The 495,812-nt window shown below is 39.3% G+C and overlaps 3 protein-coding genes across 8 annotated transcripts; 1 reads left to right on the top strand and 2 right to left on the bottom strand.

Annotated features, from left to right (window-relative positions):
* Window positions 1–36,808: 36,808 nt before the first annotated feature.
* On the bottom strand, window positions 36,809–111,652 carry RPGRIP1L (RPGRIP1 like). Of its 6 annotated transcripts, XM_037409346.1 has the most exons (26): window positions 111,572–111,652; window positions 107,259–107,350; window positions 106,329–106,473; window positions 103,727–104,025; window positions 100,772–100,871; window positions 98,655–98,798; window positions 92,504–92,609; window positions 88,682–88,828; window positions 87,446–87,519; window positions 83,273–83,412; window positions 78,096–78,202; window positions 77,818–77,868; window positions 76,552–76,731; window positions 75,801–75,918; window positions 74,284–74,736; window positions 73,321–73,472; window positions 70,697–71,063; window positions 68,156–68,370; window positions 67,805–67,888; window positions 66,491–66,553; window positions 64,763–64,937; window positions 63,543–63,640; window positions 53,758–53,941; window positions 47,769–47,853; window positions 40,733–40,866; window positions 36,809–37,402 (listed from the first exon to the last, which is right to left on the bottom strand). In XM_037409346.1, exons 2-26 carry the CDS (start codon window positions 107,341–107,343, stop codon window positions 37,299–37,301), a joined length of 3,810 nt encoding a protein of 1,269 aa, XP_037265243.1. In that variant the 5' UTR covers window positions 107,344–107,350; window positions 111,572–111,652; the 3' UTR covers window positions 36,809–37,298. The 6 variants fall into 6 exon arrangements, with proteins under 6 accessions (XP_037265243.1, XP_037265244.1, XP_037265245.1 ...); XM_037409347.1 differs by lacking the exons at window positions 103,727–104,025; window positions 111,572–111,652; XM_037409348.1 differs by lacking the exons at window positions 36,809–37,402; window positions 40,733–40,866; window positions 47,769–47,853; ... (13 more) ...; window positions 83,273–83,412; window positions 87,446–87,519 and having other exon boundaries at window positions 88,751–88,828; window positions 92,490–92,609.
* A 132-nt stretch (window positions 111,653–111,784) lies between these two features.
* FTO (FTO alpha-ketoglutarate dependent dioxygenase) lies at window positions 111,785–372,200 on the top strand. The gene is made up of 9 exons (XM_037409167.1): window positions 111,785–111,901; window positions 158,536–158,613; window positions 164,014–164,674; window positions 172,986–173,129; window positions 182,418–182,497; window positions 184,314–184,457; window positions 191,514–191,633; window positions 226,336–226,460; window positions 365,211–372,200. Exons 1-9 carry the CDS (start codon window positions 111,863–111,865, stop codon window positions 365,359–365,361), a joined length of 1,542 nt encoding a protein of 513 aa, XP_037265064.1. The 5' UTR covers window positions 111,785–111,862; the 3' UTR covers window positions 365,362–372,200.
* Window positions 372,201–482,602: 110,402 nt separating this feature from the next.
* IRX3 (iroquois homeobox 3) lies at window positions 482,603–486,619 on the bottom strand. Its single transcript, XM_037408625.1, has 4 exons — window positions 485,979–486,619; window positions 484,326–485,451; window positions 483,696–483,762; window positions 482,603–482,954 (listed from the first exon to the last, which is right to left on the bottom strand). Exons 1-4 carry the CDS (start codon window positions 486,198–486,200, stop codon window positions 482,900–482,902), a joined length of 1,470 nt encoding a protein of 489 aa, XP_037264522.1. The 5' UTR covers window positions 486,201–486,619; the 3' UTR covers window positions 482,603–482,899.
* Between the last annotated feature and the right edge of the window lie 9,193 nt (window positions 486,620–495,812).

Below are 495,812 nucleotides of genomic sequence, written 5' to 3' on the forward strand. Positions count from 1 at the left end.
AAACTGTAACAGCCATGCAGACTGGTGAAAATATCTGCAGTGGTCTCAAACTTAAGAGAAAAACCTCACATTCCTACTCACTACATCTCCATCTGTGGATGTTTAATTACCTGAAGGAAATGCATATGCTTTTACCCATTTACTTTGATGAATATTTTGTTATTCAGGAAGAATAATGCAAGTTCGGAGTTAGAATAAATGTGCACTGCCACACGTAATGTAGAAGAGGAGCATCCAACATCATTCATGAAGTAGAAGCAGCCTTGGCAAGTAACGTTCTGGCATTTGGCTAGAGTGTGCTTCTGATACCTACACCCCGCACGGCGTGATCGGGTACCTCTGTATCACTGCAGCACACGGTCCGGCTGAACTCTGTGGCACAGGCTGTCAGATTTAGAATGTTTTATATCATAACCTGTCTTAGTGCGAGAGATCCCAGTGCCGGGTTGCTAACACTTTTCCTTAGGAAACAGAAGTTGCGAGCATAATTAGATATTAAAATGTTCCATCCATTCCACAGTGGTAAATAACGAACAAGATTATTGATCATTGGTAAGATCAAGTGGTAAATAAAGATCAACATAGTCAAAGGGCGATCACAAGTGCTTCATAGCTATGGTCATTCAAACAAAAAAAGAAAACTAAATGTTACAGCAAAGAAAAAAAGAAATGCAGTCCTTTCTTATATCAAAAAAAAATACAGAACTAAAAAAACTCCATATTAGCTGCCTGTTACAACTGCTATGCCTCCCTGCCCCCCCAAATAAAGATTAATGTTATACCAAGCACTGCTCAGATATCTGATGTCATTACTTACATTTGATAAAAACAGAGAGCCACGTATGCATAAAAAGCTGGTGAAGTGCCATATTAAAGGATATGTTAATTTTGCTAAAAACTACTGTGAAAGAACTCAATTACAAGACAAAAGGAAACAGAGAGAAAATGCTGGGAGATAAATATCTTTTTAATCTAGTGTGGAAAGCCGTAACAGGAAGCAATTTCAAACAAGACATTCAGCGAGTATTTTAAGAGTGAGAGTGATCAACCACTGTAACTACTGAAAGGGGTTATTTTCTATCTCTTGATTTCTTCAAAGGGAGTTTGAAAATCTCACAGTCTAAACTTGTTTTATCTCGCAACTGGGTTCAGTATCGCGCTGACCAGGTCAATCGTGATGGCCCGCCGCCCTACCGCCAAGGCTGGAGGTGGCTTATTAGGCCTTTTTTGGTCTTCTGTGAGTTAACAGGCTCTTCTGTTTAAATGTGGACTTTCTGAATTCAGGCAGCTAAAGAAACACTCCCCATGTTAATATTATAACTAATCACTGTCTCTTTCAATATCTGAATACTATTAGACAGGGCTTATACAAATAGAAAATATGTCCCCAAGTTCAGCTGCCTTAACATATTAGTACTTCCTCTGACCTACCCACAGAGTCATGGTTAAGCTCAGTGCAGGACTTTGATAAAAAGGAAGCTGAACACAGACATATTCTCTCATAGAATTTTACAGTATTTATTTATGGAAAAATAGATTTTACAACTGTAGTCTGGTTTTTCATTTTCCCATTAAGTACTTGCTGTTTGGAATACAATTGAAAACACCAGTATTGTAGGCTCCTAATGAGTATGCCACTGAGATGGAATCACCCAAACCCCCAGGACTATTATTATCGTTATCACATGGCAGTGACCGCTGTATTAACTGTGCAGCGAAGGTGCTAAGGTTTGTGCTACACGGACAGATTCCTCATTTTTACTTCCGCCATCCATCGTAGTAGAATCTGCTGGAAAATGGAGTACAAATCACTCACAAATTTACAGCAGTAAGTTGAGCTAGTTCTGTGCTATATCATTTCTGGAAGTGAATGCCTTTGTTTTGCGCCCTAAGGGCTGCTCATATGCATAAATAGACCCCTTTTTTCTGTTTCTGAATCACAGTGTCCAGCCAATACAAAACAGACTATGAAGTATGAAAACTGCACATATCTCCACCACAGAACAATAACAAGATCTATACTTTGATTTCCTGGGAAATAAAAATTGTAGCTATACTTCCTGTCAGCCCATTCCTTTGAACATGTTCTCTTCATAATTTGGATTTTGAATCGAGTTTAAATGGCAGTTAAAAATTGTATGTGGCAGTACACAATGAAATTTAGCTTGACAGCTTGGACATCAAAACTAAAAATAAATGACTTCACATCCAAATAATAAGTAATAACAATGTTAGCCTGCATAAGAATAGCAGGACTGGATTCAAATACAATATTAATTTTAGGGATATGAGTGACTAGGGAGAGACAGAGGCAAAGAAACAAATCCTTCATATAGCAATAGTCTCTTCTTATCCCCCAGGCAACTGGCTGCCTTTCACCTCAGCGGCAGAGCAATTATGTGGCATAATGACTGCAGTGCAAATAAGCAGAGAGATTTTATTAAACCAAATGAGCAAATCATCTGCGTATTATTGCGATTTGATTGACAGTGACAAGTGTCGAGCAGACACGGATGTGAATATGATAAAGAAGCTTGCAGGAAAGCTCTTGATAATGTTACTCTTGATAAAGTTGCTCGGCAAACCTCTCTAAGTAAATAAAGGGGAAAGCGTATGATGCATATTAATTCACATAGTTTGCAACCTGCCACAGGACTAGAGGAAAAGTTGCAATAGGTTTAGCACATGGCATTTCATATGAATTCTAAAATTGCATTTATGAGTCTCATAGACTTTACAATAATATATTAATATTAAAAGTAAAGGTCATTCCACGTAACGGTTAAGCTGCCTGAGCTTCAACCTTTATATCAATAACAGGCTCCAGGCTGGGGGCACGAGGAAGAGGAAAAACAAGCGGAATGATCTGAATAATGTTACTTTGAAAGATTGCTGCCTTTTGCTGGGATGTCCATTTACACATTTGCACTTTCAGCGGACAATTAGGTTTCTGACAGGCCTGCCATCGCAATGATTAAATCAATACCTTCCATATTAATTGGCATGGGCCTTCAGGCCTCCATCTAAGCCACCCTTACATTAATGACTCCCTTATGACATCACAGCGGCACAGATTCCAAAGTTTCACATCGTTGCAGTCAGTGTGGAACTTAGGATAATTACTTTTGGCACATGGAATGAATTAACCAAGGTGACTGGGAAGCTTTGACAGCAACACCCGTGGAAGAAAATTCGCAGCGGGGATAAAATCACCTGTGCTGGAATGGTACTAACATCATGAATAAATTTGGGTTTACAAGTTGAAATTGTTTTAGTGGATAAACCATGTGATAAATAGCTTGCTTTCCTCCACTCCTTTTTTTTTTTTTTATTTTAAATTTGAATGTGAACAAGCAACAGCATTATGCCACACTTCAGTTAACATTCTTTTGCCATCAAGTACCATCAAGCTGAAGATTTTCACTCTTTGAAAAAGAATTATATCTGAGAGGAAATGTTCTTGTCATATGAAGTGCACTGTAAAGTGTGGAAAGCATTTCTGATTTATGCTGTAATACTGATCTGAATATCTATTTGGACGTATTTCAAAGAGACCGGCTCTGCAAGGGTCTGCATACTCTGAGCCGATTCCTACAAATTTTGTGCTTGATTTTAACTATGCAAGTAGACTTCAGCAGAGGCATTCAAGAGCTGACATGCTCAGAATAACTGAGGCTTGATAAAAAAAACACTGAATTCCTCTATAACTAACTTACATGAAAGATATCACAGGTACCTTTTCCATTGTGTAAGCCCTCAATATTCTAATGAGCAGTCCAAAAGGTATGAACTAAGAAAAAAAGTGACAATACAATAAAATATTTAGTACAAAATCATATAATTTGTTGTATAATCCATTTGTTACAATAGAAATTGTGCTCACACAAATATTGCAATTTATTATTTACAAGCATGAGATGACATTAATTCCACAAAAAAAGAACTAAAGCATTCAGTAAAATAAGTCACTGTACTAACCTGGTCCAGTTGTTGGAAATTAATTAGCAATTTGTTGTTCCCATGAAGATCAGAATGAAATTTCATACAGTTGCAGTTTTGGGGCAAAGTGTAGCAAAAATATAGACAGCACTATCTACACAGCAGGAAAAAAACTGTCAGTGTAATAATTACCTATGCTCTAACATTGCTGTTTGTGGGTTTGGGGTTTTTAGTATTTTGAATATACTTTTAAACTTTTTTTTTTTTTGTAAATAGGTTTAAGAAATAACACAATATAGACAATTTTTGAGTGTTCTTCAATGTTCTTCAAAGTGTATCCAAGTTGATGCACCCTAGTCATTAAATATAAAAGTAAATACTCTGGCTACCAGTTTTTGATCATCTTCAAAACAAAATTACTGATATGCAGCATTTTTAACCACAAAGCAGTTAAACAAATATCTAAATAAGTCAATTGAATATCCAAACCATCTCATTCAAAAAAATAATTTTCGTCTAGGAGAAAGTCTGATATTTTACAATTACATGATTTTTTAGATATTACGATTTAAATTTGAAGTAAACTATTTGATAGGTAAACTAAATCTCAACTACTTAAAACAGTTCTATGATTTTTCTTAAAGTGCTTGTGAGCCTTCTGGTGTAAATTATAATCACATCATTACTGTTGCTTCCAAAATAGTGCAAATGCAAATCTAAAATGCAGAATTTCTTTTTAAGAGACAATTTAGAACCTCTAAGCATTAGAAACAAAAATATTAAATGCATTTTCAAAGTTAGCTGACACAGTGATGTTTTCTGAGGCTACAGAGAGTGGATTTGAGAAGAGTGTTAACCTCTATTCATTTTACTGAGACTTAAAGTTTTTATAGGAAAGTCAAGTAGTACAGAAATTTATTACAAAAATCATAGTAATATGTTGTCCTGTTGCCCTGACAATGCGGAAAAGTATTAATCTGGAGTACTGAACAATTTCAAGACTTTGCCAACCACTGGAAAAAAATATCTTTTGTATTAAAATTATTGTCACTTCTGTCACACTTAAAAAAAAAAAAAAAGAAAATAAATAACTCTTCTTAAAAGAACTGAATTTGTTGAGTGGTGAAGCACTACCTTCCACTTCCAGTGGACAGCTAGAACTTCCCATGTCCCTCCTTAACCTGTTAGAGTATGTCTAGAACTTCACATGTTCCTCCTCAACCTTTAGGCTCCTTTAACAGTGTCAATGAAATGGCAGGTGTGCACATCTTCAATTTAAATTTAAGTAATCCTCACACACAAAGCTATTATTTTTCTGAAAATTTAGTAAAGGAAAAAAAATCCTGAACTTTTTACAGTTGGGGAAACAAGACTGAGAGGATGAATGAATTCTCTATGGTCTTACTTCTTTGTAAAATTATCATGATCCCCTTTAGAAAAGTAAGAAGAATGTCTGTGCTTATAGTGGAAACCTGAAAATTTTGGAGAAGACAACATGCAGCTGTTCACTGTGAGGAAACAATTCAATTATATTTTAAAAAATCATGTCTGTATTTTCTATGCAAAATGAGTATTGATATGCAAGTGTGTAAGTTGAGCAAAACCAGGCATTAACTTAGCCATGATTGCAGAGCAGATCAAAACATTGACTCACTTTGTAACCCCACTTTTCAGGGTATGCAAATATTAGGTAGCCCTTTGGGGATACAGTCTTCATTCCTTGCTTTTGTGGAATCAGAATTGATTCTAATGCGTAGTAAGGCTGGCTCTCCTGCAAGGAAAGAAAAGGAAAAAAAATGAATCAAACAAAGAGAGGACAGATTTTAAATCCTAATCCAAGAGTCTCAAGTTCTTGAAATGAAGTGTGGAGCAAGTAGCATTCACTGACAATACATTTTTTTCTATCATTAAAATCTTACCTATCTGACTATTTTAATACAATATTTATGAGGATCAAAAATTTGCTAGTAGTCCAGTACTGGAAAAGAAATATTTCCAGAGCTAAAATATGAATTGAAAATATCTTACATTTATTTTCTAAAAATATTACTTCTTAATTATTTTCAGGGATCACTTTCAGGGAGTTAACGAGATGTTACAATAACCACTATCATAATGTTTCTCTAAAATAATACTTCAAAGCAGAATTGCAACCTAAGCGATGTTTAAACATCATGCCAAGCCTAATGAATTTTTTATTAAATGTCAAACAGCAAGCATCTTCCAATGCTCCATTTTTTTTTCTGAAAAATTAAACTGCTTTCCTTAAAAAGTAATAGTAATTAAGGACTTACAAAAACACTAACATTACTGTTAACTTTCACATTCAGTATTCCCACCTTTATTTAATGAATTGTTTAAGCACACATTGAAGAGTAAGCATGTGCTAAGTGTTACTTTAAACTTGTACTGTTCTGGAAAACCCGGAGGATATAAGCTATTGAAGGACAAACCAAAACATATTGTGGGCTACCTGTTTGTATAACCTAACCGATGGCTATAGAGATGAAAAGGCTATGGCAAGCAGGAAAAAGCACCCACAATGCCAATGCATCTGGCCCTAGATTCTTAATCTTTTAATTAGGCAAAAGCTTTCATCCTTCTGGAGTTCTCACAAAGCTTATTGGAGAATCCCTTGCAATCAATGCACTGCTGGTAATATAACTGACTATGCTAGATATGGGTCTTAACCACACTTCTAAATTGTTATCTTTACAAACCGGAAGATGATGATGTGATGTGAACTAATAACAGCAAGTTTACTCTTAAAACCAAAAATATGAAAGTTACCTATTAAGATTGTTCTGGTATACCACACAATTTGTTTTGATGTTAGATTTTTAACTTGGGATGAACATGTTATGAGAAGAAGTGTACCTTTAAGATTAAAAAATACCTTTTCTTCCATCATGGAGATAGCATTGCATCAGATAACTTCGTTACAACAAGCCAAATTTTCTTGGTTATTAAATCCAGGTATCAAGTGCCTGTTCAGCTAAATAGGTTGCATCCAAAATAACTTATTTTTAATCAAAAAACCTGAAAGAAAATGTAGTTGGAAAAGAAGCACTCAATCGTTAGAGAAAACTACATGTTGAAATGGACCTGGCCACTAAATCCTGGCCTGGATTAAGTAATATATATATTACTTAATATATAATGTATTTCTAACTGTAGACAGAAGAACTTGACTACTGTTAAGTAGGTAAGACAGTTAGATACCAAAGTAATTTTTGAATGGGCTTTTCTTACCATACAGGCTGAGGCTGTTGAAACTCACAGTTTGAGGAAAAATCTCAAGGTCACAAGAAGATGAAAATATAAACACATTTCAAGTCATTTTTGCATCATACTATCCAAGCTTGGGATCACATGCTATCAGTCCTAATCTGCATTGTATGTGACAGTCACCTCACTATATTCATTATAAGAACTAAGTATTATGTCCATAATAACTAGTGCCAAGCAAAAATTCGCCATTTAAAAAAATAACAGAGAAGCGTGCAAACCAAATAGTTCCATTGCACTTCAGAAATAATGAGATACTACAGACAGAAGAGGCACTGACATGAAACCCTCTTTGGGAAGGATCACAGTATTTGTTAAACTGTGCAACATTTTAGAATTAAAAAAAAATATGTGATCGGCTAAATTACCCTTCAGGCAGATAGTTTATCTGTTCTGTGAACTGTAGCTCCACCTCAGCTCCAGATAGTCCAATAATATCTTTAGTGATGGGAAGTAATTATTAGTTTCTGTTTTACGTGAAAAACTGAAAATCTAAAAGTGAAATGCTAGGTCAGGGGTTGCCTGCTAGCTCAGAGGGTAAAGTGGTGCCTCCTTGCAGGTATCCAGTTCATAACTCATCTCACATGACCTGTTAGTTTATGAGCTCTGACAAGATCACTGCCCGAGGTAAGGTGGTATGGCTGGAGGCCATAACAAAGTGTGTGAGCAGTACAGGCGTTCCAGCTAGGCTACAAAATTCTCAATGACGTCTGTAAGAAACAGCACCTTTCTGAAACAGCTAATGCAGAGGTCACAGGCAATTTGTAAACTTAATCAAATTGGAATACATCCTGCACAATGCAGAATAGTTTGTGAAAACCAAAGGCAATCATAAAACAGACCATCAGATTTTGTCTCAACCCTTTCATCTTTTCCAATTAAAAGCACCTTTAATTTTAAAAAGAAGTGAACCATACTCAAACACATTAGTTGCTCTACTAGCACCTGTCATTTATATTGGTACATTCTGCGATACTGACACTAATGAAATTTAATAAAGATGCGTTGGGGTTTTTTAATTTTTTTAAAAAAATGAAGTTATGACACAGAACTTTTGAGAAAGTAGGAAAGCTAAGAACTCACACTACACAAAATATAAAGCACAACTACAACTTTTAAATTGTTTTAAACATTTGGGGAAAAGCTAGTGAAACAAAGGGATGACTATTTGGCTCAAAGTGGCGTTAAAAAATATGTAGAATCATAGAATGGACATTCATTATTAATATTCTACCTCCAACAAAAAAAAAGAGGAAAGAATCTGAGTTAGGAGAAAGCAAAATAGGTAAGACAATTGTGTCTAAATCTCAGCATTGCCTTTGTATTCAACTGGGACACAGGTGGGGTCTCTCAGCCCCAGTCATACCACCCGCCCCACCCATTGCCCTCCTTCCCAAGTTGTACAGATTGCGGAATGACGACTTAGACAAGTTAATCCTATTTAAATAATTTAATGTTACACGTTAAAGTTGTGTTCTATACCAAACCCCCTAACTATTACCAGTAATATCTCAAAAGAACTGAAGTAGGTGGTTGACAATAACAGTCAAAGGGATTTTTTTTTTTTCTTCCTTTAATTCAGACACTCAGAGGGAGAAAAACATGCCTCCAACCCAATGAACATGCAATTCTACTAAATCCAGCATATGCTTAACCGGTGGATGCATTTCTGTTGCTCAGGGTGGCACCAGAAGTTACATGTTATATTTTTCATTCTTTCCAGCGGTAATTTCTTCGTCATTTACCTCCTCGATAATAATGTTTAGCGGAGTAAAACAGTGCTTTAGGCTCTAAGTCTTAAAGGTTCTTCCCCCTTTGCCCCCCTCAGTAGGATGACTGATTTCAGCCCTTTAGAAAAATAAGCTTACTTATGAGACATTAGTGGCATTATTGCCTCCTTTAATATTCGCGACAGTCTCCAGCAAATGTATCACAAGTTGGCATTTATTAGTGCTAGGCACAAGTAAGGGGCATGTTATTTGATTTGAATAACAGCTTGGAGCTACAGTTTGAGTCCAGAAATATATTAGTCAGAAACAATCTCATTTAATAACACAGAAACTAATAAAAGAAAAGTATTCCAACTGATTCAAAATTGAATTTATGAATATTGCTTAGCAGGATTAATGATCAAAAACTGAACCTGTTTGTCATGTTACAACAGACTTTTCGATTTAAATGCAAAACTAGCAGTGAATGAGTCCAATGGATTGTATATTGCTTTGAAGAAAACCAGTTCATTTTACACATAAGCTTTGAAATTGGCAATAAACTTTAATTACAGGGTCAGATAATCAAATTATAATCAAATAGCCTCACATAAAATCTATGTTTGAAATTAATGAGATACAATTCTACTAGTCTGTAATATTGTACCTCTGAAACTTACTAAAAGACATTTCATTTTCATTTAAAAGTCACCTTAAGGACTTTTCGCTCAATTTCTTCTGCATAGCTCAATTTTATTTGGAAATGTCTCATTTTTAGACCACACAGTTCTAAAGATTTTTGCATATGGAAAAATCATTTGTTATTCTGCAGGATTTTTTTATTGATAATAAGAATTTTAATACAGCAATATTAGAAATCTTTCAAGTAGATGCATATTTATGCATTTTTAGAGAAAGGCACAGTTCAGATAATAAAACTGTATAGTTGTTCAAATGCACATACTTATTAAAATTTTCATTTAATATGAAGTTTTGATGACTAATCTTAACTTGCAAGTGCAAACATATATGCTAATATACACTACTGCACAATACATTTATTTTCTGGGGTATGCAACCATGATAATTTTTTCCTACGTGTCTTAACTTATTTGGAAGAAGAAATATATCTTATATTTAAAACAAAAGATAGAAAGAATATATCTGGACCCACACTGGCTTTTTTAGAGTTGCTGTGTGGCTTCAGGCAAGTCACGTTACATTTTATAGCTAAGCTTTCTCAAGTGAAATGGCAGTTACACAATGGTACAACTTTAGTACAACTTCATTGTGTTTATCATAGGACCTTACTAATTCTACTATGATTACAAAAATGAAGATGCAACATTGTTAGATAGATATTGTTAGACCTCATTAAACATGCAACCATAAAAGTACAGAAAATGTCAAATAGTTATCATTCTACCTAATAGCAAGATAACTGCTTGATAGCGCACAATGTGTTTTTAAAAAAACTATGCCAAAATTAAACTTTATACAAGTACAGAAGTACAATTGAAAAAATCTTACTACTAAGCAAAATATTTGTACTTTTAAAAATCAGGTTGTTCAGAGTTAAAAAATAACAATTGACAAAAAATAACTATTTAACACAACTAATCATTTACTGAGATCGACTACAATAAGGAAAATTAGATCTGTTGCACAAGAAAATCACTACTCAGTAAACTAGCGTATGAACTTACAAAGGAGTAGTTAAGTTGCCACATCTCAGTTAGGCCCCAGGAGGGTGCTGTAGTCTCCCTAAGCTAGAAAATCCGTGGAGAGACTGGCTCCTCCAGGTGAACTAGGTCTGGACCTGGCTCCCTATGCAAATCCTTGTACTACATACCAAACACGATGGACTGAGCGGCATTAATTAGCAACTATGATGCACATGCTTGTAAAGGACTCCTCTGAACAGGCGCCTTGCTGCATGATGCACTTCCCAGCTGCAGACCCATACCTGCAACCCCTCGCAGGCCACGGCCCCACGCCGGACTGCTCTCCCATAGCAGGGGAGGGCAAGTGACCTTCTGTGTCTCACACGTGGTCTTTAAAGCAGAAAGACAGCACTGCTGCTATGCAATAATACCAACTGCAAAGGAAGCTGACTGACAGATCTATAGGTGTAGGGTATCTTAAATGTCTTTTGGTAAGCCGCAAATTTGGTACATTCCATTTACCAAGAACTAAGACCATAAGCACAGCTTCTGGGTGTAGAGCAGCATCTCTTCACATGCCCTAAAACTCTCTTAATACTGGCATTTTTTCAGAGAACACAAATGAAGCTTTAGAAAGTTAAAGGAATAACACAACAATTCCTGTTGATTATTCTAGTGAAGAATCAACAAAGTCATATTCAAATCACAACAGAGATTTTAAAGAAGTAATTGTTACTTCTTTAGCGTACAGTTGCTCAAAATTGTTAATATCCCTGATTATTACAGGTCATAGTGTGAAATGCTAAGTACTGAGGTGGAGTAGGAGCCTTTGTCATTCATAGTGCAGCCTTTTAGTCTGTCCCAGATTATGCCTGAGAACATGCATCATACTTGGAATAGTTTTAAAAACACCTAACCCCTTTTGTGAAACTTTACACATCTCATCGTTAGCTTCTTGTCTTTCTTGAGTGTCATCTACTTTCTGTCAGTCTCATCACTTCATGGCAACGTAAGCAAACATCATCTGTGACGTTTACACAATTCAAATATTAGCTCCTTTCTCTCCACCACATACATCTATCATTGAGCCGTGTTATGCTGGCTAATACATTCAAACCAACCAAAATCCAACCACAAAACTAAGCAGATTGAATATGTATTGTTTAAAGCAGAACTTTCTTCTGTTTGCTGATAAGAAAGCTGTTGAAAATGTTCACAGTTATTTACATGGTATCTCTGCTTGCCACAGGTACAAATGTCTCATGGTTTCAGTCCTAACAAACCCGTGTTTTGTCCCCTGTATTTTCTGTATACATATTTAAGCAGAAAAAATAAATGACAATTAAACTTCTGTCTGTAAAACATTTGACTGGAAAAGAGCAATAAGCACACATGCATGCTAGATTTATGCTCCCACTACAGTATCAATATAAATTCAAAGTAAAACTATCAAGGCCAACCATACAACTGCTTTAATTCTGACTGAAGTCTGTACATCATAATGGTCTTTCCTGCCTCTCCCCTGTAATGTTTGAAAGCCATATATGTTCCTCCCATCTCCATCAGTTTCTGAGTGCTTTACTTCCTTGCACAGGACAAAAGCCAGTAAGGACAAATACAACTTACCTTGTAAACATCTAGAAAGCTGCAAACAACTTCAATTGAGCTTGACACATTAGCACTTTAAGGCAACAGGTCATGATAGCAGACGAAAGAGGAGACAAAGTCGAGACCTTGCTCAAGAGACTTTTATGAATCCAATTATACAGCAGCAGTTTGCTGGATGCTTTGCAGAGCAGAGAGAAAGACCAGTCAGACACCTTACGTGTCAAAGCTTTAAGCATTCTTTTTAGATGGATGCTCTGCACTCTAATGGTAACAAGGCAGATTGATTTGAATCATGCTGGTTAAAGCGTGAATTTTGATGTTAAGATCAGCAAGATACGTCAAGGAATAGAAGTTTTCCTACTTTTTCAACTCTTCTCAGTTTTCAGTGAGCACTAAAATTAATTTGATAGCACAGTTTAGCATTAAGATCGAGTTACTGCAAGCAGAATATGAGCAATGGTTTAGGGCATGTAGAATTTTCACAGAAATAAAGCTGGAGAACGGAATTGTAAAGATCTCGCTTGTATCATAGTGATGAGGTGATACTGCAGCTCTATGCAGTGACTGTCACACAGCGTAAGAACAGCGCAGAGTTCACAGGCAACTCACTGTTCACCAGTTGAAGCATCCTGACATGTTTGTTTTGTACAAAATTTCTTTAGCTTCATAGTTTTGTGTGGGGTCCCCCCCCGACTTTTACAGGAAAACATATGTTTCACATAGGAATCCAGATTCTTTATGCATGCAACACCAAGTTGTTACTATTGGACTTATTATTACTCCATTCTTTTACCTGAGTTTTGAAAAAAACAAACAAGGAAAGAAAAAAAAAAAACAACAAACCCACCAAAAGCACTCCCAACAGCCAGAAGCTTACTAACCTTCATTTGTTTCCAGTTGAAAAGAAACAGATGCCAAAATCAGGTGGTTTTTCCCTTTAATCCTGTGTATTTATAAAGAATGTGCAACATTTTTGAACAGATGGAAATTGTTTCTTTGCTTCTTGCTTCAAAGTCTTTGTTAGTCAGCACATCATACAGTTATTATATTGAGGCAATTTTACTGAAATCAGTGTTATCACATCATCTACTCCGTATGAACAATTCTGAATAAAGTCTTGGGACCTAATGTATCCTATTCAATACTTCTTATATATGTATCAGTATTTTATTGGATGCCTCAAAGGAATCCTGCTTTTCTTTCTCCTAGGATTGTAAAGTCTTTTGGAGACTTGGAGACATTATAAAAAGTACAACTACATGTTCTTACCTGCTAGAGTGGTTTAATTTTTGCAGAAAGAAACATGACTTTCATCTACAGTTCTCTACATCATCCAAGTGTTTTTGTGTGGGTTTTTTTTTTTTTCCTTTTTAGGAACTCCATCCATGAGAACAATATTTTTTTCAGTTCACTAGCAGACACTGTATTTAATCTCTTGAAGGTAAAGGGTATGCTTAACCTAGTGGTCCAAGCCCTCTTGATTTCTTCTCCCTGGTATGAAATGATTCCACCCAAAAGGTGGTCTGTCAAGCTCCAGTTAAATTCCTGATCTAAGTCACTTAGCAAACAACCTGCCTTTCTCTACAGACTAAAGAGCTTGACAAACTTACTAAAACAATTTAGGTCTTGCATTCAGCCCAAGTGCAACCAACTTCTCCATGGCTTCTTAAAGGCCGTTTTGTGAAAATGTCCAGTGTTGCTAGACCCTGAGAACCTCGCTTGGGTCCAAGCATAATGTGACAAAATGCCAAGGGTTCCTGCAGTCCCACAGTTTAGAAATCATGACATTATCTCCTTTTTATCAAAAAATTATGTACAGTTTAATGTGACAAGTACCCATCACTGGAGAGGCCCAAGCAGCATAATTAAAATGAGCCCATGCTTAGAGGGGGCAGATTCTATCATCTTTCTGTATGTCCTGTGATCTGACATACCAACAATTACCTTTGCACACCAACGCCCCCCATCCTTGCTATCATCAACTGTTCTTCATCTGTGCAATACTTCATATTTCAAATTGTGAACAATAAGCTTTCATTGCGATAGCTCAAAAAGATAACTTTCTCAAGTAAGCAGTTTACCAACTGTTTGTTCATATACAGCACAAATTTCAAGATTCTACTGTCAGTTTCAGCAACTCATGGGTCTAGAATCAAAAGGCTTTTTTTTTTTTTTTTAAACCAAGTTCCCTCATTCCTGTTTATGGAAATACTTGCAACTAGCAATCAAAATGCCATATAAGTGCAACAGCAGCATTGCCATGACTGTGTTCAAGTCTGCAGCACAGTACGGTAGATCTGTAACTGCTTGGCAAGTTTCCCTCAGAATACCTGAACCTACAAAATCATTGAATGAGATGCATACTCTATCTTGACCATAAATTTCCAACTAAGAGAATAGTCTTTAACTATAGTTATGAGTTACTTTTGCAATAATTTGTCTTTGGAAAACTCCTACCTCTACACATCCGCCCCGTGACCTCCCCCACCCTGGTAATAAGCTAGCAATATCTCAACCCCTTTGTATTCCTGTGTCAACACTATCCCCAAACTGTAAGTGTTAGCAGCTGGGCACAATATGAAAGGGTTTCTGAAAAGCAGGGAGACTAAAACAGGAGCAATCACAAGAGCCTCTTTGACTCTCAAAATGCTAAATCACACCCTGCTGATCCCTGAAATGGTTTCCTTTCTTTACCCGACTTATGTAGTGGTTTTGCTGTTCTGACCAACCTACAAATGAACTTTTTGTAACAGGAGGCCTAAAAACCCTTAACATCTGTGAGCATCCAAAGAGTTGGCAAGTTTTGGACAGCCTCTGCCTACTTTTCATTGTCAAAATTTCTGCTTGTTGATTATATACTCAAAATATTTCACTTGTTTTAAGAACTATTCACATGTCTTTGGATTAAGTTTTAAGTTCATACTGTAGGATTACTGTGTTTATAAATATATTGGTTCCTGCTCATCAAAATTTTGCATGCATCAAAATATAATTTAGGGAGGTTGAAATACAAGGAGTGCTTCAATGTTCTGTAAGCTTGTAAACATGGGGACACTTACAACACCACAAGACAAAAAGCCATTGCTTGAAATGACCACAGACCTTGTCCTTCTCTGTAAGCAGGTTCTTTCTTGTCATCCACATTTTCTTCTAACTGCTGGTATCTTTTTCATAATCTACTCTAGAAGAACAACAGAAACCTGCCACAGTGTTAAGGATATGATCTAATCATCATTAAAAAAGAAAACACAACCAAACAACAAAACCCAAACCCAACACACAAACCCTTCAAAATTATTTTACTGAACTTCCTATAGTTCACCAAAGACCTAATACTGAAGCTTTTTCTTTAGTTGATCTGCGGGCACTTTTTGTGCCTCTCTAAGAACTGTAAAGAAATTTCCCTTCCCCCTACTGGCAAATAGCGACATAACTGCACTGACAACTGTTTTTCCCATATTTTCAAATGTACATTTGCTCAGTCTTGTTTATCTGGAGCACTACTCCTGATTTTTAAGCAGGGAGTTTCTTTAATGATTTTGCTGTTCCTCATGTAAGTGGGGAACACTGCAACAAGACTAGTCTAGAGAGATTTTCTGGGAGGCTCACATCCAACTCTCTTTTATTTACAATATTTTCCTATAGCAGCATCTGCTAGAGCTGCTTCACAGCTCTTGTTTCGTTCTTTTCTTACTTTTCACAAACATTCAGAAAACATCCATTCCAGTTTCAGATTCACAGGGACATTAGCAAATAATAGTTTTGACACACAGGTTACCAGAAGGTACCATCACCTGCTCCAGAGTAATCCTGTGTGCACTCTCCTACTGTGCTAAGCCTGCAGTAAATAGGAAGTTAGTGTACCTTGCTGCTCTTGCTTGCTGGAATTAAGCGACTTAAATTCATCCTCAATAGACAGCGATTGCTACAACTTTTGCAACTGCATGGAGGACTGCTGCAAATGGATGCAGAGGAAGCATTTGCTTTGTGTGAGCTTTATTTTAGAAGAAAGTTGAGAACTGGATCTTTTTCTGTGCTATTTATTTGAAAAACTATCGACTGTTTTACAAAAAAAACCCTAAATAATTATTTGCTTCTCCATTATTTCAATTACTCAGTTTTTCTTTTCTAATTAGGAAGATCACCGTTCAACCTTAGTTACTAGACAGTTGTCACGTTCTTTAACAACACTCTGTTTAGACTCTTACAACTTTTTAACATGCTTGGTCATGCCCAAGCAAATGGTCACTGTTCCACCCATTTCTTAGCTACTATTAGGCAGTCAGGAGATGAACTCTCACTCGTACAGATTAACTGTTTATATACAAAATCTGTGAGACTGATCTTTGTACCGCTAAGCTGTGTCCTATCAACTTCATGTGTCTATTTGCTTAAGTGTGAGACTTTCAGTAAGCCACGGCAATGCTCTCTATTGTCCCACGTTTAGCCTTCCTTTTTATTGCCATTTTTTATATTTAACTATTTCCCCTAATCTACTACCTACTTCCACCTGTTTCATAAGTACATGATTTCGGTATTTTTTTGTTTGCTTGTTTTTACTTATATAAGATTAATTATTCAGTAAATTAGCATACAGACAGTAGTAGAAAAATAAACATTCTTGCACTTATATATTTGCACTTATATATTGTTCAGCTTCCGTTTACCTCACAAGTGGCTCTTCTGGTTGCCTTTTCCGAAGAAATGGAAGACCTAAGGCAAATTCCAATTCATATGTTGCTGGCAAAATGTACCACATAAAAGAGCACTATTTCAGTTATTTAGTTATGTTAAGTACTATAACTGCTTCTATATGTTATCTTAAATCAAGGATGAGGATTACAGTCAATCTATTTTAACTCAAAGTCAATAGTGGCTTAAAATCAAAAGAGAAGCCCATTAATACATTTAGCTTGAAAGTACTGGAATGGTGCTCAACATCTGAGGAATGACGTTCTTGAAGAGCTCCTCAAACTGAAATAGTGCGGGGGAAAAATCCTAACAATGTTAAAAGTGGAACTCAACAAATTTGTGAGTGAGATCATACGGTAAGATTCCCTGTGCCTGCTAGCCTTTTGATAATAAAACTACTTGAAATTTAAGCCAACCCTACCAGAACACTGGCATATAAAGAAATAGTTAATATAAACTTATTTGCTGCTTTACTAATTAGAGATCAGATACGTTAACTGTGGCTGCAAATCAGCTTGAAGTATGCTGACCCAAACAAAAGGAGAGAGTTTATTATGTTAAGCGTGGTGAATCAGTGAAGCCCCAGAAGCAGATAGCTGCCATCAGCGGTAAGATTTTCTTCCTCATAACTGTAGATGGAGCCCTAACATAAGTAAATACCCTCTCAGCAATCCAAGTTTGGAATTCTACAGAATCTGTTCAGAGGCTTTCAAATATTTTTACGTTATTGAGGTTTTCATTTCGGACAAACAATGTGAGGAGCCCGCTGTTTTCCTGGTTTCTCAATATTCCAAACTGATCCAGTTCTCTGCAGAAATCCAGAACAAAAGAAAAACAGTTGTTCAACTTTTATTCTGTCCTGCAATTATCACCTAATCTAACCTTCTCTAACAAATTCTCTACTTAAGGGCACCTCTAAGGGCTGTCAGTCCAGCTGAATTGATTTAGGAAATGAAACCCAAACCCAGCTATTCTGATTCATCCCCTATACCCATTAGTCCTTTCATAATTTTTATGCTACTGTACTAAAATGCAAGGCAACAGCATATTTTGTGGATTCTATTGTATTACATATAAAACATGCTGCTGAAATATGAGATGTAGGAATCTTAGTGAGGAAGGAGGGATCTTAGCACCATCTGACTGAAAGATGTTAGATAAAAGAGGAGTTATTTATAGAAGTAAAATATGTCTACAGTTATCACCGTGGCTAACAATACAGGCTTCATGAGTATAATTAATCTTTTCCTTCCTATAACTCACTTCTTCAAAAAACAAAGTATTTCTTCATTCCTTGTAGCAAAACAAACTTAAACCTCCACAAAACAAATAAGCAGAAATATCAAAACAATGCATTCTTTCATACTTCAAGGTATTTGGTCTGTTTCAAGCTCTAAGAAACAACTGGTATCACTAATGTTCTGGAAGTCAAAATATATACGTAGGGGCTGTTGGTATCGGACTGGTATGTGGAAGCGGGGTCTGTACATGGAGAGCTGTAATTACTAAAACACTTTGAGAATACTATTACTAGTAGTTATCATTACAATTATTATTTTACCAAGTTAATGAAAACCCTGAATTTAGGTCATGGTTGGCAAATCTCTCTGGTTCTAAAAGCTGCATACCAAAAAGTTCACACGACCGAAGGTCACTCGAGAGCCAGAGCGATAAAAGGGCAGGAACAGCACAGCTTCCAGGTAGAGTAGAAATAGGGACCCTGTACTGCACTGTGGGATGGGATTCATTCACTTACTACCTCTTGAAGTCCACAGTTTAAGGTAATCCCAAGCCCATATATTGCCTTCTCTATTGACATTGACATAGCTTCTTGACCAACGCTTAAATACATATGAGCCACAGGTGATGTAAAAGATAGCAATGGATCGCAAATACTTTATATCCCTTAATTTATGTGAAATGAACAGGTACATGAGTTCATTTTGAGACAGAGGTTAACTTTGGGTACACATCTGTGAAATTCACAGTTTTACCATGCACTAATTGTCAAAAAACATTATTTTTTAGTATGTGTTCATGAAAGTGAATTTCTGATTGTATGGTAAAGTTGTACAACTATCAGTTCATGTTACACTACTTAATAATGGGACAGATACCTCAGTTTGAACAAGCCAGTGCTTCCAGGTTCACTACATTTACATTGAATATAGACAAATAAGTTGAATATAAACTAGAATTCAAACTACAGTTTAGTTGGGTCAATTACACAGCCTATGTATTTCATATAAATTGTATATTTAATATCAGTAGTTGCCGTGAAGATGATTTTCAGAGTGAAAATTATTTGCTGATTCAATTAACATGTTACGTTAATAATAAAAGCACTTGGGAATACCTAGGTTTATTGCATGATAATGGATTCTCAGAAGAGGAATACAATATATCCTATTCATTATAAATTGCTTCTTTCAGTTAGATTTGGACTATAAATGTACTTAAGGTTAAGAATACACTATACTGATTTGCAGATTGATTTTGTTAATTTACCTCATTTTAGAATCAATTATTTAGTAGCCATTTACAAAATACAAAATTGTCTGTAGGGAGGTGAATTTTTTTAAGCCAATGAGCTAACAGTTACCTTCTCATCACTCAGAAAATTTCCCTAAATGACTGATAATAACCCTCTTCAGCTACTTTAATTTCTTTATTCAGTCATGAGACAAGGATATCTGGTAATTTTTACATACGATTTTTTTTAACTCAAGGAAAAGCAGTCAGTGCAGATGAATGACATTAAATTTAGTCTTGTCCAGATGCTGAAATATGCTCCAAGTTACCTTGTACGCAATATCATAGATGTTTCTGTGTTCTATTTAAATACAATTTTTCAGATTCTCATGGATTAAAGTTACGTTGCTTTTAAAAGCTAACCTGTCCAAAAGACAGCCAATAAATTCCTAGGTGAGCTATTTATCAGTTTAATCTGTAATCACTTATACAATACTGTCCAATAGATGTAGATGCTCTATAACATCAAGACCTATTTAACTCTCTCTCTTTATAAAGATAAAAAAAGAAACGAGCAGAGAGAAAATGAAGAAAAAAGGTCAGTTCTGTCCTATGGTGGCAGAATCAATATATTTAAACCAGCACAACATAGTTCGGAGAACTCCCCTTAGAGCTCCAGTGTTTGAAAGCACTTATCTGAGCTTCTACTTTGTGACTTGGATCACATAAGCAAAGTGAGGAAACAGGATTTAAATGAAGCATCTTTGGGTACCTGTTGACCCACAGACTGAATTGTGTTATCTGTGGCTTCTAAACCCTGGAGCAAATACGTTACATAATTAGGTGTAACAAAATAATCTCATATTTCAAAAAATTCATTAGCCAAATAAAAGAATCCTTTAAAACAGTTATAGCAATTTATTTTATTAAGGTCAACATGTTATTTATTTATTTCATAACTCTGTTAAGGCCTTTTTAAATATATGGCAGTAGAATTTGTTTTCTGGTGTTCTGGCTTACATTAGATAGCCATTTTTTGATTTTATGCAAGACATATGGAAAAATTCATCACTGATTTACTGCACATTTCCACACACAGTCAAACTAATATCTGATCACTATTGAAGAAGCTAAACCCTGCTTGGCAGTGAATACACAAGCAAATTTCCAAACACATGGATGTGTGCAGCCTTGTGCAAGAAGGCCTCTGATAGTCAAAATACAAACCAATACACTGCAGCATTTACTGGGAAAAAATAATGGAAAATTTAAATTGGGATTTATTTTTACTTCAAAAAATACAACTGGAACATCTGCAATAAAATCAAACCAAAACATTGCATTATCTATCTCCAATATTTTGTATAACACATTTTGAGTTTTACAGCTTATCTAATCTATATGATAACACTTGCGGAACTTTTTCTTAATTTTACTAACTGTAGAAGATGACAGTTCTGAATGATAGTCATGAAAATGAATCTTCGGTTATCAATTAAATGTTTTTAATTCCATTTATGCTTTTGGATAACAGCTTGCAGTTATCCATACTTCTGTTTCCAAGAATAAAAGGTATATAATCTACCTCACTATTGTTCTCAGATTTCTGTCCTACCCTGCTTTTTTTGTGAATTTCAGTTAGGCCGACAAAGCCAGTTTTCGTATTGCCGCAGCAGGTGGAATGACCTTTACCCTTCCTATTTTACAATGTGTTTTTTGAGGCTCTTGTCAAGTTATTTCAGAGACTTTTAAGAACAATATACTGCAGAAGTCAATGTCTTCTGAAAGTAAGATTTAATTATTTTCACATTTTATTACCAGAAACCTAATAATTAGAAGGTGTCATTTCAGTTAATCAGAAGTCCTTCCTCTGTTTAAGGACTCATGCAATTTTTTTCCTTGGGGGAAAAAACCCAACCAAAACCAACCAACTAAAGAAAACAGTGACTGCTAATACTGATTTGGGAAGTATTTAACTGCAGGGCATGGTTCACAGATGTTTTTGCATCCTCAATAGCTTTATGAGCAAGATAGTGAACTTTGATGATATGAAAATGTCAAGAAGAATTATCAGGGAGAAAAAAAATCTCAAAAAGTTTTCTGAGGTTAAATGGCAATAAGGAGCCATCTTTCTTCAAGAAATAGAAGCAAGTATAACCCAGTTGTGATGAGCAGATAGATGGTCCCCTTGAACAAAAGGAGAAGTCCACTGGAAAAAAGTATTTGAAAAGCAAAATCATGACTCTTGCTAGATATTTTCTGTCATGTGTACATCGTAGTTAATCCATTTTTTAGCAAGATTAGCTGTCAGATTAACACGTTATCCATGTGAGTCACACTCCAGACCAAGGATGTGCCTGAAGAATGATGTGCACCCACATGAAGGAAGGTTTACAGAGGCTGACTTACAACAGCACTGTGGAATGCAAGCCCTGCTTGCTTTTTTTTTTTTTTTTGCCTTTTTTTTTTCCCTCTAATGCTGACCAGAGCTCTACAGACAGCCATTCTCAATTGCTGTATCATGCTGAGTTGATACAAGCCTTGATGTGGATTTGAACATCCATATGCAGGCCTTGCATCTGCCACACACATCCGTGTATTAACTCCAGGGCATATATGCCTCTATTGTTCTGGACAATATATTAAGACGTTAAAGAATTTACTTACTCAATATGCTCTTTAAATACAGTGGTTTTATCCATTCAAGAGCATTTGACCTCTTCTGGAAAGCCGAGTTTAAGTAAATTCCATTTCGTAATAGAACAACAGGATATGATCTGTGAACAGCATATTTTCTTATCAATCAAGGGAACACAGATGGAAGTTTTCACAAGCATCCAATAGGTGTCAATACCCCATTTGAAAACATACCCTGAGTACCTGCTGTTACATCTCTCAGGCACTGGGTAAAGAAATATAATAGGAGTAATTTCATCTCAGTTCAATGATGGTCCATTTGGAATAACTCGCTTCTGGAGACATCTTATAAAATGCACAGACTGCAGTGACTGCAGCTCAGAGTTAAAGGCCTTTCCTCCCTCACCAACATTTCATTTCACAGCACTATTTTTACTCTCCATTCTTATTCAAACAGTGGCTTTAATTTTCACCCTTCAAGCAGGCCAACAAAGCCCCTTTTTTTGCACAGCCTGTATCTGTATCTTTTTATAATCTTCCAAAGTTAATAATCAAGCTAAATGAAGGCAAAGCCTGCTCTGAAACAAGCTTTGTTCCAATACATGAAGATTTGGCAAGAAAAGGAAGCCTTCCTACAGAAGCTTCTTAGAAGACAAGTCACAGCCAAACATTCCAAGTGGTGTCTGAAGGATCTGAAGCTTTCATGCATAGTCAGTGTTTGCTATCTATAGGAGCAGCTAAAAGTAAAGAAATAAGCTTTCATTTTCTTGCCCTTGGCTCTCTGTATTTGGTCATGAACTATCTAAACAGTCCTGCCTTATCTTGCAGGCACACGGGCCAGCTGGTCTCTACGGGCAACCCCACATAAGCACTAGAGCACAGGTCAGAATATGAACATTGTATGTTTATAATCTAAGGACACTCGACTGCCATTTGAGTATAGTTCACAGCTACTTGTAACTAGAAAATCTGTAGAAGTCAGCAGAGCGAACTCTAAAACAAAACAACCCAAAACTTTGTGTGTACAACTGTATTAAGGAACAGAATTCACTCAGAAATGAGTGAGCATCAGATTTTAAACCAAAGGCATTAGACACGGAACAGATTATTTCATGCAGCCTTTTGTATCACAACAAGGTTGTTGAAGACAATTCAGGTCAGAAAAGATTCTAAAATTAGATTTAAAAAATCTGAGGCAAAGTGCATCTTAAATAGGAATTTGGAGAAGACAAAAGTATTTAAGTGGTACATCTAGTCTTGCTTTTAAAGCCAAGTACAGAATATGAACGCAACATGACATACCCTTTGTCAAAGCAATGCAATTTCTGATGGCGTGAGAGTTAGCTTGTAGTCCTAAGTCTCTTCAACGTCATTAAAAAACAAAGAAAGAAGCAAGTGAAATTCCAATCAAGTATTATTCCAATCATCCACACACAGTGCGCTGTGATAAGGAAACAGTGATGTACTTACAGTCTTACTAATAATAGGAACACTCAATATATTCAGCTAATTAATACAGATGTCCCACCTATTTCACATTCTCTCCAACTCCAAGTAACAACATCCTTAGGTCAATAAACTCAAAAGCAGTAACAGAAACGGCAAACAGAGACACAACTTATGTTTGAAGATTTCCTGAATTCACCAGGAAACTAGAATCCATGTTAAGATCAACTGAGATTTGGTATTGCCCTGTAACTTAAGGTGTTCAACTAAACTGGTAGCTACTGCATCGAGCATTTATCTCCACAGATAGAAACAATAACTACTAATTCTCTTCATCCTTTGTTCTAAAAATGAGTTATTGACATAAATAGTATCCCAGTACAAAAGCTGATGTTATTTCATGTTGATAAATGAAGGTAGTTCCTGCCCCTTTATTTTATCTCCAAAGCGCCAGTGTAGAGGTGGGGAATCATCTGATTTGATGTAGATGATAATGAAATAGTAGGACAACAGATGAGTAATGAAAACCGACAGGTTTTGTATGTGTTTGAGGTAAGGGATTTTTTTTCTTTCCTTTTTTTTTTTTTGTCCAGTAGAAATGTTGTTTGAATTGTTTCCCCTTATTTCGTTTTACATTTCAAAACAACATTCTTTTCTAAGTAGACAATAGGAACCAAGGCAAGAAACTGCATTAAATAAATCTCTAAAAATCTTTCTAACAGGCTTCAGGCTACGCTGTACTTTTTCTTTCAAATATTTCCATGTAAAATCAGATGTTAACTCTCTGAGTGAACCCATGTGCAAACTCTTTATTCATCAGATTAATGGCTGTGGAGCAACAGGCAACTGAACGCATTTCCACTCACATAAGGTATTCATGACTTTCCAGAAAACTTCACATTATTGCAACTATTCTTCAGTCAAATACGTTGCATCTAGTGAATAAGGAAATAAATTGCACAAGGTTTAATGGGAAACTACAGTAAATGTATTGACACAAGTAGGAATTTGTTTCTTTAAACAGGACCTTGTTATTACTTTGACAGACAGATTTTTGCCTTGCTATACATTTGATAACAAAACAAAAACCAGCCTTTGCCCTGGGATACTTCAGATTGCCCGGTGTAATATCTCTCTTTGTTGCTGCTTTTATGCTGATCCAAGGCACAATCGATAGAAGAATTTACCCAACGTCTGTGCTATAGCAGCTCAGGAATATGTTAAGATTGATAATCTATAAGGTGAAAATAGACAGGAAAATACAAAAAGTCAATAGTCTAGATCACATTTGCATTTATACTGCATATTAGTACATGCTTTTAAATTTATACAACATATTGTCTCAACTGTACACGGCTACATACACAACTAATGGTAGGGTTTCACTTCTGGTCACTTTTATCAGCAGGAACATGGTAGATATAGGCAAGATAAAACACACTGGCGATGATGCTTGTGCCACAACAGCAATGCACTCAATAACATTTGATTTAAAAGGTGACAATATAAAAGTGAAATTAAGGAGTGACTCAACATTCATACATATGATAAAATCTGAATTACAATAGTAAATGTCAAAAAGCTAAACCCTGGAACTTTGGAAACATCTCTTCTTCAAATATCTGGTCAACCTTTAAGGCTCTAGGATTAATATACTTCTTTTTCCCCCCCCTTCTTTTTCTGAGAAAGACATCTGTAATATTGCCAGATGCCCGCTTTTCAGGTGGTTCATTCTACATCCTTTCAGAAATACTGAATCAGATCTAGTTCCTTGGACTGACCCTGTTTGTGAATGCTCACAAATATGATTGCTATGTTCTTTTTGGTTTTAATTTAATGCAGATAAATTTACAATGTATGTTTGGGTTATAATGAAACCTTGTTAAACTGAACATTTTGGGACCACATCACAGTTCAAATGAGAGGAAGTTCAAACTTGCGCAACAGTGGCTGCTTGTTGAAGTATGTATTTTCACATATACTAATGACTTCAAAGCATATGTTCTAAACCCTAAATTCTTGAAACCGTAGTAGTGGCTTGAAGAACAGAGATAGTGGCAAATCAGCAAACCACAGAGTGATAATTTGATTACTGGGTTACAGAATAGTTAAGTTCCACTGTGACCCCAAACTTAAACTGTGTACAGTTCACGACCTCTGGCATGCAAGGAATTCAAGAAGAAAAAAAGAACTTGAGCAATTAGAATACATGACCTGTATTGTGCCTCAGTTTTCATAGTGTCAGTTCCTGATTGCTTTTTCTTTTTCCAGTTTAAAAGCATCTGCTATACTGTTGTCCCAAGGGGGACTGTGCTGAATGCTGTATAGTATTGAAAAGCTCTTCTGAGCAACAAAGTAGAAAGCCTAACAATCTACTAACATATAAGGCTTAATTTTATGTTCCAATCTAAATGACTTAAAATTTATATTGTGGAGTCAGATCAAAGGTTCGTCTAGCTGATTATCCTGATTGCTGCAATGTCTAAGAGTGCCTAAATAATAACAACAGGAAAAAAATAGATAACACATCCTCCTAATGTTCTCTCACTCTCTGCCTATTTTCAGCTCAGGGCACTTCTGAGCCACAAGTGGTTTTAAAGTATTTAGGAAGTTTCCGTGGATTTCTGTTCCTTAAACTTGTCCTGTTGTCCCCTATAGGCATGCAAAGCTTAATATTTAGAGGGACATCAAGGAGAAGCTGCCACTCCTTGTTGATATATTTCCGAGAGTGCCAATGAATCCTCAAAAAGGGAAACGGGTCTTCCACAGAAATTAAGTAGTACAGACGGGAGCAACAGGTACTAGGACTGAGAGGAAAAGAATATGCGTTGCCTTCAAAAATATACCATTATCCTGCAATCTCAGTCCTTGTACAGTTGTGTTGCCACTTCGTCATTGACATATCTTCAATTCCCACCAACTGCCTCCAGGCATATTTTTTTTTCTACTTTTTGTCTTTTCAAAATAATTTCCATGTGCTATACAGTTTGTAAAATGCTTTAAGGATTCTTTGTTGGAAACTGCAAATCAAAGACCGGATTTGAAAAAAATGTTATTTCATAAAAGTATCCAACAAAAATGGTACCTAAAACTTAATAACAATGTAATAAATATTAATAAGATCAATATGATTCCAGTTGTCATCTGCTGCAATTTTATGTTTGGCATTTATTACTGAATCATTTAAGATCCTTACACACAAATTGTTCTGACAGACATAATTTGGAAGCATAAACATTGGCAATTGCTTTGTTACCACTGTAGCTGTTTTCAAGTACCATTTGTGCAGTGTAAGTAAGAACACACACTCATATTGTGACTAGCACAATGCTTTACAGGCTTCCCAGAGGTTTGCTATTTGTGATTAATTTCTTCTCAGTCTTTAAATCATTTAACGCATGCAATGCTTGTGAACAGTTAACTTCCTTTGCTGAAAAATTCTCAGTAAGCATCCATAGGTAGTTATGCTGAACTAACTACTACTATTTAAGGGATAAACAAAAAGTTAATTTACAGTATTCTGAAAACGGTTGTTTAAAAACCCTAAGAGCTTGTATATTTCCTTCTTTCTTAATGTCCACAACGATTTCACCAAAGACAATCACTCAAATTAACCATATGTGGTTGGTATATCACAGAAGGATACTCTATGATTACTGTATAATTGAAATAAGAGGTCAGAAAGGGGTAGTCTACAGGAACTACCTAGACACTGAAAATGAGTATTTTAAACAAAATCCATTTAAAGGTTCATAACACCAGCATTGATATAGATTCCCTAAGAATTACACATATTTTTTTAACTCCAAGTCTTATATATACGGAATAAACCACCAATCAGTATCTCAATAATGTTTTTGTTAAGTACACATTTATTTCCTTGTGTCTGTAATCTCTGTTTTCCTCTCCTAAACTGGTTTTTCACCTTTTATCTAACATTGTATGCATTGAATGGTAGAGTCACACTGTGCAGAAATACATGAAATTCCCACTGCAATAAACAAGTAGGAAAAACAATACGGTCATTTCAATTTAATTCCTCCAATTTTATATCTATCTATCTATCTGTCTCTAAAAATTGAATGCCAGATCTGCTTTACACGCATCTACAGGCTTAAATAAAACTGAACAGATCATTTAATTGTAATACTTAATCTGCTCAGTGCTACCTGTTAGCTTTCACTGGTGCACACTTCGAGCTCATTTTCTTCCTGTAACACCTGATCTTGCATGTACCATATATCCATATGATAATCTGAAATTCAGAGTTAAATTACGTTCTTTAAAGAAACAATAGACAAATTAATTTCAAACTTTGTGAATTACTATTCTGTATGCAAATGGCACATCAGACAGTAGGGGGCAACTTTCACCCACAAGTCATACTTTATGCATCCTTATATATAACACAATGACATGAAGCCGGTACTTACCTAAGTATAAGTACTTACCTAAGTATATTGTGTGGTCTATACCAATTTTCTAAAGTGGAAGGTTTCATTTTTAAACTCCCATTTTGTTCTCCAGGCAGTGCACTGAAGAAATATCTGGTTTACATACTAGAAAAATGCTGCAAGATAAAATAGCAAACTAAAATCTCAAAGCTGTTGAGAAATGAAAGAGAAGGACAATTATCTTCCTCTAGTTTTCTGTCACAGGATTTGTGATACACCAATCTCAAAACCATTATTTTTCCACACTTACATTTTGATAAATAATTCTTCCTGGAATAAGCAAATTATAAAAGCAGTAATTTAATACCCTAAAAACCAGAGCGCAGACTAATATGAAAGTTGGTATCAAAAGCAAAATATTCATTAATGATATTAACATGCATAATTAGAGTATGTTTAACAATAAATCCATATTTAAGAATTAATTGATGTTCTATATTGTTTGTCAAATTTTGTATCACTTGAGAAATGAACGTTTTGCCATGAATTTCCCCTGACAGCAAATGCGAAAAGTAGGCATGCCATCAAAGGAAAAAAACAGTCACACAAAGTAGTATTTTTTTCCACTCGTGCTTAACTATATTGTATAACTATTATTTGTGGATTAAAAGTTGATAGAATTTATATAATATGCAACTAATCATTTCCCTTTAACGTTTATATTTAATTTTTAAAATGATCAGATTGGTGAAAGTAAAGAAGTAGGGTAGCACTGAAAGTATTTTCACACCAAACATAGTCAAGTAGAACAACAATACTTGTAATAAACCCACAAAACTAGAGCTAGTCTTGCTATAGGGTTCACAGAATGAAGTGGTTGGGCCTAGGGTGAGCTTTTAGCAAATCTGGGCAGAAACATGATTTCAAGTGAAGGATGTCATATACTGGGAACCAAATCATACAAAATTTCCTGCTCCATTTAAGCTTCAGACTTGAGAATAAAATACAAACTGCCGTAGCAAAGTGAGAAACTGGCTGCAGACCTTTCTCCTGAAGTGTCCTGAGATCCTTCATCAATTCAGGTCGGTAAGTAAATGCAACAGCCTTTGTTAAAGGGTCAGAATAAGTTACTAAGAAAGCCTCGTCTGACTTTAAATCCAAAGAAAACACTCTATGTATTTGTTTTTCTCAGTGATATGGCCAACAGTGATTTCTTTAAACATAACCCCACCTTAAAATATAAATCTCCTGTTTCAGTTAGTGCACTTAAACTACATTTTACTTATTAGACAGAGCATAACATAAACAAAGATTACAAGATGTAAAAAACATCCACCCTCCAGCAGTTCCTGAAATGAACTTACATTTTCATGTTAATACTCAGACAGCATGTGTGTGACTGGTATCAACAGTACGACTTTACAAGCAAAATTAATCATAAAAAGCATAGTAAAAAAAGCGGAGTAGACGTTTTACCACAAGAGATTACTGGAGATTACCTCATGATCCCATAATTTGTGCTGTTCTACAAATTACTGGGTGGGGTTTTTTTTTCTTGATTGGTTGGGTTTTTTTGGTCTTCTGACCTATGGCTCAGAAACATCACGCTGTTGTAACACTGTGTTTTGACAGGACTGAACTTCAGGTGAAACCCAAGAGTTGATATCCACACCCTTTTCCTTGCCCTGACTATTTTCTCTCTGAGGGCCCTCTCCGGAGCTGTGTGCCAGGAATCAACATCCCGTCCATTTGCCTCCTCACTTGTATCCAGGGTCTGACTCCAAATGGACAGTAGGAAACATGGTTCCTGAGATGGCCCTGAAAAAGGTCATGCTGGGGGGACAGCCAAACGGACTGTGAAGCGCAGTTGTGGCCCTTCTCTTCCCTCAGCACAAAACAACTTATACATGAAAGACTTATTTCTGTTAAAACCCTGACAAGTGTGCCCCAAAGGCAAAAATGCCACAGAGGTTTATAGAAACCTCCTTTTTCCTGACGTAAAAGCTCCAAGAAAACAGGCTCGGCACTGAAGCAGGCCAACAGGCAAAGCCCAAAGCAGGCTGGCATGGCGGCCTGCCCGCTGCCCCGCCAGGGCTCCTGTGGAGCCCCCCGCTCCGCGCCTGCAGCCACCCGGGTTGCACCAGCTGAGGAGCAGCTCAGTCTGAAAGCTCACTTTGTACTGGACACCGACATGTTTACTTCCCTCTCCATTTCCTCATCCTATTTTTTTCTCCTTCCTTGTCTCCCAGGATACCTTCTGTATGACTTGCCCACCTCAGACCCACCTTTTCCCTCTATTTCCTCACCGATGTATAGCAATCCCAAGGAGCCCGATTTCCTCAGGCATTCAAAAATCACCACAGCCTTTGCAGCCACCTAACTTCTCTAGGTAGACATTAACTTTTAAACCTCACAGGTCCTACCCTCCACTTTCTTCTTCACCAGCTGGTACCGCGGCGCAGGTGGGCCGGCTGGTGAGGGCAGAGCGTGGCCGTGCCGCCCATGCCCAGTGTGCCATGGCTGGAGGACGGCACTCACCGGGCTGCTCCTCCAACGGCCCCAGCAGAAGTGGAAAGCTTGGGACAGATCGCTAGTCCCTTCTGCTTTCTCCCAGATGACTGGTGCAGAGGTGTACGATTGTCTTAACTACAACAGACAGTCGCAAGTCGCTATGTTTCTTCACTCATTAATTAGAAAGCCTCTTTTTCTCACATGGTAAGCATAAAGATAGAAGGGAAGCTTCCAGAAACTGACTATTTTCACCTCTCATTTGAATAAAGGCCTCTAGTTCACTAACACCTCACATGCTTTTATTTGGTACCTTTTCAAGGATTCTTCTTGTTGGGAGGAAAGGAACCTTTTGGGGAAATGGTGGGGTTGGATGAAGTAACTCCAGAGGTCCTCTCCAGCCTCAACCTGTCTGCCATCCTGTGATTTTTGAGGCAGTGCGCTCTGGTTAAAAAGAAAATATCTGAAGTCATTGAAAGTGCAACAGGAAAGAAATTCTAACAGATAATATTGACAATATAGAAATACCCCAATCTGTTGCCCTCTGAACTATTAAACTAATTCTATATCCCAAGAACTTAATCTTTTTGCTCTGTATCTTTCTGAGCTCTATTTTTTTCTGTCACCATTGCAACTTGCCAAAAGTTCATCAAAACTGATGATCAACCAATTGCAAGAACTAAGGTTATGGGCCTGACAGGGTGTGGACTTGCCACTTACTAGAATGCAAGTCAAATGCAAAAAGTATTTTGATTTATAGCAGCTAAGGATTTCTTGTCCATTTTTCCCAAAGCCTTTCTATACGTTGATTTAAAAAACTCACCTTTAGTAGAAAAGTCTTCCTTCCACTTACCTGCTGTAGGGAAACTGTCCCCCAGAGAACGATGAAAATGGAGAAGCAGCGTGCCTCATAGCCTACAAACCTCCTAACAGTCAACTTTTGTGCTCCCCCTGAACAGGCCAACTCAAAAAGAGAAGATGCTGATGAGAGATTTAAGGACGCTGCAGTAATCAGCGCTTTCCACAACATGTAGGATCCATTAACAGCTGTAGAGGAGCCATGTTACAGGCCCCTATCCTATTTGCCTGATGTTGTGGGTGGAAACGTAATCCCTTTTTACTCTCACAAACTTCTGTGAAAAGCTCTGTTACTAAAGACTGAGTAGATAACTGTAAACTCCGCTCTAAAATAAATTACAAGTTACGCTAACTTGTTTGACTCAAATATAGATAGGCTACAAAAAGCCCACATGCATTCTTGCTCAGGTTATATTTACCATATGCTGACACACAGCTGATACTGCTTTACAAATAGTTCCGTTTTTGTGCATTTCGTTGAAGATGTAAATTATACTATTGGCATTACCAATCTATTAGAAAGTTTCCAAATGGCTCTGGTTTTGGTGTACTGTAATGACTGCTTAATGCAGAGGAATGAAGGTTAAAGAATGCTTTCAAAATGTAGAAAGATTTTCTGTATGTTCTCAAGTTTACTGTGTTTTATATACTATTCATGTACTGTGTGTTTGGAATCAGAAGTTGATTGCTGTTTCCACCTTTCATTTCTCTAGGAAAATTGTCCTAGATATAGTAAAACACCTTTGTTCTTTCATTATCACTGAAATCAAAACCTATCAGCTATTGTAGCTATTTATAAGTGGGTAATCAGAATAATCACTGGTTGCATGACAGTTCTTCAAGAAAAAAAACCCTTCACTTAAAATAAAATTTTTTAAAAAATCAATTATCTTTTTTGTAGTAGAAGGACCACATTTTCCCAATGATTTTTTAAGGAAAGTTCAGTTCCTGCAGATTTAATGTGTAAGGAAATAATTTCGCATTCAACAAGAATGACAGTTTGTCTAAATAGAAAATAGAGTCCTTTCCAAATCCACAAAAATGTTAAACAAATCACTGGTAGATCATGTGCAAGACCTGTCTTGCACTGTTGCAGCTATTGATGTAGGACTACTGAAGTAAGATATATTTTGATACAGAGGGTGGGCGTGGACAGAGGTTCCAGGTTTATATCCCTGTTTCTCACAGCTCAGGAAACACAGTTTCTTAGTAAATCTACCATGTGTTAAGAATTAATGAATCAGGGTCACAAACAGTGTAATTTCAATGTAAGCCTAGTCTTGTTTGATTTATCTGTTTGTTTTCTTACTCTTAAAATAACGTAAGCTTAATGTAACAAAACTAGGACTAAACCACGGTAAATTGGTTACTACTGGAATCTACCAAAACATTACCTGAACAAACCACACTGTTAACAACAACACAGCTATTTTTTAGTCAACTGCTTCACAAAACTGGATAGAAATTTGATGGCATGCAAGGCAATAGGCATAAACCCCAACACTAAAACACCTAGTTATTTGTATTTCTGTGCAAAACGTCACGTGACTGAAACAAACGACAAACTAAGTCACGTTTATGCCATCCATAGAATGAAAAAGAATAAAGTCATTAGGTGGTATATTAAGTGCAAAAGCTGTTTTCATGTGCTTAGTTCTATATTTGGCTTCAAACTAGACTGAAGTAACGTACAGAAATGTATCTCCTTTTCTCACCCTGGGGACAGTCAGGCATTGGAACAGGCTCTCAGGGAGGTTACGGAGTGTCTACCTTTGGAGGTTTTCAATGCCAGATTAGATACAGCCCTGAGCAACATGGAATAACCTTACAGCTAATCCTGCAGCAGGTTGGACTGGAGACTGCCTGAGGTCCCACCTATCCTGAGCCAGTATTGTGGTAGAACTACTACTACTAAGAACCTATAAGCATTTATTTGAAGGTTCATGATTGCTTGTTCTATTCAGACAAAATATCCTCAACTGATATTTGGTAATTTACCATCAGGTTTCATTCAAAATGAGACTTTGTTAGGACTCAGTTAGACCTTGATCCTGTGAAGCATTCAGAGCTTGAAGCATGATTCAGCAAGAACCTTAGAAATAAGAAAAGCTTTCATATACCTCAAAAACACACAGGCGCATGATTTAGGAGTTTAGTGCTCATGAATTAAGATCAAAGTTTCTATGTGAATTTCAGGGTCATGTCCTGTGAGTGCCAATATTATAGTATTATAAGGAACAGGATAAAGGTCAAATTCTTCTCTCGAGAATTTTGATAAAATCAAGTTCTTCAAAAGTTATTTCATCCCATTTTGAAAGATACAAAGAGAATTAAAAATTGTCAGCAACACTAAAAAGGAACTAATGAAAGGTACAGAGCAGTACACCTGTAGCATACTGTGCCAAAAGCAAATTTTTGTCACATGCATACAAAGGTATCAAATTGAATTTCTATTCAGCAATCATTTCATACAGGCAACATAACACATTCAATGCGGTATAAGTTCAGGATTGCGATCTAGTCCTATTAACAGTAATGTTAAGGACGTCTTATAACAGGTATTCTGTTGTGGAATATCTCAAAAACCTGATGGATAAATATCATCACCTGCAAAAAGACCTGTCTATCTAACTGCAACATAAAATATTTCTTTGGCTCTGAAACATGCAATAAGGTTTGTTGCACAATTTTAAGTTTGTATTTGAATTTATTTCTCAGTTCTAATACAAAACAAATTTAAATTTAACAGCTAATATTTAGTCTATCTTCAGTGACTTCTCGAGTTATTGTAATGATTTACTATGCCTTGAAATAGTAAAAACTATTTTAAAACAATATTAACTTAAATACTGACCTTCAGTTGCAGAAATTTTGTGAGGCAAGTTATTATAATTTTTTATCCTGTTTTATCTACTTTTATAAGCATATATCATAATAAACTGCAACTTACTGTACAGCAAAATTGGTTGAGTTCACCTTGGTTCATGATGTATTTGCTTTTATAACTTCCATCCCTAGGTTAAGGTTAAGAACGGTTAGAACGTTAACAGGAAAAAAGAAAAAAACTAAACTCAAATTTCCATCTTGATAAACATACCCGGGACACCTGGAGAACAGCAGCTATTTTATCACATAAGAAGATATCACAGCAAAGCTATAAGCTGTAACAATTAACAGGGAAAGATATTAAATAACAACAGTGATCATCTGACCCTGCCCAATTCATCTGATGCAGGACCACTGCTGAACACAAATTACACCATAGAAAAAATTTATCTATTCTACAAAGATCAGTTTTAATTAAGTAACATTTTAATGCTGGGTGTGATAGTACCCAGCATTAATAAGGATTCTGTTTTCAAATGCTAAAAGGGTTGGGCTTACATACTGCACACAAAAAAAGGGTACTTTCTGCCTTAGGCTAAAGAGTATGTAGATGGAAGTTTTCTTCAAAGTATTCATAGCTAAAATCCAGACAAAGTAGTACTAGATTATATTTTCCACTTTCCCTGTACAGTGTAGCATTTAGACTTATGATTTAAGAGCACGTTGGAAATACAGACTACTTAATGCAACAACAAAACTTTCTAATATGTTTGTATGTTTATGTTGCATAAGATAATATAATACATCCGTCGGAAAAATCCTCATGGAATATTCTATCTGTCTTAGTAATAAACATGAATAGAAATCAAGATTTTTTAAAAATCCAAAACTGAGTAATAGTGAACCCTACAAAGAAATATGTTTAGGAACCTGAGGCAAATTATACATGTTAATGTTGGAGTCACTGAGAACAGTTAACACAATGTAACCAAATGTCAACTGGAGTATTTTGCAGTAACTTACTGAAGAGGTCTGTGTTTAATGAATATATGAACGCTTGGTTTCTAAGTTTTCAACTTCAGATGGAGAAGATTAAGTGCTAAGGGTGTTACTGTAAACGTTTAAGTGAGATGAACATCACTGATTTTCTAATTTTACCACATGGTTTATTTCAGAAGAAAACAAGCACCAGTTACATAGTTCTCCTGCAAGTCAGTAAACAGTCACACAGGAAAACTCAATACAATTTGCTTCTTTGTTTATGTGCACGATATTTAGTTTGGTTTGCAAAGTATTAAAAGAATAATAAGAACCTCCTGACACAATACCGCAACTAAATTTCTAAAAAGCCACTCAGTTAATCTCAGTGTTGAATCTAGCTGTTTCAAATTATTGTAATGTATAATAACAGTCTTATTGACAATATAGATGCACAGAGCCAAAAAAAGCTAGAAATAGTGGCCAAAATGATGAACTAAGCGCCAGCCCAAATGACAACAAACACATGGCCATTAACTGAAGAATGGAGGGGTTTAGGAATGCAGCTGTCTGTGGTCTCGTACAAGTTCCAGAGGAATGAAACACTGCGAGGACTGGCAAAGTCTGGATGAGAAGTGCTGCTGAAGATGGTAGGTCCTAAAATGGAGTCAACCATCGGTTCACATTGGAATTCAGAGATTTCTGTGGTCAGAATATATTCATTCCATTGGCCTCATAATGTACATCAACAAATTAATATTGTATGGATGTCATTTCAAAGCCTACTGAAGACGAAGAGCTATTATTGAAGCCATTAGAGCCCAGATGGTTCAAACTATATGCAGATATTCATACTTGCATTTCTGCATTATAGCTGGGGTTTTTTTTTCTGTTGAACTGTAATGAATTGTCTCATAATCTATTCCATCTTCTTGCCATTAGCAGGCTTTGAATGTTCACAAATAGGAGCAAAGAACTCATTTTCCAGAGCTTTAATCACACAAAGAGGGAATACCTAATTCTCTAAATGAAATGGTCTGTGATCACTGAAGCAGAGATTTAATATATCACGGCAAATTAGGTAGATTTTAATAAATTACTTATCTCTCTGAATACTTTACATATGCTTATGAAGAAACATAGCCTGTTTGCAAACAGTGGAAATCCACAGCCTATAAAATCCTTTGAAGAAAATGACAAATAAAAAAGTAAATTAAAAAATGAAATGTATTATATCCTCGTTCTCAAGAGACAATCCTTTTGCAGCATTGATTCACAGCTCCATTAAAAATATCAATTAAATCCTTCACTGAGATTGGTTAAAAGCTGGAAAATTAACTTTCCAAGCCAGACACTGGTTATTCAGATACAACAATTCATTGTATATGTTTGATGTAAGTTCTAAGAGTGACAAAAACCAAATGAAAACACAGTTGCCTGTCCCTACAGCTCAAACTAGGTGAAGCAAAACCTCATACTCTATGGCTTCTTTTTGTGCTTTGACAGATGTTGGCTGAAAGTAAATCTTTTACTGTACAGAAAAATGATTGTGCCTGCCCTTCCCCTACTTCAAATCATGGTAATCATAAACAGCTGATTATAATGTTCGTAGAAGGGTAAAAGTTATTTAAAAAAAGGTTGCAGTAATTTAATAAGTCCTGCAACTAGCTTCATTTTTTATATTTAATTGATAGGAACTGCATGCATCAAAGAAAACACATACTGAGATTTAATGTGCATAAAATGGATATTAGCATTTTAAAGAGGCAGATTAACACATTAATCCAAGTAATTTTCATATATTGCTTTTAATAAAATCTTCACAGTGTAAAATTCTTAATGAGGCTAATCACAGGCATTCCATTTAGTGGGGTGATTAGGGATAACATAAAAGTATTTTTAATCAGTTTTCTAAGGCTTATGGTTTTTTTATTAAAAATTAAAAATTTTACTTGCATTTTTATTACTGTTTTAAGTAGGAAAAAACTTGAAAATGCAAATAAAGCACAACATTCAATCATGTAGGTATTAATTATTTACAAGACGTTGTCCATTGTGGAGAGACTCGGAGAGACTCTTAGCCTTAGGGGGGAAATATAAAAACAAACAGACTGAAAAGTATACAAAACTTTACAACTACAAATCAAGCATCCTTTCCATATAAATTATACATTAAATATACTGTAAGAATTACAAAGATCTCATCTTTGAAGCACTATCAAGCATGTATTTACACTGGGAGACGGAGCTTCTGTAGGCAAACTTCCCTTTCATGCCTCCTAGTCATCTTTGCATTCCTCATAGATTGAGCGCAGCGTATGGAGGGCTTCCACTGTTACTTTGAGCTTTCCAATTACTGCACTATCATCTTGTGAATCGAAAACTAGAAAGGAAACATCAGAAAACAGCATTAGCAATTTCATTTATGGTTTTGCTTTTGTTCTGATAATTTTCCTTAGCATTTGGACAGATCAAAAGGCTCCTAGCGTATGCTTAAAAAAGAGAAAAATAAATAAATAAGAAATCTTCCAGTTCAGGCACTCAGCCTACCAGAAGCAGAGCACTCCAAGAACTAGAAAGTACATCAATAAAAGTATAGTGTTGGAATTATCCTTAAAATAAACAATATTACCTGCATGATAATTGCCTATATAAATTCACCATTTTTCACAATATGTAAATATAGAGGTTCCATTTTCTGCTAAAGACATATACAGCATACTTATAAATAGTTATAAGCAAAAAAAACCCCAACCCCCAACCCCAAAAATACCTGATTAGTGAATTTTCTACACTGTGTGTATGACTGGTCCAAATCAGCTTGGACAGTTACTACTATGTAAATTTTTACAGTTGGTGCAATGCAAAATTATTCTTATTCCAGGCCTCTATGTGTTGTAAAATCGTGAAGTGTAGATGAAGACGGTACTTCGCCTAGACAGAACCATTTAACTACCTTCATCTTTGTGTATGTGGGTTTTAAAGGACTATTTAAAATTTCTGTTTTACAGAAATTAGCGAAGATGATTTTAAACTGCACTCTTACAACATCTAAGCCCAGAGAGCCACAATCTCTGCTGCTGTCATTAAAAGCACACTGATAACAATCAAAAATGGGGGTCTTTCCCAGTCCTGCATAAAAAACAATGAGGCTGCCTAACATGACTCTAAAAGGAATTTGAATGAAAACAAATAATCTTGACAGCACATCTTTTCAAAGCAAATTATACAGCTGACAAATGGCAAGGTTATGCATTTACTGTGTAAACTGGGGTAAGTACTCTGGGACATGCAATGATACTGCATGCTACTACTACTTCTAGGCCGCTGGGACAGCTCAGAAGAGGTTTGGAAAAAGAAAAACATGGGATAAACCTTCCATCGTTTACGTTGTTAATGGAGCTATTACAGGACAGACTGGAGGCTATTCTGAGAGGTCCAAACCGTTTTGTATATTCTTGGACAAATCACTCTGTGAACTGTCAACGTGAAGAGCAGACTTCAGGGGACAGGCTTCTATATTCTTTTTCATCCAGCCTCTTGCTGACCCATTCACTTAATTGCTTCAGATTTCACACAGGCCACTTTCACACCACCGGCAATGAAAGGAAAAAGATATGAAAGGGATATATGCTTGCGGCCCTCAAAAAGAATGAAGTTTATGGTATCTAACTTAAGTATGATTAGATCGTCATGTGGTAGCCTCATATGAATTTCCCTGTGTCTAGGTTTATTCTTTTTCCCTCAAACCAACATCTACCTCAGAGAAAGTGTGCAATATTGTTTAGGAATTATATTTATTGTGCTATTACATGTAATTGAAGTCTGTGTCCAGATCTTACGAGCACATCATTTTACAATGACTTCATCCAAGAAAATATACTGATTTATTCTACCTTTGCCATGATCTGACATATATTATGGTGAAATGCATTTCAGTTCTCTGAAAGTTCTACATTTTCAGAAAATATGGTTACAGATGCAATAAAAATACCTTAACTGTACAACACCTACAGGGAAGGGAAGAAGCGTGGACAGGAATAAGAATAAAAATATATCTATGAAGGTGATAGTAATGATAGGAATAATGTACATAAGTAAAAAATAGTTCAAATGTTTTATAACTAGGGGAAGAAACTCCCCTCACAGTGTTGAAGTAGTTGTCGTTACATAATAATGATTACCTTTTGATGGAACAACAAGTAGTAACAAAAACTGTCCCTGTTATTATAATTATCACAGCGGTGACAATCAGTTCTAAGTTTTGTGATAGGCGACTTTCAAGGGTAAAAAATTATATTTATATCACTAATCAATCTTATCAAATGGGAATTATGTCATTAGGAATTATGGCCATAGAATCCAAAACAAAACCTATTTTCCAGTGAGACACTATGAAATACCTTTTTGGAGATGGGCTTTCATAGAACTACTTAGGGAAAAGTTATTGGTGGATAAAAGATTAAGTGGTTCAGCCACAGTAAGAAGTGCATCAAATCTGTATATTATTTTTCCAGGGTATGGAAATTTGATTCTTCTTAGAATTTTCCTTATCGTGTTCCTGGAATTTTGATACATACTTTGAGTATTTTAGCTACAGCATGGATGCAAATCATGCATGATAATGCAAATGGATAAGAAAGCCTGTTTCTTTTCCTCACTACTCAGTTCCCTGTCACTCAAGGTATGGTAATTAGACACAGCAGTAGAAGTCGCAAAGTCACAGCGTTCTACTAGGGCTAACCAGAATGCTCGCTATCACAGAGTACCTTGTCAACATGGGTGCACTGCATCTAGTAATCATGTGCGTTCACTTGCTGTTATAGGAGACGAATGGTTTTGTAAGTTACACTCACAGCTTCTTCACTGAGCTTTACCACAATGGGGAAGGAGGATGGAGAGGAGCTGATAAGGAGAAAAATGTACCATTGATAACCATGTCCCTGCTACCACGGGGAACAGGAAGGTCTAAGCAAGCAGAATATTTTCCTTCACTGTCTATGAAAGGACTGAGTAGCCTTCTCAAGGCTTCCTATCAGCGTTATAAAAATGCTGCCGTAAGACCCAGGAAATGGAAGATTCCACAGCTCCTACCCACCTTACCTTGCTTTCATGAGTCACTGTGAAAGTTCGGTCACAGTCTGTTACAGAAGGATGCTCACTCTAAATTGATTCCTAACCAAAGCCACGAGTATTTCACATTGCCTCAGATATAGGTTTCATATAGAGGACACAAGCTTGAGGTACTTTGGGGGTTATAACATAACTTCAGATAAGATACAGACATTAGCAGTACATAATTACTGACATAAATTTTAATAAGAAAATATATGTTTATAGTCCTACTAGCATGAAGTATGTTGTACAAAATAAAGAACTATAGTTAAGTGGACATGTCCTGAAAATTCTTAGGTTTTAGAAACTAATTACTATGAGCTGGGAGTGTTGTTCAGTTTTGGGGTGGGGTGAGGTGGTAGTGTGTTGTTGTTGTTGGGTGGGTTTTTTTAACCAGGTTTTAAGGAATAACAATAGTACACAGTTTTTGCTGACTATTGCAAACAAATGGAGGAGCCACTAGCAAATACTGAAGAATTTCTTATTGAAACAATGTCAAACAACTACTTACATAGCAAAGCTTGCAGAGTAAAGCAGAAATTCAACAAATAGTTTTCAGGGTACAAAAGGTTTCAAGAAATTAATCTCTAAAGCATACCATCAATATCTTGCTCAAGGATATCTCTTTGCTTCTGGAATATCTCTCTCAAACTGACATAAGCGAAACCAATATCTTCACATTCAAGATCCTGTTCATCTTCTGGAGGATCACTGACCACTGTAAATCGTAGACTAAGTGTAAAAACAAAAAGGAAAAAAAAAAAGTAAAGAAATTTTACCTTCAAAAAGGGTTGAAAATTAACTCAAAACAAGAAAAAAAAGGCAAAAATCACACTCTATTTTACCAGTTAAACATAAAACAGAACTCTTTATCAATTATATTCAACATTTACCATGACAAGAATCGCCTGAGAACCTTTCTTTTAAATATTCCTGCCTTCATTAGCATTATTTAGCAGTACTAGAAGGGCAGAGAGGTTGTAACCGCAGATCTGCAGGCTTACAGAATTTTTTGATTTTTCTCCACCCTCCACACCACCCTGTGGCACAATCCTTGTTCATGTGGCAGGGACAGGCAGAATAGTCTAAGGATTAAAGACTTTTTCACATTTGAAACTCATAAGTTTGTTTAGCTAAGCTGCTGAATCCAACTGTTCTGTCACAATTTCTTCATATCTACTTCCCCATAGGTAAAACCAAGATTATATCCATGTACTTTGATATTTTTATAGAAAAAACTCATTTATATAAAGTAACTAAAAATATAGTTAGGGATTTTTTAGTGGGTTTATTTTTGAGTGATTTGTTGGGGCTTTTTGATATTATTTTTTTTAGATTTTTACTGTGTTGACTATACCACGCAAATTAGTCAATGTGAAGAAATAAAAACAATTCATAAGCAATAATGGAACATTTAGGTTCAATGTAATTATGTTTTGTTGGTTAAAACCTTAAATATCAGAGGCTTGTTAAAAACATTCAACTACTTCAATTCAGTCAGGCCACATAAGATGAACCTGTACGAAAATTTCAGCTTTGATGTGGAGCTTGCTTATGATGTAGAGCTTTCCAGTTGTCCCCAGTTATGGTGCTTTGTTTGCATAGTAGTTTTGGAACACGTTAATTGGATTCCCATTGGACTAGACTAAAGTAAACTGAAGATGTGCGCCAGGAGTACCTACACCTAATGCACTTCACTGCAATAGACATTCAGTCAGTAGGATCAATTTAATTCTCAAAATCATCCTAAACATATATGAAATGCAAATAACAGACTATTAGCAACAATTGCTTTGCACTAGAGATTCTCTGGTCTGTACCACTTCATAATTTAGATCTAGCCTTAGTAAATTTTAAGTCATGCGTTTTCTTGGCTTTACATTGAGTGGTGTGGGAGACGTGAGAAAAACAATTCAGAAAGACAAACCATATCAAATGTTTTCCTGATATCAGAAATACTAGCCATATTCAATGAAGCAATTCTTTCCAAACACCAAGTGTAAAATATTTAGCTGAAAGTCTTTGAGAATTTTCACACCCCATTTAGATACTTGGAGAGCATATCCTAGCCAAGAACACATTCCACAAAACCAACAAGAACCTAAAGGCAGTTCTCTCAAAATAGTATCTTTCTAATGTTGTCTTGTGTATTCATTATTTGAAAGTTGGACCTTACACAGCAATTTCTCCTGCACTTGTTCCCTCTCACGCTTTATCTTCATTATTCTGTTCCTGTTTTACACATAAAAAACTACCCGTGAGCACAGACTGGATACAAAGTCTCTGAGTATTTACTGTGCTGTCTAAACAGCCTGTTTGTCCACGCCAAACATCTAAGCCCAACAACTATGCTAAATATTTGCATTTTTCCTGTGAACTTAAATTACACACATTGCATCCAAGTATGGCTTTTCTTTTAAACACAATTCCAGTACTGTGCTGGAGCTGACTTGATTTGAGTGGCTTGTGTTGGGGCCAAAAACACAGAGACTGACAAAATGACAGGAATTCAGAGCTAACTAATTTTTTGGTATGTCTTGGCAATGTTGTTTAAACTGTGAGCTTTACAGACTAAAGATGTTACAATAAACATAATTCCAAATAAGTAACAATCAAGTTGCATAAAATCAAGTCTACAGGAAACAATATCTTAGACAAAGTATAATCAAATCTTACTAAAAGACTTCAAACATAACTGCAATATGTGCTTATAGTGGTTTATTTTTGTGCTTGGCTCTTACTGACAAATATTTATTATAGAAAATATATACATAAATATATGTTACTAAAAGCAGACACCTATTAAAAATCTGTGTTTTAAAAAAAAATTCTGAAGGCAAAAAAAGGAAAAATCACAGCTATTTCCCACAGCAGGTGGCTTTCCTGAGTATAATGGATCTAACTTCATGATTTTGGCACAAAGCTAAGCAGCAGCAAAACTGCCAAAACTCAGTGAAAAAGAAAAATATTTAGGTATTGAAAATAAATCTTAAATCAAATAAAAAGAAATAAAGAATTGTAAGAATAACTGATAAAACTGTTGGGTATTGGGAAAAGATCTGTTTTGTTATGATTCAGTGTCCATATTAAATCGAATAAATTGGAGAAACCAGCCAAGCAGTTAAGATAGTGATAGAAGAGGAGGAGATTAGTGCTGGATTGTTATCCCTTAAAGGTGCCAATTGCTACTAAAATTTTCACTGAAACACAAGCTAAAAGCAAGCCTAGTAACATTTGGGAAAGTACCTTATAGCCAAGTCAGGACAGTCTATAGGACAGTCATTCATACTGGTCCACTTTCTGGTTTGGTTCATATGCAAGCATTTTACAGGCATACAGCGAGCTTCAATAGAACAGATCAAAAGAACTGCATCTCTAACACCTTACAGTTCCAATATGCCTAAAAGATCATTGGATTAAATCTTTGCTGCTAATCAGGAAGGGGCGATTTGAATTCTGGATCCCACGCGAATATTCCAACTGGTAGACCACAAAAATGGTACACAATCACTTGGACTTTTGCATTTTTAAAAAACATTACAAATGCTTTAGGCTTAGAAAATATTTAAATATGATATTCACCATGCTTTAACTTGTTTGATTCATTTACCAAAAACTGCAAGAGTTTTGTTTTCAGGTTAAGCTGGACAAAAAGACAGAGGCTGCACTGCCTTGGAACGTACTGCACACTAACAGGCTCCTCGCCCTGCATCAGCACAGAATGCACAACATGCAGCTAGTACCCAGTGTTACCTTAACCCTGCCTCACTTATGCAAGAAACTTTGAAGGAAGTTGGAATACCAAATTCTACTACAATTTCTTACATAAAGCTATGCATAGTATTCCTCTCCCATACTTCGCTCTAGAATCCTAGACTTTCTTTCTAGCTCATTTCTACATTTCCATCATACCAGGTAACAGTACTCACTTCCTTGCAGGAACCCCATGCCTACAGGCAGCATTAGAAGTAGCTTTGACAACCTGTTTAAACATACTGTGTGAGAACATATTTGCTAGCCACTATAAGAAAGACTAGAGAACTAAATGAAACTTGTCTACTAATTAAGGGTCAAAATAAAAGTAAAAAAAAAAATAATTGCCTTAAGCTTAAAATGTGGTATACAATGAAGCAGGAAAACCTGGACAAATATTTATTGTTGTTGTTATGATTGCACTTAAAGGTAATTCACCAGCAGGTAATTTGGAGTGCCTGGAAAAAAGCTTGTGATGCAGGTGATTTTGATTCTAATTCTTTATTCATAGAGATCAGTCATTTTTAAGCAGCAAGGAGAAAACCTCATGTGTTATATAGTTAGTATATTTATGTGAAGCTAACACTGTACACATGCTCTATACTCCTATAACATGGATGCATAGATTTTGTTACTTTGGAAAACAATGATTTCATATAGTCAGTTTCTTAGAGTAACAATCATTTCCTACCAAGAAATGATGCACCTGTCAGGATCAGCCTGGAAACCTCTTGCATAAACCTGTTCACTCTTGTTATCACAGCAGGGTTACTGTTAGAAGAATGGATTCCTCCATTCTTCTCATATGTCTCTTTTGACACTTGTCAGCAGAGCATATACTCTACTGCCAGGTCTGCAAGCACTGCGAGTACAATCTGGCATGAGCCATCAGGTAAGTCTCCTAAGACCCAAATTTCTACACACTTAAAATGCTGACAGTGGAATACAAACAGGATAAAGAATAAAAGATAACTATAACACAGTTACAGTAAGCTAAATGGACTGCCAGAAATGCTTCCTGTTATTAACTGATCTACAGACTTCAACGTGTAAGTAAACTATGGGGTTCAGATGATAAAAGTAAAATGATTTTGTCTTTTTTTGTTGTTTGACAAATATTAATAAGTATAGCTTCCTAACATAAATAAGGAATGCAATTTGAACCCTTATTATATAGAAAAAGAAACAAAAAAAGGGCTACCCTGTCATACGATACAGCTATAAGAAAAAGCAAGTGTTCTGGCAAAATTTCCATATCAATGATAGAGACATTGTCTGTCTGAAAACATAAAGACAAAGATGCTTGTCAAAAGAAAAGAACCATCATTGTGGTGTGCAACAATTAATAATCTAAATGGGACTTTAAACAATTTTCCTAGTTTTTTCCTACATCATGCTTATACATATTAGACTTTGTATCATTCTATTTAGGGATATATTTTCTTTACTTCCTTGAATGCTAAATATTCTTGCATTTTCTGCCACTAAAGCCATTTATTCGAATGTGGAACCAAAAATCAACATTTCTAATAAACTCTTAAAATGATTCCATATCAAGAAATGAAACTGAAAGAAGAGAAAAATAACCTTGTTTTGAAACCTTTTAATGAACAGTAAACCCCACTCCCAACAAATTTTAGCTTGGATGTTAGGAAAAAATTCGTCACTGAAAGGGCTGGTCAAGCATTGGAACAGGCTGCCCAGAGAAATGGTTGTGTCACCATCCCTGAAGGTATGTAAAAGACATGTAGATGAGGCACTTAGGGACACAGTTAAGGGATGGACTTGACAGTGCTGGGTTAACGGTTGGACTTGATGATCTTAAAGGTCTTTTCCAACCTTAACAATTACATGATTCTATGAAATAAACTTTCCCACTTAAACGTTATGTGAAGCTACATTTATTTGTACGCATTAACTAAAAGAGTATAAAGCTGTGAAATACATTATTTTCAGGGCCAAGTTGGCTCCTGTTTCAACTACAGGATTAGGCTGTAGTTGCAACTTTGGCTTTGCAGTAATTTTACGTATTGTATTAGTATCTCTTTTAACACCTTCATTAATGTGACTCTCCTTTGTGAAGACAAAATAAGCACGTGATGTATCTATTTATTTATATTCTAACAGAGACCAAATCATTATGAGTATCATTACTAACAACATTTATTGTGGCAGGGAGAAAATTCACCTGAAATCTTAATACACCGCTTAATATACATAATACACTATTCTATGCTCCTGTAAGTAGGCATAGCACATACACCAATAAAGTGTCAGGCTAAACCATGTGCAGGCAATTTTCAATGATATTTATATCCTTGATAATTTGGTTTCCTGAGCTTTAAAGCATTAGTTTAGTTCAGTTCCTGTTTCAGCTGAAAAAACTCTGATATTAGTTTGTAAGGCTTGTGATAGAAAACATGTGTTGAAGATATAACCAGGCCAGGTTTAAAATGCATAGAGTTGAAAACATTTGGTGTATAGGCAGAATCTCCATAAATTTTGTTTCTTGGTGGTCCTCTTGCTGGGATAAAGTGGGGAAGAACTGGACTAGCGATGAACTTCCTGCCTTGCTATTTAGTCACCGCAGGCACCAATAAATGCAGAAAACAACCTACCTAGTAACAAAGAGGACAGTACCTTGATGGCACACGCAAAAAAGAAATGCTGTTTGTGGGCAAAAAAAGCTCACTGCTGTTATTTTACCTTATTCTTGCCTTCGGTTTGGTAAATATTTCGTATAGATGTCTAAGTATTTATAGGTGAAATTGCAGCTCACAGACTAGCTATTTTCCTTAGCTGAATTATCCCTCAGGAAAAAGAGTATTTTGTCCTCAGTATTGTGAAAATCTTAGTAGAACATGTTACCCACTTTCCTAATCTGTATGGTAAAATAAGTCTTCTGCTTGCTTATTAAGTGAAGACTTTTTTTTTAAAAAAAAAACCTCCAAACCTAACAATGTTTTGGTGTGATATTGCCATCCAAACATGTAATCATTTCATGGTGTTCCCTGCTCCATTCCAGCAAAATCTGTTTTCTAGCCAAGATATGTAATGCAGCTTTAGTAGGGAAACAGAACGAAGAGAGACCGCCCTCTTTCTTACTGCAGACTGCTTTTGTGATTTGTGAATAAATACGTATTTAAAAGATTTACAGTAACTCGTACACTTCAACTACAATCAGAAGCTATTCTACTCTTCTGTGAATTAAATAAATCTTTAAATTAATAACTGTTCCATTTTAATGAAGATTGACCTTCAAGAGGAAACAAACAAAGGATGTCATTCGTTCTCTCAAAGTAATGCGCATGCTATCTCAATCAAAAATTTGAATAAGAAAAGTTTTATTACTATAAGCTTGTACAAGATCAATTTATACTCTTTCTCATACGTATCCATATAATAGATGTCTGATTCATCAATATATATGTAGGTTTTTGGAAATTCCAGGGGCCGAGGAACACTTTCGGAAGCTCTTACACTTCTTTTAGTACTACGTATTCAGAAAGCAAAAGCTGTATTACGCTACCATCAGGTAGATAATGTGCCTTTCAAATTCATTATTGATAGAATGCTGCTGATAGAATCTCACTTTTGCAAAATGAGGCTGTTAAAAAACAACACAACCAAAACACAGTATTAAAACAATATTAAGAGAGGTTGCAATATCCCATGCCATGTGAAGCTACTCAGCTAAGAAATGTAGATCAATTGCCACATCAGAATACAGGAATCATTCCTAGCTGAAACTAAATTTTCTTTAGTTAGTGTTTTAGTTGAGTTAACTTCTCAGAAATAACTCCTCAATGAAGTCAAACAAGGCAGACAATAAGCATTATTTACAGAGACCTTTTATACAGTTTTTCAGCACTAATATGTACCTGTCAGTATGTAGATCTGGCTTTAGAAGCATAGACTTGAGGTACTCTCTTCTGGCAAGATTATTCACCTTATCCACATGTATTACTGCAAAGCAAATAGGAATTCATATAATTATTTATCAATTGTTTTTCATCTTTAAGAAGAAAGAGGATGAAGAAAAGAACAAAGAAAAATAAATGGTTTTTTCCCTTGTCTTTCCTAAGGAAAAGCAACAATGTTAGAATCAAATTTGAAAGGTCATGTGATCTAATGGCATGTCACTGGCAGGTTTATGTGCACACTGTCAAAAAAGATACAAGCAGCATCTAAGCATGCCACATAGCTGTCATTTTCTGTTAATGGCAATAGCAGTCATGATTTTAAAAGCCAGTGGTCTTTATTGCTTTGTATTTGAAGTGATTTACTGCATTTTCTTCCACTGAGGAAGCTAGTGATAATGATAACTTATGGCAGAGTGCTTGTCCTTTTTGACAGCCTCAGTAATTTAATCCTCCTTTCCTGCCACAATATTTCAGTAAGAGAAACATCTAGACCAATGGACTGGAGAAAATCCACAGCCTGGGGAGTGTGTGTGAGTGCTCTAAAAGCTTTTTATTGTTTTAATTTAAAATACAAACACAAGGACCAGCTTTTAATTTGTGTACCATTAATATGACCTACAGTGAAAGATAGCCTTGGTTCGGAAAAAACAATAAAATAATGAGAAACAGGGTTTTAGGACATTCTTTAAGAAGTTTTTGAGCATCTTACATTAAGACAGTAGCTGCTTTCTTGCAAATGGTATCAGCCTACAAGTATCAGTAAACTACTGTGAAAGATTATTAAAATTCAGGATGTGAAAACTGAAAAATGGTGTTAAAGGACTTACTTTTTTCCCCCCTTAAAATAAGAAATGAAGCTGAGAAAATGTTGCTAGGACAGACCTAGGATGAATATAAACCTCTGAGAAACACAGCTCTTAGGAATATTTTACATTTGTTTTTGAGAGCAGGAGGAAGAGCTAGAAATTTGCCTGTCTTGAAATTACAACATCTTTAATATTCACTCTCTTCTAGTTACTCTGATGCTGTATTCAAAAAAAGCTCTTTTTTACTCTCCACATCCCATTAAGTTTTCCTTTTCCTATGCGCTGACAGAAGTCTTTAACATATTTCATACTGTCTTCTACTATCCAAAATAATCTTATTTGTATAAGCAGAAATTAGCAATTCTATCAAGCAAAGAGTATTGAAACACAAGAGTATGGAAGAGAGATAAGAAGGCTCAAATTAATTCCTTGCAGAGGGATTTACTGAGAGACATATCTCTATTAAAAGTCCTCTAGGAAGCAAACCTTCCAGAGCTGCTAGTTCTCCAGTTTTCTCCAAAGCAGCTCCTCAGCTGTTACCTGGCCAGCAGAATCGCTATTAGAAACTTCTTTCAGAAAACAGCCAGTAGAACTGGTATCTGAATCATTCAAAGGAATCTGCAATTTAACACCTTTTCCTCTACTAACAGAAAGGAAAATACCGGTGCCCTATCTTGGAATCCTTATTTTCCACCCACAATATTCTTACGTTCGTAGACAGGTTAAAAAGAAGCTGTTACTGCCATCTGCTATTCTTCTGGGCATGTGGGTGACTTTCCACATGTGCTACTCTCATGGCCAAGTGCTCCCGGGGCCACCACAGGAAGTGATGGGGAGGCAGCAGGGAGACAGATGGACAGCCAAAGAACTTCAAAGGAGCTGCCACATCAACAGATTCTTCCCTTTCCCATAAGCATCCCAAATGGAATTTCCTAAGTTTACTAATTCTGTAACTAAAACAATTTTAAATGGAAGTTATTTACAAACCTAAAGAGTTCAAATTCATTTCACTCCATGGAAAAATTCAGACTAGCAAGTAAAACATTCAGCACAAGAACTCTATTCAAGTCTGGGGAAAATGATTAACCATAGTAAAAAAAATATTTTTAGATCCTGATGAGTAACATGTTTTCCTATCACCCCTTAGTACTGCCTGAACTTAGAATTATAACATTGCTCCAAGGCACAAAACACCTCATATGTCTGTCCAATTAGTTGCAAACATAAGTAAAAATTAAATTGTGACAGTTTGCATGTAAAATTATAATTTTAAAGTTTGTCCTAAAAAAGTACTAAAACTTGAAGATTACAATGACCCTGGGACCTCTTTAAAAATCACTGCAATTCCAAACATTAACGTAGCTGGTTCTGCTATAGCATGTCTTTGTCATAGTTCATTTTCTAACAAAATGAACAAGAATTTTATCACGATGAACAAAAAATGCCTGACAGTGTTGAGCTGTAATGGAGAAAAGGAATAAACATTACAAGTGTAACGATGTTTTCTGATGCAAGGCCTTAACATTTTCATTTGAGTTATACTGAGGAATACACCTTTTAGAATATGGATCTTCAGAAGTTTATTTTTAATAAAGAATAAACCCCATCATCTTACCCCACCTCCCCTTCCTTTGGTCTGCTTACACTTGTACTTCAAGTTGTTCAAATAACCACCTGTTGACTCAAGCTTTTGGATTAAATGTCAAATAAAATCTTTGCAGAATTTTGTAAATCTTTCTTCTACTTCTGCTGTCTGTTCTCTAGAACCACTGTAAACAGTGATAACGACACATTTCCCACCTTCTATCAATCTTACTTTCTAGTAACTTTCTTGCCATCTCAGCATTTTCATAGTTAAGTCTTCATATTTAATAAAATATAAATGTTTTCTGTTAACAGTATTTATGAACTATTGCGGCCTTGACAAGAAAAATGTTTATTGTACCGAAATTAAGAGTCAAATATCAGTAGATGCATTTATATGTGAGGGAGACTGATCTTTGTTTGCTTGAAGCAATGTTTCCCTCTTATTCTGACAGCAAAACTGCCATTACGTTCACTTTAAAGCATATGTTGTAAAATGACTGGAAATAAATAATTTCTGGCACACTATTTTAAACTGCATATCAAAAGATAAAAAATTAATTCATGGCTAACTATGATCTGTAACACACCCTAACATCAAACCCAAATCATACTAACACAAACCTCATAAAAAAAATCAGAAACCTTCCTTTTTACCAAATTACAGGACAGAGTTACAGTGGGAGCACAATTTGACAAATTCCACTTTTCTCTGCATTTATGGGACTGTAGTGTTTTTGGAAGCATTCTTGGATATTCTAATAATGCTTTCCACAACTACAAAACCTCCTCTCCTCAGTTAGTATGGCCATCAGATGTAACACTTTAAGGTCATGGGAAATCAAAGAGTTACATGGTGTAACCCTAGAGTGTTTAAACTGCCCATTCAAATTTCTGTTTCAAGACCTTGGAAGAAAGAAAATGACCTGACAATTCCTAGTCAAAAAGTCATCGTCAAAATAATTAATGTCAAGTTACATGCTGTAACCACACGTGAAAAAGGAAATTCATAGCATCCCGTATGTCCACATCAATGGAGTTCTACTGTATTGTTTTTCAACAAGATTCCGTTAATCTTCCATGTCTTACATGTCAAGCAATGACAGAGAAGATGTGCTAAAAGTATGGAAAAACTTAAAAAGTTTTTAAGCAACAGATTTTATGAAGCTTCTGTATCAGTTAACATGTTTTCTAAACAGCCAAGTGGTTCCACTTATAAACAATATAAAATGTTTCATTTATAAGAACCAATGATTTTTAGATTTATGGACTTACCCTGCTTTTCTCCATGCAAAAATAAGACACTTAGTTTTCTTCTAAGCTCAAAGTAAATTTCTTTCTACCCATGCAAATCTCATTTTTATTAAAGAAAATATTCAATTAACCTCAAATATTCAACATACTCAAATCTAATTAGACATGAATAAGAGGTGCAGTAAAGCTATAGTAAACACACATGCAGATTTCATTACTATTATCTTACTGGCTTTCCAACTGACATTATAAAAAGAGACTCATTATTTTTTTTCCCCCCTATACACAAAGCTAATCTTGAGTAGAAATTAGATGACCAATTATCTAAGCAAAACTCTGCAAATAACAACCACATCAGTATTATGCTGCAGAGTACAGTCCTGAAGCAATTTAAGATAAAAAACACCTTTGGATATTGGTTCATTAGGATATTTTAAACAGTTCTGTATTTGGTACATAAGCAGCAAATAGAAAAAACAAAGTTATGAAGCCAGGTTATGATTAGCAGAAATAGTACAATACAGCACTACCAGACTGGAACCCCTTATGTGTTACAGTCTCTAGAAGGCTTGATACTATTTTCAAAGATCACAGCTTGAAATATATTTAACTATCATAACTGTCTTAAGAGTCTGAAATTTCATTCTGTAGTCATTATAACTTTGCTGCACTTTGCTAGTTTTAATTTTGCAGTCAATGCTTAAAAAACTAATATTACACTTAGACCATATAGACTGTACACAGGAAACAGAATAACGTGTAAGAATTTTTACACCCTCTGAATACTTCTTATATTCAAAGCAATAAAAATTGAAGAAGCAAGAGAAACTAGGAGTGTTAAACAGCTTTTATTGACTTATGCTATTATTTCAATTAAGTTTTAAAGAATTTATTTCAATTATTACCTGCCTTTCTGGAATGTTTGGAAAAGTGTTTACAGCAGCTAGCAAAATGAATATTGTACAGCTCAATTAAAAACAAAACAATAAAACCAAACGCGTTCTTTCTTATCTGATGTCTCATGTAGAATATCATGACAGAAATCCCATCTGAATGGAAGTAAGCCTCAGTGAATGAAAGAGGTTGCAGTGCTATCAGTTTTTGTAGTTTTGGGGTGTGGGTTTTTTGTTTGTTTGTTTGTTTGTAGGCTTTTTTCTTTCTTTCTTTTTCCCTAGAGCCTTACAAAGATTACTGCCTTTTTCAGAGTCACGGAAGCCAACAGACTGTGCCCCACCCTCTGTATTTTCTCTAAAATGGGCAATCCCACTATAGCGATGGTTGATGTGACATCTATGAGCGACTTCAGTCTTCAGCTACAGGGTAAACCAATAGTTTGAGTACTAGGAGAATATAAATGGGTAAATTCTTTGGCAAGCCTCCCTCTAAAATCAGGTCTCTAGGTGGTAGCTATTGTAAAGCTCTGACTGTGACACACTTTTGCAAAGCTGCTTTTTACAAAATTATTTTTAAAAGAACACTTAATTTGAATGCCTGTATTAATGGTGTGTCACAAATAGCAAACTGATTCGCCTGGGTCAGGATACTCTCAGCTAAAAATGCAATACTTCAAGTCCAAGCCAACATGGAGCACTCAGACTGAATCTTAAATGAAATAGACTTTAACAGGGAAAACACAAAATTAATGAATAATTGAAATCCTATGACATAGCTAGGAAAATAATTAACAAGAGAATTATCAATTACAGTAGTTCTATGTATGCTATTAGTGTAAATTAAATTGTGTATTGACATAAAGTATTTTCAAACATTCATTTATTAGAGAACAGCATATGGAGCATGTTGGATTAAGTATTATTAAGTAAATAGCCATGTATTAGTATTAAATGTGGCTGAAAAATTTCCTTTTTCAAAAAATTCTTATTCAAGGAACACTGAAAATTCCCAAGTGATGATCCAGTCTTATTACGTATTTCCTCTTTTCAACTCTATTTTAATTGTACAAGGTTACATGGAATGTTTTTCTTTTGCTGTATCATCATGTACCAATAGAGAAATCTGTTCATGTTCTTCTAAGAAGAATACATGAAAAAAATTATGCGCTAGCAGCATATTTAAGTATGTTGAGATGCTACCATCTCATAAACAAGGCTCCTTCAATAATTCATTTTACACTTGATAATTTCAGCCTTAAAAACCACTCCAATATTTCCCAAAATATTTGGAAAATAGACAAATATAATCATAAATGCAACTATAATGCATAGAGGAAGTAGGCTTTATTAGCAGACATTACCGTAAGACAGAATTTAAGAGAAGCCTGCTCAGGAATACGTCATACTTACCACTGCTATAGTTATAGTGAATCCTCTGACCACTTGTTGGCTTTGGAAGTGACAGTGGGGTCTCCTCGCAAAGGAAATTGTATAATGTGCATTCTACAAACAGCTGCTGTATTGTTTCATCTGAAGCAATTTGTGAGTCAGTAAGACTGAGTGACATAATTTCAATATAGATTTTTTCATCTGCCTATTTCAAAACAAAACACAACACAAATTATTTTGTTTCTTGAAGTGTTAACACAAAACAAACAAACACGTACATTATTGGCTATTTTGTATGATTAACACCGATTGATTGATTTTGACTTACAACACAATGAGATTCTAAAGCCCAAAGTTTCTAGTTAAGAATACTGTTGCAACAGATACAGATTTACATGTGGTATTATTTTTGCAATAGTCACAAGGCTGCTGGAGAAGATAGGTTAAGGTTATCTTCATGTACAAATGATATTTGAACAAGGAATTCCAGTTGGCATTATTTGTAGCTGCATAGCAAAGTGATTTGTTTCTTGATCCTATAACTGTCTGAAATGATCTCAGTAATATTACGTACCAAAGTTTTCTAAATGAAAGAGGATTGTTACTCAGTACCTACTACAAACTATACAACAAATAGTTCCATAAAGATCCATCAAGTCACAAAGTAGTTAGGCATGTGAAGTAACAATGCTTATATGGAATTCAACTTCATGTACTGAACTTTTCTAGTTAAATCAAATATACATTTAAAAGTTACAATTAACAAAATGATAATAAAAGTAATATCCCAATTGCTCTTCACTAGAGCCTTTTCTTATTATCTTAAACTAAAATTTCATTTTTCTGTTGCTCATATGAAACAGTTTCATACTCTTCGGCAAAGTCTGTATTATTTGCGTACAGATAAACTGTAATAAGCTTTATGTATTTAAGTGGGAATGTCAGACTCGACAGAAAGTCACAAATATTTCCCTAGGTAACTCTGTAATTCAAAGAATGAAAAGCTACTATGGTTTCAAAATTGGAGTACATAGGTGAGTGTTCAAACATGTGATTCTTCAAAGAGCAAACAGAACATGCTGGAGTTCAGAAATGTCAAAAATATTTTTTTTTACTTCTTTCTTTGCCTTTCAAGTTCATAACCTTATTAAAAGAAATCCCCTTATATGGAAATATTTTGACAATTTCTGATTGTAAACTTAAATCACTTGAAGTCATAAATTATATTCAAAGGATTAGCTTTCTAGATACAGTGTTAGAACTGCAAGTCAATATTCTAATTTATTATGGAGATAGCTTATATTTTCCCAAGCAAATTACATAATTAATCAAACTGGAAAGCAGGTGTATCCTATTGTAAAAATATCCATCATATAGAACAATTTCCATTGCTGTCAAGCCCTTTCAATATTTGATGAAGTAATTTTACCCCCTCCTTTCAAAAGACATTTCCTTTTATTATGTATCCTAAGACACTTTAACTAAAAACTCAAATCTGAATATTTCAATACGGTTGTTTTATTATTCAGTAGATTCATGGAAATTTTACTAGGATGACAGAGAAAATTCCACACCATTCTGTCTCCACTAATACAGGTACACGGCTTCAGCTGGCAATATTACTAGGATTAGCATAGAATGATGAAATATTTAAAGGAATTTTTTTTTTTCTAAAATCTAATAAATCAAATGACTGCCAAATGTCATTAAAGTGATGGTCTTTGACTTGAATATGCTTTTCATATTCAAATTTGAAAAGAAAGAGATGAAAGCCTGGAAAGGTTACTCAGTTTCAACTAATAACCTCAAGCACTCTACATTCACATGCATAAAAAATGAAATTGGCTCTATTGTCTAATTTTACTTCAGAAACAACTCTCTTCTTGCACTGAACAGATGTATTAGCATCTGCATTTAAAGTGATATGCTGAGTGGTTTTGTTCACCCCAAAGTATTTAGCGGTTATGTCAGACTATTTTGTACACAGATAGTAGTTTATGAATCGAGTCCAAACACAATATCCTGTATTATACAGTATTCCTTTTACATACCTTAAAATTTGTTTGACATACTTAACACTTGTAATTGCATACTGTAGGCAAAGAATATTACAGCTTTTTAAGGACAGCAGGGTAAAAACTATTCTGCTTTCTAACTTATAAGGAAACAAATAACTGAGTCATACTGTTAGAAAATTTAAAAATACAATAAATTGCTTTAGAGCTTAACAGTCAAGAACATTTTAATACCTGGTTTATTAAACACAAATACAGCATATACAAAGGAGAACACAAGCTGATTAAAAAAAAAAAGATATTTACAAATAAAAAAAAATAGAACTGCTTAAGAACAGCATAGCTAGCATGTCATATTTCACTACTAATACGAAACCGCTCGTATTATGTAGCCATGCTGAAAATATACGTAGCATCCAACATACAATAGGAATTAATTTTTAAACAATCATTTATATTTCTATGATGCAGGGTGAAGTATATTATTTAAAACCTTTTCTAAGTTGTTGTGGGTTTTTTTGTTGGTTTTTTTTTTTTTTAAGGCTTGGTCTCCTTTATTAGGTACTATTTAAGTGAAAAATGGATAGTTTTCATAACAAATTACTTCCTACAAATCATTCTACTTTGATGGGAATAAAATTAGTCCTTAAATTTGCTATTTGAAATAAAATATGAGATTTCCTCTAACAGAGAGATTGGAGAGACATATTAAAATAAAGAATACTAAATGTTTTCAAAGACTGTCTCTGAGAAACTGGCTCAGTGCTTTCATTTAGAGTGCTGAAAACAAAACATGGGCAACATACTTAGTCTATGTCAATATTCTTTTTTTATCATTTAATATTGACTCTTTGTAATTAACACCACCCAGAGATTTGGAACAATCACTGAACTCCAACAAGTTTTACAATTAGGGCAAATACTAAATACATTGGATATTACGTGAGAATTTGAAAAGTCAACATAACTTTTCTCATCTTTCTGATTTCTATGATTAAAAAAGCTTTTTTAATTCCATAAAAGTCTTGACTGCTGTCTTTAAGAAGCTGTATAGTCCATATTTCAATATCCTTTTTGGTCACAATAACATGCTAAGGCTTTGATGTGAATAATAAAATTCCAATTGATTCAAATGATCTGCAATAGTACCCTGAAGAATTAAGTGTTTTACAAAAAAAGTCTGTGCTTTCCGCATGGAACAGCAACATTGAAAATGCTTTGCTTATAGGAACAATGTAAATAATGTTCTTGTTTTTTACACTCACAGTAATATTGCCCTTGAACAACTCCAAATAAAGGAAACTTCTTAACTGTAAGATCAACTTGAATCCTATCTGTACCAATGCTCCACAATATTTATGCTTTACTCCTTTATATTTTATGTATTTATTTCCACAGTCCACTTACTTGTTCCCTTTTATTTCAAGCAGACAGCCCGTCAGATAAACTATGAGCTATTGTTGAATGAGCTCAAGTAATCACCCATTTGCTTTGCTATCAATACTTCAAACACTATCAATATTACTCGATTGGCAAATATTTATTGAATGAAAAAATCATCCTCTTCCTCTAGCAAGTGCCAAATTCCTGTCATCATCCTATTAACAATGTCAGAACAGAGCTGCAAAGGAATGCTATCACTTCAATGTCAATCTAATTTAACTGCAGAGTGTTAACAAACATTACTCATTAAGTAACTATGATTAATGGGTTATCATCTTACACATACAGAGAAAAATACATATTATAAAAAAATATTCTAGTCCTTAAGTGTATACACTGACTTTTCAGGTTAGGAACAACATCTGTTTTGAGATATTCCTCACAACGGTGTAGACATGAGTATAGAAAGGGAGATATGGAAATGCTTCCTGGTTCTTCTTCAAATGGATGTGACTTGCAAAAGCGCACAGGCTTCAGACTCTCCCTAAGACCTGGGGCAAAGTGTTCTCTCCTTATTCAATAGCTCTTTTGGAGCTGGATTTATTGTGAAGGACAGAAAGACACATATAATCTTGCCCCAGCATTGCTGGTTTTGTCACGTGCTAGGAGGACAACACAATGGCACTAGGTTTGCACTGTCATAAGGTTTGATGCAATCCCTTCAGCTCTGTCTGCAATTTAGAATACACTAACATCTATTGTGACAACGAGTACGTCTCTGGTTGCTGCCATTTTATCTAGCACAGAGTCCAAATTCATCTTTTTCAGAGCATGAATTCATCTTTAGTATCTTCAAAAGCATCAATTACGTGCTACAGCTTGAGACAATTCAATGATTAGTTATTGCCTCCTCTACGCAAATCTCTACTATGCAATTCTATGGTCATCTGAAACATGCCCATCAATGCATTGCTTTTGTGGTTTTTTTTTACAGAAAAGATCATTTCTAATTCAGTATTTCATAAAATGTTTGGTGTTTTATGCTAAGTTCCTAAGGGATGTGAAGCTTTCCAACCACCACCATGGTGACCATACATCTGAACTTAGTCACATTTGCACTTTGCTCATAATACAGCTTTTGATAACTTGAATACTACACTTTCTTCCCCTTAAATGGCTTGCCTCCCCCACCCTTTTGGAAGAATAAACATAAAATTGTTCAGTGTTTCTCCTGAAGTTGAATTTTTTTAAAGATTTGGTTTCACAACTTGCCTGTGGCACTGCCCCAACTAACAGCTTTTAAAGATGAAATGTTTCTAGGGATGAATAAAGATAGAGCTGGAGCTATCTGACTGGTGAGATACAACCTTCCTTAACTTTAAGTTTCATTTTCTCCCCAAGGAGTGGGGAAGGCTACATATTGTTACGGTCCTGATATACGCTATACTCTCTATTACAGATTATCTCAAAGAGGACAGTTAATTTTCTTCTTTTTTTTTTTTTTTTTTTTTTTTTAGTGTTTAAACACTCTCCATTGATTATATCACCAGATAAAATAAAAAAAATACCAACTTTATCAAAATTCAAAGCCAGTTAGCTACATCAGTACCAACCAGTCACACAATTAAGTAATTCAAATGCTCCATAATTACCTTTCATTTCAAGAGGAAGCATGATCCTTAAGTAAATAAGCATGAACTACAAAATTTCTCGATAAAAAATAGGTCTTTCTGTCTACATTTTCCGTATGCTCGTACATGTCAACATTTAAGTTGAAGAAGTAAGATGAAATAAGTAGCAGTATTATGTCAAAAACTATACAAAGACAAATATAATAGGATTTCTGGTTTTGTAAATACCTGTGCATTTTTTTATATGTAGATAATAGACTTCTAGTTTGATTAAAAATAAATTCTTAAAAAGCTGTATTTGAAAGTTAATCCATTTAGAAAAAACCTCTTTGTATAGCAGAAGTATCAGTATAGCATTTTCATTTGTTAAACGTGCATCTGTAGCGAAAAAAAAAATCTATCAAATTGCACATTTTTAATACAGCTGTTCTTTTCATTTAGAGCTTTAATACTTAAAATTTGATACTGTATGTCCACCCCCATCCCCTGCCCCCCAGATAGTTTTATGTGGGGATAATATAGACATGCAAAAATGTCAAAAATGAGAATCCGATTTTCTCTCATATTAACCACAGTGTGAAAAAAACTATGCTTGGTGATATATATCACAGCTAATCAAAACTCAAATTCAGTTTCAAATCCCAACCTTTGCTTTTTTAGACCTCCAGTTAGAAAAATGCTCCTTTCTACTTGTGAAGTCACCATAACTTACTTAGATGTCAATGAGCTCTGATAAATACAGCCTCTCAAGCAAGCAACTGAGGGGCATTCATATTCACAACCACAAAAAAATATTACCAGCTCCGTTAAGAATGGCTCCTGTTAATGTTTTTCCTGTGGGCTTACGCACTTAGCGTTAAATCTTACTTTCTATGTAATTTAATATCCTAACTAGTTTTAGGTGTTACCTAAAAATTAATGGGTTACCTAATGACTTAAGATTCTATTGTTTTGAATAATTTTAAAAGCTGGTGTTTGGGGTCTCCCTCTTCTTTCAGTTCTTTCATCAGGAAGAATGACTTGCAGTACATGCTCCTGCTTATTATTTCAAAGCATATCTGATAAGCACTAGAAGTTGTAAATCCATCATTTCAGCGTACGGCCTATTCAAACTACTGTCATCTCAAACTTTATCAGGGGCAAAAGACAACTTAGGTCTTCCCGGGATTTTTTCAAACTTCCTCTCTTTTACTTTGGTGCCCGTCTAGTAGTGACCACAATAGCAAACAATCACCTTAAAGATGGAGAATGTCAAATGTTCCTTTTTAATCTTAGACCCATCAGTAGTCTTTGAAAATACTGACTATAAAGCTTTAATGTTACTTTTATCTTACTCTTGTAAGATAGTTCTGTTTCATGAATTTTATTTCTTGTTTTATTAAACACGCTGGTGCAGCACTTCCCCAATTTCTTATAGAAGAAAAACACAAAGCAACATAAGGTTAGATCTAGGCAACACTAAGAGAATACAAAGGATTAGTAATTCTGGCACAGTAGAATCAAGCCAACTCAGCAACGCAAGGCAATACTAAAACTTTAAAATTTTAGTTGTCTAAATTTAGAGTAGATATTCACAGAACAAGCCAGTTTAAGAAAAGCATTGAGCAGAAATCTCCCTGAATTACACCAAAGGTACTCAAGTCCTGCAGAAAATAACGGTAAAGACAAATCGAGACAGTCAAAACTGAAAATTGCAATACAATGTCCAAGTAATTTTCTTTTTTTTTCAATGAATGCAATATCTCCTAGGAGAAAATGCACTATTAAAGTATTTGTACAGAAAAGGCATAATAAAAGGAAAAGTCTTTATTGTTTTGCTATAAATAAGCTTTATGCTTTACATCTTCCCACCTTTGCACAAACACATTTCATTGACCAGCAGAAGCCCAAGTGATTGATATTGTTTTTTAATTAATAAGAGATTTTCATGTCAAAATTATTTATACTCAGAGATCTTAATTTACAAGAACTGATAATGACAGTTTTCAATAAACTACTATTAGCACAAGATAACGCACTCACAATATCTGCAACAAAAAAGAAAGATGTAAGCACACCTATAGAAAAAATGGGACCACCACCAAATAAATTCTTTTTGCCAGTAATTGCCTTATGGGCCCATTTTAAGACAACTTGGAAGCTGACAGCAGTAAATTTTATTGTGATAATTGAATGCTATATTATCTCCTGTAAGGATACAGTGTAGACATGGGGGTGAAAGGGAGGAGGAGATGGAAGAGAAAAGATTTTTTTTTTTAATATATTTTTTTTAAAATATAAAGACCATGCCAAAGAAAATGCAAATTCCCAGTTTTGATGTCTATTTTGAGGATCTGAAACAAGGCTTTTAATCAATGTATTATACATCAAATTGATAATGTTAACTTCTGATTATTCAAATGTATGAAATATTCATAGAGAACTGTCCAAACTTTTACATTTCTCAGACTTCTTTTCTCTATTAATTATCATGCCTGGAAGCTTTTTAGTAAAAGCAGCAGCCATCAGCCTGACTGAACCTGACAAGCTAGCAAGGCCCAATTACACTGGCACTCTGTGGCACTTTGATGTACTGGAAACGAAAAGAGATAGGGGCAAATTGTATAGCACATTATGTTAATGACTTGATTTAATCCAGCCACTAAACTTTATGTAGCCTGTTAAAAAAGATGCTAACACTAATTACGCCACTTTGGAAAGGAAAGAAGGGGACAAGCATTTCATACCGACAAAGTGAAGCTCATAAATGTTGTAAATGAAATGAAACAAAATGAAGTAATCTATGATTAATTATACATCACAGACAAGAATAAAAGAGAAAGAAGCAAGTGGTACAGCTAAGTACTGGAAAATCTGTTAGATACCCTTTATGATCAACATATCTAAGAAATAACCATGAACTGTCTAATTTGCAACATGCAAAAAAGGAACAGTACGATCTTAAATGGCTTAAACAGTTTGGCACACAACTCAGTTTTATAGGATAATTAGCATAACAATCTCTAAACATCACAGGTCTTATTTACAGTGTTTGATTACCAGCAGGATATTTATCTTGAAAGATAAAAGACTCTGATTTTTAATCTTAAAAAATAAAAAATTCAATCGCAATTTTTACATGCTCTATTCTATAATTAACCCAAGATTTCAAATACACCAATGCTTATTTTTAAAATCCAATTTGTATCAAACATGTTGCCTTAACAGTTTATAGCTTTTGTTGTCTTATCTACTCTTCCTGAACATGCACTTTGTTATCAGAGGAACAGATCAATAGAGAGGTAGAAATGACTGTACCTGAAATGAATCTACACTCAAAATCCTCTCAGAATTGTTCTTAAATAATTTTGATAAAATAAAATACAGGATGACTAGAAATTTATAGACCAACCATACTATAGTTTGACTTAATGGTGATAGTAGCAGTCATTTTAGTTCTGAAAATTACAGGTGAAGAGTTTTTACCATTTTACACAAACAATGTAATTTTGTATTCATAAGTACCTTTTGTACCCTTCTCTAGCATTTAGGTGATAGCATTTATAAATCCCTTCTACAGCTTTAGAAAAAAAAAAAAAAAGGAGCAATATTTCTCATATGAAGCATTGCTTCTTGTTGCTAGTTACTTTGTAATATGTCACAGTCTTGAAAAAAAGGGTAAAAAATAAAAAAACAATCCTCGAACTACTTCTAGGTTATTACATTTCAGAACATTAAAAAAAGTTAAGACCGACAGGATATAAGAGTACACCTCTGGTTCTTTAAAAGAAGGCTAAGAAAAACCAGAGAGGTATTAACTGTTACAAATATTATTATCAATTTTAACTGATAGCTTTATATTTTTTAAGATTGTTCAATCAATGTTACATCTAAGAGTATGAATTCTTTTTTTTTTTTAGAGAACTATAGTATTGAAATACTGTTCAAAGTAAATTTTCAGAATTTGTATTATGCTATGTTATTTTGTATGTATGACTTTATGTTCATTAATGGCTAGTTTTAAGAACAAGTCAAGAGATTATCATTACTGTAAATGCCCACAAATAATAATAGAAGAAGTAGTAAACTGAACTGATTGGATACCGTATAAGTACAAGCTTTATTGAAAACAGACGTTCAGTTCTAAAACAGTTGGGAAGTCGGGAACAAAAACAAATCTGTGAATGAACTAGAAAATCTATGCATGATTTGCGTGTTTTTAACAGCCTCAAGCTAACACAATTGCCATTTCAACAACATTCAATCAAGTCAACATACTGGGATAAACACAGTGGGTAGCTAAGCATTGTAGATTTACTACAAGCCTTACAAGTGAAATTATCCTCCACCTTCTCAGAAAGCACTGGAAGAGGCAGAAAAGCACATTTTCCCACATAAAGGCAACAGGTAGGACTGAACAACAAGACTTAAGTTCTTCAGACATTCACATTATTTTAGGTAACTTTTGTTTGGGAGATTCTGTGCAGGACTGAAATTTTAGTTCAGATTGAAACTGATTAGAAATGTCTACTTGTAAGTGTGTATGCCAATAATGGAAAAGATGACAACAAATTTCCCCATTTAAAAAAAACGCCTATAAATCAGATGCACAATACAGTCAGGTGAATTGTTTTTTTTCTGTGAAAAGGTGTCTTTTTGAACAGGAAATGGGAAAATATATATTCATTGAAGATGCCTTAGAATCTGCTACATATAGCAAAGCTAGTCTTAGAGAACATTAGGCTGAAAATATTTTTCTTAGACTTACCAAATAATTGCCATATATACTACGACTCACCTGTTTAACATCCTTGGATATTGGACTTGAAACAATACAGTCATCGCTGTCAGTTGTTACTGATTCAATGGCATCATCCTCTTGTCTATCACCTTGATCTGAAACAAAATAATTAAAACCAATCAGTGCAGTTAAATACCCCTTGTATTTGTAGTCCATCTGAGACTTGCTTAGAAACCTGATAGCAATATATTTGCTTTTCTAATAAATAAAGTCAAAATGCCAAGTAAATCTTCTCTTCCTTGCAGAAGATTAACAGTGGCAAATCAAGTCATCTAAACTCCATTTTTTTTTGATTTGCTAAAAAAATTTGTAATGTTTCCCAGATGAAAGTGGATGAGTAAAACTATTTAAGTCCTGTGATGAACCGAAGCATGAACAAGTTAGCTTTATACAAGAATATGGCCTGAATTTGTGGATTTCCTCTGACTACATTTAACACCATGCACAGGTAAAGCAGAATGTACTAATTTTTCTTTTTTTATTTAAAAAAAAAAAAAAAAAGTAGTTCTGTATGCAGGGGGATTATTTTCTAAAGTGTTCAGGTCTTTTTTTCTCTGGAGCAAATTACAACAGCAACAGGGATTCAGCATCACGCTTTTCCAATTTTTCTAATGACTTCTTATGCAGAAGCTGCAAACAACTGAACATAAAATTTTAGCATCTTGCTTCTACTTTTAAACTTGGTAATGTGGACTTAGTTTATTTCAATGATAAACAGTTTTAAGCTCAGAGGTGGAACTGGATGACCCAGCTTTTACAATCTTTAAATAAATCTGCCTCTAACAACTTTATGTCACAGATGTGATAAGACGTACTACCCCTCTCACTGTCTGAAAGGATTTCCGATATCAGCATTGGCTGTTATCTGCAGACAAAAGGAGCATATTCATTAAAATAGTCTTTAGAACAGCACAGTTCTAAGGGAGAATATAAAGACATTTAAAATAGAAGCCAGGTTTCCTTTAATATTTTATGAATCTAGGTCAGATACCGGATTTTTGCATTCAATTACAATACAGTTTCCATTTGGGAAGAAAATAACACCACCATACCCACCACCCAGCTTCAGCTATAAAGTACACCAGAATATCATTCCTGTCATGAAGCTTCTCGTAATGAGGCAGCTCCCACTGCTAGTAAGAAGCACTTAAGGAAGTGTAAAGAGACATAGTTTTATTAAGAAAATACAGGTGCTTATTCATAAAAATGAATTCTACCTTCTGATTCCAATTCTTCAGTTATTTTTGTCTCATCTCCAGAAGTAACTGAGCTTTGGTCAGTCAACTGTCCTTCCGATGGATGTGAGAGGTCTTTTTCCTGTTGAATTTCTTCTGCCACCTCCTTCACCTTATCATCTGCTAGCCTTTCTTGTTTAAATTCACGTACCACATGCTATATAAAAATAGATAAACATACAGTCTTTATAACACTCCTTGAATAGTAAAACTTACTGAATTTCAAAACTTGAAGAGTTATGGCTCACATTCATTATACATAGCCTTTAAACAATTACATTGTTTATGCAGTGCAGGAAACAATAATAAGTTGTCAACTGCGGTAACAAATAATTGGTACAGTAAAAAGACAATTCTCTAACGATGTATATTTGTGAAAATGTAACTATTATAATCATTTGGTACCTGTCAACATATATACAGCCTGTGAGATTTCCAGATTCATTTATATTTCAGCTCTTTCCGTTCTACAAGACTCAGTTTCAAAATGAATCCAAACAAAACCACAAACCCCACCACCACCACCTTACTCAGTTGGCAATTTTATAAGAAATTATACAAGATTTTCTCTTTCAAAAGCAAACTAAAATCATATAAAAAAGACTCTGTTTTGCTACAAAATACAAACATGTTACCTAAGGTAAAATATCTTTAGTGCATAACTTACCTTGAAGTAATGTTATTCCCTTCTTCCTCTTTGAGTACAATTACATAGAATAAAACCTCATCAATGAATATAACATTAAAGACATGGCATCTTCCATGGAAATTTGCTGGAGACCTATGCATTATTTATTATCCAACAATTCTCCTCTAGGACTGAATTTTCTACAGAGACACTGATGCCTCACCTCCCACCCTCGGAATCCATAAGATTCTTTCCATGATAAAACTTTCAGCTGTCCACAGAATAGGTTTGCCAAAACTGGACCTGAAGAGTTATTTCTATTCTAACACATTTGGAGCCACACACTGCAAAACAATGTTAACAAACACTTCAGTGTCTTATTCTAAAAATAAAAGTTCTTGTAGTTTTCAAGTGGTAGAAAACTGTCTTTATACTTCTTATGCTCCTCCTTGGCATAGATGATGTGTTATAATTACTGTGTTTTAGGCAACGTTTGGCTGTTCTTTTTCATTCCCTTCAGTGACAGAGTTGCATTTTGTGGATAAAGTTTTCAGACTGAGAATACTTTTTGATTGTTCTACTTGACCACATGATCTGGTGGGAGACTTAACTTCTCTTTAAAGTAGAACAGTGAAAGGAAAATAAAAGCCAGTGATTAAATGTTGTTACACTACTAGAAACTACAGTTTGCCAATCTGCCACAACTTACTTTCACAACCAATTGGACCATTACAAGTTACAATATTTAACGCTTTTCTTCTCCTTGGAATGTTACATATTTAGTAATATTCTATAGTTACTCCATTTCTTCTTCATTTGCCCCCACTATATAATGGTAATTTTTAGGGGGAACACAAAATGAACTTCATTCAAACATAGAAGTAAGTAGAGATATTCCTCCCTTTCTTATGGCCAAAAAAAGATGGTCATCACAAGGAATTACTTTTTCTTGTACTTCAGAGAAGTCTGAGATCTTACTTTACTGTAGTTTGATTTTTGATGCGTGACTCTGAAGAAGTAACATACACATGGAATGCAAATGCAATGTCATATAAAACCACAAAACCCGAATAAACTCATACCTCTGCAAATCTTGAAGCCTTCACCTTCTGTGCAAGTCCCATGTTATTTTCAACATCAGAGCCCTAAGTTATGGGTAAAATGAGGGAAAGCCTTTAATATATGGTAGATATTTGACACACAAAAGTCGGTAAAATTTTACTGGTGGAGAAGCATTTGGAGAGGTAATTATGTCCTCCTTTGCTTCCCTGCATTAGCATTCCTGCTTGTATCTTCTGCTATCGCTTCTACTTAAGAGGCTTACAAATGGTTTGGGTGAGTGAAACTATTCATTTTCCCTATCTAAGCTCTCAAAGGATTTGATTTCACCAACATTCAACCTGGTGGGTTTTCATTTTGTGTTTTTTTTGGTTTTGTTTTGTTTCTTATTAGGGTTTTTTTAAGTTAATAAATAGAAGTGACTGACTTAATTCTTATTTCCAGTCTATACTGTATGGCTCATAATAAAGTTCTAGTGAGGGTAAACTAAACAATAGCAAGACCACCTGTGAACGGAAAACTGATGTTAACATTTCAGGAAATAAATCCAATCAAGGCATTTACAAATGGAAAAAAAATGATCACAACTAGTTTTTAATTAATTAATGCAACTTATATTATTAACTAACAATAATACTCATAATCTTTTATAGTTAGCTGTTAATGAATCTACCTTAACTTACTGGATTTAATTAAGAGTAAATACAGACTATTCTTAGTTCTCTGAAGGCAGATACTTAAGGTCAAATGAAAATTTACACCATACAGCAGATATGTTTGAGTTTGTTCTATGAAGACTCTCCTAGAGTCTGGAAGGATGTACACATGATAATGCATCCCAGGCTCAGAAGTACAACTTTGCTCACAGTGTATGTAGTCTCAGCTGATAAACCTTGTTTCAGAGGTGACTCGGTGACTCTGAAATGTGTTGAATTACGTATCTCATTGGCACAACACTCAGGATCTGTTTGGATCAAGCTGATTTCTGTAGAGCCATTTATATGTATGCACAAGAGGTACACTGTACAAAGATGCTTTAATTAAGAACCAAGAACGCTGAGAAACACAGTGCAGAGACAGTTAACTGGTCCTGTTAGAATGTGCCCTAAGTCTATGAAAGTTGAAGGTTGTAAACTAGTGAGGATAGCAAGCAATCCTGAAGGAGTCACACAAATATCCTTGTATTGGTTCCCCCACATATATGCAGTACTATGCTATCATTCACTGCCTGGGAAATCTTTGAATGTTCTCAATTATTAGTTCAACAAATTGTCCATACTGAGACATAAGTAGCCTTTCTTGCTTCAACACGCACGAGCAAAATTCTTAAAACTTACGGCTGTCTGTATTGTACAAGGATCCAGAAAAGTCACCTTCTTGTCTGCCTTGGCTGCATGTTGCCTTGGTTTGGGTATTGGTTTCTGTAATAAAATAAATTAGTTGAAGGACATGTATTGCCATATTCTAACCATCTTGTTTTATAGAAATTTTGAGGGAGCCTAAGTTTTCTCAAAGCCAAATCTAACTGCGCTAAACTCAATTCTAAACAGGCAAGATGATGTAGATGTTGTTTGAATGAGAAACACCCTCTGCCCCCAAATGGAGATACCTTTTGGAATTCAGACACAAGCAGGTATAAAACTCTACAGAACATCTTTTCATTTCTTTGTGTTTGTTAAATTACTTACTATCACTGATGAAGTAAGAGAAGGAGAAAGAGATGGAGTTTTCATTTTTTCCTCTACTACCAATTTAGTTGCTATTGATTCCTCATCTTGAATGTAATTTGTTAAGTCTGCAGCCTGTGTCAATCCACTTGGTGGTAGGTAGACAAATTTCCATTTTAATTCAACTGTGATGGTGCCAGCAGCACGTCTTTCAGAATCTGTTAGTTCAAAAGTACCTGAAAGCAAAATGCAAATCTTGTCGGATTATCTTATTTATACATATACAAGAAAATGCAATGCAAAACTGAATGGGATTCAGAAATTAAGTAAATAGCCTTCACTTCAGAAGCTAGTAAGTTCAAAATATTGTGTTCTGTAGATCCAGCTGTATCCACTATAACACCGTGGACATTCAAAAACACAGGATGTAAAAGAGATTGGATTACTGTGTTCATTTGAGATGTCCTGCAGGTTTCTCAGCTAATTCAATACCAGGTAACTAATTCCTATGACATCTTTCAAAAGAACTAACTAAAACATTTACATGTTTTACTAATACTAAACTTCTGTTAAATATAAGAGTTTTACAAATCTGTGAGTTGCTAAATCTTTACTGAAGAAGAAACATGCTAAATTAACTTGCAAATTTTCTATTACCCATTCTAGTTCTATTATCCTTTTACATGGAATAATTATTGAATCATATTTTTAAATTTTCATAAATGTTGAAATGTTCAAATAGTTGACAATAAATAATCAGTAAGGCACTTTTATATTAAAACCACCATATTAAATTCATAACTGGTATCAACGTGCAGGGAGCAGTTGATGCACTGAAGGCAGGGCTGATATTCACACAGTAGAAAAATAGGCTGAGGGAAACCTCGTGAAGCTCAACAAAAGCACTTGCAGTCCTGCACTGGCCCAGGAATAGCCTCGAGTAGCAGTCCAGGCTGGGGGTTGACTGGCCACAAGCAGCCTCGCAGAAAAAGAGCTGTTCCTGTTAAATAACATAAGCCAGCCATACTACATCTTTGCAGCAAAGAATGCCAACTGCACCCAGCCTGCAGTCAAGCAGGTCCAGGGAAGTTTCATACTTTCTCTGTTCGACAGCTATCGGATGGCATCTGAAATACTGTGCCCAGTTTTGGCCTCTCCAGGACAAGACAGACATTGACATTCTGGAGCAGGTCCAGTGGAGGGCCACAAAGAGCTTCAGAGCATTGGAGGTACATAACAAGGAAGAGGCTGAAAGAAGTGAAAGAAAGAAACTTCAGGAGACGAGGCTGAGGGGATCTTATTGCCACCTCATGGGAGGCTGTGGAAAAGACAGAACCAGAGGCGCACCGCAAAAGGAGGACAGCCAACAGACACAAAACCAAGGACCACCTTAAAAATTGAGTTAAAATGCAATAATGCTGGAACATTCTATTAGTACTATCTTATTAAAGAAAAGATAGATTCAAAACTTTTTCTCTCCCTCAGGTCTTTTCTTTCTGTAATATTTAAAGTTTAATACTTATATTTAAAAAAATAAATCATTCACCAGTTTCAAAACTCTGACACAGAGTTTTCACTAGCTATGGCTTAAATAACACTGAGACACAAAACTTCTTTCCAGGATTTCACTGGAGTTTAAAATTATGTCAGACAAGAACGGCAGATGAATGACATAGGGACACGGGGTAGTGGTCGACTTGGCATTGTTGGGGTAGCGGTTGGACTCAACGATCTTAAAGGTCTTTCCCAATGCAAATTATTCTGATTCTAAAACCCTAAGTGCCACATCTACACATCCTTTAAACACTTCCAGGGATGGTGACACAACCACCTCCCTGGGCAGCCTGTTCCAATGCCTGACCATCCTTTCAGTGAAGAAATTTTTCCTAATACCCAATCTAAATCTCCCCTGGCACAACTTGAGGCCATTTCCTCTCATCCTATCACTTGTTACTTGGGGGAAGAAACCGACATCCATCTCGCTACAACCTCCTTTCAGGCAGTTGTAGAGAGCAATAAGGTCTCCTCAGAGCCTCCTTTTCTCCAGACTGAACTACTCCAGCTCCCTCAGCTGCTCCTCATAAGACTTGTGCTCTAGATCCTTCACCAGCTTCATTGCTGTTCTTTGGATGCACTCCAGTGTGCTTCTGGTAGTGAGGGGCCCAAAACTGAACCCAGGGTTTGAGCTGCGGCCTCCCTAGTGCCGAGTGCAGGGGGACAATCACTTCCCTTGTCCCGCTGGCCACAGTTTCGGACACAAGAGAGGATGCTGTCAGCCTTCTTGGCCACTTGGCCACACTGCTGGCTCAGGTTGAGCCCCCAGGTCCTTTTCCACTCGACAGCTTTCCAGCCACTCTCTCCCAAGCCTGTAGTGTTGTATGGGGCTGTTGTGACCTGGCAACTTTGCCCTGTTCCATCTCATACAATTGGCCTCAGCCCATCAATCCAGCCCGTCCAGATCCCTCTGAAGAGCCCTTCTTTAGTTTGGTTCTTAAAGATATTAAAAAAGATACAAAACAGGAAGTTAAGATTTTGTTAAGTTTAAAGAGGTCTAATTCTTACCTGAGATAGATTTGTCATGTGCTAAAGAAATAAGAGGCACACTGGCTTTCCCTACATAAGCACCTTCTTCCGTTTCACCATCATCAAATACATAAAAGGTTAAGTATTCTGATTTTAGGTATCGGTCTAAATCTGCATTCATTGGCACTTTGAAACACATATGGTCATCTATTTGTGGGTTGTTCTTGCTAGGAATGATGGGAGTATCATGGTCTGCAAAATCAAAGAACTTGTAGATAACATAAGGACTTGGCTGAAGATGTTTTTTTCGGGATGGTAGATTGTTACAACATTTTATTGTAATGTGGAGTTCATTTAAATTGCCATCTGTTGAAGTGCTGACTTGGGCAGTTCTGAGTATCTGTTCCTTTAAATGAAAAAGAAGTTAAATTAAAAACATTAGAATTCTTATGCTGGTGAACTCTAAGACCTATATAAATAGAACAAATAACTGATTATTTCAATGACACTCAAACTACTGTTTAAATTTGTATGTCAAAATATTACTTGCTCTATAAATTCAATGACATCTCTCTTGGGTTGTTGGTATAAGGAAATAAGAGGTTAATCCTTTCAGATCTGTGATCGTTTGCTTTATTCTTCTAAAGTTTTATGATCTACTTGTCATTTGATTATCTACAAAGCAGTGAAGATCACAGTTTTAAGAGTGATTCATATCTAGTGCCACTAAGGATTCTCATCTTGACAGCTATTATGTGTCAAGAAATTTTTATAACTGTAGTCCCTTTATATATGTACTTTTTAGTAATTAAAATTGCACTGCAGATGCCTCTGATTTTTTTTTCCTTCCTCCAAAACTTTTACTTAGATCATTTGCAAAAATTAGAAATTTGCATGTGAAGAGAAATAATAAATGCATGAAGTAAACCGAAGAGATCAATGATATCACACATATTTTTGAATTACCTATCAGCACGGCTTGTAGATACTGTGAAACCCATAGCTGGCAAAGCGGGAAACTCAATTTAATAAAAATTAAAGAAGAAAACAAATAACATGACTCTTAAATGAATAATCCCCATCTATATTGATCTCAAAAGGCTCTCCTTTATTGTAATATGTCACAGCTATTTTCATGAATTGTATATAATTATCTTGCTTGTCAAAGTCCGAGTTCTGTCTTCTGGTATACGGGGAAACATGTATCAATTTGATTTTGTGTGATAAAATGTTAACATATTTTGATTAAATAACCCACACTAAAATAGTTAATGAGAAAACCAAACATGACAGTTTTCAACTTCAAGGCTACTATTTCTGGCTACACACAGAACTAGAAAAAAAATAATTTACAGCAGTTTATGTGCAGTTCATGTTTCCGTTATTTCTGCCACTATACAGGACTGAAAATTTTATATGTATGTTTAACTAGTGAAAACTTAAAATTTGGAATGCACAACTGAAGCTACTTTTGCAGATGCAGATTGACAGAAGCCTTAACATAATGTAACCATCTGCTATTAGCTATATGACTTTCAGTTTTTGCTATCAAACATTTCTGAAAACTGCAGTGTTTCAAACACTCTGTAGAAGCTGTTCTTCATTTCTGCCATTTTTTTCTATTTTATTTTGTCCTGCATAATCAGTATGTTTTGGTTGCCATGTTTGAATTTGCAATTTTACAATAATTACAACAAAATGCTCTCTTCCACATGCCTTACCTTTCAACTGTATTTAGATTGCTAACACAGCTAGAAATAATATAATCAAAAATAGAGAAAACTAAATAACATATTATGGCATTTAACAACGGCCAGATTTCATGACTTAGTTAAAAATATCTTTGCTTATTTTAAAAATCAGATTTAAAGCAAATGTGACAATGTTATCAAACATGAAGTTACTCTGAAAATGCCTATGCTGGCCTTTAATAGAATTCATACAGTAAACATACTTCTCAGATTACATCTTGGAATCCATTGAGATTCAATTATAATATGAAATTTACATTATGGAACAAAATAAAACATTAAAGTTACTCCAGACTTACAGTAATTTAAACAGCTACAGATTAAAGAAATTGCTCATTAGCAACTCTAAAGTATTTATTTTTATATTTATATTATTTATACATTTCAACCTGATTGTTTTTATTTCTTAAACAATTGTTAAAGACATTTGAAAGTCCCTCCTTTTTCTGTGACCCTTATTTAAATGTGATTATTTCACTGCATTACATTAGCAAAATTATCTTATTTATCCAGCTAAAAATAAGAAAGAAAATGTGAAATATCTCAATCTTGTATTACTCAAATATTAACAAATTTTGAGACTTTTCTGAGCAACCACTTCACCTGTTCTACTGATCTGACACCCAGTTGGTTTAACATTTGTGAATACTGTAATAGAACAAAATGTTAACAAAATCTGGCACTCACAGGTTAAGGAACGTAAATATATTCATTTCAAATATTCTAACAAATATTAGTTTCAGTAAAAATAAGTGACTGAAGATTAAGACTTTGTTTCTTCAGGAAAGCAGTAATTCAACTGGTTCTTTGTTAACCTTAAACATATCAAGACTTGAAGTAAACCATTTGAACCAGAAAGTAACTTTGAACATTTTACTCTATCAAAACTATGAAGTACAAACCCAAACATACCTGGAATGGTTGTTCATGTTCTCTAAAACTGGGTGTCATATACCCCAGAGCCTTTGACTTTTCCTTGTAGAGACTAATAGCTTGATCCATAGGAACTCGTAACCTGATCCAGTATTCTAAGGTACCATAATTTTGTGTGTTTCTTTTGATTCCTAAGGAATAAATACATATGGGATTGCATTAATTTTCTTACTCAAAGTACTTACGTCAAAAGCAGGGAAATGCCACAAATTAAAGTTAAGTTATCTTGTGACTATGCCGTATGACAATGTTTATTACATGAGATATGTAGCTCATGTTAGAAACAGAAACAACTCCTCTGGCTCTACATGTATGACCCGAAACAGAAACATGACCATTTTTTCATGTTGTACTCTGCAAAATTGAGCGTCCAAGCTATGGAGTCAAGTCAAATTCTTTATTTTAATCTCTCTAAGGCAAATAAAGCTTAGGACATTTTTGTATGTCAACAGTTGGAAGTGTCCCACAAAGTGGTATGCAGTTTAAATTACTGGCAAAAATACCACTTTATAATACTTATTAAACCAGATTTTTGACAAAAGCGGGCAGTTAGAGGTCTCTGAATATACTGATCTGACAAAATGCTTCTTAAAGAAGCAGTAAGAAGCACAGAATATCGAGTGCTTCTTAGAGAAGGCTTTTCCAAGTTATCTTAAAATTATTTTAAACCAAAATTTAAAGGAAAGAAATGCACAAAACCTAAACAAACTCCTCCCACACATTATGCTACTATATAAAGTATCATTAACTGTAATCATTATTTACACTTTTGATGTCCTATGACTATTATATGAAGACCCATGCAATAGGAAACAGCATGTTGTGTAAACCTTTTTTCCCCCCTCTTTTTAAATATTAATGCATACATTCATTGTTGGCCAAATACCCATTACTTAATTGTCACAACACCACAAATAGAATACTTTTTTGTATGTTAATTACCAATTAAATTTGCTGTGCTGTAGATCTTCCCATTCTTTTCCAAGATTTCATGCAACTTCAGTTGACATGTAGCAACTGTTTCATAATCTATGCCATATGCACGATGAACCTCAAGTGTGATATTGTTTTGCTGTATATAGTGGAAGAAGCAGTCATCAGCCTGCACAAGATACTGAGAAGTGAAGTCATATGATGGGGTACACCCGTAAACTACTGGGGTTATCTGAAGTTCGAAGTCATAGAATGCATAAGTACAAAAAGTTGCAAGGTTATGGTCACCAAAAGCTTGTATAGCTCCAGAAGAGAAGGTCACTTTGCTGATATGAATTTCAAAAAGGTTCTCTCCTCTTTCTAAGTGTACAGTTTCATCAAATTCATCCATTGGACCATCTGGCAGTTTTTCTGGTCTGGATTTATGTGGTTTTGTACTGTAGACAATCTCTCTTAGTTGGGCTGCAACAAAATAAAATAAGCTACAATATGATCATCATCTTTAAAAATCAAGTATAATTTAATGAATGGAGAGGAAAAAACAGTATTTCAGTTATATTAAGAATGTTACTTTCTTAAACACATTACCAAAAAAGCAATCACACATTTAGAATCATGCATCTATGGCTCATTTAGCACACTGACAATGTTCAAGAATACCTCCAAAACAAAGCTGCTTCAAGATACATAAAAATAGACACAGGCCCCTAACAATAATAGATTACAAGAGAGTTAACAAGAAAAAATTCAGAAACCTTATGCAATGATCAAAATAAGTATCACTGTGCAAATGTAGCAGAGACTTAGGATACACCTTTTTGTAGGGTTGAACTAAATTTGCCAGGGAAAGAAAGAATACAACTGACTTTTAACCTCTGTAATATTTTGAACGGACAGAACTAACAGCAAAGACCTTTACCCATTGCCCGGCTTCACAGGTGGTATATGGTGAACAAATCAAAATGCATGCTTACAGAATCAGGACACAAATAATCACACAGTAATCATTTAGTACATGGGATGCAACTTGGAGACAAAACGTGAAAACTGTTATGGGGTTTGTAAGGTATTCTATTTCAGGCTTTCTATGCACCTTTTACACACTGCAGCGATTAAAACAGCATTTTCAATACATCATATTGAAATATCCCATCAGTAAATGACACCATGACTTTGGGATTTTTAGCAATACATAAATTCATTATGTCATGATAGGACAGGAGAATAAAAGGCTGACCATAAATTTATGATTTCTTTAAAAAAAACAACAAACAAACCTATCTATGTTTAGTAGTTTTATTCTTACTCAGCAACAGCTGCAGCATAAGCTGTTTTTTTAATTTTGTTTGATTAATAACTTCATAATTTAAGTCAACGAAACACCACACAGATAATTTTCCATGAAAGGAATGACCTTTCTACTACTTTCAGGAATGGAAAAGTGTTTCAAATGAAGAACAAATTTACAACAATAATTTTCAAGAGATAAAATATGAAAATCAGAGAATAATATGTTTTAAAGATACCTTCTAGTTTTCTGATGCGTGCAGCTCTAATATCAAGAAGATGGACATACTGTTGCAGTTTTAACTCATAGTCTTTCTGTAGACTTTCCATCTTTTCTGTTACTACTTCTAATTCAGTCTGAAAAAAATTTGCACTTAAAAATTACTTTTGAGGCTTGTATGCACTGATGCTGCACATGCGTTTGACTACAAATTAAAATACAGTTAGATGTGAGGAAAGAACATTTAAAGTACACAAAAATAGCAGCAATTTTTTATTCAACAATACAGCAGTCAGTTCGAATTTCACCAAAAAACATTATTAAGCAGACTAGCTACTCTTTCAGTACAATGTTCCTAATAGTGTCTGTAATGATTTTGTTATTTTAAATTTAGACTAATTGAATGAAAAGTCAAAATATGATCTGTAATAATCCAGCTGAGGAGAGTAAAAGCAGAGTGTTGTGGAAAAGGAGGCTTATTTGATAAGTACACTCAATATTTTTCCTGTGAGGACCTGATAAGAGCTCAGAGATAATCCCAAGAAGGCACAGCTTGAGGGATCTGATCAGGGTGAGTTAAAAGTTAGAGGCATTTGAATCTCACGCTTTATAAACAATACTTTTAACAACAGCAAATCTTATGTTAGGTTACCTGTAAACAGACTGGCTTTGCTGCTGAATTTGTGTTGCTTAATTACAACAATTTCCAGTGCTACAAATGTTAAAATGTTATTGTCAGATTACTTTCCACTGTAAGTAGAGTTTTGTACCTGGTAATCTTTGTTAATTTTGTGCTGCAGGATTAACATACTCCTCGTCTTTTCAAGTTCTTGCACTGTTTCTGCATGTGTTATTTGCAGCTCCTGCATAGAGCGTTCTAAATCTTTATTGATATCATCTTCTACTTTCTCCAAAAACATAAGGTCCCCATTCGTCTGCTGTTTTTGAACCTGGAACAAATTTGAAAAATTACTAGAAAAACTTTTGCAAAATATCTGGATGTATTTGTGCCTGGTTAAATGTAACACTGGGATATAATTCTGGAATAACAACAAGACAGTAAGCATAACTTTACATTTTGAGCATGTGGTAATGCAAAAAATAGGAATGAGGTAGACCAGTAAGTGTCAGGATTGTATTCAGTAATGTAATCTCATGATTATCAGGAACCAATTAAAATTTATGAGATATTCAGAAGCAATCATTCCTCTCCAATGAAAATAGAAACCCCTTAATATGTTTGCTTTTTATATAATTAATAATCCTGCTTCAGTAAATGTACAAAACCTGAATTATTATTTTCAAATCTACATTGTTTGTGTTACTAATACTGGGCTTTTAAATTTCATCTGGGGTAGGTTTTATTATTCTATTTACAGTAAACACTTCCTCAAGAAAATAAAACCTTAGTCACTGGAACAGTGCAAACAATGCAAACCTGTTTTTTCACTGATGCCTTCTCCCCACCCCCACTTCATTTGCAATTTGTGCAAGATTAAAAACCCCAAAATTTTCTGGGTATTTTGGACTTTGTGCTTTAATAAACACAGAGAATTGCTAAGCATCACCGTATTGCATTTTTGAATTTCCATGCTTATAGCATGTTCCCATAAATTACAGAATTTATAAAAAAACATTATCATGCCATCTTGTTCTTAATTGAGAAAAAGTAAGTTTTTTTAAAAAAATGCTTGTAAACCTGGTTTAATTCACTTTTGATGTTATAACAAATTATCTACATAAATCTAGATTTCATCCTGGCAATTTTTTGTCTTCCCTTCTGCTTCACAGTAACTGAAAAATGACAAAAGCATAGAAGCTTAAAACGTTAATTACTAAAAGATGCACAAATAATTCAGCCCTTGAAAATTCCATGCATTGTGAAGAAAACATAAAATGGTCAAGTAAAGGTTGAAAAGAAGAAAAGAAAAAAGAAAAAATGCAAAATATATAAACATACAGAATGGTTTGGGTTGGAAGGAACCTTAAAAATTATCTAGTTCCAACACCCCACGTGGTCATTCTTTCTAAGTTACCTTTATAAGCAGAAGGGCTTCACTGAGTTCTGCCGCATCAATATCACCTTCCTGAAACAGAAATATTTAATGAAAAGGTGTTATTAGATGTGAATGAATATCGAAGAAATACATTCAGAATAACAAGATGCATTCCCACTAGACATGACATCTTGCTTGATTTCATGAATAAACAAACAGTTATATTTTTCTATTTTTTGCTTTCAAGAAGTATTTGCACTATGCATAAAACATAGAATGAGGTTTTTTTGCTCATATTCTAACCAAAAAGAGTTCACCTTGGTCAAACAATTAACGTGATTTTTCAGTTCATCTAGTTGTTTCTTATGTTCCAGGTAGCATAACTGCAGGTCCTTGTTCTCTTGCATCAGCTTTTCCTTTTGGTCTTAACATAGAAAAAGAACAAAACATTCTACTTAATTGAACATGATTATAAAACCTATAAACTTTCTTTTTCGCATTAACTTATGCATGAAAATTTCATTTTCAAATCTAGAAACTGATTTATTTTGTATTGGGAAATCTGGTATTAACAAACAGAAACGGACGTGTTTGGTTTAAATCCATACACATGTATAGGTGTATGGATTACAAAAAAGCAAAACATTCTTCTTTCATTAGAAGTCAGCATCAAAAATTTATATTTTGTGTGTTTCTAAATAGAAAGATATGCCCAAGTAAGTACAACTTTCTGTTTTGGGGGGTCAATCTGAATGACTAAACACCATTAAACTTATCAATTGAACGTTTCACAGATTTTACACAAATACCCACTTAGGCGTAGCTAAATCCTCAATGATTTCTCAAATAAGATGTAAGAAAAAGCTTAAGCAAACTAGTTTAGTTATAACAACATACTTTCCTTCACACAGAAAAGTTTTAAAAGCAAGCTTTTCTTGAAATCATTGAGGTTTCAAAGGAAGAAAACTACTCTCTCACTCTTCTTCCCTGGCCAAACTCTTTATTATCTTGATAGCAATATTTTTTCTCCTTCCCTTTTTTCCCCCTTGTGTTTTTTGAAAGTCCTGAAGTAATATTTTCATATTAAGTACTGAAATATTATAAATTCATATTTTCGGTTAGAATTATATAAATGTTAACTGTCAACCTGACGTGCAAGTATTAGCCTTTTAATTCCCATCTGCACTTCTGGGAGTTGATTGGTAAAACATTAAATACTTAGTTGAGAATATATTCTACCACTTTCAGCAAGTCCACAGTATCTGGTGGAATCTTTTTATGCTGGTATCTTTCCTGTTGACCCTCAGGGCATGATGCACAACTTCACTGTTTTTAAAGAATAGCTTTTTAGTTTAGAGGCTTGAACTTCACAGGAAACAGGTGGCTGACATGCTAGTCTCAAGGGTTTTGAAATGTTTCAAAAACTAACATCAGGTTAGTTTTAATTTTGCAGTTTATATGTTAAATGACATCTTCACTAAAAATGAATCATCTGTAATGCCATTGCTCCTATACACAGTAGCCTGCCTCATACATGTGTTGGGACTCCACAAAAGTCACCTTCAATTCAAAAACATAATCACCAGTAAGGTTTTAATTCTCTGTAGTGATGAGGAAAATGCAATGCATTTGTGCAATTGAGAAGAAAATATAATTAGAAACACTAAGGGCTAAAAATTAGAACGCTAATATGAAAACAATTAAAATAATCCTTGTGAATGAGCAGAGAAGGCAGGCCTTCATAAAAGATGGTTAAACACTTATCAGCAATTGCATCTTCTGGACCCTTCCAAATAATATACCCAAAAGACCTGTGTCTGTTGGGAGGCCTCCCACAGCGGAAAAGAGGCCATCATGCCGATGTCTCTTTTTCCTACGACATAAACTGACATCTGAACTGGCACTTTTTCCAGGATTAAGGAGACAAGATATCCCTCCTCAGGTACTTCTATCTTGCAGTCCTGAATTTTCTGACAAGAGCAGCAAGCTCCGTCCACTCTTTTTCTAACATGAACCCCAGTGAATTTTTTGTACACATTATTAATACTCATTCACATTTGATGCTTTAAAAGTTAACTTTAAAACTGTAAATGCTACATAGAAAGGGAACTAGCTTTTGTTCAAATTGAGGCAACTTCAACAGCTTGCTGAAACAAAATGGGCCAATATTCCAATAGTGCAGCTCAGTCTGTCTTAGCACTGTCCATGCTGCCTCTCCAGATTCTCAACAGGCTGTGTCTCCATGACTGCAACCAAAGAAAAAGTGCAAGACATGCAAGGAAAGAGGCAGGAGGAAACTGAACACTTCTGCAATAGCCTTGGTCCTGCCACTCAGCTTTCCCATATAACTGCACTGTTTTTCATCAGCAGCCACTCAAACTCTCTATGTTTTTTTTCCACTTCTAGCACTATCAGCATTGATTGGAGCATACTTGGATCAGGGTTGGTCCTGCATGCTGCCTGCTGCTTAGTTTGCTTCCACTAGTTTAACCCAAAAGCTGCAACTGAAGGGGAAGAAGAAGGGGGAGAGCAGAGGTGATTTCACACACCACTGGTGAGCACATCCCACAAGAACACATCATTCCAACGCTATCAGGGTTTTCATCAGCAAAGCTATGACAGTAACAGCACAAGGAAAAGAGGAAAAAATACTGCCCCAGATGCTTTGGAAAACATTGGTGCAGCAGCTTGCAAGAAAAGCTGCAAAGCCACAACTGGAAGCAGACTACAGAATTGCAGATAGCCCTCTGTGTTGATAAAGGCCTAACAAGACACTTCAGGGACTGTGCAATAGTACTGTTCTCAGCTGTAATAAAAAATTGTGCCAATATATGTAATCCCATCCAAAATCAGAATTTGAATACCCTCGCGTGGGTGTCTTCCACATTAAATATTTGTACATATCGCCAAAACAAGAAAATTTGAATCTTAATCAGCAAAAGGCTCCACATTTGTTGACCTCCTACATAAATTGATAGAAAGTATTCTCACAGACCAACCAGTACCAACCAGGTAGCAGGGCAGAAGAAAATAAAATAGTCACTGTCTTTTCCTGTAAATAAAAAGCACACACCTGCATGACTAAGACCTATTTTGCTCACTATCCCATAATCCACCTACTACATGTATAAGAGCATCTAACCTCCCCTTCTTCCTTGCCAAACCCTCTCTTTGTCTTCTAGGTCCAGTTTAGGGCAACAGGATTGCCTTCTTTGCTAGCCCATGGAATAAAACCAGAACTGCATTTGTGCAGAGGTTTTGGTAGTTTTATGGACAGAGGAACCATATTTAGGGAGTGAAATAATATTTTTTAGTTATATATTTCACATGTCAGCTTTTATTGACACAGAAAAAATATTTTCCCTTTAAGAAAACTGTAAAAAACTTCAGTGAGTAAATAGTGTACTCTGTGTCAAACAGTACTGTAACTATGAACAACAAATGCAGCAAGGCATGAGATTCTAATAACGAAAAATAAAAATTATTTAGACATAAAAATTACCAAGTAGAGACATACACTGTATGAATTCATGACAAGTGACACCAATCCTTGGCATAGTAACTGTTAGTTTATCTCAGCCTTTTGAGGCTTGCGTGAGACAACATTGTCAGGAAAGTATAATGAACATGAACCAAACAGCTACTTATGGCTGAGAATCTGGGAGATATAAAAAATAGACAAGAAACACAAGAATAAATGACGAAGGGAAACATGGTGGCCAAAGCGTGATAAAGCATCAGCAAACACCACATTAAAAAAAAAGCAATCACAATTTGAAGTTATATAAAATAAGTTATTAGTTACTCTGTTTTCTGTCTAAATGTATTTCTTAAGTATTATGAAACACATTATGAAGTTATGGACAGAAAAATACTACTAAAAAATTTAGATCCAAATTACATAATCACTCTGAAAGAGAAATACTGAAGGAGGAGGACATGGAATTAAGCCAGCAATGTTAGTCTTTTTCAAGACTTCCATTTATTTTAACATCTATCTTACTCCTGTAAAAGAACTTCTGAGGAAAGATTCGTATGCTAAACTACAAAGGGTAGACGAGACACTATTTCTACACTAGTTCCTGGCAGCAGGTTAAGACAAACAGTACTTCAGTTCTCCTGCTGAACTTAAAAAAAGGATGTTACTCTGAAGTATGATTGAAGAAACTTATACTGCCTAAGTCTGGTCAAAGACAAGAAGCTGTACTCAAATCCTAGATATATAGATCTTGAAGGGTATTGCAACATCTACTGAAACTGCAGCAAGTTCAGTTCAACAGAAATGGAGAGTGTAGTAACTTGGTGATCCAGTTTAAGGGTAGATGTCATTCAGTGCCAGTCTAGGGAAGGGGTGGTAAAGACTTGCCACTTAAACATAATGCTCATAGGAAGGATAAAAATGGAATGTGTTCCCTGATTTTCCATGTTCAACTTAACCAAATAATAATATGGCCTATAACGTTTTCATGCTCTTAATATCACTTTAAAGCTTGCATTCCATAATCAAACCATCTTAACAACCGTCTCTGTCAGTGTCATAACTTTGTATTATTTCAGCTTAAGGCATCTTATTTATTTTAGTATCACTTAAGCCTAATTCTGCAAACAGTTGCTGTGGAAACTATGTGTTTAAATATTTTATCCGGTATTTGAAGTCAGTAGAGCTACTCAGAATCTTAATGGTAAGCACATGCTGAACTTGAGCCACAACCACAAGAAGAATTATTCACAAGTTGGCCCACTTCATTCCATTAGATTGTTCACAGAAATACACCTTCTAAAACTACACATTTGAAGACTCAATTCTAAAAATATTTATTTTACTTCCTGGCTATGCTCTTGTTTTGTAAACTTTTAAGTTGCCACAGCATATCACAGTATTGAGATAAAAACCAGAAAAGATTGCAAGGTCTTAAAGATTCACTGAGAAGTTGTCCTACAGCACGGGAAGAAAACCACACTTGAACTAATCTGGTTTTAGATTAGTTTAGTAGAAAACTGCATTGCTGTAAATGTACAAAACTGTAAAACAAAAAGAAGTGTATACCGAAAACATTTAAAAATTCTGAATTCACAAACATGAAAGGCAACCATCTTCAAGGGTCTATATAGGCTGCATGCAACTTTGTACAGTAAACAGAATTAGAATACTGATTTATAATTTAAGAGGGGCTGTCAGATGGTCCTCTTTTCCATAATAATTTTCAATGCAGAGGAGAGGGCAAATGCAGAATAAAGGTCAAGTATTAACCAAACAGATGAAAAATGAATATACCTGGAGTTATACGATCCTTATACAGCATGTAACCCGCACTGGGTCAATTTTTGTACTTAATAGCTGGTCATAACATAAGTGCATTGGTCAAATGTATGCTTAAAAGGCAGCTCTGAAATCACTAAGAATATAATCTACACTTTTCTGGGCAATATACCTGAACTCCAACACAGAAGAATCTCAAATCACAAGAAAATGATAGTTATTTTAGAAATATACCTCTTTCTACTTTGATCTTGTCAAGGATTTCATTTTTGTCTGCTAAATCAGATTTAATAACAGCCTCCAGTTTAGCAATCTGCAGTTTCAGTTGCTGTTCCTTTAATTTCCATTCCTGTTCATGGGTCATACTGAAGACACTGCAATACAACATGTGGCATGTGAAAAACTTTTAGAAATCAACTTCAACAGAAAATAATAAAGAAAGAAGGTTTTAGTGGCACTGACACTACTGTCATCATGTCTTAGGAATTAAGTAAACATATGCTGGTCTGCTGCTGTTGAAACCAAGGCGCCTTTCTCAGGCTGCGGTTAAAAAACATGAAAGAGCTTGTGGGATGAGCAAAGGAACTGGCCTTAATTTAGAGCTCCAAAGTCAGAAAAGTTGGCAGCATGCAACATTTGTGGGACGAGAAAAGGAATTCTGATGCATATCCCAGAGTAATCCACAACTCCAAACTTCAGCAACTGACAACTGACAAAACCATTCTTTCCGCATACAAAACCTCTTAATGTAGAGGACTGGGATCACCCACCTGATTTCTTTTAAATCTGTGAAACATACAGAGCCTGAAGTCAGTTGCCTGTTCAAAGAAATGTTGACCACAAAGTGACAACAGTTTTCTCATACTGTAAAACAACAATTCTGATACTGATTAAGAAGCGCATATAAAGTAATCTTTCTCCTACTTTAAGAAATAAAAACCAGAGGTGGGCAAAGAAATTAGAATAACTATTTTGCCTGTAACACATTATTTACTTGTAAACTACCAATCCATGTGCAATAAGGATTGCACGGACACAGAATCAGAACTGCTGAAACCACAACAAAATGTGTTAGTCAAACTGAAACAAAATTGAGCACATCACATAATTTACAGTATAACTCCCAGTAGGTAAAAAACCAAAGCAATGCAACGTGCTTGCATATAATTTGGACACTAAGTATTATGGTCTTCATACTATTATTCAATCCTTGCATTTTTATGGACTGGAAAAGTGTCCTTCATCTTAACCAAGCACAAATCAGCTTATTCACTTTTGTATCCTGTTAAAAATGAGAAATTGTAGGTTTTTGGGGGTTTTTGTTTGTTTGTTTGTTTGTTTTTAAATGGAAGAGTCAGTTCCTCAACTCTTCACTTTGGTGAAGCTCAATAGTTTTAAAAGGTTATTTTTTACATATATAAATGTGCAAAAAACCCCCTTCTGATATCTGTTTATCGATCTCTCCCAGAGATCTATGTAACAAAAGCCTCAAGGAAAAAAGCAAAAGGAGAAGAAATAAAAATTGTAGAAGGGACAGCCCACATAGCTTTGCAGACTATACATGCTGACTGAAAGAGAACTGCCTGTTTTGATGGCTATGACTACATAAAGTGGTTCTGAGTACATAAGCGCATTTGTATCTAGTATATTTGAAGAATGACCTTAAGATTAAAGAAAAAACAATTATAGCATGAATGTAGACTTTAAAGTGTATAGTAAGTTTATATTTTTGATTTGTGATCTTCACAAAAACAGTCCTACCTCTCTGTCTGTTGTCTTTTTCTCATACTGTATCTATCTCACCTATTTATACAGTCCTCTAGGCATACACCATCTTACAGTGTGTCTTTTACAGCATGCATGAACTTAAACAATGCTTCTAAGTCCTACTGTAATACATACTTCACTCATAATTTTGAAGATAATTTGCAGATATAACGCACTGAACCCACAATTATTTCCATAATACTGCACAGGTACAGACACAGTGTGTTCTGTAATTGCCTAGACTTACCACTCTTCAAAGTTTGAGTGGCGCCCATAAGGAAAGAATAAATCATTGCAAGAAGGGATATCAAATACCCTTAGTTTTCACACTTTTCAAAATGTTTCCAAGTTTTAATGACCACAATACCTAGTTATACATGCATTTGTTAGCTTTAGGTACAATTACTTCACATGAAGATGTAGCTACACATTATTGCAATTTGTCAAAAGACTATGCTAGCAGAAAAATCATTAACATTTACTATGATATTAATTCAGAATTTAGATGTTTAAATGAAGAAAATTTTAGAAGACAGGTTTTAACCAAGCCAATGTTTATGTCACTTTGAATTGAGTCCACTTCTGTCGCTTTCTTCCTTTGAATGTTAAGATTACTTTTACTTGAATTCATGTTGAATTTCTTTCACAATTACTGTATTTCACTGGAGTTGGAGCCATCTGGGTAACTATAATTGGTCAACCACATCTGGCAACGTTTCCTTTGGAGAGAGTTTAAGCATTGCTAGATTTGCATTACAAGGTCATATGAAAACAATTCATCCAAACCTTTTATCCAAATGAATTGTTTTCTTGGATACTGACTAAATAATAAGAGTCAACTGACAAACTTATATTTGTTCTTTGTAAAATTTTCAGATCCAGTTCTGCAGTCTTGGCTTTTACAAAATCCCCTTCAACTTCAAATGAATTTCCAAAAAAATAACATTAGCAAAGAATGAGTTCATGCTTCTTTTCCTCCATTAAAAAAAGAGAAATATTTATTAATTATCTGGCACCTGCAGACACTGGCCTATCCACTGGTAAGAAAAGGCAAGGGGTAGCAAAGCTGCACTGTTCAAATGGGCAACAGAAAAATCTGGCCATGAAAGAGCAGTTATAATGAAATGATGCATTTCTCTCCCTGATTTCTTCTTATCTTTGTATAACATGGAATGATGAAACATGAATCTCAGTTTAAATGTGAGTGTATGAAATGAGACCATTTTAGGTAAAAAAACCCACATATTTTAGATTACTGCATTATGATAGAATCATATTTAAATTTAGGTAGCTAAACATCTTTTCAAGTTACCTGACTATGAATTAAATAGAACAGAAAATTTCAAGGCAAGACTGTAAGTTGATTTTTTAGTAAGAGTCATTTCTCTGCATAATGATAGAGAAGAAAAAAAAAAAACATAATCAGAAATATTTGTAACACGATCAGGCTTTGGAGGAATCTACAACAATGAACTTAAGTAAGAGACCACTGACCAACTGCCCCTGTACAAATCTCTAAATATTGTGATTATACAACTATTACATCTCATATGTAAAAAAAAAAAAAAGTTTTAATCTATTTGTAACGAGTTTTTTACTACTGTAATTTTTAATTTCACCACAAAAAGTACAAAAAGTATAATAAAAATTGTAAGAATACTATAAATGACATTTGATACCACTAACATCGTGTTTAGTCATTGGTATTTTTGACAGACATCACACTGACAAACCAGCTTTAAGAGGGGAAATAATTTTGATATGAGGAAAGACTTCAAGCATTTTAACTACTTCGAGGCAATCACTAGCTCTAGGATGTTGGGTTTTTTTTCTAGCCCTCATCAGTGTAGAAGACCACATGGAATCCACACTAAAGGCAAAGTTCATTTGAAGGTCATTTTGCTTCTGGCAATTGACTATAATTACTTTTCTGTACCAGAGAATTTCTGAATCATATCTCGCAATGTATTTTCATTGTAAGCACTACTGATACAATGTATACAACTTATGTTTTTAAGTATAGGAACCTTTGTGAAAACTCGTATAAGGCCATAAAAAATTTCAAGCAGAACCAGTACAAGTGAAATGGTAGCTATTAGTGAAACAAACAAACCACCCCTCAGAAATAAACATTGGAGAAGCTGTCAAATATCAGACTTTATATATATCCACTGAGAAGTGCTGGAAGAGCTTATATAAAAAGTTCAAACACCCCTTTTCCCCAAATAAAACAAACCAAATGGAATAAAGTAAAATAAACCCAAAGGAATGTCTACCTAGATGTAGTCTTCTTTCAATAGTAACCCCCCAAAAATTATTAGAAATTCAATTAAAAAATTTTTGCATTGATGTTTGAAGTGACTTCTACTTATTTTTTCATTAATTTTTTTTAAAGTAGTAATCTACTATTTTGAGAATATTAGGACAAGCATGGAAGCTGCTCTATTTCAACAGAACAGATGTAATACAGCGAACACCATCAAAGTTTCCATATACACTTACTGATTTGATGAATTGTAGCATGAATATAATTACACGTGTGCATAAACACACGCACATGCACATTCAAGCACACAGTATATGAAAGCCTATTAAACAGGGCAGGAATCAAGTTTTCTATATACAGAAACCGTAACTTACCTGTTATACAGTTTATCATAGTTTTCCCTCATAAGCTCTTTCTCTTTTTCTAGATCATTTATTCTTGCCTGTAACTAATATGAAGAAGGACGTTTCAAGCAATGCACAGCACAAAAGGAAATTACAATGAATGTTTAAAGGCAAATAGTTAATAATTTGTAGGCATTGCCAGGCTTTTATTTGTTCTTTTCATACAAAAGCCTCTTAGAAGCTTCAAAATAACACCTTCTTTACCACATGGGTTTACAATTGGCCCAGTCTTTTTCATGTTATTTATACGAAGCTGAGACAAGCATGTCATAGTTGAACAATAGCTTATAAAATTCTGCCGGGGGGGGGGGGGGGGGGGGGGGAAGAAGGAAAAAAAGCAAAATATCCATAGCATTAAATTTTTTTATTTCCATTCCTGTAAGTGAGTATTGGTATTAGCGAGTTAATAGATCCTGTATCATAAATATTTTCTTATTAACCTTATAGAAACAACAAGTCCTTGCTTTTAAAGTACTCAAAGCAGGATATGGTTTTAAAAATACAAGATGCTTTAACTCAGAAGACATACCCTACATGCACTACAATAGCTTAAAGGTTTGGAGAAAATATCTGAGGTAACTTTTGTAAACTTAGTTCATGTAAAATACATTAAAAACAGGTAAACAACATAGTAAAAACTAAACTTCAGTTGCTACAAAATGTTTGCAGATTCTTACTCCTCACATGTTAAAGAGCAATAAACCACTTGATTTTTAGCCCTGTATCTGTGTGACTGTTAGTGATGACACTAGTCTCTAAGAGTCACTAGACAAAATAAGTGACTGATCTGGACTGCTGAGTAAGATGTAATACTACACTGTACAGTAATTAAATTAGGTTGAAATAATACCAAAACCTGGCAATATGTGATCAATAAATCAAGTAAAAAATTTTTCTGGTTAACAAACCACTTGTATAGTATCAGAATTGATGTGAAATCCTATGCTTTAACCTCAAATATTGTCCAAACATCGGTGCAGTGATTATGTGGTATGGGCATCAGGTATGGTTCATGATTCTGTGAAATGCAAGCAGCAGCCACAGGCTTTTTTTAATGGGATAGAAGTATTTATATTACCAGGCCAGTCTTCTAAGTGTGTTTGAAGGGTCATCTCTGCAATTAAAAGGTATCTCCCATTGTTAACTTTTTCCTTATCTATGTGTACTACCTAAAGCAGGTTCTAGCTCTCTTGAACGCAAACCCACCTCCTCCGTTCTTCTGTTTGAAATAGTTATTGATTGCAACTCTTTGTTAAGACAGAGGCACTTTAACCTCTCCTCTTTAAGCTGTAGATTCAGTTCATCAGCTTTTGCTATTAAAGCATCATGGCTGGTCTTCAAGTTCTTTTGGTTCTGTGAAAAGGAAGGAAGAAAAATTCAGAAAGAAAACAAATCACACTCGGTAGAATGTAACACTGCATATTCAACCTGTGGTCTCTCATGGCAGTATTTAATACATATTCTCAATGTGGTCAACAGGAGACACTCTTGAACTAAGTAACTGAAAGCAATTTTCATTACGCATGGCCAGGACAAGGTGGCATTCTCGCTGCTCTCATGAACATTAAACCCTCAGTTCAGTCATGATGAAAACGACCAAGAAATACATCTGTTAAGCAATTAAAAGATTTTGCTGTGGTTACAGCGGTTCGACATACTGACCAAAAACACTGCAGTAGCAAGCAAAAATGAGTGTTGACCACAGTTATGTTAATCACAGCGCTTGCAACAGCTCTGTTAACCCTTAATTTTAGATGGATAATTGTTTCATATTCCTAATGCACTCGGTTCTATTTCCCTCCTAGCAGTAGCTTAAGGACTCATGATTTCTTTTAGATTTTAATTTACTTCAATGGATTATATTAAGGCACGTTTAACCAATTATAGTATTAAATGGAGGATACTGATAGAACCTCTATTTCCAGAATATCGGTTAATACTACACTGTCTACGTTCCACAATGCTTTAATAAAGCCTCATTCATCAAGAATTTAAATGTAAACCACACTCAAAGTGTAACTTGAAACAAAACGGCCCAAAAGCCAATCTTCCATTTAATAAAGTGATTATATGCAAATTTATGACAAATAAATGTAAGACTGTAGATAATGCTTAATGATTGTAGACAGACAAAAGTTATCCTCATTTTTTCCATATATTATTCCTACAAAGTAGTTAAATGGAGAAGCTGAATGTGAATTCTGTACAAATTGTTTAGGTTCACATGCAGTCTGAATATCCTAGAAACAAACAAAAAACCCACAGAAAACCCAATCACCAACCTGATTCTCAACCTTCCACATGCCATTTCTCAGTAGAGAAAAATATAATGGAGAATAAATAATATTAGCAATCAGCCTTATTTCAGAGATAATTATATTATCAATTTTTAAGTCTTTCTACAGTATTCCTCTTGCTTTGTCTGGAAACTGTATTTCCATACAGTTCACACAATGACACCTTAAAAATAATTTTCACACTGTTTTATTTTTCCTCTCCAAGTATCTTCCCTTTCTCCTAAAAATCAAAATCCTTACGCTCTAACCCTCCCAGCTGTCCAAAGCGAACTAATCTTTTCTTCCCCATCTCTCACCTTCTACTTCTTCCTGAAGTTCTTTTCCATTTCAGTAACTTGTGTCTCTTCGACAGACAATATATGAAGGAAAAAAACCCAACCCCCAAACAAACTACCCTGGCAAAGCTGCCTTTCATAGACCGTTTCACCTTCAGCTCCTTCCTTAATTTCAAAAACAGTTGAAAAATAATTCAACAATCATATTCATCCTACTGAACCATCTCATTAAAAGCACTAAAAGTACCTTCCTGAGAAATCTCCTTGCTTCAACTCCATTCTAATCCTTCAGTGTCTCTGCTGCTCTCCTGACCACTTTGGATAACTTTCCTCATCAACTTTAAGGGGAACCATGACTTCACCATTGCTATTTCCCCTCTCCCCCCCCCAAATGCAAGTCTTTACCTGGATATTGTTCTATATCTGAGCATTCTGTCAGCACTGTTTTTCCATTACGCTCATACTGTTTTCTATCCTGCTCTACCTGAAGTATCTCAAGACTCAAATCATAGCAACAAGTAGGATGATGATTGCAGTTTAATATTTCTAGTCTGGAATTTTATTTCTTTTGGAAACACGCCTCTCTCTCTCTATATATATAAACACCTCCTAGAAATATAGCACAAATGAACATAAACTGCTCTTAATTACAGTTGTGAAACTGTTGTAGCAACTTTCAAGAGAAATAACTCTCTATAGTATTTTAAATGGTAGTTGCACAGGTTAGCACATTTTGTATTAGAAATCATTAAACCCTGAATGGTCAGTGTGTAATTAAAGCAAATAAATATACGAATGGGATGAAATATATAATCCAAACAATTTCAAGGGCCTTTGTTCTTCTAAGCAGATTGCATAATTCCTTCATTCAACTGGCTAATTACAATTCTTTATCAACAAAACTCTCCTGTAAATGTTGGGTAGCAAGCTCAACTTCAATACCATTAGATGGAGCAGAATTATAGGCCTTTATTTTGTGGCTTCACATTTTGGGCTGACCCAAGTTCTAAGATGAACATGGAGGAATTATATGGGTTTCAATTGTTAGAAGTTGAAAGTAAATAATAACAAGCACAATAGGCAGAAAAATCATGAAGGAAAACATAAAAAAATAATACTAAAGCCTGCTCTGTTGATAAGTACTTTACATGCCATCTAAACTAGAAATTTTGGCTTTTCAGATATTCATGTTTAATAGACACGTCTCAAACATTCAAGTGATAGGAAATGGGAAAATCATATCCATTATCTTGTTAAAAAACCCCCAACAACAGAAAACACACTCATCCTTTGCAAAAATGCAACTTTCACTCTGAATATTAGAAACAATATCTTCAAATACCAGTATGAATCTTAGGCATGTGTTTCTATTCAGCTGCTGCCAAGAAAGAGGCACAAGTACTTGACGTTTGCTGTAAAGTACCAAAAAGTTGCATATGATTTAAAATGGAACAATATACTTACTGCTTTCTATTTAAGAGCACAAAAAGCCATGTGAAACCTGTCTCTCCTGGAATTTATATTCTACATAGCTCACCTTGTGAAAAATTAGGAAAAACTGCTTTGGCAGAGAAGATATATGTATTACACTGAAGGCAGGGAGGAAAGCAAAGCAAAATGTGGTGGCAGAAACATGGGGGGGGGAAGGAACAGAACAAAAATCTAATGGCACAAGCGTTATTTAGCATGCTAAAATAACAAGTATCTAGTGCTTCCACCTCCTAATGGTAGGATACTTTATAAGGCTCTATTGTACTCCATTGTGAGAAGGATTGCTACTCACAGGAACTATTGTTTCCAAGTCATTACCATACTACCTCTGCCTGTATGCACATGTGGTTCTCCAAATACATACAGAAAGAAGCAGGAAAATGCTGTATAACTAAATCTTATACAGAACCTACCATGCAGTTTCATGTTCTGGTGATATTTTCATAAAACTGCTCTTTTTATGAAGACAATTTTATTACTTACAGTAGCCCTCTGAAATATGTTCCATGAACTTATGAACACAAGTTAAGCCCTAACATCAGAACTCTAAACAGCCAAACCTCCCCAACTTTACCAAAGACTTATGAAGTGAAGGGGGTCTGGTACCTCTTCTTTGGTAAATCAGTACATTTAAGTCAAAGCCCTCTCTTTACATGATCAGCAATCTCTTTCAATATTCAGACAACTCAGTTCATTATCCACAACCTGCCTGGGATGGCTTTGCAGATAAACTCTTTAAAGACCTGCTAGACCCTTCTGGGGAAGAAAAAAAACAAAAAACAAAAAACCAAAAAACCCCATAAAAATCCCCATGCATTTGGAGTAGCTTGGGTGCAATGTATTATGTGGCTCATTTTCATGTACTCAGCACTGAGTCAGAATCAAGAACTTTGTATATTTATTTTCTGTTTACACATGCTTATGTGACGAGAGTAAAGGAATGTTACTGACCAAATTGCAATTACCTCTTGAAGCTGGAGAAATTTTCCTTCCATTGCTGAAAGAGCGTTGGTTTTCTCAACCAGCTGTTTACGGACTTTGATCATTTCCACATTGTCCCGAATGTTTAACCTTCAAAATTGTATTAAGAAGACATGCATCATGAGCTTAAAGATACAAAATGTATTATTTTTTTTTTTCTTTTGAAAAGTTGAAATCCTTCGCAAATCAGTGTTCTACAACACATTTGGGAGAAGATTTAGTGTGCAATACCCAAATTAATTCCTTCTTCTATAATCCACATTACAGAATTTAGGTAAGTAAATATTGTACCGAAAGATGACATAGTAGCTTTAATCAATACATTAATGTCTTTGTTTATTGTATGAAACCTTATGTGACAGGAAAAGAAAAAAAATCCTATACCTAAATAGATCATTTGTCTTCCATTCACTTTTTTCCACCCTCCAAAGTATTTGTTACCAGTACATCACCATTTTATGGAGTTTCCTCTTATACTTTAAACCTATCAAATGTCGCTAAGAAAAAGTGACTGGCATTCAAACAAGCTGCAGGTGTGTCTTAACTACATGAAAATCACTTAATATCCATGTAGATATTCTATGTTGTCACAATTTTAAGATTAATTTGAGAATGTGCTGTTTAACAGAAAGTTTGTTTAGAATAATTAAAAATTTAAATAAATATTTATTTTGCTCTTTTCTCTTATTTCAAGCAGTGAAACTAAACCCCATTATTTTCACAGCTTCTTCACGTATGGGAAGAGAGACCAATTTTGATTTGTATTAATATAAAATGATAAAACCAGAATAAATATTTAGCATTTGAAAAGGTCATTTATCTTCCAATATTTATCTGTTTTAGACATATTGGACAAATTGTCACAATGCCATTCTGGAGCAAGAAAATGGACTACAAAGCTTACACATCTGTAAACCAGCTGAGTACATGAAATACTTTCCTTTTATTCTGTAAAATATAAAATCCTATTGTATTTTGGCATTGCCCAGTTAATTACACAGAAGATAAACACACTCACAAACCTGAGATCTTCCCTAAGAAACAGCCTTAACTCAATCCTAAAACTATCATGTGTCTAAAACATGTTATCTACATAAATTAAAGTTGTGGCGAGTATAGACAGCAGCAGTGTCTCATGCTAGCTATTTAAAAGCTAATGTAGTGGCATGTTTTTATTAATCTTGTTCCACACATCAAACAAAAGGCTCTGATGCCTTCAAAGGCTTTTTCTTTCTATACCCACCCCCCCCCATCCCCTTCTTTTTTAAGCAGGGGGCTTTTTTCCCTTTTTTTCTTTTTAAGTAGAAAAAGGAGCAGATGATAGTGAAATTTATGATGTACAGATGTAAACTCCATGGCTTCTGACAATCAACATTAACTATTTTTTCAGCAGTGAATGAAACAGCATTTGATTTAAAGATGTTTGGGGTACTGATATTATGAAGTGTATTATTCAAATTCAGAAATCAAAACCTACTTTTATTTGGATCATTTCAGTTCTTACAATTGTAGGAGTATTTATCTCATGAAATTTCTAGCTACAGAAAGCATGTGCAATTAGTTTCTTATTAGTGCATTACATTGACACAATCTCAGCTCTCATTATAAGCTAGAGCAAAAATATTTTTCTACAGTACTTCTATAATATTTTATTTATTTATTGAAATAAAATATGTCTAAGAAATGTCCAATGTATCTAGGTACACGACAAGGAGCTTGCTGTTGAAGAACAAAATCATTTCAGATTTTGCAGGCAAGGCAAAGTGAATTGAGAAAGTTTCTGTCGGGAAGATGACTTTTTCTATAAATGAAGTCACAAAAGAGTGGAATAGAATAGGAATTCATTATCTACACAGCTTTCTCCCTCCCAGGTAGTTGCTGTATTCTGCTCCCAGAACATCTGCCCACGTCTTCTGAAATAACTTGAAAATAGAGGTTATATACAGATTTGATGTAAAAGTCAATGCTACCTTTCACTTAGGTAATATTTTGCTCAAACAATACAAAATAATGCACAAGAATAAATCTGTACTAAGATACCTCATTCAATATTTTCTCTATTGCCAAAAAAAGCTACAAATGCCATAGAAGCCAAAGTCATGGAGGTAGACCTGGAGCAGAAGTTAGAACAAGAAAAGTAACTAACATCCCTTTTGGGGCAGTAACCTGAATTAACACGCATACTCATTTAGCTGTAGCATGCCTTCTACCACAAGTGCAGAAATAAGGAACATGAACACTATCCTCCTTAAAGCTGGATTAAAAGTCTGAAATTGGAAATGAAGTTAGGAGAAAGTGACTCTTTAAAAAGCTAAGAATTACATTTGGGGTTAATGTCTGAAGTACACCAAAAAGACAATCTCTTTTCCAGACCTCTTATCATTTGGATTAAACGCATAGAGAGTGGGGTCCCAATAACAGGCTGGGGACCAGCTGTGTGGGTATGGGGGACTGATAGCAACCTACACCAGAAGGAAATGATTAAAGAAAGGATCTTGACCTGCACTGTACAAATTTATGCCAGTAAATCCCAGATGGCTAAGCTAATAAAATTGAGGTCTAATTAAACCACATCCCTTGCATCTTGTCTTTTCTTCCATATGAGCAGAACATGGATACACTACTGAGACTACTCTTACACAGTCCTGACTATTGTATCCACTGGACCAGTGGCTCACAAACGCTCCCCATTCACATTCAGAACAAGAAAAACAAGGAAGTAAACACATATCACCACCATATTTCTCACAATCCCTTACATTCTGTCTGGCAAAACAAACAAAACGTTTCTAGGCTAGTAGTTCTATATCAGAAATGCCTCAATGGCCAAGATGTACATACACAGACTCCCCAGCAGAGAAGTAAAGAATGGAACATCAACGTAAAGTACTCTTCTCATTCTACTATGCTTAGGAACTAACAGGATTATATGTTGATAGACATTATGTTCTTTCCTTTACCTCTTACTTCTTATAGGAAGTCAAATATACAGGGGAAAAAAACCCCAGCCAACAATGTTTACCTTCTAAAACCACCTTTACGTTGTAATTGATAGTATATTTGCAATAGGCAAAACGCCAACATTGCATCAATAGCTCCATCATCTAAGTTATTAGGATTATTTAAATACCAACATAAAATACTGTATTTGTTTGCCTGGCTATCAACAAATGAAAAAAGAGTAATGATCTTTAGGGAATCTGGTTAAATATAAAAAATCACATATGCAAATGCAAATATAAGGGTTGGTTTTTTTACACTAGACATGATTTAGCAAATTTGTATACATGCTGTAGTCTCTCAAAACCCTTTAGATAATGCATTGTGACTAACATGCTCCACATTTTAATCTAGGTCTGTAATGCTGTAATGCAAACACAGAAGTCACAAGTGTGTCAGATACGATATTCCTGTCCAAAAATCCACACATGTAATAGGGTTAATTCCAAAGTCATGCTGCAGCAAAAAATGCCAAAGGAATTAAAAACTGACTGGCAAATAAGTTTTTTTCATTAAAAATCAACCAAACAAAACACAAAAAGCCCACATAAACATGTGCAAATACCAAATACCTGTTTCACAAATGCATTTTGGGGTGGCTTTAAAAATGTTTTCAGATAGTACCATGAGCAATTAAGTTAGTTGAAGTTAGCTGCTTGCAAAATGTGATTGTTTAGACAATGTTTTAACTTGCACATGGACATCAAACCATGAGGTTATTCTGGTTTTGGCCATCTTGAAATTAAAAACAGTCAAGCTAAATGCAGTCAAATTTTGTACTTAAGAAAATGTGTTTAGTCTAACAACCTACAGGCCAAGTTTCTCCCTTAAGCTGGAATTAAATCAGAATTATATATTCCTGAAAAAATCCCCAAACAATCTCTATTAAATAAATACTGACAAAAACATTTATTGCAGCCATATTACAATAACCATCTCAAGGAGTACACTGCATATGAACTCAGCTCTGTCATGTAGCTCTCATGTTGTTACACAGGAACTGGAGTGAAGCTGCAATGGTGGCTTTAAAATATTAGTGGATTTCTTGTGGGTATAGGACTCATGATAAATAGTACCTCCCTCCCTTACCGCTGATGGATCAGTGAGTATTAACTGTGGCTGCTTCACTACTTGGAAGCTACAGTTATTTCAATCACAAGACTTTCTTAATCATGTAGCAGAATAAAGAATGTTTTCCTAAAGGGTGGAAGTAACCTAATTTTGTTAACACCAGGCTAAGATCAAATGGTACTACAACATGAAGATTGATGGAAGCACATTAATTATGTCCTTTTGGCACCATACAGTTCCTAAAGAGTTTTAACAAATTAACTGGGTTTGGGTAGTAATGCAACTACATGACAGCCAAGTGTATTCTTAAACAAGAAAAAGCTGCCAATTGCACCAAAATTCAAAGACAAAAGCTACAAAGATGAAATAAGATGACCTCATCAGTCACCCAGATTTCCAATTTTTCCTCCAATATTCCAGTACTGACAGTTTCTTCTCTGCTAATACAAAGAATAAAATAAGAATTACACAGAACCTATAAATCTATCTGTGTAATAAAACAACTAACACAGACTGTTCTAGATAGCAGTTACAAGACTTCCAAGAAAGCAAGCCAATGAAAATCTCCTAAAGATATTATGTATAGGTACCATGGTTACAGTTAAACCTGGAGAGAATAGTATCCCTCTTCAGTTCTGGCTCTAGTTCATTCAGCATAAAACCACCCCAAAACTCAAAAAACATGGGGATTATCAGTCCTCCATAAAGTATTCTAGTGGCAAAATCATAGAATGCACACACCATTCTAAACATGCACTAGTGGATGTTTTTCAATTTCTCTCCCAGTGTCTTCAGCCAAACACAGGAACTCTTAATGTATCTTTTATCAGGTTTCAGACAAGAAATAGACTACAAAGGAAATACTTCCAGAACTTCAACCATGAATTCCCAGATAGTAACTTAGGTCAGGTATCATGGATTGCATATATGCAATCTGATAAATGTAAATAAAAAAGGATCTGCACCACTTTTTCTAACCTGTATGCTTTAAAACCTCTTAAAAGTTTCACAGAAATATGGTAGTTGACATCAAATTTAGATGTTACATTCAGTTTCTGACTTAAAGAACAGTGTTTATCTATAGAAAAGTGAGCACAGAAATTCTTTCAGATTTGTATCAGATTCTTTTCAAATAATGAAAACATCTTAAATATGTTCTGATTTCATTGTAGGCACAGACTAAGAAATTATTTATGATAACAACTTCTTCAACCTATTTAAACTATATAAAGGAAATTCTGAATAGGGGAAGCTTATGACTTTGTGAATAATTTAATAGCAAACACTATGATGTATTATATACGTAGCACCACTGATGCACAAAAGAATGCTCACACATAATAACGGGGTCCCTCCTTCAAAGGCAATTGTATTTCTCATCCAAGTAAAACTTGCATTAAAATCAAATGAGTAAGGAATGGAGGATCATGCAGTACTACATCCTTAATCCAAATAAAAGTAACAGACTGAAAATGAAACAGTCAAAAGAGGGAAAATATATGCTAAATTATATAATCTCGTATATATTTTTTTAAAAATGATAGAACAGAAGAGATTAATAGAAGCTTTATTGCGAAACACATTCCACACGTTGACTTTGTTTCACTGCACAGCTATACTACATTCCTTCAAAAATTCGCTAATTTACCCTTACAATGCCATTATGTTTCTACTATTTGTAGACTCCAAATTATCAATGAGTTTTAATAAACATTAAATAACCCACTATGAACCTATATCTGAATTTTTTAAAGAACTATATTGAAGAAACAATAGATGATTAAAATTTAATGAGTCAAACTTCAACTGAATCTGAATCAGCTGGAAATGAATTCTCTAAAATGGTAATTATAAACTCCTTTGTTTATTTATGAAAAAATATTGTAACATTATCATAACAATCTCCTTGCTTAGAATTACCCATGGCTAATGGTAAATCATTTTATGACTTCAGTTTGACCAAAGGAAAAAAAACGAAGAAAGCACATATTTCTTAATAGAACAAGCAATTTTCACAGCTATATATAATGTTTCCACCATGGAGGTTTTCATTTTTCACAATACCTTTGGCTTGTTGCTTCTTGCTCTTTCAGCCGTAGGATGGATTCTTCAATTTCCTTGTCCTTTCTTCTTAGCTGACTCACAAGTACCTCTCTGGCGTGTTCCAGTTCTTCAATGCGTTCCTTTTGGGACTCAATCACAGTCTTCCTGCAAGTACAAGCATCTTACATTCCCAAACCAGCCAAGTATTTAATAAAAGAAAAAAACCTAAATAAATATTCAAGAGAGCAAATATGTTATAAGTGTTCAGCAAAATTTGTATTTCTTAATTACATGCATTACAGCAGAGGTTTAATAGTTCAACTTACTATGAAAATAAATAAAATGTCACCACATGAAAAGATGTGAATAGTATAACAAATAGATAAATAATTCAAACATATTATTAACCAACACTAACTCTTAAAATAAATGTTTATGTGGACCAAATAATGTTTAGCAGAACGCAGCTGAAAACATCGTTCATGGGTTCTTATACTCTGTATTACATGTATCCTCCTCCTAATCTATTAGTACCAAGTGTTTTTTGAACAGGAAAACACTATCACTAGCTATCAAAAGAATATGAAAACTTCAATGGATGGAGCAGTGAAAATAATTTTTAAGTTTTTATTCTTATTTTATATTTTGCAATTTTGATTTTTTTGACAAGTTAATCTCGGCTATCCTTTCTACTAACATTTTTTCTAATAAGAATAAGCAACAACTCATCTACAATTTTTTCCACTCTAAAGCTTTTCATGCATAAGCTAGTTATTCATTACTTCATATACCTATCATAGACTTAAACGTACCTTGAGGTTTTTGGCCTTGTTTGCTTTTGTACCTGAATGTACCATTCTGAGCAACCGTGGTTATTTTTTCTACCTTTGAGAGACCTGAAATCTCTGAAAAAAAATGCTATTTCGATGTTTCTTGCATTATAACGCATGGCAGTTTTAGTCAATAGCTCTTATTTTCCTAGTCTTCAAAAGTGATAGGTATAGGAGAAATAGCCCTTTCTAGGCCCATCACTATAAAATTACTAAGATTTTTCTTCAGTAACAACATTCTATTTTAATGCATATAATTTTTTCTTTTTAAAGAGTATCTGTTCAGCAAGGGTTAAATTCAGACAGGATGCTAGCAAAAGTGCAATTTCAAGATTGTTCAAGAATTCAAATTTATTTATTATAATAATTTATGACCTTTTCTATAAAATGACTTCCTAAGATCCCACTAAATCTTTGTGTTTACAAAACACATAATTGCACATTAATTTATGTATTTGTATATTTAGTTTGCCCATTTATTGGAAATTTAGCATTTATTGATACTGTAGTAAATCTGATTTATGTAAATCATTACAGAAACACACACACACACACACTGAAAGTAGCTTCTACAAAACCAGATGTCTTAAAAGAATAATTGGTTCCGATACACTTTGGAGAAGGAAAATGTCCTAATCAGACCTCAGTACCTTTAAACTAGATGTTAACTACCTTTTCTCCACCCTGTGTAACACCTCTCTGTCTTCACGCAGTCTCTACGTTAAAGATGTTATCAAGAGTTTCCCGAGCTTCAATTTCAGTCAAAATGTGCAACGGGACTATAAACCAACTTTCAAAATGCAGAAGTGCATCAAAATAATTTACATTATAATCCCATACTGTGCATTTACAACTTATCCATAAAGTCTGACCACCACTCATTTCTAGAAGCCTAAACACATCAGCATAACACAATCCATACAGTCCCACTTGCATGGGTTACCCCACACCTTTCAGGACTGTGTTGGCAATAACATTGCAGCTATGGTTCTTTCTCCTTTTGTCAGTTTTGTCTGGTAGTAAGCTAAGCAGCATTGCACACCAGCAAAAAGAGAGGCTCACCATTGAAGATCAATTTTAACTTCCAGCTACATTCTTATGTACCTACGTTTTGCATTCTAAACTCTCGATCCTGTTTTCCTTATAATAAAACACTTCTGCATTGTTACCAGTATTACTGTTCTCAGATCAAACAACTTCACTTCATTTTCTGAAGTGAAAACTTCTGAAAAATGTATTTTTTTCTTCAAGAAAATGGTAAGTTTTAACAATCATAACGACAAAAATTAAGAAATATGAAAATCATACAAATTTCTTATTTCAGCCTTTGGATCATCGAGCAGACTTTGTCCATACGTTGGGGCCACAAGGTTTGGTGATTTCACTTCTAAATCCTGATATCTCATTCCTAAAAACAAAGGAAAGATAAATTTCTGTCATGTTGAATGAAAAAGCCTTTAATAGAACAACAATCTGTATGCAGTACAAACACAAGCCATACACATATCCCATAAAAAGTATTTTTACATCAGATTCACATGGAAAGAGATAATCAGAATATCCAGAACATAGCTGCTGTAAAATTTGAACTATGGGTGATATAGCATGCACTGTTTAAGAGAGGTGTTAAAAACACGTCTTGAAATGTTTTCTTAGAAGATTTTACTTTTAAAAACAGGGAACAGAGATGGTGATGGTGTTTTCAAAGAAGAATTTAAAACAGGAACATGGACTTGTAATCACTTTTTCTCTGATAGCACTTTCTTTACAAAATCACGAGTGTCATTCACCTAGACAAGCAACTACAGCACCATTTTTAGCAGCAGTGCAAATAATTTCCATATGTCCTTTGGAGGCATACTAATTTCCTGGTGAAGAAGAAGGGTGAGAAATTCCTTGAAGAAGACTTTTTAGTCCAGCAGGAAAAGCAATGGTTTCTCCAAATCTCTTTCTCCTCTTCTTCAGCATGAAGAAATTAGTGAAGTTTGAGGTAGGCTCAAACTATGCGTTAAATTTCAAATACAGCATTAAGGCTGCGCTCCCTTAATCCCCAAAACTCAGTCATTTAGGTTCAAGGCACACCACCACCAGCAGGTTCACAAAATGACTTGAAAAACAAACTGCCTACTTTGCATTCATGCTGAGTTAACTTGATTTATTTATATATCTTGAATTTCAATCTGTAAGAATTATTTTAAGGTACTGGTAATTGTGCTATATACATATGTGTATATATAAATGCATAGAGTATATATTTTTTGGGGGTTTTTTTGTTCAAATCATGGTAGATCTTAGATGGTTGTACTCAATAAAGAAAGCAATGTGAGAAACCGGTGAGTAAATTTACTGGACATTCATACTTGACCACACCTTTTGTGTCCACTTTGTATGGTAACTTAAATCAGCCAAATACAAAAGAGATACAGGAAGGTGTATTTATTATTTGTGGGTTCCTCCTACCTCTTCATACCCTGGAGACAGCTAAGGTCTCCTGAATTTTTCCAGGTATCTTAATTTTTGGATAATTGCTCTGAATATTTTCTGATCTGCACTAAATATGTTTTGAAGTTCAGCCTCATGGTTTCACAGAGCAATTTAAGATTCTGGCTGTCTCTAAAGATAGGAGGCACCTACCTGACACCAGACTGCTAGGTTTATCATCATTAATCAAAAGGGTAGGATGAGGAAACACGCAAGAAAAAAACACAAAACACCCTATGCTAACGAATACTATAGAAAATGTTCTCTGACATTCTGGAAGACAACACTACCGAGCTCAGGTTCCGAGTACTGACTACTAGACTTTTAATAATAGCCTTCACCTTAGAAAAGTGTCTTCAGGAAACTACATATTCATAACATTCAAATTATCAGAATCCCTCCTAGTTAGGACATGGTCTTAGAACTGAGATAGGCCCACTAGAACTTATGAACATTCTTATCTGAACTGGATATTCTGTGGACAGTTGGTGGGGTTTTTTTCTTCCTCATGTTGTCTTCAGTTTATGAACCACCGCTTCAATCAACATGGCCCCAGTCCTAGCTCTGCACAGGACATCTCTGATCTGGATTTGTTCTCATGCCAAGATAAGTCCTCACAGCATGCCATGTCAACATACGATCTTTAATCCTTGAACCAAGTTGCCCTTTTCTCTCTTCTAGCACCGGGTCTGAATAAATTTATTATATTTCTACCCTATTTGTGCATTGGTAAAACAAATAAAAAATTGATTTGGGGAATAAACCTGCTTAAGTCATTATGTAAAGTGTTAAAATATACATGTTTTAAAACATCAAAACTTGCACTATACTCAAAGAAGCAACTTGGTAGAGCCAATTACTTTTTATTGCCTGTCTAAAAGCATGAGAATTGTTTCTGTTTTCATATACCTGAATAATCAATGTAACCAAAATAAAGACTAGTGGGAGGGTGAGATAGCGAAAAACCACAATATAACTGGCCATCAGCCTGATCCATAGCTTGTAGAATTTGAAGAGACAATTCTGCTGACTCAGTTTTGAATCAAGGCCACAGCTGGTTTTTTTTTACAAACACCCCACACGTTATCTGCACAGTGTATAAGTTAACTGAGTACAGCTAGTTCTACAAATGTTCATATGAAAATAGAAAGATTTTAAAACGCAATTTCCAAATGTAGGTACCGTAAATAAAGGACTGGGAGTGAGGCTGCCTTAAGCTGTGAGTCTTGACAGCAAAGAACATCATTAAAGATGGCTGCATTGTGGTATTTACTTTCGAAAGTCCACACATGTAACAGATTTTTCAAGTCTGCAGTGTTGTGCACACATGTACCAAGAGACTAGAAAAAAACCTTTAAATTAAAAAAGGAAAAACATGTGCAAACACACTACAGATGTAAAACTTTGTTATAACATGATAATGCAAACTTTTTCATATACTACTTTTATAAGCCTTTAACACGTAGAGAAGTTATACCAGGAAAATCCCATGATTTTTAACTATTGGAAAACTTGTTTGATAACTACCTTTATTTTCAAATCTGTGCTTTTGTTTTATATCTACCACTGCAGATTCTCAAAACAAGGACTTTAAAGGCAAACAAGTTATCATGACTGCTATTATAAATAAATTCAAGAAAAAGGGGGAAGAACAGCCTTTCTGCCTACACCTACAGGTACTATTGCCCACTGATGAACAGAAACGAGCGTGTACTTGTCACTGTGAAGCAACAATTAGTGGTACCTATATAAACTGCTGTATTTAACAAATGTGAATTATACCTTTGTTTGTGAGCTCTGGCAGGCCAGCAGCCTCATTCGCTTTTTTGAGACCCGTGTTAATACGAGATTGAACATAGCTGTACGGATTAGGCCTGTGGCCTTGAATCTGGAGCTGCTGTTTAGTTGAAATGAGTTTGCTGCGGAGGCTCTCGTTTTGTTTCTCAAGCTCACGAACTCTCTCTTGCAAATGTTCAATCATTTCTTCCAGCTCCACAACCTGACCCAGCCGCTTGGGGCCGCCACCAACCTGTTCAGGACTTTTTTTATCATTAGCAAGCCGCATTAACTTGGTGGCCATTCTGGGGAAAATAATAAAAAAAGATGAAAAAGAATGTGAGAAGTCAGCATAAAAAGCATTCTGTTGAAAGGAACATAATCACTGTGAAGACTTCAGCATAGAACCTGAATAATAAATTTCAGGTTTTGATATAACTATTACTGCCTGTGAAGAACTCTTTGAAGATAATTGAAACCACTGTGCAGCAATCTGCTTTATAGCACTGACAAATAACAGTTTCCTAGGGCTTATCATTTAAGGTTAGTAAAGGGAGGACACATATTTACTCCATATGCTGCTTAAATGTAATTTTTAACGCATGACCTTATATAGGAACCTCTGCATGCTGTTAAGTAAAGTTACAGATTCGGGATGCGGTGGGGCAAACTCTAAAAGCTACAATTCCACAAAACATTCAACTATTGAAAGAATGCTAATAATATGCAACATTTCAATGATATATCATTTCTAGTATTTTAGGATTTAAATATATATTTCCATTCTAAAGTGGCTAAAATATATAGGTAGAGATATTTAAGAAGGTAGTCCGGAAAAAGAGACTTAATAGTTCTCATTACCATACTCAATTTTATACTTGGTAAATATTACGCATGTGCTTCAGAGAAGGAACGGTAAGCCAAAGAATATAATTAGATACAGAGAGTATGGTTTTCATCTATCTTTAAAAGGATACAAATTTTGCTTTTGGCATCTCAAGAGTTGTACCTTTGATTTCCTTTAGTTTTGATAAACATTGGTAAGCTAGAACAAAAGGCAGAAAGGGCATATGGGGGTGATGTAATATACGAGAACAGAAAACATACCCAGCAGTGAATGGAAAAAACTTGGCATATAAAGAAAGAAAAGGTGGCTTTGATGAGAGAGACAAGTTCAAGACTTGACAAAATTGGTCGCACATCTTCAAGACCTGTATGTAGTTTACAGGGAATCTATTTTTGCAAGCCCAGAAAGAAAACTGAAAATAAGGACACACTTCATTTGTTTAAAGGGACTTGTTTTATTTTTGTATACTTGTGGACAGAAGCTTCTACTTAAAAGAACAAAAAAAAAAAAACCCAAAAAAATCTGTAATAACTTTAGGATGTCACAAAATGTTACTTGTCTGTAAGCAGGTTTTTTGTTTATTTGGGTTCTTTTCAATGTACTTCTACTGCAAATTCATTCCAAACTTTTAGTTACAAGGGTTTTGGCATGAGGGATGCTGGGAAAGAAATTTAGCTTCAGTAGTTAAGATTTTTCTCTGGCAAGCTAAACAAACACTGTATTTTATATTTTCTGTGCCTCAGAATATTAATTCAAGAATTCCTATTTGTACTTCTGGGTAGTTTTACCTAAGTGGATGATGAATGTGTTTGATAAGTCATCTAACAAAAAAACAGGAAATTACATTTGGAATAAGCAAACAATTCATTTGTTCCACCATTTTGTATTTGACAGTAGCCTGAACAGAAAAGATGGAAATTATGCCGGTCAATTTGATCCTGATTCACTCAATAACGAGTCAAAAGGAAAGAGTTTTGGACTTTAGATAAGCATGAAATGGTCTACCGAGGCAGTATCTTCAGATGCCCTTTCATGAATTGTTTAGCTTCTGACCAGAAGCTAGCTTAGATGCAGTAAGACTTTATTAGCTTGAGTATAGCAAAATGTGAACGTGGAGTCACTGTGCTTTTGGATTAATTAGCCCTCCTGGCATATAGTAATACTACAAACAGTTCTGCTGAGTCCGGACTGGGGTGCCAGCATGGCATTAAGTTTAATAATAAGCTTAGAGTCGCTTGCTTATGTTTGGGTACACTGGGTATACTGTGCTTCCCATGCTACTTGGGACTTCTTCAATTAAGTTATCTATCACCCTGAATAATGGGGAACTGATTGTAATTATAAAGATATTTTACGGTTAACTAAACTATAAAAGGCTAGATGCTATTTACTTTCTTGGAAGACAGAGAAAGACAAAAAAAGGGGCAGAAACTCTCCATATATTTTGATTCTAGGATGAAATTCCTGATGAAAAATTAGGCTTCTATAGCCTCTTCAGTTCTCAGAATACCTGTTATATTTGTACTCAGACAGCATATCTATGAACGCTGTACCTCCCTGCATGGAGATCTAATACTCTCCACTGCAAAAAATAGCCCACATACCACAGAGACAACCAGAAATCAATATAAAAATGAATTCTAATGAGTGATGTTTGCTAATGGTTTAAAAAGTGCTCTGAGAGAAATCAGCATGATTTTTAATTCGTTGACAATGCTTCAAAGGGCAAAATGTATTGTGAGCTAAAATAAAAACGCATACCTTTTAATTTTCTCCTCTTGCTTATTTGCATGCTGTTTGAGCAAGATGCTCTCATCACGTAAACGAAAAAATCTGTCTTCCAGTTCCTCTCGACTGATTCGTGATACAGCTTGTCGAGCTTTTACATTCTGTGTAGTTGATGATTCTACCCAAACCAAGACAACTTTAAATTACCTTCAATACATTCAAAAACATTTAATTCAAAGTCTAAGTCATTTTGAAATACAAAAAACCCATAAAGTTTTCTAGTAATTTGATATTTTACACTTGTATGAGTCTGTTGATTAATTTTTTCAGATTTTTCAGCATATAAATCACTTCCTTTTTCTTCCCTCTTATGGATAAAAAAAGCAATTCAAATGATACAGCAAACTGGCTACCTCCTAGACAATACAAAGGAAACAGTTTAACAAGGAGCAACGTACTGTCAAATATACTACTTAAATTAAGACCACAGTTATCACAGAGAAGCTTTCTAGTCTGTTTCAAAGTTAACATACTCAACTTGAAACTTGACAAGATTAACTCATAATTCTCTAAATTTATTCAGATACATGAGTAAGCCCAGTAGGTCCATTCTAATAGCAGCTGAGTAACATTTCAGAATTGCAGAGTACTCTTGGCTCTCATTTTGTTAAATGGGTCTGGCCTTGTCCTCAATCTAGCAAAAAAAGTCCTCTTTTCTTCTGGAAGGTTGAATGTTACAGCTCAACGAGATTTCCATTTTTAAGCACCTCACAGCAACTTCCCTCTTATAACAAGTCACATGAACATAGAATGGGTCATAGTCTCTTCCAGAATTTAACCCAGGTTCTGAATGGTATTTAAACTAAATTTTGTGAGGAGGAATGTCAGAAACATTTTTAGAAAGAAACTAAAGAAGCCACCGATCAAAGTCTGTAACTATAATAAAGAGCAGCTGGTACAAACCTTGTAATCTTCCAATTCCAGCCACAGTTAGACCTACATCTCTCACAGGCAGGTCCCCCACAGTTTCATCAGCTGGAACAGCCATGGCTTATCTATGGATAACAAAATTCAAATTAAATTCTTCTCCATATGTAACTTAAATTGCGAGACTAGAATGAACTACGGTACATTACATAAAATGAAGGACAAATGACAGATTCACTAAAATTACAGGTTCGTACATTACTGTAAATGCTCGTTTCTCGACTGTATCACTCACATGACGATCTAAACTTTCAAGTTTAATGTTATGCCAGTTTTACTCTGCGTGAAATACATCTTCTTTGTTATGCAATAGCTTCAATTGTGCTTAACGTATGCAGAATTAGTTTTTAAGTTCTAGTTCTGTTGTCTTCAGCAATCTTTGGGCTAAGGCCATATTTCTAAGTGCACGTGGGAGGTGGACCTGTGTGGGTTTTTTGGTTTTTTTTAATTGTTTGTTCAATTTAAGACAGGCCAGAGCTTAAGGCATCAACTGGTAGATGAGTAATGCCATCTTCCACATTTTGAATGGGACTCTTTGAAACAGAGGTGCTAGGGGTTATGAAGTCATTTCAGTGTTGCCTACCATTCTCTTAGTCTTCTTTCAATCATTGTCATAAGAGAAATTACTTTCTAAGATAGAGACTCTCCTATGAATGATTCTCATAAATCTGAACACATTTCTTTCTTGAGGCAACAGAAAGCTTAGCTACATGACAAAGTGAGATTAGGAAAGTATTAATGTGAGAAAGTACATTTGTTTCAGTGTAATATATGAAGATACTTGTTAAGAACTACTGTTTCTTTCTTCTCTTCCAGTGCAGAAAATTAGATATTGGCCATAGAGTCAAGTGAAGCTGAAAAAACATGAAAAGAGAGACATAAAGTCCTTTGGACAGTCTTCCCCCTATTGTTACACTCTTCAGGTGATATAAATCCTTAGTGCATCAAAAGACATCTAGGAAAGCATAGGGAAATTAACAATGATGTTACTAAAGACTTGCATCAGAGGACTGAAGCGACACAGTATAATCCACAGATCATCTATGAAGCATCTGTCAATCCTGTCATAACCAAAACTGCTGCTAAAGATATACCTTTCTTCTACCAGTGAAGTTTTCTATCATAAGTCTCATTATGGCTTTGTCCAAAAGGAATGAAAAGGATTAATGGAAGTTTAGTTTCCAACAAGTCAATCTTGCTTGCAATCTTTTGTTTTTTCATCACTAAAATTCAGGATAAAGTATTATTTCCAGCTTTCATTGTTTATAGAAACCTGAACACATTTTTCTTTCATGTGGAACAAATGTTTCCTTGTCATGGCTGTTGAAATGCCTGAACTGATCTACACTTGTAGATTAGCAATCAGGTTGCAGTTTCAGTGCTGTCAGTCACAGAAACGGGGAATAATACTTTGCAATGTTGAGGTCCATGGCATGCAGCCATTGTAACCAATGGCACAATTCTAATGACAGATACATGTCTGCTGGAATCCAGATCCTCAGCATTCTCAGCTCTTTTTGTGTTACTCAAACAAATCCCTCAGAACTTTTTTGTAATTTGTTAAATTAGCACTATCTGTAGTCATTGACTTCACTCAGGTCTAGGTTAGTTATTGTGGTCATTATTATATGTCACTGTATCAATATCACTACAGCAACTGAGATTAAAAGTGAAACAGAAACCTTTATCTCTAGATGATCAATCCAAATTTGGTCCTGATGGCAGCAAGAACATGCTACCATCATATGTCTTTCTAGAAAATGTGGCTGTCTTAGTCTTCCCATCTCAAAAAAGACAAGAGTTATTTGGCAAATTTCAGAGAGATCAAGAGCTAAACAAATATTTTATCATTTTTGTCTGTGATCTATCAAAATCAAGCTTCCAAAACTCCTGCACAATAATGGGCACAGGCAAACATCATTGGTTTTCACTATTTGCCACCTGCCAAAGAAACTTTACTATGGGTATCTACCTGTTTTTTTCAGTGTGAAAGAAATCCATTGATCTAAAACACAAAGACGAAACAACACATGTTTGTCCCTCAAATAAATAAACAATCCCCCACTTAGTAGTAATCCATTACTGGCTGTAGCAAAAATATTTAGCAAAATGTAGCAAAAGTAACATAAGTATTTAAGTTGTAAGCAAACAAACATAGGAGGGCTGTACATGAAAGCCAGTTTTTAGTGGCAACATGACTTGAAGACCAGTGACAAAGCTGTCCTAAATCTGAAGTTCTGAAAACTTAGGTGAAGTTTTCAAAAGTAAAAGGAAGAATTAATTGTTTCATTTTCATTACAGAGTCACAGAAATTAAGTATTCTGTTTTCTTTTCTGTCCTGGGCCACATGAAAATTAAAAACCAAATTAACTGGTTTTATAAAAAAGTGTGGTTTTAGATGGAAACAGTATAAACTTGCCTCCTGGTTTCAGAGAGGCAAAATATAATTACAGATTTAGAATTTGGCCTGGCAATTTATTTGCCTCATTAGTAACGTAAGAGCCACCTTTGTCTTCAAGAATCACTAACAACCACCATTTATACTTCTCAGAGAAGACACTTCAAACAGCAAATCATGTGTTACATATGTTACAGTCACTTTTTGAATGTTACCTCTGTGTCTATCACAAGCACTAAACCAAAATTACTTTCCTTTGCAGACAACAGTTCCAGCCTTATTCCTAAAAGCATATGAGATTTCTCCAGAGTTCCCTATTATTTCTTTGGAAGGCATTTCTAAAGCAATTAAATCTGACAAAATTGTACAGCAACACTGCCACAAAAGTGATAGCACCTAAGAGCCCTGCACTTCCTAAAATAAAGCATAATATGGCAAAAGAGAGATCATTTTGCATCTGGACAGATCCACATTCCATGCTGAATCTCAACAACTTAATAGAGTTTTTATTTCCGAGAGTTACCCTACAGTCACTTCAGTAGTTCTCGTTCCTAAAAAATAAGAAAAAATAATTTCACATACAAAGAAGGGAAAAATTTCCATATCGCTGGGATTAACTTATAAGAATTTCAAGTTTGGTATAAGCAAGAACTTTAGATATAGTTACTGAAGTTAAAAAAGCACTAACTTTTTTACACACTGCACTAGTTACAAAACTGGTGCTATCACCACCTGTATCTGACAAATTACTAAAAAACCCGCTGCACACAAGTTTGCAGTTTCATGCGAGATCGGACAGTAATGAGCATGAATACTTCACTATCAGAGCTCATGCTTAGGTCCAGCTTCTTACATAACTCACAGAAGCGTACTGTTCTCCCAACATCATTCAAATGTAGCAAAACTGAAGAATTACTTAAATTTGCAAAAGTTCTCAGCCAGTAGGGCTAGAAGGGACAGTTTCTAGAATTTCGTGAGTCTTAGCCATGGCCAAGATGATGATTTTCTTGCAAAACCCGACCCCACTTTGGTAGAGAGGAAGAAGAAAAAAAAAAAAAAAAAAAAGGAGAGACAGACCACCCACCTATCTCAGCCTATCAAAAAGTATTTCCAGCCTATATTCTTTCCCCATTGATTCCTTAGAGATAAACGTTTGCATTCTATTGGGCTTGTTATCTAAAATAATCTCATTTATTACTTCGTAGGAGTATACACACACATATGATCTTTTAAATATCATCTGTTGCGGTGTTGTGAGTTTTAGGAGGCATCAAGGAAGGACAAAAAAAAAAAAAAAAAGAAGATGGGAAGATACTATGAAAGTAGATCACAACACACTGCTGTAAGACCTGTAAGCCCTACAGCAACGCAGAAACATCAAAACAGCCGTGTCTAGCCTTCAACGTATTTTTTCCACAGTTTTTCTATTTTTTTCTTCAGCTCCGTCGCACCCGACACTAACGTACCGGGGGGGGGGGGGGGGGGGGGGGGGGGCTGGGAGGGAGGCAGCGCCCGCCTCACGGAGGAACGGCAACGCTCCCCGTCCCTTCCCGCCCTCGGGCACAGGGACACAGGGACACAGGGACACAGCTCCCGCTCGGGCCCAGCGGCCTCGTTACACTCACAACAGGGGCCACAGCTGAGGGGGACTACGGGGCTGCTCTTAACACCACGGTGAGGCACCCTGCCTTCCCCCACGGGCACCAAGCTGCGAGCGAGGGCGCCTCACTGGTCCGGAGCGCCCGCTTCAGGAGCGCGGCCGAGCGCCGCCCGCCACCGGCCCCGCTCCTCAGCGGCCCCCCGGGCTGGGGACACTACACCGCACCCCCCTGGGCATCGCTGTCCTCCCCCCGCCGTGCCCCAGAGGAGGACGAGCTTCCCCCATACTCACAGCTCACTGCTAGCCCTCTCAACGTTCCATTAGCAACTGCTGCCGTTGCTAACCGGGCCCTTCCACTTCCGGGGCGGCGGGGCCGCGCTGCCCGCCGGGAGTTGCAGTTCGCGGCCGGGCCCAGCAGCGCCGCCCCACTCCGCGCGGGACTACAGGCCCGCTCCGCCGCCTGCCCCCGCCGCCGGCCGCGGTGCCTGCCGGGAGCTGTAGGCGCCCTGGAGCCGGCGCGGCGGGCGAGTGCCGGCGGGAGGACGGTTTCTGCTGCGGGCGGGCGGGCTGGTCGGCGGCACCATGAAAAGGAGAGCAGGGGAGCGGGAGAAAGAATGGAAGGTACCTTCTCTTTGCTGCCCCTCCGCCCTGAGGCGGGCTCCCGCCCGCGGCGAGCGCGCTGTTCCCGCGGCTGCGGCGCGGCTTGTGGGGCTGCGAGGGGCAGAGCGCGCCCGCCCGCGCTCCTGGAGCCGGAGCCCCGTGTGACGTGGCTCCGAGCCCGCCGCGAAGTTTATTGTGAAGGGGAAGTAGCCAAGCACCGAGCAACCAGCCGCAGGGGCACAGCCGGGGCTCCTGCCCCGCCTGGCAGCACAGCAGCCGGCGGCCGCCCCTCTCTGCCGCGGCTCCGCCGGGCCGCCGGCAGCACCGCGCCAGGCCCCGGCCCTGGCGGACCCGCTCCGCGCTGGCGACCCTGCCCTGGCCGCTTTAGCCACTTTGGGCAAGCTGCCCTGGGTGCCGAGTCGTCGCGGGGCCGGGAGGAGGGGCGGCGGGCGGGCGGGGGCTGCTCGGGGCGGGCTGGCTGGGCAGCGCCGCGCTGCTTAGCTCGGACATCGCCGCTTCCCCTTTCCCTCTACGGAGGAGAACCTCGTAACAGCTTTTACAGTAACTAGTAATAAATATTTTTACCTTCTGGGCAAGATATCTCCATACTCCATTCAAAAGGGAGTTCTGTGGTGGTACATTAAAAAAATTAGGCAAGTAAATATATGTTTGTTTTCGCAAAACATCCTCGGTGAATTCACGTAACTGTCATTTTATTTTCAACTTTACAAGCACTTTTACTTTACACCAAGCCTAGGCTAAACAAACTTTTACAGCACCCAAGGTTTACGATGGTTTTGCTCCACAATGTGTGTAGGTGCCATGCTGTTGCATGCCAACGCTCAGGATGTAGTTACACTCTTTAAAAGTAACTCTTAAAGTTAACAAAGTTTGTGTAAGCACAGTGTTGCTGAACGTTTTGCTGTTTCAGGTGCCCTTGGAGGGCTTTTTTTTTACTGCATTGTACAATATTTGACTGCGAGTCCTGATGGTTGTTGTACCCCTGCTGATTATATTTGCAAAATAGTACAGAAAAGCAGCAAGTTGCTTGTTTGAAAGCACAGCGCTGATTTTAGTGATGGCTAATTCCATTATAAATTTAGCAAAAACTTTCTAAAATGGTAATCTGGTTCACCTGTCTTTGCATACAGAACTTACTGGGTTTGGTATTGCTATTAATTTACTGGTTTACATTAGAAATTATTTCACTATAGGGGAAGGGAAAAGGTCTGACCTAAGTTCTTAACTAAATATTTTAACAGAAAAATAACTTATTCACAGTAGTAAGTGTCTTAATTCTTGGAGGACAACCTGATCATTTTGTAATTAATCTTTCTGCTCTCCCTCGTTGCTGAAGGACAGTAACTTCAATGTTTTGTTTGTGCTCAGCTCTTTCTCTGTAAGTGAAACACATGCAGGTGTAAGCTATCCCATCCAATCCAACGTAATTACATTGCAGAATAGAAAAAGGAACCCGGAAGTCTTTTAGCCTATATATTTATGCTATCCATCCAAGGGCTTTTGTCTTTGCAATGTATCTCAAATGTGTTTGGGAATCATTTGCGTTAAGAGGATAATTGCCATTGACAAGGTAATCATTCTGGATGTGTGTGAGGGGGTAAGAGGGTGGAACTGTAAGCTACACTGGCAAATGTTGTGGGAGGACAAAGCACTGAAGAGGTATCAGAGGAGCAATGTTTAGGAAAAACTCAAGGAAGCTAGAGAGAAAAAGTATTGCCTTAGACAGGTTTAGATGTTGCGAGTCCACAGGAAAGGATGAAACTTAAGCAATCCTTAAAAAGAATTTAAAGGTGTGAATACTTATCATATACCTTGGAGGGAAGTTGTAAGTTGGGTGCTACTTGACAGAAGCTTTGAGTATATTGGAAGTGAAGCAAAAGGAGCCTGTAGAATGTCTTAAGAGTAGGTGCCAAAGGAGAAGGCAGCAATAAGAAGTGGACAGAATATACAAGAAGAAATGTATTTGTTCTTTTCACAAGAGCATACTCATACTCGTATTATTTGATACAACTTAATTAGAAATGTAATCTTTCTGCTCCTGGCACTATGCCAATTCACCCTTCACTCCCTAGGTTTAACTGTTGTTCGTTTGTGTTGCTCACCTGAGAAATGCTGTTGGCCAAGGGAAGTGTATAGTCACTGTAGTAGTTCTGCCAAAACTTCCATTTAGGTCCTGATCAAAATATTTCACAGCAAACCAAATATCAGTGGGGTTAACCCAACCTCTTCTGGAGAGTAAGATTTATGAGGCCTACTAATGAGAGGGAAGTGGTTGGATAGAGAAGCTGGTTTGGATTATGTATCTCCTGGCAATGTCTCTGTTCTGGAGAATTGAATCCTGAATAAAAGTCCTTGTTTTGCTACAACTGTGTACAGTTAAATGCTATCTATCAGAAGCCCGGTGATTGGCTTTTGCTTTGTAATTATGCAGTATGTTTCTTATATGTTCTCTCTCAAATTTTCATGTGTATAGCAAGTTTTGATTTATGCTGTTATAGAAGAATATTTCTGTTCCAAGTACATGTGGTAGACATTCTTTAGAGTGCAGTGCTGTCATATAGTAATTTCCACTTTGCAGATCACTCAACTGGATTGAGTAAGATTGAGCGTGTAGCAGAAATGAAATTGTTTATGCTAGTGTTTGGTATTCTAAGCCCAAGAGGAGGAGGACGCAAGTTTGTTCCTGGGAAAAGGGCCTGAAAAATGTTGGGAAACGATAGTCAGAAGTTAATTATTCACTGTCTTAAACACCGTGTTGGGGATGCTAGTGTCCCGTGGGATATTTCTCTGAGTCTTAAGTGGACAGCAAGGCGCAATTATCCTGAAGTTTCTAAACACATCTTTAGAGATGTTGCATGCCATCACCTTCTCGGGTCTTCGCCATAGCAAATATTACTTCTGTGCATAAAACCAAAGCTGTTATAGGAATGTTGCTCATTAGCTGGAAAGGCATTTTAATGAAACCGTCCAGTGGACCTGTGTTTTGTTTGTTTTAACTTAGAATTCAGTTTTATTTAGTATAATTTATAGTTATTTTGATTCTTTTCTCTTTCCACTGCTGGTCAGAGTTTTGGTTAGCTTGCAGTAAACTATTTGCCAGGTGAAGAAAAGGTACCAGGTAAAGTAAAACAAAACACAAGCCTCTTATTTTGTAGTCTATTCAGACTCTTTTCTCCTTATAAACTTGAGAAGAAAGCTGTTTGCTTTTAGAATGTTTATTATCTTGATTAATGTTCACAGGTTAGTTACATAAGCTAAACTTCAGTGTGACTGTGCTCAAGACCTGCTTAGTTTGTGTTTGGGTTTTTTTGGTAAGTTTCAGTGTGACAGATGTCAAGTTTTAGTAACTACCTTTATATGCCTTCTCTTGCCAGCCTTTGCATATTAAGACCTTGGGTCATTACCGTGTGAAAGATAAGATGCTCCCTAGTCTGGAGTATTATTTTCTTTTACTTTAAAAGGATTACATTGACAGGTCTTTGGAATAGACCGCTAAGCCCAGTTCACAATTACCTTATGTAGCTGTTTATGCTAATTCACATTACTGTGAAACCAGAACTGACTACAGAGAATGTATTCCACAGACATTACTGTTATGTTTGTACAGCTCCCAGCACAGCTGGGACCCCAATCCAATAAAGTTACCGCTATACAAATAATAAATGCATCAATATGCACATATCTGAATATTCACAAGGGCTTTTACAAAGATATTCATGCACAATTTCACATTTGTGAGACGTGTTAGACAAAGTGGCAAGGAAATACAAAGCTTTAAATCACACAAAGCTTTGCATGTATTTTATTTACAAGGAGGAAAAGGGAATATACAGTATTTTAGCTGAGATTTTAATGAAAGTCTTATTTTCTGCATCATCCTCATTTTTTCTGGCTGGAAAATAATATATATTTATGAGATTAAATAGATTGCTTCAACATATTAATACTCAGGGAAAAAAAAGAAGCAAATATTCTCAGAGCACTTAAGAGCAGGGGAATGATTTTAGGATTAATGCTGAAAAATGTCACGCATACCATGCAATGGAATATAATGATCTTTAACGTCATATCATAGTTTGTTTAAATATTATGTTCTTTTCTTGTTTCCTGTTTTTGTTTTGTGTCTTAAGGTAAAAAAACCATGCAAAATTTTCTAATTGACAGATGAAATACATTCTTTTAGGAGTTGTATTTAGGAAAATTAAAGTTAATGGAACAGCTTAGATGCAGTTAAGTAAGCTTCTGGTCATGTCATATTTCTGCTTAGGTAAATGGTGTGCGAGTTTTAGCAGAATCAGCAGCCAATATGCCAGTAGCAATTTTTGTGGTAATCGCATTATTGGCCCTTCCCATTATTAATGAGACAATAATTAAGAAATAGTGTTGATAGTCACGTAACACATGATTTGTATATTGGAAATGTTCACGTAGGAGCCTTGCATATGCAGAATAAACTACAAGAAAGAATGAGTGGCAAATGTTCCTTGCTTTTAAATTCGTCACATTCCTGCTGCTTAAATTGCCTCAGCTGCTAATGCTGGAACCATTACAGTAATGGACTCAGCAAATGAAGGAGAACCAAGACATACACACTTTATTACTGGAGGGGTAATTTTCTCTTCATCTGTAATAGCAGCAGTGCCTGGTATTGATCAGACCATCAAGATACTAATCCTCTGTAAAATTACTTGTTATAACTGAAAATGTGTTAATCCAAATCAGTCTGTGTCCTGACTTTCTACTTACTATTGAATACAGACTATTAGATGGTTTATTTTTTGTGATTTAAAGCCTTTGTATTGATAACAGTAGGAGCTTCCTTTGCAAGAGCATGCGCTTAATCTTAGCTATGGCCCAGGGTTGTCTTTCTGTTTTAACTAGAACATCACCCACTTAATTAAGAAGTGCGTGTCTATCTTGCTGCTCTGAATTATATTGGTACTTTAGGCTCTGCAGATTTATTAAACATGTTGTTTTACATTCAGTCTCTTGGTTTTGCTGTAAATAAGAACAGATCTATGCTTCACATTGTAGAATCTTCTAAGATCTTAGAGCAAAAGATGCGAGGAGCATGGATGCTGAAAACACTAATTCCTGTTTTCTTGACTGTGACCTGTAAGGCTGTTGTGTATGAGAGTAATGTAAGAGAAGTCAAATGCTGAGGATCTAAAGGTCTGCAGCTTACTTTGATCTTAGTGATCCACTACATGAGACAGTGAGTGGTGTGGGAGCTGTGCGTATTCCGTATCTGGATACACATATGCACTCTTGGGAAGGCTTCTCCTTTGTCTTTTTCTTTTTTTATCCTTTTTTTTTTTTCTCCCTCCATCCCTGCCTCATCTGTTTTTTCATAGTCTTGTATGTTAAGATTGTAAGCTCATGTCTTTTACTTGTATAGCCTCTAGCCAACTAGAATTTTGGCTCGGTTGCGTGCCACAAGTATAATAGCTGTTACAGGTACACGATACCTCGTAGGACATGGCTGCATGAAATGGTTCCATTAACCCTGACCTTTCATTAGACATATTAATATGGGCTCCTGCCACATGACAGCCATTGGTATCTTGCCAGCTTATGCAGGGCAAGAAGTATCCTAGAAGTGAGACAAGATGCAGAACTGGTTGATTATTTTAAAGGATCTGGTGGTGTTCCGTGCATTTTTGGATTATTGTTGTTGTTGTAAATTACATTTTTGCTTGGGCAAAGTGAACCATATGTTTATTTTGCCTAACTACCCCTCTGCTTGCTTTCTTTGTCATAATTTAACTCGTTCAACTTGTATCATTTAGAAAGTTGTCACATTTCTTAAAAGTTATGGGAGTATCAATACTTTTGCAGAGGTTTTGATTCCTTGACTGCCTCAGAACACTAATTTTTTTCTCTCCTGTTCTAATAAATACTGTGAACAGAGCATATTTTGCTTGCTTAATTCCAGTTTCCCTGTTGAACAGTCTCTTTACTGTAATTTTCAACACAACATACTAGAAGTGCATACAGTAAAGCATCCTGTGCGATGATGTGTTGATTTGGAGGAGTTGACTTATTCAGCTGAAAGCTATGCTGTCAAATGTAAGATGAACTTTAGTTTTCTGTTGTCATTGTGTACTTGCAACTAGGCTGTTACTAAATGTATGTTCTCAAACAGCAACACTGAGACAAAGAAAACTATCATATACAATCTAGTGTAGGACAGTGTCTAAAAACATTGATGTTAGTTGTTTAGATTCTTTTACAAATATTTCTATCACATAGCATTCAGGAAAATTAAATTTACCTCAAAAAACTGGTGGAAAGTGTGTTGTGGAAAACCTTCCCATTCTCTGTAGAAAATAAAAATTCATGTGGATTAGATATTTTGTTTTGAGTGAAGTTCTTTCTGAAGAGAGATTTTTTGCAAGTGGTTAACAGGTGATTCAATTTCAGAAAGCTAGGTCGTGTCAGATGTAGGTCACCCAGACCCTGTTTTCTTCTGGTTTGGAGCTTAGCTTATAGTCTTAGAAGTTTCAGATGGGAATCGGCATTTCTGAAATGAAGCTATAGTGAAATGACCCTGCTGCAGGTGCAGTACTGGGCCCACTTTCACTTTTATTTATAGATTTGGAAAACATTTAATGAATGATTATACTTCTCCCTTTTACAACAGGTAGGATTCAGTTTCATCTGACCCAGGTTAGTGAAAACTGGACAGGCTAAATAGTGAATACCTAAAGCTTGTTTCTGGTCTCAGTGCCATTGCTTCAGCTGAAGCAGGATTGGGTTCTTGTGCTTTTAATAATTCATCCATTTCTTAAATGATTTGATTAACCTTTAATGACCATGAGCATCCAAAATACCAGATGATTCTCTTCCCTTCAGTTGAGACTAACAAGCACTATAGTGTATTACCATATTTTATTAGGTTCACTAGTGAAGTGCAAAACATGCTTATGAATATTTATTGGCATTTAAAGTATGGGACATAAAATGTGTATTTGAAGTCTTCAGGATAGAAAATGATAGTGCTGTAATTTCAAAACACTTCTTTTTTAGTTACTTGAGTCTTTCTATAGGAGTAAACTGCTCTACCTTATTTAGCTTAACAGCTGTTTTGCCTTCGTACACATGCTACACCACTTTCTAAAAGAATTACGTCTTTATCTCCTAGAACTTGAGTTTCATTTTGCCCTTTTATCTGCTGCTCATCCCACCATTTTTATTTAAGACTGTAAAGTTACTTCAGTGTGAATGCTGTTGTCACCTTTGCCCTCAGCTAATCAAATAGTTTACCTTGAGGGAAGCATTTATCTCCCACTTCCATTATTATTATTTTCGTAGCTGTAAAGATATATATTTTATGTCTCCAGAAGGGTGTAACAGTGAAACGAGGTATTGATCTGCTGTATTTGGCAATTTCTTTCCACCTTGCCATCGATATCATGTCAGCCTCTGTCTGTACTGTGGTTGACCTCACAAATAGCTCTTTATGTTCCCATTGGATTCAAATGATATACTATGCTCAAAACTAAATCAATGAATGATTATAAAGTTTTTAGTATTATTTCATAACCCCCAGGCAACTGGTACTTCATGCAGTGAATACTTGAAAAGGTACCTGATTAAAATATGTTGCTGATTCTGTTCTAAGGTTTTAAATTTTATTGAAATCAAACATCCCATATTGTTAAATTCAGGGTCTGGTTTGTGTATTTCTGTGCAGATAATAAAATTACTGAAACTTGTGCCTGTAATTTACAGGAGAGGCTCCAGTCTATAATGGCAAAAGATTTTGCTTAAAGCAAAACCCCCCACTTCTGGTGCATGGTGTGTCCTCTCTTTTGAATGCAAAAAATTTCAGGCACTGGATGTTGCCAGTGAAAGATCAGGAATGTTACATTGTATATGCTTATAAGAGAAAAGGTGGAGGTAAAGATCAGGTAAGGTTTTACTCTCCAGAAAGTGAACAGTAAGTTTAAGCAACCTTGGGATTGGAAAACATTGCTATTCCTGCTCTGTAGAATCATACACCTAACAGTTTAACTGGTAAAATTCATGTTCAAATACTCACTTAATAGATTTATTTAGTTTTGAAACTTTGAATGGAAATAGGTAGGATTTTCACAAGCATTTAAAGGACTTTAGAAGCCCAATGTGATGGATATTGATTGTGCCCTCAAGTTGGGCAGGAAGCTTTTAAAAAATCTGCCTGTTGTCTCAAAGTGGTAGGCTGCTTGAAATGCACATCTGTATTTGGAAAGGACGAACTGAAGATTGTGTACAGAAGGACATGCTTATGCAAGTTAATTAAATTACCGCTTGTAGATCTGGAAACAATTTGTATTTGGCTGTATTCTCTTCTGATTTTCTTCCACATTTACTTCTAATGGAAACGATGTTGTTGCAACAGGTAATGATGGTGTTGTGCTCAAAGTAAAGTACTTCATTGGTATCTAAATCGTGTGATGACAAACAACTGCAGATGGCTGCAAAATACTGAACAGGGCACTGTGGTGCGTATGTGTGTACCTAATTGCAGAATGAGAACAGAACAAATAATTTATCTAAAGAAACTATGTAGGAGAAAATTTTTTGGGGCCTTCACTGTAAACGGTGCATGTAAACAACAAGGTAATGAGCATCTTTCTAAGTTGGAAAGCTTACTTAGAGTCAGAGTTTAGATAGACATTTCTAATGGACTCTTTTAAAGAAAATTAGGATTTGTCAAATGTAACAATTGCAAGACGTTTACACAGAAAAAATGTGGAAGGTTGTTCCAATGACATAGAGTACTTCAATTATGTAAAAACACTGGAAACTATACCTAAGTTCTGATCAGTTTGAAATGGTTTTTGTAAGTCTGGCATTTTTCTGAAGTGTAGAAGAAAAAAATTGATTTACTGCAGCTATTACAAAATTTTAAAAATCCACTTCTGTCTTCTATCCAGGTAGAAGCCAAAAGGTAATTTTTACTAAATTTGTTATTTCAGGTTTTGTTTTTACTGAATATAATGGAACTGCCCTGATAGGAGGTAAGATCAAAAGGCAGCTCCATTCCCCACTTCCCAGCCATTCCCTTGTCAATCCTTTAGAATAAGATGGGTTGAATCAGTTGTGTGGCTCCTTGCATCTTTGTAATAGGGAAGATAAACTTTTGTTTTGGGTTTTTTTTTTTTTACTGTGATGACTAGGTCAGTAGGCAGTTACCTTTAATAGGTGTTCAGTGCTCTGATTTTTGCCCTGGCATGCAAAATTTAAAAGTGTACCATATTGATGGTTTTGTTTCCTTTTGAACTTCATGAAGATGGTGGTAGCTGAACCTTTCAAGAGGAAAACTGCGGGGACAAATACTAGTTTGCACAGATTTCTCCTGTTCCTGAAAACAGAAACTGTTAAACTTCTGCATTGTGAAGCTTGGAAGCTTTCTTGTATGTGCTGTCTGTCGTTTCTCGTACTTCTGTTGCTGGTGTCTGAAAAATAGTCCTGTGATATAGTCATATGGACATCAGTCTTGGTTCAATGGAAAGTGTTTACGGAAACCATTTATACCTAGGCAAAAATGAGATAAAAGCAGATTATGAGTATTGCCAATGTTTTGATTTTCTAGTCTTATATTTCACTTCAGAAGTCTTAAAAAGGCTTTTACTTGCATCAGTAAAAACTTGTATTCCTGGATGCGTTCCTCTTTAACCAGTTTGGCTTGAATGTGTTATGGGGAATTTCTGTGTATTTGGGAACAGAGCTATTCCGTTCTTGTGGGTTTCTTTGCTTTATTAGTATTCATATTTTCAAGTTATGTTCCATGAGCTTTGCTCCAGTATTGTTGCAGGTAAGAGCTGAAACTTGTATGAAATTTCCTGACTCCAGCAACTGATACTTTAGAAAACTTCTCATAATCACTTGACTGTTGCAAGTTGTGGTGCTTGCGAATATATATAACAGAGTTTTTAGTGGCATACTAGCCTAAACCCTTGTAATAATAATAATAAAAAGATATTGTTGGTCAGTCTTACCCTGAATCGTTTTAAAAATGTCTTAAGTTACTGAAGTATTTGTGTTATATGGTGTACAGCTGTGGCTCCTTAGAGTATCTTCTCATCTCATATTATTTCATAAGTTTATCCTCACAAAACATCTCTGTGGTAGGGAGGTATTTTCCCCTCTTCTGCAAATGGAAGTTAAAGTGCAGGGAAAGTTTAGCTTTCTCATAATAAGAAAACTGATAGAGTCTGATAGGCATCAGGTACGCTGCTTATGTTCCTTGTGACTGAGTGGTGTGTGTGCAGTAAGTCCAGTTCAGTCAGACAGAGCTTGAGTACCTAAAATAGCTTGTGTGTGTGCACACGCGTGCACTGTGCAGCTCGTGATGGAAGAGCCAGGAAGTGCAGTAGCATGATGCTCTTGAACAGTGAAGAGTGAAGTCAGGACACATGGAGTTTAAGATCTGCAAATCTGAGACTAATACAGAAGTGCTCCTGAATTGATTTGGACCTCATTATAAGACAGAAAGAGTTGAAGCAACTGGGGAAAATGGATGTGTAACCAAGCAAGTCCTCTAACAATTAAAGCATGCTTTTTTTCCTCCCTCTCACCCTTCTAGAGTGTAAAAGATGCTGATGAGCATTCCCCAGATTTAAAATGTCTGCTATAGATTGGACCCTCTTGCCTATGTAGAAAAGCCTTGAAATTCGTCCTTGAGTCCAAAATAAGTTGAATTATGATTTCATGCTTCTGGCTTCTTGAAAGCCATTCATTGTGATCAGGACACTAGGTTGGTCGTAATCAATTATTTGAAAAGCATTGACAGTATGACTTGTGCAGTAAAACATACAAATGTAATTCCCGCTTAAAGAGTTTGTGCTCTGTGTGTGTGTGTCTGTGTACATGACAGACAAGAGGTTTTATGCTTCATGATCCACACGCATTCCTCATAAATAATGACAATTCATTTTCTCTTCGGGTTGCAAAGTGCAGTTTGTGAATCGGGTCTTTAATGTGTTGGTATCATGACAGAAATTGGTGCAAAGCAGTAATGTCACAAGTGGGATAATACCAGTGACCCAGCAAAAAGAAACAAGCACTTTGCATGTTGATCTGTTTTGTTAAAGGGCAATATTTGGCCCTGTAAGTGCAGGAGAGATGGGCTGTTCATGAAAAGGGCAGAAAGAGCTAACCCATATGATCCTTTGTCAGCCTGATTAAATTTAGTGTCAAGCATTCATTCATGTGAAAGATGAGCGGCATCACTGTTTATCTAATAAAAAAAAGTATTTCTATTTTTCCTGAAGTCTTTTATATGTTAATAGAGGCAAACGTGAACATGATCACATAATTTAAGTAGTAAGTAAAAAATACACATCTCTAGTGGCAATGGGTTAAAAGTAAGATGTATATGTTTTATGCAAAATAATGCAATTTCATTGTTAATCATGCTGTTCAAGCCATAACTCCACACAAAACAATGCTTTTAAACAAATAGAAAATGCTGTTATTGTACCATTTATAACAGAAATGCTTAGGATCTTTAGAGGCTGATGCAAAGTATTTATTTGCATGCTTTAATGTATGCTGCTATTGTATGTTAATATACAAATACAGAATTGAAATTACAGGTGATTGTGTTAGTCCTAATTATAAGGTGTTAGGCTCTGTTTTTTAATACTGGAAGAAGCCCCAGATATTTAGAACAAGGGGTACAACATGTAATTTTGGAAATAAATCAGTGTCGTTACAAGAAGATCGAAGAATTTCTTGTGGAATAATTAAACTCTTAAATATTAAAAGAAGGAAAAGGGAAAAAGTTTAGGTGTCTTTCCCCTCACCCTTCCTGCCCTGCCAAATCTGGCTTGCTTAAAACAGCTGCGGGGAGTACTGTTAAACGTTATAGTTTGCATGCATTTGTGATTTGAAATATATATATATATATATATTAAAAAACCAGTCAAATTTAAGAGAGACAGTTTGAATGGCATGCTGTCAGTTTGGCTCTTCATGAATTGGCAGTGGTCTCATTTAGGACCTTCAAGTATGTGTCTGCCTGGACAGAATGAGAACATTTTGCATGTTCTTCAGAAGACAACCACTCCTTGCTGCCTCACAGTACTCAGTGGTGCATGACAGTTGCCCTTCATTGCTGTCTTCTTCGAACTTAACCTTTGACCGTCCACTTAGTTGCTGTGCAACGCTTGGAGCAGGCCAGGATGTTCATGAATGACGGGCATTGGCCTGCAACGTGCTTGTCATTATTTGACTGTCAAAAGTAGCCTGCCATTGGGCTCCATCAAGGTTTGAAACCTATGTGCAGCAGTCCATATTACTTAACTTCCAAGACTGTCAACAGAACGATCAAATGTGCATAAAAAAAAAAAAAAAAAAAGTGTGTTGAATAAGTCTTTGATCATAATATAGGGAGATATTTTTTTGTGTGTGCTAAATGTATTCATATGACTTTCACAGGGCCAAGAGGTTGAATCTGCTGCCATGGTAAAAAGTGAACTGTTGTCTCCTGTGGTCTAAGTTTCAAATAGCACAATTTAGATTTGAACAGCTCTGCCAGTTAAACTCTCAGCTTGTCTTGCGTATCCTATCAGCTTTTCAGCCAGCAGTGTAAGCAGCGAGATACTAGACCAGTGGTGCCTGAGGTTAGCTGTCAAACTGGAATGTTATTCTGGATCTTGCTGTAATGTAATATTATAGAAGGAGGTCAGGCTGTGTGATTTGTAAAGCAGTTGTGTGAACTTAAAATGACTGAAGTGTTGTTTTTCGGGTACTTTTTTTTTTCCTCTTGAAAGAGTTGAAGAGAAGATAGAATATATTGTGAAAAAGTAAGAAACCGAAGGCAATGTAAAATGGTTATTTTTCTCTCAAGTACAGAATATGGTGCATAAAACATCATCAAAATTCAACACGAAGAGTCAGTAAGGCTGAAATTAACTAAGTAATAAATGCTTGACATCGAAAATATTTAACAGGCAGACACATTTGTATCTTCTGGTAATGAATGCTGAAGACATTTGGGGCTGAACCTCATACTTAATTTAACGAATGGGATTTGTACTCCTGGGTTAATTAGGAACATAAGCTTGGTGTGTAGGTAAATCACTTATGCAAAGTACCATGTATTAACAAATACCTTCAATTGCTTCATGCTTGGAAGAGTCATATCCTGCTTTAGTGTAATATTCACTATTCACTTGGGCAAAAGCCATCTGTAACTGCAATTTATTTTATTGAATTTCAAACCTGTTTTCTTCTCTCAAAATATCCCAGTTCCTTTGCAATTGAAATGGCATATCAAAATGACATCACAAAATATAAGTATCAGCTTGAAAAAACAGAGATTCACTAGACCTTGTTAGTAATGACTTCTATCCAAAGCATAAAAATAGCATTATCTTGCTACCTGGTTATGGAATTATTTTTTTCTTCATGTTTCAAAAGATCTTCATGCTTATTTAGAAAAAACAATAGAATCATAGGAAGTGGTTAGTGATTAGATTGCTTAGAAACAAAAAGAGTGTTATTTTCCTAATGTTTTTACCCTCTGTATTTTCCAGACTAGGTGGTTGTTGGTTGGGCTTTTTCTGCTTGCACTGTCATTTGCAAGAGACCTGAGTTCAGATGCACTAATCGAAAAAGTTAGATTGTGTCATGGAGATCTCTTAGTCTTTGGTCTTCTTGCTCTTAATCTTAAATGCTGTTGCTGTTTTGTAATTGTCTAATCCTTTGATTTCAGTCTTTGTTAATGCATTAATGTGTCACTAGTCTGAACTGGAGTGTAAAGTGCATGCATTGAGATGCGTGTTTGCCTATATATATGTATAGATGCGTGCCATAAATGTACAAAACTCTTTGGCAAATAAAGTGGTCTGATATTAGATTTAAAAATCATGTTCTTCTACTCACTTTATTTTGGTCATAAAGTTGCTGTTACTAAGTTTTGATTTGTGTTTGTCTCCTCCTGTGTAATGTATACGTGCGCAGTATGTTTTGGTGAAGGAGGACTGAATTTTAAAAGTGTATATATGCAACTGCAATCATTTAAATGTGTTTAAGTATACAAACAAGCAATGAGCTCTTAAATAATGGGCCACTGTGTTCATTGATATGGTCTCTGAACTCAGAACTACTTTCTTGGCCTCTTCATGGTTTAAGAAAGTATAACCAAAACAAACAGAAAATTTGACCAGACTGTTTTCAAAATAAAGGCATGTTATTTTCCCTTTCAGGAAGATGTTGCTTTAAGAAAGTGTAACCAAAACAAATTGAAAAATTGAGCAGACTGTTTTCAAAATAATGGCATGTTATTTTCCCTTTCAGGAAGATGTTGCTCTTTGTTTTACCTTACAAATCAAGGTTTAATAAATGGAATTAATAATACTATTTGTAGTTGGGTTCCTGGGAAAAAAAGTTTAGACTCTTCAAGCACAAATCTATTATTTCACTTTAAGTATGAAATACCTGTTCTTCCGCTAACCAGAGGCGGCTCTTTTGCCCATTTTGAAATAACATTTTACACTTCAGTGCAGAGGAAACTGATCATCATTGTGCAGTTTATGGCAATGTGTTCACATCTTTATTTTTCCAAATACAAAAAGTCCTTTTGTGAATGCTGTCCAGCCTGTGTAATAACTAAGCAATTTGTGTTGATGTTCTTGCTCTTCGCCTGCAGATCTTTTTGCTTTACTGCTATTTTAAAAGGATGTAGAGAAACCATTTTGTTAACAGAAAATGCAATGAAAAGTATGTTTTAATGTACAGATAGCTAAGTATTAATAATTACGATGTGGTTTCTTTTCTAATTGTCCCAAAGGATATAAAGAACATTGCCATAAGTGTTTTCCAACTTTCTTTAGGCATTAGAATCAAATGATTGAAAGTGAAAACACAGTGAATAAAGAAAACAGCGATTAAGTTTTTGTTATGTGTTCTGAATTAAGAGTATCCTGACTTGAAAGCAAAATGTTTTAATTGAGTGAAGAAACTTCTGAAGTTGTTTTCAGAATGACAGGAGGTGTATGTGTGCTTTTCATTTCAACTTCCAAAAGTGTTCAAAAACTGCATACCTGTACTTGAGAGGTTAAACATCCATGATTCTCCATGGTGTTATAGGAAAAAAATAAATCCTATTACCAAAATAAAAGCGAGGTAGATACCTTAAGGGAAGTGCTTTGTTGTCACCTATACTCTCTGCAGTACAAATATCAGCTTGTCACAAAGGTTGAGACCTTTGTAGTGCATTCTTTCAGGGTACAAATCTGTCTCTCTTCTGGCTTTAATGCAATAGCTGTGAAATATCTGTATTAGGTAAAATAGAGGTTAAGGCACCTTAAGGGCACTGAATTCTTATCTCTTTTTACTAGCAGTGGTGTCAACATGTACTAAAATGTGATGACCTGCTCTCCTCTTTGATAAAAAGGAAAATGACCTGTCTACTGTGGGGGGTGATAGTGTTGCCTGGGGCAGATTATATTGTCACCTTCTTCAGTATTGGTGTGTAGAAAAATAAAAAAGGCCAGGATATTTCTGTTTACCATAGAAGTATTTGACATTCCTAGCTACTGATAAAATATACTCAGGGGTAGAAAGAAGGAACTGGTTTATGCTATTAAACAAGGTTGCGAAGAAATGCAGAGATTCTTTATAGTGTAAGCCCTTGGTGTCACAGGACATGTGATACATATCAAGAGATTCCTTTGGACCGCTTCAGACACTCAAGGTTCAAATTGTGCATTTAACCCTACTTTCTGCTTTCTGTGGCCTTTTGGTATGCAAAAAGCTGACATCTCTTGAGTCATGGGGCTGTTTTGTCTGGAGAAGAGGAGGCTCAGGGAGACCTTATTGCTCTCTACAACTACCTGAAAGGAGGTTGGAGTGAGGTGGGGCTGGTCTCTTCTGCCAAGTAACAAGCAATAAGACAAGAGGCAACAGACTCGAGCTGCGCCAGGGCAGGTTTACATTGGGTATGAGGGAGATTTTCTTCACCGAAAGGGTGATCAGGCATCAACACAGGCTGTTGGGGAGGTGGTGGAGTCACCATCCCTGGTGGTATTTAAAAGACCATAGATGTGGCACTTAGGGATGTGGTTTAGTGGTGGACTTGGCAGTGCTGGGTTAATGGTTGGACTCTGACCTGAAAGATCTTTTTCAGCCTAAATGATTCTAGATCTTGAAATTATGGTGTACCTGTGCATTGAGCAACTTAGTTTAATCATGCACTTAGGTAATACAAGTAACAATATTTCTTATATTCTAGAAATAGCTGGTGTCTTTGTAGTATTCCAAAGCATTTATAGTTATGTAACAATTAATTTAGCAGTTACTATGGTTAGTCATTTACTGTAACTGAGTGATAAAAATACATGAATAACTTTGGGAGTTGATGACAACTGTAAGAGCTGGAACGTCTCAAACTGTTAAATGTACTTTAAGCTATTAGTAACATTTCTATGGCATTCTGTAAACTAAATGAAGGAGCTCTTCGTGCTAATCAGAACTGGACTTCAGGATGAAGGAAAGATTTCTGTTGTGCTCTTTATCAATATTTAAGAATAGGGTGTGTTTCAGCTTTCATTCACACTTTGCAAGATGGTAATGGAATGCAGAAGGTGCTTCTTGTGAGAGTTACTTTCATAATCGTTTTGTCTTTGGTTTGAAAGCTTTCTGAGATATGATGAAACAGGTCCATAAATTAGATTTGTTTACAGCATCCTTTTAAAAGTACAGTATCTTTTACCAGTGCTTTACTGGGAGCTCTGTGGGCCTTATGTCTGAATCAGTCACTTCTATCACTTATTCCTTATCAGTCAGAAAAGCCTGAGAATTAATCTGTAGTTTGTTGAAGCAATGAAAACGCATAACTCTATCTTTATATAGTTTAACTTTTGGAAGTTGAAAAATAAATGATTAGCTTAAAATCTGGCCACTTAGATGGGCTAATTTGGTGCTTGTTGACGAGTGTTCAATAAAAAATAAAAAAAAGTTGTTACTGGAATGAAATTCCAGGGTATAGGAAATTGACTTCCTATTGCCAAACTGGTACTTTTTTTGTAACACTGAAATCTGTGGCCAAAATGTGCTTTTTTTTTAATTGTTGTTTCTGCGTGAAGTAAAGCTGTGATATCCGTAAGAGAAAGTGAAAAAGTTTCTTTAAAAGGCATGGGAGCCTCTTAAAGTGTAAAAAGCATAAACCTAGGCCTAGTTTCTGCCATTTGCAAATGAAACTCCTGAAACTGTGTATAACCTGAAGCTCCAGGTATTCATAAAGGTGGTAGAAATCTGTTGATACTGGGTTGAATTACAGCAGAAAAAGATGAAACTAGGAAACAATTGTTAACACATTTAAATCAGATCAATGAAGTGTCTTGTTAGATCCTGGATGTTCTGGTATTATATTCTTCTTCAGAAGCCTAAACAGTTTAGCTTTCATTTTCCCTAATTGTTTAGAATATTTTTTAAATTTTTTTTTAAGGAAAAGGACATAGCTGTCAGACCATCCTGAGAAAGGACTTTAAGCAGGCAATTCTTTTTATCTTGTTGAAATGGTACTTATGCTGGGACAATTTTGCCTCAGAAGTCTGCAGTAGCCTTGAAGTTGGTGCTTTGCCATGGTATCAAGTGCTATAAAGTTGACTTCCACTTGAAAGTATTTTGAGTCTGATGAGTTAATGAATTAAATAGAGTTTATTTTTAACTATTTAAAGGATAGCAATATCTGTGGAAATACCAATTTAATCCTTATAACTTTAGCTATGGTTACAAACCGATACATGGATTAAAAAAGTGAAAGAACAGTTAAATCCCAAGAATTTGGATTTATCAAGTGTTCTAGAATGTTTTTAATGGTAACCTAGAAAGATGGTAGCTAGATATAAAGTAAAAGCTTATTGCTTTACAGAACTTTTCTCTTTCAGTTTCTGAGTGTATATGGAATGCAATATTACGTTGACTCATACTTGGCTGGCCCTCATTTTACATGAGTTTTGAGAAAGTGTTCAGAAATTTGCATTAACAAGCCCACTTACTGACCATCTGTTTTGTTTGTTTCATAATCTCTGTGGTTTTTAATTTTTTCTTTTAAATACTTTTATTCCAAGGCATTTAAGTCAAGATCTGGAGATAATCCAGTTCTTAAGAAAAATAAATTAGAGAATGAAATCAGTAGTGGAGGCAGGCAATGAGTGATGAAGGAACAAAATATGAACTCGGCAAATAGAGACTTACTGGAAGATGGTAAAATATTAAGGCAATGTGGTATTTTTTTTGCAGAGATTAAATAAGCAGAAAAGTGACACAAAATTGAGTGATGGAGAATCAATAAGACATGAATTAAAAAGCCAGACACCTAGTGGATTCCAGTGTAATATCCAAGCATTTATTTGACCAGAATGTAATGAGTGAATGTTATGTAAACTATATATAAATGAATATACATGTGCATTTTGCTGTTTAAAAGATTTACTGTCATTTTGTGAAAAGGAGGTATTGCCGTAAGGACATGTGAAGGGCTGACAATCCAACTCTTGTCACAAGCTGCTCTCTCCAGCCACGTTTGTATGACTGCTGTGCCAAACGGAGGAGGAGGAGCAAGTCTTTTGTAAACCCAGCAGCCTGATCAGGAGGAGGATGCTTTTGCTTCTCTCCTTGTTTCCCTCACCTTTAGTGGTATTGGAACTGAATTTTAGAAAGAGAAGGTTGTGCTTGTGCTATTTTTAATATTTAGATTAATTCAGGTGAGGCTGTTCAGCAATATAAGTGCATCATTTTTTTCAAAGGACAAGGAATTTTTTTACTTGGGCATCTGCTGCTTCCTGTTTTATGGAAAGTAGTGAGCAGAGTGAGTAAGTGACACTGAGGGAAAAAAAAGTGTGTGTTTGTTTTTTTAGCATAGAATGTTAACATAGCTACAATAAAAAAACCAAAAACAATAACAAAACAAAAAGAAGGGCTGGGGAGAACACATGGCCTGCTCATGCATAAGTACCTGCTGAGACATGGTGTTGAGTCCTTTAGAGAGGTACCTGGCTGAAAAGGTCTGAATTCTTCTGTCAGAGGAGAGAATGTTCAGGACCTCTTCACTTATTCTCAGAAAATCTCCTTTGTATGTGAAATCTTTGCTCTTGGGACCCTGGGCCTAATCTTCTCTCCTTTCTAATTTAGTTTTGGAATTCCTTGTTTGAGAATTCCAGATTTCATCTTCATGTGCAAACTGGTAGAATTTTGCATGCATAATAACAGCCTAGTGACTTCTTGACAGTGCCAGTGGCATGATTAATTCCCATGCATAATATATTCAATCAACCTGTGCATATGTAGTGACAATATAAGCAAAGGGGAATGAAGGATCCCTATGGATGATTTCTGGGAGAGAGCTCTTGTCTTGCTGTCAAATATGTTTGCCTCTCCCTAACTCCCCACAGATCTCTTTCTGCTTGGGCTTTATGCCAACTGCAGCATCTTCCCCATCTGGTCAGTATCCTGAAGCTGGACCACACCCCACCTTCCTTCATCTCTAGCTGGCAAGTTTGTGTGACTCTTGGTCACACAGAAAATGTGAAATAGATGGTATTTTCCTAAGGAGCCCTTATATAATAATCACTGGTGTTTGCCACATTGAGTCTTTTCCTGTTAATAAATAAACACTGTTTACAGAAAATCATGCCTGGTGTTTCGACTGCAGCAATTTTGTATCAGCTGACTTAGTGCATCATGTCCCAGGTATCAGCACTTTTATTGTCATTCTTAGAAACTAGCCAGACTTTTCTTGGCTAACCTTATAGTGTAAGTCAATTGTGTTTGTAGCATGCCATATAGTTTTTGGTGCTTCTACAGATACTTTCTAGGCATTATTACATACACAGTAGTAAAAATGTTAAGATATTGGAGGTAATTAAAAGATTTTTAACTGACCACCAAAGCTCTCAAAATTAGAGAAATTTTCTCTAGAAAAATAATTCTCTAGAAAATTACCTCAATCTTATTTGTAACATGAGCAGTTGCTCTTGTAGGCTTTAAACTGGGATCACATGGTGCCTGTAAATGTTAACAAGAAGCCTTAGAGAACTTAACTGACAAGCCAGTATAGCTTTATGACAGTATGCTGGAAAAACTGTGTATGTCATATTTGTAGCTACATATATGGAAAGGTATAGTACATTTTGTGAACTGTAGTTTTTAGGCAGGTATAATGATTTGGTGTCGTGTGCTGCACACTTTCCTGTATCATGGTAAACAACATATTTATTATGTCTATCTCATTAAATTAATAAATCAAGTAGGTTTTGCAGCTGTGTTTAAGACAGTAACTGGATAAAGTATAATCTGAATTCTGGCTGGTTACCAATGTTTATCAGTGATGAAAAATTACAGATTAGTCTGTGTTTCTATAATCAGAACATTTACACAATGGATATATTGTTACAGTTGTCGTTTTAGTTCTGATTATTGCTCAGTATGTCTATTGCAATTTTCTCATTTACAGCTGTTATTGAGCTCCATGTGTAATAGATGGAATTACTTTGTCCGCCATTTATTTTATGAATAGCCTACAGAGACATTAGTGTTTAATAATATTATCCATTTAATGTACACAACAGTTTATAATATGGATAGATGAATAATGTGTTGCACTTTTTAAATTTTATTGGAACGAGATAAATAGATCTAGTGCATTTTGTTGGTAAAGGCAGTCTAAAGTCATCTGGTGGATTTAAAAAATGTCAGTTCTAGGCAAAGTGATTGCAGCTACTCTGTTATCTAATATGTGAATAAAATAATTTAGATTAAACACTGTTTTGGGTTTGTTGTTTTGGGGAGGTTTTTTTGGACCAAGAGGAAAATTACCTTTTGAAAGGCAGAAGTGAGTATCAACTGTTCAACTTCTTTTTTTAAAGGGGTGTAATCTGCTAATAAAGGGAACTAGGTGGGAAAACCTTGGCAATTTGGTTTCTCTGCCAAGTAGCGAGGAGGTGTACATGACGTGTGTATCTCCTATTAAATGCAGCTAAACTAAATTTACCAGTTTGGTAAATATGACATACAGCTCTATTGAAATAGGAAAAATAGCAGCATGTATATAAGGAAGCAAAGTAAGGCCTTGGCCAATGTAGTATCCCTCCTCGATTTAGGAATTCTGATGGTTTCTTGCTTTTGTCTATTTTTTCACTTCATACACGTATTTTTTGAGAGAGATTTGAGGAGCTTGCACAGCAGTGCTGATTCTTTTCTTGAGTTGTGTTAACTTTGCTTCCCCCACCGTTAATTCATAGTATTCGGACTGTGTACTTCAAGATGAGAGAGAGACTGGACTGTCCCTCTAAAGGAGCAATCAATAATTTCCATAGGAAAATAGATTGGATTGTAAAATTCTGGTTTATGCTTGGATTGTCTGGTTGCCAGTATTGCTAGAGGAAGATGGTAAACAAGAAGCTTTGGGACTCCTCCTGTTTACATACAGGATTTGTCTGTTTGCCTCCAGCTTTTGATTCACCTTCGGTTTTCCAACAGTAAAAAGTATTTGTGTGTTACTGAAGCACAAGTTACTTTCACTTCTTGTTTATCTCTCGCATCAGAAGGTGGGCATTAATCAAATTTCGGCTAAGTGGAAATGACTTTTAGGCAGTTGGCTTCCTATCTCTTCTTGTTCTCTGTCTGCTCTTTTGGCTTAGATCAACATAGGCAGGCTTGGATTTTTAAGCTTAAAAGGGAAAGAATCTTTTTTTCCTAATTTTCTTTTCTAGTCTGATTGTATGAAAGAGAAACTCCTTAGCCTGTTTTGTCTGATTAAGTAGGGCTTTTCTAGGTTGACTCCTTAAGATACTGTTTTTGAAAATGTCATTGTATCACAGGTAGTAAGGATATGCTTTGATTTCATGAAAATGTGTTGGAATATTCATTCAGTACATAGAGGAACCATAAGTAATAGCCACAACTAAGGGTTTTTTCAGTTATTTTTTCAGTGTAGATAGGCACTTAAACATAAAATCTCCAATTAATGTTATGTAGAAGTTATGCTGTTTGAGTCAGCAAAAATGATGTTCAGAGTTCTGGCAGTGTATTTAAGTAAGCAAGAATAGCAGTTCTGGTATTTTCCTCCTTGTGCTAAGACGAGTTTGATAGGCAGAGGTGTAATATGTGTTAGACCAGCTTGTAAGGTTATAAAAGTTAGGCAAGGCTGAAGAAGGGCCCGTGTGCCCTAAAGGTAGTCTGACTTTGCTTAGTGGTTCTGGGTTGCTTTATAATAGACGTACTGCAGCTATTACCTTGCCTCCAACTGGCACGGCTACCGCAGCACATTGCAGTTTGCACTAGCTCCCCCCGCCCCCCCAGCGTGTGCTTCATAACAGGCAAGCTGCACTATGCACACCAGTTAATCTTTGTTGCTGAAGTTGCACAATTCATCTGTTGTTTAACACCACAGATCTCAAAAGAACTCCCGGAGATGTTTGGCATACTCAGTCTTGAATTTTTAATGGATTTTAAAATTATGTTTTTTAACTGTGTGGCGAAGGGTTTAACTGAGCATGTACAGGAAACTCTCGGTACACCTATGGACATCTAGGGGATTCTTCTGCTAAATAAAATACCCAGTCTTCCTGTCGTACGAGGTATGTCGTCATAGTTGTGCATTCACAATTTTTTTAACATTACTGATACATGGTCATGTAAACTCTGTCCATTCTGAGCTACAGCATAGTGCAGGGATTCATAAAAGCAGTGATCTACTAGAATTTTAGGACCTCCAGAGGACTGCAGAGAGCTCTCTGCTCTTTTACCTCTAGTCCCTAAAAGTACCTGATGTTTCAGTGAAAGGTAAGCTGTACGCACCACAAACACATGCTTTGCTTCCAGCCAGTTGTAAAATATTGTAATTTTCTTTCTTAAAAGAGTGTGTTACCTGTTTTTTGTTTGGGCCCATCTATAATTCTATTGCAAAGTAAAGTTAATTTACTTCCAGCTCTTATGTGATTTTTTTTTTTTCCTCAGAAATGTACAGCTTTTAGAAGTTATGTAACAAATGAAGATTAACACAAAATTGGTATTTTAGCAGAATAATTTTGGCACCTTCAATGTTTCCTTTGGTTACTCTATCCTTTCTTTTCACAGATTTTTTTTTTTTAATTTTTTTTTTTTTTGCTTACTACAGAAAAATTACATCAAATGCAGGATAACAGAACACTGTCAAACTAAGAAGGTTTTATATGGACAGCATTAGACAGGAGCAGAAAGATCCAGTGCACTAATAGGCACGCTCACATGAGCTACCTAGTCCATTGACAGTTTTTTCCTTTGTTCTCCCTCTCGACCCACTTTCTGCCAGTGATTTGTGACATATTTTGTAAGAGATCAAATAAGCCTTTGACACCTGATTGCAATGTAGTACTTGTTTACAGTTGCATTTTTGAAGGACCTCTAGACAAGATGGAAGGTTTAAGTTAAAGTAATTAAATTTGCATCTGCTCTGTGACAGGAATTTTCTTATGTATGCATCCTGTTGAGCAACTTTTACTGTAATTGGCGATGAAGTACCAAAAGAAAGATGCAGGTAGACAAAATCATTGTTGCCTACTACTACAGTCTGTCATTGTATTTCATAGGAACTGGCTTGTACCTGGGTTTGTGCCTCATTCTCTAAAATACAGGAACGCCTACTTTTATTTGGAAGGGGAAGAAAGAGATTTCCAAAGCATTGGACCTTTCTCTGGGTCCTTTGACGCTCCTTAAGTGAGGTTAGGTATCTAAAATGCCTGTAGTTGCATTAGTCTCTTTAAGAATTGCTTTTGTTTTCTTGAATGTTAGTTGGTATTTGGTATCTGCCTTTTTTGTTGTTTTGATTTTGGCATGTTTACCTTTCTCCTTGGGCAGATTCCTGAGCTGTTTGATAGCTGTATAGCTAGGCACTGAACCTATTTTTTCTGATTTTCTCGAACATTAAAGGTAGATCTGATGTGGCATGATGTAGCTGTGCTGAAGTTGCCGGCGTTGTACTCTCTTTGCCTGGATCCAAGTTTAACCAGATGTTATCGCTTCTATATCTGCAGATGTCATTGTTTTACAACAGACTGTTTTTGTTTATGTGCTAGTTTAGGGAAAAAATTAATATATGATTGAAATTATTAATATGAGAGTGTCTTGATGTATTTTGAGTCTTGAAACAATCTTTGAGGAAGAGAGACGGCTGGAGAAATAAGCCTTAGGAGAACTGATTTGGTAGTGTTCAAAGCAAAATTAGGATATTAGCACTGGAAATAGAATAAAAGGTTCTTCTGGCTCCATGTCAGTTCTAACAGCATATCTTACTGGTTAGCACTTTATAATACTAGTAGCAATGATACCCCTCCCCCCCCAAAAAAGCTTTAAGAAATCTAAGCTATCACTTGAAAAATACAATGGAAAGTTGGTTGGGTTTTTTGGGGGGAGGTGGTTTTGTTGGGGTTTTCCCCCTCTCTCTCTAGCCATCTGTTACCAATGCGTGAAATGTTTAGTTGTCTTTTCAGAGGTTTCAGTAGAAGATTTGTAGTGGGCTTTGATAAGAATTGGCTATAACTTTTAAGTAATTGGGTTACTAGTTGACCAGTAGATTAAAAAAAGCAAGAAGCACTGAAGTTTGTTAGCGTCCCACAGTATTCTTCATCTTACAGTAGCTCTTAGAGGCCTTAATAGCCCCTCTGTTTTTCCACATATTATGCATGTGGTCACTCCCAGTTATGTGTAAAATTCTCATGGGATTAAATGTGGCATTGAATTTTTGTTCGCATTGCACACCCCAAAATTTCTGTGGTTCTCCCCCTACACCTCCCTTGTAGCTATTTAGTCCATATGAAGGAGGACTAGGTTGCTGTTAGTTGGTGGAACTCTCAGGTACTTAAATTCACTTTATTCTAGAACCATCTGCACATGAATTATGCTCAGTAGAATTTTTTTTTAAGCAAATTTTATTTGGGGGAATGCTACCTTTTGTGTATTCAGTTCATCACAAATTTGTTAGTAGCCCGGTCACTGTCAGCAAGCTTTTCTTAATGTGTAGTTTTGAAGTAACTGTCTATTCTCCAGACGGTATTTAGTACTGTCAATGAGTTATCATGTTTCATTTTTTTCCTGAGCTGCTGTCAGGTACTGTGTGATTCCCAGGATCCTTATGTTCCCTACCAACATGAGAATCTTTTTTTCCTTTTAATGTGATAAAGGTCAGTGTTAATTCATGTAAGTCAGGAGGCAACAAAGACACACTAAGTAGACTGAAGAAAATTAAGATTATTTTCTTCTTGTAACTTTAAATGTGGGCCCTGATTTAAAAGATAAATTAAGCTGAATTTTAATTTTCTATTAGCATTTTAAAAGCTAAAGAACTATTTTATAGTTGTTTTGAATTTACCATGATTATTTCTTCTCCATTCTTTGTGGTATATTATGGCCAAATGATATGATGTAGCTTCACGTACAGTTGATACTGTTGAGATTCCTCCTGTCAGTGAGATTTGAAGTAACATGCCATGATGTTCACCTAATACCATTTGAAGTGGTTTTATGAGGACCAAGAATTATTTGTGTCTTGCATGACCTGTCCTTATTGCTACTTTTGAGTACAACATAGGTTAGAAGAAGTAATTATTTTCAGCGTACTGACTACAAGCGAGATTAATAGCTTTTGAAAGGGCTGTAATGAAAGGCTGACCCAACTGGCTTTTGTATTATACCTTGTTTATCCTACTCTCATCTCTATCACCTTTGGGCTACAACAAAATGTAATTTATGTTAGCAGTCCTTCATAGAAGGTGAAAGGTCATATTTTTAATGAGGGTAGTCCTGATTGGGATTCACATTTTAAAATGTTGCGTGGTAGAGTATAGTCAACAAAGTCCGTGTAAACAAAGTGATTGCAGAAAGGGGCAAGAAAACCTATTATCTGACAGGACATAAGACCACTTTCTTTTACTAGGCATGAGTAAAGTTCAATTAGCAGGAGTTAAATAAGTAGAAAAAGGGATTTAACAAAATACCAGCATTGTGATGGTCAAGTGTAGTAAATCTTTATAGTTTTGGTGGAGTGTTCGGTTCTTTGTACTGAAAAAAATATTTTGCAGGTAATCCATTTCTTCTTTCTTATTTTGATGCTGTTTGCTGAAAACAACTTTATATGTCTCTATATATCTCTCTCTTTGACTTGAGCAGGGAAATGACCATTTGTGCTTGTTCCAGGGAGAAATATGCTGTACAGCAACTGAGCTTGTCCATGTTTGGAAAGGTTAACCATAACACTCAACTGGTTTGGAGTTCTCCCTTTGGAAGCAAAAGTTGCATTATGTTCAAATACAGTTTGTGAGATTGAGCAGTGGTGTCTGTTAGTGGCATGTTCACGTTGGTAAAACCGACCTTTTGGGAGTGGTATGCTTCAGTGATAGACAGCGCTGCTGGATTTGTTTGTTGAATGATGTTAACATTAGAATTCGCCATGTTACTTCGGTAACTTTTTTGCAGAATGTGCTGCCTCCTCGTAGAGGCAGACTTTTTTATAGTAGGCTATAACTTTAAGAGAATTCCATTCAAAAGAAGCGTAGCACAGGTGCAAGGGGAAGTTTTAGGGTGTAAGAGAGGAAGGTGGTAAACTTTTCAACTCGGAGTAGTCAAAAGCTGATTTGAAAGAAGTTCTTGGCTTCGAATTTTCAGCATTTCAATGCATACCCTGTGTGATGGCTGCTGACCTTGAAAGCTCACTGTGCCTCTCTTTTGTGTACGTTTGTCCTGGTTTCAGCTGGATAGAATTAATTTTCTTCTCAGTAGCTGTGTTTTGGATTTGGTATGAACATACTGTGGATAACACACTGATGGTTTTACTTGTTGCTGGGTAACATTTAATACTAAGTCGAGGACTTTTCATTTCTCAGGTTCCGCCAGCGAGAAGGCTGGAGAGGCACAAGAAATTGGGAGGGGACACAGCTGGGACAGCTGGCCCAAACTGGCCCAAGGGATATTCCGTATGATACAGCATCATGCTTAGTGTATAAACTAGGGAGAGCTGGCCAGGGCCTGCTGGTCGCTGCTCAAGGGCTGACTGGGCATCGGTCAGCGGCGGGTGAGCAATTGTGTTGTGCATCACTTGTTTTTTTCACCTTTTGGATTTTATTCCTTTCTCTCTGTCTCTTCTCCCTTCTCATTACATTTGTTATTATCATTATTGTTGTTGTTATTAATTGTTACTATATTTTATTTTAATTTTTAAATTGTTCTTGTCTCAACCCATGAATTTTTCTTTTTTCCCGAATCTCATCCCCATCCCTCTGTGGGAAGAGTGACAGAGCGGCTGTGTGGTACTGATGAGCTGCTGGCTGGTGTTAAACCACTTGAGTGTTTTTTGCAAGTGACAAATTCTTTCAGTTATGTTCCAGAAAGGAATGGGAACTGATGGTAAATGTAGACTGTGTAACAATAACCACTGTGCCAAACCATAAGGCATATAGGATTCACTTTGTGTGGGATTTTGTAGTGAAAGTATGAGAGGGCAGCAGTTTACGTTACACAAGAGCTGCAAAACTTAGAGGTATTGTGCTGATGTCAGGTGCTTTTATTTTCCTGATTTTGCACTATTGTCTGTGTATCATGCTGCATCATAATTAAATATTGGATTGCGCCCCTATAGGACATGAACTTTTTATTTCATGGTGATATGTGAAGCAATACATTGAGAGCCTGTTCTAGGAGTTTGAACGTTGGGTTCCTTCTCCCCACCACTCCCCCACCCCTGCAGTTGTACTTGACTGCCTTTTGAACCTAGGTCAGCCTTGCCGTGCTGTCCTCCTGCAATGCCGTTCCACGCTGCTGTCTCCTTTCTTCCCTACCGCAGCTCTCCCCTGTGTCTTTGGGCTCCTGCTGTCTGTTGGCAAGGAATAGAATCACACATTACTTTAAAGCAACATAATGTTGGGATTCCCCTTCTTTTCTTCAGTGTCAGTAGGTCTTGAACTATTAATGCAAATCCTCAAAATGATTCTTTTAAATTTACACTTGTTTTACATTATTTTATAATTAAGTTTTAGTGTTTAAAGAGAAGAAAGGAATTGAAGTTTTTGAAGTGTTTAAATATTAATTTCATTCACATTTAACCCTAATTTACATTAAGGATGTTAACTGAAAGGCAGATCTTTTGAATTCAATGTTTTCATTTCCTTCTAGCCTCATTGATGAGTAGCTGGATCTTAGTCATACGTTCATAAAGGGTGATGGTCCACTGGGATAGAAGGAATAATTGTGCTGTCTTGCACTTTCTAGGATGTTCTGTTTGTGATGCTTACTGTTTTCTTAAGGAGAGAAAAAAAATAATCCCCTTTGGTCTAAACTAAAACTGAGATTTGAAAGAAAAACTTGTTTCAGTCCATTAGAGAGACTGTCCTGCTTCCTGTATAGCTAATTATTTTTCTTTTATTTCAACAGCATTGTCTTTTATAAGCTCTCCCTGCTTAGGTGCTTCTACTTAAGTCTTAAAAGACTGAACAAACAGACCAGCCTTAAACACCTGTATAGTCCTCTTTTGATGTTTTGTATGAGGTGAAATTAAGGCTATACAGATTATAAAATATCATGCCTCATTTTATGTATTTCATACCCAGATTTCTCTGTTACATACTAACAGAGAGATTGATTTGAAGACACCTGTTTAATCCTAGGTTTTTTAATAAATAAACCCCTGTTTTATAGGGAAACCTTTTGAGGGCTCTGGCAATTTGTCTTGTCTGCCTTAACAGGACATTGGTGTTTTGGAAATCTGGTTTCTAAGGTATTTTATTGGAAGGTGTAACAAGTGATAATGTTGATGATAAAATCTTGTATGACACATGATGTGTCTATTACAGACAGTACTATGAATTTAGGTAAACACAAAAATGTTGTGTTGCATGTGACTCTACAGCTAGGGATGAAACTGACTGCTGATGTCTATTTTGACTTATTTTCAGAGAATTATGTTAAGTAAAATGTGCTCCTATTAAAATCTGGTTTTCTTACCTGGGAGTTCTGGTAACAAAATTTCTTTCTGTAATTTAAATTGCTCACAGAATCCTAAGTAGAAGTGCATTCTTGGTATTACATGAACTGCTCTAGCTTGCTCCGCATTCGGTGCATACACTTGCACAAGTAAAATCCTAGTTTTGCATACTCTACAGTTAGGTGTTTTTGGAAATGATACAGACCATTGTGTACAGTGTTTAATAAATTATTGAACTTTGAAGAATCTTTGAGAAGTAGGGCCTGCATGTGACTGAGTAGCAGACATGAATAAATGTTATCCTCAAGTGTATCTAGCAGACAGTAATAGATGCTTGAACAGACAATATGAACACTGAGCGAATTGTGGTAATAACATTAAATATTTACATATAGCAAAAGCATCTTGACAGCAGAAAAGAGGCTGTATCTGCAGTAAGGTGGATAAAATTCGGTGTAATATACTGTACCTTTCTATAGGACTACTTTCTGTTAATAACTAGTAGCATTTCTCTGTAAGACTTATATTATAAAAGTAGTTCTTTGGGACTCTCAGGTCCTGTGTTTCAGTGTACCCATTGTACACAACACTTTAAAATCTCTGAATCTACTATCATACAAGACCATTTTTAAAACTTCATTGTTATAATCTCCTGGTGTTGATATGACTCCATACCTATGATAATCTAAAAAATATTACTAAATTCAGGAATAAGAATTAATGATTGGAAATAATAAAATGCTTAATGTTAACCAAAAGTACATTTTCACTTGTATGTTACCAGAAGCTCAGAATCACTCTCCTTTATCGTTAGTTTTACATGGGGTTTTCCAGCATAGGAACTGCCTTGAGAATTGTGTCCAAAAGAAAGTTGTACTGTGGCTATACTCAAAAGAATTCATGAAAGCAAGAAGCAGTATCCTTCTCCCTCCTACCCTCTCCACCGTGAGCAGTTTCATGGAAGTAAATCCATTTTATTGATGTCCAGAGTCCTTGAAGTACATGATATACTTGTTTATGTGCCCTGGTTTTGTGGGTTTTGGGGGGAACCTGCAAATTATGATTGTAGAACAGTTGGTATTGCTTGCACTGCACATTTAAAAATAGGTCACAATTGACTTTCCACATAATTTTAAAAGGAAATTACTGTATCAGATGCATAAGATAACAACTTAGTTTTTATAGTGAAGAGTAGATGAATTTTGGTAGAGGTTTTTAGCCTATTTAATGCATTCCAAATAGCTTTCACTTATAGTAAAGAAATAAAACAAAGGTCACAGTAAACTGATTTTTTTTTTAAATACTCATGATGCTTGTATTGCTATGATGAACCTGTTTACATTTAATGATCTGTCATGTCATGTAATTAAAACAATATTGAAAATGAAGTAAAATGGATTACTATCAAGCCACTTTGTCATATATCTATTTTCTTGTAATAGCAGAAGAGAACATAGACCACAACTTTAGAATTTGTTGCTTTTAAGTTTTATCAGTGAGGTTGGTTGTTTTTTGTTTTAATATTTTATAGTGAAGATAATTCCTTGGAATTGGAACACTGGAAACTGTTTTACTTTTTTGCTTAGAATGCTTCCCCTGCTTACTGCTTTTGTTAAAAAGATGCTTAACAATTCATTTCTTACAGATGGCTTCAGCATGGGTAGCCATTTAGTGTTTGTAAGTATCAGATTCTTAAGAATATGAGTGAATATCTAAGGCATATGACTAGTTGATCAATCATTGGTCAGTCAAACGTTTCTTGAGCTATAAGGGAAGATGTGTTTTTCCAGCTTTTAAGGAAAGAATCTTAATCCTGTGGAGGAAAGGGTTGGTATACTGCCAGGGGGTGGGGTGGGGGTGGGGAATATTATATTCCTGCACGTATGTGAATGATACCTTTTACAAAAAGAATGTGATATAAATGTAATGTGACATGTTCTCTTCTAGGATGAGTTTTACTTTGAGGTAAAAAGTTTTGCAGGTGGTAGCTGTTCTCAGAAGTGTTCCTCTGTGGCTATAAAATTGATGTGGACTACAGAGCTAGAGTGTTGATAACCTGATGCTAGTGGATGTGCGCAGAGATGTTTTGAATGGAGACTGAAGTGAAGTGAAGCCCAAGTGGGCTCATTCCACTGTCTAAAATTTGCCCCATATTCCTGGTTTGCTTCTTGGATGGCAAGAACTGGAAATGATGCAGCATTCAACTTCTAAGATTGCATCTGGAATCTAGTGAAGTAGCATACCCCTGGCTTTCAGAGGGCTGCGCGTATTGGGATCCTTAAATAAAGGTACCTGATTTGGAGTAGATCTGTATTTATTTCTCAAGGCAGCTAGTAGTTTGGGATTTTTTTGGATGAAAACTTCTAACAAGCTAATCAGAAGTTACTCGTTTAAATCCTTTTGCTTTCTAACACAACTGCTGGTAGATAAAATGAAGTATTCTTGTAAAAGCAATAAAATCACAGATTCTTAAAAGCTTGGACAATAATACAATTCAGTGATCATCAAATTTGGGCTTTTTTTTTTTTTTTTAATCACTATGGTAAACAGAAACAGGGGTTATAGTTGGTTTTTGCTGTCAGTATTGCCTGTGTTCTGTTGTGGACACTGCGGTTCCAGAACTGTTGTACCATTGTTCATTGCTTCGTACCAGCACATCTTTCCTCCAGTCTTCTGGGTTAAGCTTTCCAAGATGCGATAGCAGTGAAAGTACTCCAGGAAGCGCAAGTACTTTCTTTGAAGCTGGAAGTGTAATTTGAGAAGCCACGAGCAGAATTCTTTATGATGTGTAAGGAGCAAGATTGTCCTCCTTATTTATTTGCTGTTTAAAGTAGGGGCAATATTGATCCTTGTGGCAGCAGTTTAGGTCCGAAGGTGAGGTGCAGATTAAGACATCTAATGTATATTTGCAGTAGAGGTTTCCAAACTTACAGTGTGCTTCCCACTCACTGAGTGAAGCTTTTCCCAGCTGGACTTCTAAGGGCTTTTTAGTCCTGCAGTATCTAAGCACTTTACATGGTAACCATTTGCCTAATACAGAAGAAGGTTTAACCCACAAGGTTGTGTTGTCTTAATCGAACCGTCAAGGTGAGAATTTTAACTTCAGAATCTTCTTTCATTACATCTCATTTCAGTGTTTTTTTGATGCAGATCCATAAATGAAGATCTTTGTTCATCGTATAATCTTCAAGGTCCAAAGCCTGTAATATTCAGGATCTATGCACGTGCAAAACTTCACTAAAATCTTGTATTTTGATTTCACTGAGTTTGGAGTAAGATAATTACATTAGACAAACTTTCTGCACGTATAGTTCTGTTGCAGCCTGTATACTGTCACCATGTTTAAAATCTGCTATTCCTCATCTTCATTTTTCTCCCTCACAGTTAACCTTGCTGTCTCAGAATTTGGAGACATTATTTTTAAAGCAATCTCTAAACACCTTTCTTTAAATGTTGTGGTAGAGGTTATATTTCAATCAGAACAGGCATTTAGTGTCTTCCTGTAATAGTAAGTCTGCCTTGTGGGGATTTTAGATTTTTTTTCAGATTTTGTTTCCTTGTTCCATAGTATGCAGTTCAAAAATGTACCCTAGAATATATTAGTTTCGTTGAGCTTAATAAAGCTAAGAATATGAAATTCAGAGTCATGAGGCGCTTGAAGTGGCAATTTAATGCCAGTAATAGGAAGCAGCTTTGTTGAGGGTGGTTTTCTACTGAAGTCAGTACTATGTTGCTATCCATGTCATGATGATAGATGTGGGGGTCAGATGGAGAATTTTTATTTTATTCATCTATATGTCCATAAATAAATGGTGTCTATGTGCTAAAATGGCTAGCGAACACAAAGATTTCTGCTTGCCTTTTCCTGTAAAAAATCTTGCGAAATAAAAATGCAGAGTAATATCAGGGTATATGTTAGCATCTTTTTTGCAATCTATGCTTTTAGCTTGACCTAAGCGTGTAAATTTATAATTTATTTTTTTTTTTTGCATCAGTGGACAATTGTGCTGGCATTTAATACACACCAATTTATATTCAGCACAAAATATTTCAGCTTCTTCACAGCTTTTCTTGGGCTAGGTTGCACTGCAGAGTTTAGTTTGTATCAACGTAAACATTCAACATAAATATTCAATGTAAACATCAGCTGGAGCACAGCAGCAGGGTAAGGGAGGTGTGAAATGGCTGTAATCCCCATTGCAGTGATAATAAATATGGTGGCAGAAGTATATAAAGTATCAAAATGCAAACAAGGAACGAATGTACAAAGTTTACGGTTTCCGAAACACTTCCTCAAGCTGCCGAAGCACTCCAGATAAAAATAATAAAAAAAGCCCATTCAAATGGGGAAAAAATATTTTGAAAATGATTAAGTTGATGGAATATTTTCCTAAAATCAATATCTGAGCTACCTTGTGCATAGTATAGGCTTTAAAATATATCAGGGTTTGTCCTTTCCTGCAAGGCTTTCTTCTGTTTGTTTTCTTTTTCTTTTCTTTTCTTTTCTTTTTTTTTTTTTTTTTTTTTTTACTGTAAGAGCAGGCTGTAATAAAAACATATGTAGCACTTTATCAGCTATTTAAGGAAGCGTATGTTTTAGTTATAAAGGGGAGGAGTTTGTCTCGTCATGACCTCTCTTTGTCTTCTCTTGGCAAAGAGTGAGGTTTCTTGTCCGTACTGTGTGGACTCTGCACTTGAGCTGAATTAGCTTTTGAACTTTTCATATACCGTAAATCTTAAGAGACAATAAAGTTAAAGTGCACGTCACTAGGTGGCACTGAAACCTCGTTGTATGCCCAGTACAGTCCTGAGCTCTTCATCTGCGCTACCAGAGCCGCCTGGATTTGTAAGTGTCAGGGAATTTGTTTTATTGTTAAAGGGCATAGTGTAATATATTCATCTCCATCCAAGGCAGCCATTTAATGCCCTGAAACACGCCCTCTCACAGCTCTAGCCTGTTGACTATGCTTATTTGGTGTAATAATTAGCAGAATTTCTCACTAACAGCGGTACTTACTAACACCTCACATTTTCCTCTGTGTTTTTGTACGTGATGGATTGTGCATTCTGTGAATAAAGTTAAGCGGGTCACAGCCTAAGCCCTGTACAACACAGCTATTTTCTGCACAATAGTTTTGAATAGATATATATTAACTCCTTTTTAATCCCTGTGGTGTGTAATGCAAACAAATTTAAGTCTTTTTGTAACAGACTATTGAAAACTTGCAAGCACAGAACAGTTAACTTGTCAAGGTAAAGAACAAAAGAAATTGAACAAGGAGTTATAAAAATTAGAGTACACTGTCTTTTAACAACATGCTTTAGAAGCCTGTTGTAATGCTTTACGAAGTTTGCTGCATACTCATATGCATGCTAAAGGTGATCTTTCTGCTGTCACGATGTTTAAACAGTTACTCTGCTTACTATGACAATACAGGTGGGAAGCTCGTTAAACACCTCTTGCTATTTTTTTGCGCTTTACTGGCTGGAAATGAGTAAGTATGTTAAAAGTTTTTCTGGTGGAAAGGAAAAGAAAAGGTCCTTGAGTAAATGCTGTGGTAGGGATCCCTGTTGTGGTTCTTTCCAAATGCAGTGACAAGGACAGATGGAGTTAAGGGTTCCCAAAAGTATTGGGTAAAAGGGGTTTGGGTTTGGTTTATTTTTTAGTTAAGCTCCTAAGTAAAAATCTAATTAAGTCCTATATAATGAATTAATGCAAATAACAGTGATTTGAGGCATTTGTCATATGGAAGCCCAGCTCTCCATGGAGACCATCAAACCTTTGTCACTTCTAGTTTAGTGGGAATTGCAGCATACGTAGTGCTAAACGCTGGTCATAAGCTCCTGCAGTTGTCTGATAGTAGTTAATTTTAAAATCCTCCCTTCCTTTTTTTTTTTTTAAGCTGACATTGTTCATTCTTTTTTCACCCAACCCTTCTTGAATTCTAGTTACCACTGAAGACTCCATGGTAGAAGGGGAAGTAATACAGCATGTTAAGCCAGCAAATGAGAACAAAGGTGGCTCTGGCAGCTTTCTCTTAATGTCAGTTCCTTGCCCTCAGCCTCCCTTATTAATGCATCTGAGCTGCTGTCACTCAGATGCTTTTACCACAGACATGCATACTATGTGTCAAAAAAGGTGGCCTAGATTTTTGAATGTCAGGTTGAGAGTACCCCAACATAGAAAACCACCTTATCGAATGATAAAATGGGTGACTCCAGTTGTTGTAGACATTCTGAAGGAAATTTATTTATTCTTGATTTTGACATACCCGCTGAGGAAGCCAGAGGTTAGAATTTTAAGGTGTCCACAGTATTTTCATTTGGACAGGGACTTTCCTGTGTGCATTTAAATTTACCATAGTTCAGACCAGTCCTTCTCTTTGTCAAGTTGTATGTCCACATTAGGATTTTTCTGGGTGTGCATATCTCTTTTTAATAAAGGGGTTTTACCTCTCTTCACCATCCCTGTTCCTTCCCCTGTGCTAATTTCCCTGTGGGCTTTTTGATGATGTTCTTATTTAACATATGCAAATATTTACTTAAATAGTCAAGAGACTATTTGATGCTTTTTCTTTATTGGGTCATTTCATGGATTCAGTTTTGAATGTTACCACACAGTTGATATAACGTGTCTGTATTTTCCTATCAGCCTTGTACAGCTTTAGTATCTGTTACTGATCAGTATGGCAGTCTCTCTTCCTTTGTTTAGACGAGGAATCCAAACTGTTCTAGAATGAATTAGTACTCTTTGTAGGAATTGTTTATTAAATTTGGTAATAGGAATATGCAGTAGTATAAGTCTAGGTTTGTTTGGTTGAGGGTTTTTTGCTTTTTTTTTTTTTCAGCAGAAGGGAGCAGGTAGGACAAAGGAGAGTTGTGTTGAAATCTGGAATGGTTCTCTCTGCCAGCCTCTTTTTTTTTCACCTTCAGAAAACCAGCCTGTATTCGAGAATAGCATGGAGAGGTAAGAGATGATTTTTTAAAAGTCTTGTCACTACTGTACTATTTCACAAATACAAAGTGCAGACATTTATAGTAGCAGGACTATCTGGATTTGTAGATCAGTTAGGAATATAAGTGTGTGGGGAGAAAGGACAGACAAAAGTTTCCCTGGACAGATGTACACAGAAGAGTTAAGAAATAATTTTTGTGCGTGCCCGTTTTAGTGGAGTAGTGCTGCTCTGCAGAATTATACACGCCATCACTGCAACTGAAGGAAAAAGTTAACAAGAAATAAGGTGTGTATATGCAAGTAATTAAAATGAAAACTGGAGATTAACTTGCAAATATTTGCAAGAGTTATGGTTGCTTTATTAAAACAGCATTATTTGAAAAAGTAACAGGCCTTAAGTTTGGTCGACAAATGTATTCTTAAGCAAAATGTTGATTTGCATTACGAAATTTGCCTGGGTTTGGCACAAAGGAAATGACTTAACAGATGTACTTTCATAGCAAATCGGTGCTCTCTTGTATTTTACCCTAAGCTTATTCTTTAAATTATGCTAAGTCAGTTTAAGAGTGAAAGAAAATTGAGTAGTCCATACTTTAGCTGTAGTTCTTAAACCTTATGATGTTACTGTAAATGTTCCAAGTACCATGAAATACAGATCTTGACAAACTCTTGTCTCAGTTTGTGTGAGTTGTGAGGCAGAAGAGAATTTCTAACACCAGCTTTAGGACTTCAGTAAAATATATTCTTATAGAAGTAGACCAGGGTGTCTGGATTCAGTGGGTGACTGGTGAAGTGATGAATCACAACCAAAGTGAGGAATAAGATGCATCACACTTTGAGTCTGTGTGGCTCTGCTGTCGCCAGTTGATTTGGTTAGGCTGTATGTGCAGTACTTCATGAGGAAATATGGATGATTCATTGTAGTCTGCTGGTCTAAACAGTTTGGGAACCACTGAACCAAAATGTATCATTTAGCAAAAACATCCAAACTTGCTATAAAAAAGAATTCCCACAAGGGAGAGTTCATCTCATAAAGTGGTGATCTCCTCCGATGGTTAATTATCCTTTCTTTTAAATTGTGCTCCCTGTTTCTGGTCTGAACTTGCCTAACCTTCTTCAGACCCTGACTTTTGCTAATCGTTGTCTGCCAACTTAAATGTTAAATGTCAGCTTTCTGTTCCCCATGTGGCCTATTCCAGAGGCTGTGAACGAAACAAAGCCTTCCAGCTAAACAAAACAAACTAAGTTTGAATTCTTCACTGCATTTGCATTGTTCACAATGATTTTTTTCTTTACTTTTTGTTACAAAAAACCCCACACCCTCTTCTTTCAGGAAACCACATATAGCAATATCCTTCTTGAACTTAGATGTCAAAATTCAACAATGTTTCGTTAATAGTTGTCTTACTATGAAGTTGAGGCAACAACTACAGTTTATAGGTTTTCTGAGTGAGTGTTGTTATTATTTGTTCAGTGGCATAGTTTATGCAAAATTAGGAAATTATTATAAGTACTAAACAATGGCCATGCTTTTATTGCACAGATTACTCTTATAAATGTACAAAATGTTACAAATGGCACTTTTGGCCACTGAATAGTCTTGTACAAATATTGATACATAAGTTTCAATTTCCTGTCTTGTGCATAATATGATTTGTAACTTCTGTGTCCTTGAAAATAATTGTAGAAAATGGTGCAACTGTATTAACACTTGTACTCCTGTGTAGCTTCAAAAATAACACCTTGATGGTTGTGCTGTTTTGGAGATTGACTATTTGTATGACACCCAGTTTGTTGTAACTATGATAACAAATCAGTGATGGTTGCCTTTAAATTGTTTTGGGGAGAGGAGGGGGAGTTGCACAAAGCTTCTGCTCAAAGGCTCCTCTAGTGTGAGAAATGTTTTAAGGAAAATCTGTGTTTATCATGTCCTTGAAAAGGACAAATCACAGAGATTGAAGAGCAGAGGCAGGAAGCATGGTGCTGCTTCTGCAGCTGAACCCCGGGGGACCTAGCATACCCCTTCCTTCTGTGTGTTCTGTCTGCAGTGGTTTTGTTAATTGTGGCATATATTCTCAAGAATTATCTTGTAAATACCTCCTTTAAAATACATCGGCTCTGTATCTGTTATGTGACTAACACAGAAGTGTTCCTGGAATGCATTTCCTTTTATCTTTAAGTCTTTCAACCACCTTCCTGTCTTTTTATTCCACAGTGAAGAATACAGCTAAATAATCAGATATGATGCCTTGGAAGGCTGTAAAGGTCTTCAAATTTTGCCAAGTTTTTTTGTAAGTGCTTTTATACTTTTATAGTACTTATTGTGCTAATAAAATCTCTAGGAAATGATTTAGTTCAATAAAAAATATCAAGAGTCAACAATTTTGTAATGGCCTACGAAGATGTTCAAATGCTATGTAATGGGCATGACAGTTACAGTATGTGAAATTTAATGCTCTAGCTCCTTATTGATCTTCTGTGTAGCCGATTGCATGGCACATGCATTTGCACTTAGCACCTGCTCTTTCTACATTAACGCCATCTTCAGCAGTGTTATCAAGGGGACTTTGGAAACCATGCTTGATGCTAAACTGAAATATTTAAGGAAATTTTTTTTTTTTTTCAAGTATCCATTTTCTTTTTACTTTACTTTTTGACTGCTGTTTCTTCTGGGTGATGCTTTAACACTTAAAATTCTCTACACACACACACACACCCCCCCCCCAGTTTTTAAAGTATCCTTATTACACATTGGATACTTCTACCATTACTTATCAAAATATATGTCCAGACCAGGAATTCTGCAAGGCTCATTATTTTCTGGAAATGATGAAAAGCTGCAAGTAAAATTAATTGCATCTTTGATCTTGCTAGCGGTTCTGAAAAACTATTAATGTGACCTGCTTGTGTGTGTGTTTGCAAGTTGTCTGTCTGCATCTACAAAAGTTACAAGCCTGTCGCAAAGGTTTTGAATCTGCATCTCAAGCAGTGCCAGCCCTTGGTTTTCATTCTGGAGGTCCTCGGGTGGCTCATTCTCTGGTTGCTGGTCAGTATGTTTGCTCTTATTTTGCTACACTCCTTGGATATTATACCCTAGTGAAGGCTATACAGTTCCACATTGCACATATGCAATGCTTCCCAAAATGTTGCAGTGATTCCTAACGCTTCTTTCTGTTTTCTTGGGTTGTTCCAGGAGAAACAGCACCACATCGGTGCATTTCCCATTCACAAGCATAGCATCAGCTCCTAAGGGTGCACAGCTCTAGGGCCCTACATACTGGCAATAGCCTTCACTAGAAGCTAGGCAACATCGATAACTTCTTAGTGCCATTAGAACGTGAGAGGTCTACAGACAGAAATGCCAAATGTATCCTTTCAACATCAACCCTTGTTATAATCTGTGGTTTTATTTCATCTGTTTTCAGTCTTTATTGAGTGTTTTCCCTGTTAAAGGATTGGTGCTTAGTGTTTTGCAACTGGTCAAACACTCTTGGTATCTTGGGACTGGGTATTTAGAGGTATTTTTTCTATATCATGCAGCATCAGTTATTGGCAACAGTCACTAAAGTTTCTGTCTGCTAATTTTTAGGAGGTGAACTGGGTAAGAACTGCTTGATGAAGAAATCTAGTTTCTCAGCAACGATTGGCCATTTCTCAGTGAAACTATGCAAAGAATGACATGCAGGAATGGCCTGGTGTCCTTATCTATTCCTTGTGAGTCAAAACATGTTTATCTGAAAGTATCCACTGTGTTAAGCATTCTCTTAGGTGCGTGTATGCTCTTGTGTCCGTATGTATAAGATGAAAACTGGAAGACCAAGTTTCAATCAGATCTCCAGGTTTTATTTTTGAATGAAGTTTGAATACTGTCACCTAATACAGGCGATCCATTTACCAACTGGTACCCGCTGGAAGAGGATGCACAAATGATAGAAGGAACAAGAAATGGACATTGTTGTCAAGATGCTTGCAGTGGTAGTAGAAGTTTATTGACAGTTATGCTGGGGAGGCTTAGGGGTGTTTTGCCATCAAAAAGTGGCTGTTTGAACTATTTATCTTCTCAAATTTTTATTACGGTTACTTAAAGTGCTAATCCATGTGTGACAAATGCACACTAAACTGGGTAAGAAAATTGCCAGTTCTGTTGCATTAAGAGTTCCTGTAGGTTGAAACAACAATTAAGGGGCTGTTAACACGTCAGGGTGGGGAGAGAGGGAGTACTGGTAGCAAAGACATTTTTCACACATTGCAAAGCTGCTTCAATGCATAAATTAACTCTTAGTTCAGTTACATCGGTCAAGTATGTTGTGCATACGCGTGACTGATCTGTGTGTGTGTGTGAACCAAAATCTGGGCCTGTTGATTTATGAGAAAGGGTAAAAGAGACTGAAATTAGTTAGCAAAGCCAAACAGTACCTTTGCAGGACGGTATATCAAACAGTCTTTTAGACAGCTGCTCGGTCAGAAATACTGATGTTAGGCCTTAGGTCTTTGCATCACAGTAGATTGTTCATTATGTAATTTTTTTCATGATCGGATCACTTGAACTGCATCTTGCTACTTCTGTAACTGCACTGGTTTGTTCAGTGGGAGAGCAAGACGCACAATAACCAGCATATTTTATCATAGTATAGTTAGGAAATGCATTTATAGGCTATTAAATAGTATTAGAGAGTCATAGGTAATTTATATAGAAGAAGAATAATGCAAGTTTCTGTCCTTAAAATGAAAATGGTTTTGGCATATGGTATTAGGGTGGGGGGAGCTGTAGTATACAAAGTATGGTTCAGTGTGGTCATATGCCTGCCAGTATTTTTGACAAGGCTGGATTACAGAAAGATTGTAGCACAGACAAGGCTTTTGGTAAGACCTGAATGTAATGAAGGGTAACCTGGAAATACAACTTTCTCATGTGAGTAAATGGTGCTGTAAAATTGACCGGTCCCTTAAGATCTTTTAATGATCGGAGTTTACAGAAATAATTTGAAGAAAAAAAATATCTGAAATCTAATATATGTGATAATGGAGAAATGAAAGCTGTAATAGTGCATTTAGAATGTATTTTTTATTACTCTAGGTTCATTTCTGACATAACTGGTTTTAGTGAGCCAGTTGAATGATCTTGGTTGCTATGAAGTTTTAATAGCTAACACTTGGAAAGCCTTGTAGTTTAAACAAATGTCAACTTTAAAAATCACATTCCTTCCTTAAGAAACTATCCAAAAGTTAATGTGTCATTTTTTAAAAAAATAAATTTAAAAATCTGAGAAAGAATATTAGGAGGTAAGATTGTGGAAGTTCCTGTAAAGTCATGGCTTTTTTGTAGATGGGCTCTTAGTATCGTGTCCCAAAATTTTTACTGTATAAAGTATTTGATCTTCCTCCTCTACAAAGCCATTGAGCTCTCACTTCATAGCACTAGCCCTTTTCTTCATGCATGACTTGAAATAAATCCATGTTTTATTATAGTTGATTAAAAAAAAAAAAAGGATGAAAGGGAAACACAGGCCCTAATGTACATTCTTATGTGGGGAAGAAGCTAACAGAAAGGAGGGATTTTTGGAAAACCAAAGATTTGCATCTGAACTTGTGATTCAGATGTTTCCTTCATGACAGTATGCATTCCCAGAGTGCCTTGCTAAACCAGTTAAGCTTTTGGAAAACAAAAGACTATTGGGAAAAACAGTATTGGAGATGGAGATGATACTTTCTTCTGTTTTGAATAGATACTTTTTTGTTTGTTAGGAGCTGCCCCAGAAATTTCTGCAAACACCTTGGATTGCATTGCAAACAAAAACTTCAGTGTTTTATTAGTTCTGGTCACAAGTCAGCGTTCTCAAAAGTGTGAAAACTGCAACGGGTGGTTAGCAAAGCTTTTAGGACAAAAGAATTGGCCAGTGTTCAAAGGACTTCTAATGTAAGGAGTTAAGGCAGAAGGGCTTTTGTAGGCTGCGAGTGGCGACGATGTTTCAAAGCTACTAGGCCTTCCTTTTGGACTCTCACCCCTCGTAATATATATTGTTCCCTCCTTTAGCCTCAGGAAGATTATTTGTCAAGATCTAAACATGAGATAGGTAAAATGTTCAGCTTTCTGCTACCTTTCTTTGCTGTAAGATTGCTGGGCTGGAGGGGAGTAAAAATGAGGAGCATTTTCAATCTTTATTAAAAAAAATTAAATAAAAAAAAAATCACTGACCCAATGAAAACAAGGCAATGTTAGGTGGGACTTTAGGTCGCTGTAAGGTGAGGCAGGTAGTGAATCAGAAAATTCAATTATTTTGCGGGGAAGAGTGTATATGAGTACGTCAAATTGTTTTGCTGGTTGTGCTGTTTTCTCTGCATTGGGCAAGCACCTGCTTGCCCAAAGAGTCCAGCCGGTTCTCACCCATTAAAAATGATTATTCCCTAGTGTGGTGTGTATATGAAATATTTGTAACTAAGAAATATCCAAGACTTGTTAAAATAGGAGGTTAAATGCAATGGTGGGATATTCAGTTTTTGCTTGAATTGTTGTCTTTCATGTGTCTTTTTTTATAGCATTTCTGTGTAATGCTGATTGTAAGGTGGAAGTAAGGAATCAATGGCTGGGAAAAAAAGGTTGCTTGCATCCCCTCAGATGTCAGGAACATGCCTTTTAGAAGCTTCAGATTGCTGTCTTTCCTGAAAAAAAAAATAAAATTAGGCAATAATCAGATAGACTTTTCCGGAACAGTAACAGTCATGGGTTTTGGCAGTCTACTAGTTTGAATAAAGTATAGATTTTTAACTGCTCGTCAGAGTGAGTTCTTGTATAACTAAAACCTAACATCCTTAAATGTTTCATAGGCACTGTTTTATCCCTCCATGTCTTGGGCTTGTGTGACTGGCTTTTTACACCTGTATGGGATGCTGCTCCAGGTCCAGAGAGATTACTTGGTGTAGTGAAGCTGACATTTTCCCTGTTTCAGGAGGAATGCAGGGCAGCAAACAGGGTTATCTTTTTAGAGGTGAATACAACTTTTATTGAGTTAAGTCTCCCTTGTGTTAACAAATGCAATTTCTTCAATAAACTCTTCAGTGTGTTTTATGCTAAGTACTGGGGAGGGAAAGCAAACTTGCTTCTTAATGTTTTCACTGGTTTTACATGTTAAATTGTTGTGATGGTGCAGCCTTAGATTTGTTGTCAGAACTACTTTCAGTAATATTTCAATGTGGCTTCGGTAAAATTAGTTTTTTATAATATGTTGTTTCAGCCAAGACAACAACCTGTGAATTGGAAAATGGCTATTGTCTTCTGACTTGTTTGATGATGAAACTAAGTGGGAATTCTATGTTGGAAAGTCTAAGGCCTTCACAAGCCCTTATAGCCTAGATATTGAACTTTTGTCTTACAATTAAGAGAGAAATAAAACCTTTTGAGAATGTTATTGACACCCTGCAGGGAAATATGTCAACTGCAAAAATTTTCACACTGTCAGAAAATGCCATTAAGTCCATCTTTCCCTTATACCACTTAATTTGAAAATAACAGACCATGTGTCTGTAACATAACTACATTTTGTCTTGTGACTTTGACGTGCATTAGCTGTGTTTCTGTTACTTCTGCTGTGTAACATACAATGCAGTACTGCTATTGCCACAAAGAAACTTAGAAAAAATAAAAATACTGTGTATAGTGATTGAGAGATTCCAATTATGACTATTCCACTTGCTGAATTTTACAACCAACAATCTCATTAATAAACCCTGCTATTACTAATAAATGAGCAGAGATTGTTAATGTCTGCAGGAAGTTCATCACACACTCTAAAACTGAGCATTGATGCATTAGGTCTTCATTCCAGTTATCAGTCTCAGATATAATCGATCCATTAACACTTACAGCAGCCTACAAAATAAGGTATTTGCAGATACTTTCTCCTAGGCCCTGGTACAACACTTATCAAGGTTTCTTGACCAGTGCACAGTGCGTGATGGCATTATAAGGATGGCGCATGTAAGATTGTCTTTCAAGTATTAGCATCGCTAATATATACATAAAAACCACATTAGTTTTTAAAGTGTAAGAAACGTAATACTGGTACCTGAATAAACTGTTATGCTTTTCATAATTTTTAAAATTTAAAAATCAGATGTAGAAGAATGCTTTTTAAGATGCCTGATACCTTCAAGTAAAAGCAATTTTTTAAAATGTTTTATTTAGGGGTTTAGGTGTTGGAAGAGTCTATGAGCAGTGCTTACGTATCAGTGCTTAGACTTACACATCAGCCAGTTGGTATAGCCAGATCTTCTTTTTTTTTTTTTTTTTTTACTTTGTGGAGGTATTTGTGAGTAGCTTGATGTTTTTGACATCTGTGTGACAGCTTCTTGCATAAGAGATGAGCAATGTGTTATACCACCCAGCTGTGTGTATTAGTCTGTACATCAAGCTGAAGAGCGGCACTTAGCCAGATCTGACAATCAAATGTGAACTACTATTACCTATACACAAGAGCGCATTTTAATGCTGTGTGCTTTTTGCCAAGAGGCTGTTACTTGACAAAGAAATTGTTAGAATCTCTCTTCTTCCCACCTCTTTTTTTTTTTCCCCCACAGATATGAGTCCATGTTGAAATATATATCTTTTTTCTGCAGTTAAATATGGTTTATCTTATAGACAACAAAGCCAATCTAATGTTGTCAGTGATTTCATCTAATAGAATTGTAGCAAGCTTTTTGTAATAGAGAAGTGTTATTGTTTTAGAATATGCAGCAAATTAGCATGTCATTTTCTGCCAACTTAATCTGAAGCCATATTATGTGCTGTTTCACCAGTGACTTCATGTCAACATACCAACAACCTGTCCCCAAAGAAAACTAGGGACCAAGAGAAATTACATTGCTGGGTCATCGTTTTCAGTGCTGCTCTTCTCAGTCTAGTTAAGAGTTGGCGATCATTAGATCGTGAGTGCGGAGATGAGTGAGAGCTTCCTGCTCGTATTTTAATTTGACCGATCCGTTTGCTATAAACCTTCACATCTTCTACACTTCCTTGTGATTTTAAGCCTCTGTCATCTTCCTTGATGCTTAAATCTGAATAAAGGAAATTCACTGTCACAGAAAAAAATACACAGTAACACTTTTCATAATTCAACATTCCTTGTTTATGTGTTTGCTGTAAGCCAGGAGTTAGTTACTACATGTCATGTTGTCTTTTTTTTAAGTAGGATTGCCAGAGTAGGGAAGATCTGTTTTGACCTGTGTATGCAACCCAAAACATTATGAAAAGGGGAATTTGCAAGTGGGGAAAAAAAAAAAGGTGCTTTTTTAACAGTGAATTATGTTGTCTTTAGAATAATCAATTTGCAGTGGCATCTGGGTGATGAAATAGGAAGTTGTTCCCGTAGAACTTGGGTTTATGAAAGTGTTAGTGATACCTGGTTTTAACTTATTCTGTTTTCCTTTGTACTACGCCCTTACCATTCTTTTAAAAAATGTATTTCATTTCCATCTGGTCTTGTTCTTGCAACATAAAAGTATGGAGTGAGCTGAAACTTCAATTATTTCTTGTGACAGTGTTTATTTAGTTGAAAATATTGCAATAAAAATGAGAATTTGAATCCTGTTATCTGAAATATTTAAGCATTATGGCAGATGTAGTTTTATAATCTTTGAGTTGCATTTTTATTAGTAAATATTTGTTAACGATCAAAGTTTGTAAAGAAACCATCCTTGCAAGCTAAAAGAAAGAAGAAATAAAGGCAACAGTGTATTAATTTTCTAGGCCAGTGCTTCCACTGTGATGATTTTTACATTGTTATTCTGTACTTACATCATGTTGACTTAGGGTTGAGTTAGACTGTGGATGGATAAATGTGGATGGACTTGTCATGGGTTGGGATTGTTTGATTCCAAAATTCTGGTGGCATGTTTTGAGTCTCTTGCGCTTTCCAAATCTTTAGCTGCACATTTAATTGTATAATGCATACAAAAACTGTATGTTTATTAATAAAAATCTGGAAAGTGCAGTTTGGAGAAAATCAGGCTTTAATCTTAACAATTTCTTAGTGGTCATGTTGACTAAACATTGGTGGAGGTACTCTCAGTCTAAAACAGAAGGAAAAAGGGAGTTAAGAGAACAAGGGGGACAGAGAAAACTGGCTCTTCACAGTCAGCTGGTTCGAAGTGCACTCCCGACACCCAACAAGGTTTCTGGCTGTCTGCTGGGATGGCAGGTCTTGAGGATGGCATTTTAAATGTTGTCAGGTTGTAGTGGCTTTGGTGTGCAGTGGATGATGTTTCCTTAATACACCATTTCAGGACTTTTTATACTATGCTCAGTATTAAGGCTCATTGTGAATATTATTGAGCCATTTAATGGAGTATGAGCTTTGTACCCATTGGATCCACAAATTGAAGTAGAAAATAAAATGAAAAAAATTGCAATTATTATCTAGGTATAAAGTAGGCATAGTTCTGAAGACCATTAGACAAAGGTAGATTTTCATCAGTGTAATAACAACTGATTATTTAAAAAAGAATTTAGGAGGAGAAACACTTAGGTGCTCTGAAACTACTTAACCTGAATTACTGCTTTGTAAGTGGAAAAACTCCACTGATTTTTTTTGTTGCATCTTTTTTTCCATGTTTAATTTTCCAGAATTGAAGATAGTGAGAGAAATAATTGCATATGTTTGTATCTCTTCAATACAACTGCTTTTCTACTTGGCTTTTAGTCTGATTTTCTGTTTCAATTTTGCTTCTCCAAAACAGAAAAAAAAGCTCCTTGAAGAACTTGGAGAGAATACACTTCCATATAAGACACCAGCCGATGATGATTTCCATCAGTTGGTAATGTATTTCTTTTAGCTGTACTTGTTTTAAATTAAAATGGTTGTTTGCACTGAACAACAAATAAATCTTTCTGCAAAGAGACACTGTGAAATCTGGTATGACAGAAGTATCCTGCTGGCTGATAGTGTACTTCCAGGTGGTGCAAAATAAGACCTCTAGAACTGGGATATTCAATAATGAAAACTTTTTAAACTTAGTTTATTTTTAGTATTTTGCCCTAAGTATCAGTCCTGAGTACCAGGTAACATGTGTAATACTGAATCACAGTTTCCTATGCTTTGTTCAAATAATGTACATGTCACCATTCTTTTAAGGTTTTTTTGGTTTTGTTCTGACCTGTGAGGAAGGCCTATTCTTTATAGCTCACCTTTGGCAAAACAGGGAAGATATTAATGTAGAAATTCGAAAATTTTTGGCTTAATTCTACTTTCAAACAGTAAGTGAGCCTTAAAACTTTACTTACAAGATGAACTGTGAAAACTGGAATGGGTGCCTCAAATGAAACCAAATAAAAATAGAAAAAAGTAGCCACATAGTAAACCAAATTAGTCTATGGAAGAATATATTGAAATTAATAAAATATCTATCTATCTTGGATCTTTATAGGTCAGCTCCAAAACATATGGCAAGAACTGTAAGTTCAATCAGATCAAATCGAAACACAGTTAAGATGGAAAGCATAAGAGGGGATCTTGTATTTTGAACAGCTACAGCAAGGGTGCTTACGTTATAGGCATGTCACCTTTCATGTATTGATATATGGCTCGAAGTGTATATGGTAGCCTGGAAATAGGTCTGATTCTTTCCTTGTAAGGATGAATTTCTCTTTTGCAGGATTCCAAGGCCAAGGAAAATTTAGTCCCCATCACACTATAGAAAAGGAAAGATGCATTTATGGGTCAGGTACCAGACCGACTCAGAAGCATGAAGTCAGACTGGTTTTGCCAGTGGGATTACAGTGGTGATATTGAGCGATTTGTATACTTCCCTCACCTTTCTCACTCATTTGGGTTGTAGGGTGCTCAGGGAAAGCATGGTTTTCTCTGTATTCTTACAGTGCTGAAGACAGTGGAAGTAAGGTCTTGACTGGCATCTTTAACAGCTCTAAGGATAATATGACAACACATAGCTTGCTGTTAACTATAAGAAGCACTTCTGTGGATAAGGGCAAGGAAGAGTGTAGAAGAGCTGGAAAAATGTAGAAGAGCCAAACAGAATGATTTTATTTTTTTCTTTACAAAAGAGAAAAACAAACCAAAACATTCTTTTCACTCTTAAACTAATGTTCAGGAAGCTCTTCCCCCTTTTGAGACTCAGGCAGCCTACTGTTTTCTCCTTCCTAGTCCTGTTACATCCCCTCCTGTTTGTTCTCTTATATCTGTTGCTGCCAAGAGCTGCTATGCATGGCGTCTTTTTCTTTTTCTCACCTCTGTAAATCCAAGTCTTGTGGCGCTGACGTGAAAAGAGAAGATGGAGCCATGGTTGCCCAAGTGGTACCTCTTTTGCTTAGTATCTCTAACCCATAAATATAGAAGACAATGGGAACAAGATAAGCAGTGAAATCGGACCTGTTCAAGCCTTACGAGTTTAGATGCATTCTTTTTGCATCATATAGAATTATATGTTTTGCGTAGTGTTTGTGTGCATGCTAAATCTTTTTATAAGTATAGGTGATATTCATAAGCATCACAGGCACCTTTTAAATTCTCATGGTGGTTATGAAATGTTACTGTAATCACTGCTGTAGATATTACAGCTTCAATGTACTACAGATGGGGAGGAAAAGAAGGGTGAGAGCTTGAAGACAACAAATTAACAAAATAAAATATCGCGTACAGTTTAGTTTTAGAGTCTTTCTTTCCTGGAGAGACCTGCCTTACTCCTTTAAGGATCCACCCCTTAGAAAGCAGTATTCTTTGAATGTGTTGAAAAGGTTGGGTAGGATGCAAGTAAAAAACTACGGTATCCTGTCAGGTATGGAGAGGTATAGTCTGAACATAACTAAGAAACCATAGGCTGCAATAATGTAATGTTTAAAGTTATGAACAAGGAAAAGTCTGTTAACAAAGGCAAATGACAAGTATCTGAAATACAGACTCTCATTTCATGATGTAAGTGGCAGTTTGCTTTTGAAGGGTCCTTATTGCTGATTTCTAACTTCATTTTATCTCTTGGATCAACCTGTAGGGTGATTCTGTGTGTTGAATACCACCATTAGAAGTGAAAGCACGTATATATTTAAAATCATGTGTGTAACACTCATATGAAGAATTAAGCATCAGATGTACTTTTTTTTTTTTTTTTTTGGCCTGTGGTTGCCAGTAACGTACCCACTTCTTTTGGAGTGAACGATGAATTGACCTTTAATACTTGCTGTCAGTTACAACACAGAGTACATGATTACTCCCCCTTCCCCATCCCCCCCAAATAACAAGGTGTCCAGTGTGAACCCAGCATTCACCCTGCGTTCTGATCCCTTAATGCTTTCCTTATGTAGGACATAGCACAACGGCTGGTTGGAGATTTAAAGAAGACCAAATGTTTTCATGTGATGTGTCGTGTCGGAAATGTGTTTCCGCTTCCTGATTTCTTCTGAGCTATCAGTGTGAGGTGTTTTTTTAAGGTAGAATCCTGAGTATACTGTGTAAAACATAATGAAAAAAATAGTTCTGAAGCATGTAATCTTAAAACAGAACCCTAAAGTAACACGCATCTGACTTGGCTGGCAATAAAATGTGGAAGACATTACCTCTGCAGTTCAGGAGGGGAATACAATGTTCTTACCTTTGTACAATCTGTGTGCTTCCTTTCTAGGGCATGTTTTCAGACATTTATTTGTTTCACGTTGTATTGTTATTTCCCTCCCTTCTTTTTGATATTTCACATGTGTGATTGCTGTCAGAAACTCAGTCTATTAAATGGTTTAAAAACATGTAGTAATAGTCACTTTTTAAAGATACTATAATAGCATATGTAATTGATAATTGGTGAATCTGACCTGAATATGTTCAATATAGAGTTATTTAAAGATGTATGAAGATGGGATACTGCTGTAGAACTGTTAGTGCTCTTTCTTTTATAAATATAATTTGCATAATGAAAGAAATCACGCAGTAATAATCTTTATGTCACCGTATATAATGTTGTGTCATTAAGTATGAAGGTGAAAGAATACTTATGATTCCCATCAACATAAACCCACACATCTGACTGCAGCCTATAGTTGTAATCCTTCACATTTGCAGCTACTGATTTCAGTAGTTACTCTTTGTATTTTTTCACTGTACTCCTCAAAGGTTACAGATACAGAGTGCTGATTGAAACAAAGGGGGCAGTTCAGGATCTCGAAAGGAATTGTTTCCGCCTTTTGGCAAGACCAGGCGAATTGCGTTTATCATATTCGCTTCTTTTAATGAAAGCTGGGATCCAGTGTTCTGTGCTGGGGATTGTAGAGGGACTTTCAAACAGATATCTGGGATTGTTTTCAAGCTGTGGTATTTAAAGTTAACATGTAAATACTGTTGTCAGAAATTATTATTATCTGTAGATACTGTTACAGGGTTTTTTTCCCTCTGTCTAGGAAGCTAGTTATTTTTAAAACCATTAGAGTGTATAAAGAAAGGGAGTTAGCTTCACTGTAAAAAATTCACAAGAAATGGTGGCAAGGTTTATCTATAAACTAAGATTTATTATGTGTAATCATTAGTTTTAAAATAGGCTTCCTTTCATGTTCCTCTTTTTAGTAGAAACAAATGATCCTACAAAGCCACCTCTTCACTGTTGTGGGATAACAACGTGTTATGATGCAGAAGTCTGGTTTTGTGCAGTAGAAAATGTGCATGCTGACTTTACGGCCTGGCTTATGTTTTTTAAATGCACCTTTTCTAGATTTTAAAATTAATTTCCTGAAAGGCGGGTTCAAGTCTGGCTTGGAAGTAGATAGTACCAGTAAAGTAGTTTTGCTTTGTACCAGAAGGAGCCCACGGATGGATTGTAGGTCAGTGTGATGCTTTTGTGTTGGTGGTTTTTATTTGGTTTTTAAAAGCTCTTTGAACGTAAGCTATTATTTAGTAAAGTTTTGAGACATCAGTTTTGTGCATCCATGTGCTCTTGCCCCATTGCCTAATGCCTTCAGATTTCGGTTTACCTTAATTATTTTCTTATTTCCCCACACCACCATCTATCTACCCTTTCCCCAGACAAGTGACTAATTTCTGGGCAAAAGGAAATAAGTGTAGTGAATAGTTCTGAGCTTCGCACATGCTAATTGATACCTGATAGACTCACATTACAGCCTTTCCCTTACTAAGGGCGCTAGTTTGCGTCTGATTTATTTATTTATTTAACTATTATTTTTAATGAAATGCATAGGAACTTAGTCTATTTAAGAACTTATTCTCTAGCCTTTGTCCAGTTTGCCAAACAGTCTCAGCAGTAGTTAAAGCAGATTTACAGGCAACCAATAAAAGGTGTGATTGTGTGATACTCACTTCCTTAGAAAACCAGATTAACAGAATAAAATTATCCAAGCCTTCCTGGAGTGGGAGGCAGTATTTTGCATACAAAGCAAGATACTGCTGATTAGCAGTGTTATACCTTGCTGGGAGTTGTTGCCTCCACTCACTGCTGGATTCTGAACTCCCACTGGTACCAGAGCTGGTGTGGTCAGAAGAGGATATGAAGAAAAAGGATATTATAGGTGGGGAGATGAGGAAGAAAAGAAGTTTGGAAATTTTCTTTTACCTAAAAGGGGAACCTTTATATAAAATAGGAGAGCTAATTGGCACGCATTGAGGAATCTGAATATAGAAAGGACCACTATGTTGAGGACTGTTTTGAAGACAGACCTGCCAGTGCAGCAGAATGTTGACCATTTTTGAAAATGTACATTTTCATTTTGTTATTTTTGCTCGAATGTTGTTATAGAAAATTAATTCAGTTTACCATGTAGCCTTCTAGAATTCCATATATCAGAATGAAACAGGATGGTCTTTGCAGCCATTGCAAAAAGAGGAGTGGCTTTGCTAGTGTTTGATAATTCTGTTGTTTCTATACTTAAAGGTAGCATTATCTACAGATTCAACAGGGGAGCTTATATGTTCTATTGATTTCTGCCAGAATCCTCAATTTTATTTATTCATTTTGAGATTTGACCTGGAGGTACTCTCTGGCTACAGGCCACTGGTACATATCCACAGTTTGTGCAATATATTAGAATATGAAAGTAAAGTAACAAATACTGGCATCTATTTCTTCACCATATTGTAGACTCATGCTTGATAACTTGTCAACTTAGTTTTGTCTGTTCTTGAATGTATGAAATACTTTGGTTCCTATAAAAAGAATAATTCTTTTACTGTTTTTGTTGTTTGGTTGTTTTGTTTTTTTCTCCTTTAGTGGAAGACCAAATATTCCAACCTGGTTTTAAGAAAATCTGATACAGTACCTGAAGAGCTCCATCAAATGGTACAAGAAAGCTTTCTGACCTTGCGAAAACACGATTGTTTCTTTCAAGATCTTGTAAGGATCAAAGGAAAAGATTTTGTTACCCCAGTGTCTCGTATATTAATTGGAAACCCAGGATGCACTTACAAATACTTGAACACAAGATTATTTACAGTTCCTTGGCCTACTGAAGGTTATGATATAAACTATTGCAATCCTCAGATACGTGATGCTTGTAATGCATTAATCAGACTTAATGACTACTTGCATATTGAAGCAGTCAAAGCATTACAAGAACAAAATTTGTTTGAGACCAAAGAAATTAAAGATACTACTAGTCTAGATGGAGAGAAAAATTTTGCTACTTCTATTACAGAGACAGGGTCCATTTCAAAGGATCAAAGCAGTTGTTGTGTACCAGAGGATGACTACATAAGTCTAAAGAACAGAACAGCTTATAACTTGACTTTATTAAATTATATGGATCCACTACAAATGCTGTACTTGAAACAAGAACCTTATTTTGGAATGGGGAACATGGCAGTGAGCTGGCATCATGACGAGAATCTGGTTAAAAGGTCAACGGTAGCTGTGTACAGTTACAGCTGTGAAGGTGAGTTCTGGGAGGTAGGAGTTGACTAGTGATAGAAATATCTTAAATCCTGGAAGCTCTCTTGTGCTTCCTTGGGTGTCCGTGCATAAGCACACCTGCGCGCTAGTCTGGATTTGTCATGTACTTCTGAACACATTGTGGTACTTCTTGTATTGAAGCCCTATCTTTATTTCTACTAAAAGCTGTACAAAATATGCCTGTGTTTACTGCAGCTGATTCATCAGTTGTTCTCTAAGTAGATTTAAAAAATGGTATGATTAACTTTCTAAGAGCCAGGAAATCAAAAGCCATCAAATACCTATTTTGGATTGACACATGTATATTTTTCTGTCCTGTGAAATGTGTCATTGTAGTTGAGATCACAGTCTCTATTGTGTTATTTATCATATACAGACTTGCTTGTTCTTGGTGCTTATTTTACTACTCTTCTTTCTTTGGAAAGATCATTTTTAATTGGTTTTGTATAAAAGTATTGCTGTATTTACTTGGAAGTATATACGTTTTGTCTAGGCATGCTGTACTGCTAATGCATGTTTGGTGGAGGAATTGCCAACGTTTCTGTAAGTTGAGAAGGGTGGAAGTTTTCCATTAAAAGACCTGCTGTCTGACAGGCTTTGCAGGCTCTTAGTTCTTTAAAAACCATTTAAATGCAGTACTGGGGGAAAAGAAGTGTACTGGAAGAGTCATTAAATATTTCATTTTTAGTTTAAAGTACCTTTCCTATTTTTATCTTCATTTAAGAAACATGAGGATTTTCGTTTATTTTTTTCCTAACAATGAACAAACCCTTGAATATTTTTTTAATGGCTTCCGGTTTTGCAAACATAAGATTAGAATCTAGATGCTTGATTTGAATTTGCAAATGGTCCGTTATGTTTCGTAATTCACAACTGATTTTTGGTCCTTCCAAAAGTCCTTTGATGTTTGCTTCAAACGCGGGAAGAATTGATGTTGACTTTGGTAGGTTTTGGCTAAAGACTATAATGTAAAAACAATAGCTTATGCTTTCATGTGCATTCTCTTGTTAGTTTTGAAACTATGGATCACTTTGTTACTTAATATTCAGCTGAAATCGTTATATTTACATTTTTCTGAACATAAAATATCAGCTGGCTCAGCAAACTGAATAGAAGAGATTCCCTGACCAGGACCAGTAGAAGTGTCTTTTTTTTCATAAGCTTTTTTCTGTCCTATTTTCCAAAGACGTTGATGTTTTATATCTGCTAAATTTATTATTTTTCAGTAGTACTGAGGATAAATATTTTTCAGTAACATTTTACATTAAAAACATAACCATGAACTTGAAATAATAATAGTGTGCCTGAGATTTTATTATAATACGTTTTAAAACTTTTTACTTGAACATAAAACTTGCTTGTGGAGGGGAAAAAATCAGTCCCTTTAAGTTCGGAGTGCTATAAATTAACGACAAAGAAGGCTGCTATGTTTATTCATAGCTTGTCATTTGATTTTGTTACTTCAAGTTCAGCAAGTTAAAATAGTATAATTTGTACCTATATCTAAAACCACTGCAAATTCTATGCAATATTTAATTGTCAAGGGTAGAAAGATGCATTTTACACATTTAGATGAAAAATTATTCTGATATTTATATGTAATTAATCTTTTTGCCACAAACAATTTTTTCCATACATTTATACTTAAGGGTTTATATTTTTTCCTGAAGGATTTAAAGATAGCCATGAAAACTTCAAAACGCTGAGAGCTTTCCAGTGAATAATTTGATTGTTCTGTCATTTATGTTTGCGGAAAAAAATTAAAATTACTACTTGGAATTTTTGTATCTTTGCAATGATTCCAAAAGTTTTTGATCAAATTGAAATTTGATTATGTATTGATGGGGGGAAGCTCTTAGCAGGAGGTGGCAATATTAAAAACTCAGTGTAGCTGGAGATAGTGTAAAAGACACTGTTTGGGGAAGAAAATTATTTATGAAGTCAGATCTAAATCTGAACAAAATTGAATTCTGCTTGATAGCTCTTGAGCGTGGCTGAAGTTGGTTTAATGAACTGTAGAGGGAGTTTAAGGTGCCTTGTGTGTCTCCCTGAGCATCACCAGCAAACGTCCTGGAGCCTACCTCAATGTGAAACCAGTTCACACATCTGTCTGTGTCCAGGTTGTGGTTGTCATTGCATATCCCTCAGGTGGAGCTGTATTTATAGTTGGCCTACTTACTCATAAATGGGAGGAAATGGAACTTGTTTATAGTTTATGAATACAGCATTGTAGTTAAAGTGACAGTAAATACTTGTGTGTTGAAGTTTTCTACTCGGCATATCCAAAAGGGGTAAATAGTCTACTTGATTTTAGAGAAACAGATTGTCTTTTTTGCTCTTCTGATTTCCTGTTTATAGCTTTCAAATGCTAGTGGTTAAAAGCTTATCAGTGCTTATAATTCTTTCCAGTTGCGTATCACTTCAGTGTGTTGGTGGTTTCTGTGGTTCACAAAGATATTTCAACTCAAAATTATGTCAATATTTACTGTATCTCGTACCAAGCTCTCCATAACTGTGAAGCATGAGGAAGCTCCACGTCTTTTTGAAGATCATTGTTAAATCTTCATAGAATTGTATCTTGACTCCTTTTCCCATTTGCCATAAATATATTTGCTTTTCATGCCAGTACCTTTTATTAATAGTTACTCCATTAATTCATTTAGTATTGAGTTAGTGCAAAACTCTCACTGTAGTGTATAATGACCATCGCAGAATCATTACAGAATACATAATAAAAAGAGTAGAGGTGGTCAGAATTTTTTTTGATGAAACAATTTTTCCTTACAAGATGGCGATTACATAGATTAGTAATTTTCTGGAAGAAAACACTGATTCTGTGAGAAATTCAAACACAAATGAAGCATGTTGGGTTTTTGTTAAAAGTAGCTTGATTCTCTTTTCTGCTAGGTTTTGCACTCTTCCCCTCCCCCCCTCTCCCCAGTGCTCTATCCCTCAAATTCTCACTGCTCTCTTGGTACTGCAGACACTGAGGATCTGTGGCAGCCTGTAGCGTGGGAAACCTTGGGCTTCCAGAGCTTCATCGCTAGGACCAATCCATCCTGCCACAAATGCAGAATCCCCAGGTTTCCAGGGTTTGAACAGCAGAAGTCCTACGAGTCGAGTAATCTTACTGCATTATGGCAGCTGTTTGCTGGACTCGGGAGTTACCTAACCCGGGTTATATGGTTTTCTTTTTACTTTAATTTGCATTTTTATATCACTATTTGTTTGGTACCTACTTATTTGATTAAATAGTATTAAAACAGATACTGCTGTAAGTGAAACAACTTTATTTGCTTGTTTGCTTGTTCAGTGTTTGATGCCATAATGAAAAATTAATGTTTGAAACTTTGATCAGTATTAATTGGTGTAGAAGCAGTTTTTAATATGCTGGAAAAGAAATTTGAGAGCAAACATAAAGATACTGGAAGGAGCTGATACTCTAATTAGCCTCACTGTTTATGTTCTTGTTTCCAGTGTCAAACTGTTTCAAAGCAACTTCAAATGAGGTACATATCTAACAACAAAATAAGATAGACGTTTTGCCTAATGCTCATCTGAATAGTATTTGGTTTTATTTACATTAAAATAAAACACATTAGATTACACTAGGTTAAAAGTAGGTTATCAGGTGATGAGAATAGGCCCACGCAAAAATTGGGGAATTTTTCTTTTAATGTGTGCACTGCATGAAAGTGTATGAGTGGTAGTCATGGTTCATACGCAGAACTGAAGACATTAGGGAATGTGTGTTAAATTGTACTGTCACTAATGCTGTTTGGAAGTAATTTACTTTTTGGAATTTACCATGGAACAGGAATTCCAAATTTTGACCAATTTAGGATTTTTAATTAAAAATTAGCTTACAAATATCCTATCACATGAGAGCATTAAGGTAAAAACTTTTTTCAGGATTTCAATACGGTAAGCTAATAACTCATTTTTATTTCCTGCTCTATTTATGAAAGTGAACTGCAATCCAAACACTGGTGGAATAAGGGCATTTTCAAAAATTGGATTTTATCCATGAAAAATTCCTAATGAACAGTTTTCCCTCAGGTCTTTGTAAGTTTTGTAGGAAGTTTTATTGCTTAGCAGAGTACTAGTTGGTTCTAAAGATGTTCTTTGAAGTAAAGACTTGTTTCAGTTACCAACCTAAAGGAGACGGAAAATAATTTAGTCATGGGAAACATCCAACTTTCTTTTACCTGGATTTCCCACAAAGTGTGTTTGAGCTTAGATAAGTAGTTTTCTCTAGATTCTTTACCGTTTCTCATTTGTCGTCTTGCTTAATGCCTACTTGCTCTGTAAATCTGAAGTACTAAGCAACTGGCTCTGTTCACTGACAAGGTGATGTTGAAAGGTTTAACAAACCTGGTTGCAGTAAGGACTGATCATGGAGGAGCTGTTATGTTTGGGGGTTTTTGTAAAATGCTGTTTGGATTTTTTTACACTGTGATGTGTAATAAGAATAAAATAAAATGAAGCAATACCGTAGCACTAAAGCTGTTGTTGGCTATTTCATGTCTACAGTAATTGCGACTAAAAATAGTTGGGATTAACTACAGATGTATCTTTCTTCACCAGGTTAAAAAAACCCAACAAAACAACCTGAAACTGCAAAAGTGTTTCAAAATTGAAGTAAATCTAAATTTGTAGTTAACCAATAATTCTCTTTATGTACTGATTAATGGATAAAAGTCATGGAGTAGGCATTTGTACAGGATGAGAACAATTATATTGTATGGTTTCTAATGTCAGTAATGTAGTAGAAATATTGCTCGTTGAAAAAAATAGAAATGGTATGTAGAAAAATATGTATTACTACTTAAGAAATGAATATAAGAGTGAAACGGTCACATCTGTGACTTGCAGGTTCTGGCCAGTTGGAATGAGATTGTGAGAGAATCACAAATTTTTAGTGATCCAATTACTTTTATTATAATACATTTGAATCTCTGTTTTCTAAAAAAAAACTGTCATTTGACTTAACTGCTGTGGATTTTTTTAACCATCCTCTCACTGATTTGATTAAATGAAGTCTCTCAGGAATGAGGGGGATGACAGAATATTCTTTTTCCTTACTTCAGTGCTGTTGTTCTTGATATATTTGGACACAATTTCAAGTATTAATTGATACGAACAATGTTTGGCAAATCTTCCAAACTTTTTTACATATATACGTATCTATATACACATATATGGGCATATAATATACATATAAATTGCTATGGAAGACAGTAATAATGTATATATTTCATGAATCACTGAATATGTACCCAAATGCCTTTAAATTCTGGAAAAATCAGTCCATCTGTAACCAAAAAAAAGAAAAATTTAAAAAAAAATATATATCTATATAAAAATGGTCAGTTGGATTTAGTGGCAAAGTAGGTGTTTACAGTCCTTGGTTTTAGCCATGTGTTGGCAGTTATTCTGTCATCTCAGGAAGTCAGGTACATTTAGGGTATAGTTTGACATTACAATTTGACTTGAATAGAGAACATTCAGGTTTCAGAGTATAAAAAAAACTCTTAGAACTCTTCTTGAAGATTTTGGCACCGGATAGGAAAGAAACCTTTCAAGGCTACTGTTACTTTCCGTGCTGTGGAACAGTAACCAAACTAGGTCCAGGAAAACAAGTCTCATGTTGTTCTGAACCTAACCATGACCCAAACGTGATAAGATCAGGTCTTAGAGCTGGAACATCTCTGAAATTGGAGCTGTCTAGTTAGAAGCATAATGTTGCGGCCAATTTTCTGCAGCTACATTCTCTCTTTCATGGTTCTACCTTAATTACAGGTTTGATGAGGTATTGTTGTTATGTTGTGGTAAGCTGGTTACCTGCTTTCACCATTTCATTTCGGGTGCCAAGCATAAAGGTTTCTTGCCAGCCAAATTATTAAGTCTTGAATGCACAGAATTTAAATTCTCAGATAGTTTTATTATATTTCCATTGAATATGCCTACATTTGACCATTTCTGTGTGGTCTACCCCAAAATAAATACATGTTTTTAAGGTGCTGTGTATGTGTGCAAGATCCACATGATTTACCCTGATATATAACTATGGTTTAGATTCCTCCAAATGTTTTCACTTAAATGAGAACTGTAATTATACCAATCAATAGACAGCCTTCAGTCATGCCTGAGGTGTGACAGAATTTAGTAACAATTTCTTGTTGTGTAAACGTTTGTCAGCGCTACCTAGAGAGATACCACAAATATTAAGGTGTCTTTTTTTTTTTTTTTTGCTTTTCCCCCTTGCTCTCACTTTCAAAATAGCTTGCATTTAAAAGCTAGTAGCAGCTTGCTTCCATTTGTTACCAAAATAACATGGTAGGAGCAATCAGTTTCAATTGCTGCTGATAATTATAAGGTGCAATAATTGAGAATATGGAGAAAAGGAGACTGTGAGCTACATTTGAACTCTGTACTTAAGCAATAAAAAATTTATCAAACTGCAAAAAATAAGTCATTTTAACGAGCACATTCCAGAGGTGCTGGATTTATGAGGAGACCCCAGGAAACTTTGATTGAAATTGCTGTCTCTGATTGTAGTTCTATATTTTATTGGTGCCATATTGTGAGCAGTGCTGCTGCCAAAGTGAATGGGAAAGCAGCATAACAGAGAGAGTTAACCCAGAAAGGTTACCTCTTTTTATAATATCCATGATGTATTGCATTAAAAATGCCTTGAAAGCCATCCTATTTGCAGTTTTCAGAAAACATTTTTCTTAAATTAAGTTACAATTTATCTGAACAGGGCAGAAAATATGAAAGCCCCTTGAAGACTTTAGTATTGATTTTTCTGAGTGTTTGCTAGCTCTTGTTTTCTCATTTGTGTGCTCTCTGATAGAAAGGCCTAGAGCTGCTCCTGAGCCACGGCTTTGGCTGCGTGAGAGCTGCAGCCATCGAGGCAGGGAATTTACTGTAGGAGTTTTAACTAAGAACTTTAGTTTGGGTTTTTAAAAGGGTTTGGCTCTCCGCTTCGTGAATTTCAGCAGTATTTAACTGACATAGAAAATTAAGACAATTTATTAATTATGAAAGGCTATTCCCAACTAACTGAACATTGCAGTAGCCATGTGAGGTGATTGACTTGAGTATTTTGAAAGTGTGAGTTCAAGGTCACTCTTTATGTGTGCGTGTTATAATAAGAGTGATCTCTTTGGCATTTTTATTCTGGAATTAGATGAAGACAAAAGTTTTAAAAATAATAACATGAAAGCACATTTGAAATGGACGGTGAAATGGACACACACAGTCGCAAACTCCTAAGCAACAATTAGGCATGCTACATAGTTGATGGCTTCTAACCATTCACTGCTGTCCTGTGCCAACTGCTTCTTTAAAACTTCATCCTTCCTCTCTCAAAATGGTCTGTTACTTTAGCCATAAAGCTGTTATACCATAGCTCCCCAATACCTTGTTATAAATGCTGACTGTATCTTTCAATTTATACTGCAGTGAAGTAAGCTTATGAAAATAGTTCTGAGGGATTAAGCTCTAAATACTATTTCTATGCAGTGGATTATTTTTTTTCCCCAAGCTCAACATTTTCATGTTGCTTAATGATAAGAAAAATGTTGTGACAAATGTATTGAAGCTTCGTTGGCTATTGAACATGTTATCTAGCATGCTTGACTAATAATTTTGAGAAAGGAATGACAGATATGATTCTGAGATGCATTCAGCTTTGGTCTAGATGGCGTTTGTGCCCATTATTTTACCTTACTTTACCTCAGTTTATGATTTGGTGAAATTGCAAGTATGTAAACAAATGAAATTGTTTATGAAGTGCTTTGGCAGCTTCTGACTTGAAATTCTTTCAGATGTTGTCTGGCTTTATATCAGTGTTGCTGCATTTTATTTTTTTTTTCTTCTATGCTTGTGTTTTTAGTAATGTTTTAGAAAGTAAAAAAAAATGATTGAGTGAAGATTAACTAAAACTCCCATTGCATGTACTCGAGAACTTCAGAAAAGCGTGAGTCCATTATAAAATTTGCCTTGATTTGCTTTTACTTTGTAGTTAATGTGAAGTTTTAATCTTACACTTGGTTATAAAAAATTCTTCATCTCATATGGCTTTTTTTTTTTTTTTTTTTACCTATTACATACTTCTGGATTTGGAGATGGTGATTGTACCAGATGGAGATTATAAAAAGTTTAAGCCTATTAAGATTGTACCAATGTGGGATATTGTTAAGTCTGTATTGTTAGAGCAGATTTTGTATTTTATGGTTCTCACCTTGTCTGTCGTCTTTGTGGTGTTTTTCCTTCTCTCTTTAAAGGTTCAGCCATGGAAGAAAGTAACGAACAAAAACTGAAGGGAAGAGACCCAGCTGTTTGGCACGTAGGCTTGAAGGTAGCGTGGGACATAGAGACACCTGGATTAGCAATACCACTTCACCAAGGAGACTTCTACTTGATGCTTGGTAATTTTCGAGGGCTAAGAAGGTGAATTTGCTGTTGAAAACAGAGAAAATGACACAATGTTAATTAAGACACCTTCCTTTCATTTAGGACTTTGCTTATTTAGGAAAACATGAGATCTGGCTAGAGTGTATAATAAATTCCTCCTACCCTGCCCTCTTCCAGTGTATTTTGGGGAACTTTTTTTCCCAATGTTTTGCTTCATGGCTAAGAAAGGCAATACTCCTTTTGAGCCTTTTCTGTCTGTGCAGTCAGAATTGCTAGTTCATGTCAGGCTCCAGGCCATAAGCAGGATTTCCCCAGATCTTGTGAGAAGCTGAGCTGTATCTGTCCCATCTGTGTATTTGTAGATGCTGGTTCCTTTTTCTATTCTTAATACAGTCTTCCTGAGAAACTGTGAGAATCTGTGTCTGTTCTGTTCAGCAACAAAAATAAATCCGGTTCCTGAGGTTGCATTACAGAGTGGCTATGTATTATGTGTGGTGACTGTAGCTGTCTTACAGCTTTCTAGTACCATGGTTCTTGAAGTTTCAACCATTATGACAATCTGTGGATGATCTGTTGGTCAACGATTTTAGACATAACGCTTCTCTCATTCTGCTACACTTTTTCTTGTATGTATTCAAACATAGGTTTTCTTCTACTAGTGGGATTATACTAAGATCATAATAAACAGAGCTGTCATACTCCAAGAGTGAGTCCCAATGCCTCAAGTGTAGAGGATTAAAAAAAGAAAATTAAATTCAGTTAATTTACTTGAGCAGCTGAGCTCACACACTTAAGGTTTTTCCATTGAAATAAATGAAGCAAGAATGGTGGCGAAGTTTTGTTAGCACAAAATCTGTTACTTTCTTTTTTGGCTTGTGTTTCTCTAGGTTATCATTTTTGTTTAAACAAATGTAGTTATAAATCGTATGACTCAAAACATGAACAGTGCTTCTGACAACATCATGTTTACCTGTTTTGTGACTTGGCTTGACAGACACAATCTTTGAAGAGTGAGAGCAGTTGCGGTGTTCCCTGTTTATGTGTTTGTGACTTGGAAGGTATCTTCCATGGAATGTCCCTAGTGTGACCTGTCAAGCTTCTGACTTGTTGGCCTGAACAGTCTTTTCACTTTTACCTTTCACTTTTATCTTCCAACAAATAGGAAAATGTAGAGGAATGAAGCTGTGTTAATTAGGATTGATAACATACAGCTGTGGGCTGGCTTCAGGGGCGGGGGTTGGCTGATGTAGATAAGGTGCAGCTGTGGCTGGTTCTGGTAAGTGGTTGGGCAGCCGAGGAAGAAGCAGAGAGAAGAGAGGGAGCACACACCCTGGGTGAGGAGAGACCAGGAGAAGGCAGCAGAGGGACTGGTGTGAAGAGTGTGTTGGTATGAGATGGTAAAAGACCTTGTTGCAGCTTAATAGTTTGGAGAGTGCTGCGACAGGAAAACAGTTTACTTCCTACAAGCAATACATTTGTGGGCAATCTTAAAAAACATATACCATTCCTTGTTCTTAGTTACCTCACCCGATCCTGTGCACTGCAATCAATCTTGTGTAAAAGAACGGGACTCTAAGTATGTCTGTGCTCTGAAGTATGTCCAGACGTGAACAGACCCAGTGTGACTATGTGAGGTCCTTTGGCACAGTGGTGTGGGTGCGCCTCCCTTTTCTGTATTTGTGAGGATATAGAGTAGCAGCTTGGGGGGGGAAACTGAGACATTTCTTATATGAAAGGGAAGCTTTAAGTGGCAGCTAAACATTCCTGGATAGGGAATTATTAATTAGGTTTTGTGGAATAGCTACTGAGGCCTTAGCTAAACTTCCTTTGCGATCTTTCCTGACTGGAAAGGTTGTGCATGCACAGCTTTCCTGGGCCACACATTCAGAAGGCAATTAATAAAAGAAGGGGTCTAACCAGTATTTTTACTGCAAAATACTGTACGTTGTCGTTGACTGGGTTACCAGATCATAAGGACTTTCTTTCATTCCCCGATGGAATTTATATACAGTAACTAAAGTACTATCAGGGATGCTATATGAAGGGTGGGTCAGAAAGCTATTTTATTAAACATCTATTTAACATACAACATCATGATCATGTTTAGATGGAAACAAAGGATATATTAAACATTCTTTTGAAGATGATGTGTAAATCACTTTCTTATTAATACTTCATGGAAAGCTACAGATTTGAGCTCTGTAGGCCAGGTGTTTGATAATTTCTTCTGCATTTCTGTAGCCTTTTTATATTTTTTTCCTCAAACACTTTAAAAAATAATTTTTATACAGTCTGGGAGAATATTCTCAAATTGGCCCTTTTATTGGGCTTTGAAGTACAGCAGAACTGGCTTTATAATTTTTACTTGACATGAAAGACTATATAAATGGGCATATACAGTTTTAGTGTATGTTTTTACTGTTCAGATTTTTTTGGAACTGACTTTTAAGAGGAGGCATCTTGAGGGTGCCATCTAAAAGATAAAATATGAAAATTCTCTATAGGAATCAACTTGACAATAAAGAAGCCAATTTTAGAGTGACTTATCTTGTCCATTTATGCATCATATGTTCCAGAACCTCATTTCAGTAAGCAGAGTCTTCTCGCTGGCCTTATTTTAAAAGCAATGGCAGCAGTATGCAAGGCATCTAGGAAACACAGCATTAAGAGTACTGCAGGTCATATTAGCTGCGAATGTACAGGGGCCAATTTGTAGGACTGTGTACTTTTTCTGACTACCATTGACTCGTCCAACTCTAGGGAAAAACTTTGCAACTTGTAGGTCTGTTCTTCCAGTTGTTGCAATGGTATAGTATTTACGGCTTTCTGTCAACTGGCATGTCGAATTAAGTTTGTTGCTTACAGTTAAAAAGTCAGGTCCTACCAATTCCTGTACCTGGAATACCCCAACTATTTCCTCTTATTATACACACAAATCTCAGATAAGAAAATGTGGTAACCTGATCTTTCTAATAGTAAATGCAATTACAGTAACTGGTAAATCCTGATCAATGGACATATCAGAGTAACCAAAAGAGCAGGGTGGTGTTTTAGCATTTTCAGTAGATATTTATTAATGCTTATGTTCCTCTCTTCCTTGGCTCTATGAAATGCTTTCCATTTTTTCTAGGTAGAATTTTAGTAAAGCGCAGCCTTAAAATATAAATCGACACCTGCATTCTCAGCAGTCCTCTTCAGATGAAATCATAAGCCAAAGCCATAATTTAAATGTATGTTAGTCCTAAACATGAGGTGATCAAATCCATTCTTCAAGTAAGCTATTACAATAATATAAATGTATTTTGTTTAAGCAAAATGGAACAAAATTCAAAATTACATTCAGTAAGACAGTTGGGGTTTGGGTTTTTTTTTTGTTGTTGTTGGTTTTGTTTCGATTCTTTTGGTTTTTTTAAGACTTACTTTTCCTAATATGAAGAAAAAAATCTGGTGAACGATGGGAGATCTGCTGCCTAAAAACTCAAATCTGAACTTTATATCACTCATGAAACGGAAACAGTTTAGCTCAATTTAGAATAATATATTGGTCTGCAGAGGAAGTGCATACTGAACCCTGCTGTCTCAAGTACACAGTCAAGGGGTGTCTAATATGAAACGTGTTGGGTGCATGCAATAAATCCAAAACGCGTGGAGGTGAGCAAAGGGCCCCATCTGCTCTGTCCTAGAGCATGCTTAACTAGGCTTGTCATGGTCTTACTATTAAATTGGAATCTTTCCCCTAATCTTTGAGTTAGACATGACCAGATTTGCAAGCAGATTTACAATTTTCCCTAATTTTCCTACCATGACTTCAAAACATACTCAACAAAAATACATTCTGGACTTTTTCAAAGGGAGATTTACTTTTCTGCAGCTGTTTCCCATAGATCAAGCTCTTGCTTGAAGGTTAGGGTTTTAAAACAGCATGAAGATGAACTTGGAATCTTATACCATTCCCCACCCCCAGCAAATTAGAGTTCAAGAAGCATCAAAAAATTATTTTCGTAACCAACCAGAAGTAGGGTGCACACATTGCAGAGGTTGGCTTGTGGTTAAAGATAAGTATTTAATGGAAACACTTCCACATGTATATAGTGGCTCATTAAACTATTTCTAGATATTTAATCTGCTTCTATTTCCACAAACTAACTTGAACCCTCTTTGCTCTCTAGCATCTTGAATGTGTTGGAGTTTTTTGACCTTTTTTTTTCCTTGAGTCCACATTTAATCCAAATGCTATATTCCTTGATTATTAAGACTTCGAACCCCTGAAACGCTTTTCTCGTTACCAAACTTTGATCATGAAGTTTGGCAAATCCCAGACATCTATCTTTCCTTTTCTTTCTTTTTTTTCCCTTTTTTTTTTTTTTTTTTTAGTTCAGCCTTTTAATTCATTCTGTGTTTTCTTTGTGCACGCTTTTCTTATTTAAAAACTAAAAATATTTGTTAATTAGGGACAGATCATCCCTCTAGCTTTCTGTTACAGAAGTAGTATTCCATGGACCCATAAGTTCTTGAGGAAGGAGACGTACCTTCCTGGTGCTTCTTGCTGACATACCTACAGTAAAATCAGTTTTGGTTTGGTTTTTTCCTGTTGAAGCATTGTGTGCGGTTGGATTCCAGTAGGCTTGGAAATGGTGGAAAAGCATTTTAGTGCTTTTGAAAATTGCATTGTAATACAGTTAAAAAGAGAAAATTCTTTATTTTTTTAGGGTACTTAAAAAAAATAGCACAAGTTCATTTCACTTTTGTAGGCATTTGTGATGTTTGGAGTATCAAAGCTTTTGCCAGTGCTGTAAACCCCACTGTTCCTTTTATCTGCTTCATGAAATAGATGACAAAAAGACAACTATCTAAAAAGTTCAGGAAGACCACCTGAAGATGGGAAAGGTGCTATAACCCCCTGTTGCTAAGTCTGAGAGCATTTCCCGTTGTGGTTTTTGTTTTCCTGGGAACTACTTTGCCTAGAAGCACTAAGTTTTGGGCCTTTAGACCCTCCTACTCCTTTCAGTAAGGACAGGCTAAGAATTAACTTAGTTTTTCTCCACCTTGTATTTGTTACATCTTAATAGTCTGCAGCGCCATGTGTATGCAGTCATTGTTTCTCTCGAGTGCTTTGGCTTCTCACCTCACCGGTGCTCTGATAATTAGTTTATTAAATTAGTTAAGTATATGTTCAAAATTTAAGTGTATATACATGTACGTATCCATTAGCCCTTTTGACAAAGGCTGTACACGCACAGTGCTTTCAGTGTTTGTGCCATTTGTGCCTAGGCAATTCAGCTGTCTAGAAGAAATCATACAGTGAGGTGTGGACAGAGCGGGGCAGGGATGAAGAACAACAGGATCAGAGAGAATAGAGAGGAACTTGCAGTAGTTTTAAGCAGTGGAGAGGACCGGGCTAAGATTCTGTGCTGGGAGGATGTATTTGAGAAAAGAGCAGGATGGCAGAAATCTGTACAGGGGAGGGACAGAAAGGTCTATGACGTGAACTTGCTCCCACAATTTGAAATAGAATTTGCAGCATCTGAATTCCAAAATGTATCAATTGTCTGTAAATAGCAGGAAAATCACCGAGAAGCTTGCCTGGTAAGGCAGCCCACATAGAGAACAGACTGCATCTGACAATAGAAGCGTGCTCGGGTGATAAAACAGTAGCATTAGGTTTAGGGGCTGTAATTCTGCTTCTTTCAGAATTTCATTGCAAACTTTGGTAAGTCCCCTAAGCTCCCTTACTCATACGTTTTTCTGTGTCGGTTACCAACTGTACGGAGGCCTTGCATGGATAAATGTGTTAAAGCACCAAGGACCTTAGATGGTTTTGTATTGCTTGGGTTTTGGTGGTTTATATTTTTTCTTTTTCCTACAGGTGTGAGGAATAAACATCCATATTAAATAAAACCTCCATTTTACAACTGTTTCATACAGGTCTGAAGTTTCTGTAGTTGGAAATTCTCTGTCCAATAATGGTATGCATTTGCAACTAATCAGATCATCTGCAAAACATTCTTTTGACTTACTAGTACTTCATCTGTAAAGTCAAAATCTGACCTCCACATCATTTAAACAGACTTCAAGTTGATAACTTTGTTTTCCAAGGTGGTTTTGACCACCTGTACACTATCATACATGTGATTAATTTCTTTTAATAAATCTTGCCTTGGCTATAGTAGCCCTATAATAGGATCGGGCCGTAAGGTGGCAGATGATTCATTGGGAAGTGGCAGGCAGAAACTAGTAGAAATAAAAGAATAAAACAATCCATTTAAAAGAAGTATGAATTTTTGCCATATGAACCTATGCAGGAAATAGTCTCCTAGTTTCTTAGGTGCTCCACCTCAGACAGAAAAATGAAGTTATTTTTTCCAGCATTCAAACACCAAGCATGTGTTGCCCACCGAGTTGTGTTCCTTTAAATGCAAACAAGCCCTTTGTGATATTGTCAGGGTTTTGAGGAAACTGATGTAGGCATTCCGCTGCCTGAAGCGCAGGTTATCATCCTCACTTGCACGGTGACTGGTGGCACAATGGAATCCTGTTCATACGGGTAAATATGAATAGCTTCAATGTGTGTGATCAGACTTTGATTGAGAAAATTCTTTGATCGGGATAGCCACTCTAGCATGTACTGGACTTCATTATTTTTTCTTGATTGTTTTCTAGAATTACTGTTTTAAATTTGGATAATTAGTAGCGTTTTAAAATTTATAAACAAGTGAAAGGCCTGATCAGACTTCAGAAAAATAGTCTGCATGTGATAGCATTTTTCATAGACGTGGGACAGCTTTGGGAGAGGAACATCTAAGCAGAAGACTGTAGTCCAATTCTCAAAACTTCTTTCTTATCTAGCTGTTAGTTGGCATCTCAGAGGCATCCATATGGAAGGCGAGACTGTTTTAAGAAGGGAACGTGTGACGGTTATTGAAACTGTGCTAAATACATTGCAAATTTGGTGTTGATGGTGATTTAAAATAAAATAAATTAAAAAAAAAAGGTAATTTCTCATATGCATTATACAGTTCACCTAAGTTTTGCATGGTTTTGTTTTTTGTAGTAGATATTGAAACGGGATGCCCCTGCCATCATTGTCCTGAATTTGTGGCAAGATAAGGGGCCGCAGTTTGGTGGCAGTAAGATGCTGTGTTGGCTTTTGCCTCACCACAAATTCAGGAGAACTGTCTGACAATTAACTTGCCAAAGCAGGACTGATATGTATATTCCAACTTTTATATGCATGTATTTTATGTGATGCATGATACTGGAGGCTGTGTTTCGGTTTTCCAAACCTCACCAGTCAGTGTTTATGCATGTAGATCTGATGTTAACTCCGTATGTATTTTTACCTAAAACTGCGAGAGCACTATGGTAGTTTTGACATGGGTGTCCAAGGGGGGTAACAGTTCTGGTTTGGCTCTAAAACCAGCATGGGAATCAGGATGTAACGTTCTGTATCTGATTAAAAGCTTTTGCTGCCAAATGTACAATGGCCAATTTAACAAGGAGTGCTTTTTCTTTTTGATTAATATAGTTTTAGAAGAAAAAGTAAAGCAAATCTTTACTGTAATCTCTTAAGACCTAGAATGTATTTTTCAAATATCCTTTGAGACTTCCAATCCAGAAGCTGCAACTATTTTTGTACAATTACAGTTTTAGATGAATTATAAACTCATAAATTAAAATTACAGGCTTCTTTCTAAGACTCATAAAGGATTAAAGATAGTTGGAAGCAATTTCAAGAGGGAGCCCTACAACGAAGGATTTGCCAAGGGTTTGAATAAAGGTGCAAATCAAAATGTAATACTTGTGATGCTGTGGTTGCTACATAAAACACACCACAGTGAACGGGCACTGAATGGAGTGGTGGAAGTGTTTAGATTTGTTTTCTGTCGCAATTCTTCTTGAAAGTAATTGTGATATTTAAATATTGCAATGTCCAGAGATAATACAGTTCTGTCGCCCTTGCAAGGCTTGGGTCTATGTAAAGGTGAAGGCTTTAGAGTATCTCTTCCTTCAGTAATAAAGAGAATACCATTAAACCCCACACACTGTGTTCTTTTCAGTCTGATAATCTTATTATGGTCAGAAGAGCATTTTCAAAAGTTAGTAGGGATTTGGGATATCAGGTTTCAGGTATGCAAATATTGATCTGTTAAAGAGAAATTGAATTTACGTGATGAGAAATTATGTAGCTTCATCCTTCCATCATGTCATACTAAGATGACTGAAACTAAATTCCCTGAAGGAATGGATACTGTTGAAAACACAGGCTCCAACTTAACTAGCATCTTGTAAGTGTCTATTCCTGTTCTTTTCTAATTTTGTATAGGATTGTTTTTTGCTTGGTGACACTTTAGGTCACCTGTTTTGTGGGGTTTTTTAGTCTCTTTCTACTGATTTACAAAAATCTAACCCAGGGATGATTTTACAGAAATTTTTGGTAGATTTTCCTGAATGTCTTGTTAAGGTTGAGAGGGCAGCAAAATCGTAGCACCAAAACTGTTTGAATCGAAAGCTTCATGATTGGTTTTCAGTGTGAGTGCTGATACTAGATTTAGTCTGAAATTTTCCAGAGGAATATAGTTCCTCTTAAAAGTGCAGAATTCAAGCATTCTTCAGTTACGGTAATTTTGACAAAACTCCGATGGCAACCAAATAGGTTCCATCTATAAGGTTTGTGGCATTGTTGGTTTGCCAGCTTGTGAACCCAAGTCCATGACAGCTCACTGGCAGTCTGCAAGAAAGTCACTTATGAAAAGTTTGGAGACAAGTCTTTGAGCAGATTGTGCTTTCTGGGTTCCCAGTCCCTTGGCTCTGAGCTGAAGGGAGAACTTCAGATAAGTTTCAGATAAAAAGATGAAATAACATCTTTGGGTTTTTTTCTTTCTCTTTCTTTATTTCTGTTCCCTCCCCACCCCACCCCCCACCCCACCCCCATGTCAGTATTGTTCAGGGCTTTTTGAGAAAAGAGTTTGTAATTTCTGAGTAGTTTGTTGTTTAAAGTGATCTTCAACTTTGGAAAGTATTGATTTGTTTAGTTGAACTATTCCCATAAGAGGTGGGAAAATGCCACTTCTAAACTGTGTAAACTGGGAGGAAACTAATATGAATAGACATCTTTGTAACGCCAGGACAGTGAGTAATTATGCTCTGCTAAACATTGCAGCGCTATGAGGGTAGTACTGACTGAATTCTCTATATTTTTCCTTTAAATGCTTAATGTCGTGTTTTTAATTCATATTCAGCCAGAATAAGTTTTATTAAGTATAATTTTCCCATGTACTTAAGGTTTTCAAATCTGTCCCTAGATGATCTCAATATGACACATCAGCACTGTGTTCTGGCTGGGTTTTCACCTCGGTTCAGCTCTACTCACAGAGTAGCAGATGTAAGTATGAGAAATGCTTTGCTGTTTGGTCATTGTTAAAACTAATATTCTGGTACTGCATCGTGTTGTCTTATCCGAACTGTGATTCACAATATCTTATGACTAAAACGGTTTTCTTGAACAGCTCCTGCTTGTTTATTTTTGGATTGGGTTACACTTGTTTCTGTATTGGTAGCTTGCCTAAACTCAGGCATGCAAGATACGAATTGAGAATCCACTACACCACACGTTGTGAATTACTGATGAAATGTAGAAACAACTGGTTTTTTGCCTGAAATGTTTTAAAACTTCTTTGCTGTGTTCATATCCTGGTCCTAGTCAGAAGGCAGCATTCGTGGTGAGAAAGAAACACTCAAAACACATCAGCAGTGTGCACTGCCGACAATGGCCTTCAGGAGGTCAGCACAGCTAAGAGCAGTCATGACTCTGCTTTACGCTGGATCCTCCTGAGCATCTGAGGATCGAAGAAACAGAAGAGTGATACAGAGTCCCTTGTCTCAGAGTCATGCTGAGATAACAAGGCTTCAGCCTGAAATTCTCAAGTGCTAAGACACGTTTTGGGGTGGTCTTTTGGTTTTGTTTTTTTGGGGGGTTCTTTGGGTTTCTTTACTAAAGCTCTCCTCCCTATTCCTTTCCGTGGTGTTAGCAGTAATTTTGTTTATGTAGTGTTCTAATGGGAAGACATACAGAAAAATAAAAAGACTGTATTTTAAAAAGGTACTTAAAAAAATTACGATCACCACTTTCTTCTCTCAGCAAGGCAAAATATACCCTATTGAAACAACAGAGATACATGTATCTAGGGACTTCTTTTTCCCCCGTTGCTCTTTCTAATTTGCACAGGAATGGCAATAAAGCAATAGCACCAAACATGGACATACACACACAAATAAGTTGTAATACGAAAAAAGTGCCTTTATTTCCCCAAAAAATACACACTCTGCCTGTATGAACTGGGTTTTGACATAAAGTTGAAGCACGCTGTACATTTTACAACAAATAATTCTGTGGGTTTTGTTTCATTTTAAGAGTCGTCTGACCTGCTGCTCTCGTCTGTGTGTTTACTTCTGCAGGAAAATGCAAACTTATTTCACACACTTCTCTGTTAAGTGATTGTGCTTTGTTTTTATAAACTGTTATGATATCAAGTTGTATAGTATGGATTTTATTTTTTCCCCCCAATAATGCGAGGCCAGGGGGTCCTTATTCAAGATTATTCCTGGAAATTTAACTCAAGGTACAGATATTTAACTGAAAATAATTAAAATATGCTGATGTCATTGTTCTTTTGTTTCAGAAGGGTTTTTACAGATTTCCTTCTAATTTTGAAGGAAATTTAATGAAAACAAAACAAAAGGAACAGAAGTGCAAAATCGTTTTGTTCATTCTCCATACTGTGAGAATCCATACTGTCTTGGACTGGATATGGAACTCCATTCTAGTGTTACTAGGAACCCACACAACTGATTCTGAAATAATGTCAAAAACTGGCTGGGAAGCAAGGGAGGGCATGGCTGTGGTTTTGTATGCTGTATTTGTAAATCTAAAAGAAATTCTTTTCTTTCTCCTTTCAGTCTATGCTGTACTAGTGGGCTAGATGTTTGATGATTAGACTTTTGCATATGTTATATTGATAACCATGCAGACAATGCAGAAGCATTATGCTTTTGTTTAAAAGACTATGAAATAAAGTTGTAGAAATACATCCGTTCTACTCCTTCACTTCGATTATTTCAGAAGCAAGTAGTTCAGTATATTTGAGAAATACATATGTTTTGAAGTGGCTACATATAAATTTTTTGTTGTATCTTTATAGTGTTCAAGAGGAACATTGGAATACATATTTGGACAATGTGAACTGGCACTCCAGAATTTACAGACTGATTCTGATTCAGTGGCTTTATCTTTGAAATCACTGGAAACTGCAGTTGTAAAGCAAGTAGAAGAAATACATAATGAGGTGAGATGATGGGCACTGAAAATGTTTCAGCCAGGTTTGGGGAGGTGCCGTCTGCTTGTGGAGTTAATGGCAATTAAGTGTGTTTGGCTGCTCACAAGGCATTGCTCTGTACAAGTTTGAAGTGTGTTTTTTATTACTTTTTTGCTTGGCTACAGTAATTGGGATCAACATGGATTGATTCTTTCATTTCCCGTGAAGTTTTCTTTTTTCTTTTTTAAGATCCCTCTGCTGGTAGAGTAAAAGAGTAGTTGCAGCCGTATTATACCATATCTGATAGTGTAGTGGACAAACCAAACTAGTGCTGCTTTAAAAAAAAAGGGAGAGAGAAAAAACGTTAGAGGGAAAGAGCAGGTAAAATTTGTCAGTTGTATGCCAGGTGTTGAACCAGTGTTTTAAGAATGTCAGGTGTGACACAGTTTTATGTGCTTTAAAGTATATTCTAAAGAAAATACAGTGGAAATAATTGTGAGGAACACACTTAAGCAGGTTGTCCTGTGCTACGACATATGCATGTGTAACAACACGCTTTCACAGGATGCCAGTGAAGCTGGCAGCACTTCCTTGCTTGAAGTATAGGTCTGGAGTCTTAACACACACACTGATTTGACAAATTAAATTAAAATATTGGACAATATTTAGGGAAACTATGGGAAGAAGTAGTTTCTCCTGTGTTATAAAAGTAGGGAGTATCACAAAAATTGTAATTTGCCTTTTTCTCTGTTAGTGGATAGTCACAAATGTGACACAGTGGACTGGGTCTTCTTACAAGGGTTGTGTTTCTGAAGGTGGTAAATTTAGTACTTTTTTTTTCTCTCTTTATTTTTCTGAAGTTACAGAAAATGTAGTCAAGGCTACATAGAGTTTAAAATCACAGATTGTTTAGCTGCTCTGGAAAGCTGTCCTCTACCTGGAAAAAAAAAACCCTTTCAGCTGTTCCTAACTGTAAACCACCAATGATAATCTCCTTTAAAACAGCTATAGCGACCACAATACAAACTTCTGAACCACTTTTTACTTAAACATCAGTTTTTACAGCACTCCTGTATTCAGACAATTTGAAGGAGATGTGCTGTATTTCTGCTAAGTGTGATCACTTTTAGAAGCCATATAGTACATAAGTATTTTTAATTATCAGCTGTTTAAATTGCTATCTGCTGAGGAATGCAATATTGTGTGTTGTTTCTAAAACTTCATAGAACACATTTTTGCCTGTATTGTGTTTACAGTTGGTAAATTGAGTGTAGTGATGGCAAAAGATTTGCACCCTTGACTTCTAGCAAAACAGCTCCTAGAGCAATTTAAAGAAGTCTGATGCATGCAGGGGTTTACAAAACATTAATCAGGCTTAGTCCATAAAACTACACGCATATGTGGTTTGCCCAGCTAGGGCCACATGCACAGCTGGTGTAAATTTGCACGGGTCCTTGAACATCAAAGACGTGTGCCGTTTACATCAGGTGAGAGACTAGCCCCTGGTGTTTGCAGTCACCTGAGTAATTTTGCTGTGTGACATACAGGGATGTTTCCTGTTACGCACATGGGATGTACTCCAACAGAACTCATTGTTTAACTTGTACATATTGCACACTGGACTTCTGAGACACATTGGATCTAGATTTCATTTGAAAAGAGGCTACCCACTCACCTTTTGCTGTTGTTGTTGGAGGTTTTTTGTTTGTATTGTTTGGGTTTGTGGGTTTTGGGTTTTTAATGCCAAGGTCACCTCTTCACTTGAAGGATAGATTCTGTGTTAAATTGCTACTTAAATTTCATTTGTTTGTTGCACAAGTAGACAAAATTACTAGTGGCTTATCATTGTGGTAAAATGCACATTTATTTTTTGAACTTCACTGAAGTGAAAACTTTCAGATCTGCTAGGCTGATGCAACTTTTTTTTTTCATGTAAGAGCTTTTTACCTTCTTTTTTTCACTGTATGATAAATCTTTGTATTTGCAGGCACTAATACAGGTTTTAGGTTCTCAAGCAGGTGAAGAACAAGACCATGTTTTATTTCTTTCAAGAATCAAACTGTTTACTGATGAAAATGAGTCTTCCTTTTGGTCAGTGTGGTCAGGATTTGGTCAATGGTTGTTTGGCTCTTTTTCCTTAGTTTCTTAGCATTTTTAAATACTGAACACAAAATTGCAGAAAAAGCCAAACAGAATTAATGAAGAACGGCCACTAAATTTTGCCTGTGTATTTCTGTCTGATCTACAGCTTTCTGTGCTGGTTCTAAACATCTTTGTAATTTTTTTTCTATTCCTCTGGACCAGAGATCATCAGCTTGAAATTAGGAAATATTCCTGTCTCTAGAGATGGTGATACAGTTATATTTTATTTTCAAATATAACTGTAACTGAAGTTCTTCACAGGGTTTAACTCAGATAACTCGGTGCAGCCATTGTTCGTGATTCTTGATCTTCCTGAAATCATTGACCAAACCAGAACCATCACAGTACCATCACCCCATGTGTAACTAAGCTAAAAATATAGTAGTTTAGCACAGATTCAGTCTGTGCTGGAATTAACTGCTCTGCCAAATGAGGTCTGGATGAATTACCTGTGTCTGCTGGAGGGAAAAAGCCCAAGAGCAAGTCTGAAAGAATGAGGTATGATTCTGTGCATTCGCTTTTGTATTCCTGGGCAGGGAAATTGACTTGCAGGGCTGATAAAGTAGGTTTGAACTGAAGATCTGAAGCATAGGTGTAGACAGTTTTTTCCATTTTTGTGGTGGGCAGAGAAACCTCTAAAAGAGGTATGGGTGAGTATCTGGGGGCTGCCTTTACTGATGTTAGATTTCCCAGAGTTCATTTGTCAGAGCCCCGTCTTGGATGTCTTGACAGAAGTATTCCTGTCAAAAAAGTAAGATGCTAATCCGAGGAGCTTTTTACCTTGCTGCCCACTAGAGATGCTGGAAGTTTAATATTTCTTTAGCCTTGGCTTTGTTGTCATGGTCTCCCTCCCGAAAAACAGCCTTCAAAGGAATGTCTGAGTAATTGCGAGGTATGTGCTGTTTGTTAGATGTGTGAGTCACTTCACTCCCAGTATGTACTTTGTAGTTGTAAGTAAAGATAACCTTAATTAAGGGTGTTCACGTGCTGCTTGTCTGAGTAGCTTATGGGCCTGAAGTCTGAAGGAATACTTCAGTGGCAGGGATCTGGTGAACGGTGTAGCAGGGTGAACAGACGTAATTACCTGGGCAGCTGTCAAGTACAATAGCCTAACAATGCGCGCACAGTCTTGGAGACTGAAGTCACCCCTTTAAGCAGTCCCATTGCTGTTTGGCCAGTAATAATTTATCCTGAAATAAATGATCTCGCAGAGCTCACTGCATGTGAACCTCTTGCCCCTACTGAATCACAGTTGGCTTTCCAAAATATATACAGCTGCTGGGTATGTCCAAACAGAGCTGCAGGGGACCTGGGGAAACCCTTTGGCAAATAAATGCTTTTTCAAGTAATAAACCACTGCTGGACAGACAATGTAAATGCTTATATGTTTAAAAATAAATTCCAGAAAAGATCATTGCCAGTCTATTCTTCACATTGCAAAGAAAATTTGTTTTGCTTGCTCTGAGTAATGCAGAACCTGGTAATAGTTCATGTTGTATGAGGTAGCTTCAAGGCTTCTTTATTTGCCAACACCAAACTAATAATCCAGTGTTCTCTATGAAGTAAAATGCTAGAGAAAATGGTTTTTTAGCATCTGGGGATTGTATTGAAAATGTAGCAGGTTTCAAAGTACTGAAGTTGGAAAAGGTAGGGGTCTGTTCTCATCACGGTTTTGCTCAGCTGTGATTATCAAATGCTGATTACTGTGATTAAAACTTGAGACTGAATTGGTTGCTCTGTTGCTTGTGAGGTACACTCACTTTTGCCTACAGCCGATCTGGGGGTTTGGCAGCAGTAGATGAATTTTGTGGTGAATGCACAAGGATGTAGCAAAGCCTGGGCTAGCTGTGTTGAAGGTACGCCGGTGTTAGACACTAAGGTCACTGCTGAGAAAGGGTAGTGGTACATGCCGCCAAAGGAAGGTTAATGCGTTTTAGCACATCACAGTGAGCTGACAGCACGGTTGATGGCTGGCTAGTAAGGCAGAGAGAAAATATAGATCACCTACATGTGTGGCATTTAATAACCAATACTTTTAAATAATTGACTGAGGAGCACTGCCTCACAAAATGTCAAATGCTACTGTTGGCTTTTTACTACCCAGTATTGACTATATCCCAAAACTGGCTTTTAATCATCGTTTAAAGGACAACTTGAAAATACGTTGAGGTTAGACGTGTGAGGCCTGATTCTGAGCTTACTTGCACAGATGGAAGTCATATTGATTAGGAGAAGAAAATTGGTCCTCAAATAGCGTACATATTTTTACATGTAAATATGTTTAAGCTTTGCCCTGTTCAGTCACGTGAAATGCTTCCCAATGATACCTAAAGTTAGCTCTGATACATGGGAGTCTCCAAATTAAAACACCTTGACAAAAGCCTTGGCAAGAGCTGTTAACCTGAGAGTTTTGTCACAGAACACGAATGTTCTGGAACTTCAGTTCCACCAAGGCCAGAGTTGAGCTTTTTATTTTTCTGCAGTATTTACTGTTGCGGGTTTTTTTCTGCGGTGCAGCTCCTGGTGTTTGTGGAAGGAGGCAGGCCCATAGGAGTGCCTTCCTGCTGCCGGGAAGGGTGGTACTGAATGAAAGCAAAAGGATGTATAGCGTTTAAAACAACTTGGAAAGCAGATAGCATATGTTCTTGTTAAAATATGTCCTTGGTAATGGCTGTGATGTGAAAGGTGTTCATGTGTTAAAAATGTCAGACTTAGTATAACTGGAATCTTTGGAGATTTTTAGCAACTCTAAGTATTTATGCTTGCATATATCTAAAACAAAGATAGAGTGATAGAGAAATCATGTCCACATTGCCTCATGAAGATGATTTTTTTTTTCCTGAATCAACAGTTACCTGTTCAGAGGTGACAGTTCAGACCAGTCACTTGTCAAGCAGCTTGATGGCTAAGCTGGTGGGTGAAACATTGGTTTCCTCCCCAGCCCCCATTTTGTTAACTCAGTTTAGAGCTAAATGGAGACATTGAGATGTATGGACCCAAGTTTGCTAGTAAATGGTAGTCCGCATCATTAGACAGCTGCATGTTGCAATTTGGTACACTGACCTCTGATGAGACTAGCTAATCCTGCAGAAAATTAACTAGCCTGTTGCTAAACTTTACCTCTTATACTTAAAAAACAGGTCTTCTGTGTCAGGTTGTGTATTCTATATAGATCAATATACAGTTAAAATTTGGCCAAGATGTGCCAGACTTGAATTAGACTGAAATTACGTAGATTAATGTAGCAAATCAATATGACTAGTCAAAAATTCACTGGAATGGATTCTTGTCATGATGAGCCAGCCATATTGTAACATATATTTTTTTAAGAATTAAAACAATTTTCATTGATTAATGGCCTCGTGATTCATTTCATGAAACATGCTTGCCAGACACCATGTGTTATAGACCTTTCGTGGTAGAGGCCAGCAAAACCAAAAAGCGAGGGGAGAAAAAAGTATCGAGTGCTTAAAACTGTAGTTGAACCCTTGATGTGCTCCACCTTCCCAAACTCTGTATACTGATTTTTTTGTTTGTTTGTTTTTTAACAAACCGTAACTTGATTCTTCATTCCTCCTTAAGACTGTAGAGGAAGCAAACTTCCCTTCAGCTTTTTTGAAGAAGGATGTCCTCAAACTTCTGTGCTAAAAAGTTACTAGGCCAGCAGTCAGGGTTTTTTTAAAATACCTTTAAGATCAGTGTCTGCCAACTGATCATGTTATATTTTACCAAAAGAGTTGATTTAGTATTTTTTTTTCCACACTGCAAATATAAGTATCTTTTATTGTAATCTTTAACCTACTTTGACCAAATATTTGGCTAATGTTAACTGGAGCATTTCAGAGTTCTGTAGCCATTCTGATCACCCTTGCAGGAAAGAAAGCCTTGGGTGACAGCTTTGGGCAGTTTTCTTTATTCTTTCACCTTGGCAGGTTGTCTTTGTTTGCATCCTCTGAGCTGAGCAGGGATAAACAAAAACTTCTTTGTGGTACAAATAATGATTAAAGCAGCTTTGAACTCTGTGTGAAACATAACTACCACAAGAAAGATAACTACAGAATGCTAAAGAGCAGAGCTATGGATTACTATTAAAGGAAGAAAAGGCTCAGTGGAAATTAGGATGAATAGAATCATTTTGCTTAAGGAATATTTGATGAGTTAGATATTTATGTTTGTGTCTTAAAGCTGATCGGCCCATCCATACATTATTTTTTTTAAAAAATCCCCAACTAGTGAAGCATTATATCATTTGCTGTGTTTCATATTTTGAACACCAGTACTAGCTTGCTCTGCATGGAATTTTTGTTGCTTCAGTGGGGCGTTTGTTTTCCTTGAAAAACACAGTTCCCACACAAGCTTTGTCCTAGAGAAACCTGTTGTGTCTGGTGCCCCAGCAAGCTGAAACCCACTTTTTGGTGCCAGGTGAGTGTACACACATGCACTGTGCTACCCTGGGAGCAACCAGGCTTCCTCATCCTGCTGCTGCCCCATCCCTCCCACTTCACTAGGCTGCTTTCCGGCCACTGGATGACCACAAGTTTTTCAATCTTTGATATAGCTGAAACATCTTGAAACCTGCAACGTTAATCAAAATAAGCCAGAGTTGGTTCTCATGTGACTGCATTGCAAGTGAGCCCAAGCGTTTAGCATTCATTGCGTGTGCACCGCATCTGAAGAAAAGAGTTGGGTTTTGCACCTCTCTGGGTTTGAAGGGAGTCACTCAGGTCACAAATTCATGTGGAAAAGAAATAAAATGAACAGCTGGGTGTAAGGGTGCACATAGAAATGAGTCCTTTGGTAACCTTCTCCTTTTCTGTGGGACTGTCCAGGCAGAGCTGGATTCATGTGTTGCCCCCTTCCTGCCCCAAATAACAAACACAGATGTTTATGCTACTGTATCTTTTTATGTTTTTGTGTTAAAACCCATATGTTTTTATCTTGCAGGTTGAATTTGAGTGGCTTAGGCAGTTTTGGTTTCAAGGCAAGCGATATTTGAAGTGCACTGATTGGTGGCTTAAGCCTATAGCTAAACTGGAAGAATTTTGGAGAAAAATGGAGATTATGGTAAGTACTAGTTCTGTAGTCTAAAGCCTCTAGAGCTTAATTCTGAGAGCACTCACAATTATGTTTGTTTTTAATTGTACTGTTGTAACGGGTTTTAAACTTTATTCAGAACATATGAAAAGTAGAATCAATGTCAGCCTTCCACTGTCTCCTCTTATTTTTCTCCCCCAGTAGCCAGAAGAAATGTGAGCAAAATGAGATCCAAAACCCCCAGATCTTAATTATTTCCTGACTTTGCTTGGTTTTAAAGTTTGACAGCCTCATAAGAAGACAGTTGTATATTACATCACACAAATTGGTACATGAAACTGTGCATTATCAGCTTTTTCATACCACACTGAAAGACAACTCTGCCAGTGCTGACAATGGTGAGTGCTTCTGAGGGAAGCTGAGAATAAAATTGATGGTCTGGAGGTATAGCTATCTGTCTGTAGTCCACGGGCACACTTACACCGTAGCTAGAACTGACAAGAGGAGAAGAGTTTCTTAAGGAATTCTAGTAGTGGTGGTTCCTGTGTGCTTGAAAGTACATCCCGGCTCTCCTTGAAAACGGATTCAAGTGCCGTTAGCCTGCTTGCTCTTGCTGGCCAGTGGAGAGTCCCTTGGGAGGCTTTGCTAGTGGAGGTGTTCGATACGATTGCCAGCGTGCCTGCTTCTAGATTTGTACACAGAAGGAGCTATATTGACAAACCTGTCTTGCTCATATCCGTACGTCTGCATTAGAAGCTGCTTCTCGGCCATTTCTGCTGGTTACAGCATAAGCCTCATTTTTCCTGTAGCTGACTTCGAAAAGTTTGTGATGTAGCTGAGGATGCTGGACATGATTTGGGGTAGAGCTGGTTTTGAATCTCTGGAGGTACGGTGCAACATGAATATGCTCTTGAATTGTGAGGGAAGTGTGGGGAGTCACTAACCTGCTCAAACGTATGGTACGATTTTCCCAGGAATGGCAGGTTTCAGACTTGGAAAATAAGCGTGGAAAAGTGGAACTGTCGTTTGTGAAATCAGTTTGCTGCAAGGAATCAGTGAACGTTAAACTTTCTTACAAACAGAGAAATTATTTATAACTTGTTTATGTGGGGGTTTTCCCTCATTTTTGTGTTCTTAAGTGCTCACATTCTTGAGTCGCTGTGATAATTTTAAAAAAATCCTTTGGTTTGTTTTTCTTGCAAATGACAACTTACTCGCTCGTAACACAGGCTTAGATGAGGTAGAGACAAGAATGTTTGATTGTTATTTTATATCCATTGTGTGTTGAGAACATGGAAAAACAGCAAACTCAGGAATTCTCAAGGGCTAGGTTTTCTGCAATTGGTGTGACATTACCATGTGTCTCTAATTAGAAACACGGTGGCGTCAGTGTATCTCCTTTCAACAGGCCTCAGGATGATATTTATCAGCAAACTGAAGGTTGGCCAAGACAGAAGCTGCTTCTAATTTAAATTTTAAAAATCGCTTTAATGTTTTATGACTTATAACATATTAATCACAATTAATTTCAGCTATGGAAGGAGACAGAAGAGAATGTTAATTGAGAATGTCTGTTTTGTTGAGTCTCTAAGTAAATTTGATGCTTGCTGTGTTTGGGATTCGGAGGTAGGGTGGGTTTGGGTTGGGTTTAACCTACATTTTGTCCCGTGGTGTTTCACAAGGGGACAGTAGGGGGCAATGTTGAGCCGCGGTTTTCATGCAACAACAGGCACTGACTTAATAAAAATACATAGAAATGTAGCATTAACATCAAGAATTATCCCTGTTGCTTCAAGTTAGCTGTAATCTCTAAGATTCCATAACACAGGAAATCAATTGTGGGTTAACAAATTCAACAGCAATTTAACATAAAAAGTGCAGTGTTTTGGTGCATGCTTAGCTTCCACAGCATTAAGTTAAATCAAAAAGGTATTTCTGAAGGTACCCAGTAGTCTACAGTTGATGGTTTTTTCTCCAAATTTGTAATTTTAGCTGGATGATTCTTTTAAAAAAACACCCACATTCCAAAATGCTAATAGTAAAAATGTCTTGGAGTTGTTGGTCTTGTCTTGGAGGGTCCAGAGTGGTACAAATGTCAGTCTTGGGGTCCCTGCATGCCCCCCCTTCACTTCCCACCGCCCTTGCCCTTGTTTAGTAAAGCCCTATAAAGAAGGAAATAAATTTTCCAAAGTAATTTTAGATTCTGCTAATTGTAATTACTCCAGTGTCACAGCAGAGTATGATACTGTAGGAAGTTTAACCCAGTGTCTTCAAACCTTTGGGCTTTATTTAATATTTTCTGTACATCACAGCAAGCACACAATTTTATCATAATGTTTATTCCTGGCATTTCTTTCCCTGAGGATAGTTTTACTTAGAGCTCACTCTTGTGATGTAAATGTTAAACCTTTCATTTGAATGACATTCTGATAAAACATCACTTTTCCCACAATATTACCTCATGAATTTATGAGCCATTAAATCCAAAGCAGTTTAACCAATCTTCTTCTCTTTTTCCCCCTCCCTTGAAAATATGAAGGCTATTCAAATGTTTGAGGTATTTTTTTTAAAAGTCATCCAAGATTAACACGTTATCGTCTGCAGCATCAGGATAGATGCTTGCTGAATTCAAAGGGAGAGTTACCATTTGAAAAAAGACTGTACAAGCTTTGCTTTCTGGGTAAAGAAAAGTCTGAAAAGCTGAAATCTCATGTGATGTGAGGAAGTCTTGCTGTAGCTGTTCTGAGATTCAGTGGAGAGACAATTTGTCTCTCAGGGTCTGATATCATGCAAACCTTGCAATCTGACATTTATTTTAGCTATGAAAATCTTTTAACACCATGCCAAATCAGTAAGAACTGCAGAGGTCCTACTGTCTTTTTTGTTTGGTTGGGGTTTTATTTTTTTTTTTTTTTCTAGGCTGATTCACGTGTGAATAAGTAAAATGTAAATCAATGGAACATTTTTTGTTTGTGGAATGAAATGTAAACGTATAGGATTACACTTAAATATTGAATCTTAAAGACACTTTTTAACATATCTAGCGTTCCTGTCTTAAAAAAAAAAAAAAAAAAAAAAGACCCTAGCAGTGCTGTATGGTGTGAATTGTATTTCCTGCTTTGACAGTCCATTTAGCAATGTAGCAATGTATTTATATGGCAGTTGGCCTTAATAACCTTTATTGACTTCAGTGGGTAAGAGCCAAGACTGGGATTATTAAAATGTATCCGTTTCATTGCAGTATAAAATCACAACATATATAATTATGTTAGGTAGGGTAGGCTCCATTTAATCCCACCTATTTATGCAGGAATTTGGCAAGGTGAAAAAAAATGTAGAACTAAAATGTAGAGAAAAGTATGACTGATCTGGAGGTACATTTAACAGCATCACCGTCTGCCGACTATAAAGGATCTGCTTAAAGGAATGCAACAAGAACTGATTTTTAATGGCGTAACTGAAACACAAGCAATCGTTACACTACTTGTTTCACTTTTGGGCTTCCTAAAATGCAGCTGATGATAGTGAAATGCAGCACACGTTTTAATTTATAGAGGTGGCATAAAAGCAGAAGTGTGCGCGCTCCGTTTAGTTACGAGCAAAGTGGCATTTCATGTAAACTGATACCTTTCTGCATAACTTTTGTCTTAGTTTTTAGTAAGTTTTACAAATCCTATTTACTCATCATGTTATTATTACAGTTATTCTCAGTAGCATGCTTTTATCAGTTTATACAACTAAATTGAAATCGGAGAGCAAGGCTATTTTCTTGTAAAATTATTTTTCTTCCCTTTTTGAGGTCTATTTCATTATTTTCTACTATTGCTTCATATGAAGTATGTCATAGTTTCAGCTAGAAGCCACTATTGTCAGGGGCTTACAGCCTGACAGTTAGAATTGAGTTTAGGCTGAAACTTGAGCTACAAAATCTCAGCCCAGGGCCATAATATAATTCCCCACCACCACCACCCCAAATTAAAACAAGAGCTTAAATATGTATTTAAATCAGAGTATTTCAGTTCCACAATAACTATGGAAAGCTATAAGATAAAATATGGTTTTAAAAGGAATCCTCCTAGCTTTTGTAGAGCTCGACACTTCAAACACCTAACCAATTATATTAAAAAAATAGACAATGGGCTCACAAACAGGCTGGTTGGTGCTTTATCTTATTTCAGAAAACGGAGAGCAACTTAATTGACACTGAATTGGTTTGACCTGGTCAGCCAAAATTCGAGAAATTCTGAGGTATTATTTTAATTTCTCTTTTTTAGTTTTCCCATTGTGCTGCTTAGGTATTGCGGTGTCACACTCCTTTATTGGCGGGCCATGTGGTGGTGGGTGATCGTATTTGCCTAATGAGCTGTGAAATGTAGGCACAACATGGCAGCTTAAAGACCCAAATTTTAGCCATATTTCTTGTCTTTTTGGGGCACTTCTTATCTGTTTAGGCCAGACCCTTTAAATAAATGTATTTTTGAAAGGTTTTATTTAATATGGACTGAGAGTCAGATGTTTCTGGAAATGTACCTTTTATCTTCACAACAACAACAACAAAATCTGATCCTAAGATCCTGAAAACTTGGAGGGGGGTTGTTTGGTGTTCTTTTCTTTTTTGTTCTTTTTTTTTTTTTTTTTGTCGATAATTTCCTTGACCCCAATATTTTTAGCTGTCAGAAATGGGAGAAAAGATTCAGCATTGTGTGTCATAGAATGACTACCAATGTTTAAGAAAAAAAAAAAGGAAAGAAAAAAGAAAAGTAAAGTTGTATTGCACATCTTTCAGAAAAAAAAAAAATATTTACAATTCTGAAGGAATTCAGACTTAAGCTTCCAAAACAACGTTTGTGCTGAAAGCACAAAGGACTGTGTTTATGATTCTCTTTGAAGTGTTTTTGCAACAGGATAAGGAAAATTTTAGAAACTGTCTGATAGTGTTCAGGGTAAATACTTAAACCCCTTTAGAGAATTTCACACACAGATACTGTGCAGCAGAAAAAAGGATACTTATGTTTCCTAAAGCTGCTACAGCCTACAGCTTTGTACTTAAAGACAGAGGTGTTGAATAGAATTCTACTGAGGATACATCCAGTGACAATATCTACAGGAACATCAGAGCAAACCAGTGGATAGCACTTTCTATTTTTAACCCTTAGGTGAGCTGGTGGAGATCTAAGCTGTGTTGATACGAACTGCTATAAAATTTCTGTTAGAAACGAGAATTGTTAAAAGGGCAGTCGTCCAACTCACCCGGCAGACGGTGAGAATTACGCTGAAAACATTAAGGTTATAATGTAAACTGGCATAAGCCAGGAAAAGTTTAGGACAATTTATATCCTGTGGGAAAGCGAGATGTCTTTCTGACAGCACAAATGGGAGGACCATGGGTGGCTTGTGCAGCTGTGCGTGTCATGTGGCTGGTGGTGTGTGCTGCACCAGATGGTGCAGTGGAGGTGGCCATGCTGTCCTGCTTCTGCGTGCCCGTTGGGGGGGATTTGCACCTGAGTTGCAAGTCTGACGTCTGTAGGTGTGCACACAGCTGTGTCTTGGTGAGCTTCACTTTTGGATGACTAGAATTCTCCTGTCTTGTGCTTAACTCTTACCGTGACATGGTTTCTTTCTGTCACCTTCACAACATTCCTTAGATTATCAGATGTATATGATTGCGTGTAGTAGATACACGCACTTGCGTGTAAAACGTGATGAGCTCTGCCTTAGTATTTAAAACATAAATGCACACAATCAGCTGAAATAAAAATTGTGCATGTAGGTTATGCCCAAATCTTGTATTTGAATTGTGTAAATAGATCTCTGAGTCTCAGCTGAGCACTGTGCCTTAAACAGGGTTCTCCAGCACGTGTCAAAGTTTTCTCATGCTGGATAGACTGCCAGAGCTGGTCCATAGCGTGGCGGTATGTGCGTCCTTCTATGCACAAATATATATACACACAGGTATACCAGGGTTTTTAGCTGTGAGGATCATCTTCTTAACTTCTTTATGTAACTTCTGAATCACAGAAAGTTATGTTTAGAGAGAAGGCGTTTATAGGGGATGAGCATTGGGGGCAACTGCTTGCTTGGCAACAGGAACAACGTAGGGAAAGAGTTTAGAGAGCGTTAGACGATACTTGGCAGCACTGCAAGTCACCCAGTGTGTGGCAGGGAGGCGAAAGCTCAGACTGCAGTTCCTGCTGCATCCCTGTGAATCCAGTGTCAATCCTGGAACTGGAAGGATATTTTAGAACCTGGCGTTGCCACCCTTTCATTGCTAATGGGAACTGCGTGATCAATTTCAGTGGAAGCAGAAGCCGTGTGATGAGGCTACTGTAGATTCGATAAAATTGTGTGCTGTTTCCACCATTTTTTCCCCAGAACCTTGGACGGACATATACAGGAATAACAAAAGAACTTTTTATCAACACAGTGTTTGTCAAGGCTTGTTATTTGCTGTGGAAATAGGGAAGTAGTAGTATTGTGCTATTGTTTTGCTAGTCTAATGATCTTTGCAAAGCCTTTTATGTTCTTAGAAATCCATTTCCTAGTAGAAAAACTGAATAAAAGATTGTATTTGAACACTGAGAATAACATTTCCTGAAAAGAAATTCTTCTGCCTTTTGAAAAACTGTGTATCTGTATGTTACATAAAACTTGATTAATTGTTAAGTGCAGTTAAAGTGATTTCTAGCTCTCGTTTATGCAATCAGAAATGATCAGCTATAGAGCTTAGGGATTTGTACATTTGTGTATGTGTGTTTATGGATGTGCTACACAGATACAAAAGATTTGGTCTGGCGTGGAAACTGAATTACAATGGTTTGGCATAAATAATTTTTACTAGGGGAATAATTTAAACTGGGGGAGGTTGTGATTTTGAATGAAAGTGAAAGCAAATGGCAGTATGACTAAAATGTCACCATCTACATGGTGTAATTTTTTTCTTTTTTTAGAGTACAACTAGTATCGCTAAACATGGTTTTATAGCTATTGTATCTTAGTGGCTATGTAACTGCTATAAACTAGATTACAGCTGTTTTACTTTCCAGATAGCTTTTGTAAGCAAAGGAGGTGACGCCTTCCGAAAACCTGCTATTGCTGCATTGGTACCTTTTCTTTCCTATCTGATCATCAGTCCTTCTAAGTCCTGACAAGGTCGTGGCTGAATAGTGTTTTTGCAATGTATTTTTTAACAGTTACTTCATCTTTGATCAAAATTACAGCTTTCATTTCACATATAAAAAAATAAAACTTGGCTTCAGTACTTGCCGTGGAAAGCATTATGGTCTGATGAATTGGCTGCTAATTCTGCCACTGACCCTCTGTTTAACTTGTGCAAGTAACTTAAGTGTGGTTTTTCAAAATCAGTGTGGAGATAAAAACACTGAGGTCTTAACTTTGGTTTTAGATTGCAGACTATTTCTGAGCTTATATTCCTCATCAATAAAATGAGGCTATGATTTTACTGTAACTGAGAGACGGTTACTTACTGGCTCTGTCCTAGGGAGACAACGTTCTGCAGTTGAAGGAACCCAACAAATTTCTGCCTCCCTGTCTACCATGATTGGAAATTGTAGAATTTAGACCACATCTAAGTTGTTATTTTTTTTTTAGACTGGCAAGTTCTATCCATTTAAGTATGGCAGAAGGAGCTGACTCTGTTCTGGCTGACCCTGACTGTCCCCTGGCAGTTCCCAGTTCTAGGTCTCAGGAGCTTTTGCGTGAATCTTTTTTGCACTTTTCATTTCTTACTATGCATGCTTCTGCTTAATAAACCTGAAGCTGTAGACATAATGTAATGCTTACTCTTCTACAGTAGGAAGATAATTACTGGCTTTCCTCGAATGTTGCTTGTTAACATCAGGTTTTGGCAGTTCTCCTTGGACTGCTAGTGAATCTGAACTCCATGTCTCGCAGCAGAGGCTCTAATGTAAACTTTAAGTGTAGCAAATCTTCTAAATTATTCCTGTAAAATAATGTGATTGCTTATCACGATCAGACTAATGGCATCTCTTTTCATCGGAGTAATTTTGAATATCTGTAATATACAGAATGATTAAAGGAATGGTGAGAACAGGCCAGATTGTTGCCTGTGAATAGGAATAGCATCAATGGAGCTATGCTCAGGGTGAACCCGACTTCTTGCTCTAGCATGCGCGGTTCTGCAGAGTGTGCTGATAAGAGCTGGGAATAGTGCACCAGTTTGTGTTGTCTGGCTGCCTAGGGATCAATATAATTTTGCAAAAAAAATGAAGTGGTTATTTTTATGTCTGTGTCTATATGTGTTCATATATACACTGCTAATAATTGCATTTTTGCTTGATCTAAAGTTGCATGCTACACGCTAATGGATTAAAGCTTCACTAGCTGGCTAGAAGGTCAGTTGTTTTGTCACTGTGGTGGTGGGACTCGGCTAGGATAAGTGAACTGTAAGACCTTTGTAATTCTGACACATGTCAGAGTAAGTTTACTGTTTGTCGTACCTTACTGATTGTTCTCCTACTCTGTCCAACATCATGCTTCCATTTCATGAAATAGGAGTTTCTGTGCAGAAATCTTTGCAGCAGTAGGACCACAGAATTCACTTATTTGCTTGAAACTAATGATGGGTTATGTTGCTGATGGAAGATTTGGATAGAAATTTCAAGATCAGCCTGTACAAACCCTTTTAGGCTGATGCTGTGCAGTACCAGCGTACACAAACATTGTACATCCCAGAATTTCTTGAGGCGATAAGAGTATCTGAAAATCGTTCAGCAGCTAAGCTTTATATTTCTGTCTTCTCTTACGGGGAAGAGGAAAGTGCACCACGGTATTACATGTACAATGGTAATAGATCTATCCCCAAGGAAGCAGGGATGAAGTAACATGAAATTAATTCTATATTGCGTTTATGTAGATGCTCAGTGCAAAGGCTAATACAAATCCTGGCTGTATCTTAGTCTGAAATGTTATGATGCTTTTAAAAGGATTAAAAATACACATAATTGGGATTATGAATATTTCTGACTTTTAAAAGTCTTCTTTTTGTCATGGTTTAACCTGGCAGGCAGCTGAACGCCAGGCAGTGGCTGGCTGGCTCCCCCCGCCGCCCGCGGTGGTAGGTGGTATCTTCATTAGTGCAACCTTCCAGTGACTGACTTGGTCTGTCAGAGGAGCGACAGTAGAGAAAGGAGAGGTTACCATGCAATTACAGTTTTACAGTCAAGGCTTTTCAGACCATTATTCCGTTACTGATCTTTTGTTGGCTCTTGTGTAGGCACATACTTAATACACATGTTTATGAAACGTGTATACATTCATGGGTCAGTTCTGCTGGTGGTCATTATGCTAAAGGAATTGTGAATTTCCAGTATGAAAACTTGGGAATCTGCTGGGGAGGGGAAAAGCTGGGTAAGACAACAGATGAATCGGTCTTGAAAACTCATAAAATTTGCAAACATTGAACAAAACAAAAGTCATCACACTGCTTTCCTAAAGAATTCCTAATGTTAAAATCCAGCCTACTGAACTGTTTTCTCAACTTTTTTCTTGGCTTTTCACCTTCTACATTTTTTCTGGTTAAATCTAAAATACTGTAATTGAATTGCAGCATTAGTTGGCGTTTTCCAACAAAACAGCAGATTTAGGCTCTCTGCTGCTAGTTTCAAAAGTAATAGAGAGAGAGTGCAAAGACAAAAATTGAGCACGTAGATGTATAATCCCAAAGGAATAAACTGACTTCTACTAGACAAGCTGAAAGCTGATTAAAATATTTTTCATCCTTTGGGTATGCAACAGCTTTTGATGATGGAGAGTGTATTAATATTCAGCTTAGCTGCTTGTCGACACTTCAGACAGGTCCCAGGAAAGACTCTGATACTGACCAGGTTTTCTCACTCTGCCAGAAATCTTTGTGAGACACAGAGCAGCACCCTTGTACCAGCTAGAGCCAGATAAGAATAATGCTACTTAGCTGCACCTTTATTTTAGAAATTGCTTTTAGATGTTTTGTAAGGATTGAAAATTTTTAAAGAATTCTTTTAATGATAGAAACTCATTTCAATACAACAAAGGAGAAAAATTAATCGTAATAATTTAAAAATCGGGCTGCTGTAATTATTCAGATTTAAATTGATCTGTCAGAGTTGTTTGTAAACATACAAAGATCCCAGTAATAATATCAGTGACTGAGATTTTGGGAGAGAGTGTTCCTACTGCAATTATTTTGTAACAGTCAGATCTGAGGTGTTGGGATAATGTTCTCTTAACTTCATCTATTCCCTTACAGTGAAATACCCACCTTGTAGACAAGAGTGAGATGTAAACAGCTGCTTTATCAGCTGATACTTCTGTTCTTTTGTTGGCATGCTGACATATGGGGTGTTTGCTTTTTCCCCTTCTGCAGTCACTAAATATATACAGTATCTCTGGAAAACATGTCATACGCAGTGTGAAGTGCCTTTAGGATGGCTCCAGGGCTAAATACTTCCTGTAATAGGTGAAAGAGCATGGCTTAATCAGCTTAGTTAATTAAGCTGTGCTTTTTGTCATGGTACAGCCTTAAAGTGTATTTCATGTAGAAACAGTATTTCATAGTTATGGAATGACACAGAGTTGGAGAAATTCTGTGAGTTTTTATAGTGGGCTTGAAAAAGGTGGAATTTGCTAGTTATTCTGCAATGTGAAGACGTGAATTAAAGGAGTATGTCTTTTTACTAAAGATTTAAAGGAGAAATTCTAATGCAGTTTAGATAGTAAAGGCTTCTCAAACTAAGAAAGTCTACTTTTCTTGGTTTCTCCCTGTCTAATTCTAACATTTTTATCGATGGGAAGAGCTGTCCGTGTTCATCCTGACCTCGCCCTGCCTGCTTGCAGATGTGCCACCAGAGTCTGTGACACTGCCTTCTTTTGTCATTCTTTGGAAGAAGGTGAACTAGTGCGGTGTGCTTGTGAGGATGTGGATCTTCTCTTCCCTGATCTCTGGGTCTCAGCAGAAAATATGATTACAGATTAAAGGCATTTGAACCGACTTGCTCTTCCTTGAGATGAGTTGCTCCTTATGTTTTTCATGAGGTACTCCAAATTAAGACAGGTCTGATTTTCCTCTTGGGGAAACATTGGGATCCTGGTCCTAGTGGAACCCTCCTGCCTGGGAGGTTGGAAGAGAAGATTGATTAGCAAGGCACAGGCACAGCTGGAAGCAGTGAGTGCTGAGCAAGCTCTGTGTCCCATCTCATTGGGTTCATCTCACGTGTTAATGTTTGCTTATTTACCTGCACAGGTTTTTGCAAGAGTAAGATGTTGGGGGAAAAAAGCAAGTGGGACAGCAGACTGCAGGTTGCATTTGGCCAAGGAAGGAGTGGCAGCAGGTGCCAGCAGCCAGCGAAGAGGTGGGAAGGAGGGGCTGGGAGCCGTTGTGTTGGCAGAATAGCAGGACCCAAGGAAATCTGGGTGAGGACTCCTGGGACGGGAGTGTTGGAGTGCTGTAGGGGTTGGAAAACTTGAAACTGGATGTGTTGGTGGAATGGACCTTTGGGTACAGTGGGAATAGAAAACAAGCTTGGCAGGAAAAGCTTTGGAGATTGAGAAAGAGTAGGAAAGGATGACAGAGGCTCTCGGGCAAAAAGGTGTGGTGTGGTTTGAGAGAAAATGGGATAGAGGAAGCTTTGCAGTGGGTAAGTGGTTGTAGAGAAGATGGTAGAAGATAAGGTAGCTGTGTGTCTCCTTCAAAGCAGAATATTGTGGGTAGTGATTTGTTAGATTTTTTTTAAAAAAATATATATTATTTAATCCCTTTAAAAAAACTGTTGAAGACATTTCTTCATTGATGCTTTTGTGCAGTAATAATACTACATATAATATGCTACTGGGTTATGCTACGGAACCAAATAAGGAAGAAACGGTCCTTGTTTAAGCAAAAAATAATTACGTCAGATGGAAGAAGGTATGTAAAAAATTATTTGATTTTTAATGCAACAAACACATAAAATTACCCAGGAAAAAAATCACGGAGATTATATACGCATAGATTTTCAACAATTTAAAAAATGCATATAATTATAAAATACGTGAATTATTTGTGTGTTTATTTATGTAAACACGTGGGTGTGCACACACAGAAGAGGTTTATCTCTTCAAGTACCGAGCTGTTCTCTGTAATGCTTGAAGTTGGAGAATCTTACTGAACTGATACAATACGTTAGTATCTCATCTTAGTGCCTCCCACTGCTTGGGCATAATTCTGTGGTAGAGTTCAGTGTTTCTTGATTATATGGGGTGTTATAATTTCCTGACGACTGGTTATATTATTTATAATGCAGAGGGTGTTAATCCTTTGGTGATTAGCACTCTATTTGAATTACCAGAGGTCAAAGGTACGTTCTTTTATATGGTGGGGTTTTTTTGCAGTGTTTCTTTTTTTTTTTTTTTACTAAAGCGTTTGTTCTGTTTTATCTGAAAATTACTTTGAGGTAATTTGGGTTGGGTGAGGAAGAGTAGTATCCTTCTTCCTTAGGGGCCCAAATCTGTTGAAGCTGTAGTCATTAAAACATAAATTCTCTTTTCTATGAGTAAGTGCTCCAGAAATCCTCCGTTTAAAAATAGTGACAGTCTCTTAACTGAAAGAAGCACATGGAAGAAGGCATTCTCTGCTTGGCCTCTAAAAGAGTAGATACTTACCTGTGTCTCATTCTAAGCCATTTTGGAGAGATTTATTAAAGAAAAGATTATATGTGTGTGCACGTATACACTATATATGGATTTCTGTGTACGTGTATATACACACACAAGCTTTAAAATGTATAAATAAATAGATATGGCTATCGTTCCAGCTGATTTGGAGATATTGTAGGGATTCTTGTCCAGCTGCCAGCTGTCTCCCAATTACTGCGTTTTCAGACTTGAGGAGCTGCATTCAAAGCCTTCAATTCTTTCCAAGGTTGTAGCTGTGCAGAAGTTACCCTTACCCCTCGTATTTCAAGCCTTTCTTTAAATACCGTCATCTTTTTTTGTGTTTTGCTGAGCTGTGTTCCTTACAGGGCTCGAGCTGGTGAGAGGGAAGCAGCAAAGGCTTTTTGCCATTTTGGTTTTCACACAGTTCTGGGATTGTGTAACCGTTCATACCTCTACCAGGAAATTCCGTCAGGCATCCAGGTTTTTTGAGGTGCGGTGTCCAACTGCAAAGACTTCCCAGTGGTCTACGGCAATCATCAGCTGTGACACTGGCTTTGCTCGCCACTATAAAGACAACCCTAACACATTCCTTGACTATAAATGCTGAGCTTTGTGTTCCACCTGGAAGTTTCTTCGAGCTCTGGGCATTCCACCAGCTGCAAATCTGGAAAACCATGGTGATGGCAGATGACCTGCAAGGGTTCGCTCACTGGCATTTTTCCACTCTAAAACCTCTTTGGTAGTACCTGAAGCTGCTGGAAGACCGTTAAAGAATTGCGTTGATACACGGTAGCCCTCTGCAATGTTTTGACTCGCATAGTGCATGTGAACAGAGAAGGTGATGGAAGAGCAAAGGTGGAAACATTAATGTTAGGAGGCCAAAAATGAAAGGAGAGCAGCTTGTCTGACGGGGTCAGTATTTCAAGCTTCAGGACCATAATATGTTCTCAGCTCAAGTGATGCTAATCACGGAAACTGTAAAGGGATGGGATAGCTTGCCTCTGCATTTTCCAGTAGAGACATAACTGGTCTTGACTTGGTGTTTTAAGAAAACTCAGCATCAGACTAGGCTGATCAAGCGTTAACAATGTGTATTTTGCAGAGCTGGAAGAGGAGTTCACTGGTGTATAAAAGCTGTGTTTTAACTCAGTTACCAGCTATGGGCTTAATGCCTGAACTGCTGGATGAAGTCGTTCAATCTGTCAGAAACCTGAAGCATATTATAATCATCTATGTTTAATCTGTGTACCAAATCTGTGGGTGTTTTAATGTTGCTCTGCAGCAAATAGGATGACTATTAAGTAAGTGGAAGCACGGAAGCAAGGTGGTCCTGTCCAGCTACTCGTTTGATGATTTATTTTTTTTTACTCTCTGTTGTGTGCTAGCTTTCTCTCTGCTTTTCTCTGGTGTTTTGCTCAGAGCTCTGTGAGGTGCTAAGATTAGTGCTGGTTTGCTTTTGTCATAATCTTTCATGTTTGCTGTGACAGATAGGTGAAAAAGTAGTATTTGTTCTGCTCCAGCGTGCGAGGAATCCAGCTCAGACAGGGGACAATTAGTCCGATGTTGTGGGATAAAAAGCAGACATGCTAAAATTTTAGGGGGACTTTTTTCCTGTACATGCTCCAGGGGAACTCAGCATATAGCACTGTGGCTTCCTACATGACTTTTTTGTTTAAGATTGTTTAACTGCCGTCTGTCGTTAGGCCGCTGGCCTGTGGTTAGCTTTATTTCCCCTGCACACATACTAAGCACGACACTGGCTGCGTTCCTCCTTCTTTTGTTCTTTTAGTGTTTCGCTTGTAGTTTAGTGGTTTCATGTATGCTTAAAAATGGGGTTTTTTCTACTTTCGCAGAGAGGTTGTGAGTAGGCTGGCACCGCAAAATGTATGGAAAGCATAAGAACTTGACAGAGGGTTCAGTATGAGGCAGAATTAAAGGCCAAGGTGGTTTTGTGATGGGAGCAGAGAGAGAAATGGAGAGGAAATAAGTGCAGGAAAGAGGGAGGAACAAGGAAAGGAGACAACTGCAGGAAGGAAAATAGTATAACAAAGTGAGAGAAGGAATTAAAAATAGAGAGAAATGGGAATAAGAGTAGCAGAAATTTAGAGAATCTTGGAAGAGCAAGAAATAGTGTAACAGGGAAGAGAACAGTAATTAATTAGAAAGTGTCTGTACTTTTTAAACTTTGTAGTCAGCATAATGAAGCTAATGTCAAAGTTGATGCCTCATCTGTCAAAATTATTTTTTCTTTACCTCCTGTTACTCCTCACAGTTAGAAATACCACAGTGAGTGACTGAACAGGAAAGAGAAACTGGGCAGATACTGGCTTTCAGGGATCAAAAGAACTGCGAGGTATTAATACAAAGTTCTGAATTGTCATCTGTTTAATTTGTTGGCATTTAATAGGGTCTTGCTCTTGAAAAATAAACATATAAAGTACTAATAAGAAATAATGCGACCAGTTAAAAATGTGACTTCTGTGTGCATGTATTTGTTTGCTTTTATATGTCAACAATAGTTGTTTGTCTGCTGACATATTTCTGAGTCAGCTTTCCTGAAGAAGTTGTTGTCTTATGGTCTTGCTGTAGCAGAACATTCAGCCTGAAAGTCTGCAGATAGAACGTTTGCAAAAGGGTGTATGTGGGGAATTTTAAGTGATGAGCTGCCTGATTAAAACCAGAATATATTTCTTAGTAAAACTTGTTACAGGTTTTGTGTAAATCCATTTTTACTACTATGGGGGGCGGCAAGGAAAGGAATTAGGGTGTAGCAAGAAAAGACTGAAAGAACATAAAACTGAAGGTGTAAGTTAAACTTATATAAATATCAGCACTTCAAATGTGAATAATAAGATCCAGCTTGGTCAGTAAGGTTTGCTTCAGGAAAGATGGAGAAAGTTGTTTGCTGATGTGGCTGTTATAACTAGAACAATGTACTTATATTTGTACACAACATAATCTTCAATATAAAAACTATTATAATTTTGCTAGTCTTGTTTCAAAGTCTGCTGACATCTGCTTGACTCCTTTTTACATCTGTCACAAACAACTATTTATTCGCTTGACTTGAACCATAAATATTTGCAGAAGTGCTGTAATTTTTATATTATTTTTTTTTCAAAACAACTGTTTGAAAAGTTTGCATAATGGACTTAAGTAAATAACATGACTCTCTCACCAGGGCTGTGAATCTGTTACTTGTGTTGCTCTTTTTTGGTGACTCTTTTGATAAGCAGAATTTATACAATCAAATCTGTTACTAGACATACAAAGTAACCTACTTGAAATAAGCTTAGAGATGTACACAAAAATATTAAGTACTTGTATCCTGGTTTCATTCTATCGTCGTATCGCCTTTTTTCTTACATTTATACTAACCCAGTCAATAAGCATGTATGAACCATGTCAACTCTTGCTGTTTCAAGAACTAATTGCTTTTTTACAATTTATTTTAGTCAATATTTTACTGCTTATTTGCACGGTACTACTTCTAAATATAAGATGCCACTGGGGTCAGAAGATAGTGGGTAGCCTGCACAGTGTTTGAACCGGTACTCCAGATCCTGGTTTCCTGAGGATAAATGTGATTGGTCCAATATAAATGTTTTAGATCACAGTGACAGCTGTGGAAATTAAACATAGCCAGCAAAATCTATTTTCTGTCTACCTAAGTAAAGGAGAGGACAGATGAAAAAAAATCCGTGGGCGAATGAATTCTTATGAGCAGTAATGAATCTTTTCCTTTTGCTGTATTAATTTTATTGTATTCTCCAAGAAAAAAAAAAAAAGGAAAAAAATCCAACTTGGGTTTCTTTATATGTGCTTCATATTTAAGTTCATTATTTAAAGATGAAAAATTTAGAATGTCATTCCTAGACTATGGTATCAAGCACATTACAAACGCTTCTCTGAACACAGGGAAATTTTACCCTCCAGGATAATTTCCAGAGAGTTGCAACGTCTGTGCATGGAATAGGCTTTAAAATTCTATGAAAAACTGGGGTTTGGGGAGAAGAGCAAGATTTCCAGTTTCCCAGGAATTTTGTTTCTCTTAATTTATTATGAACAGTGCTCTGTTTTCAGAGGCTTCAGCAATATTAAGCAGTATCTTACCCTGATTAAGATACTTCACAGATACTGAGTCTTCTACAGAGAATTCTGTTCTTCGTAAGTTTTGATACCTGCTTCAGAGGCTACTTTGATGCAGAAAGATGCAGAATTTTCTCACATAGACTATGTAGCAGTTCTGCACTGAGAAAGAATAAGCAGAGAGAGACTGCCCTGCCAAAAGGTACATCTTTGAGTTATGTTCATCTCAATTTTTTTATTTTTTTTTCCTGAGGTCCGTTCCTGTCTTCTGTAGTTCTGGAGGATTCATTTTCCCTTCTAGCCTCTCCTCGGGCTCTATCTGCATCTTCACCAGGCCTGCTCAGTCTTGACAACTGGTTTGAGTCCACTGCTTGCACTCGTCAGAGTGGTTGGAGGGACTGTCTTTTCAGGTGGCTCTTTCAGTTAAGGCTTGAAGCGCTTAAGCGTGCGGTGGTTAATAAGCTTACGCTGCTCCTCTCTGGGCCGATGCTTTCTTGTTTTTCCACGGCAACTTCTTAAGTAACTCTGTCCAGCAAAGTATGCTTTGTAGCAGTTCACTATTAGAAGTAATTTGATAGTCTTTTTTTGTGAACTATACCAGTTACCGGGTATTTCTGTTTGGGCTGGAGACTCAAAACGAGCTATGGAGTGCTCAGTTGTTGCATCTATCGTGTTTTTTATTTTTTGCCAGAGTGGGGGAATTCATCTAGGTTGTAGCTCAGGAAATAGGCTGTGGGATCTTATTTGTATATTTTCAAAAATCAGTATATCGTGATCCTTAAGATATATAGACATTTTTGTGGAAAAATAAAACAACCTCTCTTAAAAAAGTTTATTACCAAGTAAATGGTTAAAACGGAGCTGCAGTTACTTGAAAGAGACAAATATACATTCATTATTTCCTGAGTATGTTGTTTTTATAGGAAAGCAAAGGAAGCAATGGCCGGGTGTCATTAAGGAGTAGCTAGTGGAAAGCGGTGAAATGAGCAATGAGACTTGTAAAGTGTCATGAAAACTGAAACACCAGGGTACAAAGTACCGCTTATCCTCACAGATATGGATACCATATGGCAACATGAAGGGAAATGGAGAGTGGGAGACAAGAATCCTATTATTCCTCACACTTCCATTTGCTTGCTATTTGCTTTGGGCAAATGACTTAAGAAGTTGTGCCTGAACCTTCTTCTGGCACAGTATTTATTGACAAGACACCTGTCTTCCCTGTCAGGCTCCTTGAAGTTTCTCTGGTGTCATTCCAGCTTTGGCAGTTCTGATTATGATTTTATTGTCGTTTTTCTAATAGTTCTAGAAGACTCCTTCCTTGACTGTTCCCAGGTTGACATCTGCATTAGTTTTCCGGTACTATAACCCTTTCTTCTCTCAGAGCATTTCACCTTGCTGAAGAACACCAGTGTGCTCTGATTATGTTATGGCTGTCTCTGAAATCTCTGCATCCTCTTTTTTTGCCTTTATCTGCAAGTTACTATCTCTGGACAACTTTCTGCATCTCTCTTTTCATTTATCTCTGGAATGGAATGAACTGATTGAGAGTACTTTAGTACTAGACATTGGAAGGATTTGGTTTCTGGGAAGATGGCTATGTGGTCTGTGTGCCGTGGAAACCATACATAGGAGGGCCTTCATCAGCTTTATGGGGGCTGCTACAGCTGTGAAAAGGTTTTTGTCACCTCCTCAGCTGCTTCCTCCTTTGCACCCGCTGAACGACAAACCTGTCTCCTGCGAGAATTTTCTTCACTTAAAACTGTTATTGTGTTAGTTTCATATTTGTCTGAAATTAACAGAATCTTCAAACTTGAAGTCTACCAATATTCAATAGTTATCTTCACTGTAATAGTCGTGTAAAATGTCAGTTCCAGCATCTTTCACCTTTGCTCTTCTGACTTCGGTGTTTGTGACACTATACTTGCCAGTTTCCTCCTCTGATGATGTCCCCCCAGGTTAATGGTTGGTTGTTCAGACCCAAGCAACAGCCTTGTTCAACATGCAAAAGCGGAGAGTTTGCATTGAAACTTCCAGCTGTTTTGCCTCAGGCCACCTGAGGGGACCATTAGTGTGTTTGGGTTTGCCCTCACCTAAGGATGTGGAAAGGAGCAGCTGTGTGACTGTGTTACAGCAAGATAATGCGATTTTAAGGATTTTAAGTGCAGGTCCTTTTGTCATAGCGATGGGTGCTATATCAAGAGAGCAAGAAAAGCTGCACAGAAAGGTGCAGGGGGGATGGCAAAAAAATTATGTGGAATTTAACAGATGTTATAATGGGAGTCCCTGATGCACAAGTTTTATGCTTTTTGTGTTGTAATTCTGAAAATTAATACTTTGTGTGTTCCATCAGGCTGTTGTGGGCATGTAGTGGCGAAATTACAGATAATAAATGACTACTCTTCCTACTGAAGCTATATAACCTTCTCCTAGTTTTAGCACCACAAAGAAATGTAATTTAGTGGTTCTCTGTGCTATGGAGTTTAGTGCAAATATTTGAACTTTCCTGTGGCATAGGAAAGCTGGCATTTTAAGAAGTATTTCGTAGTTACAGAGATTACCATTACAGCACTATAAGGATTTTGCAGTGCTTTGCTCGGTGGAACGCTAGCCTGCTTGTGGGGAAAAAAACGTCCAAAGCACATCCTAACCTCTGTTCTCTAGAGAAGTGCTCGTTATGACACAGCATCAAGGGGTATCAACCCGATATATTCTTAATTTCAGAAACAGGGAAAAAACCAAAATATAAAGCTATTCCCACTAGAAATGTTGTAAATCTTACAAAATATATAAGCTTTCCTTTTCAACATACATCAAAGGCGTAAAACTAGGGAGATTAAAATATGTTTTTAATCTTGGTTTGATGAGCAAAACTTTCACTGTAATATTTATTATGAGAGGCTCTACTTGTGTTGCCTCTTCCCTTTGTTCTGTTTATATATGACTTCCTTTCTTCCAAAAAAGTAGGAAGTATCGCTTTCACAAAGCCGAAGGATATTGCAATGGTTTGTTCATTTAAGCTGAATCGTAGGCCCACGTGGCAGACACAAACTTTTCTTTTATTGTCCTGGGTCCCAGAGGAAGGGCAATGCTTTCTGATGGCTTCCCATGAATGCCTTTCATTTGTGGAGGAGTTTCAGTGGCTTATGCTGACTGTACAAAGATCAAACAGGCAGGAAAATTGTGGTTTTGAGAAACTTAGCCAAGATCTTTGTCATGTTCTCAGAAGTTTTTCTTCTCTAACCCTATTAAGGACAGTATTAGGACAATTAGTTGTGGAGGCTGATGGAAAAAAGCTCATTCTATCATTTTGTCCTTAAAACTTAAGTATTTATTTAGTTATTAGAAAATTTGTAGGCCTGTTATAAAGAAAATACTAACCATAATTGCAGTCTGTCTTTATTGCATTTGGAATCGGCGGTATCCAAAATTAAGCTTAAAAAAATGTTGCGGCTGCTTGGTCCTGCAATTTGATCTATACTGGGACACTGTGCCTGCGGAGTTGTGCTGAAATCACACAGGTTTCTTGTTTTTTGCTTGGGCCCAGAGTTCTGTCAAACAAATTTGGTTGTGGCATTTGTTGACCTGTTGAAATCTCTTGTTTCAAGAACGATGACTGATTTTTTTCTTAGGTTTTCTAAGCGTTCTTCAGGTTTTCCTTTTTGCTTAGCTGTTTGTAAGCTTAAGGTTTGGGAAATGATGTGCAGACCACAACATCTTTTTAACTGCAGTGGTGGCATGTTTTGCCAGCAATACACAATTGTAATTGCGTTACCCGTATAAAACCTAATGTTTGTCATTCAATTTCAGGTTTTGTTGAAGGTTTATTTTAATAAAACTAAAATGGCTTAAGTTTCTGAAGGAAAACACGTAGCATCTTTAGAGGTCAGACATAGCTGAAACTTGAACAGCTGTACAACATGCATCCTAGATTGTTTTTAATTGTCTTCCCTTTCTCTAACAGCAGTAATTCTTGTTTATATTGTCAAGAACCTTTCCACTGAGCACAAGCGCACCATACTTTAAGGTCACATGCTTAACCCCACTGCACGGTTACAATGTAAATGGGCCCCCTTTGTTTTCATTAATGTGTGAGGGGTGGGTGCAAGGCAAAGCTGTTCACAAGGCTTAAATAACTTATTGTAAAACTGTCTTAAAGAAAGCATATTTTGTCTCCATACCACAGTTGTTTAGCATTACTCTTGTGCATCCAACCGACAGCCAGTTTGGCAATGGATTTTTGTGTGTCATTTTGTTCTTTTGACCTGTGATACTTTTTTCTTTCTTTTTGAAACTGAGCTGATGGATTCACCTCAAATAATACAAAACGTAGAAGCTTGTCCTCTTTCCCTTCCTGACATCCTAAACGTAGTAAACAAGACCGGAACTACTCTTTTCCACCCAAAACCCCTTACATAACAATTTACCAGTTGCTGTTCATGAGTTGATGTAGAAATTTAAAATCAAGACTTCGTAGAAATGTCAAAGTAGTATGCTCAGTGCCTTGAGTCAATTTAATAATGAACAAAGTGTAGCCTTTTAAAGCGGTTTCAGGAGTTTTACCTAAGTCTTGTGCTTTTTTACCTGGAGTCATTGAAGTATGGAGGAGAAATACTGTTGAAATCTTACGAGTTACTTTGGTTTTGATTATCTAGCATTGGCCCTGAGTCCCAGGATTTTAGGTGATTTTAAACCCAGTGCTGATTGTTATCTGGGGCTGGCATCTGTGGTTGTGTTTGCAGGCCAAAAAAAGTTGGAATTTGTGCTTTTAAGTGCTGCACTGTGTCAAAAATTGAGCCTTTGGGGAGGTGGGGGGAGGATTTCTCCATTCTAGTTTGTTTGCTTTTTTTAATATTTGGTTATAATTTTGGACCATGAATACAATTTTGAGTCGTGTCTGCTTTTGAGACACATAGATTTGTACCAGCACATGAAAGAGTATATACGTGTGGCTGTGATCCATCCAGTGTGATGAATTTGATCCAAGATTTGATTTGTACGCAACAGTTTCTGTGCATGTACTGAATCTATAAGCACTGAATGAACAAGGCAAGGGGAAAATGTTATCTCTAGAAGGTGAAGCAATAATACATGCTTATTAAAGTAAAGCACTTCTGAATACAGCAAGTTGTAGCTTAGCAGGAATAGTAGTTTGGTGATTTTCAAACTGTTAATCAAGGTAGAAAATTGGGGTTTGTTTGCCAACTTCCAGTTGAGACAAATGTGCTGACTTCCTTGAGGTGAGAGCTCTTCAGTTTGAACTTCAGTTGATAGTATTTGGTTGCTGTATTTTAAAAATGAAGTGTTGTGGCAACATGTTTTCACAAGTGATTATCAAAATATTTTTTTCCTCATAATAACTGCTACGCTCTTAGCCTTTGACAAAGATTTTTTGTCTTGATTTTAGATCTCTTACAACTCATCGAAACTTTCTGCATTATTTTTCATAGGTGTTATAGAGCAACTTACTATATCAAGTGACCTCTCCAGTATGAGAATAACTGATTGGAAGTCATAGCAGTTGAAACAGGGTGATATCTGCCAACCTTGAAAGAAGGTTATTCAATACTGAAGAGCATAATGTTCATTTGATATTAGAGTAGGTCTGTCTGTTAATAAACATTTAAGAAACGTTTTTGTGAAACAAAAAGTAAATGTGCTACTTATTTACAGTCTTAACTACTATATGACAAATACATCTTCCAGCATGCAGTCTTTGTTGTTGACAAATATGAAAAAACAGTAAAATATTTTTAAAAGGCAATCTGTATCCCAATGAAAATGGTTTAGCTTATTTTTTTCCTAAATGAATGTAAAGTTATCCCTAAAAACTGATTTGGTATATATAAAAAGATTGCATAATAACATCTTAAATGAAAATCTAAAAGGCAAGAACAAACCCGAAACCAACCACAAACTCCAGAATCCAAATACTGGAGAGTGAGAGAGACTGGGGTTTTTTTTTTTAATCAAATTACATTTTTTCCTCTGTAAGAGAAATATTTGTATATACCACATTAATAGTTTGGATGATTGTTGACATAGACTCTCTCTCTTTTGTGTGCATCTGAGTGCTGCGAGGTGTGATGTGCCCTGTAGTGCCATGTCAAAGCAGAATGAGAAGTAGGTGGGCAGTAACATTAAATGGAGATTTAGAGCTGTAGTGTAGCTCGTCATGGTGTATCTTTAAGGGCAGAAGTTTTTGTATGGGAGAACACGGGTCAAACGCTCCTCCACAAACTGCTCTTTTTCATTTCTGCAGCAAGCCAGGAGATTCGAAAGCATTTTTTAGGTAACTGGAGAACATCTCCATTGTGGCATGTCCTCACTACAGGTCTGTTAAGGACGTTTGCCTAGTTTATGTTAATCCTTGACATTGCTTTAACTTTTGCTAGTGGATTAATTGATCCTTCTTGAATAGTGCAGAAGTGATTAGTCAGCCACCTTTGACCTCTCTCTTAAGTTGGACTTTGCAGCTGAACTTGAGAACCCGTATCTTATTTCACGCGCCTACAGAAAGAGATGTTAGTGAATGGTGAGGCAGGAGCTGTGAATGTCGCAGTGCAGCCTAACAGAATGTGTCATTACAGGGTGTCACAGAGTAACCATGTTTTCTGTTTTCCAAATTGTATTGTCATAATTTGTGAACACATCATGCAAATGTCATATTTGTTGAACCGCCAGAATCTTCAGCGTGTGACTTTTGTTTCAGAGAGTAAACATTGTGCACATATTCACAGTGATCTGTTGATCACACTGTTAGTTTTCTTTGTTAGGCATGTGACTCATTAGTGAAAGGTTATTTTTCCCTGATTGAATGCTGTGTCATTAGTGAAAATTGTCTATATTTTTGATATAGTGATGTTTTCAAGTAGTTGGCTATTCAAGCTTTAAATTCTTTCTCAAGTATCCATCTATAGATACTTGGAAGTTCATGGGAAATGAATGTGACCAATTGACAACATTTAGAACTTGTTTAAACTCTAAATAAAAATATTTCCAGAAGACGATTTTTTGTAACGCATTAGTAGGTGACAGGAAGTAAGCTTTAAAATTGTCTTAAATGATTTATTTTGCTCTTCTGTGATCTTTCCTTGTGTGTACATTTAATTGTTGGGTTAATGAGTTGATAATCTTCCTTTTAAGATTAAAAAATGATCTTTTTATTTTCTTTCTCCTGAGGAGATAAACTAATTACTGAGAGCTTTCTTGCTCCCTTCCCGAGAGTGTGAAACAGTGCAAAAATCCTTCCTCAAAATCAGAATGAAGTGGAAACAAACACATATGGGGTATCAGGGAACACTGATGGAAGAAAAGTGGTGCTTCGATAGCACAGACTATTAACATGTTGGTATTTGTCATATCTGTACAGCCAAACCATGGGAACTTTTACTGGAACACAACACTTATCAAAGTAGAATAGTCAGTAATTGGCTACAGTTTGCGTTAACAGGTTTGTAAAGCGTAGGTTTTACAGACACGTTGCATGCAGAACAATAAACAGCCAGGAATGTTAGTGTTCCTGGCATGACGGCGATAGGCAACGGAGTGTCTCAGGAGGACGAGAACCTCTGTGGGAGTGACTGGTCCGCAGCAGGGTCGGGTCTGCCCGCGTGGACCAGGGATTAGTGCTCCAGCTCCATGGTGGCATACTGCAAGTGAGCAGGACGTGAGCAAACCTGTGACTGTGGGGGTGTTGTACCCTGGTCTGTGTGTGTCTGTGTAAAGCATGTACGGGCGTACACATACAAGATTAGGCAGAGTTTACTTTGGGTTTAATTTTCTTTAAATTAGGAGGAGATGGTTTGGGGTTTTTTTTTATTTTGGGGAAAAAAAGTATAGGTTTCTTGAGCCCACAGGTTGATAAGTTTAATCAGACATATTAATTATGATGAAGCATAGCCTTATTTATCACTGCAGGTGTACCTGGACTACTGATTTAATTTTGCAGTTATCTCTTTTCTTGTCAGATTTGTGTTGTCTATATATACTAGTAAGGTATGTTCACCTTTATCACTCTTAACGGGAAATTAGTGTCCATATAGAGGTGGCACGTATGTATTACAGGATTATGTAGCTTTATGTTCTAATAAATCAGGGTGACATGCAAAACTTTGTTCCTAAACATGGTCTGAATGCAAGAGAATTAAAAAGAAGTCGTTCCTGCCCTCCCAGGAGGAATCTGTTTACTGTACGTACTGCATCTGAAATAGTGACTACGTATTTTGGGTGACTGTTGGATGAGAATGAAATTATTAAACTTCTCTGTACGTTTTCTTTGTCAGTCCCCCATTTTTTTACTTTGCTGGTATATTGCCTTTGTTTGTACATTTTACACTGCACACCCTCAGTGGCAGGTCATCACCATTTGCAAGCCTGCACACAAAGTACCTAGCACATGTTTTGATATAAAAATACAATTCCACGCTGTAACAAGGCTGGAGGAGGATAAGGCACTGAAACTGGATTGTGTAATTTTCAGTTGAGTAACAAGGATCATAGCTTGCAAAAAAGTGTGTTTCCAGATCTTGGATAATTAACACCTAGCAAGGGGTGGTGGTGTCCCTCTTGCTGCTTGACAATGTCATATTCCCCATACATTAAATACATATAGGGTATCAGCTTCTGTTTTGGTTTTATTTGCTATGCTCTTCCCAGGAGTGTGCTCTAAATTATTTTTCTGTCCCTTCTGCCATGACAGCTAGTATTACTACTGCACTTACATGATTAGGAGTTTTAAACCTTCATAACGGTGTGCCGTGGTGTCGCTGGGGGTCATGAAGCCCTGACTTGAGCCAAATGTGACAAAACTTCAGTTCTGAAACAACGTGGTGAGAGTCCCATTCTCACAGGGATATCCACAGACCGAGTGCGTTTAGTGCTGTGAGGACCATAAAGGCATTGAAACCCTTATGCCATTTGAAGATACGATTCAGCTGTATGTGGTTATCTTGCATATGTACTGAATTGCTATTCTGCTGTGGCATGCTTCTTAGATGAAGCATGCCCACAGGCACTTCTGGACAAGTGGCTTGCTATTCCACTTGATTGTGGCTTGCAGCTTCTTCGTTCTGCAACGTTTAACCCATTCTGGTAACTTGGCTTTCTGTGTTTTAAATTATTGCAGTAAACTTAATGGCATCGGGAACGTGTCCCAAATTTTTGCGCAAGTGTATTTTTGCTAAAGGTTGTGCTAGAAAGTGTTGTAGCGAAGGCAGTAAGTGGCTTGATGCCATCAGGTAGTGGCTTCAGTGATGGGAGGAAAATGTTGGTGTTCTAGGCTTTTCCATACTATATAGATACTAAGATGTGCTGTTCAAGGAAATCCGCAGTATGACATGTAATTAAACACTAAGAGACAGTTGCAAATAAAAATGTGATAATGAATTCAGAAGCTAGCACTCACTATTTTCCATCTTTTTTCATGGTTTGGGTATGTTTAAAAACAATTTTCCGTGTGACCAGTAATACTAAGTTCGGTGATTCCAGCGTGCGTTTTGAGTGCTACAAGGACCGGTGGCTAGTTTGGAGATTTGGGTACAAGTTTGCATCTGTAAATATTTTAGAAGAACCTTGTATATGTAGCTCAGCGTATTAGGGGTTCGGTATAAATGAGTCAAAGCAAAGCCTTGCTTACGTGGAGAGTTATTTCATAAGAATCATTAAGGTTATATGAGTATTCAATTCAAACTAGAGGTCATGTCAGTGTTTGTGAGATGGCATTACCTGCTTCTGGCTTTGAAGCCCATCGTTTTTTCCTCTCCTCCCTGCCTTCCTAAATTTTTCATAAAAGCTGATCATTTTAATTTTGATATGCTAAGAAAATTATAGGGTATTCTTGAGTTCTTGTGAAGGCATAAGATCATTTGTTGTAAGATTCTTCAGTGCTTATTAGAACTGCGCATGATTGTTAATGGTGAAATTTCTGTCTGCTGGCTGAGTGACCGTGCGCAGGTTGTACTCGGCATGATTCGGTATCGCAGAATGTAAGCTGTCTAGAGTGCACATTAGTGAAGTGAGTCTTGTATTGCATCTTAGTTCAACTGATTTCAGCAATAGTAAATAACCACTGAAGCATACACTGCTGTGCAGTCCTTCAGAACTTAAGTGTTCAGCATAACTACTGTTTGCATGTGACCAAAATGGGAAAAGGGAGGTGTATACAAAGGAGTGAATTATAACAAAGAACACTTTCTGCTTCAGTTCTTGTTCAGAAAACATATGTTCAGCCATGCAGGCAACAGTTGGGGTAAAGACACACTGTAGGTTTGGAAACAAAAGGCATGTTCTTTTCTTGCATTCACAATGTTTTCAAACATATTCACTTGTTAGGGACTAGCCTGTCAGCTGGATCTTCTTGCAAGCGTGATTTCTTTTTCCCGACTTCTTTCAAAAGCTTTTTCCCCCACAATGTTTTACACTTCATATAATCCACTGTGCATGGTAGGCCTGCCTCAGCCTTTGTGCTATTGATGGTTCAGAGGTGGAGGGGCCATGCTCTGGGAGAATGTGGCTAAAGGGTAACCTTTTGCTCACCCATACATCTGAAGATGCTAAGCCACTCTTATTCCAAATATCTTGAGTGGTTTCGTTGCTCTTTCTTGATGAGATGGGTTACACTTCACCTTTAGAACATTGTCAAACAGATTAACGCAGCAAAAATACTTCGGACAGTGTTGGTCTTTATACTTTTTTTTTTTTTTTCCTATGTAACCAAATACTGAAAATCTTTTGGAGACCTATCATAACTGCATTGAGTCATTCAATAAAAAAAGATATTATTTTTTTCTCCACTGGAAATTCATTGAGTTTTGGCATGCCAGAGTAACCTAAAATTACATGGTCATTACTTCTGTTTGGATTCCTTTTTCCTAAATATATGGTACAAGACCCTAGTATAAATCCGCTTATATAGGCATAAAGGTAGTGGCTATTTCTGAATAAGCTCTACCTGGTTTATTTATGACCTTTAAACTCATATAGCTAGAAAATGTACTGCTTGAGCTCCACGGGTATAGCTAAATTGTACAACTTTCTAGCATAGGCAAGACGTGAAGTTTCTTTGGAAATGTCTAAGTGATCTACTCTCTGTAGGTTTTTCTAGGTCGAACGACTCATCTATCAAGTCAGGTATTCATCCTTTGTTGTCAGCAGTGAATACCTCAAAGACAGGCAGGGCTCCCTACATTTTAATGCATGTAGGCTTTTATATAGAGCTTCAGCATATGTCTAACTTTAAGCATTCTGCTCTATAATTGGGTTATGTACTTGCTTAGTTTAGATGTGCACCACTGAATATAATGGTGGGGGAGAAGATATAATCTCTGTGACAAAGATTTTACACCAGCACTTTGAGCCGCCATTTATTTTACCTTTAAAAAAAATACAAAAATGATGTGTCTTTCATAAAATTCTCTTCATATTTCATTTAAATACAGACATAATATTTGACTGTGACGAGCTGTTTTAATGTTGGAAGTGCTCTGTCAATAACCAGAATGGTCATGGAGTTTTATGCTGTCTTGTGGATTATTCATGTATTCTGTTGGAGTATTAATAGCATTAGCTGAATTCAGCAGCCTGAGAGATTGCTGCTGATGAGTGTCCAGTGATTAGGATTTCCCACATAAGACCTTGAGGATCATTTAGACAACTAGAAAATCCAGACAAGAAAAGTCCATGTAAATATTTTCTAACGGAAGGTGCCAGCAAATACATCCTTGCCAACATATGTCAAAGCTGCCAGAAGATCTGTGAGGATGGGGATTAACTTTTTAGCACTGTCATCTTAAGGGCCTTGACAGGGAAACATTATTTAAATGTTTCTCTTTGACTGCATATGACTGAAAAGATGTTAACGGTAGATAAAACTAATATAAAGCAGTTAATGATACTGACATCTATTCCAAGTCTGCACCTTTTTCTTTTCATTGAGCTCCGTGTCAGACATCCTTGAGAATACTGCAGCTTTGAAATAAATTGTCCTTCCTTCTCAAATGAAATTTGATGATTTGTCTCCAGTCTGATAAAAGAAAGCATGAGCTAGTATATTGCTTCTTTTGGGGAATTTTTTGTTCTGTTTTATAGGCTCTTTACAAGTAAATTATGTTTTAGATGTTGCAGTGACTTCTCTGACTCTCAGGAAGAAAACAGTTAATAACAATTTCTTTCCTCTCGGCTCCCACGAGCCTACCTTTGTTGTACAGTTTGCATATAACAGCTAGTAAGAGTAGAATGTACTGAACCTTAAACAAATCTATTAGGATCACTATGGCAAGAAACTGGGGAAAATGGCAGGAAAAACGAACAATGATTTTGTAAACCCTCCAAAGGTCAGAAAAAGGCTTTCAGTAAGTATGCAGAGGCTAGAAATCAAATCCCATTTCCTATCATAAGAAACCAGTTGTTTTAGCAGCAGTGGTTAATGTACTGTATGTGAAAGATTTAAGACTAGTTGGAAAGCTTTGCTTCTGTTTTATTAGGCTGCTATTGAAAAGCCAACAGCATAACTTCAACTAGGTGCTTTGAGATTTCTTAATGGGCTGTCAAGGGCAAGACACCAGGTCTGTGCTATACTAGCTCTTTCCTGTACATTAAAACAACAGGGGCCAAATGATCATATACAGAAGTATGAATTACTTGATGCTTTCTCTGTTCCATATGGTCAGCCATGTCTTTGGCAATTAATCATGTACAGAATCAGTTGAGTGCTCTCTGAAGCATTGAAGTCAACATTTAGTTGTACCTGTGCCAGTGGGGGCAGTGGGGGTTGCGAGCGTAAAATAGCAGGATGAAGAGCTGCTGGCGCCGAAGCCAGAGCAGCTGGCTTCTATAAACAACACTTTTTTTCCTCTTTACCCTTTTTTTTTTCCTTTCTTTCTTTGACAAACATGAGCCATTTTTCAATATCATCCAAAACATGAGGGTTGCTGAGTGAAACTGTGATATCTGGCATAATGGATTAATAAACAAAAGGCACAGGAGTGGGTTTAATGTGCCCAAATTACTGGGTGATAATTTAAACCTTACTGCCTGCTTCCATCGTATCAATTAAAATGGGTGCATTTGCTCATATGTTACGTAAAAATTTTAAAAGTAAAGAAGAAATGAGCAGTGGTTTGTAAGCAATTGCTAGCTTTTTTATCACACAGAAGTTATGACATGTTAAATTAACATGGCTTAATAGATTTCAGGCCCTGTTTTTCCCCCCTTCTCTAAAAGACACAGTGTTCCAGTTTTACAGAATTTCATCAGGACGCCTTTTGTGCTAAAAGCAAAATAAAGTCACCGACATAACAAGGAAGGTGCAGAACAACATTTAAAATTTTAGCTCTGCTAAAAGATTTTACACTTCATGTTTTTCCTCTCTGTATTAGCTATTGATTATTGAGAGATGACTGCTATATTAAAGTAGAAGTGGTTAGTAAAGATTCAGAAGCTTATCCTATTTAAACTGGTGGTGAGTAAATTAAATCTTTAACTCAGAGTGAAAAATCTGATTTGTTGACCCAATAAAGTGGGACCAAGAGACAAACTGTCCCAAGTGCCACTTTAGTTCAGACTGAAGGCTAATTTGTTTGACAGAATACTAGGCTTCACGTCTCCAGCTATACAGTGTTTCTAACCTTAAGTCTGGCTCCTCGAGAGGTCTGTGTTGAAGGAAGGGAAATCTAGTTTTAAAAGACTAAAAATGTACCAGTGTGGGTTTTGGAGTGTTTAGAGGTTGCTGTTTGGTTTGGGTTTCTGGTTTTTGGGTGGGTTTTTTTCTTGTTCATAAGCATGTCACCCAGGATACACACAGTTAAGCAGGGTAGCAGCCCATCAATGTTGAAACGTAGTTTCTTCTGCTGTGTATTTAAGAAAAAAAAAAATGTCTATTGTAATCCTGTAACGATACTTAGGTTAGCTCTGTTCAGTCTCATAAGAGGTTTTGAGTGTGTATCCTGGGTGAAGAGTAAGACTTGGTTATAACACTTGCTATTCAGTCCTGTGTCGCTGGTGCATTTTGTCCGTGGGAATAAGAGGAATATGATGTTGGTCTCTTAAAATCTTACTGTAGCACCTTTTTCTTACATACTAAGAGGAGATGTTTCAATGGCTGTTGCTTGATATGTCAGTAAAGCACTAGATTTAGTTCTGCCGCTGTACCAGCAGGAGAGTAAAGGCTCTAATTACCTAAATACTATCTTTAACATAGAAGGCTGGATTGGAATCTGAGATAGATAGATATATTTATATATATATATATATATGCATAAATGGGTTTGGGTTTTTTTGAGAGGCAGGTTGTGTGCGTGTTTTTAAGACCACGCCATTTGGGATTTACACGGAGATGCCATAAATACAGTAATAGATCTGTAAAGAGCACAGGGAAAGCTTACTGCAAATATGAATAGTACTACTTATTAAAGAGACATGCTAAAGAGACAAGAAGCTGCTTCCCTCAAGTGATAAGCAGTTTGTGTAATCTTGTTGCTTAGGTTGTCCAGGATACGTTTTTGCCAGCTCAGGAAGCAGAAGAAAGAAAGTTTCAACAATTTGTAAACATTACCACCCTCAAGAATCTCTGTGAACACTAGGATGAGATAAGACAGGCTGTAGGGCTGGTTACGTGTTTATTTATTCTACTGTCCTGTGGTCCCAAGTGTGCTGGAAAACACCGAGTCCGTGGTGAGTCCAGCTCAGCGATGTGAAGGCTTCACTCAGCAGTGGGCGAAGGGGGCCTCTGCAGACAATTATCTGTCATTAAAGAACATTAAAAGAATTGAGACACAAGATCGGATTTTCTTTGATGGGATGTGCGGCTATAGTGATGTTCAAAAGAAGGTCATTCCTGCCCTTTAGAGCAGGGGTGGTATTGGCTGAGTTTCTGATGGATTTTTATCAGTGTTGATGTGAGGAAATGGCTTTCCCAGCTGATAACATCTTTGACCGAGTTTCTTGAACCCTTGACCTTTATCAGTCAAGTTATATATCGAATCCCCTTGTTAAAAATAAATCCCAAAACAAGTTGCATGGAAAACAAAACTTTCCAAGGAATACGTTTTGCAGTTCTATTATTTTACCCATATCGCTGCTTTATTTGTTACAATTTGGGATTTTTATTGAGAGGATAAGAATAGCGAGTTATTAAGAAATGCCTCTGTAAAAGCTACATATCAAACCCTGCCCTCGTGTTCCGGGTAACCTTACTGCCCTCAGCACCCTTAGAAAACAAGTAAATCAGTTCAATTGCTATGTATTGTAGTTGTATGTGGTTTAGTAGTACTATTTCACCCTCCAGGTAGTTGCAGCGGTACTCACAGGGCTCAGTAAAGAAGTGTTTATGATATCGGTCCCAAACTATGAGTTTGAGTCGAACTGCGTCCGTCACCACAGAACTGACAGGTGTTAACAGAAGGCTGGAGCAGTGTAGTTGTTCTCTCAGTAAAAGTTAAATTATGTTCAATTGCAGAATTATGATGTTTCTGTAGGTGGAGGGGGCTTCAGGCAGTAGAACTCGGCACCAGAGCTGCAATTTGGCCAGGCCATCAGGGTTCGTACAGAAGCGCTATGTGATTGTAAATACTTGGAGAAGTGCTCACCCATCTTCTCTGACTGATACTACTCTAATCACATCATCTTTTCATTAGATTTTAACTGAAAATGCTTCAGGACTCTCAGTTCTCCGCGCTGTATGCTTTGGGAATCACTTATTTAGGAGGATCTTGATATTTGTTGCCCGCAAATGACCATCCTGTGAGCTGCGTGAGGCGTAGCGTCATTGCACTTGGGGCTTTTCTGCAGTCTTGAAGAGAAGTAGACTTCTACATCGTCACCAGTGGGTTTATCTATCCCATTGTGATTAATAAGGCCGCATGAGGATTCTGAAAAGGAAATCTTGGTGTACAGTGATCTAGCTGAGGTCTGACCGCCCTATAATACAGAGATACACATCAGTTACAGTGCCGTGTCAAGCCTTGTGTCTGGTAAATATGAAACTTAAAGCCTAAATGGGTATATTTATTCTGAATGACAAAGACTGTTAATTTACATCAATTAAAGAATGTGCATCTCTACATTATGTGAGAATGTTCTCTCACACGCTGAAGTCCTCTGTCAAATACTGCTTTAAACTGTGCAGCTGCTGGAAGTGGGGCTGTAAGATCAGGATTGTTGAGGTTGGCGGATATTAGAGCTTGTGGAAAAGATGTTATAGGTCAGCGTAAGGGAAACCATGTCAGGGAATCCTTATCTGAAAATGCTCTCTGGCTTTTTGTTTGCTTTGTAATGTCAAAGCAGGGTCAAGAATGTGATCTGTATAGACAGTTTTGAATGCTTTGGTTTTTTACAAGAAAATGTTCTTTTTGATGTGTAAGTCCCATATGATTGGGTAATACCTTTTGGTAGGGCAACTGATAGAGCTGGGAGGAGGGGAGGGAGATGCTTTTTGCTGTTTGTAATCTGATGTTGGTGTAATAGAAGTATTTTCTGACTCTATGAACCCTGTCATACTTGTCTCTTGGAACCACCATGGCAGTAGCAATGTTACTGCAACTTTACATAGCTTAAGTAGTGTACAATCTGCATATTATTGGGTGTTGTGGGGGGAAAGATACACACCCCACCTGTCAGACCAAGGACAGATCTTCCCCTTTTAACAAACTGAACATAACAACCACCATTTATCTGGCAGAATTCCCAGAAGAATTTTTGTGGGTGTACATTTGGGCAGGGCAGATGTAACGTGTATGCAATGTTGCGGAGGAGGCGATCCATTGTGTTGTTCCTGTAAGAGAGGCCATGCTGGGAGTAGGCAGTGCAGTTCTTGGTGATGTCTGAGATGAGCTTTCAAACTCATTTCTACAATTGCTCGGGTTAGAAACATATTTTTGCCTCCTTTTCTGTGAAAAAACTAGGTTTGTGCAAGCATTCTGTCTATTCAGTCATCCTTCCGGAAACCATTTAAATGCTTTGATATGTTTGCAGAACATGTGACTGAAGGTTAGAATAGCAAAAATAATTAAGCGAATATCAGTGGCTGATTAAGGCGAGAAAGGCAAATCTTCACTGAAGGAAAAGGCTTGTAGCGTCCACTCTAGATCTCTGTTGCGGTCGCACTGCTGCGCATCACAGCACCACGTGGGCACCGGTTGACCTGTGCATTAGTAGCATCAACATCTGCACGTGCCGTGTCTTTTCCAAGTTGGCAGACATGGGGAAGCATAGGAGAAAGGAGAGGAGAAAAAATGGTGGGTGAGTTAGTAGTTGAAGGTGAAGATAGAGGGAGGGGGTTGGAGTTAGCTTGCCGGGTGAATGAAGGACAAAAAAATCATCTGCAGTCTCATTACATCAGCATTAACTGTCGATGCAATGTTTCAGTTGTGGAAGGCCAGTAGCTTTTGCTCTGCGGAGACTGAGTATCATCCTACTCCACAGATGACCTAAATCCATTGTGTGGTTATATATCTATTATTTATTCCATAAATGCAAAAAAGGTAGTTTTACTGCTTGTTTACTTGAAATATTTCACAATAAAGGGAACGGGGGGACGTTATCAGAAATTCTTTTCAGAAGACAGAATAAAAACAAGCATTTTCTTCTTTAGCTCCAAGGAACTTCTTTAGCACCAAGGATCAAAGGGAAGGGGCAAACCCCCCCAAATGAATGCTGTGTTAAGGGAAACATTTTGGGTATGATTTGATTCAAGTAAATATTTAGAAAACAAGAGTATTATGTCTCAAGGCAGTGAGAGCTAGAATGCACAATGCCTTGTTGTGTTACTTAAGGCAATGAGATTTTAAGGTTTACCTTATGTGCCATGTATATTGATTAAATACCAAATATATGGTGGCCATTTCTAACCATCATTTACTGTATTGATTTGTCAGCAGTGGAACTGTAATAAAAAACCCTATTGATTTACTGTCCTTATTTGCTTATGGGTTTTTTATTAATTTTACACATTGTTTCCTATTTCTAGATTATAATTTTTATGTGTTTTTTTCCCTTTAAGACAAGCCTGGTCCTCTCTGAAGTTGGAAAAGAGGAACAAATTGATGAACAAAGGAATGAAACCATCAGCTGCTTCTTGCTAGTTCTTACTGAGCGACAAAAGCTGCGTAAAGAATGGGCAGCAAGGTGAGATATTTTTGAAAAATACTAAGAAAACAAAATTAGAAACAATTATCTCAACTATACACTTTTAAATCCCCTGGGTGGGGAGGGGGGCAAGCTGACACTGGGAGGGGGAAAAAGAAAAAAAAATCAAAATTTTCACGGTTCAAATAGTGTTTTTCCGTGAAAAGAATAGTTGAGGTTTCTGCTTCTGATTTCAGAGTTACTTCGTGGGTTAGAATGCTCCTTTACTGTGCTTATATATTGCAGTCTATTGGTAACAGCGTCATAGGCAGCATACATATTTGAGGACTACTATCACCTTAAGTGCTCTAAGGTTTTCCTTGTGTTGCTAACAATATGAGCAATACTCCTTGTTGGCATGCCATGCAAATAGGTACCCTTCTTGCCCGCTTTCTTCATGGTCCTCACATGTTCTTGTGGTGCCCTACTGCGGTTAACTGGGTTGTGCTGGGTGAGATTGGCTTAAGTGTTCGCATTGCTGGAGTTTGTGTCGTGTGGCTGTTTTATTATACTTGAGTTTTTAAACTGAACTCATTGCTATGGTAATAAATTAGGTGATGTTAATATTTTTAAAAAGTTACTTATGTTTTTATTTGAAAAAGTTTTTGCTGGAATGTAGTCAGGTGAATGCATTTCAGAAACTGCAGATACTTCTGGTTTGCTCAGAAATATGTGAATTTTGGAAAGAATTTCCACCATATACCACCTTGTGTCCTTTTTAGCTGCTAAATGTTACCTTTTTTCCCATCTATTTCTCAAAGCAACAGATTCATACTGATTTAATATCATCTCTTTTTTTTCTTATTTATCATATTTACATAAACTATCTAACAGTCCACTAAACTTTTCTACCAAATGTACAGCTTTCCTTTAAAACCAGAAGACTCCCTGTGCTTACAATTAAATACAGTTTTCAGTCAAATATATATTTTTTTAATGATTTTGTTAATTCAAATTAGGACTTAATTGGCATGATTCTTTTACCTGTGCTAAATGTTCCAGTTAAAGGAGTTCTCCTGTGTTTTGTCAGTGTGTGATTTTGTCAAGTTCCTGGAAATTCTACGGGATTGATTTTGAAAGTTTAATTGTAGGTGTTGGGTCTGGCACTCGAGTGGCTTTGTGGTTCCCAGTAATTAGAGTCCATGGACTTGAAACATTTTAGAAGCTTTAGATAAATTAAATGTTATTACATAGTAGCAATTATTATAGAAATTAAAGGCTTTTATAAGTTTGTGTTCTTATCAGTATGGAATGTTTACTTGCGCACCGATCCATTAAGATCTCAGAGCGGAAGAGAGCTCAGCAATGTAAATACGGTATTGCCTGTATTGTCAGGTGGGGTTTGTCGCTTCCTTTTTGAGGGATTTAAGGGATTTTGTGGGGGTTTTCTTGCCTTCCATCACCATGCTTACCAAATAGTGCAGAAGGTTTGGCTACAGTGGAAACTGAGGAAATCACTTCAGGCTTTTCTGTGGGACGCACGCATCTTTGCTGTGAACTGGAACAGAAAGCTTGCTAGAGATAAGAAAAGGATAAACAATTTTAGTGAGCAGAACATCTTTTTAGTGTTCATTTAGTTTAATGATTTCCTAATATATGAAGTTGTTGGGATTCACGGCCATGGGGGCTCATTTAAATGTAATGCGGGCTGCGGTGTTCCTGGGCTCTGCTCGCCGCTCGCCCTGGGATCGGAGGCTGGGGCCAGCCTTGCGGTTGTAGACGTAGTCTAGTCTGACACAGAAATGCTAAAGCTCTTGGGGAGGGGTGGGGAGAGGCACAAGCAGACGAAGTGCAGGCCTTCTTAAAACTAAACACCTGAAAGAAAGTTTCAAGAGCCTTGTGCCTCGGAAGTTCTGAAAGAAAGTGTCCTTTGAGTATTAAATATCCATAATCCTTTTTCTTTCCATTTGATGTTTCCCATTCCAGTGACCTATCTGAGTGTCTCATCCATATGATCTGCATAAACAGACCGTTACCGTACACCTCACTTTACTTCATCAAAGCCTCAGCTAGATGTCTGGAATGAAGCAGTGACTGTGGTAGCCATCAAGCATACGGCGGTGAAAGTTATAAAACGTCCACCGTGGTACTAGCAGGGCTGCCCATGTTTTAGAGATCAGTCTGTTGTGTACTTTGGAATTACATGAGAAAAATGTGCTTGGACAGGAAATAATTAGCACTTGTCAAAGGGCAGGCAATAGGTTACAGTATTTTACTTTCAACAGGCTATCAGGGGATCAGCTAGATTAGATAATAGAATTTTTTTTTCCTCTGGAAGTTAAATACAGATGACTCTAATTACCTTACGTTGTGCATTAGAGAGCACATTATGAACAGTACAACTTCAAGAAATTTAGGTCAACGAAGGGAGGGCAGCTGGCAAAAACTTTACTCTGTGCTTGGTCTTTGCAGAGTTAGGTCGACATTCTGTTCTTTCATGGGTTTTGTTTGTGTCATTGACACCTTAATAATATATGTGCTGGGAACTGTTTATACAAACTGATCCAACTTTTTAAAGTTTAGCTTTTTGCAGAAAAAGGCATACACACTGTTTTGATATGTATCTACTTGGTTGAAGCCTGTCCTTGCATTATTTGTTTTTAAGTGGTACCACTATTTCCGCATATTAATGAGCTGAAATTACTCTTTTAAGTTTTTATTTCAGCTCCATAGTCCAAAACACATGGCAGTGCGCTCGGTGTTACGGTTCACTGTTTCATATACTTCTGACTCAAAGGTGCCATCAGTATCTTAAGTATCCGAGCAGGTCTTCCGGGGTTTCAAGTTGTTCTCTGTTGGGTGAGTGGCGGTGATCCCAAAGACTTCAGGTAGGACTCAGTGAACGTCCTCTAAGTGTTAACAGAAATGGTCCAGAGTTTTTAAAGCCCCAGATTTGTTTATACTGCACGATAGTGCCTGATGGACAGGTTGTTATAGCTGTTAAGGAACTGCTCTAGCCCTTTGAACTGACCCCTTCTTGACCTCTGCTTCTAGAAGGTCACCCTTCAGCTTATAAAGTAAGGGGAACCTTGGACTCTACTGTAACAAATAGAGGGTGAAGGGAACAGCTGTGAATTTTGGACTAACCATGCGAACCTGTATAGACTTTTTAGGGTCACTGTATGATAATGAAAATTGTTACCAAATTATATGGAAATTTAACAGCAATAGTGGGAAAGAGAGGGTGGGGTCTCACGCATTGGGTTTGATAAATGAAGTGTGAAGTTACCCATCTGGCTCTAGACAGCCCTCTTTTTCTCTACGAAAGAGAAACATTTAAAAATAACCATGGTACATCTAGAATCAATGACCCATACAGAGAGCTGGAATAGATCAAGATTTAATGGTGGCTGTGGAAGAAATTATCATTTGAAAAGTGAGACAAAGGATGAAAAAGTACAGTTCAATATCTGCACCTGATTCATTTTCAGAAAAGGCCTTAATATTTTTACCCCATTGATGATGCTATTGACTTTTTTTATTTTACTTTTTAACTGCAACCAGAAAGTGGTGATAAAGAAACAGTTTGGACAGAAAAAAAAAAAAAAAAAAAAAAGAACAAGTAGTACTTGAATTTCAAGAGAGAATGTTGCACTTTTCCTGATCAGTAAATGCCCAAGAGAACTGGACTATAGTTCGATAAAAATTGTATCTCTTATTTCTCCTAATAGAAGTCGTATCATGTTATAATAATAATAATGTCTTTAATGGTTGTGTGACATGGTGCACTTAATTCCTAGTCCTTTTTTGCTGTGTTTTCCATAAAGATACATTTACTACCAAACTAATTTTTCATCAGTAAATCAACAATAGATTGATTTAAAGGATGATGTTTAACTGCATTGAAAATATTAACTGCTAGGAAAAAACATGGTTAGTTAAATCATTACTAAAATCTTTTTCACACAGAAATGTTATTAGTCCAAAATGGTTTTATTATGACGCAAGCTCTTATGCCCATTTTGCTATTTTCCTGAGTGAAATTGCATGATTTCTCTTAAGGGAAATTCAGCCAGGTAGTGGAAAACGTTAAGTTTTGGAGAAGGACTAAAGAAGCGGAAAGTTTGATAGGACGAATAAAATTATGTTGTTGTATTTCATAGTTGTGCTATTTAGCCAAATTCTGAAATCTCAGGTTCTCTCTAAGTCATTATGTAATGACAAATTGAGATAGTGAAAGCAGAATAAACATTCAATAAATAATTTGGACCAAAATAAACAGAAAATTCTTCTGGTTCATGAGATAAACACCAGAAAAGTGTTAAGTGATTATATCTTGTAAGATCAATAACTTAAAACCTTGCGTTATTGAAATAACACAATGAAAAAAAATCTGGTTTATGAGGTCATTCTACAATCCGTAACATTTTGTAGATCTTCAGTATTGTTATATTTTTCCATCTTTGCACAGCACTTTGAAAAAGAACCTGTTGCTCACGGCAATTCATATACGTTTCAGGTCTGAAGTAAAACTTGAGCTATAATTCCTTGCCTTTTGTCAAATATCTTCTCAGACCTCACAATTCTGACATAACAATGTAGAGGTATGCGTTTTTTCTAGCTACAGTGAATGCTTATAATACTACTGAGATAGTATTATATCAGTATTAATATTAGATAGTATTAGATCTCAGCAATGAAATCTGGATTATTATGTGGATATTTATATAGGAATCTAAATTATAAATACACAGTCTGATAAGTGAGTCCTAATCTGTGATAAGGCTATTTGGTTCTATAATAAGGGCAGTGAAGAATATGAGAGTGGAATCCTGAAATAACATGCATGGTAAATGAGATACAAACAGGAAGATTTATATGTATTTTATTTTCTGTTTTGAAGAAAAACTTACTTTTTTTCTTATGCCTTCCCTCTTTTTGCCTTGGAATTTTAGATCGTATCCACGAAGGTAATTGAGGTACAGCTGATGCTTTTTAGCTCCAGCAGGAGAAAGCATTGGCATAAAGAAGGAACATATTTCCTACTGTAACAGAAGAAAAGTCCACGGGTTAAGAAGTTATCGTGGGCTTTGGGAAAATTGGGGCAGTTTTTTTTCCTTCTGTCACAGACTTTGTATTTTTCAGGACCTGACTAAATGCTAGTTTTTAAATGAAACATGGTAATACCAGTTGAAAGACTAGTTGACAAATACTGAATTTTTTTACACTCTCACAGGCCTGCCAAGTTGAGAAATATATGAAATATTGTGAACTCTACAGAAACTACTGCAGTGGGAGCTACACTAGTTCTAAAGATTTAACAGACAAATTGCAGAGGTGTCAACGTCTGACAGAGCAGGGGGGAAGTATTTGAGTTGTTTAAAACTTCTGTAGTTTTTTTGTTTTTGTAACAGTTGTCCTCTCTGGACAATATGTGCATCAGCTGGGATGGATACTCAGTAAGTTAGCAACAAGCATAGGTAAAAATTTCAAGTCGTCATTTTGGAAATCACGGGGGAAATAAAGAAAATTATCTTTCCGTCCTTTGATATTCATATTTTGTATGTGTGCCTGTGTATGTTCTTTAAAAGAAGAAAATCAAACTGTTTGGTGTGTAACCTAAAACAGTTTTTCAGAAAGTCGATGTACATTTGTGACTTAGGTGATAATGCTGAATCCGGTGTGTTAATCAGGAAGACGCTTTGAGGCAGACTGAAAACCAGCCTCGCAGCCTTCAAATGAATGGAGAAAACACTGCGACTTCAATGAAGTTGTCAGGTCTCCTGCTGTAGTTATGCGTAGACATCAGCTGCCTTGATTGACCTTTGACTTTTCTCCAGTTGCTTATTACCAGACTCCTTTTGCTTCTCGTGACCCTTCCTGTTTTCCGCCTCTGTCTTTCACCTGTGTTTCTTGTATTGAGGAGTCTTTGAAGTGGCCAGGCTTGGGATCAATAGGTACAAGTGCTCTGCAGAACAATGGAAATACTGCTTGATTAAATGCTGCTGTTTAACCACCACTATTATTTCCTTTGAAACTGTCTTGACCCTTTACCCTTGGGAAGACTTTCTGTTTACAAGCTGCGGCTACTTGCAGAAAAAGCTGCTGCTTACCTTGTGCTGTCACTGGGTGCACAGCAAACGGGGTGCCAAGAAGGTCCTTTGGTGTGGGGACTCCAAATGGCATTGCAGGGCAGGCTAGTGACAGGCGCCGAACTTCAGCTGTGTGTGGCTTTTGTGCATCAGACTGCTTCATCAAGGCGCTTCGTAGGGACTGCTTACTCTAAGGGTTTACTTCATCATTTTAGTTTAGTTTCAGCGCTCCGCTTCTGAAAACCCTAAAGAGGCACATCATGGTACATCATCCCATACCTGAACAGCTACGGAACCAAAATGCTTTGACATTTCTCTTTTCTGACTTTATGCTTTTCTTCTTGCTGTGTTTGATTTTTCAAAAGATGACACTTCCACAACCGACACAAATTTGATCCTTATTTGTAGTGCATTTAAAGTTTCCAAAACAAAAAGTCATAAAGAATTTTCCCACTGTATCAAGGTACATTTGAGGATTTACTTTTTTTTATTCTTTTTCCCACTGTATTTCACCTGGACAGGCTTTTAAAGTCGGCATGGGTGACATTTCCTTATTTATGTAAGCTTTCATGATTGTAGTACAAGAAAGATAGTTAGTGTTGTTTTTCGAGTGCTTTGACAATGATTTGCTCACTACCACTGGGAGATCTGAATGCTGGAAATGGAGATTATTGCATTTGCAGGCCGCAGGATACTGGAGATTGAATAGATCACAGAGGTGACAAATTTATAATCTGTGGAGACAAAGTGCTAGCCACATCATCAGACAGCTGAACCACAAAGCAGCATTAGCATCAGCTGTCATCATTCCTGTTAAGAGAGAATGGTGTCCACCAGAGGCAGGGGAAAAGGAGAAAAGCTGGGAGAATTCAGTGGGTTGTACAGTGCTCTGCAGCTGCCCATGTTAGCTAAAGACCTGGTGTTATAAGCTAGGGATAAAGCTTGACTGGTCCAGAGAATGAAAAATTATCATAGATTTATTTTGCTTTATCTTCCAGGGTTTCTTTCTTCTGCAATATCATCCATGCTTTCCTTTGCCTTCAGCAAAACGTGCTAATGTCACGGGGATGTAACGTGTCCGCAAAACTACTCACAAACTTAGCATGAACTAAAACTTAAACTAGACATTTAAAATTAAATGAGTCTAAAGGTAAAATTCTCACTTCTGTAAAATAATAGAAGCCTTATCCATACGGGGCTTCATTGTTAATGATGTTAGTACCACTGTTGTTGCAGCTTTCTCTGTCGTAAAGCTGAATTAAATAAATTTGATTTGGAGGGTCTGCATTAAAAAATCTGTATACATTATGAATACAGAAGAAAGAGAGGGTGACTTAAAGGGTTTACCTAGCCAAATGGCGTGCTTCTGTACTAGCATGAGGCATGAGTGAGCAGATGCTTACAGAAGTTCATGACTTCAGTCTTAACTGCTGTCAGCCTTATGTTATTAAAGTTTTTCCACATATACAGAACTTGATGGCTCCAGGGATTGGTAATGAAATACAAAGCCTTTTGTTTTCAGGTCAGTGGTTCAAATATGGTTCAGGTAGATAGTGCCAAAGATTATTCCCATTGGGTATCTGTGTTAGATGGCCTATGTAAAATGCGTCGGTTCTCCAGCCCTAGTAGGCAGGTGTGTATATCACGTAAAGCAACTGTTAGAGCTGACACTAATTGGTACCCTTGCTGGCATTTTCCAAGCAGCCAAAAATTAAATGGATGTAGAAACTGAGCGAGGCGCTGTCAATGCTCTGAGCGGTCTGGGCCGTGGTTGTGGGATGGTGATAAGGCAATGAATGTCGTAGCTGACGGTGGGCAAAAAGAGCGTGGCGGTCTGCTGTGTTGCTCTAGTTTGCTTGTACTACAAGTTATGGAAACCTACCCCGATAGTCACGTGCTGGTGAGCGCCGCGGTGAATTACTGGACAGCGTTACCCCAGCGTTGGGCGAGAGGGAAGGGCAGTCTGCTGGGAGGTCAAAGCATGGCTGGAGGTGTATCTGCTCATCAGAGAAACAAAGTTCAACTGGAGAAGAGAATTAAATTTCCTTGCTTATTTTTGCTACTGATGAGATCTTTTGCGCGTTTTAACACTTTAGTTTGGCTGTGTTATTGGTTCGGTTTATTTTGTCTGAATTTTGAATTCTTCACATAGCATTGCTGTGAACTTATTAAATTATAAGCTGTGATGATGTTTAAAATAGCTAAAAATGGAAGATGGCATTTCTTATGCTTTAGATTTTCTGTAAAAACAGAACTTGGCAACTTGTTACATAGCATGCCTTTTTTCCATATACTTTGTGTTATTTTGGTAAATGATAGCAGTCCCAAATGGAGACAGTGCTTAAAGCATATGTAATAGTAGCAGAAGAAAATCCTGCTGTAACTTGCTTGAGTAGCTTGGGCAACCAAGAACACTCCTAGAGTATGCAGTACACCAGCTTACTGGTAATTCACAATACTCATGTTTCCGTATTGCTGTATTCTAGCGATTATCTCGCCTGGGTTGGTGGTGGAGCAGGTAGGGCTCACGGGGGAGAAGGTCGTTAAAACAACATCAGTGATATAGGTAGAAATCGAGAGAAATAACTGAAATGAAAAAATATCTTGAGATGTGTCAAAAAGATTCACTGAGAAACAGGCTCTCAAAATGCAGGGTTTGTGGGAGAAGCTAAGAAAAGGCTCTAGAGTGTTAAAGTAAAAGCATTAACACTAAGAAAAAAAAGTATTCTGTTGGAAAAGGAGAGTTATGTGAATTTTAAGGGCTACTAATAAAAGGGTGATCTGCTGTTTCTGCAAAGGTAAATGGAATGGATACATCAGTTACGCCTGTGGATGTTCTAGAGTTAGATTTAGTTCCAAAAAATGCTGGAGGGCATTTTTGGTACAAGTTTAGATGACAGTCTTTAAATTTGTGCCAGCTGTTTTTAAGCAAGTCAACATTTTCTCATTTTTATTTTCTCATATGTAGTAATGTCAGCATTTGATATGAGATCTGAAAAATACTCTTACCAGAATTATTTTTGACCACCTAGTAAAAGGTGGATTTGAACACTTGCATAGGGGTTGTAAGGTAATCGGTTGTAAAGTGGCAACACCGGCATAGATGACTCGCTAGCTGTACAGCACATTTATTGTAAGGCAGTTTATTACATCTAAGGTCTAATTATTTTATATTAGGCCATCCTGAAAGCATTTTAGATGTTCGTCCTTCTTTTTGTGTTTGGAGATACGGATTATCCCAAAATCCAGACGTGTGTGTGGGGGTTGAGGGGGAGGTTGGAGGAGGGGAGAGGCGGGGAGAGGCAAGGGGTTTGGGAGGGAAGAGGGTGCAATGTTGGAGAAGGTTTTTAACTGGTTTGCTTGCCTGTAGGTGACACTGTTGCATCATTTATCTGTACATTTTCACATATCTTGTCCAGGGACAAAAAAAAAAAAATGTTTCATTAAAATAATTTGAGAGAGATTCAAATAAATATATTACATTAATGATTCCTTAAGCCTTGGGTAGAGAGTAGTCTTCAGTACAGATAGATGAATTGAATGTTCTCCTTCACAAATATGGCAGCAGTTTATGATATTATTTCTGATTAACTAGCTCACTTGCGCTGAATCTTCAGTTCAGTATTCCCTTGACAGGCGAGATGCTAAAAGGATTGCTCTGCATGTTTCTAAAGACTAACGTAATAAACCAAGATGATAATACACCGATGAAGAAGAAAAAAAATGTCTTAATTTGCTGCTAAGTTATGGCAATATAAAGTTAAAATGTTTTTCTTTGCTCAAGTCATTTAAATTAATAATGTGTGCCATTAAGTGAAATCTCACAGAGGATTTTTTTTCTTCTTTGCCATTACGTATCCTGGCTACAGAGAAAATGAAATATTCTATGAGGCTTGAGCAATCATCTATCTCTAAGCTACAGTGTGCCTGCTGCCAGATGTTCAGGTGCTGGTGCTGCTGCTTTGACATGTATATCTCTTCCAGGCAAAAAAACAATATATACATCAGTCCAGGTGCAAGGTGGCCTTGCCAGCAAACCTGCCTCCTTCTAGCTGTGACACTCATCCACTCCCCGTCAGAATGTGTACGTTAGAAGGGGATTGTAATTAACCCCTGGAAAGCATAGGTTTCACTGAAGTGATGTGTACGGTAATGATATTGTTAGCTTCCTTAATTTCCAGTTTCACCATCAATTATGCCATGTGTTTCATCCAGTTGGTGCTACCCTCCCAGTGTTAATTATAACCTACAAGACTGTTACAGTTAATTTTATGGCAAGCATATTGTCTCTTCAAGGCTCCACAGCAGCTCATAAATTATCTTGAAGGTAAAATGTAACTTGGGGAACTAGTTATGAAAATTCCATCCATCTCGCTTAGGAGGTGCAGCTGCTACTGTCAGCTGCCTCGCTGCTGCATTGTGAAGGAATTATGGTGGGTCAGGTTTAAGAGGCTAGGCCCAGGCTGTCACCGAGGAGAAAGGCTGTCCTGGCCCTGTCAGACACGTACCTTCTGCCAGTCCCTGGTGGTTTCACTTTGCAGGCAGTAAAAGGCAGGCAGTGCAGGTGGATAGTCCCCAAGCTGTCTCTATTCATTACTTTACAGAAACTTGTTTTAGGTAGGCAGGTACGGAGACCTTTTCACTGTTGTCATAATGTTAGGCATCATCTGCAAAGTGCAAGATAGATAACTCTATAAATAACTCGCTCTTCTGTGGGGCCGGGGCGGCGAGGAAAAGACGATTAGCGCTGTAGACGCACATGAAATAGCTCGCTGGCTTGTAAAATGACTGCAGGTTTAATTGTAGCGGTAGCTCGCTTTGGAAGAGCACATCTGTTTGCTTTTTCCGCGCGCACGATACGAGGAGGTGCGATTTCGCTGCTAAGTCATTTGCGTTGGCGTTTCACGTTCGATAAATTAGCGTGCGTTTCTATTGGAATTATTGATGACACCTGCGGGAGCACGTCCTGGGGTTTTGCCGAAGGAATTGCAAACACTCGTCATCTTTAAAAGAAGAGACGGAAAAAAAATTAAATAAGGCAGCCCTCAGAACAATGAGCTTGGCGTTCAGTGCTAGTTCTATTTTTGCAGTACGCTTGTGTGATTACTATAATGCCTTATTCTGCTCTTTGTAGTAATAATACAGGGCTGCCATAAAGATATAATGCCTTACTCTGCTGTCTCTTCCTTTAATATTTTGTACTTCAGTAGTTTTAAATGCTGTCAAGCTTTGGGTGTTCCTTTAAGAATGAAACCTAAGTGTGAATCAAATTTCCTGAGAAGCTTTTTTTTTTTTTTTTTTCCCTTCCACTATTTTACCTTTCAAAAGGACTTCTGTGTTTACAGTGTTGTTTCCTAACCTCATTTTCAGCTGGGAGGGTATGTAAGAAGGAGCGCTGAAAGCTGATACTTAACGCATTTCCATAGGCAACCACTGCATGGATGTGAATGTACAGACCCACTGTGAAGGAGTGAACATTGTGAATTCGGTTGAGGAGAAAGTGAACAAACACAATAGTGAAAACCAGCAAGGATATTGTGTCTAAGTATACGTTATCCATTTGTTTTGATGGTTTTGAGTCAGTCTTAATTATTTGTGATCATTCATTATACGGGGAAGAAAAAAAATTCAAAATAATGTTGAGTTTGTAGATTGTACCTCATATGTTTGCAAAGTTGGGGGAGGGGAAGGCTGATTAGAGAGTGCAAATTAGTACACTTCTAATGTATGTTCATTATTACTTTTCCCTTGGAATTTGCAGTAAATGTGCCTTGGGATATCTTTTAGAGGTCCATTTTTTCCCCAGAGTCAACAGTACACATTTCAGTGTATTCAGAGGAGAACCTCCAGTATTCCTGTTAGTGTAGCGTACTCGGTGGGAGCTGTGCTTAGGCACGGCCTTGGGCAAAGTCAGGTGTAAAACCAGGATCGCCTCAACAGCAGACCCAGAGGCATTGCTTCTCCAGAAGCAGAGTTGCTTCTTGGCTTCATCCATCCTTTCCTTGTCTCTCACAGAAGAGAGAGAGGAAAAATTGTAACTGTTGCTAGCATATATGCACCATTCCATGCCGGTTGCTCACCTGGCCATCTAGGTCATCATCTCCTACACTGTAGGATGTCAGTTACAGTACAAAGTTTATCCATCATATTGCCAAAGCAGTTCCTCCACTGCTGGGCACTTCCCAGTTACAGTCTCGCATCGTAACTGGGTGATATCTACAGTTGCCGTGGGATCGTTCTCGCTAAATTTTTGATGAATTTGTGTAGGTAGAGAAGGTTGGTGACAGGGAAGAAGTCTGAGAATTTTCGTGTCCCTTACTGGTTTCTAAAGGGAAATCCAAGATGATTGCTAAGTACCCAAAAATGTAACACTCCTCTTGCTTAAAATCACGTGTAAGTATCTGCATGATCATTGCCATCATCATCTCTTCTCAGGTTGATTTTACACCATTGCAGTAGCACTGAGCTGGAGAGTTACTCTTGATTTAAGTTAGTGTAAGTGAGCAGAGAGTCAGGGCACAGGCCCTGGTGAATATCCTTCCCGTTTTCTTGTGATGGAATCTCAGACTACACTGTGACGCCGCTGCAGAAAGATGCATCTGATTGGAAAAGTCTTTATGGTTTGTAATTTGGCATGTAAAATGGTCATTACCAAAGTAATTCTCTTTTAAATATAAAAATTTGTGTGTGTGTGTGTGCAGTTGAATAAGAAAACCTTTTTTCCGAATAAAGTGCCTTTGTTTCTTGGCTCTTGGCCAACTTCAATAGGAAAAACTGCATTTGGAAAGCTATTTGAACTCTACAGTATTGCAAACTTGGTTTTTAGGAAGATGGATTAAAGCAGCTGTAAAATAATGGGAGAGAGGATGACTTAAGAGTTGGATCCCAACCACTTAGTTGTCACAGGCAGGCGCATTTTAAAAAATGTTGCTGTTTCTTGCTTAACATGACTTAGTATGTTCTTTCATATTGTCAACCTAAGAAGAAAATGAATTTTCAAAAGAACGTCAGTATGAGATAGCTGTTAGACTCCAAAAAACATTTGGGGGAAAGAAAGGGTGGGGTTTATGGCTTTAGAGTCTTATTCATGACACACAGAATTTAGAGGTTTTTGTTGTAAAAGAAGTAATTTAAAAGAACAGAAACTCAAATGAAATATAGTTGCCAAGTGCACTATCAGCCAAATTAATTTCTAAGAATAAAAATAATTCTGTAGCTAAAATATATGTAAATATCAAAGGGTTTTAAATCAGTGATATGTTGTGTGGATCAGTTTTGAAGCTTGGTGCTTCAAAATGTATAAATAAAAGAAATAATAACTTTTAATATTGTTGTAATAGAAAAAATGGAGGGTTGTGTTTTCTGCTTGTTAATTAGAAGTTCCAGTAACATGGGAAGACCTCTGTGCATGTTGAATCTTGTGAAATCAGTGGAGCACTGCATGTCGTTGACCACTTGCATATTCAGTTCGCCCGTGCAAGCAAGTTACTTGTTACATACTGCTTATTTCTCTTATTGAATTGTATATATACAATATAGTGCGACTGGATGTGAAATAATCTCCTTCATCTCGCAATATTCCCATGCCTTGCCTCTTCCATTACTCTAAGATGGAAAATCACTGTTCTTTGCTGCTGGTTTTAGGGCCTTCTGATCTATTTGCTCTCTATGTGTAAGATAGATGTTTTATACTTTTATACTGCGCCTTGGGTGAGAAGCTCAAAACTTTCTGAGTAGGATTGCTAGACTAGTAAAGATATTATGCAAATTTGTGTAATTAAAGTTACACGATTAATAAGCATGATGATGATATGTATTTGGTTCCTGGCACGACTGAAGCATTAAACAAAATAACTTCAAGAATGTATATAGTCTCTTTGAAGGAATATAGCTTGCAACAAAGTAAACGGAATCACTTCAGTGTTTGAAATTTCAGGTGTTTGAAGAAAGCTACATTAAGTGTATGTCTGACTTCAGTTTAACTGTGCACACGGAAGTACTTTGTTGAAAAGCCATAGTTGTGGTTTGATCGATTTAGGGATTTCTCTCACTCCCTGATGTCCTTCTGTAAAAGGAAATCCTCGTGGTCTATCTTCACAGTGTTTTTAAACAAACAAACCAACCATTCAAAACAAATAAAAACGTCCCCCAAATCAAAACCAAAAAAAAAAAAACCAAACGCTTTGGACTTCAGAAAGTATCTACATTTATGAAATACAAAACTTTTTTTCTCACTAGAACCCATGAGCGTATGCGTTAGCATCCTAACGTAGTTGCTGATCTTGAAAAGTGCTGACTGACCTTTTCTGTACACTCTTTAATGGCTAACTAATATGGAAAAAAATAATCCTTCAATTTTTACTGATTTTTATTTTTATCCTGCAGAAGAAACTGTAAGAAAACAATACACTATAAAATAGCGGGAAAAAAAAGGTTTCATTCTTATGCTAAAGTGCACAACTTTTAAAAAATGTATTGGTTATTATGAGGTGCAATTGGTGATGAATACAGAAAAATAATTTTGTTTGCCTGCTCATTTTTTTGGTCAAAGCCTGACCTTTATTTAAGCATATTATTTTTCTGTGTCACACACAAAAAACCCCCTACAAGATTTATTGGCGTTTGTATGGAAAAAATGAAAGGATTTTCATGTTTTGTAAGAAACTTAATACACTCTCACAGATGGCCCAGCTCAGGTGTGATTTTAATTATGAGATAAAACAAAGCCCAACACAGTAGGAAGTAGTCTTAATAAACGGCCTGAAGCTTTTGTCTTCATGTGTCAAAAAGCCTTTTTATTGCGTGATGAAATTTTTTTTTTTTACTAGCTGTTTCTAAAAATGCTTGAAAAAAATACAAGGGCTTCCAAAGTTCAAGTGAATTATTTTGGTCAAGTAAAAAATAAGATTTCCTCCCCCCTCCCCTTTCTTTTTTCTTCCCAATAAGTTTAGACTTCTGCTGGCAAAAGACAGAAAAAAATGTATTCATGATAATTAAACCTGCAAGGACACAAACACTTTATTTATAAATAAAATCATTTTCTAATTAGATGTTGTCCTTGTTTGTAGGTGTATCACATTGTTTGGTAGTAACAAAAGCTGAGAATTTGTTAAGCCTGGCTTAAACAGCACCACCAGAAACTAATATTGATTTAAACCCTGCTATGGTATTCAGCCTTCATTATTAAAACACAAATAGTATGATCCTGTTGTTAAATATTACTAATATATTACAATAATGTTGCACTGTCTTTCCCTTAGTGGGGAATTATGAGGACCTCATGTTAGGACCTCAGTGTCCTGACATAGTTAATTATCCACAGATAATGGTTTTCAGCAGTAGCTGTTCTGAACATCACAACCTCACTGTTAAGGGCTTAATAAATATTTGCAGACTCAGGTGCAGAGCACCTACGTACTCCTCGACAGAAGCAAACAGCTGTGGTTTCTTTCCTGTGCTATACATCACTTACAATGTCTCATTTGTTGTGGCAAACCTAATGGTGCAAATGGCAAGCTTTATGTCTCATGTTATACTGTGGTAATATGTTTATTGCAGATATGCTACCTTATCTTTCATAAGTCATCTGTCTTTTCTGATATAAAAATATCTTTGAAAGCTGAAACTTCTGGGGCTCATTACTTGAATGCTGTGCATATTGATAAAATTATTTAAAACTTCATTTTAGAGTGTATAAACACTATCACCACTGATGCTGGAAGGTGGAAAACTAACCAGATGGTTCACAATTGAATTCTGTATCCACGAGCTTACTTTTAAGGGACAGTTATTTGTAATAATTATTTCAATTATAGGACAGTGAAGAGCATGAACATAATGAGCTTATACAAATAATACCAGTTAGGCTTGCTTTTTTTTTTTTTTTTTTTTTTTTTTTTTGGTTCAATACACCTCATGGGAGAAAGTACCCATAAACTTTAGGCATTGTGCATCACCTTAAATTGCGGCTTGGAATATTGAGTGATTCTTACATAACATCCCATCTTTAATCGCTGTTGAACAATGGAGTGAAAGGAGGAAATGCTAGGGTTATGTTAGGGTTATGTACATGAAACTAAGCCATATTCAGAATGAGGCATTCTAGCAGTAATATAACTTTTTATGGTCTTTCATTAGTAGTCAGTAAGCCTCTGTCTAACCATTCACAATAGTTGAAATGTTACCCCACAAATTGTTTAGTATTCACTCAAAAAAAAAACCAAACCAAAACACAAAACCAATCTAAAAACTTCTTTGTTTTTTCCCCATAGATTTCAATGCTTTCAACAAAGGCCTCAAGGGGAAATAAGGGGAAATACTTTTTTTTTTTTTTTTTTCAGAAATTTTCCATTCCTTGCTTCCTCCTTGCCCTGCCATCTGTGTATCCTTGGTCCTAATCCTTTTCCATTTTTGGAATTTAAGGATTATGTTGTATTAATGCATCTCTCTTCTAGTTATATTCATCATCTATTATGAGAAGGTATAATAGAAACAGTAATCTATAATAAAATAATAATGATATATTTTAAGCTTCTCATCATGTGCTGACTGTGGGAGCATTTGCAAGAATGGTGTATGGTCCATATTCTATAGAATTTATAGTCCACTTAAGGCAGGAAAACTATCCTTGTCTGTCTTGTCCTGTGTGCTTCATCCACTATGATTCTCAGCTTATGTGATGCCAAATGCTCTGTCAGTATTAATCTCGTCTATGATTACTAGGAAATCAATTATTGATGGCCAAGGGTAGCAGTGGTAGTTGCCTTGATGGGTGCCTTGACTTGCATGGGTTGCTGTGAAGCATGCGTCCTCAGCACTGATTAGCTTGGTCTTTGAGACACTTCTAGCTGGCTTCTGGTTGATTAAACACATACATTTTATTATATTTGCCATCCGGCAAACTATGTAGCAACTGTAGGAAGCTTTGTATATCAGTGTTAATATTACCATGAGCATTATGTTTCAACTCGATCTCATGATTATGATGTTGCTTATTCAGGTACCAGTTATGGCTTTGGTACAAACCTTGAGGAAAGAGTTCTCATTCTGATGAGCATTCTGTGTACAACAGATCATGTCTTTCTACTTGTTCATCCAATTCTGCTGATTGACTCAAAGTGAAACAAAAGCTGGCAATACTGGTCTCCTTTACTCTCACAGATGCTGCACCCTCCTTCCGCACGGGACGTGGGTAGTGCTGAAGGCTAATGTGTCACTAACATGGCCTGGCTATCTGGCCAAGAAGTCATTAATGTCAGATACAAAAACAATGTAAACAAGAGGTGCCGTTTTTCAGTGGTGGTAGACTGTCAGTCCTAAGCGTTATGTCTCCCCGTCAAACGGAAGATGCAATGGCAGTGCTTGCTTCCCTGTAATTTTTAATGGTACAAACGTAAAGGTTACTTGAGAAATACACACAAGATTCTGGGATTAAAATTCAGCATTAGGTTAATTTAACTGCAATTATATACCTTTTTAATTGAGTGCACTTTAAAATTCTGCTGGTAACCATTCTGTTGGTAACCTATGCCCCTTTGAGTCATTAACAAAATGTAACTGATCTTCATCTATTTTGTTGGGGTGGGGGGGTTAATCTTCAATATAATCAAAGCAAGAAGCTTTTGGCTCACAAAAGTAAATGTTTTCGATCCTTTGTTGTCAGATCCCACAATTTTCTTTATGGCAGACTTAGATGAAACAGAAAACTGATATACTGAGCCACTGGAATTGCAGTCTTGTAATTTAGAAATATCCATTTTATCCCTTATAATTTCTTCACTAAGATTCTTCAGTCTGAATCTGATATAGGTAGGAGCCAAGACAAACAGTAACCATTTATAGTCGTTCAGACCAGTTTGGATTTCACTAGAATGTAAAGCCAGAGAGTTCTTGGCTTTGTTTCATGTGTCTTACAAGGTTAGAAAGTGCATTTAAGTTGTGGTACTCACCATAGCTGCGTGTTTCTGTAACATCTGCAAGCTTTTCTTTTCAACATTATAAAGATGTGAAAATACCTGTGCAGAAAACTCTCTTAATTTACTAGCTGAAGAGCTTGATGGATGGCCCTTTAACTTACTAGAAACAGCGTATGCAAAAAGCCATCTCCAGTCCTTCAAGCAAAAGCCAGAATGCAGTGATAGCACCGGTGCCCTACAAGTGCTTATGCAAAGGAAAGGGCAGGTGTGCATCTGTTCTGTGTGGGGCACTGCCCTTAGAGTGCTGACACGTATTAAGAGTTCTGATCCCTTAAAATGCTTCTGAATGCACAGCTCACTTGCCGTGGTTTTAAAGAGCAAGTGCTGCAGCAGACAGTATTTGCAGGACTAAGCTGTAAAACTGCTTTCGTAACTTACTTGTTTACTTGTTCTAGAGGTGCTTGCCAAATAGCTAGGTTAGCTTATAGTGAGTGTCCCAGTTTTGCATAGCACGGAAATGGAAAATATATTCATTTTGCTTCAGGAGTCTTGGTCATAGAATTATAAAAACTGTCAAAATGGGCTCTTCCCCTCATTTTAGTATGTTGTTGCCCTACCACCCAACATGCATCTGCATGCACACCTGATTTTCTGGTATATATGCTCAGTTGATACATGATGAGTCCTTCTAGTAAGCAGTTTGCCAGAATATCATTCAGAATTTGTCTTGTCTTGCCCTGTCCTCCTGCATTATAAATAACTTGAGATGCAGAGCAACAATAGAATTGCAGAAAGATCTTTTTAGTATACTTAGACTATTTATTCTACCTTATATAGTGCTTGGAAATTCCTAGATGAATCACCATGCAATATATGTGACAGTGAAAAAGAGAGAAGCCGCATGGTTGCAAAATCCACGCTGAGAAAGCAGTATGGCAAAAACATTGTAGTACTGAGTTATTTACAGCTGAAAGTTGTGGAAGAGTTTTGAATGTCATTGTTACCCATTGCTGAATGCCTTTGAGATAGATGTACGTCATCTGTAGAACAACACCGTGACAAACCGTGTCAAGAATGACCCCTACCAGAGTGTGCATTTGAGGATAAGACCCTTCTTGTGTGTAATTAGTTTTGAATCAAAATAGTGAAGTAACAATCAGTAACATCTAGTTTAAATGCATGCCACAAAGATACACATTGCATATTTTTCTGTCAAAGAATGTAGTACTTGTTTCTTTGAGCCATAGGTTGTTACCTAGTTTTCTTTCTTCTGCTTCTTTTAAGGAAAATGTTTGCTCTGAATTTCAACTCCCAGTCGCTGACTAGAGTTCAAAGACCAAAATACTCCTGACTTTCAGTACTTGAAAAATTCACAGCAATCCTTTATCCATGTAAACAGCATAGAGAACAGAACTATTTGCCTCAGTAGAGAGTTACCTTGTGTGGAGGAAATGGCAAACCAGATAGCTGTGAAATGGCTTAAAACCAGAATTTTTTGAGAAAGCCATTAATCCAGTTATTAAAGCAGCTGGCCTAAAGTGCACATTTCTAGAGTCAGGATGAAGATGACATTTGAATTTGTAGTCTCTCAAAACCTGAAGTTTTCACAGTGTCACTGCCTAATGACTCAGCTTTTTAAAATGTTCACTGGTGTGCTTTAGATTTAAAGGTAGTATTGGCCATAAAATAGTATTCTTTTTTCTCTGTTTAAAGTTACCTCTGAGGAAAGCAGCTAGTCAATAAACAGTTAGGTCCACAAAAATGATCAGAGGGATGGAACATCTCCTATGAAGACAGGCTGAGTTGGAAATGTTCAGTGTGGAGAGGATGAGGCTCTGGGGAGATGGTACTGCAGCCTTTCAGTACCTAAAGGGAACCTCTAAGAAAGACGGGGAGAAACATTTGAGCAGGGCCTGTTGCAATAGGACAAGGGGTGATGGTCTTAAACTGAAAGAGGGAAGATTTAGGCTAGATATAAGGAAGAAATTTTTTACGAGGATGGTGGAACACTGGCACAGGTTGCCCAAAGAGGTGGGAGATGCCCCATCCCTGGAAACATCCAAGGTCAGGTTGGACAGGGCTCTGAGCATCCTGGTCAAGTGGAAGGTGTCCCTGTTCACTGCACGGGGGTTGGGCTAGGTGACCTTTAAAGGTTCTTTCCAACCCAAACTATTCTATGATTCTATGATTTAATGGACTAGAGCAAATAACTGCATTCTGGATAACTAAATTTGGAAATGGTTTCACAAAAATCTCTCCAAATGCAAAAAAATTAATTTTTTTTGAAAGAGAGTTTTGAGAAAATATAGATATTGTCTTGTATTGTCTTGTTAGCTTAGAGCACTCTAATTCTATATAGTAGAAGCAATCAAATGGATTATAAACTAAAGAATTAATGAAGAGCCTTTTAGTTTACACATTTCATGCTGGGGGTAGATAACCTTAAGAGGACCTTTCCACATCTGGGGTCAACTGCTAGCAAAAGTTGTCTTATTCTTGGATTTCAGCTGGGCTGGCATTTCTGACAGACGTGTAAACAGATGCAAGCATTGTTGCTAATGACAGGTGATTATAAGTGGCATGGGTGCCAAGGTAATTAAACCATGCCTTGACAGGAACATTTGGTGAAATGGTATTTCAGCATTAGAAAAATTGTTGCAACACATTTTTCCCTGCTAGGCTATAGACCTGGATATCATTCATTTTGATTCTTTGGGCATAGTATTCCAAAATCTGTTCACTGCTTTAAGTATAGAAATATTCAGCGTAGGGCAATGGGCAGAAATAGGTAGCTGAATAGAGCTGGTATGTGTGAGTGGGGTTTTGGAGCTTTGAATAGAAGCATCTGCTTCTAAGAAGGCTTTTAGCATATAAATACAGTATAAAAATCCAGCATGGAGGGATTGGAGATGTATTATCTTACTTTATGACAAGATAACGGTTATTGTGCCACGTTTATTAATGGTTGAATTATTGTGCTGTTCTTTTTCATATATTTCTTACTGGACATCTTAACTGCTTTTACTGCTGCAAATTGTAGTTTCTAAATCTATTTAAGATTTTTTTTGTGTGAATGTACTTCACAATGAAATACAGATTATTCTCAAAGAGAAAATAATGGTTGCTTTAGAAATAATGTACTTAATATTGGAACTTTTATGAACTTCAGGCAGTATATTCTCAGATCTTCATGGAGCAATTTCATAGTTTAAGATGACTTTATGTTTGCCATTCAAATTTCTTTTGCTGATAGTGAATAATGCTGAAGTTCCTTATTGATCTCAGAATTCCTAGCAACTCCTTATTTAAAAGCAGTCACTTGCATGTTGCGTGAGAGCAGTGGAAAAAATTGCTTTAATCCTATAAATTAATCAAAATGGATTTCATAAAACGTGAGATATCTAGTTTAAGGATATTTTTCCATTATTCTGTGTGAAATTCATTATAATCCTAGGATGGAAGCTAACTGTTCACACTATTGATGTTCCTTTGGTATTGCCTCAGCCTTGAAGCTATGAGTGTTTAATATAATAATCTCAGCTAAAATTCTGGGCTTCCACCAAATTTGGGAGAAGAACTTAATCCTGTTTGTTTTTCATTCGGGGCACTTAGGATGGGAAGAAATTATTTCTGCTTGTTGGGCTTGGACATTGCTAAAGCAGCACAAGAAACTACTATAAGTAGTAGAATGTAGCTAATACAGTCTTCGTGTTTGGACTGGGTACACCTAGCAAAGGGTCTTGGGAATTTAGTAACTCAGTTTAAAGCTGGTTCTTAGAAATGAAATTGTAAATATGGTGAAATCAATTTTCGTATCCGTTACTTGAAGAGATTCAGTTAAATGGCTTGTTAGATAACTTGCTTCCATGTTTTTATCAAAAGAAGGTAAAAAATTGAGTTAAAGCCATCAAGATCACAATGAAATTTTCAATGTCTTTTGTTGCTTCCTCCCCCATCTCCCAGACCAAGTCTCTCAGCTTTCCATCCACTGTTTCTTCTAAGGAAGGTGCTAATAGAATGTTAATGTGCAATACGTGTTTAAAACTTTAAGCCCCTGGACTGAGACAGATTCTGGCAAAAATATATATGGTCCAAGGAAGCTGTCTTGAATGTCTGTGATGAAGTCAGGTGTGGTGGTGGTAAGTGGTGTGCCTGTCAAACACAGTAGAGGTGACCTAGCAAAGTGTAGTAATGCCTCTGTGGAAAAAAAAATAAATTAGGGGAACACATGTATGGATTATAAAGCTGAAAAGTGGAGGGATAACTGGCATTTTTGCATTTAGAATTTATGTACAGGAGCATTTTAGAGGTTTTAAAAAGCAAGGGTGTTTTTCCCTTGTCTTCAGGGTATCCGAGGGTATGCAAATTGTGCTTCCTGTCTGCACCTTGTAAGTGAAGAACCTGTAGAAGAAAGAAAAGGGTTTCAATGTCTGTCATTAACGGCAGTGTAATATTTATAATACCCATCAGAAATAAAATCAGTATCATATTGAGGTCCGGTATTCAGTGTGTGTGTTTATACATACAACTTTTTTGAAAGGTATTAATGTTATGTGCAAGTAACCTTGGAGCTGCCAGTTTGTTTTATTTCTGATGTTGCCTGCTAGTCCCTGAAGCAGATAAACTATGGATTTATTTTTTTTTTGATCTTCCATTTGCTATACTTTCGTTGTATTGTGGTTACAGTCACAATGTCAGCACATAAAATGTTAAACATCACTGGTCTGAAAGAAGCTTCCATTGTCTTCTGCTTCTGGTGCCTGGGGATTCTTTCTAGTCTTGCGGTGGTGGTTCTGTCAGTGTAATATGTCATGAAGCATTTCTCAGTAATGACAGACATTGAATATGAGTGACAGGAACTCTGACCGAGTGAAATGGGTTCAATTACCAGGGATGTAGGGTTACCTGAGATAAAACCAAATGGTCCAATTGTGCTCAGTTTTGACCCTTTGACTCCCAACTACCCAGCAGCAAAGACAAATGGCTGATTAACCATCCGCTAACCCTCCTTTTCTGTGATAAACTTGTTTGGATTTCCTTGTCTGAATAAAAATCTAAGTGTGGCATGTTTCTAAAAGGAAATATGATAGGAAAACAATGGGTACTGGTGCTAGTCATTTTCTTCTCTTACCGACACAAACCAGAAAGCTGTCATTCTATCTTGCAATGTATCTAGGACATAGTGTCCAGAAATCAATACAAGATAAATGATTGCTCTCCTAACCTCACCTTTCTTCTGCTGCAGCGGTTATGTTGCGCCTGTTCACCTGTAGCCAACCTGACGCCAGAATAAATAAGAGAACCTGCCATGAAAAGTATCTTCTTGGGGTTTTTTTTGTGTTGGGAGGGTTTTTTCTGGTTGGGGGGGCAGGGGTTGCTAGTCAGTATTGAGTGCCGTTTTACACTTGTTCTAGTCCAGTGCCTACAGCTCCCAGATAGAGTTATAGCAAGCTCCCTAATTAAACTGTCGCTGTCTGCCCTCACTTGACTGCCTTTACAAAGTCATTTAACTAACAGACATTCCTGACTATTAAAGCTAGGAGCAGCATGTCTCCAGTACTGGAGATAAAATGAATGAAATTTGTTAATCTCCACTGACACTTGATCCTAGATGTTGAACTAATGCTGTTGCACCTGAACTTTTTCTTTATTGTAATTACTTCTCATGTTATTATTTCATATAATAAATTGGAGGAAAATTTCAACAGGTATTAAATTATTCAAGTTGATTTATGTATGCTGAGTGAATATGACATTCATCTTGTGCATTCTTCAAAAGCACATTTCGGTGGATGTTCCGAGCTGGATTCAAGGATTGTGCTAACAGAATACCGTGGTAAGGGGATTCTTTTCCTTCATCTGAAAGGAATGCCGTTTTTAAGTCTGTACTGTTTAGTAATGAAGATAAATTTTGCCTTTGTGATTTTATCCACTCTTAATTTAAACAAATACCTTGCATTAAAATTTAATACATTTTGAAATAGCACATCAAAATAATTGCATGCCGTTGCTAAAATTAACGGGGCTGAAATTACAGAGTAAAATTCAGTTCTGTTTAAAGGAACAAACATTTTTTTTAAAATTGTAGATTATTTTCCATCTCCTGTATTTGTTCTGTGTTCTTTTTCTGTGATTCATAGATTCTTAGAGTTTAAGGCCAGAAGGGACCATAAGGTCATCTGGTTTGACCTCCTGTGTATCATAAGGCATTACATTTTACTTGGCTGTTCCTGTATTAAGTACAATGATTTGTCTTTGGGCTTATGTGCATCTTTTGGAATGGTGTCCATTGGTCTGAGGACACTGGGAAACTGAAAGTCTACCACTTCTCTGGAGTTTCATTCAGTTGTTAATCGGCCTCACAATTTCAAAGTTCTATTTTCTATTCACATGTTTGGTTTCAGCAATCTCTCAGTCTCCAGTCCTTACTATAATTTTTTCTGCTAGACAGGAAAAAAACCCATTAGTGTCCAGGACTTTCTATCTACGGAAGCACATACAAACAGCTGTCATCTCACTTGTCTCTCTTGTTTCTGAGCAACTTGGCAACTGAGATCTATGAGGGTATTTAACTCACACAGTAAGGTGACATGCAGAGTCTTGGGTTCAAGACTCATAGAATCATTTAGGTTGGAAGAGACCTTTAAGACCATCAGGTCCAGCTGCGTCTATGCACTTTTTAAACACCCCAGGGATGGTGACTCCACCGCCTCCCTGGCAGCCTGTGCCGATGCCTGACCACCCTTTCGGTGAAGAAATTTCCCCCCACACCCAACCGACCCCTCCCCTGGCGCAGCTCGAGGCTGTTCCCTCTTGTCCTGTCGCTTGTTCCCTGGGAGCAGAGACCGACCCCTGCCCACCCCCTCCTGTCAGGTACTTGTAGGGAGCGACCAGGGCCCCCCTGAGCCCCCTCCTCTCCAGGCTGAGCCCCCCCAGTGCCCCCGGCCACCCCTCAGAAGCCTGGTGCTCCGGCCCCTTCCCCACCCCCGCTGCCCGTCCCTGGGCACCCCCAGCCCCTCTGCGTCCCCCCTGCCCTGAGGGGCCCAGAACTGAGCCCAGGGCTCCAGGGGCGGCCGCACCAGCGCCGAGTGCAGGGGGACGGTCACTGCCCCGGCCCTGCTGGCCACACCGTTTGGGATACAGGCCAGGGTGCTGCTGGCCTCCTTGGCCACCCGGGCACACGGCCGGCTCACACTCCGCCAGCAGCACCCCAGGCCCCTTCCCGCCGGCAGCTTCCCAGCCGCTGTGCCCACGGGGTGACACGTGTGACAGCACGGAGCCCTGGGGGGAACCCCCGTGTGCCCAGCACCAGCAGGATGTGACTCCATCCACCACCACCCGCTGCCCGGCCGCCCAGCCGGCCCCTACCCCAGCGCAGGGCACCCCCGGCCCGGCCGGGAGCAGCCGCTGGCTCCAGCAGATGCTGTGGGAGATGGTGCCAAAGGCTTTTCCAAGGTCCAGGCAGGCACCATCCACAGCCTTGCCCTCAGCCACCAGGCAGGCGGGTTCCAAACTCAGGATATTTGGGTGACAATATAACTGGTTAATCATAAGTGGTTAAAGATCATTTATTTTCCGTGAAAAGGGGTTTTATTTTAGAAAAAACAAGTTCAAGCCTTGTTCTTTTCCAGGTTGATCAGTAGTAGAAGTATTATTATGTTGTTTCTGAGTGATACCTGAAAGCTGTAATATAAACTTGGCAATATAAAAAAGGATTTTTAGGTTTGCTTTCAATGGCTTCCTGCATCTGCTGGCTGAAATGGTATTGTGGTTAATTTTTAATTAATACTACATAACCAAGAACTACCTGATTCACATCTTTTCTGTATGACTAGTAGTGTGTCTGATGCACTTTATTTTGCTTTAAAAATTTGTTCATTATTTTTCTGTTCACAAATACTATTCCTACCACATATAAAGAGTTCTATAGAATTTCAGCTGATTGCTAGGTGTTATCTTCCCTCTGTGTTTAGCATTTGTCCTTTACAGCGAACAGCAGCCAACAAAAATACTGTCTGTTTTCTTTTTGAAATAGGATTTTGGTATTGTAGGATTGGATTTCTTGAAATAGATGGGTTATGACCAATTTTAATTCTGTTCGTACCATAAAAAGCTTGGATATGGCTCTTTTTTTCTGTAATATTTTTGCAAGAGAGATAACACTGAACTTAACGTGACTCACCAAAAAGCTATGTGCCCGTCTACACAATATGCAGAAGAGACCTACATCTCCAGGAAGGTCACAGAATCTTTCACCTTGTCATAATAGTTTCCTCACACCTTTTAACGCCTATGAACTTGCATCCCCAGTGCCACTTCTCTGTCCTCGTTGTGCTTGCTGAAGCAGTGGTCTGCCAGCTGAATGACGTGGGGCTGCAAAAGTACAGTGCGTTGCGTTTAGTGGAGTTTATTCAGAAATTCGTAGTTTGCTATTCAAAGAAATAAACTATTTTACCTAGTTGGTGCAAAATCTGTCTCATTTCATGTAGAATTTACTCTGTTTTAAGCAGACGTTGTCGCCAGATCTTTAGGGCTATTCACAGAAATAGAATGTTCTAGAAATTAGTGTTCTACAACTGACCTCAGCCCACAGGACCGGCCTGCCCAGCCCCCTCTGCGGGGCCTTCTGCCCCCCAGCAGGTCAGTGCATCCTATTTAATAGGTTTCAGGGCTGAATAATAAAATTTTAGAGTAACAGAGGGGTTTTTTCCTGTGCTAGAAAAGGAGTGTTACCTTCTGTCGAGCACAGTCTGATGAATTCAGCTAAATTTTTCTGCCTTTGAGGTATTGATGGGAAGTCTGTTTTAAGAATTTTCCTTAATAGGTTTATATTAAAAGGTAGTAACTAGTCCTTGGTTTAAATGTGATGTACTCTGACTATAGGATTTTTATAATGCATCTTTTTTATAAAGTGCTGGAAAGGGAAAAAATGTCTAACCAGGCTCTGTGCAAGTTGTTATGTTTGGGTTCCATCCGGTAAACTTTGATCAATAAGGTTGACTAATCTGGAACGATTTTCAAGAGATACCTGTACCCTCATTCATCAAGCTCAAGATTTCTTGTTTGAGGCATATCCTTCTTGGTTTAAATGTTACATAGCTGGTTTTTCAGGCTTAGTTTTGTTCCCAGTGAAGGCAATGGCAAAATTTCTTTGACTCTTGTGGAAGAAGACAGTCTATCATATACAAGTTAAAACATGGAGATAAAATTGAAGGAATATTAAGCTGATGGGGTAGATATCTTTTTATATAAATATATTATGCTAGTTCATCAAATGTGTGTTTGAGAAGGATGCAAATTTAAAAATGAAGCATAATCACTAGGTAGAACTAACTAGCTTTTTCAATGGGATACCTTGGTACTTGGAGGAACCAAAATATTTTTTAAACTACTGTAAGCTATGCTGGAAATATGTTAATTAAAATTTACTGAAGGTCAGTGCACACGTTATATTTCTAGAATGCAATGATATATTTGCATGTAGTAAAGTTTTGTGAAAAATAATATGACGTCCATCTTTTTGAAGCTTATTGACTTAATTTTGATAGCAATATTCTTTGAATTAGTAGAAAATAATTTCTACGTTTCCTTAGCGTGTTCAGTAAAAGCGAAGTTGCATATTACAGATTCTAAAAAAGTCATGTAGTCTTAGTAAAAGTATGTGTTTTATTAGCACTTCTGTACAGTTGAGCTCATTTCATTACGAGAATACAACTTTTGCTAGGTTGTAAATGTTTTGTGTCACCATCAGGCTCCGATAGGATGGGTGAGCATTTTCCCTCGTGGAGGCTTTGATCTTCGTAGGTCTGCAAGCTAAAACAGATCTCAGCGTCACTTTGTTCTGCGGGTATCCGCGAGCACACGTAATTCTGTTAATTTTAAAATTCTGTTGCTTTAAATCCGCAGCTGTCGTATTTCATCTGTGTAAATAAAGCTCCTCCTGCAAGCCAGCCAGGAAAACATATGATACCATTTGCGATTGCAGAATGCGGCATGCTGTTCTTCTGTAATTATAATGGCCTGAGCAGTGAGGGGTTGGTTAGCCTTCCTTAACAATCATTAATCTAGCGAGTCTTAGTTACAGTGGCCCATCTTGGAGAACAGCAGTCCTTGGCATGAGGCACCTTGGGCTGCGAATTTGTTTTGAGCCAGGGATAGCCTTGTTTGTTACATGCTGCTGCTCGCCGGTCCCTCAGGAGTCTGGGAAGAGGTTTTTTCCCTCGCCTTGATTGCTGCTTGCCCTCTCCCTCACTCTCTAGCCTGTCCCTTTCTTTCTCCTTGTTGTGAAAGTTTCTTTCTGTGTGACTGGGAGTCTGTTTAGCAGACCATATTGCAAGTGAAGGTGCATCGTTTGTTGCCTGATTTTGGCAACGCTGGGCAGTCAGCTGGGATGTAATTAAGACTCTGAGAACAGGCTGTCTTCTCCACAGGAAGGGCGTGTTAGATGTTGCTGGGATTTGGGGCTGTCAGTTTGGCCAAGGCTGGAAACTGAGAGCTAGGGACAGTGATCTTTTCTTTCATTTATAATCCCTTTATGTACAGTGTATGCACTTGGCAAAGTTTACATATAACCTAGTGGCAGGAGCTTGCAAGCCAGTGCGGCTAAATTAGCATATGTTACATGTATATTTTAGTAATATTTTAAAGCAAGTGCAAATTTCCAAAGTGAATTATGCATGTATGACAGAAATAGGGTTGTGTTGCATTGGGTGTCAAATCCCACAACTTTTTGTCAAGACCGTGGATTTTACATTAAAAAGGCAGAGAGACTAAACGAGGTAAAACAGTTTTAATTTTTAACAGTTTGGTCCAGCCCAAGGAACTGCTCTCTGACAGTTATAACTGACATTTGAATAATTGGATTAATTCAGAGAGGGGCAAATCCTGTATCGATGGCTGTGCTTGTTCTATATATTTTCTTACTTAGGGATGGAGCTGAATGGTTTAATTATTTAAAGGGCACTTCGTGAAATATAAAATATGGCTGTTTTGAAACTTTGGTGTAAATTGAAGGAGGAAAAATATTTGCATTCTTTCATTCTGTACCTTTAAAGGCTTAAGGAAAAAAATTACCAAACTTACTTTCTCTGCTTTTTAAGCCAGTGTAAACAAAACTGGGAGAGGTGGAAATTATCATTTGTGGCCCAAAGCACCAGAAATGGAGATAAACGTGATTTAGTCGACTAGACTCCAGTCTTTTATACAGAAGTGTAAACCCTCAGTAACAATCACATTACGCTGCAATTGCAGAATATTCAATCAATGCTATTGCAAGAAGGAGCTCTTCCCCTTTTCTTAAACCAATATTAAACTTTTCTTTTATTCAGACTTTTTATTTCCCCATGGAAAATTTAATATTTATGGAAGTAAATAAGTAAATGTTTTTACTGTGCTGAAACCCAAGGGTAAGAAGGCTAACTATTGTCAGAGGCGGTTTAGAGCAGCGGTTTGGTTCTGGCTGTTTACTCAGCAGGACATTAATAGTATTAACACTCAGGGAGAAAGTGTTGATTCACAGCTTACAATATTAACACCCTGTAAGTGAAGTATGAAACATGCCTGTGAAATGCCATGTGCATATATGGATGTATGTATGATTTCAGGCAAGTAGAAGTGCTTTTTAAAAGGATTGTGAAGGCTGTTTTGGTGGTGTTAGTTTATTGAAATGTTTTTGTGTTGCAAAATGAGCAAAGAGCTTCATGCCTAAGTGTTCCTACCTGCCAAACTGCATTCACCTATTACATCGTGATAAATTCTGCTAACATAATTTTGTTTCCAAAAAGGTTTGTTTCAATTAATTTATATATAAAGAATCAAGTGCAATTTGAAAGCGTGTGAATGGATTCTATGTTTGTATGATTAGACAACAGGGAAACATATTCTTTAAGTTAATTTGGTACATCGTTATCCTGAGGAGTTTCGGTACATTCCTGAAATGTTTTATCATTTGCTTTGCAAACAAGGCAGTTCAGCTTTCCTGTATCCAGACTAGCGTTCCTTTGGGAATTCTCAAAGCCTTTTAAAATTATGGGGGTTTTGGTGTTGGTTTTGTTTTGTTTTGGGTTGATAGTTTTTTTTTTTCTGGGGCAGTCTAAGGAAGTCCCAGGAGTGAAGTTGCCATCTGTCCTCTATATTAAAAGAATCTTCTATATTATATACCTGATGTTCTTGTCCCAGAGATAAATGTTGATAATTAAAAGGACAGCATTTGTCCTTTATTCTGAATAAAAATTCTTTGTTACAGAAAGTTACAAAACTTACAAAGAATTTTTAGGTTCTTTAAACTCCTATTTTCTAGTCTGTGTGTTGTGGGTTTTTTGGTTTTGGTTTGGTTTGGGTTTTTTGCATTCCAGAGTTCTGGTAATTATTGGCAGGTAAATTGAATAGCTTAATAATCTAAGCACGTGCATGTATGATTTAAGGAAGGCTTTGGCAAGAATGAATACGGTAGGCTGGTAGTTAAGTTGTTGTTCTAGGTAAGTCTGTTGCGGTAGAGAGAGGGGAAGGTAGTGGGTTGAGAATGAGAGATTTATTTGAGCCAGCCACCTATTTTGGCATTGTTTCATCCATGAAAACTGCAAGTTAGAGACTCCACCTTCCCGCTTCAGGAAAGCGACGTACCTTATTGTATGAACTTCCATCCCCAACACACATTTACTCAGGAATAATTCTGCATCTTTGCACTTCAGCTGTAGCTCATTAGGGTCCATAGTTGCTCCCAGTGGTCCCTCCGTTCAGTGAGTATCATAGTGTGTGCATGGTCTGAATACCAAGTACCTATATACTGAATATCATATTTATGCAAGTCAAGATTAATAATTTGTAAGTAGAATCCTTGTTTGTTGTTGTAATACCATCTCCATTCGTGGTTTTAATACAGTAATGTAAAGAAGAATGTGACCATCAGTAAGAGGCGCGGGAAGAAGAGCATTGGGATGTTGCTATAATAATCTATTGTGCTGCTGTCCTTCCCCCGTGGTAAGCAGCACCATGCCAGGTCAGACCAAAGGTGTTGCTAGCTCAATGTCATACAATGTTGGACAATAGCAGATAGCAAAATTAAAAAATGACAATAAGGGAAGTATACAGTGATTCTCTCTTTGGATATTGATCTAGCCCCAGTAATTTGTGGCTCACAATTTCTAATGCAAAGGTGATATCTTTGAATTTAATGGTCTGCATAGATACTTCTTTTCATTGAATTTATGCAATCATTTTTTATTTATATAGGCTTTTAATAGCCTTAATATTCTATTCTGAGCAGTTGTGCTACATATTAAAGATTATGATCACACACACCCCAAAAAAAAAAACCAAACAAACCACCCAAACCAAAAATCCTATCTGCTTTTGTTCGTTTGTTTCTTATATTAACAAACAGTGAAAAGTAATTTCCTAGGTAAGTTGGGGTTGGGTTTTTTTGTTGTTCATTCATGATTTTATTGAGTTCCATTGCATCTCCCTTTTGCGATCACTTTTGTAGGCTGAGCAGTCTTTATTTAGTCATTCTTCATACAGAGAATCATATTACTCTTCTTTACGTCTTTCTTAATTGTAGTGTATCTCCTTTGAAGAGGGGAACCAAAAACTGTTTAGTTCCTCATGCTTTGGCATCTAATATACAAACCACCATATTCATATAAATGAGTTTTATATGAATGACCATATTCATATAATTTTTTCTTCCTAGTTTGAATAGGGGTTTTACTACTTCTTTGGCTAAAAGTACCCAAGTATTTTTTGTGAAGTGAAATGTAGGAATTGACATATGCATGGTTAGTAATTATTGCTTTCACAGCACAGTAGATGTCTAGAATCTGCTACTGAGCTATAAAATTGTATCTTCATTTAATTGTGCATATTATTAAACATACAAGGTGGAATTGAAGTCAGATCAGAGTTTATTTACCTGCCTTGGATAAAGGGGCAAAGACACTTAGGATCTCTTTGCAAGGCAGAACACTGGTGTGGAGATATCAGCGTACATGTAAAGAAACTTCACAACTGTTCTGAACTGAGGTTGTATTCTGTCTGGAATACACTGGATGTAGAAAACTTATGCAGAAGTTAAATTCAGGAGCTGTGCTAGCAGGACTCCTGCTTATAAACAGGTCGTTGAAGAAGCATGTAATATTTAGTTCAGAAGGCTTGTTTGCATATGGTGACTGTCACTTCATTTTAGTGCCCGACTATCAGTAATCAGAAGTTTCATCATGACTCTCAAAACCTTATCTCCTGCGCAGCATTTCTGTTTATTTAAGTCACTAGCCAGCTTTCTGTTAAGAATAGCAACTGTTGTTAAGTTTTAGCAACTAAATATTTCCTTTCAGGAAATGTCTTTTTTAAAAAAAAAAATTATATACCAAGAATGTTAGTGATTTGTAAGGCATGGAAACCTATTAACGTTCATTGTGTTTTCTTATTTGCTGTGGTTGCCATATGTAGTCACTTAATAAATTTTCAGTTAATGACTTTCTTTTATATGAAAACAAAATGTTTTGCATGGTCCTTAATGGCATAATAATAGTCAAATGTATGCTGTATATAGATTCAGCTCTTCAAAAGGGAAGTGATTGCCGGACAGATTGTTTAAAATCCCTTAGCCCTGTGCCACCTGACAGAGAATGCAAAGTATCTCGTCTGCCAGCCTGCATCTTCTTCATACAGGTAGGGAAAGAAAGAACAGTAACTTAAGCAAATTAAAAGAGAAGCTGAATACACTGTGCAGCATAATTCAAGCTGGGTGTTGGACAAGAACATGGGGTTTGTAAAAAGTTCCATGGGATTTTTTTAAGACCTTTGGGATATGATTTTTAGGGATTTTGGGGATGTGATTAGGCTGAGTCCGTGGTCACTTGGAGAACCATAAGTGAAGGCCAGTCTGGTATGTGCCATTGAGTAGAAATGCCTTAAAATGACTCTGCATGATTGCTGTGACTTTTAACCCTGAATGCTCTTGTCAGCAGTTTTGCATTTCAGAGTTGATTGTTGGCATTATTCCTTTTCTGGGTTCAGGAGAGACAAGGAACCTAAGCACCGACTTCTACAAATGTGGGTGGGTTCATGCCAGCGAGGTGTCTTCCCTGACTGTGTGGGTGCCCTCTGGCAGTACGGCACAGTGTACAGCCGGCGGTGGGGGCGGCTCAGGGGTAGGGACCCCATCACTACCCAGGTCATGTTTAAGCTTTCATAAAAACCTTGATGCAACATTAGAGGAGAAAAGGCAAGCATCTGTATGCTGAGTTCCTTTAAGGTTATTTTCAGATCCATCTCCACCACCTGTCCTTCAAGTCAATAATGCCTAGATTAATCTTAGAAGCTCTTTGAGACACCCAGGTTTGAGATCGGTTTTGAATAACCTACAATGGTTTTGCAGATTACGTCCTGGCTCCCAGGATGCAAAATTTATCAGTAACAGTCATCCATTTTTCTTTGGCTGAATTTGGTCTCATCTGTACCCACCTTCTCCTCTTCTACTGTCAGGAAGAGGAGACAAATCTTGAAAGAGGACCTAGTAATACATGAGATGAAATGATTCCTAGAAGGCCTTAGGTTGAAGAGGATTTCACGATCAAGTCTTAATGTTTGTATGGATTTACCTGCAACTAAAAGATTTTGAGGTTACCTCCCCCCTGAGATATGAAAATTGTAGGAGGGAAATAAATTGCACACAGAAAGTAAAAAGAGCCTACATGTGAAGTTTAAAAGCCAGGGGGTGGAGGCATGAGAAATATGAAAAAATGTATATAGCAGTTAGTGCTGTTTGTTACTTATCTTCACCCAGAAATTATCATTCAATGGAAAGATGTGTCTATCAGACAGGATGTGTGTTTTAGAAGACACTGCTAGCAATTGCATGAAAATGTGATGAATTCAAATACGGGATGCAACTATAGGATACAGTATAACACATCTGATAATTCCTTCATTTCCATAGATGATTGCTGCCTAGCAGTTTGGGGGGCAGTGAGTTTGCTACTGACGTTATGTATAGAGGAGGCATGTATTAGGTAGTGATAAGTGGATTATTTCAAATGGCATTCTTCAGCTTAAGAGTTGCTTGTTCAACTTCTGATATCAAGTTGCTGGTTAGTGTATGTAAGGGAACATTCCTAATGATAAATGACCTCCCAGAGCGTATACAAAATTGTTAGTCTCTTTCTTCTCAAAATCATCCTTTTCAGGTTTTGCTTTATACAATATGCATCTGTCTCATGCTATAATCTGTCTGATTATAGAAAACTTAATTCAAAAAAAATCCTGTTCCCCAATAGCTACTAATGCACCAGGTTTTGTTACCTTAACATTTTTCTTTCATTAATATTGATTAAACTGTAGAGGGTTTCATTGCTGTTAATAGGGGGCACACTTAAAATTTTAGATCATTAACTTTTAAATAGATTTTAATTGTTAAATGTAACAAATTTATGCAGGTAAAGATTCAATTCCATCAATTAATTTACATTTACATGTTCAGAGATCTTTCACTAAGGCTATTCTCATAAAACTTTAAGGGTCCCAGAAGGATCTCTCTATACTTTTATTCTTTTCATTTTATCCCTGCTACTCGCTCCATATTATGTCTTAGAAATTGCTAGGCTTTTTCCCATATGCTACTTAATAAAATAACGTTTCTTTTAGCCTTTTAGGCAGAGGTTTGTTTCAACAGATTTATATATAAAGAATCAAGTGAAATTTACATGTGTGACTGAATTCTAAATTTGTTTCACAAGTCTGGGAATTGATCCTCTTTTCTGTTATGCCAGGCATGGGGAAAAGTATCTGCTGTAACATGCAAATCAGTCAAAGAAACAATTCCTGGGAGTACTTTTCCATCCCTACAGGTTCCAGAAGCCCCCTTGAAAATAGTTAAAGTTAGTTTGGTATTTTGTCTCATCCTCTAGAGGAAAATTCAGAAAGATTGCATTCTTACGTATTCCTTCATCTGGGTCTGGCATTTCTCTGGAAGCATATTATCTCCGATGTGGCCACTTTGTGTCTGCGTAGCATATGAATGGATAGGATAAGTTTCTAATAGGTCAGTAAAAAGTTGCATGTTTTACTTTATCAAACTAGTAAGTTAATACTGACTTGCATGATGCCAAGATAAAACACAGTGTAGAACAAGGACAAGAAAGACAGAGGTGAGGAACATCTCTGACTCTTAGGAATGAGCGAAGGAATATGTGTTGCAATATTAAATTTCACAAAGAAAGAAAAATTTCTTCATTTCCTTAGAAGCAGCAGCCTGATCAGCTCATAATTGCGCATGTACGCTCCCAGATCAATTACTGGCGAAGATTAAATTTAACACATTTTATGTTACTGTATTTTCATTGTGTGTCGTGAAGTAATTTTTCTGAATTCCCTAACACACCATGCAAAAAACAGGGACTCAGGGAGTCGTAGAAGATGAATGAGTCATTTGAAGTTTTTAAGTTGATAAGAAATTTGCAAAGAGATGTTAGGGACATGATGTGAGTTTGACAGTGGAGTCATGTCAACAAACAGCAAAGGCTTTATTCTGTTGGAAAGGCCAAGTTAATAAGTTCCATATGAAGGAACTGCTCGTTTGAAGAGATGAGTGGACCAAGAATGGCTCACGGGAGGAAAAGGACCTGCTAGAAAACATGTGGGAGGGAATATCAAATGAATCTCAAATGCTCAGGCACAGATTTCAAGGACTGTAGGCACAGCAAGATTAAGGGCAGTAAAGATGTAAAGGAGAATGGAAATGGGAAAGGCTCTAAAAATTTTCGGGGAAAGTATTACAACATTTAGCGCAAGTGATTTCTGTGGACAAAAGGTCATCGAGGCCGAGTGGATCAGAAAGGGAATCGAGAGGAACTTGACACAATGGTAGTAAACTGACGTTTGGTGCATGTAGGAGGAATAAAACTTGAAGTAAAGATTGAAGAGGAAGTTGAGATCTAAAACACCAGGTTTTTTTCTCATGGTAATAAACATCAGCATTTTGGGAGGGCTTTGCCGATAAAGATGACTGAGAGAAAAGAGAAGGGAAGATGGGGAAAGAAAGGGCTTGAACGTGAAGGGGAAGTTAGTAGTTGACATCAAATACGATCAAAAGGACTTACTACTGGAGTATACTGGCCATTAAGGAACAAAGGGGTATACATGTCTTGGGGGTAACTCGGCTTGCTCTTGTGTTATGGAAGGCAGCTGGTGTCAGGAGGTGAAGTGCTTTGCTTTGTAGTGATTCAGCCTGTCAGGCAGCATTGATTTTGATTGTGTAGAAGGTATCACAAAAAAAAGAAAAAAAAAAAAAAATGGCAGCTCCACTGTGCTAGTGCTTACCGATTCAAGGGCAACAGGTTTCTGTGCAGAACTGTTACCTTCAGCTCTGGCAGCGTTCAGAAGTGTAACTATTGTTTGTGAGGGAGAGAAACTCACTTGAAAGTGTGATGACTTGGTAATTGCAAAAAGAAAAAAACAAAAAACTCAAAAACTCTTCAAATTCAGTTTCTTGCCTTTTAGATAATCACAGTCTTCTCTGTAGGCCCCTCAAAAAAAAAAAAAGTTACAAAGCTATATATACAGATAGAGGAAATAGAGCCAAATTGGAAAGTGATGTAAATCATATCAAAGCATAAAAATGACGATTCAAAACAAAGAGTATTTCCTCCACAGAGAAAAGAATGTTAAAAAATTATTCTTCAGCATTTCAGTGAATAATTTGCATTTCCATGTTTATGATTCTACATCTGTCCATCACCAAATGCACACATGATTTTTTGCATTTGATTTGGAGTTTAAGACAGGAGAAGACAATGTGATTTCCAAGAAGGAAAGTCTTTCATATTAGAATTTCATGTTAGTCTTGGGCTTCTGCTAATGTGAAAATAAGAATATTTACTGCTGAGGGACTGAAATCTACGCATAAAATATCTATGAAGGAAATAAATATTTTAAAATGCAAGCACTAAAGTTGTATTGGCACTTCAAAATAGGGTCAGAGGCTGATTCCTCCGTTAGAAGTGTCAGTGTTCTACTGTGTATTTCTGCATACACTGAACCTTTCATGATAAAGTAACTACTGTTGCTTTTTTTCCAGTGGAAAAAAACACACTGAGTTCTTTTTTATTTCAAAAGATCACAAGATTTCTATAAATAGTAATACAGGGTTTCAGCATTATGCAAAAATTGAAGTTTTCAGAAAGATGATTCATTCTACCCAGACCGCACAGAAGAGACCACCAGAATGACATCTGCCTGGCAAGTTAATTCTTGTTTCTTTTAATGAAGATAATTTCTTTAAAACAAGGGAAGAAAAAGCTGTGCCTCAGTGAGATAAATGTATCTTTTCTCCGGTTGATCCATGTCTAATACCAAAAGATGTAAAAGTGTACTTCAGCCTGTATACGCTCAGCCTCAGTGCACAAAGAGAGGTGTGCCAGGTTTTCTATTTGGAAGCCACAGACTTCTGCATCTCAGCAGCCTGGCATCATCAGCGAAGGCTCCCACTTGTCCTAGGTGCCATAAAGGATGCAGGAGGAAACCAAACCTTTGCTGCAAAACCGTCTTGCACCTAATGTCAATGATGTTATTTGATCTGTCTTTTTAAGGTAGGCTACTAATAATGGGGCTTCCCAGTAGTCCTATTTGCTTCCGATGTGCAGTGGCGGCAAGGAGTGCGCAGCTCTGCCTCCTGACTTCGTGTATTCCCCCAGGTTGGTTTGTGCCGTAACAGCAGTATCTGTTTTGCTTTCAACGTTTGGTTTCAAGGTCGGATTTTTGTACAGAACCGCAGTGTATATTATGCATTAAGTAATTGTCTATACATATTTAACCTCTGGTAGTGATGTCTGGATGCATAAAAGCAAGAGAAGAGTAGTCTGTTAATAAAAGAGAAATGAAGCAATATAGATTTTGGGGACCCTAAATGGGAATTCCACTTAGTCCTGAGCTCGACTCATAGTGAGTCCGTGTAATTAAATGCTGAGCCATCTGAACTCCCGATGACCTGGTTGGGAACTGAAGTTGTTTCAAATGTGTCTCCCATCACTTTAACAACTCCCAAGTTTCTGTTGCAAATTACATATGGTTTTGTGTGAGTGGGAAGGTTAAATAGCTTGTGCTCTTTACTTAACTTGTTCTCCCGTCTCCAAACTGCTGGTAGATGAAACACATGTCCAGCTGTGCTTTTCCTTAGAATTTGCTGTAATTCAAGATTAAAATTTCAAGACAAATAATGACAGGACAAGAGGTGCTGTCTATCACTGAGTGGCTACCTGGAGTCAAACTGGAATATGGTTAGACTGCTGCTGCTTGCAATGTCAACAAAATGATCTAATAGAAAAAAAGCAATTCCTAGATGGAATTTGGATGTTTGTAGATATTAAACAGATAACAACTTCAGCAAATGTATGTAGAGGCATATGCAAAATAAACTATGTGGTTTGCGAAACCTGGTGCTTGAACTTGCTACTAAAATGTTTTTAAGGGGTTTGGTTAGGGTCTGCCAGGTTAGGGAAAAACAGAATCATTCCCCGGAGGTATTTAAGAGGTGTAGATGTGGCACTTGGGGGACATGGTTTGGTGTGGGACTTGGCAGTGCTGGGTTAATGGTTGGACTCAATTTTCTTAAAGGTCTATTCCAACCTAACCAATTCTATGAATTTAGGTGGTTTATAACTGATTATGTATAGAGGCAACTAAATAAGATCTCGTGAAAATAATGTGAATTTGAACGTTTTAGTAAGTTCCTTGGTGCTGAAGAACTGCTACGTCTCTATCACCTCCTTGTGCAGCAGTCATGTGCGTGAGTGTCATTGTCTTCTCTTTTTTTTTAACAAAGCAGCAAGTGCCCATCCTTGCACCGATGTGTTTCTAAAAAGGACAGAGTTTAATTCAAGTCAACCAGTGATAAGTGGCCTACAGGTACTGAAGGCATCAGTTTAATTTGAATGTTTACATTGGCATTATTCTGAAAGAATACTCAATAATGTCCGTAGCTGTTTATTTAATATAAAAATATTTTTTAGAAAAAATGGACATTTTTTTTGCGTGTTCCTACAAAGCTCTGCTTATCAGCTTGTTGAACCTTCATTAGTCATATGCAACCTCACAAGTAAACAGCAGTGTAATAGGATAGAGAGAATGGTCTCTAGCAAAGCATAGATGTACAACAAAACCTACATAATAGCTGCTTCATAACAGTACATATAAATTTCACTGTCTTATATCCCCCTACAAAAGCCTGCACAATTTGCTTGGACAGACAAGCATGAAGAAGGTGAACTCCGTAAAATACAAAGTGTGAGCAAGTAAGGTAGGATTTAGTGCAGATGAAAACATATGATTACTTTTTCCCTAAAGTGGTACTCTAATAGACATCACAGCTATCTGCATGTGATGGGAGTATATTAACACAAAATGTTACCACTATCTTAAGCTCCTGAGAGTGACAGCAGAAGTACAGAATCCTATGTTTGTACTTCCTGACTGTCTCACATGCTTAAACATGCCTTACCCGTGCAAGTCATCCTTTAGTATTTGTGTCGACGCTTTGAAATTTTACCCTTTCTGGTAAATATGTTGGAAGGAATATTAGGTTTATTTTCCCTTCTTTAAAGACCCAGGAGAGTTGATTCTAGTCTCCCCACTGTACTGCCTATATGTTGATTAGTCCCCCAAATTTAGCTGTAGTGAACATCTGTTTGCACAGAGAGAAATAGAAATAAATGTGGTGTCTTCTGAAGACTGCAGTTCTCTGCTAAAAATAAAAAAAGCGCACCCTGATTGCACTGTTAGACATGATTTCTGAGTCCAGCCAGTTCAGACAGGTCTGCCTAAAACTATAAGCAAGTTGATTGTATTGCACTGGTATTCTAATTTCCAATTTGGGATTTTGCTACATAATCTCTAGTAGAGTATGTCTAATCTTTATGAGACCCAATGTCTTTGTATAAATTCTCTGGATTTTCCTCCATGTGTCTCTGCTAAACTGAGATGTGTCTTCTGGCTGAGTTGTAGAGACATTAAATTACTGAGTAAATCAATACAGCACTGTTATGTCACTGTATCTTTTTCAAAGACCAGCTCAAATTTTGTATGCTGTAGCTTTGATCCCTTTCATTTAATTCTAAGTACACTTGTTATTATAGTAACTGTTGTTTGTATGTTATTTTAGCTTTTTACTTAAGTAGCTATTTAGCAATTTAAATGAAAATGTAATTAGGTTACATCTGTTTTACATGCATGTAATACCACGCAGATGTAAACTTATATTAAAGCCATATTTTCTTTTTGGCAAAAAGACATAAGAATAGAATTGTAGCAATCATGCAATACGTTATTTTTCTTTTTTATTTTTTTTAATAGCGTACACAAGATGTATTCCAGGGTTTATGTTGTGATGGTAACAACCCTTTCTATTTTTATGGGAGACAGCATGGGTCATAACTAACCGGTATTGCCTTTTATTTTTGTTCTACAAGGACAAGTACACTGTTAACGCTGGTGCAAATCCAAAGGAGCTCTGTTGAAGTTAGTTCAAATTCCTTACCAAACTCATCAGTTTCAATAACTGACTCTTTCCAGAGCCAAATTCCGTTCTAAGGATCTCTGCTGAAATAAAGAATCATTGTGGGTTTACACCATTATGAATGACAGTGATATTTGGCTTTCAATACCTTTATTTGAAAGAAAGATGAACTTCTTGCTGGGCTGATCTTAGAAAGTGTCGAGTGCCCTCGGCTGTTGTTGACTCTGATGGGGGTTTTTCTGTGCTCTGGGGAGAGAGATAAGAGGCACGGATTCAATTCCAGCTTCCCCTTGGTCTTCGTGTAGGTACTTAGAGAAGGTACTTGATGTCCTGTACTACTGTAATCGGAACACAGAATTCCTCCTGCTGTATTTGTCCTTTTCATTTCTTTTGATTATAGACTCTTCATTGCTGGTTACTACTCTGTGTTTATATCGTATCTAGCACAGTATCAGGACTGAGAGTAGCATCCATTGATACAGCTGTAAGTCAAGTTCTATATGAAAAATATAAAGAAATTCAGGTACCTGGCAGTTCTCTAGAGACGGCTAGTATCATTTAAAAACTTGGATTTCCTTTGAAATAGCTAATTTTTCTACCAATAGGCTGAAAACATTAAGCATTAATATGTTTCTTTTGTAGTGAAGCATACAACTTTTTGATAATGTAATGCCTTGAAACCCACGTTAATAAAGTAAGACTTCTTAGTCGTTTAGTTTTACTTATATAAACATAAGTTCAAAATAAACTATGTATATTTTACTTGGAGCAAGGGTGTATTTTAGTAGACTTTTATTGTTTCAATATATGTTTCTCTTCAATAACTGCCTTTTAGAGAATAATTGTGAAAGACAATAAGAAAATCGTTACATGTTTTTCTTCTTACTTTTTTCCTATGAACATTTAAGGCCCTGACTCTGCAGCTGAGAACATAAGCACATGAGACTATACGGAGACAGAATTTAGTCCAGTTCCTCAGTATGAAATACTTCAGGGCTAAATCTTGCTGCCTGTAAGTGTGAATTTGGCCCAAATAAGGACTTCAAGATTGTGTCTGAAGGGTAATTTAATGCAAAGGTGATAAGAAGCCACAGAGAGTCAGTACTATGGTATTGTTCCTCAGTTGTGTCTGATAGCTCTGCTACAGTTTGTTTGCTACAAGGTTTGTATTTCAGGAGTGTGTAACTTAATTATTCTGAATGATCCGTAATGGCCCACTCAACTCAATTTTCTCCAAATCCATAATTTATTTGGTTTTCCTTATTGGTTTGAATGAAAAAAGACTAGTACTTATCCATGAAATCCAAGTCTTGGTTAAAAATTATTGCTAAGTAGTTTTGTAAATATTGACAAATCTTAACATTTTTTAAGCATATAGAGTTTTTTAAACATCTAGGTTTCAAGTACTTTTTCTACATATACTGTGCAACTCCAAGCTTAGTCATTTCATAGAATTTATCTTTTGATTTTGTGTTAACTGTGCTGTAGAAGATATTCCAAATTTTCTTCATTACTTTGCCAGAGAAGTTGATGGATGCAGAAATCTTTTCCTTCCCCCACACAGAATTCAGTTGATTTGTTGTCTGTTGTGCAGGGTTATACATATGATATGTACGTAGGACGGTAATATTAACAACACGGAAAGAATAACAAAGGTGTTTTTCTAAATATTTTTAGGCAAAGACTGAAAGCTGGGGTGCTGAACGTATCCCCTCCTCCTCCTTTCTGTGTGGAAATATTTTTTTCTCCCTTTTGGGAAATCAGTGGCATTCTCCTTTCCTGTGGACTGGGCTCTGAAGTACTCACCCTCAAGTTCAGATAATGATTTAGAGAGAGAGATGTATAAATATATATATATACACACACACACAGATGTATAAATAGAGAGATGTATTTATACATATTTAAAACCTCTTGAGTTTTAAGCATTTTTGTGTGGCCCAGAGCCATGCACTCAGTGCTTTTAGGAACTGTCTGGGTTTCCAGACTGCTGGTGCCAAGTGCACCTCAGCTGCTGCTGCTGCGGAGTAGGACTCAGCCTCCTGCGCCTCTCCTGGTATTCGCGGATCGTGTGGGTAAACTTTGCACAGTGATTCAGTGTTAGCTTACGTGGTGACTGGCTGCATGATTTATGGTGACTTTAGGTGGGAACATACTATGTACAGTGGATTCTTTCTGTTTCTGTCTCCTTCTGCACGACTGTATCTCCATTTATTACATGTGAAGTGTAGCTGCCGGTGGCTGGCAAGGAAAGCCATCTCAGAGATGTGCTGGGCAGGCTTGTAACCCTGAAGTACTTTGTCCTGAATCCCCAGTTGGTCCAGCCCTGCTACTTAGGTGTTCCTTGCTCTCTTGGCAATGCAGTGGAACACGCTGTTTGCTGTCCCTAACCTGCCCTTTTATGCCAGTACGATGTAATGCTTGTGGGAAATAAAATCATTGTAGTTGAGTTATGATTCAACATTGACTTTGATTATTGGCACCTCTAATCGACCAAGAGCTCTGATTATTAGTGCTTTCGTAGTTTAAAAATAGTCTTACAAACTAAGATGTTCTGAATCCAAAAATATTGTGTGGAGGGGGAGAACATAGCTACATGATTCATAACAATTATTAAAACACTGGATGTAGCATGTAACATCTTTCCCTTTGTGTTATGGCAGCTTTCTTTGCTGAAGAGGTAAACGGGTGTCTGTTATGACTGCCAGAGTGAGAAAAGAGCATTGAAACCTGGCCTCAGTATCAGATCATGTTTCACTAAGAGAACAAGATTGATTTATTGTGTTACATCAGGGTTAGATGGACCTAGTACTGCTTCACCACATGCTATTTCATTCCCTTGTCTACTAAGTATGCAAGTACAAACAGCTTTAACACAATTCTTTACCTAGAAACAAGCCTGAGGCTTCATCCAAATACTTTTAACATATGAAAATTGAGCTGCTTTGAACTTGTATGTTTTTGATAACTGCTTGGTATGCTTCCTGGAGGATCACCTGTAGGCTTTTCTTTCCAAATCCTAATCCCTTTGATTAAGTGCCAGGACAGATAGCTCTCATTGAATAACTCCAGTCTCATAATTCTTCCTTCATTCAGAGTTGAAAGGGAGCTGCTCAAGCTTCAATAGGTAAATCCTCAGATTTAGTTGAAGTAATTCAGACACTTAGAAACTGAAATTGTTTTGTTCTGAAACAGGGCTCAGATGGGCTACTGAACATTTACATACCACTTGCTGCCAGAAGCTGTAGGATGAAAAAACAAAACAAATTTTTAGCAAGAAGGATTAAGAGTAAGAAAACTTCGAAAACCAGACATTAAAAGGCAACCTGGCATGGAAATTTAGACCCAGAAATAGGAACATAGTTACTTTGCTTGACTTCTCTTGTTTTCTTTTTCAGCAAGATCAGACTGTGGTGCTGGGCTAAACATTCCATTCCTTCCTTAGCCCTTCTCTTCGTTAATAACTACCAAAATAGGGCATAAGTGGGGGGGGGGAGGGGGGGGGGTGGGGGAATCCTATTCTTTTTATCTTTACAAGTATGCCTGCTGGTAACAAACCTGAGCCAGTTCAAGATTCTTCTATTTGAAAGTGTTTGTGGCAGGAGAGTATGACGGGGAATTAGAAATAAACCTGTTAGCTCCTGATATCTTGGGGTAATAGAGATATCTATTGCACATACATTTTGGCGCACGTCATTTTGCGTACGTGCATAATGAAGCAGTTTGTGGAGATCTTATTGTTCACCTAGGAAATAAGAATATTTCCATATGAATAATTTGCCTTGGTTAATTCTAGTACAGCCAGAACTGGAGCAGAACAGCTAGAGAACCTATACTCAGTTCACGTGGTACCGATGTTCATAGCTCCTTCAGCCTGAAGATTTGTTACCTTTAGCAGAATGCAGCCTGCCACAATGGTACATAAAACTGAGGATTGTAGTGCTGTACTAAAAAACTAACCCCTCTGCGAACAAGAGATGGTGCTTCCGTGGCTATAACCACGGTTTTAGTTAGACTTGAGCAAAACCCGTTGGGTGACTGCACCTTGCCAGCAGTAGACTTTGACTCAAGTCCTTTTGTCTCTTTGTTATCAGGCTGGCTGTTGCAAAATATTCAGGTACATTTAACTTTGTGGAAAAACATTTTTTTTCTTCTTATAACCTTCTCTGTTTCCCTTACTCATTGCCACGGTAGGCAATAGTGTTGTTTCTGTGGCTCTTTGCCAGGTAAATTGTGCCAGCCATTTGAAGATCTGGCTTTACCATTAAAATAAACAGTCTTTGGAATTAATTATAGACCTCAAAAACTGCAGAACAGATTGAAAATTAGGAAATATATAAAGCCAGCCTCCACCAGACTGGGGCAGTTCTGACTGTTCAGATCGCTTTCCGCTGTGACAATAAAGTCTAACTTGATTGATTTACTTTTTTTTAAGGCAACTCTTTTCTCAAATCATATCCTCAATATCAAGAAACTTGTGATTGAGTTGCAGCTCAGCTGCATCAATACAATTAAGTCTGGAAATAGAATGGAACAATACCCAGCTGCACCTGATAAGCAGAAGCAAGTAGGCAAGATGGCATAAATGAGCTAGAATTTTTAAGGACACAAGTGCTAATTTCTCCAGTGAATTAGAAAATAATTGTGTATGTTAAATGATTAGGATTTCAGTCTTTCCTGAGAGATCTTGCTGCAAACAGCATAGCAGCACCTATCGCCTCGAATCAGCGCTAGCTCAGTATTACACACAGATGAGGTCATCTCTGTCTAATATCATTAGGTTTTATAAGTTTTTAGCTTTAACTTATTATTTGATTCCTTAACTAATTTGATAAATGAATCCAGTGGGTCTTTGAATTATTGTTAGGGCAATGACAACTTGAGGGTTCTGGTTAATAAGATAATAACAAAGTAGTTTGGTTAAATAAACTTTGAAGCAGAAAGCCTGAAGGCTTCTTGTTATTACCTCATTAACAAGAAATGCCATTAAGTTATTATTATTATTATCCTGTAATGGTTCTCCTGCTTATCACTCTTGCATTCTGATCAGCAAGGATATTTAATGAAATAGCAATACATTTTAAGAAATTACATGTACCCAAACAAGACTATAAGAATGGAAACAGAAAGATTTAACATTTGAACATACACTTTTGAAATGGAGAAAGAATCTGCAGGTTCTTACGACAAAGCTCTGGAATGAAAGCAAAAGTTTATGACACATTTTATTACACCTGTAAATCTGAAAGCTTAGCTATAGTTTTTAATTTTTATTTTGCCTCTATAACTATTTTTATACCCTTTTTATAGTTGACTGGTCCAAGGTTTAAAATAAGTTCTGCTGGGAGTCTATGCCCCATTAGTCTTCTATAATAAAACATGAACCTGGCTAAAATAAAACATGATGCCTTAAGAGCAATTAAGAATGGTCTTTTGTAGATAACTGCAACATGAAATACAATCACTGTTTTTATTAATGGATTTGGGAAAAGCAGCTTGATGATTTATAGCAGAAGAGTGGGTTATTTTACATTTTTATTTCTTTTTTTTTATGTCTCACTCTTCAAAAAACCTTTTAAGACCCCTGAAATAATCAAATTCTGTGTTTCAAATGTTTATCATGTTAACGTGAACCTCAGTATCAGTTTTATTTAGGTGGTGCTATGATGTCAGCTAAGAAGGTGTCCTTTTTTTTGTTGTTACTCCAATCCAAAAAAAAGGTGTTATTTTTGAAAGAAAATCTTGTTGAATTTTTTATAAGAGTGATAAAATGTAAAAGCTGTGCTTTGTACTTTGTAATGGCAGGATTTGTAGGGCACAGACATAATCTACTGGGCATTGTCTGAACACAAAGCATAGCATCTCATTAACGCATGGTTTCTTAAAAAGTATAAACACATTTGGCAGATGTTTCTTTAATAATATGATAATAGTTTCTTTGTGATTATTAGATTAAGCTTCTAATAACTTGAAGATCGGTGTTTAATATGGCTGGAAGTGGAGTCTGCGCTGCTAAACCTGAAGAGGTGGTGGTTCTTACGTTTGAAACATTTAGAGAAAGACTTCAAGTTCTTCTATTTGGATTTTAATTGTACTGAATACGCTGCATGGAAGAAAAAAGTGTCAGTTTGGCATGATTATGAATGCAGGGAGAAGGACAGAGAAGTGAAAGGAGAGGCTGAGATGACTGGTGCCTTCTCTCACGTCCTTGGAGCTGTCAGCCATACCAGGGGCACGTGCTCCTTTGGATACCCAGTTTCCCAAAAGGCTTGAAACCATTGCCTGGGTTTCTGCTGACACACCCGTTAGTACCCCCCTAGCTATACCCACGCCATTTACATCTCAATATCTGTCTGGGGAGGGGCTCACAAAATCCTGAGGCAGCGCAATCTTGGTTACACAAATTTAGAAGCACGTTTTCTAGATTACGTACCAGTATATCTCAAATAAGAAATTGGTTAGTATGTGCTAGGAAGTGTGAGAAAATGCTCGAATAAAGGTAGCTCATGGTGTCTTTTGAACCTATTTTTCCACAGCAGAGCTGTGCGTAGCTTGAAGAGCCATGAGCATGTAAAGAGAAGGGCCGCAGCGCTGTTCCGTGCGAGGCGACTGCTGGCACTTAGCAGAAGCAGGATCAAGGTGGGTGGAATGTGTGCCCTGCAGATGGCAATGTCTGCGCTCCGCTAGGCTAGGGAAGTTGGCAAGCCTAAATTCCGACAGATAAAACTGAACTAAAAGTCACATCCTTTAACAACATTTGGAAAAGCAATCAAAATCACATTAGCTAAGCTTGTCTTAAACTATATAGATAGTGTTTCTGTACATATATGTGTGTATACTATGTGTTATATATATATATATGGGGATGGGGTATTTTAGTCTAGAAGAGGCTCTTTATGCTTCTGAAGGGTAGTACAAGTATTGGGACTGGCCTCATTTTGTTTTAATGAAGTTTTTTCTATCAGAAATACCGCTTCCACAGCTGTGTGGAAACCTACAATAAAAATCAGTAGCCTCATGCTTCTGCACTTTCAGTAAAGGTTAGCTGCAAATGAAATAATTTATTTCATTTGTAAGCACGTTTGCAAACGTTGTTTTGCTAGCCTTCTATTTACACCACAGATGTTACGGTAGCAGTGAATTCTGGGGTTAAACCTTCTGGCCCAAAACCAAGGGGCGGTCTCAACTGTCTTTGAAAACGCTTGGCCCCGAGTATTATTTGGTAGAGACAAATAGTAGCTGCCATACACTGTGCTAGTAATATCCTCTGGCTGCTGTAACCAGATCCTTCCCTAGCCAATGCAGTGCCCTATTTTTGGAATGTGCTGGCTGGCAGTACAAAGTGGGTAGTTAGTCACCTTGCATTCCATCCGCTCGGCTTTCCGTCCCCCAGGACTCGGCCCCACGCTCGGTGCGAGCTGCTGTTGGCATCAGCCCGTCAGTTAGTCAAAATTCTGGTCATTCTTCAAGATAAGATCTGAAATAAATGTTCCTTTCGAAAACTCGTATGGTTGCCATAGGCATAAAAATTCAGCCTTCGTTTAAAATCAGCAGCACATCAGAGTCACTGCCTGTGTCCTTCAGGAAACGTTATGTGGATTTATCCAGAGATTCGTAGTCTAGAGGATGAGGAGCTGGGACGTGGATTCCATTAGCTTAGCCTGCTTCAGAAAGGTGGCAAAGAAATGTGGAAGACTTAAGTCGAGAAAGTTCAGCAGTGGTGGTGGGAATCTAGTGTGTAGATACTCTTTGTAAATGCTGGGATTTGTGCGCAGAACTCGTCTAGTACAGCTCTGAAACGTACCGTGGGAAGTCGGACAGGGCTGAAGGGTAAAGGAGCCTGAGCAGAAAAGACTGTTCTGAGAGACTGAGCAATCCACCTGTGCAGATCCATGTACCCCAGATCCGCCTCCAGAAGAGACAAGTGAAAATCAGAATGGCTAAAAGGTATGCTGTAAACTTCCAGAACATCTTTCTGCTCTCTGGAATAGTTCTGTAGGAGCCAAAGGGGTTGTCATGTTGTGCTGTGTGATCTGAGGTATTCGGCAATGAAGAATTCAGTTCCGTCTCTAGCAAATCTGAATATAATGGCATTCAAAAAAACTAGATGATATACACAGAATGGTATACCAAATCCACACAACGATATAAAATTTAAAGAAAAGGATTTATTTTGGCTTCATACAACAGGACCATAGAATCATAGACTGGTTTGGGTTGAAAGGGAGCTGAAAGAGCATTTAGTTCCAACCCCTCTGCCATGGGCAGGGACACTTCCCCTAGACCAGGTTGCTCAAAGCCCCGTCCAGCCTGGCCTTGAACACTTCCAGGGATGGGGCATCCACGGCTTCTCTGGGCAACCTGGTCCAGTGTCTCACTGCCCTCACAGTGAAGGATTTCTTCCTAATATCTAATCTAAATCTCCCCTCTTTCAGCTTAAAGCCATCCTCCCTCGTCCTATCACCACATGCTCTTGTTAAAAGCCCCTCTCCAGCTTCCTACTCAGCCTGATTGGGTACTGGAAGGTGCTCCAAGGTCTCCCTGGAGCCTTCTCGTTTCCAGCTGAACAACCCCAGCTCTCCCAGCCTCTCCTCACAGCAGAGGTGCTCCAGCCCTCTGAGCATCTTTGTGGTCTCCTGTGGACTTGCTCCAACAGGTCCATGTCCTTCTTATGTTGGGGGCCCCAGAGCTGAACATGGTCCTCCAGGTTACTAGTTTACAAAAGTTGTATGTTAGATATTCTTCTTCTTTCTGTATGGCTCTGAAAATAATCATTGAAACGAATGATAATTGTAATTTTGTTATAGCACTTTATCTTGCATTAACGTAATATTTTTAGTCAGCTTTCACTGCTGGTATCACCATGGCCAATTTCCAAGGATTTGTTTGTGGTTTACTCTATGCTGTGATGTTTCTCTTACTGAAACTGTCAACACAGTTGGAAGATCTGCATGATAATTTAATTATCACTGTTTTTTTCACATTAGAGCAATTAAAAGCAACTTGCAGAACAAGTCAAACAGTTAACTGTGCTCATACAAGCTAAAAAAAATTCTCAAAGACAAATAGTTTGTATTTCAGACACAGGAGTGGCTGTGGTTGAAGGGAGTGTATGATTATTGGTCATCACAGCTGACCACTGTTTTTCATTTTTTTCCTTTTTGTTAATATAGTCATTAAATAGGTTTTTATAGATGCAATAATTGGGGGGGGGTAGTTTTTATAATTCTAAAACACTTCAGACATTCTCAAAGGACAGTATGCAGTGGAAATATGGTGGATTGCATTAAACAAAATGGATACTCCGCTCTCCCGTTAGTAGTATTGTCTTGAGAACGGACAATAATGGGATTTAAGGTGTACAAATCCATTCAGGAGCTTTGCTTGAGAATTTGTGTTGCTGTCCTTCCCCATGTAGTTTCTTCACTCTCCCTAGCTGCTACTCAGCCTTGTATCTTCAAAACAGGCAATATGAGCCAGACTGTAGCCCTGTATTTTAGTCTCCACTGGAACATGCCCTTTTTATTCATATTTTGCATCATTTAAGTTTCCTAAAATGAGGAAATTCAGGGCCACGTTGATATCTGTGACAACATCGCTATTAACTACAGCAGACCCAGGATTTCACCCAGGAGTTTCGTAGAGATTTTGCTTTTTTCAGGTACAGAATTACAAATATTGTCTTACAAATGTGGTCTAGGATCGAAGAGAATGTATGTATCACATTTCAGAGGAAGTGGCCTAATAATCTTACGGAAAATCAGATGCGTGCCAGAGATTAATTATGTAGAAATGGATGTTGGTACTGTTCAGGTTTAGAATTAAAATTCTAGATGCTTGGTTTCACTGTTTTCTCTTAAATGTGACTAGTGAGCACCAGCTCATAACTGTTCATGGCAGGATTCATAAGGTGGCTATTCACAAACTTGTCAACAAAAACTGTTATCAATACCGTGCATTCTTGGCACTTCTGTTGGCATTTGTAGCCTTTCCATATATTCTGTTTGTGATGGGTAAGTATTTATTATGGTATCCCAGAATTATTTTTTTTTAAGGTAACAAAACAGAACAGAGGAGCATAGGAAGAAATAATGTTACTATTTGGAACCAGTAAATATATTGGTATATTCACTGAGTTATGGTTTTAGTTCTGTTGCTATGAGATATTTTATTTTTTTTAATACACCTCTTCTAAAAAAAGTGCAAAAACTTTTTTTTTTAATATACCTCTTCTAAATAGGCAGTAGGTAAGCAAAGCTTAGTTTGAGTTACAGGGCTTATTTATCATCGATGCTCATCACTCATGCACAGTAACACATGCCTTTAGCTCTCTCTTCATATACAATAGATCTCCAATTAAAACTATGCGAATTTGTGCATAAGCAGCACCTTTATCTTCAGCCTACTGTATCACCACTCAACTCTACATACAACTGTTGCACGTGGTGGGATGCCATGATGTTTTAAATATTTGCCAGTATAGAGTGTTTGGTGTAAAGTTGAATTGTTAAAATTCTTATGTTAAAATGGTTCATAAAGGACCTATACTTTCATATAGAAAACTGAATCCTATCCGCTTATTTGTTGAGTATAAGTAGCACAAAAATAATTTTTAATCAACTTCTTTCAACTGTTTGTATTCTCTGCTAGGAAATCCTTTTGCTTCTTCGTGGAAGTTACCTTGCACTCGTATTTGCCAATGTGTGTGCCATTCAGTTCTGAGCCAGCTGTACTGAGACACCTCATGTTGTTGATGTTTCCCTTTTAAATACCATAAGTGAGATGAAATATGCACAAAGGACTTCCACAGGGAGGGAAATACTTCTTCAAAATATAGTTTACACAGTTTTGGGACGAAGCAACCCACAGAGTGGTTGCTGCGATTGCACAGACAGACATTTGTGCTTTCCATAATTTTTAATTGCTTTTTAAATTATGGACTGGAGGCTGTTTGATGTCTTGAAGAAGGCTGAGTCTTCCTGTGGTTCGTGCTCTGGTTTGGGTCTCTGGCTGAAATTTTGGAGTCCTTTCAGGAATTCCCTCAGTGAGTTTGGATGAGTCTTTTCGTGAAATGTGAGCAAGCATTAGTTAGTTAAGTGCAAGGAGCAGCTTGTACAGACAGGAGAATAGATGTCTCCAGCCTCCATCTGTAAAGTATGTTTAAAATCACATTTACTCACAAGCTAAATGATATGTTTGCACTACACTAGCACATTACATTTAACGGGTGCTGGGAGCAACACCAATAATCAAAAGGGTTTTAGTGAAATGTGTTGGTGCATCGAGACTGGATTGAGATACTCTGGTGTGAATCTCCTTTCAGCAGGAGATAGTAAACTTGCTTGCGTTCCTTCATTTGACAAATGTTGGATCATCTTTCAGGAATGCTAGATTTATATATATATATATATATGTTTTTGTTGTTTTGTTTTGGTTTTTTGCTAGAGCAGGTAATGTTGTGACAGTGTTTCAATGCTGTTGATTTTTCCCATAAATTACATAATGAAAGAAAACATTCCAAAGGCATAAACTGTTTACTATAGAGGTGTATATACTCCCCTTACCTAAATTCTCATATTTCCCTTGCAAAATTTCTTTGCAAGTCTGTAAAGTCATTTTGCCTACCATCTATAGGCGATAAAGAAAAAAGGTACTATGTTTGCACAGAAGGGGGGGCGGGGGGGGGGGGGGCGCAGGGGGGAACAGCATTTCAATTGTGTAGTAAATAGTTATGCTTAGGTCCTTTTTGTCAAAAAAAAAACCCAAACCAGGTCTGTATATTTTAGGGCTTACTAACAGTCTGGCACACTGAGAGGTTTTCTACACAAGGATTAATTTAATCCTTGTGTTTTGTTGGATGCCGCACTGGGTTTGAAAACTGGGGGTTTTTTTGAGAATATAGTTGCTTCAAGTCAGATGAAAAGGGTACTTAGAATGCAGTAACGCTGGTAAAATGGAATTCTTGGGAACACTGCATTATCCCTGCTTGTGAACTTTTAGCAGTTTGATTTTCTATCAGAATAAACAAGGGTTGAAAGATGACTCGTTCCTACTGATTATGTGTAAACTTTATCACTCAGCTGTTACCATCTGAAGTCTTGTGTAAACAACTGTACCGCAGGGGATGCTCTCTAAATTGAGAGGTCTTCCTGGTGTGCTACCACAGAAGACTGACTGCAAGTCAATCTGTGTCAGCTCGTGTTAAAACAGAGCCAGTCCCTGTGTTAGGTCATGTATTAGAGATACATCTCTCTTCCAAATGAAATTAAGCTTTTCTGGGCATCTGCTTTTTATCACCAAGATTTCTAAACTGCTAACGCTCATTACCATGAACGGAGAAAGTCATCTTACTGGAGCGCTAAGTAACTGCATATGGGGTTGATGTGCTTATGGACATGTTACTAACACGCTGCATCTGCGTGGCTTTGAGGAAGGAGGCATTTTGTCGATCTGCTTGGGTTTATGTGTTTAAAATTCCCTCGGATGCTTTTAGGAAGTAAAATTTCCTTCTGATCTTCCCTTAAATCTTGAAGTTGAAGCAGCTTCTTTGCCCCAGTTGTAAAATTTGCTGTGAGATCTACCTGTTGAAAGTGCCGAGCAGGACCAGCACAGAAAGCTACAATGAGCAGAGTTTGGTCTGTTCTCCTCAGACCCTGTGGAAAAGCGATTGGCAAAGAATTTGTATAGCCAGGTAAATGTCCGTGCTGTTCTTAAAAAACAGAAAGGCAAGTTTAAATGTGCTATATAGAAGTTAGAGTAGGTAAAAAAAAAAAAAAGAAATTGGTGTAAGGAAATATATAAAAAACTAGGTTTGTATTTGAATCATTCCGGTTTGAAATAAGTACCTAAAAATAAACATGCCAGTCAGTGTTAACGTACAGGCAGCTTAAGATCGATATGGATGAAACCCATTTGTATTCAAACAATAATCAGGCGGCACACTCCTTTACAGCAGAAGTTTTGAAGTCAAATGGCTGAAAGAGTTAAACACCTGGAGCAAGTCTGCTGAACTGCTAAGCTGGCTCCTGGCAGCAGTAGCAGCCTGCAGAGAGTTTTTCCTCCATTATGGTTCAGTTCAGTGACTAATTCATTCAAAGCTGAGAAACCAATTGAGAGTTGAAAATGCAGGAAAGCTTATTTTCCTGTTCTAACCTTTAAATAACTTGATATATAAGAGAGCTTGAGCTACAAGTTTTAAATGCTTGCTGGACGTGAAAAACAAAATTAATTATTTTTTTTTTTTAATCTATCCAATGCACTAACTTTGTTATTATTTTATTTTAAAAAGCTATTAAAAACTGAGCATGTTGTAATTTTCAATTTTCCAAATGTAGACCTAAATCACACTTGGCATTTTTACTAAATATTTAAATAATTGGTGAGTATTTCCCAAGTCCTAAAATGTAATGAATTGGCTAAATAAGATAGGATTGACAAAAATATGAGTCTATCAAGTGTTGTATTTATTGTACTGAGTTGTAACACAACCTTTTTAATAGTTACTAGTCAATCAGCAATATTTTTTTGTGAAAACTACTGAAAATTGTGATTAGTACTACTCAGCTTCTTACAAAGAATCCCTTCCTTTGCTGGTTCAATTTCTGTTTACTTAGTTGATGTTGTTCCTCTGAGCTAAAACTATTCTTCCAATGCAAAATATAAGGTTCATGTGTCAGATCTTGGGCGTTTACAGATAGCAACAACTGATCTATAAAAGCATCTCAGGTTTGCCTATATGAAAATAAATACTTCTTTAAAAAGACTAGAGGTCATATATGTTTTGATAAATTATATTCTTTAACCAGATCTTTTCTATTTTTTCCTATACTTTTAAAGGCAAGTTTAGACAAGGAAGAAGCCCTGTGTATATTCTCAAAATAAACATAATATAAGCCCACTTCCTAATTCGCTGAATATGTTTGGGAAGTTTAGAATAGAGGTTTAGATAAACAGATGGACTTACAGAGAATTGAATTACAGGAAATACTTGGTTTGAAGATTTAATTTTAGTTTTTCCTCACCTTTTGATTCTGGAAGTCAGGCATAAGTCAGAATATTTTTAATCTACTATCTGTTGTTGGCAATCATCTTATAGTTGCCTAAACGAAGTTGCCTAAAGCAGTGTTCACAAGAATACATCAAGTATTAGTTGAATAAGATTCCAAAGGATATTTTTTTTAGAGAATTGCAAGTACAGATAAATATTTTTCTAGTTTGTTAAGCTCTATCTCATTCCTCTGTAATTTCAAGTTTCATAACCTTTTCCCTCTTATTTCAAGATCTATTTTGAATATGAAAATGCCTTGTCAAAACTTAGATCAACCCTTCATCAGGCTTTTTAAAACCTAAGTTAGAATTCTGTTTCTAAGAAAAAGATTTGGATCAGAAAGATTTTCAGCTAGCTAGTATTCATTTTGGCTGAGAGTTCAAGCAATGTCTTTAATCATATTTTTGTTGGTTATTTATTAGCTTCTGCAGGATATCAAAGGACAGACAACCTAAAATCTGTCTTCCATAAGATACATCATGAATCAGAAGCTGTAGCAAAGAATTTCTAGGAAGTGTCTTTCATGTACTGATATGAACTGATTGAGAGATAAAATATACATCTTTAGTGTGTTTATAACATGCAAATGAAGGCTGACCCAAAAATGGAAGACTCCGTTCTCTGGCTGGAGTAGCATTTGTATTGCATTACTAGAGTAAGAAAATTTGTTGTGAGAGAAAAGAGTATTTCTGTTCTGGTCCATGTCACCTGAAGGATGATGGTTAAAACTAATGCAAAACATAATAGAAAATTGGCATAAAAGAGCATGCTAAGACTACTTTGGCTCCCTTTGGAATCTTTGCAAAATAGGTGTTTCCATAATTAGCGTGTACTTGTATGAGGTAGTAATAATATAAGAATATATCCAAATATAGGTAGGAAACTCCGATCTAGTGTTATCCATCACTGCACGGTGATAGCCAAAGGGAAGCTTTAGTATCAACACTAACTGGGAGAAAAGAGTATCTTATTGTAGAAACGTAGAATATGCTGGGCACTTTATTGCAGACATGAGTGGTAGAAAAAACATCAGTTATTTGAAAATGTAAGTGATCATGTAAAACTATTTCTGGATTTTTGGATCTGCTGCTGGAGAAATATCGTTCTAAGATTTTTACAACGTTAGTAACCCACATTTCATGCCAGAAGCTGTGTAGCCCATGAGAAGCACCACTATCTGACATGATGAATAAGTATCAAGCTGGTTTCTAGCTGACAATTCATGTCTCTGAGTAAGCTTTTCTAGCTTCTTCAGCTTGCGGGGGGTTCCGTCTGCTTCTCCCTTCCTTCCCTTCCCCATTCCTTCTGTGTGCACATTATCTAGGTTTCCTAATTCTCTAGTAACAGGGTACCTGTCATCAGCGATGTAAATTTTTACTGCAATAATTTGTTGATAAAAAGTAAGCAGACGGAACGTCCATCATCAAATGCTATGGTGGGATGCTGCTGGCTCCCATCGAGAAGGATGAAAATACTGAGAACATCCCCCCCACCAAGAATACTAAAGAAAAAAATAAAATGGCAAGCAGGTTGTGCCAAATTTGTAGTGGAAGTTGGATTTTCTTCTAAAATGTACTGACAGTTAAATAAAAATAATTTAAGGATTGAATTTCATCTTTAAAATCAATTATTTTTATCAGCTCTGTTTCCAATTTAAGTCACAAATAGATTTTTCTTTATGTATATCAGTGTGGCAGTAGGAATCATTCTGTTCTTTTCCCCCACCACAGGATAACAGAAACCAAAAGACAAATATAAAATTTTTATGAATCAATATAACATTTTCTTGGGTTTGGATTTCAAAGCAATCAGACACCTTGTAAGAAGGAAGAATATCATTCTTCTGAAAAATATATTGAGCTTTTTTCAAAAAGCCCTGTTTATAGGGACAAAAGTAATGGTTTAATTTAAATCTTAGCATTTTCTTTTGAAGATTTCTGAAGGGCAGAGTTTGCTGGAGTATTAAAACAGAGGTTTAGTCCTGTATTTTGAATTGGGTGGTATTTGGCAGTCTAAATGTCAGTGCTGCCAAATATAATATGATTCACACACCACTAATAGTTTTGACTTAGCCGTATGTGAGATTTTGTAAATGTCTATGGAAATTGTGCAATACTCGTATTTTGGGGATGATCTTTGTATGCAAACACAAACTGTGCCTTCATTCTGTATCCTAAGGCAAGATCTCCAGATAAGAGAAAGTACAAGCCACTAGTCAAAATACAGAATAGTTTTTATGTTGAAAACCAGTATCGTCTTCAGCCGAAATACAGCATAGTGGGGTTTTTGGAGACCAGTATCATCTTCAGTGTAGAAGTCCTGTCTATCCAAACAGTGAACTCCATTACCTGGTGCTACATTTTCATCCAGCAAGCCAAATGCTTGAGGAAAGCATCAAGTACTTATTATTGTCTTTGCTAGACACAAATTAGATGCAGACTTCCAAATTAGTTTGTCCACACAGCCCTATGTTTGTGTGCCTTAGTGCAAGTAGGTAAGAGATGGTGCTGCATTTTATTTCACTTGTATCTCAAAGTTAGACCAAAGTCTGTTGTTGTGTTTTCCCCTACCCTTCTCTTAAATAGGTTTTTGGGTTTGTTGGGGTTTTTTTCTTTATTGAAGTTAAGTGATTTAAGGAGACTTGGGAGCAAGGTTTTTATATTTTTTTTTAATAGTCATTACTTCGTTTCTAGATGTATGGGTGAGGAAACAAAGATTACCTTGTTCATAAGGGAATTGGTGCCCCAGGTTAATGTCCAGGTGTTCTTTCAACTGATGTCTGAGACTAATTTCTTCCTGGCCCTCTGGTAACCAGCTGAAGCAGGAGACCAGCTGGTATGTCTTCGCTCTTGCATACCAACATCTTTCACTGATTCACAGATTTCCTTATATCCTCAGTACTTCCTCTACTGCTTAACAATCTTAGAACAGTAGTTTGAAGATAGCTGCTGTTGTGCTTTGCAATGGCTGCATCTGAATCAAGGATTGAATGATTTAAAAAAAAAAAAAGAAGAAGAAACACAAAACAATCTCATAATGATCCTCATAAGTTCCATTTGTCGAAAGGTCATAAATTTGAGAACCCATCAAAGGTTTGCTAAAGAAATGCTTAACACCGAATATTATCTGGTTTGAATCTTGCGAGTTGGGATGGCATTTCAGCAGGTAATGCTGCAAAGAAGAGTCTCTAATGTATTTAATTCAAAGGTTCAGTTTCCTATAGTCTCACACACGCACATTTACCTGCTGCAACCTGTCAACGTTCACAGTTTCAGTTACTTTTTAGCCCCCTACACATAGAATAAAACAAACTATGACATCATATATTGGCATCATGTATATTGACATCAACTATGTCAATCTGAAAATGAGCTGAACAGAGACAACTGATGTTTCTGAACTTCATACATTGTGTATTTACAGTTTACGTTCCATGGAAGGTCTGCAGAACTTGTGTGTTCACTGTTGGTGCGTGACCCAGTTGACTAAGGCAGGCAGTAAACACAAGATGGATACAGGTGAGGGGACAGCCAAGGGGCAGCCATCAATGTCAGCTGCATCTCAGCGAACCATTTCTTTACCCTGAGGGTACAGGAGAGTGGAAGCTTGAGAGCTGGAGTTTCTTGTGAGAAAGGGTGACAGAGTGATCTTTGCAGGTGCTGTTGACCTGTGAAGTAGGAAGAAAGCAGGTTCTCTGTCTGTGTGGTGGAAAATGTTAGGTGGGGGTACGCAACAGAGAGAAAAAGAAATTCAACCTCATATGGTAAACACCACTTTGAGGAAGTAGAACCTGAAGACCATTGTCAGAGAAAAACAATGGAGTCCTGGTGGACCCGCTGCAAGGCTTATGTCGGGGGTAAAATAGCTTCAGACTTTCTGTGTAAGCCAGGATGAAACTTCACAGTTCAAAGTGTTTTTTGTTACTACTGTAGATGTATTTGTGTGATGTTCCTTCTTTGTATAGAATTGAATCATACTGAGAAAACAGCTTATGTACATTTGAACTTTTAGACCAAATAATTGAATTCAGAGCAAGTAACAGGGTAACAGCATCAGTTATGAAGAGCCAGTAATTACAATGTGGAAGGAGAAGTCCTTGTTCACCAGAACATCCATATAACTCCCTCTCTGCTTTCACCATAGTTGTTCAGACTTTTCTGTCCCTGTCAGCACGACAAACATTTAAACCATTATTAGCAACTATGGGAGGGGGAAGGTAGAAGCTACTTATAATGGTTTGTAGAGAGAATTGTTGTTTGAACAGCTTTTTTAAGAAAACCTCTGAACCAATTCCTTTTGTATTGTCTGTAAAAACTAAAGTGGAGGTCACTGCGTTACGTTGATTATCTCATGTATGTATACAGTATCTTCTGGGGTTTCTTCAGTTCCACAAGGACTTTCACAGCATAACTGCACGTTCTAATTATGTAATCACACATTTACACCACTCGTGTCATTAAGTGTGACTGCACTTGCTCTGTCAGTCTGCCACGATAGAGCAAAAATTACTTGGAGAAAAAGGACACAACAGAATCTTAATTAAAAGACTGTTAAGCATGTAGGACATGCTTACCAAAATATAGAATACACTAAAGGCTCAAAACGCCCCGTGGTGCACCGCTATGTGCAAAATCTCAGTGTTTTCTTAATGCACGCGCTGGTGAGACCTTGGCCTTAATTAGGCGCCGTTTTGGTTGTGGACATTAAACTTATCTAATGTCTATGCCAAGTAACGATAGTACTAGTAGTTGAGAACGGTGGTTCTGGATGTAGCCAGGTAAAACTTTGTGTATGACTTCTGCCATATTTAGCTAAGGTAATACAAATTAAATGACATTTTTGCAAGATGGCATTACAGCAAAACGTGCCGCAAGAGTCAGCGTGTGGGGCAGGTGGCCCTTTTTTTTCTGTTCCTGGGGTGGCAGCATCAGTGCAGAGGTATTTGCACAAATCCAAGGGCGTTGGCGGAACAGCAGCATTTTGGATGAGACAAAAGTTCTGTCTTCAAGGGACTGTGAAGATTCCTAGCCTGTATTCCAGAAGCAGGCTCATGAAGAGGAGAGCCTTTGTCCAAGTGGCCGTGCAGACTGAGACTTGGTTCCCCAACCATTTCCTTTGGACTCCGATTTATCTTTCCCTAAAACTGTTGATCTGTGTTAAACAGCTGCTGCCTTTTATTCAGACCTGGCTGGAGTTCAGTGATTTATCTTAGGTTGTGAAGCTAGTCTGAGACAACTCATCAAAGGCTCAACAAAAACAGTTTCTTAATGGGAAGTAATTTTCCAATCAACATATAACAGAACTGTAGTAAGGCACTGGAGTATCCTTTGATGTAGCGTAAGACAGACGGCTGCCTAATAAGAATGCCTAATTGTACAGGTTTCATTGTATCTAGCTGAGAAACGATTTTCACTGGCTTCTAAGGTGTTAGAAGATACTTTTGACTGAAATTTAAATTCAAGATGATATCATATAATGAAAATGGAGACACGCTGCATTAGCATAATTGTATCTCTCTAGTTGTAAATATTTATATAACAATACTGCAAAGACCAAATATAGTTATGTGCTTTTATTCCAGCTGGTCTATAAACATTCAAGAAAAACTAGTTCTTCAGTAGTTCTAGGAAGAGTTTACTCATCAAGTTATAAATAAGCTTTTAGAGGATTTAAGCTCACCTTGCCAGCACAGATATTTTTTTTCTTATTTATTCAATTCAGATATTTCACTCATAGTTTGTTTTGCTTTTTTTATGGTATCCCATGAAATTTCTTGTACTCCTAAGAAAAAGCAGAGGAAAAAAAAACCCACTTCTATCTGAAAGTTTCTGTTGGAAAAACATGTTTTTAAAACTCACCTGTACCTTTCTTTTCAATTAGAGGCCTGGCGAAGGGACATTGCTAGGTATCTCTCATAACATATGGGCTGAATTACTCAGCATAGAATTGAACCGCACTGTTTCAGGTTGGTTACGGTGGTAAAAACTGCCTTGCGCTGCTCTGCAGAAGAGGGATGGATAAAATGCTCTTTGAACAGTCAAGTTTTTTTAAAAATGTCAGTGCAGAGGGCTTGCATTTGTATTTGGCTTTCTAGACCTGCCTCTTGACCTTCTAATTACTTGATTTGAAACAGCACTGAGGGTATAATAAAACTGGAGGTTGTCTCTCGTTTGCTTTATCATAAATTAAAGCTGTTAGTTTGGTGAGGTGAAAGTAGAGGCAGAGTGTTCATTACTGCTCAAGTGACGGCTTGTCAATAGCACTGCCTTTTAGTTTGTTCTAGTCAGCACTTGCTGTGCATTTTGTTGGACCACTGGGAAATAAATACAACAAGATTATACATTTGGAATACCACAAGAGTTCATGAAGGGGGGGGGGTGGTGGGGGTGGGGAGAAAGAAGGGGGGAAAAAAAGATAAATTATACACTTGGTAGAAAGTGACATGCTATCTTGTGCTATTAACAACCAGAGATAATTGCAGCGAATTGTAATTGCAGTTTGCAACTTACAGTACAGTGTGTCCAACATCAATCTTAATAGTGAACAAAGCAATTTATATTAAAAGTTAATTCACTTGGTAAGTTTCGGCTGCGTACAAGGGAGCTAACAGATGCAGCTTTTCAGAAAGTTCAAAGGCATTTGGAACATGGAGAGAAATGCTAATGTAGTAAGCCTTAGAGAAATAATTGTGTTACTACTTGTAATGAAAACAAATGTATGCCATTATATCCCAGTTTGTGTTTATTTAATAAACTATAGTTGTGTACATTGAAGAAATTGTGTTTCTGAATGTAACATTACTTGGAGATTACACAAGCATAGCAATTATATATGTATGGAGTAAATGGGGTCTAGATTTCCATGTATTTGATTGAGTCTATATTCAATTTTGACTTAATACTTTGATGAGACAGTACTAAAGCAAGAAAGAGTGTGTGTGCACGCGTGTGTTTATGTTTATACATAGGTATTACTGGAATTTTTAAATTGAAGCCTTGATTCTGGAATTGTTTACTAGTGCCCAGGGTATTTTGCTAGGTTGCCTGGTTGTAATTGCTCCAGGTTTTGAGTGATATCTTTTATCTGGTTTAATTAAAATGAAAATTTATTTTGTGAAAGCCTAACACCTCTTCTAATGGTGATGATAATCTTACTTTCCCTGACCACCCAGTGGTGCCCGAGTGTCTGGAAGAGATTCTGCAAACCCCTGACTTCTGTTCTGTGGGCTATATCACGTCACCTTTCCTTTAGCAGGTATTACCCTTTTCCCAGTGTTGTGGTCAGTCCTTGGTGCTCCTCAAATGCCAGAGAATTCCCTGAACTGCAGAGTCACGATCTAAACACCGACTGCTCTGCGATGGGTCTGACTACGTGTTTGTGGGTGACCATCGATACAGTTTGAAAATGCAAGGTGAAAGTGCTGCCTTTTTGGGTAGTTATTTGTCACAGTCAGAAAATCGCCAAATTAAAACATGCTTAGGTTTGCCTAATTGAATAATTTCTCTCTTTTTTTACAATGGGGAAAAGCTTGAGGAGGAGGTTTTGCTCTGTCACCGTACGTATCCAGAGCTCACTCAGAGAATTCATCTAACACATACAGGAGGATTGCTCTTCATCTGGTACCACCGCACTTTTTCATAAACATCCTTGTGAGAGAACTGAGTGAGTTCGTATGTAAATCTTGGGTAGATTTTCACTTAGCGGGAACTACTGTAGTTCTACTGAATTTAGTGGAACAAAGACATTTAATGCCAGCTAATGATTGATTCTTACAGGAGTTTGGGGAGTAGCTGAAAAGCTGGACTGAGGCTGTTTTTCTTCTTTACGGCATTATTTTCATGGGGTAGTTAAGAATGTGCATTTCAGAACCAACAAACTTGCTTATACGTATGGCATGGATCTTTACTTGTCTCTGCTGGGGGAGATCCAGAGTGGCACTAAAGTTCATGTCTCTTATACAGTACAGCCGTGTGCTTCCGCCAGGGTTCTGGTCTAGGCTTCAGTAAAGATTTATCCTTTTAAAAGGTACAGTCTTAAATTATTTGATAATTAGTGTTGTCATGTGGGGTAAACTAGCAATGTTTAGTAGCAGGCTTTTAAATTTGGTCATAAGTACTTGGCTGGAATTTCTAGAATGGGATATAGCAGACAAAAAAAAAACTTTATTTTTTTGCTGGTAATGATTTTTCTCCTGTAAAACAATGTACTGTATCTGACATAAGTTGACCTGAAAGGTAATTTGAGAAACTCATTTTCAAAATGTTATGTATAGTCTTCCATTTGTTTTAGCAAAAGCTGTCTGTAATTCTAAGGGGTGTTTTGACAGCCAGTCATTCTGAATGTACAGTATTCAATTCAAATTTTTTGTTTGTTTATTTTTCCATAGGTAAAAGCAGAATTATTAAAAATATATAAAGTGATCTTATATTTTACTTGCTTTTATCAGGACCAAGCCTCTGTGCATACGTGAATGCACTAGCTAGTGTAATTCATTTTACAGAGAAGGGCACGTGGTGCTTCCTGTACAAATTTATTTTATATATCATAATAAGAATTGAGTTCTTTTCCTGTTTTTACCCTTAGCTTTGTAACTGTTAGTGCATGTTCCATGCATTACTCTGTTAACAGAACACGTATCCCAAAAACCCCAAACCAAGTTAACGCCATTTTACACTGCTGCAGAAGAATGGAGAGCAGTTGGGCATGGTGAGGAGTAGCATCACTGCTCCAGGCAGTGGGGAGCATCTGCCTTTCAGGGGTGGGTGGGGTGACATGGAGATACACACAGGAGCAGCGGTGTTAGTTCGGACCAAGGGACCATCAAACTCTAACCTGTTCGGTTCCTGAGAGTGGCCATATGCAGTTACATAGGGAATAAGAAAAGGGCAGGTATAAATCACAGAATCGTAAATCATAGACTGGTTTGGGTTGGAAGGGACCTTAAATATCATTTAGTTCCTCCCCCCTGCCACGGCCACCAGGGACACCTTTCCCTAGAGAAGTTGCTGTAAGCTCCCATGCAGCCTCGAAGGGGCATCCTGAAGGGGGTTTCTACCTGGTATGCCGAGTGCCCCGACACATGCCATGCTGTCCCATCGGTGCCGAGTGCCCCGACGCGTGCCATGCTGTCCCATCGGTGCTGGTATATCAGAGGGGTGTGTTGAAGTAGCCTCATAACACTTCACACTTGCATTGGGGCAGCGTGGAGACACGACTGGGGTGTGACTTGCTTTTGCTCTCTTCCAGATGACACTAGCGATACAGGAGTGGTGCACGAGGCTGGCTAGCCGTGTCACGGTCTGGTACCGAGTAAAATTGTCTTGCAGGAGAAAGAATGGGAAAATACAAAAATTCACATTTTTAAAAAGCTCAGCAATTAACACTTTCTATTTAGCAATATCATTAAAGGAGACAGATTTTCATAGGAGTTCAAGTACATGTATATATTTACTCTGCTTATATATACATTCCATAAAGAGGTGTGCCTGTCTTTCTCCAGGCACTTTTTGTGAATTGTCAAAGGTGCAATTATACACACACACTACTTGGGACCCAATAATTAACATAAATCATAATCTGGCAACAAACCTTATTCCTAGTCTTTACCATCTCTCACCAGAACAGTTAGATGGCCAGACATCCACCAGACTTTCCACCTAAACAGAATTTTATAATTTATTTTTTTTAGCCATGTATATTTCTGGAAGAAAACCTTCTGAATCTTACGAATCGGATGGGGCTTAGTATTACCCTTTCTTTATGCAAATGACATGACTTTTCAGTTAATGAGTATGTTTAGCACCTACTACAGAAAGGTTGGGAAGGATTAACAAAAGAAACCTAGTGTCAGGAATTTATTCATTGTGAAAATGAGCAATATGAGAAAAGTCTGAAGAATTCTACCAAATACTGGAATGGAGCATGCCATGAAGTACCTTTGAATGTAATTAAAATAATTTGCAGTACTCCTGAAATAGAAAAATGTAGGTAACAGAAGGATCCAGTGTGATATCCTCAGGACTTCTTCAAAACTGAAATATATTAGGGATAAGGAAAGGAACAGAAAGCAGAAGACATATAACAAAGGTTAAATTGAAGACTTTGAGCAAAAGGACAAAGGTCATAAAACACACATGCAGGACGATCTGCTTCTAGGACAGAAGACTAGAGAAAGAAAGGCTTTGAGATGATCTCTGTACAAAAGAAATGTTAATAAAACTGTAAAGCCACTGATTTATAAAACTGGGGAAAGTAAGAATCTAAGGAACTTTACATTCATCAACATATTTAGAAAAATCATTCTGTGCTTTTTTTCATTATTTTTTACCAGAGCCGCAGTAGAAGCTGTATGTTAAATGTGAATCACTCAACATATGAAAATAATCAGATCTGCATGATATACATTTTGTAATCGGGAAGGATTTGACTAACAACTCCTTTTTAAATATTAGGGTACTAGGATTAGATGAACTGATTTTAAAATGTAGTTTGGAAATAAAAGCAGTAAGTTTAGATAGTTGAAAATTCGGAGCTCATTTTAATGCTTTGGAATATTCAAAGTATTTGTGTGCATTCAGGGAAATGCTTGTACATTTTGGTACAAATCCAGTACTTTCTAAAATATTTTTTTGTATTTTGAGTTCACTAGCGCAAACGTTGTTATGTTAGTTCTTGCATAGTACTTATTGGCAATAGATCTCTGAACAATTTACAAAGAGGTAAATAATATTAACTTTCAGGAAACTGATGAGCAGAGAAATGCAATAACTTATACAAAGTGACTTTGAAGTATCATGGTGTGTTAAGTTATGTAACATTTTTAAATTATTCTTTCCAACAATAAGACCAAAGGTCTGATATTTGGATAATATACCATGTAATGTAAATTAAAAATAGGTGATACATGAAACAAGTTTACGGAAACCATTGTCTGAAAATGATTCGTCAAAAGCATTTAAGGCTATTCTTGCAAAATAAAGATGCATTTAAAAAAACTGAGATTCCTGTAAAGGATTTGAATAAGATCCTCTTCAAACTTGAAGCTAATTGCTGGGAGCATGGGGGAAGAGAGTGAGAATCCATTTCTGTTGGAGAATTTATTTTATTTTGGTGAAATATTTGTTGAAGCTGTATTTCCAATCCTTAGGACTTTTGGTGGGGAGGACAAGCCTAGCTCTGGTTACATCAAGAGAAATGAAACCAGGCCAGGAAACCCAGTTCCTCCACCACTACAGTCTGTGAAAACAAGATCCAGCCTGAATCCTTGGTGTGGTGTCTGTGCTGGGAAGAAGCATCAACAATTCTGGTAAACTAGTGAAAATAGGAATTTTGGTTTGGTTTTCTGTTTTTGTGAAATGCGTAAAACTGGTGAAGTTATTGAGAGCTAGATATTTACTGCGGTGCGTTTGTTTGTCAGGGTCACAAGCAGCACTCTGATTTCAGGCATCACAAAAGAGAAGTCAAAGGGGATTTTTTTTCAAAGTAAAAATACAAGAAGCAGGATTAAACTAAGAAAAGTTTAGGTTATTAAATAAAGTTCCAGCGCTTCTTACTCACTCAAAATATTTGCAGCAAGTTCTGTGAAGTAGAAAATGAAGGGAATGTGCCATGCAATTTTTCTTTAGCCTTTTTGCAGTGCAACAGGGCAATCGATACAAATCTTTGCAGTAATCATATATTGATTTTCCTAGAATATAACTCCATTTAAAGCATTTTTATCCCCAGGAGTGAAAGCATTGGAGGCTATCAAAGGAGGAAGTAGCTTTCCTTGACCCCATCTGCAGTTCACATTGATTAACAGAGGCTAGGTAAAATAAATAAATATGTGAGAGAGAGAAGAAAGAAAAAAGAGTCACAGAAAGGTTAATACTGGCTGGGGAGAAACATAATTATAGTGCATTAGGGTTTTTGTAAAATTATTAGGTCAGGATAAGCTAACAAGTGCCTTGGAGAAGGTGGATTCTTCATTAAGTCAGAGCCGAGTATTACAATACCTATTTTTCACTGACCGTGCTGTAAATTCCAGTAATGGGGAGCTTTCTCTTGATCTACCTCTGTGCACATGCAGCTATCAAGATAGCAAAACTCAGCTGAAACGGGGAGGGTTTCACTTTACCCTGTGAAGGAAGGTCTGTTATGATACACGGAGTCCGGGACAAATTCATGCTGAGTGTGCAGAGGTGGCATTGAGAGATTTTCGATGATTCCATGACACTGCATTTTCATTAATTGTAAAAATGCTGCTGTTGTAGGTAGCTTTTAAAAGCTGCAGAGACATAATGGGTTTTTTTTTATTATTATTGAATTTTATGACAAATTATAAACACTGAAAGATATTCTTTTAATATCGTTTTTGTCTCACCGAAGCAAGTCTCTTCTTCTAGTGTAACGTATTAAAAGAAAATTTTCAGTTTTTAACCACTTGTTTCATTCCCTTGATGTTCAAGGCAGATGATAATCACATCTCATGCAGGCATTATATTCCGTAGCGTAGCACTCCTGCATGAGACGGTAAAACCAAGGTGATGCGATAGGTGGAGGCCATATGCCAGAATTTCTGAAACAGATTTTTCCTCAAAGCCAGAGATATCTGGATTTCCTGAGTCATCCTAGATGCTCTAAAAGTCCCTGCAGCCCATCCAGTGCAGCTTTCAGCTCTGTACTTTCCGTCTGGCAGTTTTGCCTCCTCTCCTGCCGTTTACTTCTGTGATTCCCTGGCCCTTATCCTCCATTTCCTATGTTTTCGTGGCTGAAGCTAGGTTCTCATAGATCAGCCTTTATTAAATTAAAAGGTGCGTGTAGCCTCATTATCCTTCTTGGTACGTTGCAGTTGATACTGTTTATTTTACCAGCAACTTCAGAGCTTTTCTGCTTCAGGCAAAGCAACTACTACACATTGTCAGATAAAGTACCTTATCTGTCAGCAGCACTCTTGTGAATTAATCATAATTCAATAGGTTTACTAATCAAGATTTGAGATGAATGTTTTGATAGAGCAATCAGATTTGTCTAATCTATCACTGCTTGACAGTTGCTTTAGGCAGAGTGCTAACTTGGCATTAGCACCTGGTTTTGATAAGTTTGGCATGGCCCCACCAGTCAGTAGCATCAGTTATTGCAGCAATGGACTTCGGCACAGACACTATCTGTAGTTCTTTTTCAGTTTCAGGAGAGACTGGAGTGAAGCTGAGATCAGGCAGCTCCCACCCATCCTGTAAAGCATTGTCGAAAAAATTTTGAACCTGGAGTTAGTTCACTTTGTAATTTTCACGAATAACGAAAGTACTCGGAGCTTGTTGACAAATCTGAGACATGATTTATGGTAGCGTATGCAAACAGTGCTCAGAACTGAAAGGGTCACTGGAATAGAAAGGAGATAAACTTAATATATTGTTAAGTGTTGCTAATTATGAATCCAGTCACGTCTGATGTCACTAAAATTTGTTCTCTTATTTTGCCCAGTTAAACATTCTTGGGGGTAATTTACAACATAGCTTGCAGCAGTTTGCTGAATTTGAAAGCATAAATGAAAGCTTTCATTGTATATTGACATATTTTTCTTGTTAAGCAATGTTTAAAGTACTGATACAAGGTGCTGTAATAGTGGGTAAGACTGCAAGTGCAAGTTTGGAACATTGTAGTCAATAATGCATTAGTGTGGGAAAATGAAGGAGAGAATTGATGTTTCATTTGTGTTCTTTTTTAGTGTGGGTGGAGTCTTGTCTCCATGTAGAAGAAGAAAAAACCTTCAAGCATCAGTGCCTAAATATAGACCTTTTATTCTCATTTAATTTAATTTTAGGGTGTGTCACTAGTATGAGCACAATATATGTGTGGACCTCTAATTTCATCATCAGCTCAACACATCTTCTTTCTGCTATGCTAATCTTACGGTGCTTGTGATTGTGGGGACCAGGTAGCATTTACATATTAATGTGATGGGAAGTCCTCTGTGCAGCTGGTGGTTATACGTGATGCTGGTTCTTGTGCAGCAGGCTACCGTGAGAATTGTGTGCCATTTAAATTCTGTCAAAGCCCTTAACGCAGAGCTAAAAGCAGTCCCTTACCAGCAGAATGTAAACTCTTCTGCCTGGGTACAGTTTCTCTCTTAATCACCTTTTTAAAAATTGAAATAATTAAGTAAAAGGAAAAGCCACAAAGTACCAGTTATTGTCTAGGTATTCACCCCTAAGCCCAGAAAACAGCAATGTGCAGATGCAATGTTTTATATAGCAGAAATTAATGTCCAAATGCCCTTTACTGTTCTGGCTGTGAGGGAATTCAGTACAGTGTAGCAGTAACTTGCAGTACTAATACCTTGCTAACAGCAAGGTGGGATAGGAAATAGACTGTTGTTTAGTGATAAGCTCAGAACACCATGGTATAAATGCCTGTATTCACTTGAGGTTAAATAAGCAACCATAACGCTAGGTCTTTGCAACCATGCTTTAGATGCTTTCCTGCAGTTACCTAGGAGCTCAAAAGCTCCCTGACTTCCAGTATGCCTGCACAGATGCTGTCTGAAGTCCCAGTGCAAATACTTCTTGAAAACTGCTATGGAGTAAGGATGCCAGTAGCACTAACCACTCAAAGAGTATCAGCAGGTGAACTGAGTCAGGTTCTAATGCTCATCCAGTCTGTACTGACTCTGTTGCAGACAGTGAGGACAATAACTCCTCTCAGTGATGATCAGTGAGATGCTTTGCTGGTTCACTTCAGCACGAGTGAATTGCCTTCAGTATCTGCTGCACGTCAGAGAGAACTTTTGTGTGCCATCCTGTAATGCAACACTGACTAGCTAAAAAAAAAAATAATAAAAAAAAAACCCACCAAAGTTAAATAAGTGACACTCAAGGGCAAAGAAAAATGTACTTTTAATTTTACCTTTTTGGTTTTTTAGCATAGCCTGGCAAATATGAAAGAAAAGAAAAACAACAACACCTTTTTATGGCTTTTGTTTTTAAAAGAATTCTTGTATTTTTGCCAGTCACTACTTTGCTAAAAGCCGAAGTGAATGTTATTTGTACTCACTGCTCATAAAATACCATAGACCTGTTTCTGTGGAGTGATGAGAATTACATTGACTTTGCCACCACAGGATTCCTTCTAATATCCTGTCAACAGTCTCATGCCCTGCATTTACTGCTGTGCTCAAATCCCATCTCTCCGTAACATTTAAATGGAATAACGAAAGGGCACCTTTTCCAGTACCAAACTCCTCTATTGTTTCATTTGTGCACCAAACTGCTGTTGATTACCTTACAAGTTCCCTCTACCTGGTAAAGAGGGCAAGATATTTTTTCTATACAAATTTAGATAAGGAAAGCTTTTTGATGATCATTGAAGTATTGTGTGTGTTCCTCCATCAAATTCTGCAAGTTAAAAATCCCATTCTGGGGTTCTCCACTCACTCAAAACCCAGCTGCCTTGACAGCCACCTTTGACTTCATTTTCTTCTTGATAAAATCTATCATGACACGCAAGAGTGCTTTGCTCATGTGAGATGAGTGATGGTCCTGCATGCATACTACAATAACATGAGATTAACATAGATCAAAGATTTGCTAGAGTTATTAAGAGTCGGCAGCCTCCACGTACTTAATTCATCCGGATTTTTTCCCTTTTGCTAGTTAACATATCAAACTAATAAATAGCAATGAGTCATTCTGTTTTTTTCTTTAGAATGCTAATAAATGTATTTGAGTTGACAGTTTTATAATGGTGAGGAGATAAAAAATGTTCTTGGTAAAAAGATGCTCTGTGTGAATACTTGTATGCATTTCTGTTCACATGGTCATATATATAACACCTGTGTGATCCCTCAGGCAATTCAGTCACTCATTTTTCCTGCCAATTTGCTTGCTTCATTTTGATCTATGTTTGCTATCATTTGTCAACTGACACCTTTAGCATGTTTTCACATTGGTTGTTTTGAGAGCATGAATGCTGATAATTACATCAGTACTGCCCCATTGCAGGAGGATAGACTAGACAGTCACCTGGGCTTGTTTTTTAACAGTTATTTAACAGTCATTAATTTCTGATTTTCATGCATTGCGAAATTGCTGGTTGCTTATCCGTTGTTCTCATTGCGGATTTGTAGGCAGCAACGAGAACTCCTTCATCAAGTGCCTGTCCTCATAGCTTCAATGCTGGAGCCTGGTGGCTGGGTGTTTTCCCCAGGTATACATGTCTGCCTCCCTTCATATAGATGTCAAAGACCTAAAGAACAGGCTCAGGTTTCCTGTGCCTCGATGATTCTCAGCTTACTCGGCTTAGAACAGAATTCCCCAGAGTTTGTGCCTGTACACGACCACCGTCTCTGCATTACCAAATTTCCATGAAAAACAAGTCTACTTTTATCACAACTTACTGGCATTCCTTAAGGGCTTCATGCAAATATTCTTTATGGTGTCAGGTATTCCTTATCATTTCTGCCTCTTTCTCATGACCATGATAGTTCCAGCATCTGGATCCAGGTGTTGGTTTTTCTGCCTTTCTGCGAGGGCAGTCCCCTCTCTAGCATGCACTTTTATAAAGGAGCGTAGGTGACATCTGGACAGTAATGATGGTTCCTGTTCATACATGGCTTTGCAGAAACAAGGCATTGTGGAAGACTGCCAAAATTAATTTTCATTTTAGGCAACTGATTCACCTACTTTCCTTCCCCAAACCTCACGCTTTGAGAATGGAAACATTTGATGCAGGGAGTAGCTTGTCTTTCTGGGTACATGGAACTAAACATTTCACCCAACTGTTGTCTTTTTATTTAGACAGAGAGCTAAAGATATCATGAACTAAGCCAGAAACTCATTGGAACAGAATCGTGTCATCCTAACAGAAACACATTTCATATCTGTAACCTGTAGGTGAAGCTCCATAACACAAGTCTTAAATAAAACAAGAATTGTTCCAGTAGCGTTAAACAGTGCTACTGCTTTAAAGGAGGCTTACCCCAAAGGGCTTATTACCACAATTTTCCAACTCCTTAATTTATTATGTGCTCCATGTTTTACTACCTTTCCCAGATTTTAGTTATCTCAGCCTCACTTTTGAGTGCTGAAAGGTCAAAAGGTGCACTGCAAAGTCTGTGAGCGTAAAGGCACATCAAATGTGAAAATGTTTGGACTATTTGAAATCAAGGAATAAAATATAAAGCTGTTTATTTCTGAAGCACTTGCACATATTTTAGAATTCAGCATAAAAGCTCTTTAACCATTCTAGTGATAATTAACATGTACCTATTTATCTATGCATTTTTTCATAAACACCTAGAACAGGATTTACTAGGAGCTTAATATGGGTGTTATAACAAAAGGCCTGTCGGGTTTTCAGCCTGAAATCTAAATATATGGGTTGTGGGGTTTGGTTTTATTTTTGGTTTGGGTTTGGTTTTTACTAACTTTTCTTTTTTTAGTGGGTCTCCCACAAGGAGTCAAAGTGATAAGATATTCACGGTGACAAAAATGTAGCTTCTTGTACAGACAGCAAACATCTAGATGTATGTGTGTTATAAGGGAGACACTATTTTGTTATTTAAAAATATACATCTTACATTTATGTAGCACCTTTTATCCCCAAGGATATCCTCAAGGATCCCAAAGTACTTTAGAAAACTCTTAACATATGTTGGTATTGCACCTGTGGTACAGCACATAGTAGCCTTTTAAAGAAGTAAAATTCTTTTCAAAAGTACTGACACAAAAAACAGTAAGCATCCAGGTCAACTGCCAATAAAGTCTTTCCATTGATTTTGATGGGAGGTACACAAGAAAAATACCGGGAAATGTCACCATTTTATTTGGCAGATTAAAAATGAAAAGCGCTTTCCATTTTTTTCCAAAAAATAATCTCTAGTTTTACAGAATCACTTCTATGCTGCTTATGATTTCAGATCTTAAAGAGACTTTTTAAGCCACTTCAGTTTAACTTTCAGCTGCACGTACCTAAGCTCAAGAATATTTGCTGTTGTAAATTAGTAGAGCTATAGTTAGTGAAGAAACTGGAGTTTGACTAGGGTTAGAACAGATGCTGTTATTTTGAAGAAAAATAAGACTATAATACTAAGATCCAATCTTGCTGTCATCGGCAGTGAAGAGAAATCATGATGGTGACTTTGATGAGCTTTGAATAAATAAATAGAAATATTAACATATGTTAAAGTACATTAAGTTTATCTGTCTACCTATCTTTCTTTACATAGGTGTAGTTCCTGGTGATATGCGTAAGAAATGCTTTCAAGATTTGTAGAGGAAAAGAAAGTGGAAATAGTTTCCCTCTACCAAATGAACCTAGGTAGTTTCCTTATTGCGCTTCTGCATGCTATGGACTCTGGGCAAGTCCTAGTTAGACTTTTTTTTTTTTTTTCTGTTTTCCTTCTGTTGCTATTTTTGGATTGATTTAACTTCCAAAAGGACAGCTGCCCAAGGCTATACCCCTGACTGCACATGAAAACTCCTGTAGCAAGGTGTGTGAATCTAAAATTCACCTGTGCGCCTGAACAGCTGCTGGTTTGCACCCGAAAGCAGAGGTGCCTGGGTGATGTTAGTGCAGCCAGGGAAATCCGACAGTCCCGGTTGCACGTAGTGCCATTTCACGTGTGAATTGCTCAGAAACCAAAGCTGTGGTCTTTCCAAAAGATCTGCCTCTCAAAGTTTTTGTTTACACTGCCCGGGTAAGTGCTTGGCTGCAGCTGCCATCCAGCACCCAGCCAGGGGCTGTAGCCCCAGCAGCCGCACTACCCCGAGCTTGTCCAGACATAGTGGTGGGCTCTGGCATAAAGCCACCGGTGCCAATTCTTCATCGCCAGTGCTGGCTGTGCTTCAGTTGGGTCCCGAGTCTGACCAGTGTGGTTTTGTCTTTCTCCCAGGTATTCCGTGCCACCTGAGCAGGCAGTGTAGTCTCACAGGCCCTGCTAAACTGGGAACGGTACCGACACCACTGAAGTGTTTGGGGTTTTTTTTGTTTAGTATCTGAATGTTTGCAATTGTGGTTGCTGTGTGTGAAATATTTCATAATTCTGAGTCATAATAAGTACTGGAAGATGGTGGCGTAGATCAAAAAATCACCCACTGCATTATCACCCGATGGGAATACAAGAGGTGTTAACTCTTTTTCTGGAAAAAATGTGCGTATATCCTTTATCAAGAACATATGATCTTGATGAAGACCTCGATAATATACAGTACATTATCATTCTTGAGAGCATATTTCACTTTAATTATTTGTCATAATAACAGTTTGTTGGAAGAGACCTGAAAAATCCCCTTCCCAAAGGCCAGTGGGTTTATCTCAGCTTTGAGAAACTTAGAACAGAGCAACAGCAGCCAGCCCATGCACACCTTTAGCTCTCAAGAAACATCTCGGTGAAAGAGCATTTTAATTTCTGATGTAAAGCTTTTGGTGAAAAAGCATCACTTTTTTTGGCAGTTGCATGAATGAGTTTAATTTTTATGATTAAAATACTGTGATTAATTTTTTTCATTTGACTAAAAAGGTCAACAAACTTTGATTACATTTAGACCTCGCTCAGTCTAAAGTAAGCGGTAAGTATTTTTGTAAATTAGTTCATCTGTTGAGCAAACATACAAATGCAGAAGAAAAGAGTTAATTTGTTTCTTACCCCATTGACTGTCCTGCTAATATTCACCATCGTTTTGTAGCATGAGTCACAAAGTATCTGGGAACTTTAAGTCTGGAAAACCGCGTTGGCATTCTAACACCATCTGTTTCAGTAAGTGTTTGGCTTGGGAATGTTCCTCAGCTTCCACATCCAATGTCCCTTCCTCAAAATCCCCTCCTAAAAGAAGACATTTTAAATTGTCATTAGTCTTTATGGTTTAACTGTGGTTTAGCTGCCTTTGCAGCCCCCAGATGTGTTAGCAGGGTGGGCTGGAAGTGGAATAATTACTTAATGCTTTTGTATAGAATGTAAAGAACCAGACTAGGAAAAGCTGAAGTTGTGACCTTTTCTTCTAAATCCTACTCCTTACAAAAGTTCGGGGTGGGGTGGGGGTGGATAAGGCAGCCATTGCTATGATAAATATTTTGAGAAATAGCCAAAATTATGCTTTATCCATTTCATTGATTTCATGCAAACTAATGGCTTTTGTGCTTATTTTTTTTAGGAAGGCTGAATGGGTCTCATAAGAAATTAATATGCTTTGGAAGATGTCCAAAACTTAGATAATCCTTTTCTTTTTCTAAATACTAGTTAATACATATTCTATAGTTAAAATAGGTAGCAGCTGAGTGTTGGTTAGGGTAGGGAAAATCAGAACAAATATTAATAACTTGCTTGTGTTCTGCCTGGCAAAATTGCAAGTCAATAATAAAATATTGTTAATCAGTGGATTGATTTGACCGTAAAGCAGTTGTATATTGATGCAACTGAAGCATTAAATTTGAACATTGTCATCTCTGGGCGTGTCAGAGCTGAAGGCTACATTGCAAGCTATGAATTCCCTAGTATTGATAGTAATCAGAGAAGGGGATTTTTAAACGAGATATCCACCCTCTACAGAATGGAAAGGGTAAAAAGCTCTCTAATGAATATGATGCAAGATGATCAAAGCAGATCATCAAAGTATGCAGTAGCTACTGTACCAGCCATATCTCTACTAATGGCTCTTGCTGTCTGCCTGTCACCGAACTGTAGAGAGAGGGAGGGGGAGAGCAGTTCAGAGGACAAAGTAACATGGTGGGGAGATCATTTTCCCAGACACATTTGTGATACTCGAGTCCCTGGGTTGTATCTGAAACCAGAGGCTGGAGTATTACGCTGTAATTTTAGATGGACGACTTTGAGTGAGCTGGGAGTTGTAGTTTGGGAGATACACTGAGGTCCAGGTTTAATTCTCCAGGAGATACTACTCGGTGTGATGTTTGGTGCGTTGACATTAGCCGTACGTGAAAAGCTGTGTCGGTCATTGTGAATAGCTGATCTCTTCCTCTTAGCCATGGGTTTTCATCAAGTGATCTTTTATGATGAGGAAATTGAACTGAGATTAGAGGACTAATTTTTAATTTCAAAATAAAAGGACATTTGGGCACAAGGGAAGATATCTTCTCTTTGCCTCTTTAGCACCTCTTGAATTCACTGGAATATGTTTATTAGTTCTCTGAAGACTGAAAAGGCTTTGAATTGTCAGTGGCACATGTACTCGCACACAGAAATCTGAGCGGAGCTGAAACTTTGTTTTGACTGGCACTTGCAAGACATCAGCTAAGTAAAGTGCAGTATGTAATGCAGTATGTAGCTGCGAACAATTTCCTCCTCCTTTTTTGGTGTTCATCTTTTATTTACTATATCTTGCTGTCAGTGCTCCAAATAATCTTAAAATAAATCTGATCCTATTTGATAAGACCACCAACAGTTTCTTCTCTTCTTCCCTCTTCCGATCAAATCCAATACCTTATCAACCTAGAAATAATCAGAGCAAGTCTCTTGAGTATTCCCCACAGCCATTACCTGACTTTGCTTGGAATGCTTCCTCAACTCTGAGGGAAAAGGGAATGCCAGGGAAGAAAAAAAAAATGCCAGTAATCTGTCTTCAGAGATCCCACTCACTCGCCGGTGTTGCTTCTCTTAGGCATCTCTTCTGTGTACAGTTGCAGCAGTCGCTACCGTGGGCAGGTGAAAAGAGAGAAAAAGGGCACTCGGACGGGTAATTTCCCCCAAGTTTTAGAAATTTACAGGACAAACTGCATTTTAAAATTTGCTTAAAAGACAGCAGTAAATAGAAATTTCCATTGCAGAGCTTTGCAGTGTTTAGAGAACCATCACTTAGGAAACTAATCGTGCATTGGCTACCATTTCCAAATAGACTTATTATAGATACGAAACATTACAGAACTGTCGTTGCACTGTTTTCTATGGTAAATGAAGTAATCACTCAGCAGAAAACACAACCAACCCAAAGCAGGTGGTGTGGTGTCCATTGCTAGCTAGGAAGCAATTACGAAGCATGCCAGAAAAGCTTCAATAAGCAGAAAGGTTCTGCGGTACCTTAAGCCAGTAATGTTGTATTGCATGGTTACACACCTCAAATGAAGTCAGAACAACTGAAGATTGAAAGACTGTTTGAAAATTTTTTTTCAAGCTATGCGCGTTATAATAACATACAGGACTCCATCTCTTAATTGGGATAACATTGTGTATGGCGAAGAACAGATGCCTAAGTGCCTGAAATTAAATGAAACGAATGGCCCTGTCTGTAGTCGCAAACTGGAAAGAAAAGAGAGAGACTTACTCAAGACCGTAAATGAGTTCCCAGCAATCCGAGGTCAAGCATCACCATCTTCGGGATCTCCCTCCGGAGCTGTGTGGCCAGAGCTCCCCGCCTACCTTGTGCGGAGAGAAGCTCCAGCTTCCCACGGGCCAGCACGTGGCTTTGGGAGCTCGGCACGTGTTTGGATGGCACTGTAGATGTCGGATGTAAATTCTTACGTTTTTACTTGCATAGAATATAGCTCACTGAAGGAGACGCGCTGAATGTGAGAGCTAGCCCTTTTATTCAGGAGTGCTTGTTTCCCGTTTGGGGCTTCGTAAAAACAACAGCGAGGGCCAAGTGATTTGATCACCATTAAGTGTAGTAATTTGTCTGAAATCATTTTCTCATCGTGATTCTGAAAACATGAAAGAGGAGGAAAGAGGGGACAATTTACACCTGCTTTTAATAATTCATTTTAACATTGACACATGAAAGAAGGTCTCCATTTGAGCTCAGAGGTTGAAAGCTATTTCATAGCAAAAGGAGGCGACTTGTTCACACTGGTTTCTTGCTACGGAGTGTTTAAAGCAACAGAAACTAAATTAATAAAACTGCATGAAATAAATGCAAATGCATTGAGGGGATTTGGGAGATGCAATTTGTGAATGATTCTACATGAGGGCAGAAACGAAACCTGTAGTATTTGGGTAGAAATTGTTCCTTAGGCTGCAAGCTGCATTTAGGTCCGTATGCTTCTCTCATCCCCACGTACAGAGAAATCCCCTGTGCACAGGGGAGGAGAGAAATGTGGCCCTTCATGGTGAGTGCTTTGGGAGCTCGAGTACACGTAAACACTGCACTGTTAGCACAGCCCAAGACCAAAGGTATTGCAAATTAATTGAGCAAAAAAAATTTGTGTACAGTTGGCATGTCTGTTCTTACAGGAATCAGAAGGAAGAGCTGGGCAGAGATCCTTTTAGGAAGAAAAGAAAAACATATGTTAGTTATTGTATTGAGAGGATGTTTTTATGAGAAAAGGGGATGCTGCTTCATTAATAACTCTGACATGTCACACCAATTCTGGTAGGTCTGATAGATTAAACATGAACCTCTCATTATTCAAGCAGCTGAAATGTATTGGCTGCTTTACCCACCTAATATTTATTCCTTGCACAGTATAACTACAAAATTGACATCTTCTTTTAAAATTGTTTGGCTGTAATAAATATAAAACTTTCACCACTGATGTAAAGCATTGCTAGCTGGCATCATTTCCTATCCCTTTTTAATTATTCTTGACACTGTGGAGAAACATCTAATATAAATCTGTAATGTGCTCTGATGACAAACTACACGGTTGGAAGACCATGTAATCTCTCCACAATTAATTAAAGTGCACAGAGCCTTTCCCCCCCCCCCTCTTTTTTTTCCTCTTTTTTTTTTTTCCTTTTTTTTTCCCACCCCCCCAGCAACCAGATGCCACTGACTGGCTCAAATAACATTGCTGTCAACTGTAAAAAATTAAGATCCAAACCCTAAGAAAGGTACTTAAATAAAGAAACCAGATGCCAGGTTATTTTTTGATGTTACGGCATACATCTTGGTGGAAGGCACTATTGTTCAACATCTGTAGCTTAACATACTTAATTACTCACATAACTTAGCAAATCTGTCGACGGTTTATTTCCACAAGTATCTGTCACTTTATTGAAAACTGAATGATGCCCATCAGTATGAACAGTTCACCAGCGCTCCTAGAGCAACCAAACCAAGGAGGATTTGGCTTCTGTTTGTGCGATGGGCACATCCTCTCGGGTGTGAATGGGTGTGAATCTGCTTCACAAGAGCTTCAGCTCCATGCTAGAAACAGTTAGCAATGCCGTTAGGCTCGTAGGACACATGGAGTCGATCAAATGCAAATTAATAACAATTTTTAGGCAATATAATAATGTTGTTGTAACATTTACTGACTGTAGTAATATTCTGGATGGAAGAAAGGTTAATAAAAAGTGTTTATTAAATATTACTGTACCACCATATGACTTTTGGTGGTGAAGTCTATTGCCATAAGAAACTGCAGGTGCAGGTTAATTTGCAAAATAACAGCAAAAGGTCCAGTTGCTAATTAAAGTTAACAAAAAAAATTACATAATCATGCTCTCATTTTTCATTGACATTGTGGTATGAAAAAAAAAAATTACCTCAATATTATTATTTAACGTGGATATTTTTATATAAATGTTTGAAATATGTTAATGTCTTTTCTGCCGTTTCTGTAAAAATAGACTGAAAAGGATGGTGTGCTCGTGTCAGTGGGTTTCCTCCCACCCAGCAAATGTATTTAGATTCATAAAGTAAAATATTTGGGGGTTACAGTTATTTGGAAAAACTCCACTGTGCTTCATTATTTCTTTAGTTAGGATTGTTTTATTACTTAAAAAGAGTTTTCTCAAGCAGCATAAAATAAATTACTGTTGCCATTGGTGGGGCATTTTGTGGGTGGAACGTACAAGTGTTGTGATGAGCAGAGCGTGAGTTTCCCGTCTCCTACCCATCTGTGCCACGGAGAGCGGCTCTTTGTGCTGCTCTACGCGCAGTGCCAGCCGCAGGGCAAGTGTCACAACAATTGATCTCTTCAGGATTAGGAGCACTGTATAATAAATATTTAGTCATGGAAATGACAATTAAGATATAGCAACTATCTTAGTTAATGATGTAGTGCTGACGGTTTGGGATGCAGTGGGAGGTCTGCGGTTCTGTCGTGTTTTGGAGAGGTTTCTTTTCATTAAATAGCTTTAGTGTTTGTAAACTCTTCTCTAACTCACTAACTTTCCAGTTCACATTTCACTTTGTGGCACCGTTCACGCACTCCTCACAAATAATAGAAATCCATAGGTTTACAGTGTATTTCGTTGCCGCAGGGCATATTTCTTAAAAGAAATTTACTACTATTGCTAGCAACGGTGGATTTTTTTTTCTCCTAGGCAGTTGGCATAACTAGAACCTAAACTACACTGTATTTGCCAGTGCTCTTGGGGAGAAAACTCCTCCTTTTTCAGAAAAACTACTGACTCATCATCTTTGTAAGCATTCCGATGGAGCGGACAGTATTTCCATTGAAAGGTTTTACAAATAGAGCAGTCAGAACTATGGAGCAGTTCATAAATGGGGAATGTGGATGCACTGTGGTGGTTTAAATCCATATAAAACTGACACAAACAATGTATAAGCTTTTCCATGCTGATTATTTTTGCTGTGTTTTTTAACGTCCTTTGTGTTCTGTCATGGGGTTTGCCATATTCTCAATGATTACATTTTTGGTTTCATTTTATTTGGGGGTTATATACAACATAATCATGTTATTTATTACTTGCATTATAGTTGAGGGATTCGAAACTGTGTTACAAACTATGGCTCAAGTTTCACGATCAAGTACCTCCAAGAAATCCCATTAGTTTCACCCATTTTAATGGGCTGTAACTGGGAGAGCATGTAGAGATCCATATGAACGCGTTTACGTGCAAGACGCTTCTTGAAAGCATTTGAGCGGCAGCCGCTCTGACGGCGGAGTGCAGCGAGGGCGCACGGCGTAGAGTGGGTGGGGGAGCTCCCGCTAAAGAACCCAGGAATAAAGCTAGGTGGCAGAAAACTTGTGTATTAAAAACATTCCAGCGTGGGCAAAATCAACATTCTGAGGGTACAGTAAGCGCCAGGGGATTTTAGTGACCACAAGTGGTTAGGAGCTGGGTTTTACATCTCATCTGACCGATGGTTTATGACGCGCTGTGGTTTTTGCTTTGCTGTAACAACATGTTTCTTGGATCGTTTAAAGTATTTGGCTAGCAACACCTCTGAGGCATGGGTTAGCTCGCCGTAATGCATACTTTGATGTGTCTTATTGTTAAATTATATAGTGCATACAATATTTCATTTTATTTAATACAAATCATTTTTATTTACTTAAAAGGAGCAAGCTGTCTTATTATATGTGTTTGGCTTAGAAACAAAGGAATTATATTCTTTTAAGAGGTGTTTTATGTTTTATGGTTACTGAGAGAATAAATGGCCTTTTAATAGGCATTTATATAAGTGGGATCCATGTCTCCACTCTATTATATATTTTCAAATAATTAAAAGTGCCATACAAATGCCATATGATAGCCTTACAAAAAAGAGGGAAAACCCATGTGGTTTAAGATGTCAGGAGAAAAAAAAAAAATCCCGTTTCTTGGGGAGGGAAGGAGGCAGAAAGGTTTATTAGGGTAATTTAATTTCTACTGATGCTACAAACATGCATGGGATGAGGATGTGGGAGTTCAAATGTAGACGCTGCTTGTACTGTTCCCTATAGCGACCTGTTCTTCATTGAGACAGTCAATTGACACAGACGCCAGTGCATTTATTACTGAGTCTACTGTAAATGAGACTTTCAGTCTTGCCAGGGATAGATATTTTCCCTGTGTTCACCACTATCACACATCACGTTCGAGGGAGGGGGAAAAGGAACTTTTAAAACAATAATATCAAACAACTTGGGAAAAAATGTTAAATATTACCATATGAAGAACTGATTGAATTTGTATGGTTTTCTTTCAGTAAAAATTGATATGTGATGAAACACAGTGCAGCTGGATAACTTGTTTTGGCTAACGTTCCAGTGTTCTGTGATCTCTTTACCCAGCTATATATAAAAAAAGAAACCATATCAACGTTCTTATTCCTATTGTATAAGCTCTGACATAAATGTGCCCTTTTCATTTACCCCTTACCATCTGGACTGTAAAAAACTTGATGCGAGTTTGCCAGTGAGGTAGTTTATCTACATATCTTCTTCATCTTCATGCCTACTCTCAAATATCATTTTCGTAGGTCTGCTCATTGCGGTTTTCATGCGTTTAATTTGAAAAACTACTGTACTTGGGCATTTCCAGTTCAGCGGTGCCAGGGAAGCAACGAGCAGATGCTGCTCATGTTTCCTTCCCAGTGTAGCCCAGAGGCAAGTATGTTCTGATAGCTGGGAACTGAGGGCTGGGTCTCATACTCAGAAGTTGTCATGTTCTGTCCTTCCAACTCCATGGGGTCTTATACATGGTCGTTGGTTAGTGAAAATGCTGCGATGCTTAGATACCTCTTCCTGGTTTATTGCGGTACTTTTTTTTTCTTTTTATGTACTGGGTTCATGACTTTGGTATTTCTAGTGCGCTGAAGAAACTCGGGAGCAGTTCTTCTGTGGGGTAACATTTTCGAACCATCAACTCATTTTTAAAAAGCATGAAAGCTCTGTCAAGTTTTAACTTACACTTGTCCGTATCAGAGGTGATTTTAAAATTCTCATTCCTCACAGATATTCCTCAGTACCTGAAATGCAGGAGTGTGAATTTAGGCTAGTTTGCTTATTTTAAATTCCTTTCTTCAACCAAACGTCCTTATATTGCAGGCTTTTTGGCTGGCACAGGAAGATCAGACTTCCTGCTCATTGATGTAGATAGAATTTTTCTTTTATTTTGGGAGTGGCAGGGGGTTGCTACAAAGTTTAATTTTCCATTTTGTTAACTAAGAACATATGCCAAGGGTCTTAGACTCTCTGAAGTACTGACTGACATAAAATATAATGGCAATCCAGCATGGGCTGGGGCTGGAGAATCTTGGATATTGTCCCACTAGATACTGGAGGACTGCAGATTTTTTTAACTGGGATAGATAGCATGGGTAATTTGCTCTTCACTTTGGCACACTCTGTTTAATTGCAACCACAGCAGAGCAAAACCATCTGCTAAAGTGATCAAGGTCGGAGTTTTTGAGTTATGAACATTAGAGAAAGTCATAGATACAGTTCTTCTTGTCATTTCTTGTGGTGGAACCCCGCAGAGATATACCCCATCCTTGGTATATCGTGGTTGTCTCTATTGTTTGATAAGTGCCAGCCATGTGTTCAGTCCTACTGCCAGTCCTCTGCTACTGCAGCTGCTCGCACACCGTGCTGCTGCTGCTTGCGCTGTTTGTCACTGTTGTTCCTAACTCTTCCATATTTTTCAAGGGTGTTCGGTGCAACACTGTGTTGGAAAATCAGAAAAAAAACTACAAAAAGCTTCACAACAAACTGGAACGCCTGGAGCTGTTGAGGTTTTCCCGTACTTCGTAACAACAAAGCTCTGGTTTAGGCATTTTAGTCAGATTTTCTGCTTTTGCTGCTGTGAAATAGAATTCTTTTTTTCTTAGGAAAAGTTGGTGCCTGTGGAATCCTGGGACCGTCAGTGAGGACTGCAAAAGGGCAAAAGGAATGATTCCTCTGCTCTTGTGTTTGCTGCTGTGCATCGCTCTGCCATGACTTCCAAACTGTTCTTCATGTTCAAACATAAACTTGCTCTACAAACATCTCACAGATTTCTTTTTTTCCTGTTTAGAATACTACAGTTTTATGGAACAGAACACAACTTTCCTCAAAAAAGAAAAAAAACCAAAAAAAACAAAAAAGAAATCCGTAAGCTCCCCAACAGAGAGAATAAGAATAATAAGAATTAAATTTAATAGTAAGAATTAAAAATAAGAATAGGGATTTATAACCCTGCAAGAATTATCTAGATTAAAAAGGAAATATCTGCGGTTAATTTACTATTAATACTCTAGTTCTACAGCAGCCTTTCCATTCCTGTTAACTCCCAGTAAATTCTAATGAACTTTTTTGTTAAAATAGATATTTCTGCTTCAAGTGCGGGGGGGTTACTATTGTTTATTGAATAGCAGGACAGAAAAGATTGCAATGGACCTTTATCCCCAAAACACTAACGGTAAAATTCTGACGGTGTTCTCATCATGTTTAGCCTTCCTGAACATGATGGTTTTATAAGGATATTATACCTCCTTTGTGTCACTGCTGGCACTGCACAATTATACATGTATGGATTCTTTATGCTCAGAGTTCATACTGTATCACTCAGAAGTATTACAGAACCTACCTTTCTTGTCCAAACCTTTAACCGTGGCAATGAAGGCTGATATTCTAAAAGGAGCAGTCAGTGACGACTTCTACTCTTTGAACAAAATCCTGATGCAATTGTAGGCATTTTCTGTACACATAAAGAAAGATCGTGGCCTTTTAAGCCCTTTAAAACTTGCTTGTTTCATTTTTTTATCTTATCATTGCTACCATAGCTCTCTTTCTGTTCATATCAGTTAATGTCACATCTGTGTTGCCAACTTAACTTTCTAGGGTAAAGAGTATCTAAGTCATAAGAATACAAAAACTGCTATGAAAGTTCAGGTGAAAGGTCCAGCTAATTCAGTAATCCAATCTGAACTGTGCCCAGTTTTGAAAGCATAAAAAGCAGAGAGAAAGGATGCTGGAAGACAAAAACCAGTTTTCCACTTCTCAACCTTACTGGATATTTATGTGAAGGAGATCTGGTATAACTAAGTGGGAATTAAATTTGTTGAAATACAGTAGAAAGTTGTAAAAATAACTTTAAAATTCACGTACAATTCTGTGCCAACTTAAAATTTCACGTACAGTTCTGTGCCCATAATTTAAGTCATGTGTGCCTGGATTAATTTTGATTTCAGCATGATGTGATGTACGTGCTAAATTCTGAGTGACGGCCTAAAATTAGAATTTCAGTTTGTACAAATAAAAACAAATGATTTAATAGATGTACAGAACTGAGGAAGCAATTATATATGTTCTGTGATACCTTTGTTCACACATGAGGAATGCTGTATTGTGTTCGCTATAGTAAGGTTCACTCTTCAGATTTACAGGATAAGTAATGCACATCATAAAGTCAATAATTTTTGCAAGGTTAGATAGCTTCTTTCTATAAGAACACTGTCTGCTCGATAAACAGTGGGTTGTAAGAGAGCAAAAAGATCCCCAGAATTACTGTCACCACCAAATTACACTCTGTTGCCCTAAAACCCAGCCAAGCAAAGGACTGTATGCATGTATGTATGGGATGGTAGGTTTTCCTCGGAAAAGAAAAAGCGTTCAATTTTTAGACAATTTTAGAATACCTTTTGCATTTTTTTCTTCCTTTAAATAACATCAGTCCATAAGTACAACTCATTGGAAGGAACATATTTGAAAATGGTATATATGTGGCGCTGAACGTCTGTGAAGTAGCTACTGCCTGAGCTTTGTGGCTACTTTTTTTTATTTTTATTTTAAAATTCAGAATCTGACAAGATACAGAGACAGCAGAAATGACCCGGGGAAGGTATGAATCAGCTAAAACAAAGGAAAGCAAGTGCAAAGGAACAGTAAAAGAAGTTTTCTTCTGTCAGTTCAAAGTCTTGTCCATCTGCTCTTAATTTATCATCATGCAGGGGTTGGATCTCTCACTGCTGTTAGGCCACATAATGAATCAAATCCTATTTCCTAATTTCCACCATTCTAAGTTATGGTCCTAGGAAATGGAAATCTGGCATTTCTTGCCTCTCTTCATGACAGCTGGAGGAAAGGAATGAGGTGAAGAGAGGGAGATGGCAGTGTAGACCTCTCACTTGGAACCTACCTAGGTCCCGAACTCTGGCTTCCAAAAGCATTGACTTTTACTCCGTCTTTGACAGCCTTTAGGTAATGACTTTCTGTGGCCATTGTGTACTGCCTTTATTTGTATATAGCTGTGAAGAAGTTGTCTTATTTTTGCTAGGTGCTATGTAATATTTTATTTCATAGAAATCAAAGTGAAAATGTTCTATGGCTGAATACAAAAGAAAACACAAGTGCCTTGCTTCGTGCATTATTTAGCTGCCCTTTTCCAACAAAGTCAAAAATTATACGAAAACCTCAGAGCATCCCTTCTCAGATTTTATTTGGTGATTGCAGGATGCCTGATTTCTTTATTTAGATGTCATAGAATTAAACATACATATGGTTGGGTGGGAATTTAAAATAAAGTTGGGGTTCAAAATGTCTCCAAACCAAGCTCACAGATCTGCTTGAGGATGAGCTGCTGCCCCTCAGATATGGGGGGAGTTTGTTGGGAAGTGACAAAAGTCCGGCCAGCTCTAGGGCTTAGGAGCCCAGTTCGGGGCTCTGTTGTCTCCTGCAGGTGCCTGTCTATCCAGGTATCAACTGCTGGGAGGCTGGAGCACTGCCACTTGGCAGGTGAAAACGTGCAGGCGTCGGGCGCGTCTGGGACAGCGCAGCGAGGGAGGTGTCGGCTGGTGGTGTTCAGATCTGGTTGTGTCTGGTGTGTGATTCCACGAAGACTACGTGAACCCTATGTCTGGTTTCAGCCTATGATTAATTACCTGATGAGGTCAATATCTGATACCTTCAGTTTCAACAACTGTGTTTTAACGTATAGATAGCTCCACGGGCCAAATTGCAGACCACGTGTCACCCCACAACCCAGCCCCACTGGAAGGAAAATAAATGCTGGACAGCAAGAAAGACCTTGAGCGCTGGTGTTACATGTTGCAGTACAGTATTAGCTATTGTGAAATTACCTTCATTTATCGTGCCGAATGTCAGTAGCAGACTTCCTTCTTCCAAGAAGCATGTTGGGAAGAATTGGTTCTCTCAGCTCTCAGAAGAGCTTTCCAAATTAATTTTTAAAATTTAAGGAGTTAATTTACTTATTACATTAAATTTATGTAAGCTGTTCAATGTAAATGCTTCACTTTCAAGGGGAACCTAAATCATTTCTCCATTGTGGTGCAATCCTTCCCTGTTAGAATCCGAAGGGTTTCCTGCGAGGCACGGCTTTCTCCGGCGCACAGTCCGCATGCAGCCCCATTTCTTACACGTTCTGGTGTGGGTTTTTCCATGAACACTTTTTGCTCTTTAGTTATTTGTTGTAATTATCAAGTTCATTTTTCTCTAATAGATGTGATTAAGTATATTTAGCACTGTGTAATGAGTTTTCTGCCTGGTTGCATTCTGGCTAATAAGGAATTCCTCAGAGTCTCTTCTGACAGCTGCTGTGGATCCCAGGTTTGTGCTGCCACAAGAGACCTCTTCCATGAATTGCTAACATTAGAGAAATTAACTCGGTTAGACTAACCATAAAATCTGGGCTGAAATGTGATTACTAATAGATCTCATGTTAGCTTTCAGCAGCACAGATATTGCACTGCTCTCTCGCACAGAAAGGCCCACAAGAAATCGTCAGAATTCAAAACTAATTTTGCATTCACACATAGTGAATATGTAAAGTTCTTTGTTGAGACTGCACTGATTAAAAAAAAAAAAAAAAAAAGAAGAAAAAAGCCCCTGATTGAAATATAATTGTTCAGTGTTACTGTTACAGTAGTCCCTTTTTTAGTTTTTATCTGCTGACTTACCGGTCTATGGATAATACTTCTGTTATCCACACTACTTCCTATTATTATACCAGCTCCCAAATTTGTGAGGCTGAAAATGATGGGAAAAAAAATCTGTAATTGGTGATGCAGTGCTATGGGGTCGTTGCTTAGCAACAGGCGCTGCAGCCTCTTCGCCAACTCTCCGGAAGGGGGATACAGAGACAGGAAGATGAAATAAATACAGTTTCGGCGTGGCTGACTTTGTAAGAGAATGATAAAGGTTGTAAGTTATTTTTCTGCTAAGTGCCAGCGACTGTGGGAAAAGTCTTCTGTAAATAGATCCTGCGAAAAAGGAAAAAAAAGGAAAAAAAAAGGAAGCTGGTCATTGACTTTCTGAATTACTAGAACGGAACGAAAATGTAGCAGTAAATGTTTTCTTGCTCACTGCGAGCCTGTGTTACATTACGAGGTATTTTCTACTGTGGTGCATAATCGTTACAGAAAATGCATAATCATAACCATGTGTCTTCTATTTATCACTACAATTGAGTACCAAATTCATGGAGAATAGGGATTGAAAATTAATGCCAAGTACCTCTTAAATTCCCTGCTGGTATGTTAATTACATAAAGACTGTTCATAATAGGGTTAGTGGTAATGTAATAAATATGGATGGGTCTACAATTTTAAATTCTTTTGAGATCTGAGCAAGTCGACATTTAGGATCACACAGTATTAATTGCTAGGAACACTATTTCAATCCTGTTTTGTTTTATCCAGTGAAATATTTTACAGAGACTCGTGTGATTACTAAAGTATGACAGTGTTATTTTCAGTACCGTACTTCCCACACCCCAAAGCCTTTGGAAACCTGCTGTGCTTGGAGCCTCTCTGTAGAGCGAGGTATCACACTTCGCTATGTTATTTAGTACAAAATCTCAGCCTTTAGAAAGCATAAAATGTTAAAGGGAGCTCGAAGTTAAGTTGAGGCAGAAATAGTCAACTTTGTTAAGGGGCTCTTATCTGCAGTAACCAGCAAGACGCCGGGTTTTTCCAAGGGCTGGTTATTACTGCTAGTCAGTGTTGCTTTGCAATTAGCGTTGGAGCACGTAGATAAGGTGGATGTATAGGAACTATGAGCAGATAACATAAATGCAAACAAAGAAATTTAAACCTCTTGACCTCCTATGTACTTGTTTATTTCTGAACTGACTCTTAAGCAGAAGAGCAAAAAGAGGTTGGATTTCAGTATGGTACCTTTTGGGGAAAAAGATGTTTAGAAATTTAGAAAGACAGGTGTAATTATTTAATAGTTTGTATTGCTTCACTTTTACATTGATGTATTTTGCAAATGATGCTGCAGTCATTGTAAGACCGGTCCTAAAATTCATCATAAATAAGACGCTGCATATCATAAAAGCAAAGAGGTTTTGAACCAAGTGTGAGTCTGTTCGTTCATTTTTAGAAGGTCAGATTGATAGACAATATCTCACAGTCTAGATAGTGACTCTATCAAACTAATTCTTAAACACATAGTAGTACAATGAATTATTCCTGTCTTGGAAGTATGGTTTATGACCTTTCTGCCCCAGGTATTATTGCTGATTATTATCTGAGAATGGGTAGTAGCATGCTTTTTGTTTCATTGGGGGTTTTGTGTTGGTTTTTTATTATTATTGTTATGGCTCAAGCTGTTTTTTAAGCAAATATATTTTATGAACCATTTAATACAGCAGATTTCTGATAAAATAAATTTCTCTTATAGCGTGGTAATAAAGAACTGCTCTTCACCTTCCCTTTCTCCTAGAGGTTATTGTTTAAAATAATATCTCAGGCTGTGCAGATAAATATTTCTGTGACCTTTTGTTTTCTGTTTTTTTCGCAACTATTTGCAGAAAAGTGTGAGCATTTTAGAATATTTTAATTTATTTTGCAAAATCTGCACTTGCTAATTGCCCGCTTTTCAAAGACAAGATGGTAGAATTCTTCATATGAGGCTGCATAAAAGATGGACCTATTTTGGGTATAGAATATTGCCTGTCCTTTAGATCTATGTGTTTTGCTTATGGAATAAACCAAAGTAGGAGAGATAAACTAATATTTTGTATAAGCTCAGCCAGACAATACACATGATAAAGATGTTTCATCTTCTTATGTATGCAGAAAATATGAAAAATTGTAGTTTACACATATTTTCTCAATTCAAGTGTAAAATTGGGCCCCCAGATTGCCCTGGGCCACGGTGGTTGTGTTAAAGAAGCACTATTTACCTAGCAGCTGAGTGAAAAATGATCAGAATATTAGACTCATCTAGGCCACATTAAGGAGCCATTGCATTTCCCGACAATTTTATGCTATCTCAATATGAAAACAGAGCAATTTCAGCTCATATCAGGTTATGATCGGCAATTACAGTTGCATAATTCACCTAGTCGTCTCTTTTCAGGGCCTTTATTTTCCCTCTTGGTGACATTCCTGAGAAAGTGCCTGATAAAAATGTCATATATCATCCTGGCTTTAAAACTCGTAAGGGGGTAATCTGCTATGCCTTGCTGAGCCTATATTCATCACTAGATTTTTGACTTGGAGGGGTCATGACACTCATAATTTCCTTTTTGATATTGTCCTCACTAGATATGACAAGGGGCTGTAAAAGCTCCGTTGTATGCTGTCGTTAAGAGCCGTTCCAGTGGGGCTCATCACTAGCAATAACAGTGCATTACTGTGGATTGTGCAGTAGTTGGCCGTTTCGAAGATAATTAGATTTGATGTCAACATTTCTTTATCACCTGCATCCTTTTGTGCATCTGCGTGTCAAGTTGTTATTTCCGGATTTATTAGCACCCTCAGAGCTACTATCTATCTGTCAGCCTGTGTGGTGTTTGTGTTGACAGTTGTAAAGTTAATTACTAGTACTAATGAGCATCGGGCTTTTGGTGGACATGGCATTTTGGGCATTTAAAGCTGTAATTAGATTTTTTTTTCCTTTGTGTACAGCCACAGGAAAAAAATGCAGAAAAAGAAAAAGAAACCCAAACCAAGCACCCTGACCTCAAATCTCTATCTCCAATTTGACGTTGTTTACAGTGTCTCTCATTCAAAAAACTCAAAAAGGCAGCTTTGTGTGCTTTTTACGCTTTTCCTTCTCATCATTAACTCCAGGAATATTTGTTTTATCATGTCATCCCAACTAAGATATTAAAAAAAGAAAAAAAAGTTTTCTTTTCAGTTGACTTTCTAAAAAACATGTCCAGATAGTGTATGTATCAGTCGTTCCCTTTTCCGTAAAAGTGTTTGTATTTTAGCAAGCTGTCAATACAAGTGTTGTGTTTAAAAATATATTCTAGGGACGGCAGAATTAGCCCGTCTCCTGATCCCCGTCGTGTTAATATAATAATGCATTCAACCTAGCAAACACAGAGGCAGTTTTTTTATTGTAAAATTGTAAATCCAGTAATTTCAGTGAAGTGGGATTAACACAGGTGTAACAGAAAGAAGAATTTTGATACTCATTTGCCTTGCATACATGTTAAATTCCCTATCCTGTAAATCGCATTACCGCATCTTTTACGTGGTGTTACGAGTAACATATAACTCAAAGGATTTAGAATAATGGCACTTATATGTGACATATACTTTATGTAAGTATATTGTTTATTCCGCTGCTGCAGCTAAGAACCACTCCCTTGCTGCTGTTTCTATTTGCTTTCTATTTATCATTATCTGCCATTTTGTTAAACAACTACCCTTCCCAGACATAAATCATCTGTAAAAATACTCGGGCTCGGAGAAAATTTCACCCTGGCACTGAAATGATGAGATAACCATTTTCATCTCTTGTTGAAGCATTGAGATTTATTGGGCTTTGATGGGCTACAGACCAGACATCATTCTCTGCTAAACAGACTCCCACTTGCATTTATTCTTATTGCATTTGGCAATTCAAAATGGAGCTCCCCGAGTCCCTGCAGAGCCCCTTCCCAGCTTAGGTGGGGCGCGGGACGTCAGTGTTATTACTTTCTATTAGATAAGGAAGGGACACACACTGGAGCATGTGGTGATTCAGATGATTTTTTATTTCCGTTTAGCAGTGATGACAGAATGTCATAGTGAAATGACTTCAAAAGTCATTTTTCCCTCTGCCCTGGTTCCGCCGCCTTGTCCCTCGAGGGCACTTCCATTGTACAGTTATATTAATTCTGCTAACTTTCAGACTTCATTGCTGACAATAGGCCTTTTGGCTTTCTCAGACTATTACATTAAATTTCCCATCAAACCATGTCAGCCTCTGAGGTCAGAGATTCCAGGAGAAGCTTTAGATATTTTGCCTTTTGACTTCATGGGCAGGTATTTCTAAATTGCTTTTAGGTTGTTTTTTTCTAGTGTCAGAAATCATACCGAACCTCTCTGGAAATGCAGACAACTGCGTTCATCAGGTGAAGGACGGATGGGCTGAGGGGTGGCAGGGGTGTGTGTGGACACCCAAAGGCGTGTTGGCCGGAACGCTTCTGTCCTCCCTTGTGCCAGCATCGACGAGGATCACCCACCCCTGGCCCGGCTGCGTCTCTCAAGGCAGCAGAGCCTGACCGTGCGTTTCCCCCCATCGTTCTCGAAAGGTTCATCTTCCAAACAAAAGGCTTCCATTTTATCTCAGCGCACGGCTCACGTTAGCTAGGTTCGCTGCTCAGCAGTTTGTGCGGCGCCTTTGTGAAAAATAGGTGTAATGTTCTTTGGTTCGCGGTTAGGGAAACTGAGGCAGGGGGAGGTGAGTTGTTTCAGCAAGGGGGTGGAAGCCCAGGAGCACCGGCGGCTCTCCTTCATGGAGCCCTGCCAGCTCCACCAACGGTTCCCTGGAAGGCATTTCGAAGAATTGAAGTACAGTGGACTTAAAGATAACAAAACTTATTTACATAAAACATGGTTCATGTAAGAGTCATCGAAATCCTAGATTGCACTATGTGACCATGAAATAGTTTTTAGATTATTGAGCAAGCTTTGCTGCTGAAGCGTTCTTTTTTTATACATTCATCAAGATTCTCAGCCTTCTCCAAATAACATATAAATTGTTTTAACTTGATGGATTTTTTTCTCCTTGGAATGATTTTACATTGGGGGGTGGGGGGGCATGTGTGGGGGGTGTCTATTTAAACCAGCCCTTGTCAAATAAGAATTTTCATTTATCACAGATTCACACCCAGCGCTGAAGTGGGGAAAATGTTATTTTAAAAAAAAAAGATGTTACTGCATGCAGAATATAATTAAGTAAAAAAATGCAACAAAATTATAGGGGGAAAAAAACCACCAGGCTTTGCATGATAGAAACACATCAAGAAGGTAAGAGCTCGGGTGGCATAAGGAATTCAACAAAATTCACTATGTACAGCTGTCTTAGCCACTGTTTTGAATTTGTAATCACGGGTTTTGTATTTGGAAAACAGGAATTCTGCAGTGTATTCTTCCTTCCCCCCAAACTCTTCAAAAATAAGGCAGTGGAACGGTCTTCAGAGAAAAATATTTCACCCTGAAAGTAACCGGTGCTCATTTTTCATGGTAATTTTAAAGGACCAAAATGAGAACCGTCTTAATTCTTAACTGAGAGTTACATCTGTACAGGGGAATGTCTGCACATGTGTGTGGAATAATGGGCAGGTGGCAGGACTGGAGAAAGATGAGCTTAGAAAGGCAGTGTCGGTGTGTTACTACCTGCTTGCAGCCATAAGGCTAGGGAATCATTTGTGACACTCTGGGGACAATTTTGTCACCCTGACAGTAATGCTGTTATGCACCAACTTGACACACAGGAAGAATCCATAAAGACAGATAAGTAACTGTGAAAGTGGCTGGGGATCAGCCTGAGTGCTACCACTCACCTGCAGTGACAAATAGATAGTCATGAAGGATTGAAAATCCTGCCCAACACAGAGATATGTCAGTCCAAAGCTAGAATACTGCACGGTTACACGAAGGTTGTAGTAAAAATACACATAAGGCACGCGCACAGAAGAGCCCTCAGGCATAAGTATGAGAAGGTTAACTTCAAAGTATATTAGTTCTTCTTTGTAGGATTTATTATTTTTTTTAGAAGAATACTTGGTGTTTTTCACAATAGGGCCAAATTCTTCTGTTAATTACATTTGACTGGGCCGATTCCTGTGATTTTAATTGCAATCAGTATAGGTTAACATCGACGTAATGAAAATAAGAACTTGGCCAATGGCATTTTCATGGGAGCCAATGGGTCCGTTCCTAGGTGTCATTTGTTTAGTAATTATTTTGTACCAATAGAGGTCCCCATCTGCAAATCAAATGAAGAAACTTGTGACTTAACAAATACATTCTGCTTTTAAAAATACTGTACTTCAGCTGTTGCACTCAACCATAGGTGCTAGAAGTTGGTACCGAACCCTTTGCTGTTTATTATGTTCAAGATTGTCTTAATTCCTACTGCAAGTGCATTTCTTTTTGTAAAAAAGATAGTGACTTCCCGTTTTTAAAATAGCCTTTAGAAACTTAATGACACTTTCAGTGCTTCTTTTGTTTGTTTAGGACAAAGGGATGTCATCTAACCGTGAAGACTGCTTCTGAATTTGGGCGCTCTTCGTGACCTTCTTTTCGTTACTCATATTTGGTAATTTAAAGATTATTTCACAGGAAAGAAATAAGTTACAACCAAAGGCAGATGATGTGCTTGGGGGTTTATTCTATTTAGTTCATAATCTCTGCTTTTCCCCCTTTCTTCTCAGTCTGGCCTCTGGCTTTCACTTTTAAGAAGCCATCCTTTGCAGGCAGCATCTGAAGTCATTTTGAACCCTGGAACAGAGAGCAGAAAGAACCGCCACTCTTACGTTTCCTCACACCCCAGACTCTCAGGATTATTTTTTCCATAGTGGTTTGGGTTTGTTGGGGTTTTTTTCTTCTAAACTGAAAGTTCATTGTTGTGTCCTCAATTCCCTTCCACACCACCAGCCCCTGAATAACGCCGGCAGCACGCTGGAACGGCAGCGCCAGTTCCCTTCCCTCCAACGCCGTGACCTAGCTGGGCGGCAGCGGGATGGGACGGGCTCCTGCTCGGCCCCGGGTGCCAGGCCCAGCTCCCGTGCTGAACGCTTACATACGTCACATGCAAACCCTATCAAATTATTGAATTCATACTCTAGTGGTTCCATTTTTTTATTCTTTGCCTCTTTGGCATAGCGTTGGGCACAGGTTTTCTGGATGATTTGTGCTAGGTGGGACATGGTGGCCCCTCTGGCCTCCTCCCCACCTCACAGGCACCCTCTCCCTGCGCTGCTCTGGCATGAACATCTTTTCCTGAGGATGCCTTCCTCTGGAGGTCCTGAAGAAGATGAATTTGGGTTACCTCAGGAACCCATCCCAGTAATGACAAGCCACATAACGAGCTTTTGTGCGGAAAGGTACACTGGTCATCATCACCAGCACTTCAGAACTATTTAGCAAATGTCTAGCTTGCTTCTCCAGTGCCATGTCTTCTCTGAAGCACAGAGCAAACCCTAATAAATAGATTTTGAAATGTATTTTCTGCCTTGCCCCTCCCTGTCTCAGGTTCCTCATCACAGAATACTTTTCAGGCTTAAGTCAAAATATTTGTAGCCCCCAGGATGTTCCCCCTTACATTCCTGCACTGCTTTAGCCTTTTCTGTTGGTTTTGTTCTTTTTTTTTTTTTTAAATTTTGCCTATCCCTTGCGGTAGAGTCCCCGTTCCGACACGCCTTCCGTCACTCGCAGGTCTTCTGTTGATGTCTACCAGCCTGTGCAGGTGGGTTCTTTTCCTTGATCTGCTTCCTTCTCCTTGTCCAAGGCTATCACAGGCTTTACCTTTGTTGAGAATCATGTGTGGCCATTTTAGCCTAGTGTAAGGGTTGGGGTTTTTTCTGATTCTTTCTGATTGTTACAGCACTTTGTGGAATACTTGTGGAACAGTTTTACATTAAAAAAAGTCTCAGGAGAAAAGCAGAGATATTTATAAATTTTGGTTAAATAAGCATCAGTTTATGTCACAAGTGTTAAAGATTATGTCCTGTCCTCCAGTCATTAATTAACTTACATTTTTAGATTCTAAAATACCCTTTCTAATGTGTTTTCAGCTTCTACTTTAGGCAGGTGGGATTTGTATTTCTGTTGCAATCTTGAACAGTAGAACCTTTTTAAAGCAGAGGTTAAGGTTCCTGTTTTATTCACATCAAAAAACTTATTTAATAAAGATGCAGCAATTACTGTGAAATTTTAATGAGAATTTTAAAAGTGGTGTCTTAACTCTTACCATTTTACAACATTTTGGCCGAGATAAAATTATTTGAGCTAATCGAAAATAAAGTCAAATCTTTTTTCACTAAAGAGTGCAATTTTTTCCAAAGCTAAAGCTTTCCATGGTAAATATCTCTGGATTATTAAAAGAAAAACTGTTTAATTTTCTATGACTTTGATCTCAAGTATAATAGTTCAGGTTTCTGATTATTTATAAACATTTCATTTTGCGTGATTTGAAATTGTTTTCTAGAACTGTTCTGTTTGTTCAGCTTCTTGGCAAAAATAGTATATCTTTGATGTATTTTGGACTTTGTAAGATAAAGCTGTGTAATGGCCTGTAGGAGTTAAATGAGTGCTGAATAAATTTGTAGGAGATGTGGTCTCCCATAAGGGATGTTGACTATAGTGTGAATGTGAATGTCAGGGTCACCTGCCACAACTCCCATCAAGCTATATGGCACTATGAAGAATCCAGGTCAATATTTTACTGACTAAAACCCAAGTGTTTCAGCTCAGGTCTACAAATCAGTGAACATTGCAATCTGGAATTATTTTGGCATTATTTGATTAAAAAAAATGCAATATATAAAAAAGCAATGGAAATTTGAAATCTTCCTCTGGCACAGAGATTTGCGTTTTCACTCAGCTTATGTGCAATATGCCATTGGCAAAGCAATTCTCTTCTATAGTCATTTGCTCTTGTTGGTTGAACTGAATGCTAATGGAGGAGCTTTTATCTCCTTCGAAACATATTAGTCGGAACCCAGAGAGCAAGAGGATACTGCCAAAAGGTGTCTTGCACTGGCAGCAAAACTTCTAGCTCTAGAGCTCATCTCTCCCATTTCCATTCTAATCTTGGCTCTGAGTTGGGGAAGGAAAATAAAGTTGTTTCCTGTCGCTGCTTAGAAACATTTTTTTTTATTTTCCTTCTCTTTTTGTAGTGCCTTTCCCCAGAAGGTACACAATGACTGCAATTCTTGTGTTTTGAATGGTGCTAAAGCAGTAGTTGTGCTTTACTGCCACATGGATTTTCAAAGGGAATTGTAAGATTTTTTTTTATGCTTTTATACTTTCTTCCGTACACTCATGAAAAAAATCGAATGTAATAATTCAACATATTAGAAACATAATTTACTTTAGAAAACTGATAATGGGGTATCTGTCCTCACATTTCTTTAAACAATGTTCATTTTGCCTAGGTGTTCTGACTGTTTTCCATTTATGTGTCTGTGTCTTCCCCATGAAAAGAATTTTGAAGCTATGTTGACCTGTCCATGCTTGATGTATAACCTATGCATATATAAAATATGTGCGTGATATACAATATAAATATTGCTAATAATGAATGACCTATGTTTTTTAATGTATGCCGTCTTTGTGCACACTAGTGTAATTGAAACTTTTTAAAGACTTTAGGAGTTGTGTTCTTGAATTGATCTTAGTTAACCTTACAGATTTTGCTAGTAAATACATTTTGCATTCAAGACTTACCTTTCTTAGCCTGGGTGTTTGATGATGCAAAGCTAAAGCCATAGTCTGACCGAACCTGCTTCTGCATTCTGAAGTTCAGCAGTATTTTATAGCCTACAAAATTAGTATTTTGTTTAGCCAAGAATTCTTTTATTAATGGAGTATGAATGTCAGAAGGAATACCTCTTCAGATTGGACTGGAAATGAGTAGTGAGGTGGTCACTTGTCATGAGGAGATTGAAAATGGTTGGGTTACATAATCTGAAATACAGTATGCATGATGATTACATCGTCTCCCTTTGATAACCATGATTATCATGCATTTTATTGGTGACTGCAAGCAAGGTTACTTCTCATTTTGTTGTATTTTCTTCCTTACAAAAAAATGGTGTATCTTCTTTTCAGAGAAGGACCATGCTACTAAACTCATAGATCCAGTGCTTTGGCTGGTACACATTTTTCAGGCAAAGTGTAGATTGGGCTGTTGGGAAAAAAAGAGGGAAAATTCCAGGAGAATTTCATCTTTTACTGACTTGGTCCCAATGAGTGAATGTGTACTGTGTTCCACTGACTGCCATGCCACTCTGTGAATGTCTGTCATTTTGCTGTCGCTTTTGAGGTAACTGCAAAATCTAAATGGAAAAAAAATTTAGACTCTCACCCCCCGAAAAGGCAATGTATTAGTAATTTTGTGGCAGGAGACTTACAAGGCTAGATAGTTTTCCATAACACTCCAGATTTTTCTCTTTACACAGGAGGAAATAATACCTTGAGCTGTTATTCATCTGCCGCAAAGCTCAGTGCCCAAATTTCTTACTGGGCATTTTGCTTTGGGGTCCTCCCAAAGAAAGAGAAGAAGCATAGTTGGGATCGGGGAAATCTGGATTATATTTACTTCTAAAGTTTTGATAGTTCAAGCTGCTGCATCAACCATCTTATTAAACGTTTTCGGATAGACACCTCAGATGGTAATTTCTTAGTTGGGTAGGCCGATACTCATTGTCCATGGAAATGAACTATGTGTATTTATATGTATATGTCACGAAAGTATGAATGGGGTCACAAGTGGCAAACAAAGCAGATTTTTTGTCAAAACAGCTAATTTGATATGTCTGTTATTGTAGGCCTTGGTACTACTCCATGATTAGTAAAGTAGTTATCTGTGGAAAGTTTCTACTAAGAATGCCCGTGGAGAGCCAGTACTTGTGTTATATCTGGGTGTGACACTGCAGTAAGCCAGGTGTTCCTGCATCAGGATCATAGCTAGTGTAGAATATTTTTTCATCTCACACAAATACAGACACGTGCAGAGGAGGAAGGGTAAGGATCCATCTGGCTGAGTGTCCCTCTCCAGCAGTGACCACGAGCAGATGTGTAGAGAAGAGCAATGTAGGGCAGTTATGGTATTGATTCTATTGTTTATGATATTTATTCCTGCAAATATCCTCCTTAATAATTGTACAGTCACTTTCTGTTCTCTCCTACAAATCTACAGCTTGGTACGTCATGTACTGCACTTCTCACTAGACTATTAGTCCAAGGGAGGCTTCTGCTCTTAGAATTGTGTAAGTGTAGGTATGGGGATGGGTGTGTGTGTGTCTGTGTGTGCAGACGTGGCCCTTATCGTGAGATGGTGTGGAAATTCTCTGAGAAGCATTGGGGAGCATTAGATAAGGAGGGGAATGGGCATTTCTGGAGTTGGGCCAGCTATCTGAAAGCCCTGGTTACATTTACAGTAGAGTCATCTTTAGTAAATTAATTGCTGGAAAGAAAGTGGCTCTTGCAACTACCAGTCACAAGAGGTTGAGTCTTCACTTTAAAAACTTAACATTTTAAAGCCCCCTTGTTTATGATACCAGCAAAAACCCCAGGAACATCTGCTGGGACACATCTGTGGTCCTTTCAGTGGACCCCAACGGGAAATGCTTTGGGCTGCCTTGCCTTACGTAGGTACCCGAAAGGGCAAATTCCCTCTCCGTTCCTTAGGAGTGATGCTATTGAGTGTCAGTGTCATACCTAAGCTGAGACCATGTAATTTGTCCAAGGGGAGGGCATGGAAAGAAAACTGCCTCTGTGGGTGTTTATGGTTAGAGAGACCCACAGTCTTTCCAACAGGGTAGAACTTGGGGTGGCTGAAAATTCAAGAAAAGTACTTTCCACTGATAAGCGGTGTGGACACAAGGAATTGTTTCCCAGGAATTATTAATAGAATTGAAGTAATGAGACACCACACATATGCTTCTGCGGAGAAGCCCTGGGCTGTGCACAAAAGGAGGAAAGTCACAGTGTTACTTGGAGGGCTCACAAAGGTCAAACCCTCAATTACAAACTGAATAGATTGTAAATAATACACTCAGGTCACAGACATATCTCTTTTCCTATGATTAATTATGCAAATCTGGTGTTCTGTCTCAGGTCAGGTCTATGACCATGTAGGGTGTTCCTTTTTTATGGAAAATTTCTGTGTTCTCCTCCATCCTCCCAGAAGAAGAAGCTACTAGTAGAGTTTCAAAACTTCCAAACCGCATTTCTTGCTAATTTATTTCAAGCAAAATGCATTTTATGGGCTTATCTACTAATTCTTTTGATTAAAACACAAGCAAAACTCAACCAACTTGAACAGGTTGAATGCCACATCTGTGCAGAAGATATCAGCACACTTATTTATGGCTCAAAGAAACAGAGTCTAAATTAAAGCAGCTATTGCTGCAGAGTGGATAAGCGGCCATTATGAATTATCCTTAATTATAGCGATTTCCTAAACTAATAAACCTGCTAAATCTTTATTGCAAAGGTTAGTTTACACAGTGCATATAAAATCCGCATGTGCTACGCATCAACCACCAGCTGTCTGACAGTGTGTTGCTATTGCAGTGAGTGTTCACATAAATTTTATGTTGGTTATATTAACAGTCAGTCCATATCACTACCCACAGATGCCAGTAGACATAAAAATTGCTCTCCAGTGAGCCTAAATATCCCTAGAAGCTAGTTGTGTCTAATGTTCCATGTAGTATTTGTACGTGAAAGCAGCAGATTGAAAAGTTATTTACAGATGAATATTTCAATCCAGTTAGTTCATATTGGCCTACTTAGGCTTCTTTGCTGGTTTATTTGTATGCTAAATAATTCACTAAAGGTTCTTGTTTACTTTCAAAAGTAGTTTCTATGAAATGCAAACAACAGAACCAACTTTGGGTGCTCAAAAGGCTAAACAGCCCTGTTTTAAATGCAGGTCAGAGCTACAGACAGCATCTTGCAGATGGGCTGTCACTCACAGTTTTTCCCTTTTCGTTGCTGGGTTTTTAAAGAATTTACTGAGATCTGATGTTTCCGTATAAATTTTTGGCAAGGGTGGTTTATTTTTTCTTAATCTGTCCTTTTTCACGGACAATGTGAAGTCCTTCGGGGTCTTCCCATTAAGCAGACAGTGCTGGCAGTGTGCAGCACGTTGTGGGCTGTTAGATGGATTCTTGACAGTGCACAGGACTAGCAGGTGCAGGAGAGATGTGATTCCTCCTGCTGTAGGACATAAATGTGTTTTTGTACGAGCATCTATGGTACAACGCTTGCATACCATTTGTTGTATACTTCGGTTTCTTGGTTAATCAGGGCACTGGACAAATCCAGCCACTGTCTGTTCGTTTACTGAGATCCAGGAGCTTCGGAAGACTCCTAACGCGGCACTGTCTAGATCACAGAGTTCATCCGTGTGCTAACTTTTTATTTTATAATATTGATTTTATCATTTTTACTGTTTGTAGTAGGAGTTACTTTATTGATATTTACTCAACCCCTCTTTGTGCAAACGCTGTAGAATACTTTGTTGCAAGTATTGACATACATCTGCTGGTTGCTTCACCACCATCAGCTTATTTCACCCAAATGGTATTCAGATGCTGTAATTGTTTCTTGCTATTGATTTTAGATTGGGTTTATATCATGCTTCAGAAGACCATAGCACACATGCTGTGTCCGGCTAGAGTTTCAGTTCAACCTTTTTAACAAGAATACAAATCCCACATATTAAAATCGCCAGAGCGTAATATTTCCAGTCTAGATTTGCTTTGCAAAGGTCTCTCAAGCAAGATTGAGACCAGTCAGTTCTTGAGACATCATGAAGGAGTATCTTAATGCTTCCTAAAGAATAGTTGGCTATTTTTGCAGGCATTCTGAGCTATTAAGGAATATTCTGGCATAAATACTAGGGATGCTATGCTGACAGTGGTGACCTGTTTTTGTACAAGTCTGTAGTTGCTCAGGCTTAGGTTCACAAAGACGTTGAAAAGCCAGTTATTTCATTCCCTGCATGTCCTACCATTTGTAAAACAAGGACTTTGGGGCAACTTTCATCTTCAGCACTTGCTAGAGATGGGTGTATAGTGCTGAATACCTTCTGCAAGTGCTTATCTTTAAAGAATGAGTGACTTCACTTGGTTTATGCTTGTCCTATTCAGTCTTTCCACAGAAGTTTTGATTAATAAGTTAACCTGTCAAAGTGCCGTGGAGGCACATGCTTTTAGCAGCATCCCCCAGAGAATGAAAAGCCTGAATATAAAATTAAAATACTTACAGTAGGAAATACCCAAGGATGAAGTAGAAGCCTATGGTATTACCTAGTAAAATTGACCAGTAGAGCATGTATATTGACTGTTATCAATTAGATATATAAATAGATCTATTTTTATTTCTTTTAGCCAACAGCAGTAGACCATAATCTTTATCTTCAGTTTACATATCATTAGGAAACCTGACATAACCCTCCAAAGAATCAGAGTAAAGTAGGTGCTATAAAGTATAGAAAAATTTCTTCTCTTGTGCCACTAAAATGTGAGCTAACTGCCAAATTTTTACTTATTTGACCAGCGGTGCACGTTGCACAGCAAATACTGTGTTACCAAGCTTGTTATAGCATTAGATATCCACAGAAGATATATTTTTGAAGAGCTGAATCGTAGTTTTTGAAATTAATTTGCATGCTTATTTTTGAAAATGGAGTTGCATTCTGTTTAATAAAAGAAAGGTGATAAATTAAACACAATTAAATACAGAATCCCTAGGAAGGTCAGTGGGGGTTTGCGCCAGAAGTGCTTGGACACTTTTAAAAATTTTACTTGCTTAAAAAAAAAATTTTAAAGTTAGAATATTTCATATACATGCAAGAGTGGATGTTTATGTGGAGGGCAACTTAATTCCATGAGGAATTAGTTTTCCTGAAAGGAGACGAGTTGGAACATTGTTGGCATTAAAATACAAAACCTGGCTACATTTGCCAAAATATCAGCAATCAAATTCAGTCCTCATGTGATCTCATCAAACAGAAAACTTGGCCCCACAGTGTAGGTTGTGAATAAAGACAAATCAGCAGTACTTCGACAGGCAAAGAAAAAAAAAGCCATTATGAAACATTAGTGTACGTGTTGTGAGACGACAGTATTTTGGAGAAACTGTCCCGTTTGTCAGCGTTGCCCTGGTTGCCATAGAATACATGTATTTAAGGAAATTTTTCCCTGTAATTTTTAGGTGAAAAAAAAAAAAACAACTGAATCCATTCCAGCTCCTGTGTAGCACTAAGAAATGCAAAGTTTATGATAAAGCAGTTAAATTACATGCTTTGTACTTTGATAAAAGACTGTAAAAGTTTTGCAAGTCTACTACACGTTTGGAATGTGGCGTTTTACAGTGCAGAAACTGTGACATCTTCAGACCGATCCCCAGCTCCCTGAGGACTTTCCTGAATCCAGGGGAGGTTTCCTCTGGGCGAGGAGCTCAGGACTGGGCTCCGCCATCGTCAGTTAATTGTGCAGAAATCTGGCAATGGGAACATTTGAAAGAAGCATATGAATGAAGGCAGACAGGCATCCTGCAACAGCTAATTCACCCACATAACATATCTTTGAACTGTCTAAGGCATACCAAACTGTTTACATGCTACCAACAAGAGTAAATACTCTGAACAGAAGGAAGAGACAGAGTTGCTGTGAATAAAGAAAAAGATTACAAGACAGCCCATCTGCTCGAGAATACCTGTCACCTCCCGTTACAAGCCGGAGGCAGCCCTACCTCGTAGCAACGAGAGAGACCAGTTTATTATTCAAACAGGAGAGAGGAAGGAGCTAACTTAGACCCCCACTTTCCATCTGACGCAGTGTCAAAACATCGGTTTCGGGGAATCTTGTGGACAGAATAGCGAGGCTAAGTTGAGTCTGAACACTAACAAGAAAATAGCTAAAGGAATCTGCAGCTTCCGCAGAGCTGTGGCCATCCTTGCCAACGGCCGTGAGATGGACTGAGCTCTGGCTGTCGGGTGTAGACCAGAATTCTGCCAAGGAAAGTGCTACTGGCAGCGGGGACGAGGATTGTATTAATAGCCACAGCAATTTTATTATCCTTAAGAATCCTGGTGATAGTCATTTAAAAGACAACCCCCGGGTTGTCATTGTGCTGTAAGGCTGACAAAGGCACTTCTAGCTTATATTAAGTCCCCTCATTTTCTTTTCTCTTTGGAACATCTGTTGTTTATACATATATATTACATAGTAGGTATTGGAATACCATTTGTCTTTGGCAACCTTGTTTATGCCTTACAGCCAGGTCAAGTTTCACTCCCTCCGTTAACATCTTGAAGGCTGGGTAGAGTGGTCACCGTCAGTTTTCACTGCTCTTATAATGTTTTTGGTTTGCCTAGTATCCCTTGGAGGACAGACAAATTGGGTGCATATGTGTAGCAGGCCATCTTGACATTGATTTTTGAAGGTTCATTAGATAAATGCTGACATCATAGATTGATGTCTCTTTAAAACAGTGCCTAGCACAGAACCATTGGGGGAATCAAAAATATCGACTTACCATGTTTGTGCAGAAGGCCCACTGGAGATCTCCTGCATTAATGGGTCCATCAATTTAGGTGTTCTTTAATTATTCTAACTGTACACCTTGCAGCTGGAAACTGACTTTGTTAGGACTTCTGGCTAGGTAGTCGCACCTTTCACAGAGAAGAAACAGCAGTGGATAACAGTGACTTTTGTCTACTTTGTCATCACATCTGGAATTGTTCAGTAATTTATTTTTTTTTTTTTTTCCTTTAATATGGGCTGATTTGCCTCTGTGACGTGATGGTAAAAATGAGTAGGGATGCAGAGGCCAAGAAGCTATGTGGTACTTTAGAGAAATACATGCTGGTAAAATAAAGTTGATGGTTTTGTTCCTGTTTAACCCCTCACCCTGGTATCATCAATAGATTGAAGACATCATTTGTATCTGCAAGTGTTTGTTTAATTAAGACCTCCTAAAAATCTTTGCTATTGATTCATTCCATTATCTTATTGATTAACTGCACTGGATCATGTACTTGCTCTTTAGTGGAAGGCAACAGTTTCAGCCTGCTGTCATTTACCCACAGATGTGAACAGTAAGCAATGTTCAGCATCCATGTCTGCCAAAGTGTCTTGTGTTTTAATGAAGTACTGGCTGCAATTCCCTGTATTACATGAGAAAAGCCAGTTGTCTCCTGCTGGTGGTGTGACCAAGCATAAAGGTTTTCTTCCAGTTATTCATAAAGCAGCTGCTTACCAGGGAATGTTAGCAAGTTGTGCTTTGCATTTCTATGTTAAAATCTAGAGGTTTGAGTCAGAGCAGCAAATTAACACAGATGACCTGCATATTTCATTTCCACGCTTTTGGATTTTGGGTTTTTTTCCATACTGGAAAATAATCTAAACCAGGATTATTTTTTTTATAATATGATGTCATATTTGTACCTTGCAGCTTCACCTTGTGGAATTTGCTGCATGACCTAGTATTAATATACGTGTCTATCTGATAAAGCATCTCACCATTGTCTCTCTGAAGATTTTTTTTCTCAGGAAAATAATTCAGTAACAACATTCTGACTGCTCAAGAATTGGACTGTCGGGCTACATTTGTGCAGCTGCATGTGCCCTTGTTTTCAGCACTTTGTCATCTTTTTGGTAGAGAAAAGACCCTTCCTTACAGCAGTGTGATAGCAGTGTGGCACGTAGTGCCTTATTTTACAGTTCGAGAAATCAGTGTCTGTGTTGGAACTGGGAATCCGACAACTCAGACCTGCGGGGACCAGCTGCTACGAGGTCACACAGTGTAATGTCCCCGTCTCCTTGCCCACCCCTAGGTAGGCTGAGCGCTGGTTTTAGAAATCTGCTCTCAGATTTGTCGGGGCTACCAGTAGTAGCAAGAAGGAGGTGGTGACTGACAGGAAAATTACGGGTAAGTTTAAAGCAAAGGAAAAAACCTAGCTTGGCATTTTCTCCTTCTGTCCTGACATTTGAGTGACAATCCAGATTGGTCCAGAGCTACAGCCAATATTTCAGTGGAAAATTTTAAAACATTATGCATGCCATATTAAAGTGTTTCATAGGAAATAGGGCATATATTCTTTATTTTCACATGCAGTTCTTTCTTGACATTTCCAATATACTATATGTGCTGTGGGTGGTCTCCTGGTGGATGCCAGTGGGTTCTCTGTTGCCATTGCAAAGGGAGGGCTCAGAACCTGCCCCCCTGCCCACCCCCCCCACCCCCGTGACAAATCACTACTTTTTTCCTACTTTTTTTATAGAAAATGAAAACTTCTCCACTTGGGCTGTTTTAAAATTCTCACTCAGTTGAGACTTTTGTGTTTAGTTAAGTTTATATATCTGCTGGCATGCTTTGTTAATTTAAGCCAAACCCTCAACTTTACCTTGGCAGAGACATTGATTTTGTTGGGTTCCCTGCACCCTGTTAAATGAGCTAGTACCAAAACAACATCCAAAGGACAAATGACTGCATTCTGGTTACTTTTCAGGGTCTTTGATGGTGGCGGTAAGTCCTGACTCAGCCTTTATGATACCTTAGCGTGACAATTTTGAATGCCTCAGGTTATTTGTAACTGCATAAAACTGCTGAAACTAAATCACGAAGAGAAAGTTCTTTCAAGTTCTTGTTCTTTAAGCCACCTCTGAGAACATATCCTACAAATATTTTTTTCCAGAATCCATTTATGTACAAATGGTAGACTCTCCTGTTTGCTATCATAAGTAATTGTAGTGTTTATGATATTGTAATATGTATCATATATGAGAAGTTGCTAGCCAAATTCTGGAATTGTGCAGGACAGGCTGGACAGGACCGCCTTGCTGCAGGAATCACCTTTGCTTCACTTCTGGTCCAAAATCAGTAATTTCTGGTGTTTAACCCAAATGACTGCATTACTTTGGGGTTGCTGTTGTGGGAGATCCTGGGAATCTCTGTGGTGGCAGGTAATATCCTGGAAGGGTTTGTCTCGGAACAGACCTGGAGCTGAATTTAGCGTTTGGTGGGGAATTGGACCAGGAACATCAGTATTTGCCTGGTGGGGCCATAGAAGACTGAATGGCTGAGGTGGCAAGCTGCTATGGGGTTTAGCAGCAGGCTGGGGAGGTGAGACTGGGTGAGACTGGTTCCTTAGTTTGATAGGGCTCTCTTAATTACACTCTTGGCATCTATGTGATATTCTTTCTGTGCCATGTCTGGCTTGGATTTTTTGCTTAGCTTCAGCTTCCTCCCTCTCTCAGGTTCTAAGCACTTACTGTGATTAGAGAACAAGCAAATACTCAGCCAGAATGGGTTGTGTCCAGTTCTTTACCAGTAATTAAAATGATGGGAGAAACACTCCGTGTGTCCCTTCTTATTTCATCTACAGATCGGCTGATGGGACCCACTATTGTAAATTACAGTGCAGTGCAGTAAATTCATGCTGGATAGTCATCCCTTAGATGGCTTTAGATGAACTGCCCTTGGGTACGGGTGAGGCATGGCCATATAGGGTTGGTCACCTTGCTGAGGTCCTGGTTTACTTGGTAAGATCAAAGACATTTACTCTACGCTACCCACTGTTAGCCAAACCGCTCCTTGCATCCCGGCTAGCTCAGGGATCCTCAGAGGAGCGCGATCCCACCTTTGGATTGTGAGTTAGGCTTTAGTAAGTTTATATTCACAGAAGTGAAGAACAATACGGTTTCAGCATGTTTCTGGGTTTGTTTCTTGCTGTTCTAAAATCCAATTACTTTGTCATCTTAAGTAATTTACCTGTATCTCTGCAGGAAAAATGTAGATAGTAGTAAGTGATACTGATGTAAAGGGCAGATGAGGGTCTCAGGAAAAATGTCAACATTTGGGATATTTTCTATAAAGACAAAAAGCCAAATTCTTTTAAAATAATTTACTGTAACCTTCAATTCAAAAGGCACTGTAGCACAGGCTAGTGACAGTATGTTGTGTTCCCCAAACATATATGAGTTTTGAGAAGTCTTTTGGATACATTTAGCTGAAATTTCCAAATGGAAGTTACTTGTTTTGAATATGTTAAAATGATTTTTTTTTTTTTTACAATTTGGAAATGTCTTTCCAAAATACCTTTGAACTGTTTAATAAATTAAAGCTGACCTTTTCCACCAACTTTTATGGTTTCAAGAAATTAGGATTTTCTGGGGAAAACATGTTTCGTTGAAAAGATCCCAGCTAAATCTATTGAAGATTTATTATTTATCATGGACCAAATCTTGCTTTCTGTACCTGCATAAATAGTTAATGAAAGTGCTTCCAAGCATAAAGCATGAACTATTTGGACCAATGTTATAAAGTGCTTTGAGCTGGGAGAAATAGAAGCTGGAACATGGAAGTTACATTATAAGCAGAGTTATTTTTGTTCTGTAGAAAAACTTTTAATTGTCAAAGACTTTAAAAAGAAAGTCCTTTTCTTCCCCTTCTGAATTGTACAAGCGTTAACTTCCACACACATTACTAATATTTTATTGCAGTTGTCAAAAACTCGATGCTGTTGTTTTGATTACTGAGATACAGGCGGAGATCAATTGAACAATTAAAGCCTCCAAATAAAATCTCATGAATTGTCAAACTGAGCGTGAGCTCCCAGTGGAAAGGACTTATTTTTGAAGTTAAAATTTTGATGCGTAATATGTTTACCAGTTTACAGCTTTGCTGACTGGAATATAAGAAAGTATCTCACAAAGCATGACATCTTGGTCTTTTATGAACGGTGGACTTACTACATTCATATATCAGATACCTGAACTCATGTATCATTATGAAACATCAATTAAAATAGGTTATTTTAGAAGAAAATAATGCTTCTAATTGCTGAAACTGGCACAAGCGTCTGGTGTGCTTTGAAATCTGAATAGAAAGAAAAGAACACTTTGAAGTAAGGTCTACATTAAAAAGCAATGGTAATCCAATATTTGGGGGAAAAAAATGTATAGTGTTAATCTTGCTGGCATATTAATGTAATTTCTCCAAAGATTTGCTGTTTACCTTTTGGGATAAATTAATTCTGAACATGCTTCCTACATAATACTGAACATCGTATCAAAGTGAACACAAGTCTTCTCTGAATAAGAACAGCAGAATAAAACTGTATACGTTAATATGAGGCACGGCGAACTGCGAGTATGTTTGGCAAAAGTAAATAAAGCCTCATGAAACTTTCTTGTTATTTATATACAAGACAGCTTTCTCAATGGGTGGGGACCACTGACTGTAAATGCAATTAAGCAAAATGTGTCTAAAAGCCTAAGTACTTGGGAAGTAGTCCTATGCTGGGCCCTTGGTTGCGGTCAGTATATTAGCAGCTTCCAGGTTAATTTTCACGTGGAATATTGCAGAACAGAACTATCCTAAAATAAAAACCTCATATCCACCCATTCCTTGACTTCCTCTAGAATCTGTATAGTTCAAATGCAAACTCAAACTGTCCTTGTATCTAGCATGTTAGCCAAAAAATGACATAGAAAACTTTTCTGCAAATGAGGTCATCAGAATTTTCACCGATGTGGGTAGTTTTTTGTTATTTGCTTCTGTTTCCTCATACTGTTGGTGAACTTGGTCTTCCAGCAGAGAGTTTGGTAGGTCATTCCACACCGATGAGGAAAAAAGTGCACAACAGCAAAATTTAAAAGTAAATAAACAAAAAACCTCTGTGGAATTTCTGCTCTGTAAAACATTGTCTTGTGAAGATTTCTTTTTACCTTCTGGTTTTTGCCCTCCGTCTGAGCCCAGGTGCGTGCCCATTAGGATTTCTTGGAGGCAGTAGCAGGCTAAAACAGTTCCTGCTGTGGTTGCTCGTGCTGACTTGTTGATTCTGTGCCTTTTTGTCCTACAGACAGCAGTGTAGATTTTTCTGTGTCTTTGGCCAGGGCTACCCCAGCAGCCTTCTGTAAATGGGAGATACTCTGGAACAAGGATCCAAAGGTGTGGAAATGCATGTTGGTGTTCACTCACCCCAAAGGCTGGGCTGTCTGTATTTTTCCCCTTGCAATTACTCCGTCTCTCTGTAGGTAGGCAGATCTCTTTTCACCTGGAAATGAAACAGTGAGCAAACTTGTATGAATTGCTTTTGTTTCCTGACCACTTACTGCTGAAGCACTGAAGTTTACTTTTAATCTTGTCTATACTTTTACAAAATCCCTAGGGAAAAGGAGCTGATTTATGTACAGCTTAGCCTGAAGCACTTGCGTCACTGTACAATTTTGTATTGCTTGCTTAATAGACCACAAAAGTCAACATCTCTTTGGAAGAACAATTTGTGCTTAAAGTAGTCACAAATTCCGAGAGATCCTGTTAAGGCAGGATGTTGTGAGAAACCCAGAGTTGGAACAAAACCTCTTGTTTCCTAATTATAATGTTAATACTTGGGAAAACTTAAGCCACACTGTCTTGGTTTATGTCAATAAAGGTTTGGGGTTTGTCTTTCTTGCCCATCCTGCTTTGGGAAGTTGGAAGTAAGTCAACATTTTTAGCTGCAACATAAGAAGGTTTCAGTTGTCTATTGTTATGGAAGCAGATACAAGATTACATCTCTGAAAAGAGACAGACAATCTGCATTTAAAATATCTTTAATGAAACAAGGTCAGAAGCTTTAGTTTGCAGTTTTGTAGAACAAGTGAGGTTGGAAGGAGGGACTTGAGGTGTTCTCTAGGCCAGCCTGCTCAAAGCATTATAGTCGGTGAGGTCAGATCAGATTGCTCAGGGCTTTAACCAGTTGGAGCTTGAAAACCATCAAGGATGGAGACTGCCCAACTTCTCTGGGCAACCTGTTCCACTACTTGGTTGTCCTCATGGAAGGAAAGTTTTTTTCTTATATCTGATGAGAATCTCTCTTGCTTCAGTTTATATCTGTTCCCTCTTGCCCTCCTTCTGTGCAGCACTCCGAAGAGCCTGGCTCCAGTGTTTTCTTGCTAACTTCCTCATAGATACTAGGAAGCTGCTGGCAGGTCCCCTTAAAGCTGCTGCTTCTCCGGGCTGAACAAGCCCCATGCCATCAGCTGCTTCTCACAGGGCAGGTGCCCCAGCCTCCAGCCATCTTAGCAGCCTTCTGCTGAACTTGCTTCAGTTGTTCAACATCTGTCCTGTGTTGGAAGATCCCAAACAGGACACAGTATCCAGATGTGTAAAACTGTTGAGTAGAGGGGGAAGATTACTTCCCTTGATCTGCTGGCCGTGCTTCCCTTAATACTGTAGGCTGTCCTTGCTGCCAAGAGGGATTACTGGCTCACATGCAACTTGCTGTCTACCAAGAGCTTCGGGTCTTTTTCAGTAGAGCTATCCTTCAGCTAGTCCTATATCATTATTCCTTCCCACGTAGAGGACTTCACATTTTTCTGTGTTAAATTTCATAAGGTTCCTGTTGACCCATTCCTCCAGTCTGTAGGTGTCCCATGCCCTTGAATATATTGACTAGTAGTCATGTCCCCTGACAGTTTGGTGTCTTCTACCAGCTTGATCAGCATGCAGTCCTTTACCTGGTCCAGACCATTGATGAAGCCATTAAACAAGAGGTCCTACTATAAACCTCTGTGGTACTTCACTTGTTTACTGACATCCAGGTGGAGTGCAAACTATTAACCACTATGCTCTCTCTCACACACACACACACACATCATCAAAGCAGGTTTTATTTTTTCTTACCTTTCTAGGTGTTGTCTGTTCGACCTGGGATGATCTTTTCCTGCAGTGGTTGTTTGTAGGTTCCTGTATAAGACAAATCCTGCATTTGGTAATGTGCACAAAGCATTTGGTTTTTCAGTGTCTTAATTAGGTTCTATGTAGGTGAAACGCAATTAAATCATTAGTCTTACAGGAGCATAAAAGTGATGTATAACCATATTCACGCCAAGTTATAACTAGCATTTTAAAGTTTTCATATTTGAAAAATTAAAATAAAATCAATTTTATGTTGCATCCGTGCAGTCTGCACCATGAGCTCATTTACAATAATCACTATTAAGAGCCTGCCAATACATATTTCACACGCATCTCAATTCAGCGTTCCACAGACCTGGAGTAGGAGTTCAGTTAGGTTCAGTTCTGAATGAATGTCTTTAATATGAGGGATAAAACTGCCCACACACACACACACACACACACCTTAAAATAGACATTAGTTAAACAAACAAGGTATGGTATAACATTGCCCATCTTGATCACTTTATTCATGTTAACTTCGCTAATTTTCATGCAACATGGCATGTAGTATATGCTCTTACAGAAGTGCACAGTTTACATTTGCACAGGAAACTGAGCACTGAAGCTAATATAAGATTGATGAGAAAAAGCTCATTGTCAGCATGTCATAGTATTACAAGCTGTATCAGATTCATGTGTCCGGCATTAGGTTTAGAGGAAGTACATGAAAACCGATGTATGGTTGCCTGGTTTCTTCTTGAACTATCAAATACAAAGCCACACATGAGCAATTTTGAGAGATGAATATAACCCCCCTGATAATATCAAACTCTTTACTTCTGACAGCCATTGATAAAGCCAGCTGATTTGTAGAATAACACATTTTCCGTTCCTTCAGACCACTGAAATTACTGTCTTCACCTGGTCATAGTGAAACGATTTCATTTTATTTCAGGAAAATCTATTTCTAATAACATACAAATTTATAGCAGTTTCTGTTGCAATGGGTAATTTTGCTGATTTCAGACGGCAACTGGAGCTTCTAACCTCCTCCTGTAGAAGTCATGAATTGCTCTATGGATACATTCATGTCAATATTGCATGTGTGCTTCATTCTGCAGATGGCTCAGCATTCCAGGCCTACTTATGCAGGCTATATGGATCTCTGGGTAAGAGAATCAGTAATTCTGTTGAGGCCCATGTCTGAAGATGAGTGCGTGCTGAGTGACTTCGTTGAGTCAGAACCAGAGTACACAAAATTTTGTGGGATTGAGTTAGGAATTTATTGAGATGCAGGGTCGATAAGATACTTAAGTGTGCCTGAGCAAAATGTCTTGATTTTATTTTAATCTCTAATGCTCCGTCAAAATGTTTTTCTGTAATCGTTCTTTCACTGTTTTTGAAGGGGAAAAGAAGTAGCAGCTTTTAAAAGACAGCATAAGCCAGTGTGTTAATGTTTAGGTCTAAATGGTCTAGGCAGCTCGTCTGCTCAGCTGTTTGTTGTGGAAAATCTACATGTTGCCATCTTCCTAGAAGACAGCAATCTGAACTCAGTTAATCTGCTAGATTTTTGCTGTAATCGATATTACTGTCGTGTCTTGAAACGAGAAGTGTATGGTTAATCTGATTGACATTAACCCCCTTCTGCACATACATCATACCTTTTGATTATTCTTAACATGAATAAATAAGATTCTTCACAGGCATACCGTATATTCAATGAAAATATTTTTTTCTTAAACTGGCTTGTTTCTGTCGGTGTTGCATTGTTTCTTCTCAGTTTTAGCATCACCGTCATACAGGTTGATTTGAACATCCTACTTTGGAAGACTATCATGTATCTATTGAACTTCTTCATCAAGTTTATACCGTACTCAAATTTGCTCATTCTTTGACAGAATGTGTATTTTGATGAATTCAGTGCTCTGTTGTTTTCCTTTGATTCCTAAATAGCAAATTTGTTTACTGATTACTAGATTACAAATCTAGTAATGGTTGAGTATATAGCGTTACTTACTCTTTCCTACCCTGTAGAAGAAAGTAGGTTTGCTAATACAGTGACCGGTTTCCCTGCCATTTTGTCTTTTGCAAGACAGTGACGTTTGCACGTAACCTGTCTCCCATCATTCCCTCAGTTTAGCAAGGATATCTGATCAGCGCAAGTTCAAAGTATGTACTGTTTCCAGTCCTCCTCTCCTGGTGACAGTAAAGTGCTGAATGAAACAGATCTAAACCGAAACTCTTTGATGGATATAAAGTAGAGGCAGGAACACTGGATAGCAATTAACATGTTTGAAAGTCTGAAAAATTACTGAGAGAATGTTAAGAAGAGTGAGTGGTAGATAATCAGAGATAAAAGCAGGTAAAAGATAAGAACTGGAACAACAAAGAACAAAACATGGCAGTGTTTGAATACCATACAAAAGGATGAAGGCAAGAACCTTAATTGTGGAAGTTGTAGCTAAAGTCTAGTTACAGAAAGCCAAAAATTGTGCTTTAATGAGCTGCCTGGTGCTGAGATTATTGCAGGTGACCAAACCCCCACCAGACATATAGACAACATGAACAAATCATGAAAAAATTGAAGGGGCAGTGAAAGTGTTCAGGTACAACAAAGCACCGGTGTTGAAAACATTCCCCCTGAATTATTAAGAGTAGCAAAGGGTAAGTTCTGTTTGAATATTTTAAGTGGCAGTATGAAGACTTTTAAAGATATAATTTGGAGATCTAAAATAAATTTAAGCAGATGAAGACTGGGTTGTAACTGAAAAAAGAAGGGCACATAAGAGTGCCACGGCATCTCCGTCCTTTACTACAGCCTGTAGGATTTTCCCTTGGTACCAGACTATAAGCTTGCTTATTCTTTGGCAGATATAGTAAGAAAATATCAGCAAGCCTATTAAAAAAACAAAACAAAACAAAAGAGGTCCACTATGAATAAAAAGTCTTTTTGTTATTTCATATCAGGGGCTTGGAAAAAGCATACACAAATGACCTCCACCAGCTTTTGGGCAGCTTATGATATTATTTGGAAGAAATGTAGGCAGGTGAAAATGGCAAGAAAAATGTCATCCAGATCGGTAAAAATGAAACTAGTTTTATCATTGAAATGAACATAAGCACCCAGGCAAGCTTACAAACCATTGGTGATGATAATCATGGTATAGAGTTTGTGTGCCTAGAAGCATTTCCTGCTAACAAATTAAGGAGAAGAAAATGAGGCACAATCCAAGCAACAATGTGTGTTTGCCTCTCACTTTTATTTTTTGAGAAGTTTTACTTTCAGTTACCAAGGTGAAACAAGCTGAAGATATGCAAAGCTAATTAAAACAAAACCAAAACCCCTGTCATTTTACATCTGCTTGAGGCCTCAGCACTTACGGTAAAGGAAATTGAACAATCCTGTGGAATAAAGTATTAAGGTGGATCATTTTTTTGGGTGGGCCAGAGAATGTACTAAAATGTAATAAGGGACTATGGGAGGTTGGTAAAGAAGCAACTGTATGAACATGAAACCAAGCATATTTGAGGCCAGAAGGGGTAGCAAAAAGGTCAAAGAGACCAACTAACTGTCTTTTGGAAGCTCATTCTTTTGAGGCCAACCAAAGTGAAGAGGGAGCAATAGTAATTGAGTGAGTCCTAAGGTACTTAATATGAATTACAGCAATAGACAAGAGATACTGCTGACATAAAATGGAGCAAATTTTGAGTACAGCTGAGGACCTTTAGGGTTCATAGGGCCTAGGAGATTTTTTTTATTTCTGGGAATTCCTATAAAAACAAGCAAAATTTTTATTATGGATCGTATATAGTAACGTTTTTCACCAAAAAGTAATTAAACCCATTATCTGCATTATTATAGGATGCACGGAAGGGGGAAATTTACAGAGGACTTTATAGCGGATGTGACTTATGTGGTGATTCCTAGAATCTAGGATCAAATTTGCAAGCGGTATCCTGCTCAAATTTCTCTTCTAGGCTGCCGCTCTCACGCCCCCTGAAAGCTACCTGTTATCTCTTACCCATATGTTATAGTATCCTGTTCTTGGCAATATGCCAGATATTTAAGGTTACTTTCATTAATCAGCCATAAGTTAATTTCTTTGCAGGCAGAATCTCTGATCTCATTATGTTGTCTTTAAAGCTGAAGGCCTCAGGTGTTGGTTTTGGTGGTGGTTTTTTTCACTTTGATATCACTGTAAAAAGATATTCTTAAGTTAAAGGACTGTCTCTGGGGACTCATCCAGCAGTCTTTGAAAAAGTGACAGTTTGGGCAATCATAAAGCAATATTCGCATTTTTATTTAAAAGTTACAAAATTTAGTGACTGATGCAGCATTGGAATTTAGATATTGTCCTTAAAATAACCTGCCCTCCATGGACTGCCTTGCAGTGGTACGTAGAAGAATTATTCTCACAGGCTGCCTGGGCTCAGGGCTAAACACACAGTCAAGTCAGTGATAACATGACAAAATCATTTTTCCTGCCCTGTGATGTGCAATTCTTTTTCTAGGAGTTATGTGCGTATTTTAGTTAATAGTTATTATCCCCCTGTTGTACTCCTTCCTGATTTTTTTTTGTAGCAGCCAACATGTTTATAAGTTTATATACTGATCCGTGACTCCTGTGTAGTACATTGGTGCTTCAAGATGTTCCTTTTCAGTACAGGCTGATCACTTTTTTCTTTTTCCTTTTTTTTTTTTCCCCTGGTTTTTTTTTCTCTTTTCTTTTTTTAAGAAAGGTGGCCATTACCATCCCAGTACATGGGAGCAACAGTCAAACTTGATATGTTGCACATACTATGAGTTTAATGTTTTTTCCATTGCACTTCATTTCCCTAACGCTGCCTGAGGTATTCCGAGACATATGCATCCCTGTCTTCTGTCTTTCAGAGTTAACTTCAACTTAAGCAATAAAATCTGGGTGCTTTTTAGAGCATTAAATCTGGCGAGTGGAAATTTGTCGTGATGTCTTTCAGGACCACCAGGTGTATGTCAGAGAGTGGGAAAGTTGCTCCACAGGTAACTTAAATCTCCGTGAGCAAGCCTGGTACATGAAGAAGCCATTTGTATCCCACTGAGTCCCATAAGATTGAGAACATCGCCGAGATTTACACAAGTCCAATCTATGCAAGTGATGAGACGGCTGCAGTGGGGTAGCAACCGCGTGACCTGAATCACTGCTTCTCGTGCCTCAGGAGCTGTGGCGCTCGTGGGGGTTTGGGGTTTTTTTTTATTTGTTTTGGTTTTAGCTGGGTCAAAGCTACCGCGAAGGGTTCATTTTATTAAACTAGGCAGCTGGAAAGCGGTTAGGTGGAAAAGCTGGGGAAAGGAAGCCACGTTGCCTCTGGGGTACGGCGTGGAAACACGGGGTCAAAGGTAATCTATTGGCAAAGGTCCTGAATGTCTCTTTCCATGTCTTACTTAGGGTTGCCCCAATGCTTTTAGACAGAATCATTGTCAATGGTATTGATTAGATGGTCTGATAATCTAGCAAGCTTCCTGATGTGTTAAATTCCCTTCTTTCACGTGGCGTTAAGTGTGGCAGAAGTATGTGTAGCTGCAGAAGTAACTCTCAGTGGACACCACCAAAGTATGACTGCTTGCCATCAACCGTGCTGCGCGTGCCAATTCCAATTAGTCATTTGCCAGTCACTTTTAATGCTTTCTCACAATTCTGTGTACTCCTGCTAATATACTATGTAACTTCCAGAGTTTTAATTCATGCTTTTATGAGATTACCCAAAAAGTTTTATTTTCATCAGACATAAACAAAGTCTGAATTAAATTTCTGATTCACTTACAACATGCGTTCTTAAAAGTCTATATTCGAACTCAAAAGTGGGCAAAGAAAACAGGGACTCCAGGATGGCATAATTTTGTATTTAAAGCAGTTTGTCAGAACAGGAGCCAATGTAGCATTGGAACTTGGAATTTAAAATTTGAAATGCATGCCTGAAGAAAACCTAACTTCACGTTAGCTTCTGATATCTGTTGCGTAGTTGTTTGATAGTTGTTCTATGAAAAAATTCTTACCATGGAAAACATTATCAAGTTCTCAATCAGCTTTAGCTTGTGCTGCAAAGCAGTTACAGTGTGAGAGGATGGGTGTGATGTTTCAAGACCTCTTCCTTTGGGCTGGTGTGCATGTGTATACGGTAGAACCTTCCAGATTCCCCCTTTCCCATTGCCACAAGCGCAGAGGGGCTGATACTGCAGGCAAAATCAGATGTGATCGCTAGTTTTGTCTGAAGGGTCTGGTGTGATGTCCCACCTAAGTAAGGGCTCCTCCCTTGCTGCCCGATGGAGCACTGTGGTGGGGCAGCATGGCTGCAGCCTGTGAGACAGTGCCCCAAGTGCCCATCAGGCAAAACAAGACCTACTACAGCAAGAAATGGGTTAATGAATGTTTCTCTACTCCAGCAAATGTGCAATAAAGAGGTAGATTAGTAGAGATGAAACATTTATTGCGAAACTGCCACAGTATTATGAAAAACAAAATTATTTCATTCAGCAGGAGTTCCGTTGCCATAATCCCAATGATAAACTCCGTTACAATAATAATAGGAGAAAAACTAATTGCAGCAAGGACAGGACAAATCTTTTTTAATCCTTGTTGTCATCTCAACTAAATCCAAACCTATTTGTATTAACCTTTGCTGACAGAGTCACATGATGGACATAATTTCTTGTAATTTACCAGCAGTAGATCTAACCTTTCTTCATCAAATATTCATAAAGGCATGATTCTCAATGATTTTCTGTCTCTTTTCATATTTACAGCTTGTTGTCTTCTTCCTTTTTACTATAATTTGAACACAATTGAAGTCAGATGGAATTAAAGTTAAATTGCTGTAGTGGCTACAGTACCTGAAAGCCAAGAATAACTAATTGAAATTTCTTACCAGTAGAGATCATGCTGTATGTATCCTGATATGACTGCATGAAATGGCCTGAATGTCCTTGCCTTTTGAGGGGGAAAAAAAACCGACTCAGGTTAAATGGCATCAGTCCTCATCACCTGCATAACTGTTCAAAGTCTGTCTGTGTGTGTGTCATGTGTCTGTAAAAACCCGCATGGAATTGAAAGCATGTAGTTTTACTGGATCCTTGGACAACGTGTTCGAGTCATGAAAAGAAATGCGGTGGCCTTGATCACTTATTTAGGTGTAAATAAGAATAACCATTGAGCTCAATTCAATGGTTATTAAATGGTATTAAAAATAATTTTAAAAGTAAGTGTAAAACTGATAGACAAGGTTGAAGATAAATCAGTTTGATTAAGGCAATGTAGAACTGGTGTGAGACTTGGACTATGCATCTTTTTCCATCTAAGAAGTTTAAATCTGAAATGTAGTTATATACTCGCTGTAGAATGACCACGTTTACTAGTGGATTTTTTTAAATGAGGAAGACTCTTTTAATGCAACTATAAGGTATAATGGCAAATATTAAACAGAAATTCATATATTTAAAATATTATAATATGATCAATTCTCAGAAATGCTCTACACTGGTATGTTCAAATTTAAGATGACTAGGTCATTGTTGCAAAGGTTCTTTGCATCGTGCTATGAACAGAAACTTTGCCTGTGAGTACCTCTGATAGAGAATTTTGTGTCACTGTGCTCATTCTCTCAGAATAGATTGTGGATAAGTGGAAACAATATAAATGCTTTAAAATAAGCATAGCTTTAAAATGTGATGCTTTTTAAGTAAGCATAAAATGCATAGGTGGTTCTTTTTTTTTTTTAGTGTAATGCTTTTTAAGTAAGCGTAACTTGTGATGCTTTCTTTTTCTTCGTCACTTTGTGGTCCAATTCTGGGTGCACGCCAGGCAGTAACTGAGCTGTTAGGACCTTGCTTAACATTTTTCAGGTATGGCTGTCATTCTTTTTGTGAGCAATCCCTCCTGTCTAATGCGATGAGCTGCTGAGAGCCGTCAGCTCCCATTTCCATCACTGAGAATGAATGTTCAGCACCTTCTAGCATTAAATCTCTAGAGAACAGAGAGTTCTAGCAGCTCCAAAGTAGTGAGAGATTGCTGCAAATTAATGAGGAAATGTTTTAAAGGTACGTTTGTCATAACTTTTTATTTTTGTAGAAAAGTAGGGAAGCTTTGTGCCAGGTTGCTGTACAGCAATGATCAGATGAGGATCGGTGATGAAAAATACTTGTTTCTTTTCTCAAACCGGTTGTCATCTATGAAGGAGTGGATGAAGAGGCATTAAGTGACAGAGCACTTTCTGAACTTTGAAGGAAGTGTTTTAAATACGTTTCATCACAGAATTAAATTTCTGGAACTTCTGCAAAGATGCTCAGCACACCCATAATCTATCTTTTCTTTTGCTTTTCAGCGGGCTTTTTTCTTTCCCTATCACACTGTAAGTTTGGATGCTGATTTGAAAGCACGTGGCACGTTGGCCAAATGGAGAGAGAACTGAACGGGGAGGAGGAGGAGGCAGCAGCATGCTGATGGGAAGGCAGCCTGTCCAGTGGGTTAGGCACCATACCAAGATTAGTGAAGTTAATTCAGTTCTTGACTCGTTCAAGTGCTGATTTCCCATGCATTGATGCATAGATGCGTAGAAAGTAATTAAATATGCACTAAAAGCAGATGAGCTTACAGGTAAATACAATATACTGAAGCGGTATATAGTACTGAATGCATTTATTAAAACATGAAGTCTTCATTTTAAATTTGGTATATTTAAAGTTAGGTGTGGAGGTTTCAAAGAATTACTTAACTGAAACCAAATGAAATGCTTTGGAGAAAAATGCAAGAAAGCTGTCTTGGAAATGGAACAAGTTATTAAAAAGACGTAGAGAATTAAAACAAGCTGTTACTTCTTTTCAAATTTACAGAGAATTAGAGCAAATAGGATGTATGACTTCTGTTATTCTAGCCTTAGTCAAAGAAAGCACTTTCTATATCCATAGTAATAATGAAATTAAGGGGAATTATTCCTAATAAATTAAATATACACATATTTGAAGATTCATATTATGATGACTAATTCGCAGAAATAAAATTTTTAAATTACCAAAATGAAAAGCTGTCCAAAATTCTCCACTGTTTTAGGATAATGCTGAATTAATTGCACTTACTTGTACATAATTAAAACTTTAATTTAATTGTATAGGGCTTTAAATAAAACAAATTTATAGCTATTTGTAAAACTGCATTTCCTTTCAGGTGGCAGATTTAAGCATTACAGGAAAAATGTTTATATATTCTTTAAGCAGCATAAATGTCATGTTCAGGTCTCTCCTAATATTGGTTCTCGTTGTCTGAACTCACAGCTTGGTTACCCTTAGAGGTGCATCCAGCTGAACATTTTGAAGTGGAGACAGCTGTAAAAAAGAGAAAGCCAAACAATTAAACATAATGGACACCCTCTCATCAGTGTTTTGGTATGAAACTATGATTGATTCTTTGCAGCTCAGAAGACTGCAGCAACATAAAGTTAGATGAGATGCCCCAGGCCAGGCTCAGATCTGGGGTCAAATTCAGGAGTTACACAGAAAGTCAGTGAAGGTGGGGGTGCTCTCACCATTATTCAGAAATTGCTTTTTGCTAGCAAATAAAAAAAAATCTGTAAAATAAAACACACCAATTTGTTTGCTGAGTGGGCCCATATTTGTGTAATTCTACTGAGAAAATGATGGTAAAGATACCGCATTTTTTACTATGACCATCCTAGGAGGAAAATCACAGGACTTTTCTTAGATTCATGACAAAAAACCATAATATCTTCAAAGGGCTTATGGCAGATACATAAAGAACTTAGTCCTGTTCATTTACCAGTACACAGGATGTAATAAAGAGAATCTGAAACCAAATATTTATGTGTGGAAGAAATGGTTACAACCTAGAGGGGGTTTTTTTCCCCCTTTTCCATATCACCTTATTTTATGAGGTTCCCCCAGTCTACAGTTTTAATATAACCTGTCACTGATGCAGTGAAACATTCTCCAGTGTTCTAATGTAGCTGGTTACTAAAACATAATAAAGATATAGAAGGAAAGTGCACTGGGTTCTCACACATTTCATATAATCTATGTAACTTGTTTATTGGAGTGAGCTGGTTATGTTTTAATAGGTCAAACTGCTTGCTGTTATGGGAATGTGATGGAGGATTCTGTACATGGAAAACACAGAGTGCATAATTTTTGCAGGTATTGAAATTGGAAGCGTGGTTTTAGCCTATCTGTATTCTGAAGATAGCACTTAAAAAGTGTCTAGCATGTGGCTACAGGTTATTTTCAAGACAACATATTTCCTGGTGATGCGTTCCTATTGCCTGATTTATGGCAGTCAAAAGGAACAAGTTACTATGCCAGAGTTACACTCTAGCAGACATGAGTTCTGACATAAACCCTGAGTTTAGACTGTCTTTGTACTTGGAGAATTTGCGACTATCAACATAATTACAATGCTCATGGTAGTTCCGATAGACAGTAGCGAACACTGTGCAGTACTGCAGGTGCCTCAGATGAATCTCAGACACTTTAGTCTGTATAACTGTGCATCTAAAAAGCTTGAACACCAAGATAGCAGTCTGCTGAAGAACTGAACTTTCCATCAGTCCCTTGGCAAGGGCAGGAGGTCACTGGGACTATTCAGGTTGGTCTTGTGGCTAGCCAGTGGGGCCTTATGGTTTCCCAGGTGATCTTGGTCTTGTAATGCGCTGTAAAGGACTGGCTTTCTCCATTAATAGCTTGGTTTTGAGAGCTGGAAAGGCGACTTGTGATACAGCTGCTTTTTCCTGATTCTTCCATAATGATGTTTTGAACAAGCAGATGATGTCCTTTGATTCAGTGTGACCTGGTGATTCCAGGGTGCTTTAAGAGAAATTAAGTAAAAGAAACTATAAACATGCTGTTTACTTACATTTTCGTATCTTGAATGTTTTTCATAAATTACATGGCAAACTGTAATATTAATTAAGTGTGTGTGTGAGTGTGTACCTTTTGGCTAATTCTCTTCTCAGTTAAACCTATGTATATTTAAAAGTTAGGCTTGTACCTGTCTATACCAAGTGCAAGAGAATGGAAAATACAGATGCTTCTGAAGTTGCTTATTCCCTGCATCAGGGTTTTGCTCTCCATAGTGGTATTGGGTTCAAAGGCTAAGCTGATACTTTGGGGGCTTTGACAACAGAAGTCTTCTGTCTTCTTTCATTCTCCTGGAATATCCATTCCAATCAGAATGTATAATTTTACAGCAAGGTGTATTACAAGAAATTTTTAAAGTCTTACTCAAAGTAAACTTGTTAAAGAATGGTTGAGTAAAAGTTGGAGCATCATTTTACTTAGGATTTTTTATGTCAGTTGTTTTGACTTCTATCACAAGTTACTAAATTCTATCCTTTCATCCCTGTGCTAGCTGTGTGACTGCATGGGTTCCAGGCAGGAATCTTTTCTTGATTCAAAGATGTCAGAAATGAAGAATATTCTGTTCTTTTAATAGTTTGTCCCAGTGTGTGATTGACTTCACTGTAAAAAGCAGGCATATTTGAATTTCTCTGGGTTCTTTTTCAAATTCCAGCTTCCTCTGCTAGACAAGAGAGCTCTTTCATACAAGATATTTTCCTTCAATCTATCAGTTTTAAATCTGGTAAGTGAAGCAAATTGAGTTAATTATTATTGCCTGTTTTCCACCTGTCTCCGCAGTCTCTTTGCTGTCTTCAATATACTTCTAGAAAGCTGGAAACAAGGTTATTCCACGTTACTCTCATATTTGTCTACCTAGTGAAATACAGCAGGATTAGGTACTGTGCTGGGAATTAATTTTGAGTTGTCTAGGATAATATCTACATTGTTTTCCAATGCAGTGGTTGTGAGCATAAACTCATCAATTGCCCAGTCATCCTTCTCCCTGTCATTGCAGATAGTTCTAGAACACATTTGCTCCTGATCATTAAGTGATCTGGCATGGCTGAGTCCTGTCCACAGGCTTTTTAACCATATCAGTCTCTGTGTTACCTGCAATTTTGTCCAGTAGCTTGCCAGCATCACCATTTACCTTCAGAATACTGAAGAAATGTGACCAGTACTAGCCACCGTATTGGTCCCTGGAGGAATCCCTTCTGAGGGTCACCATTCAGTGGTGATTCCCCATTGATGATTGTCCTTACGCTACTTGATTGCCATTACTTACTTGTGGTGTGTTCTGCTGACATTCAGTGCTACTTGGGGGGGAAAAAAAGTCATTCACCAGCTAGCTTAAATCAATTCATCCTATTCCTCCATAATTTCTTCTAGTAACTGAACTTTTCATCTTGAAGGGTTTGTCCAATAATATTTGTTTTCCAGAAAAAAAACATAATGATTGGCATGTTTTATATATTCACATTACCTGTGAGGTGAATCCAGTACCAGCTTCTCTGTTTCCGAATGATGTGCTACAGGGCCTGTAGATACATGGATCACTCCGTGTCCTTTGTCGTGATAGTAGCACTGTAATGGTCTCTATAATTTCCAGAATTCAAATCAATGTTATTGGGCCACAGAGTTCTTCAGTCTGTTCTAATACCACAGCATAGTGGCAGACATTAACATCCCGAAGAGGGCTGGCAGTGTGCAGATATGGATACTGCTCTTTTGTGTGTGTGTGTGTGTGTATGTGTATTCCGGAGCAAATGGAGAAAAAAATGGGTCTCAACACTGCTAAAAGCTTCCTGGCACAGCCCTAGCCGACCTCTGCAGAGAGGGCTTTTTACATTGGTAGAAGACGATTTGATTCCTAAAATCCAGAGTTGCAGAGAATAACACCTTTCGTTGTTTCTGAGTAAAAAAATACAAAAGGCAGACTGGCAAACAAAAGTTTTTAAGCACCAAAGTTTTCATAATGCAGAGATGTTCTCTTGAAGGTATTCTAAGCCTTCCAACTAGAAAGGTCACAGATATCTCTACAAGATTGGTACCTGGTTTAAATTAGGAGAAAAATGTAAATTTACAGTATTTTTCTAATATCTTGTCAGAAGGGGGGGGGGGAAGAGGGGGAAGAGGTGCATGGAGCAGCCCTCAAGGGCTTGAAAAGAACCTGCGGTTACAGTGTGATTTCACCAGCGTTTCGCTCTGGCTAGGCAGACAAGCCAACACGAAGGAAACTGAGCCTGGTAAAGTCATTAAGGCTTGGAAAAGGGAGATCAGATTCACATCTGCTAACAGCAAGTAGCTAACCCAGGCCTGGCACTGTCTGGGCAGGCAGCGTTCTACATGCTCAGTGGTGGTGAAATGCTGGAAAAGCTGAAGTGCAAGTGGAAAGGACAAACGCTGTGGGAGAGGATCTAAGAAAATGGGCTTTTCGTCTTGCTGAGGAATGTCATTAGCTTCCCTAGATGCTCTCATTGGCACTTCAATAAACAGGAGAGTGTGTGAAATGTCCCTGTAGAACTGCACGTACCCAAGAAATACAGCTACAAATTAATAACTCCTCAGGAGTGCTCAAGAAAGGAAAAAAGAAGAAAAGACACCTCCTGTTTGCACCAAAAAAAGGGAGGATTATGTAGCTATTGCCAAGCCCTTAAAGTTTACATTAATTCTGTGGTATTAAGACACGTTAGGGTAACAGCATTTCAGCAAAGAAAAAGGTGAACGCATACTTTGCATTTTAGATTCATATCATCACAATATCATTTGAAAAAGCAAACTAAGTAGGAGGGATATTAGGTCTGTTGCACGCTCAGGGAAGTAGTGTTTCTTGTAACACCGGGAGAGAAGAAATTTCATCAGCAGTTCACTGAAAGGAGTGACTAATGTAGCTCAGCTGGCAAGCAATAAACTGGGGGAAATGGAGTCTGAAATGCAACATTCATAGACAAGATAAAACATGTGGAAGGCCAAGACCAGCCACTTCTCTTGAAGTTTAAATAACTGTTCTCTAGCAGACATGGAACAAAGCAGTAGGACTCTTGTGAGAGTAAGGAAACGGGTACTTTTCATTAGGTATATCTTGATTTAGCGTGAATCTGCACAAAATACAGAGTGGTGGGCGGCTTCTGGATGGACCCAACAAGAGCTTTCTGTTTCCTCAGGGTCAAAAATTTACACCGTTATTCACAGAATTTGAACCAGACCGTGTAGGTTACTTGACAGAAACCCTGGAAAGGTGCTGCTACTACACGATTGTAGTCCTGCGTTACTTCAGATAATGCATGGGAGATTCGTGCCCGTTGTGTGATGAATTAGAGAGAAGGGGTCAGTGCAGTGCAGGGGCTGGAGACTAAACGTGAGGACAGAGAGGGACTGGGGTAGGGGTGGGATGGCTACCTCAGGTCCTTGAGAAAACTTGTAGTTAACCATGTGTACATATACGGCTGTGCATCCAGCAGGGCTGTAGAGCTGGTCTCTGCGGACCCTGCACAGTGAGCTTTTAAGCCTGTGCAGAACTTGAAATATATTTGAAAGTTCCACTGAACTAAGTGAGATTTCAATATGTGACTATGCATTTTGCTCAAAACTGATAGAGGATTGAATCAGGTCCTTAATTAACTAACAGAAGAGGTCTTTTGAATTCTGATGCGATGTTTAAGAGGAATTTTATTGCAGAATAATGTGAGAGTAGCATTGCAGGTCAATCAGCACAGCAGAGGACAGCTTCTCTCATTAACAAACTTCAGGTTTTGTAGCCATTTGGTATTAAAGAGTTAGTCAAGAGAAAGCATGTAAGTGTTTGAGAATGAGTTTGAATTGTGCCTTGCAAATACTAACAAAATAATCCACCTGAACTGCTCTTAAGGCGTTGGCACCATATACTTTATTAACATTAGAGTGTTCCCTATGGCAATAACTTCATCCAAGAAGAATTTCAAGAGTAGTTGCATTATCTGTCGAAAAGCAATTTTTTACTTTCTATTGAGGCAAGATAGTTTTACAAGTAACTCTGAAGTTTACTCTGAAGGCCATTTCAGTCGTCCGTAGATCTTATGATATTATGTTACCTTCTTTCGTTTCAAATTCACAGCATAAGAAAGAAAAAGAATGACATAAATTGGATGTTAGAAGAGTTCTGAAGATAGACATCAGAAGAATTCAAGAGTAAGAAGGGAACTCAGCATTATTTGTTATTTTCCATCCTAAAGTAAAAAGAGAACAAAGCATCAAAAGCATCAGTAGTGAGAGAGAGCTGAAAGCCAGGACTATGTATCATAGCATATAAAACAAGTGAGTTGGCACAACCGAAAGGTCTGAAGTCTTAGTCTGTGGTTTAAAGTCATTGATACTGCAGTCAGAATGATTCTTTACACCACAGAAAATAATATGAAGAGCTATATGCATTTGTTGCAATAGATATTTTCAGGTTCGCCTGCTGGTAGTGTTTTGGCACTCACTTGGGAGGATAAGTCTTCATGGTGCTGAGAGAATTCAAGTCCACTGACAGAACGTTGTACATCAGGATATTCCACTTTTTTTAGGCATTCATGGAAATAATGTCTGTGAAAGTAGGGCAGGATCCGATGCATGTAGTTTATCGTGCGTTTAAATTGTTGGAATGCAATCGTATTCCATAAGGGAAAGTGTGTTCCTGTCTAGTAACTTTAAATCATCATTCAGTCTGTACAGGAATTTTAGTTGGTATTAAGAGTATTGCAGAATTACATTAATTGCATAATTTTGAAGGATAGTGATGCTGAATTTTTACACATAATTTCTTCCCTTAATGCAGTTGAAAATAAGTAAAAAAAAAAAAAAAAAAAAAAAAAAAAGCATTTATTTGCATTGTACATGGATGGTGGTGGTAGTTATTCACAAATTGAAGTAGAAAAGGATATTTAACATCTCTGTATAATGTCTCCAGTTATTTGAAATGCAAATGGTAAATAGAAGAAATCCTGAGGTCTTGTTTGGTAATCGGAGAGATTTACTCCACTTACAGAAGCAGAGGAAAAACATACAGAGCATATTGTTGCCATACGATTTGTATTTGTGCCTGGATGTACTGTACTGTTTCCTGGGACATCAAGTCTTGTTTCTCTGCCAGCACTGGAATTTTTTTGGTGGTATATTTTTATACTGATTTATCCATAAAATATCACTGAGTAAAGCAGCAGCCATGGAGAAATTCTGCAGCGATTGAAATGTGATTAGCTCCATGAGGCTTTCTTGGTTTATTCCTAAACTTCTTTTTCCTCTTTTTGAGAGTCTCTGCCTTTCTTGTATCTGTTTTCTCGTTTCCCTATTATTTGTTCCCTTCTGCTTCTGTTTGACCTCATGTTGACCTAAAGGAAACTGTGTTTTGGTCCATAGGATTGCATTGCTTTTATAGTATTAGTTCCAATGTATGTTATAAACATTCTGGTTGCAGGCTACAGCCGAGTTGCACAACACAGGGAAGACAATGTAGTTCTGCAGCACTGTAAACCCTTTTTTTTTTTTTTTTTCTTTCCCCCCTGTTTGTTCCCTAAGCCACGTAGGAGTTCAAGGCCCTATCTCTTCGAAGAAAATATGGTATAAGCCCCACATATATGTATGTGACTATGTATGTATCTATATATACAGAGAAAGATGTATGTATGTACACATACGTATTTATATCGCAAGTTATGGTGAGAAGCAAGATCTTAATTTCAGTCTGCAGATACAGTTAGTCTTGTGGTGGTTTGGCTTTCCCATACGGTGCTCGCTGGTGCTCTGTCGCCGTTTCCTTTTGGCTGATGGAACATGCAAATGCGCTGAAATGGACCGAGGGTAGTGAGAGCTGTAGGTGTTTCAGTAAGAGCCCGCGGGCAGCCAGGCGGCACGGTTCTCCCCTTGTGACCGCTCTCCCTAAGAACCTCGCATCCACAAAGGACCGTTCCATGTCAAACCATACGCGGTGTCCTTCTTGCACAGTAGTTACTACAGATACCTGGGCTCTGCGGTTCCATTCTGCTCCCTTCTGTGTCACCTTTCTTCGGCCCCATGGCAGCTGTGGGGTTCTGAGGGGGGACTGTAGTGGCAGCTGGCATGACTGGTGCCGGAAGCATTTCAGGCTGAGAGGATTACACAGCTTTGATGAGGAGAAGATATAGCCCATTTCTGTCCAGTCTGATTTAAGGATCAAGTAATGTGGTTGCTGTTATTTGCATTCAGTCATGCTTCTTTTGATTTTACTTTCCGCATATGGCAAAATAGGGGTTTGGCATACAGCACTTGATTTTTATTAAGGTGAAAAGTTGCCTTATGGAAAAATGCACAATCAACAAGGAGGACATTTCAGGGCAGAATTCAGAAGGGCAGAGCCTGCAGACCCTGAAGTTCTTTGGGAAATGGGATTTGTTTACATGGAAGAGCCATCATCCTGCAGGATGTCATCTAAAACCACCTTGTGTTTACGTTTTTCCTTGGGCTGTATGACATCCACATAAAAGGAGTGCAAAAGATAAAGTGGAACAGTGAGTGATGGTGGAAGCATCATTAACTTTTCGGGTGGCATTCTTTCAGAAAATACCATGTCTTTTGGAAAACGTGCCATAAGCATGGCTCAGCCCCAAATCTCCCAGCAGACTAATGCTGGCAAGGGAGGGCATCTGTAGCCCCCTGGGAAGCAGGCTGCGGAGACTTCCTTTTCTCCTCTTTATTGGTTTTTATTTCCATTTCCTTTTCCTCTCTTTTTCTCAGTCATTTAACACCGTTCTGCGCAACAGAGGGGAGCATCTGGCCCCACGTAAACACCCAATAAAATAAGTGGGGGAAGTTGACGGCTCCCTTGGTGCTATTGCGTCTGTCTGTCTGGCGGTGGACTCAACAAGATAACCATGCATCAATTTACATTGTCCAGGCTATCTTCACAACCAGAAGTGCTTGAAACCTTATTTTAATAGAAGCTTAGATTCTGGAGAATACTGTAAAATCTCTCCAAAGGCTCCAAATCAGCAATTCCATCTGTGTTTCTGCAAATGTAGAGGAACAATGCCCCAGCTGATTATGCAAACAGAATGAAAATAGTTATTTTAAAAGTGCATAAAATCAATACTTTGGGGAAAACGAGTCAGCTGTGCTTATACTCAGCATATAGCAGACATCTTGTTTCTTTGTCTGAAAAAATCATAGGAAAGCAAGGATTGCAAGTGAAATAAAAGCTGATCATACAGTGCAAAAGAGGGGACTGGAACATCAGTTGCTTCGGCAAAGGCTTAGAGCATTTTAGGTTCCTTTGGAGAGAATATAAATTATATTGAGGTTGATATATTTCTACGTTGTTTGAAGTCAAAGCCAAATATTCTCAGCACAGAGGAAATAACTCTCATCCCATTGCTGATCATGAAAAGTATGTAACTAAATCCATGTCTGTGGTGCTGAAAATTTCCTCTTAAATGCTGTCTCTTTTGGACTGGTGGGATTTTTTGCAAGTATGGGTATAAAGGGCTGTGTATATAAATATGCATAAACGTGCTTCTCATACAGTCAGGACACACTACTTGTACACATATTATTCTAAAAAAAGGAAGCAAAAGCAGCTGAGAAGCAGGGCTGAAAGGGAAAAATTTGTAGACCTATAGGTTAAATTGGATTAAACTTCATCTTTCAGCAAATGCCATGTTATTTATTCAGTGTTTCTCTGGGGGATTTCCCTACCCCCTACACTTTCTAGAGAGTAGTGATGTTTCTTAATTAAAAAATCGAACAAACATGGAATGGAGGCTGCCCCACACTACTGGTCTCTTGTGGGAATAGGAGGCATGCTGATTTTCTCATGGACAGTTTCTAGGCTTGTTGGACAGAGGCCACAAAGCAGAGGAAAAGCTCTGTCTGAAGAAGTCAAGTTTACATCATGCATCCGATGCCTGCACTCTTCTCAGTGGCATTACGGTTGCTGCACTGCTGTCTACTACTACCAGCACTATTACTACTATTACTACTACTACTACCCCTTTGGTAGGGTGGAATCAGTGGACACGGTGAGGAAGGTCATTGGTAATCTCATCAGAGGTGTCTTTTGGGTAGATTTCTGTTTATTTATTCACCCACAGTAGAGATTTATATAGCAGAGAAAGGAGCTTCTGGTGTCCTCTTTCCTTCCATTCTTTCTGCCCAGAGCTGGAAGGTTGCTGAGGTTTTGGGGCTTTGTTTTACAATCCCCACTCTGCAGCTGAAGATACTGTGCAGCAAATCTTTATCCTTTCCCATGGTTTGTCAGCTAAATAGTTTTGAAAGACTAAAGTATATTTTTACAGATTTTAATTAATATTGTAGCCAAAAAAAAGATGAAAATTTATTTTAATTTCTCTGGAGTTAAGGCAAAGCAAAACATTCTTTAAATATAGTTTTGTGAGTTTTTCATGTATTTCTACAAATATGTGTGAAACATGTTGGTGCACCACTTGAAAACCCTTTGCAGTTGGACTCCACCAATGCTTTGGTTGCTGCTATTTCAACATTTGGAGGGTATTAACAATTTGAGTTTTTCTCATGTTTGCCTGATTTACAATTTGACTAATAATAGAAACTGGCATTTTCAAGTTCACGGAACTGTCACTTAAACCTCTTTAGTGTCAGGTTCATTGATCTCTCTCCTGCCTCCCTGTGGAACAGCAAAATGCACTCTGCAGGCCAGGGAAGAAAGATGGATTCTGTTATAGATTCACTGGGTAGAAGTACACACAAGGATGACACCGGCTGTTTTCAGGCTATCCTACTGTGTCTCCAGTGATGCCTCAGGATATTTTAGCAGAATCCTCATTTCCAATGGAAGAGCTGACTTTGGAGGCATAAAGCTCTTGGGTCGGTGACTGTTAACTTTGGTTCTGTAGTGAGGGCCAAATGCATCAGTAGTACAACTCATCACCAACTTTTGAAAAAGGCAGACAGGAAAGATCTTCCAACATGCCATCATGTGTAATGTACTTGCATATTTGTACAGCTGATACATGTGTTTTTCATGGATTAAAATTTAACTGGTATTGTTGCCTCCATCCCTTTTCTAAATCTGGCATTGTCTTTTCAAATATCTTACCTGGAAACAAACTCATTTTGTCCCTCCTATAAATACAGCCCTGGTCTCAGCTATTACTTGCGGCTGGGCACACTCCACTTACAGCACATGAAAGAACATCAGCAGTGACAATGTCAATGGGACAGACTCCTTGGGAACACTCTGGGGATTAGATGTTCAAAAGAACTGCTGTCTTTATATCTGGCCACTTCATTTCACTGCCTGTTTGGGACCAGTACTTCTGAAATCTGGTTTGCAAAGTCAAATATTGATGTAATTTGTTTTGCTCTTAAAAGGCTGAGTAAACCTGGGAAGGTTTTAGTTCTGCAGAGTCACAGTAGGGACAAGCATGGAACAACTGAAAGAAGTACTCTGTGCCAAGGCTGACAACTTTCTGATCAGATAATCAAAAAAGCTAAGAAAATCTGTGGTTTAAGGTTTAGACTGAACTCACTAGCTTTCAAAATTCCAAAAGTTTTAGCATGAAAAAATAGATTTTTGTTGGTGATAGAGGCAAAGCATTTATAGCCATATAAAGAAAATATCTTTTGTATTGTTATTTTTTAGTGTGTTTCTATTTTCTCCATCCTGTGTTTTTCTGGTAAACAGTTTTTAGGTTATAAATTATGAAAGTTCATCATAATACCAAGTGAGGGATTTTTAAATTATTGGTTTGATTATGTTTAAAAGTTGAAGCAGAGATCAGAAGACATTCCCCCCTAACCCTGTGTCATAATGGGGCATATGAGCTGGCCGTGTGCCCGGGTGGCCAAGGAGGCCAGCAGCACCCTGGCCTGTATCCCAAACGGTGTGGCCAGCAGGGCCGGGGCAGTGACCGTCCCCCTGCACTCGGTGCTGGTGCGGCCGCCCCTGGAGCCCTGGGCTCAGCTCTGGGCCCCTCAGGGCAGGGGGGACGCAGAGGGGCTGGGGGTGCCCAGGGACGGGCAGCGGGGGTGGGGAAGGGGCCGGAGCACCAGGCTTCTGAGGGGTGGCCGGGGGCACTGGGGGGGCTCAGCCTGCAGAGGAGGGGGCTCAGGGGGGCCCTGGTCGCTCCCTACAAGTACCTGACAGGAGGGGGTGGGCAGGGGTCGGTCTCTGCTCCCAGGGAACAAGCGACGGGACAAGAGGGAACAGCCTCGAGCTGTGCCAGGGGAGGGGTCGGTTGGGTGTGGGGGGAAATTTCTTCACCGAAAGGGTGGTCAGGCATCGGCACAGGCTGCCGGGGAGGCGGTGGAGTCACCATCCCTGGGGTGTTTAAAAAAACGTGTAAACGTGGTGCTCAGGGACACGGTGTGGTGGTGTGGGCTTGGCAGTGCTGGGTTAATGGTTGGACTCAATAATCTTAAAGGTCTTTTCCAAGCTAAATGATTCTACGTTTAACTAATGCCCATTTTCCGAACACCCTTAAATTTTGGTGAAGTTCCAGCTGAAATACTCATTATTTTTTTACGTTTTATCTCCTCTAAAACAAGCCAAACCAGAAGTCAAGATTTCAACATTTTTGAACTATAAAAGAGTTTAGCTCCAGCTCCCTGTGTACATCTCATGTCTTGGATTAGTTCTCCAGAAAAAGTGCTCCTGGGAGAGCGTAGGAATGGTTTCCCCTGATATAGCTGATCCAAGCTGGAGTTGTGTCCGTGCAGGATGAGGGCACCAGTGACACGAGGGCTATTTCACTTTCTGCTCCCAATGAGAGAGTTGCCATTTTTTTCATCCGTGTTTGTTTTCTTCGTTGTCTGAGAACAATGTCCCCGCTCTCCCAAGTGGTGAGGGAGCCACCTTATACCTCTGAAACCCAGCACCTTTTGTTTCGTCCGTTCCTACAGCTGTCTCGGGTTTGTGCTGAGCTCTGGAATTCGACTCTGGGTACGCTACCGCCCGAGCAGCGTTGCCTGAGGTAGGACATGTGTAGTCACCCTCGCCACTTTACCCCTGTGTTGTTCCATGTGGCCAGGGAGCAGCAAGGCAGGCTTCAGGTGCCCCACGCCTGATGGCAGAGGCCAGAAGCTCTGAACTGGTCAGTGGCGACCACCACTGGGATGTAATGGGCATGCTGACAAATGGATCTAGGTCAAAGGTTGTTCTCAACACTCTATGCGATGGCCTCAAACCTTCATCAGTGGTTGGAAATTTTCGCTTCTTAGCTGGTACTGTGACCAAACAGGTGCCTGGACTAGAAGAAAACTTAAAATTAGGCACCTTGTAATTTCTGATATTGCTGACGCTGCAAAGGGCACTCGACTGGAAAGCAGCTGCATTTCAGATTACTCACCGCCACTCCATTTTATCGTGAGTGACGGTTATCCCCTCCACCTTTTAATTTTTCATGAAGATAAATGAAAGTTCAGTTCTTCTTTTAATGGGGTGACTTTTTCAATCCTTTTTAGGGACTTTATCCCAATAGCCTATCCATGTCCAGAGGTAAAGGAGAATGTCTGTTCACAGCACCAATTTGAGTAGAATTTTTTGTGCTTTACTGAGCAATTCAGATTGATAAAATAAATATTTTTTTTTTCTTTCTGTGGCAACTCTGAAGTTACAGAACGTCACATCTTGTTACTCCGCATTGTATTAGCTGACCTACAGTGCCAGTAATTTAACCACCATTTTAAATGGATAAAAAATCTAAGTGGAGTATCCCTTGCTAAATTTCACTTTGAGATACTATATTCAGCGTATTTCATTCCTTCCATAGTTTCTTTTGGATCCTTTTTATTATTATGCTTACTAGCTCATGTCTATTCTGAGTGGTTTCTGGAAAAGCATTTGCATTGAAATCTTTGCCTTCTTGAAATCACTGGAAGTTTCAACTTTGACTTAAGTGGTATTGGGTCTTAATTGTGACGCATTCAGCAGCAGAAGTAGGTTTGTCATCATACCTGTCGATGAAACACTATTCAGAAAAAAGAAAAATCAAGGCTGATTTGAGTAATTGTTCTCATATATGTAATCTCATATTTTCTCTGCGCTTTGCATAACAATTCAGATTGCTGGGAATGCACTGTACTCTCTTGTACATGCTCTGGCAACTAAGAATGTCAGCTTGAAATGACATGGGATAATCCTAACGCTGAGATTAGAGTAACTACACATAGTTTGCATAATAATTTCCAGGCAGAGGAAAGGTTTGAAGGACAAGGATGAACAAATCCAAACCTGCAAGCAAACCTTGGTGTACCAGGTACCTGCACTGTCAGGATTTGTGTTCCCACAGCAGAGCGCTGTGTTGGAGCAATAGTAACCCATTTTTTATTAGAGCTAAATTTGCAAAGTCATTGTGAAACTTAAGAATGGAAGATGCTGTCTAAAGAAGCTGCTGCTGTTACTCTTACTCAGAACAGCATCCCTGTTACCAGTGTTGTGTCATTTTAACCAACATCAGCATGGGTTTAATGAATGGATTTGGCTTAGTAGGGTGGTCCAAATGCTGGTTTGACCTGGGCCGTTGTTAGAAATGATGCTCTGAAGTTCTGAATAGCAGCTCAATAACACTTTTATTCTAGCATGAATGGAGGGAGGAAATAACTCTCATATAAAATGCAATAATCTCAGGACTGCTGGAGTAAACATGTATGCGTGAGTGTGTACTTCTGTACATGTAGAGCAAATATTCCGTCCTCCCTTTCTGACCATATCAGTCCATGGGGAAAATGGCCAGACCCCTGCTCTTTGACTTACCTTATGAACTTCCACGTGATCTCCGTTGGTCCTTGGGCTGCCGGGTGTAGGCAGCTAAATTAGTACCATCTAGGAAACAGGACTGTTCATGTCACCTCCTCACTCTTAACACGCCTGTGCAGTCTGAGCCACAATTTGACCCCTATTGATCTGATTTGACTACACTTCTGTGGAGTAGACAAACAGTGCAATAGAATCCAGGGACCCTAATTCACAGCACCTTATTTAGGTTCCTAGGTACTAATTCTTATTTGCATTAATCACATTCAGCAGCAGAACCCGAGGCCACCTCCTGGCTCATATGCGTTCCTGTTCCTGACAACAGACCCAAAAAAATACCTGCTCTGAAAAAAGTGTTTGAAGTATACTGATACTTAATAGTTGCAAAACTTAACAGTTAGAAAGAAGACTGTTTTTCAAATCAATTGCTCACGCATTACTGTAAAATATATCGATTAAAAACAAAGCATAATGTTAGTCATTTAGTCAGTAGAGTGATGCAATACTGAAATAAATTTCTCCTTTGACTTTTGCATTAACCTTTTATTGACTGCTTGCATACTCATAATTAACACACACTTTAGCTAGCTTGGTTAATTTTAGCATCATGATCAGTGTCCTCTAATGTAGCTGACACCCTGATCATCAAAATGTTAGTGTAGCCCAGGGGACCATAACCAGGCAACTGTCTGTCTCAGTGAATGTTCACCTGCCTACAGTGAAAGTAGCCACCTTCCAAGGGAAATTATCATATATTATCATACAAATAGTCATCCAGTCACATAAATGTTTGTCATGACTTAGTTGAGATTATATTAATATACAGCTATGGGTAAATATTAATGAGCAAAGTCCATTTGGTAAAAATAGTCAAGAAGGGGATCAAAAATCTGTGAAGTTTACAGAGGAGGGGTAGTAAGAATGTGCACTGCAACAGAAACTAACTTCCTTAAAAATGGGCTTTTTTAATTGTAACTGGCACAGGTCCTGATTGTTCTAGCAAGAAAGTAGGGACCGTGGAGTTTTGTGCATGCTGCACATCTTTAGACAAATCATCCTTTCTATAATATGTTTGTGAACATTTATTATCAAGGTGTTTGAGCTAAATTGCTCTGAAATATATCATAGCAGTTTTTCTGCTCTCCTGCTGCAAATAAGGTATGAAAGGCGTCCCTTGACTTGGCATCTGTTCTGTATCTCAGAGCATGTGTTATTTCCACTCAACACATTCTGTGCATGCGATGTACACAGATTAGATCTGCTCTTCGGAGGTTTGACTTTATTATAACAGGGGTTTATTGATATTTAATATTTTAGTTAACTTAAAATATTATAAATCTTGGCACTTTCCCACTACCACCGTACTTTGATGTTTGCAGTGTTTCCTACGTGGAACCTCATAAATTCTTTTGTATCTGGGAAAAGACAGCATTTCTGTTTATCCCAAGTGATCATTGCTAACTTACATTAGCTATCTTTTCCCAGGTACAAAGGATTTTGAAACAGTTTTGTGCAATTATTTAAGTGCCTTTGATTGTTCTGCTTCAGTTAAAAATGTTGCTGTCCTTTTGCAGGATCTTCTGTTACTCTGCTGTAAGTTAAAGACCACTGTAGGAACAATTTCTCCCACAGAAATTTATTAAAATAAATAGTAATATAATCCTCTGGAAAGGACTGGGACTGTTCTTAATTCTGAGTCAGAAAGCACATATCTGGGTGACTGCGTCCGAGCTTGTGGATGCCACTCTGGTGAATTGCTTCATGAACTGCTAGGTGCAGCGATGGCTGCTCAGAACACAGCCCCGTATCTTTACATATGAAATACGAGCAACTTGAGCTGACTTTGATGGCAGCAGGTCCAGAACAAGGGATTGCAATTTTGGTCAAAATAGGTGCCTTGGAAAATGTAAAAATGTAATGTTCGCTGCTGTTCTTGCTAGTGTTAGAAAGCAAAGCAACAGAAACCCTGGAGAGAAAGATGAAGGAGCTATGGGTTTGCAGAACTTGCAATATTGTGGCACTGCTTTCCCCTTTTCTACACTTTTGCATTATGCACTGGTGCATTTATGTCATCAGATTTGTGCAGGAATTCTGAGGACCTGACACACTTCTATCCCTCTAATCCCTCACGTGGAACACGATATGGCTAAAACTTCCCAAGCGCATGAGTGCCTGGAAGTTTGGGCACACAATTCGTTGTGGGGTGACCTTTCAGAGGTGGCTCTGCTGGTAAGAAAAGCAGAGAAGGGAAAGCACGATGAGAAGAGTTGTGATGGGCTGTCCAGCCATGGCAGGGCCGTCGCTGCTGCCACATTTATGGCAACACCAATGCCCGAGCCTCAGATGTGAGGGGAAAGCTGGTCTATCCATTTATGTGCAAGGGCAAGGGCGAAAAAAGAGGACACAAAGGGTAAAAACGGACTGAAATGGTGAGGAGGCTAAGGGCTGATATGTTTTTCCTCTCAGTGAGAGCTCTGCTGTTAATAGCAGATGTGCGAGGGAGAGGATGTTTATTGTTATGATTTGAGTTTTGCAGACCACATAACACGCCTGCAGTATTTACCGACTGCGCTTCTTGATTTGTCATCTGCAATAATCTCTACATGGTTAATTTATCCATTTTTAGATTGAAATGCTTTAACTGGAATATCTTATACTACCCAGCAAACTGAGCATATTATTTTGTGCCAAGACAGAAAATAAAGCGAGATTTTTAAAGCCTTATAGAGTTATGCTGTAATTAGTTTCAGCTTCCCCTGCATATTAATTTTCTCCTGTTCCTTTATATAATTTGGAAAATGTCTTCAGAACATGATGGCACAATCAGTTAAGTACTTCTCAGAACTCATACACTAAACTGCATTTGCTCTAACAACTATTATAAAGCAGCCGGCAAAACAAATCCTCTGTTATTCTGTACAGTGCAGCTTATCAATGCAAACAGTTTAATATTTATGCTAAGAGGATTGTCACAAGTAGCTTCTGTTCCTTTAATTCTTGTTTTAAATAAATAATGAGAACATTTAAACACATTACTCTTCCCAGGGCCCTGAGGTCGGCTAATCTTATTATTTATGAAGTGATGTGCTACATAATAGTACTTAGTGCATGTTAACAGATGCTATTATCAGGGGCTGATGTGGAGAGCTGAAGATATATTGGAATGTTATGTGTTAATACTGTCCTTGTAGTGTAATGTACGATGGATTGAGTGCCCAGGATGCTGGTGCGGCAATTAACCACACACCAACATGGGTGTAAAGCTGAAGTATGTTTTCTCCTGGGGATTACACTGCCATTAATAATTCCCAAGAGAAGAAGGCATCTTTCATTTGGAAACAGTCCCCTCCAGAAGGCCGACGGTGTAGACAAGGAAGTTGCATGTGTCCATGTTTTTAGAGTTCGTTTTACAGAGATGAAAGACGCATATACATTTAAAACAACTTTTAAATTGTTGCAGTAATTATGTGCTTTACAGAACATGAATTTTAAAAAATGTCTTCCAAGAGTTAAAGGTGTATTTCTACAATCTGCTTTTTTCCTCCAAAGAGCTATGTAGACCTGCAGTATATTCCAAAACTACAGTGGTGCTTAGCGTTTTCCTTTGTCTTGCCACATTGCAAATGTTAACTAATTAATCAGCAACATGCAAGTTGTTTGAGGGGAGGGGAAAAGAGAAGGGGAGAAATCGTCCTTGCACTGTGACAATTTTTTTGATGCAGCATGTTGTATTACACCCTAATCTTAAGGGATGTGATGGTTGCCACATAAAACTTTCCTCTGCAGGCTGCAGTTCAGTTGAATATTATAATTAGACTTCACTAGTATTGATGAATAATCCATTTAATAAAAAACACTGTAATTTAAACATTTTCTCTGGGGACTAACATACACTAACCTCTTAATTTAATTTTATTGAAGTTTTGCCCACCTATTCATCATTGGAAGTTGTTATTAACCTCCATTTCCATTTATCTTTATAGAATTTTCTCTTTTTATATTGCCTTTTTCAGAGCTAAGCAGGTTGATACACTTGTAAATCTCCGGAATCTACAATGCTAGTCCAGCTTCTTTAATATTGTTTAATCTATCCCCCCTGACCTTAATGCAGTAAATTCAGTTTAATCTTTCTCAATAATCTAGTAATACATTGGAAACTGGCAAACATTTAAATCTGATAATGGTTTAATCACATACTTTAAATAACAGCTGAGATAATGAAAAAATAATTCACCATATAAAGGTACACTAACTGAGTTTTCTCTGTGATTGGCTTTTTGAGAAATCCCTATAGAAAACAGAAAGCCTACAACAGAAATCAACTTCACTGGAAATGAGCAATCCATTTGGTCAGAAGATGGGGTATTTCTTTTTTATTATCATCTCTCTCTTTAAATTAATCACAAATATATCCTCGCTGAGTATTCAGTTTCTTGATACAGTTTTACTTAAGTAGTTCATCTTCTTACCTTTCTTTTCAGATGCCAGTCAGAAGCGGCAGAGAGCTTGCCAGAAGACCAGAAACCAGAATGCCGTCCCTTCTGGACAGATGATGAATGTAATATGCCTCTGCCATATGATCTTGAAGAAGTAATTGCTAATCTACAAAATCTTGTTCAGTGGGTTGAATAACAAGTGACCTTCCAGCCTAGAATTATTGATGCTCGTCATTTGGAGAGAAGCGTTTTAGTCCAACATAAATCTTTTCAGCTTTATGATTCCTTGATCAGGTGTTATTTTATGCATCAGTGCAGATTTTACTGGGCTCCACATGGTACCTTTGCTACAGCCTCATAATTTAAAAAAAACAGGCCCCAAATCTACAGAAACAGGTGGCTTTGGAGCCCTGAGGTCCACACTACCAGCCTCAGATCTTTCCTTCTCTGCTCTAACTCCCGTTGACCCTACAGCCCATGGATATCCCTGTTTCCACAAGTTCCCTTGGCATCTAAATTTCCGCTTCCATGAGTGCCTGGAATTGCCTCTGGCTTGGCAGGTTTGAGCAGCGCAAGGCATAGCTCACATCTGTGACAAGGCAGGACCCATGATTCTGGGCATCCTGGTGAGACCCCACTCGGGGTGGGCCTGCTGGATGCCTTCAGAATAGAGCTCTGATTTCTTCATCCACTAACACAGAGGTGCAGCAGATGGTGGAGAATGTCCTTTTTGCAATGGCTGGCTCCTCGTTGGAGCATTTTTTCAGAGGAGGAGCTGTGGGGGAGTGTCCTGATGCAGATCCCAAGACTTTTGTGCTGTTCTTCATGGCAATTGAGTAGTACTGGGGGAGATTTCCCACGTGGATCTGCACCTCCTGGGCTCCCTGAGCTCAGAGGTTGGTTCCTAACCATTACTTTGTTTCTGCGTGCTGTGAATCCTGTTCTGAGGCCAGGTTTCTCACCACATTGTCTAAAGAGCTGACAGACCTAAGTAGGGGTTTCCATTTGGGGTGTGGGGTCCCCTGACAGATTATGTTTCGGTTGTGTGATACGGAGCACCGCAGCATCTGTGTTGACCTAGTGAGCTGTAGGAGAGCAAAACCAGAAGACTCTGAGAAACTAGGCTGTTTGTGATCTGTTTTGTAGTAACATGCTATAAAAAAGAGCCGTTCTACATTGGATGATACAGGGTGCTCCTGAATAAAAGAGATTTTTCATTTGGTTAAGTTGCTGTTTTAACTTGAGCTGGTGTACGCCTTTGTCATAAAAAGCAGAAACAAATCATATTATGGTGAAACAGCACTCAGTCTGCATTACCACTACAAAAGAAACCAGTAAGACTCAGAGCTTGACGTTGCCACCAAGAAATGAATGTGCCTCCTGTGTTAATCTTATGTTTAAAATGACTGCTGAGGCCAGGCTTACCCAGAGCATACCAGTATACTGTACTGGCAGCGTGCTCCCTGTGTGGATGGGGCTTGTACCGCCAAAAATTGTACTTGTGACAGTATAACATATGCCAGACCTCCCTGGAGCTAAAGAAGCTGTGCCAGCAAAAATTCAGTTCTAGTGGTATAAAACTGTGTCCACACCTACCAGCTTTTGCCAGGACAATTATATCGAGTAGAGATTGTACCTCTTAACACCTTTGACGTAGCTAGGCCAGCAAAAGTAGAAAGACCTGCATCCAGCATTTCACTCTGCAAAAGCTGTTAGCCACCCTGTAGGATGTAAAGAGTCTCTGAAGAATAAATTACTATTTAAAGCAGGTTTGAGTATGTTGTACCCTTGATCCGTACATTTGTCCTTTGTCTCTTGTGCCACCTAATTCTTAACATTTGGAAATACTGTTGTGGGCATAGCTTTTTCTTTCCTGCACTAGCTAAAGCTGGCTTTACCAGTGGGCAAATAGCATATATTTGGATTAATGCCACACTAAATGCTGTTTACTTTGGAGATCACTTAGAGAAAAATGAGCTGAAGATGTGGGAATTCTGCTTTTGAAAAGGCAGTTCTCACAGAAACAGATATTACTTTGGAAATGAGCAAGATGAATTCAAACAAGCTAATGATGTAACACTGTTAACGCAGCATTTAAGGGGATTGTTTGTTTATGCTGTTACTTTATGATTATTTTGTGTTTAATTAAGCGCTGCTAGAAACCGTGGGGATCACAGTATTGAAATGAATCTGACAGCCATAAAGGGTAGAGAAGGCACATAACATTGTAGTTTTTAGCTGAAGTGGAGGCACAGCTATAAAAAAATGATTGGCAAATAATTATTTCCAGCAGTAGTGAAGAAAAACCACTGGGTTTTTTCTTGTATTAGGAGACTGCTGGCAGCAATAATAGAATTTTAAAAAATACGTGATTCCACGTCTTGTCTGTGCTGAAGATTTAAGCTACTAAATTAGCTGAACTAGTACTAGCCTCGATGCAGTCAGATAGCGCTCATTTGAGCCATGGATGGCAATGACATAGACACATGAACACCTTTGGAATGGCTAAGACCTAGGATTCGCTGGCAAAATCCCAATAATCAAGTGGTTAAAGGGGACTAATGCTCTGTGTGGCAGTCCAGTATATCCATATGTATATCCTAAATGGATATAACTTGATTGAGTTCAGCTGAAGTACAGAAGTGTAAGAAGATTTCATATCTCCAAAACCCGCAGGAGCTGATAGCAAAGACATAAGTAAGGTGGATGGAACTGTTTGAAGCATGTAGTAATGCCAAAGGGTACCCCAAAGGGAGGACGTGGTTACAGGTAAAGATCTATTAAAGCAATGGAGAGATCAAGTGTAAATTATTGTTGTGTTTGGATTACGTACTAGAAGCAGACAAATACTTGGAAGTTTTCTTTATTTTATTCAAATAGTTATAGTACAGCTCATGATATTTTAGCACTATTATTCATTATATATATTCTTCATATATATGAATATCTAATGCATATTTCAGCATTAGATAACCCGTTTCCATTTAGGATGAGCTGAAAGACACAGCCTCTGATCGCTGTTCTGTGTATAGCAACTGTTTGCCAAGTCTGGGTGCTCCAGAGGCACGAGGACCAAGGTCAGTGTTTTTCAGGGAAGAGGTGAGAGCATAAATTAGCTTCTAACATTAGGTTCGGTGATTCTTTTTAAATGGTGAAGTTCACGACTTTGCTTACATTTACTTTTCATCAGCCATGAAAGAATTAAGGTAAAATAGTTCACTTGCACGTGTGTGTCAGGCTAAATGGATTGCAGAAGATACAGATCTGTTTGCCTGTCTGCACTTGCCTTTAGACAATATTCATCAGTTTTACAAAAGCTACTGACTAAACATGGAACCAATACAAATGAAATGCTCGAGGCAAGGGCTTTCTTTAAAAAATCTGATACAGAGTAGGTTTTACACTGATAGAAAGAAAATGTTGGCAGAAAATGAAAAATTTCATTGTTTCTGTGATTTGGGGGATGAAAGGTGAAGGCCGTTTTTAAGTATTTGATAGAAAACTGCTGTGTTATGCAATGTAATTAGAAATGTTTTTGTAATGCTTTATTCATATCTCTGTATATGAAAATACTTTATCCTGTAGGTCCTTTCTTCCTTTTAAAAGGTTATGTAAATAAAAAATATTAATCGCAGTACAGTAGATTTTGAAGGCATCATGCTCATGCTCTAAGCTTTACAGTAGATTCTGGTTATCTAAAGTATAAATAAGAATGCCATGAGGAATTGCCAGCTGGAGACTGTCCAGGATGGGTAACATGCAACATAATAAATATCCAAATCAGTTGTCTTATTATCATCCGAGTATAGCTTTAGTTCCACTTGTGATGATGCAAGATGTGCTTAAAAATCATACTGGACTTCTTAATGCTGTGGGACAGATTCAGGTATTCCGGTGCCATAAAAAAAAAAAAAAAAAAAAAAAAAAAGAAATTAAAAGAATACTGAAATCCATCATGATAGATGGCTTAAATATTATAGTGTGTTAAGAGCGGCCATTGCTCCTTTCTCAGCTATAGTAGTGTCATGCCGATAGTCCATGCAGTGGAATTTGGGCTAACGTAACAGAGATTAAACTAGCCCAGGAGCTGATTTCCAAGCTGGGATGAGAGGAGGGGAAGAGAGATGAGATGAGATACAAGGGATGAGCTTTCTCAAGGCCACAACTTTATTAACTGAACCCATATGGGAGTCATTGAGCAGTAACATGTACAGTGCAGGTCAGGATCTCCCCCTTAATTGTTACCACCTGGTGCAAAGTTAATGTTGGCTCCTTAACCCTCCTCGTGCCCCCGACAGCTGGTCCTCAGCTTTCTGCTAGGAGCCGACCACTGTCTTCTTGCACTAAGGTTAGCGGGCTGGGAAGAGCAGTTGTTCCACTGTAGCACAGGCAGGAGAAACCCTGATCCCCAGCTTCAACCTCCGCCACTATCCTACTACACCTCCATGGACTGAGTACCTCCACACAGCATCTGTTTCCCGTTTGAGATGGAAGTTGCTGCAGCTCATCTTCCGAACGATCCCAGCGGGATGGCGAGCTGCTGCGGGGAAGGGTCAGACAAACAAACAGAACAGTGTCACAGCGAGGTGCCTTGGCTGAAACAAGGCAGCACTGCACTGCCCACGGCAGAGCGACAAGCTCAGCCCTGCACTAACCTGGCAGTAGAGGGTGGGAGCTGTCAGCTGGTGATGAAAGACTCGGGCAAAACCACCAACATTCAATATTGGTGAGGACTCCCAACCTGCCCGGTGCTGGCTGTCTCCTCACCCACCTGCGAGTGCCCAGGGAATCCTGAATGGAGCCTCTGCTCTTCTCTTGCCAGCCCAAACCGAGACTCATTGCCTTCAATGTGGCTGGGCTTGCGTCTTCATTTACAGCCATATGTCCTCTTCACCTTAGCCTGGGGGCACTCATTGAACAAGAGAAGATCATTTATACGACTGAAAAAAGACCGTACTTAGTGAGGCTGCGGAACTGGCTGAGTAACATCTCAAATAAAAGCCAACAAATAACTGATAAAATTACCACATTAAAACGCTGATGTTTGGGTGCGAGCCCTTCACACATGACGTGAAAACTATGGTTTATCTTCTTGTTGCTTTGGAGATAGCATTCATAATTCACAGGATAGAAAAGGACGTACTAAGCCATGGTGTACATCCTCTAATACCCCACCAGTTTTACAGTGCTTGTCCATGCCAAATCAGAATTTGGTCATGAAAGTTGTTCTCCTCCCCCTCTGTATCATCAAATACTTGCTTTCATGCCAACACATCTTGGTCTGATTAGTCTCCTTGATTAGAGTCTAAAGTAAAAAGTCAGGTGTATAGGATTCCCATTATCCTTTATTTCACTGCTTCTAAGAACAGGTCAGATAGAGTTATTTCAGTGAAAATGTGAACAATCAACTTCTGTTTACCATTAACCTTCAGTTTTCTTTTCTTAAAATCAAATCAGGGCTTGGTAGGCAGTTATTTTCGTACATGTCCCTTGATCAGTGGAACAATCTGTCAAAAGTCATTAAAGCCTCTATTAGGTTGAATTGCATTCAAAGCTAAACCATCCAATCATTTAAAGGGCTGTGATGATTGTTTTTAATATAGTATACATTGATTTCTCCCTCTGAGGAGTAACGTAACTTTGAAACTAAGCATGTATGACTAGGGCTTGTTGCTATCCAGCACGTCCTGAGGAGCTTGGTTTCTTGCAGAAGATGAATGTCTACATAAAAAAGTAGAAAACAAACATAGTGAAATCACCTGTATATTTGCAGAAGCTTTTCCTCCATTTTTCTTCTATTTCATTGTATCCATCAAGGATACATATATATGTACATATACATATAAGGTATATGGAATGGGAAGAAATTTTCCAAGGTCCTCTGCTCAAAAGCTTCACTGAAAAATGTAACATCTAATTGTAGTAATATTTTCAAGTGGCTTTTTATCTTAAGATCTTAGGATGCTTTACACAGAGAAACTGAGGCAGGGGTCAAAAGTGCGGCTGTGTTCTGACTGCTGACACTGGAACCGAGCATACGTAATCCTCCATCGCTATGTGTCTCAATTACTTCCCGTTAATCAGCTCAGTTTACAGATTAAAAGATGCTCTCGTAGAACTTTTTCTCTCCAAAGATATATCTTATGGAGCTGGAATCTGTCCTCCTCATGTCATATTTGACATATTATTTAGTTGCATCACATACAATAATACATCTCATGTAACAGAGATCTTTCAGGCCTTCTAATGTTTGATTAAACTTTGCAGTGAATCTTTTAGTTACATTGCAAGTCCCTGAGGTCTCAATGGGAGAGGTAAATTTTATTGGAACTATTCAATTTTTCCATGGATAATATGCAGATATGCATTATATAGTACGATATAATGTAATGTTATACAATCCACACTCATTTAGCTCTATCTGAAGTGTGTCCACTGTGCACCCCACAAGGTGGTATGACTGCTCTACTAGTAAACTCGTAAAAAAATACCCTGTGGGTATTGGGGTGCTGTTTTTTAAGGTGAAGATGCATTGCTGGAACAAACTGGAATGCTGGTTATGCACCTGTTAGCACTTTTGTCTGGTTCCTATTTGGTAGTCTGGTAGTACTTTACTGAGAGCACTACTTTTCTAGTTATTTTGACGAGCATCCTAATAATTTATTACCCAAACATTATCAAAGCATTCCACAGTTCTTCCATTGCTGTTCTTTCTCTTCTATCCACTGGTGCCCTTTCTTTCCTTTTTTGTCTCAGGATTAACAGTAAAATTATTAACAAGTTGTGTGCTTTGTTAGGCTGACATGTCTTTAAAGTGAGAAAACTTAAAAACTATTTATCAGATTGGCATTCTCTCAAGTATGTATATTTGCAAACCAGTTTATTAGAATATTTTTGCTGCTTGCTTACTTGGTACTACTACATGTAAATTTTATTAAGGACTGTTTATACAACACTGTGAGATATGCAGTGATGTTTAAGTTTGTATGTATTTGCTAATTTACTGACATTTATAAAATAAATCACTTAAAGAATCTCTTTGTCCATCAGTTGTCCTCCAGAAGGTGATAGGCTTTGTCTTCAGTACCTTCTTGTTGCAGTGCATGGAAGAAGAGGAGTTTATTTTTCATACCATCTAACTTCAGATGCCTACTGAGAAAATGAGAAAATTAATTTCACTAAGCTTCTTAGATGTTGAATAGTGAGAGGTAAGCTTCTTCAAAGAAGCAAACTCAAAGATGCTCTGAATCTAGTCTTGAGCGGGGCATCTCTCTCCACCTGACCTGTATTGCAAGTCCAAGTTAGATGGCATAGTTATCCTCATCTGCTTATGCTGGCAATTTAATAATGGGAAATAGATAAAAAAGATGCTGGGGTTTTGTTGTTCTTTTTTAAATTAAGAGAATTAAATTCTGGTTACATTGCAAATCTTCTAGTAAGGAAGGCAGATTAATTTCTGTTACTTTAGTAAGACATGCCATAAATGTTCATGACTCACTTCTACCCCCTGTAGCAATTTCCTTCAGCAAAAGTTTGTGACGCTGCTGCTATGTTTAGAAGATATTCCTCTGGCTGTGCAACCTCATACTTCCCATACTTGACACAAACGCTTATGTTATGTGAATAGTAGGAACTTGGTGCCTCCCAGCACTGCATCTACCTGTTTGAGTGAATAAACAGATTGTTCTCTGGTTGTTACAGTAGTTTGCAGTTTAAAACATACACAGTCATGTTAAACAAGGCAATATCAAAGAAATGTGTCTTGCACATAGAGTAAAAGGTGGTGAGGTTTGTGATCGGTGGTTTTTCCAGGGAACTTCATTTCACGGTTTAATCTCTCACTCAGCAGATTTTGTCGAGTGTTCTACTGCGTCAAGGGAATAGTTAGCATCAGTTGTCTCTGTCTCAGGGCTGGGGATAGACTAAAGTCCAAGCTACCCCAGATCCAGGTCACAGAGCAAGGCGAGGACCAATACTGCAAATTTCCTACTCTAAAGAGTGCCAATGTAGAGTGCAGCAGCATGACTTGATTTGCACATGCCTGTGTGGCTGAGATGCACTGCAGTGTTCTGTTACTTGGAGTTCTCTTGATGCCAAAGGCTGTGTGCCCAAGTTATTCTGCATTACTAGATTCCAGCCAGGAGGTGACGAAAGCGTGAATAACAGAGGCCAGGTCATTCCCTGCCAGGATGGAATGGAGTCTCCAGGCCAAGAAGAGTTGACAGCATTACTCACAGATACTCCAGCTTAGAGTCAGCAAGGCATCCAAGAGGTAAGAAATTTGATTTTTTAGCCTAAAATATTCTTATATTGGCTTTAGAAAAAGTTTGATTGGTTTAATCAAAAGTCAGTATACAAGCAACTGGATGGAGGCTCGTTTGCGAAACTCGCATTATTCTGAAACATTTCTTACAATTCATTGTAACATATATTACATCTACCTAGAGAGACCAGTATGAGCACCCCTGGGATCTAGAGTTCCTTGAGCAGTTCCTTTTATTCTGGTCCTCTCAGAGCCAAAGATTCCCTAGATTTTCCTGTTCCTTTTCATAGGAAAATATTTTCATGGCAGTAGTGACCTTTCCAAAAAAGATGCAACTATCAGGGAACCTTTTCTGGAGGGATACAAACACAAGGAGACATCGCTCCACGTGAGAGTAGGTATCTTCACAGGGGGGGGCGTGGGTAACGTACTCTTCTAGTCTCTGCACTCAAAAGCAGTTTGTCTTATGTGAGGCAGAGACTACATCAGGTTGCATTGCTTGCTGAATTTGGAATTTTACCCTAATTCCATGCTTTCTGTAGAAAATCTGCTGTGAAAACCTAAATTGTCTTTGAGGAGAGAGACTTGTAGTTGTCCTTTTAATTGTAAAAACTCTAGCACCCTGTTACATACAGCTGCCACCCCTCAAATAAGTTTCACAAAGGTTATATGCCATGCTGTAGCTAAAAGATATTCTCCCTTCCCTTTCAGTGATAAGACTTTGTTTCTGAACTAAAAGGTCTCAAGTTATATCGAAGTTGCGGGCGTGCAATTTGTCTGTCAGCCGGAGCGTCCTTATTTTGCGGTCATATGGTCATAACCAGAAGAGGTTTTTACAAAATGCTTTCTGAAGTGCTGGGAGTTTTATTCCAAGATCGTTCAAATGAAAGAACCATCATCTCAGAAGAGCCACACGGGGTTTGTAAATAGGTAAAAAGAAGTAGAGACCGTCTGTATCACTCTGGATACTTGCTTTTTCAGTGAGTGAAGAGTACAATTTGAGAGTTCGTAACTGAATCATCTCACCCACTGAAGATAGCATACATGCAAGTTTTCATCTAATCTCTATGATATCCTTTTTGCACAATTATATTTCATTTCAGCAAATATGTGTGAAAATTTTTGTGTAAGTATCACTAAGATTTTGGAACTAACAGCACTTCATAAATTAGGCTTCTGTTATCCTATTCCTGGTTGCATCTTAATTATTAGGGTTAGAATAAAGAGCACTATTATAAGCCTTCATCTTTTCTGCTTACAAGGATTTTACTAACATCTAATAAATTTTATAACCGCTAATAACAGGAGGAAGTGAAATCCTACTTTACAAATTCATAGCTTTTCAGTGCATCTTGTGGCTTTATGGCATTTCAAACCGTAGGAATCTAAACGCTGTTTTAAGGAGCTGTTGCTGGGTTCTACTAGCTGCAGAAACTGTGAAGTTATTTTTGTTTCTTCTTTATTGCTGAACCTCTGGGGCCTAACTCTGGGCTACCTGATAAAGCAGTCGTTCAGGAACTTTAAACTGTACATGCTTTGACTTGATAGTCATAGAACAAGGTCTTGTATTAAACATAAATTTTAAAAACATAATTTCAAATCTGGAAATTGATTGTGGCTTGACCTACTTATTTTGAAGAGCTCACCGTGCCTTTCTTTCTTTCCTTTGCTGATATTATTAGATCTATTGTTCTTTTACCAGAACTCCCAGCTGATAAAAGAAAAATCAATGTAGTGCAAAGCTTGTTGGGCATCAGCACTTTCATTAGAGTCAGGGCCACAATTAACTAACTAAGACTAAGTTATGACATTTCCACTTTTAAAGGTTACAAACGCTTGTAGTATGCAGCTTCTGGTATTCTCAGAGGGCCAGAATCAAACATGCATGAAGCAAGCTGGGAGCAGAGCAGTCTTTTAAAAAATGTCCGTATTACACACTAATTTTTAGTACGTGCCAATATGAGAACTATAAATCATACAGAATATCTTTTCAACGCTGATTTTTAAACAAAGTGTATGTCCAAAGTAACACTTCTCAGGTTTTTTTATTCATCTGCATACCTTTATGTTCACTCATTTCAATCACCCGTTGGACATCCCGATGTCTCAGCTGCCTACGCAACGTGCATTTGGCGGGATGCAAAGGGATCTCTGAGGACGCATCCCTTGTCAACACCATGGCCCGAGCCTGTCTTCTTGGGCTGAGGATGCTCAGAGGTCTGTACTTCAAACACACATCTGCCCAGCTAATCAGGTCAAAACATCTTCCAATAATGGATTTGTTCTCTCTCAGGCAAAGTGCCTCTAAGAGAAATTGAGAGAAGATCCACCCTTAAATAAGATTTAATGCAGCCCAGGAGAATGACAATTACATCTTTTACTAACACTGTTCCTAAGGCAAAGTCATGCTTTGTAGGAAAGAGGATGATGGAGTTCTCAGGGAGCTTTTGTAGTGTAGTGACTAGCAGATAGGTCCGTGCTATGGAAACGTTTTGTGAGAGAGAAAATGAAGCTCACGTAAGTGGCTCTTCTGTTGGAGACAGTGAGAAGTGTCCCTGTGCGGGTCATCTTGGTAAAGTCAAAGTTATTTTCTTCTTGTGCTAAGCACAGCTGGCGATGCTGATAGGTATTTTTATCCAACAGGTGAAAAACAGAAAAGCCGCCCCTGGAGTTGAAGTTCAGGGAGGCGGCTGAGACACGGAGTGAAAGAGCCACTAAGAAGCGGCTGCCGCAATCAAGTTAGAACCATAACTAGAATTCGCACCTGAGCAGCCCTTTGCTGGGGCTTAGCATGTCCCATGGCTTAAATCTCAGCCGAGGGGCTGACCACTTCATCCTCGGGTTTGTAATTCCACAGCCTTCTGCACGTGCTGGTTTTCCATGTGGGATGTAACAGTAGGCTCTCCAGTCATCGCTCCTAGCTTAACCTGCATCAGTCATCCATTCTGGATACCCAGGACACTTGCATCATGCTCCTGGCCCAGCCTCCTATGTTGGCACTAGTTTGTCAGCAGATCAAGCTGCACGGTGGCACCACAGCCCCTTTGGAAACGTGGCCGCAGCCCTCGTGCTCGCTGTCCGGCTCTGGCTCTCACCCAGTGTGGGAGACGCCTCAGCCCTCCCTTCTAGCCCCTTTGTCTCTTTCCCTGGTTTTTCACACCTACTTGCACTCCCTGCTGGCCTCTGCCACGCGGCAGCGAGGGTCCCTCTCCTTGCAGAAGAGGAGCCCCGCGGCACGCCGTCCGGGCTGGCCGTGACTGCCGTCTGGGGAGGCTGGCGATGAGCCGAGCCTCTCCCCACTCACGTCCTGCGGCCTGACTGGCCCCTACCCGCGCTCTGTGTAATGCCTCCTGTCTTCAGGTCGGTGGGGTCCTCTCCCGTCCCCCCATCCCCCAGGCGGGGGCTGATTTAAGGCAAAGCACAGGGTGTGCCGGGCGGGCTGGCCAGGCAGTGGCACTGGGGCGATGCTTCTGGAATCTTCCCTTTACCTCAGGGCAGCGCCTGACTGGGAATAGGTATGAAGAGACATCTCGGTGTCAGGGCCATCTGCGTGAAATGATTTGACACAAGGTGGCACGTTGAACCCTAGATAATGGTTTAGGACCTTTTTTTTTTTTTTTTCCTCCTTGCAAGCAAATGCAGCTCCTTATTCATGGCTAACGAGCAGGAAGAGAAAAAATTCTCCAATTATACATGGAAAGTTTCCGTTCTGTGGCCGAGGAAGGAGTGCTCTAATGTGGGTATAAAAGGGTTACAGTGAGCAGACAAATGTGTGTGTGACTCGTTCCCCCCTCAGAACCCTAAAACAGAACTTAAAGGGGCTGAGCTGGGATGTGAACACACCTGCAGGGAACCCGCCTGCCTCTGCCCGTCTGCTGCGGCCTCCGCCACTTGTGTTCAATGGGTCTGTAACGTAAATCCTCTCTTCCCTCCCATGTTGCTGGGGGTAAATAGAACCGAAGCAGCCATGTTTACTCACCCAAGGCAACCCCCCCACTTCCCCCAGTACCCACCCAAGCAGTGTATGGTAAGGGCTGAAACAGCTGTGTCATTCCTTCTTAATTCTTATTTACTGTACAGACCTTTCAGAGACTCACAGGGTAAAAGATAAAAGAATACAAGCTCCTGTAGTGTAAATACGTCCTGGTGTTAAGGAGCGATGAATATACATTTCTTGAAATGTACTGCAGTATTTTCTGTTATTTAGAAACACCGTAGAGCATTATTTTATGAAGTAAAATATGTAAAAACATTTCTGTACAGTTCTTTTCCAGAGCTAACAGAAGCTTTTTTTTTTCTTTTTGCTTTTTTTTTTTTTAAAGCAACCATTTAATAAAGTCTGACACTTAGCAATGTTTTGAAATAATTTTTGCTGCTCTGCCAGCGGTTGGCTTTGCTGTGAATCTCTAAAGACAAATCCATCTACAGTGAATCTAGCAAAATTCAGCTCTGTGTTGTATGTCAGGGTTGAGGACTACTTGTCAGCTCTGGCACTGTCAGATTTTATCTTTAAATATGACAGGCAATTTGTTCAGGGAGCACTTCTGAATGACAAGATATAGTGGTGTTGTAAAACATGGCACCTGTGTGGTATGCCCTGCCTTTGTGGACATCAGAGGCTATTGTTTCCTTTGCTATTAGACAGCCACAGTCACACAATAAGGTGTGTAAAATGTTCACAGAAACCTTTTAAATGGAGTAGCAGGAAAGTAGATACCCTCCGGTCATTTAAGTCAGGCCATTTATCATTTTATCTTATAAAACACAACATTCGCTAAAATGCGATGTAAAGAGAAAACCAAATGCTCTGCTGAGCAATGTTGGTGCGAGCCAAGGGTTTGAGCCACGCTGTAATAAAAGGGGTTTATCTTTCAAGTGCCTTGCAATAGAAAAATTAGGATTTTAACTCCTTCATAATCAGACAGGTAGCAAAAGCCATTCGGAGGGCTGTTCTTGACACATAGGATGAGTAAGGTCCCACTGAAATATCCACAGTTTACTGCAGCACGGCTTCCCGGAGTTGGCAGTAAGAGCAGATGATGAAACATTAATACACCTAATACGTTTGGTTTAAAAATAGATAAACAGGGGGTCATAGGGGATAATATCCTTACAACATAAACCAGATCAAAGTAGCAAAATTAAACTGGAGACGTATGGTGGGTATGCCACTGACGAGGTCAACGGAGGGTTGTTCTGCACTGCAAGAGCCGTGTTTTCAGGGGAGCGGTAAGTAGTCTTCTTCAGAATACGGGCATAAAACTGAGCGAATCCAGAAAAATCAGGTAGTACAAAGACACTGTGTGCAAGCTTATCCCAGTATGTCTGTCCTTGAGCAATGCTAATGCTCTAGCCCTGCTGACTGGGAGTGGCGGCCACATTCTGGAGGAAGTGGGAGGGGGCGAACCAATTCTTTTAAAATTTAAAAAAAAAAAAAATCCCTTCAGCCTTTGGTTTTGGCATGTTCCTGTTACCTAAGAAGTGGCCAAGGTATTGCTGACTGAACGTCTCCTGCTCCTGCAAGTGCATGTCAGCAAGGACTATGCTGTGCCTGCCTGGCAGAGCTGCACGCGTGAGCCAGCCCCCCCAGCCCCCCCTCAACACCTCTGCCTCTGCCAACACCCCTTGCTGTCCTTGCTCATCTACCGACAAGTGAAACGGCTGTAAAGGCGGGGGGAGAAGACACAGGTCAGCTCTTACAGATGAAAGAACATCTTTAACCTATGACATGCATTCCAGTTGCCCTTAGCGGCCCAGACAGAGGCTGAGGGTCTGGCAGGTCGGTGACGTGGGAAGTAGGCCATTCTGTGTGGATCTTCCAAATCCAAGAAGAAGGAAGGTATCAAAAGACAGGGGGTTGATTTGCCGTAACACTGATCAGTTCACATCAGTGTCCTCCCGTCGGTTGGAAGGCGTGCAATATCTGGTATTTTACTTAAAGCCTCAAGCCCTGGAAATGAGTGCTCCTGGCGGAACGTTGTTTTAGCTCTCAGACAAGAAGCCAGTCTCTAGGCTTTGTGTTGACAGCTGAACGGAATGGAAGGGAGCTCTGCAGGCTCAGACACTAGGTGGCAAATACAGACACAGCAGTTAGAAATATGAGCAACAAAACTACAGCCCCGTCGCTGCTGCCTGCCCCGTGTAGTGGTGGCGGTACTGGGAGTGCCTGCAGTTTAGCGTGGCAGCTCGAACAAAAATAAACGTAATACAAGCTGATGGGCGATAGGATGGGATCGGTGCTTAAAAAGATGCAGTATATGTGCAGTTGAATCCCTCACTGGAAGGATTTGGCATAGTTTAAATATACTTTTGTGTTTCCTATTTGGAATAGAAATGAAGTACTGTCTTCTCACCTAGCTGTAACTACTTTAAAGGAAATTCTGCAGATGGAGAAGAGAGGTAGCCTATGCTATTTCTTTTGTGAGAGACAAAACTATCTGTCGTGTTCACCCTTAGTATGATTTCCCCACCTTCAGTAGAAGAATATGATACATCTGGTTTTTAAATAGCATAATTGTGTTCAGATATTTATGAATTCCCCTCAGATGTTTTTATCTGTTTCTTTTTTACATACAAGTTTGCCATAATTTTGGAACCACTGGGGAAACTGCATGTCCCTTTTATCTAAGTGAAGATCTTTTGATGATTAGGTCCATATTCTAAGATGGTTTCCCTAACAAATGAAAAGCAAGAAGCAGCCCCAGAGGGTTAATCGTTCCACCTGGTTTTGGTATTTATTTCAGGTTAGGATGAACTGTCTCTGAAGAAGCCTTTCTCTTCCCACGGACTCTAGGGAGAGCTAAGGTAACTTGCTTATCTAACTTTCAAGTAGCTAAATTTGGCTGGAGAAAGTCATCTTTAGTCATCAAAGCCCCTTGAATTTCTCCAGACACAGAAGCCTAGATAGATCACAAAGGTAGTTTTGAAGAGCGTTTGCCTTCTCCGCGTGACCATCTGCAGTGTAACTTCGTACTGGAATCTAATTCAAAGGGCTTTTTAAAACAAGGAGAAAGATTTTATTGTAACTAACAGTGATGGATGATTGGTATGGTCACACAGAGCAACGTAAATCGTTGTGCCATGCCCAGTGCTAAAAAGCAAACTCAATAGCTCAGAGAACTCGTGTACTTAAGCATAGGAGGAAAGCCGTACAGGGAAAGGTTTTCAGACCTGACGTCCATTAGGAGGGCAGATAAACACCCAGTGAAGTAATTTTGATTGCCTATCACCAAATGATGTACTCTGAAGTACTGCACTGCAGTTCCACCCTCCTCGAGCAAGGGGCCTGGCCAGCAGCTTTAGAGAGAATGTAATCAGAGAGAAGAAAACCCCTCAAACACTTACGAGGAACCACATACATCAAAATCAACTGCCCCAAATAAGAGAAGCAGCTGCATGTAATTATTAGCTGTCTACCAGCTGATTTTCGTTAGGAATTGGGATTTAGATATAAAATACTTAATATACCTTTCAAAGGTGGTGTATTTACTGGAGTCTGTGCTGTGGAGCTATATAAAGGCACCAGTACCAGATAGGAGCTGGAGGACTTTTTTTTTTCAATATGGAAACTGAAATCTGGGTTAGAAATGAATTGATCAACAGTGAAAGAAGACATAGGCCCACCTCAAAAACTGTGCACCAGAGTATAACCTTTTGTTGTTATAGCAGTTTCTCCTCTTAAATACTGTCCTTTGAATATTCCTGTTAAAGGAAAACCGAGAAGTCCCAGCTAGGAAGGAGCAGTGCATCACATTATGCACTCTACACATGTGATGCGCTGCTGAGCATGCTTTAGTAGTTCGTTCCATAGACAGTTCACAGTTACCACTTAGTGCTCTCTGCAGTAACGATACTTTGGGTGGTGTTAGTGGAAATAGTAGTGTTTTGCTTTGGTGGGCTTCTTGTGTCCTCAATTTGCCTTGCGTAAGCCATGAAGGTGCTTATCCCACAAGTGTGGGCTTACATAAGAATCAAAATAGTGGCATCAAACGCACAAGGATGGCTGCCTTTGGTGAAGGATGATTGCAGTTCATTGATGTCACAAGATGCCACAGCCCTCCGGGCCTGAAACATGGCGGACGGGGTTATCCACAGCTGTAGTAAGCCTGAGATGGCAGGGGATGGAAGCGCACGTCCACAAGCTCTGTTTGCTTTCCCAGCTGCCTGTGGCAATGGAGTGAGCTAGAAATGTGATGGGAAGGAACTCAAAGAGGCTGGAAGAAGCTGGTGGACACGCTTGAAGGCAGAAAGGTAGGTGGGAGGGTTCCTTCACAGTCCTGAGCTTACTACAGTGTTTAGCAGAAAGTTGTGCTTTTGGTAGAGTAAGTTAACATGTTCTGTGATTAAATCAAATTCAGGCATGGAAGTCTTCCAGGATGACTCTTCCACCTGTAGGAACAAGTCTGTGGTGCCCCTGTGGGCCAAGCTTGGCTTGGGAAAGCAGGCTCTGTTGCTTGCTCTGATGCTTTTTGACTCTTTCCCCTAAACTGGGAGAAGCCTCTAAGAATGTGTCCTAAAGACTTGTTAATTTGTGCCCAACTTTAATCAAATATGAAACAAAAACTCAAGTATCAGAGATGAAAGTTCAGCATTTTTTGTGGAGTTCAGCACACAGCAGAAGAAGAGAGATGTACAGGAACGGCAGAAGGTGACCCTCGCCGTCCCTCTGCGGCAGCCAGCGGGGCAGGGGGTCACAGCAGGGTCTGCGTCCTGTGCAGGAAACACCCAGCGGTGGGGAGAGAGCGGGGCTGTTGTGGGGAAGGGATAGGGGCAGGATCTTGGCGACAAAGAATGTGAATCCATGGGAAATTAGGCTTCATTAGTTCTGCTGCTCACAAAACAACTTCTTTCTGGTTACCCTGGGAAAACCAGGGGTTTCTCTGTTTTACACTTGTAAATCAGGGGTAATGTTATTTAAAGTGATCTGGCTGTATGAAAGCTAAGGTATATCAGGCTTCCAAGAATTATCCATGATGGACACACATTCTTAATTCATGTTTGCTTGTAGTAGTCAGCATGACACACTGTGTAGAGTTGTATATTTACATCTAAGTTACAAGTTTGAGAAAATATGTAAGTGCTTTGCTGGATCTGGGCTGGTGCTCTGCACCTCAATTTTCTAACTTTTTGAGCAGAGGTCATTTCAGAAGAATAAACCATTAACCTGATTTCCTAAAGCAGTATGGTCACAGCTGCGCTGTGTTCTCAGACACATGCCTGTTGGTTCTATACCTTAACAACCAAGGACCTATTTGAAACAAATTTCACTGAAGGAGAGGGTAAATGCCTGCGGGTTTCATAAAAATAGAATAGGGGTTTTATTAATACCAGTAAGGAAAAGGCTGTTTTGAGAGCTCAGTCCTACTAGAAGTCGGCTAACTTACACAGGTGTGAAATTATGGGACAGAGCTCCACAGCAAGTGAAAATTCATGGGTCGTATGGCTCAGGGAGCTACCGGGGTCTTTTTTGTTACTGTGATAAAGCTTAAAAAGCAAACACCATATTCAAAACAACTGTTCAGAATTTTTAACCCCAAGTGGGGATCTTTTTCTCGCTAAGGGAGATGTGTGGCAGGCTGCAGGTTAATGCAGAGCTTAGCACTGCCCAGGAGCGAGGCGGGTGACCTCCGTGGCTGTGGGGGCGGTGGGATGCTCAGTCGCCAGCTGGCTGCAGGCTCCCTCCCCTTACCACCTCCCTCAGCTCGCAGGAAGGGAACACCAAAAAGAAAGGTGACCCAGACATACTAACCGAGTCCTAGGATGAAGAACAAATAGCTTGTCAAATCCCATCATTACACAAAATAATGTTTCTGTTATTCCTACAAAGAGTTGGCAATTACATTGCGGCTTTATTTTGTTTTGCTTTTCTTTAAAATCAACTGAATATCAATCTGCAATCAATAAAGAACATTGCCTATAGGCAGTTCTACCTTCTAAATCTACTTCATGGATCAGCTGCTGGTAATCTATACACAGTCAATAAGACACATTTCAAAAGTGAGTTTTTTCTCCCAAAAGGGGCAACTGCTCTAATTTACAGCTGGATATGAACTGGGCAAACAACATACACCTGGAGTAAATGTAATTTCTAATTTACAAGAGACTCCAATGAAAGATTAGATCCGATCTACTCTTTATGCAAGTAATCTACGGATATTTATATTATGATAACTGGAAAGCATAAATTGCTTTTGTTTTTCCTTTTGGATATCTTTTTCATTTGTTTGTTTAGCAAAACCTACAGGGGAAACTCGAACAACTATAATTACAGTCACAGTTACAAGTTGTGGGGTCTGTAGATAATAAGCTACAAGGCATTTTTATTGTACTTTTTTATTATTATTTAGTTAAAGAATGCTGCTTCTTTTTTTCCCAAGATGATCTATCTGTATTTTGTAGGAAGGAGAACCAAAGCAATAGCTGTCAAATATCAGTGAGATAGCAGATTTACAAATTAATCCCATTGCTTGGTATTTCCACAAAGGTTGAAATCTATAGTTGGTGCTAGAAACTATAATTAACTTATTAGAAGCACTCAGGCAGCTAGGTGTGCAAAATGGCAGCAGGTGTGTAATATCATTAGAAATGCTCTGTATAAAAAGTACCTCTGAGTTTTATCCCTTTAGTTTCATGCTACCAGCTGCCAATTTGATTGGTTAAGTAGTTTTGGGCCTTGCAATACGCTTTCTTTTGGATTGATGTGTTTATTACTTTTTATGACAGGGGATCCCAAGGCAGATGTTCAATAAAGAAACAAGCTGCTACAGACCAGAGTAAAGAGATAGGTGGTGTAGATGCAGGAAATTGGGAAAGTTATCATATGCGCTAAGTTGTTATTGAGGATTTTGCTCCCAGCATTTGTAGCAGTTGTGTTATATACTCTTCCACAGACAGTAATCTAACAGGGAATTATTGAAAGCCAAGTGCCAAGATTTCAAATTGCACTGTATGATCCAGAGCTGCTACTCAAAGAGGGAGCTGGAGCTTTGAAATTATACAGATATGTCCGTGCCATTTTTAGGGGAACTGTGTGCGAGCGGCTCGAGCTGTTTTGGTGGCGCAGTGCTGGTTCTCCCCGTGCTGCACAGCTGGAGAGCTGTTTGTCCCTTGCGCCTTATGCAACCATTTACATTGGTATTAAGGGAGTGAAAATGGGAAAGAATATAGTTCAGGATTTGGGTAAAGGGTGGTGAACAAGTTATAGTGGTGTAGATCTGATTTATGGATCGGTCAAAGGCAAATCCTGCTCTGCCTTCACCAGGAAAAATGCCGGATCATCACATTGAATGGGGACGTACAGATGGGTACATGGGGAAAACCAAGAAGAGAGACAGGGGTTTAAATTCCTCTAACTGTTCACAGCTTGGTTTCTGTTTTGCTTAGTCTTAAAGGGGAGAGAAAACACAAGTTTCATTGCTTTCGGAAACTTCTGAACACTCCTATAGGGAAAAAGCAAATATTTTCTAAAGAGGCTTCTTGGCACAAACCAGCATTTCTTTTTAAGTGTTTGAAAAGGAAGCAACAGAATGTGATTGACATAAAAATCTCCTTTTTAATTGATTTAGTATATTTTGCTAGTTTTGTGACTTTAATTTAATGCATTACAACCAGATATGAGGAGAGCTAATAATTCATGAGAGAGATGTTATTTCCTCATTAGGTTTTTATGAATGCCCGTAAAGCTTCTGCCCAGAAGCAGAAGCTGGCCAACAAATTTGAATTATATTAAGAGCAAACTGTTCTGCTCTGTCCGTGTTCTTTGATCCACTGCTTTCCTTCGCTTTCTTGGTGGCAAGTATTAGTGTCATCCCTGAAATAGTATTCTGCCCTGTGTTTTGAAGAGATGAGCATCTCATTCCGCCTTTCACACTTCTGAGGCGCTCCCTGCCTTACCCCGGTAATCTCTCTGACCTTTCTGAGGCTCAGCTGTTCAAACTCCACCGGGCACGGAGTGCTTGCCCTGCTTTTCTCTTGCAAACATGGAGTGTGTGACTATGCCCCCACCCAAGTCTTCCCACTCCCCTGCGTGTCAACAGTCACTGGAAACCTCCCTCCCTCGGCGGTGAGGCTGTGGCAGACATGGGGCAGCCTCTGCCTTCTCTGCCGTTTGAAATAGATGCTGTGCGCTACAAGACAGAGATAAGGCAAACTCTGTGAACGGTCCCTTGCTGGCTTGAGGTGGTGAACGATGGTCAAATATAAACACTACGGAGGGCGTTGCAGGACTTCCGTGGCCTGAAATGGCAGATTTCATGGGCTCGGACACGTATCCCACAGGTCAGCTTCCCGGCTCTTCTGTTCTCTAAGTGGACGGCCTACTGACGCCTTGAGGGTGGGAACGAGAAAGCCTCAAGGATTATCAGATTTAAGCTGATGATTAGGACTATTTTCTCAGACCAGGCTAACCCACAAGTATATATGGCTAACTTGGAATTTCTGGTTGGTTGCAGTTCAATTAGCAGTAGGCACTGAGACAGGGTCAGCAAAGGCTACGGCCTGTGTGGGAAACAATAAGGAGAAATGCCAAGGAGGCCTTAAACGTGTAAGGCAGGGAAGAAAGAGTTGTGACAAGAAAGCTGTGTTAGAGCAAGGGGTAAACATAAAACTCGAGAGGCCTTTCACTAAGGGGACACGTTTTGTCGGTGCATCTCACAGCACAAACGGCTGGAAGAGACGGTACAGACCTCGGGAGCTGAGAGGCAGAGGAACAGGGGAGAATCATGCTAAAAAGCAATATAAGCAGTTGTGGGAAGTGACGTCTTTAAAACGAACCACTGTGGTTGCTGCATTGTACAAACCTAATAAGACATAGTGAAAAATATTGGATTTATTTTTACAAGTTAAAAGTGACCTTGCTGGCCTTATGAATGGATTCACTTCTCACAGTACCTCTTAAGGGCATTAGGGTTATGACTAACTCATAAAAATAAATCCAATATTTTCCCCTTGGCCATGTCATATCCAGTGTTGGAATTCAGCTGTGAGAACTGGTGGGGCTCCGACTTTCATTTAGTTTGACCTCCCATTATGAGAAGTACCTAGCTCTCAATCCTGGTGGGCTGCAGCATAATTCCAACAGTGGCCATATCATACACGAGTGGAAATGGAGAAAAAATCCAAGAAGGCCTAGAAAATAGAGGGTCATGCAACACAGTATGTAACTGAAAACAACATATAAAAGGAATAAGTGTTTCAAATACTGATAGTGTTTTTTCCTTCCCTGTTTTTTGTTTGACCTGCATAGAAGATCAAGGCAGGACTGTCAGTTTAGTCACACTTTTTTATGGGGGCTGGGGGAGGGAATCTAAGCTGATGGCTTCACTCGTGTGGTTCTTCATTTCTGTTGGAGTCAAAGGAACTTAAAAAAACTCCAGTCAAGAAAATAACCAGAGAACAAGTGGTTTAAAAGTGTAGTTGAGGGCTTTTAAAGGTGATAGACACACCTAGCTAGTACCTGTGATAGCACAACGCCTCTACAGAGCAATAACCTAGTCCAACGCAGTAGGGAAAAATAGTTAAAACTGTCTTCAGCGCCCTGGGTCCATGCATACAGGTGACTCCAGCATCAGGTAGACATACTGTAGTCACTGTCATCTGCCACTGAGGAAAGGTTCACTGTAAGCGAATACCAGATGTGCTCTTATAACCCCTGTATCCTGTGCATCTGCTCTGCCTGGTAGCCATTCCCTTTTTTAATGAGCTCGGAAGGATTCATCCTCCTTTTGGCTGAATAACTTTAAAAGGTCTAGTACCTGCATCTGGGCACAGTCCTGGGCAACCTATTCCAGGTGGCCCTGCTACAGAAGGGAGGTTGGACCAGATGACCTCCAGAGGTGCCTTCCAACCTCAACCCTTCAGTGATCCTATTAACGTACATCCAAACTGTAACAGCACAGACCTCTGTATAGGCTAATTTACCCGGTGAAGAAAGGTAAAGTGGGTAGAAAACTAGTCAATGACATAGGAGTGATGGTGTTATGGGGTTAATGAGAAGGTTTGCCAGTTACAATTAATTAGGCCAAACTAAAATAGTGGCAGCATGACTTAAAGATTTCCTGCATTGCAACTGTCCTCACAGGGGTAAACCCTTAACTAGCCTAATCTGGGTCAAGCACCAACTCCAGTGCAAAGAACATATAAATCCATTTTTCTGAAGCCAAGCTGGATTCCAGCCTTGGTCACCGCAAAGTTAATTTTACCATTGTTCAATGTCGCCCTTTATCCCCACAAATTTTCTCCCCACAACTTGAGTACCACGCTGAATTAAAACTGTAGAAAATCATGAATGACATGCACATACTATAGGCATTTTTGAGGTTTCAGGGCTAACAATAAATATTCACACTTAAAATACTGAATTTAGGTTTATATGCCATGGGAATGTTGAGTACCTTTTTTGCTTTGTTTCCTCTGCCTCTGCTTTTCCCATGATTCTTTTATTACACTGAACAAGTTCCGTATCTGTAACGTCCAGAAGTTGACGAGTTCTCATATTGCATTTCCTTATTTTCTCTGAAAAGTTTCAATGAGTATTATTTTACCTGCATCATTTTGGTGTCAAAAGTGTTCCCATAGTCAGATCAATCATGGGAAAATCTTCATTCCCCAGAAATGTACAGGATTCAGAGATATGGGTCTCCCCACGTCTGGGAGATTTCAGCCCTGCTCCGTGCTGCTCTGCTGCGCTCTGTACGGCAGATGAACCCTTGACTTTTCTACAGAGCAGCCCGTGCACCTCAACACTAACGTCACCCCCCGGGCCAGACAAATGCCGTGCTCTGAGCGCCACGGTGACTTCTGCAATAGCTACCGCAATGCTAGAAAGGTATGTTGGCAAGTAAGCCATAACCACAGATTTAGCTTTCTTTTATGAGACAGCTTTGTCGGGATTTAAAGGTGTTTTTTTCCTAAACATGACAAATAAGCCTGCTGAAGCAGCTAAGAAGTCTTATTTATATAAACTGGCCCTGATATTACCTTGTGTAAAATACATTTAATTTTAACCAATGCATATTTGAGTTATAGTTTCCATAAATATTTGTGAATACATTATGATAAAATTTAAAACCTTGGCAACAGTTAAGAGACGAGAGTTTGCAGATAAAAATCAATATTGCCTGCAGTATCCCAGGAGATCATACTGCTAGTGAAGTTTAAATTAGCTTTGCCCTAAAATCTAAGACATTCCTGCAGCACACTTTAAAGCATCTTAAAGTGTGAAGGAGTTAAGCTAATTACTGTAACATTTGAAGACAAGACATTTGTAAAATTAATGGGCTAAAGTCGGCAGTCTTTCATTCAGCAAAAAATTCCTACTGCAATCATGTATTTATTAGGGAAGAGCTGCAGAACTTGGTCCCCAACTTGGGAACAGTGGCACCTATCGAGAAAATAGCCCAAATACTGGAGGTTTTTTGGTGATTTCTGGTTAGACAGTGAGAAGAGGGGGAAGTTGGAGCACTTTAAGCATTGCTTGATGTTGTCCGTCTGTGGTTGCAGGGGGCTGGGATGAGGTCCTGCAGAGACACTGCCTTGCATGGCTCCTGCAGAGCAGGTTTGCTCTCCTGACCAGCTGTTTGTCGTTAGCCGTCTCTGGGTCTGCAAGGCCAAGCCTACATCAGCAGGTCATCCAACCCAGCCAGAGTGGCTCTGTAAAGCAAAACAGATGATGCTAAAGCCCTGATGGCCACACTGTGGGTGTTGCAGGCAAGCTTCTTGCAAATGTAGCTTGGGTCTGTTCCCCTACGCTGATGCTTGCCTGCAGCTGGAGAACGTGAGGTTTAGCTTCACCTGAGAGGATCCTAGTTCACACGGTGGCTTTCTGCTCCGCAGTGTAAAGCAAGGCATGGGAAGTGGTGGTGGTCAGGTCACCTCAAAAGCGTGCTCCATGTCTGTACTAACACACAAAAGGAAACATGCACTGATACACTGAGGATACCTGTAGTAGCTGTGGCTCCCGCTGGCACCATGTAGTGTGGCTGCTCTGCAGTAACGCTCCCAGGGGCACAGGAACACCTGCTCATTGTGCAGTGAAAGTAATGGGATCCCAGGCTCTGCTGCGTCACCTTTCCATGGGAATCTGTGGAGGTGCGATGCCCGTACCCTGCATGGCAATGAGACTGGCAGAGCCCTACGGAAGGGACGTTGCGCAGGGAGACAGCGCAGCTTTGCAGCGGAGGAGAGGTGAGCAGAACCAGCTGGTGTGGGGACAGGAACAGTGTTTACCTGGGGGGCATGAAGCCCTATGTTTGGTTTACGCACGAGCTCTGTTCAGCAGCTTTGTTCTTCCTCCGTGTCTGGGTTCTCGCACAGGGATGTGACTACAGGACACAGACACGCAGGTGGGGATTCAGTTAACAGTTTCCTTTGGGAAGTGTTAGAAAGATGCAGCCCCCTGTTAAAGTATTGGCAGGGCAAAGCGCTGGTCCACTGCAACTCAGTGGCACTGCTCACTGTAAGGAGCACTGACCTCTGAGCTCAGGCTTGGGAAGGCAAGTTGTTTGCTATTCAGGTTGATCCCAGTCTGTTTCCCCAGCACCAGTCCAGAGCAATTACGGAGAAGACCAAAACAACTTGTGTTGCCCCCTTAACAACAAGTAGCCTTGTTCCTTCCAGGCTGCAGAGATGTTTCTCCCACATCTGTGTTTTTCACTGAAGATTTTTACAAGGCATTCAGAAATGTAAAAAAAAAAAAAAAAAAAAAAATAATAGCATATTATGTGAACATTTGCCCAGCTGCATCTTGCCAGGCTTTATTTTGGCTATGGAAGCTGTTGGCTGGAAAAGGGTCAGTATAATTATAACAGGTTTCTTGGTTCTTGTTGTTGGACTGGGAGACTCCACACTTCGCTCAGCTTTAAAAAAGGCCTTGCTTTGGTTTCCTCAGTTGGAATTGGACTTAATTAATGGAAATTAACAGGGGGTTTGGGACTGAGGGTGAGTGGCTGGGTGGGGGAGAGGATTGCTGCTTGAGAATTTACTGCATGGACTCTGTTGGAAAATGCTAAGGGATGTTTCACATTTTTACCTAAATATAATTGGATTACTGAGTGTTGGCCAGATGAAGAGAAACAGTGCACCAGATGCAATTTATGCACACACACGCATATATATGTGTATTTCTCCACCTTTGATCTTTATAGAAAAATATTCTCCTTCCAGTAGATTTGGTTTTGGATGAGTGTGCCTGTCTTTTTCCTATTCAAAGTTGTAGTCAATAGCTGATGTTAGGCTGGCAGAGATGGTACAGAAAATTCTTCAGACTCACAGGAAAAGTGCAGTAATTGCCCTTTTTATAGTTATCATCCAATGCAATTCAGTTTCACTGGACCAGTGACTGTTAGTATTTAGTTTCTTCCCAACTGCTATTTGAGGAAGTTTTTTAAAATAAAATTTTCTAAGTGTTCCTTGCAATGGTCTTACAGTTCATTGCAATTTCCCAAGCAACACACCTTTATTATTGCAAAACCTGCACTAGAAATGTTTATGTAGTAGCTATACAGCTCATCAGCCTTTTGCAGGGCATCTTCTGTGCCTGTACACTTAGAGGTTTGTTGATTTGAACCCCCCTCTGAATCTGTCCCCTGCCTTTAATTATTTTTAGCATTTTTTAATGCATCATTGACCTGTAAGTCTTTTACCTTTTTTATTGCAGCTGCTCAGTGTCTCGAGCACCTTTTTGGCACGTAGTAGGAGCCTTTGGACTTCTTTCTTTAAATGCTTGTCTGTAGGCTGGTAATGGTAAGGCCTTGTGGGCCCCAAGCCCTGACAGGCAGGACCCTCCTGTTCACCCCCAGCAGCTCTGAAAGGAGCAGGCTGGAGACCTCATGGTCTCCTTGACAGACTCCACTGTGTCCTTCCTAACCTGCTTCTTCCCTAGGGCAATATGAAGGAATATGCCTCAGATGACCGCATTCAAGCAAATCTCACCCTTGCATTTCACTTTAGTCAATTTAAATCTCATGCTTTATGCTGTAGCTGAAGCCATTAGCCCATGTCATCCTTCACTGTAATGCAGATCTGCTCCTATCTCATTACAACGTGCCTAAGGTCTACCGCAGGGTCTGATATACACGTACAGAGCTATACTGAATTATTAAGAATTCCACTTAAACCAGCAAGACTTGGGAAGTTTTGAAACTCTGTCTTTAATGTGACCTGTATGGTTTAAGTACTCAAGATGTCTCTCAACAGCCGATGTTTTTAATACACTCTGTGCGGCTCTTCGGGTCGGTATAATTACATGGATTTTGAGATAGATATATGTATTGTGACTTTGGGTGACTCTGGCTCTATTGCAGCTTGGCTGCAACAAAAAACTACAGACCTTTTCCTCTTATGTACATAAACAATGAAATCCTTAAATCATCCCTGTCAGATGAAAGCCTGGGCATTCCATAATAATATTTTTCATGTGCCTTACAGTAGGAATTATTTTGAGTGTTCAACTTTGCCTTAGTAGGTCAGAGATGATATTCTTTTTATACAGATCTTTAATATAAGCAATATTCTCTCTCACCCCTGACTCATAATGCAGCAGGTTTCCTTCAAAGCATAAATTAAAGTGAAGCCACAAAAGGGTCATTAATGGACTTAGTAGAGTCAATACTGAGGGTATCATGTACTGCCTGTTTAATATTAAAAGTAAAGTCAATGGAAGTATGGCCTTAATATAGGTGGGCTTTGCGAATACCAAGACAGAGCAGAAAGTTTAAACTCAGGAGTGTGCCGAGAGATGAAACAGCTTGCTAGGAAGCAAAACGTTGGGGTTCATTCCTGAAAACCCAGGAAAATATATGCCTGCAGCTAAAGGTCAGAAACTATTAGTGAGGATTAGGATGGTGTCATCCACTGTGTTGCATATGTGGAATTGTTAAAAATTCTAGTGGAAGGAGAAGATTTGTAACTCCAGAGCCACTGTTTCACCAGTAACATCCAAATCGTTGGCTAATCTTCTCCTTCCAGGTAATGAATGGAAAGGCCAGAACGCCAGGGCAGAATCCGCTACAGAACACACTTTGCGAGACAACTAGTTAAGACACACGGTATAACTTTATGCAGCTTACAGTGTGCCAGACTTTGAGAGGACCAATTAAAAGAGACTTAACATGCAATTAGAGTAGGAATCACTTGGCAGTAAGGCGTTAGCTATCTCTCCAGTCAGCGCTGCATTAGCAAGCCTTTAGCAAGAGATCTGCTGGTGGATAAAATCTTTGGGAAGCGTAAGAGTGGGGCTGAGCTAAGGCAGCTGATGGGAGGTTGGAGCGAAGCTGGCCTCCAGGGAAGGGCCTGGGCCTGCCTGTTCTTGCCGCGCTGGGATGTAAGTGGTGGCAAGTGACGGGAAAGAAAAGCAGCTTCTGAGAGATGGCTGCACTGGAGAACAGAGGGCGCAACCTGCGGGAGCTCTTTCACCCTTCTGATAAATGGCACAGCAGCAGGGAGCCCATCTGTTTCTACAGCTGACAGTGCCGATTTCTTTTTAATACCGGCCTCTCTTTCCTTGGGAGGAGGTGGGCAGTATCGCCGCGGCTCGGCTGTATCCCAGTGGATCCCTCAGCAGAGGTGCAGGGGCACAGCTAGCACAGAGGTGCCTCGGCACACGGCGGCCAGCACACGCCTGGCTCTTGTCCTTGGAGAGCACCTGGGGCGGGGGGGCGGGGGGGGCGGGGGGGGAGGTGATATTTCTGATATTACCTAAAAATTCTGGATGTTGGAATCTGAGCCTGGGTGCCATAACATAGAACATGCTGAACAAGGTAAGAAGAGCTGCTTGTACTAAGAAAATGCCAATGGCAGAAGAAAGAAAGTTTATTTATTTTCTTTATTTTTATTTTAAGGAACAAATCAGCAGCTTTGTGTGTGTAAATCCAGAAAAAAGAACCTTTTGTGAAGTTAAACCTAGCTCTGTGGCTGCAGTTCCAAAGACCTGGAGACCTGATCCAGGCAATGCTCCTTGCCTTTAGGAGGGACTGCCTGCCCAGCACCTTAGACTACATTATGTCTAATTTTATCATTAATATTTGGTGATAAATGCCACAAACACAGCTATACCAATAGATGAGAAATGTCATTTTACATATATACATGTTGCTTGGGCATTTAAAGCTAAAATGTATGTGTGCATGGGTGCTTTCAAGTACTCTGTCTGCATTCAGAAAGTGGTAGCCTGCCTTGTTCAGTCAGAGGTACTGCTCTGCTTGTGTAGCCCTGTGTCATATGTGTCCCTGCACAATGCAGAAATAGTTTTAATTGTCTGTAATGTATGGCAATGACCCATGAAAATAAACTGCTTCCAACTGTCTCATGCCAGAGCTGATCCCCGAACAGTTACAACTGCCTGTACTTCTTCCCCAGCACCGGGCGGTGGAACAGCAAACCCCGTCACTGCTGCTACCGACGCGTGGTAGCAGTGCCTACAACAGGATTCGTATAAAAACAATCAGGCCATGAACTGAAAGGCTGAGCAACTGTTCTGTGTTACTTGCAAAAAAGAATCTCACATAGGTAATCCCAGGATCCATTCACCTCCTTTCTCCCTGCCAAGTAGCTGTTAGCCACGTGCTGCTACTAATAATTTGCAGAAATGAACAGAATTTTTTTTTTCCTTTTCCACTGCTGCTTACATTTCAGACACAGCTTGGGCATTTCTTAGCAAAATGGCTCCAAATTTACATAATTACAACCGTGATGCAGTTTCAAATTTTAATAGTGGATAATTAGATTATTTTTTTATGGAGTGAAGTACCTTAAGAGAAGGCAATGCAGAAGCTTGGCCATTTTATTTTAAGCCACATTGCATGGACAGTAAAGAATAATTAAATAATCCACACTCTATCTAAAATGAAAGAAGGGATGTTTACTGTTGCCAGCCCCCCGACGCAGCAAAGCCCTCAAAGGCCACTTGTTTAACCAAAGCACCGCGGACCCGAGCTGCGAAGCCCCACCATGAAGCGCGGGGCTGACATTCCGATTTAGAAGCATCACGTAAAGTCTTAATCAGTGCAACCAAATTAGCAGAGGGAAGCTTTTACACCATGTTCATTGTTTACGCTTATCATTTTTAATACATTTTAAATGCTTTTACAGGTGTGGAAATAGGCCTGTTACCAAGATAATTTTCTTAATCGTAGACATCTTTGATTGAGATGTGACATCCACCGTAGTTCCCTTGCTCTATAGCGTGGCTTTCTGGAAGCTGCCTAGGTTCCTAACACCATCTTTCTGGTAGAAGTGGTCTCTTGACTGATGTATCTCCAAACAAGCCTTTGAATAGCTTTCCATATTGGCCTTGAAATAATTCAGATGTCAAATTACCTCTCGCCAGACTTCCTGACTCCACCAGGCCCCTTGAATCTGTTTTTTAAAGTATTTAGGAGGAAAATATTAAATTTTTCTAAGCTGGGTCAGGGTTCATAGCTTTTGCTAATAAAGAGGCAGGCAAGGAAGATATTTACTCAGGGAAGGCTTTGAGCGTGTTTTGTGGAACAGCTGCAGGTTGAGACAGCCGTTAGTTTGTGTTTCTGAGTCTGCATGCCTCCGAGCTTTTGGCATCTTTGCGTTTTTCCTCCTGTTTCCCTTTCAAGACAAATAAGGAAACAATTTTAGCCTTTTCAAACCGAGCCTTTTAGGAAGGTCCGCATATTCAAACTCTAGGTTGAACCGCACCTCGGTTTGACAAGGAATATACTCCAGCTTCTCATTTTGTTCTCTTTAAAATGCCCTGACAGCTGAAATGCATGGAGGAGTGCAGGGACCCATCACCCGGTGAGCCTGGTGGGCTCCCAGCGACCATGGCGTGGTGCACGCTGGCAGCGCTGCAGCTCCTTAGCGCATGCTCTTCATGACGTTTCCGTGATGGAGCTAACCAGGAGCAATGATTCTTGCTGTTGCTTAGGTGTGCGGAGGCAGCTCTGTCTCCCAAAGCTGCTGGATGCTCGGCTGATTAAAGATTGTCCTAATGACCAGTTTGTCTCTCTCGCTGGACATTGTTCTAAATTCCCCATTAATATTGTTCTGCTCAAGGGCCAAATTTTGACCTTCAGCAAAAAAATTCCCAGGTATGTTTTTGGAGCACTTTTCAGTAGGGGTGGAAAACAGCCTCTGCCTTTTTCTTTGGAGGATTAATGCGGTAGCTCCTCGGTTACTCCTGCTGCTCACAGCCAGGGCTCTCCGTAGAGTGGCTTTGTGTGCCCTTCAAGTAGTTGGGTAGCCTTAGGTTAGCAGGGAACAGGGGCTAACTTGCCTCCTCTAGCTGTATTAAAAACTACCTCCAGGGAAAGGTGCAGGGAAGTCAAACTCGTTCACATGGGTCCCTCTGGATGGTCTCGCCGCAGTCAGTTCTCTTCTGAAACCAGCATGGGCGTTTGCTGCTGAAGGGCTTGGTGGAAAGCAGGGCTTTCCCTCAGCATCACTCGGGAAGTTGTGTCAAAATGCTCCGTCCTTTTGGGTTTTGTTGTTCTTATTAGAGAATAAGGTGATGAAAAACTAGTTTTACAAGGACGTTGCTCTCCAGCTTAGCCGTGTCACTGCTGAAACCTTGCCAGTGGGCATGCAAGCCAGGGGATGGAAAATGCAAATAAAATTCAACCCTGGTTTCGTCTTTTCTGTATTAAGTTCATGACCTTCCCGATACCAGCAAATAAAATTTTATCAAGAGCTTAATTATCTGGAATGAGCCTTTTCCAGGAAGTTGTCGACAAGGTTGCTAGTTGATTAAATATTTCAAATCTAGAAAGAAGCTTAAAGCTCCACATTTTTTATCCCTGCAACACGGGACTGAACTATCTCATACTTAGGCAGACACTTCTTCCTATATTTTTAATAAAATGAAAAAAAAAGAGCACCTGCAGTGCATTTTGCTCAAATAACGCACTAAGAATGTGAATGAAACAAAGAAAGTTGAGTTAATTGCATGAAGTTGAGTTAAAAGAAAAAAAATTTTTTTTAATTGCCCTGATTTTAATAATCTGCAGTCTAATTACACATGTGGAAGGAAATATGTTTATTTGCTATCTACATTATTAGACAGGGTATCCCCTTAATCGGCAGCTCCTCTATTGAGTTTGCCCTGCATGTTTCACTTCTGCGGGTTGTTTCGTACTTCAGAACCACCTGACAAAGCGGTTGGGTGCAGCTTATCACTAGTAAGAACATGTTTGCTGCAAGCATGTGACGTTTGTCAGGTGGCGTGGAATTTGTTGCAGAACCATCGACCTAAAATGCCCACAAGTATTGTTTCCTTTAAAATAATTTCTTAGCTTTAGCCTTATCTTACAATGTAGACTCAAGTAATCTGAAAGGTAAATAATCAAAGAAAAGTTATTACCCAAGACTGCTTACAGTGCTTTTAAATCCAAGTCTCTATGCAATGTTAAAGATGCTGTAGTTAATTTTTAGAAACAAGAGTGTGACAATAGTTACAGGCTATCAAAAATGTTTAAATTCAATGATTGTCATCAAAAAGTAATTATACATTGCATTCAAAAGAGACAGTTCAATGCGTCTCAGAGATCAGTTACAACAGAAATCTGTGAATAGAAGCGGTGAGCTTGTATGACTGTCACGCAAAGCCCTACCAAATCACCATTCACTTCGATTAACTTTCAGTGACCGTGTCTATAGGCTGCTTGGTTAATGGTTTTCTGTCAATACTGTAAAAATGCTAACCTGTCTTTACATCTAATCAATTTTGAAATGGCTCTTTACATAAATGGTCTATTCCTTTTCTTCATTAAAAAAAGCAATCAAATAGGATTGAACTGAACAAGTAGTTGTAAAAAAATACAATAATTAATTTTGAGTCTGTGTATTTTGAAGTAGTTGTCCTTGAGTATTTTCTTCGTCACCATTTTTTAAAGGGCATTGAAAATCAATGCTTCACTTTACTATCATCCATCTTTATATAGTAATAAATTAAGTGGAAAGTATTGATATTTTTGGCTGAGCTTTTAAAATTTACATACTAATGACAATTGCACCCTTGTGACTTTTGATTTCTGTTGCTGTTTACTGACACTGACTAGAAGAAAATTTCAGTCATCTGGGGACCATTTTTCCTCTGAAGGAATAAGACGGTGTCATATCTCTGGCAGTATTATGCTTGAGATCTTAGCTGTAGTATCTCTTGCTGGATGACTTCTCAAAAAAAACCCACAGCGTAAGCAGTGAAAATGGTTGAAACGCTTATCGTGCCGCTCGGTCTTTGTGTGTTCCAGCTAGAGTGATGTACAATGAAAACACGGCTAACGGACCCACAGGAAAGCCAGTGAGTGCAAATAAAAATGCTGTTGACAAAGTAGTGATGGCTCAGTGTGCCCTGAGTAACGCAGCTGGCCTTAGGAGGAGCAGGATCGCATCCTGGCATCCGTTTGGAAGGGGGATTAACGAATATGAAGCTAGGACTGCTGATCCAGTCTTATCCTTTCTGGCTATTTTTCCTACGTATGGTAACCTCATAAGCAATCTCTAGGTTGTATGATAGCTGAAGAAAACACCCTAAGTCCAGTGCATAAAGGAAGGAAGACTTCATGGATTCTATGATCCTTTTAAAACCTGTTATTTAGAATATAGCCCACTATTACAGCAGGAAGTCAAGAGGGGTTATTTTCAGTGGGGTGTGAATGCTTGCAAAAATTATATGCGAGTGTTACTTCAACTGAAAGCTGTGGTGACTCTGGCAGTATTTGTCCCATCTCTGTTTGCTTCCTGGGAACGTTATGAGCTCTTTTCTGTGCACAAAAGCATTTGTGGAAAGAACCCACGTGATTACAAACCACTGGTGCCAAAAGTAGGTGGTCATCTTGTGCATTCCCTGCTGGCATGGGAACTGGCTAACCCAACGGAGAGGGAGGGAGGGAAAACACCGTGTGACTCAGGTGAGGGAGTGCTGAGCACAAGTAGTTGATTGCACAAAGAACATATATTCAAAGTAACAGTTGTGGTAAAAAACCTGCCAGTAAAGCACCACGGGCAGCAGTTTGCTGACATGACCCATTTGCTGAGTAATTCTAAGTAGCAAATAGATACACAAGCTCACTCTCTATCTGCAGATAATTTGCAAACAAGAAAAAGGAGCTATATTTGTGGAATAACTAGTTCATTGCACATATCGCAGTAATAGTTATTTTCTATTGTTTATCCTCTGCAAAATAAATCCTTATAACATTTCCTCCGCTTGCTGCATGATTTGTTCAGGCAAGCAATATTTATTTTCACTTTTGAACGCCTTCTTATTAACATGATGAGTATCAATGCTTAGTTTATTGACTACTAATGTCCATTACTGTGTTAGCTCTCCCCTTTAATAACACACAGGTAGAAAACAAACTACTTTGCACTGAGCTATAAAACCAAATATTGACAGGGCAGCCTTGTTGGATTTTCTGCATGCAGCAATATGTAATCAGGCGTGTTCACATAAAAGCTTGTAAATACTGTACTGGAATATGTTGAGTACAAAAGTTAATGCCAAATAGTGTGCCAAAGGCCAGATTCTGAAATGCTCTACCATGCATCTCATTCCAAAAAGCTGTCTCACTGAAGTAAGAGGCGTTCCTATCCGTAACTCGGCCAGGGTGGGTAATTTGCGGTGGAAGGGGTCTCAGGAGGTCTCTTCTCCAGCCTCCTGCTGAAAGTCACCTGTGGGCTTTGAAGTGATTGTTCAGGGCTTTTTCTTGAAAACCTCCAATGATGGAGACTGCACATCTGTGGGCACCCTGTGCCCCTGCTTGGCTGGCCTCTGGGAGAATTTTTGCCTGATCTCCAGTCTGTACTTGCCTTGTGTCATGGCCTTTTGCCCCAGCGCCTGGTTCTCCCACCATGTACCACCGCAAGGAGCCTGGCCTCCACCTCCTCACTAAACCCCTCGCAGGTTCTGGGGGCCGCTTCCAGGTCCCCCAAAGCCTTCCCTCTTCCAGGCTGGACAAGTGACGCTCCCTGAACCTGTCCTTACAGGGCACACGCTCCATCCCCAACCATCTTGCTGGACCTCCTCCCTAAGGCTGTCAGGGCTTGGGCAGCCTGCTGGGACAGGAGCAGGGACTTGCTGTGCCTGCTGCTTTGGGAAGGTATCAAGCACTGAAAGCACCCGGTGAGCCCTCCCGAGGGCGGCAGCAGCACCCCTGCCCACCCGCTTCCTTGGCTGTCAGCAAGCTCCTCCAGCGAGACGCTAGGAGCGGGCTAGCCTAAACCTAAAAAATTAATTCTGGGTCCTTCTTAGTGCTGAGTAGCTCTCTGACCCTGGTGGCACTCCTCGGGCAGGTTGATGCTGAACCCTCTGGAAAAGAACCCCAGGACACCAGCTAAGTTGCAGTGTGCTCACAGCACCAATTTGTTAGGTGCACTGTACTCAGGCCAGCTATTTTTTTTTTCTTTTCCTGTGAGCAAACAGTGGTTCAGTCATAAAGGCTAATTTGCACAGTAATATTGATTGCCTGCAACACGCTCAATTCTGGTTTAGATTCCACAGGATAAAGACACAGCAGCACTGATGTGTTTTTCCCTCTGGAATTTGAAGGGTGCTGGAAAAGACAAATACAAAAGAAATTGTGCACCAAGGTACAGACAAACCGTATGTTAGCTGCAGCTCTCCCCAGGGCAAGGTGCTAAGTTTTGTTTACATTTTGCCAAGACAGCAATAAATTGCCTGTTTACAGATGACAGGCAGAAATGGGATGTCCTTAAAAGCAAGCTATGCACAGGGATGCAAAGAGTGCACAGGCAGATGCACATCTTTGAGCAAATGACAATTAATGCCCCCTTCCCGGACAGTGTCCCCCCCTCCCCTTCCTTGCTTTTTTGCTGGGTTGGCCACTCCTGGGGGTCATTATGCAGGATTATAAAAATATTAAGGCTGATGAAAGTTTGCCTTCTCCAGTTTCCAGTCGAGCGGCGCATTGGGCTATCAGATCCCACTGACCAGGATGTGCCTCGCAGCCCTGTCTATGCGCAGAGGACAGAAAATATGAGAGGTGTGGAGAAGGACTCACTTTCATCAAAGTATCGGTTTCCAGGATAGTTTGGAAGCCCACAGCATTATTGTATTACACATTGCACAGAAGCGTGCCTTGTTCATTTTTTTTAGTGTTTTAGAAATAAAAGACTTTTCTTCCAAATTGCGCTGGGAGGCAAATTCTTCAACAGTGTAATAGAAAATGTTAGACAATATTCCTTACTGGAGCTATTGACATTTTTGGTAGTCGTGACACTTTGATTTTTCTCAAAACATATGGATCAAGCCTGAGTGTGTTATTGGACAGGAAGACCTGATGAAAGGCCTTCCTTTATCTTTCTTTGTATTTTTTTCCCCCTCTGTTTGTTCATGGCTTTCTCTCTGAATATAATCGCGGTTTTCTTATGCTGCCCAGGGAGTCGTTATTGCCTTACTAAATATTTTATAGTGCACAGTGCACCATACCTGCCAACTGGATATTATTTGTTATATAAAAAAAAAGGGGGCAGCATGTGAAAAGGAGTGTGTGTTAAAATTTCAGAACTACACACAGAATAATTTTAAACCCTTAAATTAGATGTCAGGCTGGTTTGGGGGTTTGGATATTTTTTATATGGGGTTTTTTTTTTTATTTGCTTGCAAAAGGTCTGTTTATAGTTTGGGGTTTTTTTTCCCCCTGCTCTCTTTTTGGTATGTGTTCCTCTCTATGATTCCAAGCACTTGTTTCCTCACAGTTTCGCTTCCTATTTGTTCAAAAGGGAAAAGTTCAAAGGCACTCTGGCAGCTGAGGGAAAAGCTTGCTGAATACTAACCCTCAAGTGTCTGTCTTGTCCTGACCTTGAGAAAGTAGCAGTAAACTGTTCTATTGCAAACACCACATGTGTGTTTTGTTAGACCAGGTTAGGAGGGGTCAGAGCTCACCTGAGGCTTGGACTGCAGATTTAGACTGCTTTTCAGCAGCATAATGTATTTTTAAAAAGGGACATTCTCGCCTTTGTATGGGCCTAATATAGGCTCTGTTTAAAAACCTGTCAAAATCCCAAGCACACACTCCATAAAATATAAATAAGTACTTACTGTTTGCAGATGTTGCTTGTTTTTCATAATGTTTGTATTTGAAGTCCCGAATCCCCGCTTCCTGTCAGAGCCAACCCTGTTGCTTTAGTCCATTTATTTCTGAAGGAACGGGAAGAACTTCAAAATGCAATTTCTCAATGAAGACACTTTCTGTCAAACCTGTCAGCATTCGCAGCACAATTACCTTTTTTCAGACTAAGGCTTGCGTTTATGGCTTTGACTGCATGCACAACCTCTCTTCCCCCCAGCTCAGCTAAAGCAGTTGCTGTTTTTTAAAAGACTCCCACTTGCCATAAATTGTGGCTTTAGGTTCTTTCAAAGCAACAGGATAACTTGAAAGACCTTTCTCCTATTTGCATGTTTTAATTGTTTGATAATGGATACGAAAGTATATTGTAGGGAACAATTCTGTCCTGGGAAAAGGGATAGATCAGATTTTTTCGCGTGCAATCTATCAAGCATCTCCCTCGGTAAGGTGAGCTCTGTCGAGCCATTTCTCAAAAGAGAAGAGACAGGGAAAAAGAATTGTTTCAGAAACACGGCTACCAGCTCGCCTTGAAAGAACAACAACATTTTCTGACCTGCTGTCTGTCTGAAGAGTAGATATAGATCATTTTTAGGGGACCGTCGAAATTCCACTTAAGCCAAAGAGAATTTTCTCAGATTTGGATGGGGCTTCTGTTCTGCCCACATTGTAAGAAATGGCGCTTGTGATGGATGGCTTACCTGAGACTATTTAAGGTCTTATTTGGGTTAGTTCTCATAGCAAAAAATGAAATCCTCTGGACGGAGGACCTCATGAATGCTGCTAACGCTCCAACCTTTTTTGTGTCAGGGAGAGTGTTTTCCATGTGTGACGGGCAGACATGGACCGGTCAGAACGGCCCTGCAGGTGATCCCCTCCATAACCCGGGGGCACCACCAGTGTGTCTTCTTTGCAATATGCATTTCCCCCTTCGGTGAGGAAGCCTCACCTCCATGCGCCTGCTTGCGTTGCCATCTTTTTCCATGAAGTTTCTCTTCTTGAGCCCCCTCCTCCAGCAGTTTAACCTCTCTGCTAACGGCAGGCTCTGTAGTGTGTGATGCCACTGCACTGCTGGCAAGGAGAGGGGGAGAAGAAAAGCCTCGCCTTTGTATTACAAATTCAAAGGGTCATTATTCCATCGTTCCCTACGGACGAATGTGTGAAGATTATTGTGGGAAGTTAGTATTTATTCTGAAGCCCCAATATGATCCTCTTGAACATTTTAATAACGCAATCTCTGGGGTCCGTGCTGCAAGTGTTTAAAAGGAAGCAATATGCGTTAGCACTGGATGGCTGCTGCTTTGCTGAAATAGTCTAAGTTATGGGCTTGCTTTTGATCACTCCCTGCTTAAAAAAAAAAAAAAAAAAAAAAAAAAAAAAAAAAAAAAAAGCAGGAGTCCCTTTGCCCCCTTCCTCACCAGCCTGAGTTCTTTTATCAGTTACATTGATCTAGAAGCAAGGACAAGGCCACAGTATTATATGTCCGCATTTGTTACACTGATTTACGAGTTTCTTAATTCTAAAACCCTTACCTTATCAATGGCCTCAGGAAGCCCTAAATCCCTGATATTAAGCAGAGAAAGAAAACATCGAGAATCAAAATAGGTGGAGCTTTTTTGTCGGAGACAAATACAGGATAATCAGCGTTCACTCGCAATTTGCTGCTTTCCCTGTAATTTTAAAACTTCCCTAAGCGTGCGCTCTTTCTGTAGGGTCTGATTATAAACATATGCGTGGGACAACGCGCATACATGCTTGGATCAGGTCAGTGGAGTTTTCTTCATCTTTAAAGCTCGAAAACCATAAATCAAGATGAAAATACTCCAGCCAAGAGCTTTACCAATTGATACAATTTTAAAATAGGCCGCGGCTAAGGCTTGGGGGAAAGCTGACATGATGACTTTTATAATAGCAGAACGTTTAAGGTTATAGAAATAAAAGGAAGAGGATGAAATCAGTCGCGTTGATCTTAGCCTGCAGGCTCTCTCAGCTAACTCGAAGCTCCAGCAATTATTTCTGCTCTGGCTTTTCCCCCTTTTTTCCAGCAGTCTGTTTGAAATGAAGCAGAACCAGGCATGGCAAGCTTATCAGTGTCGTTAGCTGACAGGGAGCACATCACACCTGCTTTTACTTGCTAGTTTTTCAGGCACTTTATGCCACAGAAGAATGTTGATTTTGTTCTTATAATGTGTAAAGATTCATTTATTTCACCTTTTGAACTTGGCAGAGCCACTCAATTTTGACGGGGGTTTGTTTTCATCCTGGCATTTGGAAAGCCCTGGCAATTACTGGGTTGTGGCCCAAGGCTACCTCGATGAAACGTAGAGACGATCAAACCCACAAGACTATGCGTCTGGCCCAGCTAAAAAGCCCAGCCCGCTGGAACCCTGGGGGCTGAGGAGGGCTGGCGGGTGGCTGAGGCTCAGATGTGCCAGTGTCACCTTGATCACTGCCCAGCTGTTCCCGGCAAGGAGTGTCCCACAGACAGCACCAGAGCATCAGGCAGCGACCGGGGTTTGCAGCCCTGCAGTGCTACTGGAAGGGTCCTGGGCAGAAATGATAGCAAGGCTGGGTCCAGAGAGCTTCTCTTCGTACTTACTCGCCACCTTTGGGGGGTTTGAGTCATACCCAGGTTCCCTAATTTCTCCTTAGAGCAAATCACGAGCACTGCAGTTACTGCCCAATGTGTGACCATTCTAGCCGCTCCTGCCCACCTTGCTACGCCATCGTATAAGATTAGGAAGGTCATCATCAATCATGAGAGGTCTCACCCATCTTTTCCAAAAACCTGTGCCCGCCGGCGGTACAGATAGGTCATTCTTTCCATGCCTTCCAGCCAGGCCTATCTAATCACACCGCTCAAGGAGCACAGGAATTCGTTCACCCAAAGGGTCCCGTTACGAGATATTCTGTCATCTCCATTTTAAACCTGTGAAAGCCTTATTTTGAGCACCACTGCCAAATGTGATAACAGAAGTCTTGCACAGCTGAAGAGAGCTCAAGTATCTGGGATCTGTGCTATGTAATTGTTCTTCTACAGACCTACTTTCAGTTGCACAATGATGCTTGCAGGATTTGAGCTTGTAGCATTGAAAGCAGTAGGATCCTCTCTGCTGACTTTTAATGAGAACAGCTCAGACCTTCACTAAAGCAGTCACTCGGGCAAAAGATTTCAAATGTTTCTTGCAGCTATTGTTATTTTCTAGCCAAACAACCTACCAGTGACAATTTTGTAACTATCAAATACTTGCAGACCACTGGCAAATAGACAAGACGTATCATGTCTAAATTCCAGGTGCCCTTACAAAGCTTGCACTGTATCAGAGCTCTGCTTTCCAGGCGCGGGCAATCAGGTTGTTAATATATCCTTACTGATGTATTCCTTTTACATTTGGTCTTTGGGCACACTTCTCGTAGAGAAAATCTAGACTATGAGCCTATAACATGAATGCACCATATCACCCCCCCTAACTTCTGAAAAATAAAAGCCGGTGAAAGTGTTAGATGTAGAAGCATTTCTGGTAGCTGTTTACAGAGAGAACAGCTAAATATTGATATACATATTAATTAATTTGGTGCACCAGAGGCAGAATCCCTGGCACAATATATGCTATTTTAATGAATTCCTGCAATCAAGTCTAAATTACAAGCCAAAGAGCTCAGGTTATTCCTAGAAGTGAGGGGAACTGATCAAGGGCTGGACTGTGCCGTTCCTGGGCAGCCCTGTGTCACCCTTGAAGCAGCCCAGGGGGAGCCTGGCTCCCCAAATCACCTTCTCCTTCCTCCTCCTCACAGCAGGTGGAGGCTGGGATGGACCCTGTCACCAGGTATCTTCTCCAGTGCCCTATAGGGCTGTAGGGGGGGGAGGGGATGGAGAAGCCTGAAGCTGTAGGTACCCCTTGGTCATCATTGGGCTTTGCTGCATTGTGCGCAATCCCTGTCCTCCTGGGTGAGGATGGTGAGAAAAGGAAGGCTTCAACCTATGTTTTGAGCCAGGTTTCTGGAGCTGTAGAAAATAGGGCTGGGAGTGACCTCGGAGAGGTGTCTATTGAAAAACCTCAGCTCTGGGGTGGGATGCCAGAAAGGGCTGCGGGCTGTGTGGGCAGGATTTGGCCCTTTGTCTTAATTTGAGGAGTGCCTGTGGCTCCACCTAATGCTTATTTCCCTGAATCCAGTGATAAATAGCTCGAAGAACTGTATGATAGACACGCAGCAGAAACAATTTAGGTGCTGCTTATAATATGAAACAAAAACAGTTTGTCTGCAAGCTGTTCCCTTTATCAGCTGTGCTGGGAGGATTTTCCTGGTTTGAAGCACATTGCTATTTGTTGAAGTGCCATAAAGCCATTTTTAATGAACCTGGATAATTTACTGCTTTATTTGTTAAACTATAAGGATCAGAATCTTAAAAAAAAACCAAAAAAACAAAAAAAAACCAAAAAAAAAAAACCCAAAAAACCAAAACAACCAAAAAAACAAAACCCAACACTTATTTTTACAGGTCATCATTCAGCAGTATTAATTAATTAATTACTTTCTTGCTTGTGAGGTATTTTAAAGTGATTCAATCTGAAACAATCCAAGAATATTCAAAATTCCACCATTAAAGGTGTGATTATGGAAGAAACATGAAGTCTGAAAACAGAAATTCCAAGCTTGCTTGTTTTCTGGAGCTTTGCCCACCCGCTTTAAAAAATGCCTTGCAAAAAGGACTAGGCTGAAAAGTGCACAGTATTTACCCCCTCCTTTCCCCACAATTTGTTAGGGTTCAGATTTGCTAGACTATGTGTAAGGGATAAAGAAACTGTAAATGTGCAAGAAAGCTTAATAAGACTGCTACTATTCTGCGATCAGTTGTAACTGTCCAGCATAATAGGTTACGCGCAAGCATAAAATATGCTTCTATGTGCCTTTATGGATTATGTGTTGATGAATATTTATTATATCTCATTATTGCAAGATGCAAAAGCATCTGATTGACAATTATTTTATTGCAGTTTATTTGTTATCGGTTTTGCTTGGGCAGGGGCTTAAAAACTGATATGCGTTTTCCTATCTACATTTGTCTTCAGAAAGCTTCTGAAAATGGGTTGAAAATGTATAAATTAGGAACAAAATTACCCAAAGCAAAGTAATCTTTGTTTGACCTTAGGTTATGTTTTGGGGTACCCTAATACCACCTCCATTATTCTCTTTGGTCTTTAGTTTATACTAATGGGCTGATATTATGCTGGGCAACTTTAATTAGGGTGTCTATTGCTTAGTAGGCAGCATTTTTGCTTTCAGGCAAGTATGACATGCTGTACAGCACAGACTTAATTCCTGTTTAGAGAAAAACTGTAATACATCTCAGTTGCCAAGTGCATAGTGAGCAACTACTCTTAGGAAAGGGAAAAAAAAAAAAAAAACCCCACAACCACAACAAAAAAAGGTATTCCCTTCTAGATACAAAACATCCATAATCCCATTAATGTAAATGAGTGATTACACATGTGCATATCACTGGGAGAATACATTGTCAAGAGGTGCCAGAATTTTAGATGAGATCATTTAATGAAGACCCCAAATATTCTCATGAAGGAAGTTCTATGTTACCGTCAAGTCTGAATCTCTGAATTTTTATTTTTATTGTATCATTAGAATTATGGGAAAAGTAATCTCTAAGGCTCTATTGCTGTATTAATAATTATTATTTTTTTACCTTCAGCGTTCATTTAATAGGTTTTTAGATTTGCCTTGCAAATTCAAGCTCAGATTTACTGTAGATGACTTTAATGAAAGGTGAGTTTGTTAGATGACATTGTGGGTGCACATATATTTCTGGAGATATTTTGTTGAAATATTACAGTCCCTAGGACACATCATACAATTCAGTATCAGTGTTACTGACATATCTGTGAAAACAATCACAAAGATAAAGAAGGTGCTCCATCATGTGTTCATTTCCATCAAATTAATAATACATGAAGTTCATATAGTACAAAATGTCAATTATTTATTTTTTGTATATGCAAAAAACCAAGAAGAGCTGTGCAGGAAGAATTCTTATTGTCAGGAAATGAGAATATGAATTTAAAAGATCCCTGGTAATTGTTCCATTTTTGAGTAATTATTATTATTTTTACAATACAGGAGAAGATACTATAAAAACACTTGTTTATACCACACTCAGTTGGACATTTTGGAAAGCAGACTGAAATTTATACTTTAGTCCTTTCATAATCCACATTATAAAAAATTAAGATGTACACTGCCATATTCCTAACCTTTATATGAGAGGAATAAAGATGGAATATTTCAGTAAAACCAACCAGTGATTTTTAAGTTATAGTAAGACATTAAGATAGGGAAAACTCAGGTGAAAAGAAAAACACTGTAAACATAACGAAGATATTGATTTTAATTTTCTGGCTTTCTCATTGAAGAATGAAGCATCTGTGCAGGATAGCTGATACAGAAAAGTGAAGGAATTGGAAATCTAGAGCAGATCCAGCAGAGGAGGTTTTTTCAATAGCTTTAAGATAAATAAATTCCATTTTTTCATATAGTTGGCTGGGAACAAAAACCCAACACACAGATAGCATTAACTTTGTTGTATTCACACAAGTGTGTATGTTTGGACATATTTCTCACTGGTATTCAAGCACGTACGTGTTGGTCACTTTAGCCCATTAACCAGTGAAAATGTGTTAGTCTGAAAATCCAGATGCTCTTCCCTGCTCACAAATGAAAACAACCGCACAAAAGCTCACACCTGCGGGAAGCCGGGGGTTTTGTGGGAATTCAATGACCATGCTCTAGATTCCTATCTGATCCTAACCTCACAAGTTATTTAGTATCCCTATGCCAGTAAAATGACAATAATTTCTTGCCTATAAGTAATTAGACTTGTAAAGTTGGCTTTACTGAAGAAGCCATTATTTTTTACAATAAAGCCTTCAGCAAAATCATATTTTGCTTTGGTAGCTGTGTTGTCAAAACCAGAACTGGTCAAAATTGTTATATGGAAAATGCTGAGCAAAACAGTTTCTTCTAGATTGCAACAGGATTTTCTGTGGAGGTTTAGTGTTCTTTGCAATTCAAAACAAAAAGGTTTTCATAGCTTTGAAAAATTTGAGTTCTGAAATATTAAATAATGCTATGAAAAAACTTAAAATGGAAATCAAACAACAAGCCTGAGCTGCAATGCAGACACAAGAACGTAAAGCAACTGGAAATTCTGGGGTGTTTTTTTCCCTTTTTTACTATGTGTCTGACTTAAATAGCTATTTGCTTTATCTCTGTGCTTTTGTCTTCTATCTCTACAATAGTGCTGTGAAGATTAATCCATTAATGATTTTAAAGTGTTCATATTAGTAGTGGTGTTGTAGTCATGGTAGTCTTAGAATACAAGTGAGGCAAGATATTTCGAGAAGATTCAGTATCTCTTATTAGTTATAGGCAATATAGACATTATAGAATGATAGAACTGTTTAGGTTGGAAAAGACCTTTAAGATCATCGAGTCCAACCATTAACCCAGCACCACCAAGACCACCACCACACCACATCCCTACGTGGTGTACACATCTAGTGGTGTACATCTACACATCTTTTATATACCTCCAGGGATTATAGTTACATTAGACATAATTATGGAGAAACAGAGAAGTATTTGAGCATACGAGCTCCTTTTTCAGGTCTGAAATACAAGCAGCAACCTTGATGCATTCAGGATAACATGATCTGAAATTCCTCTAGCTCTCACCCACCCATCCAGCTGCTAACGCAGCTTTCAGCCGTGTAGGACCAGGGCTGCCAGGAGGAGCTGTGGGAATGCACAGCGTTGCTGTTACTAGAAAGTTCACAAACCTGGGTGCAATCATCCTAGTAGCACTGAAGCACAAAAAAGACAGTGGGCAACGTGTTCGGGGTCTTGTGCCCACTGCAGTGAGAAGTTAGAGACACCCACTCACAGCTGGGGGTGGTTCCTGCTGCTGTACGCAGGAGGTTTTGCTGCCAGCACTGATGAGTATTTAAAACAATTCATCGCCAGCAAAAAAGGTTGACTAGGTGAAGTAAAAGTGTGTGTACATTTGCGTTTGTGTGGGAATCTGCTGTTGTGCTTACTGTTTTGAGCAATATTCCAAATTTGGATGCTCACAAGTAGGACAAGCATATCCTCAAATCGAGATAGCTTTTCTTCTCTTAAAATAATGATACTCAATGACTCTGGCAAAAAGGATTAAGGCAAGTTGTCACGCCTTGTTTTACAGTATTCTAGTGTTGAGGAGCTGTAGTTATGGGCTCAGATGCTTCACTGGACTCCGGAATGCTGCTGCGCTCGGCGCTGTGCAAACGCGTGGCGGTGGGGCAGGTTAGCCAAGGGGGCCAAGGCAGAAAGGCACAGACAGCGCTAAGGGTCGGAACAACAAACCCAGGTTTGAGCACAGCTAAGCCACCACCAAGCTGTCACATTCTGTATGGGTGTGATGGCAAAGAAGGCATTTGAGAAGGAATTTGGTGGAGACCTCTGCTGTCTCGCTCTTCTGGAGGCGAGCCAGGCGCTGTGTGGGTGAGGAATTTCTGTGAGCAGTGTGTGATTGATAGGGTGCATTTGGGGTGGGGGGGTCACATGTGGGGGACTGGTGACAAAGGGACAGAGGCTGCAGTGACAAGAAAGGGAGGGCATGCAGCAGCAGGACAGCTGGCAAACCCAGGGCAGGGAGGAAGCCACCTCAGACATTGCCTCCAGCTTCTCTGCCAGGTTCAGGTTGGGCACTGGAGGATTAAGGAGCTGATTCTATAGAAAAGTGATGGCCCTTTAGGCATCGAAGCAACTGAAATAACTCCTGGTTATTTATACTTTATTCCAAGTGTGGCCACAGCCCTGCAATCTCTCCTCCCACAGCTAATGAGGGCTCTGTCCCATGGGTTTACAACTGGGAGCAGGACCGCAGCCTGTTCGCTCACTAGTTGGTTGAATTCTGGCTGGTTCCCATCAGGATTTTTGCGTGAAGGAGCACGGCACAGTAACTTTGGGGATTCGTAATGCAGAGAGAGGAAGCTAGCACAGGGTCACTGGGTCTGCCCAGCTTCTTTGAAGCTAGACACCTTGGGAAACTCTGAGTCACTTTGAAAACGTGATCTGTAAAGTCATGATGGCGTAGGAGATAGCTGAAAAGCTTTCAGTTCCCTATTCTTGTGTACTATAATAATATACAATATTATGTAATATAAATATAATATATGATGTAATATATTAGTGATGTGGAACTGCTTTTCCTTAATAAAGCAACTTCTGGGCAGGACGCGGCAATGCGGCTGTGGTTGGTGTGCATGGGGCAGGGCTGCTGGGTGAGGCAGAGCCCTCCTGCAGCATCCGCACTGACTGGCTTTCCTGAAACAGCGTTTCAGTAAGAGGTACCACGTCCCACGAGACTTCTTTCGTTACACAGTGAGTCTCATTTCCCTTCTTAAGTACTTTTCGTTGGCTGGAGCTGTATAACTGTGCTATGGTTGAGGGAGGACCAGGCTTAATGCCTTACTCCAGTCATGATGGATTTTCCACCTACTCATACGGCTCTTATACTGACATGTCACCACTGATTTCAGTGGGTTTCTTCTGATTTGTACTGTTGGAAAAAAGAGAAATAAATCTGTAAGCTAATACGTCTGGAATAATTTTAAGGGAAACCTATACAGATTATATATATTCAGAAAACTTGTGTTGCTAATTTTAAGACTAACCAAAATTAGAATGAGTAATTTTTTTAGATTTCTAGTTATTTCACTTTAAACAAAAACCTGTTTTCACAAACATTGCTATTAAGAATAGAATTGAAAATACAGTTGCCATCTCTTACAAATGTTTGCATGAAACTGTAAGACTGAGAAAAACACCATTATTTTTTTCTGAATAAGTCACACTTTTTGCATGTCAGCTTACCCTCCCACCTCCGCCTCCTTGATACTTGACACAAATTATTGGGGTCCATGATCTCTGACCATGCCAATTCAATCCCAACCACACACCATTCGAAACACTGTAGTAGGCTGGCACTGAGACGACCCGACAGCCGGCTGGAACGGACCCTCCAGCCCTTTGGGAGCAGACCTCGGGCACTCGCTGTGAGAAATATCTCCAGCACAGGCGCTTGTGATCATTTGCTACAGCCTCCATCTAGGAAAATCTGTTGCACAACAATTATTATTAACGCTTCAGAGGCACACAAAAAAACCCCAACATTTTAAATCTAATTTTTAAGTCAAACTTTCATCCGCACAAAATTGCCCAGCTTATCAGCAGGATATGGTCTTTCAGACCTATCAGTAGTTTTGAGTTATGAGTGGCTTAAATTATTAACAAGGAACAAAATATTATGGATTCTTTTTATATACCTATGCTTTTCAAGTCTCTAAGGTCACATTTGCAAGCTCTTTATTCTACGTGTTTGGACAAGCTATAGTCTAGAGTCAGATCATCAGATAATTGACATTTTCCCAGCCACAGAGTTCTAATCTGAAAAACTTTTTTCTTAAATGAAAAGTTACAATTCTCACAAAATCCTGTGACTCCAGCAGTTCAACCGCAGGAACAACCACCATTGCAAGACCCTTGATGAAATGATAAGATTTGCACTGTCACCTTCATCTTTTTGTTTGGAAATGTAACCTGGCTTGGCTGTTGGGAGCAGAGGGTGCACTGCGGATCCTGAGCTTTGCTGAAGACAATGGCAAAGCAGCCCACCGTGGTAGACCTGGTAAAGTCGGGGTACGGACGGGAAGGCAGCTGTAATCTGGAGCATGCCTGCTGAGGAAGGGGGAGGGCAGCAGCAAGCTCAGGTAGTCCTATTTCTGTCCAGGATTTCCTGGACTTAAATATATGCTCATGTGTAGCACAGATGGTCTGTGCATTTGCAGCAAATCAATGGTACACGAGACCTACAGCACGTGTCCCGTGCGGCTGGTGGGTGCTCACGCTGTACAGTTGATCTGTACTTGCTTGGGAGCCATTTGTTTGGCATTTCTGGATGTCCATCAGCTTGGCAGTAGTTAATGCTCTGACTGGGTTGCCAGAAATCCTGGAACAAGGGCCAGAATCTTTAAATTCAGCCGAGGCAAAATTTCCAGGTGGAAAAATGAGGACAAGTCCATGGCAACACCATCGTAGGCTGACATAAAATCTCCTAACACCTGGTAAATCCGTTCGTACTTTCAATATACTAGAAGTTTTAAGGAGGCAAAAAAAAAAAAACCCACGGTGAATTTTGCAGAGATAACCTGCTATGCGAAGGAAAAGCAACTTTTTAATCTGAAAGTGACCACGTAGAGTGATGGTGTTCGTGCATCACCTGCTCTCAAGGGACAGCGGGCCAGGCTTGGGGGCACGCTCCGCTCTGAACAGAGCTCTGGCAGTGATGGGGGGCTTCTTACCTGAGAAATTCCTCTTTCTCTTTCGCTGCCACCCCCCCACCGCCCCCCACCCCCCCAAAAAAAGTGTTCTGTAATGTTGAGAATATCTTTTCAACCCAGAATGAATGGCTCTTTCTGTAATACCACTACATTGCCTCTGAGTGTCTCTACAGTTCATCTCCTCCCAGAAAGCAGCCAAGCAGGAGTAATGCAAGAGAAATGAGTCACTGAAATTTATTGGTGTCAGCTTTGGTTTTGTATTCATAACATCTTTTACTGTTATTTTTAAGGATATTGCAGATTGAAACAAGGGAGGATCAAGTGTCCCAGTTGTGTTTAAAAGGAGTAAATCTTTAAGAAATTATTGTGGAACAGATGTTAAATAAATGATTTTGAGTTAAGATCTGTGACAGAGCGGTGTACCTAGGGAGGCTTTTTAATAGCAAAAATCTTACTCTGACTTAGACCCACGGCTGATAAAGGGAAATCAGACTTTTTTCTTATTATAACTTCATAATGCAGTAGTTTAACACGAAAGTAGAAAAATGGATTGTTGAGTCTCCAACATGAATATGATTTTAAGCCACTGATCACTTATTTTAAGAGAGCATCCTCTTTAATTAATGATTTCAGGTTGGAATTTCAGTGGCTTTTGGTTATGCGCAGCACTGAGATGGGTGTGTTGGTAAGAGTGGGTAACACTGGGAAGTGTGTGAACCTCTATCAGAGTGGAAATCAGACTTTGAGAACAAGCATTCTCCTGGTTCGCTGGCTGTTGATGAGGCTTTAATACAAAAGGTACCTATTAAAAAAGAAAACATTGTGCACATGTGTGCTTTTTAGGAGTGACCTATACATATGATGGCACAGAGTAACATTTTGTTATATATAATTGAAGTAAATGGCCTAATAACTGAACTTCTTTTTACAAACAAAAAACTCAGACACATGAAGTAGGCGAGGCATGCAAGATTTTGTCTCAGACTTGCACTAGTTCTTGTTAGTTCTACTCCATAATATATATCCATGTACATGCTAGAGTTCACAGCTTTGCAGCTGAAGTCCTGCTGGTTTTCAGTCTTACATAAATAAGTTTATGGGAAGACATTTCATGGCCATCCTGCTTCAGGGCAGTTCAGTACAAGGGCAACACATACACTGTGAGCCTTACACAAACCTTGCACCTTACAGCTGAACCAGCCATTCACAGGCATAGCAGCAAATCTTTTGTTTGTAGATGCAACTGAAATATTAACAAAAGGGAATTTCTTTTTATTGAAACATTTTGTTGCTGTTGTATTACGCATTGACTCACTTTTGTGTCATAAGTTGTATGCAAAGATCACTATGGAGAAAAATGAAAACGGAATCTGTGCTGCTTGGTCTAATGTTTACAGTAGAAATATTTCCCAACCTCAAAAGTGAAGCCTCTCACAAACACAAAGAACAATTAATGCATTCATTCAAACCTGGAGATTGCAAACACTTCTGTTGTTAATGCTAAATGAATAGTGTTATGGCATAAAGGGAAATACAAATCCAAAATAGTTTACCTTTTGCATGGTAGCAACATTAGGTACAATAGATACAAAAAGAGAGGGGGAAAGATGCACCTTGTTTCACTCTGATAAGGAAGGTTCAGGACTTTCAGATTATATGACAGGATAGAAAATAATTTTCGAATTAAAAACTGTATCATGACATTGCAAGGAGATTTATGTACCTTTCAGTGAGCGAAGTAATTTGGCCTGTGGTATATTAAAAGGTACCTTGTTCTACTTTCTTTGAAAGGGCGCTTGTTTTCATTACTTGAGGTAGGGATGCGTTCCTTCCATTGATAACAAATATTATGCTTTGATACAATGAATATGATGAGGTTAGGCTCATGCTAACACTTTAATATGCTGGTAGTCATAATGAGAGCAACATCGTAGCTGAAGAAAATGACTTCTTGAGATCTAGGCCAAATTATTTTGTTTTGCCCCTGCCCTGCACCCAGTACATCCCTGCGTGCATGAGAACTTTGTGGAGTTCTCAGTGGTCACAGAGTTTTGCCTGTGGAGATCAAAATACAAGACTTTCTTGTATTAGAGCTGTCTCCCATCACGCTAGGCAACTGTCAACTCCACCAGATCTCTTCTCTCAGGGAACTCACCCAAGGCAGAGGAATGGTCAGTGTATCCTCCTTCCTCTGAAGTCCCACAAAGAGACAGGTCATTAGTGCTAGGGGACAGAACAGCCTGAGGGGGTCAAGTTGTTACTTTTGCTTGTACAAACACATTTGTCTTGGCAATGCTCTCTTTCTGTCCCCAGAACAGACTACTTGTGCCTGGAGAAGAGGAGCCTGAGACTAGAAAGGTGGCTCTATAGCAGGCTTCTTGCAAGCACAACTCAGGCAAACGTCCCCCTCACTGCTGAGGTGTTCCTGGGTATCTTCTGAGGCTGGTGAAGTCCTTCACTCTGGTCAGAACTGGGCTGGCTGGCTGGTAATAAGTGATACCTCTCCACCACTGCTGCTGAAGCACAGCTAGGCAAAGTTTTACTTGCCCTGGGAAGGGCTCCCTCCTTTAGACTGCAGAGACAACCAGGGCCATACCAAAGCCTGGCAGATGTACGTAGTGACTTGCAGAATAGAGGGAAATTTCAGCACGAATCCATTGGAAGTATCATATGACAGCACAGCAAAAATTAGTGTGGTATGTAATATTGTGAACATTTGACCTTTTCCAAATGTACTTGTGTGTACTGAAACAACAGCCCGCACGCATCCTTTCCACTGCAATTTGCCTAATGGAAACCCGTAGTTTGCAGATGATCAATCTCTTGGACACCTGCACTGTGAACAGAGTGGTGCGTGAGCTTCTTTCTAGGTTGTGTAATGCAGGTATGAAACATCATGACTCAGGCATGGACTTGAAAAGGAGAAAAGTGAATTAAGAGTATCTGCCAGATGCTGACTGCTTGTATGTGCCTATTCGAAAGACTTCCCCATGTTTTCAGAAGCCACAGGCTGCTGATCAACTCAGCTTTAAATCTATGCTAAGCATTTCTTTGACAGGTTTGTAGAAGTCCTGAGCACTAAGCTCTCCCACTGGAGTTGAAAACCATTCTTTAACTTATTCTTTTGTGGGAAACCTTCATGTGTGCAAATACTGGCACGTAAGCTCACGAGCAGTAATTGCGAGAGCCAAGTGGCAGGTTAGATGTTCAACTCCTTGATACGCACATGTGACCCAATGGCCCGGTCCTGCACCGTGCAGGGGAAGGACCTTTACATCCCAGCTTGAATGGTTGTTGAAAGCAATGGGAAATGTAATGGATAAGGGGCTTGGCACTTCAAAACAGGAGGCCTAATTGGTGCACACAATGGCAGCCATCCAAAAATTAAGCAAACGTGTCAGAGATAAAATTTGCAAGACGCAGATTGTAAAATCAGAGAAAGAATTTCCAAGAGCACTCATATATTCTAACAAGTAATTAAAAAAAAAAAAAAACCAGACACAGACTAAAAAATTCATGCCATAGAATTTATATTCTTCTACGTTATGATGCAATCTATCTTTTCTAAAAAACGCGAAAAATACATACAAAATAAATCTGCAGAAGGAATTAATTACTTGCCAAATTTCAGGTTCGAAACACAAACCATTTGATTACAAAAGAGCACTTCAAGCCACTGATGTATCTTATTTGCTTTGCCTTTGCGTAATTTAAAAACCCAATTGACATTTCTTAATTTGGTATTTTATGAAAGACCCTCCGGGGCCAAGCACTTTCTTTCCAGATTTCCTCCAAGTACAAATAATTCTATGGCAAAGTTCTAAGCTCTTGACACAAGTTTAACAATAGCAATACAAATATGTTACTATAAGAATCCCATTCCCTTTAATTTTTCCCTTTCATCACGTTGCAAGCACAGACAGAAAACATGAGCCTCTCCATACGGAATTTTAAAGAGGCAAAGATGGAGCCACGTCAGAAGAGATGCTGCCGAGGGCTGAGGCACCAGGAAATCTCAGGGTGAGCGTGTGCCACAGCTGTTTTGAGAAGGCACTTCAGGCCTATATATTTTAAATTTTCATTCTGTTCCTCAGATTCCCCCTTTGGATCTGAGTAAAAGGTTCCCCACAAAAGCAGCAGCAGATAATAATAGCACAATAGCAGGAAAAAATAGTGTGAATCTTTGTATTTGTTAGTTGCAACTGTCGTTGGGATATTCTTGTTTATTTGGTTGTGGAGCAAGACCTTTTGTCACAGGTCTGTCTGGACACAGAACAAAAAGTTCCTAAAACTGAGGCTTAGGAATGAGATGCTTTTTGCAAGATTACCTGTAGCTAGCTCTGCTACCGCCTTTTCTCATCACTTAATCTTTGTTCACTGTCTTACTTAGCTGAAATTGGTATGCAAGAAAAGATGCATCAAAGTCAGCAATTAAAGTGACTTCATCTAACTTGTTCAGGCGGTTGAAGTAGCCATGTTTGATTTTGCTTAGGAAATCATTAGCACCTTATACAGAAGGCAGGAAACTTTGATCAAGATGTGATAGATGCAGATCAATGCAATGTGTAAAGATTTTATTTGGCTGCAGTATTGACACCTGGTAAAAGAACTGGTTTATGGCCAGTTCTCTTGGAAAGCTTGTGTGATTGTTCAATATTGGCCTGGTGTTTTACATGGGAAATAACACAAACAGCATTCAGTTTATGTTTTATATCCCTTCTTTTTTTTTAGATATAACTGTAAAAGAGCGTTTACCTGTATTCCAAGGGATTATTTATGAGTAGGTACATAACCAGATCCAGTCAGTGGGATATCCCATGAGCACAGAACCGACCAGGGACATCCAGCTTAGGGAGATGAAAACAGCCCAGTTGTGGAATTCAGGGGAGCAGAGCCAGCTGTGCCATCCTGCTCGAGCTGAGCAGGGTTGGGCAGTTCAGGAGCTTCCCCCACACACATACACTCACCTTACTAAAGGTCACTGTTTGCCATATCTCCTGGCACAACGGTACACATTTCTCAGTCATATTTTGTCAGGCTTATCTGGTTTCATTTAAACACTTTCTTTTCCTAAAGCAATGGCTCATGGCAGATGAGGGAGCAGCCGCAGGGCTCAGGGGAGGTGAGCCGTGTGGGGGAGGCACCCATGACCTCCTAACCCATCTGAGTTTCAGCCAGGAACCAGACAATAAGTGGCTTTTTTTCTAACTAAGCTAATTCAGTTGCTTTGCAATGCTGTAGCAAATTAAATTCCCATCATACCTTAATCCAGAATTAATTCTTTACTTATCTCCTCAAGTTATTTTCAGGTTTGAATACCAGACCATGGATTTCCTGGCTAAAAGATGCTCACTAGGTGTTCAAACTTTCCATCTCTTGCTATCAGATGGGCACAGACCGTTCTCAGCAGAAACTTATTTCCAAGGGAAAGCTTTGGGTGTGTTGTAGGTGGGATAAAAGGCCTGGAGCTGTCAGGGCCCTGAGGGCACTCTGAAGTCTCAATGGCCCTGACTAGCCCCACCTGGGCTCTCCCCACACCTCCAGCCCAGGTGCTTTGCTTCAGCTCAGCCCTAGCCTCTAAGCCCTGGGTGGTCAGAGCTTTGTTGTAGTGGTGCTGGGCTCCAGCTCGCCCGGTCCCCTGCCAAGCCATGGGCTGCTGAGCCAGAACCCAGAACTCAACTGATTTCCTGGCCTGACCTCGGCTTCATCTTGTACCGTGGGATGAGCTCTGCCCTGGTGGCTCTGACATTACCAACTACTGGAGAGCAACTGGCCCGCACCCTCCACGACAGCCTGTTGGGGTGGGCTCTTCTGTTGGCCTGGACAGCAGGCAGCTGGACGTGAGGGGGCTTCTCCTTTGACATGGTCTGTAAGTGGCGTTGGGGAAACAAGCAGTGATGTTCTTTGTCTCAGGCTGGAGTGCCCCTGTGTTGGTTTGGTTCGGGGTGCAGAGGGTGGCCTGGATGAGTGCTGGAGCAGGGGATCTGTGCTCGGTGGTGGTGACCTCAGCCTGCGTGTAGACATGCAGTTTTAGCTCTGCACGCCAGCTTTGCTTCTACCCTTCTGGTGCAGCAGCTAATGCAGATGTTCTGGTGGATATAAAGAAAGGGATTCCACTGTCTGTAGCGTGGTAGCAGCAGTCTCTATCACAAAAATGTTGTAGGCTACGTTCATAACTTCATTGTCCTTTGGTGGCTTTAGCTTTATCTTTTCTGCTGCCTGAAGCTGTGTGCAGTTTTGACAGTTTCTACAGTGCTACCTTATTCCTCAAATCTTTGGCTGGAGACCTTGTTTATGTGGTACCTCCTTACCCAGATGCTGAAAGTGTTAGTTCATCTTGAAGATAATAAAGAGAATTTTCTTTCTTAAATGCACTTCAGAATTTTTTAGGATGCTTGAGGAGGGACAGGGGACTCTTGGATACCTTCTCATTTTGTCCTGTCTGTATTGCTTTAAGCTGTTCTCTTTTGTAGGATTCTGTTAATGTCGTTCCCCTGCTGCACTGGATCTGTACGGCATTTCCTTTGGAAGACAGGCATTTGCAATTCCTTATTTAACTTAAAGATACGGTCACACAAGAGCATTTAGTGTTCTCCAGGGAAAGAAAGCTTGAAAGGAAGGTAGTTTTAGGTGAATAAGCAAGTTGGCATGAATAACTATGGTATTTAATAGAAGACAAACTTTAAACACCTTAGAAAATGTGTCACTGTGTGAAGTTATGCAGCAGTTTGATGACTTGTTCAGTTTTCAATTTATGTTAGGCTCGGCTCCGCAGAGCATTGCGAGGCAGTGAAATGCTGGGCTCCCTGCAGCCAGCAGCAGTTGGAGGCAGCACTGCTTGGCTGAGTAGTACACACGTCCCTTTCTGGATTTAGCTCATTCCCACTACATGAAGATAATACTATTTACTCAGGTGGATATTGCAGTGATTACCTAACATTTACAATGTGCTTTTAGGATGAAGATTCCAGCTTTATCAACTTCTGTGAATTTCTGTATGTCTTATGATAACTGATGGCTTTCTTGGACCCCAGCTTTAAGATTTCATTTAAAATATACACACAGAAATTTGTAGCCTATCCAGTTATGGAGAAAATTGTAAAATAATGTGAGTGTAATAAAGTTAGCATCAGGGAAAAGGGAACAAAATCCAGAATGAACTTATTATTTTACAAAGGTTTTATGGCAATGATTAAAGGGAGGATAGTAGTGTTGCAATCAACAGAACCCAGATACTGCAACGAGTATTGCTTAATATGGGGAATCCATACATCCATATGTTTAACGACTAGCTAGTACCTATTTTGAAAGCATGCTCAAAGGAGCAGAAAAGCTCAATAATTCAGTAAGCCTGACACCTCAAAGAGGCTAGGAGTAGGCTGAATCCCTCTTCTGCAGGAACCAAAGGAGGGCTTATACGCATATGTGCTGCCACGTTTCAAAGCATATTACAGCCCGGCTATGCTGTGAGCAACCTGACCCCTGAAGAGGGGGTGAGGATACCTCCACACCTCCTACTGGTAATGCGTCCCCTTCTGCTGCCCAGAAGAGGAAGGCTTTCAAAGCCAGGGAAGGGTGCCATGAGTTACCCCAAATCCAGCTTCCTGATAAGGAGAGTGAACCATCACTTGGAGTGAGAATAGTCCTACCGCTTCCAAATCTGTGTGCATTGGCTTTTCAACCTGAGTAAGATCCAAGGCTCAGGTGGAATGAGTTGGAGAATGAAAGAGAGACCAGAAGTATGTGAGTTAACCCCTGCCCAGTTTTTCCTCCTGTTCCTGTTTCACATCCTTTGAAGTAATCCACTTTTTCTCCCTTCCCAGAAAAAGCACTGGGGACAGAGGAAGAGCAATAAAATATTTTCAAATAACCCCTCACAGCTACAAATAATAAATATTTCATATTTTGAGTTATTTATATTTTGTGTGATCCCAAATAGCATTTAATTCCTTCCTCTCTTCCCCTCTCTAGCTTTAATTAGAGTCTCGTCCCTTGCCTGTCAGACTTTGGTGACCCTTCATAAAAGCTTGCTTTTCCAGGTGAGTTTTCCTGGGCTAATTCAGCCCTGGTTCTGTGTTTTAAGAGATTCTTGGTAAGGCGCTCTCTGTAGTCCAGCTCTGACCAAGTGATGAAGAAGGAGTTTCCACTTAGTGCTTCTCATTGACTCACAACATTGAGCTGGTAGGGAATGAAGTAAAATAAACAAGAAGCAAGCCAAATAACTCAGAAGAGAGAGCTCAGTTTGTCTTGTCATCTACCTTGTATCTACTATCAAAATGGTAGGTGTAAATTCCAGCTTTAATGTGCAGGCTTCCCAGGCACTGACTTTTATTCCTGTCATACATCTGTCGTTTGGCAGCAGGCTCATCGGGAGCACTGAGCCTGCTCCTTGGGATCAGCATCTTCCCAGCTGGTCAGAACTGTTGTGGCTCAGGCTCCCCTCCATTCCTTTGCTCTCTGGGAACTTCCCACCCTTCGTTAGAGACAGAGTTTGGATTCACAGTGCTTTGAATGATGGTTATAGGTCTATAATCTGTACGCATCTCAGAATATTAAGTTAACTGTATAGCAGAAGGTGTTGAATAAAATGACAACTGAATTCTTGCCCTATATACTCCACTGTGGAAGGCTGAATTTTTCTTATACAGTAGCTACTCCCATTAACTTGGTACCTCTGTGGAATGTCTTCAGGGTCAGCTGGTGTCAGTGCATCCTCAGCAGTAGGACAGATCTAACTGTACATAAGAAATGCAGGGCTTTGAACGAGGGTAAGTCAAATACTTTCAGAGGGAAAAATTGTGATACATAAAAATACAGCAGCTTGTACTGTAATTGTGCTCTGATTCAAATCTAGGTGGGCAGCCCTGTTTCAGATCGCTTCTACCCAGTCTGCTCACTGTGCTGGTGCTCCACAGCCTCTTCCTTGCTGTGTTTTGCAAGCTTTTTTTAATATATACCAGCCGATTCGGACCTGGTAAAGGAAAATTCCAGTTTGTGATCCCACTGGTGCATGAGGGGAGTGGGAGCCGGGGGAGAATATAGCAGGGATGGAAACTGTTGACTAAAATTCCTTTTCTCTTCGATTTCCACATGTTTCAACCAACTGGGGTCCAGAAGTCCCCCTTGTTCAGAGCTAATGTTGAGCATAGCCTCCTCTTAACAAATTTGTGTCAGGCAGCTCTTGGAGGTAAAAGCTGATATGAACAGGCTCGTTTGCATCTTCTCCACCCTCTGTTTCTTTACCCCTCCTTGGGTGTTGCTACAAGTAACAGTCTAGTGAAGTGAACACAGTGCTCCCTGAAATATATTTTTCTCAAACGTAAAAGGAAGACTGTTTTACAGCTCGGGTATTTTGAACAGGCCCATCCAGGATGAAAAAGTGGGTCAAAAAAGGAGCATTCCGGGATGGGCTAGAGTAGATTTGTAAGCAGGCAGCATTAGTTATATGACTTACTGTTGTATGTTGTGCGCTATGTGCTACGTTATGTGTCGTGTTAAGACTTCTCGGTATCTTTTTGTTGAAAACACCTCCAATGTTTTTTTCCTGATTAAGAGCTGCTGCTCTTCATCACGAGTTCTTTGTACCTCTAATAAAGCCTGCTTTCTCCCAGGCAATCTCGAGGCATGCTGGGACCATGCAGGCGGCTGTGTCCTCTCACTCCGGCGCTGGCCTATGACCTTACAAGTAGGGTCAGTCAACATGCTACAAAGCTTCCTTTGCCGTTTATCAAATAACAAAGCAAACCAAATTACATAGTTTCTATAGCAGGCCACTACAGTATGTAAACTGCAGCGAGGGCTTACACCACTTGCTCATTCTGCGGTGCCGACAACATGAAAGGCCCTTTCGTTCCAGTGCCCGGAGCCTGTATTTGCCTATCTCACCTATTACCAGGCAACAAAGGGGCTGCAGAGGTTGAGCAAGCAAATGGAAAATGAAAATGGAAGAAAAAACAATTGCCTGGCTTCGAAGAAATGTTTGTCTAAAATGTATGCAGACATGTCTCGGGCAGTTTATAGGTGCTGAGGGCCCCTTTCTCCGGCTGGGAGCTGCTCTCCCTCTGCAGCCATAGAGTCAAAGGAAGGTTGAGGCAATGTCTCCTTTTACTATATAATGTATTTATCTTTTGAAGCGGTGAAATGCTCAATAGCTGTCCTGATTGATCAATTATATTAATATTTCATCTTGGGCAGCCCCAGTTGTACATATCACTACAGATGTATTTTCAGAGATGTGCATCACTACAGCCGGTGCTGCTGAAACTGGCTTTCCCAGCTTTGGAGCAACGAGAACATGCCACAAGTTTGGCACCGTTAAGCCTGCTCACCACTAGTGAGTTAAGCAGTGGAGAGACCCCCTCTTCAACATCCAGCTGCTTGGCTGAAGGAAGCTCCTGCCGCAGGGTGCGGACTGCCCTTCCCCGGCCATTGCCACCTTTGCTGCCCTGCTGGGCACCTTGCTTCGTGTCGGGTGGGTGAACCTGGCATAGACCAGTCACGAAAACTGCGTAAGCAAGTCCTGTTCGCTTTGCCAAGGGAAGTGTTGCCAGGCATTTAGGGTTAGGCATCTGTCAGCTAAGGGAGCTGAGCTCAGAAGGACGTGTGTGCTCACAGCCTAGGGCTCAGGTGGTTTGCTGGCTTTTGCAAAGGATAAACTTATTTTGCAAATGGTGGTAACGATGCGCGTTCCCCCTCTGCCTAGCAGTGGTGGGAGCATATCTGGAGTGCTGTGTCCAGTTCTGAGTACTGGAGACATGGGCGTATTGGAGCGAGTCCAGCAGAAGGCTGCAAAGGTGAGGAAGGGTTTGGAGCGTTTGTCATACGAGGAGGGGCTGAGCGAGCTGAGCTGAAGCGAGCTTCTCAAGGCAGGCTCAGGGGACCTCATCAGTGCAAATAAATACCCGGTGCCACGGGGGGTAAAGAAGACAGAGGGCCAGGCTCTTCACAGTGGTGCCCAGTGAAAAGGCAAGAGGTAGAGAGCATAGAGTGAAATACAGAGTATTCTGTTTAAACATAACCCCCCCTTTTCTACCGTAAGGGTGATCAAACACTGGAACAGGTTGCCCAGGGAGGTTGTGGAGTCTCCACCCTTGGAGATATTCAAAAGAGACCTGAGCATGGTCCTGGGCACACTATTCCAGCTGACCCTGTTTGAACAGGGGGATTGGGCTAGATGCTTTCTGGAGGTCCCTTCCCACCTCATCTGTTTTGGGTGATTCTGGCACTTGGCAGTTGCAAAGAGGGACACAGTGAGCATGGCATCTCCTCTGAATCTGAATTTCAGTGCTGTTGGAGAGCTTCCAAGGATGGAAGGGGTAGAATATACATGTGGAGGGTGAACATCCTCTCTTTGAAAAGGAGCTAGTATGTAGTGGTATGATATCTGCATACATCCACAGAGAAACTTTTCTGACTTTTTGAATCAGCAAAACAGTTGTTTTAATGGAAGGAGCTTATCTAGGCAGAAAGTAGAGAATCCTTCCCAAGGAAACAGAAGCAAGGGGTGAGGGCAGCCGGGTGAACGGTGATTGCACAAGAGTTGGCAAATGCAACTATTTCCAAATATAATGGCATTAAGTGTTCATTGTGAAATTAGATCGGCTTTTTAAGAGCTGCAGGGTGAAAAAACACAGTATTCAGCTAATTAGACAAAGTTAAAAGATAATGTTAAACAGTTTTCCTTCAAAAAGTATTTGTCTGCACTACCATGCATTTTAAAATAGAACTGCTGGAGATGGCAGTGTTATCAAGTGATCTGCCATTAAAGGAATTATAATTCAGGTCTTTTTAATTCCCCATTGTGGAAATCTTTAAATTAGAACATATCTAAACTGTACAAATCTGTAGTTCTCCTAGAACAATGCTGACACAGTCTTCTGATGTTCATTAAAAATTTTTATGCCTTGATTTCTATATAATGGAACGTGAGGAAATCTAACTATACTTACTGGGTTTTGTGCCCCATCCAGCTAATTACTAAAGCATCTGCCCAACTTTAAAACGTGTAAGTAGTTTAATCAAAGTTGGTAAGACTACTGACGTGCTTAGATGAGCTGAAACTCTAGTTGCCACTCTTCATTTTGGGTGTCGTGAGACAAAGGCTATCGCTTCTAAGGATACAAGTCAAGCAGTTAGTCATCAAAAGTATATGAAGTTGGGAATATTACAACTGACATCAAATGAATGGTTATGTTTGATAACTTACATCCGTGCATTTAAAACCAGGCCTTATCCTTACATATGCTTAGTGGCTGTTAAAAGCACATCGCTCTGCAACTTTTGAGATTCTTTAATAGACTCTAGCAACAAGAAAGCTTGGTGATGAGCTCCTTCATAATTTAAAAAAACCCACCTATTAATCAGAGGCAAAAATGTTCTGTGCTTTCAATAGATATTTTGTAATCTTTCACTAATAAAGCAATTTGAATATAATTTCTTTTTCCTTGAGCCAAAGGAATGTAACATTAACTACCGTAAGACAAGTAATGTTACTGAGTATATACTTCCATTCTGTTTGGCTTTTACCTTTTTTTTTTTTTTTTTTTCTGAAGTTCTTTGAGATTGAAAGAATTGGTGCAGGACTGGGGCATAATTTGAAACAGGCATTTGGTTAGTGTCAGAAGTTTATTGTCCAGGGTATGTTTTCATTTGGATGATATTTTTTGTCCTTCTCCTAAAGATATCATGCACCCAAATTATTCTGCTCTTCTTTTCCCAGATCCTGGCCATAAAAAAATAAATCTATTGATGTGCTTATCCTTAAGCATGTGCTTACATATACCCATATGTAAGGATGTGAGTGTGTACTGGTACAGCTTGTTGAATTAAGGACCAGAAGCATATAGTAATTTGATTATAAAATGTACTTGTCTATCCCTGAGGGCCATGGGCGTGCTTTCAGTAGTTAGTATAATATTTTCAGTATTTGCTAGAAACATAGCCACCACAAAACAAATCTGAAAATAATTCCTGAACTGATGCCACCTGCTTGCGATTCCACACGTAATCTGCACATGGGAGCAATGAGCTGCTCCTCTCAGACCATCTAGCATGGGAGTGCTCAGCCTTGGGGACAAATTGCTCTGTGATCAGGGTCACCCCATGTTCGGGGCTTTGAAGAAGGTGCCTAACTGTCTCGCAATCTGTGTGCCATAAGGAGCTACTAAGATGCATTTGTTCAGATAATTAAAAGTATGGTTTCCAGCAGTAATCGTAAGGTCATGCACTGCCATTCAAATATTTGATTTCATATAATTAAACAGTGTGTTACTGTTCCTTACAAATACATTCTATCTGAAGAATTTTATCTTATTTCTTTTATTTGGGACATATCTGGAGAATATAGTGCCTGGCATGGAAGTTAGTTACTAGCTTACTGGAACTTTTTTGTTTCAGATGTGAGGGCATTTTCTTAGCCTGTCTTAAATTAACAGAGTACACTTGAAAGAAACTCACAGTTCTGTGTCTCTCTGCTGATGGAAAGACTCCCACAGGCTTCTGTAGAAGCTAGTCTGGGTGTAGAGATGAAAAAGGTGGTGTTAATGCTTGGGGAAACCTTGCATATATGGAAAAAATTGAAGAAGTGTCTTTGTAAAGGATCTGCCCGATGTGCTCCTGACTATATTGGTCCAAACATAAGTAATATTATTAGTCAACAACATCCCAAACCAATTGTTTGTCAATAGTTTTGTGTTATTTTTTATCTTGGAACAACTGCACAATGATTTTCCAATCTGTTTATATATTACAAAAAAGGGATGGAGGATAAAGCTTGTTTTATCTGATAAATAATTTTTGAAAAAAAAATCATATAATCTTTGAGGGAATTATACAGTATTTTCTGAAGAAAAAAATGGTTAGACAAATGGTACTTGCTTTGGGACTGTTTTTGCTGTTCTTAAAATAACATATAAATAAAATCAGTGCCCCTTGAAGTTTCATCTGGAAACAAGGAATTACAGGAATTTGCCATTTTACTAAGGCTAGATTCTGTCAAACTGGATATGGTTTCTGCTAATGTGAAAACAGCATAATGCAAACTTGCACAATGTGTAAATAACACGTAAGTTCCATTTTTTCCTTTTTAAAGTATCTTGTCTTGGACAGAAGGGCAAATTCTACCGAGTAGAAGTACTTTCACCCTTGTGTGATATGGCTGTAATTTAAAGAAGCCCTAGGTGTTCTCCTTGTGCTATTTATTTAAAGTATTTATACAAGAATAAAAGCCATGGAGATTAAACATCACATATCTAGAGTAGCCTGTCCGCAGTAAGAATAATATTGATTGTGATGGCAGAAAACTGTGATGCCAGGTCACCTTCCAGCCATCGATTGTTGATTGTCTTCTTCCAACCTGCCAATGATGACTGCATTAATTGTACTGCTGAACTTAGCAATTTCTTCTGTTTTGCTATTTTACCTCCATCCATTTTCCTAAAATGATTAAAATGTAATAGCTATTTAAAAAAAGGCTTGAAATAGGAGCTAGAGGAGTTTAAAAGAAATATGGCTTTTGAATGCTGATAGACAACATTAAATAAAATCAGTGTCATTACATTTCCTTTGGCAAGACTTAGCCAAATTTGAGAACGTGGACAGAAAAAATCAGCAAGAAAAGTAACGGGTTACTAGGGAAAGATTCCTGGAACATGGCAAGAAAAGAGGAGTTGGTCTGCAGCCCTATGTTATATGTTTTGTTTTGGCAGATTATTTCAGTTAAGGTTGGGGATTGCTGACATTTATCTGTCTTCATTGCATAAGCACTTGCATGGTTACACATCTACTTTACTTAATCTTTTTTCTTTGTATGTGTGCATGTGTGTCATTGTACACATACATGAAATGGTTAACACCATCACAATCTGTGACTGAAAGATGATGGATTTTTCAGTTCTTGAAATAATAATGTTAAATGAAAGACTGTATATTCTTTCACAGTCTGCAGCAAAACATCTTTATGGCTGGGAGGATAGGCTGGGGTTCTTAGAATCTGACTGTAGCCAAACTTTAGTTAGTGTTTCTTTAAAACATGTGTTAAAAAATAAGGCTTTTCAGATTCCCAAATGTTAGGTCCTGTTACAGGTTTTAAGTTTGGATTAGAACAGCTGAGCATCAGTGTCAGCATGTGGAATGGTTTTCCAAACGGAGGTGATGGGGAAGGTCTCCTAGAGCTTTCTCGATGTTTGCTTGACCCAACTGCCCAGCTACCGGAGTGTTTGTGTCCCACCATCAAACCCTTCTTGCCCGACGGAATTGCAGTACGCTGCTTCAGGGCTAAGAACGATCTTTAGTCACACATATCACAGTCCACGCTTGGCAGTGTTTATTTTCTAACGAAACTTAAATGTTCTGCAAGAAGACATTTATTTCTCCGATGTCAAAGCGTACATTGGCAAAGTTGTAATGCAAACTGTTATTCTCAGGATGCACTCAATTCTGTCGTTTTCTTGCATCTGAAGTTCTGTACAATAAATAAGGGACAGAATCCTCTTACAGAAAAGTTTGTTGTACCACCAGCCTTCAGGTAGCACAACGTGGCATAAAATGTGACCTGGATTTGCAAACATCCCTGTAACTCCTCTTCTATGTCTGCTCAGTGCTGTAAGGACAGAGGGAGGACACAGTTTGACTCCAGGAATTAAGTGTTACGCTTCTTTCCCGGTGATGTAAACTCCCATTCTCATGCGAGAGATGTGACATCAGCCATCTTCCCCAAAAATATTCTCTAGCTTGGATTGTGTAGAAACTGGCCTGGTATATTTGAAGCACATAAAAGGGAAGAAAAGAACAAAGAGAGACATAATTTTAAATAGTGGGCAACAACATTCCTAGGAGAGACGGTAAATGAAATAATTTATATCCAAGTATTTCCTTTTGAGCTCTGTTTTCCTAGTTCTGTTTAGAATTGATTTCCCTCCATATGCATTGGGACACAGCAGAAGGATTTCATGGAGCGATTAGATGAAAACACTGAAACGCACAACAAGGCTGTGCAAAGCTCTGTTACTGAAAGATTTGCTTCTACTTCCTTGTATTAGTTGCAGCAATTCACACTTAATAGAAGTGACAGCGAAATGGGTGCTAGACAAAAATGTCAGACGTTTACCTTTGCTTTGTGAGAACAGTTGTAGCAGTGCAAGGAACGAAACTGCCCCAGCACAGAGCACCACGGCACACCTGGCCTTCGCCAGGGGCTGGATGCTCCAGGTGCCTCTCAAAAAACAGGGCAGGCATCACAAAACTATTCAATAATTACAAAATAAGATGTGATTGCAAAATGGAAGGCTAAAGAGCTACAGGGAGGTATGAGACATACAGACTGAGATCCTCAGTAAATAGAAAGGACGTTCTTCTCCCTGGCCTGGTAACCCCTGGGTGCTTTAAGGTGACCTGGGTGGTTCCGCACATCCACAGTCGGTATGGTCACAGGTCTTTTCTAGTGCCGATTTGCTGTGTCCCTGAAATTCTCCTACAGCAGGGGATCTGAGCGACCAGATCCTTCACGAGAGTGACTTTTAGCTGTGTAAAATACATGTAAAATCTCTATGGTAAAATACCAGAAGATGCGAGCTGAGCTTTCTTTACATCTTTGGGTTTTTATGGGGTTTTCTTGAGCACCTGGTGAGTGATTTAGAGCAACCTGCTCATTTCCAAGCTTCAGAATTGGATCAACAGAATTGTTAGGTACTCTGTAGATAATTGTCAAGGTTCCAGTCACTCTTCTGCTATTTTTTTTTCTTACTATTAAGCATACATCAACAAGAAGACAAATACGTGACTCCCTTTGTGGCTCCCATATGACTGTATAGTGAGCATTCACATGCTACTAAACTGAGTAACGTACTCAGCCTGTGATAACACCTGAGTATCCCAGGTGCAATCACAGTCCTGTTGCGCCACGTCCCCAAATCTCTACAAATGCAGATATAGATTGTATGTATGAGCAGCACCCTGGAGCAGAAACCTCTCCTCAAACTGGGTGGTGCCATGGAGGAAAGGCATGGAGTTTTCAGGAAGGAAAAGCTGGAACACAGCAAGGCTCTAGGAGGTCATAGAAAACAGGTTCATTCACTCTTATCTTGCCATCCTTAGGCCTAACACTGGCCGTTCATAGACTCAAATCAAGGCGTTTGTCTGGGTCTGTGCTTTTAGAGCCTGACTCATCGGGCGCTGAACAAGCCACCGACAGATAGCTGGTTTACAGCCATTTTCCACTCCCCTTCTCCAGCTGGCCTGCAGCGCTGAGCTTGTTCCACTGTCCTCAGATGAACATCACATCCCCAAAGAGATCTGGAAACTAGACTTTGTCTTTATTCCTCTTTCAAACACTCAGCTGATTTCAGCTGCGATAAAAGCCGGTTCCCAAATCAAACAAGCACAGCACTATTAAATAGCAGCAACGCTGACAAAGTGTCTCATTTTAAAACATCAAGGCATTCACGATTCCATGCAGCAAAACAAAATCCTGAATTTCTTTAGCTATTGGTCTTATTGAATCCTGTACAATATAATATTGCTGTTGCTTGTTACTCGGTTTCTTAATGTAGGAGCGTTCAACATACAGTTTTAATACTAAAGGTATTTATATGTTCATTTGATTCTTAATATATTTAATGGTTTGCAAAATAAAGAGGGTAGAAAATATTAATTGTTCTTTTACATGTGCTTTTTTTATAGAGGCTAGCCAAGATTTCAAACAGAGCTTGCTGTGCTAATAGCGTAGGTCCGGGCACCATAGGCATGCCAGAAAAAGAGCATCTGTAAATGTTGTTACAGGGAGACAGATGTACCATGAAGTTTCAAAGGCCTGGAGAGGCATGTGGAAACTGCCTCTGATAATATACAGCTGACAAATTAATAGTCTCTGGTATGAGGCTCTCCTAGAAGGCTTTCCTTTTTGTCTTTTTTTTTTTTTTTGGTCTTTTTTTTTTTTTTAGCAGAACCCTGACCACATGGATTTTGGACATGTGGAAAAAGTATAGTTAAAGAGCTTATCATAGAGTCATTTAGGTTGTTGCAATAACAGTTCCAAGACCCAATTTGAAAGGCCGTCTTCCCCTTCAATAGCTTGAACACAACACCTTTCATAAATATTGTGGGAAAGAAGCAACTCCTCATCCTTCCCTTTGATGACTAGGTGGGATATTCCTTTAGGGAAACTTGTCCGGTGAGGCTGGTTTCCAGGTTGGTGCTATAGGCTGGCTATATCTGATATACTGACGTTTTTTCCATTGTCTTTTCTACATTGATCACAAACCAAATGTTTGTACCTTTGTATCCATCCTTCCCACAGAGAGCTCCAGCTTTGCTATGGCATCTTGTTTAGGCACAGTAACAGCTGCCCAAGTGTCACAATTTGCCTATTCCTTCAAATTATACACTCCCTACTCAGAAACCATTCTTTTCTTCTCTTTCAACATGAGATTTATTAAATAAAAATGAGGACTGTAGTATTGTTATCTCAGAAGATCAGGTGTGTCACATAAGCTGTAGGGTCGAGCACCTGTATCCATCAAATATTTAAGACAACATCTTAGGATAAAATGTGGCACAACTTTTTAAATTTTACAATCCCTTCCTACAGTACAAAACCCATCCTTATAGTCATCTTTCCTCTAGAAGCTAGGGATCTTAAAATGATATTTGCTAATCAAATTTCTCCACCTACGTCCTTGCTCTTTAAAAGTATATTTCAAAAGAGGCAAGAATACTTTTGCCTCAATTTCAGTAGATTTTTTACCTTTATAGGGTGCTTTTTTTCTCACACAACTCAACCACTCTTAGTATTCCTTGATTTTTTTTCCAGCCAGCATTTTTGTATGTGGGTAAAGTACTAAACAAGCTAAAGTTGTATGTGGGTAAAGTACTAAAAAACATAGTGTTATACACGGAGCTCTACGGAAGCGTAAATTCAGAATTAACATCACATGAAAGGGCAGCTGAATGCATTTTAATAAACGTCCCAAATGGCTTCAGCGTTGGTAGCCAGACAGAAACAAAAAACCACCCACCTAACAAGATGTTATGAACCTTTGTATCAAAAGTAATGAACGGAGTTGTTTGCTGAGGTGCTTGGCTTACATTTTTAATCAGAAAACTGCAAAACAGATTAGACTGGGGAGAAAATCATTCAATAGTCCTGTTCAATAATGTCTATCTACTAATTGCAGCCAGTTAGGAAGAAGTAAAAGATCCAGCTCAGTTTCATCTGATTTCTAAAAGAAGCAAAAGTGGCACGTGATTTTGATACAGAAGGACATCTGTAAATTGCGCAAGGATTGCTGAAGTCTTTCATTTCAGTAGCACTAAAAAGAGCCCACTGCTCAAATCATTAACTGGCTAAAAACCTAGCATTCTTTTCGAAGTCTTTACAAGTTTACATTAAGCATGCTTTCAGTTGTCAGGCTCCTGTTGTGACATATTGTTTGAGTCAGACTTCATCAATCTACAAAGCATTACTTGAGGTCTGATGGCATGTGCGTACACCCAATATACCATGTACAAATGGAAGTGATACAGGATTCTGTAATTACTACATTTCTCTTTAACCCATAAATATTTGGTGCATTAAATTTCTGCCCTGAATTTTTCAGAAAGCAATTAGTTGGTTGCTTTATCTGCACAAAGTAGATAAAACATGGTGGTATTGATGATTTTTCATGTGCAGATGTTTTGCTTTTAGCACATCTGTATGCAATAAATCTATTTTCTGTGTAGGAATGGTATTTTATTATATGATTTAATATGGGATCTTGAATAAATAATTTAAATTGAAATTCTTTTTTGGGGGAGTACACCAGAATTATTTGCAATAGCTGAGCATACCGCATATATCCTTTTTTGCACGTAAATACATTAGCCAATTGTTTTAGAAAAGCTACAGTTTTACTAATATTGTTTTACACATAAATGGATAAATGTAAAAAGAATGACCTTGCGTGTAGTCTGCCTGGATTTTAGTTGTTTCTTATGTTTCTGTTTTTGTGGATGTGCTAACCTAGCAGATTGGGGTTGCAGCTAGTTTGTGGCGTTGGCTGTAAGGAATAGAAAGAGGGTGCGCGGAGGGAAGCGTGGGGATGCTGGCTTCCTTCTGCCCATCTGTCTTCTGTTACTCATCTGTGAACCAGGGCAGCGGTGGAACGAGGCAAATGCAAAGCCAAGCCTCCTATACAATAAAACCTATGTAAGTTACCCTCGAAGGACAAATTTGGTGTGTTTGCTTGTAGGTGGGTTTCTGTAGAGAGCGAGCAAGTGGTGTATGCTCCCGGCCCCTGGCAGAACGTTTGATTAGAGAGGAAAGGGGTTAATCCACAACCTGACAGCTCACCCACGAGTAACTGAGAATGGGGTTTGATTAGTTCTTTGCTGTAACCGCACGTACCAAATACAGTGAGACTGAGTCATTAGGCCAATGCAAGAGCTGAAGGCTGGGGGGGGGGGAGGGGCCGCGGCTGCTGTTTCCCATTCTGCTGTAGACTCTCGCTGCACAGAAGCTCTGGGAGGATGTAACTCCTGAAACCGTTTTGGTCCAGCTCCCAGACCCATTACCCAAGTGATGCTAAAGCAGCCATGTGAGGGGCCTTCCTAGCCACAAAATCACAGGGGCTGTCACCTAATTCTCGCTGAAAAGAAAGCCATGCTCTCTGGTGAGGGAATCTGGTAGTAACGATGGATCCATGTGAAAGAAGATACCTCTCCTCTGCCAGTCCTGGCCGTTCTCTCCATGGGACAGCAGGATGGGCAAACAGCAAGGATTTTCCTTTCTGCACTGATTTGTTTTCAATTTTAAATAGCTAAATGGACAACGTGGGCATTTCTTGTCATATCTATGGTCATTGGACAACAAATTCCTTCCTGGTTCTATGACCATGTAGCTAGCTACGTGGCAGTTGTGCGGGGTTTTTTTTGGTTTTGTTGTTTTTTCTGTGGTCAGCTGCCAAATCTCAGCAGCCAACTAGTTAACTTTATTACCAGGCAGAGCACTTTTGTATGAATATGGGTAGTTCAGGGGCTTTGGCACTTGTTTCTCCTACTGGCTCATCCAAATTTGAGGATTATTGGGCAGCAGTGCAAAGGTTTTCTATCCTTTATCTGTTTGCCTGTGAAGGGTTATTGTTGGTTGTCTACGTATATATGTATGTGTATAAATGAACGTAATTGGAGCTGAAACAAATCTATTTAGAGCTGTTTGTTTTCTGGGAGTTTATTTCTGCTGATAACACGTAATATGCTGATATAAAATATATGTATATTTTATACATAGTGTCTGTGTCCTGGTGCAGCTGTATTGAGTACCTATTAAATATTGCAAATATTTATTTCTAGACACTATTCCAATTTTTTAAGTAATGCCCTAATCCTTGTAAACTAATCTCTGGTAATGTATTCAGTAGTAACCCTAGGCACCAAAAGGTGTTTTCTTGAATGTTGTTGGTTTAAAACAGAAACATGTGCCACTTGTCAAGCGCATGGTGTTACCTAGTGCTATCAACGTGACCATTCTGGCTTTTATTCTGTATGGGGCAAGCCTGTATATCCATGCATATATCCCAGCCTGAAAAGTGCTGCCTGTGAATCTGACTGCTCCTTCAGCTGAGCTACAATAAAAAATAAGTTATATTTTTCGTCAGGGCTGAGCAATGCTACAGTGCTGCATGTCCCAGGGCCAGAGCACAGTACCAGTCACGCTCCCAGCCGGGGTTCATGGGATTTGGTGATGGTTTGGAGGGGTTTTTTTGTTTGGTTGGTTTTGGCTTGAGTGGTTTGTTTTTAATGGAGCAGGGGTGTCCATTCTATCTCCAGTTGTTGACCCTATGACCTGTCTGGGACTAGGTAATAGAAACTAGGAACCAAGGGGTTAGGGACCTTCATGTGTTACGCAGGAGGAGTAATGTGCGGCCTGGCACCGGTGACGCCTTCTGGCTGGTGATCCCAGACGCAGAGGGAAACTTCACTGGGTTTGCAGGGCACTGTATTTACTAATATCACTTGTGAGAGAAGCTTTAGACTGTTTTAAGAGAGATATAATGGTCTAGTAGGAAAGGAGCAAGGTAAAGGCAGCATCCTTGGTTTCTATCCCTGGCTCTGCCAGCTGCTTGCTGTGTGACCTTGGGTGAAAGACTTATTCTCTCGGTGTCTCAGTTTACGCATTAGTGAAATGAGAGTAATGATACTTACTATCTCGCTGGGGCTTTTTTGAGGCTTAATTAATTGATGTTTGTAAATCACTTTGCGATCCTCTAGTGAAAGTTGTTAGAGAACTGCCAAGTATTTATCCTCTCCATTTTTTTTCCTTCTGCTAGTCTGCACTCATCCATCTAATATCTAAAAGCATGCTCACAGCTAGCAACAGATACTAGCCAAATGCTCTAACAGGAGATGTATGGAAGCTTTTACAAAATTACTTCTGCAAATTACCATGCTTTTTGAAGTACCATGTGCAGGGATGCAATGAAACACAGTGCAGACAAGTGTCTGTGCTACTCACTGAACTGACTGTGGTTGTGATTTCTCATGTAATATCTTTCAACAGATCCAAACGTGTAGGACTGTTTTGAATTTCAGATGTGCCTTTTTTTTTAATTGATTTCCCTTCAGAAAATTCTTTCAAGCTCCTAAAGTTTTTTCCTATGTTTTTGATTTCACGTGTCAGCAATTGGAATGTATATCTTTCGGACTGGGGCAGCAGATGAGCGTACAGATTTATCACTGTTACTTATTTTGCAGTTTCCTCTCAGTCTGGGAGGAACTTGCAGACTGTGCCCTGCAAGAGGTTTAAGGTGGGCGAGACCCTTCAGTGTTACAAAGCCTTGTGGAAGTACAGGGCTGCATCCTTGTCCGTATCGTCATGAATCCAAACACTTATTTGCTTTGCCAGTGTAAAGGGAACTACATTCTGTCTCTGAATATCAACTGAAAATGCAAATGTGAGGAAATATAATCCATCCCTACTCAAAAGTACCTTTTCAGAAGCAGGAGCATTTCCCCACTGTTGCTCCAAGTGGCCATGCTGTGCCTGGTGACCTGGCAGAGCACAGCTCTGAGTGCCAGGGCGGGAGGATGCTGCTTCATGTGAGAAACTGCTGCTCAGAGTGGTGCAACTGGGCATCAGAAAGTACATCTGAGGAGCCTTCGAGGAATTTGAATATTACATGTTGCGATGAGATGGCAAGTGATTCAATTCACACATAAACTAAACTTCTCAGCCTTTGTATTGCTTGTAGACGTTGGTGCTGGTGTTAAGGGGGGAGGAAATTTTTGCCTCTAGAAAACTGTATCTGTTTAGCAAAAGGAAGTGCCCGTGTTGCTGCACTGTGCTGACAACATAAATTCTCATATGGAGGTATAAAGGCAGACTTGGATGCAAGTGAGGAGGCAAAACCCTGCTCTGTCTTTGCACCAGGTGACCTGGGAAGTCTGTGAACTAGGCTGTTGCTCCACTGGTCCCCTTCCCATGCTCCTCCTTTTGCCTTAGCCCACTCCGTGCTCCTGGGATGAATCTCCACTTCTTTAGCTTGCCAGGTCTTGTGGAGCCAGGCCTTGGAGAGGACTTGCACCATGGTACCTGTACCTGGGCAGCAAGCAGTGCCCACGTTCACCAAGTGAGGGCAGGAAGGGTACAGAGCTCCTGGTACACCAGTCGTACCAGTACAGACCTGCCTACCTGTGAGCATTAAGCAGAAAGGAGCTGTCCTGGGCTCAGCAATAACACCATGTAGCATCTCTGTGCCTGCTTAGCTCAGCACAAGCTAGTATCATGAGGGGGAAAAGCTCAGCAATACTGAAATAGGAAAAAAAACCCCATTCCTGAAGCTCTGAGCATAGGTCAGACCTTTACGAGACTGCTGAGCCTCGGAAACCTTCCTTTCCCAGTGGTACAGCTCATCTCCATCTTCTTCACTAGCTACAGCTGGAGGAAACAGGAACATACTAAGGGGGTCATTTCTTGCTGGAATAAAATGCAGAGATATTGGTATTTCCTGTTGAAATAAGTTTAGAGAAATAAGATCAACACAACGTTTTCAAAATGAATGGGGCTGCTCAGCCCACCTCAGTTTCAAGTCTGTTCTTGGCCCTCCTGCAGCTGCAGGCAGCCCCGACCTCCTGGCTGCCTTCGGGGCTCATGTTCCCTGAATTTGAAGCAGCTGAGGGCTGAACACAGCAGCAGGTATCCTTGAGACCGGTGTGTTGCACATGGCATTGAGCAAGAGCCCCAAATTTCATGTTCCAAACTCTCTCCAAGACCACCTGTGCCATACAGATGCTAGAGCTGTCCTGGGGCAGGGGTGTCCTTGGTGCTGGGCTCCAGAGCACATCACGTGCCATGCAGTGGACCTGGAAATTCTGGGCTCCTCCCAGTTTAAAATCTATTGTGCTGCCACAGAACATTTCTTTTTCTATCAGTTGGTGTTTCCTCCTGAAAAGATCTCAGTAGAAAAGCCCCATCCAGCAGTGGCAGGGGGCCCGTCACTCGGCTCTTTCCTTTCTTGTGTTTCAGGAGCAACTCTGCACTTCTCAGCTGAAAATCAGCCCCAACCTCTAGCAGCATTAAAGACACTTGTTACAGCCAACGTGCAGGAAGGAATGCAGAGAAGCCCAGTAGCAGGCCACTGCTCTTTGTATTCGTTATTTAGCACTAGGTAAAACAGCCGTTCTAGTTACAGTATGGAAGCATAGATTGTTGTTATTACAGGTGAATATGGAGAGTGTAAGAATTAAAACAATCTGATTTCACTCCAAACTTCATCAGATTCAGGAGTCAGCAGAATTCTTGTAAATGACATCTGCTATCTAATACTGTACATGCTGTCCTGTCCCTTCCTCCATGCTAACCTCTCCTTTGTTTGATCGCTTCTGTGTGGCTGATGGAAGCTTCCTCCCCTCCCTGCTGCAAACAGACTTTATGCAGGAGCACAGTCAGAGAGCTGCATCTCGCTGGTGCTGGCAGGTGTCACCTGAACCCCTTGCATGGGAACCCTTTCAGGAAACCTGGTCACCAGCTGGTGATGTCACCACTGCTGATGTTATTGAGGCATGGAGGGTGTCAGTATGTTCCCTCTGGTGGCAAAATGCTTGCTTTCTTAACCTTAATCATGGTAGTGATGCAGCTGTGGCCCCAGCACCTTGTACGGATGGGTTTTGTGAACAAGCTGTTACCCAGCATGGAAGTGATCAGCTTGAGGGTGATGGGAACTCCTTAAGTTGGCTTTGCTGCTGCTGGAAATCCATTTTGCAATCAAGCTCTCAGAAAACTACACGTAGAATTAAGTAATGCTGTCGACAACTGAGCTATTGGACTTTTTTTTTTTTTTTTTAACCTCTGGTCATATTGTACTGTATAGACTAAAGACTGGAAGGTGCACAAAAGTCCTGGTTTTACCCAGTAGATGGATTCATTCTGAATATTTCTACTGTATGGGCAATATCTTCCAGTGCCTGTTAACAACAATGGGAAGAGCACAAAACCCGCCCAGATAATACAGCATAGTAAGAACGTTGTTATCTGTTGTGTGTTAATACTCCTGCCGCTGTTGGTTGCACCAAAATATAGTGCAAGTTGGAAGAGTTCCCAGGCAAGTGTAGAGCAGGTAAATCATGTGCAACATTTTAATTTTCCCATGCTAAACAAATGGCCTTCAGATGAGTGAACAGAAATGTAATAGCAATCTGGTAGCAATTTTGTGAATTGATTTTTAACTTGACTTTAAGCATACAATTTTGGAAATTTATACTTTATTTTTATGCAAGTCTTTTATGGTAGGTGCAGTTTATTGGCCTTCTTAATGATGGCTGGCTTCACCGCAGAGAAGAAACAAAAGAAAAACAGACTTGGGCCGCTCTGGAAAATAATGGAAGGTAGGAATGGACAAGAGAAAGAAAGAAAAAGTCCTCAGGTCCTAAATAAATGATAATGCATGCATTATGAACTATTACTTCCATTTAGAAAGGGACAGGAATGCAAAACGTTCAGAACAAGCCCTCCAAAGCTGAGCACACTGAGCTGTATTCAAAGCTCAAACTGCAAAGTAAGGGGGAAACATACCCGTGTTTCCTACCCTGTTTTATAGGTAGTTCTGGTTTCAGTTGCTTTAGTGTCTGCTTTATAGTAAATCCCTGCAGCATGGCCCCATGTGCAGGGTACACCCCAAGTTTCTTTTTCTTCTGTATTATTTCTTCAGCAAAAGCTTTTTTACATACTGCTTGTGTCTCCGCTAGTCAGGTTTTGTAGATGACGTTTTGTTGCGGGGGGGGGGGTTAGTTGGTGGAAGATGGTAATGGAGAATACTTGGGGTAGGACTTTAGACTGAAAACAAGAGTTCACTTGGTGGTCCATCCATGTCAGTGGAGAACTCCCAACCGATGGGTTAGCCATTTCCTGGTGAGAAGGTAAGGGATTGGCTCTTGTCAGGAGATGCTCATGTCCTGCATTGTATCTGGACCTTTGTGCAACCAAGCGAAACTTCCACGCTTCACAAAAGGAAGCCCTCTGCATGTGTGTCCTGCACACGCAATGGTATTAAATATCATACAAAACTTTCCACACAGGCTTCCCAAAGTACCCCATGTTATGGCGATGTTTCGCGTCATATCTGATAGGAGAAGCCTGTGAGGGAAGGGCAAGGAAAAGAGTATTCTGTGAATTAGGCTGACACATAGATAAACCATAGACAATTACACAAATAAAAGAGCCGCTCTCTTGAGATTCCTTTCTTTTCCCCAAGTATGTCTGCATCTTGATACTCTTTGCACACAGAAAAGTCATGGCAGGGGGTGTTAGCTCCTAAACCTGACTGAGGGAATGAAGCTCAGTCCCGACTAGGGCCACTCAGGTACTCAGAAAATACATGTTGTTGTATCTGGCTACAAGGTATTAAAAATAAACACTCTGTGAGAAATGAAACAGGATTTCTGTCTGTGGAAATTTATGAAGCAAATAGCGTGTGCACGCGCACGCTGGCTTCCCCAAAGAGTGCTGCTTAAACCACTGTTTACAAAGTTGGATAGCTATCGGGAATTCATTTGGAAGCAGGCTTAAAATACAATTAGCTTGCTATGGAAAAACCCAGCATAATAGCTTTGACGCTTCCTTATTGACAGAGATTGCAGGGGCAGCAATGAAATTATAATAGAAATCTATGGGCCAGCCATGAGTGTTTATTTAAGAGAGGACATTCGGCTACAGTTCCAAAACAGGTTGCAGATGCACTGAAAAACTCAGGCTATAATTAGTGGGGTCCTAAATGAGATAAGCGTGGCAATTTAATTATCAGATAACTTTAACATATGCTTAAAGGATTCCAACTCAATAAGAATTGTGATAATGTTTTTCTGCTCAGTGAAAATATCAACATCTAAATATTTAATACCATCACAGGAAATTTAAATGAAGTAAATTTTCAGAGAAAAACGAGGCGAAGCGCGTCCCACAGCAATATGGTTGAGAGGGTTTCCTTTTAATTTTTGATGAGTATTTGTTCTTCTGAGGGTTACATAAGCGACATCACAAAATTCGAAGCCGCCTCCTTCCCTTCCTCCGTGGTACCACTGAAAGGCACGTTTAGCTCGCATGTTAATTCAGAAATGCGCCTCACAGAGAGCTCTGCTTAACAAAACCGCGCTGCAACTTTCTGATGTGAGCTAATCTGTGAGCTGAGAATCCTCTGTTCATTTTGCTCAGTGAAATTCCAGCATGCTTTATATAAGAATGTGGAGAAAAAAGACAAATGGTTTATCCTCTAAGCCACCCAGCATCCTGTTCTTGATATTTCAGTAACATATGCTAACATATGCTTTCCTCAAGAACTTCAAAAACATGCTTTTAGCAGCAATGAAAATAGTACCATACATCGAATTCAACTTTAAACCTCATAGTTTACCTCTAATACCATTACCTCATGTATAGAAGAAAATGTAAATCTAAAATATGTTGGTGATTATAACCTTTCTTCCTGACAGACACTGCAATATAAATGCACATAAATTGAATTTCTTCTTTAAAGAAATTTGAATACCTTTGGAGCATTTTAGCAAATCATCTCCAGCCCTTATGGCACAACTTCAATGGACTGTGGAAAAGTGCTCTCCCTATGGCATGACTCCTGCAATAGAAGGACATAGCAAGGCAGAGACATGCCAAGAAAAATAGAATGTACTCCATTGATATTCAAAATTTATTTTATTAAACTTGCACAAAAGACTGAAAAACTGGAAGCCAGTTTTATTAGAAAAGGCATTCAAATATTAACTCTATGAGTGCTGTTTGCCTTGCTTGTCTGGAAAAAAATAGCAATTGAAGATGTACAGTTTGAACAGTTTGACTTTGCTCCCTAGGAGAGTTGTTTGATTCCTTGTGTTAACCATTAAATCGGAAACTGTGAGAGTGGGTAAGTGGTGAGCAGGAGATCCTGATGCATCAGATGGGAACTCTTCAGAGGGATTCTCCCTTGGGGGAGAAATGAATATATTTGAGCAATCTTGTGCTAATTAGTAAATATGCCGATTGGTGGATAACAGCCATATTTCAGAATTCCATTTCTGAGGGAACATATGGCAATGTTCCTGAATACCATCAGCTGTCAGTGTTTATCTTAGAATAGGGATGGGAAATGAAGATGCCAAAAAAAGTATTTTTCAGAGCGGCAAATACTAATATTTCCATAATATGTTGGAAGGATAAACTAACTGAAGTTTCCTAAGTGTTTGGTGAGTGGGAGAATGGCCAAGTTGCTCGACACGGGTTGGACGCTTTCATGTTAATCAAAACAAGGCAGTGTGTTTACTTTAGCAAGGTGAGATGCTTCAGTGTATTAAAGATTTTTTTACCTCCGTCCGCACAGTGCGATGAATGTTATTTATGGTAATCTTGGGGACTGAGAGAACTGCTCGTTGATGTGGACTTGCCACATGATATATTTTAAGATGATCTACTGCCAGGTAAATTCATGGGTTCAAAAGTTACCTTAGTGGTGAAATATTGCCTTGCCTTTTGCTCAGCATATGGTACAGACTTTCCAACTTCAGAACTTTTAAAATTGGTACACTCGTAACTTGTCAATAAATATGATATGTGTGTGTAAGTATCAACGCTGCCCCAGCCTGCCGTTACAGCTATGGTCTGGATGTGGTTTTATTCCTACTATAACCATGTTTTCTCAGGACATTATAATTTATAGATAAACATTTCCTCATGACAAAGATCTGGGATGTCACATAAGCCAAAAAAACTTTTTTTTTTTTTTTAACAAAACCTATTTTGACACACAAAGTTTACAAGTAGAAAGGTATTACTTCTATCCTGAAGAAGTAACTTCTCAAAGAAAATTATGAATGAGGACTTGATTTATTCATTTTTCTGAGTGACAATGCACAGGCATCTGTGATGTCTGTGAAGCAGGGCTGTGGTGCTGGGCAACCCCAGTGTTCCTCTAGAGTCCCATTTCCTTTAAGCAGGATCTAATTTTTGTTATAAAAGATGTCACCATCCTCTCCGTTTCTCCATTCTGGTTAGAAGAGGGAGTGGGTACCAGTTCCGAAGCTGCTCGGTGGCTTAGGGCCAGATGAGAGTTAAGGATGTAAATGGCTTTTCCAATCTGGCCTTTAGACTCATTCTCGATAAAGCAACGAAGGCACTTTTGAGCCTGAGTCTCATCAAGAGTCACTGGGATTTAGAATCCTATACACCAGAATTAAAGCATCTAAAGATTCAAATAGTCGCTTGCATGTTTTTCACACGCCCGTAGAGGTTTCCTGCTCTTTCAGGAACACCTGACCTGCATTTGGGAATCTGGCCCTGAGACACGTCTGAATGTCCTGCGCTCAGAAAGTGAGCTGACACCCGCTGCCAAGTCAGCTGGAGCAATGTGTTTGTCTACGCTAGCAATTTAAAGTAAAACTTGCTGCGTTTTTGATGTGGCTATTTAAATCTAAATTAATTCCCGTCCAACTATAGCAAAGACGGGAGGACATCCAAGCGCAAACGCTGCAAACCAACGCTCTGCTTCGGTTGCTGCAAGGAAATTGCTGGTGGGAGAGGCAGCGGCAGTGCTGCTGCCATCGCGGGTGCTCAGTGCCGGCAGGGAAACCCACCGCAGTAGATGAAATCATGGAGTCCTTGTACCATCCTGCGCTGGCCAGGAGGGCAGGGGTCAGGGCCGCTCAGGGCTGTGGGTGGCCCGTGATGCCAGGGCCACAGGAGAGACTAGCACAGAGCTCTGCTGGGCAAACCCTGCCAGGAAGATTTTCCTGGTTTCCTGAGCCCTCTGCATCAGTCCGTGGCTGAAGCCAAGCGCAGCCCACTGATGATGAGCCATAGCCTATGGCCCAGTGATGGCTTTAAAGTGATAAAGTGCAGCAGCGGCTGCAGGGCCAGGGGGACAAGCAGCTATGCAGCGCGCCAGGGTGTCGCTGAAAGTGCCACCTCGCACATCATGCTGGTCCAGGGAAAGCACAGGGCAATGAGAGCGATTAGAAACACAGACTAGAAGGGGTTTGAAATTAAACTCTCCTTCTGACAGGTACAAAAGGCATAGAATAACCTAGAATACACTATAATACAGGGCTGGCAACTTTCCTGGCTGTATCATGACTCTCATTTACATAGGTCTATCTCCTGGCTGCAAAGGATGGTGTACTCTTTAGTTAGCAAATGTATAGCCTGTGCAATGGCCAAGAAAAGCTTGATAATGTTGAAGCTGATAGCCTCAAAAAGGGGAAGGAACATAAAACCATCTCTACATTTGTAATCTTTAGGTCCCATGACTTTTAAGGTGAGCTTCTAACCTGGGGGCCCAGGTCACGGTGAGTGAATGTTTGGGGTTGGTGGTTAATGTAAAGAATGATAAAGTCATTTGAGCATCTGCCTGTCAATTCTTCCTGGAAGAATACTTGTTCCCTTCCAGTATTGATGTATGATTAGACTGCTGTGTCTTTGGCAGCTTATTGTTTCTTTTGGAAATGCGAAATATGTTTTAAAAATAAATACATAATCTCCCCTTTCTCCGACCCCTGTAAAGATGGTCGTCTGGAGATAATCTTTAATCACGACTCTAGGCTCTGAAACTGGGGTTTACAATAGAAACGGCAACAAAATTTTAACTGTGCCCTAATACAATAGTTATGTAAATCCAGTACATAATGTACTTAGTATGCTAATCTCTGAATATCAGGAAGCAAATCTCACTGAGCAGAACTCAGCTATGGCCTAACAGCCTTTTGCTTGCAGAAAAAGAGAATTAATTGCAAAGCCTGTAAGTGCAAGCTGCTTCTTCTGGTTAGCCCTGGCATTTCTGGGAGAATGAACAGCACTTCTTAATTTTCACTTCAACCGCTAGCTGTTTTTTTTAATGGTATGTCCTGCCAGTTAGGCTTGGTTCTACCATGTTTTTGATGATTTATTTTTGTTTGACAATAATGTAAAATACAAACCATCTGATGCTAGGGTTTAGCTCTATTAGCTGGGAACCACAGACCTGTGCCATGTCACTTTTTCTTTTTATAGTGCTGTTTCAAACTACTGGCATTAATGATCAATCTCTTTCCTTGTCTGGATTAAATGATGGTTTTGGCCAGAGTTTCATACCAGGATGCCAAATTTTCTTAGTCTTATGACTCCCATCTCCATGTTGCACTGGACTAACTATATAATATTCAAATGCCTCATTTGTAAACATACAATTATATACACAAAACGTGCTTCTTAATGTTTCCCCAGTTTGGCTCTGCTGTTACACTAGTGATGGCTGCTGGCATGCAGACCAACTAATTTGCGCCATGCCAGCACTCTGAAAGCTGTATTAAATTGAGCCTGGATAATGTACAAATACTGCAACCTAATGTTTTTTAAGAGTTAGTCCCTAAAGAGCATACATCCAGATGAGTTTCTGTTAAATACGTGCATATATGCATGCGCCTCTCCTGCCAGTATACAGATTGTAGCAAGGATCCAGTTAACAAAAGTATGTTGGCACATTATTCCTGAAGTGGTTCTTCTGTTACGTGCTGGAGCTCCCTAGATATAACCAAAACAGCCCTCCTCAAACTTGTTGAACAAAGGGATGGCAGCCAGCCCTTGCTCTCTCCTGTCACCTGCTGCATAGAGGGGAAAGGAAGAACAGCCTGGTCTATGCCGTGGACCCATGTCCTGCCCCTGGAGGACACCGGGAGATGGAGTCCTGGGAAGATGCTTTGCAGGGGGGGCAGGGCAGGCTGGGGGTGCCAGGGTCTGTGCACAGGGCTGGAGCCCTCTATTGCTACAGGTTTGCAAACCTGCACCTTTTGGCTGCAGTAGTCAATTTCTTTACCACTGAAGGTAAAGAGGCAGTTTTAGCAGCTGTGAAAATGGTATTTCTTACCTTGACACAGGTGGTTTCTCATGTCTAGCTTGGCAAAGTGTGATAGATCCTTCTCTGAAAGACCATAGCATGTTTTACCCTACATAAACCTTAACATACTGTCTCACCGGCCACGTGCAATCGCCACTTCACGCTCCAGAGTGGGAAGCATTAAAAGTCACAGCGGGTCAGTAAGAGTTTCTTGTGTAAGCAAAGTGTCCTCAACCCGCCAGAATATGTCATGCAACAGAAAAACCCTTCCAATCTTTTTGGAAATAATTTGTTACTAAGTTTGTGTGTTTCAGCTCAAAACACAGAGGGGCTATCAGAGGGGGGGCTCTGCCTCTCCAGCTGCCTTAGCCCAGGTAGCGCTTGTTCGTTGGTTTGGATGGGTGTGCTCAAGTACTCTCTGTAGCAATAAAGGGAGTGGGAAATAAAAGATCTTAGCGCACAGCAAAAAGAAACAATCGGACTGCAAACCCTTTTTCATGTTTTGAACCTTCTTCTTCGGATCTGTGGGCTGTTCAGATGAGTTAATCACAAGCCAACTATATGTTGCTGCTGTGGAAACTAATAGATGGATAAAAAGATCTGGAGGGATGCAGGATGAAGTAGACCTTGATTATTTTAAACTTGCCAGGTTTCTGAAGAGAGTTTTTAGCGGGGGAGGCATTGGAGGTGGTTGCTGTCGCTGCGTGCTTGGCGGGAGGAGGAGCCACTGCTGTTTCTTTGTGGAGAACTGGTGAAGCTGGTTCAGTTTATGCAGGGCTGCAGGTTTTGGCTAATGCCAAAGCAAAAAGTAAAAATCAAAAGGAAATATCTTTCCTCAACTACAAGGTATTAATATCCTGTTCAATTTAATTTCTGCCTTCTGTTATGTGTGGACTCTTTAATAGGTAGTGTCGCTTGGCAAGGATTTTCCAACAGCATCAAAAGAGAATTTACCCCTGAAATATTGTCACAGGGCTCGCTGCAGCTCTCCATAGCGTAGGGTCCCGAGAAGCAGCAATGGAGAGGGCTGCTGCAAGGAGAACAAATCCCCCTTGGGGCAGGTACTGCCCCAGCAGTCTAATAATAATTTCTAAGGAGGCAAATTAATACAAGCGGATGCTGCAAGCCCCCTATCATGGGTGTATAGCCAGGTATGAGGCTGACCCGCGAGAGCACAGCGAGGGGTAATTCCTGGGCTGTGCGCTGGTGGTTTCAGGCTGCAGAACCCTCCTGCACACAAACCGGCTTTGGACAAGGAAGCACAACTGTTGTGCAAGGCGGCTGCTCACCCAACGCATAAAGATATTTCTTGGTGTTGGCAGGCGAAGCAGCTAGGTATTAGTAAGCTAGAAGTGGTCTGTAACAATCTGTCACACTTATTTAAAATACAAATATTCTCTCTGTTCAACTTATATTGATTTTTCTAATTAAGGGAAAAGGGCGTTTCACAAAGATACTTCCTGCCTTTAAAATATTGTAGGTCTCACGTTAAATTGTCCAGCTCTTTTTCATGAATGACATTGTTGCTGCCTGTTTGCCCCTGCTCAGATGAACCACAGATGGAATGTGCTACTTTCAGTCTTACATTAGTCATAAAACCACCAAAAAGATTATTCAACTGAGATCTGAAAACAGAGCTGATTCTCCTTTTCTGCAGTTTTAGATTCCGAGTTTTGGGTTGTTGCTGGTTTATTTGCACACCACTAAAGCCTGCAGAAAATTGTTGCCTTCTGAGGAATCATCCATCAGGACAAACGAAAAACACCTCGGTGTTTATTAGATTCATTTCATGAACAATTTAGAAATTGTTCTCCCAGTGTTGAAAAGTGGGATAAAACCAGAAGGAATTGAGGATAGAGGATGTTGATAATTCTTATCTCTTTCACAAATCCATTTGGCTTGGCTGTGACATTTATCTTTCCATTTCAGTCCTGGAGGACCAACTAAAGCAATGTTCCATGAAGATTATTTTTTTTCCCATACTTTTTAAAGATATTTCCCCATAGTGGCCCTTTTTCCTTATATCATTAAAATATTTCCTTGAATTATCTCAATTTCAGAGGTGACCTGTGGTCACAAGTCACCGGCTATATGACTTCAGCAGTACCTTGTTTCTACTGAATAGCAGCTGAGATGTGACGTACCTTTTTCCTTTACCAAGATGCATGGCTCAGGTATTTAGTGTTGAATGAACAGCATGACCAACTTCCCCTCCATTCATCATCTGCCCCTTTAAAAAAAAAAAAAAATCATAAAATTAGTGGATCTCTGTCGTTGCAGTGGCCAAACCGCTTTGAGTATCCGTTATTGTTTCCCTGCAATGAGTTTACAGGATGTTGCAAAATATTATGAAGATGCAGCTTGCAGAGCTCCGGTTTCATGCCGTACATGAATAGTGTTATACAAGTCATGTGGCAGCTCAGACATGTGTTTGAGGTTTTTGGTGGTCACTCAAGCCCCTTGGCCCTGTGTCCTTTGTATGGCTGGATGATGATTTTTATACTGGCAGAATATGCTGTTTGTGGAAAATAGATTTTTGTGTGGAGGAGCTGCCAACATATTTCCTTAGACTGACATCAAAGTACACCAAATGCTGTCAGGAAGCCTTGTTCTAAAATGCGTGCTTTTGTGCATGAGTGTTTGTGTGTACTGTGTATGTATCAGGGCTTTTCTAAAATTTAATAATAATAAACTACTAGACATATGTATCTGTAACTCAGCGCTCTGTCTTTGCCCCATCTACAGCCATCACCTTGAGATCTTTTAATCTCAGGCTAATGACAGTCGTGCCTTCAGCAGTCAACAGTCCCTGACAGATTCCTGGAGTTGGCCAGGAAGACACAAACCAGAACTCCTCGAAGTATCCAATGTTGTTCTGACTTTTTGGCATTATCGTCACAAAAAATCGTTCTTTTTAATTCTGTTTGGCATCTCTGAGAGCTGACGATCATATGACAGGCTCAGGTTCGGTATGAGCATTCTCTTAATTTCAAAACCATCCAGTTTTCAGTCAATTTCACATTTTAAACCTCAAAACAAATATACAACCTCGCTGGTTCTCACTTGCCATAGGACTGTGCAGCAGCTTGTTTAATTGCTTGGTGCCTAACTAACTGTAGATTTTAAAAAAAAAGAGATGGCAAAATTTGCATTTCATGGAAGTGTTAAGCACTTTGAGATGAAAAATGTTACTTTAACTACTTCACTCTGCTTCAATATATTTTTATCATTTGAAAATATTAATTGTAGGGGCGCTGTCATGCTGGTGACTTTGGAAAGTGTAAAATCAATGCCTTCTCTATTTTCTGACTTTTATTAGCTAAGAGTGGGAAAATATAACATTTTAAAACACATACAACCTATTTTTTACTTGGAGCTGTTGAGAAAGCTTTACTTTGCTTTGCTTTTGCCCAGAGACATGAGAAACAGTGATGGATAGTCAGAGGGACAACCCATCTCTTTTATTCCCACTGTGCTCTCTAACTTGTAACTCTTATTGTTTCTGAAGCTAAATCTGAGGATTCCAGAGCCTAGATGCCGTGTGCGGCGAGGTCCAGTTGACAGTGCTCTGGGCTGGGAACCAAAGGACCCAGTGCCGGAGGTCGGGGGCTTAGCAGGGAATAGGAGCCCAGGGATCAGTCCTCTGTGGTTCTGGAGCTCGTGCAGAGTTCTGCACCAAAAGAAACAGGGTATAAAATGCTGCCAAGGCAGAGCCAAAGCCTCTTGCCTTTGCTACACGGTGGTGAGAATTGCTGCAAGAGGCAGCAATCAAACCCTGCTGGTTGTGACCCTGCAGCCGTTCCCCGGCAGCCAGGTAGGGATAACGTTGCTCAAGATCTGTGGCTGAAAATAAGTGACTTGTTAGCGATGTTCTCAGCTTTTTGGATCCTGCATAAATAATATATTGATAATGGTGTATTGTTTTGCTTTGGTTTCTTTTCAAGCATTGTCATCTGTTGTTTAAAGTACATTAAAATGCAGAAGGAACATTTGCAGCCAGGTAGGGTTCTGTTAGAGGGAGGTAATGGGAAGAAACAAGCTTCAACAGATAGGCAGGCAGGCGTCTTGATCGTACATGTGTTTTAACTTGTGGAAAGACAAAAAATAGTCTTCATGCCAGAGATGTCTAAAAACTCACTGAGTTGTCATCTCAATAAACTATCAGCCAGGACCTTTGTCATTTTGTTACTGTCTCTCCTGTGGCTTTATTCAGCTCACCCTGCACTCTTATAGAACGAGAAGTCAAAGAAGTCCTAGGTGTCTTTTTTATTTTATTTTACTTCCACAGAGCCTTAATCTGTTTACATCTGTGTGTGACTGCAGAAAAGGCAAGAAAGGGTGAAAATGGATCAATCCACAGTAAAGCTGTGGGAGAGCTATTTAGCACTGTTGAAATAACTCCTGCCCTATCCTGACAGATCTCAGAGCTAGAGCTTCAAAACCACTAGTAATCCTATGGAGTGGGTTGTTGGGGTTTTTTTAAGCGAAGTACTAATATTCCCTCTTGGTACATTTCTAAAATGGTACATATGTAGGTTTGCTAGAAATATTTAGGAGAAACAGCTGGATGTTACAAGAAAGCTGTCTTTTATACTTAATCATTTTATATGACCCAGTTCAGATTTTCCTTCAGCTCTTCTCCTTCTAGCCCCCATCTCCTCAATCTTCTGTATTTTGCAAACATACTTTCAAATCAGAGGTCAGAAAAGTTTGAGCTCAGAATTTTGTAACTGCTGAGGGCCTGATTCTGCTCTTCTGACTAATAGTCAGGAGTCTAATAACCAAAACAATTAAGATACCACCCCATTGCATGTTAGAAGAATCAGTCCAGCATCGCCACCCTGGGAGAAACCCTCAGGACCCCCGCCCTGCCATTTTATGCTTGCATTTGCACAGGTAAAATAGGAAGACTTGTGGCTGCCTCGTTTGTATGCATAAATGTGTTTGCAACTGGCTTCAAATTGTCACTTTGGCAGCAGTACTGAACGCTTACCATGAATAGCCTCCTTTAGGATAAAGTTACTAGTAAGACACAGCTTGGTCCAACAGAACTGCAGTGCAATGCCCTGTCGCCTCTGAGTCACTTCACTGGGCTCAGAGCAGATAAACAAATATCCCCAGAGTCGCTGCTGTTATTAGATCATTGTCTGGCCGATGCATAAAGAATATGGAGAGCCCTAGGATGATTTTTTTTTCCCCCCTCTTATTCTGTGTTTTGATCTATGGGGCTTAACAGTTGATTCTAGTCTTGGACTGAACTGAGCATTTCAATAACTTGTATTCTAATCAAAATCAGACGCATATGTGTGTGTATTTTCCTGCAACTAGCCCAGAAGACTTTTCTTCAGGGTATTTTGAAATCATTATGGGTAATGTGGTGCCTTCTGACATTCTGAGACAATATTTATCTTCATTACAGCAGAATTATGTCATCATTGCTGTGCTCTAAACAGTATAAGCTAATCAAGTAATAGGTTGCTACAGAAAAGTTGTTAAAGTATCGAGACTGCAAAGGTAATAAATGTCTGTATTTTGCTGAAGAAAATGTGTACGATAAAAACCAATTCCCTGTCTCACCCTCCATCATAATAACTCATATTCTCCCTCAACCCCTGAAGTTACGGTTTTCTTCTGAAGAACAGGCTGCTGAAAGTTGTTCATCCAAGCCGAAACACTTACAATCCGGTATGTGCTTGAGTACGGAAACTGCAGCACTGTCTTCTGCGCTGAGCACAGCCGTGCGTCTGTGTGACGCCATGAGCCAAAATGCCTTTTTGCTTTTTGCCCAGCAACCTTTTCCAATGGGGCTGACCTAACCCCACCGAGTCAAGGGACCAGCTTCTGGGGTTCTGGTTCCCCTTGCACTGGGATGCAGAAGGGCTTGGGCGTTCCGAGGGGGAAGGCGCCCGGCCCGGCTGGTTGGGACTCACCAGTCACAAGGCTGCAGCTTCAGTAATAACCCTCTAGTCCAAAGCAGCCCGAAAAGCACAACAGTATGATGTGCTCTCTTTCGCTTCTCTGGGTTGGATGATGGAATTACTTTCCCAGTGATGGTGTTATGAAGCCCAGGTTATGATAATCCAACCTGAAAAAAATGAAGATACATATGTGGGGTTCTTATCCCAGCAGGAGAATCAGGAGTGGGGAGGGTGCTTCTGCTCCAGTGCTCAGTACCAAAGGTGGATTCAGTAAGAGCCCAAAGCAGGATAATATTTTAACTGTCCTGGAGAAAGAGCCCTGCAAATGGAGGTGAGCCTGTGTACTGCTTCATTCTTCCAGGGTTTTCTCCCTTCAGCCAGATTTGGCTTGTCAGGGTGTGTTTTAAGCCAGCTGTTCTTCATCCAGATTCCAGCTTCCCTCATGCACTAAGAGGTCTGGAAGACAGTGCTGGCTGTGCAGGATGAAAAGGATGTGCCTTGGCATATTGCTGGGCTATCAGTCCGTATCACTGCACCGTGCTCCCTAGAGATGGCAAATGATAAATAGAGTGGACAGTAGTTAGCGAGCTAGAGCAAAGTGGGCCTGGCCGGTAGCTACGGAGGTCCCTGGCACGGGACGCAGATTTCCTGGGGCTGAACCAGGCTACTTGCTCACAGAGCTTGTGTACTCACCTTCCCAACCTGCTGTTCCAAAGCAAATAAGGGGTGGGGTTTTTTCCTTCTTTTCTGGGATAAATACATCATACAATTAGAAGAAAAGTCAAGCTACACATAAATTCCATGAGCCAACCAAGTGGAAAATTCTGACAGAGAAAATGGATCTAGTTGCTTTTCGTTTTTAAGAGTAGCAGGACTTTCCCTCACAAACACTGGTAATCCACCGCTTTTCAGCTTTTCAAAACGGAAAACTTGTGATGCATCTGTCTTAAGATGACGTGGTAAAAAGGCCTCTTCAGTTACCTTTGCCTGCTGATGCCAGACCCCACCGTGGCAGACTTTGCACAGCTGTGCAGAAGTTGTTTGAGGACCTCCCTCTGCCACACGCCCAACCTGCAGCTGCCCAGCATCCCTCCTGGGGTGGGATGGAGACGGGTGCTCCTGCGCTCTCTAAGAAGAGAAAGTGTCCACATTGCAGATTGTGGTTGCAAAGGTGAGATTTGGAAGGATTAGTGCTGGACTAGGCTGTTTGTTGAGGTCTCTAACCGGCCTGGGACCGGAGGCGGCCAGGCTGGCCTCTTTGAGGGTCCCTTTCCCAGGCATGCCTTCCAGAGAGCTCTGCCTGACACTTACCCCCTGGACTGGGTGGTGGCATGAATGCCACAGGTTAGCTCTCGGATAACGTATAGCTTGTGTCTAAGCCACTATTATATTTAGAAAGCAGAATCATTTCCCAAAGCCCAGAGGGAGCAGAAGGGGAAGCAACAGAGAATGGTTCTTAAAAAGTCTTATGTTTCTCTTTGGAAGAAAATTACCATCATCTATCTTTCCTTTCTTGCAAGCTCCTGGAACCTCCTAGTAGTGCCCTGCTGCTGGATTTTCAAACTTCTATTTTGCTGAAGAATATCTCTCTGATGCAGGTGCCAGTGTCATTTATCAGAGGATGATGTCAACATTCCTGTGTCATACATGACAAATGACAGCAGAAAGGAGTGCCCCTTGGATTCTCTTACTTTCACAAGGCTCTTTCCTCTTCCCAGTTAAATGACATTTTATTTCCTACGGTGTTTCAGTTTAGACTTCTGTTGCCTCCAGAGAGAGGTATGTTCAAATTGACTCAGAATGAGTGATTAGTACCAGGCATTGAGCTCCGAATTCAATATTAGTGTAAATACAGTCGCACAGCAATGGATGTAAACTTTGCCTTCATGCTTCTGGGGCAAATTCTGCCTCATCTTACACCTTGGAAAATGCCAGGGAGCTTTTCTGACGTATAGCCTGTGGCAGAGCTGGATAGATGCGAGAACATCTCCCTCGCTCTGTTTCTAATGTTTTTAAAGAGATGACAGCTTTGGAGTTGACGGCAACCGCCGCGTTCAGGAGCGTTTGCCTCGCAAAACATTTACCTGTTCCTCTACCAGCGGGCACTTGGCAGCAGGAATCCCTGCTGTGACCCCGTTCCGTATGTGGGCCTGGTTTGAAAGGTAATACAGAAATGAACTGGGTCGGCATCCAGCGGCACCCTCTGTAAGTGGAGCAAAGCAAAATAAAAGCTAGGGAAGAAAGCAGGGAGAGGACAGAGCACATATGCTGCTTCTAATCCTTTTTCTTCTGCTTCTTTCTATTCTTCTGGCTGGAAGAAGGGATTTGGACTCTTCTTTCTTAAGCCATGCGTGTACAAAAAGGACTCTCGTTTTAACTCATGTTAAAATCCTTTCTTGGACTAGGCAGCTACAGTTTTAACATGTTAGCTGACTGCAATAACCCAGAGGGGGGAGCTTAAGCTTTATCTTGACCAGTAAATGCCTGTTAAAACTGCTACTGCTTTGACTAACGCTTGTTAAACTATCAGTATGGACAACATGTGTTTTTAAAACCCCACACCTGTACTCCTAGTGACAGCAAGGCCTTGGGGAGGCAGTGATTCACGGAACCACTGCTCCCTGCTCTTTCCACCCACTCAGTATTTGATTACAGTGTCTTTTCCTCTGTTCAGATGTGCATGGGGCTGCCAACCCTGTGATATTTTTTTTTTGGTACCAGGCTTTGAAGCTAACCAGGAACATGGCTTGCCTTTGTTCGGTACCCAGTGAAAGGACTGGATTTTCCTAAGAGCTCAGGATATTCAGCAGCAGCCAGGGCACGGTTTGACATGTGCTTAAATAGCATCCCAAAAAAGCAAGTTTTCTCCATCCCGCTCTTGCCTTGCACTGCACTAGTCCAAACACTAATGCAGATAACCAAGGAATTAGAGAACCTGATCCAACTGAAGAGAACCGTAAATAACTTGATTTTTCAGCAGTACTGCCTTTTAGTTGTCGTATTTCACACCTTCCATCTAAAATCAATCGAAACAACAAAGCCACTTATGGACTTTGAGGAATTTCTGCATCTTTTCTTGGAACTGCACTGATTATTATTTTTTTTTAATTTCATTATCTTACAGACATTTCAAATAACCTTCCTGAAAGAACAGGCATGATCGCAATATCTGAGGGAGATTTGGAGGTAGGATAGTGAAAGCAGTAATTTAGGTGAACCTCATTCATGCTCAATTTTAAATTTACACACAAGTTGGCATTGAAAAAAAAAAAAAAAGAAACATAAAGTGACTACAACAGGAGAATAATATCTGCAGAGTGATTTGTACTGAAAAAAAACGATGGAGCTATCTGCACACAGAGTAGTTCCTGGGGCAAACGGGGGGTCGAGCAGCCCTTCCTGGAATTACTGGTGAGGGTAGAGGGGACCACTCACTCATGGATGCAGAAGTGACTCAGATGTTTTCATACATTTATGTTTTTGGAGGTTTCTTCAGAAGGAACAGATTTAGCAACATACCTCTCCTTTCTTTTTGAGAACTGAACATTTTTTTTTCTTTTTGAGAACTGAACTTTTTTTCCCTGTACACTTCTCATTTTTTCCCCAAAGCAGGGGTCTGTTAGCTTCAGGCTCCACCAGTCCCAAGGGCTGTGATCTTACCTTAGGCTGCCAGAGATCATTATACACATCACTGTCATGTTGCTATATTGGTCGTGGGGCTTTTTTCCTTCTGCTTTGTTTTATTTCTTCGTTTCTTGGGGGGGGGGGGTGGGGAGAAGAGGTAGTAGGGTTTTTTCTAGCCCTTAGACATGTAATTCAAGACAAAAGGCCTCAATTTCTCTCTCTTCCCTTCCAACTCTACCAGCTGAAGTACTATTTTTCACAGGATGAATTGCTGATATTCCTACTTACACAAACGAAGAGCAGCAACTGATTTTTCCAGTCTGTAGCTGTCTTAACTCAGACAGTACTGACATTAATATTCCTAATGGTAAAGCTTTCATTTTGGTTTCTGTTCCATAGCCTAAGATATATTCTTCATTCTCTAGTTACTGATATATTTCTGATGTGCCCAGCGGGTAACTTCTAGGAGTCACACTAGGTCAAGCTTACTTTAAAAAAAGGGAGGAAGGGTAAAGGGAGGAAAGGATGAAAACTGTTAGTCTCTTGTGCCTTACAGTCCTAGCTTTATTCAGTATTTCTGAGTAGGTTTTGGGGTCCACAGTAGTTTCTTTAGTAAAGCCTGTTTACCAAAGCTGGCACTAGTTTCCTTTGCTTTTTATGTGGCTCAACTCAAAAGTGGTGCAGAGCTCTTATAAATAATCCGCCCTAGCAATTTAGGGTATATATTCATTTATCTAATTTCCTTAGGACAGCTTTCACCTCTCTGCTGAAGTTCCCAGGGAACCAAAATTCTGGTGTTGAAAGAGGCCTATGGTATTGCTGGCAGAGACAGAGGTGACAGTGAGGAAATGGTCAACCCCTCCTCCAGCTCAGGCTATACACCAAAATTTCCCTGTGGCTGAGAGGCACTGGGCAGGTACACGTTTCCTGGAGACACAGGCAGAAGTTTGCAGGCATAGGGTGATGGAAGCTGTGTGGGGGAATCTCAGCTTTGCAGCACTCGCTGGGGTTGGAGAGGGCATGCAGCTGCATCCCAGCGCAGTCCTGGAATACTGTTTTTGGCAGTTCTTGCTGACCTACAGCGTCCCACAGCTGAAGATGTGAATTACCCAGGTGGTTTTCCACCAACACAGTCCTGGTGCCAGGCACGTGATGCAATTTTAGCATGGGAGCGATACTTCATCTGCTTATGAACATGACAACACTCCAGTGTCATTGGTTGGCCATCCCCATGCTGGAGGGTAGGATGGGCCTCCTTACATTGCTCCTTCTGTAACGCCGCTGCTAAGGTTGTGCTGGAGCATGTCGTCCTGGAAGATGAGGGTGTAGAGGGATTCAGCCAAGTCAGCTGATTTCAGGCAACTTGGAGTAGAAATCATAGCAGCCAGAATGCTGAGTAAGGAAAATTTAGGAGGTGCTAGAGACAGCCCTTCTGGAGTTGTGCCCTTCTTGGGAATCTGTGTGTTCCTAATGGAGACCCTAAGTCAGAGCAGGTTTTAAATCTCCTGAGCTTGCGGCCCAAAGCAGCAAAGCATGGTCAACCCTTCATGAAACGTAGCCTCAAGAGGAGGCAGAAGTATGTCCAGTCTTTCGTAAAGGACACTGATCATTCAAGTGCTCTGCGGAGGTGGGTGAGATGTGGCATCTACTTGGCTGGAGGGGTTCAAATTCACATCTCGGGACTGTCCTAACTAGCAGATTTGCCTTATTCTAGCGTGAGTAGCACTTCTTTCTTTATCTTTGCATTCTGCCAGTGCTAGGGAAGGGAGTCAAAGACAAAGAATGACTCATCTCAATTTAGCCTGGGTAGGTGATACAATTTCCTTTGGCTCTTCAGACTAATTGAGTTTGTGGTCTTAGTATGATGTTTGCAGTATGGAAAAATAACTCTGTTATTTAACGTAAATTAGACTTCCAGCAGTGAGCAGAAATGACTAGAGAGGTCTGTTTTCTCACCCGTACCCCCAGCTAAGTCATCTGCTGCTCTAGCCCCTAACTCATGGCCAAAATCCATGACGAAGTGTTGTAGGTGTAGTTGTGCTGACTCTAGTGTATTTCCCAAGATGGAATGAGGGTTGTGAATGTCAGTACCATTTGTTCCTCGCCACTCTTCCCCTTATTTCCAGGAGTATCTAAAGGTTTCATCAGAGATCAGGGCTCAACATGTTGGATAAAAAGGTAACTAGAGGTTGGCTCCTCGTATGAAGAACTTGTGCTCTAAAGAAGCAAAAAGAGAAATGGAACAGTGGAATGATTTATCCAGGGTCATGGGGCGGGTCAGTGGCAAAGCTCAGATCAGAGTCTGTATCTCTGGGTTTCTGTCAAGCCATCACGTAGAACATGTCCACACGAAAGGAATGTTTTAGATATACACGTGGAAATTGCAGGAGTTCGCCAGTATTGGAAATATTTCCATTTAGAACAGGAGTGTTAAAGATTAACCCTGACAGCCCTTTTTCTGCTGTCATTCTGTTCCTCAGTATGTTCAAAAACCTTGTACAATCCACCAGCTCTTTGTGTTGGGGCTTTCCTCTGCTTGCTAACACTACAGGGGCTTCCACGGGACAGCAACCTCTTATGATGGCAACCTTTTATTTGCCCACATCTTCAGTGAGATGACAGATAATGGGAGGAAGTCAGATACGTTTAAAATATACTTAGTTTTAACAGCACTGAGACACTTAACTTGTCAGCAATCCAATTATTAATCAGATTAATGGACTTTTATAAATCCACTGCATCCTTAGGACAGTTGCCTGGTTTATGTTTCATGCATACGGAATAAGGTTCCTCATGAACTATGAGAACTTCAATATGAAAACTAAAACTGAGAAGTAATCCTTAGCTTACTCTGCTACCACACCTTGCATGCAAGAATGCTGATCATTGCCTGCGTAGAAGCATCATTTAATTATGTTTTTTCACTTCTGAGCTTAATGCTATTGAAGGAAATCCACCAGCATTTAATTAAAGACTAAATGCAGTCAGTCTTCCTAGCTGGTTCAGTACCCACTTAGAAATATATTTGATACCTAGGCAGCCAAAAAGGACACCAGTGGTAACAACATTAAGGAAGGTTTTGTAAGAGAATGGGAATCTAATTTGTATCTGGAAATTAAATTTATATCTGGGATTTTTAAAAAACATTTAAGAGATATTGAACCCCCATCTGTATTGGGAAGTAATGGGAATAAGTCATCCAGTTAGGTCTTTAGCTTTCACAGGAAAGATTTTTTTCAAAATAATTTTTAAAGTTTCTAAAGGGTTTGGGGTTTTTTTACCTTTTAAAGCCCAGGGGTGCTCCAAGCCCCTGGAACATATTGCAACGAAACAAAAGCAGCTCGCGCTGCAGCATTTTCCTTGTGGCTTCATGCACAACTTGACATACCCATTTCTGACTGAGCAATGCTGTATTCTGTGTGCAGGATCTAATGCCAATATTCTACCTTATAAAGTAGGACTTTTAAAATTAATTCTCTAAAATTCAGATTTTCAAAAGGAAGCTGAGAAAGAAATAACACGTTGAGTTCTGACTCCCCCAAATAAGACAGGTCCAATGCAAATCATATGAAAGTAAGTAAAGAATTAATTAGTTTCAGTTAATTTTAGATCAGGTCCGGAGATCAGTGTGTTCTGAATAGAACATTGTAGAAGTCACTAGTGTCAATGTCATGATAGCGTTTTCCCCTTGAGTGGGGATCATGAACAAATGAAATTATCAGAGGCTTTAATATTGATTTAAGAAGGTGCAGGCAGGGGCTCCATGGACTGCTTAATGTTAAGCACTTGCATAAGCGCTCTCCAGAAGACTTTTCCTTTTTTTAGATCACTATGTAAGTAAAAACGAAAAACACATTTGTATCTTTGTGAGATTGAACTTTTCAGGTCATAAAAGCAAAGAACTATGAAATACCTAGTCGGTGAGAGACTCCTGAAGGGAAGCAAATAATAGAGGCTATATTTGTAACCTTTTCAGATTACCGATTTGAACTTAATTATAACTGTTTTGATTTCAGCATTGTACTATTGAAACCTGCTTATGTGCTTGTCTTGTTATGTATTTCATGGAACTGGGTTGGTTACCTGAAGTGTAGGCTTGCTTTCCTGCCGCGGGAAGGCTCACAGGAGCTTTTAGAGCAGAAATAATAAATAACTGACTTCTCTTGAGAAGCCGTTAAACTTTTTCCTTGTTGGATGAAGTAAACAGGTATCGTATGTGAGCTCTGTATGTGTGTGTCTTTAATCACAATATATATTTCCTTTGGCATGATTTATTAGTTTCCTTTGTAGTTTTGTCAGAGAGCTTACTTGCCATTTCAATCTGATATAGCCATTAAAATTACTTTTTTTTTTTCCCCTTCTCTTGGCAAGAAGTAAATCTGTACTATTTGCTGATTTGTTTATTACTGTCTGGAAACTTCATGCTGTTCAAAGTCAGTGATTTTTAAGTACGTCAGATCATCTTAAAGCTACGTACTAGTTATATGGGTGACATTGTATGGGTTCAGAGAAATTCATTTCAAGTACTACAAATGAGTCCTTTAGTAATACCCGAGAGTCATAATGCGTGTGACATAACGAACCCTCCTAAATTACAGCCTACGCTAATTAGATCAGTTATTGCTACATTCCAATCCCTGAAACAATGTGCTTAAAGTGGTAGTTACCTGTAATGGAAAGACGCGTCGCTGACTGCCAGCGGCCCTCTGCCCGCTCCATGACTTACCGCACCGACTGCTCCGGTGCCAGCGGTCTTGTTGCATCTGTGTCTCCGCTGAGACCAACTATCATCAGGGAGGTAGCTTAGGACATCTTAAAAGAGCAGTGATTCCCTTGGGAAGGGGCTGTGGCCCCGTGGAATGCAACATTTAGAAGGTATTGATCGTTTCTTCCTGTTTTCAGTGCCATTTACATGCTTATTCTTCAGCTACTTCTCCATGTAGCATTTGTGTGTTTGCTATGTCTTTAATTTCCTTCAGGTGTGCAGTGATTTATTTTTTTTCTTAGCAGTACTTATTTATTTTAATTCACATAAGGGAAGATATTTGCTCTTGCTCCCTAGTCTTTGTGCTCTCTCCTGCTCATGCAGCAAAAAACAGCATAGCGAGCTGAGATGACGTTTCTGACCAAAAGGCACATGAATCTCAGTGGGGAAAAGCTGTTTTGGACTCTGTGCCTGAGCAAACTACTGTCAGTAATTTTGCTGAGAGTAGATATCAACAGGAGACTGCTAATTTATTTAGATGTGAGTCGGGTAACTTGCATTTTCACTGTGGTGATCGGTAGAAATCTATAAACAGTGCAAACTGCTTGCTGATTAGCTGATATTGCAGAATTGGAAAGGGAAGCAGAGAAAGGTAAAAGTTTGTGGGTGGCTTGTTTGGTTTTTTGTTTTTTTTTTTCACAAATGGATTTTACCAAGGAAAGATTTTTAAAAAAGAAAAAAAAATCACAACAGCAAATAGTGAAAAATGCTATGTGCATGTTTTGAAACACAGCTACAACTCCAGCAATGAAAAAAGCGGCCACACATGGTACACTTGGTTTTTTTGCTGGACAGTTTTCTAAATTTCAGATCCTGTGTTCTGTGCTGAACGTGTTTGACTTTGACTTCTCTCTCACCATAGGTGCAGAGGATCCACTTCAAGCAGAACCAGGGTGGCATCAGTGCTTGGATAAGGAAGGATGGTGTTAGCAATGCTGGCCGATGCAGCCGGCTGCTCCGGAGGCACTCCAGGCACTACATGCTGTGGGATGCTGGGTTGGAAATTGCCCTTTTTTTTTGGTTTGAAGCACCCCCCTGCCTTCCTCCAAGCTGTGATCCTGCCTAGCACTACTCTGCTGGGTAGCTGGGTCTTAAACCAGCTATCCTGAGAACAAAAATAACCAAGAAGCATCTGAGAGTGGAGGGGCTTGGCCGCTTACCTGGTGTATTGCTCTCCATGCTGCACAGACCCTCACAGAAACCCTTCGTCACTGTTGTGGTTGTGGCCAGGGCTTTTGGAGCCACTTGGTTCAAATCAGAAATGTTCTCCAGAAACGGTCCCACTTTCTGGAAACAACAAAACAGGCTTGATTCTTGATGTGGGCTCTTCTGCTCTTGCCTCGTGTACATACATCTGTATAATGCACGTGTTGTAATTCAAACTACGTCATAACACAGGAACCGCACAAGCTCAGCCATGAGCTCTTTACGTCTGCCTGGTGTAATTACTCACCTCCAAGTTGGAGCCTCTCAAAGCCTGGACCACGATGTCGCCTGAATTTCCCCCCAGCACCCACCACCCCACACCCACCCCCCTGATGGCAGACCTGCCTGCCTGCCTTCTCCCCCACAGCTGGCAATGGGGGGGCTCATCTCGCTCCAGGAATGTTTTCTGCGTGGAGGACAAATCCTTTTCTCCTCCCTCATGCCGCAAGATCCTTTTCACCCATGTTTAGGTGTTTTCTTCTTTTATTTAATGACACTTCATCGTCACTCTTTGCTCAGCACATTAAGTGCATCAGGAAGGGAAGGGGTAGAAAGCAGATCAAAAGAAAATGACCCTTTTTTAATTGTTTTTATTATAATACTATTTTTTCTTACTGTACTTAATTTCTGGAGCTTCTAACTGCTAATTTTGCAGGCCACCCCATGGCCAACCTCTAAAGGTTTTGATGAATAGAACGTTCCTTGCTTTTAAACTTTTTACTAATGGGAGATTTGTTCTTGTTGCTAGAAGAGGTCATGAGTCCCCCTGGATAATTTAATCATGAGCTTAAGGTTTTGTTCAAAATTTACTCCGCAAGCAACCGTGGCTTCACTTCTGTCACTTTGATTTGTAGGGAAAAGTTTTCCTGTGAGTTAAAAAAGCTCTACCTGTTACTACTTGGCACAGGAACTGTTTTGCTGGGCAAACACTGCTGCGTGTTATGTCCAAGCAGCCAGAGCAGCACCATTGCTCAGTTTGGTTTCATTTTTCCAATAGCTTTTGTATATACAAAATATTTTTTATATATATAATATGAATTTTTAGCAAAGAACCTGCAGTACTTAATGAGGCTGACAGGCAGGAAAAAAGGTCAAAAACAAGCAGGAGACCTGTTCTGACTCATTCCTCCTTTACTTATAACTTGTTTCTTACAGACCAAACAGTACTTTTATTTTATTAAAAAGAAAAAAAAAAAAAAGAGGAAAAAAAATAATTAAGAGATGACAGGTCGAAACTGCCTACTTTCCTTTCAGTGTCAGAAGACATAAATAGTTTTAGTCTGCAGTGGTTTCTGATTGAATATCCTTTTGAAGTAATGATAGCTATAATTTAAAGCAACAGTTACCATATTTTCTTCTCTCTGTGACATTCTTTGATGCTCTAAGTATAAATCTGCTTAAAATAGCTATAACCATGCCTGGGTGTACTACCAGGATTTTCGGAGGTTCTGCCTCTAATTGCCATCATATGTACCTAATATCACAGACATAACTGCCTAATGACAATGTTGCTGCAAATACTTTCTTGACATAAGAAGAAAGGTAAATTCAGAGGTGCACATTAAGTTTAAATTGTTTGCTAAGACTAAGACTTTTGCAAAGAAATTCTTTTTAATTAACATAAATACTGTTCCAGGGCTGCTTGGCCCTGGACATATATTCAGCTGGTAAGGGGTATTATATTATGATCTAATAAAGCATCGGAAAATTGCTGACTTTTAGGGGCAATTACAAAAATATTTTGGTATAATATAATTCCAGACTTTGTTATTGCCTCACACAACTATGTATGTACTCAATCAAGTACATTTTCGTTTTACCCCAAAAGGGTTGAGGGTATTTGAAAAAAATATGTGCAGTTTGAGGGTAAATGGTGGCTCACAGGCATCTTTCTCTGTCAGTTAATTCTGTTAAATCTTCCTCAATGTACATTTCTGTTAAACAGTTCCTAGCTTCCATTCTGTACTACGGCAGTTAGGAAAGAATCTGAGTCTCCGAGTATATTCACTTCAAGAGCGTGTCAGTATTATCCTGGTGCACTATGTAAAATAGTGGAAAGACACAATGCGTTAAATATTTTCATTAACTTACTCCATATTTTCTGTTTTAATAATAAGCCTTTAATTATTTGAGTGAGTTGTCATGTTTATCTTTTGGCATAAGGGAATAGATTTTTTTAAAAAAAAAAAAATAATAATACCAAGCCAGAGAGGCATGTCCCTCAGGACGAAGTAAGGAGCTTTAGCTCAGAGAAGAGTATTTGCATGGGTGGGAAAGAAGCTGGTAGAAGGGAACAGGACAGATGAATTATGATAATGTTGTAAAGCCCATCAAGATGGGTGTCACAGCCAAACGGCAATTTTTGCAGTTTGCTTTTGAATATACTTTCTCTGGTTCTGTGTTGTTCCTTCCAATCAAGACCACCAAAGCCTGCCTGCCTCACTTGGTAGGACATACTCCGCATTTTTATGACTTGATGCTTTCTTCTAATTACATGAAGTTCAAATCCGTGATAGCTCCACTGACTTCAAAAGTAAATGTATAACTTTATAAACAAGGTAGGTCAGGAGCAATCTTGCTGCAGCAGCATACTTCTCAGCAAGGGCCAGTTTCTTTTCCCTTCTTAATAATTACAATACAAGGAAATTTGCAGTGTTGTCACTGCGACGCTCATAAGCGCTCCAGATCTCCAGCGCCTCTCACCCTGCTTTTTAACAGAGAACAGCAGAATAATACTCCCAGTTGATTTGGTAGTGTCATGAGTAATCCTCATGCACAGCAGCAGGGTGGTCCAGCTTGCACTTCTGCAGTATAACATTACTGATAAGCAATTCTCCCTTTCCCCAGCTATCAGATGTAACTGAGATATGGAGGGATGAGGTTTCAGCTTTGTGGCTATGTTCCTGGACTCCAGCCTTTTACAGTATACAGACTCATGATCTTACCACTCAGGGAGTTGATTTCTTCAGAAATTCTTCCAAGATTCAGAGTGTAGGTAGGGCAGCACACTAGGTCCTGTGCTTGAACCGACTGCAGGCAAATTGAGGAAAGTCTTCAACTGTTTTGCTTGCTTGCAAAAAGCATTTTGCTCAATCTGGGTGATGAGTCAAGAACCACTTAAGATTAGTCAAGAACTCTTAAAACCCCATTTGAAGAGACTCAATCATCAAGTCTGCCCAACAGCAAGGCAAGGTGGCAGCTTCAAGGTTACAGGCAACAATGGACAAGTTTTGGTGTCTCCTGGCCCCTTCTGGATCTATCTTGAGAAGGCAGTGGAAAGAACTGTGGTGGTCGAGACCTCAGGTGGAAGACAATCTGGCAATCCAACAGTAATCTGAGGTTCACCGATGACCCTGCCCCTCTGGGAGATGAAGGGTTTGTTGAGCCAGGGAGCATCCTCCACAGTACCAGTAAATAATTTAGACTGGACACCAGTGTGGCTGGGGCAATGTTTCTCTGTGGAGGAAAGAGCTGAACAGGACCTAAACCAAGCAACAAGGTGGGCAGTGCAGAGTCTTACGCTAATGAGAAAGCCCATCCACATGGGAAAACACAGGGCTTCAAGTCAGTAAGGAAAGATGAAGGATAGTCCGCTGGAGAAAATTCAAGCTGCTCAAGTTTTATTTGTTTGTAAGGATGGCTTGTGTAACAAACACGGACCTTCAGGATGATCAACGTGTAAAGGTTGCTGACCTTCAAATGAGGTGTTGCAGATGGCTGAGTAAAGTCAGCCAGTGGAAACACATCAGAAATGAGGCAACCAGAAAACAGGTACAAAAAAAGATAATTGTTTGATGCGTTTTTGAGGGGGAAGTCCCAGCTGTTTAAGCATCTGCTTGACGAAGGATAACCACCCGCTTGAGACCAAACTTGCAGAGGGCAGCAGAGCAGGGGCTGCTTGTGCAGGCAGTGGGCAGGTGATGCACCAAATGTGCAGCAGAGAGGTGGTGATGCTGCAGGTCACGGGACAAACCGGACCATGGGGGGACATGAGAGTCAGCACATGGCTGGCTCCTGCGGCCATTTGTGCTGTGAGGCAAAGAAAGCAATGGGTTTTCCAAAATGTGAATCTTTTCTGGGAAGGTGTTTTGCTTTGTTTTTCAACAACTGGTTTTGCTCCCAAATCCTTCTGTTTCTTAACAATATCAGGCACCACTGAGAAGACCATTTTATTAATCTGTTGTGTATATTGCATCTTAAGACGCGCATTTCTAGTATCTGAGAATGTGATTCTGAAATGGCAAAATAACAGTGATAAATCTACAAAAAGTTACCGGCATCAATCCACATCCAATATGGTTTGTCTTAAAGAAGTCAATTGAAAACAAGTTACATGGCTGCAATAAAACTGAATATTTTGATGCTTGAAAATGCAGAGCACGTGAAACTCCTGCGAAGCACTGAGGGCTGTGGGTACCCTCTCCCTTCAGACAGTGACATGTTTAATTTTTTGCGGGGTAGACAGAGCAGACTGAGAAACTTTTGAGGTTTGGGAGAGCTGGCAGTCGTGCCTGCAAAGGTGCAATGTGATGCTCTGTACCCTGTTTATCGCTGTAGCCATTCCCTAAAGTTACACACTGCAGCTCTCACACTGGCAGAAGGATTTCTTTTATCTATTTACAATCCCAACTGAAATCAAACGCTCCAAAAGAAAACGCTTGTGATTTTCATGGTTAAAAATAGTGGGCAATAACAGAGGAACAGAAAGAAAAATACTGCGCAAGTGAATCAGAGCCCTGTGACTGGGGTTAACTGCTAACCCATGCCCAGGAGCCCAGGGCCCTGTGAGGCACAGCCCTGCCCTTTTTTGTTCAGGAAACATGTTTCTCAGCTGTTATTGCAGAGGCTGGATGGTGATTTTGTTGAAGGCAACGGGAAGAGTATCTTCAATGGATCAGAATCTGGCTTTATTTCTGCTCCAGGCTAAATGGGAAATTATCCCTTCTGGTTTTTTGGTGGTTTTTTTTTCATATGCCTGAAAGCTCTCAAGCCAGCATTGTATGGGTTTCCTCATTTCCTTTTGTTCCTATTTGAACATCTGTCTGAAATAGTGTATCACATACTAATTTGTTCAGAGCTGCTTTTTTTTTTTTTCTGCCCTTTTTTTTCATTATTATTGGCATGGTTGGGTGTGATTACAGCCTTTCACTTAATTTTCATTAATTTGTTTTGTTTATTTGCTTTGGATCTTTTACTGCTCCTTATAGTACCTGTGCGTGTGAGAGAGAGAGCACACATGTGTGCATGCAAGCAGGAAAAATGTCTGCGTTTCTTTCTTTCCAGACTCTCACAGCACGCTCTCGATGGCGCTGTGCTGAGCTGACAGTTGGGATGTCCGGCTACATCTAATGCTTGTGCGTGGGCCCCAGTTCTCCGCACCACATGGCGTGAGCGGGCGGCACTGGCAGGATGCTCCCACCGCTCCACAGCTGGTCGCCCCACTGCCTGGCACACACAGCAGCAAAGGACAGGTCGGGATGTGAGCGGTACGGTGGGACAGAAATCCGTGGAGCGCAACCTTGAGCTCCCAGTTTACAGGAGAGCATTCAGTGTGTCCCCTTAGATGGTCTTTGTTAATTAGATGTACCGTCCTACACCAACAATCGGGCCCTGCCTGGTTCTGTAGATGCTGATGTACCATAAGCAGAAAGCCACGCGGTTTTGACAGGAGCTTCACATAAGCAGTTGTTCTTGCCAAGATGAGGTATGTAAAAGAGATTTTAATAACTATAGCCAAACGAGCTAGGAATGTTTTAACGGAAAATAGTATCTGCTAGTTTAGCAGTGGGCTGGTTGCTGTCAGTAGGACTTGATTGGAGATATAATTAAAATTACGACTTTGAATATTATCTATGAAAAGAGTGCAGGTCTCAGAAGCAGACTTTTATTCACTGAAGCCACTTTTTTTTTTTTAACTGGTACTTCTCTGGTGCCTTATTGAAACTGAAACACGGAATCTCTGTATTTTGCTTTTGTTCTGCTTTGAGCCCAAGGCAAACGGGCTGCCCCTGCCTGCGTGGAGGAGGTAACGGAGGGCGAAGCCGTGGTACGTTGATCCCAACCGGCTTGGCCCCGTGGCGGGAGGTCACGCTAAGGCACCCAACCCTACGGTCTGAAACAGCCTCCTGACCACGTCCTCTCACACCCAGCCTCCCTTTGGCCTCTTTTCAGAATAAAAACACGCCCTACCGCAAGGTGCAGTGCTGGAAAGCTCAGGACGAGCGGCACTGCTGCCCTCGCGGCACCAGGAAGGCGATGGCGGTGGGCAGGGAGCGTGGGCGAGCACCAGCCCTCGGTGTGGGGGGGGCAGCCGGGCACTGCCCGCGTATTTCAGAAGGGACTCAAAAAAAACCCTGCTTGAATCAGCACCTCTGTGTGCTGCTTTTCTGCTGCTCCAACTTGTGGGCCTGCAGGGGTGGTCACAGTGGTAAGGGGCTGTCGGCTGGCGTCCGACCTCGGCCGGCACTCGGTGTCTCTGGAGGAGCAGCTGCCATTCGGGCATTTCATTTCCTGTGACGCTCTCTTTGTTTTGTGAAATCTTGAAGCGCTGTAAATATATGTTACAGATTTAAATGCCTATGTAAGTACTGCTTCTGGGGATCGCTGCTGGTGGCATCCAGCGCTGAGCTGTGGGTCTGGCAGGCTCTTGGCGTGCCGTGGGGGGAGGGCTCAGCCTCCCAGGCACAGCCCCGAGCATCCTCCAGGATGCAGGGGCTGCCCAGCTGCCACACGTTCGACCCTGAAGTGCCCCCCTTGTCTTCTGAAGAGGGACACATCTATCTGCCTCCCTTGCCTTAGGCTGGCCTCACTCCTGGCACCATAAGCATGGTGATACAGCTGTGGCAGAGGCCGCGTTTCACCTTCCCGATCATTCCCTATCCCTCCTATCACAGAGTGTGTTGATACATGTGTTTTGCCTAGATCATTTCCTGTAAAGTCAGAGGGTAAAGCTCTCCATCACATGTCATCGTTGTCTATAATTACTGTTCTGTCATTGTCCTGGAGAGGAGCTGCTTCTGTCACCCCACCATCAGCTTTCTTCTCATCTTTTTGAAGCTTCACTTTCTCTTGTAGGTACAGACTGATGATAGACTCTGTGATGTTTTTTTGATCTTTCCCCTCATACCCTTGGATCTTCCTCACCAATCTTCCTTGCCTTTCTGTCATTGCTAATAAATTTTCTTTCTGTTAATGTTATCTGTACGTTAATATCCCTACAGGAAAAGATACTGTAGTAGCAAATACTAATTCCAGAGTCAAGAGGCATCACCTCGGTTTGGCCAATGTTTGTGTTTTTATCAACAGCAGTCCATGCAAGTCTTCTAGGTATACGTCTTCCCACAAAAGCCATGTTTAATGGACAGTTAAATGGAATGACAAATGAGATGTTGTTCATTTGTGTTTCTGAAATTATTTTTATTGACCTGCACTGCAGACCAATTCATTGCATTTTTGCTCTGTAGAGCAGTGGTCAGTAAGATGCATTCTGGCCCTGCTCGTGTTCTTGTGTCTCAGGCAATGTTTTATAATAGTCCCTGTCATTCCTTTTTCTTGACATACTTCATGTAAATATTGTAAGAATATGTTTGATTTGTGCCATCTCATCTAGAACCTTTTAAAATTCCTTCTCAAACTAAAAGCATACCACTGCTTGAAGAAAAATAAGCACAGTATCCTTATCACTCTGGTACTGTTTTCTTCTAAAATATCTCCCATTTGGAAGTCTTTACTGTAATAACTGGGATATGTGCACAGAGGCTGGAATTTTCCCAAATAAGAAAGCTTTAAGCCATAATTTCTTAGTACAAAAGCTTCTTTTTTGTTAAATTATATATAAGTATTTTCAGCAGGACCTCCTATGCAGAACTATGCGGTGAGCATTCCCTTTTGCAGTATCAGCTGAAAATCATACCTTCAATACCGGTTTTATTAATGTCACTGTTACAAACAAATCTTGCCTTTTTTTTTTTTTTTTTCTTTTTTTGAGGGTGAGCAGGAGGTATATATTCAGAGATACATGCACCAAATGTGTATCTGCATTTTATTTTCAGGATCATCACCCTTTGCGCTCACTTACCTCTTTTTATGCTGTGCAAGAATGCAAACGCTGGGCTACAGTATGGACAAAAGGACAGGTTGGAAGTGAATGCAGCTCCCGATCTATGGATTCCCCACACAAATGGGGATGTACACATCCTTTCAATCCACAGTACTGCCAACTCTGCGGGCTCAGGGTCTTTCCTTTTTAGCCCCCTTCTGCACCTTTTAGATTAAATCCATCCTATTCTTCAAAAGAAAAAGCTATACCGTGTCACTAACGGCTACAGCTGAGATTTTCCAGAGGTGATTTCAGTGGGATTTGGGTGCCTAACTGCCCTAAATTCTTTTGGAAATCCCAGTCTAATAGTTCTGGGACAGGGTGTAAAAACTGTCTTCTGTGAAGGGGAGTGTTCATTGTGCACCTCTCTCCCAGGCCAGCCAGGACACAGCCTCTCAAGCACACAAGAAACGGCATCTCCAGGCTCCCCTGCTCACAGAGGGATGCGTTCTGATCCCCCAGCAGCACCGCTGCCCGCTGCATCTGGAAGAAGAAATCTGTCGATCACGCCTCTGCTCAGGTCAGCGGCGCGTTACACCGCCTGGGTTTTCTTTTGAACCCTCTAAAATACGTGTTTTGCCTTACTGTTGGCAGTGTTCCTAAAACACTGATGAGACTGCAATTACGAAGCACTTTATAGCTCTAGTCTATGTAAGTTTAGGTGGGTTTTTCTGTGAGTTTCCCATGAAATTTTTGTAAAGGGTGTGTAAGAAATGCCTGATCCAATGAAGAAAATACCAACTGATACGTTTGCTTTTCGGCATACATGCAGAGTTTAATTTAGCACAGAGAAGCAAGTAAGAATCAAGTATTGTTATGGTAAAAGACTTCCTTTCATCTGGAGTTATATGTGATTCCATAATAAATCCAAATGTGTGTGATTGTTTGTTAGAAAGTGAAAATTTTAATTAACAGTGCAGCTAGTACCGAGTTTTGCTCTCTGCCACTATCTCAGTATATTGGGTTTTGTGTAACATGAGCGTTCAGAAGCAAAACTTGCATGAAATCTTCTAACTGTGAATGCCTTTTCCTTGTAAGAATTTGGTGTGAATCTCTGGAAACTTGCTAAGTCCCCTGGGGGATAAGAATTCACAGATCTAACTAACCCTGAGGGTCATGTTATCACACAGATTAACTATTCTCAACCAATTTCTGAAATTCATTAGGCAGTTAAGGCTTTCTATCAACATTAGTAATGTGTACTTTCCCTTTTCTACCTATTGTCCTTAAATATATGTATTAGGTCCATGAACACAGTGGCCCTCCTTCCTCTTATTAATCAGTTTCTTAAATGTGCCTGAAGAAGCATCTCAATTTCACATGTTCAGCTAATTATTCTTCTAATTATTCCTTTTTTAAAGGAGTCAGTACACAGTGCCACAAGTTTCAATACATAGTGTTATTCCACAGCATTGTGTTTGGAGAAATAGTATCAATAAATTTATTTTTTTTCAATCCAGACAAGATTTTATGTTTTGCAGAATAAAATTAGAGGTGTAACGTTTCTCAGAAGCCAGCAGTACCAGTAATTGTGTTATAGACTTGACTTAATAAAGCCAGCCAGGATTCTGTAGGGAGTCACCGAGAGTCAAAATCATCAGAATAAGGATTTTTATAATATCTAAATCTCAGATAAGGTCTTTCCTGCATAGATGGATGTATATGCTGGGCAATGTTTGCATATGAAGGTGGCCCAAAGCACATTTGGGGTGAACCACGTTAGCTACGTATTTTCATGAAAGTAAAGGCTTACAAAAGGGTGGACTATGAAAAAAGACTGGAGGAGGCTTCCCATGTCATCAGGTCCCATCTCCTGTTAATACAGGCACCTTCTCACGTAATGTCCAAAATTAATTTATCGAGCTGATCTGAAAGCAAATAAGGGTTGTTTGGGAGGGGGGGTTGGTTTCGGTTGGGTTTGGGGTGGGGGGGGGGGGGGTGGGGGGGGGAGGGTTGGTTGGTTTGGGGATTTGTTCTGGCACAAAACCTCCCTATTCTGATGGCTTAGGGCTTTCTCTTAGTTTCCAGGTATTCGTGGTTCATTTACATCTGCTTCTTCTTATGCCAACATTGTCCTAGAATTTCTAGCCTGTAAACTGAAATACCAGCTGCAGGACAAACTGAACTTACTGGTCCTGTAGTAAGGAACTGGTTGAAATGCCTCTGGGTACGAAGAGGTTGAAGGTGCCTGGGGGGATGGCCCAGGTGACCCTCACTCTTAAACCTAGGGAAACGCTCTGAAGGAAAGAGTTCCCTCTTTCCCAAGCAGCCAGGGCATAAACATTTTTCTCCTCCAGAAAGCTTCTGCAAAATGATAGTCTGCTCTTACACCAAACCATTTAATAAGTTTAATTAAATGGAAGCTTATGATAATTAAACCAAAAGCCTAAGGGCCCTGTTCTGTGAGGACTTACTCCTTGCATAAGACCAATTTCCATATAATTTAGACAACAAAATAGCGGAACAGTACTCTGCCATCTAATTTATATGAAATTGGTATTCTCCAGCCCAGATTTATATTACACTGTAAACACACTTCTTGTATCTTAGCAGAAGTGAGATAGCTCCAGTGCAAGTATTGGAGCAGGAGAGGGAGAGAAGATTTTAAAAAGCGAAATCATCCCTTTTTTAAAAAAACAATACCTGAATGACAAATTAAACCCATAATCTGATAAACTCTGCATGAGGATCAAATATCCTTAAACAAATTCTGTAACATAATGGGTACTTGTAGGTTCTTTTTGCACAACCGATTTGCGTATTTACTACTTCTGGGTGTTTTCTTGAACTAATGTTTGTGATCAATGCTAGAAAAAAAAACACGCTCCGTATTTTGGAATTCCTTACCGTCTCCCCGAGTGTCCCAAAGGAACAGTACCGTGCATTATCTCCTCCGCCACCTGTATTTTTATTGCACTTCAAAACAAAGCTCCAGTACTACAAAGAATCGATGGGGTTTGATTCTTCACTACCTTACTCCAACTTTGCGCAGCCCACTGCAGGCAAAGCCATTCCTCTTGCTGACGACTGAGACGGTGGGTGAAGTCCCCAGCCCTCCCCACCAACGTGACAGAACAGCAGGTTTTGGTCCTCACCAGTCCCCTCCCGCAGACCCAGGGACTAGAAATGCAGGGAACCCACGTGGAGGGGGAACAGGGACCCTTTCCATTCGCCTCTGCTTCCGCAGGCAGCATGGTTGGTAACTGAGACCTTGGTATTTGGTGGCTTTACTGCATAAAGCTGCTCTGTTTTGGGTGCATTAGTGGGTTTTATTTTGATTTGGTTTTTAAAGAGACTGGAATTGGTGGGTTCACCTTACTGAGGGAGGTTCATTTTGTGCTGGTTCTCCTTCCAAAGGAAAGCAGTGGTCCCACGTTGAGGGCAGCTGTAAGTCCGACAGTTGTAGAGCAGGTGAAGGCGTTATTTTGCACAGGCTGGCCACCAAGCGCTCCCGCGCACAGCTGCTATTAGCTGCTGGTGATTAATTGCTCAGGGTTAGAAGATAACCAGGTCAGAGCCTTATGAGATATACACCTCCCACTGACAGTCACATAGTAGACACCCGTATCTAGAGCCTATTTGTAGCAGTAGTAGGGAGACATCCTCTCTTGTACCGTAAATGAGTTTATCATTATAGTTTATAATGCCCATCCCTCTATTTCTAAACCCTCGAGACACTGACTGTCGCAACTCTGACCTGCTGTTTTGTTTGCACTACAAGGCCCAGGGTTTAAAACTCAGCCTGGATGAGGCTGAATTATTCCCTGTAAGGCAAGGCATCTGGAAGACCTCACCCTGTTGACGACTGCCCTACTTATTGGTGGGCTTTGACCCAAGCACGCAGAGAAGCGTTGCATCCCGAGGGTCATTTCTGACACCGCTGAACACGGAAACCCATTTCTTTACAATCTTCAAAAATGTCTTACAAAATATCTAAAGTATTCAAAATCTGTGACCTTTTCCTCCAGGCAGAGACTTTGTCATGGTGATCTATGTCCCTGTGGCCTTAAGGCCAGATTACTACAACGCATGCCCCAAAACCACCTGCAGGCTGGAGCTGCCGAGAGGAGAAGTGTGACTGCTCGAGGGCCCTCACCTGGGGACGCTGGCGAACCCTGCGCATGGCAAGCCACATTAGTAAGTATGATTCAAAACCTTTTTAATTATTGGTGTTTAAAGCTTAAAATGTTAGAAACCCAGACTCTCTGAGGAGCCCAGCACCACGTCACATCACAGTGCGTTTCAGGGGGGATGTGCACAGCGATTACATACAGCTACACGCTACAATGAAAGCATGCAAAGCTGTCCTCTGCCACAGGACGCAGGTCCTCCTCATCTCAAAGGTACCTGAAGGTATGTCTCCTCCTCCTACGCAGACTTGAGGACGCGGGTGCCTGGTTCTACAGGGCAGTGAGGGAGCTAGAAAGGCAGGTTGTGCTGCCGAGACAGCTATTCTCTATCTCCCCCAGGAATAAGGCCACCAGCTAGGCAAGCTCAGCCTGTGGCTTTGAGGGTGGTATCTGGCTTGTAGGCTGCCAGCTGACCCTTTGCAGCATCTGTGACGAGCTTGAGGCTCAAAACACAAGTGTGCATTTTGGGGTTTATGTAGATTATGAAATAAATAAATAAATATAAATCATCAAAGGCAGAAATAGAAGGACTGCATTAATTTCCCTAAATTATTTCCCCAGCGAGGCATGGTCATTTGCTATTGCGAGGGTTTGCAACATCTCCTAGGGTTATGTCAAAGGGCACCGAGGGTACAAATACTACCATTTTTCAGAGGAGTCAACTCCCCACCCTGTGTGGGATAGCTCTTAAATTATTAGCAAGTTTGCCTTTTCTTAACTGACTTTTAAGTTTTTTAAGGGTTAGAAATGTTCTTGTAGTAGACCAGCATATTGGAACCTAAACCCATTTTGAGGTTTTGTAGCCAAACTTGAACCTAGATCTGTATCCCAGAAGTCCTTCTCTCTTTATCACAAACAAAACGAGAGCAGACCATACCCAGCTGCATACTGAAATGAATCAGATACCCCAAAGCTCCTGGAGGGCTTTTAAACAACAGATCCAGTTTGCGCAGGTTTGGAATTCATCCCAATAATGGGATAAGTTCCTGAAAAAATTAAAGATGATCCTAGACTGGGGGAAAGTACAGAGGAGTAAGAAGGAATCCTCAGCCCTTGTGCGAGGCTGGGGAAGAAATTTAGGTGTGTGAAAGGGTACTAGGGGAGGAGGACGAGGAGAATTGGAGAGGTGGTGGTATTCCCACGGTACCCACTGCAACTCCGCTGAGCCCAGCTCACATGACATTTGTTGGCTGAGGCCTCTGTGCGCAGTGCTTGACTGCTACAGATGCAGCAGTCAACTTTCTGCATCCATCATGAGAGGTATTAGTATTAATTTATTGTAAGCGCACTTCTGGAGAGGTCTGAGCTGGGTTGTCATGCTTTTGAATAGATTCATGATTAAGTGGAACTTTCTGCTGCAAAATTTGTAAGCCCTAATGTCCAGAAAACACAAATCTCTTACGTCTAGTGCTGCTGTAGATGCAGTCCTAGGATCCCTCATTAACTCCATAGAGAGCAAAATGGATATTTACCCCTCAGTTACAAAACTCAGACAAGAAACTTTAATATTCCTACTGTGTTTTGCTCATGATGGAAGGTCCACATTTCAGGCCAGGCTCAGGCCCTGTGTAAGTGTATATAACTCTCAAGGATACCAATATTTCCTCACTCTTACATCAAGTCTGAATTTTGTTATTAGCATTTGTAACTGAATTTGTAACATAGCATTTGTTAACTGGCTCAGAAAACAGCCAGTTTATCTTCTAAGAGCAAAGTAGTCCGATGCAATAAAGAAACAGAGTGAACAGAGGTGTGGAGAACTGAATTCCTGGGCAAAAAGTGGTCCTGGTCACAGCCTGCCCCACTCCAGTCTGTGTCTGGCTCCCCGTCTGCAAATCAAGTAAAGTAGAAATTATGTCATCTTAGTTCACATGCAGCACCGAGATTCCAGACTCGGATGGTAAATAATGTACAAAGGTGCGAAAGTGCAATTCTGTTTGTCCTGGACCTCCCGTTAGGGAGATGTGAGGGACGAGGAGCAAAGCGCTGCTGCTGTGGCAAAGCACCGGCAGCGCCCAGGTGGCCACTTGGCCAAACACCCCGCGTGCCACCGGCCGGCCCCAGCCCTGGTGCACTGAGCCTCTTTTCATGGGGAGCATTTCATGGTCCAGCACGTTGCGCACACAGAGCCTATTTTCCAGGACGTTGTTACCTTGCTGTTATTTTACACTTCCTTCCCAAAAAGCTTCAAAGTCTATTTTTTAACACATATTTATTAAAACTTTCTCGCACTATTGAAAAGAATATTTGAATGGCCACTCGAAACCCCGCTGCCTAATGACTGCCAACTTGCTGAAGAAAGGAGGCGAGGGAGGCTTTGCTTTGGGAAGGGGGGAGAGAAAATAAAGAGAAATCGGCCCAGCTTCAAAGGGCGCATTTCCATAATTGCCCTGTAACTTTGGCAAAATAAATCTGAAGGGCTGAGAAAAGCGCAATCTCTCAGATGAGTGCACTACAAAAGCCCCAGAGATCCCCAGTCCCACTTGTTACCATTCTAATTCAGTGAGAGAATTCGGTCCCTAACCTCGGTAACAAAAGCCATGAAATCACCGTCCTCCCATTCCGATAGCCCATTCCCAAAGAATAAGACCTTATCCAGCCTTTGTCTCCAGCCTGCCCACGGACGCTCGGTACAAGTCAGGAGAGCGTTAGGGGGAAGAACAACCGGCAGAGGTTTTCCAGACCAACGATTTAAACCCTCGCTCTTGGGTTCTCTTTGTAAATATGCGTGCTCCCGCGTAGCGGGGGGAGATGAGGTCCGTTCCTGGCTTTCTTCATCACCACAACGAGCCCTTTTTGTAGCATATATGTAGTTGAATTTCCATAGCCAGTCTGAACTTCCCAGATGAAACAGGCACGTGAGAGTTATACAGCAGTTCTCCTTTGGAAAGGCGAAAACAGCCTGCCGCACCTGCTTGTAGGATTTAATGTTCGTCCTCAGTAGTACACAATCTTTATTAAAAAAAAATAATAATAATAGTAATGATAAATACAGTTTAAGAAGAAAGTGTCAAAAATGTTTTTGCTGACATGGCCGCAGTCCCAACTTGGTAATTCCTTGGTGAAAAAAAATGACTGCTGAATGTGAATAGTAGGTCTTTTACAGCAAAGGCCCAATCTCCCGTCATTTGGCCCCTCTCTGACTTTTTTATTTTCTCAATAAGACGAGCTTTTGTGGCGATGTTCAGTATGGACAATCAGGACAGCCTTATAAAGGGATTGAGAAGGGCACACAAAGGGCTGCGGCAGCATCAAAGCCAGCCCGGCAGCACAATAGAGATGACATTTTTACATCCCAGGGCTGGGGCGGGCAGGGACTGAATACTGTGTCCATAGCAGTGTCAGTAAACAATGAGCAAAGTGGGAAAGGGGTGAAAACACAAGTCAAAATCTTTTTATTGAAGCCCCCTACACATTCATTGGGCATTTTCAGCCCTGCATTTGAAAGCTCTTCCATTTACTTACTCTCCGGATTCCCCTATTTAACTAACTGACTGGTGATGGCTCCATTTTGATATCTGAAGAAAGGATGGGAATTCTTCCTGAAGTGAATATATTAATTCATGAGATTTAACCGCATTTTATTGGCAGTAAAGAAAATATTAGCCGCATGGTGCTGTTCTTAAAGGGACACCGCCACCTTTAACACCGCAGTTAAGAACCACGTTTGAGAGGCACCAGCCTTACCTGCAGTGCTAGTCCTGCCTCTGAGCCTTGGAAGCAATATTTTCCTTTTAGTGTGCCAGTTTCCTGCATTTAGGGGTTTGGGGGTGTTTGGTTTGGTTTTGGGGTTGGGGTATTTTTTGTTGGTTTGTTTCGGGGTTGGTTTTTATGGGGTTTTTTTTTGGGGGGGGGGGCGGTTGTTGCATAACAAAACCAGGCTGGAGTGCCGTGTTTAGCTGGTTTCTCGTTCAATTTCTTGTGCCCAAGCCCAAGGTCTCGGCATGGTTCAAAGTACCAGCATGGAAAGTTTAAACCCAGAGGATTTAACCCTGGTCGTTTAGCCGATTCAGGTAATCTCAGCAGCTACACGAGATGCCAGGAGGACAAGCATGAGCACTAAAACTTGCTTTTCCTGGCATCTTTTTTTCCTGGAATTACATGGAAATATTTCTGTTAGTATCAGGCTATGATTTGGGACACCAGAGGAAACCTGTCTATCAAGCATAAATTTCTGGCATTGTCTGTTGTAGGAATCACTTGCAAAAGTCTCCGCCTGAGAAGAGCAGCACTGGCGCTACTGTTCAATAGCCATCTCAAGTGTCCTTTTTCATTAAATTATTTTGGAATAGGGCCGGTCTAATCTCCTAGTGAAGCTTTATCTCTCTTGGAAGCAAGTTAGACTGCAAAAGAGCAAATCGATGTTTTACTCCTTATATCTAATTTCACGTTACATCTATGTTTTTAGGCACTTAAATTTTACTGCAAAGGTATCTTGAGTATTGCTTAGTCCAATGTGAATTATACTGATGATCGCTGAGAAATCCAATAGAGTGACTCATATATTTGAGAGAGAGAGATTTTCTTTTCCCTGTTTTGCTTGAAAATAAGTATAATATTAACGTATTAAAACCTCAGTTTTATGCATACCTGGTAAGTAATTTTATTCTAGCCTGGCTAGCTGGCCTACTGACATGCATTTTCACCACTGCTAAAAATAATGAGGAATCCAAGTGACACGCATTTATGGCTAGGAGTGCCATCAGATCCCTTGACCTAATTGAGCATGCCTACACACCTTAAGAGTGTTTTGCATAACCAACTTAGACAGCAGGAACATTTCCAGCCAGATTGATTGACATATTTTATTTCTAACTTAAGCTTAATCGTGGCCAAGAATGATTCATTTATACCTTTCAAACTTTAGGAATTGACATAGGAGACAACCAAGCTGCAGACTCCAGTGTAAGCAATCATTTAAAGGAAAATATATATATTAATATAGTTTATTAGCCTACTTAGCTGCTGCCGTTGATGTAATAAAATGGATTAATTAGCTGGTAGGGGAATTACTTTATTTTATAAAATAAATGTCACACTAGGGTTTTTTTTGCAGGAAAGGTTTCATCCTAAATCACTCCTCCACTAAACGTTTTTCTGAAGTCGCATACAGAATCTAGAAAAGTACCGTAAGATGAGGTTTGATTTTTTTTTTTAATTTTTTTTTTTTTCTATAAACCAGCTGGACGAGAGCTCGTCTCCCAGCAATAACCATGTTGACTCTCAAACTGAAAGAGCTCTTGGCTTTTCAGGCATAAAGTACCTTCAAATAAATATCAGCAGTTTCCATACCTTAAACAGGAACAAAGCCTAATAGAATCGGCTGTAATAAAAGTGCTATTTCCAGCATGTGTGCATGTGGCTGCTCCACGCTGAAAATGTCCTTTAGCACTTTTTAACCATATTCTCTAGTGTGTCAGCAATGAGACTCCATCAGAGTATTTAACATTGCTGGGAGCAAAGGAATAAAGTGGAGTCACTGTTGATTATTACTCATTAGCCACAAGGACATCCACTTAACATGTGAATAAATGAATGACACCATGTCCTAATGGAAATGGCCTCAGTGTACCTCTAAGCAAAATGTTGTTTAATATCTTCCATTTGCTGAATAGTGAAGAGGCCTGTTGGACATGCACAGTTAGCAAGCAGCCATTGTTGCTTTGTTCCAATTTCAGCATTTAATAAAAAAAGATGTTGTCTTGACTGCAGCAAAGACAGGCCTCAAAACCCCGGGTGGCAGCACAGTCTCGTCCTCATTCTGCAAATTCAGAATTTCACTGGCACCCGAAAGGGTTAACACCCATAAAGCAAATGAAGCCTTAGAAGGTACATGTTCTTCATTATTCTGCTTTACATTCAAACATATAAAACAAAGAACATCTGATATCTTTATTGGTTTTCTTAGATAAAACGAAAGCAAGCTATAAGCCTTAATTTTCTTATTACCATTTGTTAACAAGGCAGATAACACTTTCAAAAGTACTTGATTAGGGCTCCCTTTGATTTGTATCTTGTTGTGATTTTGAGGGCATATATTTTTGTATTATTACTTTAGTACATTGATGGTTCTGATCAAAGCGATAAAAAGAGGTGTTTTAAAAGTGTAAATATTAACCGTACAGGTAAACCCCATAATCTGAACGGCATCTCTAACACTGCCAGGCTGAAGCACGCTTTGGGAAACTTGTCATAGCTGAGACGCTGCGTTCCTGTCTGGAAAGCTGGTTCTCGGTGCTGAGGAGCCCTTTTGCCCTCAGACCCTTGCAGCAGTGACTTCTATCATTTACAAGGATTTTGTAATACTTTTTTTTTGTACAGTATAGCTACTGAGAGCAGCTGCAGGTATAATATTGAAGATAGATATCTGCTATATCCTGTATCTGTATACTCATGGCCAGAATCCACACAGAACAGATCTGTTCTTACGGGGATGAACCAGCTTTATCTAAGAAAAAAATCACAGCGAGCGCATGAGCTAACGTGAAAGATCGAGGTGGGGTGGGCACATATTTTAATGCATGGTCTGATCCTTGATTGTGAGAACTGTGCTGGACCTTTTCCTTACTCTTGTAATTTTGTCGGCATAGCGGTTAGCTGTGCCGGAGGCAGCTCGCTGGTGTTTCTCAGCTCACAGGGCTTCTCTCCTCTCTGATCCCCGGGCTGTGATGGGCACTTTGGCTGCGGTGAATGGGAAGCCTGACACAGCCGCTACGCCCGGCCAGCCGCTCCCAGCAGAAGTGGGTCTGACAAGTTGGAAGTCTCTTTCTCCTGCTGCCTCCTCCTCCTCCTCCTCCTCCTCGCTGGAGCTTCCTCCAGCCGGCCCGCACAGACAGGGAGGGAGCAGGAGATGATTACATCAATCAGTGTCAGGTCTGGGAGCTGTGATTTATGAATATGCATAATGAGCTCTCACCTTTGAGAAGGACTAGCTAGGGAGATAATTGATTAGACAGGAAAAGAGCAGCCAACAGAGAGGGAGAGGGAGAGAAAGGCCTCTCTGCGCCGTCTCGGGCAGGCCTGGCTGGGGCTCCAGTGAGGCTGTCAAGCTGCGAGAGTGATTTCTAAAAAAAAAATAGGAGTAGGATTTTTAATGTTTTGTTGAAACACGCGTAACAAAATGTTTCCTCACAAAATTAATGGGAATTTTCTCCACATTAGGGAAGCCAGGCAGGCACAAAGGCTGCTTTCCCCCTGCAGAGAAACCAAGTTCTCACTTCCAGAAGCCAAAGGGGCGGCTTTCCCATGGCTGCTGCGGGAGCATCCCGGCCTCGGCAAAGGGAGAGGGCTCTGCGGGGCCGGGGAGCCGAGGGGCTCCGCCACAAAAGCAAAGGAGCCTTTAATGGTGGTAGAAAGCTGGGGATGCAATTGTTTTCCCATCGTGGTCTCATTATTTTCTTCCATCCCCTTTAAGCATCTGTCTGGCCACTGTGTGAAAGTTTCTATGGAAAACCCACCAGGATGTCCAGAGGAAGGGGATGTGGAAATTTGCCTCTAGCTTTCTCTCCCCCACCCCTCCCATTTTACATGCCATTAATCTTTTTTTTTTTTTTTTTTCTTTTTTTCCTCAGCAAGAATTGGCTAAGGAAAAAGCGGGGATACAAAGTGCAGAGACTGGGTAAAATTTACATGAGAAACACTCTGTTTTCTAACCACCCACCCACAGAGTTTCCCCTGGTTTCGGGAGCCTGTCGGAGGGAAAGAGGGGGAACAGTTGCTGGCAGAGAGGCAGAGCTGCAGGGGCTGCGAGGAGGCAAACGCCGCGTCTAGGGCAGACGGTACAGGGAGAGGACGTTTGGGGAAAGGAAAGGGAGGCCAAGGGAAGGAAGCAGAGATGGCAATGCTGCCACAAAATCTGTGGGTCCCTTCCCTGGCCTCCCTGGAGGACCAGGGCCGGCTCCACTGCAGCCATCACTGCCAGCGGCCCGGGGAGGCAGCAGGCGTGCACCGGGTGGGGGTCTCCCCACCGTATCTGCCAGGAAGAACATTAATTCTGAAATATGAACACACGTATATAAAATGCGTGTGTATACACACACATACATATACAGTGTAAACATGTATATAAATCTTATCACTTACAAATGCCTAGGATTTAAAATGTAGTTTATCGGCCTAGTGCAACCCAATCCTATAAATAATACATTCCTATCAGTATGACCTCAAAATGTCAATACCGCGCAGCCCTGCACATTTGCATATCTTGTACTGTCTAAACTTGAAGCATGTCAGCTATGTGCTTCTGTTTGTACTTTAACTTCATTTTAACTCTTGCTTCCTAGCTCCGAGCACCCTCCCCCTCCGCAGGGTCTGTCACCAAAATGAGAAAAGCACCAGCTATTTAATCACCACCTCCGTAATTATGCCATTTCCAGGACTGTAAGAAGAGGGAGGGTGGGGGGCACACACAGACACACACCCTCCCCAGACAGAGATGTTAAGGAAGAGCCGAGAAACAAAAGCAGGAGGGAGCCGGCCCCTGCCAGCTCTACCTGCCCAAGCTGCCCCCGCCAGCCGGGGGGCCTGGGGATGAGTGAGGCCATCTGCGGGCACCGGCTGCCGGTGGTCAATGGGGATGAAAGGAGGGGGGAGAACCCCCCACCCACCCAGCCACCCAAAATTTCCTAGGGATGGTTTTCATCTGGCTGCGAGGTGCGAGGGGGCCGGGGCGGGCTCCCCCCGCCGCCCGCAGCCACCGCACCCTCCCGGATCGGGCCAGTTCCCAGCGCTCTGCCGAGGAAATGGAGCTACGAGCTCCCGGCGGGGGCAGCCCGGGGGGCGCGGGGCCGAGCGGGGGTCCCTGCCCGCTGTGCCCCGCTGTCCCGCTTCCCCGGGCCGCCGTTTCGGTCGGTAACTCCCGCCCGGCTGCAAGCCCTGGGAGCGGGAGGGGGGGCCGTACCCCCGGCCCCGCCGCCCGCTCCGCGCAGCCCCGCGGCCTGGGCCAGCCCCGGGCCCGCTCCCCGCTCAGCAGACCCGGCGGTGGCGAGGGGGGGAGTGTCCAGGACTGACCCCTGGGCTGCGCCGGGGCAGGGGATAACGCTGCTCTGTTACCGACCCGCTGCGACACCGACGGCCCCCGAAATTTCCTTTCAATTAACCCCTCCGGCGCCCCGTGCTGCCGCCGCGCTCCGAGGGGGCGGGCCGGTCGATAGCCGGCACCCGGTAATAAGGTCCTCGGGGGGCGATGGATCATCGCCGGGCCGCTGCCGCCTGCCCCCGGGCTCCTCCCCGGCGCCGTCCGCTGCTTCCCCGGAGCAGGGCGCTGCCCCCGGCCCCGCACACCGACACCCCCCCTACACACAAACACCCGGTCCGCGGCGCGGCTGCCCCGCCACCGCCGAACCGACCGACCGACCGCGGGGCACCGGCACCGGGACGGGGCAGCGGCGCCTGCAGGGGGCGCTGCGGCTCCAGCGTTCGGCCCAGCCGCCGCCGCAACGGCCGCACGGCCCCGCCACCGGCCCCGCCGCCACCGGCCCGGCCCGGGAGCCGGCCCCGCCACCGAGCCGGCCCCGCCGAGCCCCGCTCCGCCCCGCGCTCTGCCTGAGGATGTACCGCTCCCGCCGCGTCCCCGGCAAAACAGTAACGGCGGGGGGGGGGCGGGGGGGGGGGGGTGCTGCGGGGGCGGGGGAGAAAAATAACTCCAGAGGTGGGAAAAGAGAGTGTAGTCAAAGTGGCAACAGTTTATTTATTAGCCAAAAATATATACTTTCTTGTACAATTTGGTTCACACGTATGTACATTTTTACTGTATGTACAAAAACAAAAAACAACAAAAAAAAAATCAAAACACCTAATTCTCACTGGACTTCCAAAAAACCTCACAAACTCAGCTAATCCAGATGATAGTACAGAAGCGGGTATTTTTTTTCCTTTTTAGTTTTAATATACGGACATGCTTACAAGTTGTAACTATACAGAGATTTATTTTTTTTTTTACAATCATTACAACAACAATTTAAAAAATTAACTATGATGATGACAACGCCGATAGAACCATAGCGGCATCAAGTTGGTTCTGGGGCCTGGAAAAAAATGACACAGAAAAAAAAATATATTTAATAGGATTTCTAGTCAGATTGGGCTGGCACAATATTTTTTCATTGCAGGTAGCACTGGTTTTGTTGTTGTTGTTGTTATTGTTTTAAAAAATAGATTTCTAAACATAAAAAGTTTTCAGAGCGACTCACAGCAAATTTATTTCGCTATGAAAATGCCACGGGCCCGATCCCCGTGGTTCTAATCAATCACAAGAGTTAATTGACGGCAGGGGCTGCCGCGCCGAGCCCAGGACGGCAAGTCTCAGCCTCGCAAGTTTGAGTACTAGCCGGGGATTTTTTTATTTTATTTGATGATATATTTTAGTTTACTATTTCCCTGCCGCCGCTGCATTTGGCCCTCAGCCCCGGCGACACCGGCGGTTGCTACTCGCGGTGCGGGCAGGCCGGCGGGGCTGGGGGACAGGCCGGCGCTGGCTGCCGCTGCTGGCCGCCCTCCCGGGACACGGACCGGGAAAGGGACACGGACCGGGAAAGGGACACGGACCGGGGCCCTGCACGCGCCTCGGGCCTGCCCGCGGGAATCGCTCGCAAAGTCCAGAAGAGAAAAAACAGCGACAAAAATACAGAATCAGAACAACCCACCGCGCACGCAGAGGAAGAACAAGAAACCGCCCTGGAAAGGGAACTAAAGCAGCGGAGAAAATCAGCTAACCATTTACAACTCCCTCCACATATCCTTAGGAGACTGAGGAAGCAATCTCTTACCGCCTCTGCACTGGCTGGAAAGCTGTCTTTATTAACTTTTTCTCTACTTCCAAGGCACTAGATCGATCTAAAAAGAGAAAGAAAAAAAAAAAAAAAAAGCGTTCCTTTATAGCCCCCGTTTTATCTTCTACCACCCCCCCACACACACACACACACACATCCCTGAATTAAGCCTCTAGACTCAAGATCTCTTCTCAGCGAGTTGCAAACACGCCAGAACGACTGCTCCGCTGCGGCAGCGACCGTCCAAAGGAAAACAAGCCAGCCCCGGAGCAAGCCTTACGGCCGGGTCCTTCCCACAAAGACGATTTGAGCAGCAGCAACAACAACAGCAACAAAAATTATCTCCGTCGGAGGAAGGTAACTCCCGGGGTCTGAGCCCAGCCTGGCCAGGGCACCCCCCCTGCCGCCGCCGCCGCCCCCGCGGCCGCCCGCCCGCCGCCACCTGCGCCCCGACGGCCGCGCCGGCCCGGGGACCCGGTCCGAAAACCGCGGCGCCCCGCCCCCCCCCCCCGGCGGCCCCCCGCGCAGGGTCCCGCGGGGCCTCCCGCGCCGCTCCGCGCAGCACCGCCGGGACCCCCGCGGCGGCCGCCGTCCCGTCCCGTCCCCGCCGCGTCCCTCAGCGGTCACCTGCTCCGGCGGGCTCCGCGCTCTGCGCCTGGTCCGCGGGCCGCGGGAAGGCGGCGGCGGCGGCGGGGGGGGCGGCGGGGGCAGCCCCCAGCCCCAGCAGGTGGGGAGTGTTCAGTAAGGTCAGCGGGTGCGGGGACGGGTGGTGGTGGTGGTGGCCCGGGAAGGCGCGGTTGGTCCAGTTGGGGAACTTGCCCAGCGGGCAGGAGGAGACGAGTCTGTGGGGCGGCGGGGGCGGCGGGGGGGGCAGCGGCAGCGGCTGGGGGGCGGCCGCCGGCGGGGAGCCACCGCCGGGAGACTTGCGGGGGTTGTCCGGGCTGGTGGCCGTCTCGGCCAACGACCAGATCTTGGGCTTCGGCAGGGTGCCTGCCAAAGCGCCGTCTGTCGGGGAGGAGGCGGCGGACGAGGAGGCAGAGGAGGGTGGCGAGAGGTGGTGCGGGGGGGGCTGCAGGGGCGGCTTGAGGGGCTCCAGGCCGGCGGGGGCGGCGGCGGCGGGGAGCTCGCACTTGTGGTGGTGGTGGTGGTGGTGATGGTGGTGGAGGTGGTGGTGGCGGAGGTGGTGCGGCTCCCCCTCGGCGGCCTTGACGTAGCGCTCCTCTGAGCCGGGCAGGTCCTCGAAGCCCTCGGAGCCCTCCGAGTCCGTCTTGGAGTCGGAGTGCAGGAGGTCGGCGTCCTGCAGCTCGTCCTCCAGCTCGTCCTTGTTGCTCTCGATGTTCTCGGTGTCGATGTTCTCCAGGTCGATCTCCTCCTCGTCCTCCCTCTTGTCCTCTTCCCCCTCGTGGTCGCTCCCGTAGGAGTTGCCCTCCTCGTCCGTCCGGCTGCGCGGGGCCCAGGTCATTTTGTTCTCCTTTTTGAGCCGCCGCCGCGCGTTGGCGAACCAGGTGGAGACCTGGGTGAGGGTCATTTTGGTGATGATGGCCAGCATGATCTTCTCGCCCTTGGTGGGGTAGGGGTTTTTCCGGTGCTCGTTGAGCCAGGCCTTGAGGGTGCTGGTGCTCTCCCGAGTGGCGTTCTTGGGCCGCGACGGGTCCCCGAACTGGTACTGCCCGTAGGGGTAGAAGGCGGGGTGGTGGTGGGGGAAGGCGGCGTGCTGCACCCCCGGGCTCTCCTTCAGCTCGTACTGGGCACCCTGCAGCGAGAGGGAAGGGGCGGCCCGGCTGAGACGGCGCGCCGGGCCCGGCCCGGGGCCCCTCCATCCCGCCGCCGTTACCGGCAGCGGAGCCCGCTCGGCACCACGGCGGCGCCCGAGCCGAGCCGCCTCCCCGCGCCGCCGCGCTCCCCGGCCCCGGGCACGCTGCGGCCGCTGCGGCCCGGGCCCCGCCGGCTGCCGGCGGCGCGTCAGGGAGGAAGAACCGGCTTCCCCAGGTGCGTGTGCGCGGCGGGGCCGCCGGCGGCCGGGGCCGGTCACCGCAGCCGTCAAGCCCCGCGGGCGGCGGTGGGGGGGAGCCGCGGGGTCGCCGCTCCAGCCCTGCCCCGCTTCGGCGGCGGCGGCGCTCCCGGGGCCGGGCGGCGATCGCGCCCCGGCTCCCCCGACAGCCCCTCCCGGCGTCTCCCCGCAGCGGCCCCGCGGGCCGATCCCCAGCGCGAACCGCGCCCGGGCCGGCCCCGGCCCGAGCGTCCCGGGCGGCGAGCGGCGAGCCCGGGGTGGCCTCTTACCAGCTGGGGGAAGATGGGCAGCTCGGCGGCGTAGGGCAGGAAGGCTCCGTAGCCCTGGGCGGCGGCGGCGGCGGCGTAGGGCGCGCCGTACATGGAGGAAAGCACGTTGGAGAGGGTCCCGGACGGGGCCAGCTCGGCGCCGCCGCGGGAGCCGCCGCTCCCCGGGCGCTCCGCCGGGTAAATCGGCCTGATGTACTGGTAGCCCAGCTGGGGGAAAGACATGGTGGGGGAGCGGGGGCAGGGGAGGGGGGGAGGAGGAGGAGGAGGGGGGGGAGGAAAAGAGAGGAAGAAGGGAGAGAAAGGGGAAAAAGTAGCAGGGCCGGGAGCGGAGGAGGGAGCCTGGTCGCTCGCCCTCGCCGGCCGCCCGCACTTTCAGCGCGTCCCGCAAACTCCGGCGGACATTGGGGGGGGGGGAGGGGGGGGGAGCCGGGGGTGCGCGGAGGCCGCGGGCTCCCTCCTGTCCTCGGCCGCCGCGGTAAACGATCCGATCGCTTCTTTCTTCTCTCACTTTTCCTATTGATCTGAGTGGACCCAGGTCAGGTCCTAACAGATTGCCTGAGATTATTGGGACTCTGGGCTCTGATTGACATTTCTAGTCTCTCACAAGCCCCTCCTATTTCTTTTAAGTCTCTCTCTCTCCCTCTGCCTCCCTCTCTCTCTCATGCCCAGAGCTCGCTCTCGCCGGGTTTGTCACTAGCTGCTTCCCCCCTCTTCTCCCCCCCCCCCCCCCCCCGAAATCTGTTTACTGACGTCGCGATCTTTTATTTGAGTTGCTTTCAAATCTCGTTTTAGCGATCGCCAATCAGTTGTGTGTTTTACAAAGGTTTAACCCTACCTCATGGTATTCTAATTATATAGAGATAGATTTAGATATAATTTCTTTCATAGCCCCCCCCCCTCCCCCGGAGCATAGGAAGCCGGGGTGTCAGCTGTGAGCGGCACACGAGAGGCACAGGAAAAAGTTGTGACATTTAAAAATAAAGGCCTCCCCCCCGCCCCCCAAGTCCCCCTTTTCAGGTTTTCAAATTTACAGCCTTTCCTTGCCTGGGTTCATTTTGTTTTCTTTATTAAGATATTCCCTCCTTCCCTTCCCCCTCTCCGGCCCTGGCGAGGGTTACATCTCCTAATATAGATTTAAAAGTCTATTAGATTAAAAAAAAAATACTAATTTGCATTTCCAGAGCTACCTTGAAATTTTTCCTAATGTACTGAATCTTTAAGGAGTTCTCTACATTTTGTCTGGGCTAACAGTGGGCAGATACAGTGGAAAAGCTAAGTTAATTTTCCTCCTAATAAGGGACTTCAAAGAGTTGTAGGTCACAATTTTACATCAAAGGCAGAAAAGAAGGCAAATTAAAATCTTAACAAAGGAGAGACGGGAGCAGCCCTCTGGGCCATTAGTAAATAAGTGGTGTGAAAAAAGGGACAATGACAGGCACTGGAATTAAACTCATTAACACCTTTTTGTCTTGGTGCGAAATCTCTAATTAGGAAATTTATGATCATTTTGCTTATTCCCTCTGTTCTGAATCACTACAAGGCTTAGAAGGAAGTACCTGGTACGTGCAACATTTGCAAAGGGAGCAGTGGCACGGGCTTGTGAGGAGCTATTGGGAAGGAGTCAAGATACATTTTAATTACCGAATAAGATTTATTAATTTTTTTAGGATCAACACATTTTAAATTAGTTTGCTTTTCGGTTTTTTTTGCCGGCCCTCCTCTCCTCTGAAACCAGCGTGTGAGTTTGTAATTTAGCTTTTTTAAGAGTAGTTAAAATACGGTTCCATCACGGCGCGCCTTTGGCAAGCGCCAGCGCGCCCCGCTCCGCGGCTGCCGTGCGCAGGCAGCGCTGGGCTGCGCGGGGGAGCTCGAACAGCCTGTGGGACTGGGGCGGCGGGCAGAGGAGGGGGGCCGCAACCTGCCACCGTTATCTGCCTTGGGAAATACTCGGGGTTTAAATGAAAAAAAAAAAAAAAAGAAAAAGAAAAGAAAAAAAAGAAAAAAAAGTTTGAAGGGTCTTTTGAGGAGTTTGAGACTGAAGGAGAGCCGTTTAACCGTATTCCCCTCTCTTCCTAAATACTCTCTGGATTTATTGCCTTTAAAATATGATTTAGGTACAATATAACCACTGTGCCCACAGTATGGATTTTTATAACTACATTTCTTTAAAAATGAAATTCATGTCAGATTATGCAGTTAAAGGAATCGACCTTGATAGCTTGCTATAATAAAACTATATCAGCTTGTAATAAATGCGGATTATAGCAAAGCAAGCCCCAGAATTAAAATTCCCTGAATCAATATATGAAAATCTGTAGGAAACATCTCTAATCGTATTAAGTTCATCTTTATAGCATTTCCTATCTGCTAATCTAGTGCAAAAACAACTCTGGGTTGGAGGAATTTATTTTCTTCCATTCGACGTTGCTGCTTTTGATAGTATAATGCAAGGGAGATAACAATATTAAATTCAGTTATAAGTTTATTTCTTTTTAATTCAAAAGGAAGGCAGGCAGCGGACCCCTTGTCCTGATTTACTTTAAACTTTTCTGTGGGAAGCGCTTGGCTGGGGCGATGCGGTGTTGCGGGGGTCGGCGGAGAGTTTGGATGCGCACCACAACTTTTAAAAATACCTGCCTCGGAGAGAAAAGGGGCGACTATGAAAAATGGGGCAAATCGGTCGCCCTTTGACGCAGTCGTGCTGGCCACGCTGGTGTCACAGCCGGGCTGTTCCCCCCCCCCCCCCCCCGCCACGGGTGGGCTCGGGGGCACACGCGTGTCCCGCATAACCGGACCCGTCTTTTCGTGGCCGCACGTCTGGCACGGAGTGTCAAAGCTGGCAGCGTTATTTTGTGATTTTTAATGAACAGCACAATCAATAGGAGTTCGTCCCCCGCGGGAGCCGCCGGCAGGGCGGGCAGGGCTGGGGGGAGCGGCCGGGGCAATGCGGGAGCGGGGGGTCCCGGGGCCGTGGGGGGCTGCCGCAGGGCAGCGGCGGGGCCCAGGCGGGAGGGAGGCACGGGAGGAGGGAAATTTATGGGTGCGCAGGACCCAGGTCAGGGTGAGGGTGAGCGATGGTTTATTAATGGGCAAGGAACGGAGAGGAAACGTAGCTGGACCGAATGGACGGGAGGAGAAATCTGCGGGGATGCAGCGCTTGGCTGGGGGCGGGGGGGGGAAGGAATAAAAAAGCAAAAAAAAAAAAGCGGAGAAGACAGCAAACAGTGGGGGGGAGAGAGGGAGGAGCGGAGACATCTTCCCGGGGGCAGGGCGGGGGTGTGGGAGCGATGTCCGCGGCCAGAAGCGCCGCACGGCTGCGGCAGGGGCGGGCAGCGGCGTGCGGGAGGGCGGCGGCGGGGCCGGCCCGGCTCTGGGGAGCGGCCGGCTGCGGGGCGAGCCGCGGGGCCGGGCGGGGCGGGCGGAGCAGGGCCGGGGGCCAAGCCGCTCTCCCGCGGGCGAGGAGCGGGCCGGGGCTGGGGGGGAGAGCGGAGCCGAGCGGGGGCCGCTTTGCCCGCGGGAGCCGAAGGGGGATGCGGAGGGGAGGCTGGAGCCGGCTGGTCCTGCGGGGGGAGCCGCCCCCGGGGGAGCCGCGGCGGCGGAGCGCTCCTCGGCCGGACAGACACGTGTCTTCTGGCCGGGACCTGTCAAAGCTGGGAGAGCGGCTCCTGATTTATTACCCCAAACACACACACACCCCCGCCCGCCCTCCCCCCAGCCTCGCCTCCCTCCTCTCCCGGCTGGCTCACACGGTCGCCAAGCTAAAACCAAAGCTCCCTCCGGCTGCCGCTGGGCTTCCCCCGGAGGAGGTGCCGGGCCGGCACCGTCCGTGGGGCAGCGCCGCGCCCGCCCCGCTGCCCCGGGCCCCCGCCCGGTCTCGGTTCCTGCCGCCGCCGCCCCGCCGCGCCCCTCTCCGCCAGGTCACGGGCGACGGAGGGGACCGGGGGACGCGGCCCCGGCCCGGGGGTGCCTCCCTGTGCCGCGGAGCCCTGCTGGGGAGCCGCGGGCTGGTGCCTGCGGGAAGGTGCGGGGGAGCAGCGGCGGGGCTGGGGCACCGGGCAGCTCCCCTGGGGCCGGGGGGGCTCGGGGCCCGGGCCAGGCCGGGAGCTGCGGCGGGCCGCCGCACACGCAGGGATGGGGCGCAGCCGCCGAGCGAGGGGGGTAAACAAACAAGTGGGATTAGGAGAAGGGCCGCAGTTTAAAAAGAGTTAAAAAAATAGAGGGAAAGATCAAAGCGCTGGGTAAAAGACTCTTCAAATTACACGTTTGAAGCTTTTCCATAATTCCAAGGCGACAGATAGATAACAAGCTGCACATTCCTTATCACATATGGAATCAATCTGAAAGGAGTCTCTTGATCAGAATCTGTTAATTGCAGTGACATATGATTTGGAAAGAAAACACAATTAATGACCCTTCATGTTAAGGCTTTGGGACGAGGCCACTGACAATCCGCACTCTGCAGCCAACGTCAACTTTTTTTTACGATTATTATTATTAGTAGTAAACTATTAAAGGGAGACATTCCTCGATCCTCGGCGACTGTTTTGTCTCCGTTCCCGTTGCAGGTTTCTTCAGAAGGGGGAGGAGAAGAGAAGGGGCCGGGAGTGCGTGCGCGCCTTTCCTCCAAGGTTTGGGGAGCTAAAATGATTTAGTACCTTGTCTGTAAATCTAATGACCTAAGGTGAGAAAAAATACTTCATCTTTTATTATTACCATTTGTGGTGAGCGTTACCAGGAAACAGCAGAACCCGTTTGAAATGGTAAATATATGTATCCATTTAAAACCCATTATTGCAGAGATTTTCCCAAAGCGAAATAAAGCAAATCTGCCCAATCCCATTTGCTAGCGCCCTCTGCCCACGGCTCCCCTTGGCTCCGCCGGCGCGGGGACCGGGGCCTTCCCGGCCCGGGGGGGGGGGGGGGGGGGGGGCGGCGGGGGGCGCGGGGGGGGGGGGGGCCGGGGGGGCGGCGGGGCTGTTTGCGCCCCCCGCGTCCTGTAACGTTAGGAAAGGAGGGAGCGACATTTTTCAGAGCTTTGCTCTGTCGTTAAAAGGTAATGGCTTTGTTTTAGAAGGGAGAGGGAGAGGTTCATTTGAAGGTTATAAAGCATACACTTTAATAGGATCGAAGTGAAATTAGTTAATAAGAAAATGCTGGCCAGCAGCTCTCCGGGCTTTTAAGTGCTCTCCAGGCCATTTAGGAAAATTGAATAAGAACAGACTCCGTTACCTGCAGCCCCAACTATTATCTCCAGTTCTGCACAGAGGCGAGAAGGGAAAAATAGTGCCTGAGAGACCCGAAGTCCCGTACACCTCCTGCCAGCCTATTTCCTCGAGCAATCATGTCCCCTTTCTGCTCACTGTCGTGTTCTCCTCCTGCTGCTGCCGCTGCCGTTGAGCAGACCAGACTGCACCGTGTACCACAAGGGGGTAAGCAAAGGTAAGGGGCCATCAGCAGATGCTTCAGGCTCCAGGGGCAGCCCTGAACAGCAGTCTCATCCCCCGCCTGGGCAAAGCTGGCCTCTGGCTGTTGTTTTTTCCCCCCTTTCATTTCTCCGAGGTTTTTTTGCTTTTTCCCACCATTGTGGTGCTTCGGTGCTTTGCGTTCGGACCGTTGCCAATGGGTCAGTATATTGTGTTACCTAACTTCCTATCTGCTCCCTCGCTCCCTCCCTTTAAACTTTATAGTTTGTAGAGGTGTTAATAAAACCTTTCCTTTGGTAAATCGTTCATTAGAAACCCCACCGAAACCTGGAAAGACTTCAGAAAAAAAAAAGCGGCGCTCAGGAATGAGAGGTTGGGAGAAGGCTTTTGTCCAAAAAATGCATAATTGCTGTGAATCTTAGGAAACATTAATCTTTATAGGAATTTGTGATTCATATCTGCGGTTTGACCGTTTAGGTGATTTACAATCTGTTAGTGCGATTCACTAATTTTATGCCAATATATTTTATGCACCCGGTTAGACTTTCCACCGCCCGTCGGAAGGAGCGGCTGCGGTCCCTCGCTGGTGTCAGCGTGGCTTTTCGACGCCGGCCATCGCCGGGGGACGGTCCCGGCGCCCCTCGGCAGCAGCGGGGACGGGGCCGCCAAGTCGCAGGGCTGTGGGAAACTTCCCCCCGCCCTTTTCCGTCGCATCTTCCCTGGCCCGCGGCCCCGGCCGCTTACTGGCCCCCCGCGCCGAGCCCCCGCCTTCCTCCGCGGCTGCGGGGATGTGCGCGGCCCCGGCCCCGGCGGGAGGGCTGCAGCCTTGGAGAGCCGGAGCCGGGGATACCCCGGGTTTCTGGAGCTTCTCTCGGCGGGTTTAAACCCAGATTATCCCCCTCCTGCTGCTCCGTTTCCCCGGTACGCCCTCGGTGGAGCCTCCGGCTCCCCGCCCGGCACCGCGGGGGGCTCACGTCGCTCGGGGCACTGACCCGCCCCCCCGGGGCCGCCGCGGTGGGACGGCCCCGACGGGACGGCGGCTCTCCCGCTTCCCCGGCTGGTACCCCCGGTCCGCTTCCCTCGTTCCCAGCCCTCCGGGGGTGCCTCCCCCCGGGACGGGGACAGTGCGGGGTGGGAGTGGGGAGCGTGTCTGCGCGCCCTGCGAGGGAAGCGCAACTGGCCTGGGCGCTTGCAGTGCCTGCACGGAAGCAACGCGGGGCATTCCCGGGTGAGATGCTCCAGCGCTCCCCGGCCGCCGCATGGGAGAGCCGGGGATGCGGACAGCTTCGTGTAATTTGTAACTGGGTTTATTAGCTGGAGGGGAAAACACAAGCAAAGAAAAGGAGCAGCAGCTGCACTGAAGATAACACTGCGCGGAGCCTAATCTTGTGACACAATCATTAATTACTATTGTATTAATTACTATTTTTCCAAAGCAGTCCCTGCCCGGAAGAGCTTACAGCCCACATCTGCTGTGTAATGATACCCTGGTTCAGAAACGATTCCCCCATTAGGTCCCAGGTAGCGTTTACAAATGGCAACACCTACAGTATCAAAGCCCGTCATCTTGCAGCCTGAGATTTTCTGTCCCGTCGGCCCGGGTAGGATGATTTTGATGCCGATAAAATGCATTTAAATATCAAAGTCTTATTCACGTACATAATTCCGTCCAAACTTTTAGATCGCGATGGCGCAACTGCTTTATTTGCTCTTCATCCCGCGGATGCAGCCTTATATCAGTAACAAACAAGCATTGATTTTATGGTAAAGTCACTTTGGGATGGGAATGAGTAACTCCAGGCAGTGCTATCACTGTATTACATGGAAATGGCCCAGGTAACAAGATGAACATTGATTCAGCATTATGTTTGATCAATAATGAAATAAGTAACTTCAGGGCCAAATTAAAATGCAAGCTGGCTTAACGCTGCCAGCTTCTGGGCTAAGTGACAAGGCTAATTCAGCAGGGAAATGGCAATATTTGCATTAGAGGCTGCATCTGTTGTTTGGTGGAAGAGCCTGGATCTGCAATAACGTCGGATAAAACTGCAGGGAGCGGGTTTGAGGGGAGCCCCGCCGGAGTGTCCGGCCCGGGGAGGGGGTGGGGGCTTTGCCCTCGACTCCTGGCCACGACGGAGCTGAGCTGCAAAAAACTCCTTTAGGGCGGGCAGCAGAAACCCCAGCGTGCTCCGTTTCGCAGATAAGCAGATGGTGTTAGCACTTAGCGAAGGAAACGCGCTTTTGCGAAGTCCCCGGCGCCCGGGCCCTGCCCTCCGGCCCCGGGGGGCTCCGCGGTGCTCTGGGGGAGCGAGCGGGGCAGGGCCAGGCTGCGGGGCGCGGGCGGAGGCACCGCCAGAGCTCCCGGTACCGGCGGCCTTTGGCCCTGGCTGGCCGCTGGTTTTTCCATGGCCGGTTTTTACAGCTTGCCATCATTACCCGGCCGGTGCCACGCAATGATTTCCTACAGCGGTTCTGGCCTCCAGCCAGGACGCGGGGCCGGTCACCGGGATAACACCTCCGTTAGGGGTGGGAAAGGTGGAACCCCGTGGCCAAGCCCAGAGCGGAGCCCGTAGCGGCTCACGGGCGCTCACTGCCCGGAGACCGGCAGCTCCGCAGTGCCGTACCGGGGGGAGGTACCGGCGTCGGGAGAGCAATAATAAGCACCGGGGGATGCGAGGCAGCTGGAGCTGCCGGTGTGTGCGGGTGAGGGGGCTGCGGGCAGGCACGGGAAGGCAAGGCGGGCAGCCGGCCTGTGGCTGGGGACACCTAGGATTGTGACATTTTTCTAAGTTCTTTGGTTGGTTTGGGGGTTTTTTTAGGCAATTTTTAAACGTTTCCTCCAATATGGGGAGGAGGAAGAGCAAAAAGGAAAAAAGGAAAGGGTTCTCCCCAGAAGAGCAGGGAACACCTCTCAGTGCAGCTCGGGCTAAGCGCAGTGTGCCAGAGTGGTGTGTGCCGGGGCCCATGGCTGGAGAGAGCCCCCAGGCAGAAAGCGCGGCTCCTTTCCCGGCAGGAGACCCCACGTCGGCGGGGGCAGGGGGAGACCCCGACGGCCGCCCCAGCGGTGGGTGGGTTCCTGCCCTCCTGGCGCAGCCCTGAAACCCGACCAGTACACAGGGCCCGGGGTGGCGGAGGTGCGGCTGGCGGTGGGTGATGGGGGGAGTGTGGGATGGCTCGGGGGGGGGGGGGGGGGCGGGCGGCTGCTCGCCGGGGGGCAGAGCCGCTTTCCACTGACCAGGGGGCCGCGGACGGCGGGAGATCGGCGCCCCGGCAAGGCGAGGGGACCGGAGATGGGGAGGGGGAGGGGGGAGTACGTGGCGTGGCACTGTACGCACCCCCGCTCCCGGGACCCCTCCTCAGGGTGTCGGTGCAAGCCCGGAGAAGGGGAACAGACCCGGGGGGCGCTTGGATTTAGGCCAGGCAGAGCGGGAGCCCGGTGCAGCCCCCGTTCAGAGCGGGAGCCCGGTGCAGCCCCGTTGCCTTTGGGGGCGGTGAGTCCCCCCGCCACCCGCGCCGGTGCGCAGCGCTGCCGGGGCAGGCCCAGCCCCGGCCGCCGGGGTGGAGAAGTTGTGGCCCCGGCGCAGCGCTGAGCGGTCGCGCAGCTGGAGCCGTCGGGGGGCGCGGGGGCGGGCTCGGCTGGAGCGGGGCGCGGGGGTTCCCTCCGCAGCCCCGTGTGCCCCAGCCGGCCCCGTGCTGGGACGCGGCGCCCGGACCGTGCGAAAAAAAAAGAAATAGAAGGGGCCGGCGCTGGCGTTATTGCTCTTTCCTCTCCTTAAGCAGGTCAAACGCGATCGTTCAGAGCTATTGATTGCTCCACGGCCTTGTAGTGATTTGTTAAAAGTAAGTAAGGGCGAGCAGGAGGTGCGGAGAACAGCTCCGGGATCAGTCGTGGAGGGAAAGCGCGGGCAGAGCGGGGCGGGCTGGGGCGGAGCGCAGCTGCCGCGCAGGGGCGGGCGGGGGGACGCGGAGTCGCGGCGGAGCCTCCGCGAAGCTGCCGGCAGCCGGGCTGCGCGGCGGCGGGCGGGAGTGCTGTGGACAGCACCGCGCATCCCGCGCCCCGAGCGAGCCCCGCGCATCTCTCGCGGGCCCGGAGCAGCCCATCAGGGCCACGGGTACCCCCAGTGCCGGGTGGGTAAACGAAAACCGCCCCGTGTCCCGTCCCTCGCTCTCAGCTCCGGGGGTGCCGAGCAGGCTGCGGGGATGATGAAAATCCTACAGAAAAACATGGGAATGGGGGAAAGGATGGAAATTGTTACATAGTTAACTTTAAAGGCCGAACGGGTTTTATGTTGAGGGGTAAACACAAAACCATCTACTAAAGTCAGACATGCCTTCTTTTTCAGGGCTAATGGAATGAGTCATCGACAGAGTGGATTATTTAAAGCACCATGTGAGTCTATAATCATGTATA

The sequence above is a fragment of the Falco rusticolus genome, chromosome 15 (assembly GCF_015220075.1).
Source record: "Falco rusticolus isolate bFalRus1 chromosome 15, bFalRus1.pri, whole genome shotgun sequence".
Classification (NCBI taxonomy): domain Eukaryota; kingdom Metazoa; phylum Chordata; class Aves; order Falconiformes; family Falconidae; genus Falco; species Falco rusticolus.

Excerpts from the sequence above, each read along its gene's own strand:
- RPGRIP1L (XM_037409346.1), bottom strand. The coding sequence starts at position 107,343 with ATGGCTGTTCCAGCTGATGAAACTGTGGGGGACCTGCCTGTGAGAGAT. Across the intron at positions 100,872-103,726 it reads GCCAGAGCTCACAAACAAAG|GAATGAGATATCAGGATTTA; the intron begins GTATAATTCACA and ends CTTTGTTTTTAG. Across the intron at positions 53,942-63,542 it reads TATCCAAGGATGTTAAACAG|GCAGATGAAAAAATCTATAT; the intron begins GTGAGTCGTAGT and ends GTTTTGAAATAG.
- FTO (XM_037409167.1), top strand. The coding sequence starts at position 111,863 with ATGAAAAGGAGAGCAGGGGAGCGGGAGAAAGAATGGAAG. Across the intron at positions 182,498-184,313 it reads CTACTCACAGAGTAGCAGAT|TGTTCAAGAGGAACATTGGA; the intron begins GTAAGTATGAGA and ends GTATCTTTATAG. Across the intron at positions 184,458-191,513 it reads TAGAAGAAATACATAATGAG|GTTGAATTTGAGTGGCTTAG; the intron begins GTGAGATGATGG and ends TTTATCTTGCAG.
- IRX3 (XM_037408625.1), bottom strand. The coding sequence starts at position 486,200 with ATGTCTTTCCCCCAGCTGGGCTACCAGTACATCAGGCCGATTTACCCG. Across the intron at positions 485,452-485,978 it reads TGCCCATCTTCCCCCAGCTG|GGTGCCCAGTACGAGCTGAA; the intron begins GTAAGAGGCCAC and ends CTCTCGCTGCAG. Across the intron at positions 482,955-483,695 it reads TTCCAGCCAGTGCAGAGGCG|GCCCCAGAACCAACTTGATG; the intron begins GTAAGAGATTGC and ends ATTTTTTTCCAG.